Below are 576,716 nucleotides of genomic sequence, written 5' to 3'. Positions count from 1 at the left end.
GACCAACAGCTTCAATGAATGAGGTAGGAAGCCCAGGAAAAGCTGGTTAAAGATAATGTGTTAGAATACCAAGATTAACAAAAATTGAACTTCAGTTACTCAATAGCTATGTTTATTTTAAATGATTGAAGAACTTCAGATTTTATCCTTTTTTTTTTTCTTGAGAGATGCTGTGCATGCACATGGGCAAGGGAGAGGCAGAGAAAGAAATCTTAAGCATGGCCACCTCCAGCACAGAGCCCAATGAGGGGCTCGATCTCACGACTGTGAGATCATGATCTGATCCAAAATCAAAAGTCATATGCTCAATTGACTGAGCTACCCAGGTGCCCCAGAACTTAAGTGATTTTAATTAGCACATGAACCATTACACGTTATGGCTATGGTCTCTATGAAAAGACTTTAATATCATCACCTTTTTTATTTATAAAAAAAAAAAAAAAAAGTAGGGACACCTGGGTGGCTCAGTCGGTTGACCGTTCAACTTCGGCTCAGGTCATGATCTCATGTCATGGTCGGTGGAGCATGTGACTCTTGATCTCAGGTTGGTGAGTTCAAGCCCCACTTTGGGCATAGAGATTACTTAAAATAAGAATAAAAATTCTTTAATTGAAAAAATTTCAGTAACTATTTTACTGAATTGAAAATTTTAACCTAATTGTATTAAAATTAGAAGCTAACCTTCTGTTAGGCTGTTTATATGCTGTGGTGACAAATCCTTTCAAGTTTCATTATCTGTGGTCAGCATTTATTTTTGACCCATGTGGCAGCATTTTTAGACAGCATGTCCAACCACTGTAACCACAACAGAAAGGAAAAAAATTTGCCAAAACCAGTTTACTCACTGGTCACTAATCAACCAGTCAAAAACTAGAAGGAAGTAAAATAAAGGACAAAAAGTTTGCATTATGTGACTCTGTGCTAAGAAAACTATATTCTTTTCCTAATTATACACTTGGGTCAAGAGTGTCTCCACGGACAAGTAGCACATATACATTGCTTGTGAGGTGAAGAATAAACTGTATAATGTGAACTTCAGGAGTAAATTCACTTATAAAATTGCAATCACTTATTTAACATGGAATCCAAAAATAATTTCGAAAAGATTTTGTTTTGTAGAAGCAGAGAAGTCTCCGGATCAGCCATGACGCCTTGATGGCAAATGGAGATGAGCTAAATATGCAACTCAAAGAGCAGCGTTTAAAATGCTGCAGCCTTGAGAAGCAGTTACATTCCGTAACGTTTTCTGAAAGAAAAATAGAAGAGGTAAGCTCCCAAGAGGCTATTAGCCATTAGTTGTGTTAAAACTTCTCTGTAACTGTTTTGAAAAAGTAAAATAGAGACATTCTAAGCAGTATATTTATTTAAAAATCCCAAACTACATACACGGTGCTTTAAGCACAGCAAAATATAGTCCGTTTGTTACGTGCAAGGCACATTAGTGCTTAAAAATATGTGCCAACATGCTGATATCCACTGTTCACCTAAAGGGTTGATTCTTGAGGAAAAAGAAAACACATTTTGAAACTTACCTGTGGAACCTAACTTTCTCAGCCTTAACATCTTATTAGCCATTTGAGACACCAAGACAAAGGAATACACATCTGTTTCTGGGGAGAAGGAAGGATATTCTGTTCCGCAACATCAGCAATTTTGTGAAATTATTTAATTTTTTTTCTAGGAAGTTGTTTGAAAACTCATCTTTATATTATTATCACGACTCACATCTCCTAGCGAGCACAATCTCTTTCTGTAGTCTCTTAAATTTGTTCTTAAAAAGAATGAAATAAAGCAATGAAATAAGATGCTTACATTCTGTTCTGATCTTGTGAGAATCTTTACTGTGTCTCATACGTGCATCAAAAGGGAATTATCAAAATGGAAATGAATTTTAAGAGTACTCTGATCCATGGGAAAGGATTGTAACTACACAATATACTGGTGAATAAAACTTTAAACATAAATGCTAGAAAGAAATACAGAGAGCTACATTTTAGTCATAAAGGTATTAATGATAACCCTCAGTTTATTTCTAAAAATGTCATTCATCAGGATAAAGCAAGGTATACAATTTTATCTATTCATTCATTTATTTAAAAGATGTGCTGCCAGCTCTTTGTAAATTCCAGGTAACATAAGAAATTAGGTCTTCAGAGTAAATTGTGCTTAACGCAATTTATTTGAACCACGAACCAAAAGAAAGGTTAATCCTTTTGTTTTTAATGGGCCAATTAGAAATTAACACAAAATTAATACAATGATGGAATTCATTGGGGAGGGAAGTAAAAAAATATGTTTCCCAGAGTTCATAGCAAACTTTTAACACATTCTTTATTGAGTTTTGGCACATGTCAGCATAAAGCAGTGCATACGTTTCTACTAAATTAAAACAAATATTAATTTCGTGTTTACTTAACAACTTAGAAAAAAATCAGTGCTAAATTAAATGCAGACAATATTAGTTGAGTAGTTAGCAGCTGCAATTTAAAAATCAAGACTAAAACATGTTAGCCTCCTCTCGTGTTATTTTATCCCCATGTAGTTTTGATATGATAATCACCTAATGTGTCATTTTCTTTTCATTTTAGTTGCAGGATAGAATTAATGACTTAGAAAAGGAACGGGAACTTTTAAAGGAGAACTGTGATAAACTTTATAACAGGTAAATCATGATACGTGTGTTCTCTTGTTCTCTTCTTTAAGATGTTTTGTATCAAAGCAGTAGATGTCAGAATATCTAATATTGATTAAAGAATTAGCAATGGGTGATTGCGAAAAATATATATGTATCATAAAAGAAAAATAGAAAAATAAGCTTTTGGGGAGTATTTGTAATAAGCTCTTTAACCTGAGCAGTAATCTACAACTAGAAAACCGTTATCAGTTTGTATCATTTATTGAGCATAAACCATAAGTGAGCAGGCACTTTACTAAATATTCTTCATATTAAAAGTTTCTCAGAGCAACCTGGAAATGTGGGTATTGTAAATGCCCATGTTAAGTTTATTTATTTAAATAACCTCAACACTCAACGTGGGGATCAAACTCACAACCCTGAGATCAAGAGTCACATGCTCTACTGACTAAGCCAGCCAGGCGCCCCTCAAGATAAATTTTTAAGAGCTACTTCAATTTTGTCTTTTAATCTACTTCATAATTATGGTATTTTAAAAATGAATCCCTTCTGATAATTTTAGGAACAAAATTCTGTAACACAGCTAAGTTTAGTTAAGTGGTACAGATATCTATCTGTGTGCGTGTCTATGTATATATGTGTATTTTTAAGTCTTTTCAGTATGTGATAACTGATAAAGGGTAAATACAGGCTTACATGAAAGTAAATTTAGTATACATACTGGAAGATGTATGTTAGAGCAGATATTCAAAGGTTGCTTCTATTGATAATATTCTGAAACGTCACAAAATAGCCATCTGATGTACCGACACACTTTTAACACTGTGGTTTTTTTTTTTTTTATGTTTTGTAAACTCAATTTACATTTTATAAGGTAAACAAATACCTAAAGAGTATAGAGATAGGCTGTTATTTGTTTTTACTTTGAAAAGATACACAGATTAATGTTAGGCATCATTCCAGTGGCACGGATCATCTATGTTGTTTCCCTACTGGTGTTGATGGTCCTTACACGAATTGGCTCATGATGTTAAGAGTTATCCATAGCAGGGGCACCCGGGTGGCTCAGTGAGTTAAGCATCTGACTTCGGCTCAGGTCATGATCTCTCGCAGGTCATGAGTTCGAGCCCCATGTCGGGCTCTGTGCTGACAGCTCAGAGCCTGGAGCCTGCTTCAGATTCTGTCTCCCTCTCTCTCTGCACCTCCCCCACTCACACTCTGTCTCGCTCTCAAAAATAAACAAACATTGGGGCGCCTGGGTGGCTCAGTCGGTTAAGCGGCCGACTTCGGCTCAGGTCATGATCTCGCGGTCCATGAGTTCGAGCCCCGCGTCGGGCTCTGTGCTGACAGCTCAGAGCCTGGAACCTGTTTCAGATTCTGTGTCTCCCTCTCTCTGATCCTCCCCTGTTCATGCTTTGTCTCTCTCTGTCTCAAAAATAAATAAACGTTAAAATAAATAAACAAACATTAAAAAATAAAAAACAGTTATCAATATCAATAACAGATTCAGACATCAGTTAAAATAATATCTGGGGCTCTCTAGCAAGGATAGACTGGTTAAAAATCTTTATGTGGTTCTGCCTTGGACCCCTTCCAAATCATTTGGCCCTATGGCTTTGTTCTGGCCCCTCTCTCATGAACCCTGATTAATTTTATCTAAAGCATTTATTATACCTCCTTTTTGTTTTTAAGTTTGTTTACTTATTTTGAGAGAGAGGAAGAGGGGAGGGAGAGAGACAGAGAGAGAGGGAGAAAGAGAATCCCAAGCAGGCTCCGTGCTATCAGTGCAGAGCCAGATGTGGGGCTCAAACCCAAGAACCACGAGACCATGACTTGAGTTGAAATCAAGAGTCCAACACTTAACCGACTGAGCCACCCAGGTGCCCCTATATTCTCACTTCGATAGAACAATACAAGGTTTATATTGATACATATCTAAGGATTTGGTAGTTACGTGTTTGAAATTTCCAAATTTCAGTATATAGATCACACAACCACTGCATTGTAGGGCAGAGAAAATAATGTTATCCCCATATTTTAGAGATGAGGGAATGGAGACTCAAGAAACATTAAGAGACTTGTACGGAGTCACACAGCATTGCTGAGACTCCAGTAAAGGACCCAAACCCAATTCTTTTGACTCTAAAACTTGATTTGTTTTCCCCCTGTGCTTCACTATCTCTCTGATTTTAATTGCATTGGAAAACTGGTTCTGTGGAAGGGAAACATTCATGGAATAATAGAACTACCATACATTCAGGAATTTTTATTGATTTATACTTATCTTCAACATCTTGTAATTTCAAATAATTTAACATGGTCTTAATACAAGAAAATAAGTGCCATTTGGCCCTTACTTATACTTTTTCTACTTCCCTATTTGAGGATTTACTGAACATACCTTCTGGGAATAAAAAACATTAAACTTAGCTGGGAATAATGCATAACTGGAATTTTGAGAGGAACATGTTTTTCTCATATTTACTTTCTCACCGTGAAACTTTATCTTTCCATATTAGAAGATGATCTGAGAGTGTAAATCTGGCTTTGAAGGGTTTTTTTTTTTAATGTTTTATGCTTGAGCTACATTTTTTCCTGTCACATTAAAAACAGACTTCATTATGCTGCTTACACTTGAATTTTGTGTGAGGTATATGGAAGTAAATGTGTGTAATGAGTGTCAAAACATTTTGTGTCCAAAAAAAAATTAATGTCACTTAAGCACAAAACCCAGCAAGCACACATGATAGCAAACAGAACTGTAAAATTCTCTAATACAAATTTTTAAAATATAATATGTTTTCAGAAACAGTTGGAGAAACTTCTACAAAAATCATTGTCATCTTTAAAATTCTTTAAAGCTCTTGTATTCCATGGCACTGTTACCATCATTGCCAACAACTAGTGCTCATCAAAAACTAAATAAAATTTACTCCCTGTTTGGTTAGTCATAGTGATAGCGTGTTTTTAAAAGGAGAGCATTTGTTTGTTATTCAAAACTGGCTAGTTTTCAGGAGAAAAATGTGATTTGCAGATTACATTCTCATCTTCCTTTCCCAAATGAAATTTTGAATGTGTTTATTACTTGACATATGACATATTAGAGAATCATCTGGTAAGATAAAACCCTCATGTTAGTATTTGGAATGAGCTCGTTTTAATATGAGAAAACATTTTTGATACAATGCCAAGAAGTAAGTATAACCTTATTTAAGAAATACTCCATTTGAAAATTCAGAATAAACTTTTTTGCAATTAAATCTATGTGGTCAGAGAGACCACACTATGCTACGTACGATATTGCAAAGCTGTGCCCATCTTTGAAGTTAGTATAGTTTTAGGGTGGTAGCACTCATGAATACAATAGTCCTTCAGCTGTAGTATATATGTATGAATAACCTGGAAAACAGCAAAATGTAGCTTTTACCACCCCTTTGGAACTTCCCTCCCCCAGCCTCGAGCCATCACCATCCAATTCAGATTTAGTCAATTTGGGACAGGATCCAGAGAATCTGTTAGAGGTGGTTTTAAGGCATTAACTCCCTGAGAGACACTAATACCTATTTTAAGAAAAAAAAAAAGACTTGGTCTAGTTTTTGAAGATGGTATTAACCATTTTTGAGAATTGGGTAAATCAGGTTTTTACAATGTAATTAGTAGCCATCTAATATCCAAAATACAATGGAGCCCTGCTGACCACCCATAGATTTTCTGGGCTCCCTTTCTGTAAAGTGAGCACCTGTCCCCTGCAGTCTTCTAGGAATCATGAAAGCCCATATGATCAAATATGAGCACTTTGTGCTTCTCAGAAATCAAACTGAGTACATTCGGGGCATTATTTTCTTTCAGTAAGTGAATTATCCCTATGTAAATATGTGTTTAATTTCCATTAGGTCCTAACTAAAGTATCTGTGGATTTCTTCATGGATGATTTAGAGCTTATTCTTCCCTCTCTTTCACATTAGGGTGCCCTTAAACATGGGAATAAATAGAATTTCTTCTGCAAGAAAAAAGCCTTGGGGTGGAGATGAATTCTTTAGCTCTTATTTCAGTCTGATCATGTTGTTGATCAAGAGTGTGTAAGCTGACCCATGACCGCCAGTGGACGTGCCAGTGAGCACAGGCACCAATGGACATTCAGCTGTGGATGGACATTTTCTCACTTCAGCAACATAATGTAACAAACGAAATGTGCACACAGACCAACTATGATTTCCCCCCCACCCCATCCCCAGTTGTCACTGTAGGCAATATACAAAAACATTTTCATGAATAAAAGGTTCTCAAAGACTGTTCTCATATGCAGATTTAATCATGTACACAGCCTTTACAAAGAAAATGGAGCCAGATGTGGTTCACCATTTATAGTTACACAGATGGCTCCAAGCACAGAGGAATACAGTAAATTCAAAAGGAATTCCTCATGAAACTCCAGTGGAATGTAATCCTAAATTTAGAGGGAAGATAGCAGTGGACTAAATTCAGATTGACTTATGCTGATTTACACTAGTATTTTGTGGGTTTGGAAAAACCAGGCTGCTAAATTGTTCTTAATTTAAACACATACAGCTTCTGATGTTTCTGCCAGATTAACTGTTGGTGATCTTTTTGCTGGTACTAATGCTATTGGAACACTACTGTTTCTAATTTTTGGCGTCTGATATAATGTATAATTGTGCCTATTTCATCATGCTAATTTTTTTTTCCGGGTAGTACATGTTTTTAATAATACAAGACACACGCGCGCGCGCACCCCCCCCCACACACACACACACATACACACACACCCATATACCCACATACATACATATGTGTGTGTTTGGTTTATATAATTTGACTAGACACAGAAATTATATTTGGTCTTTATTTTAAAAAATGAAAATGTAAAGGAATATTCTTTAATATTTAAAGTGCATATTTTGTTTGGATTTCATTTAAGTCTAGGTAATTGTACCTTTGATCAAATTAACTTAAAATATTGGTATATAGGTTCATGCATTTTTTAAGGTTCCATATGTGAAATGAGAACATTGATAGAAGAAACAGATGTCATGTTTAGAACTTCTAGAATTTCATTTATTTTTAAGTTCATATTATTTTAAATGCAATAAAAGCATTCAAAATGTAAAATAGATACATAATTCTGTTCCTTTGAAAGCTATGCCTCCCAGAAAAGTACCTCTTTTGGAATAAAACCTTAAGACTAGCTGGGAGCAGCATTAAGGGCAATTTTCAATAATAAGTTTTTCTTCCATTTGCTTCATCATCAGTACAAAACCAGATTTTATAAATTTTTGTTTCATTTACTGGGTTTAAAATAAGGAGAAGGGTCAAAGCTGCTGATAATTATTCAGTCATATCAAGCTTCACAGATAATAGTTTTCTGCTGAAATACAGATCAAGATCAGTTTTTCCAAAACCTGGCTATCACCTGCAGAAGCTTTATAAAACTCTGGATTCCTGGGCCCCAAGATCTTCATTTTTAAATCTCCCCAAGTGCTTAGTATAGCTGGTCCAGCACCAGTGTTTAGTTTATCAGCATTTGGAAACCACTGGCATAAATGAATGTTGGGATTTAATCATGAGTGGATTTTAACACTGGTTTAAAATCTTCATCATTCTTACCAGGGTGTTCTTACCAGGTTTTCATCCCAATCACATTACAAGTAAAACTTTGTTCTTAGCCTGTTAATGCGGTTTAGTTTTTTAGGACAAAAACTCCATTATCACTACTTCATAATAGCAGAGTTGCCGTCTTGTATTTCGGCGTGTTATCATTTCATGGCTGAAATTTTGTGAATATGGTATTAGCACGGACTCTGTAAAAGTTTCAGATTCTAGAAGTAGAGATCAGGTGGCGAGCCCCTTTTTCTCGGTTTTAAGAGGGTTTGTATGTGGGAGAGAATAGTTTTATCCGAGGCTGATGGCTGAGGTTTGGAACTGCGGATTCCTCTGGAGTATGTACAGTATCTGAATTCCTTTACTAGTCCCACAAAAGCTGCACGCTGCCAACTTTTCTGACTGGAGAGCTCTAAATTAAGGCCAGTTCCTTTGCTCATCCCACAAAGCCTTTCATGTTTCCTAACCGCAGCCTGAGAGAGGCGCCTTGGTTTCAACAGCAGCAGACCAGCATATGTTTACTTAATTCCTAAGACATGATGACAGTGGTCTCTGTGCCACTAAAAGCTTTTCTCTTTCGCGTTCTCGGCCGAGGCCGATCTCCAGGCTCTCCTCTGCATGTCATGTGTGTTTTGCAGTGCCTTCAGTGCTGCCCACGAAGAGCAATGGAAGCTAAAGGAACAGCAGCTCAAAGTGCAGATCGCTCAACTCGAGACTGCCTTAAAGTCTGACCTAGCAGACAAAACTGAAATCCTTGACAGAGTCAAAACCGAAAGAGGTACATACAAAACCACTACTGACTTGTCTCAACAGCCATCTACTTCCATGCGTTTCGCGATCACTTGAGATTTCCGTTTACTCAGCCTCGCGTAGAAGCCCAAGGAATTTTTTTTTTTTTTTTTTTTTTTTGGGTCAGAGATACTGTCATTTAGGTGGTCTTTTAATTTTTTTGTTGAGCCTTCTTGTGTTCAGCAGTCAACAAGCATTTCTTGAGCCAGGCACTGTTCTAAGTTCTGGGGATACAGCAATGAGCAAAGCCAAGGCCTTGCCCTCACGCAACATAAATTCTACAGAGAGAAACTGACAGTAATTAAACAAGCATGCCACATGTCAGGTGGTGGCAAGGGCAGTGGGAACAAAAACAAAGCAGTGTAAGATGACAGAGTAGAGAAATAGTTGCTTACTGGTTTTGATAGGTCAAACAGGGACGATCTCTGTGATAATGAGATATCTAAATCTACTCTGTGACAGTGAACTTAAATACCAGGAAGACTTGCCAAGATGTCCCTGCTAAAATAATAATCATTAATAAGTTTCATGTCACAGATCTCACCCCTCTCATCTCAGGGAAATAAAATAATCATAATTAAAGTAGATGTCTGATTTACTAGATTATACACACAAGTGCACAACAGGGGAATTGAATTATTTGCTTCAAATGTTGTATCTGTTGTTCATCCACTACGCAAACCAAGTGATGTGATAATAAGGTTGCTTCTTTTGAACATTTGTAATTCTGTTGCATGCAAGCGTTTCAAAGTTTAATGCAGGCTCCGTTAAAAAAAAAAAAAAAAAAAAAAAAAACAAATTACAAATGTAGTCAGTACTCTATTTATTGATTTAGCTCACAATGCCATATTTTATTAACTATAAGAGAGAGTTTTTTTCCCATTTTGACATCTCTGAAATTGGGATGCATCTTATAAATGATAACATTTTAAAATCATGGTCTGACTTTTTCCAACACTCTAGGAAGACTGTAATCAGAACATTTCTTACAATAGATGTAGTCTTAATTTCAATGAAACATATGTGCAGTATTTATTTGCCAAGTGGTTAAATTTCATGAAAAATTATTTGTGAATTTTTCTCAAGAATATTGTGAGGAGAATGAAATGGTGACATGATTGGTGACTGGGCAGGTATTTAAAAGTTTTGATGTCAAAGATGTATCGTTCCTGATTTTAATGTGGTACTTAACAGAGTACTTTTGTTTAATAGTTGCTCAGTAAATTCTTGTTGACTGAAGGAAGGAGAAGCACTCTATATTCCCCGCTTTTTTCCAAAAACAGATATAAACTGCTCTGAAAAGAAGAGAAATGAAAACAACCTGTCTTATTTCTGTGCTTTCTGTATTTCCCTAAATATCAAGAATTTCAAAACTCTTATCTCTAAACATCTGCATTGGTCTCTGGAAAGAAACTCTTAAGGGAATAGAATCTTGGTGGTCTTTTTTTAAGACCTATCTGTTGTTGTTTAGTTACTTCCAAAGATTCTTTTAAATTATTAAAATTACAGTTGCAAAGTTATTTTAATCCACCGAATCCATTTTATTTTTTTCACTAGCTTTTGTGTCTTCTTGGATTTTTTGAAAGATTAAAAATAATTCACATATACCATTAAAAAATCCAGTGAACAAAAAAATTTCTAGAAGTCACTCACTCCCACACCCCACAAGATAATCACTATTAATATGTTTATGTTTGTCCTTCCAGAGTTGTTTGTATGTGCACAGGTACGGTTTTTATAATGTGCTTTTTGTCTTTACTATGTTGTGAAACCGTTCCTTGAGTATAAGTATAAACCCACATCATCATCACTTATAATGTCTGTCCTGGTTTTCCATGTGAGGATGTACAAAAAATTGCTTAACAATCTTCTACTGATGAATTTTTAAAGAGTTTCAGTTTTGTTAAGTATCATAAACATCTTTCTACACAAATCTTTACACATTTATTCAGTTGTTTTCTTAAGAAGAATTGCTAGTACTGAATCTTTATTTTTAAGTCAACTGTTATTTTAGTTATTTTGCTTGAATACCCGAAGTTTATAAGTCTAATGACTGAAGTTTGGGATCGTTTGGTGAATATGTTACAATGGATTAAAAGAAAAATATTACAGCCTTGAACCATTTTTTTTTTTCTGGGAAGTACTAAACAAACAAAAAAAAATTGAAAATCTCTTTATAAGGAAATCTTTCAATATGTAGAAAGTTCCTTTTTGTCTTACAGATTTTGAAATTGTTTCATTCCACTTTGAAGTCTCTTCACACATTTACCTTTTCATTTGTCGAGTGTTCTTTGCCAGAAGATGTTTCCCTGGCTTCTTAGACTCATTCATCTAACTGGCAAATTATTTTTAGAGAATACTCACCTCTTTATTCAAGGTACAAATTAGTTTCAGATTGTGTGAATATGTGGGGGAAGAATATGTAAATGCAGTTTGCATTTGGTTAATGCTTAAATTAACTGCATGTGTTTAAGGGCCCTGCTTTTGAAAGTTCCTTTCTATCTTTAGCTGAAATGCATAATTCAGCATAATGCATATGGTTATATTGATCACAGCTGAAGATATTAGCACAAAGGAGCTCTGAAAATTGTTTAGTTGGATTGTTCTCCGCACTCTGCTTATTAATGGTGTGCTTGAAGAACATAATTTTAAAAGAGTGAAATGTTATCCCATTTGAATAAAATGCTGTTTAGCTTAACCTGCTTTTTGTCAGATCATAAGGTAAGGAGGTTATTTTTCATCTTGTACAGGATGCTTTGATTTTTCTTATTATAATCCAGCAAGGCTATCTCTTGTTTGAACTACAGCGTCTCCGGGCTTCTTAAAGACCCAGGAGTTGTATCCCCAATAAACAGTTTGAGGAAGGAAAAATACCGTGGATAATTCTACATAAAATCTAGTAGAGAGAAAGTTACTCATATTCAGTAATGTCTTCCCCCACTAATAAGCTATTTTCCCACTACTAACACCCTAGTTTTAAAAATATCCATGAAACGGGGACATTGTTGACACAGAAATCAGCAAAGGAAGAAACATTTGAATAAGTTCATGTATACCTACTAGCATTTCATTCTCAGAACCCTGCTCTGAAATATTGAAAGAAGAGAGAAACAAGAGCATGAAAATAGTAATCAGAAAACGCTCTATCTGGGGGAAGGGGCAATAGTCCTGTCCTTTACACTTTACCTCGTCATCAGAACCCCTAACCCGTTTGCAGGCCAAGAAGGAAACTACCTTTAGTTTTATATTTTTCTTACTATATTTACCTTTTTTCTGTTACCTAACCATTTCTATCTAGATTTTTTAACCTAATCAACAGAAAATAAAGTGTTCTGCATTCTTACCGTACTCTGTAACTGAACAAGTTGTTTATCTCCTCTAACAATTCATATTTACTATTAATCCTAATTTTGAGTTGAAAGACAAATAGTTGACCTTTACCTTAAAAATTTCCAAGTACTGTTCACACTTGTGAACTCTTATTTAGGTCACTAAATATTAGCAAAAGGATAACCTTTTAACTTTTCATCGATAAGATAAAAATGTTTATATATTTGATATTAAAATGTCTCTGCATACTCTAGAGTCACTTTTTTTTTTTTTTACTTTTTAGTTTTCCAGGAAATATGTGACATTAAAAATATCCAAATTTAGTCCATTTCTTCTTAATTGTGTAATTTACTATTTTTACTTACATGTAGTATATATATCCCAAGTTAAATCTTGGGAACACAAAAGCATTATAAAAGTCAGAAATGTATTTTTGTATAACATGCATTCAGCGTGCAAATGTATTCATGCAAAGAATTCTTGGCAAATGTGTTGACTTGCTTTTTTTAAGAAAAGGAAACAAAAATGTACAACTTGAAGACTTTTGATAAACACAAATCTTTGAAACTAGGATGAAATTAGTGGAGACACTTTGGATGACATGGTTTAGAGTTAGTGAACGGGGAGCCAAAAAGGAGGACACCTGACCCCGACAATGAACTCTGTTGAAGAGTACGCTTAAGAACATGAGACCAAAGAATAGATTTGTTAGCTTGCTTTTTTTTTTTTTTTTAAGTTAAGCATATGTTTAATGCAGGGAGTAAAAAATTCGTCTCTTCATGGATTTATCACTATTTTCTGTAGCTCTGCTCTGTGCTTCTGATTGTGGGTCAAGGCAAATGAGAACCTAGGTGAATGTAACCTATCTCTATTCCTTAACGAGAGCTCTGAGTCCATGTCTTACTAATTAACAGCATGAACTCAATGAATAAAGAACACACATGAATTATTACTGATGCTACCATGCCCTGGCTAAGAATCCATTCCTCCTATCTTAGCAGATTTGTTCAAAGTGTGGTTGATTAGAATTACAGATTTAGTTATTACCAAAGAAATTATGTTGTTTTAATAAAAAGACTTAATGCTCAATTGGAAAAAGAAAACTCAAGGAAGTCAATTAAAACACTAAAAGACAAAAAAAAAAAAAACTTTTTTTTTTTTGCATGCCTTTCAGGACCCTTAATAAGTAAGTAAAAATCATAGATTTAGAAACATATTTTCTTAGGTATTTTAGATAGAATGTTCCTTTGAAGTCCCAGAGGCCACAATTTCCTTATATTAATACTATGAACTTCAGTCTTCAGTTTTTGATAAGAAACTGGATCATATGGTAGACACATGATCGTGTTCATTTGTTCCTCATTCTCCTGCTGCCTTTGTCTAGGTGCTAGCATAATTTCCTCTCTGACCAGAGCAATGCTAGATCCAGCTTGGTGTGTATCAGGAATTAAATTAATTTTAAATGTGTTCTTACCTCATGCTCTCTTACCTTTCTAATGGCATTGACTTTATTTTTAAGACCAAAATGAGAAACTCATCCAAGAAAATAGAGAACTACAGTTACAGTATCTGGAACAAAAGCAACAACTTGATGAACTTAAAAACCGCATGAAGTTTTACAACCAGGTGAACTATTTTCTTATTTAGGAGATAAACTCCAAATCTGTATCTAAGTGTTTTATACACAGAGGAAACACTGTACTACAAAGCAAAAGAAGACAAATATATTACTTGGTTTATTAATTCATGGTCATTACGCAGCTTGCATTTCAGAAGGAGATTCTGAATAGTCGGAATGTCTCTTTTACTTAGTTTATTAATTCATGCTATCAGGCAGCTTATGTTCCGTGAGGATAATCTGCATAGTTGGAATGTCTCTTGTACTTTCCATTAATATCTCATTGTGAGCTTTTACTCACTCTGTCTTTTGCAGGACAGTGATATTAATGCTGATGAATTGAGTGAAGCTCTCCTGCTTATAAAGGTAACTTTCTGAACTTCACCATGAATTTCATGTCTACATATAACTGTTTCAGCATAATGATGACCCTTGTCTGTAACCCTTATACTTGGAGAATAAATTATTCAGGAAAGTGGTCAGGTGACATTTACTTACAGCATATACATATTTCATAATGACATCAAAATTACATTAAAATAGACCTCAAAAACTCTTATTTAAAGCACTTTCTCCAACTGTACAAATATTTCACTTTTACACACCTCACTATAAAACTAATCAACAATTTTGTCCTAAGAGACCTTGGTACACCCTATTATCTTAAGTAAAATATTGAATTATAAATGTTACCAGAAGATATTTTTTCAGTTCTAGGATATTCTGTTATTTATAAGAAGACACGAGAAAATACATTTCTTTCCCTTTAGATCAACACTGTGTAGCATTTAATCAATTGAAGAAATAGAAATAAATGTACATGATTCTTCTTTATGTCATGAAGTAATAAACTGTTTTTTGAATTCTCTGTAATTGTTCCAAATGTCTATCTAAATATATTTTCTGTATCAGGATTGTTTTATTCCTGATGGAAAATGGAAATATATCTGTTTTCAATTAATGATTTTTCCTTGCCATATCTATATTAATTCACATGATTATATTTTAGAAACTCTTATTTCAGTAAGAAAACATGTTTTTATTTTAGGCTCAAAAGTCACAAAAAAATGGAGACCTTTCCTTTTTAGAGAAAGTAGACAATAAAATTAACAAAGATCTAGAACGCTCCATGAGAGAGCTACAAGCAACTCATGCAGAAACGGTGCAAGAGCTTGAAAAGACACGAAACATGCTAATTATGCAACATAAAATTAATAAAGATTATCAGGTAAGGTGCAACACTAACTCGGGAAAATAGATTTTCCTTAATAATCAACTGATGATTTACTTTTCTAAGCAGTGTTATGTATTATCATCTGTTATAATCTCTTATCACTTAATACCACATGCCTGGAATGTGGCCTCGTAACTAGGTACTTAGAGTCAGTTGTTGAAAAACAAACTATGTTTTTTTTAAGTCCCTGGTTTTAGAGACCAAACACCAGCAATGAATTCACCTTTGCTCGTATTAGCACATTCTGCAAATGGGTTATAGTTATCCTGAAGTCCTGCCACAACCACGTGTGATTGTAGCCTGTAACAAACGGGAAAATCACCTCCATGGGAAGGGATCTCGGGTTTTGTTAATTTTACTTCTGATTTATGAACATTGCCAAGCATAATTTTCTAAACTGTGAGCTGTTTCAGAAAACCATGGTTTACAGCTCCTGGTATCTCCAAGATCTAGGAAAATGCTTGTCATAGTCGCTTTAAAAAATGAAAATGGAACTAATCCTAAGTATTGAGACTTGTTATCTCCTCTTTTTTAGATGGAAGTTGAAGCAGTGACCCAGAAGATGGAAAATTTGCAGCAAGATTATGAACTCAAAGTGGAACAATATGTTCATCTTCTTGATATCAGAGCTGCACGCATTCAGAAACTAGAAGGTACGATGCGCACAATTCTTCGTCTACAGTAACTAGACAAGTAGAGTTTACGACAGTTGAAAATGTCATCCAAATCTACACTCACGATTTCTCTTTGCTCTATTTTTTTTTTCCAATTCATAGCTGTAAGGAGAATTTACCAGAAAGGTTGTTTTTATCTGATTCTTTTCCACTCAAGAATTTTTAGTAGCTTTCTACTGCTTTTTGGATCCAGTGTTGCAGGCAAGATTTCAAAGTAGTTTATGGAGCACGGCAGAACTAACTTTACCACCTCATTTCGAGTTTCTCTTCTCAGCAAGCTATGCCTCGCAGCCAGACAAGTCTGTTTGCTCTTTGTCAGATTCACCTTTCTCGGTCCTACCACTGGGTCTTTGTTCCGCCTAAACCTCCTTTATAGCCAACGTACGCCCTTTTTACCCTGCTTCGAAATCTAACCAAATGCGATGCATGCCTGTGCCAGGAAGCTGGCTCTCATCACTCCTAACCATTCATGCCTCTACTCGAAATGCCCTTACAGTGGTTTCCAGACTTAGGCAAGTATGAAAATCATGTGGGAAACTTGTTTCAAATGTAGCTTCCTGGGCCCTATCCCTGGAGATCCAGGGGCCCATGATGCTGCTATATTTAGAAATCCAAGCGACTCAGACGCAGGTGCAAGACCACACTTTGAAAAACACTGCCTCGGTACTTACCATCCTTCCTCTTATGTACTCGGAAAGTATGTTTGGGGACTGTATTATGGAAGTGTTCTTTATTGTTGGAGTTTTGCATGTTCCCTGTGATGGCAGGATACGTTCTTCGATGCCAAGTACTTTGTCTCTCTTTCATGTCCCCTGCCATACAATGTTTCATGTATGGATCTAGGCCAGCAGTAATTCTACACTCTGAAAAATCACTGAGGATCCCAAGGGCCTCTTGCTTCTACGGGTCATACTTACCATACTTCTAGTAAGAATTAAAAGTGAGAAATTTGGAAAATATTTATTTTATGTCATGCTAAAATAACAGTAGTAAATCCGTTACACGTTAACATAAATTACAGTATTTATTTTTAAAAAGCTGTATTTTCCATACCAAAAAAAAATAGTAAGAAAAGTTACACTGTTTTAAATTGTTTTCCTTTTTTTTTTTTTTTTAATTGTTTGACATTTTTACAAACTTTTTGGTGTATACCTTAATAGAAAACAGCTGGGTTTTTAAACCTGCTTCTGCATTCAGTCTGTTATGATATCACACATCATGTAGAGTTTGGGAAACTCCATCGTACACTTGTGAGAGAATAAGAATGAAAAAGGCAAATGACATGTCAGGATTGTTTTAAAAATAGTTTTGACCTCACAGACCTCCAAAATCCGTTTCAGGGACCCTCAGCATTCCCAGACCACACTTTGAGAACCACTGCTCTAAGCAGAAGGGTTCGATCCGCCTGAACAGGGTTTTCCAGCAGTCAAAGAGCAGTATGTACCTTTTATTTCAAGTAGTACTCAATAAAAATTTGCTTAATAGAATTTTCCTGAATCACACGGAGGTCACGTAGCTTGGGATTTTCATTCCTTTTGGTCTCACTAAATCTTCACCAATGTATATTATCAGTCCCCAATATTCACTGATTCATCCCATAAACCTGCTCAAGCTCTTCCTGCATGCTAAGCAAAGTGCTGGTCAGTGAGAAGCCAAATAGGCAAGAAAGCTCGGGTCCCACCCTCAGCGAACTCAGAAGATGGAGCAAGTAAATAGAGTATCCCTTACCGGGAAGAGTGGGAAGCTAGGAAACGCGAAAGATGCGGAGGATACGTTGAGGAGAGATGCCTACTTACACCTGAAGACTCGGGGAAGACTGCCACGCAGTAGGTTTGGAGTCTCCGAAGGCTAGAGAATTCACCACTAAGTAAAAGCAAGAAGGGCCTTCCAGGAAGTAGAGGAGGCAGGTAAAAATGCCCTTAAGGTGAAGGGCTGCCATTCATTTGCAAATGAATGGCACCACTCCTGGGTAATAAGGGGAGGAGGATCTCCAGGCAAGGCTGGAGAAAACCAAGTCATCGAGGCCCTGCTTGCCACCCTGAGGAGTTTTGTTTTTGTTTTTAATTTTTTTTTATGATTATTTATTTATTTTGAGAGAGAGAGAGAGAGAGAGAGAGGAAGCGCAAGTCATGGAGCCACAGAGAGAGGGAGAGAGAGAGAATCCCAAGCTGGCTCTGCACTGTCAGCACAGCGCCCGACGCGAGGCTTGAACCCACAAACCGTGAGCTCATGACCTGAGCCGAAGTCGGACCCTTAACCGACTGGGCCACCCAGGTGCCCTTGCGCCCCCTGAAGAATTTTAACCTTAATTACCTACCTAGAAAACCACTAAGCAGTGTTTAAGGTAGACAGTAATACACCAGAACTGCATTTGGGAGATTAGGCTGTAGTTACTAGGAAGAGTGAGTAAGATCTGAAGGAAGGAAGCACTTTGGGTTCCATCATAATCTGGGTGGTAAACACTGGGAGTGTAAGAAAGGTAGCATTAGTGGACAGAGAATGAACAGGGGCAAATTTGTAACGACTTAGGAAACACTGTTGAATACTAGTGATGTGGGGAGAATTAAGAGAAAGGGAAACTAGAATGATCCCGTGGTATCAAGCTTGGGCAACTGGATGGATGCTGACATCAGCGCCTGAGATTCAAAGTACAGAAATAACTGGAAGAGACTACTCTTCGGTGTTCGATGCATGCTATTTTGGATATATCGAGTTTGAAGTGCCGAGGGGATATCTAGACAGAGGACCCAGCAAGGCATCAGATCTCTGGGTCTGGAATTCAGGAAATAAATCTGAATTAAAAATAGAAAGCTTAGGGTGCCTGGGTGGCTCTGTCGGTCAAGCGTCTGACTTCGGCTCAGGTCATGTTCTCGGGGTTCGTGGGTTCGGCCCCACCATGGGGCTCTGTGCTGACAGCTCAGAGCCTGGAGCCTGCGTCGGATTCTGTGTTTCCCTCTTTCTCTGCCCCTCCCCCACTCCTGCTCTATCTCTCTCTGTCTCTCAAAAATAAATAAACGCTAAAAAAAATTTTTTTTAATAGAAAGAGGAGAGTCTTCAGCATATTTATAGTAGCAGAAGTCATAAAAGGGGGAGATTACCCATGAGAATATGTCATCTAAGAAGAGGATAAAAACAGGACCCCAGCAAATGAGAAAAGGAAAGAAACCCTAAAAGAATGACACGAGAGGTAAAAGGAGAAGCCGGGTTGATGATGACATGGAAACCAAGGTAGGACAGAGGTTCAAAAAAGAGAAAGTGATCATCAGTGTCAAGGAAGGAAAGAAACCACCTAATACAAGGACCAAAGCCCATTCAATCTAGCAATTAATTCGTTCCTGGTGACCTATTCTGGAGCAGTTTCCTAAGAAAAGTAAGGCAAATACTATTCGCAAGAAGTTGAAGAAGAGTGTCTGTTAGATGTGGAGTTGTAGACTCCAGTATACATTATTCTTTCCAGAAATGTGGATATAACATGGGGATAAAATGTGTATCTAGAAAGAGATACATCTGTGGCTCCTGAGTGGCTCAGCTGGTTGAGCGTCTGACTTTCGATTTCAGCTCAGGTCACAATCTCACAGTTTATGACTCTGAGCCCCACCGTGGGGCCCCGAGCTGACAGTGAGGGGGCCTGCTTAGGATTCTCTCTCTCTCTCTCTCTCTCTCTCTCTCTGTCTGTCTCTGCCCCTCCCCCGCTCACATGCTTGCACATGCACTCTCTCTCTCTCAAAACAAACTTTAAAAAAAAAGAGATATATCTGTTTAAAAAAACAGCTTTGTAGAAGTATAATTAACATACTTTTAACTGCACGTATTCAAAGCATACAGTTTGGTGAGTTTTGGGCCCATGGATACACTGTGAAACCATCACCATAATCAAGACAATAAACATTATCCATCACCCCTAAAAGTAGGAAAGTATGTATTTCAATAAGCTGAAGGGAAGGAGCCAGCAGAAAGAGAAATCGACTTTAAAGGAGAGAAGGTAATAAAGCAGAAGCAGAGGAACAGGAAGAATCCAAATATTTACCTCAGCTGTACTTTCAAAAGCCTTTTCTTCTTTTTTTCTTTTTCCTCTTCCCTGGTACAGGCCACATTCTAACTTGAGTTGTAATTTTGTTGTTAATAAGTGATGTCAAAACCAAGGACGAATTTTTGTATAATACAGTATTACTCACAGAAAAACAGTGTGGTCACAGAATTTAAGATTGAGACTCTTCACCAAAAGCACTTTGGCTTCCTACCACTTCAAAAGCCAGTTTGTATCTTCATATGTCAATATTTAAAAATATCTAAACTGTGTGTCTTCTCTTGCAGCCCAATTAAAGGATATTGCCTATGGCACCAAGCAGTATAAATTTAAACCAGAAATCATGCCAGATGACTCTGTTGATGAATTTGATGAAACCATTCACTTAGAACGAGGCGAAAACCTATTTGAAATCCATATCAACAAAGTAACCTTTTCTTCTGAAGTTTTACAGGCGTCTGGAGATAAAGAGCCTGTCACTTTCTGTACCTATGCTTTCTATGACTTTGAGCTACAGACCTCTCCCATAGTGCAAGGCCTCCACCCAGAATATAACTTCACTTCTCAGTATCTTGTTCATGTTGACGACTTATTTTTACAATACATTCAGAAGAATACTGTCACTCTTGAGGTCCACCAAGCTTACAGCACAGATTACGAAACACTTGCAGCTTGTCAGCTGAGATTCCATGAAATTCTAGAAAAAAGTGGTCGAATATTTTGCACAGCAAGTTTGGTTGGTAAGTACAATCTTATAAGCTTTGGATGTGTGAGTCACTAATTTGGTGTATAGGTTACTATGATGCTCTACATTAATATCTTTTCTCGTATGGATTCAAGATTCCTTGAGGCTGTTGGACGGTGTTCTCTAACTGAGCTGCCCAGAATAGACTGGACTATCCTAAATGTCATTGAGGATATCAGTGCGATGGCTATTACTTTTGTAAAAGCTTCTAAGTGCATGTATTTATTTACCGTATCGATACCCTTTTTTGATCAAATGTTAATTGTAGTACATTCATCAAATATTCTGTAAGATCATTTGTTATCACTGTTAGCAGGCATTGGAAATACAGGGGTCGGTGCTAAATAAGACAGAGCCCCTGCCATCGTGTAGCCTACCTTCTAGAGGGGAAGACAGGCCATAAAACAAATATATATCTCATCAGATGGAGAAAAATGAACAGGATAAAGAGAGAGAGAAGATGGCGAACTCAGACAAAGGCATCCCTGATGGGTGACATTGGTAGAGACCTGAGTGAAGATCCATGACAGGATCCGGGGAAAGAATGTTTCATGCAGTGGAAACACCAAGTACCAAGGCGGAGGGACAAGCATGACATATTGGAGGAGCAGCGAGAAGGCCAGCGGCTAAAGCAGGAAAGCGATTAAAACAATAGAAGGATGACTACGCAAAATTAAGGCCACCAGAGGAAGGCAAATAGCATATGATTTCACTCCTATGTGGAATTTAAGAAACAAAACAAATGAGCAAAAGGAAAAGGAGGAGGGGCGAACCAAGAAACTCCTTACTGTAGAGAACAAACTGATGTTTACTAGCAGGGAGGTTGGGTGGGGGGGGCGGTTAAATAAGAGATGGGTGTGAAGGAGGCACGTCTTGTGATGAGCACCAGGTGTTGTATGGAAGTGTTAAATCACTAAATTCTACACCTGAAACTAATATTACACTGTATGTTAACTGACTGGAATTTAAATAAAAACTTTTTTGAAGATACACTATAAAAAGAAAAACAGAAAACCAAGGGGCACCTGGGTGGCTCAGTGAGTCAAGCATCCGACTCTTGATTTCAGCTCAGGTCACAATCTCACAGTTCAAGCCCCGTGACAGTGTGGAGCCTGCTTGGGATTCTCTCTCTCTCTCTCTCTCTCTCTCTCTCTCTCCCCCCCCCTTCCCTCTCTCCCCCCTTCTCTCCCTGCCCCTCCCTTGCTCTCTCGCTCGTTCTCTCTCTAAATAAGCTTAAATAAAAGAGAAAAACTATGGAAGGACTAGGTCATGCCGTAAAAACTTGTAGGTCTTGTAAGTCATGGTGAGGAACGTGGAGTTTTTATCTCTCAGTGATGAAAGTCATTGGAGAGTTTTGAGGGGGGAAGTGACATGATCACACATAGATTTTATTTTTTTAATGTTTGTTTATTTCCGAGAGCGAGCAGGGGAGGGGCAGAAAGAGAGGGAGAGAGAATCCCAAGCAGGCTCCATGCTTTCAGGTCAGAGCCCTACGTGGGGCTCAAACCCATGAACCGTGAGATCACAGTTAAGAGTCGGATGCTTAACTGAGCTACCCAGGTGCTCCCACATGTAGGTTTTAGAAAAGCTGCCTTGGGTGCTGTAGGAAGAAGAGTCTGTAGGGGCCAAGAGAGAAAATAGGACCATTATCAGGCTATTGCATTAATCTGTGGAGAGATGATGGTGGCTTGGATTCAGATGGTAATGAGTGAGGCACCTTGGTACAACCTGGCTGAGTTAGTTGAGCTTCAGGTTCTTGATTTCAGCTCAGGTCATGATCCCAGTGTCGTGGGATTGAGCACCAAGCTGGGCTTGGAGCCTGCCTGAGATTCTCTCTGCCCTCTCCCCCCAACTCGCACACTCTCTCTCTCTCTCTAAAAAAAAGAAGAAGAAGAAGAAGAAGGTAATGAGAACATTGACAAATGATTATTTTCAATGTATATTTAGTTAACTCTTCCTTTAAGACTTGCTTATCAATTGCATGTAAGGTAATGAGAGAAGTGGAGGGCCAAGATTTCTGTCACGAACACCAAGGAGAATTGTGAGGTCATTTATTGAGGTAGGCCTGAGAAAGGAAGGCCTGAGGAAGAAAATCAAGAATTCTGTTTGAACAAGTTAAGACTGACCTGCCTATTGGACAGCCAAGTGGAAATGGCATATGAGCTGCACTAACTAGCCCAAAGGTCAGGGATAAAGATATGAAAGGGGGAGTCATTACCATATTGAATATACTTTAAGCCTTTAGCCTAGGTTATAACACATGGAGAATGAGTGTACAGAAAGCAGAGAAAGTGGCCAAGGACTGAGCCTTGGAAAACCACAGAATTTAGAGTTCAGGAGGAAGAAGAAACACCAGCAGAGGAAAGTAAAGAGTAGCCAGTCACTTAGGAGGCAAACCAAGAGTATACAGTATCCTAGAGGCCAAGTAAAGAAACCATTTCAGAATGATAAGAAGGTGACTTAGCTTCCGGGGAAGGATTTTATTTTATTGATTGATCACAGGGGTAACATAAAAATCCAAGTCAAAAAATAAAAAAGTGAGAATTTTTGCCATAAAATCTCTCTCCCACTCCTGTCCCTCAGCTACCCTAGGCCCCCTCACCAAAGGCTACAAATTTTCACAAAGAAATTTTAAGCATATACAAGCAAATATGTGTATCCATAAATATTCTTGTTTTAGGACTTTTTTGTTTCATGATAGCAGATTTGAATGAAGTATTATATGTTGATGAGAATGATCCATTAACGAGAAAGAAACCAATGAAGAGAATGGGGAAATAATGTTAATAATATGGTATGTTTAGGAAAGTTTACATATAGAATATCCTCTGTTCACCAAATATTGAGTACCCATTATGTACTAGTCCCTCTGGTAGGAATGTATCAATGGAAACCACAGCCCTGGCCCTCAAGAAACTTAAGAGTGCAGGTAGAGAAATAGGCTGGTGAATGGACAGTTATGTAAAAAGAGTCTATGTTCTAATGAGAGGATATCCTTCTTCTCTGGGAAGGAGTTCTTAAGTCCCCCAGGAGCTATAGGGGAAATCTTCACAGAGGAAGAGTGATGAAGAGCTGCCTGAGTCAAAAGGAGCACTGAGGGTGTATGGGACAAGCATCATGCAAGCATGGCTTGCATATATTTGGCACAGCTGTGGCATTTATCCCTGTACTGGTGGCACAGTAGAGAAGTGGAGAGGTGCCCAAGATCTCTTGGAAGTTGAATCACAATGTGGAGTATCACATTTATAATTGTGGGCTTTCATATTGTATCTGTCAGTCTACATTGAGTGCAACTTATTAAAAACAAGCTACTGTAGCATCAGAAAGAATCTGTGGAGTATTTAATACAGTGTTTAGTTTTTTCTTTATATTTTAGAAGGATTGAAACAGTATAAATTGGAATATCTCAAGCATAATTTGACATAGTTCTTTAATAATACTTAACATACAATGAAACTCATGCTTGCAGAAGTAACTTTATTTTCTTCAGCTCTGTTCTTTGCCAATCACACATCATTCGTGCAAGTCATATATTATTTTACTCAGTATAAAATTTTAACAGTGAGTTATGCATTGGTTTGTAGGAACTAAAGGAGACATCCCAAATTTTGGCATAGTGGAATACTGGTTCAGATTACGAATTCCCATGGATCAAGCAATTCGACTTTATCGAGAACAAGCAAAAGCTTTGGGATATATAACATCAAATTATAAGGGGCCAGAGCAAATGCATTGGGTGAGCTGGTTGGACTTTAAGACATTTTTATGACACAAAAATTTTATAATATGTCTTTATATGTCATGCTTTAAACCAAAATCATTTTCTTTCATAGCCATCAAGTGACTCTTTTTAACTTTTTATTTTGAAATAATTATAGACTTACAGGAAGTAGCAAAAACAGTACAGAGAAGTTCTATGTACCCTTCATCCAGCTTCTCCCAGTTGTAACATCTTAAATAACTACAGTACACTCTCAAAACCAGGAAATTGACATTGGTATAATACCATTAACTAGGCTACAGACCTTATTCAGATTTTTCAGTTTTTATATGCACTCGTGTGTGTGTGTGTGTGTGTGTGTGTGTGTGTGTGTGTGTGTAGTATTAGTTCTGTGCAGGTTTATCATGTGTATATATTCATGTAACTGCCACCACAACCAAGGTACAGAATTTTCTAATACCACAAAAGAACTCCCTTGTGCTACCCAGGGCATTTTTGAAAAATAGAATTGCAGTTCTGTGAATTGGAAGTTTAAATGCAATTCCTCAGAGCAGCATTTCCCAAACTATGTTTTATGGAGCCTTACTGGCCATACTTCCAAAAGAATGCCATGATCCAATGAATGCAGAAAACACTAAAGTAGGCAAAGTTAAATAGAGTCCTTGACTTCTCATGTATAATAAGAATCCCAAGAGGAAAGCATAAAGTATGCACTTGGGTTGAGTAACAAAGGAATAAAATGTAGTTGAAACATTTTGGAATGTCTGCTCAAGTCATAGTTATCTTTTTTCATTTGGACTGCCGTCACTCCCAACCCATGGGGTTGAGCCTCCAGGGGCCAGATTTACGTTCAGTGATCCTGTTCTCTCCTACTATCCACCCGACTATTACTAATGATTCAGGGATATCCACCTGACCCCAGTTGAGCCAATCAGATTCTGCCTTTTTTTTTTTTTTTTCAGGAATAGAATGTAGTAATTCATCACTTACATATAACACCCAGTGCTCATCCCAACAAGTGTGTTCCTCAATGCCCCTTTAGCCCTTCCCTCCACCTAACACCCCACTAGCAACCCTCAGGTCTCTGTACTCAAGAGTGTCTTATGGTTTGTCTCCCTCTGTTTTTATATCATTTTCACTTCTTTTCCCTTACGCTCATCTGTTTTAAATATTAAATTCCTCGGGGCGCCTGGGTGGCGCAGTCGGTTAAGCATCCGACTTCAGCCAGGTCACGATCTCGCGGTCTGTGAGTTCGAGCCCCGCGTCCGGCTCTGGGCTGATGGCTCAGAGCCTGGAGCCTATTTCCGATTCTGTGTCTCCCTCTCTCTCTGCCCCTCCCCCGTTCATGCTCTGTCTCTCTCTGTCCCAAAAATAAATAAACGTTGAAAAGAAAAAAAAAAATTTAAATATTAAATTCCTCATATGAATGAAATCACATGATATTTGTCTTTCTCTGATTTATTTCGCTTGGCATAATACATTCTAGTTCCATCCATGTTGCAAATAACAAGATTTCATTCCTTTTGATGGCCGAGTATTATTCCATTGTGTGTGTGTGTGTGTGTGTGTGTGTGTGTGTGTACACACACCACATCTTCTTTATCCATTCATCTGTTGATGGATATTTGGGCTGTTTCCGTACTTTAGCTATTGTCAGTAGTGCTGCTATAAACGTTGGGGGGCATATGCCCCTCCAAACCAGCACTCCTGTATTCTCCGCATCCTTGCCAACATTTGTTGTTGCCTGAGTTGTTAATTTTAACCATTCTGACAGGTGTGAGGTGGTATCTCATTGTGGGTTTGATTTGTTTTTCCCTGATGATGAGTGGTGTTGAGCATTTGACATGTCTGTTAACCATCTGGATGTCTTCTTTGGAAAAGTGTCTATTCGTGTCTTTTGCCCATTTCTTCACTGGATTATTTGTTTTTTGGCTGTTGAGTTTGAGAAGTTCCTTATTGATTTTAGATTCTAACCCTTTATCTGATATGTCATTTGCAAATGTCTTTTCCCATCCTGTCGGTTGCCTTTTAGTTTTGTTGATTGTTTCCTTTGCTGGGCAGAAGCTTTTTATCTTGATGTGGTCCCAATAGTTCATTTTTGCTTTTGTTCCCCTTGCCTCTGGGGACATGTCAAGGAAGAAGTTGCTGCAGCTTAGGTCAAAGCGGTCATTGCCTGTTTTCTCCTCTAGGATTTTGATGGCTTCCTGTCTTACATTTAGGTCACTCATCCATTTTGAGTTTCTTTTTTGTGTATGGTGTAAGAAAGTCGTCCAGGTTCATTCTTCTGCATGTTGCTGTCCAGTCTTCCCAACACCATTTGCTGAAGAGACTGTCCTTTTTCCATTGGATATTCTTTCCTGCTTTGTGAAAGATTAGTTGGCCATACATTTGTGGGTCCATTTCTGGGTTCTGTGTTCTGTTCTATTGATCTGTGTGTCTATGTTTGTGCCCGTACCATACCGTCTTGATGAATATAGCTTTGTAATAGAGCCTGAAGTCCGGAATTGTGATGCCTCCAGCTTTGGTTTTCCTTTTCAGGATTGCTTTGGCCATTTGGGGTCTTTTTTGGTTCCATACAAATTTTAGAATTGTTAGTTCTAGCTCTGTGAAGAATCCTGGTGTTGTTTTGATAGGGGTTGCATTGAATGTGTAAATTGCTTTGGGTAGTATCAACATTTTAACAATATTTGTTCTTCTAATCTATGAGCATGGAATATTTTTCCATTTTTTTGTGTCTCCTTCAGTTTTTTTCATAAGCTTTCTATAGTTTTCAGTGTATAGATTTGTCACCTCTTTGGTTAGGTTTATTCCTAGGTATTTTGTCAGATTCCTTTCAAGAGAAAGCAAGACTCTCCATGCTTGGAACATGCTTGGGAGCCATAGGGCAGCCATCTTCTTGCTGTTAAGCAGCAAAGGAAAGAAAATGGGACTGGAGAAAGAGAATAATGAGCAAACACACAGAGAAAAATGAAGACTAGATTGAGAGGAAATTCTGATGGTTTTCCAGTCCAATTACCTTCCTAAGGCCCACCCACATCTCTGCTCTATAGTTCGATGAATTAACCATATGGGCTTACATTAAAGTCTCTTTTGTTGTATTTGCTAGACAGAATTTGTTTCTATAATTTTCAATTAAAGAACTATGACTAATATGACAGATTCCCAAACTTAAGAAAGAATGGCACCTGTTTCCCAGAGATCATCTTTCTGGACTAGTATTCTTCAGAACATACTTTAGAAAGTGCTGTAATGGAAAAAGGAATTAAAAATAGAGAGACCAGGTTATTTATTTAGTTTTGTAGTTTGTTTTTATACTTCCATTTTCTTGCTTGGGTGAGTCATTTGTTGGAATTCCAACTTTTGTGGGTAGATTTGGAGTGAGAAGCAGAAGGGATACTTTTTAAAAAAAATTTTTAACGTTTATTTATTATTGAGAGACAGAGCATGAGTATGGGGGAGGGGGGGCAGGCAGGGAGAGGAGGAAACACAGAATCTGAAACAGGCTCCAGGCTCTGAGCTGTCAGCATAGAGCCCGATGTGGGGCTTGAACCCACAAACCGCGAGATCATGACCTGAGCCGAAGTCAGATGCTTAACCGACTGAGCCACCCAGGTACCCCAAGAAGGGATACTTTTTAAATCATTCCACTCAACATTCTATAGTTGAATACAAACCAGCCCTGGGAAAGCAGTATTGTGATTCCCTTTTCAGGCTTGCCCTCTCCACATCACCGATGTCTCTACCAAGGGCATTATGACTTTGGTTCTATTTCACCTTCTCCAGTTAACTTCTCTGGGGTCAGAGGTTCCAGATGCTCAACCCAGATTCAAAAATGCTATGAAAGAGGGGCCTCTTTGTGGAAAGTAGAGAAATTTCCAACACTAAACTGAACAAGGCCCTGGAACACTAATGTTTCTTTGTCCCAGGTCATCAGCTATGGTGGACTTAACAATTAATTAGTGTATTTGTTTGCTAAAATACTTATGCACAGGCTCCCTGAACTGTAGTTCCAAAAGGGGCCATAGAGTAACTTCTAGCTCTGCCTAATAATTCCTCTTACTCATCTTTCTTCTGGAATGTCCTCCCAGTTCTAGCTTTTTCTGCCCTCTAAGATTTATCTCTCACCCTGTTCTCTTGTTGTTATAGCAGTTGAACCTCACTATACTTGCTGTCTTGGGCTAATATATCTGCTTCTCCAAACACCATTGGTTGAGGATGAGGGCCAATCCAAATGTAATGAAATCATCTCTCTAGGTGGGCTCCATCAGGTTCACTGGATTCTTACTTAAGAGTGGGATATGATCTGAATAGCTGGAATGGTTGAAAAATTAGCTCTTAATAGTGAACTAGAGGACATTTGTCATTGGACCCATCTGTTAACTTTACTCATTAGTCATTAAATAGAATTAAAGAATATCAGGTGGCTTTTTTTTATTTTTTATTTTAACAGCAGTCTCTCCATGTATACCCAGTCTTCTGTGTTTATTGCTAATCACTTAAGATCACCTGTTCACACATGTTCTAGGGAGTATTAGTTTTGAGAAATTCACTGTGAAGTTGCAAATATGCAGTTCTTTGTACATTTACAAAATTATTTTGTTTGGGGTTTAGCAGCTGCTGTTGATCTTGTCACTGTATTATTACTATAATATAAATATGTATTTTTTCCAGTCAAGTCAGCAGGCACCCAAAACTGCTCAGCTCAGTTCTACTGACTCCACAGAGGGCAACTTAAATGAACTTCATATTACAATAAGATGTTGCAACTGTCTGCAGTCCCGAGCAAACCACCTTCAGCCACACCCATATGTTGTGTACAAGTTTTTTGATTTTGCAGACCACGATACAGCCATCATTCCCAGTAGCAATGATCCACAGTTTGATGATCATATGTGTTTCCCAGTGCCAATGAATATGGATTTGGACCGATACCTTAAGTCAGAGTCTCTGAGTTTTTATGTGTTTGATGATAGTGACACTCAAGAAAATATTTACATAGGAAAAGCCAATGTGCCTCTGATTTCACTGGCACATGACAGGTGTATCTCAGGTAAGTGTATTTCTTGAATGTATGAAATTGTAAAAACAAACCTAAATTATACTTTAGTTATGGATATGGTCTGTCTATAACTAATCTTCCTAATGTTCTCAAATAATCCTCAACTTTGGGCCTATGGGTTTTTTTTTCTAGTTATTTTTTTTAGTAGTTCTGCAGATTACAATATGTGTCTTAACTTATCACAGTCTAAAATTAATACTAACAGTTCCCCTCAAAGTATAGAAAGACTGCCCCAATATCATTCCATTTCCTCCCCTGTCCTTTGTGTTATTATTGTCATATATTTATATATAGAATGCCTATATATGTTGTAAACCCAACAATACAATGTTATAATTATTGCTTTGTATAACTTTTTGTCTTTTAAGAAATTAAGAGAATATATAGGAGACTCTCACATTGACTTATGTATTCATCACTTCTTGTATTTTTTATTTCTTCCTGTAGATTTGAGTTACTGTCTGGTGTTGTTTCCTTACCCAATGTAGCTCCATTGCCTCCCTCTCCTTTGTGCTGTTATTATCATATACTTTTTAGTTTTTTATAAGTTAAACAATAAGAGTTTACTATTATTGTTTTATGCATTTGTCTTTTAAATCAGTTAAGAGAAATCTCAAAAAACATATTTATACTGTAATACATAATTACCTATGTAATTACCTTTATTATTCTCTATTCCTTTGTGTTGATTTGAGTTACCATCTGGTATCACTTCCTTTCAGCCTAAAGGACTTCCTTTACTATGCTTTGTAACTCAGGTCTGCTGGTATGAGTCTCTCATTTGTTATCTAGGAATGTCTTTATTTTGCTTTTATTTTTGGAAGGATAGTCTTGCAGGGTATAATATTAGTCATCAGTTATTTTTTTCTTTTGTACTTTGGGTATATCAGATGACTAATTTCTGGAATGTATTGTTTCTGATGATAAATCAGCTATTGATATTATTATGGTTTCCTTGCACTCGATACTGTTCTCAAGATTTTTCGTGTGTGTGTGTGTGTGTGTGTGTGTGTGTGTGTGTGTGTGGTTTTAAACAGACGATGATGTGTATAGGTGTGGATCCCACTGTGCTTGTCCTATTTGGAATTTGTTGAGCTTCTTTATATGTAGGGTAACCTTATGTACCAAATTTGGGAAGTTTCTGTTTCTTCATTTTTTTTATGCCTTTTCTTCCCTCTTGGGCAGAAAATGTGTGGGCAGAAACATACATGTGTGTGTTTAATGGTGTGCCACAGTTCTCTGAAGTCTTATTCATTTTTATTCATTTTTTTCTCTACATATTGGATAATCTCTATTGGTTAGTCTTCAAGTTCACTGATTCTTTCCTCTGCCAGCTCAAATCTCCTATTGAGCCCCTCTATTGATTTTTTTCATTTTAGTAATCATACTTTCAACTCCAAAATTTCTATTACGTTCTCTCTTTTATAAAATTTCTATCTATTATATTTTCTGTTTTATGTCATTGTCATATTTTCTTTTAATTCTTTAAATATCAATTTTTTAAGTTCTTTGAACATATTTATAACAGCTGTTCTGAAGTTTCTGTCTGCTAAGTGTAACATCTAGACACTCTCAGAATGTGTCTATTGATGGCTTTTTTCCTATATTTGCAGCATACACTCGTGCTTCTCCATAGGTGCCATGATTTTTTGTTGTTCTTTAAAATTGGACATTTAGGATACTATATTATAGCAACTCTAGATTTCAACCCCCCCCTACTCCACAGGGTGGTTCTTTTGCTGTTTTTGTTTGGTGACTTGCCTGAACTAAATCTGTATCTTTCCCTCATTTTACCCACTGATGTCTCTGGTAAGGTTTTATTTGTTTGTTTAATTTTAAGTTTGAGTCAGCATAGTTTAGTGGTCAGTCATTGATTGGTGAAAGGTTGCACTTAAACACTTTGAGCTGGTTGGCTTCCCACCTTTTGTCTATGAGTTAAGGAATGGGTTGAGTAAGGGGTTTTCAAACTTCAGGCAGTCTACAAGTCTCGTGTTCATCCAGGGAAGTAGCTTACTAGAGTCTGTTCTGACCTTACTGTTGTTACTGAGTTTCTGTAGATTCTCTTAAATAAATGCTTCTCAATTTGTTGTACACCTTTGTTTAATTTCCAGAGCCATTAAATGGTCCAGTTTCATTATTTCTTTCTTTTCGTGGGAAGGATTTACTGAGCTCTTCATTCGGTCATTCTAGAAGTCCCACCTGTGCCTGTAATAGAAGTTTATCATCTCCTTCTATTCCATCTATCATCTTTATTCTTTGGTTCTAAGGCCTAGAGTTGTTTTGTTTTTTCTTTCCCAGCCAGCCATTAAAAGATGTGCGAAAACCTTGAGTCAGAACAGACTCTAGTAAGTAAAGGAAGGATACCCCTGAAAAAAGTTATACTTGAAATATAGTTCTGTTTTTTTCAAGTCCAAGATTTTTCAGTATGACTAAAATTTGTGACTCTATATTACAGTTACAGCTAGGTGATACTTTTTAAAATTACTATTTTAGATGGTTTGTTTATTTTATGGACATTTGTTTGCTGTGTTGCTATTAATTTGGAATAATTTAACAAATCCCAGTAAAATATATTTTAAATTATGATAAAAGTTATCATAAAATTATATGGTAATATGAAGTCTTCCTTTGATATATAAATTACTTGAATTTGTGAAGTTCTAATATATTTTTCTATAGAGACAAGTCTTTTGCAAGAATATTCAAGTCAAGATGAAGGTTGATTTTTGAACTATAACCTAGATAATATCTTAGCAGAAGGCTAAGAACTCTGAATAATCTCCAAATTTAATTTCATTGAATTAAAATATTTATAAGTTAATTTTCTCATCTAGGAGTCAGTATTATCACTGAGACCTTAACTTCTGAAAGCAGTCTGCTTGAGAGATGAACCTGTCATAGATTATTTTGTCTTTATTCTCTAAGCCATTTGAGGTGTGAGTAAAAACCACAATTATTTTTAAAGTCGTGGGTAGTTCTCTTTGTTCTTCTTTAATTCTTATGGTAACAAAATTTCACTCTAGCATTAATTAAAATTTTTTTCATAACTTGATAGGAATATTTGAGTTAACAGATCATAAAAAGCATCCTGCAGGAACCATCCATGTTATATTGAAATGGAAATTTGCTTACCTTCCACCAAGTGGATCTATAACTGAAGACTTAGGAAATTTTATACACAAAGAAGAGTCAAAAGTTGTTCAAAAACTACCTCCATCATCCTCTATTAGCACAATAGTTGTAAGTAACCGTGACTCTAGCACTAAAGAAATCGTTTAAAAAGAAAGAAAGAAAAAAATAGCTAAAGTCTTATCTAAGTGCATGTTTATCATACTCACTTTAATGTATTGATTTATCTTAGGCACCAACACCTAAACCAAGACAGCGTTTAACACCTGTAGATAAGAAAGTATCTTTTGTGGATATCACACCACATCAGAGTTCTGTAAGTAGTACACACTGAAAATACTAATTTTTTTCTCCCATAATAAGTATTTGAAATACATGATATAGTTATAATATACTCTACCTGATTTCAAAGGAAACCAGTGAATAAAATGCTTCTTTTTCCTTTAAATGTTAGCTTAATAATTTGGCACGGTTTAGAAATGTTAATTCTTCTTACTCTTTGATCTAAACCCTCCTTTGGCTCCATCTATGTCTCCAGCTACTGCTTTAATCCTCTGTCCTCATTTATGGGGAAAAAAAATCTCTTCAAAAAGTTGTCTTAATTCTGTCATCCTTTCTTCACACTGTTTCTTGAACTCACTCTAGGCTAATTCATCCTCATTTCAACCACCTGTGCTAAGGTCATGATGACTTTGACTTTGCCACAGCCAATAGTCAATTCTGAGTCCCATCTTTATCTCCCCATAACATCTGACACAGTGGAATACTCGCTTCCTCTTCACTTGGCCTCTGGAACACTGTGCCTTTCTTGCCCTCCAACTTTACCAGTTATTTTTCTCACTCCCTTGGACCAAATCTCTCAAGATTGAGGTGCCTCAACATTTAAACTGCAGACCTAGACGTCTGCTCAGTCTGTATCTACATTCAGAGGTCTTATCCAGTCTCATAGTTTGGGTTGTTTTTTTTTTTTTAATGTTTATTTATTTATTTTGAGAGAGAGAAAGCATAGGCAAGGGGCAAAGAGAAAGGAAGAAAGAGAATCTTAAGCAGGCTCCACGCTGTTCCATGAACCACAAGGTCATGAGCTGAGCCGAAACCAAGAGCCAGATGCTTAACTGACTGAGCCACCCAGTCACCACCAATCTCACAGTTTGGAACAACATCTAGATGCTGATACTCCCATATTTGTATCTTCACTCTTGATCTCGCTGCCCCATTCCAGATTTATTTTCTTCCTGCTTATTTCATATGCATTGGACATCTAGTAGAAACCTAAACTTCACATGTCAAAACCCAGATGTCATCTCACCAACCCTCTTCCAAAATGTTTCTTTCATTGTTTCCCATTCTCATAAATGACTGACCGTTCACCCAGTTGCACAGTCATGAAATTTCAAAGTCACCCCTTTGGCATTTCCTCTTTCACATCCCACATCCAGTTCATCCACAAAACCTGTCAGCTATACTTCCAAAACATATCCCGTAGTCAGTCATCTCTACTGTCACCACTCGAGTTACCATCATCATGTCTTTTGGACTTTAAAAAAATAGTGACTTATTTGTAATTGACATATCTCTCACATAGGTAAAGGACATGAATCTTAAGCACACAGCTCAGTGAATAGCTACACAGCCACCACCCAGAGCTTAAAAAATACCTGGCATATACAGTGCATTTCATATATATGTGCTAAATAAATGAATTCAATAATTACTAGTCAGGCAGTATTTAATAGCTAATACTTACTGAGTGCTTATTATGTGTCAGACACTGAACTAAATGTTTTATGGCCACTGAACTCATTTAATTCTCACAACAACCTTAGGATCATACTAGAATTATTCCCTTTTAAAGATTGGGAAGGTATGGGGCGCCTCGGTGGCGCAGTCGGTTAAGCGTCCGACTTCAGCCAGGTCGCGATCTCGCGGTCCGTGAGTTCGAGCCCCGCGTCGGGCTCTGGGCTGATGGCTCAGAGCCTGGAGCCTGTTTCCGATTCTGTGTCTCCCTCTCTCTCTGCCCCTCCCCCGTTCGTGCTCTGTCTCTCTCTGTCCCAAAAAAAAAATAAATAAATAAACGTTGAAAAAAAAAATTAAGAAAAAAAAAGATTGGGAAGGTAATGTTTACAGAGCTTAAGTAACTTGCTCAAGGTCAAAGTATTAGATCTGGGATTCGAACACAGGTAGCCTGATTCCTACATAAATGATCATAAATATAAAAAAGATGTGCATAGAGATGTTTGTTGCAGCGTTCATCACAACAGCTAAAAATGGTGAACGAGTTATATGTCCAACACTAGTAAAGTGGTTCATTAAATTATGATACATTCATTTATTTTAATATTATGTTTTATTAAAAATTATGTTTACCCAAAGTTTCATACCAAGAGAAAATTTTATGTTGTGGTATTAAGGGTTTTTTAAATGTAATAGGATATATTGTATTTATAATATAATTACTACTATGTAACCAAGAGATTTCTTTATTTGCATTAAAAATTAACCATAAAGAAAAAGGTAAAACACAAAAAGAAATCTATTATTAACAGATATTATCATTGGGTAATGAAAATATGGATTTGTATTAATTTCTTTTGTTTTCTTGTTTATCTTTCACATTTTCTTTTATTTAATATTTTTTAATGTTTATTCATTTTTAAGAGACAGAGAGAGAGCGTGAGCAGGGGAGGGTCAGAGAGAGAGACACAGAATCTGAAGCAGGCTCAAGGCTCTGAGCTGTCAGCACAGAGCCCGACACGGGGCTCATACCCATGAACCATGAGATCATGACCTCAAGCCAAAGTCAGATGCTTAACTGACTGAGCCACCCAGGCACCCCTATCTTTCATATATTCTATATTGGACATGTTTACTTTTAAAATAGCAAAAATGATAAGCTGTATTTTAAAAATACACATCAGTTTATAAATCCTGGAAAATGATTGATTATAAATTGATTTTTGATACAGTTAAAAAAGAATGTTGATCATAGAAAGTACATTATCTATCCTAGTACATGCAGTTTTTTAATTACATGAGTAATGTATAATCATTATAGAAATATTAAAAAATACAAAGGAAAATTTAAAAACATTAAAAATAAAATTAAATTTCTCCAAATCTATATGTCAGAGATGGAATTTTGGTGAATTGTCTTCCACACTTATTCCCATGGGAATATACACATTGTTGGCTTGTTTGTTTTTTAACAAAAGCGTGTACAACTATATGTATTGTTCCGTAGCTAGCTTTTCTACCCAACACTGTATTGCGTACTCTCTTCAGTGTTAGTAAGTACCACTATGTCAGTGTCAGTACACTTGTACAATGTCAGTGGCAGTGACAGTGTCAGTAAGTACTAATAATGATCTACATTATTATTTTTTTCATGGTTACAAAGAACTCAGGTATTTGGATGTACCGTATTTTACTTAAGTAGCCCTCTACTGTTGGACATTTGCATTACTTTCAGTTATAAACAGTCCTTCAGTGAACTACACTTGCCGTTCTTAAATTGTGTATATACCATGATGAATAGCAACCATTGTACTGAAATACATTAACTAAATTTAGGGACAGATGAGTAACTACGATATTTACTCACATATATATGTATATACGTGTGTGTGTGTGTGTGTGTGTGTGTGTGTGTGTGTGTGTGTGTCAGGATGATTTGAGATTTAGTAATAAATACAAAATAACATACATGCGTGTTTTTACATCAATAAAAGGAGATAACTACTTCTCCTGAAGATGGGAAGGAAATTTCATCAGAAGTGGAGCATACACCAGAAATAGAAATTAATATGCCAACTCTTTCACATATTCCTGAGGTATGTATTTGCATTAAAATTCTTTCAAAAGGTTTATTTGGTTCTTAAAAGACTTTGTATTAACATGGATCAAGAAATCATAGCATTATCCTATTTTTGTGTACAACTTCCTGGGAATAGAAGGACCAAAAATATGACAAGGGTTGTAACAGCTACAATTATGCTGATATTAGCAGGTAGTAAATAGATATATGAATTAGAGTAATCTGTAAAAGTCATTTTGATGTTAATGCATTTTTCACTCTTGGTTTATAATAACATTTTCATATATTTGCATATTATCATTTGTACAATTTCAGTGATTGTTTCTAACGAATCACTTACGTGTAATGCGTGTCTATATATTTAAGTCTCAAGCTTGCATGCTTTATTAATCCAGTGCTTCAACAAGTATGTATACATGTGATCTAAGCAACAGTGTATCAGTGTGCTTTCATTTCTTCAGGTTTCTCAAGGAAGCAGTGTAACGAAGGTAAAAGAGAATACTGAGAAAATACAAGGAAGAGATGATGATGTGTCTTGTCTCTCTGAGGGTCAGCTTGCAGACCGAAGTTTGTCTTCTTCAGAAGATGAAACAGAAATAACTGAGGAACTAGAACCAGAAGGTGATTTTTTTTTCCTTTTTTTAAGTTAACATTATTTCCTTCTTTGCTTTATTTAATCTGTTAAGAGTATGCCTTTGGGGCGCCTGGGTGGCTCAGTCAGTTGAGCGTTCGACTTCGGCTCAGGTCATGGTTTCACGGTTTGTGGGTTCGAGCCCCGCGTCAGGTTCTGTGCTGACGGCTCAGAGCCTGGAGCCTGCTTCAGTTTCTGTGTCTCCCTCTCTCTCTGCCCCTCTCCCCACTCGTGCTCTCTCTCTTTCTCTCTCAAAAATAAATAAACATAAAAAAATTTTTTTTTAAAAGAGTATGCCTACAGGGCATCTTCACTTAACAGTGGATCTACCTCATGATACCTATCTCCCGACAGAAATGATGGGACAGAGTTCAGTCTCGTCAGCTACGGTCGGGGGAACGACTGCACACCTTATTTCAGCTTGGAGTGCCCCACTAGCATCCAAGTATAACTGCTGACCACGTGTCCAGTTTATATTTTAAATAACTTCATATTCTCTGTGGGTGTTATACTATCATCTGGATTATTCTAGAGAAATTAACTTGTTAAAAATTAAAACTAAGAAGTCAGACAAAAAAGACAACTCATGACAGTATTTAATTTCTATGCATATCTGGAACAGGCAACTATAGTGACAAAGCATTGAAGTCGCTCCCTGGGGAAGGGCAAATAGGAACGGACAGATGCAAAATAGGAGTAGATTATCGGGGGCACGAGGAAACTTATGGAGTGATGGATATATTCACGATCTTAATTGTGGTGATGATTTCACAGAATTATGTATATGTCAAAATATCAAATTTTGCATTTTAAATATGTGCAGTTTATTGTATGTCAATTGTGCCACAATAAAACTGCAAAAAATTTTAAAGATGCTTTTAAATACTAAGAGTAACTTGATTTTTTGCACAGTATAATTGGTTAGGCTGTTAGAAAACACCTATTACCCTGTTCTCTTTAAAAAGATTATTTTTAGGGGCACCTGGGTGGCCCAGTCAGTTGAGCGTCTGACTTCGTCTCAGTTGATGATCTCACAGCTCGTGAGTTCGAGCCCCGCGTCGGGCTCTGGGCTGACAGCTCGGAGCCTGGAGCCTGCTTCGGATTCTGTGTCTCCCTCTCTGTCTGCCCCTCTCCCACTCATGCTCTGTCTCTCTGTCTCTCAAAAATAAACAAATATTAAAAAAAATCTTTTTAAAGATTATTTTTCAATTTCACAACAAGCTATATTTTTATTATCTTTGTTTCTACTAAAACTGAACTTGGAATTTTCAGTCGTTTTTTTTTTTTTCTCTTTCCTAAAATATAATTTAGGGGCGCCTAGGTGACTCAGTCGGTTAAGTGTCTTACTCTTGATTTCGGCTCAGGTTGTGATCTGACAGCTCATGAGATCAAGCCCCATGTCAGTCTCTGCATGGAGAGCACAGAGCCTGCTTGAGATTCTCTCTCTCTCCCTCTCCCTCTGCCCCTCCCTTGCCTTGCTCTCTCTCTCTCTCTCAAAATAAATAAATAAACATTTAAAATAAATGAAATAAAATGTAAAAGTAAATATATTTGCTGTTAAAAAAGGTCTAGACATAATTATCATATTGTTCTTTTAAGGTTGTCCTTATGACATATGCTTATTTCTGTCCATTTTACAAGGTATAATTGCTTTAATAGACTTAAACTATTGAGTTTTATTTTTTAACAGATGAGGAAGAGAGATCAGCATCTGACAGTGATGAATGTATTATTCCTGGTCCTGTCTCCGAGAATATCAAACAGGTCAGTAACTTGATGCCAGCTAGAAAATTGTAAAATAAACTTGTCTTCATTCGTAGTGTATCAGTCTTCATGTATGAAAATCTTCGGGCAAAAATATTTCTGGGAAAATGCTAATGTATTTTCACAATCTTACCCATACAATCGTCTAGTACAAAATAAATTTATATGTAGTTTCATAATGTGATGGGTGATAACTTCTAGAGTTAGTTTGGCTTACATGTTAACAATACCTAACAATAGTAGCTTTAATAGTTAATTGATAAAACCAGTTGACTTCCCTGACTCCTTTTCAGAACCATTGTACAAAGGTATGTTAAATCACATCTCAACTTTAAGAATTCAAAATGTGATGCTGCATTCAAAACTATAATAGCTTGCAAATGTGAATTCAAACACTATTCATATCTAAATATGTCCACTGATAAACTATTAAAGTTATTTCATTTCTGCCAAAAAATTAAACCCTGTTAGATCTTGTATAGTGTTTACGTGGTTTGTAGCACATTGCTGAAAAGTAGTATGTAAATTCAAATTTTGAAAAGAAAATTGTACTTTAATTTACATGGGAAGTATACCACTTAGAAGAGCATTTTTTATTTTAAGGGGGGGCCATTTTTATAAAGTAAGTGTAAGTAAAGTAAAAAGGCTCTAACTTTTTCTGTTCATCTACATTAATTTTCCTGAAATGATTAATTGTACACCTTTTTTTAGAATTTCTACTTTTTGGGTAAGAATTGGAATACTTCTTTCAACTCTTAAAATTCTCAGTTTAACCTCTTTGCAGAACAAACCCAAATGCAAACAGAATAGTTCATCTGTCCAAAGTTTTATTAATTATAATACCACCTGACCCATGCATCCTGATATATGGAGTCTTTTTTCTTCAAAATCAATAAATCAAGGAAGAAATCTTGAATATGGTTTCCTAGACACTTTTAATAAAGCATTTAGTTCAATTAAATTTAGCTTTTTTGCTTTATCAAACCCCAAATTGTTTATCAAACTGATGAATAGAAATTCTATGCTGTCTATTAGAAAATTGTGATAAGGGGAATTAAAGGGAAAATGGGCCCCTTCTGTGGATAGCCATTTGTATTAAGGTTTTCCAGGGAAATAGAACCAATAGGATATATATGTATAAATGTCTACATATAGAAAGATTTATTATAAAGAATTGAGCCACGTGACTATGGGGACTGAGAAGTCCCAGGATCTGCATTCAGCAAGGCAAAGACCCAGGAAATGCAATGGTGTAGCTCCAGTCTGGGTCTGAAGACCGTAAAAGTTGGAGTGCCAGTGGTACAAATTCGAGCTGGAGAGCAGGCAGGCAGAGACCCAACAAGAGTCAGTGTGTTCCATTATCACATTCAAAGTCAGGAAAAGACCATTGTTGCATGTGAAGGCCAACAGGCAAGAGGAGTTCTCTTTTTGTTCTCCTTTTTGTTCTGTTTAGGTCTTCAATTGATTAGAGGAGGCCCCACCCACATTAGAGAGGGCAGTCTGCTTTACTCCGTCTACCACCTCAGATGTTAATCTTATCCAGAAACACTCCAAGGACACACCTAAGACAATGTTTGACCTATGTCTGAATAGCTGGTGGTCCAGTCAAGTTGACAGATAAAATGAACTATCGCATCATTTTATGAAGAATGTATTCTCATTACACCGAGCACAGTAAGCGTGCATGTTTGAATCAGACATTTCTTCCTGTACATCTTCCTTAAGAACTGCTTCAGGTAGCACTTTCAGGACAGTGACACATGGCTTTCATCAGAAGGAAAGGACAACTTGAATGGTGCTTCTGACCTAAGCACATCCTGCGTAACATGTCCTTTAATTATCACAACAATCCTATATTCCTTAGCATCTACTCTGTGTCAGAAAAGAAGCAATCCCTGGCCTCAAAGAAGTCACAGTCTGCAAGGAAACACAGTCACAACGTAAGGTGGTCGGAGCTAGGGGAACGGAATGCACAGGGTGCTGCTCTAGGAGCATTCAAGCAAGTACCCACCAGCATGAGGGACCCTCATCAAGGATGACTTCCAGAAGTCAGTGAAGCTTGAGCCAAGTGTTGAAGGTGATGAGGAGTTAGTGAGAGCCATAGAGGGGTCATTTCAGGACAGAGGAATGATAGCATAAAAATTAGAATGTGGAGCATAACTTGTTCTGGAAATTCAGAATGGTTTTAGGATGGACTACATCTATGGCACACCTACAGGGCCCCAGGAGAATATGCTGAAAAGGTAGACGTGTCCTCGGCGTTGAGGCCTCTCGTGTATCATCCAAGGAGGCTGAAGTCTATCCTAAAGTTCTGTGAGCGGCCAATAAGGGCTTTTAAGGGAGGGGGAAGATCACTCACTCATTAAACAGGTATTTGGGGAGTATTTGCTGCATTCCAAGTTTTGTTCTAGGCCATGAGAATATAGCAGTGAATAAGAGAAATAATCCTCTTGCTCTTAGGGAGTTTACACTCTTGAATTCAATTTTAAAAGAAGAGAGGCACAGAGACTAATTAAAAAGTAATTAGAGAACCCTACTCTGGTTCTCCCCATTTGATAAGATTTTTTTTAACCAATTGCCTCTACCCTCTCATGTCACAGAATTGAGACTAAAGTAGTATCCTAGATAAGTATCATTTATGCCAATTACACTGTGAATCTGAATTACCTGCTACACTGTATAAGCACTTGAAGATCACCCAGTTTCCTCCTTGCATGTTTCAGAATCTCTCAGCTCACAGTTATTTCTTAGAAATGTTGATCCTTAACAGGAATCTAACAGATTTCCCAGGACTTAGACATATTACTTGGTTCTTCCTCTTTTCTTTATGTCTGTGATGTATAATTAATCATAGATTACTTCATTTTGTTTCATTTCATTTACAACATTTATGAGCTTCACTTTGTCAGAGTGAAATGCTTGTCCCCTCCTTTTCTTTCCAAAGTGGCATAATTAGTGTTAGCATCTTTTTTAACAGGCTACATAAAGTTTAGTGGCTGGATTAAATCAAGTCATTAACATAATGTGCTACCCAATTTGCCCCTATCGCTCTTCGTTTCCAGGACATCAAAGGGCCACAGAGCACCAGTGTAATTGGGCCTTGCTGGCCTGTCAGATTCCGTCAGCCTGACGACTGATTCTTTTACTAAAAAGCTTCTAGGCATGATAATTAAGTGGGGTGGGGGGAGTCTGAGAAATGTAAAACTTTGGACATTTCTCTATGAATATTTTATTAATTTGAATAATCAGAAGTTAACAGTATCAATTTGATGTATAATACATTGATTAAAAGCCTTGTTTTAGGTCCTTAAAATAGACATCAAAACCAAAAATTTGCATCTGCCATGACACTAAAAAAAAGAATTAACAATCCTCCTTTCAGAGTGTTTCTAGTTTTATCTTTTAAGCAACGCACTTTCCATTTTCACTACGAAATGTATGGCCATCAATTCACAGATTTCTTAAAGTGCGCCCACAGGTAAGAATGGGAAGTCACACTCTGAAAGAGCAACGGACTCTTCTGTGCATTGCGTATTTACATCGTTCTCTTTCTCTGTTTCTACTAATGGCAGTTTTGTAAAAACTGCCATATTCAATTGGACGAAATTGCAATTCCACCTGGAAACCAGGTCCTCTTGAACAATATAAGCTGGCATTCCCAGGTGACTGCAATAATGATGTTCAGCAAAATATGCTTTAAAGATTTGAAAGGCAAAATGCATAAAGCAACTCACTACTTTTAGAATTCATGTATTAAAAAGTATTAAATCAGGGGGCACCTGGGTGGCTCATTAGGTTAAGCATCCAACTTCGGCTCAGATTATGATCTCACTACTCGTGTGTGTGTGTGTCTCTGTCTCAAAATAAACGTTAAAAAAAATTAAAAATGAATAAAAATAGAAAGTATTAAGTCGGGGCACCTGGGTGGCTTAGTCAGTTAAATGTCTGACTCTTGGTTTCAGCTCAGGTCATGATCTCATGGTTCATGGGCTCAAGCCCTGAGTCGGACTCTGAGCTGATAGTTTGGAGCCTGCTTGGGATTCTCTGTCTCTGTCCTTCTCTGTCTGCCCTTGCCCCGCACACACACCCGTGCTCAAAATACATGAGTAAACTTTAAAAAACTTATTAAACGATTTCAGAATCAAACATGATATCCTGTCAATGTGTAAAATAAGCCCCTCCCGCTGTTTTACATATGGACGCTTCAGCTAGATAGAATACGCTTCAAAATATATTTTAGGTGAAACCAGAAATGTTGAATTACTCTGCTGGTAGATTCTTCCAAAACTATTTTTTATGTTTTGCAACTTAATTATCTCTTACTAATATACTATGGACATCTTTCCATAGTAGTATATTCCATTTCTTTGAACAGATGCATAATACTGCAATGCATAGCCATACCATATTTATTTAAATAAGCCCCTTTTGAAGGACCTTTAGATGAGGGCATCTAGGTGTCTCAGTTGGTTGAGTGTCCCATGGAGCCTTAGGCTTCTTTCAGTTTTTGCTAATGCAAACATTTCTGGTTACAATAACAACGTATAAAAATTCCTGCTTCCTCACATCACACCTTTGCCAAACCAATGGTGAAGAAATTACACCTCACTGAAAATTCCATTACAAAGAAGCCAAGAAAGAGGAATATTTATATACACATACGTACACATTTTTATATGAGCATACAGACACAACATTTAGGTTTATGTAAACAAAGAAAATGTCTAGAAATATATAATCCAAACACCATTAGCAGTGAGTATCTCTGGGACATGGTCAGGGCAGGGGTCAGCAAACTATGGCCAATGTGTCAATCCCAGCCCTCTCTCTACCTGTTTTTGTAAATAAAGTTTCACTGAAACACAGCTACACCCATCATTTACCTATTGTCTATACTGCTTTCACTCTAGAAGAGCAGAGTTGAGTGTTTGCAACAGAGACCATATGGACTGTGATGCAAAAATTATACAAAAAGTAATTGCCAACCCCTTTGGCAAAAAATTGCCGAAAACAAGGAACTTTTATATTTTACTTTTGGGATTTATATTGTTGGATTATTTTTTTTTAAGTATATTTATTTATTTTGAGAAAGTGAGAGAGTGAGCAGGGGAGAGGCAGAGAGAAAGGGAAAAAGAGAATCCCAAGCAGGCCCCCACACCATCAGCACGGAGCCAACATGGGCTCGAACCCACAAACCATGATCATGACCTGAGCCGAAATCAAGAGTCAGGTGTTTAACCTGGTGCCCCTCTTGTTGGATTATGTTTAATGATGAGTATAGACTCCTTCTAGGAGGGAAATAATTTGTAAGCTAAGTCTGTACTAAAATGTTAAATAGTAACTAGAGAACAGTTTCATACGAATATCATAGAAGCTTTTTTGTAAATATCTTAGAAAGGGACAACAAAAATATACGTTGAATCTTTCTTGGTTTAGAGCAGTGATTCTCAAAATGTGGTCCCCAGACCAGCAGCATCAGCGTCACCTCAGAAACTGTGAGGATGCAAATTCTTGGACCCCACCCCACACCTCATGAATGAGAAATTCAGAGACGGAGGCCCAGCAATCCGTGTGTTATTGAGCCTTTCAGGTCATTCTGGGGCATGCTAAGAGTTTAAGAACAACTTTAGGGAAAAGTGGTACTTCTCACCGTGACTGCACACTCAGATCACCTAGAGAGCATTTTTAAATGCCAGGGCCTGGCTCCATCCGGATCAGCTAAATCCGAATTTTGTTTAAAGCTCCCCGGGTGATACTAATGTGCAGCCAAAATTGAGAACCACTGTACTATAACATCTGTTTTCAATGATGGTGAAAGTGGAATAGCATATCAAAATCACCTGAAATTGAGGGTAATTTTTAAAATTCTCTCCTTCCTTCACATTATTGCCATAGTAAGCCACAGTTAATGATGGAAATGTGTCATATCCCTCAGGTGTATTAGGACGGGAAAAAATATTCCAACCATTGCTTTAGAACATGTGGTAACAAGCTTCTGTAATTTGCTGACCATTATAGATGCAGTAATTTTCATGGTGTATAAGGGAGACCATGACAGTATTCTAAAAATAAGCCCTCTTAACTCTAGCACCATTTTGATCTCCATCACTGAAGTTTCGGTATTTACATTATTTGTTTAATATGGGTCTTTCACAGAACACGTGAGAAAAGATAAGTTACTGCCACTGATGAAAGCTGGGGTTTTTTTTGCTTTTGTTTGTTAAAAACATTATTGTCTTGACAGTTTGAGTTTCTCTTTACTCTTCTTTCTCCCAAAGAGCTTTTAAGAAACCAAATATTTTCAATCAAAACATGTATGAAGAATGGATATGATTCCTAATAAGGGGAAGTTTTAGAGCCTAGTGTGAGTTGAGAGGACTTTTTTTTTTTTTAAGTTTATTTATTTATTTTGAGAGAGAGAGAGAGAGAGCGAGCACAAGCAGGGGCAGAGAGGGAGGGAGAGAGAAAATCCCAAGTAGACTCCACACTGTCAGTGCAGAGCCCAATGTGGGGCTCAGACTCACAAACCGTGAGATCATGACCTGAGCCGAAACCAAGAGTTGGTTGCTTAACTGACTGAGCCCCCCAGGCTCCCCTGGGAGGACTTTTTTTTTTTTTTTTTTTTTTTTTTTTTTTGAGATGACTCTGCCCACCCCCAGCCTGAAGAGGGAAGTTGTAAGAATCACTATTAATCAGTGTGCATTCCTACCCTGTTTACCTATGGCTCTGTCAATAGGTGAGCTTTTTTTAGAACTCACCCCAATTAAAATTTTTCTCTTAAAGGGCATAGACATAGATTATAACCTTCCATGTCCATTTTATATCTTATCAGTTTGCTATATAGTACCAAGTTCTACCTACTCCTATAGGTAGGCTTTGTTTATATTTATTTACACACATACACACATATGTAACACATTTTTATAGTGATAAACGTAATACCCATGTAAATTCATGTAACCATTTGGGGAGTAATTTGAATTTCTCACATGTGTCCCTTAGCAATTCTTCTAAGAGAATCATTCACATACACAAGAAAACATAAAGGAATACAACATTGTTTGTAATAGCAAAAAACTGTGGACACCTGGATTGTTCATCAGTAAAGAAATAAGTGGACTATAGATTATATGTGCAATATAAATGGAATTCTATAGAACAGTTAATATATAGGAATTGGATGTTAATTATAAACGTGAATAAATCTAAAAATATATAGCATTCAGTGAAAAAAAACACAAGTTGCAAAATGATTAATAGAGGCTGATACCACTGATATAAAGCCTAAAAACAGAACAATACTCTGTGTCATTTATGGATATATACCTATGTTGTAGAAAATATAAAAGCGTGTTTGGGAGTGATACATACCAACTTAAGAATAGTGGTTACCTATGGGGGGATAAGAAAGGAAAGAAAGGAACTAGGAGGTAGGGGCTTTACCTGTATCTAACTGAAATGTTTCATTTCTTCAACAGTAATAACAAAAAAAGTTTGAATCAGATACAGCAAAATGGTAACATCTGTTTTAGACGTTGAGTACTTGAATATGCCAAATTATTTTCTATACTTTATAATTTTTAAAGTTACGGAAATGCTTATTCACTGTAGAAATTTAGAATGAAATAAAACTCACATGTAATCTCACCAGAGTTAGAGTTAAATCTAATGGACTAAAACAAGTTGAAAACTTTTATCATAGGCCATCCTCAGTTAAGGGATACGATGTTTAAGGACTGTCAAGTATAATTAGTTTTTAGAAGCCTAACAATTCAACTCCAATGTGACTGCTCTGATGCTTGAAACCAGAGGAAGAATTCAGCATGATCCTCTGAAGTAAAACATAAAAAATTTAAGCATGCCAATAAAAGCTTAAGTAAATACTGTGGAAAAATATGGCCTAAAAAGTGAATTAGCATCAGTCAGGAAGCAATGGTGGAATTGAGCCAAAATCATGAGAACTTTTAACTTTTTTTCTCTGCGAGTAATACAAGCTGTCATCACATTTCTAGATCATTCAATCACACAGTATGGAGTGTCCATCTATACAGGCAAGTAAAAATAAGTTCTTACTTGAGTGACTTCTATTACTTCTGTTCACCACCGTCGACTTTTAAATGCTTTTTTTTTTATGTGCTAACGTCAACATCTTGCTAACTAGAAATGTAAATAGGGCACTTGGTGAATAAGACAAAAGTAACATCATACTTAGTAACAAACGTTCACACATACAGAATAGAAGACAGGAAAAGCCTAAAGCCTAAACCGAGTGGCCAACTTACTACATGTGAAGGCTACCAATACCCTACAGAAGTACAATTGTCTTGTTCTAGAGATCCTAAACAGACATTATGATGCATCTGACTGCAAAGACTTGTTTGAATCAGTGTATGGTTATCCCTTGCAAGTCTCCTAGTGGAACTTTTCATTGTTTTATTATGAAAAATCGGAAAAGTTCAAAAAATAGTAACCTCCCATCTCAGTTCCACAATATTGACCTGTCTTTGAAATACTCTTATTTAACTGAAACCTTAAACAGCAAGATTTCTATATATTTTTCAACAGTTAGTAATAACCAACTTACCAAAACACAGGAGACAAAATAAATATTTGTTAAAAAAGAAAACCTAAAAAAAAAAAAATGCAGCTACACCTTTTACTGGCAATATACAAAAGATATTCTGAATATATAAAAAATATTCAGCCTCCCTTGACTCCATATCTTTAAGTATTTATTGAGAGCCTACTATGTGCCAGATAGGATGTTAAATAGCAGAAGATTAATAGGACAAGGCTCTGGCCTCCAGGAGCTCACAGTCTACAGAGAAGCAGATAGGCAAAAAAAAAAAAAAAAAAAAAAAAAAAAAATCCATGAAGTATAACGTGACTAGAAAGTGTAGTAAGGACCCAGAGGAGGAACCAGCTCACCCTTGGAGAGTAGAAATGCTATCCTAGGGGCGCCTGGGTGGCGCAGTCGGTTAAGCGTCCGACTTCAGCCAGGTCACGATCTCGCGGTCCGTGAGTTCGAGCCCCGCGTCGGGCTCTGGGCTGATGGCTCAGAGCCTGGAGCCTGTTTCCGATTCTGTGTCTCCCTCTCTCTCTGCCCCTCCCCCGTTCATGCTTTGTCTCTCTCTGTCCCAAAAATAAATAAACGTTGAAAAAAAAAAAAAATTTAAAAAAAAAAGAAATGCTATCCTAAAAGGACAGCATGTGTGGCCCAGGACATAAAATAAGTAGAATTTTGTCTGGTGGAGAAGATTTCAGATGCAAAAAACCTGAGCTATATAAACAGCACACCACTGGTCCCAGAAAATGGCTAGAGTGTAAGTTAACAGGCTTTCAAGCAGAAAGGGTGATACCTGATTTGTTTTTAGGGAGAGAATTCAGCCACAAGAAGAGCAGCTGAGACTCCAGACCAGGGATTAGGGGCAGGAGTGCCTTGCCTCTCTTCTAGCCGTGAGAGTAGATCTCTTCGTTTCTGAGCGTGTGCTGCATGCCAACAGCAGTGATGTCATAAGCAGGGTAGCTCGAGTCCCTGAGTCCCCGAGTTTATAGGCTGGCACTGCCCATCTGCGTCCAGTTCTGCCGACCAGTTCTCTTTCATGATCCCTTCTCATTTCTCCCTTGTTACTCCGTCAAACTGCATGCTAACACTAGGCAGCTGTTGAGTGAGTCCTTCCCCCAGATCAGATGAGAACCTAAACAAATTTCTCTAGAGATAAAAATGAAAAGAGAAGCCACATCCTGTTTTGTCTTTTTATCCCCAATAACTGATACAATGTTGAAACACAAGCTTTCAATAATCTGATGAATCATTGTGTTCAGGAAGTGGAATGAATAGGGATGGGAGATCTCCAGGATGTGGTGGGTATGAAAAATGAAAATGGCAACCGTGGCTCCAAGGTCTCCTGGCTGTAGGGTGGCCAGGTGGCTGGTGATGTCACCTGAGATGGGAAATATCGGAGGATGAATGAGATCAGGGGAGAAGGTATGAGTTCATTTCTGACACGAAGTTGTCTGACTGAACTGTCAGTCAGACAGCTGATGTACTTCTTAATCTTCAAAATCTTTATTTACAATCTAGTTGAACTTTTGATTCACAGAGGCAAAAACACAACCAGAATTGTTCCAATGTTGAAAAATAAATTGGCTAGCCCCAGTAGCCAAAAGGTATAATGTTTAGAAAATTCTTTATTCAGACAGAGCATGCTTCCCTGGATATATACTATTTGGAACTTATCCGTCTTCTAATTTATGTTAAGTTGATTTATGTAGCATAAAAAGAACAAAGATGGGGCGCCTGGCTGGCTCAATCTGTTAAGCATCCAACTCTTGATTTCGGCTCAGGTCACTATCTCACGGTTCAAGGAATCGAGCCGCGCATCAGGCTCCGCACTGACAGCATGGAGCCTGCTTGGGACTCTTTCTCTCCCTCCCTCTTTGCCTCTCCCCCACCTGCTGTCTCCTTCTCTCTCTCTCTCAAAATAAGTAAACATTTTTTAAAAAGACAAAAGGGGCACCTGGGTGGCTGAGTTGGTTGAGTGTCCGACTTCGGCTCAAGTTATTCAAATCTCACCATTCGTAAGTTTGAGCCCCACATCGGGCTCGCTCCTGTCAACGCAGAGCCTGTCAACGCAGAGCCCGCTTCAGATCCTCTGTCCCCCTCTTTCTGCCCCTCCCCCGCTTGCGCTATCCCAAAAATAAATACATATTAAAAAAAAAAAAACAAAGAAATGGTAACTAATAACTTCTATACATAATATTAGAAAATTTAAGGGACACGGGATAGAGGTAATGAGGCTCGAGGGGGAATAACAATAAAAAACTGGACCAGGAAGGAGATGATGCCATGTAAGGAATTTTAAAGCTCTTTTAAATTTATTTGGATATGATGGGTTTTCTTTTGGTTTGTTTGGTATTGATGTTTTTGCTTGTTTCTTTGGCTGTAATCTACTTTCATTTAGAATTCTATTTTTGTATATAGTCTTATTTGATAACCTAAATTTGTCCTTACAGTAATGCAAGTTTTTATATGGGGATTGTACACTTAATATATTATTAATAAAATAACCAGTTAAATAAATTTGATTCCCCTGCTATTTATAAGTTCATTTGTCTCTTCATTGGGTTCTGTGATAAACAACTTTAAATTCTTCTCTTCACAACATAGAGGTAACCATTTTGCCTCTCGGTGGCTATTTTCCTTTAATTCTTTTGTGCCGAGGCAGGAATATTTTATAAGATGTTATTGTTATAACAATTCTGAGTTTTTCAAATTACAAGGCGTGTAAAAAGACTTAATTATGCACGGTGCTCCATTTGAACCAGAATTATAAAATGTGTGTGCGCATGTGGTATTCTGACAACCACGATGCATTTTAAGGAAAAAATAATATCACTTAAAATATTTTCTTTCCCATGTTAGTCTTCAGCAAGCAGAGAAGGGCTTTTCTGAAGTGAGGTTAGACAATAGAGCCAACTTCATTTTTTATGCACGTGAACGGAGAGGGCTCGAGGTTATTAGTTGAAACCGAGTAACCTTTCCAGGCTTCCATCTCTTTCTTTTCAAATTTGAATATGAAAAGCATATTCAAGTCAAAGACCATCACTTTAATGACATTTGGCAGTCATTTGATTTATTAGGTTTTAGAAAAAATTTTCCTTTAAATATTTCATCATACTATGCTAATCCTAGTAATATTGCCAGCTGCAGCCTTGTACCTGTATTAGTGGAGACAGAATGGTGTGGAATTTTCTCTGTCATCCTAGTAAAATTTCCATGAATCTACTGAATAATAAAATAACCTTATTGAAATATTCAGATTTGGGTTTTTAGTTAAAGTGTCTTCGAATACATAATAAAAGAAAATGTCTTTTGAAAGAATGGGGCAAAATTACTTCATCAAATATTGAGGGGGTTTGACAGCAATAGAAATTGTTCTTTATGGGGATATTTTTACAATAGGATAGTTATGCTTTTCAGTTTGATTAATTATATTATATGCTTTGAAACATCTAAGTAGTCACTATAGTGAATTTGCACAACTGATTTATGTTTGACAATGAGTTCCTAAAAAGTTGGCCATATAGACAGGTCCTGGTTTCAGGATTTTCTAGCGTGCTTCTGAATTTAGTAAAGAGGGGTTTAGTAAAAGGGAATGAAGTATAAATTTAAAATTGTAAAAAATTTTACAGTTCTAAGGGAAGAGTTACCTTGGTGTGATCTAATTTTTAAGTCAGAGACTGTTGTTTAAGTCATCACTCAAGGAAACATATATGGCTTGTATAATAATGTCTGTGACACCAAAATGTATTAAGTAAGGATTGAAATGAAAATTACACAGTAAAACTGTTATTTGTAATTATTAAATCTGTAAAAATGAGGTAAAAAAAATAAATCACAAAGAAACCTGTGTTAAATTAGGTAGACAGTTTGTTTCTCTTGTTTGAAAACATTACTTATTGAATGAAATATGTTGTGGCAGAATATATAAGACAATGGACTATAGTTTCTGCTCTAGTTAATATGGATTCATATAGCAACGTATACTAGCATAATCGCTATGAAGTATTCAACAGGCTTTGATCTCTAAATAACTGAAACTTTCTCAGGTACAATAGATTAAATAAAAGCAGTGATAAACATGTACTTCATTACATAGTTTGAAACAAGCCAAGTGATACTTGTCATTCTGAAAGCAATCGGAGATGAAGATCTCATAATCTTCGGCCCTGATAGACTACTAGTGGGGTATTTATAGCCTCAAATGTAAATCAGGAGACTATTGCCATGACACTGTTAACTTCAAACCCTGGGGCATTAGAATCTCATTCTCTCTCTCTCTGTCGTGAATAATCTATCATGTGTAACTACACAGTCGTGTACAATGTGTTCCAAAAAAGAAACCCATTGGCCTTCATGTTTTATTTAAAATTGATAGTGAAAAAGAGTAAATGGGTTTCTGCTCATTTGTTTTATGTTTCTTTGTTGTTTTTTGTTTCTGCTCTTGAAACAGCCATCAGAAAAAATTCGGATTGAGATCATAGCTCTAAGCCTTAATGATTCTCGAGTAACTGCCGATGACACTATCCAACGGCTGTTCGTTGAATGCAGATTCTACAGTCTTCCTGCTGAAGAGACACCTGTGTCACTTCCAAAACCCAAGAGTGGGCAGTGGGTCTACTATAACTATAGCAATGGTATGTATGGTTCATTTATAATACAGACTTTTGTTTTTGTCTTTCGGTGAAGGTAGCTGTAGGAACAAGGACAAAGTATAATTCTCTAATGTTCACACAAAGTCATGGAAGTCTCATCAGAATAGATTAATAAAAGGTCGGTAGCATCAGGATTAAGAATTCAATTTGAAGTAATACTAAAGTTAAGAGAAAACAAAAATGGTAGGAAAACAACCTCTCTGGGTGTTCCCGCTATATCACAGAATCAAAAGAAAAATGTCACACGTGGGTCTACAATTGAATCAAAACGTATAATGTTTCGAGGGGGATAAAAAAACTATCTTTTTGGGGCGCCTGGGTGGCGCAATCGGTTAAGCTTCCGACTTCAGCCAGGTCACGATCTCGCGGTCCGTGAGTTCGAGCCCCGCGTCGGGCTCTGGGCTGATGGCTCAGAGCCTGGAGCCTGTTTCCGATTCTGTGTCTCCCTCTCTCTCTGCCCCTCCCCCGTTCATGCTGTGTCTCTCTCTGTCCCAAAAATAAATAAACGTTGAAAAAAAAAAAAAAAAAAACTTATCTTTTTAATCATGATCCAAACAATTCCGTGGCCTAATTTTTTCTACCTTTCTGATCAATGTCCTCACGTAGATGTTTTTACAATATATATATATACACATGTCTCCCAGTGTCTGTATGTTCAGGATTTTAATTGAGTGACCTAAATTCTTAGAATACGTTTTCATGTTTTAGTCCACACATGCGTTGATAGCTGCAGGCAGGTTGTCTCTTTTAGGGCTTCACCTATCAGCTGGTTGCCATCTAAGTCAGACCCACCTGGTACCCTGTAAATTCTTAGATCAGCCGACTTTAAGATGTTTTAGAGAATCGTATATATCAGTATATAATTAATGAGGAGTAAAAATATCATATCAAGCTGACATGACCCTATGATAAAAACTGCTTATGAAGTTCTAAAGCCCTATAAACAAACCATAAAGATGGAGTGTTGCATTATCTTTAGCAAAAACAGGCCATCTTATGCTAATTGAACACTAATATTTTTACTCCCCAGTTTCATAAATTGTATTTTAATCAACATGTGTAATAATGCTGTTGATTGTATGTGTATCAGCTACTGGTCATGCGGTAAAAATACAGATGGCCGTGGTTACTTCTATGTGTGTGTACGCATGTGCACACACCTATTTTTAGAAATGTGGTCATTGCTTGAGACAGTAACCATGAGCATCCCAAGGTCTGTTCTAGTCTTCCCTGGATCCACAGTTCTTACTAGTTACATGAACTTGGGCAAGCTATTTAAATTTCATGGGATCCTTTTTTCTTATCTATTGAATAAGGCACCCTCTTAGATCTCTTCCAGCTCAAATTCTATAATTCTATAATGACAGATAGGTTGAGAAATCACTCAGGAAGCAAATAATATAGTCAGGACAAGAATCTGATTCCTCCTTCCTTTCATTGACTTGATATAACAGAAACATTTCCAAAAATATTTTCTCAAACTTCCTTAGAGATATTTTACCTGCAAAGTGTCAGAAAAGTAAAACACACCAAATATTATTAGTAATGAGAGAACTGTTTAGACAACTAATTATAATGAAAATACCCCCAAGAAAAGAGACAAACTCTTCTGGCTTTTGTGTTATTCTTCTTAAAGGTCAGCAGTAGAATGTTTGGTTGGACTGACAACAAAATTGCTTTTTAGACATTGTACATGGAGAAATTTGGCCTGCTGCAGAACAGATTGTTTTTATTTGCTTAAGAAGCAATGCAAATCATTCTGTGGATGCAACCTGTTAACACATCCTCAAGTGTCCTGAATTTTGTATCGTTCCCACATAGTAACCTAGGGCTTTGTGGGGTTTTCGTTGGTTGGTTGGCATTGGTTCAGGTATATTTTTTTCTTATACTGCAAGATACCCCTACTATCTAATTGGTATTTTAAGAGCTGCTTATGTTTCTAATGAAAAATCAGTCCTCCAAAAGCAACAAGAGAACCAATAATTTATTAGAAATGAACTCAGTAGAAGTGTTTACTGTATCTTTCTTCAGCTTCTCTTCCTACCTATTGAGATTCAACTGTGTAGTATTTGCAAAGTTGATTGAAACAAATTTTAAGGATATTTAAATCCGTTCGTGGTGGGAGGGGAGAGGACCGTACTTTGTGCTTCCAAGCAAAATAATGCTGTTTGTTTTTTTTTTAATCTACTTTATCTGAAAAACTGTAGTCTTAGGTCATCAGCAAATTCTGAGAAGTCATGAAAATTAACCTTGTAGAAGGCTTTATTTTATTTTCCACTCAATTATGACCTAGTGAAAGTGTTTATTTTTAAATTATTATATTTGCATCACCTTCATTGCAGAATCTCCTTGGATCCTTGGTTAATAAGTAACTATCTCATCTAATTATTGTAATGATTTGCCATTCACTTGCGACTTGAAGTAAAAGGTCAATATAATGCAGCCTTACATCTCCCAAATCATATTAAATGTTAATGAAAGTAATTTTATTTCCAAACTGTTTAATTCAGATGGAAAATCTAAAAGGACAATTAGTACATGCTGTCTTCTGTTTGAACGCCATACCAGTTGAGAGGTGGACTGAACCTCACAATGATTTTTACCCTATATAATGGCTTGAATCTTTTCAAAAGGGATTTGTATCCTGAGGCCTAAGTTGGGTACATAAAATGAGAGGTTTAATCTAGTGATCCGCATGATTATAGCCCAATTCGGTCTTGATTAAGAGGTGTTAATACCAGGTTCACTTACACAAAAAATAGATCTTCTTAGGGTTCCTAATGCTGGCAGGAGCGGGTGGGGAAGCAAGGTTGAATTCACTTGCTAAACATTTGTAGCAAGAAGAAAACATTTGTATTTTGTTGGGCCTGAAAATTTTGCTCAGAGAATGCTGACAAAGCAGGAAAATAGTTTGGAAAAAATAAGATTGATGGTAGGTCTGAAGAATGTTGTCTGGGCTGAATAAAGCCTTCTAGGGAATTGACAGTGGGAAGAAAAAAGATTAATGAAATCGTCCAAAGTTTTTATGAGACTTCTACAGATCTGGGCCCTTAGTCTGTGAGCATTGAACAGTCTATGTTTTGGAACAATTAAAGTTTAATTCAGAAGATGCAAACGATGCGGACTTTACATTCTGTCACTAATAGGAAGAGAAATTTGGCAAAGATGAGGATTAGGGGAATAACACGCCAACGCAAAAAGTTTTCTGAGATTCAAGGTTATCAGCCCTTTGTAATTAAGCCATCTGCATTTCTTCTGCCAATGACACTGATAAGAATATAAAGATCTTTCCAACCTGCATAAGTGAGGGATAAGTTTTTAATGGTAGACAATTCAAGATCAGCTTAGATATTTAGACTACTATTTGGAACCTTTTTTGAGACATATGCTTTCAATAAGTTCATGTGAAAATCTAGCAAGTCTTAAACAAATGTGATTTCTAATGAGAATTAAAGGCAAAAATAGCTTAATTTTTAGAGAGTTCTGATATTTTTCAAATCACCAAAATTGCTTTTTATTTTATTTTTTTACTTTATTTTGAGTGAGAGGGAGAGAGAGCACCAGCGGAGGAGTAGAGAAAGGGGGAGAGAGAGCATCCCAAGTAGGCTCCACACTTGGGCACAGAGCCCAACTCAGGGCTCAGACTCAACGACCCATGAGATCATGACCTGAGCCAAAATCAAGAGTCAGACGCTTAACCAACTGAGCCACCCAGGCGCCCCAGAATTGCTTTAAAAGACACATTTGAAGTTTTGAAACTGTAGATTTTTTTTTTAAACCATCTGGTTCCATAACACCAAATGGATGTCCCTAGGACCATGACCTAGAGGTGGCCACAGTGTTCCGATGTCCCGCGTGTTCAACACAGAAGTGTTCATTGGCAAAGGGATGTTGAGCTGCAGCCATGGTTCTCTGTGTGGGACATCCCAATCAGCAGCAGCAGCAGCTGGGAAGATAAAAATTCTCAGGCCCTAACCCAGACCTGCTGAATTAGAAACTCAGGGTGAGCTCATTAATGTGCATTTTAACCAGCCCTCCGGGGGATGCTGGCATACATTAAAAGGCAAAGAACCTCTGGGCTAGATTAAGACGCCCACCTTCTAGGCCTCGTTTGTGCAGCAGAAGAGCTGGACTTCGAATTTGGTACGCCTTCAGAGAACTGAGCCTATTGGTAAAGCGCTTGAGTTTTTTCAAAAAGGAATTTTAAAAGCTGTTTACCCCAAGAGAGCGAAGGCCCCTGGCTGGACCAGCTGAACCTAAGCAACATCCTTTCCTGAGAGAGTTCAAGGAGAATGAGATGGCCTCCCGTGATACAGGTACGGAATTCTCTCTCGCACTGCAGTCTGTGCTAATGACATGGTTGCAGCTTAAACAGCAGGAAAAGTTTTGACTTCCTATGGAAGAAGGGGACGTTATAGCGTGGAGGTTAAGAAGGCAGACTCTGGAGGCAGACTTTGCTGGGTTCTGCCACTTTCTAACTAGGTGAGCCTGAGCAAATTCCTTAACTTCTCTGGGTCTATTTAATCATCTGTCACATGTGAGACAGCATGGTCCTTAACACATAAGAAAGGTATTGAGTGCAGTACCTAGTACATAAGCATCACTCAACAAATAATGGCTGTCACTATTTTTATCATTGAGAGAATAGGAAATACAGTGTGCTGGCCAACGGGATGGAGCAGAAGCAGGGGTTATCTCTGCTATACCATTTTTTCACCAATTTCAATGGTAAAGGTGTTTTGTTTTGTTTTTAAGATGTAGAAATTGGGGCGCCTGGGTGGCTCAGTCGGTTAAGCCGCCGACTTCAGCTCAGGTCATGATCTCTCGGTCCGTGAGTTCAAGCCCCGCGTCGGGCTGTGTGCTGACAGCTCAGAGCCTGGGGCCTGTTTCAGATTCTGTGTCTCCCTCTCTCTGACCCTCCCCCGTTCATGCTCTGTCTCTCTCTGTCTCAAAAATAAATAAACGTTAAAAAAAAAAAAAAAAAAGATGTAGAAATTGCCATGTACTACAGCAGTTCAACTTCTGGATACCTACCCAAAAGAATTGATAGCAAGGACTCTGACAAATATTTCTGATGAATAGATAGCAGAATTATTCCCAATAGTGAAAAGGTGGAAATAACTCAAACGTCCATCAACAGACAAATGGGTAAAGAAAATCTATATATCACAATGCAACATTATTTAGTCTTAAAAAGGAATGAAATTTGGGTAAATGCCATGGATAAACCTTGAAAAAGACTTATGCTAAGTGAAATAAGCCAGATACCAAAGGACAAATATTGCATGGGTCTACTTGTAAGAGGTACCCAAAACAGGCCAGTTCATAGAGACAGAAAGTAGAATAGAGGTTACCAGGAAGTGGGGAGGAGGGAGGTGGCAAGTTACTATTTAACTGGCACAGAGGTTCAGTTTGGGATGATGAAAACGTTCTGGAGGTGGATGGTAGTGTGAATGGACTTAATGCCACTGAGCGTATGCTTAACAATGGTTAAAATGATCAATTTTATGTTACGTGTATTGTACTACATTAAAAAAAATTTTTTCGAACTACTGAGATTTATCAGAACTGGCCTAGTTGAATTGAAAGACTAGCTAGATGCTGGAGTCTGAACCCATTCTTTTTTGTTTTTCTTAATCACTGAGATAACCCTTATCTTCAAACAACATAGACCACTATAGTTAACAAGACTCTGTCGTGTATTTGAAAGTTACAAGAGTCAATCTTAAATGTTCTTATCAGAAGTTGAAAAAGAATGTGTGACTCAGGGAGGTAATGGATATTAATTAAACTTATTGTGGAAATCATTTCTCAATGTATACATATATCATTATGTTATACACAAGATTGGTACAATGTTCAAAGTCAATTATATCTCAATAAAATGGGGGGGGGAGGAAATGATCCAAAAAATTATCACCAAAAAACCCCCAAAATTATGTGGACCATTATGGCTTTTAAGTTTTAGAACTCTGAAGTCAAAAAAATATGCTCAACCGTCTCTTGAATTGGTGGTGATTAACAGCAAAAACAAAAAATTCCCATTTGGGGATAAAAGTTCCCATTTGGCTTGGTGTACTGGTGGCCAAAATGAGGTGCAGTCTCCCAACATTAGTGGTACTTATCCGTTAGCAAGCCTTTTTAGCACTGGTAAGCAAAGCACTAGACTCACAAAATACTCTGAACCTTTTGTCTTTTTTGATTGCCGTAAATCTCCGTAACCTATATAATTAGTCACATTCACTGATACTGCATTATGCAAACAGCAGTAAACCAAGAGCCACTCTTTGACCTTGGTTCTCACTTCTCTTAAATCCTTAACCCACCCCTACACAGACACTTATGTGTCTCCCACCCTGTGTGCCTCAGTGCCCAGCACATCAACAGAGCCAAATGACTAAATGAACTGATAGCATCATAGTTTGAGATTGGACTAAAATTGTCCAGGGAAACATTCTCAGTATGAAATATGTTCTTTCCCAGCGGAGTCTGGCTTTGGAATTGTCATGGTATCTTTCACCCTTTGTGTACTTTTGATCAGGATAGTCTCTAAATTGAGAGCTGGTCACAGGGGAGACTTTACCTCCAAAATGGCATGTGAAAAAGAAATGTCTTCAGAAGCTAAGGCATGGCTGAAAGGCTGCCGAGCTGAGAAAAAATAATCAGGTTGAAAATTGGAGAGTTTGCACTCTGAGATGCCATTTTCCCAAACTGCAGATGCTTATTTACAGGTTCAAGTGCTCACTGCCTTCTTCCTGGTGGGACTTTAGATCAGCTATCTCCCCTCATATTTCAGCCAAGTAAAGTCTGGCCACATCCCTGCAGGCCAACATGCACCTTTCAAAACCAAAGACAAACTTCCTACCCTAAAAAGCCTCTCTCCCTTCCTCCACATTTCTCTCCCATACCCCCCACCCAAACACCAGTAAGCGTCAGCCTATGGATTTCCTCAACCCAATACGCTAGATGCCTCTTTTATTGCATGTTGTGGCAGGAGAGAAGGATTAAATTACCGAGGCTGTCAGAAAGGACAAGCTCTCTGCCATACATTATCATTATCACTCGCTTCTTGGGTGAAAGAAAATGCAGTAAATCCCTCAAATACAAAGCAATAAAGACCGCTGGCTTTTACTGTCATGACTGCCAGTGCCATTAACAGGCAGTGACAGCGATGTGGCACTCTTAGATGTTGCTTGTATCTTTTCTGACAGTGTGCACATAAACCTGCCAGTGACATGACATTAGATCACATGACTATTCGGATTTGACTCTGGTTTCCAGAGCCGCTTTCTTTTCCCAGGCATACAAGTGAGGTGGCATGACTTGTATCTCGAAAAACAGGTATTTATACAAATACAGAATGGTACTAATGTGGCATATTCCTGAGTGACTTCCTCCTGTGGATTTTTTTTTTTTTTTTTTTTTGGTATAGTGATCTACGTGGATAAAGAAAACAACCAAGCAAAGAGAGACATCTTAAAAGCTATCCTACTGAAACAAGAGATGCCCAATAGAAGGTACCTTTAGCATTCTAAATTATCTCATGGCTTCTGTAAATGTAGATCTCCGCGGCACGGTGTGGCGAAAGAAAATGTATAACGAGGAATCAGAGAACCTGACTTCTCTGATTTCACTCTGTATCCGTGAATGAGTATGTTTCCTCTCGGGGTCTCTTTCCCTCCCGGAAATACAGGAGGCCTGCATACCATACAGAGTAACTGTAAAGATCCCACAGAGCCTGCCGAGCAAAAGGCCATACAGTACGTATGCAGGACCCCATTACTGGCCGAGTAGAACTGCAAAAAGCGTAATGTAATTGTAAGGAGGGTACGCTCTGGAGCCAAATGGTTTGAGTTCATGTTTCATCACCTCCTAGCTGTCTGACCTTGGATAAGTATCCTGTGCCTCATATCTTCTCCATCTGTAAAATGGCAGTAATAATACCATATAGGGTTGTTGTCAGGATTAAATGAGATCATATGAGTGAGATGGCCGGAATAGAACCTGACAACACAGTGGGCAGTAAGTGTTCAATGTCCTCAATGGAAGTGGGAGTAATATCAACATTATTATTTGAAATAGCTCATCAGCCTTTCAGACGAATTTTACCTTCCTATCATTGTTTAATTCACTTCATGTTATTTCGTTAGTCTTTTTATTTTTGTTTATTATTTTATTTATTATTATTATTTATTTATTTTACTTTATTATTTTATTTATTATTTTTATTATTATTTATTATTTTATTTATTAATTTTTTATTTATTTATTTTTGCAAATTTGAACAGAAGACTTTGCAATTCCGTTTCGGGAGAGAACTGATACCCTTTTAAGAAGGAAACACCCTGATGTTACTAACTTCCTGCTTTTGCGTGAGCTCCCACGTTGTACAGTTTGAGGAGTCACGTGAGGTGCTGCCCATCAACCCCTCTGCTGGCTCTTCTCCCTTGGTCTGGGTGGGCCCTTTATCTCTCTGTTGTCCTCTTCTCCTTGCCTTTGTGGTCCACAGATGACACAGCCTCAGAAACGGAGCTCACCCCTGCCCACCTTAGAAAGAGGCTCAAATTCTCAGTTTTCCTAGAGGGCATGAAGTGAATGTTAAAGACATTCTGTTTTTCAAAAGAGCCTCCAAACTAGCATTTGATCTTCTAAGAAAGGAGACTGGAATTCTTAGTTCTTAGGATGTGATAGCAGCTTTTTCATTAACTCCTTGAAACACACATGTCAATTCTTTGGATCTCAGTTCTGAAGCGGTGCTAAAAAAACAAAACAAAACAAAACAAAAAAACAACCCTGTTAATTAGCCTGGAGCTCCGTTTTTTCCCAGCACGGTTGATAATCATTCTTTACCTATTTACTTTGTCTGCTTGAGCTTCTTGCAGAGCCCCCTCACAAAGCCCCTCACATACCATCAGTCTCCTAGGGTTATCCCAGGTCCCAAGTGGTTACATAGCACTGACCATGACATCTGCTTCTCTGCAGTCAACAAGCTGGGTCATCACTGACCAGGACTGAGCTCTGTTCCAGCAGACAAGCCCTGGGCTGGACTTCCCGATCTTTTCCGTCTCACTTGTCTACCTCTGTGTTCACTTTGTTTCTGGAATGTCAGAACCTATTAGTAGCACCCCTCAGCCGGGGAGAGCAATTGTGTTTCCTCAAAAGTGTGTATTTTTTAAAAGACAGATTCTGCTTTAAATGTAGACCTGCCTTTCCTCAGAAGACCTTCTTGTAACCAAAATAGTATTAAAAATTTTTTTAAGTCCACAATAAATGTAATGACTCCCAATGACCCATCCTTGTTTCTCCAAATTCTCTAAATGACCCCTGGAGACACAAACGTTCGTGTCATTTTGAGAAAAACCGAGAGAGGCACTGTAGGTGCAGAGTGATGGCAGGCTGACGGTGGCATAGCAAATGCCCATAGCTCTGAAGTGTGCACCACTAACCTCTGTGGCAGGAATGGGGCCATGATGGGAGAGATGACCGGGCCCACTTTTCTCCCTGACGGTATCCTTTTCTTCAGGAAAAAGGAGGAGTTTGTGTTTACATGTTTCCACAGCCAAAAGACCATTGTTATTCCAGTGAATGTTCCCACCTTTTATAAATACAGGTCACATTACCTCACATTATTTAAAGTATCTGCTAGTTTATAAGAATTCATTTTCTCAAGCAGCAACCCTCTTGGGTTTTGGAGATAGTTTACAAAGCCACAGTCAGAGAAGTTTGGCCAGGGTTTCCTGACACACATAAAATTATGTACATTGATGATGAATTACATACAGCACCTTTGCATCTTGCCCCATGCTATATTTGCATATACAGTATATATGCATATATTTGCATATATTCCGTCACTTTAAAACGGAACACCTGGGTGACTCAGTCCATTGAGTGTCATGCTCATGATTTCAGCTCAGGTCAAGATCCAGGGTTGTGGGATTGAGCCCTGCATCGGGCTCCACACATGGATCCTGCTTGAGATTCTCTCACTCTCTCCCTCTGCCCCTCCGCCCCCCACCCACATGCATATGCTCTGTCTCTTTCTTTCTCTCTCTCTCTCTCTCTCAAATAAAAATAAATAAATAATATGGAGGTAACACATTAAAGTGGGACTTTAAAAATTATTTATGTGAGGGGCGCCTGGGTGGCTCAGTCGGTTAAGCATCCGACTTCCACTCAGGTCATGATCTCGCAGTTCATGAGTTCAAGCCCCACGTTGGGCTCTGTGCTGACAGCTTGGAGCCTGCTTAGGATTCTCTCTCTCTGACCCTGCCCCACTCACGCTCTGTCTTTCTCCCTCTCTCTCTCAAAAATAAATATACATTTAAAAAAGAGAGAGAGAGAGAGAAAGTATTTGTTTGAAGTCCTAGCTTTGACACTAACTTCAAGTTCTTTTTTGGTTTCATTTCTTCATTTCAGCTGTTCTGTTGAGCAGCTCCAACATGACATCAGAATTCTAATGAATATGTAACCCTCACAGGTAACCCTTCAGCCCCTCTATCCTGTGTTATACAAAAAGGAATTATTTCAGAATGAGGACAGAATCAAAAATATTACACGATTTAAGGAGCTTTAGTGCTTTCTGATTTCCTCAATAACAGCAAGTGACATTTGAGGTCTAAATCTTGATGTCCAGCCTAGGGCCCGCCTTCTCCAGTAAGCCTTCTTCAGGTGAGCCAGCCTTCAGTAGGATCGTCCATTTTGCAATTCATGTAGTAATTCAAAAACCGTTTGTAATCCCCTATATAGGTGTCAGGAGCTAAATGCTGGACAAGGTGAAGTCCCTGAACTTAAACAGAGTTTACATCCCACTGAGGAAGGCAGACACCAACAAGTAAACCGATTACATATTACAATAAGTACAAAGAGAAAGTTAAACAAGTTAGAATAGAACGGTGAAGGCAGATCTAAGGAGGTGACAAAAAGCTGGATAGTGAGGGATGAGAGAACCCAGTCAGGTCATGAACAGCCTCAGGAACACCATTCATTCCAGGCAGAGGGAGCTCCAGGCACACAGGAAGACATAGAGGTCTGTGTCTAGGACCCGGCAGAGGGGTTAGCAAGGCAGATTTCGCTGGGAAAGGGAGAGTTTTGCAGGAGGAGAGGGAGGAAGAGGAGGCAGAAGCAGCCCGTGTGTCGCTTCCCGTCTCACCTCCACATGGGTACTTGGCATCTCCCCCCTGTGTCTGTCCCGGTCCTCAGACTGGGTCCTCTTCGGGACGCAAAACAAGGTGTCCACTCTGTTTTGGCTTAAAGCTGAGACGTAAGATGTCTTCTGTACAGTTTAAACTAAGCCAGACTGTGGCTTTTACATTATCTTAGTGCACCTTCTTTCCTTTTTAAAGCTTGACTTCGCAGTTTCTTAATTTCCTATTTGACATCTCACTTGGCTCTCTGTAGAATTCAAAACAAGAAATACTGAATGTGGGTTTCTAGCCATTTCTCTGGCATTTAGAAGGGTTCGTTTTTCTTCCTTTTTGTCTCAGAATTCTCATATATTCAGTGGAGGTAAAGGTCTGCATTTGTAAAGCGATAGAGATACGATCCTTAAATATGAGACAGTACAGGAGGATAACACTTAACAATATTAGTGCGATCTGTACAACCTCTGTTTTTCTGTAAGCCTTGTGGATGTACAGTGTGCATCAACTTGTTTGACTGATACAGTCATCGTATGATTTGGCAATTTCAGTTTTCAACAGAAACGAGCATTCCCCAGGTCTTCTTCTTCTCTTCCATTAGAAATGTAGAAGCTTAAGCAGTCCTATGTAGATTAATAATGATAGTCATAAAAGTGGAAACACTGTGTTTACCATGTTCCAGGCACTGTTCACATGTATCGTCTCACTTGAGTGCCCGCAAGAGCCCTGAGATAGGCATAACTCTTCCCATTCTACAGATACAAGATCAGAGAGGTTAAGCAACGTGTCCGAGGTCACAAAGTTAATAGTAGGAAAGCAGCAACTGGAACTCAAAATGCGTGCCCTTAACCACTCCATCCTAATCCCTCTATTTCATGCATCATGTAAAGCATTCGGTGTATCCACTTAACAGACCAGCATCTGCACTCTTGACAATTATTGTGTGAATAGGTATTGCCTTTGATTTCAACCGAAGGGATTCGTAATCAAAATGTATTGCTGACTGGTAACAGGGACTCCATAAAGGAATTAAACGTTGAATACTTATTTTCAGCAAGTTAGTTAAATACTATCATGTTTACCTATAAGCGTTTGCAAAAGATTTTCTTCGTGCATATTTTTCAAGGCACGATTTCTCGGAGACTTAGAATTTCATCTAAAAATGTTGTCTCAGAAACAAGTTTCTTGTCTTGTATCTGATTTGGGATGGATACGTTCTGAAAATGGTTAAAATGGTAGTTTACAAGCATCCATGGTTTAAGTTATGCTGCCAAGACATATCCAAAGAGTACTTAACTGTAAATTCCTGTCATTTGGTCAATCCAAGTGTGTTTGGCCTCAGCACAAGCCACTAATTCAAATCAGTTCCATCAGAACCTTACAATTATGTGTCTAAAAGTAAAATAAAACTTGGATGCTATGATTGTGAACTAAAACATTGCTGAAGTAACACAAACATTTCATGTAGCTCTTGGGCAGAGCTACCACATTTACCTGACGTGACTCAGGATGTTACCCGGCGAGCACTGTATCTGCGTTTCGCAGAACACGTATGGTTGGAGAGACTGCTCAGTAGTCACTCTGAAGGTGTACGTTTCTATAGAAAATGTTGTGTTTCTTTTGAAAACGGGGCCCTGATCTCCCTGGTCCTCCACTCGATCTTTCTAACTTAAAAATAGATGTGTCAGGGCATCTGGGTGACGCAGTCAGTTAAGCATCCGACTTCAGCTCAGGTCGTGATCTCACGGTTCGCGGGTTCGAGCCCCGAGTCAGGATCTGTGCTGACAGCTCAGAGCCTGGAGCCTGCTTTGGACTCAGTGTCTCCCTCTCTCTCTCTGCCCCTTCCCTGCTCATGCTCTGTCTGTCTGTCTGTCTCTCTCTCTCTCAAAAGTAAACATTAAAAAAAAAGTAAAAGTGTCAAAATATGATCAGATGGTGCGTATTAGAACGAACATCTGGTTCTTCTCTTTACCTAGTAATTTTCTCAGATTCTAGAGTTAAATGTTAATCAGCACTTGGAAAAGTGGATTCATGTTCATTTGAAGGCTGGGTGTGCTATAATAATTGTAATAGTTCACACAATAACTTATCTAACCTCATGTAATTTGCTTTTTATTGGAATAATTGGAAACTTTGAGATTTCATACTTAGTGATAAAGCCCCATTTGGGAGTTGTGTTTCATGGTGATTTTTTTCGCACTGTGTGGTGATTCTCTGTTTTGTCCCTTCTCAGCATTCGCTTCACTGTGGTCAGCGACCCTCCAGAGGATGAGCAGGACCTGGAGTGTGAGGACATTGGCATAGTTGACATTGACCTCGCTGACATGTTTCAGGAAGGGAGAGACATCATCGAGCAAAATATCGATGGTATGGGTGGAAGGATTGCTCAATTTGTACAATTGCTGAAATCCAAATTCTTTATTAAAACCTTCTTTTTAGTTGGCTGCAGGGACGTTGAGTCACACGCTGGGTGAATCCTTTGCAACCCAAGCTGACTTTTTCTTGAAGCTGGAAGCTTTTGCCTACAATCCCTCCCTTCCCCTCCCCCCTCTGCCCTCCTTTCAATCAACAGAAATTTTAAAATAATTAATTGCACTTCACAAGGAATTACTCATTTTGGTAGTGTTAGGGGTGAGTGTGTGACAACAATGTGGCCATTGGATGTTTTTCGTGTTGTTTATGGAAGCTTCCTGCTGTCAAGCCTTATTTCAGCCAAGGCATGTTATTCTGAGTCATCATTAGTGTCTTTTGCAAGGCTTCTCTTTAATTCAGTGTCACAATCCAGTGATGGAGCCACTGCAGATAACTCCAAGCGGTACCACTCACTTATTTCCTAGCAGGATTCAGGGAGGAGGACAGGATTCCTGACAAAATGTACTCTCCTGGATTTTCACCTCAGAGGCATGAGTCCCATCGGTGCTTACTTTCTACCCTCTGTATCCTTACAGAACATATTTAGAACATGCTGAAGGAATTGTGCTTTATGAATCAGACTTTTAAAAATCATACTGAGGATGACCTGGGTTGTTCACGGTAAATGGAGAACGGAGGCCGAGCTCTGGTCTCCTTGGTCACGTTAGCGGAGCCATGTCTGGGAAGCTGTCCATGGCTTGTTTACTCCTTTATTCATGCATTAAATGAACACTTATTTGAGCACCTCTTAAGTGCCAAACACTCTGTTACACCAGAGTTCATCTGCGGTTCACACGTCAGGCCGCCTGTCCTCAGAATGTGCTAGAAGATCAAGATCAGAAGTCAAGATCAAGTCAAATAATTAACCGAATCAGAAACCTATCCTGGGAAATCCTCATAAACCACACATATTACGTGACAGTTTGTCACAACTTCGTGTAGCACAGAAAGAAAGAAAAAAAGGATGAGAAGATTAAAATGTTACCCTAAACCCTCTTACAGACAACCAGAACCAAGAGAGTCTGACAAAAATGAGGAAAATTATCTCTGCTGTATGTTCTTACTCCTTTCTCCAGTCAGTTTTGTCTCGCGACCCATCCTCTCATTCTGAGAGTCCCCGTATGGCCATACTCATCTGACGCAGCTACTGTGGCCATGTTTTGAAAGAGAGGCCAGGTCAGGATTCTAACACGGGGTTCTGTGCCAGACAAAGCAGCGAGGAGTCCCAACGGAGAGGTGTAAACTCAGGGGACCGAGCTGGGGACCACTTGGGCCCTGTGACCTCCCGTCTGCTCAGGTCAACCTGAGGCTTTGTATACCAAGTTGTGTTTAAAGGTTTCCTCAAAACAAAGATTTGGAATTGTCATCTGTTATCCCTTTTAGGCTTTCTTTATTCTAGCTTAGAAATTCCGATCCTATGTGCAAACCGTTTTCTTACAGCCTTTCCACTAGGTAAACTTCAGGATAGATCATGAGTCTTAAGTCCACAAACAACATGTATGTACACATGTGATAGACCCGAAATGTGTCTCTTCAGACACACATGACAGGCTTCAAGTTTTAGATTTCTGAGATGCCAGTGAACTTTGGACTCTTATAAAGCTGTTTTCGCCTTTTCTTTTCTTTTTTTTTTTAAGTTTGTTTATTTTGAGAGAGAGGGAAAAGGTGTGCGCTGCATGAGTGGGGGAAGGGCAGAGAGAGAGAGAGAGAGAGAGAGTCAGTCCCAAGCAGGCCCCGCGCTGTCAGTGCAGAGCCTATCAGGGCTCGATCCCCTGAACCTTGAGACCACGACCTGAGCCGAAATCGAGAGGCGGCCGCTTAACCGACTGAGCCGCCCAGGCGCCCCCCGTTTTCGTCTTTTCAACTCCTGTCTCATGTGGCCTATCTGAAGAAAAAAATCGGGTGAGTGATATTCATACTCTTCTGCTATTTTTCTCCCTAGTTCTGGATGCACGGGCAGACGGTGGAGGCATTGGCAAGCTCAGGGTCACAGTCGAAGCACTCCAGGCCCTACGGTCTGTCTACGAGCAGCACAGAGAGGACCTGGAGGCTGAAAGAAGCCGCTCCAGAGGCATCTCCTCCTCCCGAGTAAACACTCACATGAAAGCCCTGAGATGAGATCTTTGTAATCACTCTGGTGTATATAATCTATAATTCATGGGACGCGGGGAGGGGGAGGTCCGGGTCGGCAGTGTTCAAGTTTTGTATACTTTTTCATTTGTTTATTTTGCTACTCCCTCCTTCCCACGACTGCCACCCCTCGGGACTTCAGTTCTCCACCATGGGCAGTGCCTCCTCAATAATTCATACCTACATGATAGCATGAGAAAGCCCATTTGCATTTTCAACACTTTCTTATGAAGAACTGACATGCAATTCCCATTTTTATTTGTAATAAGCAAAAAGGATAAATCTGAGAAAACCAAGGAAAAAGACACACTTTTATGTTATCCCTAATCATCCCACTAAATGGAATGCCTACGATTAGCCTCATTAAGAGTTTTATACTGTGAAGATTTTATTAGAAGCAATATATGAAAATTACTTGGATTAATGTGTTAATCTTCCTCTTTAAAATGCTAATATCCATTTTATGCACATTAAAGCTCAGTATGCATTTTCTTTGATGCATGCAGTTTCTATCAATTAAATATAAAGAAGGAGACTCGGCACCAACTTCTGAAATTACTTCAAGTTTTTGGTTTTCTTTCTTAAAAATCACAGTTCTTCCCGTTTGTGTGGTTTTTATGTATTTGCGATGGTGATACGGGATCCAGGGACGTGAAATTTATACTTTGAAAACTTAGCTTATGACATAGGAAAAAAATTATTAAAAGTATGGTTCACATTCTGATATGCTTAGTTAGACCTGAAAGGAATATCTTTTTTTTATCATTTTTTAAAATTTACATCAAGCCTTGTACAAAGGTGGGGTGGATCTGGATAACCAGATCCTCGAAAAGCTGCTCAGAAAGTTAATTTTCTAGCTTTTACCCAATCTCACTGAAGGATTTAATTGATATTTTTAATGGAGCCGTGAATCAATGCTGCAAAGGAATTGTCTCTAGAGGTCTAGGATATAATGCATTTCATTTTTTAATTTACTTTTTTATTTGTCATTTTCTTCAAAGGATTTTTATAGGCTGTGGGTTTTCACTGTTTGCAAACAGGCTATGTTCCTTCTTAAGCATATGTAAAGTATTCAGGGAGATAAGTAATTTATTAAAATCTACCTAATTTGCCGTGATATATTAAATCTCTGCTTCAGTGATCACAGACCATTTCATTTAGAGAATTAGGCATTCCCTCTTTGTGTGATTAAAGCTCTGGAAAATGAGTTCTTTGCTCCTATTTGTGAACATTCAAAGCCTGCTAATGGCAAGAAGATGGAATAGATTATGAGACAATTCATTACAGTTCAACAGAAAAAAAAAAGCAGCTATAATGCAAAAATGCAAGTATGAATATCTGCATATAGTTTGAACCATCTGTGCTCTAATGGCTTCAATAATGACTCTCGTCTTTAGGAGGCTTTGAAATGACATCCGTACAATATTAATTTGTTGATGTACATTGTGGGACCAGTAGAGTACGATCTGACCGCAGAAATCTATAAATTCTGTCTCTACCATTGGGCCTCCCTGTCTGGGGCCCGCCATCTCCAAGAAGAATCTTGCTCTCATCAGACTCTGCAAATCTTCATAATAACTCATTCCTCTGGAACCTTCTAGAGACCGCAAACATCTGCAGACTAAACCTCTCCAATCCTAGTAAACAGCCACATGTTTGTTGTCACTTCAGCTGGCTCTGAGCTCATCTTTTTGGCCTCTCTTTCTAGCTTTCTTTGGCTTCATGCAGTTACGGTGTCATTAAGGCCCATAATATTCCCTGCAGTAATTTAAAACAGCCGGATTATACCCTGGGATTAACTGAGTGGTTTTTGAGACATTTATTGTGGTATTCTCCCAGGAGGTTTGTATTATTGTTTTAAAACGTTACATCCCAAACTAAATACCCTTTCTGCGGGGAAAAGAACCGGACCGCGCTGACTTCTTATGATCTTTAAGTGGAAAGGGGGAGTTTTTATCAGGAATCTTCTGAGACCTCGTCAGTCGGGTGGAATGTATACCTCAGACACGATTAGAGAACCAGCCGTGTTTCTGTCACATTCACATTTGCTTGTATAGATTATCAAAGGTCTCTTTTCTAGCCTTAAAAATTTCACCTTGCAACCACGTAAATTTTTACAAGTCTCCTTTTCTTAAGTAATTGAATAGCTGCTGACACATTTTCAAGTGGGTAAGTCGTACTGAATGCCATCATGGGGGTGCTTCAAGTGGGTTTCGGAATCAGTTTGAGAAGGGTTTTTTATCCTGTCTCGCACTGACCAGGGTTCACTGAAAAAAGTTCATCGCCTTTTGGATTATGGAGCAAGGGTTTTCTCTTGGCGAGCCAGGCCTGTTCCATTCAGTATGGCTTGGGGGACAGGGTGCGGGCAGGGGTGCCGACAGGGGCCTTGCCACACAAAGACACCAGTTCAAGGCCACGCTTCTGTGAACTTACAGCCCTTGGTGTAAACGTACGCAGTCCACTCAGCACTTTCCGGGGCTGTAATGCTTTTAGTTTGGAAATATAAATAGAGATGTGATGTGGGATGTGGGAGAGTGTCTTTTACATGGTTTTCTGCCTACTGTAGTAGAAATGTCAAATTCCCAGCCACTGTCATGAGAAGCAGTTGACAAAAATAAGTTTTATGGTTTACAGTGTGGTTTACATACAGAACATTTCTCTTCACTCTCAATTTCAACATGTTTTCCAAATTATCATGGTTTATTGCCATTTAACTTAAATTAGTTTTTTTTAAGAATAAATAGAGAGTATATTTAATCAAATAAAGAACAGCCATGTTGAAATTCCGCCGTTCCCGCCGTTCACTCGGTACCACGAAACACAGATCGTTTCTATGTGTTGGGAAGAAGAGTAGGCTCAGAAGTGGTCACGTGACTTGGGAGTTGCTGCTCACACCCATGTTCCCTGCAACAAAACATAAATTATTTTAGTAATCTGACATCAAGAGCTGTGACAATGAAAACCACTTCTCACACATGTTCTGACAAGAATCTGATTAACATTTTTGTGGATATGGAAAATAACTTTTTTTAGTCAGACTGCCACTATTGCTGCATTTAGAAGGATTTCCTTCTTCGCTGGATACAAAAATGTGTTATCATGTCTGTGAACAAATATGAGGACAAAGTGTCGTCTTTGTGTGGTACAAAACAACCAAGGGAGAGCTCTGGGGATGTAAAATTATTGAGTGATTGACAATATCAGGATAATAATTCATCCCTAACTATGAGAGTACATTTCAATAAGTCACTCATGCCTGAAGGCCTCTGACTACCTTGACAAAGAAAAACTGAGCCCGTGACTTATTATAGATTGGACAACATGCCTAATTAGATCCCTGAATGGGAGCAAACATCTCTACATCCCCTTTGTTCAGAACAAAAACAACCTCCAGGTCAACCGGAAAGCTCCAAAATATCAAAGATGTAGAAACAAGTGTTTTAAAAACTGAAAATGCAGAATTAGAAAACATCTCCTCATCCCAATCTCTCTTATCCTGCAAGATAGATTTTTCACTTCCGTTTCAAAGAGCCACCAGTGGACTGCACTTTACAGTCTAACCTGGAAAATTGGGCCCATGCTCTGGTATTGTGACACCTTTTGTTCTTACCCTTTCGTTTTCCATGTAACATTGACTCATGTCTTTAAACCGTGTTTTTCCTCCAGTTGTTCTGAAGTAAAATCTGGTTCTCTCAGGCTTAGAATATGGCCTCTTTTCTGTGGTGGACGGCATTGTCTTCTGCCTTTTGCCCCTCCTCACTCTGTTGAGATTCACCTTCCTCATCCCTGTAACAGCATCACCCCTCTCTTTACTGAGCACCATTGGTTTCCTTTATAAATCAAATTCACCCATGGGGCGCCTGGGTGGCGCAGTTGGTTAAGCGTCCGACTTCAGCCAGGTCACGATCTCGCGGTCCATGAGTTCGAGCCCCGCGTCAGGCTCTGGGCTGATGGCTCGGAGCCTGGAGCCTGTTTCCGATTCTGTGTCTCCCTCTCTCTCTGCCCCTCCCCCGTTCATGCTCTGTCTCTCTCTGTCCCAAAAATAAATAAACGTTGAAAAAAAAAATTAAAAAAAAAAATCAAATTCACCCTCTTGATCTTTCTATTTCTGTCATCTGTTCTGTTTACACATATTCATTCCACTAAACATTTCCTCCCACCTGTCTCCCTCTACTCATTTTTAGTTAGTCAAGTCACATTTTTTTTCCTTTCTCTTCTCTTGGTGCTACTTTAGATACCAGCATCTGTGACAGACCCAATGGCATTCCCAAAACCTGCCCTTGTGTGACAACTTCTCTTAATTTACTGTGATGGGGGGGGGGGGCACTTTTAATCAACCATTATGAAACTGAGCAAACAGCAAGCTAATTTTTGTGTCTTTGCTTTTGTAGTGAAGTAACAGAGGCTGGAACTCAAAAAGCTCTCAGGAATCACTGGTAAGGAGCTGAAGCATAAGGAATTTTTTTTTTTTTAAGGAAACGTGTCATTAAATCAAGCTTTATGTGGCATAAATGTGTTTTGTCCTAGTTACACGTGCCATCATTAACAATAGGGGAAATTAGATAAATTTAAGGAAAAAACTGAAGAGACTATACACAACCCAAGATTAGGGAGGCTCTTCTAACCAAGAGAGCAAAGACAACCTATAAAACAAGAGATAGATGTCTTGTGTAAACATTGAGGCCAGGTAACACAAAACAGAATTCAAGGTGGAAAACGAGAGACAAGGACTATTTATACCGGTAAAAGGAAAACAGGTCAAAGATATAATGAACTTGAACAGTTACACATCTAACAGTACAGCTTCAAAATATGAAGCAACAACCTGACAAAACTGCGGACAAAATATTGCGGCCACATGAGTTTTACTAGATTTTAATTCTCAGAGAGTGATAAATCAAAAAAGTTTTTTTTTTTTAAGTCTAGAGGATGTGCTTAATATGTTTACCAACCTCAAGCAAATATAGAATGCAAATGGAAAATTAAAAAAAAAAAAATCAACCATGTACTCAGCCACAAAGGAAGTCTCAATTTCCAAAGAATTGAAATCTTGTAGACTGTTTCTCTAAGCAAAATGCAGTAAAATTAGAAAGCAGTAAAAGGATAATTAAAACACAATCTTATCAAAAAGTTAAAAAGATATGTTATTATTGTTCTGCATCCTAATAGGACAAGAAATTACCCGTTCCTACTACATAACTAGGAGAAAGAAAGTTCTACGGACTTCACCTTACATGTGAGTGGAGGAAATAAACCTCAGCTCAGAAGCCCACACTAGAGGAGGAGCAAGGCAAGGGCTGAGCATAAGAGAAGTGAGTATGACAGGATTCTAGTGGCAGCAGAACTCAGACAGCATCAACTCAAGGTCCCTCAGTAGGGCGAGGGCATGCTGAGTGGGGAAATGCTGAGAACATGTCCGAGGCCTGGTGGGGCAGTTATTAGCTACTGGAAAAATGAAATAAAGGTGCTTGAGAAGTACATAGGACCAGAGGTAGTAACCTTGGGAAGACATCTGGAAGAGAGGGAAGCACTTTGATATGGGGAGGTATCCTTGGAGACGTGATAGTGAAATGAAAGAAAGAACGAGCAATGAAACAAGATAGTATCACTAAATGGTATTATCATTAAAAAGAAATGATTTATTAAAGAAGCTTCACTGCAGCCACAGAAGAGGATAGTTTTGAGCTAAGAAACCCTGTAAGCTACCCAAACCTCTTCCCGGTCTATTGGATTATCCTCTCTGGCCTGTCCAGGAAAATCCAAAACAAATCAGTTTTACTTAAACTGCCCTGTATCCATATTGCATGAGAAGAGAAAAAGAAAACTTTTCAGTAGGATGGAGTTCTACCTAGTAATGATGAATTTGATGGTTTGGATTAGCCTTCCTGTGAGAACAAGTAGGAAATCTGACTTTATATACACACACACACATATTATATATGAAGTGTTTGGAAACATCAAAATGCCAGCAGCTACCTAGGCTATAGAAACTCACAAGAACAAGATGTGGGAACAGAGGAAAACCAGAAGGTGAGCCAGGAATTAAAGCCAATTTGCTTCTAGAGGCATCTGCCAATTTGAAAGCATGAGTGAGAAGCTGAACAGAGCTTTCAACAGATTCATGGGACTTTGAAGAACAAAAATTGGAAACTTAGAGTCCACCGAAGACAAGAATTGAGAGCCCCCAGTAAATCCTTCAGGCTCAAATCATTCCTGCGTTTTTTACATACAATGTTTAGTACACATTAAAAAAAAAAAACTAGGCACGTGAGGAGACAAGATCATGTGACTGAAGACTAAGACAACAAACAAGTGAAATTGCCTCAAGTAAATCAGAAAAAGGAGTCATCATCCATGAACCTCAAAAAAAAAATGTTTAATATGTTAATAGAGTTAAAAGACAATCTTAAGAAATTTGACATGGAAATGGATGTTCTTGACCAAAACCAACTGGAAATTTTATAAATGAAAATTAGAAATAAATTAAGAATTCACCAGGTGAGTCTAACAGCAAATCAGACACTGAAAGATGACTTATTGAACTGTGAAAAAATTTATTTTAAAAAAATATTTATTCCGGGGCACATGGGTGGCTCAGTCAATTAAGCATCTGATTCTTGATTTTGCCTCAGGCCCTGATCTCATGGTTCATGAAATCAAGCCTTGTATCAGGCTCTGTGCTCTTAGCTCTCTGTGCTAAGAGCACAGAGCCTGCTTGGGATTCTCTCCCTCTCTGCCTCTCCCCACACGTGCACATGTGCATGCTCTCTCTCTCGCTCTCTCTCTCTCAAAACAAATAAACATGAAGAAAAATACAGATATTTCATCTTTTTTAAAAAATATCCATTCTTGGGCGCCTGGGTGACTCCCAGCGTACAACTTCAGCTCAGGTCACGATCTCTCAGTTCATGAGTTAAAGCCCCATGTCAGGCTGTGTGCTGACAGCTCAGAGCCTGGAGCCTGCTCCGGATTCTGTGTCTCCCTCTGTCTCTCTCTGCCCCTCCCCTACTCGCACTCTGTCTCTCTCTCTCAAAAATAAATAAACATTAAAAGAAATTTTTAAAAAATCCATTCTGATGCGTGGAGAGTAACCAAAAAAGGGGAGGGTGGGTATTACAAGACATAGGAATGTATGGAAAGTTGTACCCATAATTGAAGTCCCAGGAGAGGAAAAAGAGGATTAGAATCAATATTCCAAGAGATAATGACTAAGACTTTTTCAGAATACATATGAGGCACAGATACAAGAATGACCTCATTCTGTATGCCCAGGCTTGGTAAACACACAATCACTGAAGACACATCCTAGAAAAACTGCTGAAAACCAAAGGGAAAAAAAGTCTTAAAAGCAGTCGGAGACCTAAGACAACACTACGACTGAGAGCTGACTTAGCTGAGACTGTGGAAGCCATTAGAAAATGGTATTAAACCCTTCTTGGGCCCTACCTCTTCTCCCTCCTTTATTCACAAACAAGTTGGTTACCACCCCCAGGGGACTTGACCAATGGGAGCCAGGAACCAGTGGATAAATACTCCCCCTCTCCATGCCTCTGGCAGACAGTCCTGAAGTACATTCTATAGGGTTCCGGCAGGAACAAGCCCCATCACTCACAGAAGTGATCAGCTTGCCAATACAACTTTGCATTGGCTTTTCCGTTTCATTTCTCCCAGTCCCTCCTGAATTCTGGGGTCATTTCCCAAATAAAATTCCCACATGCCAAGTCCTTGTTTCGGGCCCTGCTTTGGGGGCACCCAGGCTGAAAGTAAGTACTAGGAGTGGCCCTAGAAAGCAGAACATTAGGATGGGACTCTGAAAAGGGGTCACTGACTAATCAGATGGTAAAAAGGATGACAGTATTTATGGCAAATGGTGTGATAAGCTCTGGCATGTGATAGATTCTTGATGACAGTGGATTAAGGTCAGAGCAAGGGGAAAGTGAAGCATCAGGTTATCAGCTTATCTACTTTACTAAATTTACGTGCTACTTCAACTTTTTTTTAAGCTTAAGAAAAACTTCAGTAAATGACAAACTCCAGAAGGCATAAAGAAAACCAGCCCTGATGCAAAAGAAAATATAATACCATATTCCAACATGAATTAATTATCATTAAACAAGCAATTGCAGATGCTGGGAGAAGACGTAGATCAGGGATTTAAAAACCCAAAATAGAAACCGACAAACTGGAACTAATGGGAACTGATGTTAGGAAAGAAACGAAAACTTAACCTTGAAATGACTAAACTAGAAGGTACCTGAGAGAAAATAAATATGGCTGAAAGTCGACGATGGAAGGTAATGAGTAGAAATGGAAGGAGCCAAGAAAATGAAAGAGGCAAAAAGATCCCGGGAGAAAATGATAGATAGATAATAGGCAAACATAAGTGCAGTTACAGATGCCAATGAGAAAATAGTGAAGTAGGACAAATATATAATACTATAATTCAAGAAAGCTTTCCTGAAGTAAAAGTAGACCTGAATCTACACATTGAAAGGGCCCACCATGGAGGAAAATTGCTTCTAAATAGTCAACTCTGAAACGTATCTTAATAAAACAACTAGACATTAAAGACAAAATAAAGAAAAAATAATCCTTTCTGGTCCTCTAGGCAAAAAGAACAAGTATGTATGTATGTATGTATGTATTTAAACTTAAATTCAAGTTAGTCAACATACAGGGCAGTCTTGGCTTCAGGAGTAGAACCCAGTGATATATCTGTTACATATAACACACAGTGCTCATCCAAAAAAATGCTCTACCCAATGTCCATCACCCACCCAACCCATCCCCCCACCCACCGCCCCTCCAGCAACCCCCAGTTTATTCTTTGTATTTAAGAGTCTTTTATGGTTTGCCTCCCTCTCTGTTTTTATCTTATTTTTCCTTCCCTTCCCCTATGTTCATCTATTGTGTTTCTCACATTCAACATACGAGTGAAATCATATGATATCTGTCTTTGACTTCTTTCGCTTAGCCTAATACACTCTAGTTCCATCCACATTGTTGTAGATGGCAAGATTCATTCTTTTTCATCGCTGAGTAGTATTCCATTATATATATATATACACCACATCTTCTTTATCCATCTGTCAATGGACACGTGGGCTCTTTCCATAATTTGGCTATTATTGATAGCACTGCTATAAACATTGGGGTGCATGTGCCCCTTTGAATCAGCATTTTTGTACCCTTTAGATAAATTCCTAGTAGTACAATTGCTGGGTTGTAGGGTAGTTCTTTTTTTCATTTTTTTGAGGAACCTCCATACTGTTTTCCAGAGTGACTGTACCAGTCTGCATTCCCACCAACAGTGCAAAAGTGTTCCCCTTTCTCTGAATCCTCACCAACATTTGTTGTTTCCTGAGCTGTTAATTTTAGCCATTCTGACAGGTGTGAAGTGGTATCTCATCGCTCATTATCAGGGAAAAACAAATCAGAACAAGTCTTTTATAATGAAAATGAAGTCAGGTTGGCATTAGATTTCTCAAGAGCAACTTAGGAAGCAATGCCTTGGTGAAATAGTCTTACCAAGGTAAAGTGTGAACCAACGATTTTTAGTTCAACTCAGCTAATCTTTCAAATATCAAGGCTATAGAAGAACAATTTTCATCATGGTGAAATTCATATAACACAAAAGTAACTATTTTAAAGGGAACAACTCAGTGGCATTTAGTATATTCACAATGTTGTTCTATCTAGTTCTAGAACACTTCATCACTCCAAAATGAAACCCTGTATACATTAAGTATACCCTGTATACCCTATCAGCCCCCTCCCCAGCCCTTGGCAACCACCAATCTACTTTCTGTTTCTAGGTACTTGCCTATTTTGCATATTTCACACAATATGGAGTCATACAATATGTAACCCTGTTTGCCTTCTTTCACTTAGCATACTGGTTTTCAAAGTTCGTCCCCATTGGAGCATGGATCAGTACTTCATTCCTATCTATGGCTGAATAACCTTCCATTGGATGGATAATCAAAATTTGTTTACCCATTCCTCCAGTGATGGACACTTGGGTTGTCTCTACCTTTGGACTACTGTGAATAGTGTCGCTGTGAACGTTTTTGGTGCAAGGATTTGCTTGAGTACCTGTTTTCAACTCTTTTGGGTGTAGTTCGAAGCGGGTCATGTGATAATCGTATGTTTAACTTTTTGAGGATGTGTTTCCTACAACAAATGAACCATTTTACATTCACACTAGCAGTATACAAGGATTCTAATTTCTCCACATCCTTGCAACGTGCGTTACTCTCCCCTTTCCATTTTTAATAGCCATTCTTAGGAGTGTGAATTGGTATCTCATCATGGTTTTGATTTGTATTTCCCTAATGACATTGAGCATCTTTTCATGTGCTTGGTTACAGAAAAACAATTGCAGACATGCAAGAATTCAGGGAATATTGTACTCAAGCTCTTTGTGAGGAATCTATTAGAAGACCACCTTCATCCAACTAAGATGTGAATGAAGAAACTGTTAGAACTAGTGGTAAGCATGAACTATATTTTACTACAGATCTTCTACCTACCAATATATATACCAAGAATAGTATATAGAAGTTATGTGCTCTGATGAAGTAGATAATTTTTTCTAGTAAGAGAAAAAGGGGAAAAAATGGAAAAGTAACATAAACTCATTAACTTCACATAGATTATAGGTAAGGACCAAAGACACCATGTAAAGCAGACAAACCACATAGTAGAAACCTAAATAAAGAAAACATGAGCATTACATAAATATATTAGATAACTACAAAAACAAAAACACAAGTCATTTTAATCACCAACATTTTTTCTTTATTAAAAAGCAAAGAAAACAAACCAGAGAATGAAAACCACATGGTAAATATCCATAGTAAATGCAACACAAGATAACCAGACAGGGCTAAGATCAAGTATTTAAGTTGTAACCATAAGTGCGAATGGTCTGAACAAACTTGTGAAAAGAAAAATATTTTCAGATTGTCTTATAAGACAAAACTCAACTCTATACTATAAGAGATACTTCGAAAACAAAGTGCAATAAAATTTAAATGATGGGCCAAACTATACCAGACAAGTGCACATAAAGCAAGCCAGGATTGTGAACTTCTGGCAAGACGATATTCGTGAAGGGAAAAGTGCTTAATGAGACAAAGAAGGACACTTTAATAATAGTGAAGGCCATACTTCACCGTGAAGATACAAATGGTATCACTAACTGTGCATCAAATAACACAGCAGCAGCCTTCATAAGGCATAAATACAGGAGATAAGAGAAACACACGGAACTACATTAATTAGGACAGACTATAGATCAACTCTCAGTTCAAGACAGGGCAGATTGGAAAAGAAATTATACACACACACTCACACACACATATATAATCTAAACAACATAATCCCAAGGTAGATCTTATGAATACATATTGAACCCTTTACCCTTATGAAAGAGAATATTTCTTCTTTTCAAATACATGTGGAACATTCATGAAAATTGGCCATATGTGAGATCACCGAGAAATTTTCAATAAATTCTTTCAAATAAAAATAATGCAAACCAACAACATTGTCTTATCACAATGTAATAAAATGGAAAATAAAATCAAAAGGCACAAATTCTTTTCCATCTGGAAATAAAATGTTATTAAGCAGTTCCTTAGTCAATGGAGAAATATAAATTGAAATTGAACAGTTTCTTAGAAAAATAATGATTATGAAAAACCCTGTATATCTGAATCTTTGAGATACAGTTAAAGCAAAGAAAATGCATAGATTAAACATAAGAATGAAAACAAAAGTGTAACAATAAATGAAATATCTATCTCAAAAGTTAAAAAAGGGACAAAAAGTAACTCTAATGAAAGTAGAGAGAAGGAAACAGTAAAAATAAAAGCATGAATCAGTTAAAAACCAAAAGTAGAATTAATAAATAAAATACTTCTATGAAATAATCAACAAAGTGGACCTAATCATTATAAAAGAGAGAAAGCACGAGTACAAATGAAAATAAGATGGGGCGCCTGGGCGGCTCAGTTGGTTAACCGTCCAACTTCAGCTCAGGTCATGATCTCATGGTTCATAAGTTCAAGCCCTGCATCGGACTCTGTGCTGACAGCTCAGAGCCTGAAGTCTGCTTTGGATTCTGTGTCTCCCTCTCTCTCTGCCCCCCCCCCTTTTATTCTACTCTCTCTGTGTGTCTCAAAAATAAATAAATATTAAAAAGAAAATAGGACAATGGGAGATTAGATATTTAATTGAGTTATTTTTAAACATCATGAGTCTAAATTGTATAATTCTTCGAAAATACTTTGAAAACCTAGATGATATAGTTAATTTTCTGAAAAATACAGCTTTTCAAAATTGAGCCTGGTAAAGAAAGAAAGCTTGAAAGATCAATTTCCACAGAAGAAATAAAGTATTATAATACTAATTCCAAAAAGCACCAGGCTCAGAAGGTTTTACAAGTGAATTCTAATAGCCTTCAAAGACTAGATCATTTTAATGCTATTCAGAGTGTTCCAGAGATATAAAAAGAAGGAAAAATCCCCTAATCTTTTAAAGAACTGTATATATCGGAACAGCTTGAGAAGGATAGGTATTATCTCTGCTTTAAATGTCTGGTAGAATTCCCCAGGGAAGCTATCTGGTCCTGAACTCTTATTTATTGGGAGATTTTTGATAACTGATTCAATTTCTTTGCTGGTTATGGGTCTGTTCAAGTTTTCTATTTCTTCCTGTTTGAATTTTGGAAGTGTGTGGGTGCTTAGGAATTTGTCCATTTCTTCCAGGTTGTCCAGTTTGTTGGCATATAGTTTTTCATAGTATTCCCTGATAATTGCTTGTATTTCTGAGGGATTGGTTGTAATAATTCCATTTTCATTCATGATTTTATCTATTTGGGTCATCTCCCTTTTCCTTTTGAGAAGCCTGGCTAGAAGTTTATCAATTTTGTTTATTTTTTCAAAAACCAACTCTTGGTTTCATTGACCTGCTCTACAGGTTTTTTTAGATTCTATATTGTTTATTTCTGCTCTAACCTTTATTATTTCTCTTCTTCTGGGTTTGGGGTGTCTTTGGTGTTCTGCTTCTATTTCCTTTAGGTGTGCTGTTAGATTTTGTATTTGGGATTTTTCTTGTTTCTTGAGATAGGCCTGGATTGCAATGTATTTTCCTCTCAGGACTGCCTTTGCTGCATCCCAAAGCATTTGGATTGTTGTAGAACACATCCAGATGGCCAAACAGGCACATGAAAAGATGCTCAACATCACTCCTCATCAGGGAAATACAAATCAAAACCACACTCACATACCACCTCACGCCAGTCAGAGTGGCTAAAATGAACAAATCAGGAGACTATAGTTGCTGGAGAGGATGTGGAGAAACGGGAACCCTCTTGCACTGTTGGTGGGAATGCAAATTGGTTCAGCCACTCTGGAAAACAGTGTGGAGGTTCCTCAAAAAATTAAAAATAGATCTACTCTATGACCCAGCAATAGCACTGCTAGGAATTTATCCAAGGGATACAGGAGCGCTGATGCATAGGGGCATTTGTACCCCAATGTTTATAGCAGCCAATTTTGACAATAGCCAAATTATGGAAAGAGCCTAAATGTCCATCAACTGATGAATGGATAAAGAAATTGTGGTTTATATACAGAATGGCATACTACTTGGCAATGAGAAAGAATGAAATATGGCCTTTTGGAGAGAGTTATGCTAAGTGAAATGTCAGACAGAGAAAGACAGATGCCATATGTTTTCACTCTTATGTGGATCCTGAGAAACTTAACAGAAGACCATGGGGGAGGGGAAGGAAAAAAAAAAAAGAGAGGGAGAGGGAAGGAGGCAAACCTAAGAGACTCTTAAAAACTGAGAATAAACTGGGGGTTGGTGGGGGGTGGGGGGTGGGGGGAAGGGGAAAGTGAGTGATGGGAATTGAGGAGGGCACCTGTTGGGATGAGCACTGGGTGTTGTATGGAAACCGATTTGACAATAAATTTCATATTAGGAAAGAAAGAAAGAGAAGGAAAGAAAGAAAGAAAGAAAGAAAGAAAGAAAGAAAGAAAGAAAGAAGAAAAGAAAGAGAGAGAGAAAGAAAAAGAAAGAAAGAAAGAAAGAAAGAAAGAAAGAAAGAAAGAAAGAAGAAAAGAAAGAGAGAGAGAGAAAGAAAAAAGAAAGAAAGAAAGAAAGAAAGAAAGAAAGAAAGAAAGAAAGAAAGAAAGAAAGAACTGTATATATCGGGGTGCCTGAATGGCTCAGTCAGTTAAGCGTCCAACTTCCGCTCAGGTCATGATCTTGGGATTTGTGTGTTTGAGCCCCGCGTAGGGCTCTGTGCTGACAGCTCAGAGCCTGGAGCCTGCTTGAGATTCTGTGTCTCCCTTTCTCTCTGCCCCTCCCCTTCTCTCTCTCTCTCTCTCTCTCTCTCTCTCAAAAATAAAGAAACATTTAAAAAACACTATAACAAGTCATGATCAAGAGGTTTTTATTCCAAGAATGCAACATGGCTCAGAAGGTCTAGAAACACAGCCAAAAACAAAGAAGAAGTTGGAACATCGAAGGTGGCATATCGAGTTAGTGGAGAGAAACAGACTACTCATAAATGATGCCAGAGCCGCTAAAAAAGCATCTAGAAAAAAACTAATTAGATCCCTACTCCTTCCTTAAAGCAAAATAAATCCTACAAATATTTACATGTAAAAATGAAACCACAAATGCTTTAGAAATAAACAAATAATTATTTTTACCATTTCACAAAATCCAGAAACTATGAAAGAAAATAGTAATAAATTTGACTACACAAAAGTAATTTTTCTTAATGGCAAAAAAAAAAATCATAAAATCAAAGGAAAAATGAAAAACTTGGGAAAATATTTGCTAGCAATGAAACAAACAGCTAATTTCCTTACTATAAAGAGCTCCTAAAGAAGAAAAAGACCAACAATCCATGGAGAAGTGGGTACAGGATGTGAACAATTTAGAGAAAATTCAAATGATTTAATGAATATAACATTAAACTTATTGAATGTGATGATATTAGATGTGGAAAAGATGCTTAACATGCTCATAATAACAAAAATGCCCATTACAACTGCAGTGAGATATAATTTTCGACTACCAGACTGGCAAGATCAAAAATGTTGTAATACGTGGAGCTATCTTGACTATGGGAGTCAGGCACACTCACACATTGCCAGTGGAAGGGTAGCTTCCCACAAACACTGTGCAGATCACTTTGGCAATTCCATCAAAATAAAAAATACACTTATCCTTTTTTTTTAAGGTTTGTTTATTTTGAGAGAGAAAAAGAGTGCATGCATGCATGCAAGCAGAGGAGAGGCAGACAGAGAGAGAGAGAGAGAGAGAGAATCCCCAGCAGGATCCGCACTGTCAGCACGGAGCCCAACACGAGGTTCAAACTCATGAACCGTGAGATTATGACCTAAGCCAAAACCAAGAGTTGGATGCTCAGCTGACTGAGCCACCCAGGTGCCCCAATACATTTATCCTTTAATCCAACAATTCCACCGCTAAGATTTCACCCCATATATGCACTTGCAAATACAGGAAATGATGTACAGACAAGATTATTTATTTCATCATTGTGTGGAAAAGCAAATGGAAAATACTCTAAATATCAAATAGGGAACTCATTAAAAAATTATGTTACAGTCATGAAGTAGAATACTATGCCACTGTTTAAAAGAAGGGGTCAACCTTAGATGTGCTTGTATGTAATTATCCACAAGATACGTATTTGTCTGATTAGTATTATTATTTATTTTTTTATTTATTTCCTTAAAACAATAGGAATTTACGCTCTCAGAGTTCTGGAAGCTACAAGTCCGAAACCAAGGTGCAGGGCCATAGTCCATCTGAAGTCTCTAGGGAAGGATCTGTTCCCTGCCTGTCTCCTAGCTTCTAGTGGTTGCTGGTAAGTCCTTGGCTTCTAGGCACATAACCCCAGGCTCCCTCTGTCTTCGCAAGATGTTCTCCTCTCTGTGCCTGTGCCTTCAAGACACATTTCTAAGTGAAAAGGTAAAATAATAGTGTGTGGTATATGCAATGAATTATGTAAAAACATGTGCCTGTGCTTGAGTATAAACAAAATATTTTCGGAAGTACATCCAAGAAGTCAGTAAGTGGTAGCTTCTTGGAATAGGAACTGGGTAGCTGGGGAAGAAGTAGAAAAAAACACACTCATGTTTTACTGTATTTCGGTTTGTGTATTTTTAATAGCCATGTTGAGATACATTTCACACACCGCGAAATTCTGCCATTAAAAGTGTACAATTCAGGGGCACCTGGGTGGCTCATTCAGTTAAGCCTCTGACTCTTGGTTTGGGCTCCAGTCATGATCTCGCGGTTTGTGGGTTTGAGCCCCGAGTCGAGCTCTGTGCTGAGAGTGTGGAACCTGCTTGGGACTCTCTCCCTCTCTCTCTCTGCCCCTCCCCCACTCGCTTGCACATGCATTCTCTTTTTCTCTCTCTCTCAAAATAAATAAATAAACTTTAAAAAAAATGAAGTGAGGCGCCTGGGTGGCGCAGTCGGTAAAGCGTCCGACTTCAGCCAGGTCACGATCTCGCGGACCGATCTCGAGGTCTGTGAGTTCGAGCCCCGCGTCAGGCTCTGGGCTGATGGCTCAGAGCCTGGAGCCTGTTTCCGATTCTGTGTCTCCCTCTCTCTCTGCCCCTCCCCCGTTCATGCTCTGTCTCTCTCTGTCCCAAAAATAAATAAACGTTGAAAAAAAAAAATTAAAAAAAAAAAAAATGAAGTGTACAGTTCAGCTATATTCACATAGCTCTGCAACTATCACCAAAATGAAAACTTAGAACATTCTTAGCACTCCAGAAAGAAACCACCTACACGTTAGCAACCATTCCCCATTTCTAGCTTCCCCACCCCTGGCTCCAGGTAACCACTAATCTATTCTCCGTCTCTATTGATTTGCCTATGCTGCACATTTCACATAAATTCCATCATACAATATTGTGTTTGCTGGGACTGGCTTTTTTTCATTTAGCATTAATGCTTTCAAAGTTTACTTACATTGTAGCATGCATCAGTATTTCTTTTTTTTTTTTTTTGCTGAATAATATTCCAATTATATGAATATACTACATTTTTGTTCATTCATGAGTTGAAAGGCATTTGGGGGCTATTATGAATAATCCTGCTATGAACAGTTATGTAAAGGTTTTTGTGTAGATGTATGCTTTTGTTTTTCTTGGGTATATACCTAGCAGTGAATTTTTTAAAATATAGTAACTCTATTTAACTTTTTGAAGAATTGCTGGTGTTTCTTTTTTTATATAAAATTTTTTACTGTTTATTCATTTTTGAGAGACAGACAGAACACAGGTGGGGGAGGGGCAGGTTGAGAGGGGGACACAGAATCCAGAGCAGTCTCCGGGCTCCAATCTGTCAGCACAGAGCCCAACGCGGGGCTCAAACTCACGGACTGTGAGATCATGGCCTGAGCCGAAGTCGGATCCTTAACTGAGCCACCCAGGCACCCCAAGGAATTGCTAATGTTTCAGAGTGACCACACCATTTTCCATTTATGCATTTTGAACTCTGAACCATGTGCTAGTAGTACCTATCCACAGCAATTAATAAAATATTTTTTAAATAAGTTAGGGCTGTACGCATTGACTTGGAGAAATTTCCATTGTGTATGATGAAGGATATAAATTTCCTAAACTTCATAAGCTAAGAAAAATATGTATAATATGTATACATATTATGTATATGTATATGTGTACATATTTGTATAATATAAGCCAAATTTCATAAACGAAAAGAAATATGTATAATATGATTATACTTTTGTAAACTGAAGACCAAAAAATGTGTGTGCGGGTGCATATGCAACTCATATCAGTTATAAATGCTTTTGGATGCAAGATAACAATAAACCAGATTAGCAGTGGTGTAAACAAAGGAGTTTGTTTTTCCTCCGTGAGTAGTAGTGTGAATAGAGACAGTTTCTAGCTCATTTCAGCAGCTCAGTAGGGCTCTGAAAGACCTAGACCCTTTCTGTATTTCTACTCTACCACCTTTATCATCGCACAGCCATAAGATGCCTACAGCACCTACAGACATCTTATGCGCATTCTGGGCAGGAAGAAGGGCTCTAAATGAGTCATCAAAAGTTTTCCTGGAAGCCCACCCGTAGCTAACATCTCCTTGGCCCAAACTGGGTCACGTGGCCACCTCTAGCTGCAGGGTAGGCTGGGAAACACAGAGAAAGGATTCTCATTATTGGCTTGGACCAATCATGACCCAATGCCAGGACTAAGTATACTGCATTGCAAATAAAGTCAAGATTCCACTAGCAAGGAAGAATGGGACCACTGTCTGACACTCTGTACATGCAAATGAAAGATAATTATATGAACAGGAGGAAGCATATGGAAGGGCGCACATCCCTGTGCTAACAAGGCTTTGGAAGGGTGGAAGAAGACAAGGCTGAGTGGGGGAGGGGTGACAATAAAATGGTGATGCAGTCATTAAAACAACAGCTAAGGACTCAGAAACTAAGCCTAGAAAGCAGGACACATTCTAGCATGCACTGAGTAGAACAAGGCCAATGTGAAACACACTGGAGTTACTATCAGTTTCTTAAAAATGAGGAATTGGAGACTCAGAGACTGATGTCAGGAACCCATTGAATGTCTTTGGGCTATATCCGTGTCATGATCTACAGTAAATGGAACAGAGTTCCCATTTTAAAAACTTGAGTAGGAACTACAAAAAGGACCCTTTGGAGCTCCAAAACCATCTTACAGGAATACAGAGGGGGGAAAACATGGCATATATACAAAAAGAAAAGCCTCAAAAGTAAGGGGCCACAGGCAACACAATAAAACTGGGAATGAAGTGTTTTAACCGGGGGAAGGTACAATGGTGTCACATGTTTTCGCAGAGACTGCAGATCCTCCAACATGGCTTGCTCAGAGACGTCTCCCAAGTCTGATCATTGTGTTTTCTCCCCATGACGACAGAGACAGGGCCAGAGACTCTAAGCCAGTTTGGAATAATAGAACTAACGCAGATGGGGTGCATTGGGATGCCTGTAGGGCCCCACCTCATGTCCTTTCTGCCACATGTCAGATTCCAGCTGTGGCATTGGTGGCCAGTTCTGTGATAGCTTCACTTTGCTTCACTCTAACAGCATCTTGCCCGAGGGGCATATTGTGTTCTTTGCTTTCAGCTCTGCAATTTCTCCTGAAAGAAGGAAGAGTTTACTTAGCCTGTGCCAGTAGGAGTTTACTTAGCCTGCAGACAAGCAATAGCAATGTATCGCATAATAGAATGGTACACTTGGGATCAGGCCCAACAGTCCTATCCAGACAGCAATTTAGAGAGCAGCAGTAGGACTCCAAAACTGGTGGCCCAAACTCCCATGCCACCTGACTGGGTTATACCAGTGCCTCTTCCTAAACTCACCCCTGTGGTCCCGTGGGACAGGTGGGCTACCCACTACAACTGGGGACCAGAGGAAGTAAAAAGAAGTCTCTAGATTGCTTTATGGGTCAGTAGGCCCAGTTTGTTGGTGTGAGCTGAAAACAGATGGCTGCCACACTGTACTTTCACTTAAGGATGGCCCCAAAGGATGGGGATGGAGGTCATGCATGGGCCCATTGCTGGACTCCCTCCCATCAAGGTTGGTCCCAGCTCCTGCCCTGCTCAATTCGCAGCCTAATGGCAGCACAGACTAACACTGAGCCCTCAGTATGGTACCATCCCTCAAGGAGACCAGCCAGCCATTAATGGCAAGTTGATACACTGTACTTCTATTTTGGAAGAGGCAGTAATTCCTCTGGATATGTCTTTGCCTGCCCCGTCCACAATGCCCCATCAGTATTTCCATCAGATGGATAACATGTTTGATTTACCAAATGACATCCCCCATGTCATGACTTTGCCTCAGATCAAGGGGCCCCTTTTTATGGAAGAGGAGATATGACTGCTTCTACCAAATATTGCAGTGCCCAATATCGATTGCTATCCTCATAGACATGGTGGGATGTCCTACTGTGGGCTCAGCTGAAGTGCCTGCACAGACACAACTGAGCAACTTGAAGTGCTGTCTTCCAGGAGGCAATTCATGTCCTGAGTCTATAGCTAATACAGCAAGCACTTTGTGCCCATAGCTAAAATATGTGGGTCCAGAAACCAAAAGGTAGAAGTAGGAGTGCCCTCCACACCACTCCCAGTAACACGCTTACAGAATATGTGCTTCCCATCCTTACAATTTTAGGTTCTGTGAGGTCCTTGTTCCAAAGAGGGGAACCATTTCACCTAAGCGAACATAGTGAGAGTTCCACAGGAGCCACAATTAGTGTATCATCATTTTGCGCTCCTCGTGCCAATTGACTAAGAGGCAAGGAAAAAATAGAAATTATTATAGGTGATGAATTAATGATGGCCCAAACTGCCCCCGTCAAGAGGTGGGATCTATTTTTCCTCCCCCTTGGATCTGGGCTGTGCCTGTAACTACTTTGACCAAGAGAATACAGTGGAAGAGATTCTATGTTAGCCCCTGAGATCCCCTTTAAGAAGTCCCCTATTTCCTTTAAGCTCTTCTTCAGTTCTCTATCCATCTGAGCTCATTGGCCGATAAACACACAGGCTGTGGTATCTCTTAGACCAGGACTGCCAATATCATTCCCCAAAGATCTCCCTGATACATATTTCATTGGAGTCCAGCTCCTTGCACTGTGATTGTCTCGTTACTATCATTATCATTTTTTGCCATAGCATAGCAATTCCTGTGCCATGATGTTTAACAAATTCTGATGTTTAACATGTCCACAGAGTTATAGTCATTAGCAGCTGCAGTTTCTGCTACTGGGAACAGTGAAGGAAGGCATTCTTCTATGGAACACCATTACTAACTTCCCAGGGAATGGAAAAACACCTCTGTTGATAATAGTTGGCTTTGAGTTCAAGCAAGGTGTCAGGAGTAGCAGCTTGGGGAGTGGTTGCTGCCTGCTAATCTCAAATCAGGATTGACATGTGCAGCCTGGTCTATTTCTACTGCAGACATTTCACTTGAAATAGCTACACTGATAAACAAAATAATTGTAAATATATATATTTTTTCATAATACATGTGGGAATGATTTGCATGGAAGAATCCTTAAATGGAACATAAAACATCACCATCCAGCTCTAGTCAATACTATATTATTGCTTTTATGGCAATTAACATCCCGCTTTGGGTTAGTCTTGTTATTGTCCCTGTTTTTGTTACTAAAACTAATGACCCCAAATCAAAGACATGACCCATGAAAGAAATGATTGAGAAGCTGGACTTCATTAAAACTTATAACTTGTGTGCAGAAGACACTGTCAAGAGAGTAAGAACGCTGGGAGAAAATATCTGATGAAGGACTGGTATCCAAAATATGCAAAGGGCTCAAAACTCAACAATAAGGAAATGAACAACCCAATTTAAAAAATGGGCCAAAGATCTGGACACCCCATCAAAGAAGATACACTGATGGAAAATAAGCAAATGAAAAGATGCTTAACATATGTCATGAAGGAATTACATATTAAAACAACAATGACCTACCACTACACATCTACTAGAATGGCCCGAATCTGGAACATTTGGATAGCACCAAATGCTGGTGAGAATGTAGCACAATAGCCATTCTTCAGACATCCGTGATGGGAGTGCAAAATGGTATGGCCACTTTGGAAGACAGTTTGGCAGTTCCTTACAAAGCTCAACATATTCTTACCAAGCAATCCAGCAACTGTGCTCCTTGATATTAACCCTAATGAGCTGGAAACTTACGTCCATACAAAAGCCTGCATACAGACATTCATGGCAGCTTTATTCATAAATGCCTAAACTTGGAACAACCAAGATGTCCTTCAACATGTGGATGGATAAATAACGCGTGGTACATTCAGACAGTGGAATACCCCTCGGCACAAAAGCCATGAAAAGATACAAAAGAAACTTAAGTGCATATTACCAAGTGACAGAAGCCAATCTGAAAAGGCTACGTGCTGCGTGATTCCAACTATATGACAAGCTACAAAAACAAAACCATGGAGATAGGAAAAATGTCAGTGGTTGCCAGGGTTAGGAGGAGGGAGGGATGAATAGGTAGAATACAGAGGATAATGATGGCAGTGAAAGTATTCTGTAAGGTGTCGTAATGGTGGACACATGTTGTTATACACTTGCCCAAACCTATAAAATGTCCAACACCAAGAGTGAACCCTACGTAGACTATGGACTTCGAATGATAATAATGTGTCAGTGTAAGTTCACCAGTTGTAACAAATGTACCACTCTGGTGCAGGATGTAGATAGTGGGGGAGATTGTGCCTGTGAGGTGGGTGGGGGGTGGGGGAAGGCAAGAGATTTATATACTTTCTGTACTTTCCACCCAATTTTGCTATGAACCCAAAACTTTTCTAAAAAAAAATAAAGTCTTTTTTAAAAAACTGCAGAAGAGGCTTATATTTTTATCTTCACATTCCTGCTTTTTTGAGGCCCTGGGGCTGTTTAGATATTAAGAAGCTCTTTCATATAAGATTCTGGGGTGACAGTAGAAAAATATAGCTTCAAACTATATGAAAAGAGTCAGCGACAGCTGAGTCCACTGACCAAGGCTGACTAGTTCTTTTTATTTTTTAAACAATATTATTTTTTTATTAAAAAAATTTTTAATGTTTACTTATTTTTGAGAGACAGAGAGAGAGAGACAGGTGCAAGCAGGGGAGGGGCAGAGAGAGAGGGAGACACAGAATCCAAAGCAGGCTCCAGCCTCTGAGCTGTCAGCACAGAGCCCAATGCGGGGCTTGAACCCACGAACTGTGAGATCATGACCTGAGCCAAAGTTGGACGCTTAACCAACCGAGCCACCCAGGTGCGCCCAAGGCTGACTAGTTCTACTACTACCTGACTGCATATCCATAATCAAGCCAACTTCCTTGCATCTTTCACCTTAACCTGATGTGAGCATATTGGGCTACACAGTTCTAAAATCAGCTGCATTTCAAAATTGTGATTCTTTTATTTTCATTTTCCATTTTTTACATCCAGAGAAAATGTGGTATGGTTTCAGGGTCACTGTCACACTGGACCCAATAATTCTAGAGAGAATGTACTTTGGAAGTCAGGCAGCTGCTCATATTAGGTAAATACGAGGAAAGATGTTGCAGGACTAGAGACTTACATTTTTTAAAAATGTGTAATGATCCAAGAGACATTACCCAGCAAATTTGGTACTACTCTGTCCTTCACAGAGGAAAGATCCAGAGCTGATGAAGCATCCATTGTGATTCACCCAGAGAGGTTCTCAAGGACAGATTTCCCCCCAGTATGGGAAGAATCAAATGATTCAGTCTGAAGGGACATGGCTGTAACAGAAGACACGTGGAGAAGATATCTATGAGATGGAATAAAAAAGAGCTGTGGACACTTACCAGATTTTATATTCTTAAGAGGTAAAAACAGGATTATACTTTGAAAAGATAAACAAATTAACCTGACTCATCAGGAAAAAAAGAGAGATGACTCAAATAAATAAAATCAGAAATGAAGGAGGAGAAATAACAACCAAACAACAGAAATACAAAGGATTATACGAGAATACCATGAAAAGTTACCTGCCAACAAATTGGACAACCTAGAAGTAATGGATAAATTCCCAGACATATAACCTTCCAAAACTGAATCAGGAAGAAATAGAACAGTTGAACAGACTGATTCCTAGCAATTAAATCAATGAATCAGGAATCAAAAACTCCCAAAAAATAAAAGCCCAGGACCAGATGGCTTCCTAAGTGAATTCTACCAAACATTTAAAGAGGAGTTAATACCTATTCTTGTCAAAGGATTCCAAAAATAGAAGAGGTAGGAAAGCTACCAAATTCATTCTACAAGGCCAGCATTATCATGATACCAAAACCAGTTGAAGACACTACAAAAAGAAAAAAAACTAGAAGCCAATATCTCTGATGAACATAGATACAAAAATCCTCAAGAAAATATTAGCAAGCCAAATCTAACAATTCATTTAAAAAAATCATTTGCTACAATCAAGTGGGAGTTATTCCAGGAATGCAAGAGTGGCTCGGTATTAACAAATCAATGTGATACATCACATTAATAAAAGAAAGCATTAAAAAACCAAATGATCATCCCAATAGAGGCAGAAAAAGCATTTGACAAAGTACAACATCCAGTCATGACAAAAAAAAACCACTCAACAAAGTAGATTTAAAGGGAACATACCTCAACATAATAAAGGCCATGTATGAAAAACCCACCGCTAACATCATACTTAATCATGAAAAATTGAGAGCTTTTCCTCTAGGGTCAGAAATAAGACAAGGATGTCCACTCTCACGTTTATTCAACATAGTACTAGAAGTCTTAGCCACAGCAATCAGACAACAAAAAGAAATAAAAAGCATCCAAATTGGTAAGGAAGAAATAAAACTTCCACTATTCGCAAGTGACATGATACTATATATAGAAAACCCTAAAGACTCTACCAAAAAAAACTGCTAGAACTGATCAATGAATTCAGTAAAGTCACCGAATACAAAATTAGTATACAAAATTTTGTTGCATTTCCATATGCTAATAATGAAGTAGCAGAGAAAGAAGTTAAGGAAACATAGGGTGCCTGGGTGGCTCAGTCAGTTAAGCATCCGACTTCAGCTCAGGTCATGATCTCACAGTTTGTGAGTTCAAGCCCCACATCGGGCTCTGTGCTGACAGCTCAGAGCCTGAAGCCTGCTCCGGATTCTGTGCCTCCCTCTCCCTGTCCCTCCCCTGCTCGCACTCTGTCTCTCTCTCTCTTTTAAGAAGTAAATAAAGATTAAAAAAAATTTTTTTTAAAGAAATTAAGAAAACAGTCTCATTTACAATACCCAAAATAGTAAAATACCTAGGAATAAAATTAACCAAGGAGGTGAAAGCCTTGTACTCTGAAAACTATAAAACACTGATGAAGAAATGGAAGATGACACAAACAAATGGAAAGACATTCCATTCTCATGGATTGGAAAAAATCAATATTGTTAAAATGTCCATACTACTCAACGCAGTCTACAGATTTAATGCAATCCTTATCAAATCAAAATACCAGCAACATTTTTCACAAAACTAGAACAAATAATTTGTATGGAACCACAGAAGACCCCAAATAGACAAAGCAATCTTGAGAAAGAAGAACAAAGATAGAGGTATCACAATCTTAGATTTTAAGATATAGTACAAAGCTGGAGTGATCAAAACAGTATGGTATCGGCACAAAAATAGATACATAGAACAATAGAACGGAATAGGGAGTCTAGAAATAAACCCATGCTTATATGGTCAATTAATCTACCACAAAGGAGGCAAGAACATACAATGGAGAAAAGACAGCCTCTTCAACAAATGGTGCTGGGAAAACTGGATAGTTACATGCAGAAGAATGAAATGAGCACTTTCTTACACTATACACAGAAATAAACTCAAAATGGACTAAAGGCCTAAACGTGAGACCTGAAACCACAAAACTCCTAGAAAAAATAAACATTAATTTCTTTGACATTGGCCATAGAAACATTTTTCTAGATACGTCTCCTCAGGCAAGGGAAACAAAAGCAAAATTAAATTATTGGGACTACTCCAGAATAAAAAGCTTTTGCACAACAATGGAAGCCATCAGCAAAATTAAAAGACAACCTACTAAATGGGAGAAGATATTTGCAAGTTATTTATACAATAAGAGGTTAATATCCAAAATATATAAAGAACTCATACAGGGGCTCCTGGCTGACTCAGTCAGTTAAGCACCCAGCTCTTGATTTCAGCTCAAGTCATGATCTCATGGTTTGTGAGTTCGAGCCCCTTAACATGCTCTGTGCTGGCAGCATGTAGCCCGCTTGGGATTCTCTCTCTCCTTCTCTCTTTGCCCCTCCCTTGCTCTCTCTCTCTCTCTCTCTCTCTCTCTCAAAATAAAATAAACATTTAAAAAAAGATACAACTCAACACCAAAAAAAATCCAATTAAAAATGGGCAGAGGACATGAATAGACGTGTTTCCAAAGAAGACCTACAGATGGCCCACAGACACATGAAAAGATGCTCAACGTCACTAATCATCAGAAAAATGCAAATCAAAAGCACAATGAGATATCACCTTACAGCTGTCAGAAAGGCTAGAATCAAAAAAACGTGAAACAACAAGTGTTGGTGAGGATGTGGAAGAAAAGGAACACATGTGCATTGTTGGTGGAAATGCAAATTAGTGCGCCCACTGTGGAAAACAGTATGGAGAGTCCTCAAAAACTTACAAATAGAATTACCCTATGATCCAGTAATTTCACTACTGGGTAGTTACCCAAGGAAAATGAAAACCCAAATTTGAAAAGACATGTGCACCCCTATGTTTATTGCTGCATTACTTACGGTAGTCAAGATATGAAGGCAACCCAAATTTCCACCCAGAGATGAATGGGTAAAGACGATATGGTGCATATACACAATGGCATACCACTCGGCCATAAAAAAGAATGAGATCTTGCCATTTGTACAATATGAACGGACCTAGGGGGCATAATGCTTAGTGAAATAAGTCAATCAGAGAAAGACAAACACCTTATGATTTCACTCATATGTGGAATTTAAGACACAAAACAAAGGAAAAGAGACAAACACAAAAATTAACTTTTAAATACAGAGAACAAATCGGTGATTGCCAGAGGTGGGGTGGATGGGAGGATAGGTTAAAAAAATAAAGGAGATCAAGAGGACTTATCTTAATGAGCGCTGAGTGACATATAGAATTGTTGAGTCATTATATTGTACACCTGCAACTAATCCAACACTCTGTTAATTATACTTCAGTTTTCAAAGAGAGGATTGCACTTGTGGTAATGGCAGAATAACAACTAAAACCTCTGGATAAAATCTAAAAAAACAAATATTTGGACGCGCTGGAGAAAGTCCCAAAGCAGGAAGAAACTTAAAAAAATGTTCTCTTTAGGGGCGCCTGGGTGGCTTAGTTGGTTAAGCGTCCAACTTCAGCTCAGGTCATGCTCTCACTGTTTGTGAGTTTGAGCCCCGCGTCAGGCTCTGTGCTGACAGCTCGGAGCCTGGAGCCTGCTTCAGATTCTATGTCTCCCTCTCTCTCTCTCTGTCCCCTCTCCCTCCCTCCCACCTCACCTCTGCCTCTCCCAACTCTCAAAAATAAATAAACATTAAAAAAATTTTTTTTAAATGTTCTCTTTCTAACAACGACAAAAATGTTCTCTTTCTGTAATATCTCAATCTCTCTCTCCCTCTCGCTCTCTCTCTCTCTCTCTCTCTCTCACACACACACACACACACACACACACACACACACACAACTTTTTGCCTGAGGGCAGGCCTTAGTCAGCCACCACGCAAGCAGTGATAACTCAGAAAACCTCAATCTAGGAGGCATGAATAAGAGGAGTTTAGGGTGACCAAGCAGTTGAAAAACAGGGTGGAGGCAGGGACATCATGAAAAGAAGAGATCCGCAGAGGGAGAGCCCTACATCTACATAAACTCTGCTTAATCTCTGGCTGTCGCTGACCTATGGTTTCACGGAGCAGATTTTAATCAGTCCAATGAAGAATAAAATAACACAGCTAAGATTTCAGTTGCTGCCTGCCACAGAGGAGATAGAATTTGGAGTTTGAATTCACTTAAATTTTTTTAATGTTTACTTATTTTTGAGACTGGGGGAAGGGCAGAGAGAGGGGGAGAGACACAGAATCTGAAGCAGGCTCCAGGCTCTGAGCTGTCAGCACAGAGCCTGACGTAGGGCTCAAACTCACGAACGGTGAGATCATGATTTGAGCCAAGGTCTGATGCTTACCTGACTGAGCCACCCAGGCGTCCCAGGGTTTGAATTCACTTAATTCACTGCTAATAAAGAGTATAAAAAAAAATCAAGAATCTTCAGAGAAATATAATGAATCCAAGGTCTTTACAACATCTCACTCACAAAATCCAGGATATCATCCAAAATTACTAGACATACAAAGACACAAGAGAATGTAATCCACACTCAAGAGAGAAGGTAACCAACAGAAACATTAACCCCAAGAAGACCCAGATATTGGGATTGGCAAACAGAATTTTAAAGTGACTATTATAACCATGATTAATAATGTAAAGAAAAATATGTTTGTAATAAACTAACACATAGGAAATCTGAGCAGTGAAATAAAAACAATTTAAAAGAACCAAGAGGAAATTCTAGAACCAAAAATTAAAGTCTGAAGTAAAAAATACATAGCCGATTGTACATAACAAAAGAGTTATTGAGTTTAAAATGTATCAATAAATAGGGAGCACAAAGGAAAAAAGATTACAGAAGTAAACACAGCCTCAGTGGTCTGTGGGAAAATGTGAAAAAGCCAGGAGAAGAGAGAGAAAATGGAAAAAAATATTTTAATGAACCAAGACAGAATATATAGAAAGTAAAGTGTACCTAGGCATATCACACTCAAACTGCTGAAAACTAAAAATGCAGAGAAAATCTTGATCAAAGAGAAATTACATAACACATGTGCAGGGGCAAGGCTACAAATGACCTGTGGCTCACCACTTGAAAAAGACAGAGGCCAGTGGAACCACATCTTTCAAATGCTGAGAGGAAATAAAATTGTCAACTCATCATTGTATATCCAACAAAAATATCCTTCAAGAATGAGGCAAAATGAAAACATTTTCTATAAACAAAAGGTAAGAAAATATCACCAGCAAACCTGCACTACAAGGAATCCTAAAGGAAATTCTTCAGGCTGAAGGGAAACCATACTGGCTAGGAACTCCCCATTAAACCTGCCACTAACATTGTAAAACAGTTATGACCAAATATCACCAGGAACCCATTTCTCTCCCAATGGAGGTATAAAATATTAGGTAATCATTAGTGCGGTTTACAAAGTATTTCTGGTTTTCTTCATTTTAGGCATATGATAGAATTGCCAATTCTACTTTTGGGGGTTGGGTGTGGCCGTATGATTTGCTTTAGTCAATGCAATGGGGCAGAAAATGTATTAGAGTGTACATTTTGTCTCATTTCCTTTTTCTGGCCTTAATAATCATGCAACCACAGGGATGGTATAGACCCTGGGCAATCTTCGATGGATAACAGAATATGACTGAGATTTTTGGGGGTTGTTTGTTACCACAGCATAACCTAGCCTATCCTGCCTGATACAGGAAGCAGTACCTAGAAACGGTAACACCACCACAAAGGAAAATATATGGCACGGCTTAGGGGGCAAGCATTCAACTGCAGAGAGACTGCTGTGTTGGTGCCTGGAAGGTGTGTGATTCAGGCTTGCAATGGCAAAACGTGATTAAACCATCCCTGTGATAACTTGGAAGGTAGGCAATTTGTCCAATCAAAACTCTTTCTTTCTGACAAGGAATCCAGCGGACAATGTTCAAGAGAGTGGATATGCTGTCAGCATTTGTCCCAGAGTGAGGGTATATGGAATAGTGTGGACATGAGAAATGACCTTTTTTTTTTTTTTTTAAGACCTTGAGATTTGGAAGTTTGTTTTTGTAACAGAAGTCAACCCATTTTAACGGATAACAAAATGTGCCAGCACCATGCCCCCAGTCATGCTCATGGGGTATGGCCGTGGTTGGCAGGCAAACCACTCTGTTTTCACCAATGGAGCACAAGCAGGTGGACGATCCAGGACTGTGGAAACATCGATGGCTACTTATAAATGGAAAATATTCCTACTTCTAGCGAAAGGCTGAAATCTATGCGTAGGGTTATTCTAGACAAAGAATGAAGGGCAGAGGAATATCCTCTTGGTGGGTTCCCAACTCTGATACCCTGCCAATTCTCTCTGTTTATTGAAAAGAATTCAAATAAAAGTCTAGTCCCAGAGAAAGAGTCATTGCTAATATTGGCAGGTTCTAAAACAATGAAAGCCCAGGGAGTATAACAGCATATAGTTATATACTGTGTGATCCCATCTTTGTTGTTAAGAAGATATACTTCAGTGTGTACACATTTATACAAAAAATCTAGAAATGTCCGGAGCACCTGGATGGCTCAGTCAGTGAGGCGTCCAACTCTTGATTTTGGCTCAGGTCATAATCTCACAGCTCATGCGATTAAGCCCCACATCGGGCTCTGTGCTGACCGTGCAGAGCCTCCTTTGGATTCTCTCCCTCCCTCACTCTCTCTCAAAATAAATAAACATTAAAAAAAAAAAAAGTCTAGAAATTTCTATCCCAAAACGTCAACAGTTAACTACCCCTAGGATTAGAGGTGACCTCCATTTCTCTTTTCTTCACCTGTATGCGCTCATTCTTCTAAAATGAATGCAGTATTTGTGAAATAAAAACTTAAAAAAAAACATAATGCAAATGCGACAACCACAAAAACAAAACTTTGGGAGAGAACAAGTCAGAAAAGTCAGGAATCAAATGATCAACATCTAGGAGAAAGGCACAAGGCCAGTATTACGCAGAGTGGCCTGGCGGACACAGACGTTGAGCGTGAACGCAGAGAGAATTCTGTAAGTATGCAGGCCGGGACTTTTCCTTCCCTGGTCCTGCGAATTTACCAAGAGAAGAGGATGTGTTACTACAAGTTGGTTAGCGTGAAATTTTCAAGGTTCTGCGCGAAACAAAAATGTGAACGCTCCGGGGTATTTTATGAGTTATAGTCAAAACCACCCACATCATACTCGACGTCGATTAATGAAGCTGTCCTTTCATGCAGCACATTAGGAAAAAAAAAAAAAAATGAGACAAAGAAACCAAGTGTAGAATTCCCAGTCCTGAGTCCCCCTTACAAAGCATCTCTTACAAATGATCTATTTCCACCATCAGCCAACTGTGGAATCCTGCCTGAACTCCTTTCTCTCACAGACTCATTCCCTGTGCAGGGGTGGCCAAGGTGGGGCCTGTAATGTGGGACCTCTCAACCTCCAAAACCCTGCCAGGCTCCAACATTATAGAACCCGAGTCCCGAATCCTGGAAATACTGTCCGTCTCACGGTTTGTTGGCTGAAGAGGGGTTTCAAAAAGCCGTGATAAATGATGGACCCCAAACAAGCCCCGCTAATTGAAAAGTGGGGCAAAGCTGGTGTTGCCCAAGATGCTAAGCAAAACCCATTTGTGAAGTAGGCCCCTTTCAAAGACATAAATCATCCTTCCTGGGAATACATTTCCTGCGAACTTTCCCTCTGAGCTTTGTTGTTCCTTCTTCTCACCATCAATAAATAAGAATTGTTTGTTACATATGTAACAACTTAGTGTTTTCCTTCTAAACCACTGTGCTGTGTGCGTTAAAGGGCACATATTCTTTCCACCTGTTCTGATTGTCATTGGTGTTATTAAAGGGGGAAAAAAACCCGCTTTCCACTTGGGTTTATTCAGAGAGAGTTAACATCTGATTTTACATGGAACTATTTAAAAGGAAAAGAACAACATGGCCTGAAGCACTTCTAGCATAGGGTGTGGAAGTATTTGATGTCCTGGTGCTTGTTCATAAAAGAATGTTGTTTTGAAATGTGCAGTGAAGTTAGGGAAAGAGATCCAAAGAAAGTTCCCGTTGAGACAAAATCAAATCAACCCACCGCCCCCCCGCCCCCAAACACTTCCCTCTTGGATCAGGAGGCCCCTTGGCTCTGGGCCCACCATCTGTGCCCAGGGAGGCCTCAGCCTTGCTGCCAGCAGTGATGTGTGAACACGGGTTTGTCACAGTCAGGGCGCTGATAAAGGCGATTCATATATCGGGACCCACAGAACAGAGGCGGCCCCAGTGGCCTGGCCCACACCACTACGGGTCCAAACCTAAGTCAGCCGGCACGCGTGGGAAATGCGTCACTGCCGAGGAAACCTGACAGACCCCAGTCGCAGTCCTCCAGCTCAGCGTGCTTACCTTATCCTAGAAAAGGCGGACCTGCCAGCTTTGTAAGGAACCAGCCCATCTTGCCCCGCTTCTGCGTTTCCTCCTGCACCTTCCAAAAAGCTCCCTGTTGCTCAAAACCCCTCGGGCAGAGCACCTCGCTGCCTGTGAGGCACGGTGCTCCCCCGCTGTGTGGATTGTTTGCTCGTGAATAGAGGACATCAAAGTCATTACTAACTTGTTTTATTTCTGTCATTGGTCAGCACTGGCAGGCTGGAGGAGAGACATTTGTCCGTGCGTGCGTGCCGACTCAAGAGTCTCTGAAGGTCTTCCGCAAGAGTGAGAATTGCCCAGTTGTCCTTCCTGCAGGTTCATGGGTTACTCTTTAAAGCCAAATGAAATGTCTCGAGCCCCCAGCCAGGGCCAGGAGACACTAGCCCGGTCACAACAGTTCAGGGTGTGCCAAAAGCTCAGCCGTCAGAGGAATCAGACGTTAATGCAGAATTTTAAGAATCAAAATTCATGCAGAAAATCCACCATGAGTAAATTCCCAATGTTACAAATAAAGGCAGGATCCAGAACAGTGCATTGCTCAGCTGTATCAGAGCCGAAGGCAAAAGGAAAAATCAGTCATGTACTGATTCCCTGTCTTTATTTAAAATTTTGGTGTTTCGTTCATCACAGGTTTTTGTATTTTGGTTTTTTTAATGTTGCATTGGAATATGATTTCTCTTGGGACGCCTGGGTGGCTCAGTCAGTTGAGCATTCAACTTCGGCTTAGGTCACGATCTCACGGTTTCTGAGTTCGAGCCCCGCGTTGGGCACCACGCTTAACAGCATGCTCACCCGCCTTACCCCATCCCAACCCTGATCCTTGTGCTGGGAAGTCACAGGACCCAGCCCCCTAGCCGCCCTCCCACACTTTCAAGATTCACCTTCCCGGGTGGTGAGGGGAGACCGGGTTTGTTAGGAATCTGTTCCTGGGTCAGCGGGCACTCAGCCTGTCCCTCTCTCGATGTCTTGCCAGCCCGCCTCTGGCCTCTGCTGCAGGTTACTGCCCTGACGTGCACCATCGCTGCCCATGTGCTACTGTGCGGGGCCCAGTCTTACTTCTGGTCTTGGGGAGAGAGGATGGGGCCACAGTAATTACTGCGCTGGCAGGTAACAACTTTAAATCGGTAGTTTCTAGTCCTTGCCAGAGGCAGCCTGCCTCAGGCCCTGGCAGGAACTGCCAACATAAGACAGTATTGGGGGGGTCCTTCAATGCCACCTTTTTCCCAGGACCCCAAACTCCTTCTCAAGGTCTCACAGATAAGGCCAAACTCCTTCTCTTTTCCATGACGCACAGTTGGGCTCGCCTTTGCCAAACCTCTTCCTCTAGGTCATGCCCATGGGGCAGACGCCTTTCTCAGTCAGCAGACGCACGGAGGAGGCCTCTCCAAATACCAGAAGTGTTTTCCCTCTGTGTGCGGTTCTGCTAAGGGGCCAACTTTCCCAGTAGCCTTTTTCCCCCACCCCACGTCATATGTGGGGTTCGGTCGCCTGTGCAAGGTCCGGATCACCTGTTGCTTTCATCCCTGTCCTCGGCTCTGAGCGCTGGGCCTGGTGTGGAGCAAACGCTAGGCGGGGATGCTCAAAGCTGCCGCAGCCACCTAAGTTTCTGGTTCCAGAGCCCCAGGGGCTTCTGGGAAGCATCTGGTTCCACCCCCTCTTCCCTGAGTATTGCCAAGACCCCTCCCCAAAAGGTGCTTAGCTCCTGATTCCACAGCACAAGCCCAAAGCCCCTGAGTATATATGGGTGAGGAGAGAAGGGTTTGAATCCCAGTTCCCCGGTGCTCCCTGGTGAGCACAGGCCCCTGTGTATGTGCCAGGCCTGTTTCTCCCTCTGCAGAGTGAGGGTCATACATATGAGCTATTCCACGCTAAGAAGAGGGTCTGGCACATGCTAAGCACTCAGTGGCCATCAGCCACTCTTACTACCTCCTGGCCTGGGGGGCGTTTACTCTTCGGGATGGAGAAGGCAGACAGAGCAGTCATGGTCATCTCAGTGTGCCCGAGACACTGGGCAGAGGACGTTATCAGACTCACTCCCTAGACCTGCCCTGGACCCTTTCATTCCCAAAGCACTGGAGGGATTGGGAATCCCCTGGAAAAAGATCCCTTTGCTCCAAAGAGGAAGAAACTTAAGTGTTTGTTTGTTTGTTTGAAGTTTATTTATATATTTTGAGAGAGAGTGTGCGCGCACACACAAGTGGGGGAAGGGCAGAGAAAGAGGGAGACAGAAGCCCAGAATCCGGACGCGGGGCTCAAACCCACAAACCCTGAGATCATGACCTGAGCCAAAGCCAAAAGTCAGATGCCCCAAGAAACTTAAGGTTTTTAAGTGTAAATGACCTTGAAGGCTGGAACAGTGGGAGTCAGGAGGGCGCACCCATCCCTGGCTTCAGAGGCAACCCCCCAAACTTCCCCTGACCCAGGCGGGGCCTGGAATGGAGTGTGTCTGGTGATAGTGATGTAAAGAGGCAGGAAGACTGCCTTCTTAAGCTTGCATAAAACTTGAGCTTTAGAGCATTTGTTTGTTTGTTTGTTTCCAGAGAAGAAGCCTTTGTGGATCTAGCATGCCTTTTCAAAGCATATCTCACACCCCGTTTGGAAGACGGCCTCCAGGGAGGGCTAGGTTCATACTGAATACTTCACAGTAGGAGGGAAGAAGCAACACTCCCCGTGGGTCCTCCAGGCCCATAAGAATTCTTCCCTTCCAGGGATGACGGGCTCTGCTTGAGCCCTGGAGACCAGCTCTGGCTGTTAGACCTGCCCCAAGTTCCACCCCCGGCCCTATCCTCCTGTCCCCCATCCTTTACTGGCTTGAAAGATCCTATTGGAGTCCAGAGCCTCCACGTGGGCCCCCAAAGGAACGGCTGGGACTCAGCCAGCCAGCCAACACCATCGCCTCCCAGGCAGCAAGCAAGACCCCAAGACACAGGCTGACATAAGCTTTACAAAATTCTCTGGAGCCAGCTGGCCTTACCTACTACAGAACCAAATGCCAGGAAACTCTGGCTGGCCCGCCAAGTCCCCCGGACTGAGGGATAGAGGACTTGTTGACATGTGCCTTTGTCCTTCATGGCTCGGCTCCCCCACCGCCCAGCCCCACAGTGCACCCTGGCGGAGCACAGCCAGCTGGGTGCCCTGGGCTCCTAGCACAAGGCTGGGAAAACCGGCCCCAGCTGGTCAGTGGTATCCTGCAGGGCCCGTTTTCCACACACTGCTGGGAATACCCACAACGGTCCTGGATCCATGTGCTAGGAGGTGGGCCGGAGGCAGCCATGCCCTGACCCGCTCCTTGGCCAAAAGGAAGGAGGGGTCTAGCCTTCCAACCACAGGCCATAATTCATTTCTCAGGGGAAAACCGCCGTCTCGCAGGGCTGCACTCTGCTTTCCCCCCTTCTTGCTGAAGGGGGCGCCATCACAACATCGATACCCCAAATCTCTCTGCATCATCTCAGGCCCCATGCTTCCAGCAGTGACACAACCAACCCATCGTCGGGGTCCCTCCCATGCAACAACCTCGAGCAACGGAGAAGAAAGTAAACTGTTCATCAGAGGCTCCGGGGCAATGGCCGGAGAGATTCCGGCGTATCCACGGCGAAATGTCCCCTCCCCGTCCTCCCCCAGCCCCCACACCCCAGGGCAGCCTTAGGCCTCCCCTTCCTCCTCTCCGTGCACCCTGTAGACCTCTCGTCCCACCTTAGGCGATCTTGTCTGTCTGTCTTCGCTTCTGTCACCCCTTGTCATGTGCAAGCACGTGCTTTCTAGGGATGCAAAGACCTAAACACCTCAATTCTGGAAACTCACTGAAGGTCAAACATTTACTCAGCCATTAAAATTCCCTGTGTTAGAGTCATTTACATTCATACTTGCAAGGAACACGTAACGAGGCCGGTAGACAGCGTTTTATGGCTTTTCTCCATCAACTCAAGTAGGCAAAAAGGAAGCACGGCTGCCAGATAGAGCTATTCCCTCTGGTCCTTCTCGCTCCACCAAAGAAAACAAAGAACAGAAACACCTGTGCCACTTCACGGAGTTTTGGGAGCCCCAGCATCAGTGGGGAGGGGGGCACCCCTGCACGGAACGTGTCCGTGGCCCGGATCGTCAACGTCCTGCATTTCTGTGAGTTTTGACTGGAGCTGAGGTCAGTGCGGGACAAGGGAAATGTGCTTCAAGGCTGACTGCCTGGAAGGTCTTTTCCATTTTGGAGTGTCGACCGCGGGTCAGCCAGTCTCAGGGAATAAGCTGTAAGTGGAGGTGAGTCTTTCTATATGTCTTGCATGAAAATTGAAAATGATCACCTAATGTAGTCCAGAATCCCTCCAAAACAGTTTTATGGTTTTGAAAAAAGAAAAGGGAAAAATGTGAGCCAGGTTGAACGTCATGGGGTCTCTAATCCAAATGAACAAAGCAGAACAATTCACCCCTGAAATTGAGTCAAAGAGAGATCCCAGTGGGTAACAGGTGGGGCTGTGAGTGCAAGTGGACATTTAATAAAACACAATTTGATGAGGACGATAGCATGCTATCGTCACAGGAATTCCAAACTTGCCATCGTTTGATGAGAGGAAAGAGGCCGGTGAAGTTCTGAGAGATCATTTAAAACAATTTTCTCAGTGCTTACTGAGGGATTTGATATAAAAAGTGCAAAAAAGGATGGGGAAGATGATGGACAGCAGTTTCCCTACCAGGACCAGCAATCCTACAGTAGAGTAGATGACGATATTCTCTCATCCCCGGCCTCAAAACATAGCCTCTCCCCCAAGTGCCACTCTTAGAGATTCTTTCCTTTGGATTAAACATTCTCAACAATCATGAAAGGAGAACATTTCTTCCAAAGCACCCGGAGACTAAGAGTTACACCTCCTTTCCAGCCTTTTCTGTTCTACAGGAGAGAATGGGGCATTTAGTTTCAGAAGGACTCGGGTAATTCTTTTTATTTCTAATTAAAAAAGTGAAACGCTTTACTGAATGAAATGATGTAATGTCTCGGATTTGCTATAAAATACTACAGAAGGTGGGAGACCAGGTAGGGATACAGATGAAATGAGACTGGCTAAAAGCTAATTATTGTGGAAGCTGAGTGATGGGCACATGGGAGTTCATATCCCATAGTCTGTACTGATACGTGTTTGCAATTTTCCATAACAGGATGTATTTATTTAGGAAAGGAAAACAGTAAGATCACTTTTAAAAAATTAATATGTTTTCATTGCATCATATCTAAAATCTATAAAAAATATTTGACCTGGACAATTAGTCTTCTACAAGCCTTTCCCCTCCCTCCCACCAGAGACGACAGCCACAAACAACTGGTGTCTGATTTTTTTTTTTTATCCTAGCTTTCTAAAGCCAAAAAGAACCTCGGAAGCTATCTAAGGAGGTCTAGTGTCTTCACTCGTGAGGGAGCTGAGGGCCAGGGACGAGATGGGTGACCACATCCCACTGCCCCACAGTCCCCTCTGAACCCTTCAGGGGAGGTGGTCTTCCAAAATGCACACTTGTTTACCTCCCTTGTTCCAGTCTTTCTTTCTTCGTCTAATGTTTATTGGTTTTGAGAAAGAGAGAGAGAGAGAGCAGGAGAGGTGCAGAGAGAGAGAATCCCAAGCAGGCTCTGCCATGTCAGCGCAGAGCCTGATGCAGGGCTCGATCTCACGAACCGTGAGGTTATGACCTGAGCTGAGATCAAGAGTTAGACCCTTAACTGACTGAGCCACCCGGGCGCCCTTCCTGTCTTTCTATATTGACCAGTGAGAGACATGAAAGTCAATCCCAAAGCATGAGGGCTTTTTATCCAAGACGAGAAGTGGATTCCGCAGGGCTCCATGATGCAGGCAGGAAACCACCCCCCACTTCCTTCATTCTGGGGGCTGGAAGACGCTTCCCACCCTCTGCAGAGGTCACAGTGTGAACTCCTGTCCCAGCCGCAACCCCAGGACAGAAATGAACGGCTCCAGTTGGCAGCTACGGCCACCCTTGGCTTGAAAATCTGTGGAAGCAGAGAAGTTTAATCGGGAAAGAAAAGCAAAGTCTAACCCTGGATTCCAACTACCCTTTGCTTGGGTGAGGAGGGATCATCAAGCTCTAAGATGCAAAGGCCTCCCCAGAGGTCGCCTCGTGTCCCACCTCTCCTCCACGTCATACCAAAGCCACCCAGAGCCACCCTGGATACGAAGCTGTGTCTCACCACGTAGGGCTTGAAGGAGCTTATGGCTTTCTTCATTCACTTATTATGGTTAACAAGCCATCCTGATAGGGAATTCTCCACTTCTGACCTGTGTGCTTTGTAGGATGGACAGAAGCCCTAAAGGGCATTTCTAGAGAGATTGCAATTTCGCATTTTTGAGACAGGGGAGCAGGGGGAGCAAGCGTGCGATCACAGAAAGATACCTTTCTTTTTCTTTCTTTTTTTTTAACTAGGCCCTCACTGGCCATAAGCACCCATTTGCCAGTTTCCCGTTGCTGCTGTAACAAATTACTTCACACCCAGTGGCTTAAAACAGCCCAAATTCATGGTCTCGTGGTCAGTTAGGTCACAATACCCCAGTAGGATTCACTTGTCCCTCTGCTCAGGGTCTCCCAAGGCCAAAATCAAGGTGTCGGCTGGCCTGGCTTCTTATCTAGAGACCCAGAGGAGAATCTGCTTCGAGGCTCATCCCAACTGTTGGCAGAGTTCAGGGCTGGCGGCTGAAGTCCCTGGCTCCTTGCTGGCCGTTAGCAGGGGGCCGCTCTAAGGCCATCTGCATTTCTTGTCACGTTCCCAGGGGGACTGAATCTGGCTCATCAAGGCAGCCTTGTAGGACATACTGGTGCTCGGGAGGCCACAGGCCGAGCAAGGCGCATTCCCTGCCCTCAGACAGCTAAGACAGAGAGGGGGGCAGATGAACAGGAACACCAGTGGGGATGCACCCACAAACTCAGATGAAGACATCGTTCAATTTTCCTCCTTCAAAAATCAACATAATTTAAAGCACAATCCCCCCTCCCCTTTCTCCCTGGTTGTTGTCAGGTGTTTCGAGGGAGGGTGGGACTTAGGAGACAGGCTCTGGGAAGGGGGTGCAGATCTGGTCCCTGTTGCCACCTGTCTGTGATGAAAGCAGCAGAGAAGAGTTTCACTCCCAGGCAGGTGTCAGTCTCTGTGGCTTCCTATGGCTTCATTCTTCCCAAGAGCCCCTTTGGAGTTTGGGTTCCCCCCAGATCAGGCCACGAGATCCTTTATTTGGAGGTGATCCCACAAAACCAGCAGGGGAGGAGAGGAATGAGAGCGAGAGTGCATTCCATGTGACCCAGGGGGCGACTGGAGCTCAGTCTCCCCGGAAACCGTGTACAGTGACTCCGTGCCAGGGGCGAGGGATCTGGGGTCTTGATCCCCCAGCTGTCAGTCCTGAGGTGAGGGCTGCCCTGACACCAGTGTCCCAGCACTCTGGCCTGCCACGTGCGAGGGCAGAGCGGCTACAGAAATCCGCCCCCCCCCTCCCCCCGACAGGCAGGTGCCGCCCAGGTGCCGCCCAGGGGCCGCAGGGGTGGGGTGAGCCCTGGCTTCTGCGGCAGGGCCTGACTCTGCGTCCCCGAGGGCTGCCCATGCCAGGCTGGGAGACTGGAAACTCTACAAGGCTGACGACAGCCTCTTCGGCCCAGACCCATCCTGAGCTGGGCTGCCACCAGGCTCCTTTCACCCCTCCAAGTCCTACCCAGGAAGCATGGCACAGGGACCCTCTGTTCTCAGATGGAAAAGCTGTCTGGGGGTCGGGGTTAGGTCCATGGGGCAGGGATGCTGCCCCTTCTGAGGAAACACAGGCATCTGCACCCCCCTCTTCAACTTTCCCTCTGCCCTCCCCCCACCCTGCCTGAGACGTCCTCCAGCCCCAGCACAAGGCGACCTGGAGCTTTTGTTTTTGCCGGGGACCTTCCTGTCCCCAAAAGGATAGGAAGTCACATTGGCAGCTCATTGTCCCTGGATATACCCTCCCTTCTCTCTCTTTTTTTAATGTTTATTTATTGGGGGGGGGGGGGAGTGCAGAGAGGGAGAGAGACAGAGAATCCAAAGCAGTCTCCAGGCTCCCAGCTGTCAGCACAGAGCCCAATGCGAGGCTCGAACCCACAAACTATGAGATCATGACCTGAGCCAAAGTCGGACGCTTAACGGACTGAGCCACCCAGACGCCTCACACCCACCCCCTTCTCTCGCTACCGTGAGCCTAGGGAGAGTGTCTGGAGTGAATGGGAAAGGCCGCTGTGTACCAGGAAACACAGGAAACCTTTCAAACGATTCCTATCACATAGATGTGCACCCAAGTAGCCAGAATCCAGGGTGAATATAGTATGTGCTATCGTGAAGTCCTTCCACAGGAGACGGAGAGAAATTCCCTCTGGAGGCAAGCAAGGAAGCCTGCAGGAAAGAAGCGGGAGCCTCACCTACCTGGGCCTGCACTTAAGGCACTCGGACTGGGGAGGGATAGAGGTGATCTATATACCCCTGCAATGTCAGGCCAAGGTGGGACTTCCCAGAATGACATCCCTAGAAAGACGGCAGGGAGGAAGGGGAGGAAGGGGAGGAGTGATGTGGTAAATTGTGGTGGCCCAGTGGGATGTGAGATGGCCTTTGCTTCAGGGATCTGTGTGTGGAAACACCGTGGCAGAGAAGGCAGGAGAGACAAGAGAAAGAAAAATGAGGGATGTGCCCAGTCGGGGAGGCTTCCTAAACCAGACCATTTAGGGATCCTCTGCCGACCTTTCAGTGGGAACAGGAGGGGTCCCCCCTCCTGTGCAACTCTCTGAGCCCCCCCCCCATTTGTGGGGGTGAAACCCACCAAGCTTCATTCAGGCCAGGACGCCAGGTGAGTTCCGGGCTCCTGTGAGGAGGGCTGATTTTCCAAATGAATTCACCAGAGAGGTGGGACCGACAGCCCCGGGATGCCCTCCAGCAGAGAAATTGTCAGAGAAGGAGGTGAGAGCAGGTGATAATTGTGGGGGGAAGGAAAGCACCATCCACCCAGCCAGTATCTTGGCTTCTAGGAACCCAGTCTGCTTTGGAGAAAATAAGAAGGTCTGAGTTTTCTGGTTGTTCACACTCAGAAACTAAAGCCTAAGTAACTTGCAAACATCTGGCTTTTACAGCACAAAACCCCCACCGCGCCTGCTGGGGCGCCATTTAGTGATGTTATGGCTCCATCTACAGCCTGAGGAGGGACCTGGTTGCTAGATTTCTCAAAGAGCAGCAGCCAGGCCTTTTGAGTGCCACAGTTTCATTGCAATTAATGCTAATAAAGCCCTTGCCCCTCCCTACTGCACCCTTTATTCAGTGCAGATTTGGAACTGTGCTGGAAGTTATTTATTTCAGACCGTGTCTACGACAGCAGCTGTTCAGAATATACTAGAAACCCTTCTAGCCAAAATTGGTTTGGAGTTTCTATTTTCAACCACTGTTTGTAATGAATTGAATTAAGTGGGGTTGTTTCCCACCTTTTTTTTCTCTTTTCTTTTCTAACAACAGAACAAATAAAAGCCCTTAAAATAGCAAGATCACATTCTCTTTCATACACTGAACAAACATTTAATTAGCACCTTCCCTGTGTGGGTCTCTGTGATCAGCACAGTGATTAGTCAGGTCTGAATACATTCCGTAATTGACTCATCAGAGAAGGTCTACCACTTTCTCTTGTTGGCAGGAACCCCCCACATTGGTCAAGAAAAAAGCAAGGACAAAGACCAAGGTCACCAGTGTATCCGGGGCTTGGAAGGACTTTGAAACATAGCGACAGAAAAATCCTTTGACTCATAACAAAATGGAAGCTGGAAATCAGTTGCATAAGGGTAAGATTTTTGTCCTTTTCTATTTTTTTTCCTCAGAAGTGTAATTAGCTTTTTCCTATTAAAAAAAAAAAAAAAGTAACACAGGGGCGTCTAGGTGGCTCAGTAGGTTAAGCGTCCGGCTCTTGATTTCAACTCAGGTCATGATCTCACGCTTCGAGAGATCGAGCCCCACGTCGGGCTCTGTGCTGGCAGCATGGAGCCTGCTCAGGATTCTCTCTCTCTCCCTCTTTCTCTGCCCCCTCCCCCAACCTGGCTTGTGCACTCTCTGTCTCTCTCTCTCAAAATAAAGAAATAAACGTGAAAAAAATTTTTGAGTAATACAAAAATAACTATTTGCTTTGTGCAGAAAACTTGGAAAAACAGGATGAAAAGGAATAACAAGTCTAAGACGTTCATAACCCTATCAGCCAAAGATGACCATCCACAGCTTAACATGGCCCTACACTAACTTTGTCTTTCCAGCAACGGTACCGTATATTCTCAAACCCACAGGAGAGAAACATTCTTCCACGTCACTGCATGTGCTTCTGCGTGATCTTAAACGACTTTCATATCAATGAACCATAATTTGTTTACCCCATGCAAGATGCCCAATTTTTCACAATTTTTTACGTTTATTATTTATTTATTTATTTATTTAGAGAGACAGAGACATCGAGGGGGGGGCAGGGGAGGGGCAGAGAGAGAGGGAGAGAGAGAATCCCAAGCAGGCCCCATGCTGTCAGCACAGAGCCCGATGTGGGGCTCGAACTCACGAACCGTGAGATCATGACCGGAGCCAAGACCAAGAGTCGGACCCTTCACCGACTGAGCCACCCAGGCGCCACCACCCCCCCCAATTTTTCACAGTGGAAAGCTCTGTACAAACGATATTCCTGAAGATGAACCTTTAGCCATGGACTTCTGGGTCAGCAGGGCGCATCCGCTTTGAGGCCTCTGAGACAATATATCAAATTGCCATCTGGGGCGGATCTCCTGGAATTTCCCATCACGTCGGGGCCCAAATCTCCCTTTAGGAGCCCTGAGTGTTCACTTTGGAAAGAGTTCAGTGTGATGGGGAATGGCGTGTGGAGGGGACCTTTGCAGGGCACCGCAGCCGGAGACAGCGAGGGCAGTTCAGAATGTTTTTTCATAAATTCTCTACCTCGTAGGTGATTCCGACTGGAATGCCTCTGGAAAACAGGCAGCAAGACGCGTTTGGGACCTGGGCAGGATTTAGTCCATAGGACATGACCACGAGCTCAGCAGATTCGGGGCGACAGGATAATGTTGTATTCTTCATCGCCCACACCTCACCACTCGGCATGATTAATGTCACCCCTGGTTCCTTCTCCCTTCCACATCCTCTCCACAGTTTGTGTCCACAGACGCTCTGCCTTGCCCTGCATGTCTTATAAGGTTGAGTGGGGTTCCTCTGGAGGCGGCTACATTCAATAGGTCTTTAAAAAACATCCTGGCACCTTTCGAACGTGACGTGTGGTCTAAGGAATCGATACACCGGCTTAGGGAACAGTTGCAGATCATTTTCTTGAGAATTGAAACATTTTTCCATATCATCCCTCCAGTTGTTGGGTTCATAGAGGGTAGAAACAACTTGAGGGATGGTGGAAGGCAGGCCGTACCCGAGGGCTGCCCAGCAAATCTCATTTGGGGCCTAATTTTGGAAAGAGAAGGGGCAGAAAGAACGAGCTTCAGGTGAAAAGCAGAAATTAAATTGTATTTCTTTGATCTTACAGGGTGCCTAATTGACTGTCTCTCATCAGTCGGGAAAAAAAGGGAAGAATGTAGCAGAGAAATCCAGAACGTTAGAGCCTGATGTACGTCACCTCTGAGTGGAAGGGGATGCGGAAACCAGGGTTGCCCAAGGTCAGGGGCTGGGTGAGGGGGAGGGATGGGACGGAGCCCTGACTTTCAGCCGCTCACCGGGTCATCATTCTGTGTGAGCAAAAGAGGATACTTAGTCATTAGGGAGTAAGAAGACACCCAAAAGGGGAGCCCGAGGAACCCGACCTTGACCTTGCTCTTTTTTTTTTGTCTGAGTCACACTTCCTCTCTTAGGAGGAGCTGAACGGTTGACTTCCAGCCCACGGTGCCTGCCCTCTGTGGCAGTGACCGCGCAGAGCAGGGCCGCGCGGGCGTCACCCAAGGGCCTCTCTGTTTTTCCTGAGTGCTCTCACCACCTTGACATCCCGGCAATGCCCTTTACTGCACTTGTGTCCTGCTGAGAGTGTGGGTGAGGCCTGGGCTGTGCTTCACCGAAATGGTGCTCTCCTACCTGCTCCGGAATGTGGGCCGCCACCTTCCGTGTGTCCCGGGGGCCCCGGGCAGGCGGGGGAGCAGGGGCCAGCGTGGCACCCGGGAGGTGACACTGCGTCTCCGCCTGGCACCCTCCCTCCTCCTCGCGTTGAGGGCAGGCCCCTGATGGCTGGGACTTCTCCTCGGCTTCCGTTCATCTGTCTGTTTCTGCTCCCAGAGGTAAAACCAGGGGGAAGGCTTGAAGCAGGGAGGATCTCCTTATTACTGATAACAAACCCGAAACAGAAGTGATCAATACCCCACACTTCAGCAGCTCACAGGGAGACCCTGGGTAATGCCAGACAAAACAGCAAAGATCTAATTACACCGACAGAAATAACTTACATGGTCACATACCTTCTACCTGTCCGTCTCCAAACTAAGTGGCCCTTTCACTTCATGCAACAGTGAAATAAAATATTTTGGGGCTGACATTTCAATAGGTCTGAGGTCCTGAATACGGCTGAGCAACTCCTCCATGCTTTTCTGGGCCACAATTTCCCCAGTAGGAAATGAAGGTTAATCATTTTCGCTTTAACTCCCATACTCCATCATCCCTGCTTCTCAGAGATGTAGTGACAAGAGATAGTTGCAGTGTTTTCCAAACTTGTCCTATGCCAAGAATCACCTGGAAAACATGTCAAGATACAAACTCCCAAGCCAAACCCTGAACTTATGAAGTCAGCGGTTCCAGCCTGGGCCTGGGCCTGGGCATCTATAGATGTAAAGAGCTTCTGACTGCGTGTTCAAGCAAGCTTGGGAAACACTGAGGTAATCACCACGAAATCCTTTAGTGTTTCAAGGTACCAAGCTCCGAGCACTGAAAGGTGCATTTATCACTGCTATTATTTCAGACTAGGATTACCATCTTTAACAAACGAAAACACAGGATGTGCAGTTAAATGTGAATTTCAGATAAACAAGGAATGATTTTTTTTCAGTATAAGTATATCCCATGTAATATTTCGAGTATACTTATACTAAAAAATTATTTTGATCTGGCAACTCTGTCAGATGCTATGTGTCTCATTATTGTGTAATCTGGAAAAGCATAAGAAAAATCTAACGGTTAGCAAAAGATAGCATGTCAGTAATAGAAGAGTGTCCTTTTCACATTCCAGTCTCTAAACCTCTCAGTTTTTTACCCAGCTCTCCTGCTTGCCAGCAAGAGGGTGCCCTGGTCTCTGGTCTCTGGCTCTTCATCATTCTGAAGAGAGAGAGAGAGAGAAAGAAAGAAAAAGAAAAAAGGGAGAGAAGGAGAAAGAAAGAGAAAAGAAAGGAAGGAAGGAGAGGGAAGAAAGGAAAGGGAGAAAGAGAAAGAAAGAAAGAAAAAGAAAGAAAGAAAGAAAAAGGGAGAAAGGGCAAAGAGAGAAAGAGAAAAGAAAGGAAGGAAGGAGAGGGAGGAAGGGAGAGAGAAAAAAAGAAAAAGAAATAAAGAAAGGAAAAGGGAGAAAGGGCAAAGAGAGAAAGAGAAAGAAAGAGAAAAGAAAGAAAGGAAGGAGAGGGAGGAAGGGAGAGAGAAAAAAGAAAAAGAAATAAAGAAAGGAAAAGGGAGAAAGGGCAAAGAGAGAAAGAGAAAGAAAAAGAAAGGAAGGAAGGAGAGGGAGGAAGGGAGAGAGAAAGAAAAAGAAAGAAAAGAAAAGAAAGAAAGAATGAATGAATGAAAGAAAAAGGGAGAAAGGGCAAAGAGAAAGAAAAAGAAAGGGAGGAAGGGAGAGAGAAAAAAGAAAAAGAAAGAGAGAAAGGGGGAAGGAGGGAGGAAGAGAGAAAGGAAGGAAGAAGAAAGAGAAAGGAAGAGCTACTGTCACTGAAGAAGACAAAGAAACTGCTTTTAAAGATAAAATGCAAAGATTGTAACTCTGTATTAAACAACTTAGCATTCTTCTTGTACCTGGAGCGGATACAGATCTTTCCAACTCACACTGATAAACCCACGGTAAGTTGAAAATACCGTAAGTTGAACACGCATGTGATACACCCAGTCAACAGAGCATCACAGCTCAGCCCAGCCCACCTTAGTCGTGCTCAGAACACCCACGTTAGCCCACAGTTGGGCAAAATCATCTCACACAAAGCCTATTTTCTCATAAGGTGTTCGATATAATGGTTGTAGGGGAACAGAGTGGCTGAAAGCATAGCGGTTGTTTGCCCTCATGGTGGCGGGACTGCCGCCATCGCCAGAGAGGATCCTACCACATACCGCCAGCCCCGGGAAAGGACCCAAATTAAAAATTCCAAGTCCAGGCTCTACTGAATGCATAAGGTTTTTACAAAACCTTAGAGTCGGAAAATCCTCGGTGGAACCGTCACAAGTCAAGGACCATCTGTGCATTAACGCCGTTCACTGGCCGATGTATTTGTCGATTTCAAAATAATTTCAGTAATTTTAAGCTGTACACATTTGTCCCCCCTGGCAAAATACCCTGGCCACTCAGCCCCACGGTGTGGACGTGCCTCTGTCTGATGACACCTGACACCAGGTTGAAGGCTCCTCCCAGGCACGGATGGATACGTACGTGGCACTGACACAGGGCCAATCTGGAAATCCCACCGTCAATTGTAAAACAGACCCCCACCCCCGCCCCTACCCTGCGCTGAGAAGAGGGAGAATGCAGAGAGGAGTATGAAAATCCGAAGGGCTGTATGGTCTAAGAATGGAGTATGAAAATCCGAAGGGCTGTGTGGTCTAAGAATGAAATGTTTTCTAAATCAAATTAAGCTACATAGTGGAAATTGAGGAGAAAGTCCTTAAGGTGACTTTTAACTGAAAATGAAATGTCTGTTAGTAAGTTACAGGGGTGCAGAGATACCAAGCGTCCGCCTTGTATCTCATTAATTTCAAACATAGATTTTTATGGGAGGCTATTTGATTATAATTTGATTATCTGACCCTGTAATTAAAGTTTATTGCCAATTTGGAAGCTTACATGTAAAATGAACTGGTTTTCTTCAAAGCAATATACAATCCTTTGGACTCATTGACTTCTGGTTTTGCATTTAAATGGAAAAGTCAGTTATAACGTGACAAACAGGTTGAGGTTTTGATCATTAATCCTGCTAAAGCAATATTCATAAATTCAATTCTGAATCAGTTGGAATACTTTTCTTTTATTAGTTTCTGTGTTATTAAATGAGATTGTTTCTGACTAATATATTTCTGGACTCAAACTGTAGCTCCGAGCAGTTATTCAAATCAAATAACATGCCCCTTACTTGTGCCTCGCACTAATAAATGCCAACTTGTGATACATTTGCAAGAGACTGTCAGCAATATTAAAGGAGGCAATAATGCCACGGAGGTCTCGAAGTGAGCTGATTTTTCTAAGGGCTGATATCCGTCATTTTTCTGAAAAAAAAAAAACCAAAAAAAAAAAAACACAGATATTTAAACCTTTTAGTCTCAAAGCCAAAAAGCACACCGTGATTCATATAAACAGAATTCGCTATTATATTGGAATTAGGAAACTCCTAATTTGGGGGGTCCTGAGTAAGAGAAGTAGGAAGCTGATTTTGGAACAAAATCGAAGTTACATTTGGAAGGAAAAAAGTGCCGCTTAGCTTAGGAAAAGGGTGAGTCTCTCTTTCCAATACGCAGGTGGGAAGGAGAGGCTCCATTGCTTCTGAAATTAGAAAAACTATTCACAAATCATTGCTGGATTCCCAGAGCAAAAGAGGGTCTTTCAGACCCAGGCTGAGAGAAAAGTCAGCAGGTCTGGGTTACACAGCAAGTTGAAGGCAAGTCCCACATGGAAACACTCCCTATAATTTTTTCTGACGTTTCCCCCCCCCCCCGCCCCCATCCAGCCCACGAAAAGTCTCGTAAACGTGTGTGGAAAGTTCACAGGGGCTGGAATCAGAGGCCCAGTGCTACCACTCTGGCTGCCTGGCCCCCAACAAATCACCTGCATACCATAAGCCTCAGCCCCCTCAGATGTAGCCAATGCCTGCCCTTTCTCCTTGTTTCGAGAAGGAAAGGAAACCTGATAAATCATCTATGAGGGTCAGGTGATGTATCATGGCTCGCCTTTTAAGTTCAAATGCCTTGAGAGACTGAAAGTATATTCTGTTTTCCCTAAATAATCGTTAGCGCTGAACTCTTCATTATTTTGGACAGTTTCCCCCCGGATTCCTATCTGTGGGCCTCAGGAGCCATCCTCCAGCCTGGAATATTGGCGGTTCTCTGTCTTGTTCTTTCCTGAGAGCCCACACGTGCACATTGCCGCTACAGTTTGCGCGTTTTCCATCCACCGTCGATGGGCTCAGGGCGGCCGCTGCCAGGTTTCCACCTTGTCACACGATCATCGTGGGCAAGATTGTCTCGCGGCCCCGGAAGGAAATTGTTCAAGTCCATTCCCAGCATTCCAGAGGCTCCAAGTTTCTTTCAAGAAATCTTAGAATCAGCCCTTGGCTCCCAGCTCCTCTCTTCCCACCACACCGCCAAGTGCTTGATTCCGCATCCTCCCTCCAGCTGGGTCCCAGGCGTGGGCTGCTGAGTCCTGGGTGGTGGGGGGGGGGGGACTCCTTCCTGGTGCCGCGTGGGGCCGCTGCTGCCGAGGGCGGGCACCGAGCCCAGAGAGCACCGACCCCCCCCCCAGGCAGGTGCTGCCCATGATTGTTAACGTGGAAGCAGGTGTCACCGTGAGCATTTGTTGGTGCTTTGCAGGCCCTCTCCTGGCGGTTTGCTGGTGAGTGGCCGTCCATCTTCCTCCCTCCCTCTGGCCCTGCAGGCCTGTCCCGAGACCCAGGGAGAGAGAGTTTCCAAGAAGGAGACGACGTGAAAGCTGCAGGCGGTAAGTGTGAGCCTGGAAGGGGGTGGGGAGACTGTGGACTCTGGGATGTCTGTGAACCGGAGTCTGTTTCAGCTCCAGCCCCGTTCCCCAGGGGGAGGCCGGGGGTTTGCCTTGGTTTTGCCTCTGGTAGGTGCAGACTTCTTTCCTGCCCCGTATGCCCCTAAAGGGCCAAATCAGGCTGGCCCCAAGACTTTGGCGCAGGTGGCTCCCAGCAGGAGATGGCTGGTCCAAGGTCTCTGGATTTGTCCTTAGAAGGGGTCACCTCCCTGCACGGTGCCTGCTGAGGAGTGGGTGTCGCCATCTTGGGGGGTAGCAAGTGCTCAGGTCTCCTCACCGCCACTTTGGGGGGAGGCTCCCATCTCACAGGACCACACTCCCTGCCAGCTGTAGCAGGTACTGGCACCCCCCTCCCCCCGCCCTGGGTGGCTAAAGAGGCATGACATCTTCTGTGGTAGACTTGGAGGTCCGGCCCCACTTCTGAGCAGGTTGTCACAGGTGCTCCGAGACGGTGGGTCCGTGCCGTGGCCTCTCATTACCCCGAGAGAACAGAGGTGACCGAAGTTCCCAGGGGGCGCAGCCCCAGTTGGTCACTCATATCATGGGGCGAGGAGACCCTTACAAAATGGCTCTCAGACCTTTCTGCGCTTTGGTGGTCATGACTTTGCCACTTAGCCAATGTGTGCAGCTCCACGCAATTGTGCGTCCGCATAAAGATAACCACATGACTATACGCCTGCCTTTAAAATATATATATATATTTATATATGTAAATAAAATATATTTTTATATAAAATAAAATATATTTTATTTATATAAATATATTTTTATATAAAATAAAATATATTTTATTTACATAAAATATATTTTATTTACATAAATAAAATATATAAGTAAAATAAAAATTATAAATACATATTATTATAAATATTTATATTTTACAGTGTCCAATTTAGTGGGGGTCTATTCACAATGTTGTGCAACCATCACCGCTAATTCCAGAACCTTTTCATGACCCCAAAATGCACCCTTACCTTTTGAATGGAGATCAAAGTAGACACACGCTGTGAGTGTGGGTGATGATGGTGTTCCCAGCTCTCATTGAGTGCTTACTGTATACCGGCTACTGTGCGTGGTGCTTTATGGATTTCATTCAATCTACATCACACCCCAGACGGGTGGGCCATGCTATCCGCCTTTTGTTCGTGGGGAAACTGAGGTGCGGAGAGAGAGAGCGAGTGGCCCATCATCGTGAGATTGGATCCTAGGGCGGCGTGGGGTCTTCCCCTCCACTGCTTCTAATCGGTCTGTTCCCTGTGAGGTATGGAAAGACCTCCCCATGCCTGCCATTGTAGCTTTTTTTGTTTTTTCTTCGTTCTTAATTTTTTCAATTGTGGTAAACTATGCGCAACACCAAATTGATCGTTTCAACCACTGAGTATACAATTCAGTGGAATTCATTATATATTCATAGTGTTGGGCAGCCGTCACCACTATCCATCTGAAGAACTTTTTCATCTTCCCAAATAGAAACTCTGCACTTATTCAAAAATAACTCCTCGTTCGCTCCTTCCCCCAGCCCTCGGTAACCTATTATTCTACCTTGTCTCCGTGAAATCGCTTCTTCTCAGCGTCTCCTGTAATGTGGAATCATACGATATTTGTCCTTCCGTGTCTGGCTTGTTTCACTGAGCATAGTATCCTCAAGGTTCATCCATGTTGTAGCAGGAGTCAGAACTGCATTGCTTTTTAAGGCTGAATAATATTTCATCGTGTGGATATACTACATTTTGGTTTATTCATCGTTCATAGGCAACTGGGTCATTTCTGCCTCTTGGCTCTCTTGAATGGTGCTGCTATGAACACGTCTGTATGTTCTTGCTTGAGTACCTGTTTTTAATTCTGTTGGACATGTACTTAGGGGTGGGACTGTGGGTCATATAGTAGTCTATGTTTAATTTTTGGAGGAGTTGCCATGCTGTTTTCCACACTGGCTGCAGCATTTTACATTTCTACCAACCGTGTAGGTGCAAGGGGTCCAATTTCTCCACATCCTCGCCAACACTGACTTTCCAGTTTTGATCTGTGTTTTCCTGTGGTTTTCAATCTGTGTTTTCCTCATAACTAATGATGTTGAGCACGTAGTTCTCATGAAGCTGGCTTAGTTTTTAAGTTTATTTCTTTATTTTGAGAGATAGAGTGAGCCTGAGCAGGGGAGGGGCAGAGAGGGAGAGAGAGAATCCCAAGCAGGCTCTGCACCATCAGCACAGAGCCCAACGTGGGGCTCGATCCCACCAACCATGAGATCATGACCTGAATCGAAATCAAAAGTCAAACACTTAACCCACTGAGCCACCCAGGCGCCCAACAGCTGACTTATTCTTCAAGGTCACAAAATGCAGAAGAGAGGGGTGTTTTGCAGGACAGAAAGTTATCTGGGGAAAGGGGGGCCACTGTGGTGATGAGCAAAGGCATACATCTAGGCCAAGTCTACCTCTTTATTTCTGAATTTTCTGAACTGCTGTACTCAGCCTCAGCTGCCCCTCAGAATCACCTGAGGAGACTTTTAAACTATGAAGACCTGTCACACCCCCCAGCTCTTCTGACCTGGGCAGTCTGGGTGGGGCTGGCATCAGAGGTTCCTGAAGCTCCCCAGGTGATTCTCATGAGCAGCCACTGCTCTAAGCAAACTTCCTCAGCAGGCATCACCTGTCGCTCTCTCCACTGGTTCACAAAACTGCCCTCCTCCAAGCTGTGTGTGTGTGTGTGTGTGTGTGTGTGTGTGTGTGAGAGAGAGAGAGACAGAGAGAGAGAGAGAGAGAGAGAGAGAGAGAGAGAGAGAGAGAGACAGGTTTACTGGATTATCACCCACCTACCACATAATTCTAGAACATTTTCATCGCCCAGGAAGAAAACCCCAAGCCTGTTAGCCATCCCCTCCCTGGTCCTATCCTCCTCCCATCCCCTGACTGCCATTGACCTGCTTTCTGTCTCCATGAATTTGCCTGTTCTGGAGCTCTCTATGAATGAGTCCTAAGATGTGGCCTTTTGTGTTGTGGCTTCTTTCACTCTGCGTAGTGTTTCCCAGGGCTGCTGTAGCATGCATCGGTGCTTTATTCCCTTGTATGGCTAATGTTCTAGAATACGGACGTGCCACTTCTTAATTTAGCCAGTTATCATTTGGTGGTCATTTGTGTTTCCACTTTTTGGCTGTTGTGAATGCTGCTGTTACAAATACCCCTGTACAAGTTTTTGTGTGGACCTTCCAGCCTTCTAAGGTACCTCTTTCTTTACTGTAGCTCTAATTCTTGAAGGAAAAAAAAAACAAAAACTGGAGATCCTAAATCCCATGTCTTTATTTTTTTAATGTGTATTTATTTATTTATTTATTTTTTTTTTACTTATTTATTTATTTTTGGGACAGAGAGAGACAGAGCATGAACGGGGGAGGGGCAGAGAGAGAGGGAGACACAGAATCGGAAACCGGCTCCAGGCTCTGAGCCATCAGCCCAGAGCCTGACGCGGGGCTCGAACTCACGGACCGCGAGATCGTGACCTGGCGCCCCTAATGTGTATTTATTTTTGAGAGCGAGAGAGAATGAATGAGTGGGGGAGGGGCAGAGAGAGACAGAGAGACAGAATCTGAAGCAGGCTCCAGGAGCACAGAACCCGACGCGGGGCTCGAACTCACAAACTGTGAGATCATGACCTGAGCCAAAGTCGGACACCTAACTGACTGAGCCACCCAGGCGCCCCTCCCATGTCTTTAAATTTAAAAACAAACAAAAATCCTCTCCAAAATTTTGACTGCTGGAGGCTCTGAATCTCTCAAAATCGTCTCAAGACCATACTTAGCCCAACTCTTCCCTGTGGTGTGTTCCTTTCCCCTCAACTTCACACAAAGCTCATTGATGTGATGACGGTAACCGTGATGGCCGCCTCCCTCCTGTCTTCCCCTTGCTCACTCTTACCCCTCCTCGAGGCATGACCCGTGCCAGAGCCACCAACCCGTCTGGAGGGGGCAACAAGGCATGTCTGGCAGGGGTGCAGAGACGGAGAAACCGGAAGCCACCTGGTCCCTGGGAACTTAGGGGAAGAAAGGGAACCAACGCTGAAACAAATAGAACGCACGTCAAATTCAACGTTTCCCAAAGCGTGGAAGGCGCGTCGGTGCGAGATGGGAATGGCATCAGGTGCCGTCACGTGCAGATACAGCATTAAATAACGCACTTGGCAAAGGACAAAGCTGTTGCCTTTTCAATCCTCTTTTAAGCCTTCAGATAAAGCAAGGAGAATGGCTCAGCTCGGTGCTACAACACCTCTCTTCAATCCTGCCTCTTAAAAAAATAAAAACAGACCTAGACCCAAGTCTCCAGCCCTAATGCTATTGAACCAGAAACTGGAAATACGGCATTCACTGTATTTATTTCGTCCTTGGCTTCTAATTGACTAGTCTCACTGATTTTATTTTTCCATTGGTGGAAAAGTTTGGACCTCTTTTTTTTTTTTTTTTTTTCTGTCCACCGTCACGACGTAAAGTTTGCTTTTAAAATAAACAGACTTGGGGCGCCTGGGTGGCGCAGTCGGTTAAGCGTCCGACTTCAGCCAGGTCACGATCTCGCGGTCCGGGAGTTCGAGCCCCGCGTCAGGCTCTGGGCTGATGGCTCAGAGCCTGGAGCCTGTTTCCGATTCTGTGTCTCCCTCTCTCTCTGCCCCTCCCCCGTTCATGCTCTCTCTCTGTCCCCCCAAAAAAATAAATAAAAACGTTGAAAAAAAAATTTAAAAAATATTTAAAAAATAAACAGACTTAAGTTTGAGTTTATAAAAAGTGAGTTCATTTGGAGGAAAAGATGAAGTCAACAGTAGAGCAGGTGGCCAGGAGATGTGGCAGAAATCCTGAAGGTGGCGTCCCAGTGGCCCTGGGGAATACGCACGGGTGTGCTCAAAGAGCTGAGGGAGCCCCCAGCTCTCGCGGCAAACAAGTAGGGTGCCATTAAATCAAAGAACGATGGCTAAGAACCTAGAGGTGGAAGCGGCCTTAGAGATTAGGTCCCAGCCACAACATCTACGGGGCGGGGGGGGTGGGGGGAACTGAGGCTTGAAGATTGGAGGGTCTGGGGTCACTCTGGTGTCCACAGGGAGGCAGCCCTGGGCTCTGGGGCGGTGTGTCCGCTGCCACAGGTCATATGAGTCATGTGCTGGCCCAGGCATATCGTGGCTAGGTCAGGTCCTAGGACATTCTCTTTTCCCAGCCGATCGGATAAAATCGTATGTTGGGCTTCCAGGAATGTGACTAACGAGCCCTGCGGATCATACGGTTCTGTCTCTACCACTTGACAAAGCTCCGCGGATGAGGACCACTTGTGAGGAAGGATAGAAAGTTCTCCTCCCTCTAGAAGACAACATCGTCACTTCTGTAACTCGCGGTTCTGCTTATTAGATATTTCCAGGGTTCCTTTCAGACACATGGAAGACTGTACTTCCCTGCCCCTGCTCGGCTTGGGGATAATTTGTTACCCAGCAATGGGTACCTGATACACAGTCTGGCTCTTTTCTTGCAGGGTAATGTATCTGCAGTGCATCCACCTGGTACCAGCTGCGTGTTCCTTTTTGTTGCTGAGCAGTGGAGCCCTAGATGGATGTGCCACCATTTATTTATCCATTAGCAGTTGAGGAACATTTGAGTTTTTCCTGATTTTTTGGGTACTTATGAATGAAGCCATCATGTGGTAGAGGATCTTTGCGCTCAGGTTGCTCTTAGCGGGAAACGGGTTTCTCCCCGTGGTCCTCAAGGCCTCATGTGGGCTGACCCCTGACGTTGGGCACCCGGACTTCCATTAGGGCTCCCCTCAACCCTCCCCTACTCTGTCAGTGGCCCGGGTGTTTCCCTTTGACCTGGCACTTCCCGTGGCTGGCTCTCCATGCCTCCTCGGGGCCCTTCCCTGACACCTGGACCCAAAGTCACCCTCCCCAGCAGGTGCTTTTCATCACCTCACCTGGGCTTCCCTCACGGCCCATTATCACCATCTGTAATCATTTGCCGGTTTACTTCTCGCTCTCCCCTTCTGGAATATAAATTCTAGGAGGGGAGAGGCCCTGTGTGCCTTTCCAAGGTCTTAGCACATATCCCGGTATCCAGTAGATATTTACTGATGGAATGACTGGATGAATGAACAAATGAAACCGGAAAAGTAGTGTAGGCTTACCTTCCAGAGGTCTTGCGCGCCCGATTACAAAGTTTGCTCTGAGCGCAGGCAATGGAAAAATGGGGTTGAAAATGGTATCTTGAGAAAACTTGCTTCATTCAAAATAGTTTTGGTTCCAGAGGGCTATAAAGAAAGCAAGGATTAGTATACATATATCTTACAGACATTGAATAGCCTACAATGTGGTTTCCAATTCCGTTAACTGCCATTTCCCTGTGTTCTTATGTTAACATTTAAGATATATCTGACTGATTTTATCCCTCGAAATTTCTGAGAATTTAAAGACCTATTATTCCAAAAAATATATAGCCTTGTTTATTTTTCCCTCTGACTAGTATTCAAAATTAAATAGGGAATGATATTATCGTTGAGTGTATTCTGGAACAGAAGGGCATAAAATACACTGATGGGTGTGTATCTCACTTTTATTAGCAGTAAGGGTGTGTGTGTAAAGACACAAACAGCATGCAACACTCTGGCGTATCCCCCCGTAAACCATGAATTTATTTTAAATGATGGGCTCTTAATATAGACTCTTCGAGAACAATAGCAATCAAAAATGTTTTGTTCAATGATTAATAGACAAAGCAGAAATCACTTAATTCATCTTAGATTTCTGCCTGTTAGCAAATCTGCAAAAAGAATACAGAGAAGGTGTTTTTTACTTACTTTTTTATTTCAATACAGTGATGTGACCTGTTTGGAGTATCCCATTTAACGGTATTCCCTGTAACCCATTACAAAGATTTTTTTTTTAATGTTTATTTATTTTTGAGAGAGAAAGAGCACGCATGAGTGGGAGAGCGGTAGAGAGAGGAGACAGAGAATCCAAAGCAAACTCGAAGCTCTCAGCGCCAAGCCCCACGTGGGGCTCAAACTCCCGAACCGTGAGATCATGACCTGAGCCGAAGTTGGATGCTCAACCAACTGAGCCACCCAGGCACTCCGTTACGAAGCTATTTCAAAGAAACATGGGAAGTCTGGCCTTTCTCCCACATGAGTCCATATTTACTCTACACAATTTTAGCAAGGGCCTACCCACCCCATGCCCCGGATACTCTGCTAGGATTGAGGACACGCTGTGCATAAAACAGATGTGTTCTCTGCCCTCCTGAAGTTTGCAGTCTAAAGTACAGACCGTGCCAACCTGGTCCTGGTGGATCTTATTATTATTATTTAAAGTCTATTTATTTATCTATGTATGTATGTATGTATGTATTCATTCTGAGACAGTGTGAGCAGAGAGAGAGGGGCTGATGAGGGGCTCCATCTCACAAACCGTGAGGTCATGACCTGAGCTGCAGCCAAGAGTCAGATGCTTAACCAACTGAGGCACCCAGATGCCCCTAGTTCTGAGTAACTCTCGAGAAAGTGTGAGGTTCAGGGCCTACCGCTGTCCACGGGCAGCTGGCCGAGTGGAGGGCCCCGAAGCAGGGCGGGCAAAACAGTCTCTCAGACAATTAATGTGTAACAGAAGAAGTATCTTTAAAAATACGAATCACCTTTTTTCTTTGGCCTTTGTGAATGGGATGCTCTGGAGGAGGAGTTGGAGGGAGGCATCAGTCCTACTCAGGACGTAAGGAGAGGTCACGATTGTTTACGGAAAAGATGCAAGAAACAGGAGTCACGCCCAATGTTCGATATTCACGGTTGGTTTTGTGCGGCAAGCCAGGCTTGTCTTGGAGAGATTTTCTGGGTTATTTTGCCTCCTTGGTGAGCATAGCAAGAGCGAGGCCTGGAAGCAGCAGTGTCGGGGGCCTCCAGCGTGGGGGTGATATCCCTGTGGCCCTCAGCCTGTTGCTCTGGGATGAGAGAAGACGAGGCAGAATTGCGACTTTCAAACATGGTTTTTTGTGATGCCAGTAAGAAATTCATTTTACTTTTTAAAAAATATTTTATTTTTTTTAACATTTTATTTTTTGAGCAACTGAACGAGACAGAGCACGAGCTGAGGAGGGGCAGAGAGAGACAGAGGGAGACACAGAATCCGAAGCAGGCTCCAGGCTCTGAGCTGTGAGCACAGAGCCTGACACGGGGCTTGAACTCACGAACCCCTGAGATCATGACCTGAGCCGAAGTCAGATGCTTAACAGACCGAGTCACCCAGGTGCCCCTGTTGTGACTATTTTAAATGATGTTTTTATTATTTCAAGTTAAAATTTGTATATAGCATGGTCTGCAAACCTTGAGCCAAATCTGGTCCCTCGCCTGTTTTTAAGATTAGAATGGTATTTAACATTACCGAACAGTTAAAATATCAATTTTTTTAATGTTTATTTATTTGAGAGAGAGAGCGTGCGCGCACAAGTTGGGGAGGGGCAGAGAGAGGGAGACAGAGTCCAAAGCAGGCTCCAGGCTCCGAGCTGTCAGCACAGAGCCTGACACGGAGCTCAAACCCATGAACGTGAGATCATGACCTGGGCCGAAGTGGGACGCTTAACCAGCTGAGCCACCCAGGTGCCCCCTCATTTTACATTTTTAACCAGAAAACACACACACACACACACACACACACATATAAGCAAAATACATTTCACAGAACAATTCTTAGCCTTATTATATGTGGTATTTTCTCACTTTTAAAAGTGTCTTTTCCTGGGGTGCCTGGGTGACTCAGTTGGTTAAGCATCTGACTTTGGCTCAGGCTCTTGAGTTGGAGCCCTGCGTCGGGCTCTGTGCTGACAGCTTGGAGCCTGGAGCCTGCTTCAGATCCTGTCTCTGTCTCTCTCTACCCCTCCGCCGCTTGTGTTCTCACTCAAAAATAAACATCAAAACATCTTTGTAATTTAAAATTGTCTTTTTTTTTAAATTAATGCTGGTCATGACCCACTGACTTTATGTCATCCCCCGCCAATGGGTTATGACTCCCCATTTGAAAAACACTAAGGCAGAGGAATTGGCCTTGGCAGATTTTGGAAGTGCGAGGAGGGAGAGAAAGAAGGAGGCAGTCTATGCGTCTCTGTTTTCCTGCTCCAGACTTTAGCCTTGAGAGGGAAAGAACGTGGCAAAAAGGACGAGGGGGAGGCCAAAGGAAGAGCGATTTCTGCCTGCCCCTGGAGGGACCTGCATGAGGCCACAGCGAAGTGAAGTGGGGGGTATGTGGTCAGGCAGAGGAACACCGCTTTCCACAGCAGTCTTCCATTCCATTCTGTCCTGGAGTAGACTCAGCCAGGAGCTTCCCCCGTCCAGGAGGGCAAGGACGCTCCACGGCAGAAGACGACTGGCCTGCCTAGGCCAGGATGTTGTGGGTGGGAGGGGCATCTACCTGCCAAAGATGAGGCTGGCCAGGCCCAGGGGGCCCAGATCGCTAATTCCAACACCAAAATGTCAGCAAGGTGAGCGTAGCCAGTGGTCGAGGGACGCCTTCCGGGAGAGGCAGACCCTTCAAGACACACATTCTAGCACAGCCCGTCCCGTTCACTCCAGGGCTGCCTCACAATGGAGCTGGCTGGGCAGGCGGGAGTCTGATTTCTTTTCCCAGGAAAGGTAGAAAAGTATCTAGAGAAGTTGCCGAATTATCATATTAGGTTGGATTTAATTTAGCCTTTTTTTTTTCCTTCCTCTTGCTTTGCACCAAATGGGGATCCGTGAAGACCAGATATTTGCTAGATAAGCAGTGATCGCAGCCCAGGGGCTCGTGGGAAGTGGAATCTCTCCCATATGTTGCCCTGCGCCAGTCAGTGAAGTGTTTTAAAACTGGCTGGTGGAAGGGGAGCCCTGATCTAAAGCATTTGCCAATCTCCGTGGGGGAAATCTTCCTGGGGGGCGGTCAATTTCAAGCAGCCAGGGAGGCCACAGGCGGAGTTAGGAAGCCGACCAGCCTGACCCGGCTGCCTCCGGCACATCAGGCTCTCTGTCCACCTTGAGTTAGGAGACCACCCTTGTCAGTCTGCCCACCAGACGGAGACCCAGGGCCAGATCAGCCTTCCAGCCCTGAGAATCCCCTTCTCTGGACGCCCGTTCAACTTGGACGTCCCCTCAGTTCAGCAGGTCTCCCAATCCCTGGTTTTCTCCTCTAAGCTTCTCTTCTAACAAAACTTCAGAGCCCACCCACCCGCCAAGCCGGCCGGGCAGGCCAGGACACTCTCTTGCGCCAGCCAGCCCTACCGACAGAATCAGAGCAAAGCGCCCCCTGGAGGGAGCTCCAGAGGTCATCACGGCCGGCCCCCTGCCTCCAGGCGGGTCTCCCCTTAAATCGTCCTCGACAGAGCCCGCCTCGTGCTGGCCCGTTTGCTCCGAGCGCCCCGAGCAGCCGCGTGAAGTTTTGTGCTGACTCCGTGGAGCAGCGTCGGTGGCAGCACGCTCCAGTTCATAAGGGAATCATTAGTGCAACGCAGCAGTGTGGAGGGCCCGAGGCTTGTGGTAATTAGTCCTCTCTCCGCCCTGGCAGCACCAGCTGTCTCATCCTCCAGGTAGCCCTGTAATTGTCCCCGGAGAAGGCAGGTGGGTGAGGGGCCACCTGAGCTGGCGTTAGCCAGCAAGCCTCCCAAAGGAAAAAAAAAAAAAAAAATTTTTTTTTTTTTTGAGTATTCAAATATTTCTCACTTACTTTCCAGAGTCTGTTATTGGCATAAAGGTTGAAGCTCAGGCAGCTTAAGCGTTATGTGGAATGACCTTTAGTTTTAATATTAATATATTATCGTAAAGTCTGCACGAATCATGAATGCAATTTTGGTATTCATATGAAATGCCATACGCTGAACCCTTGGCAACTCCCCCCCACCCCCCACCCCCCACCCCGCCTTCCCACCCCTCCAGTGGGCTGCCAACTAGGTGAATTAATATGCGTCCTCTCCCTCGCCCTTCTATTTACCTAGAGAGGGTGGCCGGGGAACTTTATCAAGAGTAACATTATCAACAGCTTTTCTGCAAGCTTCTTTATCATATTCGCATCCGCGTCTGCTCGACACTTGTCAGTGTCAATCAAATCGCAATAATACGCAGATGATTTGCTCATTTGGTTTAATAAAATCTTTCTGCTTATTTGCGCTGGCTCCATTACACCACATAATTGCTGTGCCGCAGAGGTGCGAGGGAAGCCAGTTGCCTGGGGGATAAGAGGAGACCGTTGCTATATGAAGGATTTGTTTCTTTGCCTCTGTCTCTCCCCAGTCACTCATATTCCTAAAATTAATATTGTATTTGAATCCAGCCCTGCTATTCTTATGCAGGCTAACATTGTTATTACTTATTATTTGGATGTGGAGTCATTTATTTTTAGTTTTATGTCCAAGCTGTCAAGCTAAATTTCATTGTGAACTGCCACATACAATTTTTAACTGCCATTTAAAACGAGATTCCAACTCTAAATTATGGAGGGAGCCTGTTCAAAGGGCCGGCCTGACAGGAAGTGCAGCAAGAAATCCCGATTTCCCTGCAAATCAAAGGGGCTCCCGGTGATTATTTTTGTGGGAAGGGAAGCGCACGGCTTTAGTACTTGGCGATCACCTTGATGGTGGCTGGACAGCGAGGCACGCACGTGGAGGGAGAGGGGCGTGCGGAGGCCCCGGCTGCACCGGGAGCCCCTCTGCAAGCTGCGCTTGAGGGTCTGCGGCATCTTGGGGTGAGGCAGGTGGGGCCTGCGTGGCCGGCTAAGGCAGGTTTGCAGAGAATGAACTGACGTTGGGCCTGGGGGCTGCTGTGTAACCAACCCCCCCAGGAGGCTCGGCTCTCCCAGAGTGTGGCTGGGGAGAAGCCACAGTTCATTTTAAAGTTGTCTATGGTTTTGCTTGGGTATTCCCACAAAGGATGCCGTGTGCGTGCGTGCGTGTGTGTGTGTGCGCGCGTGTGTGTGTGTGTAACACAAACAAACGTTTGTCAGTTTTATCTTACCGGCTCTGGGACTTTATCTTGCTGGCTCAGCTAGAAAGCCTGGGCTTGTGGGCATCTACACACCAGGGACCGTGTCCCCCACTGCACATGCTCACGTCCAGTATGAGGGGAAGCAAAAATGTGCTTGACGGGAATCTGCTCATTAAGCAGCCGTGAAGACGCCATCTGGGGTCAGTATCATGCCTGTCCTGCTGATGAAAAATGACGATGCTGAGTTGGAAGGAGGCCACGACAAAGAAGGATCTGGAAGCACCAGATCTAGCCCAAGGTGGGGAGAAGGAAGAGGCTTCGCCAGGAGGAGGCTCAAGAGGAAGCCCGTGCTGGGGGAGAGAGGCGGTTGCCACCAGCAGCTAGGGGACCACAGTCATGTCGCCGTGTGCCATCAACGCCCTGGGCTTCCTTTGCCTTCCAAGAAGGCCCAGTGTTCAAGGAAGCCGGTTGCAGATAGAGCCCAAGGAGCGCTCGTGTCCCTGCTTTTGTCAGTCCATTTCACGTGCATTCTGGGCCCTCAGAAAGCGTCGGTGCTTGGAAACAAACCGGGAAGATGCCAACTCTTGTGCCCCTCCCGTCGCTGGTCCCTGCTGAGACGGCCCCCACAGCTGCTCTGATGCCGTCCCCAGGTTTCAAGCCACTCTGCAAGGCGAGAATACGGAGCGCTCGGGTCCCTCCTCCTTTTCCTTTGGTTGATGCCCTTAATCTCTAGTATTAAAAGGGCCTTAATTCTAATGTGCACGCTTTGTCTTGGGTGCCGGCTTGAATTTATGAAACAAACTTGTTCTCAGGGGGCACAGCCACTGTAGTATTGATGGAAGGCTCAGGGGATTGTCCTCGGCAGGAAGGGAAGTTGATGACTTCTTTGTTCCTCGGTTCCTTTCTTTTTTGTTTTAACGTTATTATTATTTTTTTTAATTTACACCCAAATTAGTTAGCATATAGTGCAACAATGATTTCAGGAGTAGATTCCTTAGTGCCCCCTACCCATTGAGCCCATCCCCCCTCCTACACCCCCTCCAGTAACCCTCAGTTTGTTCTCCATATTTAGGAATCTCTTCTGTTTTGTCCCCCTCCCTGTTTTGATATTATTTTTGTTGCCCTTGCCTTGTGTTCATCTGTTCTGTGTCTTAAGTCCTCATATGAGTGAAGTCATGTGATATGCGTCTTTCTCTGACTAATTTCACTTAGCGTAATACCCTCCAGTTCCATCCACGTAGTTGCGAATGGTCCCCGGTTCCTTTCTGACTTGGGCGTCGCAAGCAGGCTGGTGTTCTTTTCTCAGGTTGGGTTTGTTGTGTTAATGGGGTTACTTTAAGGGGGCTGCTACTCCAAGCCCACCCAGTCCGGCCCCATAGTCCATATTCCCCTTCTGCCCAAGCACGTCTCTGGCTTTAGTTTTTGGTGGGTGAGTCATGGCACCTGGTGGGTTGTGAATCTTCCACTAGTGTGGCACCAACTTTTTAATTTTTAGTTTTTTAATTTTATTTTGTTTAAGCTTATTTGAGAGAGAGAAAGGAAGAGAGCCTAAGCCAGGGAGAGGCAGAGAGGGAGAGAAAGAATCCGCACGGTAGGCACAGAGCCTGATGCAGGGCTCGAACTCACGACCCGTGAGATCATGACTTGAGCCGAAATCTAGAGTTGGACGCTTAACCTACTGAGCCACCTGGGCGCCCCAACTTTTTTTATTTTTAAATAACTTTTTAAAGATGTAATTCACATACCAATAGAATCCTCCCGTTTAAGGTGTACAACCCAACGGATGTTAGTGTGTTCAGAGTTGTGCAAACATTACCAATCAATGTTAGAACATCGTCATCGCCTTCTTTAGCTATCAGCCCTGTCACTCCCTCCCCACCACCCAGCTCAGTCCTGAGCAACCACAATTTACTTTGTTTCTATGGGGTTGCCTGTCCTGGTTATTTTAGATGAACGGAATCAGGTAATACGTGGTCTCCTGCGACTGGCTTCTTCCACTCGGCGGAATGTTGTCAAGGCGCATCCGTGTTGCAGCCTGACCTGAGCGCCATTCGTATTTATGCCTAAATGACACTCCGTTGCAGGAGTGTGCCATGCTTGTTTTATCCATCCTTTCGTTCATGGGCATTTGGGTTGTCTCCACCTTTGCATTCTGTGAATACCGCTGCTATGAACATTTGGGTGCGAGTTTTTACTGGGACGTCTGTTTTTCATTCTCTTGTGTATATATGCGCATATTGCTACGAGTAGAATCCCCTGGGTCCTTGCCACCAACTTTTGATTGATATTTAAAGCGAATTTGGGAGGTGGGGGGGGGGGGATGCCTGGGTGGCTCAGTCAGTTGATTTGGCCCACTCTTGATTTTGGCTCAGGCCATGATCTCACGGTTCATGGGATCGAGCCCCATGTCGGGCTCCGTACTGACACCCTATGGTGGAGCCTGCTTGGGATTCTCTTCCCTTCCCCACTCACATGCACGTGCTCGCTCTCTGTCAAAATAGATAAATAAATGGAAAAAAAAAAAAACCCACCTAATTTTGGCCACAGAGACTCGTGTCCATTCACTCCTTTCCTCCTCCTTTAAACTCCTCCCGGCAGAGACAAACTCCACTAGCACAGATGTACTGAGTAAAGATTTTATACACAGACCAAGGAAGGAGTCCACGATGAACGCCCCACAGTTCCTGATGAATTAACACCGCGTTTGGCCTCCTTGTTCTCTGTCGGCCCCTCCAGCCTCTCCTCCCCCCACCTCTGTCTTCTCCCCTCATTTTGCTCCTTTCTGATGCGCTTGGCACTTGAGCGGAGTTGCCCACCCTTTCAGTCTGCATGCCCCCATAAACTTGCGAACACCCTCTTCAAGCAGAGTCAAGGCCGTTGAAGGCCTCACGGCGAGGGGGATACAGCTGAAGTCTGTAAACCAGATCCTTCGGTTGCGGGAACCCACCCTCCTTAGAGAACAATGGAGAAGAAATACAACTTTCCCCAGCGCATTACAGCTGCAGATAGGACTTGTCCCAGGGACTTCTCCTTTTCAGCTCTCTGCTGGTCCAGGGCCCGTGCATAGGTCTCCACCTAGTGACTCTTAGGATAGGTTTGATCAAACCTTCAGCACTTGAGCATTTTCTAGGAGGCCTCCCACTGAAAACACCAAATTTCCAGTTTCCCTGGGAAGACCAGAAGACCTGACAGCGGTGAGCCACATCCTGGCCTGGCCCTGGCCGGCCAGAGCTAGACAAAGGTTGTCCCTTTGGCTGGGCCTACACCTCCCCCCAGCCCAGGCCTGGCCCACGTCCCTCACTTCCATGTCCTGTTGGGCATCCGTGGGCGTTTGGATTTCTGGCCCATGGTCTATGGTAAGGTCAATGTAGCACCAAAAAGCAGGGATTAGGAATACACAGGCCTCTGCATGCTGAGTACGATCGGGGCAACAGATGTTTCTCTGCTGAAGGTGACATATGGGAAACCAACATGATAAGCAGAGGTGCTATTTGAGTCCATCCGAGCAGTTGCTGAGAATTCTGTCCTTATGCAATATCACCCAGACTCCAGGAGGTTGACAAACACTGCCCAGAGCCAAGCACGTACATGGTTCATTTGTCCAGCAGATATTTCCTGAGTATCTACTATGTGTTAGGCACTGTGGTAAATTCCGGAGACACAGCCAGAAAGGAAACAACCATCCCTGCCCTAGTGGAGTGGACATTCAAGAGGGAGATATTAGGTAATGTACAAGATATATAAGTAAAATACATGATTAGAAGGGAGCGGACGGAGCAAGGGAAGGGGGGATTGTTAGTGGAGATGGAGGGAGGAGGGTCGTAACTAGAGATGGAGTGGCCAAGGTAGACCCCAGCTAGAAGATGATGTCTGAGTAAAGGGCCCAAAGGAAGAGAGGAGGTGAACCACGTTGTTGTCCGGCAGAAGAAATTTCCAGGCAGATGGAAAGGCAAGTGCAAAGGCCCTGTGGTTGGCTTATTTGAGGAAGGGCAAGGAGGCTGGTGTCGATAGAACAGCACAAATGACAGGGAGTGTGGTAGGAGATGAGGCCAGAGTGACGGGTGAGGACAAGGGATTATAGGCGGTCTTAGGGAACACTGCAAAGACTTTGAGTTTTATTCTGAGGTGGGAAAACATTGGGAGTTTTGAGCAGAAGAAAGACATGTTCTGAGTTAGGTCTTCACAGGGTCCAACTGGCTGTATTTGGAGGGCTGTCAGGGGGAGACCACAGAAGAGGCTTTTATAACAGTCCGGGTGAGCAGTGAGGGTAGCGGAGACCAGGTGGTGACACATGGGTGGATCCGGGTTATGGTTGGTGTAGGGGTGACCCAGGTTTGCTGACAGGTTAACTGTGGGGGGGGGGTGGTGGTGAGAAGAGGGATAACCCTAAGGCTGTGACCGTTTATGACATGGGGGCCCATGGAGGGCCCGTGTGCTGTGGCTGATACCATGGTGTTTGAGGCGACAGTGTCTGAGCGTAGACGTGGAGTCAGCAGCTGGTAACATGAATCTGGAGCTCAGGAGAGAGGTCTATGCGGCAGACACGGGCTGGGAATCTTTGGTGTGTAGACGGGACGGGTTCACGAAGGGTGCGAGTGTAGACAGAGCGGAAGAGGTCTGAGCCTCAGGCCAGGGACACTCAGGAAAGACAGCCGGTCAGTTGCCCCCCAAACTAGAAGTTGTTCCCCATCTAGTTCATCTTTTATAGCAAGGAAAGTTGGGTGGGAAAGTTCTGCTGACTTAGCAATGGGACTTAAACACAGAATTTTCTCTAAAGTGCTCTGGTGCCATATCTATCGCTTAGGTTTGTTTTTTTTTTTTTTTGACACGTATGTGTGTGTGTGTAAGAGATGGCCTTTCTCAGTTCACGTGGTTGAAATTCACAACACAGTAAAAAGACCTCTTCTTCCTCTTGTTTCTTGGCCTTGTTTCAAAGCACTTTGCCCATCTTACAAGGATGGTAGCATATACCTATGGTTCAGCTAATATACCTTGAAGAACATTCCATACCTGCGCATAAAAAGCTGCCTTGAACCTTTTCTGGAATATTTCATTTTCTGAACATGGTGTAATTCGCTTAACTAGCCCCTCACTGAGGGGCTCTTACATTGTTGCTAATCTTTTGCCACAATTACTAAACTGGTAACCTCGAAATTTTGTACCTGTATGAACAGAAGTCTGCTGCATCAGTTTTTTAGATGTGGAATTGTTAGGTCAAAGGGCACGGCATTTGGATTTTTAATAGTGTCAAAGGAGGTACCCACAAGCCATACATGGGAGTGTCTATTCTGACGAATTTCAGAGTCTGTTACCAAATTGTTTGATTTTATCCATCTGAGAGTTCTTTATTTTTAATTTTTTTTTTATTTTTTTTTAATTCTTGAGAGAGACTGAGCACAAGGTGGGGAGGGGCAGAGAGAGAGGGAGACACAGAATCTGAAGCAGGCTCCAGGCTCTGAGCTGTCAGCACAGAGCCCGACACGGGGCTGGAACTCATGAAGTCCAAGATCATGACCTGAGCCAAAGTCAGATGCTCAACTGAGCCACCCAGGTGTCCAGGGAGACTTCTTTAGAAGGAGTCTTAGTTTGTATTTTTCTTATTATAGGTGGGATTGCCTGTAGTTCTCCACACTGCATCCAGAAATGTCACTCGGCAGAATTAGATGAGCAAAGTCTGTACTTGGTGGGCTTTTCTGTGCTTGACCTCTTCCACTGGTCCAGGCTCTTCTGGCCTCCTTTGCCTGGAGGAGAGAGAAACTTATCTTAATCATTGGAAGTGGGATTGTCTCTGAAATTGTTTACTGACAGGGCCGCGTGGCTGACTTAGTTGGTAGGGTGTGTGATTCTGGATCTCAGGGCTAGGAGTTCAAGCCCCATGTTGGGCATAGAGCTTATTGAAAAAGTAAATACATAAACATTTAAAAATGGAATTATTTACTTTCAGAACAGAAATGGAGGAACAATACTTACCAAAAAAGATGACTAGTCCATGGTGGTATTTGAGGCTATGACTCACACACCCACCACGCACTCGCTCATTCGCCCACTCGCCCGCTCATTCGCCCACTCGCCCGCTCATTCGCCCACTCGCCCGCTCATTCGCCCACTCGCCCGCTCATTCGCCCACTCGCCCGCTCATTCGCCCACTCGCCCGCTCATTCGCCCACTCGCCCGCTCATTCGCCCACTCGCCCGCTCATTCGCCCACTCGCCCGCTCATTCATTCACCCGCTCATTCATTCACCCGCTCATTCATTCACCCGCTCATTCATTCACCCGCTCATTCATTCACCCGTTCATTCACCCGCTCATTCATTCACCCATTTACCCGCTCATTCACCCATTCACCCGCTCATTCACCCATTCACCCGCTCATTCACCCATTCACCCGCTCATTCAGCCACTAGCTCATCCGCCCACTCACCCGCTCATCCACCCGCCCATGCTCCCGCTCATTCGCCCATGCTCCCGCTCATTCGCCCATGCTCCCGCTCATTCGCCCATGCTCCCGCTCATTCGCCCACTTACCCGCTCATTCGCCCACTTACCCGCTCATCTGCTCATTCACACACCCGCACATTCATTTATTCAATTCAACAGCTATTGACTGCCGAGCATTGGGTTGGACACTGAGGAGTGTGTGAGTTCAGATGGCCACGTTTAGGAAGCTTATGTCTAGCAGGAGGCCAGACCAGGGAAACAATGTGAGGATTTCAGGGCATAGTGAGTCCTGTGAAGAAAATAAAATAGGCCAATGTGACAGTGACTGAAGAGGATGAGGTCAGAGAAGCCCTCCGAGGAGGTGACCTTTCAGCCGAGGCCTAACAGAGGGGGTGATGGTCACACAAAGATCTGGAAAAGAAGCCTTCCCGGCAGGAGGAATAGGCTGTCGAAGGGAACATCCGAGGAGCACGGGGAGGCGCCCGAGCTGGTGCAGAGTGGGCGATGGGGAGAAATCTGGACGGCGGCAGCCACAGTGCGGGAGGAGACCGTCTTCGATGACTGCAGTCCGAGCCCCGGGAGGGCAACGGTGAGCTGGTAAGTGTTCAACCACACTGGCCAAACACTACGGATCGGCTCGCGTTTCGATGCTGCGAATACTCCCACCGGCACCTATTTCAAAAACACTACTGCAGTGAGGCCACTGGACGTGGAATTGGAAAGAGATGACCACAGACAGAAGATCCAGTGGGTGAAGACGAGCCCCGTGCTCCTCAGGACTTGTTCTATGGGAAGCATTCCGCTCTCCACCCTTAGACAGCATCTTAGGAAGCAGAACTTAACGAGCCGCTAATTGGCGCGTCCCAGCCGTTCAGGCTGGAGCGCGATCCACCTTGATTGCACGCTGGCCGCCGCGGGGGCCTCTCGGAGCCCCACAAGACACACATGCCCACCCCACCTTCCCTGCGGGGACACCTGCACATTTCCTCCTCACATCTCGCCTTCCTTTTCTGCCTTACGTCTTGCTTTTGTTTCAACGACGGACTTAGCTTTCTCTGACACTGACTCATGCCGGTACCAAAAGGTCCTGCGTTAACTTCTGCGCTTGTGTGGAGAAGGTCCAGGGCAGAAAAGCAAACCCCCTCTGGCTTCCCGTGTTGTTCTGATTTCCCTCCTGCTGCAGGCATGGACACGGCTCTCCAGAGCACCGTGCGGGGTCCCGCCTGTCCCTCCTTCCCCCTGCCCCCAAAGCTGCCAGGCAACTGTGCCCTCTCAGCGTCAGCCGATGACCTCTGTGCTCAGAATATCTTGCGTGGGGCCCAAGAGGCTGGTTTCTTCTTCGTTTCCAATCAGGTTCCGTGCCTGATTTAAGGAGGGGGGTGAAAAGTGTAAACAATGTTATGATGTCTTGCCATCCTTAAAATTCTGAAATTACCTTGGTCTTTGTTGGTCAGCAAGTAAATTAATTTTCACTTGAAGAAACATCATTTTTAATGCCTTTCATTCTGGCCTGGCCTCATCCCACGGTCCAATTACGGAGGTAACTACCACCAGTGAGGATACCGTGGGAGCCGTAGATCAGAAATTGTTTACCAGACTTGCAGGCATCGATTTATTCAAGCTATCTGACACAGTTGATCATATTTTATTTTCCCAAATCTTCTCTCACAAATTGATTTCTTTCAGAAGGTTTTTTAATACAGGTTTATTCACCTGGCTAATCCATTTATCTTCAGTTCCACCTGTAAAGTCAGGAAAATCTCTGGGGTGATCTGTGAAAGGAGAGAGGCACTCTCTCTCTGCCTTGCTCACCACCTCCCCCCTGCTCTCTGACCCTTCGTACGGGCACACACATGCACACCACACACGTGTGTGCACACACACTCGGACCCCCACACACCTCCCACACCACCACACATGCAGCTAATGAGCCATAAGACTGTAAACCGCCCCCCCTCCCAACCTTCCCGGGCTTCTGTTCCCGCTGCAACATTGGAGGCTTGCACTATTTTCTCCCTCAAGTCCTTTCTGACTTGAGATCTTTAGAATCAAAGGGTTGAAAGCTGGAAGGGATGAGGAAATCAAAACCAATCTCCTCATTTCACAGTTTGGGAAGCCGAGGCTTCTCCTACAAGAGGTGGGACCCATAGGGCACCTAGGTGGCTCAGTGGGTTAAGCATCCAGCTTCCGCTCAGGTCATCATCTCATGGTTTGTGAGTTCCAGCCCCGCATTGGGCTCTCTGCTGTCAGCACAGAGCCTGCTTCAGATCCTGTCTCCCTCTCTCTCTGCCCCTCCCCCACTAGTGTTCTCCGTCTCAAAACTAAACATTAAAAAAAAAATAATTGAAAAAAAGGTGGGATCCAGATCTCAGCTAGTAGTGGCAATCATGTCAGGAGGGGGACTGAGATGGGTTCCTGGACCACATCCCCCTGCCGTCTCTCTCCATGTAGCTTGGGCTCATTTATTTAAAAAAAATTTTTTAATGTTTATTTTTGAGAGATGGAGCATGAGCAGGGGAGGGACAGAGAGAGAGGGAGACACAGAATCCGAAGCAGGTTCCAGGCTCTGAGCTGTCAGCACAGAGCCTGATGCGGGGCTTGAATCCACAAACTACGAGATCATGACCTGAGCCGAAGTCAGATGCTCAGCCGATTGAGCCACCCAGGTGTCCCCTCACATTATTAAAGTGGCCACTGTGGCCACCTGCCTCTGGTACCTCTTGTACCTTTGATAGAACCTAGCTGGGGGCCATCCAAGGAGGCTGCGTTGACCACTTTCCCTTGGATTTGTCACCTCTGACTAGGTTGCCTGCTTTTTGAAGTCAAATGCTCTGTCTACTCTTTGTCCATCACATAAAAAGGACATATTTTCTAGGCCTCTGTTTCCTTGGTGCCACCATCCAAATACATAGAGATTGATGATGATCAGGTGCCCAGAATTCTTCTAGGAACATATGCATCTAGCTCAAATGGGCAATATTTAGCTGCTATTTTCAGGGGTTGCAAACTGGCAGCCTGGGGCCATTTTTGGTCATTTGTTCTTTGGCTCGTATTGGTTTAGAAGCAACCTAACCGGGCCATTTGCTGGGCCAGAGGCTTAGCAAATTCTGTTAACATGTTGTTGGCAAAGGGTGGGGGGGTTCCCAGAATCCAGGGAGAGAGATGTTGGGGCCCATTTTTACCCATGGAGAGGTGGTGACCATCAGAAGCTTGGACCTTCATTTTATCATTTCCTGTTTTCTTGGCATCCGTTGATTGATGCTAAGTGATGGCTTGTGCCCCACCTCTAGGAATGAGGGCTGCATAGTGGACACTCAATATGGGCGGGAGAGAAATAAAGATGCCCGTCCACAGCTGTGACAAGGGCAGCCATTTGAGGCCTGAAGGTCTCGGTCAGCCAGCCGATATTTACATGCTGTCTTAGCTCAAAGCAATAGTGACACACCCTCGAACAGTCAAGTTTCTGAAGAGCTGCACTGGGCCCGAGTGGCCATGTTTAGCGCCTGTGGCCATCCGGAAGGGAAGAGGAAGAGGAGGACCCCCCAGGTGGTGGTAGATAGGGCCCCGTCCCCCTGCTGTGTGATTTAAGGTAGAAAGATCCCAGTGCACGGGGATGCTGGTTGTGAGGATCCGGACGGATGGTGGCTGGGGGCTGCAGATCTTCTCCCGAACCTTCTTGGTAGCGAGGATCTCCCGGCTAACCCCAGGGCTCATCACCAGGGCTAATCTGCCTTCTGGAAGGAGCCTGCTGACACCACCAGCCTGGTGCAACCCCTGCGGCTTCGACTTGATCCGTGATTAAAGTAAGTGTCCTGCAAGGCTGGATCGATCCCATGACCCTCGGGTAATGGCCAGACTCTCGAGTAACTTGGATCACCAAGAGTGCTGCCTGGGGACGCCGACCTGAATACGTGGTCAGGGACCCCATACTGTACTTTACCAACCTCGTCCTTAGTGGGCACTTTCGGGGCTGGCCTCCCACTGGGCAGTGGCATGGCGTGAGTGTGGAGCCTTGGGGAGGGGGTGACAGTGATTGCCTTCTCAGTCCCAGCCCTCAACTCCCTAGTCCCATCCCTGTCCCCTCACGCCCCAGACCATCTCCCCATGGAGGACAGACTTCTCCCTGTGCTCTGGTTCAATGCTGGAAATTACCGTCAGCCCTTCATCTTCTTTCAGACTATGAGCCCCAAGTATGTGCGGAAGTGTTAAATTGTGGCTAGCCGTTTCCATTTTAGGGCGGGGTGGGGGTGGGATCATGGGTGCAGAGAGGTAAAGCCAATTGTGAGGAGGGGGTCCAAGGAGAGACTCTGGGGACTAAAGGCATGAGCTTTCATAGGCGGGGCGGCCCTGAAGAATGGTTTCTGAGATAATACTTACAGGACGTTTAAGGTATCTTGGATGAAGGCGTCAGTAAGAATGTTCCTTTTGACTCCACCCTTCTTTTCTGTGTACTTGAACCCCTGACAGGGATACTACCCTGCTGGAGACTAATAAGTACTTTGTCTACGGGAAATATAACTCTTTTAGGTATGATTTTTTTTCATGAATGCAAATGTAGATGCAGGTTTTGGTTTTTGTTTTTAAGAAATGTGTTTGGTTAGAAGGTTCAATATAATATTCTCTGAGACAGAGGTAAATTAATTCCGCACTGCTGCATGCATTCTTCCCACTGCCCACCAGAGGGCACTCGATCATCCTCTAGGAGGAGTGAAGGTCCTTCCCCTCGGGTTATTTAAACTCACCCAGCGCCTTGCCAGGCTGAGAGCCAAGTTAGAACAGGGATGGCTTGCTTTTTAATGTCAGTTGAAAGGGAAGGGCCATGTATGGTATCAGGAGAAACTGCTGCCTGTTACTGGGGAAAATAAAAATCCATTGATATAAACCCATTGGGATATTCAGTAACAGCCTCTGCTGTCACATTTGTGTGGATTCCCATTCCCGGAGAAAGCTCTGGTGTCCCTGGGTTTAATATTCCTTCAAGCAGCCTTTATTTTCTCTTCTCCACCGTGAGAGAATAGTTGGTACCTTGTCACATCAGAGAGAGCAAGAAAAGTGAACATTTTGAAAGCTTACAGTGTGCCAGTTAGCAGGGACCTGAGACCTGAGTTTGGCTACAGGAAGGATGGTAAATGTTTAAGTGGGAAATCCATAAACATGGGTCCTGCTTGCCCTCACTACCATTTGCTAGCACAGACAGCTTGCCACCTAGCGTCTTCTGAACCACGCTCAGTTTCTTTTTCAGGTGAATTCAGCTTCACTAGCATTAGGTACCCAGCAAGAGGCCATAAGAGCAAGTCTGATTTACGGACCCGTCGGTATTGGTGAGAACAAAGTCATCAACGTTAAGTCAGCCTTAAGAGCGGGAAGTGTAGGGATGGCCAAAATACCCAACTGAAAACTTCAAAATTTACTAGTATTTTCAGCATCAGATATTTATTTTTTATTTTTATTTTATTTCTTTTTTAAATTTACACCCAAGTTAGCATATAGTGCAACAATGGTTTCAGGAGTAGATTCCTTAATGTCCCTCACCCATTTAGCCCGTCCCCCTCCCACAACCCCTCCAGTAAGCCTCAGTTTGTTCTCCATATTTAAGAATCTCGTAGGTTTTGTCCCCCTCCTTGTTTTTATATTATTTTTGCTTCCCTTCCTTTGTGTTCATCTGTTCTGTGTCTTGAAGTCCTGATATGAGTGAAGTCATATGATATTTGTCTTTCTCTGACTAATTTCACTTAGCATAATACTCTCCAGTTCCATCCATGTAGGTGCAAATGGCAAGATTTCCTTCTTTTTGATTGCCAAGTAATACTCCATTGTATATAGATACCACATCTTCTTCATCCATTCATCCATCGATGGACATTTGGGCTCTTTCCATACTTTGGCTACTGTTGGTAGTTCAGCATCAGATATTTGAGCCACTTGTGTTAGCACAGAACATCTTTCTGTTTTTAGTCCTTCATGTGTAATCACTAGGTTGCAATTCTACGAAGTCAGTAGTTTGTAGAGTCCTGTGAGCTTCTCTGGCATGAAACACCAAGCCAGAAATGGTGAATCTAATCAAGTCTTCAGACCTACTGTTTACAAGAAATACAGAGAGAGAGGACCAAGCTAAACAACATCACAAGAGATCCAGAATGTAAAACATCCTAGTCTATGTTCAGATTGTCCATGTCACGGCAGGGGAGGGAGGATGTGGAAGGACTTCTAGAATAAATGAGTAAAGAGACCTACCAACCAGATGTGATGAGTGAATCTTGTTCGAATCCTGGCTTAGGAAAATAAAAACTTTATGTAAAAGCTTTTTTTAATGATGTCTGGCAATCAGGGTGATTTAAATAGGTGTGGGCATGGACTGAGGCAAGGGATTGAGAGAATTTTCTCTAGTGTGATTCCGGCACTATAGTTCTGCAGGGAAATGCCCTGTCCTTAGGACATACGGGCTGAAGTATCTAGGAGTGGCCGTCATGATGACTGCCACTTATTTTTAAGTGATCTGAGAGGGGAAAAAAAAGAAAAAATACAGCAAGCCATTAACCACTGTTGAATCTAGGTAATGAACAGAACGATGGTCATAAACTTTTAGTAATAAAAAAGGTGGAGATGGTGACAGTGTCATTTCTTTGAGTGGCAAACTCTCACAATCACCTAGATTCATAAGGTGTCCTTCATGAATCCCTACTTACCTAATGTAGGAAAGGAGGGTGTCTTTTCTGGAACAGTACCCTGCCCACAGTCGACCCTGAATTATTTACCAGTGGAGGAATATTGCTTTCTCTCTCCTCTCTCTTTTTTGTCTGAATCTGCCACTCTAGCTAAACTAAGCTTAAGCCTTTATCATCTTTCCAAATACTTTGAAACCAGAGAGTAAGGTGGTTTTGCAAAGATAACGCCAATCAAAGAGAAGATTGCTCTTGTGGCTGGCGGTAAGCTTGGCAGCAAGTGAAGAGAGTGGGTGGTTATTTGCAGTGCGATGCCATGTTCAAAACGCTGTTTGATTATAAGAGGAAATCTATTCTTTTCCAGCCTTCCGTGAGCTGCGGTGTTGTATGTAGCCGGCTTTTCCTTGAAGCGTCAATATTCAGAGTGATCCATTGGCTGCTCTGATTTTCATTTTAATATGTTGTAGTCTGTTTGTAAAATTCATCCTACATCTACCTACCGGCCATCCAGCCATCCGTCCACCTATCTATCCAGCCACTCAGTAACTTATGGGGGAAGGAGTTATGGGGACCAGGGCAGGGAACAAGATATGGTGTAAGAAAAAACCAGAAGCACATTTGTGATGGTATAGCAACAATTGTGATGATCAGTGAAGACCTAGGACAAAAGCCAGGGAGACAAAAACATCCCTCCATTGCAGGGTTTGTCAAACTTCAATAATTGCCAAAAATTCATGATTTCTGCCATATCTAAGGATCATTATGAATTATAGTATTATTAATATCCTCCCTTGAATCCATTTACTTAAAAAAAAAATGCCTACTCTGGGGGCACCTGGCGGGCTCAGTCAGAAGAGTGTGCAACTCTTGATCTCAGGGTTGTGAGTTCGAGCCCTATGTTGGGTATGGAGATTACTTAAATAAACAAAACTTTAAAAAAAATGCCTGGAGCACCTGGGTGGCTCAGGTGGTTGAGTGTGGGACTCTTGATTTTCCCTCAGGTCATGATCCCAGCGTCATGGGATTGAGCCCTGCATCAGGCTCTGCCCTGAGTGTGGAGCCTGCTTAAGATTCTTTCTGCCTCTGCCCCTCTCCCCCACTTGTGCACTCTCTACATAAATAATAACTAAAATAAAAAATGTTTCATACTAAACATTACTATTCATAAAATCATACTTATGATGTGTTGATTATATGTTTTTGCAGGCCTATTTAAAATGTATAGCTATGGGGGTGCCTGGGTGGCTCAGTCAGTTGAGCATCTGACTTCGGCTCCAGTCATGATCTCACAGTTCATGAGTTCGAGCCCCACATCAGGCTCTGCTGTCAGCACAGAGCCTGTTTCAGATCCTCTGTCCACTTCTCTCTGCTCCCCCCACCCCCACTGCTTGCCCTCTCTCAAAAATAAACATTAAAAAAATAAAAACAAAAAATAAAATGTATAGTTAAATAATCATCTCCTATGTCTTGAATAACATACACAATCAGTGATACATGTAGTACCCTAAATAGGAATCCACCTTTCAGAAAAGGATTTAGGGGCAAATGGGTTGAGCTAAAAACTGGCTCGTGCGTGCACCTGTATGAAACACATACATATTTCAACCAAGCTTCGTTATTTTACCCCTTCCTTCTGTTAAGGCCCTCCTTTAGTAGTACATCAGTGGCCTAAAGGCTTTGTACAATTAATTTCCCAAGGACCAAGAGAAGAATAGATTCAGTGGCTATTTTGCTGATTGGAATATGAGCAGGAACCCCAAGTACTTGTAGAGATCACATATCTATTAAGTCCTAATGCAAGAATAATTCATGTTTTGATACAAATATCAGATATGCTCTAAAAATTTAGAATAATGAAGTAATTGAAAATGTCCTATAGGTAAGGTTTAAGAATCAGTTGGGTTTTTTTCCTCGGTACTTTACAGATGTTTTTATTTTTAAAAACATTTTTTTGGGGCGCCTGGGTGGCGCAGTCGGTTAAGTGTCCGACTTCAGCCAGGTCACGATCTCGCGGTCCGTGAGTTCGAGCCCCGCGTCAGGCTCTGGGCTGATGGCTCAGAGCCTGGAGCCTGTTTCTGATTCTGTGTCTCCCTCTCTCTCTGCCCCTTCCCCGTTCATGCTCTGTCTCTCTCTGTCCCAAAAATAAATAAACGTTGAAAAAAAAAATTTTTTTTTAAAAAAACAAAAAAAACAAAACAAAAAAAAAACACATTTTTTTAATGTTTATTTATTTTTGAGAGAGAGAGAGAGAGAGACAGAGCACTACCGGAGGAGGGGCAAAGAGAGAGGGAGACACAGAATCTGAAGCAGGCTCCAGCTTCCGACCTGTCAGCACAAAGCCCGACGTGGGGCTTGAACTCAGGAACTGTGAGATCTTGACCTGAGCTAAGTCGGATGTTTAACTGACTGAGCCAGCCAGGGGCCCCTAGATATTTTATTTTTCTTTTCATGTCTCCTTATGTTTCCTTGATTTACACATAAATCAAAAATGCACTAGACCAAATCCTTATAACACAGACAAGAACATTAAGTATTATTCTGAGTGCTAATGTGGTTACCACAATTTTTATTTTATTTTTCCATCCCTCCACCTCCCCTCTGGGAACAATCAGTTTGCTCTCTCTATAGTTAACAGTCTGTTTCTTGGTTTGTCTCTCTATTTGCCTTTGCTCATTTGTTTCTTAAATTCCACATATGAATGAAATCACATGGTACTTGTCTTTCTCTGGCTTATTTCGCTTAGCATTATACTCTCTACCTCCATCCATGTTGTCGCAAATGGCAAGATCTCATTCCTTTTTATGGCTAAATAATATTCCATTGTGTATCTATACCACCTCTTTATCCTTTCATCTATGGATGGACACTTGCACTCCCTCCATAGTTTGCCTATTGTCAATAATGCTGCCATAAACATCGGGGTGCATGTATCCCTTTGAATTAGTGTTTTTGTAGTTTGGGGAGAAACACCCAGTAGTAACTGGTAACTTTTAGAAGAACCTGCATACCGTTCTCCAGTTTGCGTTCCCACCAACAGTGTAAGGGCTCCCCTTTCTCCACATCCTTACCAATACTTGTGTATGGTTTTGATTTTAGCCATTCCGACAGGTGTGAGGTGATACCTCAATGTAGTTTTGATTTGCATTTTCCTGTTGATAAGGGATGTTGAGCATCTTTTCATGTGTCTTGGTGGCCATATGGATGTCTACTTTGGAAAAATGTTCATGTTTTCTACTCTTTTCTTTTTTAATTGGATTATTTGGGTTTTTGGGTGTTGAGTTTTATAAGTTCTTTATATATTTTGGATTCTAACCCTTCTTTGGATATGCCACTTGCAAATATCTTTTCCCATTCAGTAGGCTGTCTTTTAGTTGTGTTGATTGTTTCCTTCGTTGTGCAGAAGCTTTTTATTTTGGTGTAGTCCCAACAGTTTATTTTTGCTTTTGTTTCCCTTGCCTCGGGAGACATATCTAGAAAAATGTTTCTATGGCCAATGTCAGAGAGATTACTGCCTGTGTTCTCTTCTAGGGATTTTGATGGTTTCAGGTCTCACATTTAGGTCTTTAATCCATTTTGAGTTTATTTTTGTGTACGGTGAAAGAAAGTAGAGCATTTTCATTCTTTTGCATACTGCTGTCCAGTTTTCCCAACATCACGTTGAAGAGCATCTATTTTCATCTTAAAGTGCCTTGAGGCTGCCTCATTTCCCTTGGAGTCCATCATCTTTGTTTTCATAATGAACTACTTTCTTACTGCAGAGCTGGGGGCGTACAGGTTGGTAGGTGTTTTTAATTTATTTTAGCTGCTTCCGTCCTTCATTTGTCAAATACATGGTGCATACCTACTACATCCAGGCATTGGACTGGCTGTCGGGGAGACCATGAAGAGAGAAACACATGGTCCCTGCCTCATGGCACTTACATATAGTGTGGGACAAAGACACTAATAAGTCCTCTCCCAAAGCAATGGAACATCGCTCTGAGGAAGTGGTGTTTCAGCTGAGATCTGTGTAGGGGGGAAATAAGAATGTTCCAGGCAACGAGAACAACCCGTTCAAAGGCCCCACCTTGCAATGAAATGAAGTGGGAGTGCCTCATACCTCAGAGGAATGCAAGTGACTGCAGTCTGGGGCAAATGCGGCTGGACAGGTAGGTGTTTTCCCGCTACACCATTGGTCTTTGTCCTAAGAGCTGTGGGAAACCACTGAAGGGTTGGACTCCTCAACAAAAATTGAAGCCCTGTCAGCAATGCAGAAGAAAGACACGGATATCAACTACACAAGTGACAGGACTCCTAGAAACACCCCAAACACGATCTGAAACAGAAACCTCCCATTTCCCACCCTCCCATAAACAGCATGATTTATTGTTTCTCATCTTAGTGAATGTTCTCACCATCTATCCAGTAGCTCGGGCCAAAAGTCTAGGTGGCATCCATAACACCCTTTTGTCTTTGTACTCCTACTCCCCAGGTCCTATCCATGGCCAAGTCCTGTCCAATCCACCTTCTAAATATCTCTGCAATGCATTCACTTCTCGATCCCCACCATTACATTCATGCAGCCATCTCTGGCTCAGTGACTGCAATGGTTTCCCAAATGCTCTCCTACTCTGGTGGCCTTTTCAAAATACAAATCTGATTATGTCAGTATCCTCCCTCTAGGGAGGGATACAGGGTAAATCTTGATTGGCCCTAGCCCATCATGGCAGACTCCTTCCACTTGCCCTTGCTTGGTTTCGGTGTGGACAGAGTCCCAGTGACTCATTTCTGGTCATTGGAACTCGGGCATTGCTTCTGAAGGGCTTCTGGGAAAGATATTCTTGCTCTTTGGAAAAGACCATTGGAAGAAAAGGATCCTCTTTATTTTTCTGGACACTGTAACATTTGGGTGTGCCTGGGATGGCAGCAGCCATCTTGCTTCCAGCCTGAAAGTACAATTCCAGGGACTGTTGGGAAGCAATATCTGAAGCCCAGGGTGCCACCCCCGGAGCCTGCCCTACCTTGTGAGATGAATCCCCTTGCTATATAAGCCAGTTTGACCTGATTTTCTGGCATATGCCACCATAAGGATTCTAACTGATGGCGTGTCTGAGGCATCCAGTGTGAAGCTGACACTTGTACATAAGCAACTGAAGCTCGGTGAAGCGGTCTGAGCTGGAGCAACACATGGGAGTCCTGGGTGAAGCCTGGGGGAAGGAAGGAGCTCGCCAAGGAGGGTGACTCCAGGAAAAGAAGTTTGGGAGAGGATGATGAACCTGCAAACAAGGTTGGGAGGGATTGGGCCAGAGAGGTGCCAAGGGAGACCACCTGTGGCCAGAGGAAAGGATTTCCTGCTTGCCTTCCTCTTTATATTGAGTGAGACTAATATTAAGGACATGACAGCATTCCTAAGGGTATTCGGCCTGGACCAAAGGAAGTGGCTGAAGAGTGTTTTCAACTAGGGGAGGAAGTTGGATTTCAGAACCAGCCCAGGGGATTAACAAGAGTCTGGCAGCCTGCCACTCAAGAAGGTCATTTTACCAGAATTTCAAAGGCCACCAAAAATGGTACAGCCTAGTCAGACAATATTTCTCCTCTTCTGAGTGTAAGATAACGGAGTCAGGTGGAGATTGGAATGGCAACCCAGGAGAAGGCACCATTGTAAGAAAAGGCTTGGCGGTGTGAAAGCCAAGGGCAGCCGTCACGGAATACGGCTGGAGACAGACGTGGGAAATGAGATGGGAATATGGGAAGGAGGGCAGCATGGGGTGTGCCCTCTAAGTCCGGCCGAGTTCAGCTTTACTCAGCCCGAAAGGGTTTCCGTGGAAAACTTCTGAGCAGTAAAGGGTCGGATGTGTAAAGGTGTTCCGGATCGAAGGGAGGGTTTGGGAGGTAAAAAGAAATCGAGTCAAGGGGCCAGAAAGAGGTCCTCAAACTTCACTTTGAGCCAGATCACCAGAGGTGGTTGTGACAAATGTACTTTCCTGCTGCTCACCTCCCCCCCATGCGGATTCTATGGGCTCAGTCTGGCACATTTTTTTTTTTTTAATAATTTTTTTTCAACATTTATTTATTTTTGGGACAAAGAGAGACAGAGTATGAACGGGGGAGGGGCAGAGAGAGAGGGAGACACAGAATCAGAAACAGGCTCCAGGCTCTGAGCCATCAGCCCAGAGCCTGACGCGGGGCTCGAACTCACGGACCGCGAGATCGTGACCTGGCTGAAGTCGGACGCTTAACCGACTGCGCCACCCAGGCGCCCCTGGCACATTTTTTAAAAGCTCTTCTGGCAGAAGCTACTGCCAAGCGATGACCGGGGAGTTTAGTTCCCACCATGGGCTCCTCCTACTCTGAGAGAACACGGGCGTCTGTCAACGTTACATAAAACGTTCCCGCAGATTCCCCCGACCTGATAGCCACTCCCCGCGGACCAAGAGGGCACGACGAGGGGCTCGCGGCTCCCTGAAAGCGGCATGTTCACGCCGCGGGCCCCGCCCGTCCGCAGGTCGCACTTTCAGGGACGCCGGCCCCACCCCGGCCCTGCCCTGGCCCCAGCTTCGAAAGGCAGCAATCACAACAGCCTCCCTAAAAGGAGGCAGTGGCCACGCACTAACCTGTGGGCAGGTCTTTATTATGACTGGCGCATGCCGTGGCCAATTACGTTCAGGCGCTTATTTGTTTCCTCCCCCCTCCCTCCCAAGGGGCCGACACTTCCGTGAAGGACAGTTCACTCCCGGCGCTGTTACGTAAGGGGAGGGTCAGGCGCTGCCCCACCCGAGAGGAGCAGATTTGACTGGTAGGACGGAGTGCTGTCATCCTAACGCCCCCGGAAGAACGTCCTTGACGGACAGGTATGGGAACCAGTTGGCACCGGGAAGCTGGGCGGAAGCGTCCGGGCTCTGGGGCGTGGGGCAGGGGGCGGGGCCTGACACCGAGAGCAGGGCGGGGCGGGGGGTAGGCAGGGGCCGGGCTGGTGCTGCGGCCAGAGATGCTGTGGGGCCGCGACGGCACCCAGCAGCTGGGAGCACTACGTTGAAAACGGCGAGGTGAGGTGCACTGCTGAGCCAGCTGTGAGGGCTGTGAGGGCCGTGGAGTCCTTCAACCTGGGCCGCTAGCGTCCTCGGCCGGGTATTTGTCTGTCCTACCCGGTTCTCTGGACTTCGTAGCGACGGCGGCCGCGCTGGGACACGGGGGCGGGGCCGGGCACCTGTCCGCGTTTGCAGGCACCTGCTGCGCCGGCTGCCGCGGGCCTCGGGGGCTGTCCGGGTGCCCGGCCGGGCGGCCTGAGGCAGGGAGGCAGGCCCCACCGGCTCGCCCCGTCCGCGTCCCGCCCTCCCCGCCTCGGTCCTGCGCCCTGGTTGAGGGCGGGGGTGGGGGGGCGTCCCCAAGCCCTGGAGGCCCTCAGCTCCCCACCGGAGGGGCTCGCGGGCCCGGGGCCGGCCTCGAGCTACCTTGGAGGCTGGGACACAGCCCCTGCCTTGCATCACCTCGAGACAGGTTTGTCCAGATTCCGTGAGTGTGCGGAGATGGATTTCCGCCCCGGGCGAGGGTGCCCGTCCCGGCTGTCCGCAGGAAGCCGGGCCAGGGCTGGGGCTGTTTTCGACTCCTCTTAACGTGGAATTTAAAGCTGTTCGCTGAGGTGTTAAGTTAGTGCCTATTTAGGGACTAAGGCACGTAGGAAAGCAGCACCTTTTTCGAAGTTTTGACTCATGTCACGTTCAGGTCATTCGTACAGCTTCGAGATACTGATTTCTCAGCTTGTGACGTAAAGGAAGACAGACAGTGTGTTTGGTTCGTATGGCCAGCATACGAACCAGCAGAAATTTTCAAATTGTGTCCTAGGGCTTCCTTTCATTTGTGTCACTCCTGTTGGAAAATGCTGTACTGTGCCTGGGTAGACTAGACATCTAATAAACGGTGTAGGTATTCTCTAAAGGTGACAATTTTTCCAGGTGATTATGGTGCTATTGGAAATATTGGCAGCAGTAGAAAATCCCTTCAGCTTAAGGACAGGAGACACTGGCAGCAAGTTTCGATTCTTAAAGGCAAAGTCATAGAATCATTACATGTTAGACTTGGAAGAGACCATACAGGTGAATGATTCACCTCAATAAACTTATATGGTAGTGAGCACTGTTGTCCCAAGGGGAAGGGGGTCCCCTGTTAAGTCAGATCTGTCCTAGATGACAGCGGGGTGCTGTACATTACTCTGGATCTGGAAACCACTGTTGTTTTCGTTGGGTCAAACAGGAACACGCCAGCACACATTTTTAATGTCCCAACCATTTTCATCTGTGTCCTAGTCACCTTTAAATAAGGCAGATTTGTGGAGAGACCTCAGCAATATTGCTATTTACTGGATGTAAGTCAACAGGTGAGTGGAAGAACCAGGATCCTCATTCCTGTGATTTAATTACTGGGTGGCATTATGCCCTGGAAAGGAAAACAGCAGTAATTGGCACCCAGGAGATACGGGAGACTTGGTACCCACCCGTGGATATCGCCGGCTTGTCATAAAACAAATGTTTGCTGTCAGGGACATTTGGTACGTGATTCTCTAATGATTTGCTTCTTATGAATCTAGTCGAGTGTTGCAAAGTTCTGTCCCTTTTAACCTTCAGCCTTTTTGATTGGTGCGGGTAAGCCTGTGCCCACAGAAGGAGATCTGCACTAAACATAACCGCGCCTGGGGCAGATCACCAGAGCTGAGGAGTTGCTGTTCTTCCAGCCTGGCTCACTGCTTTTCCTCTGCCTCTTCCTCGGTATTTTTAGTAGATGACCCACTGACTTTGTGACCTTTGAGGCATACTTTCTTGTCCGTTACTTGAAGCTTTGCTGGAAGATTTGTTCAGGAGACGTTTTGCAGTCCTCTCTTGCGTGTTTATTACTGGAAATAGCTGAAAGAGACCATTTCTTGAGGATGGTCCTGACAGGACCCAGTTATCCCTCTCTTAGACCCTCTGTCTTCTCTCTGTTATGTCTTTGGCCACTAGTTTTGCTGGGGAGAATCATTTTGTACTTAAAACAACTCATGTAAGGCACTTAAATCAGCTCCCTTGGCTCTTTAACTGCAGTGACAGGCCTTGTGTGTATGTGGGTAAAGCACTCCACACCTGGCTCTCCCTGTAGCCCGATGCCCACAAGTGATGCCGGCAGCAGCTGTTGTGGTCCAGCCATACATTCTGTGTTTCTGGCACCAAAGCTCAACTGTATCACTGAATATTCTGAATCCTGGCCAAGGACTCGGTACACAGATTCCTGTAGGCATTTACAGGTGGGAAGAAGTGGCTCAGTCAAGTGTCCCAACTCTTGATTTTGGCTCGAGTCATGATCCCAGGGTCATGGGATCAGTGTGAGCCTGCTTCAGATTCTCTCTCTCCCCCTCTGCCCCTCTCCCCAGCCTTGAGTGCGCGTGCACTCTCTGTCAAAAAAAAAAAAAAATAGTAATAATAATAAAATTGGGAAAGAAATTGGAGTCAGAAGAGGGAAGAGGGTATTGAAGGAAACTTTCTGAAGACTTTGTTCCCTTAAGTTTTTACAACTATTATATGATGTTAGGTTGAGCTTCTATTTAGAGTGTCAGATTTAGTTCTTAACTATTCTGGAAGTCTTAACTGTCGGTGTTGGTATATTTCTGTGTTTTCCCATCTCATCTTTAGGTAAAGTGACTTCTGAGGACCGAAGAGTTTGATGACACAAGACCACTGAATTTCTTTGTTTGGAGTCCACGTTATGAACCCTTTCTGGAGCATGTCTGCAAGCTCTGTCCGCAAAGTAGGTGTAGTTGATAACTGTAGTGAGGAAACCTATTCGAGTCAAAGTAGAAGTCAAAATAGTTCGTACCAAGGTTGACTATAATCTTAACAAAATTGCCTGCTTTCCTGGTTTTAGGTTGTACTTTTTTTTTTAAGTTTATTTATTTATTTTTAGTAATCTCTACACCCAAGGTGGGGCTCGAACTCACAACCCTAAGATCAGGAGTCCCATGTTTTTCTGGCCCAGCCAGTCAGACACCACTAGGTTTTACTTTGAGAAATAAGCAGTTAGCTGATTAAAGTCAGTTTCTGAGACTGAGATCATGGCTCAAATAGAAGACAATTCTCATAATCGTAATTCTAAGATTATTTTGACTTCGGTTATATTTACACATGATGAAGTTTGTGACACATTATGGTAGTCTTTTTACTTAATCTGCAGGATTCCATTAGAGAAGCCTTGAGAAAGACCTGTTCACCGTGCTCAACTCAGACTTGCGGGCACTGGTTTAATTTTTCCAAACAGAATGCCTATTTTTAAATTGCAAGAACAGTACGTTTTATGAAAGCTTAATGCAGACAAAAAGAGAATGAATATAAGCCATAATTCCACCTTTAGGAGACACCACCATTAATCATCTTTTTTTCCTATGGACACGATATCCATTTTTAATGAAGCTAATTAAAAAGCCTCTGGCTGTACTTGAGCCAAGGAAGTGCCTATGAGGTGATGGTTTAATCTCTGATTCATTTAGACCTATGTCTTTGACCGGCTGACAGTGTATGCTGACAGGGGATAGTGCACACGTGGTTCACATCCATCAGAGACAAGATCAGAATCAGAGCAGCACAAGTGAGAGCATAGAGTCACTCGTTGTTTTGAAGTGAGGTGCTAACATCAGGTGGTGACTGGTTTCCTACTACTATTGAGCTGCTTTGCACCTGACCTTCTACAGCACCTAAGAGCCAGGGGACTTTCTAGTCTTGTACAGTTGTCTGTTTGCTAAGAAACCCCTTGCCCTGTTTTTGGGGTCCCCAGAAGAAACCATTTCTTCCTGTTTCACATAAATCCTGTAAATAAATATTGGCTTTATTGCTTTTATAGGATGTACAGCTTTAAAGAAGTTTTCTGTTGCTTTAGTCTTCCTTCAGTTTTGTTCTCTAATGGTTGGCCTGCTCAGAGAACTTTCAAGTCACCTTGATCATGGTGCTGGAACGTCCTTGTGAAAGAGCCATTCCAGCTTTTAAGTCAAGGATAAAAGTGTATCACATGTACTCTCATGGTTTAAGAATCATACTAACAGGGGTGCCTGGTTGACTCAGTTGATTAAGTGTCTGACTCTTGATTTCGGCTCAGGTCATGATCTCACGGTTCGTGAGTTCGAGCCCCACACTGGGCTCTACGCTGACAGCACAGAGCCTGCTTGGGATTTTCTCCCCCTCTCTCACTGCCCCACCCTGACTTGTGCATGTTCTCTTTCTCTCTCTCAAAATAAATAAACATTTAAAAAAAGAATCATGCTAACAATTGTTCTCACCACTTCATCTTGAATAGCGATCAGATGGTGAAGAGAAGGCATTAACAGGGGACGTGGTAACCAGCCCTCCACGCGCCGCTCCAAAGAAACAGCTACCTTGTATTCCCAAAAACGCTTTGCCCATTACTAAGCCTACATCCCCCGCGCCAGCAGCACAGTCCACAAATGGCACACATGCTTCTTATGGACCTTTCTACCTGGAATACTCCCTTCTTGCAGAATTGTAAGTACTTAAACTATTCGGTTAAATTTTGAATGACCTTTGAGGATGAAAATGAAAATTATTCTGGTGCACTCTATAAATGGCTGCGTTGTTGACTCTTAAAGTCAAATGCATTACCCTCCAATATCAGGTAAATAAGATTTAAAGGCAAACGTGGGGGGGCGCCTGGGTGGCTCAGTCAGTTAACCGTCCGACTTTGGCTCAGGTCATGATCTCATGGCTCTTGAGTTCAAGCCCTGCATCAGGCTCTGTGCTGACAGCTCAGAGTCTGGAGCCTCCTGATTTTGTCTCCATCTCTCTCGGCCCCTCCCCTGCTCATGCTTTCTCTCTCTCAAAAATAAATAAAACATTAAAAAAAATTTTTTTTAAATAAACAAAGGCAAAGGCAAACGTGGGCTTGCGTTTCCATGTCTGTTTTGGAGAGCAAGAGGAAGAGACTAAGATCAATAAGCAGGTCAGGAACTGAGTAATTTAATTTTGGTGTTCCTTTTTATGAAGTGAGGAAGTCCCCTCCTGCACAGGTGCTTGTAGAGAGCGGGGCAGCGGGAGGGCAGCAATCTGTTCTTCCTTGGGTCAGTTCCAGCTGGAGGCGTGTGCTTCACTGTGGTGGCCACCTCGTAAGAGGCATCCTGACTGGCTGAGGTGAGGGTCCCAGTCAGAGGGTCAGGGAATCAGACCTTAGGAGTCAACAATTGAAGGAACTGGAACCACTACCTTAGAGAAAACTTAGGAAGTCCTCGTTAACACTGCCTTCGTGTTTTTGAAGGCCTGTCGTTAGAAAGGGGGTTTGAGTTCTGCTCTGTGACCCACAAAGACAGAAGTAGGCAGTTACAGGGGAGTTCAAAAGATTTGGGCTTCGTGCAGGTAAGAACCTGACTGAGGTTGCACGTCTGTCACAGGCAGAGAGGAGCGCGGCCATAGAGGGCCGGGAGCACTGGCCGCGCCTGGCCCGCCACAGGGGCTCACACAGCGTTGGGTCTGCTCATTTGTTCCTGGGGCCAAAGTATGGAGAATGAATTCTTCACTTCTGTCATTTTTAAGTCCCTTTGTACAGCATCCCCACACATTCCCTCACTGTACTCATGTTGTGTCACGGTCAGAGGGCCTGAGGCCCCAGCACAGTTGGCGGAGTGTGATTTGGTGGCAGTGGTCCCTTCAGCTTTATAATGGAGGCCTTGTGTTTGAGGCTGGAGCGAGTCGGACAGGCTTCCATTGTGGCCTCAGATCTGCTGTCTGTATTAGAACACAGCGCGGCCTCACTGTGGTACACGCATCTGCCGGCCCTACTGCTGTTGACACGCTGAAATTCTAGTGACTTAAAAATGGAGTAACTATTCAAAAATGTTAAAAAAAAGAAGCGTGATGGCAAGTAGGCAATAAGAACAGTCGACTGAGGTCCCAAAGTTATTTCTGTAACAAAGTTCAGGCTTGGCAGGTGAAACACATTTTAAGGCCCTCGGTCAGCATCATTCAGGGTCTGGTCCCTGCCTTCCTTTCTTAGGCTCCCAGGAGAGCCAGTACCAGCACTGTCCATGCACTGGTGTTCCCTTGCCACAGCGCCCACGGGATTCAGGTGTCTGCGTGGTGGGGTCAGTGTAGGAGTAGAGGATAGCATAAGCACCTGGTATCGTTGCCTGCCTTCCCCGAGAACACTGCGCATGTAAGCACGGCCCTCTGCCACAAAGACTGGGGTTGAGGCCTCAGTGACGGCAAGCCTGTGCGATTTTTCTTTTTAATTACCTAAAACCGTGTTTCAAATGGCTTTTGAATGTGTGTGGGTGAAATCTGTCTTCCACAGTCACAAAAGCAAGAACTGTACTCTCTCATTTACCGAAAATTTAATGTCCAGAACTGAAACCAGGTTGTCTCATTCAGAATTACCTACCAGCCGGTTTCCAAGATGATGTTTTGGAAACGTTGACTTCTGGGAGGAAAACTTGAATCTTTGCGTAACCTTGTTTGGCTTGACGTTCTTAGTCCGGGGCCCTCTCTGACTCCTTGTTTCTCTGTGAGCTTGAGTTATAAAGCTGGGGAATGGGCCACATGAGATCGTGAGATCGTGGTGACGTGGCTTGTGTGTCAGGTGTCAGCTGCCCCTCGAGGGACTATTCCTTCTCTCGAAAAGTGAATGTAGGGTTGTTTGATATGTGCGTGTTGTTTCCTTCCGTACAATTTCATTGTTCTGCTTCTGTCTTAGTACCTTGGTTGTGAAGCAGAAGCTCCCGGGGGTCTACGTGCAGCCATCTTACCGCTCTGCATTAAGTAAGAAGGATTCACTCTTAATACGTAGCGTATTTGGTTCCTCTGACAGAAACTTAGGCCTCAACTGTTTTTTATTTCTTCCTACAGTGTGGTTTGGAGTAATATTCATACGGCATGGACTTTATCAGGATGGTGTATTTAAGTTTACAGTTTACATCCCTGATAACTACCCAGATGGTGACTGTCCAGTAAGTAAGAAATCAAGTCTGGCTTCATTTGTTGGGTCTGAGATGGGGGGGCTTTAAGGACTTGCAAGATTTCTTGGTTCTTTTCCTGAGCTCGTGATTTTATGATTTCAGTTTCCTAAAATGTTTCGTCTACTCCGTCAACTTTCAAGGGAATTTTTGTGCTTTGTTGTTATCTTTTGCCGTGCCAGCCCCTGCCATGAGCTTTCCTTGTTTCTCTGCTCAGGGTGTGCAAGGGAGGCTGGGAGCTGTGCTACAGCACCGACTGTGTGCATGGTGACCATTGTGCTGTAGCACAGTGACTTTTTACCTCTTGCTTGCAAAATAGAGTTTTATAGGAAAATGGTGGAGGTTGTTAGGTATGCCTCTCGAGGCAGCTCTCTGACTTAAAACAGCAGGACTGCCTTGCCTGAAGTTCCCTTTACAGCTGTCTGTATGGGTCTAATAAGCTCCTTGCTTCCATTAAAGGACACATCTCTCTTTAAATACAGCACTTGGTGTTTGATATTCCCGTCTTTCACCCACTCGTCGATCCCACCTCAGGTGAATTGGATGTGAAGAGAGCATTTGCCAAATGGAGGTTAGTAAAGAAGTGTTTGCTTTGGTGATCTAGGTCAGCAAGAAGGGGCTTCAGTAATCATACATGTCTCTCTTCAGGCGGAACCATAATCATATTTGGCAAGTTTTAATGTACGCACGAAGAGTTTTCTACAAGATTGATACAGCAAGCCCCCTAAACCCAGAGGCTGCAGTCCTGTATGTTACTCTGCTTTGTTATTTCAGATAAATTTGAAAAAACAGCTAAGTAGACTATGTTGGTAACTTTCTGATTGAAACTTTTAACACAGGTATGAAAAAGATGTTCAGCTTTTCAAAAGTAAAGTGGTTGACAGTGTTAAGATGTGCACTGCTCGTCTGTTCGACCAACCTAAAATAGAAGACCCCTATGCAATCAGGTAAGTGGTACGTGATCTAGATAAACTGCACTTTGCCATCTTATACTTCCATTTTCCAGGTGGTTGTAGAATGAGGATTTGAAGGGAAAGTGTATAATCTGTTAGCCTACAACCTTTATAATTTGGGGGCAACTCGATTTCTGATACCTCTTGGGCTTTCCCTTAAATAGAAAGCTTTATATCGACTGGCATATCGTGCCAATAGCAAGCTATTTAGTGACTTTGATTTCCTAAGGATGTTTGTAATGTGCACGTTCAAATCCAGACTTTTCTTTCAGTTGGCAGTTTTAGCTGGAGCCCAGCTGCCATATCCCCACTGACATTCAGGTTTGGGGAAAGGAGGGAAACTGAATAGTGTAAATCGTGTGTTCCTTTAGCACTATGATATTTAATCTTGGAAGCGTCTGAAGTATTGAGAACTGAGGAGTTCGTGATTTCGCTCTTTGGCAACAGATATTGCTGGGAAGGTCGCGTGGCACAGTGGTTAAGGGCTTGTGTTCTGCAGACCGCATGCTTGGTATTTGTGCTTACTGGCTTGTGTGACCCAGGGCAATTACTTAATTTTACTCCTGCGCTTTCTTCACCTGTAAACAGCAGTACTTCAGAGGTGGCTGAGAGACTGAGATGAGCTAACCCATGTAAGGGGCTCTATAAGGGCTAGTCATCCTGTGAGAGAAGCATTTGGATGAACATCTAAAACTTACATGTTCGACATGGGTTATCGTTCCTTAAGTTTTGTTAAGGGGACTGGCTTCAGTATTAAAAAATGGATGTTATACATATTCAGTAAATCAGAGCGGTTTAATACTTTTCTCTTCCTTAAGCTTTTCTCCGTGGAATCCTTCTGTACATGATGAGGCCAGAGAGAAGATGCTGACTCAGAAAGTAAGTACATAACCATTTTTGAAATAGTGAACGGTTTCCTCTCTGAAGGTCTTCATTGGAGACTACTTATCCTAAATACAAATAACGTTTTGGGAAATGGAGATTTTGGCACGGTACAAACTCCTCAGGCGTATCTTTAATGTCTGTTCTTGATTATGCCTAGAAGAAGCCGGAAGAACAGCACAATAAAAGCGTTCACGTTGCTGGCCTGTCATGGGTAAAGCCTGGTTCGGTGCAGCCTTTCAGTAAAGAAGAGAAAACGGTAGCAACTTAAGCGCTGGCGAATCCGGTGCCCTGTGCACTTTCCTGCCGGATGCGGGCCTGGTGAGAGCTGACCGGTGGCAGAGGGCCGCCAGAAGAGTAAAACTGTGCGAACAAGGACTGCTATCTGTGTCCATGGATGCTTAGGTTCTAACAGCAAGTTTTGGAAACCTCTCTTTAAGTAATGCATTACTTCTGTCAGAAGTGTCTTTAGGGTGGTGAACTAGTTCAGTACTCCAAATTATTGGGGACCTCGAGGCTTAAGTATTTTTCTGAATATAATGCTAAAGGTAAGTTACATTCATTTACACTAATAGAGTAGACAGTTGGGCGTGCTATCCAGTGGCTTTACCCCCGTGGTTTCAGTTGTACATATGTTAGGACGCGGGAAGGAGGTAGAGAGAGAGCAGGTTCCGTAGCTTATTAGCACTTGTAAGTGGAAGATCATCTGAACCTCAGTCTTCAGCCTACTGTCTCCCTGATTTACCAGCCCCTGTCATCACTGAGGTACATGTTAGGTGAGGGAGAGGAAACCAGAACACTTGTTCATAGTGGTTTGTTTTTTTCTTTTTTAAGCAAATTACTTACTGTATTTTTATGGCAGGAGGGAGAGAAAGTGTTAAAACGGTTTCTAATGAAGTCAGATATTTAAATGATGAATGACTAATGTGTTTTGTAGAGACAAAATAAACCAATAAATGATTGCTCTTTGTCATTTATGCAGGAAACTAGCTACCCCTTTCTCAATATAACTAAACAAAGATTAATTTATAAATGCTTTATTGAAAAATACACTTATTTTCATATAAAATTACAGTAGCAGTAAGTATCTTGAAGAGGTTTTATAAATATTTTTGCAGACCACTATTCTAACTGAACAGTGTAAGTTCCATATTTCTTTCAGAGCAATATGAAGTTACTCAGTAACTTGGTTTATACTGATTCAATTTACAATTGAATTTTCTCCCTAATAAGATTATTCATTCAACTTTAAAACTGCTGGAACGATAGTGATTAATAAAGGTATATAGAGATAATTCAACAGCTGTTAAATAACATTTCTAATTTTTATAAATGGTACTATGTACTAATAAAAACCTAAATTCTCCAACCTATTTTTTAAACTGCCAGGAACACACTCAAAGATCTTTTAAGTTTATCACCTTAATAGACACGTGTCTTCAGGATAACTACCTCTTAAAGAAGAGGTCAGAATTTTTCATATTCCCTTAATTCAACTTGATTTAAAATCTTTACTTAGCCAACTGATCCCTATTAACAACAAAACACTGGAGAATTAAAAACACATGCCCAAAGGCAGCTACTGGGGCTTTAACAGTTTAAAAAAAGTACAAAAGCATCAAAGATGATATTGCATGTTTAGCCTGGAAGTTTTGTACTTAATAAAGTTCACATTATAGAAAGTGCCATCGCAAATATACAGCAAAATCTGGGTTACAAAACCATGCTTTTTACAGCCCTAAAGTGCCACTTCTTATACAAGTTCACTCACACATTGCACACCAAACAAGCCAGCACTTCCCACACCACCACACCTAAAGGGGAGAGGGAACAGTTACACCACAGGAACAGGAGACTGGGGTAAGAATCTAGGGCCTCCGGATCGGGGCTCTTGCCCTCACTCTGTCGCAGGAATGCCAAAACCTCCCACTCCTACCAGGCGTTTTGGGACAAACACCTCTAAGTTTTTGTTTTGCTTTTCGTGAGGGCCAGAAGCTGACCATGAAACAGGTGGAAATGAACCGAAATACAGTCCCTCTGCTGGAGCACATCCACAGAGACCTCTTACACAGAGGTGAGCACGCTCTGTTCTCTGCAGCTCTTGTAAAAGCTTTGCCGAAGAGTTAAAAAAAAAAAATCCACATTTGGATTCTAAGCAGTCTTGATGGCAAGCACTGAGTGGTAGGAAAAAGGCAGCTGGGATGAGTAGAAATATCCAAAGAGGATACTGGAAGATTAAGAAAAGAGCCCCATACTCGAGCATGCATTAAATGGTGCTGCTGGACAGGGTTTGTGAAAAGATAATTTCAATACAACAGACTAACCTCAGTGAGAACCTCGGTCATTAGCTACATCTTGGAGACGGCGTAATAAGGCAGAGTGATTTTCTGGGCAAATTCTTTTTGCGGGTGATTCACTTCCATCTTCCAAAAGTATCCCTCTCTTTTTGGTTGGAGTTTCTCCTGTCCGTATCATACTGTTAATTTCTCTCAGTCTCTAGAGTGGGGAAAAATAGATAACAAAACTTTAAAATGCTAATAAACATAGTTCGGTGTTCAGTCCAAGAACCTTCGAATGAAGAGCTTACCTTCAAGAGGATGAACCTCTTTATAAAGAAAAGAACTAAGCCGTATATCCTTCCGATTTCACCCCTCAGCTGGCTGACTCTCCTGACTACCTGGGTTGGAGGGCAGAGTGTTTCTATTGTGGACAAGCTCCAGGGGTGATTCTGATGTACACTTTTCCAAAAGTAAGAGATTGCAAATTTGTGGGTTTTGTTTTTTGTTTTTTTTACAATAGGGAGCACCACCTTGCTATGCCATATTTAGTCAACTCCCTACATCTCCATTGTCCTAAGGCTTTTTTTTTTTTTTTTAATTTTTTTTTTCAACGTTTATTTATTTTTGGGACAGAGAGAGACAGAGCATGAACGGGGGAGGGGCAGAGAGAGAGGGAGACACAGAATCGGAAACAGGCTCCAGGCTCTGAGCCATCAGCCCAGAGCCTGACGCGGGGCTCGAACTCACGGACCGCGAGATCGTGACCTGGCTGAAGTCGGACGCTTAACCGACTGCGCCACCCAGGCGCCCCAGGCTTTTTTTTAAGTTTGTTATCAAGCGACAGAGACAGAACGTGAGGGGCAGAGAGAGAGGGAGACACAGAATCCGAAACAGGCTCCAGGCTCTGAGCTGTCAGCACAGAGCCTGACGCGGGGCTCGAACTCACAAACCGCGAGATCATGACCTGAGCTGAAGTCGGTCGCTTAACTGACTGAGCCACTCAGGCGCCCCTCTCCATTGTCCTTTTTAAAAAAATAGTGTAATTTTACACTGTATTATGCCTTTTTTCAGTCCAGTGTTATGCATTTAGCAGCTGTTCTCAACTGGAATTTCACAGGACAAGTAAGCCTTACTTCCCTAAGGCATCCATTGTAGGTAATTTATTAGTATGATCTAGAAGGTACTCCCATCCCTGGGAGAATAGAGAAAAGGCAAATTATTTTCTGTGCTATGTGGTGATCATGAGGAACCCTGATTGAGAGGACCTACCAGGATGCCAGAGAGACTGGACCGACATAGAGTGCCTTCAGCATTGTTTCTCCAAAGGCCCAAAAGTCAGTTACCACGTCATTTTCTGGTAGTTTGTTGGTTACAGATTCTTTTTTCACGTGTTACTTCATTGTCCATGTTTCCTTATGGAAAATATACTCTGGTTATTCACCTGTGTTTGTTACAGGAAACCTCAAACAGGAAAGTAGGGAGAAGAGTGTAATGAAATCCTCCCATGGCCATCAACCCACTTGACCAGTTCTGGCCAGTCTGACTTAATCTACATACCCTCATTCATTTCCCAGTCCCCACACTGTTTTAAAGCTAATCCTAGACATATTTTATTCATAATATTTTATTTTGAACCAATTTTTCTGACGCTTTAAAATCACATGTTCTTTATTAGCGTGTGCACCTTCTCACCTTCTCAAATCTTAGCCATCTTAAGAAAGCTTTCTTTTGACTTCTACCCTCTTATGTTCCTAATCTCTAGTCTACCGTTTACTTGAATATTCCTTAAATTGTTAATTGTACAAATGTTATTTGTATATAATGAATACATTATAGGATATATATTACACAGTGTACAACTGTATAACTTAATACACATAAGACAATACATACCATACATTTATATTATATACTAGTGTTAAATATATTACATATAATTTATATATGATACCCAGTATCTCACACATCACAATTGTATACAATATGTACATATTTAAAACACAAATACTGATTACAAAAAATTCATACAGCATATGCCTAGATTTCTTGTCCTCCCCCAATCCCCAGGATAACTACTATTATCTTTCATTCACTGAACAAATCAGGGAACTGTATAGCCTTCAGCTCTTTAGGAATGCTCTCAATACAAATGTAATTATTATGTGGTTTTTTGGGGAAAAAAATGAAATGGTATATCTTATGTGCTGTTTGGAATATTCAGTCAACATTTTGTCTTTGATCTTCCCATATCAATATATATGCATCATCTCTTTAACTGCTATACAGTATTCTACAGTATGTCTGTATCCTAGTTTAATCCCCTATTGATGTATTATTTCCTCCCAACTGTTTAAAAATGTAAGCAATGTAATAATATTCAACAGGCTGTACCAATCCACTGAAACTGCCCTGACAGGTGTCACTAATGATTCCTAATCATTCTAATTATCTTGTGTGGTATTCTAGAATTCTTTTCTCATGGTCGTGTAAACGTTAGGATAGTACAGGTTGGTTCTAGACTCAAGGTACTTTTTTTTTTTTTTTTAGTTTATTTTGGCGGGGGAGGGGCGGGGGAGGGAGGGTGGAGAGAGAATGATAATGAATCCCAAGCAAAGCTCCACACCATCAGCATGGAGCCCAATGTGTGGCTCAAACTCACACCATGAGATGGTGACCTGAGCTGAAGTCTGATGCTTAACTGAGCCACCCAGGCACCCCGACTCAAGGTACTTCTGATCTCAGCTCTTGTCTATCAAGTCATCATGATAAATGTTTAACCAAGACTAATTTTGCTATTTAATGGAGAAACTCCTAATTCAGTGCTAAAAAATTTTTTTAAACTTCCCAGGTGGTGATAGGACAGTCACTGATCTAAGTGCTTAACATAACTTTTTTTTTTCACAAAATGTCATTTTTTAAAGCTTTACATATAGTAAAATTCATCCCTAAGCGTACACTTCTGCATGTTTTGACAAACGTATGTAACTACAGTAAGTTTCTTTGTTCCAAAAAGTTCCCACACTGCTAGTTAAGCTACTACCCCCACACAAACACTGATGATGTTCCCTGTCCCTATAGTTTTGCCTTTTCCAGAACGTCACAGAAGTGAAACCCTATAGTAAGTGGCCTACTGAATCTAGTACTTTTCACTTAAGCACTAATGCATCCGAGGTTCATTTATATTGCTGAGTTTATCAGTTTATTCCCCTTTATGGCAGGCAAAGGAGTTGCCCCTTATTGGGTGTACCACAGGTTTGTTTATCCATTAGCCAGCTGGAGTACATGGGGGTTGTTTTCCACTTTTGGGCAATTAGGAATAGTCTTAAACATTCATGTACATGTTTTTGTATGAGCCTTAGGTAAACACCCAAAAGTGAAATTACTGGTTATATGGTAAGGGGATGTTTATAAGAAAATGCCAAACTATTTTCTAGGTGTAACAGCTATGCTGTATCGTTTCACACTCTCACCAGCAATACATAAAAGTTTCAGTTGTTCCACATCATTGCCAGAATTTGTTCATGTTATTTTTTAGATTTGGGCTAATGGATAAAGCACGTTCAAGTCTTTTGCCTAGTTTTAAATTTGGTTGGTTTCCTTCTGAATTTTGAAAATCCTTTATGTTTTGAGGATACAGATAAGAGGTATGTAAAATTTTCTCCCAGCTTGTGGCTTTTTTCTATCTTTTAAAAAAGCAGATATTTTTAATTTTGATGAAGTCCAATTTATCAGTCGTTTATGGATTGTGCTTTTGATGCTGTTATCTAAGAAATCTTTGTTTATACCATGTTCACAAAGATTTTGTCCTCCTATGGTTTCTCCTAGGAGTTTCATAAGTTTTACATTTAGGTCTGTGGTCCATTTTGATTCATTTTTGGATCCGGATGCACAGTATGGATGTAGGTTTACTATTATTATTGTATGTGGTTACCCAGTTGTTTAGCACCATCTGCTGAAAAGGCTGTTCTTTCTCCGCTAAATTACTTTTGCACCTTGTTGACAATCCACTCACCATGTACGTATGGTCTATTTCTGGGTTTTATTCTGTTCTGTCGCTCTGTATGTCTTTCCTTTTACCAATACCACATTGTCTTGGTAACCACAGCTTTATAGTTAAGTCTTGAAATCAGAGAATGTAAGTCTTCGAAATCTTTCAGAATTGTTTTAATTATTTTAGTTGCATTTTCATATACATTTTGGAACCAGTTTGCTACCTTACACAAATAATTCTGGGATTTTGACAGGAATTGGGTTGCATTTATAGATCAAGTGAAAGAAAACAGACATCTTGAAAATGTCATCCAATTCATAAACATGATATTTCTCCATTTTCTCCATCTTTCTTTAACCACTGTTCTGTAGTTTTCAGGATATGAATCTTGTACATCTTTTGTCAAGACTTACCCAAAGCAGTTTTTAATGTTACAGTGCTTTAGAAAATTTCTACTTCTCACTTGTTGCTAGTATACAGAAGTAAATTTGATTTTTGTATATTAGCCCTAGAACCTTGTTCATCTTACTAATTCCACTAACGTTTTTTAGATTTTGTGATTTTTCTATGAAGAAAATCACGTTGTATATGGAAGACAGCTTTATTTCTTTCTTTTCAGTCTGTAGGCCTTATTTATCTTGCCTTATCATATATGACCTTGCATATGGTTATAATGTTGAATAGGAATCGTGAAAGTAGATATCCTTGTCCCTGATCTTTTTTTTTTTTTTTTATATATATATATATATATTTTTTCAACGTTTATTTATTTTTGGGAGAGAGACAGAGCATGAACGGGGGAGGGGCAGAGAGAGAGGGAGACACAGAATCGGAAACAGGCACCAGGCTCTGAGCCATCAGCCCAGAGCCCGACGTGGGGCTCGAACTCACGGACCGCGAGATCGTGACCTGGCTGAAGTCGGACGCTTAACCGACTGCGCCACCCAGGCGCCCCATCCCTGATCTTAATAGTGGACAACTGGGGTGCCTGGGTGGCTCAGTTGATTAAGCAACTGCCTCTTGGTTTCGGCTCAGGTCATCATCTCAAGGTTCATTGGATTGAGCCCCACATCAGGCTCCATGCTGACAGTGCAGAGCCTGCTTGGGATTCTCTATCCCTCTCTGCCCCTTCCACATTCTTTCAAAATAAATAAATAGTTAAAAAGTAATTTAAAAAAAATAGTGGAAGACTGAATGCCTTCTAAGTGTATTGGTAGCTATAGATTTTTTAGTATGTATTCTTTATCCGATTAAGTTCCCTGAGAGGTTTTATCATGAATGAATGTTGTATTTTGTCAAATGTTTTTTCTTCAACTACTGAGATGATTTATCATCTTCACTTTTTAGAAGAGTTCGTATAGAACTGGCAGTACAATTGACTTCTGAACATGGGTTTGAAATGGGTCCACGTACACATGGCTTTTTTTCAATAAAGTACATTTTCTTTTCCTTACGATTTTAATATTTTCTCTAGTTTATTATAATACAGTATGTAGTATATATACAAAATCTGTGTAAATCAGCTGTTTTTATGTTGTTGGTAAGGATTCCCGTCAACAGTAGGCTATTAGTAGGTACATTTTGGGGGAGTCAAAAGTTATACACAGATGTTCCACTGCACAGGGATAGGATGTCCTAACTCCCCATGTTGTTCAAAGGTCAACTGTATTTCTTCCTTAAATATTTATTTGGTAGAATTTACCACTGAAGCCATCTGGGTCTATAGTTTCCTTTGAGAAGAAGTTTTTATGTTACAAATTCAGTTTAATAGATAGAGGGCCATTGAGACTACTTGTTGACTGTGCTTTGGAAGTTTACGTCTTTCAAAGAATTGGTCTATTTCATCTGCATCATGCATTTATCGGCAAAAAGTTATTTTTTAACCTTCATTATATTCTCAATATCTGTAAGAACTGTACTGATAGCTCTCATTTCTGATATTAATCCATCATTTCTTTTATCCTCATTAGCACAGACGGATCAATTTTTTTAATCTTCTCAAAAAAACCCTAGTTTTTAGTGGTCTTAAAATATACAAAGTCATCTATTTCATTGATTCCTGCTTTTAGTTGCGTGGGGTGAAATCACAGGTCACAAATTTGAGACCTTTCTTCTTTTCTAATATGAGTATTTTAGTCCTATAAATTTCCCTCTCTTAATACTGCTTTTGCTGCTGCATCCCACAAGTTTTGGTAAGTTTTCATTTTCAAAATACTTTGTAATTTTTAAAATTTCTTCTGTGACTCATAGAAATATGCAATTTAGTTGCAAATATTTGGGGGTTTTCCAGGTATCTCTGTTACTGATTTCCGATTTAATTCTGTTGTGGTAAGAGTAAATACATTATTTGAATCCTTTAAAATTTACTGAGACTTGTTTTATGGTCCTGAATGTGGTCTCTCTTGGTAAATGTTCCATCTGCACTTGATGCTATTAGAGTGTTCTAGAAATGTCAGCCAGTCTGGTTGTTCACTTCTGTCTACTTGTTCTGTCAATCATCGCAAAATCTTTTTTTTCTATTTAAGGATTTTATGTCCTGTGCTGGGAAATGACTTTATTGCTGATAATGACATGAAAGCTGGCGTGGCTGCATTAATTAGTGTCAGTAGAGTACAGATAACTTTTTCTATCCTTTTACTTTTTTTTTTAAAAACCACTTCATTGGGATATAGTTTCCATACCATACAGTTCAACCCCTCGAGGTACACAGATCTATGGCTTTCCCTGTGCTCCTAGAGTTGTGCAGTCATTATCACGTTTCATCGTGCAGTTCATTGTGCGGTCATTTCCACGTGTGCCCAGTGACAGAAGCCCTCCATCCCTCCCAAAGCTAGGCAATCACTAATCCACTCTGTGCTTCTATAAATTTGCCCATTCTGGACATTTCATAGAAATGGTATCGTATAGTATTTACTTATCCTGTGTCTGCTTTCACTTACCATAATGTTTTCAAGGTCTATTCCTGTTGTAGCCTGTGTGGTACTTCCTTTTTATTGGAGTAATATTCCATGGTATGGACATGCATTTTTTTTATTCGTCAGTTAATTGGATATCTCCGTTATCATCCTTTTACTTTAAACTGTTTGTGACTTTATATTTAAAATGGGTTACTCATAAGCAGTAAATAGCTGGGTCTTGTTTTGTCCAGTCTTAAAATTTTTGCCTTTTAATTGGTGTATTTAGACCATTTACATTAAAAAAAATTTTGTTTAATGTTTATTTTTGAGAGAGGCAGAGAGAGACAGAGCGCAAGCTGAGAACAGGAAAAGAGAGAGAGGGAGACACAGAATTCAAAGTAGGCTCCAGGCTCTGAGCTGTTAGCACAGAGCCTGATATGGGGCTTGAACTCATAAACCAAGAGATCATGACCTGAGCTGAAGTGGACCGCTAAACAACCGACCCACCCAGGTGCCCCTAGACCATTTACATTTAATTGCTATTTGTTTGTGATTTTGGCCTTTTGATTGGGTACTCTGACTTCTACTCATTTTGTTTCAGTTAATTCTCATCTAAATGGAATTTATTTGGTTAGAGGGTGAAAATCTAACACAGGCATACTTTGCTTTATTGTGCCTCGCAGGTAATGTGTCTTTTGTGGCAACCCTGAGTTGAGCAAGTGTATCAGTGCCATTTTCCAACAGAATTTGCTCACTTTGTGTCTCTACCAAATTTTAGTAAATCTCTAAATATTTCAAACTTTTTCATTATTATGGTGATCTTTGATCAGTGATTATGACTCACTGCTCAGATAAATGAATCTTTGGTTAGCATCTTTAAATTAAGGTATGAACATTTTTTTAAAGATATAATGCTATTGCACACTTAATAGACTGTGGTATAAACATAACTTGTATATGCACTGGGAAACCAAAAAATTCATCTGACTGGCTTTACTGTAGTGGTCTGGAACTGAACCCACAGTATCTCTGAGCTGTGTATCCCTTCAACTGCTTTTAGGGCTTTGCTGATTTATGTTTCCAGCATTCATAATCCCACTGGCAATATCACTGGAATTAGATCAAACTTATACAATGGCTGGAGGAAACTTTATCTTTTAAATATTTGGTCTACTGAACATTAGTGTGTCTTTGTTATTCAAAGTTAACTGATTTTTCTACAAGGGATAAGATTATTCCAAGGTATGTTAATACTGTAGTAAAAGTTTTTTCATTTTCTAAGATTTTTGCTGCTATCTTTCTTGTTTTCTCTAACTTATTTTTATTTTTTTAATGTTTGTTTAATTTATTTTTGAGGAAGAGAGAGAGAGAGGGAACGTGAGTGGGGGAAAGGCAGAGAGAGAGGGAGACAGAATCCCAAGCAGGCTCCATGCTGCCAGTACAGAACCCAACATGGGGCTCAAACCCATGAACTGTGAGATCATGACCAGAACCACCCACACGCCCCCCTCCAACTTTTTATTTTAAAAGAAAAGTTGGAAGAATAATACATTGAACACCCTATCATCAATCATTAACACTTTACCACATTTGTTCTCTCTGTATAATTTTTTTTTTAGTTGAACTATCTGAAAATAAGTTGCTCACACCGAAGCAGTTCACCTGTGCCTACTTTAAACATATTCTCCTACATAATCCAGTACTATCATCAATACCAAAAGAATTTAACAGAAATTTAACATTCAACTCCCCCATTAAGTTTTCCCACCTGTCCCCAAAATGTCCTTTTTACTGTGCTTTTCTGTGCAGAATCCAAAGATCATGTACTGCATTTGAGTGTCCTGTCTCGTGCTCGCTTCGGCAGCACATATACTAAAACTGAGTGTCCTGTCTCTTTAATCCTCTTCACTCTAGAACACTACCCTCCCCCATCTACTCTCTCTCTTCATTATACTGACATGTTTTTTGGAAGAGTCGAGGCCCTTTTTTGTGTGTGTTTCTTTCTAAGCAATCTTTATGAATAAGAGTATTGCATCCGGGCCTTTAGGAATGAACTGTCCTCCTAAACCCAGCACACGTGACTCCCGGTGCCTCAAGGACACTGTGTTCTTTCCCTGTTCTCCTGCTTCCTGGATACCCCTTCCTTCCACAGGTCAGCACCTTGCTAACTTTTCTTCCATCAAGGTCTGATGCAAGCTTCTCTCCCCATCGCAGACAGAGGCAGATGCGGCCGCACAAATCGGCACTAACAGGACTAGCACACCACACTGTACAAAACGTCCACTGCTCCCCTTAGACAGAGATGCTACCTGTCCCAGAAATAGATATTCAATAATCAGTTTAGAAATTCAAGTTTTCTTAACAAAAATTTGGAATTTTAAATGGAGTAAAAATCCCCAACTCCAGAGCTACAGCAGAGTGAACTGTAAATACACAAACAGGAAAAGGAAGGAAGATAAATCTAAATCCTTTACTCTTATTTCCAGCCTTAACGTGTCCCCCAAACCCCTGATTTCTGCTTTGCTGGGACCGACTTTTCCCTGGTAGCTCCCATCACTCATGGGAGTGCTGAGTGTTTTCCACCAACCCCAGTTCTAGCATCCTAGGCATTCTGGGGTTAGTAAAGGCCAAGATTTATGTTAGGCTCACCTTTGAAGGACTGTTGCTGAAGTAATAGAAAATCTTTTCTCGAGGAGAAAGCATCGTTTCATTTTTATGTGGTGAAATGTAGATAGGATGATTTTGAGATAGCTGTATTCGGCGAGGAGAGCCTGTCCTGACAAATGGATACGGAGAGAGAGGAGGAGCATCCATCTGTTTGGGGGAGAAAAAGTCAGCATTCCTAAGAAAGGTAATGAAATTTCTAATCAGGTATTTTTTATGAAAAACTTAAAACATTTTTTATTTAAAACCTTTTATTTAAAACAATTTTTTTAATTTTTTTTTTTTTTTTTTTTTTTTTTTTTTGAGAGAGAGCAAGCAAGGGAGGGTTAGAGGGGGGAGGGGGAGACAGAATCTGAAGCAGGCTCTGAGCTTTCAGCACAGAGCCCAACGCAGGCTTGAAACTCACGAAATGAGAGATCATGACCTGAACTGAAGTTGGACGCTTAACCGACTGAGCCACTGAGGTGCCCCTAAAAATGGTTATTTTTACTGAAAGAGTAGAGAGATATAATAGGCCAGTAGCTTTATGAATGGCAAACAGTAATTATTTTTTTAATTTTTTTTTAATGTTCATTTTATTATTTTTGAGACAGAGAGACAAAGCATGAATGGGGAAGGGGCAGAGAGAGAGGGAGACACAGAATCGGATACAGGCTCCAGGCTCTGAGCCATCAGCCCAGAGCCCGATGCGGGGCTCAAACTCACGGACCGCGAGATCGTGACCTGGCTGAAGTCGGACGCTTAACCGACTGCGCCACCCAGGCGCCCCTAGCAAACAGTAATTATTAGCAGCAACAATTACACCTAAAGAAAACCACCCAAATAACATGTAAGTGCTGGCTTTGTGCCAGTCAGTTTTAAGCATTTTTAATACATTATAGCATTTAATCCCCAGAGCAACCCTATAAACTAGGGATTACTCCTATTGCCATTTTATATATGAGGAAACAAAAGGCAGAGAGAAAGCTAAGTAGGTTGGGCACCTGGGTGGCTCTGTCAGTTGAGCATGGGACTTCAACTCAGGTCATGTTCTCTTGGTCCCTGAGTTCAAGCCCCACGTCGGGCTCTGTGCGGACAGCTCAGAACTTGGAGCCTGCTTTGGATTCTGTGTCTCCCTTTGTCTCTGCTCTTCCCCCTCTTGCACTCTGCCTCTGTCTCTCAAAAATAAACATCAAACATTTTTTTAAAACAAGAAAGCTAAGTAACTTGGAAGGGCACCAGAGCTGATCAGTTTTGGACAATATGAACGCATGCAGTTTCTCTCTTGTATTACAGTACTTTGTACGGAATCCAAATACCATCTAATTCTTAATGCTTCACAATAAAAGAAATTCTGTTGGTTAGGCATATGATTGTTGTTAGAGATTTCCTCAGCTTTATTTAACAAATGAATGATTTATAAGACCAGTTTACATACAGAGCAGCTCAACCTATGTGATTCCTCCTCCCTCACAGGTGAAGAAAGTATGAAATAATCCGTCACACTTACTACGTTTGCTTGTGAGTACTTCATGGCAAATGTTTTAATTTGCTTTATGTAGATATTGTTGTAGAACTGAATGAGGTCTCCCCTCTCCTCCTCTTCCATGTCACTGTTGGCGCCTGTGAGGCGAGTAGGTGTAGGAGGAGCGCTGCTGGGCTGTGGAACGGGCAAGGTGCTGCTGGACCGCATGACGGGACTGGAGTCTCTGCTGGCTGCAGCAGGTAGAAGACAGGATGATACACAGACACTGCTCATGCAGCTTGTTTTTAAAAAGAAAATTCAGGAAGATGAAGGCGAATAGCTACCCTCTGTACTTGTTTAATGGCAGCCAATGGGCACTCGCTTCTTCATCCCAGGGAGAAAGCACAGAATATTAAGTAGTAACTTGACCCCCTGCCATGAATGTAGTAAAAGCTTCCGGGGTAGTTTTCGTTAATAAGTTACACCAAATTTTCTAGGACCTGTGCCCTTCATTCAGTGATACAAATCAACAATTAAGGGTGGTATTTCCATAGCATGGTTTCAGTTAGCATGCCAGATGTTTCTGGAACTCAGGCCAACAAATTCCTGCCGGAAACCTTGTCTAATTTCCCTGGAGAAAAATGGTACACACAATGTGCCTCCAGGCTATGGGATGAAGGACAAACAACTTTGCCACCAAATTCAGAATTCTGTTTATTGTTAAGTTTTTTGCCAATATTTTCAGTTTCTCTAGTCATAATTCCATTTAGTAAGCCTCAGTCTCTAGGCCTAAAAAGTGAGAAGCTCCTAATTTTGTCTTTGTAAGTGTTCATAAAGATCTTAAACGCTTACTTCTGTCTTTGTTTAGTTCTGTTGGAGAATTCTGATGGCTTCTGCTGTCACTGCTGCCAGAATTTCTTCTTTTCCTTTTCCCTTTTATCAGAACACTTCTGTACACCTTTAGAGAGACCACAAGAAGGAGACAGTTTCATTGAGCATATCCTAGATGATATGACCTTGACCTGTTCTTTAAATCTCACAACAACTCCATTTGGTATAGTTGTCCTCTTCAGGGAGGTTAATAAATGCAGCTAAGATCAAAGATCTATTAAATAACAGGTCCAGGACTTACATTAGGGCCTGTTTGGCCTCAAATTCCAAATACAGGCCTATAAAAGGATAATATAAAGAGCAGTGCTAGCACCCAACCATGAAATCAAGTTATTCCAAGTCAAATACAAAGATCCTACATACCTATCCTTTGAAATAAACGAGCAGCATTAAAGGTAAAGTGAGCTTTACCTTTAGTGGAGCTAAACCAGCCTCCAAGGTGACACAGAAGCTAAACAACTTCCTCAACTGACATCTATCCTGTGATTATCCAAACTAAGAAGAAATCAAATATTTCACCTCATCGTTTGGAGAAAAGAGGGCGTAAACTAATCAAGATGGGAAGTTGTCTGTCCATAATTAAAGAAGATTAAAGAAAAGACTTTCTTAAAGTAGAATCTTAGTTTCTATTCTGGAAAAAAGGCCTTAGAATCAACTGTGGTTAATTTTTTATACTTGTCAAACACTTTAAGCTTTATTTTCAGCCCTGAGAGAAAATATAGTTACCTGGCTCCGGGCTTGTGGCTGAGTCCTATAACAACGCATAATGTTCTGGAAGGACTTGTCTTCTTTTGTGACCTGGCAAATAATGAGAGTATCCTGAGAGAGAAATTGACTTCAAGCAAAATATTTTGAAGAGCTCTGTGAATCTGCTCCCCAGTGAAAGTGGTGACAGTCATATAAACAAACAGCCATTTCAAGTCTCTGGAAATGGTCCTAAGGGCATATAAAAAAATGAAGAACTACTATTCAAGAAAACCTATTAAAATTCAATACCAAGACAGGGAGTAAGTGGTATCTGAACAAAGACCTGTACTAAAAAAGTACAGTTAACAAATGAAGAATTCACCACAGGGACAAAACAGATTTAAACTGGCAAAGAAAAAAGAATTAGCAAACTTGAGATAGGCTGTGCTACCTGAAGAACAGAGAAAAAGGAAGGAGGAAAAATGAACAGAGCTTCAGGGAGCTGTTACATTCAGCAAACATACACAGGAGAGAAGCAGAAAAAAGGTTAAAAGAAATAAAGGCTCAATCCTTCCCAAATTTATTTAAAAAATAGTAACCTATATATCCAACAAGTTCTAAGAATTCCAAGTGTAGGATAAATGCAAAGAGATCCATACCCAGACATATGGTGAAAATGCTGAAAGCCAAAGGGAGAAAATCTCGAAGGCATCAAGACAAAAAACAACTTCTTGCTTACTAGGAAACCCCAATAAAATAACAGGCAACTTCTCATCAGAAACTATGGAAACTGAGAGACAGTGGAATGTGCTTAAAGTAGAAAACTAAGAATTTTATCTTTCAAAATTGAGTGAAAAATAATCTCAGATAAAACAACAACAGTGTTAGGTCTGCTAACAGACTTATCTTACATGAAATACTAACAGTTCTTTAAACTAAAAGCAAGTGACCCCATGCGAAGCCTAGTGGCTTGTTGGTACAGCACACAGCTCTTGATCTCAAGGTTGTGAGTTTGAGTTCCACATTGGGTGAAGATACAAAAATAAAATCTCGAAAAACAAAAATAAAAAGTGACTTCAGTAACTCAAACACACATTTAAAAAAAAATCACAGGTAAAGACAATTATGTGACTGTAAAGACAGGATAAAATCCATATATCTTTCTCCACTAATTTAAAAAGCCACTGTATAAAGCAATACATAATTAATGTATTATTGGACCTAAAGCATACCAAGATGTGATACATCTGCCAAAACCAGCACAAGAGGAGGAGGAAAGCTGTACTGGGCTAAGGAAATGACTCCAGATGACAACTTGAAACCACAGGAACGAATAAACAGAATCAGAAATGATAAGATAAATATAACAAAACCTATACATTAAGTATACTCCTTTCTTCTCTCAGTTCCTTAAAAGTCATAGAATTCTAAAATGACAATGTAATTGTTGGATTTGTAACATTTATGGATGTAATATGTATCACAATATATCACAAAAGATTAAAAGAAACAGCTATATACAAATAACACCTCTGTGGGGCGCCTGGGTAGCTCAGTCCGTTGGGCGTCCGACTTCAGCTTGGGTCATGATCTCACAGTTTGTGGGTTCGAGCCCCGCGTCGGGCTTTGTACTGACAGCTCGGAGCCTGGAGTCTGCTTTGGATTCTGTGTCTCCCTCTCTCTCTGCCCCTTCCCTGCTCATGCTCTGTCTCTGTCTCTCTGTCTCTCTCTCTCAAAAATAAACATTCAAAAAAAATTAAAAAACAAAAACAAATAACACCTCTGTATCTCACCAGAGTTAAGTTAGTATAAATCTAAAGCTGATTTTGATATAGTTAAGATGCATATGTAGGAGTGGGGAAATTGGGGAGATGCTGGTCAAAGAGTACAAGCTTCCAGTTATAAGATGAGTAAGTTCTGGGGATCTAAAATGAAGCATGGTGACTATAGTTAACAATACTGTATTTATATACTTGAAAATTGGTAACAGAGTTGATCTTAAATGTGAGGTGATGGATGTTAACTTTATGGTAACTGAAATGCAATTACATATACATGTATCAAATCATTACATTATACACTCTATGGTGTACAACACTTATCTCAATAAAACTAGGGGGAGGAGGGAGGGAGAGAGAGAAAAGAGATGTATATGGTAAGCCCTAAAGTAACCACTAAGAGGGGCTCCTGGGTGGCTCAGTCGGTAAGCCTCCGACTTCAACTAAGGTCATGATCTCACGGTTCGTGAGTTCAAGCCCTGCTTCAGATTCTGTGTCTCCCTCTCTCTCTGCTCCTCCCCCACTCACACTCTGTCTCTCAAAAATAAATAAACATTAAAAAATTTTTTTTAAAAAGTAACCACTAAGAAAATAATTTTTAAAAATGGAAAAAGTCACTACTGAAAAAAATGCTGTATCACAAAATATTCATCTAATGCAATGAAAGTAGTAAAGGAGGAACAGAGGACCAAAAAGACACATATAAAAAGTAAAATGACAGTTATAACAATAACACTAAGTGTGACTGGATTAAACAACACAATCAAAAAGCAGACACTGTCAGACTGGATTAAAAAAGATATCTAGAGGGTCTTGGGTGGCTCAGTCTGTTAAGTGTCCAACTTCGGCTTAGGTCATCATTTCATGGTTTGTGAATTTGAGCTCCATATGCTTGGGATTCTCTCTCTCTCTCAAAAAAAAATACATAAACTTAAAAAATAAAGAGGTCCAACTATACTCTGTACAAGAAATATACCTTGTACAAATATACCTGAGGCGCCCGGATGGCTCAGTTGGTTAAGCATCTGACTTGATTTCGGCTCAGTCATAATCTCATGGTTTGTGGGATCAAGCCCTGCATTGGGGTCTGTGCTGATAGCACAGAGCCTGTTTGGGATTCTCTCTCTCCCTCACTGTCTGCCCCTCCCTTGCTCTCTCTCAAAAATAAATGAACTTAAAAAAATACAAATACATTTGAAAGAAGGATGGGAAGAGCTATATTATATATAAACAGCAACTTCCAAAAAGCTGGGTGGCTATGCAAATATTACACTACAGACTTTAGAACAAAAAGTAAAAGTTCCTAGAGATATAGAGCAACATTTCATGAATGATAAAAGGGTCAATCCATCAGGAAGCTATAACAATTGTAAACATCAATGCACCTAATGACAGCATCAAAATATATGAAATAAAAACAGAAATAAAGGGAGAAACAGATAATTCAATAATATTTGGAGAGTTCAATACCCCACTTACAATAGTGGACAGAACAACTAGAAGATCAAAACAGATGTGACTTTAACAACACTATATAACAACTAGACCTAACAGACATCTACAGAACACTCTACTCAAGGACAAACAATATACATTCTCAAGGGCACACTGACTATTCATCAGGACAGATCATATGCTAGGCTAGAAAACAAACCTTGATAGGGGCACCTAGGTGGCTCAGTCAGTTAAGCTTCCAAGTCTTGATTTTGGCTCAGGTCATGATCTCACAGTTGTGAGATCAAGCCCCAAATCAGGCTCCTTGAAGCCTGCTTGACATTTCTCTGTCACCCTCTCCCTCTGCCCCTCCCTGCTCATGCTCTCAAAAAACAAACAAAAAACTCAAACCTTGATAAATTTTAAAGGATTGAAATAAATTAACACACCTAGATAACCAATGTCTTAAGCCAAAAGAGAAATTAGAAAACACTGAGTGAAATGAAGATATAACATACCAAAACTTATGAGATGCAGCTAAAGGGAGGCTTAGTGGGAAACTTACAGCTTAATTAATGCTTACATTAATAAAGATACTAAATCAATAACCTAACCATCTTAAGACGCTGAAAAAAGATAAAAACTAAGCCTAAAGCAAACAGAAAGGAGGAAATAAAGATCTGAATATATATCAATAAATGAGACCAAAAGCTGGTTCTTTGACACAGTCAACAAAATTGACAAACTTTTAGCTAGACAAACCAAGATAAACAGAAAGAAGATTCAAGTTACTAGTGACAAAGAATAAAAAGGACTATAAGGGAATATTATGAACAACTGTGTGCCAACAAATTACACAGCATGAATGAAACAGGCAGATTCCTAAGAAGACACATACTGCAAAAACTGATTCTAGAAGAAATAGATGATCTGAATAGACTTATAACAAGAAGTATTCATCAATAAACCACCCACAGAGCAAAATATGGGCCCACTCCCATGGCTTCACTGCTGAAGTCTATACAACATTTCAAGAAGAATTAATATCAATTCTTCACAGACTCTTCCAAAAAAACAGAAAAGGAAAACTTCCCTATGCATTATATGACTCTAATATTTCCCTGATAACAAAACCATGACAAAAAAACAGTGTATCTCTCATGAATAGGACAGGGGCACTTGGGTGGCTCAGTCAGTTAAGTTTCCTGTCTGACTCTTGGTTTCGGCTCAGGTCATGATCTCACGATTTCATGAGTTTGAGCCCTGCATTGGGCTCCGTGCTAACAGTGCAGAGCCTGCTTGAGATTCTCTGTCTCCCTCTCTGTCCCTTTCCCACTCCTGCTGTTTCTGTCTCTCTCAAAACAAACTTAAAAAAAAAAAATGTTGGGGCTTCTGGTGGCTCAGTTGCTTAAGTGTTCAACTTCAGCTCAGGTCATGACCTCACGGTTCATGAGTTTGAGCCCTGCGTCAGGCTCTGTGCTGATAGCATGCAGCCTGGAGCCTGCTTCAGATACTTGCCTCCCTCTCTCTGGCTCTCTGCCCTTCCCCCACATACGCTCTGTCTCTCAAAAATGTTAAAAAATATTTTGTTAAATAAATAGGACAGAATTCCTAAACAAAAATACCAGCAAAGTGAACCTAGTAACATAAAAAAAGAATTATACACCATGACCAAGTGGTATTTACCTCTGAAATGCAAGGTTGGTAATGTACGAAAATAAATATAATACACACTTAAGTATTAGCAAATATTTAATATATCCAAATAATATCTATAATATTTATATCTAATATTGATATCTAAATACCAGTAGAATAAAAAAACACAATCTTCTCAATAGATTCAGAAAAAGTATCTGACAATTTCCAACATGCTTCACAATAAAAACACTTAAAAAAAAAATATCAGAACTTCCTCAACCTGATAAAGTTTTTTCAGTCATGAACAAAATCACAGCTACTATCATATTTAATGGTGTAATCTAGATGCTTTCCTCCTAAGATGAGAAACAAAAGAATTTCTGCTCTCAACACTTCGATTCAACATTATACTGGAGGTTCTAGCCAGAACAATTAGGAAAGAAAAAGAAAAGGCATGCAGTATGAATGACAAGTAAAATTCTTTCTGTAAGCAGATTACATGACCTTATACATAGAAAATCCTAACGAATCTACCAAATTAGAACTCATAAATGAGTTCAGCAAGGTTGCAGGACACAAAAATCAACTGTATTTCTCTATACTTGCAATGAGCACATCAAATTTAAACATCTGCATTTGTAATAGCATCAAAAAGAACATACAGGAATAAAGTCAACATAAAAAGTGTAAAAGTTATACTATGAAAACTGTAAAACACTGTTGAAAGAAATTAAAGATGATCTAAATAAAGGGCAAAATAACCTATATTCACAGATGGACGGTGAAAATTTGTTAAGATGGCAATACTCCCCAAATTGATTTACAGATTCAACACAATCCTATCAGAATGCTAGCTGACTTCTTTGAGACAAGAAGTCAGAATTGACAAGCTGATTCTAAAATTCATAAAGAATGTCAAGGGATTTAGACTAGCCAAACTAAACCTGAAAAAGAAGAAATAAGAGGAAGGACTCTCATTTCCTGATTTTAAAACTTAGGTCAAATTAACAGTAATAGTAATCGAGGGGGGAGGGGCGGGGGGAGAGATCTACAGTAGATAGTAATCAAGGATAGAATTAAGAGTCCAGAAATAAACCCATGTGTCTATAGTCATCTGACTGTTTTTTGACAAGGGTGCTGAGACTATCAGTGGAGAAAGAATGTTCTCTTCAACAGTAGTACTGGGACAACAACTGGATAGCCCCATGCAAAAGAATAAAGTTGGACTCCTACCTCATACCACATATAAAAATTACTAGAAATGGATCAAAGACTTAAATGTAAGAGATAAAGCTATAAAACTCTTAGAAGAAAACAGAGATAAATATTCATGACTTTGGATTTGGCAATGTATTCATAGGACACCAAAAGTATAAGCAACAAAGAAAAAATAGATAAACTGACTTCATCAAAATTAAAATTATGCTTTAAATAACACTATCAAGTAAGTGAAAAAAAAAAAACACACAGATGAGTGAAAATATTTGCAAATATCTGACAAGACATTTGCATCCAGAATATATAAAGAACTCCTACGGCTCAACTACAAACAAAAAGCAAACAACCCAATTCAAAGATAGGCAAAGGATTTAAACTGGTATTTCACCAAAGATGATACACAAATGACCAGTAAGTGAATGACTGACTGGGATGGCCAGAATTAAAAACTCAAGTAACGATCAATAAAGCACAATAAAAGACACTCAACATCATCAGTCATTAGGGAAATGCATATCAAAACCACTGTATCAATCAATACTCACTGGGATGACTATAATAAAAAATAGAAAATAAGTTGGTAAGGATGTAGAGAAACTAGAATTCTCCTGCACTGCTGGTGGGAATGTAAAATTATACAGCTGTTGTGTAAAATATGGCAAGTTTCTCAAAAAATTAAACACAAAATTACCATATGACCCAGCAATTCCCCTCTTGGGCATATACACAAAAGAATGCAACCAAAAACTCGAAGATATATTCGTACCCTCACGTCCACAGGAGTGACAGCTAAAAAGTGGAAGCTACCCAAGGGGCCATCAATGGATGAGTGGATATACAAAATGCGGTATGTCCATATGATGGGATATTGTGCAGCCTTAAAAAGGAAGGAAGTTACAACTCATGCGATGACACAGATGAAGTCACAAAAAGACAAATACTGTACAATAGTCACAGACAGAAAGTAGAATGGTGGGTGCCAGGAGCTAGGGGGATGGGGAATAGAGAGAACCTACTTAATAAAAAAAGCAGTTTTATTCTGCAGGGATAGAAATGTTTTGGAACAAGATAAAGGTTGAGTGTACAATACTGGGAAAGTACTAAATGCTACTGAACTGTTCATTTAAAAATGGCTAATTTACATTATGTGAATTTCACCTCAATAAGTTATTTTGAAAAGCAAAGTCTGATAACAAAAAGTGTCGACAAAAATGTAGAGAAATCAGGATGTTCGCATACTGCAGGTGGAAATATAAAATGGTGCAGTGACTCTGGAAAAACAGTCTGGCAGTTCCTCAAATGGTTAAACACAGTACGTACCCAGCAATCCACTCTTAGGTATATACCAAAGAGAAATGAAAAACGTGTCCATGCAAAAACTTGTACACAAATGTTCACAGCAGCATTATTCAAATAGCCAAAAAGTGAACACCCAGGTGGCCATTGATGGATAAACAAAATATCATATATTCATACAATAGAATATTTTGTAGGGATGGTTGCACATTTCTGTAAATATACTAAAAACCACTGAGCTGTACATTTTAAATGAGCGAATATATGGTAGGTGAATTCTATCCCAATAAAACTGTTAAAAGTGTTCTGAGAGTAAGGAAGTAGCTTCTTTACTTTTCCCTCTTATACTCCAAATGGTACTCACCTTTGCCATCACATAAATAGCACACATTAACAACTGGTCCAGATGTCTGTCCATCATAAGCTCAGGACACTGAATTATGGAGAACTCAAAACAGGTCCAGATTTTTTTCCTCAGTTCATCTGAAATATCCAGTTTAGCACAAAGATCCCGAAGGCGGACACCTGCCAAGTGGTACACCTGGTAGATAAACAAAAACATTTCAAACTTTGTTTACCTAACACTTCTATTTACCAAGCTCTGCCCTGGGAAGGGTACATGAAAAATTACCTTTCTAAAGAAAAGCGATAAAGAGCTGGTCTTCCTGGGCCTAATACTGTTGCCAGTTAAAGGTGGGCCTTGTTTCTGCTGGTGTCCACCTGGGGAGATCTGCTGAATGGCCACCTGACCAGGGACTTGCAAAGTTGTTCCTGTCACCTGTGGAGAGCTCAAACTTCCAGTCAGGGCCTGAGCACTAAGGGGCTGGATGGAGCCAGTCACAGCTTGGGCCTGCCCTCCAACATTGACCTGGACTGGGAAGAATGTTATCCCTCCATTTTCATTCGCAATACCTATAATTTGTTAGGAAGAAAATGATGATGATGAAAGGTTCTCCAAGCACGGGTTTCCAATTTCTCCCCTCCCAACCTCCTTCCCCTCTCCACTCTTATCTCATATGGTCATTCCAGCCAAGTCTCAGGTAACTTTCCAATAAAGGCCACCGACAAAGAACTCAACATCCAACTCTGCCTTCCTCACCTTGTACAGGAATGGTCACTGTTTGTCCATTGTTGGCTGTGACAGTGGCTGTTGCCATGGTGACCAAAGTCTGCCCAGGAACTGGAGTGACAGAAACAGCCTCCCCCGATACATTCTGCACAGGGACAGCATTGACTAGGGGCTGTGGGGGAATGCGCCCAGGTGTCCCTCCATCAGAGGGGCTATCATTCTCGACAAATAACCGCCTTCTGGTGGAGCTGGCTGTCGGGGAGCTATATCTGTCATATAATGTGGCTGGAGATGTCATGCCTAGAGTCAAAAAAAAAAAAAAATCAAACAGTTTAACTCAAGGAAACTGAGATCTGACATACATCCAACCTGTTATGTTCAAAACTAATCAGTGTTTGAAATACTTCATAAACAAACATCACAGGGGTCATATCATAGCTCTGTTCAACTAAGGAAAGTTCAACCGAACACTATTAAGAACAAAATTTAAACACAGGAATTCTTCTCTATTTGTTCCACAGTGCTCCCTCCTACATTCCACCTTCTGCTGCATCGAACCAAACTTTGCCCTCCACTGCTAGAGGGCCTTGATGATTTAGGGGCAGTTTAAAGAATTACCCTATTTTCCTAGGATACTTTTGACTATATTCAACGTTTACCTGCCACTCAAGTGCACTGTGATTTCACTGTGAAGCCACTACTCGATAAGGGGACATGATGGACTTGATATTACTGTGGTTTCATCTGGGAGCATTTCCCCCAGTTTTATAAATTTTCATCTTTGTGTTTTTCCACATATAGAAAATTACTAGGACTCAATAATGTTCTTCAGCAAGAACAGATATATGTGAGTTGGACTCAAGCTTAGTTTATTTTTAAAACTTGAATGAGATGTAATTCACATACATTTTAATCACTTAAACTGTACAATTCAATGGTTTTTGGTATATTATGTTAATTCATTTTTAACAGAAATATATATAATGTATAATTTGCCATTTTAACCATTTTAAGTATACAATTCAGTGGCATTAATTACATTCACAATGTTGTGCAACCATCACCACTGTCTCTTTCTGAAGCTTCATCATCCCAAATAGAAACAAACTTGAACTATTATGGCTCAGTCTGTTGTTAAATATTCACACTAGTGGCTTAATGTTTATGCAGCAATCCCACCCTCTTCCATGTCTGGCTATAAAATCTGCACATCAGTGGGTTTTTAAATTTAAAAATATATTGTAGGGAGTGCCATAAGGGGAGTGACAGGAGCAGTCCTGACAGACCATAGCTTAACATTTCAATTTCTAATGGCACAGAAGCGAACAAACTTACCAGATTTGTATTTGGAACAAAGTGCAGTTGGAAGGAATGCATTATGATCATTATCTTGTAAAGTATTAAGAAACGTCACGAAAATGGAGAAGTGGTAAGTATAAAGAAAATGAAGTTTAAAGGCAAGTCCTAACCCATAGATCAGGGAAGCAGAAAAACAGTTAAGCCATTATGATTCCTCTTCCAAAAAATGAGGAAACTTTCATAGAGATCATCCTTATTTATTGAGTATGCACTGATATAAAGTGATTCCTGATTTTATTCTTTATTATTTTTCTGTTAAAGTTTATTTATCTTGAGAGAGAGAGAGAGAGAGAAAGAGAGAGAGAGAGAGAGAGAGTGTGTGAGCAAATGGGGGAGGGGCAGAGAGAGAGGGAGAGAGAGAATCCCAAGCAGGCTCCTGTCAGTGCAGACCTCTAATGGGGCCTGAACTCATGAACCATGAGATCATGACCTGAGCTAAAGTCAGATGCTTAACCGACTGAGCCACCCAGGCACCCAATGATGTCTAATTTTAAAACTGATCTTTCTTCTTATCAATTATATTAAAAGGTTGACCTAGAAACAATAATATCCTTCTAATGGCATCCAAGGATTTAGAACTCTCTGAACATAAGCTTAAAGCTTGCACCTGGAAGATGTTACAAAGGACTTCCTGGTGGGGCAGCCTGAGTGGCTTGGTTAGTAGAGCATGCAATCTTGATCTTGGGATTGTGAGTTCAAGCCTCACAATGGGCAAAGAAGTTACTTAAAAACCAAAAAAGCTGCCTAAATACAACCTTATGAATAGCAAAACTTCTCTTTTCTGTACTTCTTGGGCCAGCACTGCTGTCGTATTAACCAGTGTAGCACAGCTCAACTGACAAGAGTCAAAGCTGAACACACTCGGGCCATTCAGTACTTTTAACTCACTGGCTTCCCTACACCTAACTGCACCATACAGCTCTATCTTTAAGAAGCTTTGCTGTTTCTTCTGATTTTGAAAGTAATACATATTCATCTTAAAAAATTTACAGAAAGCACCTGGAATTCTATCATCCAATAATAATCATTCTTAATAGTTTGGTTTTTCCGTTTCAGCCCCTTTGTATGCTTATATATAAACACACACTTAAAATACAGTAATCACATTAATATACTGTATTTTCTTTGTAAAGCCATTCGTTATTTCATGCATCTTACTGTGTTCCTAAATATTCTTCAAGAGCATTAACTTTTAAGTGACCCATGTGGTACTATAATGCACAGAATATTATCTTCTATATAAACCCTATTAACTTCACTTGTAGTTTTACAGAATTTCAATTCCCAGATATGAGGCTCCCAAATGCTCCCCCCTAGTATTTTATTTTATTTTTATTTTTAAATTTTTTTTTTAGCGTTTATTTTTGAGAGAGACAGAGACAGAATGCAAGTGGGTTAGGGGCAGAGAGAGAGGGAGACACAGAATCCGAAGCAGGCTCCAGGCTCCGAGTCGTCAGCACAGAGTCCGATGTGGGGCTCGAACTCACAGAGCTGTGAGATCATTACCTGAACCGACCAACTGAGCCACCCAGGCACCCCTCCCCCCTAGTATTTTAAACTTACTTCTTCCAAGTCCTCCAGTATCAGCACGAACTTCACTCACCCTTCTGGGAGTCAAAGGAGAGCCAGTGATACAAATATCATCTGCTCTTTCCAGGTTCTGAGGTGGCATAACCTATAAAGAATTATATGCACAGAATATCATTATTCAAAAAAGCATTTTAATTAGAATACAGTAACAATCTGAGGCAAAAGAAAACTTGGCTCATCAGTTATTCAACCTAAATAAAATCAGTTGTGTTTTTCATTTTCATACTGAAGTGGACAAAAATTCTGGCAGGCTTAAAAAATTCAAAACTAACAACAATACTAAATACGAATCCATCTTCATTACTAATTTAGAGAATTAGAATATCAATCACTCTAATGTACAGAAAATTAAGAGAGAATACTGCATGCTTACTCTGTCACTGAAACCCTGGCACAATCACAAATTATTTCTGAGTCATAGCTTTAGGGGTTTCTTCTTAGATACAGGGGTGACTGTACCATATCAAACCTAAATGCCACCCTGCCACTTCCCATAAATAAGAAAGACATTAAGTTTAATTGCTCTCGGTGAAACAGGAATATAAATAGACTAGATACTGATATACTTTTCTTCTAGAAAGATGCGAACGTATTTTCACAAACCTCTTCGCAAGTTGGAACCCTGTTTTCATTGTCTCGAATTCTGTCCCAGAGTGGAGACTCTGGTTTCCATGCCAAATGATCCAAGATCTGTTCTTCAATCTGATTAAGGTGTTTTACCACCTCTCTACAAAGACCATCTTCTGCTCTAATGAATACTTCTATCACCTGAAATAACAAAAAATGTTCTGGTTTAATAATTTTTTTCACCACAAACTTGTTTAAGTGTGAAGTAAAATGGACACATTTATTCAGATGCTGCTTTATACATGTTTATAGATACATTAATTCATCAAAATTCGAAGCCTAAAGAATAGTACTATTTTGAAATAGCTGGTCTTCCTTTCACTGTCTTTATAAATAATTATTATATAAAATGCATGCGGGAATTATATAAAATCTTTGGTATAACAGTATATTTTAAACAATTTTCTAAGAAAAAAGATGCCTATTTATTGAAGTTGAAAAATACTACTCTCAAAACTTCATGTTTAAAAACTCTAGGGCTGTCTGGCTGGCTCAGTCGTAGACCATCTGACTCTTGATCTCAGGGTTATGAGTTCGAGCCCCACGTTGAGTGGTAGAGATTACTTAAAAAAATAACCAAATAAAAACTCTAAACATTCAATCCATACCATTATAAAAGCTGATTTTGACTACTACATTAGAAAGAATTAAGATAAATTCATATACTGAATCAATATCAAGACAGAAACAACTACCAAATCAATGCTATCACTCTGCACCTCTATATAACATGTGAAAGATAATTTTTATTTTCTTCTGAAGGACACTTTCATTGTTATTTCCATAAAATAAAAAAGATTGCTATATAAGACTAGCTACTGATATGTTTGTCACTTTTTTTGAAGGCTACTTAGCTAATAAAATGAAAGCGTTCTAAAAGCTTTTATCAGATAAAAGGAAGAATCAAATGAAGGTTTTGCCCAAAAACAAGTCTTCATACCATCTTAAAAGAATTTAAATAGCTCTTAAGACTGTTCTATTTCTTCTCTCCAAATCGAGCAGAACTTACTAAATATGTAATTAAAAAGAGAAGAGAAAGGAGTGCCTGGATGGCTCAGTCAGTTGAGCGCTGCACTCTTGACTTTAGCTCAGGTCATGGTCCCAGGATTGTGGGATTGAGCCCTGGGTCAGGCTCCATGCTGAGCATGGAACTTACTTAAGATTCTCCCTCTCTCTCTCTCTCTCTCTCTCTCTGTCCCTCTCTCTCCCTCTACTGCTCTCCCCTGCTCAAACTCCCTCTCAAAAAATTGGAAAAAAAAAAAAAAAAGAAAAGAGAAGAAATGTATGTAGGTAGCAAAATGAATTAGCTGCTGAACAAGTTCATCTCATCTATAATTTCCTCATAAGTGTCAGATTTTTTTAAATACCTTATAAAAATGATAAAGTGGCACATCAAATATTTCAGTAATAAATGGAAAATTCCCAGGAGGCTTATAAGAAAAAGTGACGACCTCAAGGCAGCAGGCCAAAAGCGATCTATGGAATGCATCTTGTTCCAGAATGCCCTACAAAACAAAGTTATTAACATTTAGAAACATAAGCCTACTCTAACAAGACATTTCTTCCCCAGTCAAGTTAAATAAAAATACCAAAGCATGTCATTTTCTGAGTTAGTGAGAAGTATGTGCTTAACTTCCTTATAAAACTTTTCTTAACTTTATAAATAAGACCATGTTTTAGCAAAAACAAGTATTAAAAGAATGTATATGAACTTTTAAAAATCTTACATATTGTAAAATATAGGTAATAAAAAATTACATCCCTAATAAAAATATACATACACCCTGCTGCTTAGAGGAATAATAATATGGAAAGATGTTACAAAACAGTATTTATAGTTAGAGGCCACTGTCATAAAAAGACAGCTGGAAGGAAGGCAGGTGACTGGTTAGATCGTCATGGACCAAAAGTCAACACGTTTATCTCAGGACATATAATCACATTTTCCTTTTTGTTTTTGCTTATTAATTTTCCAACTCTATACATAAACACTTACTATTTTTGAATTAAAAAGTTATTTAGACACCAAAAACATAGGTAACAGGAGAAAAAAACAGATAAACTGGCCTTCATCAAAATTAAAATCTTTTGGGGGTGACTGTGTGGCTCAATTGGTTGAGCATCCAACCTCAGCTCAGATCATGATCTCATGGTTCATGAGTTCGAGCCCCACGTTGGGCTCTGTGCTAACAGCATGGAGCCTGGAACCTGCTTCAGATTCTGTGTCTCCCTCTCTCTCTCTACCACTCCCCTGCTTGTGCACACTCACTCGCTCTCTCAAAAATAAACATTTTTAAAAATATTAAAACCTTTTTTGTATCAAAGGACACCATCAATGAAGTAAAAACACAACCCACAGAATGGGAGAAAATATTTGCAAATCATGTATCTGATAAGGGATTAATATCCAGACTATATAAAGAACTTCTACAACTTGACAAAAGGCAGACAATACTACTGAATATTATGAATAATATTCTGATTATTATTCAGTCTTAAAAAGGAATAAAGTTCTGACACATATTAAAACATGGATGAATCTTGAAAACATGATGCCAAGTAAAATAAATGAGATACAAAAGAATAAATATTGTATGATTATACCTAGAATAGGTAAATTCGTGGAGACAAAGTAGAGATTACCAGGAGCTGGAGAGAGAAGTGAATGGGGAGTCACTGTTTAATGGGTACAGACTTCCAGTTTGGAATAATGAAAAAGTTTTAAAGATGGCTAGTGGTAAGGGTTGCATAACACCATGAATGTACTTAATGCTGTTGAATTATACATTTAAAAATGCTTAAAATGTTAAATGTTATGTATATCTTACAATAAAAAAGTTGTTTTAATAAGTTTCTTAAGTGAGTATACATGTATCCAATAATTATTATCACCCCCTAAACTGCAGCTATGTTTTATACACCCTTCTGTATATTTCAAAGTTTAAAAATCTGTCATTAACAACTTTTAAATTCCAACAGTCATAATTTTACATATAAAAAAGAAATGTAAATAGTTACAAGAAATTAGAACAATAATCAATTTTAAAATTTTCCTAAAATGTTACTTTAAAAAATAGTTTTTAGGGCACCTGGGTGGCTCAGTCAGTTGAGTGTCCGACTCTTGATGTTGGTTCAGGTCATGATCTCAAGGTTCGTGAGATGGAGCCCTGCCTCAGGCTCTGCACTGAGAATGCCTGGGATTCTCTCTCTTCCTCTCTCTCTGCCCCTTCTGCTCTCTCTCTCTCAAAATAAATAAATACTTTATGAAAAAAAAAAGTTTTTAAAAATTTTTATTGATGTCATTTAAGTAAATACCACTTATTTCAAAATCAATTTATATTTGGCTAGTAAAATCTACAAAAAGTAATCACCTTCATCAAAGAGCACTGGTTGAATGTTGATGCTAAAGTCCTATCGAGTCAACGCTCAACTTATTCTTGCTACACAAGGCTTGTCAGGAGAGTATACAGGTTAATAAGTTCATGTATTCTAAAAACTCAATTCAGGTTAAGTCTGAATGTTTCAATCCTTTTTTTTAAATGTTTATTTATTTATTGGGGAATAGGGGCACAGAGAGAGAGACAGAGAGAGAGAGAGAGAGACAGAGACAGACAGACAGAGAGAGAGAATCCCAAGCAGGCTCCCCACTGTCAGCCCAGAGGCTAACATAGGGTTCAAACCCACGAATTGTGAGATCATGAGCTGAGCCAAAATCAATAGTCGGACGCTTAACTGACTGAGCCACCTAGAAGCTCCTGAATGTTTTAATCCTAAGACTACAGAGTCTTACGGCCCATAGAAACCATGAGTTATAGCACATGGCCTACTGCACTGAGAAACACTAAGTGGGGTAAGGAGACTCAGAACACAAGTTTCCTTAGGTGCCAATCACTCCCTCAGAGCCAAGGTTTTGTTTTTGTTTTGTTTAGTTTGGGTTCTGTATGGGTAGGGCCAAAAGGGAATTAAATTTTATTGTGCTGATCAATACACTGGTCATTTACTCACAGATAAATCCATGTCTCCCAGTCTTTTCTGTTCCTGTTCAATAACTGATTCTAGTACTTTATAGTAGAGCATTTCTGCAAAACGAAAATGTTTGCTGGCAATTTCTGCATAAACAATAAAAGAAACAGTCACATACAAAGAAATTATTGTAGAAAGTGAGAGTTTATCCCATCCCCTGCCCACGAAATAAAATATAAAAACCAACCAATTACTTCATATACATGCACTTCTTACACGTGCTATTCCCATCATTCCTAAGATTTCTTAATTTTCTTCATGGTAACCATACTAACGCTCAAAATTTTCTAAAATTATGAAATGAAATTTGCACTGAGAAAACTGTAATAGCATTCCATTAAGAGTCATATTTTTTTTTTTTTGTAAGTTTGAATTGAACAGCTGTATGCTAGGAGGTATACAATTGGTTTGCTATTCTACTCATACTTGGTTCTAACTCATAACATCAAACAACTTCTAGAACAGGTCTGAGCATGAAACAGCTATATCTTCTGAACTTATTCTTAATATTTTAAAGAATCCCTATACTTCTATATTTAATAGTATCTAGTCTACAAGTGAAACTAAAGATTTGCAAACAAAGTACCAGAAGTCCAACCAGTCTAAAATTTCTCTTATGGAGAAAGACCCAGAAACTACTTGGTTGACAAAAAAAATTGGATATCCATATCTCAGACCTCAATCTAAAGTCATAAATCTTTTCTTCATCTTTCTGATTTAGTTACCAAGAAAGGACCCTGTAGTTAAACTTCAAAAATGAACAATACAGACAATATTAAGCTGTACCTTTAGTTGAATTACTGAAATCCTCATCTGGCTGGGAATGCTGAGAATATATTTCATACATTTCTTTCAATCTGTTGGCAATAGCCTGTGTTGGATCCCTGGAACATGTCCTAAAATTTTTTTTAAAAAAATTTTAAAATTAAAAAAAAAGAAAGTATCCAACCTAAAGGTCTTGCTGAGTCACAAATAAACTGTGTATAATTCTGTAGTTTTACTAACCTATAAATATAAAATACTTTGAACAGAAGCTACACCTCCCAAATTATTCTAGGAGGTGCCATACTTCCTTATCGCAGGTGCTGGTCCTACCGTTTTGCATGAAAAAAATGTATCTTGTGTGGAGCTGCATGCAGTTAAATTTAGCATTCTTGACTGGCCCCCATCTACCCTACACATCTGAAATCACTGGTAACAAACAAAACTGCCTTCAATTGTTTCCTCGGAGGGCAATACAAGTCCCATTAGGAACTCCCGGAAGAAAACAGAATGAAGGGGTATATAAACTATACTACAGACTCATAGAAACCATTACTGGCACTTTTCATTTTTTCCTCCAAAGCGAGGTGTATTTCATTGATTTTTTTTTTTTAACTTGAAAGGCAATATATATTCAATGCAGAAGCAGTAAACAAATTATCAGCAGTTGTTAACAACTATGTTTCTTTTTGTTGTTGTTGTTAGGAATTAACATATCCTTTTAAAACTTGTTTTTAAATAGTTTAAGGCGTAAAATTCCTAGTAGGGATTCCTAGTAATTGCTACTAGGAAAACCCCACCTGAATGAATACCCAGTGGCAAACCACTATAAAATGTTTTGGTTGCATGTGGGGCAGAGGGGTAGAGACCATCTTCATAGCACCCCAGCTCCACGAGGTCAGTACACAGGTCTGTACTACTGTGACGCCCATGAGGTGATCTAAGTTGCTTTTCCTTCAGCAAGGGTTTTACTTGTCAGAAAGGCATTATGCTTGACCTCCAAATTTGACAATTTACCGAGGAGATGCATAACCTTTGGGTTGCTCTGATATCTGACACATTTGCTGGATTCTGGGCCATATCCTGGAAGGCCACCGGAGCTTCTGGATCCTGCATGGCTGTAAGAACCTTTGGATTACTATGAACTTCACTGAGCCCAGGCATTCCTGCCATTCCAGGCTTACCCCAGGAAAGCACCTAGAAAAGAGCCAGTTTGAGCTTCTGTCATCTAGCTTCTTCCTCTCTCCAGGTTCTCTCGTGTTCTTCCCAAGCCTTCTCAACCCTATTTTCTATTCTTTCTTTGATCTCTCGCTCTTCGTGTTTTCACTCTCCACTTTTTCACTCATACCTTCTCTGATGTTTGGCAATTTTCTGGGCCCTCACTGATCTTCTCTCAGCATCACAGTAGCATCTTCATCATAGTCCAGTTTACAAGCAAGGGCAAGGTCACGTGCTGCTTCTTCTCAATGGCCCAGAAGTCTGGGCTTTCCCATGCCACTTGTAATGCTGAGCTGAGTCAGGATTTATTTCCATAGCTCTGTCACAGTCTTGGATGGCAGTGTTTGGCATCTGTAATTTAATGAAGACACTGGCTTTCCTGGCACACAGAATGGCCAAGCGAGGATTCAGCTTGATGGCATCTGGGTACAAATCAATGGCCTTTTGCAACTCATCATCATTTAGGGCATCCAATGACAGCCACTATTTCATCATTTGCTGGATCCATCATTTCCCCACTCATCTCTATATTTTCATCTCCCATTTCTTGAGGGGCATTGTTATCTGGTTCAATCACACCTTCACTGTCAATTTCTAGACCACTTTCCTTGCTTGATGGTTCATCTGTCTTATGTTTTCCTCCACCTTCTTACTAGCTGTTTTTTCTTCACTGTAGCAGGTGGTATTTAACCTGCCACGCTCACCACCCATTCTCAAGAAGTGCATTTCCTTGGTGTGCAGAACACTCAGGTCCTGCTTACACATTTTCATGAAGGCCTGAAGTTCGTTCACTTTGCGGGGGGTCCATAGGCCAGAGGCTGTGGCCCGGCCCAATTCCAGGTGTGGGTGCTATGTAGAAGCAACTGTGCTTTTATTTTGATCACAAATATAAATATTCATTGTAAAATTGTAGCAAGTTTAGAAAATTCTAAAGAAAATAAAAATCAGTTATAATCCTGCTAGAGGTAGCTACTGACTATCATACACAAACAGAATTTTATTTATGAACACACTCACAGGTACCTTTTTACAGAAAATAGGAGTCTTTGGTTTTACTTAGCATTTACTGGAAATATTCAACCCCACTAATGGTGTCTAAGATTAAAGAAGTTCCTACACCTGGAAAGAGATCTGGACGCTATAAAGTCAGTCTTCTAAAATGTATTTATAAAATGCTTCTGTATTCTAGGCCAACAAGGTCCATCTGCGGAAGAGGCCATATAGACTCAGCCTTTTGGGTATTAATCACAGTCAAGTTATGAATAAAGCAGACTTCATGAAAATGTGAAGGGAAATTAGTCAACCTTGGTATTTAATAAGTCTAGCTGTGAGTAGGAAATTACTAGTGTATACTGGGCCTCCTTATACTATACCACCAGAAATAAAATAGGCTCCTATAGGATCTATGTCATCAAATCCGATACTTTTTAGGACAGAGGGGCCTTGGAGGTAATATTTTCAAATAAACTTGCAAAAAACTGTGCACAGGTAATAAAATCCAGCCTATCAGGCTTTTCACTAGGGCTCACTGATATTTCTACCAGTCTCCGGCAGATCAAAGGACTAAAAGCAGTTAACTTCCTTTTCACACTAAGGGTATTTTACACAACTTACAAAAGTTATGGTGGTTTGACAGTGATTATGAATGTAACTGTTTTATCTTTTAAAATCTGACCTACCCCTCAGAAATTTGCTCAGGTCCAATCTTCTTTATGAAGTCCTTTGACAACTGCTATTTTTATTGATCCCCGCCCCCCGCCCCCCGCCCCCCGCCCTGCTTCCTGAAATCTTAAGATAGAACATTAGGTAACAATTTGGTGCCTTATTCTACAGTGTCTAGTGTTGTTAATTACTGTCTCCTCTATTACACAGAAGAAATCTGAGTGCTACGGACTGAATATTTGTGCTCTGCCTCCAAATTCCTATGTTGAAACCTAATGCCCAATGTGATGGTGTTTGGCTATGGGGCATGTGGGAGCTGATCAGGTCATGAAAGTGGAGCCCTCATGAATGGGATTAGTGCCCTTATAAAAGAGGCCCTAGAGAGCTTCCTTGCCTCCTCGCTCATTGTGAGGACAGCAAAAAGACAGCTGTCTATGAACCAGGAAGCAGTTCTCACCAGACACTGAATCTTGGAACCTTGATCTTGGACTTCCAGCCTCTAGAACTGTAAGAAATTAATCACTGTTGTTTGTAAGCCACCAGTCTATGGTATTCTGTGATAACAGCTGGAACACACTGAGATACTGAGGAACACACTGAGGAAAAATGATCACCAACATAGACGGTGACCTATGTCCTCTACAGACTAATAACACGTCTGAGCATGCAACTGGTATAAAATTAATAATGGGTGAATTAAGCCACTAAAAAGTAAAAAAAAAAAATTAAAATAGAAAATGGTCAACAATCAAATCTTAGAAGGCAAGAAGGGCTCAAACCCACCTTAGAATCTGTTCCAATTTCTCACTTGGAGCATTCTTGAGGCCTGTGAGCATGGTGTGAAGACGACTCAAGCTGTGTGTTGCTGTAGAAACTGGGGTCACACAAGGGCTGTTATCCTTAACGTACCTCACACCAGTCAGTGGTGTGGAGATCCTAAGTGCTTTAGACTAAATGGGGGCGGTGGGGGGGGGGAGGGGGGAGAAGATTATTTTAGATTAGAATGACTTTCAGTTACTTCACAAATGAGAATTCAAACCAATCAGACTTCATCAATAAATTTTAATGATTCAAATATCTCCATTCTTGGAATCTGAACATAACACCACTAGGAGCCACCACCCTCCATGTGAAGACGTGTGAAAGGACAATTTGTATTTTAGCCAACTAGAGAGTCTGTCTCTTAAAAATTAAACCCTAAGACAAGGCATACTTCCCGTACTTCCCTGTCATCCCTACTTTAGGCCTAAACCTGAAGGCACAAACAAGGAATATACAGTAAAGAGCATCGCTGAGAAACAGAATTTCACAGCTGCCACCCACCACTTTTTTGTAACTACTCAAAGATTGACAAAGCTGTGAACTAACCCTGGCCCAAATGAATTCCATGATTTAACAAAAGCCCATCTAAATCATCAGATCTGCTTCAGAGACATGGAACAAAACAAACATTCCTAGATGCGAAAACAGCCTGACACAGAATAGCCTTCAGTCTTCTTGCCCCTCCTTTACCTATAGTTACTAGAATCTATCGGTTTCCCCCCACTCAAGTCTACAGATCTTCAGGGAAATAATTTTAGTCAACATTCCTGAATATAAATATGAAAAAGATAGGACTTAATATCTGAGAATTCAAGCATGACTACATATGCTAATAAAACATCTTTTCTATTTCTTCTAATAAACTCTGAAAGGTTAAGAGAGCTTAAGTGTCTTTTATTTTATTATTTTTTTAATGTTTATTTATTTATTTTGAGAGAGAGAGAGACAGAGAGAGAGAGAGTGAAAGCAGGGGAGGGGCAGAGAGAGAGGGAGACAGAGAATCTCAAGCAAGCTCTGCACTGTCAGCACAGAGCCCAATGTGGGGCTCAAACTCAGGAACCATGAGATCATGACCAGAGCTGAGACCAAGAGCCAGACACTTTAACCAACTAAGCCATCCAGGTGCCCCAGGAGTGTTTTTTAATATTCAAGATAAACTGTGTTTCCCCACGTAGCTAAGTATATTAATTCTAGAGATAGCTATAAAAACACCTAGCAAAATTTTCACCTGGCAAAACAGACTACTCAAGTTTAAGGAGATACAGATACACAGAGGAATTTGCCATACAGATATAACTCTACACATACAGGTATAAATCTATATGTTTCCTGTGACTTAAACAGGAGAGAGCCAAGACTTCCACTTGGTTTCAAAGAAATTAATTCTACAATTTTTTTAGGTCAGTCAGACAATCTGGGTGGATTAACTACATTCAGAAGGCTATTCCCTGCTCTACACGGCTTTTCCTACAGCCAGCTTCTTCCCTGTATATAAACCAGTGCTTTGCTGGGAGGGAAAAACACCTTGCACGTGCACAGCAAAAGCAACAGCAGCATCTCCCACTGCCCACAGACATCAATGCTTCCACACAGGGAACAAGGTATGACTGCCACAAACAGCTTTCTGCCCACAGTTCTCAAGGTCAGCATACAGCTTCTCGGCAGCACTGTTTAGCTCTTGGCTTAAAGTTCCCGGGCATTCTGATCAAGAGGAGTCTTTCTTTGACTTATGTATAAATATTGCTATTTTTGAAACATTAGAACTTTCCTTCTCCAAGTAAACACTTCTAAACTTTGGAGTGCCCCAGAGCTCTGTCCTTAGACCTCTTCCATTTTCTATCAACTCACACAGTCACTCTTCATGGCTTTAAAAGCCATCTATATCCTGATGTCTCCAGAGTAGACACACACAGCCCTAACTTCCGCTATGAACACCAATCTTGTACATCCAAACTGCCGACTCCACTTGTCTACGAGGATGCCTAAAAAGATATCTCAAATAACATACCATCATAACCCCATCTCTGAGTTTTTTCCCTGAATAAATGTCAATAATAAATGTTCATGGAATGCCTACTATGTGCCAGGCACTGAACACAGCACTGGTCACAGCCCTCATGAAGTTTATGTTTTAATGCAGGAGACCCATAACAAACGATTCTTTTTTCCCATCTTTGTATTTATCTATCTACTTACTGTCAGACAAACAATTCTTTCTACCCACCCACTTACCTTAAGACAGTGACAAATACTAAGAGGAACACTAATCACAGAGTAAAAGGGGAAGGAAGTGCTGAAGGTTGGGAGGATGTCAGTGGTTATTATTCTATGCAGTGGTCAGTCTATCAGACACCTGAATGTAGTGAGGAAATAAACCACATGAATATCCTGAAGAAACATGTTCTAGGCAGAGAAAACAGCAAGAGCAAAGGCTTTGAGTTGGGGTATGCTCGGCATATCTGAAGAAGGAGAACAGAGGTTAATGTGACGAGCACAATGGGTGAGGAGGAGAGTGGTAGGAGATGAATTCAGAGAGGCAGCGGGCTACATCACTAAAGACCTCAGAGGCCTTTGGAAGGACTTCAGCTTTTATACCATTTATGCAACTGGAGTCATCACCATTATCTTTCTCTCACACCCTGGATCCAAGCCATCAGGAAATCCTGTGGGTCCTGTCTCCAAAACACAGCCCCAGTACCACCACTGCTCTGATCCAAACCACCATGAGCTATCACCAGAACCAGTGCGACAGCCTCTTAATTCCCTACTTCTACCCTGGCCCCTGCCAAACACTCCCTACAAGACCTTGAAAAATGCAGATCAGACTAATTCAGTCACTGTTTTCCATAACACCTTCCTAATGGCTTTCCTATCAGAGCAAAAGCAAACATTCTTACCAGAGCTTCCAAAGCCCTACAAGGTCTGCCCTGCCCCCACCCCACCTCACTTTTCAACCACTCTCTCACTCAATTCCTACCACAGTGCTCTCTCATCGTTCCTCCAAAAAGGCAGTCGAGCTCCTACCACAAGCCTTGGCACATGCTATTCTCTGGGCTTCAAACACATTCCTCGGCTAGTCACATGATTTGCTTCCTCACTTCACGTCTCTGTTGATGTCACCCCCTCGGAGATGTCTTTCCTCACCGCCCTACCTATAGCAGCCCAAGGCCCACCAGTTCTCCCTTCTCCCCCCACGCTCTGAACTACTACCCTATTTGACTTCTCTTTATACACTATCATCTGACGTCCAATATATTCACTTGTTTGGTTATCTATTGTCCATCTCCCCACACTGAAATATAAAACAAGGTATTCATGGCTATTGTGTTCACTGCTGTATCACCAGTATGCAGGACACAATCTGGCGTGTGGAATACCTTTAGAATATTTACTGAATGAATAAGCAAACCAGGCATAAGTCTGGTCTTACAGGTGAGTTACCCCTTGGAAATATACACACTGCCTTTGGAAGCACTTGTCAGAAGCTGTGTATTTTCTGTGAACATCACACAATAGAAGGGAAACTCTTAGTCTCCATCATCCTAACTGTATGCATGAAATAACACCTGAAATTCAATGATCCTGAATGTCAATTTAACAGAATTTTCCTAAAGACTACAGATGATCAGTTTCTCTAGTGTCTAGATGAAGGTACCATTCAGGTCAATTGACATTTTCTAAAATGCTTACTACATTCAATATGTAAAGACTGTACATTACTGGCCCATTTTTTTTTTTTTTAAACCAACAGTTATATCAGCATGATACATTCATTTAAATTTATATCAAAGGCTCTTTCTCTCAGATCCAACCGAAAACTTGGAAAGTTGATGTTAACAAAAATTAAGTCAGTAAACACAGAGACCACTTTTTCAATTAAGTAGGACAAGAATTTCCCTTTTCATACTGGAAGAAGTACAACACACACACACACACACACACACACACACACACACACACACAATTACCACAATAACACAGAGACTCCGGTATGTCTGCTTTCCTGGCACTGGCCAGCTCACCTTGTCGAAATGCTGCTGGAGGATGGCTTTCATCTGCACCCTGTCAGCAGCCTCTGCTCCCGAACCAGTGTTCAGACACCGTGACAGAGTCCCAATTTCCTCTTCAGCATCCTCTCCAAGAAATATCCTTTCATCTAAATTCCCAACAGATAAAACATACTCCTCATAGGCCTTATTGATGGCTTTACTATAGAAAAAAAAAAAAGGCAAAATGTACACTCACAGGACTGCCGTTTCAGTTAGTATTTTAAGCCACCTAATTAGGTCATTTTTTTATTTACTCCAAGTTCTAATAATTTTGTGAAAGTTAAATTTCAGATCACGGTTACTTACATCTGAGCTGTATAAAATGCAAGCTTGCTACACTAGGCTCACCTGTCATACAGCGAGTGTATCTTGCTGACAGTATTTTGGCGGGGATTGGAGGGGAGGAACCCTGTACCGATCTACCTGGGAGGTGCAGTTTCTGGTGAGATGCTTAATTATCTTTCCCAGTTGCTCTAGGCACCTTTGAAGACCTCGCTATCTCTACATCATCATTTGAACCCATACAGTTGCCAAAGAACTTCTTTTATCTCAAAAATTATGATCCAAAACCTTAACTATTAAAACTTTAAAGAACAGCCATACAATTTCCAATAAATTTTAACCTGTGTGCTTACAGTAACAGTTGACACAACTTTTGATTGCTTTCTGATGTTCTCCCACAAAATATATTCTAAGTTTCCAGGGTACAAACAATAAAGACACTAAACTCTGAGGTTTCCTAAGTACATAGTTTACAAAATATTAAAATGGCTGATAATACAAATACTCACAAACTCTCTGCAAAGTTCCCAGGTTCTAAAAACCCTGTAAGATTTTCTTCTTTTCCCTTAAGGAGCTATGATGAAAGAAAAGATCCTTAAGTCATCATATTAAAATAAATCTTTCCACAGCAAATATTTTCACGTTACGTCTTTACTACTTACAAACCTTTTTTTCATAAAGTTTCCTAATATAGGGTTTCCAGAAATGTTCCTTTATTCCCTTTGCTTCCAAAACGAGGCCATCATGTAAGGAACAGAGTTTCTCAATGACACAAGGTGGGTCCGAGGAAGGTTTAGAATCCTTAGCATGAAAATCCTCTGACAGGCCTATAATGAACAGAATCACAGAACAGAGAGATCAGGTAGCATTCAATAAATCAAACTGTAATAAACCAAAATACAAATAATCTAATCAGCCTATGAGTTAGTGTATAAGCACACAGGAAAGAGTGTAGAGGGGCATAATTTGACTCTAAATATACCTCTAAGATAGCAAAGACAAAAGAAAACATAGGCAGTAATCTCTTCAATATCATCCTCTTCAATATCATTCAATATTGAATGTTGCTATCATTCAATAGCAACATTATTTATGGCTATGTCTCCTCAGGCAAGGGAGACAAAAACAAAATCAACTACTGGGATTATACCAAAATAAAAAGCTTTTGCACAGCAAAGGAAACCATCAACAAAACAAAAAGGCAACCTAATGAATGGGAGAAGATATATGCAAATGATTTATCCAATAAGGGGCTAATATTCAAAATATATAAAGAATTTATACAACACAACATCAAAAAAATCCAAGCAGTTCAATAAAAAAATGAGCAGAGGACCTTAATAGACATTTCCCAAAGAAGACATCTAGACGTCCAACAGACACATGAAAAGAAACTCAACATCACTAATCACCAGGGAAATGCAAATCAAACCCATGAGATATGACCTCATACCAGTCAGAATGGCCATTATCAATCAAAAAGACAAGAAATAACAAGCATTAGGGAGGATGTGGAGAAAAGGGAATCCTCATACACTATTGGTGGGATGGTAAATTGGTGCAACCACTTTGGAAAAGTGTGGCATTTCCTCCAAAAATTTACAACAGAAATACCATATGATCCCATAATTCCACTGGGTATTTACCCAAAGAAAATGAAAACACTGATTTGGAAACACCTACACACCACCATGTTTACTGCAGCATTATTTACAATAGCCAAGATATGGAAGCAACCCAAGTGTCCATCAATATATGAATAGATCTCTCTCTCATTTTCTCATATTCCCTTTCTCTCTCTCTCTCTCTCTCTCTCTCTCGCTCTCTCTCTCTCACACACACACACACACACACACACACACACACACACACAGGAATACTATTCAGCCTTAAAAAAAAAAAATGAAATCTTGCCATTTACAACAACATGGATGGACTTAGATGGTATTATGCCAGGTGAAGTAAGTCAAACAGTTGATAGATACCATATGATTTCACTTACATGTGAAATTTAAAAAGCAAATGAAAAAAAAACAGACTCTTAAGTATGGAAAACAAACTGGTGGTTGCCAGGGGAGAGGTGGATGGGGGAATGGGCAATATGGATAAAAGGGATTAAGAGGTACAAACTTCCAGTTATAAAATAGTAAGTTGCCACCCCACCCCGCCCCCCCAATGGAGTATTTCTGGGCCTGCTTGTCTGTGGTGAGCCATGGACGCCAGTCTCTGTTCTACAGGATGGGGTTTGTTAAGGTTGTCAAGAATAAGGCTTGCATCAAGAGATACCAAGTGAAATTTAGAAGAAGACAAGAGGGCAAAACTAATTACTATGCTTGGGAACGCTTGGTAATTCAGGATAAAAATAAGTAGAACACATCTAAATACAGGATGATAGTCCACAGAGAGACCAGAGAGATCATCTGTCAGACTGCTAATGCCCGTACAGAGGAAATGCGACGGTTTGTGCAGCGCGTGCTTATGAACTCCCAAAGAGAGGTGTGATGGCTGGCGTGACAAATTATGCTGCAGCTACTGTAGCAGGCCTGGACAAGATCTAAGAAGGCCAAGGGGAGGTGACAGGGGATGAATACTGTGGAAAGCACTGAGGGTCAACCTGGTACCTTCACCTACTATTTGGATGCAACCACTCCTCAAAATAAAGTTTTGGGGGCCCTCAAGAGAGCAGTAGATGGTGCCTTCTCTGTCCCTAATGGTACCAAATGATTCCCTGGTTATGATTTGGAAAGCGAGTAATTGAGTGCAGAAGGACATGGGCAGTACAACATGGGTCAAAAAGTTGCAGATTGTATGCGTTACCTAATGGAAGAATATGAAGACGCTTACAAGAAACAATTCTCTTAATACATAAGGCATGGAGATGAAAAGTACAACGTAAGGAATATAGTTAGTAGTATTGTCATAACACTGCATAGCGACAGATGGTGACTACACTTACTGTGGTGAGTGCTGAGTAATGTACAGAGTTGTCGACTCACTATGTTTCACACTTGAAACTAATATGACACTGTATGTTAATTATACTTAAATAAAAATAAATATACAGCAAATACAGATAAAGTACATCACTACTCAAAAGACTTCAGTTAATTATTTATCTGGAAATAAAGAAAAAAAAGCGGAGGTAACAATTTTAGTATATTGCAATAAGATCTAAAAAACATAAAAAAACAAAACTTTGCAAATAAGTCTGACATTCAAATAAAAAATACAACTTTGAAAAAAATTACTATTCAAAGTATATACTGTTTATATATTTTCATTTCATCATACTGGATGTAGGTAACATATTGATTTACAGCTTATTCTTACCCAAGACTCAGTATAAGAATAAATAAATAAGGGGGGCCTGGGTGGCTCAGTTGGTTAAGCGTCCTACTCTTGATTTCAGCTTCAGGTCATGACCTCACAGTTCGTGGGTTCGAGTCCTATGCTAGGCTCTGCACTGACAGCATGGAGCCTGCTTGGGGATTTTCTCTCTCTCTCTCTCTGTCTCTCTGTCTCTTCCTCAAAAGTAAATAAATAAACTAAAATCAAACAAAATGGATAAATAAATAAGAGGAGAAAAATGAAAAGCAGCTACTACATAGAAATATAAAGAGGGTTAGGAAGGAAAGGAGAGAATATGAAGAACATTAAATGTACTGAAGCAGGAACAACTAAGTAACTTCAGTAACTTTAAAAATCTACCTTGAGGGGCACCTGGGTGGCTCAGTCAGTTGAGCTTCTGACTCTTGATCTTGGCTCAAGTCACAATCTCACGGTTTGTGGGATCAAGCCCAGTGTCAGGTTCTATGCTGACCGTGAGGAGCCTGCTTGGGATTCTCTCTCTACCTCTCTCTCTGCACTTCCCCACCCCCTCCCCGCTTACGTGTAAACGTGTGCTTACGCTCCCTCTCAAAATAAATAAACATTAAAAAAAAAAGACTTCAGAGTCAGACCAGCTAAAATTTTAACGATAACCACCCCAAAACTGAAAATCACTCAGAATCCTACCACGGTATTATTCAAATATCAACAGTTTATACACTACCTCTATAAATACTGTTTAATATTTATAATACTGTCTGTGAGTTATAATTTGGTCTCTTACTGTGTATCATTCATAGAAATAACATGGCCTTAAAGCCTGCTTAAATTCATTGCCAAAATAATCATTTCTATCCATCTTTTAGTTTAAGAGCTAAAAATTCATTTTACTTATTTACAACCATAACTACTCTTCTGTAGGAAAAAACCTGAATGAAGATTATTTCAATAAATCCATTTTGAGCTCCCACTGTGTGTCAGGCACAAAGCTCGGCAATGCAGAAAACATCAGTTTAATGCGACTTTGCTACTATAGGTTTTTAAATTCCTTCTTATTGTTTCAGAAACTTCTACAGTTGTCATGTAAGACTTTACACTTTGTAATATTTGCGATTGCACTTTCCATAAATATTTTTTACAGAGAGCTCAACTCCTGGGTTTAAGTAATTACAAGTATTCTGGATTGTGATGATGGAGCTTTTCAAAGCACTTAACGCTCTCTGATGCTAGGAAACCTGTGGCATGTGTACAGCTCCCAAGAATAAACATAAGGTAGAAATGTGAGTTGTCCAATAATCTTTGATTTACACACTTACCTTTAAAATTAGGGTTTACAAGTTCTTTACGGTTGGAACATTGAAGCGCATTTCCATAAACCAAGTCCAAAGCACACAGCAGAAGATGGTAAGAATTGACCAAATCGTCACTAATCATGGGGAAATTACCTACAGGAATACAAACAGTTATCAAGTAAATCTGCATCCATGTTACAATATTTTAGACATAATTTCTCTTTTTAATTAAAATGACATTACACAAACACTGTACCAAACCTGACTCAAAAGCTACATAAAGTGTTCTGGCAAACTTACATTTTGAAATATTACTCTTAAAGTCTTATAAATTTCTGAGAGTGTAATTAAAACCAAAACTTTACAAAAAATGGCATTCATTCACTCAATCAATATTCATTAAATAAGCATTAATTCCCCAGTAGCTGACTAAAATTTTATCAGTGTTTTTTTTCTTTGAAAATTCTAAACAACTTCATAAATTATCTCAAACTATTTTCGTGTGAAAATATTTTTCTGTTAAGAAAATTAGTAGATAAATTAAAAAATAAATTAAATAAAAAAAAAGAAAATTAGTAGATATTACATACCCAAAACTAATATTAACAGCATGGTAACTATATTGAAATTAAAATTTAACTAATTAAACTATTAAACTATTAGTTAAAATTTAATTAATTAAAAACCAAAAAAATAAAAAAATCACAATACATGGAGACAAAAGAAAATGAAAACACAATGGTCCAACATCTTTAGGATGTACAAAAAGCAGTTCTAAAAGGGAAATTTATTTAAAAAAAAAAAAAAAAAAGATTAGTAGATATACTTAGGAATAGCTGAACAATGATTTTTTCATGTATATAGTTTAAAAAGACCAGAACATATAATCAGGCTGCTAACGGTAACATTTGAAATATTTTCTAATAATAATATAAACTCATACAAATTAACAACAGGACCACAATGAAAGATATTTAAGTCTAGAGCCAATATCCTGGGAATAATGTTGATGCTTAGTAAACAAAGAAAAAAGAAACCCAGGCTCAAACCTAGAGAAACATGTCATTTCTGCAATGCTAGTTTAAGTCTAACACTGAAATCAGTTTTTATAGGCAGTTGAACAGTTTTATTCTTGGAAATTAAGAAATATTTCTAGATTTTTTAAATAACTTTAAGCATATCTCTTTTCTCATGAAACACAGCATGTAAAGTCTTCCTAGTGATTTTATATCACATGAATTCAATTTAAACAGCTAACATACAACTGAGGAATTATTTCTAAACATGTTCGCACTTAATGCCTACCCAAATGCATGCAAACACACACACGCGCACGCGCGCACACACACACACACTCTCTCTCTCTCTCTCTCTCATACTGCTTTGTTTAGACTTTTTTTCCCCCTTTTTCTCCTTTCCTCCAAAGAAAGTTACCACTTACCTCTGCATAGCAGGATAATTCTCTTTTCGTACAGATGATTCAACAAATCAATTTAAATGAGTTAAAGAGAAAAAATGCTTTTCTATTGCCAGAAAGGCGAATGAGAATAGGTGGTTAAGTTCTGCACTGATAGAACCAAACTAACCTGCCTGGCTCCACTATAAAGATGTTTAATATTAAAGCAGACGGTTTCTCAAATGTAAAACAGGAAGTGGCACCTACGGCTTCAAGCTACAAAGCCCATCACACTGACAAGCCTCAACTTGTCACTGGTGTGTACTTGCCATAAAGGAAAAAAAGAGCAGCACTGTAACTTCTAACAAAAAATGCCCCACAGGTCAGAATCTAATTTAAACTCCAGGACTGTCCCAACGTGACAGACTTCGAGTTTCAAATCCTGACTTTAGAAAGAAATCTCACTTTGTGAGGTAGGTTATCTTTCCAACAACAAAGATAACTTGTTGAAACTCCAAAATTGGCTGATTTATCAGGAATGAAGAGACTGGAGATTGTCAAACAGGAAGTGGCACCAAATTGGTCTTGGGGCCACAAAGCCCTTCAGGATGACAAGCCCAAACTTGTCACGAGGGTGTACTTGCCATAGGAAGTCAACAAAGATAACAGGCAAAAAAATGGCTTATCTATCAGGAACAACATAATCTGGGATGCCCGTATGCTGCAGAGGAAGTCATGAGAAAGGTGGCTATAAAAGAGTACAATACAACTCTCCCCAAATAACTAAATCAAGAACTGAATAAAAGTAATTAAACAACTCTATCAGAAAAGATCTTACTGAATCATAAAAGATCACGGTGTTGGACTGTCAGGAAACAAAGACTCTTCAGATTAAATAATTACAGACTGAATTAATAATACAACTCTAACACCGAGTTAACTGCAGAGACAAAAAATATGCCACCCAGTTGATCAGGAGAGACCAAAATGTAAACAAGGACAATAAAATTTTTAAATAATTTCTATAGTATCGAACACATTCATTCCCAGATACATATACACCATAAAAAGCATAAGAACAGATAAAATCCCAGAAGTCAGATACCCTTGCCCACAATCCAATGACAAGATTAGTGTCATAAAAAATACCAGCCACAGTAAGCTAAAAGCGGCAGCAGGGGTTACTGGCTACTATGAGAGCTGTTTATATGCTCCTACACCTCCATTTTGTGCCATTTATCATATTACCTTTATCTCCACTAAAGAAACACGCCAGTGTGATGGGCAGCAAAAAAACTAACAGTTTATTTTTGGCAGAAGAAAGACTTTTCTTTTCAATCAACCACACAGCTCAGGGAGGAAGGATGAGTTCTCACCTAAATAGCTAGAAAGAACCAGCTTTAATCCGACACACCAAACCCAGAGACCAATGGAGTGATACATCCTTGCTAAAGGGCCTTCACATCTGGCATGAAACCAAGAGCCAGATCTGGGTTCAAATCCTAGCTCTGTTTCTAGCAGCTAATTTTGGGGCCTCAGTTACCTAATCTTAAAAGTAAATAGTTTGGGCTACTTGATCTAATAATGAAAATCTCTTACATTTATGAAATTCCTTCCAGCTCTATGACTCTTTGATGATAACTTTGCATTTTATTGGGCTTTCTTAATAGCAAAGGCATTCTACATAGTTTATGTAATTAATGTAATTGTATTTTTTCTTCTTCTTTAGATTACTAAGAATCATTTCTACATAGAAATATAGACAGGACACAAAAAAAATAGTAACGCATTTCCCTGAATACAGACCTTGGGTAAGTTAAGGGAGATGAGAAGGGAGAGAAAATAAATTGTATCCAAAGGCATTTGAGCAAATGCATTTATCTGAACAAGATGCAAAAAGTCATCTGAACTACACTGAGGATGAGCAGTCACCCTCAACAAAATAAGACACGGCTCACGAAAAATACAGCTCAAGACACCAATACAAACCACTAATGTGTTTTTGGTCCATAATTCAGAAGAATAGCTCTGGATGGAAAAGATGTTATGGAAGAACAAAATAAAAGGATTTTCCATTTAATATAAGATTTGGACATTATAGACATTCAAAAGACTTACAAAAAGGCAATACTTAAAAATGAATCTGAGATTAAAGTCATTGAGAAAGTTCTCAGTTGAGAATCTTTTCCTGATACACAATACAGATTGACAAAAGTAGTACCTGGACATTTACATAAGCTAACATCTAGATAAATATTGCTCTGTCTTACCTTTTGCATATATAAAAAGCACCCAACAAAAATGGAAAACTTCGGACACGGTACAGGGCTGTCGCCTTCAGGGGAGAAAGAAAGTCATGAGATAACAGAAGAATTTAAAAAAGACATCACAAATGACTATAAATCAGGTGAGAAACAAAACCCACAGTTGAAGGAAGTGACAGCAGATTCATTTCACGTGGAAAATGCACAAGAAGTTCTGCTCCAACCAAACACTGGCAAGGACAAAGCCAGGGAAAGAGTTCACCTCAGAAAGAAGAAAATTCTGAAGAACTATAAAAGGCTTTCAAGGTCAAGACAGGTAAGGTAGAAAATGAGTGACCATAGATGTTTTGATGACACCAGCAAGGCTCATGCTGCTTTTGGACCCATGTATGCAATCAGGTATTTCTCTATTTTTTTCCCTTCATCATAGCTAAGGAACTGTAAACCCTCCCTCCCCAAAGATATTCCAGATTGTATCAAGTCACAAAAGGACTACTTAAGGTAAATTCTGGGTTTGCTATAATTCCTTATTCTTTATCATTAAGACTATCCATTATACATTGCCACGTTGTCTGCTAAAGGGAGTTTCAGACCTGTTTTACGCCCTTGGCTTTTCTACCAAAACCTCTGCCAATATTCAGATAAGACATCTGTTGTCTCCACATCCCAACAAGGAGCTCTGAAGGGAAGATCGGCAGACTAGGGTTTAGCTCCCCCACCGTCCTTAGCTACACACACTTGCCCCCCATGTGCCCCAGTCTCTTTATCTGCTGAACAATTAGTCTTCTGGGTAGAGTTTTGTACTTAATTCACCAGTCCGTGGCAAGGATTAAATGTCAGTGCCCTGCTTTTAGAAGTGGCCTCCCTACCCTAGGCACATGATAACTATCCAGTTTTGATGCCTACCAAGATAAAAGTCAAACTTTTTTTTTAAACGTTTTTTTCTTAATTTTAGAGAGAGAGAGTGCGAGAGTTGGGGAAAGGGGCAGAAGGAAAGAGACAGAATCCCAAGCAGGCTCCACACTCAGCACAGAGCCCGATGGGGGTTCCATCTCCCCAACCCTGAGATCACGACCTGAGCCGAAGTCAAGAGTCAGACACTCAACCAACGTGCCTCCCAGACATGCCTCTTTTTTAAATTAATTTATTTAATTATTTTAAAGTCAAGCTTTTTAGCTTAGAACTCAAGCCACTCTCAACAGTGAATCTATGACTTGAGAACCCTAGAACTTGACCTACTGAACCTACTCAGCCAATCGCCTCTTTGCTATTTTCGCGTACACATCCTGTACAAAGAAGGCTCTATCTACATCTCCAAATTCACCCATCAAAATCCTACCCATCGTTCCTTACTTCATGGAACCGTACCTGACTGGCTCATGCCCAGTGGTTTAATTTTGCCTCAGAAGTTGTATATTTTTGTTATCTTTTGCATTTATACATGCCTCCTCTCCACAACTATACTGTAAGCTCTCAAAAGACAGAGGCTATGGGCTTTTTTTTTTTTTCAATATTTGTGTCCTATATAAAATACCTAACATACTTCACACAGTAAGTTCTCAATAAATACCCAGTGACAAACTTTCAGAGACTGGTATGTGTGGGGTACAGTACAGAGAAGTGGTAAGGGACATGGGTTCTGCAAGCAGACTACCAGTGTCAATAATAGCTCCACACTTACTATGTGACTGTGACCAAATTACTTAACCTCTCAAGGGGTTATGTTCCCCCGCCTGTAACAACAGCATCAACCTTAATATAGTTGTCATAGGGATTCATTCAAGTTATACAGGTTTAAATCTTGGACAGTTCCTGCTCCATAACAATGCTCAATAAATGGTATACATGATTATTACTATTAGCCAAAAGTACTAATAAAAGTATACAGTATATTTTAAGCTTTTAAAATTAAAATTATCTTACAATTTTCTTAACATTAGGTAATATACATACCCTAATAAATATCAATGCAAGCACAACCTAAAATCATTTCCTACAACACTCCAAAGAAAGAAGATATTCTATATCTTCCTGTGAATGATCACATCAGCCTCGCTCACTTACAACAAAGCATCTATCCAAACTTTATTTAATTGTACATAGTCAACTCCCCCCAAATTACAAGCAAACTGGACCAGCTGCTTCCATAACAGTGGGGTCAACTATCCAAGAAAATACATAGTTTGTTTGATTTTTAAAAGCTGCTCACTGGGGCGCCTGGGTGGCGCAGTCGGTTAAGCGTCCGACTTCAGTCAGGTCACGATCTCGCGGCCCGTGAGTTCGAGCCCCGCGTCGGGCTCTGGGCTGGTGGCTCAGAGCCTGGAGCCTGTTTCCGATTCTGTGTCTCCCTCTCTCTCTGCCCCTCCCCCGTTCATGCTCTGTCTCTCTCTGTCCCAAAAATAAATAAACGTTGAAAAAAAAAAAAAAATTAAAAGCTGCTCACTTACTACAAACATCCTTCACAATTTGGGAAAAATTTTTATATTGAAAGAGAAGCACCCATTATTCATTCAATTGTAGTAACTCCTTTCCCCCCACTTTTCTTGTCAACATTTTTCTAGTTCTATCTTAAGAACAATTTCCATTTCTACTTTATGAAAAAGTGTTCATGATAAAGGTAGAGAATGTGTATCCCATGACTGCCTTTATCTATCAGGAAAGATGGAAAACACTGAGCCAGAGTCAGGTTACAGATTTTGAAGACATGATCAGAAAGCACAAATTCATAATAGTTTCTGTCCCCTTATTCTCCCTCCATCCAGTTTGTCTACTCTTGATTAGTTATAAACATCAAAATACATACAGAAGCCAGCTCAGAGGGGATTATCGATTTCTAAGTCGGACACAGAAGTCAAATAAGAGAAATAGTTGATATTATAATATACAGAAAATAATAGTAATAGTCAACATAGCCAATAACAGAAAATTAAGGAGTCAAATTCGATACCCAGGTGGCTAACTGGTGAAAATACATAAGTTTTGACTTTTGCATTTGGGTTGCTTAAATAAAAAGGGAAAGTTTACAGAAACAATAATCCCATACACTTTGCAATATGAAGGAAGCCAAATTCTTTATGGCTAACATACAATGAAAAGCAAGAAATTATTGTTAAAAGAGAGCCATTGGAAAGAAAGATTACTTATGAAATCACATTTGTTTTTTTAAGACTAGCAAAATAAGCTAAGTGACACAAACCGAGGGATCAAAACTGCAGCACAGATTTTAAAAATGTGTAGTCCTGACTAACAAATATAAAAAAAAAACATACCGCGGGGCGCCTGGGTGGCTCAGTCAGTTAAACGTCTGACTACAGCTCAGGTCATGATCTCATGGTTCGTGAGTTTGAGCCCCCATCAGGCTCCGGGCCGCGGAGCCTGCTTCAGATTCTGCGTCTCCCTCTCTCTCTGCCCCTCCCCTGCTCTCTCTCTCTCAGAAAATGAACAAAACACTAAAAATTTTTAAAATATGTATATGTATATACCGCTGTTTTCTTCCTCTCTGTTGACGAGGCTGCTCCTCTTGAGGATATTTAAAAATGTCCTGAAAAATGGGTTCATATTTCTTAAAAATTACCGCCGACACAGTGAAGTTTCTTTCTAGTCTCTCAGTACGTTCTCTGAAATGTGGCGGTAGGTTTGCCATGTCTTCCCACTTCTTCATCTTGTGAAAAAATTCAAGTAAGCTGATATTAAAAATAAACAATGAGACATTTTCAAAATTAACACAAAGGGAGAGAACACAAATATAATTAAATCAAAATGAACTTGTTAAATTACTTTTAGACAGTGATATAAAATCACAACTCATGCCTCTGACTAGCTTCCTGTCTTACAGATTGGTGAATTTCTCTGATTTTCCTAATCTACCTTTTTTTCTGAGATGACCTGACTTTTTAAATTATGAAATATATAAAAATATAAAACAATCAGCCAGAGTAATGTAACCAAGACTTATGTATCCCACTGACAGATTTAACAAACATTAACATATTGAATAAATTTTGCCATGTTTGTTTCAGGTACAACAGAAACAGCCAAATTCTCATTTGTACTCCTCCCCAAACCCATGGCCCCCTCTTCTTCCCCAAAGATGACCACCATTCTCAAGTGACTCCGAATCCTTCCCATCCTTGCTTTTATATACTTACTTCTTAATACCCTTACTATATGGCATCTATATGAATCTATACATATACGAATCTATATGTATCTATACATTTGTATCTACACATATATGGATCTATATGTATCCATAAACAGTAAGTAGTATCATCTTTATGTGTGGTTTTAAGATTTTATATTAATAGTATCACACTGTAAGTAGCATTCAGCAACATGCTTTTTCATTCAATGTTTCTGAGATTAACATTAATATGTACAGATCTAATTCATTAATTTTAATGTTAAGAATATTCCTGCATATGAACTACCATGATTTTTTGCATTCGTTCCCCAACCAGTGCAAATTGAGGTTTCCAATTTTACATTATAACACGAAAAGGCTGTAATGAACACATTCTTGCACCTGTATGTAAGAGCTTCTTTAGGGACTAGGCCAAGATGAAGAATTGCCGAGTCAGAGAAGGTGCATCTCCAACTTTACTAGAGACTGCCAAATTTGCCACTCAAGTGGCCGTGCCAATTTATACTCTCACCAATGCACACCAGCAATACAGACTTCCTGTTTCCCTACATAGTGACTAGAGCGGGTTTTATCAGCCTTCAAACTTTCCCAATCTGATAAGAATGACAGTTACCTTGTTTTTACTTTGAACTTCCTTATTACCAGTGAGACTGAACTTCTTTACATACATCTATTAGCTATGTGAGTTTTGAGCTTTGTGAAATCATATTCTTTACCCATTTTTTAGGACCCATTTAGTTGTCAATCATGCAACCATTTGTTAGCCGTTCTCTATATACTTCTGGACACTGATCTTTTGTCATTTATACACATTGTAAATATCTTCTCCCAACATACTCTTCGTTTTTAATCCATTTTAGTCCATTATGGCAAAAAAGTAAATAATCTGAGCCCAGAGGTAAAATTTAAAGATAGAAACTGAGTTTTTGAAATGGAAACACAACTGAAGCCTAGAACTAGCTTACTTGCATTAAAATGTTGGATGAATTCAATTTACTATGGTTTATGATGATTCCATAATTTGACCTTTGCTTCTAAAGTTCCTTGTCTGTCACTTAACTGGATTATTCTGTCTCCACTTTGCTTTTCCGTAATGATTATATTTTTGCACCTTATTTAAGTCCACTTCTGCAGGTTTGCAGACCAGGTGTTCAACTCTTTATGCACTGCCTCTTGTCCTTAGGCCTAAATATAACTCAGGATGGAGTTCAAGGTTAATAAATAGGCTACAGATAGAATATTACATTTCTTGTTAATTATTTTAATAGTAAGTGATTTTTTAAACCATTAGGTACATAAATTTTGACAGTGGTATTCCCCCTACAAACTGCCAAATATCCTTTTTCCCACCAATCTTTAATAAGCCATAAGAGAAAATTCACCCAAAAGGCACAAATAAATATAATCAATTCAATTACACAACAGATAGAAAAAGCAATTTCTGCCTCTTCTTTAAAACATTATTTGACCCTTTCAGAAACTGATTGTAATAGTGTTGCATATCCCCCCAAGCAGCAAATGGAGAAGTATTTACACATTCCATTTTTTTATATATAAAGATACAAATCCTGGGCATGTAGTTCTAAGTTTAATACCATATTTTATTTACCTTTACAATTTAGAGTATTTCCTAAAGTTTCTCTAATATCCTTATTTAGAATTCCTCCAATATCACATAATAATAAGTCCTAACCTTTAATAGTACTCTTCATACAAACAAGTCTTTTTTTTTTTTTTTAAGTTTATTTATTTATTTTAGAGAGAGTGAGCAGGGAAGGGGCAGAGAGAGAGGGAAAGAGAGCAAGAATCCCAAGCAGGCACCACACAGGCCAAGCAGGCCAGCACAGAGCCCGATGTGGGGCTCAAACTCATGAACTGTGAGATCATGACCTGAGCTGAAATCAAGAGTTGGACGCTCGGCTGAGCGAGCCACCCAGGTGCTCCCATACAAGTCTTAATACATTAAAATTTCAATACTTTTCACCAAAGAAGTAAAATATAATGGCTACCAACTTAGATGCGGTAAAGGAAAGCCATGACCTAGTCTCTAAATTCAGCACTCTATAGGTACAAAAATGCCCTGGAAATGATAAACAGAGAATTCTATCACTATGATTTTTGACCTTTTACATTTGTCACACTCTACTTTTCCAACTCTGACATAGTTACCTCTGTTCGGAACATCGCAGGATTCTAGTTAAAGATACATAGTTTCCTTCAACAGTCCCTTTGCTTACAGTCGGCACAGATTTTCTGCAAGCCACATATAAGGCACATGCTAACCAGTGAAGATCATTCCCCTGTAAAATAAAGGAATATTGATTTTTACCTATGAGCTATATATACATTTCAATATGAAAAAACTTTTATGATTAAACAAAGTTTAATTTTTTATGTCTGTGGGAAGCTGTGTTTTCAATGACGGCTCCATCCCGAGTGTTCTCATACTGTGACACTGACATTTTCACACTGGGAGACAGGAATCTGTGTTCTATGCCCTCGTTTTGAACTATCTCAAAGGAGGTGCAGATGATGCTAGGTAACTTGTAAGATCATAAAAGGCAATAAAGATTCCACCTGCCTCACTCTCTCAGGACATGTACTTTGGGGGTCCCCATGTGGGACAAATGAACAGAGAGCCTCAACTTCCTTATCTGAGGGCTGTGAGAATGAAAGCATAGAAAACACAAGAAATCAGAAGATAAAATTCTATAACCGATACTCTGTATTAAATATCATATGAGCTTTATTTTCCACGAGCCTGACATCCTCCATTATTTCACATCATCCCTGACAACAAGCTCCATGAGGGTGGGGGTTTTTAAGTTTTGCTCACTGCCATCTACAACAGTATCTGGCCAAAAAGAGGTGGGGAAAAAAATGATAAATGAATATTCATTCACTTACTGGGTAAACTGAGCTAATCAAACGTGTTTTCAAAAACAATTTACTAACCATTAGCCGCTTGCTTACCTAACACTGGACTTCATACAACTTAATCCCATGAGTTGAGACACCTCAGCTGAATGGTGATAGTACGTGTTCTATGTAACTTAAAAGATTATCGTGAGGATAAAATAAAAGCTTATTTGGAAGCACTTCTGCCCATAACTAAAGAACCACAGAACCACTGAAAAATAAATAGGAACGTGGCCTGTGCGGCCACATGACCTACGTATAGGAAAGAGGTCTGCAAACTCTGGAACACAAGCACTCTCCACAACAGAAACTCCACATTCCCTTATTAAACCTGCAAGACAACTCTGACGCAGGTACAAAGAATCTCAAATTCACGTATCACAAAATCGAGTGTTGGAGTGGTTAGGTAAATTGTCCAATGTCACCTAGGTCTGTCAAGTTCTATGGACACTAGATTACTAGGCCTGTCCCCCACGCCCCCGCACATATAACTACGGGGGAAGAACTGAAATACAATCCTGTTAAGGCAAGAATACAAAGTAACCTCAGTGAGTCACATGTACTCAGAAACACCCTACTTTTATAATTAAAGATACTTTGGTTAGGCCTTCCCAGTCTGCGCCTATCTGCCCTACTCTTTCCACAAACCGTAAAACAGCTTAAGAAAATCATATGGCCTCCAGTTCAACGCCACACACAAGCAAACAGCTGATAAACAATCCCGACTTCCGCGTCACTTCCCATTGGTCCATAAAGGGGAGGTGCCTACAGGGTTGAGCCTCACTGGCTGGAATGGCCATTTTTCTCATCTGCAAGCCCCATCCGAAGAAAGGGACACAACAAGCCGAAATCACAGCGGCTACGGGGTCCTGGGCAACGTCTGGGGTGACCGAAAGGTCCTCAAGGTCGTCGCAGTGCCAGCTTCCTAGGGACAAATGCGGGCGTGTGTCTATATCCAGGGGGGCAGAAAGCCCGTTTCATTTGCCCGAGGGAAAGGAACACAGCTGACACACAAGCACAGCCCGAAACTTAACAACGCGTTTACTCCACGGATGCAATGCCGGGACAAAGGCAGTGGGCACAGCAGGAAAAGAACTGAGAGAGAAGCCTAGCGGCCCCGGCGCTAAACGCGGGTTAATCTCCGTGGGAGCACAGCCAAGTCCCCTCCCCTTCTCCTGACGGTCGTAACAACTGCACCTGTTCATTCGGCCGACAAGGTGGTTGTATCTTTGCGATCGTGACCCCGGCACGACCTCGGCCTCGCGATGCCACTTTAGGGCAAGAAATGGCCCCCACTCGGAACCCGAAAGGGAACAGCTGCGAGACGGGGTTCACTTTCTGGGCCGCTAGGAGCCTGCCGTCAGCCAGGTCCCCAGGACTAAGGCGCGCAGGGAGGATCCCCGCCGCCCTCCAGGCTGGGGACCGGAGACCCGGGGCCGGCCCCAGGGTCCCCGCCGGGCGCCCGACCCGGGGAGGGGAGGGGCCCATTCCCGCGGCGGGGCGCGGCGACTAGGCCCGGGAAGCCCTCGCCTCCTCCCCCGCGGCGCACCTCCAGCGTGTAGCTCTCGCTCATGTTCCGGTAGCTGTCCCAGGCCTCGGCCCGCGCCGCCTCGTCCATGTTGAGGCGGCTGCACAGCTCTTCGAACCGCTGCAGGGTTTGAGGGGCCGGCGAGCGGGCCGGCTGCGCGGCGTCCTCCGCCTCGCCGTCGTCTTCCTCCTCCTCATCCGAGGCTGCCGCCGCCGGAGGAGGAGGCGGGGGCGGCGGCGACTGGTCGCCTCCCGACGGCATAGCGCACCCCTGGGCGGCCGGTCCTCAGGTGAGCTGAGGGCCCGGGCCCGCAGCCATTCAAACCGCGAAGCGCCCGCCCGTCGGCCGTCCGTACGGCGACTGCGCCGCCACCAGAGAAGCTAGACCTCAAGTAGGCACCCGTACTTCTGAGCACGGCCTGCTGGGAAATGTAGTTCGGGCCGGAAGCCCACGGAGGTCAAAAATCATATTTAAAAAAGAAACTCCTGTAGTGTTCCTTGGGCTAAAATAAAAGAGGCTTCGCTACGTTTTAAGTAGGCCCCCATGTTGGGACCATTCAGCAGGACCGCACTGAAGAGAAAAAACATCGACACGTGACGATTTAGTGTTCAAGGTGCCTCCAAAATGAATACTCAATATCTGGGTGTCCTTATCTCAAAAATAAGGATAATAGCAAGCGTAATAGCAAGCAAGGGCGGCCTGTCTGCCTAAGTTCAAATTTCAGCATCGCTCCTAATTTCTTGTTCTTTCCTGTGTTTTAATTTTATGTGAGCCTTTCAAATAATTTTTGGATTTTTAAAAAAGCAGTAATTCTTTTATTTCCCAAAGGGCAAATTTATGTTTTCTGTAAGTGATGCATTTGTATTATCCTCAGTCACCCAAATGGCTTAACTTTATTCCTTTATTTTTTTTTTTTTTGCTTTCTCTTTCATTCCCATAGTAGACTTGAATCACTTATTAACAATCCTTTTTGATTTATAAGTGGGCATAGTATAAAACATATTTTAAATGTCTATTTATTTATTTTGAGAAGCAGAGAGAGAAATAGAGGTTGAGCAGGGGAGAGGGAGAGGGAGAGAGAGAGAGAGAGAGTCCCAAGCAGGCCCCGTGCTGTCAGTGCAGAGCCCGACTTCAGGCTCAATCTCACAAACAGTGAGATCATGACCTGAGCTGAAATCAAGAGTCAGATGCCTAACCAGCCAAGTGCACCCATGATATAAAACATTTTTATGTTTGAGGAGCCAATAACACATTGCTGTCTGCTATGGGATCACTTCCTTCTGTCTTCATTGACACTTTGAACCTAGCCACCACACTGTGAAGAAGCCCAGGTCACTTGGAGAAGCCTATTATCAGTGGTAGACAAAGCCAGGCGTTAGTTAAAGGGGTAAAACAGATTTTATTCAGACACTATTGACAGTAAGGTAAAGAGCTGAACTCCGTTCCAATCTATGCAGCAGTGACTGGACAATTTAAATAAAGTGCGAATGAAGGAGTAGAGATGGGAGAGAGTGGAGCTGAACCAAAAAATTACAAAGGTTTGGTGAGTGTAAATGTGATCAGGCCAGCTGTAGCTGCCAGCAGGCGATTTATTGAAGTTAGGATTCTTTTTTTTTCCCTACAGAGACTAAGAGACAGAGGCCCTATATGGCTCTCAGATCATTGAGAAAGACACTTCAAATGGCAAGAGATACATACACATCTGAAAGGGACAGAAGAAGGAGTCACCATTGTAAGCCCTTCTGGGTAAATGCTATAAGAAAAGGGAGGTCTGGGACCTATCATCAGGTTTTGGCTAGAACAAATGATAAACACTGGTAGCCTTGAGTTTTCTCAGACAGGCATTTTAATGCAGTACTGGAGTCATCCTAGGGCACAGCCTGATGCTACTGGAAGCTATGCTCTAGTGTGGTCATCTCATAGTGTAGAGGTTTGGAGAAAAGTTCTGCCATGTGCAAAGGACCTGAGGCCCCTGGCCTTCAGCCCCAGCCATACTGAATGAGCCAGTGTGAAAGCAGATCCTCCAGCCTTCAGTCAACTGTCCAGCTCATGCTGCATGGAGCAAAGATGAACCTTGCCTCTGATCCCTACCCAGTTCTACCCAATGGCATATTTGTGTGCAAAAGAAATGATTATTATTCTTTCAAGTCACAAAGTTTGAGGATGGCTTGTTATGCAGCAATAAGCAAACACCTATGAAATATAAGACATGTACCTATCAATTGTTTCTATTGATTCCTCAATGTTGCACGGGTAACATCCTTACTTATGCTGTGATGCCCAATAGAATTTCAAAGATCATAAATAGCAGTCATCTAAAAATAACCTTTATTTTTGCATTGTGTATATGACCTTAAAATACATGACTTAACTGAGAAACTTCGCATAAGCTTTTATGTGACAAAAATGGGTGTGTGTTGGGGCGCCTGAGTGGGTCAGTTAAGCGATCAACTTCAGCTCAGGTCATGATCTCACAGTTCGTGGGTTCAAGCCCCACGTCGGGCTCTGTGCTGACAGCTCAGAGCCTGGAGCCTTCTTCAGATTCTGTGTCTCCCTCTCTCTCTCTGCCCCTCCCCTGCTCATGCTCTCTGTCTCTTTCAAAAATAAATAATAAACATGAAAAATGTTTAAATAATGTGTGTGTGATCTTGAAACTTTTTGATCATGTCCTCCTAAAAGGATTACCTTCTAGCATATTTTAAAGTTGACATATAAGACATTTCATTAAAAGTTTGATCAGGTGTAATATCAAACATGTAACTATAAGCCTTTTAAAATAAAACTGTTACTAATCGTTAAACATATCCAATGGACTGTATGTATCATAATAATTTGATACTCACTAACATCCACTTTAAAAACACATGAACAAGGGACGCCTGGGTGGCTCAGCTAGTTAAGCATTTGACTCTTAATTTCAGGTCAGGTCATGATCTCACAGTTTGTGGGTTTGAGCCCCACTCTGGGCTCTGCCCTCACTGCATGGAGCAGTTTGGAATTCTCTCTCTCTCTCTCTCTCTCTCTCTCTCTCTGCCCCTCCTCTGCTTGCACACAAACTCTCTCTCTCTAAATAAATAAAGAAACATTTAAAAATACATGAACAAAACTTCTCTTTAACAATTAGAAAGTTTATACCGTTCTTTTCTCTCCTTCACCTCATATTCCCATCCCAACAAAATTTTATCCTAATATGTTTTGTGCTTGAAAGTTCTTTATTGTTTCTCTCATATTTACTTTTAGGAAGACCATACATACAAATGAACTTTTTCAAGTATCCTTCTGTTTATTCTTTTATGGCAGATTCATTGAGCCATAATTTGCATGCAGTAAAATTTACTCTTGTAAGTGTATACAGTTCTATGAATTTTGACAAATACATATAGTTGTGTTCACCACAATGAAACTATAGAACATTTCCATCACCTGAAAAGTTTCCTACTGCCCCTTTATAGTAAAGCCCTCATCAAGTAGCCCCTAGAAAACACAGATCAATTTTCTGTCCCCATAGATTTTCCTATTTTCCAAAATGTCATGTAAGTGGAATCACACAATAAGTAGCCTTTGAGCCTGACATCTTTCAATTTAGCATAATGTCTTTTAGATTCCTCCAAGTTGTTGCATGTGACAGTAGTTTGTTCCTTTATTGATAAGTAGTATTCTACTGTATGAATGTCCCCAAGTTTATTTATTCATTCAAAAGTTGAAGACGTCTGAAGACATCTTGGTTGTTTCCATTTGGGGGCGGTTATGAGAAAAGCTACCATAACATTTATGTAAATGGTTTTGTGTAGCACAAGTTTTTCATGACTCTGGGGCAAATACCTAGGAGTGTGCTATGGACAGAATGTTTGTGTTCTTCCCCAATTCATATGCTGAAGTCCTAACCCCCAATGTGATTGTATTTGGAGATAGGGCTTTTAGCCGGTGATTAAGGTTAAATGAAGTTATAAAATGTGTGGCCTTGTAAGAAAGCCACATGCACAGACTGAAGAAAGGCCACGTGAACAAAGAGGGAGGAGTCAACCTAGCCGACCAAAACGGAATGGTATTATTGGGTTATATGGTACATAGCAAACTGTATAAGAAACTGCCAATTTTTTTTTTCTAAAGTGGCTCTATCATTTTACATTCCCACCCACACTGAAATTTAAGTTTGGGGATTAAGTGGTACAAACTTCCAGTTACAAAATAAATGAGTTCATGGGGATGCAATGTATTGCATGGGCAAAATACTCAATAATATTCTAATACCTTTGTATGGTGACAGATGGTCACTAGACATCATGAGGACCCTTTGCTAATGTATAAAATACTGAATCACTACGATGTTCACTTGAAACTGATAGAATATTGTATGTCATTATTCTTACACTGAAAAAAATTTTAAATATATGTCCTATGGTCTGAAGCTAGAAGTGTTGTCTTCCTTTCAGATTGAGCGATCAGGTGGCTGTTACTGCAACTGTGGCTTCAACTGTGTTTGCACTGTGTTTACGTGTCTTCAAAAGTGTTCAAAGAACCATGTGTTGGTACCAGCAAAAACCCTTAGTTTTCAGCTTCCAGTCGGGGGTGCTATCTACTCAGGCAGGGCTGAGCCGGCTTTCTATTTCAGCTGGGATGTGAAGAGTCTCATCTGGAGACCTGAGCTAACTAGCATTGTATTCCTGATGAATTCTAGTCAGGTATTTGGGTCCCTTAGGGGCTGCTACTATAAGCCAAGCAGGTCTTCTTTAAACCAACTTTCCCCATTATGAATGAGAATCTGCCTGCCAAAAACCCAATCCAAGCATAAACTACAAAAACTAGATTGAGGGGCGCCTGAGTGGCTCAGTCGGTTAAGCGTCCGACTGTGGCTCAGGTCATGATCTCGCAGTCCCTGAGTTGGAGCCCCGCGTGGAGCTCTGTGCTGACAACTCAGAACCTGAAGCCTGCTTTGGATTCTGTGTCCCGCCCCCCTCCCTCTGCCCCTCCCCTACTCGTGCTCTGTCTCGCTCTGTCTCTCAAAAATAAATAAATGTTAAAAAAAAAATTAAAAGAAAACTAGATTTGATACACGGGGAAGCCTTGGCAATCTGGAATACATAAAACCTGTCCTTTTACCCTTCAATAAACGATTATGAACAATTATTGCCTCATGGTGCCTATGAGGCCTGTGGAGTAGGTACTGGGCTACATACCCTCTACTGTTTGTACTGCTGAGTTTTCAAACGCTTTATTTTCATCTTCCTTCTTGCTTTCATGTTATGTTTCTTTTCACTGAGGTCACCATAGGACCTGTTGATAACCCTTGTTCTCCTTTCTTTTCGGGGGGGGCGGGGAGGAGTACTTGCAAACAGTAACTGAGGTGGCTGGGAACGTATGTCAAGTTAAGGACAAATAGGCCATGAATGAGGGCCTTGCTTTGAGTGGAGAGCATGGACATTAACTGAGTCAGTTTAAGAAATCAATCCTGACCTGGACACCTGGGTGGCTCAGTCAGTTGAGCATCTGATTTCGACTCAGGTCATGATCTCACAGTTTGTGAGTTCGAGCCCCATGTCAGGCTCTGTACTGACAGCTCAGAACCTGGAGACTGCTTTGGATTCTGTGTGTGTGTGTGTGTGTGTGTGCGCGCGCGCGCCCCTCCCTCGCTTGTGTACTCTCTCTCTCTCTCAAAAATAAATATGTATTTAAAAAAACAAATCGATCATGACCAAAAACGGTCCCCCAAAACCAAAGCAACCTTGAGAAAGAAGAATAAAGTTGGAGCCATCATACTTCCTAATTTCCTATACAAAACAATAGTAATCAAAACAATATAGTATTGGCATAAAAACACACATGGATCGATGTACAAAATAGAAATCCCAGAAATAAATCCACACATCTATGGTCAATTAATTTACAACGAAGGAGCCAAGAATATACACTGGGAGAAAGATAGTCTATTCAATAAATAGTGTTGAGAAAACTGGATGGCTACATGCAGAAGAATTAAAGTGGATCATGTGTATCTTACATGATACACAAAAATCAACTCAAAATGTATTAAAGACCTGGACATAAGCCCTGAAAACATAAAACTCCTAGAGGAAAACATAGGTAGTAATCACCTCAACTTTGGTCTTGGCAATGATTTTCTGTATTTGTAGCTAAAAGCAAAGGCAACAAAAGCAAAAATAAAAGTAACAAAATAAAACAAAATAAAAAAACCATCAAATTAAAAGGCTCCTGTGTAGCAAAACGAACAAACAAACAAAATGAAAAGGGCACCTAGGGAATGGGAGAAAATATTTGCAAATCATATTCATATATCTGATACGGGATTAACATCCAAAATATATAAAGAACTCATATAATTCAATAGAAACAAACAATTCCAGTAAAAAATAGAGGATCTGAATAGACGTTTTTCCAAAGAGGACATACAAATGGCCAACAAATATATGAAAAGGTGCTCAACATGATTAATCACCAGGGAAATGAAAATCAAAGTCACAAGATATCACTGCACGCCAGTTAAAGTGGCTATTCTCAAAAAGAGAAGAAATAAGTGTTTGCAAGGGTGTAGAGAAAAGGAAACCCTTGTGCACTGTTGGTGGGAACGTAAAATGGTGCAGCTGCTTTGGTAAACAGTAATGGGGGTTCCTCAAAAAATTAAAAATAGAGCTACCATATGATGAGCAATCCCACTTCTGGGTATTTATCTGAAGGAATTGAAATCAGGATCTTGAGATATCTGCACCCCCATGTTCACTGCGGCATTAATTACAATAGCCAAGACATGAAAATAACCTAAGTGTTCATCGATAGATGAATGCATAAAGAAAATGTATATGTACATGTAAGATGGAATATTATTCAGCTGTAAAAAGAAGGAAATCCTGCCATTTGCAACAACATGGATGGCCCTTAAGGGCATTATGCTGAGAGGGCGGAGAAAGACAAGTACTATATAATCTCACTTATATGTGAAATCTGAAAACAAATAAACTCACAAATTAAAGAAAAAACTTGGTGGCTGCAAGAAGCAGCGGGTAGGGAGTGAGCAAAATGGGTGAAGGTGGTCTAAAGATACAAATACCCAGTTATCAAATAAATAATTCCTGGGGATGCAATGTACATCGTGATGACTATGTTAACAATACTGTATTGTATATTTGAAAGTTGTTAAGAGAGTAAATCTTAGCAGTTCACATCACAAGAAAAAAAATGTAACTATGTGCAGTTATGGATGTTAATTAAACTTGCTGTCATAATATACACATATATCAAATCCTTATGTTATGCACCTAAAATAATAGGATGTTATATGTCAATTATACCTCAATTAAAAAAAACAGATTTAAAAAGAAATCAATCTTGGGGTGCCTGGGTGGCTAGTCAGTTAAGTGTCTGTCTGTTGATTTTGGCTCAAGTCAGATCTCACGGTTCGTGAATTTGAACCCCAAATCAGGCTCCGCACTGACAATGCAGAGCCTGCTTGGGATTCTTTCTCTGCCCCTTTCTCTACCCCTCCCTGGCTCAAGCTTGCACTCTCTCAAAATAAATAAATAAACTTAAAAAAAATCTTTTTTAAAAATCAATCTTCAATGTTCAAAGGTTTTCTTGGGGTCTGATCACTCATTCATTCATTCATTCATTCGTTTATTCACTTAGCCAGGGAGCCTACCATCAATTCTTTCAAATACTCAACAAATGTTTACTGACCACCTACTATATGTCAAGTATTTTGCTAACAACTGAGGATCCAGTAGTGAATGAGACAAGCATGGTCTCTGTCCTCAAAGAGCTTGTGGTCTCATGGGGGAAACAGACGCAGAACAAACAATTGTCAAGTATAAATATGTTATGAAAAGGAAACTCAGGGAGTTATGGGTGCATCACAGAAGACCTCAGGCACGTGTGTGTCTGTGTGTGTTGTGTGCATGCACACATGCAGGGTTTGGGGTGCTGGTGACTGAATGTTTGGAGGCAGACAAAGGCTTTCCATTCTTCCCTTTCATTTCCCTGAAGAGCAATCTTTATTTTAATTATTTACTTTAAAATTTTAAGTAAAAATTTAAGTAAAAAAAAATTTTTTTTTGAGAGAGAGAGAGAGAGAGCATATGTGCAGGGGAGAGGGGCAGAGAGGGAAACACAGGGAATCCCAAGCAGGCTCCACACTCAGCACGAAGCCCAGTGTGGGGGCTCAATCCCACGACCCTGGCATCGTGACCTGAGCCAAAATCGAGTCAGATGCTCAACCGACTGAGCCACGCAGGTGCCCCCCTGAAGAGATATCTTTAAAAAAAAGTGTAACTATGTGTGGTTAGGGATGTTAACTAAGCATATGGTGTTACTCATTCCATAATACGGTAAAACCTTGGTTTGCAAGCATAATTCATTCCAGAAACATGTTTGCAATCCAAAGCACTTGTATATCAAAGCAAATTTCCCCATAAGAAATAATGGAAACTCAATTGATTCTTTCCACAACCCCAAAATATTCCCATAAGAATGATTACCATACTGTCAGATAATACAAAATAATAAAGAAAATACAAAACATAAAGGAAAATAAACAGATTAACCGGCACTTACCTTGGAAAACCTTCGTGGCTGGTGTGAGGGAGACCAGAGAGAGGAGGGTTACCGTGTAGGACGACTTTCACTATCACTAACGGAATCACTGCTGTCTGTTGGCTCAGTGGAATCTTTTTCTGCATGGGGGCCATTGTATACGCTCGCACAGATGTTGAGGATGGAACAGTATTAATAAACACTTGTCATTTACTGTACTTAATGTAACTGTCAATAAGGCAGCAGAGGAAAGGGTCTATATCTGCAGACAGCCTGACCTAGAAGGAAGCCAACAATTCCTAACCTTACTCTTGTATGGGAAAGCAAAGGACCGTCCATCGGTGCTTTGAAGTGACAAAAAATACACTACTGCCAGTCGCGGGCACCTTCCAACGTCCTGAAAAATCACTGATTTCTGCCAAACACCATGGCCTGACACATCTGAGCATGGGAAACAATCACCCACAATTCCACAGTGAGTGAGCAAGTGAGAGAGAGAGAGACAGAGACAGAGAGACAGAGAAATAAAAACCATTGGCTCAGTTGTGATCAAGTGACGTTTGATGTCAGGTAGTACTTGTATTGTGAGACCTCACTTCTTTTTCAGGTTAAAATTTATTAGAAATGTTTGCTTGTCTCATGAAACACTCACAGAACAAGTTACTCGCAATCCAAGGTTTTATTCTATATACATATATCAAATCATAGCTAGAGGAAGGGAAGAAGGGTGGGTTTCTGGTGGAGAAAAAAATGCTTGCACAAAGAACTTGAATCTCGAAAAGGCATGGGTAGTGCAGGGAATTGCAGGAATATGAATGTGGTTTAAGTGAAAAGATGGAGAAGAAAAGCCATGATGTGTGGATAGAGATGAAGTCAAAGACCTAGAAAAGATTTTTGGACTTGATTCTAAAGGTGAAGCCCAAGGGGCTCCTGGGTGGTTCAGTCAGTTAAGCATCTGACTTTGGCTCAGGTCATGATCTCACGGTTCGTGAGTTCCAACCCTGAGTTGGGCTCTGTGCTGACAGCTCAGAGCTTGCTTTGATCCTCTGTCTCTCTCTCTCTCTCTGCCCCTCCCTCACTCGCACTTTCTCTCTCTCTCAAAAATAAACATTTGAAAAAAATAAAGGTGAAGCCACTTAAGGTGTTAGGTTAAGGACGGCAGTGACACTCATATATCCCTAAAACTTAGAACAGTATTACAGTGTTGAGCACTTAATAGGTGTTCAATAAATATTAATGAACTTAAACACTTAGCTGGACTTTCAGCCCATTGCTCCCAAGACAAGACTGATCATGCTGATTAGATTGATTTCCTCTGCCATCATTAAAAGTGTAAACCCTTCCAGTAATCTCTCTCTCTCTCCCAGTGACTTCAGCCAGGATGAAATCTCCCTCTCCTCTCCTATCATCTGCCCTTTCACTGTGCCCTCTGGAACCCTCCTCATGTCCTTATATCCTTCAGACTTCAAGGCCAGGAACAGGGGCTGTGTCCTGTCAGCTGCCCACTGTGCCCACCAGACCCTCACCCTTCATGTCATCGAAGCCATGCCTTAAGCCCACTGTCTCCATTTTTCCTATAGAAAATGATAACGTCATTCTCCCAGTGGATCAGGCCAAAAAACTTCGGACTTGTCCTCGATTCCTTTCTCTCACCTTCTGCATTTAATTCATTTGCAATTTCTGTCAATGCCGTCTTCAATTATTCAAACCTAACCACTCCTCACCTCTTCCATTGCCAATCCTCTGGCCCAAGCTTCCGTCATCTCTTACCAGCATTGTTGCAATTTCCTCCCATCTGGTCTCCCTGCTTCTGTCCTTCCTAAATCAATTTCTTCTCAGTATAGAAGCTGGGGTGGTAATTTTATGCGTGTCAGCTTGGCTGGGCCATAGTGCCTCGATACTTGGCCAAACATTATTCATTGATTCTGTGTGGTGTTTATGGATGAGATTTACATTTAAATCAGTGTGCTTTGAGTAAAGCAGATTGCCCTTCATCATCTGGGTGGGACTCATCCAATCAGTTGAAGGCCTGAATAGAATAAAAAGACTGACCTCCCCAAGCAAAAAGGAGTTCTGCTAGAGACAGCCTTTGAACTTTAACCCATTGAAGAAACCATTGGCTATTCCCTAGGTCCTCAACCTGTTGGCCCACCTGCAGATTTTGGACTTTCCAGCACAAGCATAGTGGTGTCTGGAAAGGGTAGTGATGTCTTACCTTCTTGGATACAGGCTCCCAGGAGCAGGGATGCTGAACAGGGTCTTAGGGACATGGTCTGGCTTTACCTTCTGAAGTTTGTATAGCGGTAGTGATTCTATAACTGTAAATATATTAGAATCTATTGAATTGTATGTGTTTAATAGGTGGATTTATGGTATATAAATATCTCAATAAAGCTTTTTTTTTTTTTTTAAGCTAATAGGAAGCTCTCAGTACATAAGTGAAGCCTGATGACTGTAGGACAGTTTTTTCAACCTTGGGGCTACTGACATTTTGCACCTGATAATTCCTTGTTGTTGGGTGGGAGGTGGGGACCGTCCTATGCTCTGTAAGATGTTTAGCAGGACCACTGATACCTACCCAGCAGATGCCAGCGGGACTCACACGTACTGTCAAACTGCGACACCAAAAATGCCTCCAGACATTGCCAAATGTCCCGTGAGGAGGAAAAATTGCCCGCCACTGAGAAACACTGTGTGCGGTCATCAAAGGGTGTTATTTGTTGGGGAACTATCCTGAAAATAGTTTTTAAAGTATTTTCTCAGGAAAAAATTAGAGTCTTCAGCAAATTGTCTTATAATCTCCGGCTGCAAAATAGAAATCTTGGATGCCAGAATTCTGGGAGCCAACTGGGGGAAAATGGCTCAGGGTAATTAGGCTTTAGTATCAGTCACTTAATCCTTTTATTTCCATATGGTACCCACGTCCTTGCCTGTGCCAGGAGCCCCACCCCACCCCTGTGCAGAAACAGTGTCCATGTAATAGACCTCGAGACCTCTGTGAAGAGGAGAGAAGGACAGTCAGTGGCGATGAGTGGGGAGGGATCCAAAGACTTTCATTGTTTCCGTTAGTAGCTGCCCTTTCATCCTTAGTTATAGATGAATTCAGTGCTGCTACTTCCTAAATCTTTCCAGGATCCAGAAATGCAACTTGGATTAGTTTTCGTCTTCCCTTTCTTCTTTTTCTTTTCTCTTTCTTCTTTCTTTCCTTCTTTTTCACCTTCCTTCCTTCCTTCCTTCTCCTCTTTCACATCTAATTATCTTCTTTAAGCAATGCATGAATCTGGCAGCATCCCATTCAGTAAACAGAAAGGAGCTCTCGGTTTTCAGCTTTTCTTCCTGCCAATTTGGAATTTAGCTTTTTTGGAGACTTGTCAAGTTTCACTGGTCTGCTTCAGTTTCCAAAATTTCACAGTTGTTTTTGTTTTTTCCCCTATTCTCCCTGTATTATGGGTTTGTCTTTTAAAATAATTCCCTTTTTGGCTCAAGTATCGGATTTTTTTTTTTAATGTTTATTTTATTTTTTTATTTTTGAGAGAGAGAGAGACAGAGCATGAGTTGGGCAGGGGCAGAAGAGAGGGACACACAGAATCTGAAGCAGGCTGCAGGCTCTGAGCTGTCAGCACAGAGCCTGATGCGGGGCTTGAATGCACAAACTTTGAGATCATGACCTGGGCCGAAGTCAGGATGCTTAACTGACTGAGCCACCCAGGTGCCCCTCAAGTATTGGACTCTTGATCTCAGCTCAGGTCTTGATATCAAGGTCATGAGTTCAAGCCCCACACTGGGCTCTTTGCTGGGTGTGCAGCCTACTTGAAAAAAAGAAAGAAAGAAAGAGAAAGAAAGAAGGAAAGAAAGAAAGACAGAATTCCCTTTACCACAGTTTAGTGGATTTTTTGAGAATGCAGAATTATATGGATATGTTTAATCCATTCCCTTAACCTAGAAAATGGGAATACAGAACAGATTTGTTAATGGCTTGGATACTGGGGATCGGCTGGTGGGGGTGGGGGGTCGTTAAGGATGACACAGATGTTAGATCTGAGCAACTAAAGGTATGGAGAGGAATGATCAAGAGTCTAGTTTTGGGGGTTCCTGGTGGCTCAGTTTGTTAAGCGTCCAACTTCAGCTCAGGTCATGATGTCGTGGTTCGTGAGTTCAAGCCCTGATTTGGGCTCTGTGCTGACAGCTCAGAGCCTGGAGCCTGCTTCAGATTCTGTGTCTCCCCCTCTTTCTGCTCCTCCCTTGCTCACACTCTGTGTCTCTCTGTCTCTCAATAATAAATAAACGTTAAAAAAATAAAAAAAGAAAATATTCAGTCTTTAACTATTAAGTATGATGTTAGTTGTTGGTTTTTTTTTTTTTTTTAATTTTTTTTTTTCAACGTTTATTTATTTTTGGGACAGAGAGAGACAGAGCATGAATGGGGGAGGGGCGGAGAGAGAGGGAGACACAGAATCGGAAACAGGCTCCAGGCTCTGAGCCATCAGCCCAGAGCCCGACGCGGGGCTCGAACTCATGGACCGCGAGATCATGACCTGGCTGAAGTCGGACGCTCAACCGACTGCGCCACCCAGGCGCCCCAGTTGTTGGTTTTTTATAGATGCTCTTTATCAGGTGGAGACAGTTCTCTTCTATCCCCACCCTTTTCATTTGTTTGTTTTTAAATCATAATAGGGTATTGGATTTCACGAAATGTTTTTTTCTGCATCTATTGAGATAATTATAATTATGTGGTCCCCCCACCCCTGCTTTTTTCTGTTAATAATACATCGATTGTTTCTTGTATGTTGAACCAATTTTGTAATCCAGGGATAAATCCAACTTGGTCATGGTGTATAATCTTTTTCATATGTTGCTAGATTAAGTTTGCTAGCAATTTGTTGAAAACCTTTGCATTTTACAGTCCTATGGGTTATCGATTGGCAGTTTCCTTGTGGTGTCTTTGGCTTTTGTATCAGGATGATACCGTCCTCATAAACCAAAATGGGGAATATTTGCTCTCCCATTTTTGGAAGAATATGTGATGAATAGTGCTTTTTCCCCCCCTCCTGTCAGAGTGACCACCTCATCCAGGGATTTTATCATGTTTTTCGTCATTGTTGTTGTTAGTAATTTAATCTGTTAATTTATTATACTCTTTATCTTATTATAGTCTCTATTTTTTTCAAATTTTTTATTATTCATTTTTGAGAGAGACAGAACACTGTGAGGGAGGGGCAGAGAGAGGGAGACACAGAATCTAAGGCTCCAGGCTCTGAGCTGATAGCACAGAGCCCGACGCGGGCTCGAACCCATGAACCATGAGACCATGACCCGAGCCGAAGTTGGACACTTAAATGATTGAGCTATCCAGGCACCCCTCTATTTTTTCTTGATTGTTTCACTAGTTTGTGTCTCAGAATTTGTCATTTCATCCAGGTTTATCTACTTTATTGGCATACAATTATTCATAATGTTCCCTTATGATCCTTTTTATTTCTGGAAGTATGGTAGGAATGTCCGCTTTCATTTTTGAATCTAATCATTTGATACTTCTCTTTTTTTACTGGCCAGTCTAGCTGAAGGTTTGTCAATTTTGTGGGTCTTTTAAAAGAACTACCTTTTGGATGTGATATCTTTTTTCTTTTCTTCTTCTTCTTCTTTTTTTTTTTTAAAGTAGACTGTATGCCCAGTGTGGAGTCCAGTGCAAGGCTTGAACTCATGACCTGAACTGAGATCAAGAGTCCAAAGATCAAGGGACCTGGGTGGCTAAGTTAGTTGAGCATCTGCCTCTTGATTTTGGCTCAGTTCATGATCCCAGGATCATGGGATCCAGCCCTGTGGCAGGCTCTGCGCTGAGCATGTGCCTTGCTTGGGATTCTCTCACCCCTCTGCCACTCTCCCCTTCTAAATGTCACTCACCTGACTGAGGCACCCAAGTGCACTGAGATTTTTTTCTTAATGTAGACATTTACACTTATAGATTTCCTTTTATGCATCATTTGGGCTGCATCTCATATGTTGTGTATTTGTTTTCATGTATCTCAAAATATTTTCTAACTTCCTTTGAGATTGAGATTTCTAGGACTCATTGGTTATTTAGGAGTGTGTTAACTTGTACATAGTTGTGAATACCCACACTTTCTGACTTCAAACTTCATTCTATTGTGGCTACTTTGTATAATTACATATTTCCAAAATTCGACTTGTTCCATGGTCTATCTTGGAGAATGGTCTTATGTGCCTTAGAAGAATTTTTTTTTCCTATTATTTGGTGATGTGTTCAACAAATGCTTCTTAGGTCTAGCTATTTTACTGTGTTGTTCAAATCTTGTTTTCTTGTTGACTGTTTGCCTATTTGTTCTATTGTTATTCAAAGTGGGAAGTTGAAGTCTTCAACTATTATCTAGGAGTTATTTTTCCTTTCAACTTTTTTGCTGTATGTATTTTATGGCTCTGTTAAGTGCCTATAAAAGTGTTATATTTTCCTGATAGAATGACCCTTAAATCATTATAAAATATTCTCATTCATTTCTAGCAACATTTGTTTTAAAGTTTATCTTTTATGAGTACAGCCACTCCAGTTTTCTTATATTTACTGTTTACATGATATATGATAGATATATCATGCATATTTATGATACAATCTAAGTAATTCATATATATCTAAATAATTCACATTAACATACATAATTTGGATTACGATCAATGCAGGCATGTCACATCAGCGGAGACACTATATACTAAATAATGCTGGGACAATGCATAACAATTAAGGCACTAAATATTAAAAAAAGCAAACGTACAGAATTTGGGTGTGAAAAGATTTTTCTGTGGAAAAATATCAGAAACTTAAAACGTGAAGAAATGGAGTATCTACATGACCACATAAACATGTGAAACTTTCATATTAAAAAAAACCAACAAAATTCACAGGCAAATTGAGAAAAATATTTACCACTTGTATAACAGGTATTGCAGAGAGAACAAGGACAGTTAATGCACAAAATACAAATGGCCTTATGAAGAGATATGAAAGACTTTATATTACTAATAATCAAAGAAATATGAACTAACTGTCTATCAAATTGGCAAAGATTAAAAAATATTCTAATGCCCAGGGTTAGCTAAAGAGACATGGGGAAAGGAAGTAGTTTCATGGTCTGTTGTTGGGGTAGAAAATAATACAGTCTGCCTGGTCTTAAAACTCAAGCATAACTATTTCATGCCTAGGTATTTATTCTAATGAAAAAATCTAAGTATTTGAAAAGACTTAACTACAAACGTACCATTGTTTAAGTAGTCCCAAAGTGAAAAACATCTCAAGGCTCAATAATTGGGCATTAAATAAGTTACGTTCCATCTATATAGTGGAATGAGAAAGTCCTTAAAAATGCTGTGGAAGATTCTTTAATGACATGGAAAAATTATCATGATATAATAAACGAAAAAAAGTTACACAATGGTATGTACAGTATAACTCCATTCTTATTAAAATAATATATATGTATATGCAAAGAAAAATGACCCAAAGCTTAACAGTTTTATCTCTGAGCATTTAACATAGTGGGGGTCTTGGTTTACTTTGTGCTTCCCCAACTCCTCCTCCCCAAGCCCCCACCCCCCAAATTCTCTAGAATATGTACGTCTTATTTTTTTTTTAGTAAGAAAAGGGAAGAATAATTTAAAAATTCATCAAGATGTTATTTTTGCCTATTAATTTGGCAAAGATTACTTCCAAAGACAATACACAGTATTGGTAAGATTTTGGGGTGAGCACGCACAAAATACATGCTGCTGTGGTAGTATAAATTGCTACTAATGGCATCATTGTAAACTTGGCAACACAAATCAAAATCCTCAAGAACAGAGGAAGTATTTTCATTCTAGGGATTAAGGAAGTCACAGGGGTGGATGCCAAAGATGCATTTATAAACTTGAATGTCCACTTGTAAGTACATGGTTAAGTAAATTCCATCTGTATGAGACAATACTAGGTGTTAAACATCACAACACAGGGTACTTATTGACATAGGTCAGTATATTAAGGGCAGAACAGTAAATATAATACTGATTTAATATGAAAGTGTGTAAGTTTCCTAGGGCTACCATAACAAATTACCACAAACGGGGTGGCTTAAAACAACAGAAATTTATTCTCCCACAATTCAGGCCCGAAGTCCAAAATCAAGGTGTTGGCCGTGTCGCTTCCTTCTGGAGGCTCTGAAGCAAAATCTGTTCCATGCCGCTCTCCTAGCTTCCGGTGGTGGCTGACATTCCTTGGTGTTCCTTGGCTGGTAGTAGTGTCACTCGTCTCTGCTTGTTGTCTTATAGCCTTCTTCCCTTTGTCTCTGTGTCCTCTCCTCTTCTTATAAGGAACCAGTCATTGGATTTAGGGCCCACCCTAATCTAGGATAACTGCATCTTAACTAATTACATCTGCCAGGACCCTATTTCCAAATAAGGTCACATTCTGGAGGTTTGGGCTTGACATAAATTTTTGTTGGACATGATTCAACCCACTACATGTATGTAACATACATATTAAGCACGTTGGGTATCTATATGAACAGCATTTATCTTGGGGTGGGTTTATGACTATTTAAATATATTTCTTTGTGCTTTCCTGCATTTTAAAATAAATAGCTTATGTACTGCAGTTGTATTTACGTAGAGACTAAGTTCTAAATTTGTTAAGGTGAACATTACTTGTAGTCAACAATCACTCTCCCTCCTATAGCTCACAAAATACAGAACATACCGTTTTGTACATAGTGTATTGTCTCCCCAAAACATCTAACATAGCCAATTCTTCCTCTAGCACTGTGTAGATTACTGTTCCTCTGATGAGCACTAGAGGAAGCAGTTGGCTTGGGTTTACATGCTACATTGTACAGAAAAGAAAAAGAAGGGTTTTCTAAGCATGAAAGTAGAGTTGAATGGCTTCCAAGTTAAATGAGTATATGATGAGACTCTACTGTTCTACTTTTCTAATTAGAGGAAAACTAAATTTCTTTCATGTTTATAAAAACACCAAAACAATCATGATGAATTAGGAAAGACTCTTCGGACCAAGGGAAAAAAAATAATAATTACTGATTTCCAAAACGTACTCCGTGAAGAGGTTAGGTATAGCTCTGAGTCTTTCTGGACTTTTTTTTTTAAAGGTCATGGGAAGAAAACTTAAGGAAATAACGATATTGTGGATATAATTATAGCCAACTTCTCCTTTTAAAAATTCTTCCAAAGTATCCTTTTCTTTTAAAGATTTAGGACTATGGTTTCTTTTATAACTGGATTAAGATCAATTATATACAAAAGTCAATTTAAAAAAAAGGAGTATTGTCATGTACAGAGGCTGACATCATGGGTAGTCAAAGAATATGTTTAATAAAAAATAATTAAACTTCCATTTGCTCTATAGAACATCATAGAAAGTAATTTAATAAATTACAAATGACTTTTTAAGACGTTTGCTCAACTACAGAAAGCAAATTCAGACTACACAAAACACAACTGGTAAATATTGCAAATGTCCAAAAGAAAAATTAGACTAAGACTTGAATCATGAAACCTGAAACAAGAGCTATAAATACAAGGCAATAACAGCTATAATTCTTTTAGTAACTACCAACACATACTTGGATATCCTTTCAACTGCAACTTTAGTATTATGGAATTCTACTGATTTTTTTTTTTTCCTTATAACCCTTAACTTTACACAACCATATTTATGCATTTTTTTTAAGCTGATAGCTGGACGACTTTTCCCCAATCAATACTAAGTAGAAGTGTCTTGAAACCCAAGAGAACATTTAAAGTTAGTATTAATGCTTTGAAAACTGCAAATTGCCTTATTACATAGAAAGAGAATCACTAAGATGTTAACCAAATTCATTTGACCGTAATTAGGAAAATACTTTATCTCATAAATTTGATATAAATTAGATTTTTAGTGATAAGATCTAGGGCTTTTTTTTTTTTCCTTTTATTTTTTAATTGGGGAAAGAAAGGAATAAAGATCATGTGGGTAGAACTAGAGGGAGAGAGGGGGAAATGTGGATGCTGTTGAAATACTTTCACCGGCAAACCAGGTTAACTGTGTTTGAGAAACTTTGGCTATCTCATAGGTGTATTCTAGTTAAACAAAAGTGCAATACTGCAAAGGGAACATACTAAATATGTAATATATCATTTTCATGATGAAGAATTACTACCCACTTCTCCTGGATGGGCATTAGTGACTATTGCTAAGACATTGCATAAAGGACTATCAATTCAAAGCACTATTTTGGGGAAAATACAAAAATCAATACAATCCCAATGGAAGTTATATGATTTTGTAAATACATGTAACACTGTCGCTCTAATAAGGGGTTAGTTATTTTACACACAGAAACAATTTACTGGTAAAGATCTTGGAAAATCCAATATAATTGCTGGGTTCATGACAAAACAACAGAGTTTTATCAAAACGCACTGAAAGTTATTTTTTTCCTCTGGGAGAGAAGTGGGGTACTTTCCCCCCCTAAATTTATCCCCTCGCAAACTTTATCACTGACTTATTCAAGTACCAGAAAATGCTAACATCTTTCTCTCCTTAGGATGTAAATGGTATTTTACTCCAATTCAGTTCTAATTGTTTTAAATGTATATGAAAGTGAAACTGGACCTCTCCATCTTGTCGGAATAGCAGCTTTAGCAGGAGAAACTGTATCACAAATCAAATATCAGACAGATTTTGCATGATAAAGGGTTCTAAGAAATTGATCAGAAGCCTTGGGCTTCGTTTTTGTGGTTTACAGGTATAACTTGTATATATTTTTTGAGATTATTCAAAGTGCATATTCAAAATGGGCCAACTCAGTATATTTAATATAAACTGATAACCCAACACTGATTCTGGGCAACATTTCATCTGCTTCTACCTAGAAACTCAAAATGAATTCAGACTGTTCTGCATATTACTTTACCACTATCCTCTGTTAATTCTGGAATATTTCCATGACATAAAACACAAATAGAAATCTACACAAATAAAGCAAACAAACAATTTCTTTTACATGAAGTATGCTGTGTTGAAAGTTCTTTTCAGTGGCATTTCATGAGTCTGCCTTTTCTGAACCCTGGAAACAGACATTACTCATCTGAGACATAATTATTTCTAAGAGGAGGCCAAACTTGGAAAAAGTGAAACTAAGTATGTCTAGAGGGTGCCAAAGTCACGTGACACAGGATTATTTTATGACTTGATTTTACCGACAGCAGAGTTAAGCTCAGCAAAAAGCAAGTCACAGTTCTTGCCAGATTAACATGATATATAGGATGTGTTTAAAAAACCCCTGAAAACAAGTATAGAATTAGAAACGAATGTAAACTTCCTAAACTAACTCAGCTGAGGTAACAGGTAGCCAGTTAAATTGGCTGATTGGGAAACTTATTTCTTCTGGAAAACACACTTGTACCTGAATTGGAAGCATCAGCAGTGCGTCACAACACTAGAGCATTTTCATGTAATTAAAGCAATGGATGGCGATGTAGATTCTACAGCTTTCATGACATTCATTAGCTGCCCAAATTATTGCTGAGTTTTGATCTGTAAATTATAGGTGTCAAGGAGGCTGTAAAACTATATTCAAATTAAATCAGTAATATGCATAAAGTATTCTGTGTTCACTGCAAATATATTAAATATACAACTCTCATTGAGTATCATTTTCATAAAATTAACCCCCAACAAAATTATAATGCCTTTTGTTGCAATTTTACACCTTTATGTATTTGATAGTACATACGAGTTCAGAAACTTAGGAATTTTAAGAAATATTACATGCAAAACGTCTCTGAAAGCAGTTTGCACTTCTAAACAAAGAACTGAAATGTTCGGTCAGTAAGTTATTGATGCACTCAACACTGGGGTATTTACAATTAATAATTAAAGAAAAAAATCCAAAATCAGTTCATAATTTAAGTGCAGTCTGGGAATCAGTCTTCATTACTAGAATCTGAATCCTCGGATGACGACGATGTACTATCAGATCCAGATGAAGCATCGGCTTTCTCTGAACCCTCATCTGTGCTGTTTTCGTTGAGAGGACTGGGTTCAGTTCCTCCTTTGTCTTCCTGATCTCTAACTCTGGAATCCTCCTCCTTGACTTCTATGGACTTAGATGAGCCTAAGTCACTGTTTTTGTTTTTCTGTACATCAAAAGTATTGGACTGGGACAAAGTTGGAATATGAAGATTAAGGCCTGGAGTGAGAAGCATCCCTGGATAAAGTATATTGGAGAGTAGGAGTGGGTTAAGAGCTAACGGGTTGGCAGCTGCAGCTGTATTTAATGCAGCAGTAGACGATGTCGAAGGAGAACTTGACACAGAGTTTTCTCCCCCATTCTCTGAATTTTGACTCTCTGTCCTTTCTTTTTTTCCTTCTAGCTCCTTAGGGTCATTTCCCTTTTTTTCCTCTGTTCCAGATTCGGTAGGCTTTGTCAGGAGCCCTCCCATGCCCAACAGATTTGGTAATCCAGTCATTCCTGACAGCAGCATGGGGAACATGGCAGCCACGTTTTTAGCTTCTCCTCCAGAAGAAAGGCCAGCAGGCATTCCCATCAGCCCTGCAGTCACTTGCAGTGACTGCAAGTTTTGTAGGTTTTGCTGTAAGGCCTGAAGAGTTGTGAGATCCACACCTGGAAGTAATCCATTGGCTGACAAAGGATTGCCTGAAACACCGCTGGCAGTTGTAGCTGTGGCCGCTGCTGTGGCCTTCGCAATTCCACTTTTGGGCCGCCGCCCCCGCCTGCTGACCTCCTCTCTCACAACGGGACCAGTGAGAATACGCTCATACATACTTTCTGGAAGAAACCCCTAAAAAAAAAAAAAATCAGCAACGACAGCTGTATTAAAATAAAATCAATAGCTATCAAATGAAATCCATAATTATTCAGAAACTTAGTCTGTGCTGATATAACATAATCAATTATGAAAGACATAGCCTAATTTCACATTATAAGTGGTGGCCTGAAATAGTTCTTCCACTTATCATTTTTTTCACAGGGCAAGAGAGCAGAAGGAGGCCTCTAGCTTTCTTCCACACTGTGAGGCATACATTTGTGCAACAGTTCTGGAAAAAAGAAGGTCCAAAGACATTTTTTCGTGAGGGTTGCTTCCACACCTTTACATGTCTCACATCACCAATGACTCTAAGAGACTAATAAAGAAGTGCCTCTCCTGCAGTATAGAAGAACGATACGGAAAAGGACAGAGAAAGTAAGTAAAAGGTTAAATGAGAGGCTTCATGAAAATCTTCTGTCACTTTGGGAACAGGGAGGGAGAGCCACAGCCTCGCTGAAAAAGATACTCAAGTGATTCTCCCATGACTCTGGGCTTAGAAACTCTTAGAAGTCCTAGGAGTTTAGAATCTCTAGACCAGCATTGTCCAAGAGAAATACAAGCCACATAATGTAATTTTAAATTTTCTAGTAACTGCATGCATTAAAAACGGTAAAACAGAAATAGGTGACGTTAGGGGCGCCTCAGTGGCTCAGTTGGTTAAGCATCCAACTCTTCATATTGACTCAGGTCATGACCTCATGGTTCGTGAGATCAAGCCCCGCATCAGGCTCTGTGCTGACCATGCGGAGCCTGCTTGGGACTTTCTCTCTCTCTCTCTGCCCCTCCCTTGCTTACTCTCTCTCTCCCCCTCAAAATAAAGAAAAAATATTAGAAACATGTGACATTAATTTTAGTAATATAGTCTATTTATAAAATTTAACCAGTATATTATCATCTCAATATGTAATGTATGAAAATAAAGATATTTTATATTTTCTATTTTTTCCAAACTCAGTCTTAAAGACCCAAACCAGGGTAGGGGAATGGGCAAAATGGGTGAAGGGGAGTGAGAGACACAGGCTCCAATTATGGAATGAATAAGTCATGGGAATAAAAGGCACAGTATAAGGAATATAGCCCAGTGATGTTGTGATAGCATTGGCAGCTACACTGTGGCGAGCACAGCATAATGTATAAACATGTCAGCTCACTAAGTTGTACGCCTGAAATTAATGTAACATTGTGTGTCAACTATACTAAAACAAAATTCCAACCCAGTGTTTTACACTTGTTACACACACTCTGTTTTAGGCTGGCCACATTCCAAGCGCTCAATCACCACACGTGCTTGGTGACGACCGTTTGTGACAGTGCAGCTCCCGACAGCAGCTTCAAAGACACTCATGGTACTATTTTTAAATGGTGTTCTGAACTGATCAACTTACCTGTTTTCTTTACAAAAGCATTAGGGTCCACTGCAGAAAATAAGACAGCAAAAAAATACAAAGAAAAAAAATCATCCATAATTTCACCATTCAGAGAGAACCACAGCTAATGTTTCAGGATGTGTGTTTCCATTTTTCCCTTGTGCATATCTACAGATTCTACAATTCTTCCCACTTCTGTTTCTAAAATAAATAGAATCATAATGAACCTAGCTTTATAGCCTGCCCTGGTCATTTGGACACTTGTAGAAAAAATAGCTTTGTATTTTGATTGCTGAAATCAAGAGTTGGATGTTTAACCAACTGAGCCACCCAGGTGCCCTGATACAATTTTTTAAATAGTTGCTCAAAGGGACATCTGGGTAGCTCAGCTGGTTAGGTGACTTCTGATTTCGGCTCAGGTCATGATCTCGCAGTTCTTGAGATCATGCCCCATGTTGGGCTCTACTCTGACAACGCGAAGTCTGCTTGGGATTCTCTTTCCCTTTGTCTGCCCTTCTCCTGCTCACCCTCTCTCTCTGTTTCAAATAAAAAATAAATAAACTTAATAAAATGAAATAAAATAGTTGCATAGTTTTCCAATAGATGGCTGGACCATTAATATATTCCCAATTTTTTACTACTATACTATGATGAATATACTTAAACACCTTTCCTCACATCTTTGATTAGTCTTGGTAGCATTGCTCAAATAGTTATCTTAGAGGTTAAAATGAAAACAGATCAGCCTATGTTGATTCTGCATTCTAACTCAACAAGCATCTGAGAAATTTGTAACATGTGCTGCAAAATAAAAACTGTGAACTAAAAAACACTGTCACACGTTCATGCAGTATTTGATTCTTAAAACTTAATCTCTGGTATAATTAAATGGCATCTAATTTTCCCTTTTGAGTATAATTGACACACAATGTTACGTTAATTTCAGGCATACAACTTAGTGATCTGACAAGTTTATATATTATGCTGTGCAGCTACTGTCTGTCCTGTTCCAGTGTCACTCACTGTATTCCTCGTGCTGTGCCGTTTACTCCTGTGACTCACTCATATTCCACAACTGGGAGCCCATACTTCCTGCTCCCCTTCGTCCATTTTGCCTCCACCTACCTCCCCTCTGGGTTTAAAGATCTGATTCTGCTTTTTGTTCTGTTCTGTTCTGTTTTTGATTTTTGTTTTTAGATTCCACTTATGAACGGGATCATATGGTAGCTGTCTTTCTCAGTTCGACTAAACAGCATCTAATTTTTGACATGATGCCTGAGTTAGTATGTATGAAACACTCACAGACTGCTTAACAACATCTCCCCATTCAGGAGCCACTCCATATTCTGAATTTTCTTTCAGGAATCGACATAAATCTTTTAAAGGGGGAGCAAATGCACCTCCAACCTGTAAATGAAAAACAGACGGTTAGATAAAGATACTACTAAATATGAAGATACTTCTTGCTTTTATTCTGTGCTGTACAGAGTTTATTTCTTGAACCACCTTTGACAATCTTTATTAAAAAGGACTACCACAGGCCAGAAGCACTATTAATATAACATATAGACATGTGGCAATGTAACTTTTAAATGCTTTAAGTGACTAGAATAGTAAAACAAATAACCACCATTTACTCTGCACTTACTATGCTGGATAGGTGATATCGCCTAGTTAAGAGCATATATGCCCTTTGGAGTCAGACTTACCAGCTATGTGAACTGGGGCAAATCAATAAATCCCTCTGAGCCTCAGCTTTCTGATCTGTAAAATGGGGATAACAATACTTCCCTTATAGGGTTTTATGAGGATAAAAATGAGACAACTCAAGTGCTTTAGCACAGCATCTAGCACATAAAAAATATTTTATTCTTTTTATTATATGCCAAGTACGCTAAGGATTTTAAGTATACGACTTACTTTAGTTCTCACTATATCCTTTGAGACAGTATTATTTCTGTTTTTCAAATGAAGGAATTAAGCCTCAGAGAAGTTATATAAATCGCCCAAAGCTAGCTAGTGTTAGGGTCAACTTTCAACCTCGGGTCTCAAAAACTCACGCTCTTATCTGTCACGTAAATTGAAACCTTAACTATAAAAAATATACATATTTTTTGAATGTGAAAAGCGATACAACCAACCAAGTAATCACAATATGAGAAAATTTAAAACCTATATATAATATTTAGTATGAAATTAAAACAAAATGATTTGGACCTATCAACTTCATGTTCCTTTGGAGCCTAAAGATACTTCATAAGTCCTTTTTCCATACCTCTCTGGACGAATATATATTATCTCCTGACAGGACACAGACAGGATTTTAATGTGGCCAGGTAGAATACCCGTACGTAACCTTTTCTAGTATTTCCTACAGTCTTTACTTAGTCTCTGCAGTTTCTGTCCTACTCTCCTTCTCTTTATCCCCTTCATTAAGCTCCAATTTAAATGGAGGCCCTCTGGGTGGTTTATGGGGATTTAGAAGGTAGATTCTTTTCTAGCCTTAGGCCTGTACTCTTGAGACTCTGAACAAGAACTAACTATAAATTAAGGGAAATGAATAGGTCCCTTATCAGGTTACCACAAATTAAAATAAGATTAGGAGTGTTTGATACCTAACAAGTAAAAATACAAAACTGTTCCATTTCCTTAAAACTGGCTAAGACAAATTTATCCATAGCTAGTAATGCTAATTTTTGTTTTAAGTGCAAAGATTTGTAACACAATCTACATAAGCACAAAATTAAGTAAAATGCTACTAGAATGTCATCTTGTTCTTTTCCTAATACACCTATGACATCATTTTAAAGTACTAACAAAAGCTGAATAAGCTATCTCTACAAAATTGGGGAAAGATCTGTATTAATTTTAATGAGTTGGCACACATAACAATATCAAAACAGTTGTTAAATTAATTTATGAGTGAAGGAACTCAATGAAAAATCTGCTGTTCTTATTCTGAGGTCATCCTTTTCTTTATTTTGTTGCATGTTCAGCCGTATTAAAAAAAAAAAAAAAAGAAAACCAGAATAAAAATACCGGAGCTATAAGATTACAAAAAGGGCGTCCAAGTGTTGTATCATTTATGCTGTGAGTTGAAAGAGACACCTACCAATCCAAACATAAACAAAAACAATTTGGGGAAACAAATGTTGAGCCACCTTTGGTTTTAGAATTAGAATTTGGAAAAACCTGACTCTTGCCATTCATCAGTCAATAAAGCACTAAGACAAACACAGCAGTGCCCTTACTCTATAAGGGACCTTTGTTTAAGACATTCTATTTTCATCTATCAGAAAATTACGCAGTATGTTGATTTTATTTATTTTTCCAGTTTTTAAAATTATTTATTTTTTAAATTTACATCCAAATCAGTTAGCATAATAGTACAATAACGATTTCAGGAGTAGATTCCAGGGATTCACCTCCTACGTATAACACCCAGTGCTCATCCCAGCAATATGCTGATTTTAATCACTTTATGGCCATCTGACAGGGAATGAGTGATAAATATATAAATCCATGATGGCTGTGACGAGAACATCAGAGTTTCTCAACCCGTGCACCATGGACATTGTGGGCTGGTGCTGTAAGGGATTATCGTCTGCACTGGAGAACGTTTAGCAGCATCCTTCCCCTGCCTACCACCACCCCACCTCCCAAGTTGTGGCTACCAAAGATGTCTCCAGGCATGGCCAAATGTCTCTGGAAGACAAAATTGCTCCCAGTGAGAGCCACTGCTTTGGATGTGGTGCTCCTGGGCAGTGCCACACTGCGTAGGCACAGACATGTGAAGTGACTTGCTTATTTTGTTCCACAGCTTAGCCAAAGATGCGGGATTTGAAACTAGACCGTATAAAACCACAGCCCGTGTCTCTTCTCACAAATCTGCTAGTTAAATATGGAACGCTTCAAGACCTTGTGCGTCATCTTTGTGCATGGGCCATGCTGATCTCCGCATCGTTCCAGTTTCATTCTACGTGCTGCCGAAGCGAACACAATACATCTGTCCAGGTCTGTTAGGAAACTGTGCATAATGAAACAGGGCTCTAGAGAAATCCTAAGCACTGAACCAATACAAAGGATTAACCACAAATATACAAATACCTTTCTGGCATTTCTTCTGTTAATCAGCTGAACACGTTCTTCTCCAGTAAGACTATTAACATCGAGTTTATTAGGGTTTCTGCACCGATGCCTCTTTTGTTTGGGCCTCCCCTCATGGAGCTGCATTCTCTAAAATATATAAGCAAAGAAATAGCTTTAAAACAGTGCAAACAGTACAAAAGAGCTGAACCAAGTTACTTAATCCTGTAATACTGAATAATACATATTAGATATCTATATCTAACATTGAAGATTTTACCCTTTATACTTTAAAAGACTTAAACTTTAAATATTTTTATATTTAATACAGCTGACCCCTGAACAACATGGGGTTAGGGGTGCTCCCCCCTGCCATAGTCACAAATCCTCATATCTTGATTCCCCCCCAAACTTAACTGCTAATAGCCTACTGTTGACCAGAAGCCTTACTGAAAACACAAATAGTTGATTAACACATCTTTTGTATGTTATATGTGTTATATCCTGTATTCTCACCACAAAATAAGCTCAAGAAAATGTTATTAAGAAAATCAGAATGAAGAGAATATCGATACATTCTCCATACTGTGCTGCAAAAAGCCCATGTATAAGGGGACATGCACAATTCAAACCTTGTTTGAGGGTTGCTGTGTAATAAAATACTAAGTAAGGCTTTAGAGTTACCGATAATGCTAGAGCAGCCTCCCGTAAATTGCACACTTCTTTACTTTTTCTCCTGACACATGGGGTTTTTTTCTGTGCTGATACAATCTGTATTTGTGCTAGCTGTGGCTCTCCTCTTTCGTCATCTCACTAATAGTTTTTATCTCTTCACGAGTAATCTCACAATACTAAAAGGTAGTACTTTTATTTTATGAATGGGAATCGAGGTTTGGAGAGGTTACCTTCGTCAAGGCCACGCAGCTAGCAAGTGGCAGGATCTGGCAATAAAACTCTTTGCATCAGGCCATGCTGCTTATGTGTACAGCTTAGCAAAGCAGGGCTTGATGTTTATAGCTGTTTCGGACCAACGAGAACATTGCAAGAGATGAATGCTCACACTCTTCTGCAAGGCATACCTGTCCCATCACAGCCTGGGCCTAAATTCACTTTTTCTGTCTAGTTACTACTGCCCCACTCGGTCCCCCACACACCCTGTGACATCAGGCTAGCCATTGTTTTATGAATGTGTCTTACAATCCTATCCTCTTTCAACTCTTCATAATTGTTTTATAATGCCTAGAATAGCCTCCTCTTGGGTTAACCTGATCAAACCTACTTATTCTTTATCATCCATCAGTCATGTATGTCAGCTCTCTTTTCTTTCCATATTTCCTTAGACGCTTGGCCTAGGCAGAGTCATTCATATTCCTTTTATCTGTTTCTATGGTACTCTATACATACCTGTTATTATATATCTGTATCTATCATGTTATAGTTACTCAGCTCTAGACATATCCCAATAGAGTATGAGAGCCAAAAAATCATTAATGTGAAGTATCCTTCAAAAATCAAACTAACGGTTATCTTGTATTCTTTATCACAATGCTGCTTTTAAAAATATTTTAAAATCTTAATAATAGTATGTAATGTTATCTAAAACATTACGATAAAAAGTTTATTTGCAGTGAAAATGATGAATGGCTGTAAGTTTAAAAAATTAATAAAGACTCCTTTGCAGTGATGAGAGACAGACAGGAGAATCCTTTACAGACTACAGTATACACGCCACAATGGCAAGAACTTTACATTGCTCATGGTTTTATACTCCATCCCTTAAAAGAGGGGCTAGCACACAGTAGGTACTCAATAAAAATCTGTTGCCTAGATAAATGTTATTTTCTAACATGTTAAGTTATAGGGTTAAACTAATGATTCTCATTATTGTTAGAATTGCAGTATTCATTCTAAGATTATCCATCATATTTAGGGAAAATTCCTCCCCTCATAATTATAAGAGCTTTATTTGGCTTAAAACATTTTTTTTTTAATTTGTTTTTTAGAGAGAGAGAGAGCACACGTGTGTGTGAGTAGGGAGAGGGGCAGAGGGAGAGAAAGAGAACCTCAAGCAGGCTCCACACTCAGCGAGGAGCCTGATGTGGGGCTTGATCCTACCACCCTAGGATCATGACCTGAGCTGAAATCAAGAGTCAGATGCTCAACTGACTGAGCCACCCAGGCATCCCTATTTGGCTTTTAAAAAATCAAACATAATTAAAGTTTATTTGAGAATTAGTGGCATCCTTTGAGAAAACCAGAAATGTGAAAGGCATGTGAAAGTCAAGACTGAGGCACTTGGTTTATTTCCTGGTGTCAATAATGGCAACGTAAAACTCTAGACTAAGTACATATTACAGACACAAAGACCACTGTAGGGACTGGAGCTTTTGTAGTTCCTTTTCATGAAAAAAATAACAAGTAATTTTTTTCTGTTAATAAAATAACAACTTTACCTTTATATAGAATTTTTTAATCTTCAAAAGACTTTCAGTTTTTAATCACTGGCTCAGTGAATATTCATAGAAAGCTAGATACTATTCTATGTATCAGGAATTATGTACTAAATAAGTCCTGGGGATACAAAGTCCTGGGGTAACTAGGACTTGGTCCTTAAGAAGCTTGCAGAGTACTAAGACAACTTCACTGGGCTGTCCATTTAATCTTCATAATGAAGGCAGATACAATAGGTCTGCTAGCTTCATTGTATAGAGGATCTGGCACAAATTTTGGTAATCAGTATCTAATAGTAAAATACTGCAAAATGAGGGGCACCTGGGTGGCTCAGTCAGTTAAGCGTCCAACTTTGGCTCAGGTCATAATCTCACAGTTTGTGAGTTCGAGCCCTGCGTCCGGCTCTGTGCTGACAGCTCAGAGCCCGGAGCCTGCTTCGGATTCTGTGTCTCCCTCTCTCTCTCTGCCCCTCCCCTGCTCATGCTCTGTCTCTCTCTGTGTCAAAAATAAATAAAACATTAAAAATTAAAAAAAAAATAATGCAAAATGAAATAACAGATTTCTATGAGTAAGAAAGCCATATGCCTATAAGATAGCGAGCACAAAGTATTTCAGGGGATGTAAAAATGCAAATGAAATATAACAATTTTCACTTTGATTAATGTAAACTCAATGTGCATCTGGAGAGACACAACAGCTATACTGTCATAGCCTGAAGAAGAGCTTAAAAGTAGTAGTTTGGACACTGGATTTAAGACTGTGTACCTTGTAATATTTACTTAAAATTTTAGTATTTTAAGTTCTTTATCTAAAAAAGCTATAATAACGCCATTCTGATAAAGGTGTCATGAGTCTTAAATGAGATAATATACGTTAAGTGCTAATTATGATGCCAGGTACACAGCTAAATCTCAATACATGTTTAATATGATCATAGTATTTTTTTTTAAGTTTCTTTATTTATTTTGAGAGAAAGCATGTGTGTGAGTGGAGGAGGGGCAGAAAGAGAGGGAGAGAGAGAGAATCCCAAGTAGGTTCCACGCTGTCAGCACAGAGCCTGACATGGGGCTCAATCTCAAGAACGGTAAGATCATGACCTGAGCCAAAAATCAAGTCTTGCTTAACCAAGACTGAGCAACTCAGGCACCCTTAATATGATCACTAGTATTTTACTTTATTTTTATTACTACTTTTTAATGTTTATTTATTTTTGAGAGAGAGAGAGGGGGAGAGAGAGAGACAGAGACAAAGTGTGAGAGGGGTAGGCGCAGAGAGAGAGGGAGACACAGAATCAGAAGCAGGCTCCAGGCTCTAAGCAGTCAGCACAGAGCCCCACGCGGGGCTCAAACTCACAAATTGTGAGATCGTGACCTGAGCTGAAGTCAGACACTTAACCGACTAAGCCACCCAGGTGCCCCTGATCATTAGTATTTTAAAATAAACTCCTTGAGGAAAAAGATTGGAAATGTTATCCCTTTATAACCTTCACTGGGTCTTACATGGTACTCTGTATATTGGAGGTGATTTTTACTATTAAGCACAGAATGGAAAAATGGAAAAAGGCACTGATGGGGAAAATGGTATTTTTTTCTGTTAGCTTTCCTACATCTTGGGCAGAACATGTATTTACATAAGTGGGTAAAAATTTATGCTTCATCAGCACAGATTTGGTAAGTCACAGAAATAAAATTAATACCAAGATTTGTAAGGCATCACCTACAGGAATAAAAGCTCCTAAATCTTCCACATAACCTGGGTGCTCCTTAAGCCATTTTTCCAAATCCTTTCTCTTTGGCGCATCATCGCCTGCAAGTCTTGTCCCATCTTTCAGGTTAATAACTGGAACCGGACTTTCTGTATCCGGCATTCCTTGAGGCTGAGTGTAGGACAGTGCTGGATTTATCCCTGTAGAAATCTGGGAGCTGGTTAGGCCTACAGTTACCTGTAGAAAAACACCAAATGAAAATTTTATTGCTATGCTTTATCATTCAATTCTTTGCAAAGTCCAATGAAGCAAATCTTTCAAATTTAAAATTTTCATGAATCTTAGGCAGTGTTGGATGCCTCTGAAATAGAATCCAAAGTACAATCTAATTTCCTAATTAATATTTTTATGCTGTAAAACATTCACAGAACAGCAATATGTATATTTACTAGGACTGAATTTTGGACTCAAGGATCCGTAGTTTTTACTTACATGATTAGGTGGTTTATTTCTGTTAAAAAAGAGGATGTCAACACCTTCTACATTCTTCCTCCTTCCCCGCCTTTTTTTGACTATAGGCTGGTTGTCTAATCTAACTCCATTGGCACCAAGGGTTGACTGAATGGAAGTACCTAATCAAATAAAAAAATGCAAAACAGTGGTCAAAATCTAGATGTTAAGCAAATTAAAAGCAATAATTTTTCTAAATATATGGAAGTGTTAGTTCTTATTTTACACCATCCCTCTTCCTCATTTGAAAATTTGGAAAACTATAATCAACTTTTTGACTTGTCTCTTCAAACTCCCCCCCCCCCCCCCCGATTCTCACACATCTTATCTTCCTCTCCCTTTTAGAGGAGGAAGTGTGTCTTTCTCACGGATAAGACAAATCCTTTTCCTTCCTCTGCAGCCACTAATTCCTACCTTTTCTGAAAGCTTGTTTTATCAGTCTACTTTCTTGTGCCAAAATACCCATTCTATATCAGATTCTTTTCCCTGACTTAAAAACATGGCCTAACTCAAACAACTCATAAACCTCTTTCAGCCTTTTATAATTCCCCAAACCTTCGAAAGGTTAGTATTTGTTGTGCTCTCTTTTTCACGACCAACTCCTTCCTCAATTTCCCATAGTCCGTTCCTGTGCCAGCTTTTGTCAGGGGTTTTAAGATCACCACTAACTTTTTACTTGCCAAGTTAAACTGACATTTATTGTTCCACATTTCAATAAAAATGTCTGTAAGTGGTATGAATTAAAGTTCCATGCATTCAGCCATTTTTTTCCAATAAATAAATACTTATTGAATAGCTTGTACGTAGGTACAAGGTCCTACAATGGTTCGAAGAGGAGTTAAATGGTGTTCCTGTCCTCAAAAGTACATAATCTAGAGCTCTCCTTAAAATACTGTTAAGGATGAGATGTTTGTTTAAAATAATTCACAGCTTATAGTGAGAAATGAATTTTTAATCAATTCAAGGAAAATTCTTAGAGCAAGTCCAGGGTATCCCTGAATAAGGAGTTGCCCATTGGCTGGCTGTGCAACCTTATGGAAGCCACTTACCTTCATCACATCTCAGTTTCAAAAAGGTACCTTAAATCATATGGTAAGGAATTGCTAGTTACAATGATTAAAAAGTAGGTTTGCATATAAAAAAGCACACTAGGAATGTGACATAACTTTATAAAGAAAAGCTTTCATTATCCACCCAGTGAATTTCATTATAACCATGTTCACAAAACATTATAAATGATTTGAAAATACTTTCACTATAGCACATTTTACTTTATTTTTTTAAAGGCTTATTTTTGAGAGAGAGAAAGAGCGAGAGCGAGAATGAGAGAGAGCAATAGGGGAGGGGCATAGAGAGGGAGGGACAGAGGATCTGAAGCAGGCTCCACACAGAGAGCAGGGAGCCAGATGTGGAGCTTGAACCCATGAGCCTTGAGATCATGACTTGAGCTGAAGTCGGATGCTCAACCAATTGAGCCAGCCAGGTGCCCCTAGCACATTTCAGCTATAACAATAAACTAACTTTCCCAAAGTACCATTTTTTTTTTTCAACGTTTATTTATTTTTGGGACAGAGAGAGACAGAGCATGAACGGGGAAGGGGCAGAGAGAGAGGGAGACACAGAATCGGAAACAGGCTCCAGGCTCTGAGCCATCAGCCCAGAGCCTGACGCGGGGCTCAAACTCACGGACCGCGAGATTATGACCTGAGCTGAAGTCGGTCGCTTAACTGACTGAGCCACTCAGGCGCCCCCCAAAGTACCATTTTTAAAGTACTATTCTTTAAAAAAAAAATTTTTTTTTAATGTTTATTTATTTTTGACAGGGACAGAGCATGAGCGGGGGAGGGGCAGAGAGAGAGGGAGACAGGCTCCGAAGCAGGCTCCAGGCTCTGAGCTGTCAGCACAGAGCCCGACGCGGGGCTCAAACTCACAGACCGTGAGATCATGACCTGAGCCGAAGTCGGACACTCAACCGGCTGAGCCACCCAGGTGCCCCAAAAGTACTATTCTTTTTTATAAGAACTTCTCATAACTTCCTTTTCTTTTTTCTTTTCTTACGTTTATTTATTTGAGAGAGAGAGAAACTGAGAGCAGGGGGTGGGGCAGGAAGAGAGACAGAGAGAGAGAGAGAGAGAGAGAGAGAGAGAGAGAGAGAATCCCAATCAGGCTCCGTGCCATCAGTGTAGAACCTGATGCAAGGCTCGAACCCACGAACTGTGAGATCATGACCTGAGCCAAAATCAACAGTCAGACGCTCAACTGACTGAGCCACTCAGGTGCCCCATGACTTCCTATTCAAATATGAATGAAATACCTTGTTATCAGCCCCTTTCTAGCATGACCCCCAACCCTCAATCCCTGCCCCAGCTCAGTTTTTATGTTGTGTATAACCTAGATTCATCTTTTCTAAGCAGGCTCTGATTTCATACAAATATCTCTCCAGTAGGGATTTACATACTAGCTATGTCAATCTTATCACAAAACCATACTATCAAGTCTCTGGTTCATGCTATTCTCTGCTTCTCTTCCACCTCTCCCGGGAAGGTCACTTTCCAGAAAGACCATTATCTAATCTGCCTCTTATAAATCCTTTTCAATTCTACCTCTTCCAGAGGACTCTGCCTAAGTTTCTAGACAGCAGTGGCTCCCCTCTTCTCTGGTATTTAGTAACTATAATGTGCTGTGTGGCAAAACATATTATCTTGTTTTGTTAATGTCTTGTCTGATATTTAAATTTTCTTAATGTTTGTTTAGATTTGAGAGAGAGAGAGAGAGAGAGAGAGAGAGAGAATAAGAGTGCAAGAGGGGGAGGGGCAGAGAGAGAGGAAGACACAGAATCTGAAGCAGGACAGCATAGAATCTGAGCTGTCGGCACAGAGCCTGACTAGGGGCTTGAACCCATGAACCGGGAGATCATGACCTGAGCCAAGTCAGATGTTTAACTGACTGAGCCACACGGGTGCTCCAAAGTCTTGTCTAATATTTTAACATGTAGGTCTTAGTCTACCAAGCAACTGAAAGGCAGACAGTGTCTATGTTTCTTTTTACTTTCTCTTTACTATATTTCCGGTGTGATATAAAAAAGTACTTAATTATCTCTGGAAAAACAACTGCACATACACCAAAGTGTGCATTTATAAACATACCCTATTTGACAATTCATAAACATATTTTCTTTGGCCAATTATATACTACTGTGATGCCCTTCCTTCCTTTTTTTCTTTCTTAAAAAAACTGAGCCACCTTGAGTTATTTCTGAGGGTGATTTTTATAAACATTACTGATTTAAGCTAGAATCCAAAATGGAAAATTTAACTTAATCTCCTTTATAAAGCTTGTATTGCCTTTGTCATAGATGTAATTATAACACTATTAAAAATAGCTTCTTTCTGCTAAATGTCTACGAGGTGCCACACACTGAACGAGGTTTAACAAGTGTTTTCTTAAATCATCAAAAACGAAACAATAAAATCATAGAGGTATTATTATTTTTTCATTAAAAAATTTTTTTTAGAGAGAGCACTCGTGGGAGAGAGTGGGGGAGGGGCAAAGGGAGAGAGAGAATCTTTAGCAGGCTCCACACTCAGCACGAGGCCCAGTGTGGGGCTTGATTCCACAACTACAAGATCCTGACCTAAGCAGAAATCAAGAGTTGGATGCTCAACCAACTGAGCCACCCAGGCACCCCAACACAGAAGTAATATGAGGCCTATTTTATAAATGAGCTCAGAAACATTAAGTTACTGGCCTAATGTCACAGCTGGCAAATGACAGAATTAAACCCTAGGCTGTTTGGCTCTATCAACACCCTCTGTTCATTATTCCAGGTAGTTTCTGGAATGGGCTCTTTAGTTTTGTCTTATTGTAATTTATGCTATTTTTACTATCCCCTTCGTTAATTAAATTACATTACAACCTGTATCTTTATTGGAAACTTTCAGATAAAATTCAGAGGGACCCAGATAAAATTCAGAGGGACCCATATAAACATAAAAAGGGCCTAGGCTTTGGAATATTAAGAATTATGATAATAGTATTTATTCAGCATCTAATTCTAAAACCTGTGAGGTACCTAATTTTAACATTGGTTTAGCATCTAATTATGTGCCCGGCTCCGTATTAGCCACTCTACACATATTATTTATCTCACCCAACAACTCTCTCCTACCCCAACCCTTCATTTCATAAACAAGAAAAGGGAAAAAATTGTTAAGAGATGTTCTAAGAGTCGAATAGGAAGGCAAATCTAGATTTCACATTTGCAATTAGTAAGATGGATGAGATATAATGCTTAGATAATAACTCTTCCTAGTTTTAATGTCTGAGGCTTTTTAATATTTTACATAGCTGCAGATTAGTGTCACAATGACTACTTATACTATTAAAAATAGTAATATTTGCCAAAGTAACCTTTAAATAACCTTAAAGGTGAAGTCTGTACAATTCAGCTGCAATAGCAATAAAATGTTCAGATGATATTAGTGTCAATCCCATTTTATGGTGGAGTTATCAGAGTACAAGAAATTGTATTTCTAAACCCCACTTAGGTTAGTCAAAAGAGCCCACAGCTTATCTTCCCCATTTGTTCCCATTTTCCCCCTAAAAACACAGAGCTCCTTTAATACAATACTGTTAATGAAAAGCACAGTTTGGGGATTTATACTTCAGTAGTAGAAGCATGGCTGATGCATATTTGAACTGCAATCTGTACATGTCTGAAAGTCCAGGAACTAGAGGGTTACAATGAATGCTTAATGAATCTGTAAGTAATACCGACGGTACTAATTTATAATTTAACTATGATTTATAATTAAAAAGTCACGACAGCAGCAATTGGGAATAGCAACCAATTTAACACTTATAATAAAGCATTATTTTCCCAAATCGTAGGAGTCCCACACACTGTGCTCATGCACAACAGGAGATCTGAAATGTTTTCAAATACTGCATGGCAACCAGATCTAGTAGAATACTGAAACAGGGTCCTCAGCCTTATGTAAATGGTAGGTGTAATGGAAATTCACGTCACTAATCTGCTTTAATTGAAAACCTGCATTTTGTAAAGACTCAGCTGATCATGAGTAAAATTCTCAATTTCTGATACTGCACTTTAAAATGGACACAGACAAATTAAAGCACACTAGACCAAGATCAAGAAAACAAAACAAAACAAAACAAAACTTCTTATGGACCTCAGCACCTACCGAGCACACAACATGTGGCACCGATTTGGTATCTAACAAACACTATTGATTCAAATTGTTAAAAGGTTAGAAGAAATACAGTCCCAAAGAGGAGGAGATATGATCATTGCTTTCAAAATGTTAAGATGATCATGCAAACATAGGAATAGGTTAATTCTCTGATGCCTTTACTTTTTTAATAATTAAAAAAATTTTTTTTAAGTTTATTTATTTATTTTGAGAGAGAAAGAGAGCACAAGTGGGGAGGAGAACACAAAGAGGGAGAGAGAGAATCCCAAGTAGGCTACATGCTGTCAGCACAGAGTCTGATGCAGGGCTTGAACCCACAAACTGTGAGATCATGACCTGAACTGAGATTAAGAGTCAGACATTTAAATATTAAAAAAAAATATTTATTTATAAGAGAGAGAGAGAGAGAGAGAGCACACAAGCGTGCACACCAGTGGGGGAGGAGCAGAGAGACAGACAGACAGAGGGAGAGACAGAATGTTAAGTAGATTCCACGTCTAGTACAGAGCCTGATGCGGGGCTCCTTCTCATGAACTGCGACATCATGACCCGAACTGAAACCAAGAGGCAGACGCTCAACCGTCTGAGCCTCCCAGGCACCCCTTGTGACGCCTTTAAAGTCAGAATCTCAATCACTGAGAAAAAACAATTGCAAGCAAAATTTTCTTCTAAGTAAGAAGGAATTTTGTGGTAATTAGAGCTGCCCAGTAATATAAAGGGCTGTTTAAGGTAGTAACAATCTTTTTCCTGTAAATATTCCATGAGAATGAAAGATTGTCTTTCAGGGATTAGTCATGACAATTCCTGTATCCTATAGACGACTGGACTACACTGTCTCTAAAGTCTTTCTAAAACTTCTCATTTTAACCTTCTCTACAAATCACCATTCATTTGTGGTTCAGGTGTTTGCTTTTAAATTCATAATTGCTTTTATATTGAAATGCTGTTTGAGCTTTTACCTGCATAAAGGGACTCGACAGAATATTTCCACCCAAATATTTAAATCCCCCAAATAAAACTGCACCCTGCTTTAAAATGTCATATTAAATGCCTCAACAGGTATTTATTAAGAACTAAAATTATACTGATTACAGACTTAAAAGAGACCCCGACATTAGAGGATAGATGACTTTTTATTAGAAGAATAAATAAAAGAGGATTTGGAAACAACAGCAGGAATATTTCCTACTGAGGCAATTATTGTGACCATATTCACCTGATACTGGCACGGATTTGGGAAAGGTGGCGAGGCTGGTCTCCGATGCACTCTGCAGTTCCCGAAGCCGAGCAAGGTACTGTTGCTGCCCCAGGGCACTGTCTTCGCTGTCGAATGGTCTTTTCTGAGCAAGCCCTTGCTTCTGAAATGTCAACTTCAAACCACCTTCCTGTTAACAAACACCATTATCAAGAAAGAAACAATTAAAAAAAAAAAAACCCCACTTGAGGTTATTAAGAGAAATTTTTTACTTAGAAAAAGTGAAGTAAAAACCCTGAAACGTTAATCATCTTCCTATTCAGAAATGAACTAAAGAAAAAGAACGTCAACCAATTTCTATAATGAATATTACGTTTTCTGTCTTCAATGAAAAAAATCCAGGTACTACGTACACTTTTCTGAGCAAAACAAAGTTTTACATGTGACTAGTAAATTGGAACACTATCAGCTTGAGACATACTTCTCTATGTACATTATTCATAGGACATTCCAGAGGATGTAACCCACATATTAGACACCGAATAATCAATTTAGCTTCAAAAATCATACTGAAAAATGAAATGTTACTGAGAACAGAGCATGCTAAATGTTTAAAAGAGAAAGTGCACTGACATACCATTTAAATATTATACAAAAGAACCAAAACAATTAGAATTTGTCAGACTGTTTAAGAAAGCATTCTTGATTGGCAGGACTATTTTCAGAAGTATAGGTAGAGAAACATTTAATGATGATCCTTCTAGTAGGATATTCAAGCCTAATAACCTGGATATCAAAAAGAAAACAATCCAAATACCAGAAAACAAGTATGTGAAGGAAGTAAGAGTGAGAGCAGGCAGCCACTTGCAGAAAAAGCATGCTGCACACGCAATCGCAATCGGGTCCTAGGGCAATAAAAATAAACATACGTCTTTGATTTTCACTGTAAACTCCTTTTCTCGTACATGCTTCTTCACCTTTGACATCTGTGTTGACTGATCGTGTTCTTCTTTAACACCGGCGCCTGGGGGTGTGGGTACGCTGGGTTCGCTATATTCTGTAGCCGCGCCAGGGCTGTCCAGCAGTTTTGTGGTATAGAAAGAGGCCACTGTGTTGGCATCATAACTTCTTCTAGCTGAAGGCCACTTCCCTTTCAGAACTGTTTGACAAATACTGTCCAGCCGGTTGATCATCACACGATCCTGGAAAAGCATGCAAACATCTAAGTGTGGTTTTCATAGTCAGGCCAGCCCTTCAGAGATAAAATGGCTCAGGGCCTTGATGGATTTAACCCCGGTACAACCTATGTGCATTTGGTGTGTATACGTACTCTCACGTACATATGTAATTCCGTAAGAGTTCAAGTACAAATTTCCATTGGAGTCCAAAAATATATGACAGAGATAGTCTTCTGTCATTTCATTTTTTATTTATAAAGTAGGTTTCACGCCCAACACGGTGCTTGAACCCACACCCCAAGATCAAGACCTGAGCAGAGATCAAAAGCTGGATGCTTAACCAACTGAGCCACCCAGGTGCCTCAGCCTTGTTATTTTCATAATTATACAAGTAATACAAGTTCATTGGAAAAATTCAATCAACTCAGAAGCAGGTAAGAGTAGAGTTCTCCACCTCCCCATTTCACAACCTCACTCCTAAAGGTAAGTACTCTTGTACTAGTCTAGCCACACTGACAGAATTGTATTAATCTGATCTGAACTTCTACCACTGAAAGTACATACACTTAGGTGAACTTTCAAAAAAATGGTTGTTTTAATTAATTTATTTTTGAGAGAGAAAGAGGGAGAGGGGGAGGGAGGGAGGAAGGGAGAGAATCCCAAGCAGGCTCCACACCATCAGCGCAGAGCCCAGTGAGGGACTCCACCTCATGAAGTGTGAGATCATGACCTGAGCCAAAAACAAGAGTCAGGCGCTTAACTGACTGAGCCACCGAGGTGCCCCAAGTGCACTTTTTTTTTTAAGTCATAAATGGCTATGGTAAATTTCTTCAAGGAGACTCAGCTCAAAGCACCCATTCACAAACAAGCCCTTGAATATTGTATGTGAATGTCAGCATCCATTATCTCTTATTCTAAACGTTCTAAGGTTATGTTGAGAAATATACACATTCAAGTACACCTATTTACTTGATAACAGTAGTTGATACTTCTGATGCTAACACCAAAATGCCACCCTATGTTGTATAGTGACCTATTTTTCCTCACAGTAAGTTACCTACCATGAAAGCAATATAGAGAAATACTCAAAAAATGATCTGCTCTGGTAAGACATTACTCATTTACCTTTGGCCAATATGAGGCTGCTAGCATGTATCCTCCTTGTAAGATATAAGCGGACTCTGGTGTCCCATTGTTCATCTGGAAGCTATCTTGGGTCTCATCCTGGGTAGTGCTCAGTGACGCAACACTTTCTTCATCGTAGGCTTTCACGTGAGGGGTACCTTCTGCTGAGAACAATTATAACCGTTTTAAAAAGACTGCATAAAACAATTTTATATATACTTTTCAAATCTTATATAATTATTCAAAGGAAAAAGTTAGAAGTAAAAACAAATGGCAAAAAAGTAAAAAAAATCCACCTAGAATACAATACAGTGCCCATTGTTTAAAAAAATTATCACAAAAGCAAAATAAGTGGCATTAAAGAGTTTGAGGGGGAAGGGTTAACAAAACATCCCTTTCTGCATGAAAATTTGACCCTCAGTTAACCCTGTAGGTCTGTTTCCCTGGACACATATAAACTCCAGAATGATAAAGTGCATTTGGACTGGGGGGACCATAAAAACCTGAGGAGTACACTGACATCCTCTCAGGAGGGGACCTGTACGTCAGGGCACGTCCTTGTGGCAACCCTGAAACTTGTGCTCACAGAGCCGTTACAAGAGACGCGGGCTTCTGCAGGATCTGAGGCTCCTTAGGCCAGACTGGCTCTTGCACCCGCTCGCCATCAACTCATTGCCTTGCACCTGAACTGTGGGCTGCAGCAAGGACAGAGCCACCTGACACTCCTCTACAGGCAAACTGTAGTTCCTGTGTCGTTCTGAGGAGACAGCTGCCAAGGAGGGCCTATGATACTCTTGTTGGTCTGACGGCTTAATCTAAGAACCCTGCTGGCTGTTACAGAATATGATCTTGATGTGTTCACTGATCAGCATGTTCAGAAAAAAAGGAACACTAAACTGAAGGTGATCACAAAGAAACCCATTATTGTATAAAATGTCTAATTTCTGTTTGATTAACCCATTTTGCAATGCCTTGAATACTGAATAGGGAGTGTGCACCAGTAACACGAGTTTCCTTTTCAATAGTGCTTCTCTAAGAAAATCTGTACATATAAGACTTAGGTTAACAATTTTAAGCATGCTTAAGTTATGTGAACCGAATTCGTTTTCATTTTCACTTGAAATGTCTTAAAATAGCAAAAGCACTTTATGCATATACCTCGCTTTGGGACTTCTTCTTCTTCACTGTCACTTTCTTCTGATGAAGATGAGGAGGAGGATGATGAGGAAGAGGATGAGGATGAGGATGAAGACGATGCTGAAGAACAGGAGGAGGATGAAGAGGAACTAGAGCCTGATCGAGAGTCGGAACAAGAGGAGGAGGAAGACGAGGAAGAAGATGATCTGGAAGAACAGGATGATCTCTCAGAATCAGAGTCAGACTCAGAACTAGATTCGGATCCTCTTTTGTGGACTCGCTGTTTCTTAGAAGCTGGGTTTGGAGTTAGGGGTTCTGTTCTGGCTGCAACCATGCGTCTGTCTGTTTCACCTTTTCCACCAGATTTCTGGTCTCCAGTGGCCTGTGGTAAAACACCATTCTTTGGACTTACAGGCTCAGACTTTATTAGTGTCCTGGTTTCCTCAGAAGACATAGATTCTTCTTCAGAAGACTGAGGCTCCTCTTTAAGATTTTCACTTTTAACTTTCATATCCTCTAGAATAATACCTTTAGCATCTAGGAGCCTAGGTAGAGAGGTAAGAGGAGAAGCAGAAAGTGCTACTTGATATTGCTGTAAAAGTGGGGTAGAAGTCCTTGAAGGAGCCATCTTACTTTGACTGTAGTTCCTTTGAGCTGCCATAAAGGAGAGTTCAGGATCACGAAGAATGTGATAGTCTGTTCGGCTCACCCCATGTTTCGCAGCTCCAATGAGCAAGTCCCTATCATGAGGGCCACATTCCCACCAGACTGGTAGGTCTGGATTTGGATGGCAAAGCTTCAAGCGTTCAAACAATTGTGGATGTCGGAGGGCCTGTTCCCGTACTTTCCTTAGAAGTTCAATGCGATACAAAGTCCTTGAAGCACGTTCTTCTGTGATTGGCTGGATAAAGATATTTGGATCCACCAATTCTATGTTAAGACAAGAACAAAAACATTAATCTTGGAAACACTTTATTACAGACTTAAATAATGCAACTTCTAAAATGCAACTCTACTCGATATCACTGTGTAGTTTCCAGAATTTTTAAAATATTTTTAAATGAGGAAAAATACAAGTTTTTAAAAGTACCAAAATCCATACATACAGTGTATAACACTGGATCTTCTGAAAGTGGGGAAAACGTAATGTTTTTGGGAAATATGTTAATATAACTAAGAATTTACTTTTCAACGTTTATTTATTTTTGGGACAGAGAGAGACAAAGCATGAACGGGGGAGGGGCAGAGAGAGAGGGAGACACAGAATCGGAAACAGGCTCCAGGCTCTGAGTCATCAGCCCAGAGCCCGACGCGGGGCTCGAACTCACGGACCGCGAGATCGTGACCTGGCTGAAGTCGGACGCTTAACCGACTGCGCCACCCAGGCGCCCCAACTAAGAATTTACTTTTAAAAAATTCCCTATGAGCTATGTCCTTACTAATCTGTGTCTTTTATTATTTTTTTAATGTTTATTTATTTTTGAGAGACAGAGCACAAGTCGGGGAGGGGCAGAGACAGAGAGGAAGACACAGAATCTGAAACAGGCTCCAGGCTCTGGAGCACATGGCCCGATGCCGGGCTTGAACTGGGGAACAGCAAGGTCATGACCTAGGCCAAATTTGGATGCTTAACCGACTGAGCCACCCAGGTGCCCCACTAATCTGTGTCTTAATCAAAGAGACAAACACTTACTTGAACTCATTTATAAATACAAATTAAAACTGTTAAATCATAGCTGATAAACAAACAGAAGTCCACATATTTCTAGCTGCACCAGGGAAATTCAGGGCATTGTGGTGAACTCACAGGAACACTTAAGGCTTTCTTAAAATTTCAGGGAAGTGCAGGAACACTGTCAAAGGCTATGTGAAGTAGTGGCTTGAGCTGGCTCGGTTTCAACATTAGATCTTGCTATATTCCTTTCGATGCGGTCATATCTTTGTGGGCAGAGATACTGGCAGTTCAAAAATCGACAGGGGCTTGTTGAAATAATGCGGACCCACTTAAAGGAGCTGGTAGTGGTCAAATCTAGAACAATTTGAGTATCAAAATAATGAGAGTATTGGGTTCTAACCTATAGAGTAAAATAAATATCTATGAGTCCATTCTGATATGAATAAGTAAATAATTGATCAACAGATGAAACGGAAACAACAGTTCTTGCTTGTAGCAGAATTCCACATTAAAAGCTGTTACACGTAAGGATCTACTCATGGATACTAATGTCAATGGGTGGAGGTTTGAGGAGAAACAGGATTTGTGTGGTCTCAAAGTATCTCCTCAAGATATCTGTTAACTGCAGGGGAAAGGATATCAATTTTACACTGGAGAAACATGGCATAAACTACTGTAACCAAGCAATCAAGGGCAATACCATCAATGTTAGCTATCTTGACATCATGAACCCATTGATATCTTCTGAGAGGGACACATCATTTCTCTGGTACTCTTGACAAAAATGCATAACCTCAATGCAATCGGGTCACGAAAGACAAGAGAGAAACTGAGGGTCTGTTACAGACTGTAGGAAGCTAAGGGGAAAGACCAACTAAATACAATGTGGGATCCTGGAACAAAAAAGGACATCAGTGGACAAACCAGTAAGATCTGACTAGGCATTCAATTTAGTTAACAGCATTGTACTGTTAAGTTTCCTAGTCTGATAATTATACTGTAATTAGTCATGTAAGATTTTAACATTAGGGGAGGCAAAGTGAGAGATGCATGGAAACTTCTGTGGTTTTTTGCAACTTTTTTCAAAGTCTAAAAGTAGTTCAGAATAAAAAGTTAAAAAAAAAAAAAAAAAGACCATGCAGACATCAATGTAGAACAGGAAACAAGAGTGGGCATATCCATTCTACCTCCAGGATGTGACAGTTGTATAGTCCCTGACAGGTGTATACATCTCATTAGTAAGTAACTGCGGTTATTTAAGAAAGAAAAGTAGTATTTTTTTTCTTTCAGCTTCTATTATGTTTTCAAACAATTACTAGATTGTTGGAAACAAATACTTAAGTTGTTTGGATCTAATTATTCATTAAACAGAACTTCTGGCCTCAGGTGCTGTGAAAAATTACTGAGACAGTAAGGGATCTATGAGCTGAGGAAGTTTGGAAAACTGATCTAAGTAAAACCTCACTCACATTTCTAACAAGAAAACTACCTTTTCGATCATTATTGATTGTCAGTAATTAACCCTTTCTTTTTAAAAACTGGAGTCAAAGTGGTTAATTTATTTATCACATTTTATATCGTTCGGGAATTAAGAAAATTAAAAAAAAAAAGAAATGAGGGCCTCTCAGTAACCATGAATAATAGAAGACACAATACTTTGCTTTATCTCTTTAAATCCATGGATAGTCTCTCAAAAGACCTTTAAGTAGACTACTCTGGATTATCTGGTATTTGGGTAATCAAGTGATGGGCTACTCTATTCAGTAGACTGACAACAGATCTGTTAGGACATAAAATTAAAACAAACCAACAAACCTACATGAAATTTACGTCCTTTTATTAGCCATTTATATTTTGACTACAAAATAGGATTAGGAAGCCACTGGGTTTAGCAGTCAGAAATCATATTCAACAAAGAATGGAGACAGCTGCTTATAATAGCATGATTGAGAGGAATTGCTGACAGGATGAGCGATTTCTCTGGGCTTCAAAGACGATGAAAGTCACTCTCCTGGGTGAATCTGTCTTGCCAGTGCCTTGGCTGAGCATTAGCACCTCTGATTAGTTGTTGTTCTCTTTTTTTGAAGGCTCTGGGTGATTTTTTTTTCCCTACTAAAACTCTTTGAAATGTTTTTAGAGAGGAGGCCTCATTCCTTGCAAAATTATTCACTGAATAAACCCTGTAAAACAGTTCCTATGAGATGGACTAAAACTACAGGTTAGTTCTGTTTATCTGAAGCTACTATTTATCTTCTACCTCCCCCCGATCATCAATCTAATATTGAATAAGCACTGGCTATGCCTCAAAACTCAAGGTGCAACTTTATTCTCTTTTGATCTAATTTTAATAGCAGAATTAACAAATAGGGGGAATCTCTGAACATAGTTAATTTACAATTTTGAAAAATAACTGATGTGTTGAATTAGACAGTATTGACATAAAAAAAGTTGGAAATTTCAGAATTTCAGGGACTTTTGCCTCTTTGACCAAAACCAGGGAAAAAAGAAGTTTTATACCTACCTTCTTTGGAAGGAAGACGACAAACCCTCCGACACATAGACATGAATGCATACAAATACTTCTCCAAACTATCATCAGTTTTCTTATGCAGCCTAGCCATAGCTCTAAATTTTGTCCAGTCAAATTGGCCTCTGTCAGGATCAAATACCACTCCAAATGTGGACACAACTCTATAAAAGTCAGCTTCTTCTCTTCTTGTCCATCTATTTTGAGTCAGATTAAAGAAAGAGCCACACTCGTCATTAAAATAAATATTAATGCTGAATATAATGACTATAATAAAATTTAAAACATTTCAAATACCTAACACTTTAAAGGATTAAATGCAAGGGTACTGCCTTGCAAATATATGCTAGTTGACTCATCTGTCCAACCATGCTTCTCTTCCTTCAGAAAATAATAGTTTTTTGCACATTTACTACGTAAGAAAATATGCAGGGGATACAAGATTACGTAAGACATGATGACCCTACCTTTAAGGAAACAGTGAAACATTTCAAACATATCCCTAGTATAAGGTGGTATGTTGTAGTTGTATGCATTCTAGGAAGCAAGGATTTTAGGAGAGTGCAGAAGATGGGAGGTCCAGTTCAGACCTGAGTGATCAAGAAAGCATCACAGAAGTAAGTGGCTTTTAAGATGGAACAAGGCTAAGATCAGGTAGGGAATTCTAGGAAGCAGACACAGTATAAGCAAAGTAGGAAGTAATCTACATTTGGGGGAGATGATGAGCATTCCAGTTTGACAAGGATATGGCTCATATTGGAGGCAGAAATGGGGTCTGATTATTAAACACTCCATATGCCTGGCTAAAAATAGTCTCTATTCAGTTGAAAGTTCCTAAAGATATTTTAAGAGGGTAATATTACCCTCACATACCACAAATCTCCAGTCTAACTTATAGACACTTTTCCCTGGTTAACTTATAGAATTGTGAGAATGAGAAAGAGTGTATGAGACCTTTGAAAAACATCAACAGGCCATTTTTATCATAGTGCTTCATTAAGAAGATTCATGTAATAATGCTGCAAAAATAGCCTGGGAAACCAATTAATTCTTATAAAGCTTACACCTGAGTGATGGAAGTAGGACTAGAATAGAAAGGATGAGTTAAAAGACTACACAGAACACACAAAAATATGACACAGTGTCTACCCTCAAAGAAGTTACAACTTAGGAAGACAAGACAGGGAAAGGAAAAACGTCCTTATAACATCTTGTATTAGTGTGATAATGAGTAATTTATTTGGATAAGTGCTATATGAGTACAGGAAACAGAATACTGTGAGCTGGCCTGTTTGAGAAAAAATTAATATAAGACATAGGGCAGGTGTTGGGCTCTGAAAGATGGGCTAGGTATGGACTAAAGAGGAGGAAGAAAGGTATCCCAGGTGATAGGAACAACATAAGCTAGGGTACTGAGTCAAGAATACGTAGGATATTATGGCAGAGGAAATAGTACTGGATAGAATTAGAAATGCATGCTGACATCTAAATTGAAGAGACTCTTGGACTGAGGCTTAAGAACTTAAACTTTATACCTACAGTAAATAAGGAGCCATTGAATATCATGAGAAAACTAGTATTTTAGGAAGACTGATCGAGATCTGACAGACCAAGGGAAAATGTATGTGGTTAAAGATGGCCATAAATTCTTTGCCGCTCATCCCGTGGACAGGTATAATCTCTTTCCCTTTTCTTTTAAACTTCATTGGCCCTGTGACTTTTTTTGACCCATAGAAAGTGGCAGAAGTGATGCTTTATAATTGCTGAGACTAGGCCTTAAGAAATCTCCAGCTTTTATTGCCTTTGTCACTGGGAATGCTCCCTCATTCAAGCTCCCAGCTGGCAGCCCAGCACCAACTGCCAGCTGTTTGAGTGAGGCCACTTCCTACCTGCTGGCCAAAAACACGGGAAGCAGAAGAACCACCTGGTCAACCAATAGAATCATGGGAAATAAAAAAAAAAAAACAAAAAACTGGTGTTTCAGTCACCACATTTTGGGGTGGGTTAAAATGCAATTGTAGGTAACTGAAACAGTGTATTTCCAGAGATCTAGAACATTGAAAATCTTGTTTCAGATGAATTAAACTCTGGTTATGATGGATGTGCTGCAAATAAATACCAAAGAACAAAGATATATTTTCCAGAGAACATCCAAGGATCCAGGTTTAACAAGGAGGCCAGGCTGTTGCTAAACATTGCTATTCTTTTCAGTGTAGTCTATCCTCTTTAAGAAGTTAAAGCTTTTGGGAGGAGAGTAGCATGACTGTCTTCTTAACAAGGACTTTTGCAGAAAGGTATACTATTTTTTTCTCCTTTGATATGAGTGGTTGCAAGGGTTCATCCTCTGTATAAAACAGATAAGGACTTGTCTTCCATACATTCTTACATTTCATAAATGTCAATATAAAGTAAGGTAGAATGGACTTTATTTCACGTAACTTAAATGTATGCTTTATTAAGAGTTTGCTCTGCAATTTCATTTTTTTAATACCTCAGTATTCATAAATAACAGAATAATGATTAAATATGAAGAGTGCAAGGAACGATAAAATGCAATGATCTTTATCTGTTTGATATATTTGTGTGCATGCATAAAAGCACTTTGCTTTGACCAACTTCTCTACCTATATATGTTTTTCACAAAGTGAGATAATCACACTCTAAGAGGCTTCGGAATGAAAAACTACATTTAGATACTAACATTAAAAATTTAGTGCTACTGTCTTACCTCTGCTGTCTTTCTATCTTGGCTGCCATTTTAGGATTAAGAGTGGCTTCTTCATAAAGAGGCTGCATGACACTGGCAGGCACTGAGAACGTGGGCTGTATCTGTTGGATTTGTCTGTTTTTATTAGTACGCTGATATGCAGTGATGAGACGCCTCAAACGTGTGGTTAAAGCTGATTGAGTTGGCCAATAAATTTTATCACCCTCCATCAGCTGACCATCTGTATTTAAAGAAACTCATATCAATAAAAAAAAAAAAAACTAAAAAATGAAAACAATTTTGACCCTCCCCCCCCCCCAAACAGATGATGAAATGAAGCTCACAAAAAGAGCAAAATTTCCTTACTTAAAATATTTTTTCTTTCAATCTGATTATGTGGGGGAAAAAACCCACACAAACCAAACCTCTCATTATAAAAAAGTTTTCTTTTAACTACAGCTGTAAAAACATTACAACAAATTTTTACAGCAGCTCAAAGAAAGTAGGTCACAGTGGAATAAAGAACCACAATATTATCTATTGAACTTCGCTTGCACAGAAAATACAACCCTTGCATTTCCAGGCCTAATACGTTTTACTGCCTGGCAAATACTCACTTGCCTTAATTTAAATGAATTAAAAATCAAACTGAAATCTTTGGGAAGTTGAATACTGTAGACACTTTTAAGTAATGCCTTCTTCTGTATTAAATCTATCTCAATTTATGTGAGAATCAAAACATTTTAAAGGTCATTGGTGAGGAACATATATTATAAAAAACTCCCTATAACAATGCTGTCACTTTTATGCTCTTATTCACCTAATAAAGTGCAGGACCTAGCTCTCTGTTTCCAGGGAATAATCTTCTAATTACATACACCATAATTAAGCAGTAATCATTCATGCTAAGCCAATGCTATTCCTTCTTCCCTAGTCAAACTATGAAAAGATGAGGCCCGACTCCACTTGGGTGCCAGGTGGGAGTGAGTGTACTCTAACAGTATGTTTCTATCTTGATAACCAGAAGGTAGTAGAAGGAAGACCCTGCAAAGGAAGGCTTTGTAGAAAAGGGGTGTGAGAAAGAATGGACCCTAATGTGCATATGGAACTAGTAAGTTGTTGGATGGGTTACTGAATTAACACTTTAATGATGAAATCCCATATGCAAATTTAATAATGTAACCATAAAATCATCAAAGCTTTGATTCCATAAAAGCTTAGTGAGTCACTGTGTAACTATTTGTAACTAAAAATACTGTTACATTTCCAATCAACTAGTATGTCTTATAATGATTACAACTGCCTTCAATAAAAATTTCATATGCATCAAACATCACAAAAGTGGAACAGTTTATTGATTTCATGGTATCACGAGAATGTGAATTTTCAATAATATTAAATAAAGAGATAAATGCAATGTACCTCCATCTGCTATAACAAGATCTCCTGGTGAAGAAACATCATCCTTTTAAAAGAAAACAGAAATTTGTCACAGGGTAATTGGGTCAAGATACACTGAAGAAAAAAAGAGAATCAGGTTTCTTAATATAGTAGTAGAGAACTTTTTGTAGTAGAGTTTTTAATGATTAATTTATCAAAATTAAAAATTTTAATTTCTTGTTCTAAATTCCCACCCATTTACAACTTCTCTGTTGCCTTTTACACTTCAGACCAATTATTTTGCACTACAATTTTCCTCTTCCGTGACCACTTTTGGTCCAGTTACTTTCCCCCCACCCTTCTTCCTCTACCTGCAAATATGCCCCGGGCTTTCTTGCTAACAGTTTTTTTTTTCGTTCTATATACCAACTTTCATAATTTATTCATTCTCATATCTGATTATTAGACAGCCAGCAAATCTTTTTTCTTTCAGCCTTGAACAGTTTGCTTGTGGTGTATATCTAATCTTTATCTGTCAAAAGAGCAGCTCCAATTAGGTATTCCAACATTACTGTAAACATATTCATAACTTTGGTGGTTTTATTCCAATGACTACTATTTTTTTAAGTTTATTTTAATTTATTGTTTATTTATTTTTTGAGAGGGGTGGTGGGGGGAGAGAGACAGAGAGGGAGAAAGAATCTGAAACAGACTCTGTGCTGTTAGTACAGAGCCCAACGTGGGTCTTGATCTCATGAATTATAAGATCACGATCTGAACTGAGATCAAGAGTCGGAGGCTTAGCCAACTGAGCCATCCAGACACCCCAATTGTTATCTTTTTAAAGTTTGTTTATTTGTTTACTTACTTAAGTCACCTCTACACTCAGTGTGGCACTCGAACGCACAACCCTCAGATGAAGAGTTGTGTGCTCTTCCAATTGAGCCAGTCAGGTGCTACCAATGACTACTATTTTCTATTGTTATTTTAGAAAAGACTGAAATTAGAACGACTGTCATTCCTTTTCAAGTGGGTCTTTTAACTCTGGTTGCTTTTAACATATTCTCTTTGTTTGGAACATCTGTAATTTCACTAGGATGTTTTTTTAGAGTGGACTTAATTTTTTTTATCCTGCCAAGATTCACTTTATTTCTTGAATCTTGGGATTCATGTCTTTCATTAAGTCTGAAAAATTCTCAGCTGGTATCTCTCTTAAAACAGGTCTTCTCCTTTATGCTCTCTGGCCACTCTCTCTGGAATACCTATTGGACATATACCAACCAGACATCATCATGCGATCCTCCTTGTCTCTAAAAGAGTTTTTTCGTATTGATTTATTGCCTCTCAGCCCTAAATTCATTACCTGTCATACCTTTTACGGGCCCTAAGAAAATGGATCTGGCCTCTTTAAATACTGTGTTTCACCAGCCAGTATGATGTCAAGCGTTGTCAGTAGTGGCAGCCAGGGACACAGTATGAGGAAAAGGGTTTTTCTTCTTTGGTTTGGGTGAACTCCTCCCGTGCTCACCTCTGCAGTTCAAGCAGCTTCTTTAAGTGCCTATTGGCTAGCGGCTTTCCCTGGTGACCTCGCCCTTGGGTGGTTGTCTAGTGAAGTGCCTCCAGTGAGACACTTCCCCAGGAAAAGGTCCCTTGGCAACCCTGGAGGGTAGACTTCGGCAAGTTCCAGAGGGTGGATTTCCAGCAAGTTTCGCCACCAATGAGGTGTGGCCACGCCCTCCCAAAAAAGTGAGGATCTCAGCCCTGCTGGACACGGGGCTCTTCCTTAGGTGCTCTGCATCAGCCCTCAGAAGAGTACCCACTCCTCCATTCTTCAGCATTCTCTTTACTTCTTATCAGCCAATCTCTCATCACTTTAATCCACCGATTATAGTCAATCATTCTACAAACCTTCCCTGTTCAAATTGCTATGTGGTCTCTCTCTCCTGATTGGGCTAAACTGAGCCATCGTGCTACACTGTGGATCCTTTCCTCATATCTATTTTCTAAATAATGTCTTCTCTCAAGATCTGGGTCTAATCTGCCTCTCTAGCACAATGTTTAACCTATTTGTTAAGTTTTAACTTCTAATGACTGTATTTTCCACTTCTAAAGTTTTACATAATTCTTTTTCCATATGTCCCTACTCTTTTAAAATCAGATCCATCTTTCTTTTGTTCTTGGATCTTTCTTTAATGTCTTTAACCATTTAAAAATTACTTATTTTCTATTTTAATAGATCTATGATATATCAGAAGTTCTTAGAGGTCTAATCCTGTTCTTTGTTGTATTTGCTAGCATTTACTCCCGGTAAATTGTTCCTCATTTTTTTAAAATTTTTGGATTTTGACCTCATTTCACAGAGTGTTTTATCTTCAGGACCAAGTATAGTCTACACTGAAGCTGTTCTTTTTCCATAATTCTTTTTCTTTATGTTTCTACTAGGTACCTCAGGGGTATTACCAGCTTGGGATCCTTTTATGTCACATTTTTGGCTGGACCATGCAGGTGATATAAGAGAAATCAAACCATAAACTCAAGAGAAAGTAGGCCTATGGCTAATGAATTCTCAGGGGAAACAATTTTTTTCCCTACCCAGAGCCCACGCTGTTTCTTGGTGCTGTTTGTCAGAGAGTGCTTTCCTCTGAGGGTTTTCATTCAGTATAGGATTTCCATTCTCACTGCCACACTCTGGCCCTCACTCTCACTTGCCCTCATACAGCCATCAATATCCAAGCCCCTTGGCCACAAAGACCAACACACCTTACCTGACAGTTACCACACCATCTAGTCCTTTACCATGCCCTTGTTAAGTATTACAGAATTCCTCATCCTTTTTAACATCACTTCCCCACCCCACAGACTCTTTTCTGTATTTTCACCAACTCTGCTTCTTCCTTTTGACTTTCTATAAACAGAACACATAGAACTATGTTTTCACAGCTCAGAATTCCTCTCCTCTCTACCTTCTACTTTAAACCTTTTATGTGGGTATAGTTTCTATCTGTTGCCATGTACTTGTAGTATCTACTTGTCACTCTCTGCTTTGGGATTTTTGCCCCAACACCGTGCTTCTTAGTTCCTAGCACTGCAGCACGTGGGCAAGCTCCACTTCATCCACACGTCCACGCCAGCCTCCAGCTTGTCTAGAAGGGAGATCAGGCAAATTCTGAATGATTATTTGTGATGTCTGTCAACCTAAGTGGATCACTAACTTAGCTGCTCTTCTGAAGAACAGAATTAGGTATAAGGAAAACATGAAAGAAAAACACACAAAAGAAACAGCAAACAAAAGAAACCATGGAGTGACTAGAATTGAGGATTTTAAAATAGGATCCAAAGCATACCTCCATATCATCTTTAAAGATAGCTGGGGCAGGTTTGTATTCTGGATCTTCCACATCCCTGTTAAAATATGAACAGATGCCACAATTACTGTACTGGACTTAAAACTTCTCTTTGACAGGACAAATGGGAGTCTTGTTGCAAGGACAAGACTTTTAGTGTGTTTTCAGACTGAAATTTCTGTTCTTTAGCCTGAGGACTCGAAGCCACAGCATGAAGGTGGTTCTATGGCAAGTCAGAAGAAAGCTACCTCTAATGGACTCTTACTACCAAGTTCACTTTTAAATGTGGTAATATTAACCTCAACATAGTCTCTTACTTTTCTCTTTTGGTAAGAAAACAAAGATGGTAAAGGCCCTTACTTGTTACAATGAACAACATCATATTTCTCTTCAACTGTAATATTCTTAGCTGTCTTCTTTCCTCTTATGCCCTCAGAATTTTATGGCCTTAATGGCCATGACCATTAAGAATGGAAAAATGAAGGACTCATCACAAGAATGGGTATGGGGCAGGTCCAGCCTCTTCCTTGATCATACTGTTGGATAAGCACTAACTTATCAGAGTATCATTAGTTCTTTCTGATTGTAAACTCCAATTCTCTTACCACTGCATTACTTAAAGATAAACATCACTGACAGAATATGTGATGTTGATAGAGATACATGGAGAAATCAAGACCCTGAAGTGCACATACCCATCCATATAATCATTTGCCCTCTGTTCTGCAGCAACTGCTTTCTCATCAGGCTTTCCCACTCTTTCCAAGAAGCATAATGCTGGGTCTGCTCGGATAGTGTTATATTTTTCATAACCTGGAGGGATCACCAATTGTGAAAGTAAAAAGGATAAAAAGAAAAAAGATGTATAAATATAAGCATTCCACACATTTATGGTAGAAAATGTTCCTGGACTAAACGGACCATATATTAAAATGATATACATTAAGCATGTTTTCCAGAAATTATCACAAATTACATGATCTGGCATGTGTATATTTAAAAATTTAGATTAAGTTTATCAGTTAAAGTGAAAAAGAGGAAAACCGATCACACAGAACACACTTGACCTAAGAACTCTTCCTGAGGGGAAGTTATGTGAGATTTCTGCCACCCTTTCATGAAGAAGTGTAGTGACTGACAGACATAATTTGGTGGTGTATGCTGTACCTGATATTGATAATAATATGAGTGTTTCTGGAATAAAGCTGTAGGTGGAAATCATCAAACTGAGAACTAGTTGAATTATATTATACACAGAAGACGACTCTACCTACCTTACTTCTCACTTACCATGTTTAAAAACTCCAATAAGAAGGGACTTATCAGCGTCAAAATCCCACCATTCAGCAGGAACTTCTGAGTGGTCTGGTTCTGGGACCCAAACATCAATGTCACTTTAAAAAAGAAATCACGATATGGCACTATGAATGATTACAAACAAGTTAAAGAGGAGGCAAAACTTTATCTAGTTTGTAAACAGCATTATGGTTTTTAAGAAAAAGATGTTAAGATTTCATTTCATTGATCTTTTTGTTTTCCATAATTGCCACCGATAAAAATTACAAAATTGCACAACATAAACAAAGTTAGCATAAAATGAATTAATATTTCTAAACTCAACAGAAGAAATGTTCCAACAGGTTTACTTTACTCTTAACGAAGCATATTCTTTCCACTGGTTTCCTTTAGATACAGACAAAATGTTTTATGGGAAAGTAGAATCTTATGTCAGCAAACAGCCTGACAAAAATCAGCTGGCTCAAGTATTTCATTTTGTACACCAGCAAACTGAGGTCCTAGAAGGGCAAATTAATTGCTTTGGGCTGCAAAACAAGTCATATCTCTTCTAGACTGCTATTGGTAAGAAAATCCCACTGAAAAATTAAGCATTGCTTACAAGTAAAGGAAAATGGAAAGTTGTTTTTTTTTTCCTTTTTAAGTATTTATTTATTTATTTTGAAAGAGAAAGAGAGGAGGGGCAAAAGGAAAGAGAGAGAGAGAATCCCAAGCAGGCTCCATGCTGTCAGTTCAGAGCCCGATGTGAGGCTCAAACCCAAGAACTGCAAGATCATGACCTGAGACTAAATTAAGAGTCAGATGCTTAACCAACTGAGTCATCCAGGTGCCCCCATTTTCATGTTTTATTTACTCATAAGACTTAGAAGCCTTTTGTTTTCATGGCCATTGTCCTTTATTTCCACTATATTAGTGGTTAAATATTGGGTTCTTGTGAACTAGCCCGGGAACATATTGACCATTTATCAGTTTCTTTCTTTCTTTCTTTTTTAAGTTTATTTATCTATTTTGGGAGAGAGAGAGAGAGAGAGAGAGAAAGCAGGAGAGGGGCAGAGAGAGAATCCCAAGCAGGCTCAATGCTGTCAGCACACAGCCTGACACAGGGCTTGATCTCATAAACTGTGAGATCATGACCTGAGCCAAAATCAAGAGTTGGACACAACCAACTGAACCACTCAGAAGCCCCTATCAATTTATTTCTATATGAAAAAGTTATTTTGAGTTTCCAAAGACAACCAACTTACAAATGACCTTGGGCTACACAACTTAATTCTAAGTAGGAAACTCCTCACTTTTTCAAATATATCCATATAGGTCTTTGTTAATTAACTTACGAAATTTTGGTGCCGAGACAAGATGAAATTCTACTTCATTTTCATTATGTTTTATCATATCTCTGATTCTTTGAAAACTGGTAAATCACGAATGTCAAACAGAGAAATTCTCAACTAGAATTATTTGATTTCCTGAAATAATTTATCCTATCCAACTCCATCTTCTTTGTTGAATAAAATACAAGAATGATGTTTGTGTGTGAAAATTAATGACATTTATTTGCTAATTCCTGTCAGACATAAGTTGTATGTTAGGCTAAGGGAGACAATGGCTTGAATCACTATGGTAAACAAGTAAACATTTCAGTCCTTCCATGTATGGCAGATTTTCCTTTTTAGTGGTGTTGTACGTGTTACTTATAAAAGGTTTCTGGGACAGTAGTAATTTCACATGATAAGCAAAGGAAATTATGTTTGCAAAATTAAAAATGTTCTTTAGTAGTTGTTTCATACTCCTGAAAACAGCCATATTACCACAGCATTCACAGAAAGGATTTATTATAGTTTTTAGTCCTTTATTATATTGTCATTTTTTAGGCATGATAGTTATATATAGCATACAAATAGCACTTTGAATGTTTTAATCAAATTATGAATCAAAAACTTGCCATTTTCTGGGGTGCTTGGGTGGTTCAGTCACGAAGTGTCTGACTTTGGTTCAGAACATGATCTCACAGTTTGTGAGTTTGAGCCCTGCGTCAGGCTATCTGCTGTCAGCACAGAGCCCACTTTGGATCCTCTATCCCCCTCTCTTTTTGCCCCTCCCGCCTCATGCTCTGGCTCTCTCTCTCAAAAATAAACATTTTTTAAAAACAATGAAAAGTGGATAGGAAATTACTTTTTATTTTTCATAAATCTTTTGCCAGCAGAAAAAAGTTTTAACCCAAGGAATATGGAGAAAAGGATGTACACCTTTCTCTAGATTCTTAAAGGAAATTATCTGCACTTAAGTAACATTATTACCTCTAATCTTCTTTAAAAAAACCCAGAAGGGCTGCAATCACAGTATTTTTCTTAATGAAGAAAAATAGAGAAAGAATGATTTTCCCGTGATTTGGTCAAAGTTGAAAAAATGATGAGGAAAAATACAGTTACAGAAGATATTTATTTTTGATTGATTTCCTGACCAGGACTAAAAAGTGTGAGAACCAAAAGATGAAGGCAAGAGGAAAGAATTTAAGAGGGTCAGGTAGTTCCCCTCACCAACCATCAGGTGGCACTGTAAGCTCAGAACACTGTGATCAGCATCGGCAGTAGAAAGATTTCCTACTTGTAAAGAGCGTATACCTACCCTGTGTTTGATTGTAAGTGACAAATGCATGTAAAGTGTTTGTTAACTGCTAGGGAAAGGACCATAATGAGGTGCATGTGCTCCTGTTGTTGATTTCTGTTTTTAAAGATTCAGTTCACATGCTGTCTCTTGCATAAAACTGTCTTTAACTTCCCCAGACCAGATCACTCATTCAAAATATATTTAAACAGCACTCATTAAGTGCCAATAATAGCAATAATAAGGCAGACACTCCCTGCCCTCATGAAGAGGTACCTGCACTACTGCATGGTGAATGGTGTGACAGGGTTCTCTGGGTACGTGCCTGACCTGGAGGCTGAGTTGATGTCAGCTGAGCAGGAAGAGCCCGGAGAATGGAGGAAAGGGGGAGAGGGAATGTTCCAGCAAGAGTGCAAAAGCCTGGAGGCGTTGGTAATCATGGCACCTGTGAGAAATGTGGACCTGAAGTTCAGGAGAGAGATGTGAACTGGAGATAGATCTGGAAGACCCTTAGTATAAAAACAAAAACTGATGGGGCACCTGATGGGGCAGTTGCAAGAGTGGGCGACTCTTGATCTTGGGGTCGTGAGTTTGAGCCCCACATGGGACATACAGATTACTTAAATAAATAAAACTTAAAAAAAAATTAAAAAAATACCTGACACCACAGAAGAGAGACAGCATCCAAGAAAAGGAGGTGACAACAAGAGGGCCTATGAGAAGACATTTAAGAGGGTGAAGAGGGGCCTGCAGAACAATAAGCAGAAAGAAGCTAGAAAGAACACGTCCAGGTGAATGCTGCTACAGACACATTTTAAGGAGGCAGTGGCCAACAAAGGTGAAGTCAGATAAGCAGTAGGGTTCCTCTGTGTGTTCAGCAGCAAGCTTACTGGTGGGCGAGTGGGCAGGCAGAAGAGAGGGGGTGGAAGCTGAGCTGTGGGGGAGTGCGTAGGAAATGGCAGAGCAGAAAAAGGAGACACAGACACAGAAATCAAGGAGAGTGATAATACGGTAGCGTGAGGAGACACAGGTCCAAAAGCACTGTGTGTGTGTGTGTGTGTGTGTGTGTGTGTGTGTGTGTGTGCGCGTCTGAATCTATGCTGAGGGAGATGCAAATATGATAAAATCCAAATGAGAAGTTGGGGGCCAGGGGGAGATTAATGAAAGAGGAAACGTAGGGATAATTCACAGATCATAGTTTCTCCACAAGTGGAGGCCAAGGGAAAAGAGGGGTCACTTGGTCAACAAATATGTATTGGGTGTTATTATGTCTCAGATTCTAGGGGCTGTGAAAAAATGATCAATACGACAGATAGCATGTTTAACCTTCAAGCAGCTTAAACTGTAGTGGGAAGAGAAAGACAGACAAATAAACATGACTCTAATAAGCATTTCACAGGCAATATGAATGAGATAAAGTAAGGTTACATAGTAGCGAGTGACTGCTAGGCTTGCTTTAGCTAGGGAGGCCAGGGAAGGCCTATCTGAGGAGGTAGAAGCTGAATAGAGGCCTGAATGACCTGAAGAGACAGTTCTGGGGAAGCTGAGGTGTAAGAGTGTACCAGGAGGCACAGCACAGAATGAGCCTGACGTGCTGGAGAAACAGAAACACCAGTGTGGCTGCAGCATTGTGGGTGAGGGACAGAGCGCTGAGGAAAAAGGACAACCGGGTGGGTATAGTTGCATGAATGCCTACAGAAGACAGTATTACAAAAAAATTAAAGAGGATAGCATTTCAGGAAGAAGAGAGAAGTAGAATAAGGAACAAAGAGACCAGGGTGTCGGACAGATCATATGTGGATAAAAGTCAGTCACCATTCTTCCACTGGGTTAGGAGGGAAGAAGAAAAGAATGAACACAGGCAAGGTTCAGTTTTAGATTTAGTTTTAGATTTGCTGCTACTGTTGTTGTGACAGAGCCAGATGATGATGGTGATGATGATGATGATGATGATGATGACCGATACTGCTACTAGTGACAGAGCCAGACTGAGACTAACAGAGGAAAGGCAACAAACTGGCAAGGGTGAATTCTGTAAATTTGGTAGAATTTTCTTCTTGTGAACTTCACTGAATAAGCAGCCACTTTGATAGACAGTTTTCTGGTCATAGAATTTTTGCTATTTTCAGTATATTACTGAAAATATCAACAGGTTATTTAATTAATTTACCTTGCATCAACTCCATCAAATACTTTCTGACACTCATTTCCAATGACTTCTTGCTTTAGATAATACAGCATTCTTACACGAAGCAAAACCCTAAAATGAGGGAAAGGAAATCAAAAGACACAAAGACATTAATCATTAAAGAAAATTCATCCATGAGGTTAAAATTGGAAAAGAATTTGTATACAGAATTTTTGTAATTAAATAATTACTTCTGATTAAATAAATCTCATTACTACCATATATATAAAATAGGTTTCTCCAAAATCTTCACAATCATCATTATTTAATATCCAAGTAAGATATAATGAGATCATTTGGAGGCCAGTTTTATTTCTCTCTCTGTTGATGAAAACAGTGACACAAGAGGTATACCATGATTTGCTGAAGGATACCCTGTAAGATTAAGATTAGGATTGGTCCTAGACCACACTGTCTCTGTACTCAAAATCAGCATGCTTTAAGATTTTTGATAAATTCAGAAATATAAACTTCTAAAGAGTTGTGTTAAAAATACCCTACTACCTACTTATTACAGTGGTGTTTTATATGTTTTTTGTATCCTTCATCTTGAAGTAGCTGCTCAGGATTATATTTTCGAAGCCATTCTGCTTTCTGTATATCAAATGAGCTTGTTTGAGTCTTTACTTTCTTCCCTTTTCGACCCCTGGGTACTGGGGCTGACAGGCCTGTTAAAATGAGAAGGACACGTGATATCAGCGATAATCTGTAGAAAGATTTGCAATTTGGCACATTTTTTTCAACACAAGAAACTTCTAGAGACTTTCAGAGGTCTGTGCAGGCTGTATAGAGATCTTTAAAATATTAATGGTAACATGGGGCGCCTGGGCGGCTCAGTTGGTTAAGCCTCCGACTTCAGCTCAGGTCATGATTTCATGGTTTGTGGGTTCGAGCCCCGTGTCGGGCTCTGTGCTGACAGCTCAGAGCCTGGAGCCTGCTTCAGATTCTATGTCTCCTTCTCTCTCTGCCCCTCCCCTGCTCACGCTTTGTCTCTCTCTGTCTCTCAAAAAAAAAAAAAAAATGTTTAAAAAAATATATATATTAATGGTAACAATACTGACCCAATAGCAAGGTAAGTTAACATGATGATTATACACACATATTAACAGTTCCCCGCAAACACCCAATAATTCTGTGTCTGAAATTAATCACTGTGATTTCCATTTTGTTCTAAAACACATTATTTGTTTTCCAAATGTAAAAACCAAAAGCTAAAACCTGTACCTCTGCTTTGCTTTTAGTTTCTTTAGTTACAAAATAAGTTTTGGCCTCTTGATTTTCAAAACTGCATTAGGTTTAGTCATTGTGGATTCCTGTTTAAGAGAGCTATATTCATTTTATGCGATACTTTTGTTGTGAAATATTTCTTTTTCTTTTACTATTTTAAAGTAATCTCTACACCAAATGTAGGGCTCAAACTTACAACCCCAAGATCAAGAGTCACATGCTCTACCGACTGAGCCAGCCAGGTGCCCCTGAAATATTTCAAAACTACAGAAAATATATTCCTACTCTTAACCTTAGCATATTCCATATTTGGTCAGTGTTTTATTAAAGGAAATGAATACGCACAGTTGAAGTTCAATTCACTCCTTCCTTCCCAGAGATAATCACTACCCTGAATTTGTCTTTTCATTCCATGCCTCTTTGTATTCATAGGTCGGAGAAATATTTAAGTGTACAGACATTGTATTTCACATGCAATTCTGCAAATTATTGATTACTTTGGTATTTTTTTGAGATTTAATACTTGCCGGCTCACAAGGCTGTAATTTATCCATTTTAACTACTGTTAAAAATCTATTGTATGAGTATCACTGCATACCACCACCTACCTATTAAACTCAATGATGCTTGAGTTGTTTCACTTACAATTTTTAACAATTACTAAAAAAACAGTTTTGATTCCTTTCAATTTCTATCTCGTATCTCTTTTCCTTGCTGTCCTCTACCAGCCAGGAATCTTACCACAATGGTAAACAGAAGCATGCTGTGGCCTGTCCATTTCTTCTGACAATGTTGGCAATTTTGCCTTTATATTTTGAGACTGTTTTGTTTGGTGTATAAAGTTCATACTTGTTATATCTCCTTTTATGGATCAGTCATTTTATTACTGTGTAGTATCTCTTTTTGATCCTAATTAATGCCCTCCACCTTAAATTGCTATTCTGTTCTATGTTAATACTGTTCTATATTCCAGAGACCTCCTCACTCTGATTTGGAAACCAGTGCATAATTAAAAATACACATACTTAAGTTTTCCTAATAAAATATGTAGATATTCCATATAAACTTCTCTTTAACAAAACTGCTTCAGATTTCATCACATAATCCTATTTACTTTTTCACTTCTGCTACATGCTAATTTATAATTTATGTGAGATCTGTTGTGCTTGACTATTTCTACAGCACCTTATTCTTCCTCCAAAATCACAGTATATTTGAAGTATCTTTAAAGATATTAATGCTGGTTTAAAAAAGTTCTTTTCTTGCATAGTCCTTATTTCCTCCGAGTTCATTTAGATGGTTTGTTTCTCGTCTCCACCTCTCATGTTGGAAACTTTCCTCGGGTGTCTGGTATCCTTGGTTGCTTGCTCATATTTGAGACAGATCAAAAAGTTGACACAGATGGTGTCTGACGGGACTCACTGAAGGGCAATCTGCTGTTACCCTTCATATTGTTAGGTTTTGCCCTGATCAGACTCCGCAAAGAAAATTCTTTAGTTTTCTTCCTTGAGTATGACATTGTTCAATATACATACATTCATTCAGTCCCCATTTAGGAGCTCCATACCTCAACTACCAATGCAACCCAGAGACCCTCCACTTCACTCTCCCTAGAGAACAAACTTTAAGTCATTTTTCATCCTGATGACACAGAACTGAAGAGGATATTTAGCAATCTGAACTCTGTTTAAACAACTTGTAGTCAAAACCTCTGTCCTTTACACCTACTTTCAGAGGTTCCTGATATGTCACAAGCTGAAACTTTTGGGTAATCTGTGCAGTAAACCAGTCGGTCGTTGCCTTTTCCTACTGCTGACCTAAGATTCAACTCTCTCTGGTTGGTTGAGTTAGTCACCACTCATCTATTTGCTTCCAGGTTCCAAAACTGTGTTGCTATTTCCTCTCCCATTCTCTCTGTTCTTTTGAGGGTTTATGCCTATTTACTTTTTAATTATGGAATTAAGCATAGTCAAAAACAGATGGAGTAATATGAAGGATCACAATGTCCTGTCATCCAACTTTAATAATTATCAGCTCATGGTCAGTTTTGTTTCATCTATACCCTGTTCACTCACCAACCTTCTATGTTATTATTTTTTTTCTTCTATATTATTTTGAAGTAAATCTAAGACACCAATCATTTCATGAACAAATATGACTATCTTTTATTTATTAATTTTTAAAATTTATTTATTTAAGTCATCTCTACCACCAAGGTGGGGCTAAAACTCACAATCCCAAGATCAAGAGCTGCACTCACCTCTGACTAGGCCAGTCAGATACCCACCCCCCTTTTAAAGTTTATTTACTTAAGTAATCTCTACCCTCAATGTGGGGCTCTTTTAGCGATATATAAAAGACAAAGACTCCTTTAAAAAAATAACCACTATCAGCCCCAAGAAAGGCAAATAATACTTCCTTAATACTTGATATTCAAATTTACTATTATCTAAAAAAGATAATTTTAAAAAAATCCCCTGGGCTGTTTGTTTCAACTAGGAATGAAATAAGACCCCCACAATGCAAGCAGTTGAGGACTCTTAAATCTTTTAAGTTACAGCAGGGTTTTCAATCTCGGCACTGTTGGTATTTTGAACTGCATAGTTCTTTATTGTGCAGGGCTGTCTATACCCCCGTGCCCTCTACCTACTAGATGCTAGTGACATGCTCAAAGCAGTGACAATCCTAAATGGTGGCAGGACCAGGCACAGAATCATGTCTCGCTGAGAGCCACGGGTTTTGGATAGCCTCTTTACCTGCCTGCCCCCACTTTGTTGAAGAAACTAGGACTTTTGTCTGTAGAATTTATCAAGTGTAATGCCTTAATTTTTTTTTTCTCTTCACTGACATGTAAGTGGGGTTTCAAGGAAGAGTGAGATTATATTTGTGTCCATCTTCCATCCTTACCTGAAGTCAGTTCTGCACGTTACTGATTTAATTGCCCGCAACTAAGACAGCCTCCAGTGATCACCCTAATCTAAAATAGGTGCTTTCTGTTTTCTCCATTTCAGAAGTTATTTTATTTACCTCACAGTACTTATCACATTCTGTAATTATTTATCTCCTTTCTTATTATGTCTATCTACCTGGCCGGAATGCAAAGTTCATGATGAGCTCAGGGATCTTGTCTCTTCTTATCTTCCCACTACCTTGCACGAGAAGCACACAGTAGACACTATAACAGGTATGTGTTGATTAAATAGAACAAAATTGTAACACAACTTTCAGGGCGTAGTAATCTTTTTTATCTTTACAGAAAAAATCAATTACTTTATGCTATGAAAGAATTACTTTATGCAGAAAAGAATGTTCTATTAGAAAGGATGTGGAGAAAAAGGGACTTATATATACCTTATATATACAATTTATAGTTGTAAACTGGTATAGTCATATCTGATGGCAAATTAAAGTATTTATGAAAACTTAAAATGTATACATCAGTGTTTTTCAACTTTAATATACATACTAATTGCTAAGGAACTTGTTAAAATTCAGTTTCTGATTCAGTAAGTCTGAGGCCCAAGAGTCTGTACTTCTAAGAAGCTCTCAGGAGATGCTGACGCTATTAACCCATAGACCACATTTTAGGTACTAAGGATGTACATAAGCTATCCTTCGACAATTCCATTTCATGGTATTTATTTTAGTGAAAGGTTTATTCACATGAACAAGGATAAACACAGAAGGATCTTCACTGAAACTTGTTTTTTAATTCTCTACAGTGAGAAATGGCCTAAGTGCCCATCATTAAAAGCAGATGCTAAATAAACTATGGAATAGCAACACTATGAACTACTAAAAAGGAGTTTTAAAAATGAGATAGATCTATATGAACATGGATGAGGGAAGACTTCTGAGACAACAACCTGCGAACGGATTTATGTTGGATCAATAACCAAACTGTGGGGCGCCTGGGTGGCTCAGTCGGTTGAGCGGCCGACTTCAGCTCAGGTCATGATCTTGCGGTCTGTGAGTTCGAGCCCCGCGTCGGGCTCTGTGCTGACAGCTCAGAGCCTGGAGCCTGTTTCGGATTCTGTGTCTCCCTCTCTCTCTGACCCTCCCCCATTCATGCTCTGTCTCTCTCTGTCTCAAAAATAAATAAATGTTTAAAAAAAAAAAGGGGGCGCCTGGGTGGCGCAGTCGGTTGAGCCTCCGACTTCAGCCAGGTCACGATCTCGCGGTCCGTGAGTTCGAGCCCCGCGTCAGGCTCTGGGCTGATGGCTCAGAGCCTGGAGCCTGTTTCCGATTCTGTGTCTCCCTCTCTCTCTGCCCCTCCCCCGTTCATGCTCTGTCTCTCTCTGTCCCCCAAAAAATAAAATAAACGTTGAAAAAAAAAATTGTTTAAAAAAAAAAAAATAACCAAACTGCACGTAAACCTGTATGTGAAACCCAACCAAACTGATAACACTGGTATTTTCTAAGTTGGAACTTGAATTGAGCGTGAAGCTTAAGGATTCATTAGTGTTAACTCTACAGTGCTTCAACACTTTATAGGGTACTATGGTGCCACCTATATAACTAAACATAAATGTAATAAGAATGTTCTTACCCAGATGATTTTGTAGCTCTCGTGTCTGCCCATCTTCAGTTGGAGTAATGAGATCCCATATGAAGCCTTTAATTTTCTCATCGCCTCGGTAGTGAACAAGGCAATAAGCTAAGAGGGCTCGGCAAATTATTTCTACATCATGCTCATTCAGCTGCCTTTTAAAACGACCATGAGACAGAATCTCTCTCCATCGGCCCCATCTGGTTAAAAAAGGTAAACTTACATTAATATTTAGTCAAGTTCTAGAGAAAAACAGAACTCATGGATAAAAGGCTTGAAAACTACAAAAAACACATTTGTCATGAATAGGATTTACCTAATAAAGTTTTTTCCCTGAGTGTAAAATGCAGAACCATGGTATAGTGATTTCAGGTGTGTCTTATTCAATAATGGATAACAAGATTATCCATTTTATATTATTGAATATGCAACTCTCAGAAAAATAAGGAATTTGACTTCAGTGATACATTTATAATTTAAAACTTAAGGATACTCCATCATTCTGCTATTAAATATATGTTAAGCATATAAATGTAGGGTATTTTAAATCTACTTAAAATAGATTTTTATTGATTCTAACAAGATGAAAAAATACACTAGAATACAGTGTACGTTTTCTGTAACTTTATAGAGACTATTAACAAGAAACATTAAAAAAATTTTTTTACCCATAAACTAGAAGATTTTTCTCTACTCTAAAGCATTCAGTTCTTCCATAGCCATTGGAACGATCACAGGGTCTCCGGAGTTTGGGCTTTTCATCCCCTTCACTTTCAGCTTCAGATAATTCCGCCAACTCATCTTTTGTGGCACTAAAGGGTCTTGTTTGCTTCCTAATTCTTGGAGTGTCAATAACCAAGCTGTTCTGTAAAATTGTTAACAGCTATTACTTAAAGGTCCTTTTACTATTTTGTTTATAACAGTGTTTTATATCTTCACCTTTCAAATTGTACAAACAATAAAATAATTACAAAAAGTCAGAAAAAGAAATTACTAACAATTTCATCAACCTACCAGATCAACTTAAAAATTTTTATATTCCTTTAAAATGCTTATTACCATACACATATAATATTGTGACATCACAGTCATAGGATGAAAAGAATTTGGTATTTGGCCTTATCATTAATATGAGAGTTATTGTGTTATGCTTTATATAATAACCATAATATATTTTTAAACTATATTTATGCATCTTAGTTTTCTTTACCTAATTCATAGTTTAGATTGTTTTCAATTTTTTTTTGCCTTATTTTTAAGTAGGCTTCACACCCAGCGTGGAACCCAAAGAGGGGCTTGAACTCACAACCCTAAGATCAAGACCTGGGCTGAGATCAAGAGTTGGATGCTTAACAGGTTGAGCCCCCCAAGAGCCTTCGTTTTCAATTTTTAAAATACATAATGCTAAAGTAAATATTTGTTAAAAAAAAATTTTTTTTTAATGTTTACCTAGTTTTGAGCCAGAGAGAGGCAGAGCATGAATGGGAGAGGGGCAGAGAGACAGGGAGACATAGAATCTGAAGCAGGCTCCAGGCTCCGAGCTGTCAGCACAGAGCCCGACACGGGGCTCAAACTCATAGACCGTGAGACCATGAACTGAGCCGAAGTCGGATGCTTAACCGACTGAGACACCCAGGTGCCCCATTAAAATAAATATTTGTAATCTAAGTTTATCCTAAAGATAAATCCAAAAAAGGGAAATATCTAGAAATACCAATACTGGTCAAAGGATTTAAATATTTTATAGATCCAAAAACATGTTTTAGTCCTTTCCAAAAGAGTTATATTAATACACAAAAAGCAAGGTAATTAAGTGTATGAACCTCACCATGTTTAATTCAGTTTAACTCATTCAAAACAACTTAAGTTGACATGTTTTTTACCTTCAATGAAACATTTCCAAGTTAGGAAGATATTCTTTGAGAATATGTAAAAAGTCTGTTTCTCCTTCAATTTTACCCACTAATTTTAGAATTCATCAATGGGTCTTGTCTGCTTTACAATTATTACTGTGGTCAATACATGGTAGAACTCTTCTCTTATTGCTTCTATATTTGTTAATCAGCCTTTTTTCAGTAAGAAAGAGTTGTCCTTTTGCCCCACCCCAGCTTCTTTAAAGACAAAAAAAAAAAAAAAAACAAAAAAACCCTAACTGTATTTTTTGAGTAAATTTTCAAGTCTTCTGCCCACAATCTTTTGAGGTTTGATGTATTTTTGATCACCTTATATGAGCTTTCATATAATAACAATATTGACTTTCATATAAATTTCTGCTATAAATAAGTCTCACCAGTCTAACTGCCCTTTTATTTTCCATTAAGTACTTTGGAGTACTTAATGGAAAAAGTACTTAAGTAGTCTTATGTATTTGCATATGCCAAACATTTCCTTTGTGATTTCTTTCTAATTTAGAATGTTTTCCCACCAAGTATTTGATAAAACAGAAATCTAGTTTTTCCATTTTTTCATGCTTTCGAAGAATTTAAAAAAATTTTTTTATCGCAAATTGGAGTTTACTTGGTATAGAATATATCATTATAAAGTTCCCCCCAACGTTAACTCAATATTCTAGTCATGATTATTATATAATGCCTTTTTCTCTAATATTTCTTTATTACAACTTATAATTTGATCTTTTTCTGTTATTTTGTTCTTACTCTTTATATCTTTTTCTCAGTAGCATGCTGTTTTAATCATGTTTATAATACATTATGTTTTGATAGTAAATAATGCTAGTCTGCCTTCTTTGTACTTCATTTTCAGAAAACCTTTAAATGTCTTTTTCAAAGCATAAATAAGAAAATGTAATTGTACAAGTATTAAATGAGTAAGTGCTTATAAAAGTTTATTTATAAAGTGCTTAACTCCCCAAGGTAATATACAAGGCCCTATAATGTGACCCATATCTATGGTCTCTGACCTTGCCTATCACCTCCTCACTGCCTACACTGCCATGTCATTTCTATTTCTGGAATACCAGAGCTTATTTCCACCAATGGCTTACTGCCATTCCCTGTACCTTGAAAGATTTTCCTCATGTCTTTACATTATTGGCTCTTTCTGGTCATTCAATCTCAGCACAACTGAGAGTGACTTCCCTTGACCACGTCGCTTAATGCTGTCTCTACACCTCCCAGCATTCTCTGCCATGTGTTTCATTTTCTTCCCTCTCTGAAACTATCTTATGCACTTGTTTACTTCTGTCTCACTTACCAGAATTCGTAAGTTGTGTAAAAGCAGTGGTTGCTTTGTCTTGGGCACACTGTCCCTAATGTGACAATGGCACTTGACTCATAGTTGGATGAATGCATAAATGCATATATGAGTGTCTCTGGATCCCCAACAGAGACTTTTGAAAACTCACAAATATCACACTATAGGCATTGTTCTATATCTCCCTCATACTTTAAATTTAACTGTGTTGGAGCTCTTTCTATATCACTAGTACATAGGGATCTACACGATTATTTTTACTTATTGCATTAGACAGTAATGCATGCACTAATCCTCTATCGTAAGAGGTTTAATTACTTTGTAAGTTTTTTCTAAAACAAAAAAATGTGGCAATGAACATCACTGTACTGTATTATCATTGTACCTGTATGATTATTGCTGTCAGACAGGTTCCTAAAAGTGCATTTAAAATAAACATTTAATATTCTTTTTTTTTTTTTTTTTTTTTAATTTTTTTTTTGAACGTTTATTTATTTTTGGGACAGAGAGAGACAGAGCATGAACGGGGGAGGGGCAGAGAGAGAGGGAGACACAGAATCGGAAACAGGCTCCAGGCTCTGAGCCATCAGCCCAGAGCCCGACGCGGGGCTCGAACTCAGGGACCGCGAGATCGTGACCTGGCTGAAGTCGGACGCTTAACCGACTGCGCCACCCAGGCGCCCCTAAACATTTAATATTCTTGACAATTCATTTTTCCAGGGAAACTTTACATATTGTCTGGTTATATGAAAAAACTGTTAACATTTTGATTTTGGTTGCATTTCTATGTTTATAAACTCTTTTTTTAAATTTTTTAAAAATGCATTTATTTATTTTTAACAGAGACAGAGAGATAGAGCACGAGTGGGGGAGGGGCAGAAAGCAAGGGAGACACAGAATCCAAGGCAGGCTCCAGGCTTTGAGCTAGCTGTCAGCACAGAGCCCAATGCAGAGATCAAATCCATGAACCACGAGATCATGACCTGAGCTAAACTTGGAAACTTAACCGACTAAGCCACCCAGGTGCCCCTATGTTTACAAACTCTTAAAATGCTTAAAATATGTAGTTTTCTTGCCAACTGACAAATCTCCCAATTAAATTTGATAATTTACTTAACTAAATCACATATATCTGTCAGTAAGTATACTCCTAAGTGTTTGGTATCTTTTTTTCCTTCTGTGAATAGATGTTTTCTTCCATTATATCTTTCTACTTCTGTTAGTACCAATATTTAAGAAGGCTAAGTGGTGTATTTATCTTTTATCCAGTTAACTCATTAAACTCATTTATTTATTTTTAAATGTTTATTTTATTTGAGAGAGAGAGAGTGAGAGGGAGCGAGGGAGGAGAGGGGCAGAAAGAATCCCAAGCAGGCTCCGTGCTATCAGTGTAGAGCCAGACATGGGATTTGACCTCGTGAACCGTGAGATCATGACATGGGTTGAAATCAAGAGTTGGAGGCTTAACCGACTAAGCCATCAGAGCGCTCCTATACTTTTAATGAGTAAAAAATTCCATTGCTTCCAGATTCCACTGCCTTTTTATGTTTATTTTTTTTAAATGCTCATTTATTTTTGAGAGAGCTCAAGTGTGGGAGGAGCACACAGAGGGGGACAGAGGACTTGAAGCAGGCTCTGCGCTGACAGGCTGACAGCAGCAAACCCGATGTGGCTCAAACTCACGAACTGCAAGATCATGACCCAAGCCCAAGTCGGATGCTCAACCAACTGAGCCACCCACGTGCCCCTCCATTGCCTTTTTAGACATATAAACATACCATATGTAAATAATGATGTTTTTATAAATATCGTTTCAAATTTCCTTATTTGTTTCACATACAATTACACATATTTCTGAAACACATTAAATAGTAATGATTGTGTATGGCAGTGGTATTATTTCTCATTGTAAAGTTTTACATTTTAATTAAAAAGACTATCTATTAAAATAGATCCCATGCATCAATGCTTAATATAGAATTCTTTTAATCATTTAGCAGTTATCTTGCTAATAGATAAGATTCACAAACATTGATTCCTATACATAATTAGACAGGTGTCTTATGAAGTAAACAGTTATGTTATTATTAGTTCTACAAATTGTATTTTAGCTTTTTGGCCCTTTCTTAGCTCTAAGTAAAGTTAAAAAAGAAATAGTTTTGCCACTTTCTTGACTGGTTTTTTTTCTCCTTTTGTATCTGACTGGATCATCATTAATGGGAGCGGACTCCAAGGAAACAAAGTTAAAGAGCAAAACATAACTGATGATTTGAAGACATTTTACAAATTAAAAAACACATTTTTTTTTCTTTTTTTTTTTTTCAACGTTTATTTATTTTTGGGACAGAGAGAGACAGAGCACGAACGGGGGAGGGGCAGAGAGAGAGGGAGACACAGAATGGGAAACAGGCTCCAGGCTCTGAGCCATCAGCCCAGAGCCCGACGCGGGGCTCGAACTCACGGACCGCGAGATCGTGACCTGACTGAAGTCGGACGCTTAACCGACTGCGCCACCCAGGCGCCCCAAAACACATTACAATTTTAAGAATATAAGTATCCAAACTTAAATTTTCCCTGTATTACAACCTATCATGATAGATACCAGAGGTATTAAATTGAAACAGTGTCTAACTCAATATATGATCATTCAGATACTCCACATCAATTTATTTATGAAGTAAATTTATTTCAGTAAGTACACAGTTGAATACCTTAAAATATTATAATAATATTAGAAAGTATCCTAATAGATAATTTTTCAAATGGAAAGAAATACTTACTCTGCCACTGATGGCATCTATATCTATTTCTGCCTTTTTAGCCCATTTCTGCCAGAAGTTAGGATCATCTAAGGAAATATCTGTCCGATTTCCAGATGCCACAAAACTTGCCTGAAATACATAATGGCAGTTTTTCAAAATGTTTTGAAGTTTAGAGGAAAATCTATCAAAGTATATTTACAACATTATCTCCTCACATTTATTGGGGATAGAATTTGAATTCAGCATACACACATACATTCAAAGGATACTCCAAATGCTATGGTCTGAAACAGCACAGCATCTGCTCACGGCAAAAGGCTCACTGCCAACATAGGCTGGAGTTTTTAGGAAAGGATTAAGTAAGTTATTACTGTTGTTTAACTCAAGCTTTTGATAAGTAAGGATCAAATCTCTTTGGTCAAGAAGCTACACAGGACAGAGATATGCTTTCTAGATATACTACATGAATATTAAGAAATTAGGTTAGAACAAGAATTTCAAAACTGCTTGCCCTATACAGTTCATTTTCTGGTATACTCCTACTTTATTTCCATCACATTTTTAAAGAGATAGGTCTCCTAAAGAAAATGCAATACAGGATATAAGAAATAAAAAAAAAAATCAGTCTGTCTTTACATTAAAAACGCTTTTCCTTACAACAATACTGCATAGTCATTGTAAAAATTTAAGAGATTACAGAAAAACAAAAAAAATACAGATGATTTACTTTCTTAAATATTGTAGAAATCATACAATCTTTTAGTTGGAACAAACTTTAGATATTGCAGCTCAACACTGTCACTTACAAACTAATAACTGTTATTTGAAACTTAAGTCCCTGAAAATAGATACGCCACTTCAAAGGAAGTCATCAAAGTGCTCTATAAAAATGAAGCAAACAGTAAAGATACGTGATGCTTTAAAAAAGAAAAGAGCCTGAAAAATGCATGGGAACACTTACAAGAGTTAAAGGGAAGAATGTAGTCAAATTATTTTCAAAAGAGAATATAATTGGTAAATGGCTTACAGATAATGCTTAATTATCTGGGATATAATCAAATGATAAAAATCTTCATTAAAAAACCCATCTTGATGGCATTTTAAAAGAAAATTACACATTAAAGAGATGATAAAGCAGCTATACGCAAACAAGCCATTTATGACATTCAAGGTAAGTCTGCAAGTCTGAAAGTTTGAACAGTGGAACACTAATGATACAAAGGAATCACTGTGAATTTGATTTTTGACTGTAATGGTAAGTATTGTGGGTGTGTTAAAGAAATCTTCATATATATTATACATATGCCTGTATATATACTATCTGGGATTTCCTTTAAAATAATACGAAGGATGGATAAGGTAATGATGAAGCAAGTTTGGCATGAGTTGATACTTATTGAAGCTGAGTGATAAGTATACAGGTTTTATTATACCACTGTCTATATTTGTACTTTGAATCTTTAGACTGTGTCTAACAAATGAATTAGAAACAAAATTAAAATCCTAAATGCCTCTTATGAACTTAAAAGATTCTGTTCATGACACTACTTACCAAATATTAAGTATATTCATTCCGTCAAACATTCTTTTGAGGCTGGGTTATTAAGATGCTATATAATAAGTGTTGAAATATTATAAATGTTTAAAATGTACATTTTGCTGGCATACTTATGAAAGTGATAGCAATAAATATTTTAATGAAATGAATTTAAGGGGCGCCTGGGTGGCTCAGTTGGTTAAGCGTCCAACTTCAGCCCAGGTCATGATCTCACAATTCATGAGTTTGAGCCTCGCATCGGGCTCTGTGCTGACAGCTCGGAGCCTGGAGCCTGCTTCGGATTCTGTGTCTCTCTCTCTGCCCCTCCCCTGCTTGTGCACTGTCTCTCTGTGTCTTAAAAATAAATAAAACATTAAAAAATTAAAAAAAAAAAAAGAAATGAATTTAAATTTTATGGGTTTTTTTGTTTTTTGGTTTTTTTGCTTGCTCTAAAACTATAGCTTTGTAGGCTCATGTAAGTGTAGGCTTTGTGTATAGCTTTGTAGGCTCGTGTAGCTTTGTGTAAGTGTAATCACAACTGTCCTTATAAGAGGAAAAGGCTATGTGACAATAGAAGCAGAGACTGGAATAATATGGTCACAAACAGGAAACAGTAGGTACTCAGAAAAGCTGGACAGATTCTCCTCTGGAGCCTCCAGGGAAAACCCATTCTACTGACACCTGGAGTTTTAGCCTGTAAAGACTCATTTTGGACTTCTGACGTCCAGAACTATAAGAGAATAAATGTGTGTTGTGGTGATTTGTCACAGTGGCAACAAGAAATAGTACAGCCAGACTCCTCTTCATGATAAAACACATATTATAAAAACCCATATCCAACTTAAAACAGCATAGGCTAAGCAACTTGATAAAATGAAAAGTAGTAGCCATCATCATCTGCATAGAAGTATTTGATGACAAAGTATTATGAATGAGTGTAAGGAAGAGATATCTAAATTTGCTCAAGTAATTCTTAAACTATAGGGGACTTCTACTTGTTAATTCAGAAATGAATTTCTCATAACTGAGGACATATGATATCCATACTTTCAAATCTTCATTAATTAGATTCATCAACTTCCAGGAACACTGACGTTCTTTGGGTTTTATTTTGTACTATATAGTTTCACTGATAACATGCTTCTTGAGATTTAACAAAGCTAGCAAATGAGCATCTGCTTTACATGGACATTTAATAGGAAAAGACATTAAATATGAAAAGCCATTAAAAATTAACAATTAGATTTCTGGAACATATTAGATTATGATTGCTAATCTTAAAAAAAATCCTATGTTACTGTGGATAATCACTTTTATTCTGCTACCAGGTAACTGTTGATAATTAAAATAATTTACCTGGGAGAAACTATCCTTCACTATTGCAGCTTTTGTTATATTCATTGTAAGAAAAATGATAAATTTACTTTTCAAATAAAATTAAAAAATACTTCTAAATAATTTTAGATGCTATTGTTAAATGACATATAGCCTATTTTCAAGATGACTTTCAAAATTCTGAAGGATTTTAATGAATTAATGCCTATAAAAATAAAATGCCTGTTGTAGAAGAGGTTATCAGGTATAGGTTTACCGATTAATTCCAAATGTTAAATCTTAACATTTTTATTCCTCCAAAAATATTTTTCCTTAAATGTTTTCCTCTAGTCATTAAATCCTTTTATTATTTACAAAGGAAGGTATTTTATATGCTGAAACCCATCTTTCTACATTAGAAAGTAGCAGAAAGGTAGTGGGTGCACAGAAGGGCCTTTACAAATAGGCAATCCACTGAAGCTTGATACAGACTGGTTTGTTTTTGTAAATTAAGCGATTCAAAGCCTTGTTGTATACCAGAAAAAAAAAAATCAGACTAGAACATTTCTATTTCTAGGATCCACCTTATTGCCCTTATGAAAATTATCTCAAAATAAAGTTCAGGTGATATAAGCACTTACCAAGTTACCCATAATGAGTTTTATTTGATGGATATGTACGAAGTCTAAATAAACAGTCTCATTATGCACTCTGCTCCATATATATGGATTCTTTTAAAAATTATTTGATAATGCAAAGAGATGGATTGGAATTACTTCATTTATCCAAACCACTAAGAATAACTGAGCACAGAGGAAGTCTGGAAATCCCAGGAAAAAGTATAAAATACTACTAACTTTGCACCTTTGGTGCCACTACATACTGGTGTCATATTCTAATATGCCAAATGTCCACTACATAGTGGCATTCCCACACAACTGTGGAAATGAACAAATTCTAGGACAACTACAGGCAAATTCTCTGGACTCGGTCAGCTACTTAAGCACCTCTTCAGCCAGCTCTTTTTTCAAATACAAGTTACTCCCTGGTCTGAGGATTTCAAATAGAAATTTAAATGCTTAAGTATTTCACATTCTTAGAGCACAGCTGGTTATGACTAGAGTATACTTGAGTAAAATAATACTCATCTAGCACTTTATTATAAAGTAGAAAAGGCCAAGACTATTATGCTGTCTTTTTAAAAAATATTTATTTATTTATTTTGAGACACACACACACACACACACACACACACACACACACACACACAGAATCCGAAGCAGGCTCCAGGCTCCAAGTTATCAGCACAGAGCCTGATGTGGGGCTTGAACTCACAGACCTCGAGATCATGACCTGAGCCAAAGTTGGAAGCTTAACCGACTGAGCCACCCAGATGCCCCTATGCTCTCCTCTTTAAAGACAAGAAAGACTCCTAAAGGTTAACTGTCCAAGGTCACTCAGCTTCAGAGTCAGAATTCAAACTCTGGTATTCTGACTTTCATGATGATTCTCATTAGCATGGTAAACTTGGGAATCTCCTGTGGTCATTAAACACTTTACATATGCCTACATTAACTAAAAAATAAAACAAATTTAAGGAGATTTTTCTCTAGGCATAGAATAACCAACAATGGTGATTTCTGTAGTAGCTGGACGCAGTGTGTTGACAACTTGGGTAGAGCCGAGGAACCCAGAGTAAACAAGATTTCTCAGGAAAGAAGCCAAAGCCATGGTACATCTACCCAATCGTGACCAGTTGTAGTTCTCAGCCTTATACTTCTGCACTATTCCTTTTGTTTCCACAATACTACTTTTTTCAGGTTTATTCTTTGTGAACTCTCAAATCTCTATCTGTATCCTAAACAACTCTCCCAGACACCTCCTCTTGGATCCCCTGTAAAGGCCCAGTATATTGTTTTCTCCACATAAACTTCCTTCTTTTGCATTCTCTATTTTACTTAGGGATACCATGACCCTTCTAGCTACTTAAGCCTGAGATCTTCAAGTCCTTTTTGATTCCCCCTTCCATACATTCCTAACTGGTCATCAACTCCTGTTGATTCAAGTGGCACTCCGCTACCCTAGTTCAACCATCATCGTATCCTATATAAGCCTCTAATCGGTATCCCTGCCTTTAGTTTTTCCTCCTTTCAAACTCATTCTCTACACTGCTGCTAGCATTAAATTTCTAAACTGCATTCATTTTGTCCATTTTCTGCTTGAAGGGATTTAAAAGCTTTTTAACTGCCTCAGGATCAAGTTCAAATTCCTCAAAATGGAATTTTTTCAGCCCTTCACAATTTGGATCTAACCTTCCCTAATCCTTTCATTTTCATCTCCCTGTGCATCTACACATGCCTATGCATAGTCCTTGAAATCTTCCTTATAGTTTAGCAACACAGGATTCATTTCTTGTGATGCTCTCTGTAACACAATGAAATTCACACTGCCTTCAAGACTCAGATGTTATTTTTCTGCAAAGGCTTTCCTGACTCTCTGGCTCTTCAATTTTATGTAAAATTAATCATTTTCTTCTCTACTTTTTCAGCAACTAGAACCCTTTTATTTTAGTATTCCCAGTATTTAGCAAAGTACCTGACACATGATTTCATTTTTGCTGAAGGAATATAAGAGAAAAATTTTCATTTGAAGACTGATATTATTTTGGATATAGTCTCTATACTAACTGCTGTAACACAGAGCTCTCCATAAAGATAAAGATAGACTTCCAGGTTGAAAGTGGACAGGGGGATACAGAAAGGAAGTAAAGGGAAAAGGAGAAAGCCTGTATGAATCAGTGCAGGTGACACAGAATATTGCAATAATAAACTTTTCAGATGAATATAAGATATAGGTTTATCATGTCTCTTTGTAAAAAAAAAAAAGGGGGGGGGTAGAGGTGAATACAGGAATTTAGTAAACTTTCGAAATGTTTTCCCCAAGTAAGGTAGTTATTAACACTTCCTTTCCAGACACAAATTTTCCCCTCCCCAGATTAGATTTAAATATTTAAGATGAAATTAGAAATCCTTTCTCTTCTTTAAGTACTTGAAATTACTGTCAGTTACCGTAAGACGATTTAACCTACATTCTTACATTTTGCTCTGACTTCAGCATAGATGTTCTTTAATTTCTAAATCTTATTTTAAGTGTTCTACTCTAATACATAGAACTATTCCTGGTTATTATTCTTACTCCAGTATATGTGAAATTTGATATGAGAAATCAGAAAAAAGAAATGAAGGAAAAGAACATTTTATTTACTTCGTAAACATTAAGTAGGTACTCTGCAAATGATTAGTAGAGTAAGAGTGGAATTATTTTTAGTAGTAAACATTACTGGTATATTTATAAAATATCACTCCCTGTTACCTTGGCAAATGTTGACCCACGTCCTTCTGACTCAATTGTGATAGTTTTTGTACGACGTAGTAAAATCTGATCGATATCCTCCTCACAGAATTTAGAGCCTTCATCTTCTTCCTCCATAATAGCACCATATGCACCTCTTCGAAGCAGATCTTCTATTTCCTTTTTGGAAAGCTGTTGAATCTAAAGAGAAAATAGTTTTGGTAACAATATTATTTTGAAATTCATAAAATGAGAAAGCACCCCTAAAAAATTTCAAAATACAAAGAGTCATGTTTAAACAGCATTTGGGTTTACAGTATAAATAAGAAAGAATTCTCTGAAAGAATACATTGAAATTGTTGATTTTCCTTATTATCTTTAATGTAAGATTTGCCTTGTACCTATAATAGCTTCAGTTACAACAAAGCCTATAGGGCAGGTAACCTCTCAATGTTCTTTTTAGTAGTAGGATTCTACAGTTGTTACAAGCATAAGATATGAGACAACAATCTTGAGGGAAAAAAAAAATGCCAAAAAAACCTTACTTATAACAAAACAAAGCCAATGCCAGTAGTTTGACACTGAAAAAAAGCTGAAAAACTGTTTTTAGAAATAATGCAGAAAAATTCACCAATTCTGTTTTGCTATGTCATGATACAAACAACCTAAAAGCACAGCAAAGACTTTCTACCTTGAAAAGACATTCTCCGAGTTCACAAGGCCTGTAGCAATATGACAGAAAATGATTCACAAGCATTAACTAAATATGGGTCTATTCTGAAATGTCTCCTTACATAAAAGCATCTATTTAGTGTTCAGGATGGACCAGAATAAAATGATACGCAACTTGAGGTTAAATTAAAAGCAAATAAGAACATAAAAGCTCCAAGTAAAAAGAAAATATACATACACCACCAACATTACTTTCTCTTCCGCTCATGCTCTGTAACACAGCCTTATCTAGACCCAGTTTCAGACTGGCTCGGTCAAACATCTCTCTCTCATAGGAGTTACGAGTTACTAGTCGGTAGACTTTAACTGCTTTATTCTGACCGATTCTGTGGCAACGAGCTTGGGCCTATAAAAAAATGAAAAGTTATAGATTCAATTTATTTTACAAAATAGCACAAAATGCATTATACAAAAGGCATTTAACAACAGACTATCTCAATGGAATACAAAAGTATGGAAGAATTTTTAGAAACTCTTGCTATTGAATTAGTTATATCCTTTTCTGAAATGAAGATAGTGCTTACTAAAATGAGAAAGGATTCCGCAATCAGCAATAAGTTAAAGCTTAAGCTTATATTTCAGATCATATAAATCCATGAAGAATCATTTTTTATTTTTAGTTTTTCAAATGTTTGTTTATTTTGAGGAGTGGGCAAAGAGAGGGGGAGAGAGAATTCCAAGTAGGCTCCATGCTGTCAGCACGGAGCCCCACACAGGCCTTGATTTCATGAACCATGTTGACCTGAGCCAACATCAAGAGTCAGACGCTTAACTGACTGAGCCCCCCAGGCGCCCCCAGAATTGTTTTTTAAAGAGGGTATCATCAATATAATTTTAGACAGTAACATAAGCTCTACAAACATTATTTTTAACTGCTGGCAACTCAAGCTTTAAATTTAAAATCTAACCCTAAATTTCTCAATTTTTTTTCTACTACCTTATCAATAAACTTTTCAATACACTTTAGTAAAGCTGCGGGGGGGATAAAAACTTTGGGGGGGATAAAAACTTTGGAGGGGGATAAAAACTTAAAGTGAATACCTCTGGAGACCTGAATTTTACTTAAACAAAGAAAAGATTATTTAATATGTAGATACGTTGGAAGACATCAGAGATTACATAAGAGCTTCATATTTTATCTTGAAGTCTTACTAAACTTAAAATTTATTTCTTAATGTTTGTTTATTTATTTTAATGTTTATTTATTTTTGAGAGAGGCAGAGACAGAGCTTGAGCAGGGAAGGGGCAGAGAGAGAGGGAGACACAGAATTCGAAGCAGGCTCCAGGCTCTGAACTGTAAGCACACAGCCTGATGCGGGGCTCGAACCCACGGACTGTGAGATCATGATCTGAGCCGAAGTTGGACGCCCAACCGACTGAGCCACCCAGGCGCCCCAATATTTGTTTATTTTGAGAGGGAGAGTGTGCGCATTACCAGGCAACAGGCAGAGAGAGAGAGGGAGAGAGAGAATCATAAGCAGGCTCCATGATGTCAGCACAGAGCCTGACGCAGGGCTCGATCTTATGAACTGTGAGACCATGACCTGAGCTTAAATCAAGAGTCAGATGCTTAACCCACTGAGTCTACCCAGGCGCCCCTAAACTTAAAATTTATGTAATAAATTTAGACTCTAAGGGTTCCACAGAATCAATGGTCTTTCTCCCAAATTATTAATCATCTTCCCATTATCTTCAGAAGACTAAATCATAAATTGTGGCATTACAATTTATAGGTGGCATTGATACTATACTCTTTTTGACATCTTTATTCTATCATGCTCTTTAGAACTCAGAATTCCGAGTGAACAACATTGCTCTAGGTCTAGGGAAAGTATAAGAGGCCAAATGTTTCATTAGCCTATAAAGAATAGATTTATATTAGTAGGAAAAACCAAGTGAGAGGGAGAAGTTGTCCCCAACTTCTGATAGTTTTTCCAGGTTCTATAATGTACTTATATTATTTTAGACTAACTTTTAGAACATCACATGCACTGTAATTTAAAATTTTTTTTTAATGTTTATTTTTGACAGAGAGAGAAAGAGAGACAGACAGACAGACAGACAGACAGAACATGAGTGGGGGAGGGGCAGAGAGAGAGGGAGACACAGAATCGGAAGCAGGCTCCAGGCTCTGAGCTGTGAGCACAGAGCCCGACGCTGGGCTCGAACCCACAAACTGTGAGATCATGACCTGAGCTGAAGTCTGATGCTCAACCGACTGAGCCACACAGGCGCCCCAATTTTAATATAAATATGTACCCAACAGGCAAATAATCATGATTTGGGTTTATCCTACAGATTGGTAAACTACACCCTGTGGACCAAATCTGGCCTGCCAATTAAGAATGGCTTACACTTTAACAAAAAAAAATTTTTAATGTTTATTTATTTTTGAAAGAGAGAGACAGAATGCAAATGGGGGAGGGGCAGAAAGAGAGGGAGACAGAATATCCGAAGCAGGCTCCAGGCTTGGAGCTATCAGCACAGAGCCTGATGCAAGGCTCATACCTACAAACTGTGAGATCATGACCTGGGCCAAAGTTGGACACTCATGAGCTACCCAGGTGCTTGTACACTTTTAAGTGACTATAAAAACAAACAACAAGGAATGTGTGGCACCTTATGTCATCTACAAAAGCCCAAAATATTTACTAACTGGCCTTCTATAGAGTTTGTGTCATCTGTTAAATTTGGATCTTGGAATTTTGAACTAGAATACATATAGTTACACAAATAAGAAGTTAAAATCTTATTTTTTAGAAAGCCAGGTTTATTCTCAGTAACAATTTGGAATTATAACTACCTAAAGTAATAATAATATTAATTTCAATACAATAAAGACTACCATGAACAATAAAAGAATTTCTCTTAAACTTTATGTTTTCATATCTTTCCTCGATGCTTATCTTCTGCATACTTTGATGCTATCTGATCACTCTGTTAATATTCCTATTTCTATGAGATCCAAGTATTGTCCTAACTTACACGTATACCTTAATTTTGTATTTCATAAAAAGGCATGGTCTATTAGGTCTTAATTCTATGCGTACTACATTATATGATGACTGAGAAGGTGAAATTAGGATAAGCGCTTATTTTTCAGAAAGTAAGATTCTGGGATTTTTATTTATTGCAAAGACGTTATTCTTAAAGCTCTCTCAAATTTACATAACAGACTTCAAACAAATACTGTACTCAAGTCAGTAAACCTACTTAGAAGATATATAACCTAAACATATAATCTAAATAAGTATATTTTGTTATTAAATTAAAATTAAGATAATTTAACCTATTAGGGAAACATACATGGTAGTTTGTTCAGATAAAAATACAGGAGGTGGAGTATCAAGAATAGTTACAGGAATGAAAAAAGAAATTTAGTTAGTTAGTTTATTTTTGAGACAGAGCAAGCGTGAGCAGAGAGGGGCAGAAGGAGAGGGAGAGAGAGAATCCCAAGCAGGCTCTGCACTGTCAGCATGGACCCCGATGTTTATCTGAAACTCACAAACCGTGAGATCATTACCTGAACTGAAACCAAGAGTTGTATGCTTAACTGACTGAGCCAGCCAGGTGCCCCGCCCCCCTGCCAATAAGAAATTTAATTCTCTTAGCCAAGGAATGTATTTACCTGCAGGTCATTCTGAGGGTTCCAATCAGAATCAAAAATTATACATGTATCAGCAGCAGTTAAGTTGATGCCCAACCCACCAGCTCGGGTGCACAGAAGGAAAACAAATCGATCTGAATCAGGTTTACTAAATCGATCTATAGCAGCTTGTCGCAGGTTCCCTCTGACTCTTCCATCAATTCGCTCATATAAATATCTATCAAATGAAAAGGCATATATTTAGTTAGATGAATATAATGAAAATAAACATACATTCTATCAGATGTAAAGTCAGTTCTCCTGCAACATTATATTTACTATAAAATTAAGAAGCCATATCACCCCAACCAGTTTCTATGGTTTTTTAACTCTTGGTGTTGGTGGTAGGGAGAAAATACAAAGTAATATAAAGACACAAAATCTCTGCATTCCTGATGTATAACTAAAACACCATCATAATATCATTTTCAGAAGTTGGAATTCAAAAAAAAAAAAAAACCATGCAAAAACTACCTTGCTAATCTCATTATAATAAAAAAAATTTTTTTAAAACAAAAATCAAAGACTTTCATAAAACCTCAGGAAACTTCCCAATGTTTCTCTGTCTCAATCATGTTATTCTCTCAAGATATACTTGATCGCAAACTATGTATCTATCAAGGGCAAACTACAATGCTAATTCTTTTCTTTTTCATCTTTTTAAACAAGTCTGTTTATTAAAAGGATCTGAAAATAATAATACAGCTTTCAACATTTAACAAATTTTCAAGATGTTAACAATATGAAACATTAAGAATTTGCTTCAAAAAATCCAAAGTTTTCTGGATCATTCCAAATCATTCTGTAGAATGCAAATTCTTTTTTTAAAAAACTTTTTAATGTTCATTTATTTTTGTATGAGAGAGAGGGACAGAGCATGAGTGGGGCAGGGGCAGAGAGAGAGGGAATCCAAAGCAGGCTCCAGACTGAGCTGTCAGGACAGAGCCCAACGCAGGGCTGGAACTCATGAACTGTGAGATCACGACCTGAGCTGAAGTCAGATGCTTAACCGACTGAGCCACCCAGATGCCTTGAATGCTAATTCTTTAGAGTCATTACTATTAAGCAATTAACTTTTAACTTCTTTTATCTTTTCTCATTCACATAAAATTCAGAAACTCATAGACATCAATAAAATTAAAATATACAAAACTTTAGGAACTAGAAGGGGGATATACACATTTGCCACACCTCTTGTGGTTCAAGGCACTTCTTTATACATGTAATTACTAGAGTCTCAGCAGGAGCTCACTGTTGTCTCTAGTACCTGTGAAATGGGGGTGTGACTTCAATAACATGACTTGTAACATTAAAGAAATTTGGGGTTTTCCATGAGATTCATCTTTATCTTATAAAGTTCTTTGTGTAAGAAGATAAAGAAAATGTAAGAATAGCTATTCTTAGGAATATTGCAACTTTATCTCATATGATATAAAGTTGAGAATAATACGTATTTTGAAAATAGACTAAAGGAGTGTAACACTGAAACTAAAAATAGAACTAGAAATAAAATAAAAAATGAAAACGAACTACACACTTTCCGATAATCTCAACTAGCTAGGCCTTTACTTATGTATAAGAGTCAAAATTTGCTGAACTAAAATCTACAGCTGCATCTTCAGATTCCCTTTTATGGAAATATGTTGACATCTGACTAGACGATGAATGTTCTGAGAACATACCCTTATGATAAATATCCTTTTAATCTAAATATTGATTAGATACTATTTAAGATTTATTGTCATGAACCAAAACAAAATTCCACATTAAACAAATCAGAAAGGATTAAAGCATGAATAAATGTCATATGGTAAATGGCAAGAGTGAAAGTGCAGTGAGTTCAGGTTCTAATTAAAATGAAAGACCTGAAAAGGTGAACCATTTTCTTTTATTTTTGAAGATGGTTATAAGTCCATTTAAAGAGTCCATTTACAAATCAGGTAAAATGTACACTAAAAACCCATTCCTAGGTCAACAAGTACCCATCAATGTACAAAGTTTACTTAATCAGTCTCCTTAGCCCCTCCTACTATGTACAACATACACAGAACACCTGACACACCCTGAACATCCTAAGCAATCCTTACAAATTAAATGGATTCTTACTTAGATCAAGAGAAAGATGTGAGTAGAGCTAGGTTACAGTACACTGACGCCAAATCCTTAGCAGCATGTATTTAGTGTAATTCATAGTATAATTCAGGAGATGAATACATGCCTTACCTTTTATGAATGAGATAGTCCTCTAGGATGTCAAGGCAGCGTACCATCTGAGAGAAGATGAGCACTTTATGACCTCCAGCTTTCATTTTGGGAAGCAATTTATCAATAAGGACCAGTTTACCAGCAGACTGGATCATTGCTTGAAGATGAAAATCAGAAGCAGCTGGATTATACGTATCCCTAAATTCTCCAAGTATTTTCTCTTCAGCACCTGTCAAAGGCACGTAAGAAGACAGCCTCAGTGCACAAATGCAGGCAGCCCCCAGTTGCTCTCTTTTAAAAACAAATCAAAATTAGTGTTCCTTTGTGCTTTTGTAACACATTATACTTTTCTGATGATAGGTACACTGTTTTTATTAGTATTATTTATGTTTGTGGCTAAACACCCATCAACACTAGACTATAATTTCATTGAGGATATGGGCAATGTCTTAAAGCATCTTATTATCTGTCGAGACCCCGGGCATAATGCCTTATATAAATTTATGTTTGCTAAATGTGTTTTTTTTAACGTTTATTTATTTTTGAGACAGAGAGAGACAGAGCATGAACGGGGAGGGTCGGAGAGAGAGGGAGACACAGAATCTGAAACAGGCTCCAGGCTCTGAGCTGTCAGCACAGAGTCCGACGCAGGGCTCGAACTCACAGACCGCGAGATCATGGCCTGAGCCGAAGTCGGACGCTTAACCGACCGAGCCACCCAGGTGCCCCACGTTTGCTAAATGTTTAATGAATGCTATCAGGGAAAGAATTAATGAAAATGTGGTCTTAACCTTAGGTGAGTAAACATGTATTTTTAAACAAACATCTATTATTTAAATACCAATACGACAGTGATCATCGAGGGTGATCACAATTAACCTGGATGTGTCTATGGGTAGGTATCCTGCTGGCCATCAAAACAAGGACAATTAAGAGGGAAGTCAAGTTATAGGTCTCTGTGATGCATACTTCCTCCAGAGAGTCTAATCAGTATTAAAGGCTCTCTGCCTTCCCTCTGTCTGTGTGATCATTAAAGAATAACAGGATTGAAAGAGAGTTAATTATAGGGCTAAGAAACCATATGTCTTAGATAAAGATGGGATAATATTCCCAGAAATAAGTGAAAAGATGTACAGAGAGAATATTAGTAGAGAACTTAATAAGACCTTAAAAAGCAACATGATTACAGAACAAAAACAGACACTAACTGGAGACCTGGACTACAAAGGGACGAGGAAAAAGAAAAATGTAAACTCAGAGGCCCAAAGGTAGGCTTTGCTGTCTTTGCCCACGAGGAGGATTCTATTGGAGGAGGAAGTCCAGTCCATATTAGACTGAACCAAGTCCTGCTCCTGTAACCTAGCATGCAATCATGGGGCACCCTGATGCTGAAACACCAAGAGTGGTACATCACTGCCTTTCCTCCTAACAGCCACTGCAGCTATAATAGTGGTGGTGGTGTTGCTGTCGTTAATTCACGAGCATTCGTTCAAAGAAACAAGTATTTGTTTGCAATCCTTGTTAGCTACCTTTGATAAGATACGGATGATTGCAGCACTTCCTGAGCTCCATCATGGTATTGACCAAGTTAGGTACATTGGTCTGCCCTGCCCCTTTGGATAAAAAGGAGAAGTTCTTCTCCAAAATAGCCCGGTAGTATTTCTTTTGAATGTTAGTAAGTTCCACTTCAATGATGGTTTCTTCCTTTGGTGCCAGCTTCTTCTCCACATCTTCTTTCAATCGCCTCAACATCATGGGTTTCAGGATAGCCTGAAGTTTTTGCACCTGCATAAAAAATGATGAAAAGATATATAACGTATATGGGCATTTAGTTACAAATACATAAACACAATCACAGTGATAAGAGATTTGATGCCTTTGTTTACAAGGACCAATGAGGATACCTGTTCTTCTGTTTTCAGATCCCCAAATTCTTGCATAAATGTTGATTCGGAAGGAAACCTTAAAGGTTCTAGGAAGTGAAGAAGACTGAATAGTTCTTCAACTGTATTTTGGAGAGGTGTACCAGTCAAAAGCACCTTGTGTTCCTACATGAAGCAAGAATAATTCATGTCACATACCACAGTACTAAAATTATATGAAAGCTGACATAGGTTATCAAATGTTCAATGTTTTTCAAAAGCAAGTATCTTTCCCAACCATAATTTTCAAGAGTCAACTCACAATACATCTCTACCCAAAAATCTTCACTAATTTTTCAATTGCTTTTTTAAAAACTCTTATCATTCTTGTAACACTTCCCTTTTACAGGCCATTTTTACCTATTCATGCTTTTAAAAGAAAATTTCTAAATAATTAACAAGCATATTTTATATTTTCTCAAAGAAATAGAACTTTCAAGAACAAAGAAGCTATTTGTTTCTTTAGTACTCATTCTTGGCATGGTAATTTGTATGCAAAATGGTTCTCATTCTTTATCATTTGGCTAAACATCACTGGACTTTTCACAGAAGAACAAGCCTCAAATCATTAAGGCTACAATGCAACAATACGAAGAGCTGACTGGAATATGCTTCTAAACTAGAGTTGCATTACAAACTGAACATAATAGTAATAGGAAATAGACAAGATATTTCTGATGATAGTATGAATTATCATTTAAAATTTGACAGTATCTCTAAACCCCCAAGCTAAATATTTGTATATGTATCTGTATATCTGCATATGTATGTATACGCCAGTAAATGTTTAGTCTAGAAAGATATACACTCATCTATAAACACTGGAGTGGGGAGTGGAACTAGGGGGTGGGCATCAATGGGGCATAAAAAGGAGGACTTTGATGTGTTCCTGTATGTAGTTCCGCATACTGGAGTGACTTGTTCAAGTGTCCGTGTACTAATTATGTGATGTTAATTAAATGAAAATGTTAACAAAATGGAAAAGACTCTGATTTGAAATAAGCAAACACACTAGCAAGAAGACTTTAAAAAATGCCATTTATTAATTGTAACCAATATATGCTGAGCATGTGAAATTTTGTTCCTTAGTAATTAAACCGTAAGAGAAAACAGAAAAAACCTCAATTACCAGACAGAAATCAGATATAACCATCTTCTAAAACTTAAAAAGGAGTACATTTAGCATTAGCTCTCTGCCTTCGCATTTCACTACGTAGCTAAGAAACTGAATTAAGTCAAAATAACGGTAAGTTACTTACCAGGTTCATGAGTTTCAGACCTTCAAGAAGTTTACAATTTTTATTCTTTAACCTATGTGCTTCATCAATAATCACACATCGCCATTCAATTGCATTTAGCTCTCCACAGCCACCAAGAATCATTTCAAAAGTGGTGATGATGGCTTGGAATCTGTAAGCTCCTCGAATGATACGCCCCTAGAAATTTATTATCAAATACAATAATTTGCTAGAATGTCTTCATCACAATTTTTAATTCCTGTCAAATTGCATAAAAATACATCTAAAGACATCTGCTACATTTTCCACTGAAATTTTTACATATGCATATATTGTCTTTAAATGAGGACATTTAGCATTAAAACTATATAGTGTTTTCAAGAATAATGTAAAAAATGTATACCAACACAATTATTTAATTTATAATTATATTCAAGTAAGTATTCCCTGATAAAATGTTTTATAGTTTTTAAGAGTTATAGTAACAATTTTAGATCAAGAAAGAAATGGCCATTACAAAATCTGGCCAGTGAAATTTCAATTTTAACATTTATCATTTATATCCATGAGTTCACACATACAATGGCAAATAAGTAGTTGATATCAAAATTAACCACCTGAGTCATGTATTCAGCAAATATTTATTGCGTGTCTATGTGCCAGGCCCTGCTCCAGATGCTGGAGATATGGCAGTAAATAAAACAGAAATAATTATCCAAGTGGAACTTACATCCCAATGATTCAAATTCAGGACATAGCCATTGAGAAAAAAACAAAAATTTTTTTAAAAAGTTACAAAGTGATAAGGGCTGTGAAATAAAACAGGGATAAATAATAAGTGTAGGGTCAGAGGTGACCACTATAATGTTATGAATTGGCTGGGAGGCCATTACTAAGAAGTGACATTCGAGCAAAGTCCTGAAGATCAGGGAGAAACCCAGGTGATACCTAGAGATCTAGAGGAGAAAGCATTCTTGGAAGGAGTAGCCAAGCGTGAAGGTCCTCATGTGGGAATATCTTTGGCAGTCTTCACGTAATAGTAAGAATGCCAGAGTGGCTGAAACCTGCTGAGTGTGAAGGGGATGAAGCTGTGCTGGGACCTGAAAGTGTGCTAAGGACTTGGCTCTTTCTCTGAGCAAGAAGCTATTGCGGGTTTTGGGACAAGCGTAACATGGTTTGACATGTATTTTAAAAGAGTAATTTTGGCTTCTGTGGTAAAAATGGTCTGAAAGAGGCCAGGGACAGATCATAGAGCCCCATTAAGGGACTGCCATAGTAATCCAAGCAAGAGATCATCATGGGAAGTCATGAGAAGTATTCAGTTCTAGATGTATTTTGAAAGGAGATCCCAAAGGATTTGAAAGGAGATATACCTAATGGATAGGTATAGAGTGAGATAAAGAGGATTCAAGCTTAACTGCAGATTTTTTTTATCTTGAACAATTAGAAGGTGGTGCTGCTATTTACTACAAAGAGAAAATTCAGGATTTTAGCCATGTTATATTTGAGACGACTACTAGATATCCAAGTGGAATAGCTGAACAGGCATTTGGATAGGACTCTGGAATTCAGGAAAGAGGTTAGAGTTGGTGATAAGATTTGGGAGCTTCTAGCAGTACAGATGGTACTCAAGTTGTAGGACTGAATGGAGCCTCTGATGGAATAAGTATGGATATGAAAGAGTCTGAAGATGGAGCTCTGGGTCACCCCCAAGTTCAGATAGGGAAGATAAGAAGGAACCAGTAAAAGGGGCTTCAGAAAGAATGGGTAATGATATAGGACAGCACGACAACCTAGAAGCCAAGTCAAAGGAATGTTTAAATGGGACTGAAAACTATAAATTATTAGGGATTAGGATAAATGAAGGGTTAAGAAAGATTGTATATTCTGATTTAGGGTTTAATTCCTACTATTGATCATATACAATGGCCATTAAATTGATCCAGTAGAATATTATTAGAATAGGGGTAAAGTGTAAGTTCATGGCATTTACACAGCTCTAACAACCTAGGATAGGATGCTTTCAGTAAAACTGACATCACAATGTTTAAGAATAAGAGCTTTTGAGTCTAAGTGACCTGGGTTTATTAATCCCAGTTTTGGTGAGGTTTTGGAGGAAACTATATAACTTCTTTATACCTCAGTTTCCTCATTTGTAAATGGGGCTAATGTTATTACCTATTTACAAGGTAGGCATTACAAAGATTAAGCAAAATATTGCCTCTAAAATGTATGGCATACTGCCTGGCACATGGTAATTACTCAATAAATATTTGTGATTATTAGTATTATTATCTCTGTTACTTTTTTCAGGGTAATTCAGAAAATGTTAGCATAATTTTACTGCTACTATGATAGCAGAAGGTAAATATTCAATTAATTTATATTAAAATATACCTGAAAGAGCTCATAGTTAAATCTGTATTTATTTTTTAGATTTTTTTTTTAACATTTATTTTTGAGAAATAGAGAACGAGCAGGGGAGGTACAAAGAGAGAAGGAGACACAGAATCCGAAGCAGGCTCAGGCTCTGAGCTGTCAGCACAGAGCCTGACGCGGGGCTCAAACCCACAAATCGTGAGATCATGACCTGAGCTGAAGTCAGCTGCTTAACTGACTGAGCCACTCAGGTGCCCCTTGAATCTGTATTTAAAGCACAAATCTATTTATCTCATCTTTAAAGCAGACATTTTTACCTTTTTAAATTTTAAACCTGTCAGAAAGTATTTTTCCAGAATGTATAACATTTACTACAAAAATATAATATTTTATATATACTATTCAGTTTATAACACATCAAGAATCTTTTAGCTTTTAGGCTCTCATGTTCATACCAAGCTCACATGAGACATATATTAAAATTGCAACCCTGTTAAACATCTCTTAAGCTCCCAAAGTTTTAATTATGCCTTTTATATATACTATACATATATAGTATATATAGAACTATATACATATATAGTATATATAGAACTAAGTCAATCATAATCATTTTTATGATAGCATACAGCTCTTAAATTCTACAAATGTATGATTGGGAAGAATAAAACACTGTAGAAGGAAATCAAACTATAATCTAACTGAAATGTCATAGGCTTGAAAGGTACAAAGGTGACAGTTTCAATAAAACTGAGGAATACCTAAGGGTTAAACAGATGCTTTATTTCATAGGAGATGTAATTGTTTCAAGCATAAAAGTAAGAGGGACAATGAGGTTGAAGGAACTAAATCAATTAATACGTCCATTTTCAGCCTCCAATAGGTAGAAAATCAGTTACACTTGGTAAGAAAAGCAGTAGAAGGCTGGGCACATTACCTTACTTCAAACTGTATCATATCCCTTGACTTGGCCATGTATTATAATGAGCCTTATAAAATAAAAGAATCAGTGAAAGAAAAATAAAATGTTAAGGTGCTACTGAGGCAGAGTGTTAGGCAATAAACCTATTCCAATTAAAAAGTATAATTTGTGTGAACTATGTTTTTATTGATTTTGTTATTTCTTAATAAAATTCTTAATCTAAAAGAGTCCTATTACCTACCACTCAGAACTGCAATTAGCACTTAATGCTTTCTAGATTTAACTTTCTGCTAGAAAATTCTTTATTATGATGTCATCTCTTAATTTTATGATGTGTGTATTTAGCTGAAAAATAAGAAATCTCCTGCTAAAGAGTAAGAGGCCAAAGGAAAACAGAAAATGTGCCTTTAGGATTTAGGGGGAGAAGAAAGCCACCAAATCACCACAGTACTGGAATAACCAATCCAAACAGGAAAAAGATATAGAGGTGTGCTTGTATCTGCATACAAAACAAACAAACCAAACTTTAAAATATGTCTAAAAATCAAAATCCTTTGAACATGAAAGAGAACCGAGGTTTTATCTGAATAGGCATTTAAACCCATCGTGTTCACTGAAGATTTAAATTTTTAAAATGGAGGGGAAAAAACTGGAGGATGATCAAAGAAACAAATACTATTCTAAAAATAAATTTAATGTGCATTTAAAAGCAATCAGTAAAACAATTATTCTAGTTGAAATATTAGGGATAAAATCAAATTAGTACATTTGTATAAATTGGCACACTTTATAGTGAACTAGAACATGAACCTAATTCCTTGTTATTGTTCTCTTCAGCTACTAAAATTTATTGGAAAATAGATATGATGAATGAAGAGCCTGAACAAAGACGTTTGTAGGCAAATAATATGCATCCTTAATTTGAAAACAATGAATGTGTAGTAATTAGCTTTTTCAAACCTGACCTTTCAAACAACCAACAAAATCACCAGCAACACACCTGTGAGTCCCTGAAGTACATCTCATATTGCTGTATCATCTGTCTGCTAATCAGGCTCCCATGGTAAACCACAACATTAATATCAGTCCATGTACGGAATTCTCTCTCCCAGTTTGCAATAGTAGAAAGTGGAGCGATAATCAGGAAAGGTCCTCTTATCCCAGTCAGAAGGATTTCGTAGAGGAATGTAATTGACTGAATGGTTTTGCCAAGACCCATTTCATCAGCTAAAATGCAGTTTCGTCTGAAATAAACAAATATATTATCCATGTATACATTGGGTTTTTCTGTACACTACAATGTCTTTAAAGATAAATATTCAGAATTAATCAAAGATCAAGTTAAAATACTTGCATTTATAAAAAATAAAAGTTGCTGAAGTGCAGAATAGGCATATCATTATTTATATATATAAAGTTATAATTTTATTATAATCCTGAAGAGGGAAAACTGTAGATTTTTGTCGCTCCAAAATAAAGATATCACCCGTTAGAGGTATGATTTGTTAAAGAATGAAATGGCGAGAGTAAGGCAAACTAAATATATTATTTTTTCAGGAAGCATTTATTAAATACCTTCTATTATCTCAGGGACAGTATGAGAAGATAGGATACAAAAGAAATAGAACATGTTCTCTGCCTTCCAGGGGCTTGTATCTATTAGAAAAGCAGACATGCAAATAGATAAATAAATAAACGACCAAACAAACAAACAGTTATGCAATGTGCTATCACAGAAGCACAAATAAAGCACTGTTTTTCAACTTTGGCTGTGCATTAGAAGAACCTGAAAGCCTGAAAGAAACACAAGATACCCAGGGCTTTCCCCTACACATTATGATTCAATGTGTATGGAGTAGGATAAAAGCAGCTATAATTAAAAAAAAAAAAAAAAAAAAAAAAGTTCCACAGATGATTATAAGGCCAGTTGAGAATCATCAGAGTTAAGTTTATTAAGAAGCTCAGAGGAGTAAGTGTCCAACTCTGGCAAAAAGAGAGAGTAGAAGAGATCCCTTTCAGAGAAGAGGTTAGTAATAGGTAGGATTTTGCCAGAGAGCACAGCAAAGGAGTAGAGGTGTAAAGAACATGACCAACTGGGAGACTACAAATATGGTTTTGAGATGAGGGTAAAAGGAGGGGGTATTATTGAGATATGAAGAGGTCATAAATGAAGAAGGTTAGACATCATTCTGTTATGCAATGGGAGTCAGTGAGAAGTTTTAAAGAAACCTGATGAGATTGGGTTTGTATTTTGAAGTTTACTCGGTTTCTGCTGTGGTTATTAGAAGGTGAGGTGACTAGAAGCTGGGACACTAATTGGTGAAGTACTGTAATAATGCAGGAAACAATGATGGGGCACTTGGACTAAGGAAGGGGGGCAAAAAGGAGAGTAAGTTAATTATGACTTGGAACGATTTAGACTTAGTGACCAACCAGATATACGTGGTATCAGATGACAGCCAGATTTCAGTCTGGTTGACTAAACGAACTGTATTATTGTTAATTTAATTTATGTAGGCTCCACACCCAACATGGGGCATGAACTCACAACCCCAAGATCAAGAGTTGCATGCTCTACTGACTGAGCTAGCCAGGTACCCCTGAACTGTGTTATTCTTAACTGAAATACAAAATATGGAAGAAGAACAAGTTTGGCATGGAGGAAACAGGAAGTGATATGGTTAATTTTGAATTTTGTGTTTAAAGAATTGGTGAGATAGACTTTAAGGGTAGCAAGAGGCAAAGGGAAATATGGGCTTGGAGTGAGTTCAAGGTCTTAGAGATAAAGATACGAGACCATTAGGATGTTGTTGATAAGTGAAGGCAAAAGGGGGAGGGGTGGAGAACAAACCTGTACAAGAAGAGAGCAAAAGAGGAACTTCAGGAGGAAAAGCAATACTGAAAGGGCAGGCAGAGGAAGGAAAACCAGCAGACCTGAAAGTCACAGAGTCTGGACAGAGTCACACTATGGAAGCTGCTGGGGGCGAAAATGGGGGAAAGTTTACAGAAGGAGCAATTACTACACAAATCACAAATCAAGAATTTGCAGCAGGGACACAGCAAATTAGGGCTGAAAAATACCTCCTGGATTGGGAAACAGAGCGTTACAAAGATAGAGAATCAAATCCAAACAACAGGTTTAGAGAGAGCTGGAGATGAGGAAATGGGAAGAGACCATATGGCCTGCTCTTCCTAGAAATTACAAAGAGGGCTCGAGGCAGCCAGAAGGAGAAACAGAGCCAAGAAGAGAAGGTTTATTCTTTTCTTTCTTGTATTTTTACAACAGGTTAAACCCAGATTTGTTCTCAGAGTGAAGGGACAGCACTACTCTTGAGAGGGCTTGAAGAAGTGACAGAGGTATGAGAGTTGATCGAAGTGAGGTTCTGAGAAAACTGGATGAGCTGCATCTCAAGAACACAGGTAGCAGCTTGAGTCCTGGTCCTGGGGAGGCACCTTTTAACTTCTGGTACATGAGGATGGGGTAAGAAAAGCTAAGAATGGAGCTACGTTTGTAGGCCTGGCTCTGAAGGCAGGCAGGAATCTGAACAAGCTCACCTGTGGGCCCTGGGCTCCTCTACGGAGCAGTCACATGGGCAGTGAGAAGGGCTGGGCTGTGATAGAGGGCTGTGAGGGAACTGCTGAAAGTTTAAAACAAGCAATGGAGGCCATGGGAAGGGTACTGGTGAGGGAATACAAGTAAAACAATATTTTGTTAACTATTTTACCTGGAAGGTTCTCCTGAGAAAAATGAAAGTCAATATTTAGAAAATATAAACTAGAAGAGTGCTGTGAGAGGTAACAAGTCCCCCCAACTCCATATGACTGCATCTCATGACTCCCCATTACTCAGTGTAACAACTCAGAAGAATCAAGTGAGAAGTAAAAACACGGAAGAATGATTCTGAATAAAAGCATCATCAAATTTTGCTGTTATTACTAATAACAATGCCTTATTGTTTGCTCTTTTGTATACACCACCACACTTTCTCAATCATGGGTCTGTTTTTCACTTCTTTTGCAATTATATTTTCTTCTCAGTAAAAAAGTGAGATAATGTTCCACACAGCATTTTGAACAACATGGAAAATAATTAAAGGGGTAAATTCATTACTAGGTTCTTACATTTTGATTTCTGCTTCTGTTTTTTTTTTTTTTTTTTTTTTTAAGTAGGCTCCATGCCCAGCGTGGGGCTTGAAGTTATGGCCCTGAGACTGAGAGACTTGCATGCTCTACTGACTGAGCCAGCCAGGCACCCCTTATATTTTGATTTCTACTCCTCATCAACTGCTGACAAACTGCTTCTTGAAGACTTAAATAATAGACCTACCTAATTCTTACTGGTATAATTGCTCACACTTTACTAACCAGATTCAATTCCTGGCAGATAGCAGTCTAAGCTGATAAACTGAAAAATACTTTGTAACACAACAGATGTTTTATGATGGTAAGAAAGGTATTTCAAATTTTATTATTAATCATTTAAATTAATTAATCATCTTAATTAATCATCTGATTGGCATACCGTTAAAGGAAGGAACTGAAGTCAAAATCCTAAATTGTAATTTATATATTTTCCTGAGGTAATCTCACTTTTAATAAAAAAAACTCCATGAGGTAACAATACAGCAACATCAGTACCTATTTTACTTAACATATTTTGACACAAATAATAAAACAACACAATTTTTTTCTATTAAGATGTACTACCTACCTATTGTACCAATTGAATAAGAGCCAGTTGAGTCCTTCCAGTTGATATTCCCTGAGTTGATTGCCATTTTTATAGTCCCTGGATTGATCAATTTTTTTCCAAATATTAGCGGGAGGACGATCCTTTAGAAAAAAAAAAGAATGATGTATTTCAGAGTTTTTTAATCTTCCATACATCTCATACATGGTAAAAGCATTGCTTTTAAAGTAATTATAGAAGCATAACATTATATAGTGTTATGACAAAATTTTACAAACATCTAGAGACCAAGTTAGTTCTGCACAAACTCTTCCAGAAAATTGAAGAAGGCAGCATATGTCAACTCATTCCATGAAGCCCTGATACTAAAATCAAAGATATTACACAAACTCACTACACATCAATATCTCTAATGAATACAGATGCAAATTTCATAACACAATTTTAACAAATGGGATCCAATATTGAAAAGGGTAATACATCATGACCAAGTGAATTTTTCCCAGGAATGGAAGGTAGTTTAAATTTGAAAATTAATCAATGTTGATCAACAGACAAAAATAGATCATCTCAAAAGATGCAGAAAAAGGATTTAAAAAGTCCAATACCTGTTCCTGATAAAAATTCTCATTAAATTTTGAATAGATGGGAACTTCCTCACCTGATACGGTACATCTACGAAAAGAGCCAAAGCTTACATCATACTTAATGATTAAAGACTGAATGTTATCTCCTTAAGAATGGAAAAAGGTAAGCATGTCCACTGTCCCCACTTTTATTCAACATTGTACTGCAGGTTCTAACATGTGCAATCAATCAAGAAAAAGAAATAAAAGGCATTAAGATTAGAAATGAAGAGGTAAAACTAAATTCGAAGAAGACATGATTTGTCTATGGACAAATCCTGTGGAATCTACAACAAAGATAAACTAAACAGTGATTTTATTAGCAAGGTTGCATGACACAAGATCAATATACAGAAAACTATATTCTACATCGTAGAAACAATTACAAACACATTAAAAATTATCATAACAGCATCCAAAATATGCACTATTTAGGAATACATCTCACAAAATCATGTAAGAGTGGTATATTTAAAACTATAAAACATTGCTAAGAGAAATTAAAGAGGTAAATAAATGGACTTTCAGAGACTGAGTCTCAACATTATTGTTAATACGTTCCAACTGAAAAACAGATTCAACATAACCTAACCAAATCCCAGCAATGTTTTTGTAGAAATTGACATGCTGATTCTAAAACCATATGTAAATGCAAAAGACTAGAAAGATCCCAAACAATTTGAAAAATAATAAAGTTGGAGGATTTATAATGATTTCAAGACTTGTAAAAGTTAAAGAATCGAGACTGGGTGGAACAGTTGTAAAGATAACAAATAGGTCAGTGGAACAGGACAGAGGGTTTAAAAATACACCCACATGTATGAAATCCATTGATTTCTGACAAAGTAGGAAAGGCAATTTAGTGGACTAAAAATAATTATTTTCCCCCCAAAATGATGCTAGAACAATAGGATACCCATAAGCAAAAAATGAACTTTGATCCATACATATACTATATGCAAAAATTAACTAAAAATTCATCATTGACCTAGCAATCCCTACCAAAATAACACCAGCATTCTTCACAGAGATAGAACAAACAATTCTAAAACTTATGTGGAACAAGGAAGGATCCAGAATAGCCAAAGCAATCTTGAAAAAGAAAACCAAGCTGGAGGCATCACAATCCTGGACTTCAATCTGTATTACAAAGCTGTAATCATCAAGACAGTATGGTACTGGCACAAAAACAGACACTCAGATCAATGGAACAGAACAAAGAACCCAGAAATGGACCCACAAAAGTATGGCCAACTAATCTTTGGCAAAGCGGGAAAAAATATCCAATGGAATAAAGACAGTCTCTTCAGCAAGTGGTGCTGGGAAAACTGGACAGCGACATGCAGAAAAATGAACCTGGTCACTTTCTTGCACCATACACAAAAATAAATTCAAAATGGATAAAAGACCTAAATGTAAGTCAGAAAGCCATCAAAATCCTCAAGGAGAAAGCAGGCAAAAACCTCTTTGATATTAGCCGTAGCAACTTCTTACTCAACACGTCTCCAGAGGCAAGAGAAACAAAAGCAAAAATGAACTATTGGGACCTCATCAAAATAAAAAGCTTCTGCACAGTGAAGGAAACAAGCAGCAAAACTAAAAGTCAACTGATGGAATGGGAGAAGATATTTGCAAACGACATATCAGATAAAGGGTTAGTATCCAAAATCTATAAAGAACTTACCAAACTGAACACCCAAAAAACAAATAATCCAGTGAAGAAATGGGCAAAAGACATGAATAGACACTTCTCCAAAGTCATCCAGATGGCCAACCAACACATGAAAAAATGTTCACATCACTCATCATCAGGGAAATACAAATCAAAACCACAATGAGATACCACCTCACACCTGTCAGAATGGCTAACATAAACAACTAAGGCAAGAACAGATGTTGGTGAAGATGTCGAGAATGAGGATCTCTTTTGCACTGCTGGTGGGAATGCAAGCTGGTGCAGCCACTCTGGAAAAATAGTATGGAGGTTCCTCAAAAAATAGAAGTACCCTATGACCCAGCAATTGCACTAGGTATTTATCCAGCGAACACAGGTGTGCTGTTTCAAAGGGGCACATGCACCCCAATGTTATTTATAGCAGCACTATCGACAATAGCCAAAGTATGGAAAGAGCCCAAATGTCCATCAACAGATGAAGAAGATGTGGTGTGTATACACACACACACACACACACACACACACACACACACACACATATACATACAATGGAATATTACTCGGCAATCAAAAAGAATGAAATCTGGTCTTCTGCAACTATGTGGATGGAACTAGAGGTTATTATGCTAAGCGAAATTAGTCAGAGAAAGACAAATGTCATATGACTTCACTCATATGAGGAATTTAAGATACAAAACAGATGAACATAAGGGAAGGGAAGCAAAAATAATATAAAAACAGGGAGGAGGACAAAACATGAGAGACTCTTAAATATGAAGGACAGAGGGTGGCTGCAGGGGTTTTGGGAGGGGGGATGGGCTAAATGGGCAAGGGGCATTAAGGAATCTATTCTTGAAATCATTTTTGCAGTATATGCTAACTAACATGGATATAAATTAAAAAAATAAAGCATAAAAAAAATTCATCATAGACCTAAATGTTACCGAAAACTAAATAAAAATTTCTAGCAAAGATTTCTTATATAAAATACCAAAAGTATGATCCATAAGGAAAAGACAGATAAACTGGACTTAATCAAAATTAGGAACTTTTGCTCTTTTATAGACATTGGTAAGAAGTGAAAAGACAAGCCACAGACTAGGAGCTAAGATTTACAAATCATATATCTGATAAAGGACTTATATATAGAACACATAAATAGTTCTTAGAGCTAAATAATAAGAAAGCAAACAAGCCAATAAAAAATAGGCAAAATATTTAAATGTCACTTTGTTAAAGAAAATACACTAACGGCAAATAAACACATGAAGAGATTCTAAACATCATTAATCATTAGGAAATGCATATAAAATCACAATGTCGTACCATCAAAAACATATTAGAATGGCTAAGATTAAAAAGACTGTCAATATCAAGTGTTGACAAGGATGTGAAGCAACTAGAACTCTTATACAATTCTGTGGAGAATGTATTATGGTATCACCAGTTAGGAAAAAGTTTGGCAGTTTCTTAAAAAATTAAACAGAACACCAAACATATGACCCAGCCATTTTACTCGTGTGTATTTACTGAAGAGACATGAAAGCTCATGTCTAGACCAAGACTTGTATACTAAAGTCCATAATACCTTAGTTCTAATAGCCAACACAAGTATTCATCAACAGATGAATGGATAAACAAATTGTGGGATATTACAACAAATCCAACTCAGTAATGTAAAGGAATGAATGAACTATCAATACATGCAATAACATGAATCTCAAATGCTACATGAAAGGAGTCATACAAAAAGAACAGTATAAGAACATTTAAAACAATTCATAGTGACATAAGGAAGATCGGTAATTGCCTACAGGTGGGGAATGGGGTTAGAGGAAGGAAGATTTTGAGGGGAGGGATTACAAAGGGGCATGAGAATATGGGAGTGATGGATAGTTCATTATCTTGATAATAGTGATGGTTTCAGACATCAAAACTTACCCAACCGTATACTTCAAATATGCAATTTACTGCATGTTGCTTCAAACTCAAACTATCTTTTAGAAATATGATGTAGCTGGTCTGGTTCAAGATGATGACAGAGGAAGAACCTGAACTTACCTTTTCCCACAGACACCCTAAATCTACAACTACATATGCAACAATTTCCTCTGAAAGCAACCCCAAAACTAGCTGAGTAACTCCTACACATCAGGCAAATGAGAAAAAAATAGGTGAGACAGGCTGAGACACAATCTCGCCATAAACCCAGTGCCCTGTGTAAGTGACCCATAATCAGGAAGGAACTTACAACTCTAAGCTTCTCCCTGAGAAGCAAATGGTTTAAATGCTGTATATTGGTACCCCAACTTTTAAGATCTGAACCTGAGAGATGAGCCCCCAAAACATCTAGCTTTGAAACCCAATAGGGCTTGCATCCATGAAACCCACAAGGCTACATAGCTAACTGAGAGACTCTTCTTCAGGTGCTCACGTGGACTCACCTGGCTACACCCCAGGACTAGTGCAGAGGCAGCCGACTAAAAAGGATGATGTATATCGAATTTTCACTCATATTTTAAATCTACCATACTTCTCTATACCACTTTTGATATTCATGGTACAACGAATTTCTTTGAAAAAAAATCTAGAAGCATAACACTGTACGCAAAAAAAAAAATCATTTACATATATACTTTAGTCCCACTTTTCAATATATTTTTTCTTCCCCAGTAATAAAAAGCTCTGTCATGAATTTATTCTGGATAGCCAAGACATAAACTTTCTTTTTTTTTTTTTTTTAATTTTTTTTTTTTCAACGTTTATTTATTTTTGGGACAGAGAGAGACAGAGCATGAACGGGGGAGGGGCAGAGAGAGAGGGAGATACAGAATCAGAAACAGGCTCCAGGCTCTGAGCCGTCAGCCCAGAGCCTGACGCGGGGCTCGAACTCACGGACCGCAAGATCGTGACCTGGCTGAAGCCGGACGCTTAACTGACTGCGCCACCCAGGCGCCCCGACATAAACTTTCTTAAGACTGATGGATGGGTGGAGAGAGAACAATATTCTAGCCCCAAACTAGTAGGATCTAGGTCTCGGGAGGATAAATACATTTCTGAGAAACAAATGCAAGGTTTCCTATGGTCTCCCACTTGCAAGTGAGAGTATATTGTTACTAATCAACAAAACGACACCTCTAAAAATTACCAGGATGGTCAGGGTCAGCATATGGTAATTGTGAAAGAAAAACAAAATAGGCTATTAGTAATCTGAAAACAGCTGGCAATTAAAGCTCTGCTGGAACTAAATACAATCAGGGTTTACTAAAGAAAACATTTCTTAAATGGTATCCAGTGAATTTGAATTTCCAGAATCTCTAAAAACACTTTACATGTTTTATATGTTGTTTTATTTAATAATAGCCTAGCAAAAATCCACTTACCTCCTACAGTATTTAACTATGTTAGCTTGCACCACTGTCAAATGCATGTGGTATGTGAATTAAGGGGATTGTTTCTAATGGCTAATCTCCCTTTATCAAGGACTAAGGCAGTGCTTTTCTCAGTCATGTGTATCAAAATCATCTTTTTTAAAAACACTTTTGCCTGGGGTCTGCTCTCAGACATTCTGATTCTGAAGCCAGGAAATAGAAAACCAGGCATCTTGAATTTCTGAAAAGTTCCCAAGTGATTCTGATATGCACTTCTGACTGAGGATCACTGACTGATGAGGCTAAAAAACTAGGTTACCACTGAGGCACAGTCCCCAATTCCAAAAAGAAAATCTTTCCTTTCCATTGTATCCCTTGACCCACCCCTCCCTTAACTAGTTAACACTTTTGCTTCCCAGTACAAGGGAAGGCATTCTGTAATCAAAGGAATGGGGGTAAGGCTGCTGTTCTCTTGGTAACAGATGATGGATATTACTGAGAGATAAATTAAGAAGAACAGAAAAGAGTTATAAAAATATGATCTATTTCATGAACAATTAATTTATTTCCTACTCTTACGTCATATCTCCACATTTTTCATGGCAGCCTTCCTCACTGTGATGCTAACTGAAAAGTGATCTGCGCCTGCCTTTCCATGTATAAATTCCCTCTTCGGTGAAGTAAGAAATTTCTGTGACCAAATTACATTTGAAAGAGGACAGGACAAAATATTTAATAAAATCATAATAGGTCTCATTGTGAATTTCTTTTGGTTGGCCCCCAAAACTGGATTCACAGAATAATCTTATGTTTTAGAGTTGAAATAAACAATTTTAGGAATTAAAAGTAAAAAATTATTGAACATCACTCATCATCAGGGAAATACAAATGAAAACCACAATGAGATACCACCTCACACCTGTCAGAATGGCTAACATTAACAACTCAGGCAACAACAGATGTTGGTGAGGATGCAGAGAAAGGATCTCTCTTGCAGTATTGGTGCAAGTCCCACTACTGGTGGGAGTGCAAACTGCTACAGCCACTCTGGAAAGTAGTATGGAGGTTCCTCAAAAAATTAAAAATAGAACTACCCTATGACCCAGCAATTGCAGTACTAGGTATTTATCCAAGGGAGATAGGTATGCTGTTTCGAAGGGATACAGGTACCCCAATGGCTATAGCAGTACTATCAACAATAGCCAGAGTATGGAAAGAGCCCAAATGTCCATCAATGGATGAATGGATAAAGAAGATGTGGTATATATATACAATGGAATATTACTCGGCAGTCAATAAGAATGAAATCTTGCCATTTGCAACTACGTGGATGGAACTAGAGGGTATTTTGCCAAGCGAAATTCGTCAGTCAGAGAAAGACAAATATCATATGACTTCACTCTTATGAGGACTTTAAGACACAGAACAGATGAACATTAGGGAAGGGAAGCAAAAATAGTATAAAAACAGGGAGGGGGAAAAAACAGAAGACAGTCTTAAATATGGAGAACAAAGTGAGGGTTACTGGAGGGGTTGTGGGAGGGGGGATGGGCTAAATGGGTAAGGGGCATTAAGGAATCTACTCTTGAAATCATTGTTGCACTATATGCTAACTAATTTGGAGTAAATTAAAAAAAGAAAATTTAAAAAGAAAAAGAAAATAAATCAAAGTAAAAAATTATAGAATTATTAGCAATAACACAACTTGCCAGAGCCTTCTAGAATTCTAGTTTCTGTATTAGAAAAGTCAATAACCTGTTCAAGTTTTTTTAATTTTTTTTGACCAGGGAAGAGATTAGTACTGCCCCAGCCAAAAAAAACAAAAAAAACCCCAACAACAACAACAACAACAACAAAAAACAAACAAAAACCAATGTACTTAATTTATGTAGGCTTTTTTACCAACATTCCATATAAAAGTTTCTTTAAAAATTTTTTTAAATGTAAAAAAAAAATTTTTTTTAATGTTTATTTATTTTTGAGGGAGATGGAGACAAAATGTGAACGGGGAGGGGCAGAGAGAGAGGGAAACACAGAATCCGAAGCGGGTTCCAGGCTCTGAGTTGCCAGCACAGAGCACGATGCGGGGCTTGAATCCACAAACTGAGAGATCATGACCTGAGCCAAAGTAAGATGCTCAACCAACTGAGCCACCCAGGCGACCCTAAAAGGTTCTTTTAAAATAAAGCTATTATGGAAAGAGATGAACTATTTAGTTATAGAGAATTAACTGGTTTATAGAAAAGGAAAAGGTGAGTGTAATAAGGATTTTTTCCTTAATTTATACATACAGAGAATTAATAACTCCACCTAGAGCTGAAACGGATACATTTTTTTTCAGTTTATTTATTTTGAGAGAGAATGAGTGTGTGTGTGTGCACGCACGTGTGGGCAGAGGAGGGGCAGAGAGAGAGAAAAAGAGAGAACCGCAAGCAGGCTCTGCACCATCTGCACAGAGTCTGATGCGGGACTCCATCTTATCAACTGTGAGATCATGACCAAGCTGAAATCAAGAGTCCGACACTTAACTGACTGAGCCACCCAGGGGCCAGTGAAACTGATATTCCTGATGTATTTTTTATTGTTTATTTACTTATGTTAGAGAGAGAGGGAGAGCAAGTGGGGGAAGGAGAGAGAGAGAGAATCCCAAGCAGGCTCCACACTGCCAGTGCGAAGTCCATTACAGGGCTCCAACTCATGAACCCTGTAAGATCGTGATCTGAGCTGAAATCAAGAGTTGGACACTTAACTGATTGAGCCACCCAGGTGCCCCTGTTCTTGATATTTTTATAAATGGCCTGAGAGAAAAAGTAGTGGGACACTGTTAAATTCAGAGATAAGGTAGAAGCATTTGCAACTTTTCTGGAGGGAAATCTGAAGGAAATACTCATCAGAATTATAAATGCACATATGCTCTGACCAAGTGATTACACTTCAGATTTGTCTTACAGACACTTGTACAAGGGCTCCATGTTCAATGTTCGCATTGTTTATGACAGCCAAAAACTGGAATACCCAGTTTTTAGAGGAATAAATTAACATACATAAGATATTATGTAGCAATTTTTAAAATACAGTATTCACTGTGTGCCAAAAACGAAATTAAAAATGCAAAGACTACATAAAACCTGTTGAACAGAGAAGTGTTAAGATTTTATGAAGTTGTCTAAGACGCAGTTCTTACCAAATGTCTTGTGTCAGGCCTTGAAGCTTGTAACTGTTCAAACTCTTCTATTTTTGCAAGATCTACATCTTCTTTTAGTTCCCAAGTACTATCTTCATACGGTAATGAGCACCACTTTACTAAGTAGTAAATAACAGGCTGTAAAAAAAAATTTTTCATTTTATCATTTTGAAAAAGAGTAGCTAGAAACAGTTTCAATATACTCACCCTACATCCATAAAAACTAAGGAAACATTTTTCGGTGTTTTTAGGTCATTAATTTTTCAAGAACAGTAGGTTTTAACATGTGGCAAGTTTAGGTTTTTAATTTTTTTAACTAAATATTTACCTCACCAGTGTCTTTATCTTCACAAAAAGAGACTTCTAACACTCTGTCTACTTCAACGTAGTCTGGGTTAAATGGTTCCTCTTCCATCTATAATTAAAAAGTAACTTGATCGATATTTGACAAAGAAGTAGAAAGATAAAAGCGTTATAAACACAATTTAACTAGCTATCTTCTATACAGCAAACATAAGTTTGATTTCAATTAAATTTTCAATGAATGGGATACTTCCCTTTTAATTTCCAAAAGATACCTACGATGTTTGTCTATACTATGAATCAGCATGTTACATATAATAAAAGCAACCAAATAACACTAAAAAATAAGGTACCTTAGACGAGTAGCTTACTCTAGAAGACACGTTCCTTAAAATTTTCCATAAAGGGTCTCTGTACCTTTCTTTTGCCACTTTCCTCAGGTCTATGTGTTGGAGGCCAACCACCCCACCTGTAGGCCCATCTATCAGTTGTATCAAACATTCTTGATCTACTGATGATTCCTGGGCTCAGGACCCAATGACTTAAATGAATGAGGACTCTCTGAGTGACCTCAAATTGCACTCATTTACTCTTCAACCTATGTGCATTTCTTTCCTGCAGTTTCCTACTAGGCTAGTGATAACACAGCACTGCCCCCACCCCCTTATTCCCAGTTACACAAGTCAGACATGGAGAAGTCAGCTCAGATTCTTTCTCTTTTTTAATCTCCCACATCTAGTAAGTCATCAATTCTTATAGATTCTGCCTTTCATGACAGCTCAGATTGGTTCCTCCTTCCTCATTCTCCCTGCTTCGTCACTTCTTACGTGGACTCTGACAGCCTCCTAACTAGTCCTCGACTACCTTCTTGCTTCCCTTTAATCCATTTTCACATTGACCCTAGGGTGATCTTTCTCAAATATAAATCTTACCCATGGCTCCCCTGCTTCAAATCCTTCAGTGACCCTCCCTTGTTTGGGGATCAGGCCCATATTGGTTTGTGTGGAATAAACAGGATTGTACCTTTTCCTCCAGCCTCACCTCCTACTGCTTGGCACAGCTGTACCCCAGATTTCATGCTCCCAAAGTACAAAAACACAGCCTTTTCAAACTCCATGTTATGGCACACCTCCATGTTTTTATACTCGTTCTTCTCCCTTCTGAATGGATTGTTGTTCCTTCTCTTGTCTGCCTGGCTGTTTCCTACTCATTCCTCAACGCCTTACTTTCAATAGCCCTTCTCGACTATCTCTGCTGCCTCTCCTCCTCTGCTTAACCTTTAAATACTGTAGGGCTCCATGGTTCTGTCTTTAGTTCTCTTCACTGTCTCAAATCCTTCCTGAACAATGGTATCATCTCGGGATCTCTTGATAACAAAGACACTGCCCAACATCAGAATGGTAACGAGGTACTTTAAGACAATCTGCATAGTTCCAATTTATGTTGTACCTGAGTCAAGTGAGAAAAATTAGTCTTTGTGAAAAGTTAAAAGATTATTAAGTATTTCTAAAATCTTTAGCTCATTAGAAATTTCTGTATTAGAGTGAGGAGGTGAAAAAATTTTGACCTTCCAGCATCCATAAACTGAGGAGGTCATTAGAATCATCAAATTTTTAAAGTCGATTTTATAATTAGAAAGGAAGTCAGAGTAACTTCATGGTGCAAAAATCTGCTGGATACCACCATAATCTAGTGATTAAAGTTACCACCACCAGTAATGGGGCAAATAGGTGTTGTGCACTTCCTAATATGATTTATTGAGAAGGCTACAGTATCATTTCTGTGGTGGTTTTTTACTTTAATTCCAGTGGAGTCAATACACAGAGTTACATTAGTTTCAGGTGTACAATATAGCAATGTTCTTTTAACATGACTTGAATCCCGAGGAAGCATCAGACGCCACCAAATTTACCACCTATACTCTTTTTTTTTTTCTTTTTTTTTTTGAGAGAGAGAGATAGGAAGCGAGCGAGCAAGGCGGGGAGAGGGGCAGAGGGAAGAAAAACAAGAATCCTAACTAAGCAGGCTCCACGCTCAGTGCAGAGTCCAATGCGGGGCTGGATCCCACAATCCTGGGATCATAACCTGAGCCGAAATCAAGATTCAGATGCTTAACTGACTGAGCCACTCAGGCGCCATTACCTATACTCTTTTTTTTTTTAATTTTTTTTTTTTCAACGTTTATTTATTTTTGGGACAGAGAGAGACAGAGCATGAGCGGGGGAGGGGCAGAGAGAGAGGGAGACACAGAATCGGAAACAGGCTCCAGGCTCTGAGCCATCAGCCCAGAGCCCGACGCGGGGCTCGAACTCACGGACCGCAAGATCGTGACCTGGCTGAAGTCGGACGCTTAACCGACTGCGCCACCCAGGCGCCCCAACTATACTCTTAAAAATGTTCAAGTAATGAAAAACAAAGAAAGACCAATTAAAAGAGATATGACAACACAATTCAACATATGATGCTGGATTGGATTCTGGACCAGTTTAATAAACACGAAGACACATCTTTTGCTATAAAAATAGTGAAGCAGTTACTGAAATATGAATAAGGTTTTGCAGATGGGTTAATACGATATCAATGTTAATTATGTTATTATGTAACAGAATTCTTGAAAACTTAAATACTGATGTATTTGCAACTTGCTTTCAAATGGTTTAAGAAAAAAGGAATGTTCATGGGAGAGAGGCAGAGACTGAAGCAGAGGGAGAACGAATGTGAATGAAAAGCAAACACGGTAAAACGTTAACATTTAGGGAATCGTGTTAAAATATATGTGGGAAAATAAAATGTACAGCATAGGGAATAGAGTCAATGGTGCTGTGATTGCTGTATGGTGACAGATGGCAGTTACACTTGTGGTGAGCACAGTGTAACATACAGACTAGTGGAATCACTATGTTGTACACCTGAAAGTAATATAACATTGTATGTCAACTATACTTCAAGTATAAAGATAGATATAGATACAGATATATACGCATGTGAATTCATTGTACTATTTTTACAACTTAAGATTTTCAAAATAGAAACTCTAAAAAAATCTTCAAATTAAAAAGTTAAAAAAAAATTTAGATGAATCTAAAACGGCTCTAAAATAAGCCCATTAAAAGAAGAAAGAAAAAAAATTTAGAGCAGAAAAGGCTATCAACTAATAGGTGAGACCGTTCAAGTGAATTATTCCTATGATGTTTTTGTTCATACACACACCACCTGGCATAGAAAATATGCAACATATTTCATGTACTGAAAAATCTTAAATTTCCACTTATTTGCTACATTACCATTTCCATTACTTGAAGAACTCTGCTGATAAAATTCTTTGAGACATTAACCCACTCATATTCAACTCTTAAGTCCTGAAATACATGTGACTAAAAATACAAGAAAAAACTAAAAATAAAATAAAAATAGAAGAGTTATCTGCCCCTCTGAATTATCAGTGCTCCTGCTGCAGCTAGTTTCCAAGCTAAATTTGGGGAGAGAAAATTACTATATGAAGATGGCATTTGTATTCAAATATCAAACTTGGAAGCCTAAGAATTAAAATGAATAAGACTTAAATTGTTGATAAATAACACCAAATGTGTTCAGAGTTCAACACATAATAGTTTCATTTATTTCCTTTTCTTACGTCTGCAAAGAAATGTGCTCTTTGTGCTTGTCTCAGTTTGAATCGTTTGATTTTCTGCTGGATCCTTTTATCTTTCAAAAGCTGCTGTTCTGTGGCCCACTCACAGTGAAGATAGGAGCTGAAATGTTTATAAAAGCAATATATTAGAATGACAGAGAAAACCATGTTTTGTTTTGTTTTGTTTTTTTAGATTTATTTTTAATCATAGCATCCAATACAAAATATTCAACTTTATGAATAGGTAGCTCATCATTTCATTTAATGCCAACAGACTCCGTACAATTTCTAAAATAAAGCCACTGTGATCATTATATCCTAAGGAGACTGTGGTATAAACATGTGCAATTTGCCACACAAGACAGAATGGTAAACCAAGTCATCAGGGCAACGACATGCGATTTATCAGTTACTTCTTCACTGTATTAGTTTTGTTATGATCAGAAAGCTAACTTATTTCAAAGCCAATGTAATTTTATTTAAAACACTTTCTGTCACATAAGTATAGGAAAAAGTGGAATAAAATCTGAAAAGTTCAACAACATAACAAGTAACGTCTATAATTTGTAAAAGAATATTTTATTCTTTCATTTTGATGTTAATAATTAGTGTTTTCTGGAAGAAAATCCCCTTAAACTTTTTTTTTCTAATGTTTATTTGTTTTTGAGAGAGACACAGTGAGAGGGGAGGGGCAGAGACAGAGGGAGACACAGAATCCGAAGCAGGCTCCAGGCTCCGAGCAGTCAGGCCAGAGCCTGACATGGGTCTTGAACTTACGAACCGTGAGATCATGACCTGAGCCGAAGTTGGACGCCTAACCGACTGAGCCACCCAGGTGTCCCCAAATTCCCTTAAATTTTAACATAAAGGGTTTGCAGTCTTTTAAGTTCATGCATTAATTAAACACTTTAAAATGCAGATAAAATAAAAAGAATAATTTAACTTAATATATTTAAACGTTAATTTATATTTAAATCAGTATTTTCTATTATTTTTCTATCTCAGATACTTACTAATTCTTGTATTTTACAAAAAATTCTTCTGTATCAATCATCACTCCAGGTGATACCTAAGGAAATAAAATCAACACTTAGGAGTGTAGCACTCAGGCCACGTAAAGTGTGCAACGCAATGTGAGATTACTTACTTCCTTTTTTGTAATTCTAGAAGACAGGATTTTATCCACGATTGCAGCATCTTCTTCACTTGGATTCTCCTATGGGAGGGAAGAAAGAAAATACGACGTCACATTTTAAAAACTCCTTTAGTTGCTACTTTGTAGGTTTACGAACACACTAAAATTCAGCGGATGTTTATTTAGCATGCGTGCCGGGCGTGGTGTTAAATGTTAGGAATACAAAAATGGAAAAACATCACTGTTGTTACTGTCCTGGTCAGCACCTGCATCTTCATCACTGGACACGTACTGTGCTTAATGGGCTCAGTGTGATCATCAGCATTTCATGTATATTAACTCATTTAACCCTCACAAGTACACAACAAGGTAGGTACCATTATTGTCTCCACTGTACCGATTAGGAAGCTCAAGCACAGAGAACATAAGTGCTTGCCCAAGGTGTCAGATCACTCAGTTGGCAGGTGAGTGGCTGGGCCACAATCCAGACAAGGAAGGTAACAAGAACGCACAGAGAGGAAGATGCACACTCAGAGATATAGAGCGTGCACCCATATTCATAAGGCCAGAGGAGTCAGTGCTTGTGAAGAAGTGACATAAGGTAAGGCCTCCCTCCCACCCTCCCCCCCCCCCCCACCAAAAAAAAATCCACACAAAGGGCTCTGTGCACTGGGCTAAAAACACATCATTCTATTCTGTAAGACTTGGGGAGCTATTAGAGGAGGTTTCAGTAGAGAAGTACTATGATCAGGACTATAATTCAGAAATATTCTGCAAAAAGGATAGCATTTGGAGGAGTTTCAGAAATACATATGTAAGGGGTGAAAAACAAGGTGATAAACTGTATGAAGAAGCAAAGGAAGAAAACAGAAAGGATGAATCTCTAGGTTTCTGATCTGAATAATTAATGGTTCCTTTAACTACAATATGGAATCCAGGAGGAAAAGTTGGAGCAGATTTTAGGAGGAAAGATAATGAGAGTATTTTAAAGAATGTATGTTGACTTCAAATGATTTGTACTTATAATCCCAGATCTGTCTTACCACAAATAACTGTAAAGGCTGTTCACCAGGTAAAGGAGCTGAATTCTTTTTTATTTTCATAGAACCTTTGAGCTCTTCTTCAGATTGTTTCCCTTCTACATCTTCCGCATATTTTTTTCTTTTAATTTGACGATTTGATCTTCTTTTCTGTAATGAACCATAAGGATCATATTTATATGACAGATTTTAAAGGAAAGACTTTAAAAATAATTACTCCTAGTGTGGCAATTTTGTACATTAAATTTTTGAAATTGTCTTCAACATCCATCTTTTCTCATTTTTCCTTTTAATTAAAGGAAGATCATAATTTCCCCTTTGCCACAGGCTCAGAATCTTGTTCTACTTCCTAACATTTCAAATAACAAAGAATAGTCATACCATTATTACTTTTCTTTAGAAATTATTACAATTAAAAAAGATTTATTTAACCACTTCACACCTTGGGCAAAACATATTTTATTAGTAATACCTTTATTACCTGTCTTTAGAAACTATTGTTGAGAAGAGTAAAGACATGTTCTATTTAGCTATTTCACACTTTGGGCAACACATACTTTAAACTGTTAATACTTTTGCAGTTTTTGCTTCAAACCTAAAAAGTGCATCAGATGTATACTGGTTAAATAATTAATCGGGGACATAAAACTAGAACAAGATATTAAATAATTGTTACCACAAAACCCACAAACTTCTGTTTAAAACAGAATGAAATAATGTAAAATATTTTAAAAGAGATACACAAAATAATCAAGTAAATCTACCAAATAATTTAATGTGTATGAAAAAGGAACCTGGGGGCGCCTGGGTGGCGCAGTCGGTTAAGCGTCCGACTTCGGCCAGGTCACGATCTCGCGGTTCGTGAGTTCGAGCCCCGCGTCGGGCTCTGGGCTGATGGCTCAGAGCCTGGAGCCTGTTTCCGATTCTGTGTCTCCCTCTCTCTCTGCCCCTCCCCCGTTCATGCTCTGTCTCTCTCTGTCCCAAAAATAAATAAACGTTGAAAAAAAAAAAAATTTAAAAAAAAAAAAAAGAAAAAGGAACCTGTTTTTTACTGACTTTACTAGCTTCCCTTAAAAAATAAAAAACACTATCAAAAGCAGAAGTAAGCCTTTTGAAAAGTATTACATTTTAAAGTAATCTAAGTGATTTAAAATCAGGTATAATACACATGGCTTTACTTACCTCCCTACATATCTAATATTTGATCTTCCCCACTATAAAATCAAAATCTCAAATTGGCTTGAAAATTTCAAAGAACCTAGGTTTGCTCTTTTTTCCCACATCCCTAAAATCTCATGGGTGGAAGCACCTCAGCCAACTTTTCTATTGCTCAATATTTGGTAAATCTACCCCTTCTTCCTTCCTTTTTCTATGCCATTTTATATATTTAGTAACTCCCATGACATCCCCCCCACATTATAACCAGCAAAATGACCTATGCATTCTCCTTTTGGTTTCCGCGAATATCCTCAATTTGGTAGGCCTTTCATATTTCCATAGCCATTACAAAAATGCCTCAATCAGTGCAGCAGGCTGAGGACAAACTGCATTCAAAAAATTGCAGTGGCCTTTTACATGCCTCTGCCTCTTTCTTGACTTGTGGAATACTGAGAGAAAGAAAGGTACTAATATGGTGAGTTAGGTTAGCCAAATACAGTAGATAACCTCATGACTCATGTAGGATGGGTCACCATCTCTTGGCCATGAAGACATACACATTTTCAAAACTCAAGGTAACACTGTTGTTAATATGGGAGACAGGAAGGTGGCATATAAAAGTTGTAAAAGGAACTTCTAGAAACCCAAATTTTCCCACATCTTATTTAAAAAAAAAAATTACTATTACTTGAGGGAAAAACTCTATGGATCTCTAATCTAACACTAGGCTGAAGGAATATTTAGAGTTCTACTACAGGCATCATATAGCTCTGAATACTCAAGAATAGCTTAAATTAATAAACCAACAGTGACATTTATTATTCTAACAATAACATGTATTACCAATGTTATGTCTCATTGGGCACAAATCTTCTAGGTAGTGAAGTTTAAGAGTAATTCGATATACTTTTAGAAGATTCCATTTGATGTTTTCAGCATTAAAGTTTCCTTTCTGGTCACTTAGGTATCTATTAGTACTTTGAAATGCCTCATTTAGGTCTTTCATAAATTGTAAATGAGTGGCCTGAAAGAATCCTTTGCACTAACAAAAGTGCACATTTAGATAATTCTTCACAAGACAACATGAGAGCCACGTATCGTAAGCTGCATACTCATCCTATGAAGACTTTATCAATCTAAAAGATGAATTAAAAAGTGTGAGTTATGTGATTATTGCTGGAATATTATAAGATTATTATAGATACTATAAGATTATAGCTGGAATCATTACAGTGGAATAAATTATATTCGACTAGAGAACACAGCTACACATCAGGCCAAGCCAAATGAGGTGCCACTCTCAACAAATTATCTTTCTCTGTCATGTAATATCTCTACTACTTTAAAAATACAAAAACTAATTTGGTGTGCACATTTTTGCCTAACGTGCTTTTGTCTGGCTTTATTTCTCTATAGTGTTTTGAAAGCACAATTTAAAATGGTGACAAATTCTTTTTTTGAATATTTTTCTAGGTTTTTCTTCTTAGAGGCTTCAAAAGATCAAACTACAACACTTTACATAAGAGGTCAGAAACAGGCTTTTAAACAACTAACACATCATTCCGATAACATGTCACTTGTGTCCTATAATAATCCTAACGTAATGTACTGTATGCGCTTTTAAAAATATTAAGTCTGCAAACATAGTCAGACTACTGAAGTACTCTATATGAAGATTAAGGGTAAAAAAATTAAATATCACATTTAGATTTTTATTCCACCTGACTCTAAACCTAAAACTTAAATTAGTTTTCACGCCTTCAAATCTTGACAGTCCATTGTAAGTGAAAGCTACATGGCTCTTTCCATCATTCATATAATGGAACACTTAAATATATCAATAATATAGATTTATTATCATTTATCAGAAAATATTTCTTTCCTTCCCCATTTATATTTTTGTGTTAACGCAATGCAGCAACCTAGAGCGAAAAGCACGGAAGAAATGCGCATGTTAACCTATTCTACCATTTTGTTGTTTGGTAATAACAATAGTGGAAAAATGGCCAGCAGTATCCTAGCAAAAATTCAACTGAATTTTCTCATGTTGAATAAGTTAACTGTAAGTTTGCCTAGGTTAAGGATAACATGTGAAGAAAAAGCCAGGCCATATAATATTAGGAGCTTCAGTCACTGCCCTTACCTCAACTCTTGCAGCAGCCCAGGAGCCTTGAGCCACTACTCTCCCATTGGATAAGAAGCTGCATAAGGAAGAAGAAAGGCCATTCAGGGGCTTTCTGGCCCCATAATTCAACAACTGCCACCACCCATACGGCCTAGAGTTGTACTTTAATTATTAGAGAGCAGAGGGTGGCCTGAATTATTATGACCTTCACTACATATAGACTTTTTAACTTCACAAGGTTATTTTGAATATCCACCTATTCAAAAAAAAAAAAAAAAAAAAGGCAAAATGCACAGTATTCTTGTCCACATTAGGGGATTTTTAATAAAACTGGTTATCTTTTCTTTGACAGAAGCAGACCAATGGAATTATCTCTAGGAACGATTCAATCCACTTGCTCTATCATTCTATGTGATTCTAAAAATCAATATCTCCATCATTAAGTTCACTCAAAAGCACTCCATAAGTACAGGATAATATCACTAGATATTTCTTCATACTAAAAGCCATCAGGGACTTTGGACTGTTACTTAACCTCTCTGGGCTTTGGTTTCATTATCTGAAAAATGAAGGGTTTAGAGAGGATATGTAGGTTCCCTCCCAGATCTAACATTCTATAGCAATACTGCTAGAAGCACATTTTGCTGTCTTAAAGTTCTACCATGTAATACAATGTAGTTTTACTACTAAACTAAAGTATAAATAACCATAAAGCAGTTTTATGCTATCTAAATAATTCTACCAGTGCTTCATTTCTCAGAAAAAATGTAATACTCACTTGAGGGTCTTCCTCTTTGAGTGTGTGCCGTGGCATCTGCTCTGTATCAGATATTTCATCTGAAGACTCATTCTTTCTTTTTTGTTTCTTACCCAACGTAATAATGAGTTTGCTGTTTCAAGAGGAAAGGAACCAACAGTAAGAACCCTTTTGCCTTTTTCTATTTTTGGTCATATTAAGATTGGCATGATAAACTTTTTTCCATTTTGTATCACATGAATGTTCAACCAAAGATAACTATCATGAAATCCATAATGACATTTTCAAGACAAGAACTGTATTCTAATGGAACAAACACAAACCAATATTACAGTTAACGTACTTCTAGCCATAGAAAGGCAGCCAAGTTTTAGCACTTGTTTCTCAGGCTCAAAATCGTTTTTCATGGGAAAAACGTCAGGTGATAGAACTGTAGTTAATAATTAAAATAATCCATTTGTTATCTTGTAGATCTGGAATGAGAGTTTTTTCCCCCTTCTACCTCTTACTAAATTCAAACTCCTCACTTCTCCCCTACTTATTAAAACACTTTAACAATGAATTGTTCTTTCATTATTTCATTTATGTTAAGGCCTATCTTAGCTGTACTGTATGTTCCTAAAAAGTTAAAAACTCTTCTTTTATATTTCCACAGTTTGCCTGTCTCTCTCATATATATGTGTACATGTGTATATTAATATTTATACACACCCATTAAATACAAATGTTTAAAATGAAAATGTGTTTTCAACTTTTTTTCTTGATCAGAGGTATAGAAATTATAGAGCTCCCACATTTCCTTATTTTGGGTTCAACAGATAAGGGGGCATGATTTTAAAGCACCATACTAACCACAAATCATGCTAATTGCTTATCAGGGAAATTCTATTTTAGATATCCATATTTCAAACAGAGAAAACTTCCCAAAATATTTTGAAGTGTGATATATCAGAAACAGAATTTTCTTCAACAATTATTTACTAACGTGGGGGCAACTTGGAGGTTAAAAGCACACACTTTGAAATCATAGCATCAAAAATTTTAAAACTGATTCCACCACTTACCTATCTGTAAGACACCTGGCAAATTACCTGATCTCTTTTAGCCTTAGTTTCCTTGCCTGGAAAATAGAGATATTGTAATAGCTACCTCTACTGTTGTTGAGTATTAAGTGGGATAATGCATATGAGCTCTTGGCAAAGTGCTGATACAGTAATTTCTGAACTAACCTCTAATTATTATATGCCAGGTGCTCCTAGGTTCTAGGATTTGAAGATAAAGTGGACACAGTCCCCAACATTAAAGTGTCACTGTTAGAATATGAACACAGTTAAAAGGCAAAAGTGGAAGTTAGTGCCAGATGTAATGTGAACACCAAAGAAGAGGTGCTTATGTCTACTGAAGAATAAAGGAGGTATAGAGAAAAGGTAAAGTTTGAGATAGGAAACTAATGATAAAAGGGGGGTTAATTGCTAGTGAAAGAAAGGGGAAGGTACTTTCCAGGTAGGGGGTGATATTACAGAAGAATGAGAGAAATGTGCAGAGATAAGGGTGTGTCAGAAATACACAAAGTACTGGGGCACCTGGGTGGCTTAGCTGGGTAAGCATGGACTCTTGATTTTGGCTCAGGTCATGATTTCACATCCTTGAGTTCAAGCCCTGGTGTCTGCTGTCAGCACGGAACCCACTTTGGATCCTCTGTCCCCCTCTCTCTCTACCCCTTCCCCGCTCGCGCTCTCTCTCAAAAATAAAATAAACGCTTAAAAAAAAAAAAAGAAATATACAAAGTAGTGCAGGAGGAGGAAATGGAGAGATGGTCATCTAGACAGAGTGAACAGAAGATCCTTGTATGACATGTAAGGAGTTAATATTTTAGTTTAAGGCTAGATTTTAAGCTCCACAGGGTGGGAATTGAAACGATCTAAATCTGTCTTGTTCACCACTGACAACAAATGGCTCTGAGATACTCTGAATAAATGAAAACAACCAAATAATAAAGCAATTGGGAGATATGAGAATTTTACACCAATAAGTTCTAGGGATTTAATAATATAGCATGGTGATGCTAGTTAAATACAATACTGCGTTGTCTATTTGAAAACTGCTAAGAGAGTGAATCTTAAAAGTTCTCATCGTGAGGAAAAAAACTGTCACTAGCGAGGGGATGGGTATTAGCTACACTTAATTGTGGTAACAGTTTTGTAATGTGTACATATGCCAAATCATTATGTTGTACACCTTAAACGAATATAATGCTATATGTCAATTATATCTCAATAAAATTGGTGGCAAAAGGAATTTCCAACAAGAGAGCAATGCAACTCAAAGAAGTAAAATGCAAGGCAGGGAAAAGAGCAATCAGGCAAATGACAACTCAAGCAAGAGATGGCGAGAGCAACGGGGTCAATGACTGGCTGTCCAGATGTGAGGCAAGAAAATTCTAGGAAGAGTTATTCCCAGATTACTCTTGTATTGTACTGAATGATTACCACCTTCAACAGGAGAAGGATGACTCTGACTTGGTATGTCACCTGCACTCTTCTGACGACGTGAAGAAAGCAGACAAGAGGTACAAACACAGCTTATGTTGGAAGCAGGAAATCAGAGAAAGTCCAAAAAGATATTCTGAAACAGTAAGAAGGAACTAGCCGTGTTTGTACTTCATTCCTTCTCACTACTTTCACTGGTCATGTGTTCCCCTGTCTGGTGCTGTTTCCTTATGTTGGTTTACCTCCTAAAATACAACTCTCCCTTGAGGTCATGTCTACGATTAGATACCACATGATCCTGTTCTTCCTCCCTCTCATCCACACTTCCTAAAAAAGTTGTCTACACGGTCGGTTTCATTTTCAGTCCTCAACCGGCCATTATCTGAACTCTTGGAACTACTTTTCATTTTCAAAGCTTCCACTTATCTAGCAGAGGCAGCCTCTGCTGACTTTTGCACGCATTCTCTCATTTGATGTTTGTATGATTCCAAGAGGCAAATACCAGCATTTTATAAAAGGAAATGGAGGCTTAGCGAAGTTAAAGAACTTGTTCCAAGTCTCACCTGCAGTAAGAATAGAGATAAACATTAAGTAGGCCTCATTCCAAAGTTTGAACTCCTAATGTCTGAGGCCACAAAGGACCTTTGTAATGCCAAACCCAAAGGGAATTTTTAACGCTTTACTACCAACGCATAACGAATCAGTTTTTCCTTTTCTGTACCCTTGGCCATGGGACACAACACTCTCCTGGTTCTTGCTAAACTTCCTTGGCTCCTCTTCCTCCATCTATTCTTAGTATTGGTAGTTTTCAGCATGATTCAGTCCTCGACAACCCTTTTCTATCCATCCTGTAAACTTTGTTGTTTCTCAAATTAGGGTCTTCAGCCTTCTTTTCTATCGACAGTCCCTGAGAGATGTAATCTATTCATAAAACCAGCTGTTACTTAGACATGTCCACATGGATATCCCACTGATATCACAATCTCAAAATGCTCCAAATGCAACCCCTTTCCCCAAACTTAATAGTCTACTAATACTAAAGTTAAGTTCAGAAAAGCGCACGTATCAAAAGAGAACAGCTTCATGAATTTTCTCAAATGAACACAAATGTGTAACCAGCTTCTAGATCAAGAAACAAGACATTATTGGGGCACCTGGGTGGCTCAGTCAGTTGTGTCCAACTTTGGCTCAGGTCATGATCTCACAGTTTGTGGATCTGAGCCCCGTGTTGGGGTCTGTGCTGACAGTGTGGAGCCTGGAGCTGGCTTTGGATTCGGATTCTGTGTCTCCCTCTCTCTGTCCCTCCTCCACTCATTCTCATTCTCATTCTCATTCTCTCTCTCTCTCTCTCTCAAAAATGAATAAACATTAGGGGCGCCTGGGTGGCTCAGTCAGTTAAACATCTGACTACAGCTCAGGTCATGATCTCCTGGTTCGTGAGTTCGAGCCCCCCATCAGGCTCCGGGCCGTGGAGCCTGCTTCAGATTCTGTGTCTCCCTCTCTCTCTGCCCCTCCCCCGCTCACAGGCTGTCTCTCTTAAAAATAAATAAACATTAAAAAAAAAAAAAAGAAACAAGACATCATTAGTTTCCCAGAAGTCTCCTCTATAGTGCCTCCTCGTCCAGTAAAAATCTCCTCCAAAGGGTGAGCATGATGTTCTTTGTGTTTACACAATACAACCTAAGGCATTTGGGCAGCCCATCTTCAGTGGCAAGGTCAGGGATAACTCTAAGTAAAATCAGGTAGCAGAAATATATGTTTGATGCACTCCCCCATTTGCTATCCATCTCCAAACCTAAATGCATATTTCAGACTAGTTTGTAGATGAGACCAAAACTAGTAAAAAGGACACTTTAGCTACTTAAATAACAATTTCCTATGAAATGCAAACTAAGGCCTGTTAATACCCTTCAATGTATTGCATAAAAAGGTATTTTCTCAATGTTGGGTAAGCTAACCGAATTATGTGAAATGCATCTTCTGATACAGGTTGCTTAAAAACTCAAATCTATAAGGTTGCTTAAAAACCCAAATCCCAAAAGTAAAAAATTCAATGAAATCAAAAGCAGAGATTCTTAAATATTTTGTATTTATGAATTACTATGAAGAGGTTACACTGTTCCTTTGTGGCGGTGTAACGTAATGAAATGAAATCTCTCACAGGACAGTGTACCAGGCTGCTTAAACATTAGTTTATAGACAAGTATTGCCTAAATCTCTAGAAAAGAAATACTAATAACTGCCACCAGATCAACTTTAGACATCCACTCTTTTTGGCTGAGAAGGGTAAGTCAGATAAAAATATTTTCCATAATAACTTAGATAAGCCTTCATTATATTAATTATTTGAAAAATGTTCTTAAAAAATTTTTTTTTAACATCTATTCATTTTTGAGAGACAGAGAGGGACTGTGAGTGGGGGAGGGGCAGAGAGAGAGGGAGACACAGAATCCAAAGCAGACTCCAGGCTCTGAGCTCTCAGCACAGAGCATGACATAGGGCTCGAACCCCGAACCGTGAGATCATAACCTGAGCTGAAGTTGGACACTTAACCAACTGAGCCACTCAGGTGCCCCTACTTGAAACATATTCTTCAAAACAAAACAGTGCCTTTTAAATTTTATTTTCTGTATATTCTGTATTTTCTTCCAATGTTGTTCTATAGGCCTGGTACAGGTATCTTTTTCCACGAACTCATTAACCATTCTTAATCCAGGCAAAACTCTTTTTTAAATCCTAACTTTGTAAGAGATATTTCAAATATAGTAGTTTTCCACATAAACCTTTCAAAGTTCTAAATATCTACACATGACCTTTCTGTTCAAAAACGGTACATTTCCATGGTAGGAGACAAGTTGATTCTAAAACATTAAGTCATGTTTGACTGACGTATTTCTGAGTAAAATATAGATATATTTTAAGATTTAAAAACTAGGGTTACTTACACAGAACACTGATTCTTGGAAACAATGAAGACATATTGGTTTATTATAAAGTTCTAAAACAGTTATATAGGTGATACTACAAAGGGGAACAAAAATTGGGTTGGTATTGATGAGTAATTCCTAAATGTGTGAGGCAGCCTTCATTGGAAGGCTGTCTGTTAAAAATAAAGACCCCTAATCAGAAAACCTCAGACAAACCCAAACGGAGAGACAGTCTACAAAAATCACTGGCTAGTGAGCTTTACAACCAAAAACACCATAAAAGACAAAGGCTGAGGACTGTCCTGAATTGGAGGTGGTGTAAGGGGGGATGACAACACAGTGAAATGTAGATTCCTGGCTAAAAAAATGGAACAACTGACAAAATTTACATGAGGTCTCTAAGTTAATAGAATCGTGTCAGTGTGTGTGTGTGTGTGTGTGTGTGTGTGTGTGTGTGTGTGTTTTCTTTGACAACAGTGCTTTGGTTATATAAGATGTTAACCTTTGAGGAAGCTGGGTGAAGAGTCTAAAGGAACTCTGACCTATTTCTGCAAGTCTGAGATTAGTTCAAAATAAAAAGTTAAAAAAAAAATGACTGATTTGTTGGTCCCAACCCTATGATTCTGATCTAGTAAAGTGGGACTCCAATCGGACTTCTAAAAAATTCCTGAAGAGATTCTGATGTTCCACTAGGTTTGGGAACCACTGGTTCAGAGTTATTGCCATTGAAAACTCTATGAACAAGTATTCAGGATAATAAAACTATTTTATATTCATAGAGCACTTAAAATACCAAAGTGCTTTTGCCTACAATATCTCAGTTGATCCTCAGAAAAATTCTGACATAGATAAGGTACTGGTCTATGATACTAATAGGGAAACTTCAACACCAGAAGGTGAAATAAACTGCCCAAGTTATAAGTTTAGTAAAAGACAATAAAGGTCTCTTTATTCCTGGTCTACTTTTTAAGAACACATCTTACTGATTTTAAAATAAAATGACATTACACTTCAACCAGTCAATAGATACTTAATATCAATAAATATACATACATAGTTTAATGGATACAGAGAAATATGAAACTATTACTGTCATTTTGTAATTATGGTTAAAATTTATCTGATTTTCAAACAACCAGAAATCTCTACTGCATGTATAATAACAAATGATTCCCATAAATATTATGTGAGGGAAATCAGATGATCCAAAAGTAGAAAAAATAAAATCAGACAAGTAAAATACCCAATCATGGATCAGAGTCTACTGTATGAATTCTAAAATAAGATTTCATTATAAATGAAACTAAAATTTCATTATAGACACATTCTTCAAATAAACTGACAGTTTGCTATTCTTAGAAATATCACCAAAGTAAAGTGCCAAATACAGAATATATTAATAATAAAGGCTTTTCACAAGCTTTTTTTTAAATTTTTCATTAAAGGAATCTGTTATCAATGTTAGCAAATTGCAGCAACAGATATTCAGGCAAGTGAAAGAACTAAATATCAAAACATTGCTTGTTTCAGACAGCAAAGGGCAATTTCAAACTAAGTATAAATTTGAAATGTTAATTCATTTGATAAGTATAGGCACTACAAAACCTCAGTGTTTATACTTGACATCTATATTTGATTTTCAGATGTAATTTATGCACTCATCTGAATCCTGCCCACATGTTTATTAGTAGAGGCTGGTAACAAGTTGCATTCTACACAGTGTCAATCTGTAATTGCCCCCTGCTGATTCTCTCTTTGCAATAATTGGACAAACAATGAATCTTCCCCAATTAGTCCATTTGTTGTAATTAATGCATCCAATTCATCATAAGTGAAGGAAAGAAGCAAAAATACTATTTCACATTACAATGTTGAAAGGCAGTGTGGCTATTTTTAAAGTCATAAAATATAAACTTTTTTTTTAAGAAACACTTTTAATCTGGTGAAATTTCTCCAATTTAGGGTCAACGCAAGACTCCAGCTTAAACTCCTTTGGGAAAAATAAGTTTTAAAAGGATTCTTTATTTTAGTTAATCCTTTAATTTGTGAAAGTAACATTGTATTGTATGCTCTTGGTAACTTGGGACTATAAAAGACTTCGTGTTTAAGGACAGAAAGGATTCTTTTTTTTAATTGAATTCACTGAATTGTTTCATATACTTAGGATATAAGCATTAGCTAAATATTAATCATAGTCCACATATGTACCAGCATAGTTTCTTATTCTTAAAAAATACTTTGCTTTTAAGAAAGAAAAGGCGGGCGCCTGGGTGGCTCAGTTGGTTAAGCATCGGACTCATGATTTTGGCTCATGTCATGAGCTCATGGTTCATGAGATGAAGCCCCCCATGTCCAGCTCTGCACTGACAGCATGGAGCCTGTTTGGAATTCTCTCTCTCTCTCTCTCTCTCTCTCTCTCACTCTCTCTCTCTCTCTCCTCCCCTCCCCCACTCACATGAACTCACTCACTCTGCCTCTCAAAATAAATAAACTTAAAAAAAAAAGAAAATGGTGTTTATGCTAAAAAAACATTGACAGAGTAGGAGCATTAAATCAAAAGCTTTACTTTAGTTGTTCTAAGATACATATTAACATCTATTGATTCCTACATCTAATACATTCCCACATATTAACATCTATTGAAATCGATTCATTTAATAATCAAATATATGCCATAGTTTTAACTTGCAATATTTTTTTTCTTTCTTACACATAAATTATTGGTGTGTCTTATTAATCAATGACATCTTAGATTCAATGAAATACATACAACACATTGTTTGGTAATAACAGACCTTAGTAAGGTCTTACATTTTACATAAATGTATACTTCTTAAAAATGAACTGTAAATCTTCATTAAATTCATGGTAACAAATAATGTATACTGTATCAATTCTTTCTGCAGATGAATATGTTTCAGATTTTCACTGAGTTTAAGTTTAGATCTAAAGAGTGAAATCAACAAAACGTTTTACCTGCTTGGTGTTTAAAAACTATAGAATTTCTATAGACTACTAATGGTATATGATTAATAATTAAAAATACATAATAAATGTACACCATACATTTTTCAAAATTTCATATGCCTAGAAATAATTAATTAATACATTTATATTTTATCCAAACATATCAAATTGTTACTATTTTGAATAAATTCAATCAGGGTCTTGTCACTTTATTAATAACATGGACTATAAAGTGATAATTCTCAATTTCTGATGATTCATTGTATTTTTCCCTCGGATTTTGTTTGTTCATTTTTTCCTCTATATATTTTGTTATTTAGATATAAATATATCTCTATAGACATGCATATGGACAAACTTACATTTAGTTTTGTTTAAAAAACACATACATACATATATGTGTGTGTATATATATATATATATATATATATATATATATATATATGATATTAGGTAATTAATAAATGTTATTTTCCCCCTTCCTTCTTGGAATTTCAAACTATAGCAAAAAAAGGGCACAATATAATTTCAAAATTTAATTATGTTCATTTTCCTTTATAACATGACATCCTTAATTTCTACTTGAATATTTAGATGTTTTCTGCTTTAACTAAAGAGAAAGGCTACTTCTAGCACCTAACATCTAGCATACAGAAAGAATAACTATGGACGGCACAAAAAAGAAGACAGAAAGTTTAATCATGAAGGACTACTACTGATTAAAATTATGGGGCCACAAAACATTGTTAAGTATCAAAATCATTCTACCTATATCAGTCCAATAATCTGTAATCTGTAATATAAAGAAGTATCCTAATTGGCAACACATAAACATAATTTAAATGTCAAAACTACAAACCACAAATTTAAAAATGCTTCAATCAAATCATGTGATATTCCTTTTAAATTTTTTAAAACGTTATTTCAGAGAGAGAGAGAGTGAGCAAGCACAGTAGGGGAGCAGAACGAGAGAGAGAGAGAGAGAGAGAGAGGGAGAGAGAGACAGAATATCCTAAGCAGGCTCCATGCTCAGGGCAGAGCCTGTCATGGGGCTTGATCCTGTGACCCTGAGATCATGACCTGAGCCGAAATCAAGAGTCAGATGCTCAACTGACTGAGCCACCCAGGTGCCCCAAATCATGTGATATTCTACCACACAATCTCAAATCACAAATAGACCCGTAAGAAAATACTTGAAGTCTTAGAATGAATTTATTTTACAATTTAACTTTCTACTGTTACTAAGCCATTAGTTATATTCCTGTGGTTTCAGTGAAGGATTAGTTTGCCATTTCTGTTTTTGATTTAACAAATCAAATTCATCCATTTGGTGCCATTTGACACTTAACCTTTCACTCATTTATCCATTCGACAAAATTCATTCTATTCCATTCATGAAGCATCTATTACGCGCCTACTATTACTAAAAAAAATCTGATATTCTACATGAAAGGGAGCTTGTTAGAACCTGACTGCCAAGATCATGAACAACATTAAAATAGAAAAAGGTTGTTTCCTGCCCTACCTCACTCTTTATTTCACACCTGCCATTTCCATTTCAACTCACACTCTTCCACATAATAGTGTGGGCAACCCTTTCAAACTCCAGGCATATTTCAAACAAAATTTACCCCTCCTAAATGCTACTCTAGCTACTTGATAAGCAGAAGAAGCATGCTCATATGAAAACAGCCATTAGTAACCTATTACCCCTCTTAAAAATTAGCAACTGCTTTTGTTTGTCCATTTGATTTTTTTTTAAGTATATGTGCTACTAAAATGAGCACTCTCTGCTCGATTTTTTAACTGGTCTCATTTAACTGGTCTCAGAGTCTTAATAGAGAATCTAGGCAGGTGAGTGAAAGTTTAGGCTTGAAAGAAGGGGCGTGGCTCATGGCCACAGCCTTCTCCCTAAATAGCTACGTGCTATTTATGCTTTCAGAAAACAATAATGGCTAACATTTATTAAATTCCAGGTACTGCTCCATATGCTTTAAATGTTATTAAATTATTTCATTCTCAAAATAACACAATGAGGCAAATACTATCATCATCCCCTTTTCACACAAGAGGAAACTAAAGCTTGAGAAGTTCAGTATCTGTCCAGGGTCACACTGCTTATAGGTGACAAAACGGGAATTTGTACAAATGTTCCTGGCTCCAAAGTCAAAGAACTTAATCAAATTTGCCCACTGTGCACCAGCCTAACTCACAGAGGTGTGAAGATTAAATGAGACTCTACAAAAGTGCTCTGAAAAGGATACTTTTTTCCTTGTATTAAAAAATTCATCTACAAAAGTAGCAGAAATAATAAAAAGGTTTCAAGCACACTAGCAAGCAAGCAGAAGCAAAACAATGACACGCATGGGTTAAATAAACACCAATTCTGATTATACATCAACCATAACTTACTGTTTACAAATTTAGTTACTCCTAAAGTTTCTATTTCACACTGCTGGTGGTTAAGCTCCAGCACACATTCCCTTCAACTTCATCTGATATCTATCATTTGATATTAGCAACAGCTAATTTTCTCAAACTAATAGAAAAATAAAACTTTTTCAAGCAAATGTTTAATATATCATGAAATACTGTTAATTAAAATCATGCAACTAAGCTACTTAAATGACTTCACACAGAAATTAAAAACTTGGCAAATTCAAAATTTAAATAGCAGCTTACTGGAAAGCACAGTAGTGAAAATATTTCAGCTGACTAGAACAGGTAAGCTTCCATTTTACTTACTTGGCTGCAACTTATAAATTCCTCTATCAAAAGGATGTTCTTATATTCTCAACAAGTTTTTCTCTAGTAACTCCTCAGTGTCTTGCCACGTACTTATCTTTTCAGAACAATTCTCACCTATTTTCTCAAGAATGCTATCTCTAAAAACAATTACTAAATTGATCAATGCTGTGCAGTATTAAAATCATTTAATAATCTATTTCTAACAAAAATATAAATACCCCAGGATAAGTCAAGCATTCTACTGTAATATGTTACTACTCCCTACCATATTACATTTTCCAAAAACCCATGTTTCTCTATTAAAATTATTTCCTAATGTCCCCTTATGTACATTGCTTTTCTTGAACCAGATTTACTTCTTGTATCTTTTGCCTCTAAAAGATATTATTCCCTCCTAAATTTAAAGTTACTGTAGTAACTTTTGAAGTTTCTTTACCAGTTTCTCTTGGTTTGTGCATTATTTTTTGAATGCCCTTCCAAATAGTACACCACTTTGCCTATGTATCTGTGTAAGTTAAAACTGAAAAACTTTAATTATACTAACTCTTAATGCATTGAACGATTAAATACAGGGTTTCCTATTTAAAACTAGAGAGAATATTGGAAAAATCAGATACTTTCATGCCCAAACCATTAAATATAAAAGGAGTAGAAATTTAACTTTCAAATTTCATTTTAGCTGTCTGCAAATAAAATGCAAAATCACAAATATTAATCACTGCTCTATTACGGCAAGAGAGCCCATGTTATTTAATGTTGGGTGGAAAGGCATCAAGCCATAACAATATAATTCAGTTTGGTGACTGCATTTAAAATGCCGAGAATCAATGTCTTACAAATTTTTGTCAGTTCTCGGTATCTATACAGTGTATCAGTAATTTCTTACGCAAATGAAGATTTTCATAATAAACAAATTCTTTACCGTGTACTCTTTTGTGTGGAAAAAAAGAAAACAGGTTGAACACCTTATCTAAAATTTCACATAAAGCCTTCAAAAATGACCAAATATTTCTGCAAAAATAAGTCTAAACTGTTGGCCCTTGCATGCAAAAACTTGCATATAATTACGTATATTAACATTTATTACATTTTATTTTTGAAAATGTATTAGATAAGTCATCAGATAAAAACACTAAGCATTAATGTACCCTCCTAGAGCAATTCCTTGTCCTTATAATTCTCTTGGAGCATTAATCCTCACCTGGCCTCTTTATTACATAAAGTAAATCAGAGAGAAAGTGAGGGAGTAAACCAGGGAGAGCTGAACACTGCTCATCGTTGATTTACGTGGTCTTGGTTTTCCTGCTATTCCATTTAGTCCAAAGTTGTGGGTTTTTGGGAAAATACTGTATTTCACGTTTCCAATCTATAAGGTGCCCAAGGAAGTACAACTAAGAGGTAAAGAAACCTGATAAAAATATTTCAGTGCACTTCCTACCAAGGAAGTGAATTTGGAACTGGCACAGCAATGGGTTTGGTTTTGTTTTCCTTTTTCTGTTCTATGTATGCAATGTTCTCCTATTTTAAATTTCTTTTACTAATATTAATGTACAGAAAGCTATCTTCAGAGAAGATTAAAACGCAGTAAGTCTTAATTACTCAATTCATTCAAAAAGGAAATAAGGTACACATAGTATCTAACAACTTAAAACTTCAAAGTAGGAGTAAAATACATCACACGCAAATCAAAAGTAAAAGATGAGACAGACTTGCACTTTGACAAAAAAATTCAAAGGAATTATATTGATTTCGAAACCAACTTACCCAATTTTTGTCTTCTCTTTCAACTTTGAACAAGTTTTTGTTTTTTTGCTCTCTTTGTCCTTTGGCTTGGATTTCATCCGTCTACCTTTCTTTTCCTCTTTTCCTTCAACTGAAGCACTAGGAAAGTTCTCAGGACTCATTACTCGTGGAATATTGCGTTCCCCACGCTCCTTTGCTTTTGCTATGGCCTCTGATATTATCCGATTAGCCTTTTCTTGCTTGCTTTCTGATTCCACCTTTTTTCTCTGTTTCTTCTCAGACATGATCCTCACCTGGGTATTCTGCAACTTAGTGTATGTCCCAGAACCGTCACTCTTCTTGGAAGATGGAGGCTAGAGAAATCAGAATACTTTTTACACAACATGCCAAAGTACAGCTAAACGATTAACATAAATATTTGAACATTTAAGTTATGCTCAACGAAGTAAAATACGCGAGCCAACATGTGAGTGCTACAAACAAATGTAAAATTATAACATTTTGCTGATCTAGAAATTAGTGTTGGTATATAAAAAAGCTCAACTACTGCTTTTAAAAACGGTTAAAGAAGGATAACGTAGATTCACTGATATTTTCACAGCATTCTTGATTAGTTAGCTGATTCAAATTTTGTCCTGTAAATATTCTGTACATTTGAAATAAAAGTCTTTTCTTTCCTTTTCACTCCAGAACTGTGGAATTTATTGATAAATTTAAAATAGCAATTTTGATTTAGAATACTCCTTATAGTTTATTATTATTTTTAGAAATACAAAGCTTCTCTGCTTTACAAGAAATTAGAACTAGAACCCAAAATCATTTAAATCATTTTTTAATGTGCAATCTACGCAGCAACATAGCTAGTTAGTAAACAGACATTCCCATACTTAAAATTAGAGAAAGTTTTAGTTTTTCCGTGAAAGAGTTAAATGTGGATTTTTTTTTCCTCTCTCTGTATCAGAATTATTTTGCTCAAGCAATTCTGGAAAAAAAAAACAAGTTTTACAGTTTTACGTTAAAATTATTAATATTTTAGCAATATCACAGGAAGCAGATCAACAGCATTTAAAAAAGAATATCCTCTTCAAACACGCATTCATCCACATATACTTAGATCACAGTTTTGTTATGTTCTTACCCGTAAACATGCCTCTGACTATAGCAAAGGAAAAAACCACCAGGAATTTCCAAACACATTTTCATGCTGATTCCAGTGTGCTTCACTGGATATCTTTTCTATACCTGCCTCATCAAAGGTTTCATAGCAGTGCTGCAGCACTGGGAAAGGAAGGAGGGTTTAGAACGCTCACTAAAATGCCACCTTAAGGCCTACAGGCTATAACAAATAACCAAGACTCGAGAAAACAGCAACAAGCTCAAGATGGCGATGCAGTACGACTCCCGCAGCAGCAGCCAGTAATAAGGAAGGTTATTCAATCCCATTAGCCTTTTAGCCCAAAGAACCCCTCCTCCTCCCACTCATTCAGGCTTTCACTTACCCTTCCTCTTGGCCTCTTCACTGAAGACATTTTTGGCGTCAGACAAAGGCTTGCCCTCTGCTTTTTCACCACCCCAGGCAGTGCTCAAGAAAAAAGCATTGAAAGAAGATTCCTAAATGGCCTATTTAGCAAGCTGCAACCAAGAGATGCACAACCCTCCACAAACACACATTGTGATTTATCAACACATTTCTGCCTTGGCAAGTTTATATCCACTGTTCATCCTATTTAGATATGAAAAAGGCTATAAACCCCTCCTAAAAAGCTGGGTTTCCTCAATAGCTGTAAGCAGATAGCCAGATTCCAACAAAGCACAGAAAGAAATGAATGCACAAAGCATCAAAATGCATCAGCATGAATATTAGAGATGTCGTTAAAAATACTGACTCCTTCTGCGGAAGTAGGCCAGCAGATGGTGCTACCAGTTATTATTCCATTAGACTCTGCAATTTAACCCCCAATGGACTGTTCTTCCCTCCATGTAACACATTAACTCTCACTCTGCCATTTCCTGCAGTAAAGTTTTAGAAAATATACGTAAAAGCTGATTTTAGAAGAACATCTGAAAACTCAAACTGTGGTGAAATGGCTTTATGCAGCTATCAATATTAAAAAAAAAAAAAGAATCCAATGCAATTTTTACTGGAGAAAAATACTTTTCTCCAGGACACCATAAAATACTGGAACTAGGAGAACAGCTAAAGACCAGCAAGGGTTAAAGAGCAGGTCACACATAACAAGTGACTTCTCGTTAAGAAATTAGGTGAGTTCTCTTCGGATTCTTCTAACAAAAGCTAACACTGTGATTTTTAAAACAGACAAATGAGGCTATTTTCATTTAAATTCTAAAGAGAAGTTTAAGATTTTGAAAAGAACACACGGAGAGCTGCCTATATGCCCACAGAGAGCAAATAACAACACTTAAATTTTTTCCGTATTTAAACCTGGAAAAATATAGTAATGAATATTTCTAACATCAAAAACACATGAAATTCCTGACCTTGACTCCTCATGTTCTATTTTAAATGAACTGCTGAGTTTTTCGGATTAAATTTTGGTTTTAGTCCCTTGCTAAAAATAAATAACAAGTCTTCCTGAATTTCAGCAATACAGCTTCTCTTTCTATAAAAAACTGAGGCTGAAATAATAAGAAATGCCCTTAAGTACCTAAAACAAAATTTTCACTGCTTTAAAATTCAAGTTTACTTCTTTCATTAATACCATTTTTTTTTTCAGTCGGTCTTGGCAAGTTATCTGATATTTCTATCAAAGAACAATTTTTGGTTTTTTCCCTTTTAAACCAAAGGTCTCAACACAGAGTAATATTATGTGACTGATCACGAATTAAGACCAACTGGAAGGCAGGGGAGGAAATTAAGGTTTACAGAACCAGGAAAGGCAAGGAGAGGATCTGACTGCCCTGAGGGGTCATCTACACAAAAATCACAATGACCAACAGTAAGGGCTTATTACTTACTGAGTGCTTACTAAGTTCAAGGCACTACTCTAAGCATCTTTCGCCTAACAACTAACTTAATCCTGAACAATAGTAGGGTAATAGTGATAATGGAAAGGAGAGGAGTAGCAAATGATAGATACACTCTTAGAGCAGTATCGCAAAAAGTTAGAACGACCTGAGAGCAAGCAAGAAAAATCATAATGGTAACAGTAATGGTAAGAGCTAACACTTATTTAATCCTTACTGTGTTCCAGGCACTACTCTTCATATTACACATATAGCAACTCCATTAATCTTCAAAACAACCCTGTCAGCCATGCACTTACAGCTGAGGATACTGAGGCATGAAGAAATAATTCCCTCCAGATCACATGGCTGCTGACTGATAAAGCAGGGATCAAAAGGCAAAGAACTCACTAGGAAAACCATACTCCTAACCACTATATGGTATCATATGTGGTTCAAATATCATAATTTACACAGATTAATCTGAATACAAAGAAACTAAGTGACTTTCTCAAAATTGCAGAGACACTAGTAATAAAGCTAGAATGAAATTAATTTTTCCCAGTGCCCTTTCCAAGACGTAGAGATCAACCAGATATGGGTGGGTGAAGAGCAGGAAGGATCAATGCTTGGCTTCTAGACCAAGGCTAGGTATGAGAAGATAAAAGAAATAGGAAGTCTAGGCAAGAAAGGATGTGTAGATGTGTGTGGTTAAGTTTAAAAGCTCTAGTAACTGAAAATTTGAGACTGGATCCTCAGAGAGGGTAGGGTTGGAAAAGATGATGTCAATTCTCTCGCTGTTTTCTTTCAATATCCTTAACTCACTGACACTATCCTCAGAACCTAAGATGATTTCCAAAATATATCACTTCTCCCATTAAAGTTTTTCAACAGATTCTATTCCTTGACTCAAAATCCCAATTGTTTAACAATAAATCTTAACAGTGGACAGTAATAGAGAAGTCCATGGTCATATATTTCTTCTGCTATTAGAATGCAATATTTTAAAATGATATTCCCACAGAACATCAATTACTGAGGTGTTAAGTAACTGAACATTTTTAATGTAGGTCATTTCTCAATTCACACATATACACAAACATACAAAAGGATAGCTGATGTGCTTTTTTTAATGCCATACAGTCTTTCTCTTTTCCCTTATATAGGCACTCATCAAATTCTGTCAAGTCCAGTTAATTATATTTTGTTCTATTTTCCTCCTCATCCCAACAGCTTTGCTGTATCAATTTCCCCCTTGTTATGGTTACACTGTAGTTATACAGAAAAATATCTTCCTTATCTTTGGTGATGATGAAACATTAGGTCTGCAATCTACTCTCCAATTCTTTACAAAGTCAAAGAATTTCTTTGTATTTCACTTGTGATTCTTCTGTAAGTTTGTCATAGTTTCAAAATATTTTTTTAACACAAGTGGTTTAAAAATCAAAAACAAAGGCAAAGATCTTGCTCTCACAAAATCCATATGGTAAAGGACAAAAAAACATACAAAAAGAAGGCACATATACTAATATCATATCTAAATGTTTATAAGACAAAGAAGTCACAGCAAAACATAAAGATGATCTCATATGTGATATATTATGCTGATAGCAACTGAAAGGAATATATGGAGCATCCTGTATATCATATTTCAGTACTGGGGAAACTCAAGGATTTACGGTATGAGTGTTTTTCAAACCACAGGTCATTACCTAATATCAACTCATGGTATAAACTTAGTGGGTCCAGATGAAATAGAACAGAATGAAAAAGTATGGCATATAGCCTTTATGAATGCTACATGCTACAAAATTTAAAAGTTTTCATACCACCTATTATATCTTTTTCCTTCCTGAGAGAAAGAAGCAAAAGAATTTGTTCAGAAATTAGAGGCATTAAAATCTGAGGTGTGGGGGAGTCAGATCTTTCCTCTCTTGATGGAATGATTTTCCCAAACACTCACCCAACCCACATTCCAATGGGAATTTGTCCATTTCAAATATTTTCGTTGTATATAAATAATTTAGATTATTGAATTACCAGTGTGTAGACACGAGTGGAAATTATAAATTTCCAAAAAAGAAGGGGAGAATGGTCACATGGCTACTATGCATGTACTACAGAACACAGGCTCCTTTATTGGAGGAAATACATATATTTCTATTTCATATATTTTTAAAACAGTATGAAGGAATAAAAGGTCTCAAATAATAAAACAGATACAATTCCTTACTAAGAATAAAACACAGAACAAGGAATTTTTCAATAACACAGGCAAAACTGCATTATAGCTAAAAATCTTCCAACCTTTCTCAGAAGAGAGGATTGTTAGGCTTCAGAACTGGGGGTCAGGGTGGATGGAGGTTCCAATGGAAGACTATATAAAATAGAATAGAGATAGCAAGTATTGAGCAAAAATGAATGTTATTGCCTAGAAACACAATGTAGAAATAACAGAAGAGAGCCAGTTAGGGAAACCCCAAAACACCAAGTTCAAGGGGTTGGTGGATGAAGAGGAGCTAATGAAGGAAAACAAAAAGAAACTACAAGAATGGAAAGTATTAGCAGAAGAGTGGTGTCCTGGAAGCCAAGAGATCTCGAGTTAAAAATTTTGCAGTCAAGGGGCACTTGGGTTAAGTATATCACTCTTTTTTTTTTTTTTTTTAATGTTTTATTTTTGAGAGAGAGAGAGAGAGAGCGAGCACGGGAGGGGCAGAGAAAGAGGGAGACCCAGAATGCGAAGCAGGCCCCAGGCTCTGAGCTGTCAGCAGAGTCCAATGCAGGGCTCAAACCCACAAACTGCAAGATCATGACCTGAGCTGAGTCTGGATGCCTAACCAACTGAGCCACCCAGGTGCCCCAAGCATCCAACTCTTGATTTCAGCTCAGGTCATGATCTCATGGTTTGTGAATTCAAGCCTCATGTCAGGGTATGTGCTGACAGCACGGAGCCTGCTTGGGATTCTCTCTCTCCTCCTCTCTCTTTGCCCCTCTCCCCTCTCTTTCTGTCTCTCTCAAAATAAATAAACATTAAAAAAATTCTGCCGTCAAAGGGAAAGTATAATATAGTAATTTGATATTATAAAGAATTTGTAAGGCATTTTAGTTCTCTTGTTTATGATAAGCCAGTTTGCTAGTTATAATAATTATTTAAATATTCATATAAAACCAACATTCTAAAAATAAATTTAAAGTTAATTTTAGTATAATATGTGTCAAACATTAATGTGATGACTTATTTTGGTCTTTTTATTTATTATACACAACATTTTTTCTGCAAGCTACTGATAAAGAGTTGCTTTTAAAGAGAAATGGGGAAAAACTGACATAAAAGCAAATTATAATCTGTTAAAGTCTTTTTCTGAGTTTTACCCTTAAATCTGTTTTCAGAGTTTTTGATAGAAGCGAAGCAATTATTTTACTTTGCTTTTCCTCACATCTGTGAAGTGCCATGTTCACAAACTAAAAAAGGCCTACTCTTATCTTATGACTTGTGTTAGTACCTACGTCTCCACTTTTAGCTAACCACAACATTCTTTTTTTAGTGTCATAAATCTTGCATTTTACATTGAAAAGGTAATACTATTAAAAGTATTGCCTTTATTTTAATCATCCACATAGCAATTCAGGCAAATAGTACATATTCATAAAAGTTATTTTTTTTCTAAATAAAAATTTGTTTTGTGACTTACAGGAAACACAGAGAGAGAGGAACATGTTAGAGGCTATCACGGGGGTGCAATCAGCAAAATCCAGAATGTGGGAAACTATAGACAAATGACTCCATCTCTTCCACAAAGGAACAAAATGAAGGGGAACCACAAATTTAAAAGAGATTTAAGGGGGCGCCTGGGTGGCTGAGTCAGTTAAGCATCCGACTTCGGCTCAGGTCATGATCTTGCGGTTCATGAGCGGCTCTGTGCTGACAGCTGGGAGCCTGTAGCCTGTTTCGGCATCTGTGTCTCCCTCACTCTCTGCTCCTCCCCCACTCACACTCTGTCTCTGTCTCTCTCTCTCTCAAAAATAAATAAATTAAAAAATATTTAAAATAAATAAAAGATTCAGGCTAAATGATAAAAGAGAGAAAAAGAGACACTTAAAATACATATTAGCCAAATGTAATGAGTAGCCCTTGTTTTGATAGTGACCTATAAAAAAAATTATAAAAATAAATTTATTATAGTAGGGAATTTTAACTTTGACCAGACATTTGATTACAGTTATTTATTAGGTGTTAAACTGATTTTGCAATGGTGTTTTATTTTTGTTTTTTAAAATGTTTATCTATTGTGTACTTTGAGAGAGTGAGTGAGCAGGAGAGGGGCAGAGAGAGAGAGAGGGAGACAGAGAATCCAAAGCAGGCTCCACACTGTCAGCACAGGGCCTGATGCGGGGCTTGAACCCATGTGACAGTGATATCATGACCTGAGCTGAAAGCAAGAGTCAGACACTTACCCAACTGAGCCACTCAGGTGCCCTTGCAGTGGTGTTTTAAAGACAAAAAAAACTCTGTCTTTTAGATAATAATTTGAAATATTTACAGATGAAGTGATATGATTGAGATAGGCTTCAAAATAATCCATGCAGGAGGTGGGAATGATAATTAGAGGATCGTACAGATAAATTGCCCTATAAATTGATGGCTATTGTAGCTGGGTGATGCATAGTCTACTTTGGGGCACACTTGAAATGTTACATAATAAAGAAATTTAAAAAGTTATATTCAGGGAATAACAAGTAGTGTGGCATAACAAGAAAAGGAGGTGCGTGTAGAAGAATCATAAGCAACAAGGGCTGAAAGGTAATGGGTTAGATCATCAAAGGTGTTACAAGTTAATGCTAAAATATCTGGACTTTGTCTTTATGCTGAAGGAATGAGGTAATCAATAAATGATTACATACAGAGAAGTAAGGGGATCCAAGTTTTAGATTTAGGGTTGCTAAGTGGTTTCAATAAAAATACCTGAATACTTGATGAAAAAGCCTATTTATTTATGAAAAATTTATTTATAAAAAGGCCATTCATGATATGAAAACAAGTAATATTTAACTTTTATTTTATATTAGTGTGTACTCCTTTTTCAATGCTGTACTGCTTAAAAGTTCATCTTTTGTGGGGCACCTGGGCGGCTCCGTCAATGAGGCCTCTGACTCTTGATTTTGGCTCAGGTCATGATTTCATGGTTCACGAGACTGAATCTCCCGTTGCGCTATGAGCTGACAGCATGGAGCCTGCTTGGGATTCTCCCGTTCCCTCTCTCTCTCTGCCCTCCCCTGCTCGTGCTTTCTCTTTCTCAAAATATATAAATAAACTCAAAAAAAAAAAAGGTTCATTTTCTTCCAGATAAATCAAAAAGTATATTTTAAAAACCTCACCAAGTTTATTACTTCCTTAACATTAAATATACTAAATTCATCAGTCTATAAATTAGCCATGACACTACAAGCTATTCTCAACATAATGTTGTGATTAAGGCATTGGCTCTGAAGTCAGCCAGACCTGGGTTTTAGTCCCAGTTTCATCATTTACTTGGGCCTCTGCTTCCTCATCTGTAAAAGAGAAATATATCAGTATCTGCCTTGTGATACCAGGACTGTAGTGAGACCTAACAGATAATGTGCTTACTATGGTGCCTGGCAAACAAATACTCAGAGACTTCCAACATTACCATCGTTACTACTGTAAAGTGACACTGTGCCCACCTCAGCGTATCAATCATATCGGATATGTGATGTCAGTATATCTTATCACTTACTAGGGATGTTGCTTCGATTCCTTGGTTAAAGTGGTACCTACCATGATTCTCTACTATAAACCTGTCCTTTTAGAATTAATATGTATCTTATTACTATACAAGACTATACAAATACCTTATTTCTCATATACATTTGCCTAGTAATTTTAACAGGCATTGATGGTTCCTGCCTGTAACAATTATTATGGTATTTGCCTAATGCAAATTTTCTATTGTTATCATTCCTCCCACATTTTCAATTGGAATTCTACTGTAAATAAAAGCTGTCTCTTCCATTTACTCCTTCAATTATTTATATATAGTATACACTATATATTGTATAAACTCATGGGTATTTATTTTATTCTATGGATTATAATCTGGTACTATGATTATTTATTTGTTGTTTAAATTGTCCCAGCTTTGGCCATTTAGGGGACGTTTGGCCATTTCCAGACAACAATTCAAAATATCACATCAATAAAAAAAATTAAAATATTATATATAAATATCACTTTGGTAAATAATATTAACTTCCCATAGCACCTTTTCTAAAATGCTTCTTGGGGAGTATTTTTTCTTTTTAATGTTTATTTATTTTTGAGAGAGAGAGAGAGAGAGAAAGAGAGAGAAAGTGAGGGAAGGGCAGACAGAGAGGGAGACGCAGAATCTGAAGCAGGCTCTGAGCTGTCAGCACAGAGCCTGACATGGGGCTCGAATCCACCAACTGTGAGATCATGACCTGAGCTGAAGTCAGATGCTTAAATGACTGAGTCACCCAGGCACCACAGGAAAAAAATTTTTGAAGATGTTTAAATGTGTTAATTCACAAACCATTTTCCAGCCCAAAAGTTTCCATAATTTCTGGTATTTTCTTATTTCATTTCACAATATTCCTATGTGGTTAAAAATAAAATCAAATATTATTTCTAACTTTGCAGATGAAAGAGGTCAGGCACAGATGAGACAAGTACCTAACACAATGACACAACAGCAGAGTTCAACTCTTAAAAAACAAAATCATTTTCCTAAGTATTGCCATTGCCTACCATTCCCATACAGGTGACTATTGATCCAAAGTTCATAGAGCATTAAATTTATGATCCACTATTAGGAATCAGTAACCTCTCCAAAACAGTTTATCAAGTTGCCATCATTGGGTTTTCTTTCCCCCCAGACTTAGAGAGAAACTGGAGTGTGGCAATGGCACTCTGACAGAACCCAAAGGTGAAGTGCACTCTTACAGCCTCGACAGACAGGTCCTGATAGAGTGGGAGGGCAATAGTGTAAGCAAATTAACCGAGCAGTTGCATAATTGGCTTGATATCACTAACATCACACTCGCAATTCTCTTGGCAGTGTTTCCAAACGAACTGATAAAATAAATACCAAGGAAAAAACCTCTTTCAAGTCTTTTAAAGGAGGCATTGAGAATCAGTTATGTTGAAAGACAACTTATTTTTTCCATACAATGCACTATGAAAAACCCATTTTGATTTTCAGAATTCTGAGATAATTTCTAAAAACCTGTTAGAATACTCAAGTGATTATTAACAAACATAAATGACATTAAGAGGGGAAAATAAATACATTTGCAAGAAGACAAAATAAGGCATGTAAACTTGATATGCAGTTGTAGGCAAAAGAAATATAATTTTACTAGATAATGAAGAGTAGCCATAAAAAGTCAAAAGCATTTCAAAAATCACAAAATATATGTAATTGTCTCATATTAGAATTTCATCTTGCATAATGCAAAGACAGTAATGAAAGAAACTGCATCTCTGGATATACTTCTAACCACAAGAAAAAAATTATTTGTGGAAACAGAAGTGATGAGAACCATATACGGATGTTAAATATGCCCTTTTGGTGTTTATGACAGTCTAGGCATGGCAGTTGTGTGTCACTGACTTTATAAAGATAGAACTTTTAAAGTTAAAGGAAGAAAAAAAGTATCATCATATGACCAGAAACTAAAAAAGGATGGACAGATCAGTAAGGTAGGAAATGTAGTACCTGGAGTCAGGAGACTTGAAAACAAAATTTACAATGAGAAATTATTCTAGGGGGGAAAAAACAAAAAACAAAAAACAAAACTGTCTCTGAAAACACTGTTGCAGCCATACAGGTTTCAGAGAGGCAGAGCACAAAAGATAGAATTAGTAACAGCATGAGAGGCACTGACCTGTAAGAACAGTGCTGTGAAGGCCACAGTGATTTAAGGTTTGATAAATGACGAAGGACAATTAAAAATGCTCCCCTGACTGTTTTGAAAAACAGCTAGGATCTTGAGGGTACAGTGTGTGAGGGGTGGGATGGATGGGAAAGGAAGGGTAGGGAAGGAGGCAAAACATGACAGAGAACATCATTCAGATAGTAAAGAGTGTAACCCTGATGTTGAGTCTGAACCTGGTGGAGTCATGCTACATTTAAGAATAGAAAGAAGCAAACCTAATCCTGTCAGGTGAGACCTTCCAAAATTTATCAAACAGATTCTATTTCCTCAGCTTGCACTAAACCCCTCCAAATGAATATTTTCAGTTTAAATTTGTGAACTGGTGCCATCTGGTCAATCTCCTGGGTTCCTAACTGGCCTTTCATTTCAGCTTAATCTCTCTTCAGCCACCCTACCATTAGTTCTTAATTAGCCTCCCTCTTAACGCATACCCAAAAATACTGATTAAAAAAAAAAATCTTATGAGGCTGAATCTATAAATGGGCATGCTTGCACACATACACAAAACAACTACTTAAGTAAAAAATAAGTGGTACATGCCTTAACAGCAGCTCATGTGAAAAATACCAGGGAATTTTAGCTCACTGTAAGCTAAATAAGTGTATGGTGTAATGAGCTTGCCAAAAAAGCAAATTCAATCTTAGACTGCACAAACAAAAATGTGGTATAACGAACAAGATAATTACAGTATACTCTAGTTTCACCAAGAGAGGTGTATTCTGTCTTGGGTTTAAAAGGAACATGAGCTACATCGCTCATACAAGATACATTATTTGAGTACATACTACCTGCCAGACATTGTTATATGTGCTGGGAATAAAAGAGTAAATAAACAAGATGACAAAGTTCCTGTTCTAATATAGCTAAGATTTTAGAGAAGGAGTGAAGAAAATAGGGAAAACATCAGGTAAAGGTAAAGGCTACACAGAGAATGAAAATAGGATGATGTGATTCAAAGTGGTAGGGTAATGATTTTAGAATGGATTCAGGAAAGGTATAACTGAGGAGGCCATTTATACTGAAATCTGAATGAAAAGAAAGACTAGCCAAACTAAGATCAGAGGAAAGATGAATCAGAAATCACCTTAAGCAGGTCTGAGAAAATAGCTACAAAGCAAAATGAACAACATACTGGTTTTATGTCCTCATAAGTTTCCCTATTGAATAACATTTGTACTAGCCATACTGTACTTCCCAGTGATCATCTAGAAACTATCGCATAGAAAGGAGTACTCTTGCACCACAATTCCTCTTCAGATCTTAAGGTGATTTCCTTCTAATAACAAGCCAACACTATTCTCGATGGTCTTACTAAGACAGTGTTTTTTGAACTGTGAGCTGAAATCTCATTTTGAGCCATTAATTCAGTAGATAGTCATTAACATTCTTTATAAGTGAAGTAGACCAGAGTTTTGTAATATGTTTGTTACATCTTAAAATGCACACACTGCTACAAATATATATTCACAAACATAAACAGACACTTCTATACTGGGTCCCAGTCAAAAAAGTTTGAAAAACACTGTTAAAAGAGGTTAACAAATGCTTCAATTTCATTCCATAGGAAAATTCAACCCAGACTATTATTTTGGTCTATCCCATTTTGGAGGTGTTGACTAACTGAATCAAAGAAACAAAATCCTAAACATACACTAGTAAGTAAGCTCTATAGAACTGGGACTATGTCTATATCTACCTGGAGACGAACACACTATATATCACACAGAAAAAAAAACATCTGATGAATAAATGAATGAGCAAAGGTTGAATAAAGTTCCAAAAAGCTTATTTTTCTAACAACAGTAAGTATGCTTTTAAAGTAAAGAATTTGGCCTTGCCCAAAGAGAGGTTTGGTCTCTGCCCTCAGCTTCTGGGAGATAACTTATGTCATACCTGATAGGAATGTCTTTGTTTAAGGCCAGGAGCTGTCCATCTTAGATCATATGGTGGGGCTGGCCATACCAGAAAAACCAATCACGTGATTTAGGGTGAGGGGCTTTGAGTCATCTATTATTAGTTAACTTGGAGGCTGAGATCAACCATGTGGGCAATCAATCATGTCTACTTAATGGAGCTCCAATAAAAACTCTGACACTGACATTCAGGTGAGTTTCTCTGGGGGACAATACTCTGCCTAACATCACATATCAATGCTGGGACCTGACTCCATGGGGAAAGCTTTGTGTTCAAAATCTTCCAAGATAGCTCTATGTGTCTCTTTCTGTGGCTAATTTTAACCTGTAATCTACCCCATAATAAACCATAACCACAAGTATAATAGCTTTCTGTGAGTTCTGTAAGTACTGCTAACATATTATTAAGACTAAGGGTAGCTTTGGGAACCCCCAGAATTTGCAGTTAGTGTCAGAAGAGAGGACAGTTTGGGGATTGTATTAATTTTGCAGTGTGACTAACTCCTGAGTAATACTATTCAATGAAAAAACAAGTTTGATGAACAAGTAAAGAGATCTTGATCTGAAAAGTATCTTCAAATGTTAGCTTCAATTAAAAAGATTTTCAAAATATTTGTAAGACTCATAAAAGCATGAAAACTAAGATTGGTAAAGATTTCATTCTACCTAAGGCTTATCTATAGGAAATGTGAGCTAAGAAAAGTACTTCCCTAAATATCCCTATACAAAAGTCTAAAAAAAAGTCTGTACACAGCAAAACATACATGTAACCAGAAACTGGGTAGAGGATACCCTGGATCTCTCTGTATTATTTTTTACAACTGAATGCAAATCTGACATTATCTTAAAATAAAAAGTTTAATTTATAAAAAAGGGAGCTAGGCCTTTCCTAAGCTCAGAGACCCTCTCCTGCTGGCCTTGAAGAAATGAGCTTCATTGAGGTCTACAGCTGCAAGGAAATGAATTCTGCCAACAACCCTGTGAGCCTAGAAAAGAACCCTGAGTCACAGGTGAGATCACAGCCACAACACACATGGAGGTTACAGTTTTGTGAGACCCTGAGCAGAGCACCCACATAAGCTGTGCCCACCCACTTGATCCAAGAAACTATGAGATAATAAATGGGTGCTATTTCAAGCCACCTATGTGTGGCTAATTTGTAACTAGACAGCATAACTAATACATTCATATACCCTACGATTGAACAATTTCATTCCTAGATACATAAGAGAAATACATATAAAGTTTAATAACCAACAAAACTGATCTATGAGTTCTACATCAGAATGGTGATCACTCTTAGGGGGAGGGCAAGTAGTGACTCAAAGGAGGTCTGAGGAGGCTTCTATGATTGTGATAATATTCTATTTCTTGATCTGGATATTGGCTACGCAGAGGACGTTTACTCTCTGAAAATCTATCTAACTGTTCACTTCTAAACTGTGTACGTTTCTGTATGTATGTCATATTTCAATAAAGTTTACATTAAAAGATTATAACTCAAATTTAAGACTATTATTTAATCTTCTTATTGATCGGAGTAAACAACAATTCATTACATGCAGATATTTAAGTAAAATATAATGATATCTTAAGGGTGCCTGGGTGGATCAGTCGGTTGAGCGTCCGACTTCGGCTCAGGTCATGATCTCGCGGTCCGTGAGTTCGAGCCCCACGTCAGGCTCTGTGCTGACAGCTCAGAGCCTGGAGCCTGTTTCAGATTCTGTGTCTCCCTCTCTCTGACCCTCCCCCGTTCATGCTCTGTCTCTCTCTGTCTCAAAAATAAATAAACGTTAAAAAAAAATTAAAAAAAAAAAGATATCTTGTTACAAAAGACAAACTAATTTTCTTTGTCATATTAACATGGCATTTCAGATGGTTTTATTCAGAAAGAAAACAGTAAAAGTGAAATATAATATTACATATTTGTTCCAGTAGCTTCCACAAAATTCTACAAGAGTCCTGAGAGTTACTTTTATCAATGTTATTGGTGACAAGAATGGTGGGACTAGAGCAAAGGAAGCTCTTTAAAACCCACAATCAAGGGGTACATGGTTGGCTGTGTCAGTTAAGTGTCCCACTCTTGATTTTGGCTCAGGTCATGATCCCAGGGTTGTGGGATCACGCTCTGAATTGGGCTCCATGCTGAACATGAAGCCTGCTTAAGATATTCTTTCTCTCTCTCCCTCCCTCCTCCCCTCTCCCCTGCTTGCTGTCCTAGTCTAGTGTGCCCTTCCTCTAAAAGGTAGCCTAGGAAACGCCCATTTAAAGCTCAGTGTAGATATCACTTCCTTTTTACAATATGTGATTTTGCTGCTATATTTGCCAAAGTATACTGTAGTCACTTATAAATAAAGGTCATATTCTTTTTTTCTTAACATAAACTTTTTTTAATTAAAAAAATTTTTAATATAATTTATTGTCAAATTGGCGAACATACAATGTGTAAAGTGTGCTCTTGGTTTTGGGGATAGATACCCATGGTTCATCCCAATAAAGATCATATTCAATTTGTATTTCTTAAACCTGGCCACTGTTTGGTACAGTTCCATCATCTGTATGAGGATAATCATAGTTTCTAACCTAACAGAACTAGGTTGCTATGAATTTAAATGAGACAATTCAAATAAAGGATCTTAGAACAGTGTTTGACATATATAAAGCATTCAGTGAAGGTTACTGTTAATTATTATGATAAAGATAATGGTCTTTTTATAAAAAATTCTCAAAACTCCATTAACATGGAAACAAATATTTCTTTAAATGGACAAACGTTTTAAGCACTTGACCAAACATGACAAACAGATGGCAAGTAAACACGAGAAAAGATGCTCACATTGTCAGACACTACTAGGGAAATGCAGATTCAGCCCCAATGAGATACCACTTACACATCTATTTCGATGGTTAAAAAAATAAGAGAAGACCTAGCAATACTAAGTGGTGAAGAGAATATGGAGCAACTGAACTCTTTCCACACTGCCGGTGGGAATGCAAAATAGTACTGGCATTTTGGAAAACTGGTTGCTTTTTAAAAAGGTAAATTTAAGATTATTTAATATATGATCCCAGCAATCCCACACTGATATACTTACCCAAGAGAAAAGAAAATATTTAGTGATAAAAAACCTGTACATAAATGTTTGTAGAGCCTTTATTCATAATTGCCAAAGTCTGGAAACAACGTGAATGTCCTTCAACTGGTGAATGCATACACTATCTATGGAACATCCATATGATGATATGCTATTCAGTAACATGAAAGAACACACTACCCCTTACATGCAACAAAGAATACATTATGCTAAGTGGAAGAAACCGGACCAAAGAGGCAACGTGCCACGATTCCATTCCATACAATACTCTCAAAAATGCAAAACTACAAAGAAAAAAAATAACCACTGGTTGCCAGGGTAGGGCTTGAAGGAAAGACTGACTGCAAAGAAGCATGAGAGAATATTTTGGGCCGGGGTGGGGGGTGGGGAGGGGGAAGGATTACAAAATTCTCTTTAAAAAAATTTTTTTTATGTTTATTTATTTCTTTGAGAGAGGGGGAGACAGAGAAAGTGTGAACAGAGGAGGAGCAGAGAGAGGGAGACACAGAATATGAAGCAGGCTCTGAGCTGCCAGCACAGAGCCCGACGTGGGGCTCGAACTCACAAACTGTGAGATCATGACCTGAGCCGAAGTCGGAAGCTCAACCTACTGAGCCACCCAGGCGCCCCCAAAATTCTCTATCTTGACTGTAGTGTGGTTTTGCACGATGCACTCATTTGTCAAAACTCATAGAACTGTACACTAATAAAGATGAAATTTTACCAGATGTAAATTATATCTCAAAAAAAAAACCTGCATAAAAAAAGATTTATGTTCTTTAGGCTTCAATTTACATATTAAGAGGCTAATAGACTAGACCTCTAAATCTAGGTTAAAGTCTTAAGATTCCTTTCTCCTAATGCCAGTAGCTGTCTTTGAAGCCTTGTTCCTATGACTGTTATCTGTCTCTAAATAGTGCCTACTCTTAGATTTCTGGATGCTATTTTCTCACTCATCTGCTTTCAGGAGCCTGTGACATATGTGGCTTGACCTCCTTAATCCCACACAACTGCCTAATTAGATTTCATTCTATAAACTATTGCTGGATCTTACAATTCCTACCTCGCCCTCCTCTCCTGTCCCAAACACAACATGACATACACATGGGACACACACCTCTTTTCCAGGTCTTAACCACATTAGAGACATTCATCTTTTCCATGGCTGACTGTACAAACTTCAACAGACATTTCATTGAGACGATATGCACTTTTGGCCAATAAGCCCATGAAAAGGTGCTCAATATCATTATCCATCAGGAAAATACAAATTAAAACAATGAGATACAGTACACACCCAATCAATTGGTTAAAATTAAGAAGACTGACAATACCAAAGATTGAAGAGGAGGGAGAATTTGGACCTCCTGGTAGGGATGTAAAATGGTGTAGCTGCTTTTGAAAGCAGTTTGGTAATTTGTTATGAAGTTAAACATATGCATAACATATGACCCATTATCTTAGTATACACCCAAAAAGAAATGAAAACTTGTATGCAAGATGACTGAACCTGAATATGCACAGAGGTTTTATTCATATAGTCAAAAACTAGCAATAACTCACACGTTTATCAATAAGTAAATGGACAATAAAGTGGACTGCTAGTCAGCCATAAAAAGGACCAACTACTGACTCACACAACAATATAACTGAATCACAAATGCATTATACTGAGTAAAAGCCAGACTCAAAGGTTACATCATTTCACCATTCTCAAAGTAGCAAAAATATAAGGGTAAAAATCAGTGCGTGTCAGCAGCTGGAGACTGGGGGAAGGGTTACTACAAAATAGGATAAAGGAATTCGGGAGGGACATGGAATTATTCTATAACTTGATTAGTGGTGGTGGTTACTCCACCTACATATTTATTTGTCAGAACTATGCACTAAAAAGAATGACTTTTTTCTTTTTTAACAATTTATTCATTTTTGAGAGACAGAGAGAGATGAGTGGGGAGGCGCAGAGAGAGAGACGGAGACACAAAATCTGACGCAGGCTCCAGGCTCTGAGCTGTCAGCACAGAGCCCGACACAGGACTTGAATTCAAGGAACCACGAGATCATGACCTGAGTTGAAGTCAGCTGCTTAACTGACCGAGCCACCCAGGCACCCCAAGAATGACTTTTTTTTTAATATTTAAATTATACCTCAAAAAAAAAAAAAAACAACAAACCACTAACAAAGGTAGATCTCAAAAATATTATGCAGAGTTAAAAATGTGAGACACAAAAGGATACACACCAATATAGTTAGAGTTATATACAATCTAGAACAGGCAAAACTAATCTATAGTGACAAAGGTGAGTGCCAGGAACCAGGGATGAGAGGGTGACTGCCTGCAAAGAGGAAAAAAGGAACTTTGGGGCACTATGGAAATGTTCTTTATCTTGATTGTGGTACTGATTACAAAGGTACATACACTTGTTGAAACATATCAAATTACACTCAAAATGGGTATATTTTCTCGTACGTAAATATTATCTTAATAAAATTAATTTTAAAATGTACTTACCAAGTGAACGTAAATGAAGGATTAATTTTACCCTCATTTATCTATTTAATAATTCCTCTTCCTTTATTAGTTTTAATTAATTACTACACTACAAACTAAGATTATATTATCTTAATTTCTATAATTTATGCTAGTCTATTGGTGTGTGATAGATAACCGATTTAGAAAATAGTTGGTACATACAGGTAATATATTCAACAAGAGACTCTCTGGGAAACAGAAATAGGAGACTGAATGCCATCCACAAAAAAGTTGGTATTCTTATTGTAGAAACTACATAAATAACACTTCATATATGTGAAAAGGAAGCAAAACAATAATCAGATGTTTGGGGGAACAGCTAAAAGAATCACAAAGGAAAAGGACACTTGGGTCTGTGTTGTCTAGGAATAACTCAATTTCTTAAAATATTTATTTTTTGAGAGAGAGAGAGAGAATGAGCAGGGGAGGGGTGGGGTATGGGGGGGAAAGGAATCCAAAGAAGGCTGCATGCTGATAGCAAGAGCCTGACACAGGGCTCGATCACACAAACCATGAGATCATGACTGAGCTACCCACATGCCCCGGAATAAGTTAATTTTTATAATGAAAGATAATGAGAAGATGGTCAAAGGAGGGAGCTGAGCATGAGCAAAGGCATAACAAGTGAAATAAGATTTGCACAGAGCATCATTCCACAAGCTATATTCCAAGAAATGTAAATATTCAGACATTCATATTTATATAAGATTCTGAGATGCTGCCTTGCATTTTCCCCTTCTTGGAGCATTATAATAAAGTTTAACTTATTAAAAGCTCACTCTGAGAAGTCCACAGAAAGCCAGTAGTAATCAACCTTGAATAAATTCAGTGGGCAAAATTATGAAAAAACTTTGATTCTCAGGGTAGACAATAACAACCCTTTTATATATTTTAGAAGCTTTTTAAATTTATTTTTATTTTTTTAATATGAAACTTATTGTCAAATTGGTTTCCATACAACACCCGGTGCTCATCCCAACAGGTGCCCTCCTCAATGCCCATCACCCACTTTCCCCTCCCTCCCACTCCCCCCATCAACCCTCAGTTTATTCTCAGTTTTTAAGAGTCTCTTATGGTTTGGATCCCTCCCTAACTTTTTTTTTTTTTCCTTCTCCTCCCCCATGGTCTTAAAAGCTTTTTTTAAAGTACAAAACATTTTTAAAAGTTGAGAAGGGGGGCGCCTGGGTGGCGCAGTCGGTTAAGCGGCCGACTTCAGCCAGGTCACGATCTCGCGGTCCGGGAGTTCGAGCCCCGCGTCGGGCTCTGGGCTGATGGCTCGGAGCCTGGAGCCTGTTTCCAATTCTGTGTCTCCCTCTCTCTCTGCCCCTCCCCCGTTCATGCTCTGTCTCTCTCTGTACCAAAAATAAATAAAAACGTTGAAAAAAAAAATTAAAAAAAAAAAAAAAGTTGAGAAGGAAATTAGGTTTGCCCCACCCATCTCCACCCTCCGAGATAGAAAGCCATATTATATTATAAAATGCTATGATCTTTAGCAGCAATAAAGGGATTTCATCAGTAGTTCATCCTCCCATATTGGAAGGAAGCCTGAAGAATGAGTTTGGGGACCAATGTGTACCAGAAGTTTGCTGGTTGTATTCTGATTGTGTGTGTATGCACAGGGGAGGAGGAAATATAAACCACAGTTCAATATGGCACTTTGAGAACATGCAAGAGTGTTTTAAATAAGAGGGTGAGGGAATAAAAATTTTAAAGTATATCCCTATAATAAAAATACAAAAATAACAAAATAGAAGTCACAATACATCCTCAACATTAATTTTTAATCTATTTTATTAATCCTAAACACTTAAAGATTTATGAATTTTATGGGGCGCCTGGATGGTTCAGTCAATTAAGCGACCAATTCTTAATTTCGGCTCAGGTCATGATATCCTGGTTTGTGAGACCAAGCCCCATGAGGGCTCTGCTCTGAGAGCACAAAGCCTGCTTGTGATTCTCCCTCTCTCCCTCTCTCTCTCTGCCCCTCCCCTGCTTGTGCTCTCTCTCTCAAAATAAATAAACTTCTAAAAGTTTAAAAAAAAAAAGAAAAATGAATTTATCTTCATACCTTCCTTTCCTATTCATCATCCTGTAATACATGGAATAAAATGCAACATCTACACTTGCATTATATTCTGGCAAAAACTGTAAAAGACATTTGTTAATTGTTCAGTTTAATGCAATCTTCCAGGGTCACCTGGGTGGCTCAGTCGGTTAAGCATCTGACTTCGGCTCCAGTCATGATCTCGCAGTTTGTGAGTTCAAGCCTCGCACTGCCGCTATCTGCTATAAGCATGGAGCCTGCTTTAATCCTCTGTCTCCCTCTCTCTTTGCCCCTCCCCCTCTCCCTCCCTCTCTCTCTCTCTCTCAAAAATAAATAAACATTAAAAAAAAAACAATGCAATCTTCCAAGATGACCTATTAAAACCAAAAACATTTTTAAAAAGCAAACACTGGCATAAAGATTTCAAACTATAGATCATTATCTCTTACAATATAGACACAAACATTCTCAAAAAATAATAGCAAATATATATAAATATACACATCATAAGCAAGCGGGATTCATCCAGGAATGCAAGGTATTTGAAAATCAAGTAATATAACATGATGTATCAATGGCATAAAGAATAAAAACCACAGGATCATCTTAAGTAATGTAGAAAAACCCTTTGATGTTGAAGATAAACATCTCTTCATAATAAAAAAAACTAGCAAACTAGGAATAGAAGGGAACAGCCACACCTGGTAGCAGACATGTACGAAAAACTCACAGCCAGTATCATACTTAATGGTAAAAGACTGAATATTTTCTCTAAGATCAGGAACAAGACAATGATATCTGCTCTTCCACTTCTATTCAACATTGTACTGAATATTCTAGTTGGGCAATCAGGAAAGAAAAAGAAAAAGTACACAGACTGGAAAGCAAGAAGCAACACTATATGCAGAAGACAAGACCTTTTATAATTTAAAAAACCTAAATAAATATTTGCAAATCATATCTGATTAAGAGACTTATATCTAAAATATATAAAGAATTCTTGCAACTCAATAATAAAATGAAAAATAACCCAATTTAAAAATGGGCAAAAGATATGAACAGGCATTTCTCCAAAAGAAGAAATCGAAATGACCAATAAGCACATGAAAAGATATTCATCATTAGCCATCAAGGAAATGCAAATCAAAGCTCCGCTAAAGTACCACTTCACAACCACGAGGTGGCTATAACAAAAAAGACAGGAAGTGTTGGCAAGTATGGAGAAACTGGAACCCTCATACACTGCTTGTGGGAATGTAAAAAGGTGTAACTGCATTGGAAAATAGTCTAAAAATTACTCAAAAGGTTAAACATTGAATATGGCATGGCCCAGCAATTCTATTCCTAGACATATACCCAAGGGAAATGGAAACATATGGATGTTTGTAGTACCATTATTCATAACAGCCAAAAAGTGGAAACAACCCAACTATGCATCACAAAGGAATCGATAAACAAAATGTGGTACAGCCATACAATTGAAATTTGGCAACAACAACAACAAAAGAAGTACCAATACATCTATATTGTAGATGACCTTTGAAAACATCATGCTAAATTAAAGAAGCCTATCACAAAGGACCACATGTTGTATGACTCCATTTATTTCAAATGTCCAGAACAGGCAAATCCACAAAGTAGACTTGTGGTTGCCTAGGGCTTGGAGTGGTGGGAGAACTAGGGAGTGACTGTTAATGGGTATAGGGTTTCTTCTGGGGGTGAGGAAAATGTTCTAAAATTGATCATGTAGTAACAGTTTCACAATTCTATGACTACACTAAAAATTATTTATTTCTACACCGTAAATGGGTAGACTGTACAATACATGAATTACATGATGAGCCCTACCTCAACAGGGCTATGTTTTTTTTTTAAATAATGAATTCTCTGGAAGTAAAACAACTTTACTCTCATTACTTTCTTCAGGATTGCAAAGTTTTCACTGAATTTACATTGTTACTATTATAAAATATTGTATGGTCACTTAAATAACCATCTTTCTTTTTTCTAATGCATTCTTTTACTTAATCATTTAAATACCAAGCAAATCCTCTGTTAATGAAAAGAAACTATTTCCAGGGCCTTTCTACATAACCTTTATCTCAAATTAAAAGTTGCAACATGGGGTGCCTGGGTGGCTCAGTCGGTTAAGCATCGACTTCAGCTCAGGTCATGATCTCACCACTCGTGAGTTCAAACCCCGCCATCAGGGCTTCTGAGCTGTCAGCACAGAAGCCTGGAACCTGCTTCAGATTCTGTATCTCCCTCTCTCTCTGCCCCACTCCTGCTCACACTCTGTCTCTTTCTCTCAAAAATAAATAAACATTAAAAAAAAAAGTTGCAACTTACTCAAGTATATGGTAAAATGAAGTAAGACTGCAGAAAACACCAAGATTGATTTCTTCTGCATAAATATATCATTATGTATTTTCTCAGTTTCCCCAAACAGTAATTAGAAGCTTTCAATACTTAGTACGCTATATATCATATTCCTGGAAGTTTAGAATACATATATTAACATTTAAAATAGTCATTCTACTTTTTTCATCTTTTCAGCCTTCAAGAATACTCTCTTCTTTCTTTTCCCTTTCATACCTGAATATCTCAAGAGTGGTCTACAGATGATACCTTAATTTTCTCACCACTTATACATTCCTTTTGATTTGGTTTCTGTCCCTCCATCCTTTTTCTACAAAAAATCCTTTCTTCATATCACCAATTACTTCTTAGAGTCACTCAATAATCTTCTGTTTTTATCCTCTTCAGTATCTTAATTTTTGACATGTGGCTCATCACTTTTTCTATGGATTTAGAAACACTACAAAGTCTTAGATCTAATTAGTCTAATTCTTTGTCTCTTCTTTTTTCCTCTGTCCCACAAATGCAGGTCCCCAAGATTCTGGCGAAAACTCTTTGTCTTCTCACTCTACACTTTCTACTTCAGTTATCTTACGATATCCCACACCTTCAAACTATCACTGTGTAGTGGATACCTGCAAAATAAAGATCTTCTGAAATCTAAAGTTACATTTTTCCATCCAGTGTAGACGTCTTCACCTGAAGTAATCTAACTGCTTCTGCTGTGTTCCACTTCATACTAGGTTCATCTGGTATAGGTTTTATTGTAGTTTTTCCCTACCCAATGTCTTCACTTAGCCTGGCAGTCAAGACCTTACACATGGTACCCATATAACTTCCCAAATCATCTCTCACTGCTATAAGTACTACTCATTCATTAAAATAAAGATATGTCCCTTCCTTTTAAAATAACAATCTAACCACAAATTACTACATACACACATGCATATCTTTTTAGTTCCATACATGTTTTAGTGAGTGATAAATATAAGGTTAAATAGAATAATCTGTAAAGAGTTTAGAAAATAGGCACAAAAACATTAACTAAGTATCACACTAAGCACTGCATGGATTAGCTTATTTTAACACTGAAAACAATCTTATGTGGTTGGTACCAATATTTTCCACATCTTATAGATGAAGGTAATGAAGTCTAGAAAGATGAACAAACTTAAACTTGCCAAAGGTCACATGGCATGTAAGTTGCAGAAAGAAGTTTTAAACTCAAAGCTAACTCCAAAGTTGCTATTTTGTTTTATTGTTAACGTTGAATTACACAGTATTTCTAACATAGAGAAAATAAACTAATACCCATGAAATGAAACAGACAGGAATATTTGCCTTACTTAGTTTAAATTTCTGTCTTCCTCTCCTACCTATCCCCCTCCTTCTCCAGATGTTTATAGATATATATCTATCTCTGCAATGAAGTTACAGAAACATAGCTCGAAAAGATACATAGTAAAGTGAGAATAGTGGTTTGCTTTGGAAAGAGGGAAACAGGACTGGGAATTTCAACGGTTATCCATCATTTTTTTTTTTATTCTTAAAAAGCAAACAAACAGATTTCAAACAAATACGACATTTGTTAAACCTAGGTGGTAGGCTTATAGGCATCTGTATAATGCTTCTATACTTTTATGTTTTTGCACAGCTAAGTTGTCTAAAATGTACCAAAACATAGGATAATGCTGATTCAAGGCTTAGTCTAGAAACTGATATTTTTAAATGGTACATCACTTCGATCCTAACAGTTAAAAAAAAAAAGTATCATGTGGTAGGTGGATGGCTGTTAAATGCAGTGATGAAAGGACTTGTGTTCACAGAACAAACAGAAAGCGAGCTTATACATTCTCACACATACACTATATTAATTTAAAATAATCTTACTGGGGATTTACAATTCCACATAATAAATGTTAATGAAAAATAGGCATTTTAATGTATTTAATGCTTTATTAACAAAGGACACAAATGTATGAAATCTCATTTTAAATAATTATAAAAAATAAACTCTTTCTTCTCCCATTTAAATTAAGCCAGATTTCTTCTTCATAGCTGAAATTCCCATGTACATTTAAATAAGTATTGAAGACTGATTAATTCAGGGCTTTTCTAAAAATTAGAAATGTAAAAAAGAATTTGGCTCACCTAAACTATAAGGAGCTTTAACTTAAATATATTATGGAAATGACAACACAAATTGCATTAAACCCAAATGGAGAGTGCTTCTTAATACTCTTCTGAGACAACATCAGTTTCCATGAAAGTGTCTCCAAAATATCCTCCAGGGGAGCCTGGGTGTCTCAGCTGGTTAAGCATTCGACCCCTCATTTCCACTCAGGTCACAATCTCCAGTCCACGGGTTCAAGCCCCACGTAAAGCTTTATGCTTACAGCGTAGAGCCTGCTCTCTACCTCTCTCTCTGCTCCTCCCTCACTTGCTCTCTCTTTCTCTCTCAAAATAAACAAATAAACATTAAAAAGATATTATCTTCTGAAGTTACAATAAATCAGCTAATCCACTAGGGATAAAATGAGCAATTAAAAACAAAGCTTTATAAATCCATTAAATTTTTCACAATAGCAAGTACCTTGATATAACAAAAGTAACAAATTATAATGATGGTGCATGTGCTTAACTAATCATGCATAGTAAAATATTTGTTTCACTATTTTAAATTAGAGATACCACTCCTCAACAACTTTTTCAGGATCAACTAAAAGAATTAAACAGTGCTTTAGATGTTAACTCCTCCAATATCATGCTGAGATATTAAGCTTATTTTACATATAGGAAAAGTTTGTAAAGAAGCATTTCATTTTGCCTCCTCCATTAAGCCAATTTAATACTCAGAAATGTATCTGAGCTACTATAAAAAATTAGTTTACATAGTAACTGAGCAAAAGATATACATTCTTTTAATCTTTAAAAAAAATTTTTTTTACATTTATTTATTTTTGATAGACAAAGAGAGACAGAGCACAAGTGGGGGAGGGGCAGAGAGAGAAGGAGACACAGAATCAGAAGCAGGCTCCAGGCTCCGAGCTGTCAGCACAGAGCCTGACGCGGGGCTCGAACTCACAAATGGTGAGATCATGAACTGAGCCGAAGTCGGACGCTTAACTGACTGAGCCAGCCAGGAGCCCCATATATATTCTTTTAATCTTTTCTAATGTCTATATTGCTCTGCTTATTCCTATACCTGTCATTTCAACTTTTGCTTAAGTTTATTATAGGAGTTATTACATGACAGTAATTACTGTTTCTAAAAAAATCTACATGACAAGTATAATTTACTTATATCCACCTTCAGCCAAAAATTAAAATTCTAAAATAAGAAACTCGAGAAATTGTGGCTCTCATACTCATTAAAGATACCCATTTCATTAATATCATTATTAATAAATATTAGAATGATGCTGTTATACACTTAAGAAATCCACAGTGCTAAAAAACAAATGTTATCTCTTCTGTACATTCCAACAGCTCTAGATGCTTTCCCCCCACCAAAAGTACTGTCATCTATATTTCTCTTTAATATATCATTAAAACAGTTTTCAGATACATATCTCTCTCATTCTTCTCTCCCTTCAAGGTAAAATAAATCTAAGAGATCCTTAGCACCTCATTTGTCTTCCTCAAATTACGCAAATCCCTTTAATTTATCCCAATCTTAGCCAACATTTTCCCTGAAAGAAAAAGAAATTTAGAAAGTACATTAAAACAAAGGTAAGGAGCAGACCTCAAGAATTTCAGAGAGGAACTCAGTCATTTATAGACCATTACTGCTCAAAGGACATCCTGGCAATGAGAAAATACATAAAAATCTGTATGCCAGGCTTAGAAAATTTTTTTAAATGACAAAACAGTACGACTTGGTATATTTTTAATTCTCACTCATGATCAAAACTAGAGGGTTAAAACATTTCTTTGGGATGATATTTTAAATGAAAATTATCAAAAAATTAAGTGGCTTGTCCTGACAACTTGGGGAACTTGAACATGAATGAGATTTCAGATGATATGTGAAATTATTAATTATTAGTAATTAGGAGATGTATGAAGAAGTATGTAGAAGCAAAGTCTCATAACTACAATATACTTTCAAATCATACAGCAAAACCCAACAAAATGTATGTACTCATCTATAAATAAAAATAAAGTAAGTATGGCAAAATGTTAACAACTATTGAAGTGAAAGTCGCGTATTTACTCTTCTTTCATTCATTTACTTCATTTATTTACTTTTCTGGATAGTGAATATTTTTAATTAAAAAAAAACCCGAAAAATAACTTTCCTGATTTACTGCACATTAACAACTCAATTGACTGGAAATACACATGTTTCCACAAGACAATTTCAATTTAAAGTCTGGAATCCCAAGAACATAGATAGCTTTGTTTTTAGGGGAAAAAAATTTAAACTGTACAGTCATCTACCAACTCTTCAAAGTATCTCATAAGTCGACAATATTTTAATTGATACAGAGCCCAATGTATAGATAATGATTTCCAGAGAGAAAACAATTCTCCTGGTCATAGACAAGCTATTCACATCCCTCATTATTTACTGGCTCTCACCAACTAAGCAAATCTATCTCACTCCTCATAACGAAAATGCTTTCCTTTAGATCAGGCAAGAGGGGTCCCTTCCTTGGGCAGCCCGATGTAGAGGGTCTGGTTCCTTTGCCACATCCCTCCTCAGGGCCAAAAAGATACATTATCTCTTCCCTCTGCAAAACGTGCTCCAGGTATGCAGGAATTCTCTACCTAAAACAGCCTCACACCTACTTGCAGAGCCCACCTCCATTTATTCCCTAGGTCTGTTCTCTCAAGGAATTCCTTGTAGGGCAAGGGATATATATGGCCAATATGTGTGTGCTTAGGACAAAGAGATGTGAAGAGGGAGGTGGAGTTGTAGACGGAGGCTGTGAAGTCCACACTTGTATGTGAAGCCCCTCTGACAAGCAGGATGAAACCAGGGGTGGAAAGAGAAGTAGCATGCTTCACTTCTGCCATATTCTGGATTTGGAACTCTACAGTCCAAGCTTTCTAAATTCAAACCAGTGCTTCTGTTTGTCAAGGAAGAAGGACAGAACATATTTAACAGTTTATTGGTTCTATTTACAATTTCTAAATATTCTCACACACAATAATGAGACCTTCTATTTGTTCTTTTCCCTGGGGCCCACAAATATCAGAGGCACGCCTGCATACGAAAAAAATGGTTATATAAGAAAAACAAACAATAAAAAGGAAATAGGATCAGAGAATCTTTTTTAGATTATACCACTAGAAAGCTATGTAAACTTTACATCTGGGTCCTACAACTGCAAACTTCTAAAAAATTGATTCATGATTAAAACTACTTCTAGTTCTTGGGGTGCCTGGGTTGTTCAGCTGGTTGAGCATCCAACTCTTAATTTCAGCTCAGGTAATGATTTCACTGTTCATGGGATAGAGCCCCACTTTGGGCTCTGTGCTGACAGCCTGGAGCCTGCTTGGGATTCTCTCTCTCCCTCTCTCTGTCCCTCCCCCTCCCCTGCTTGTGCTCTCTCTCTCAAAATAAACTTAAAAAAAAAGAAAACTACTTCTAGTTCCCAAAATTTAAAAAAATCCTTAAAGCAAGGAATCATTATTAAACAACAAGCTGACTTAACAATTTATAAAAGCACTTTCAAATTCATTGTCACATTTATTAATCAGAAATTCCAAAACTCTACATTCGTATATTACAGACAAGAAAACTGCAGAGAAGGTTATTTGCCTAAGACTCCTATGCCAATTATGACAGGGTCAGGACTTGAACCCAGTCCTCCTGAGTCTAAATTCAATGCTTTCTCCACTTTATCAAAGAAACTTACATCTGAAAACTCACCTCCAAAATATTTGTTGTCTGACACCAGAACTGAGAAACAAGTGACTGATGTCAAGAACCAAGATGAAAACGATCTTATTCTTTTCCTTCATAAATAGTTTCATTTTCTGGTGACAAAACTTCATGGCTTCTACTTTCTAGTATTATGCCTCAGTTCAGTAACATACAACCACATGAGTTAACATTAAGAAAGTGCTAAAAGTACATGACATAAAGCAAAAGAGTCAGTAAGAGCATTTTTACAAAATAAAATACAGCAACACTTTGGAAATCAGATTATCTGGAAAAAAAAATAGTACTGATCCATGCAGTATTACAATATCTAATGACTTAGCTTGGAATTACATAAAATTATTCTGTAATCAATATTAATGTAAACTATTAAAACAAGTTAAGGGGCACCTGGGTGGCTCAGTCGGTTGAGTGTCCAACTTCGGCTCAGGTCATGATCTCACAGCTCGTGAGTTCGAGCCTCATGTCGGGCTCTGTGCTGACAGCTCAGAGCTGGAGCCTGCTTCAGATTCTGTGTCTCCCCCTCTCTCTGCCCCTCCCCTGCTCACATTCTGCCTCTGTCTCTCTCAAAAATAAATAAAACATTAAAAAAATTTTTTTAAACAAGTGAAAATAGATTATGTATTACAAAATCATAACCTCTTTATCTGTTCTCAATACCTACTTTTCTCAAATCTGGGTTCAACTCTTAGGTCTGTGATTTATAAACTATCCTAAGTCCAGTTCCCTCATTTATAAATTAAGATGCCGCTGTTAACATCATAAGATCATTGTGAAGATAAAATGTGATACTTATAAAAAGTACCTACTGCAATGTCTGGTATAGGACAGGGGCTTGCTGGATAATTACTGAATGAATAAAAATTGTGGGGTTTTTTTTTTGAAAATTGTTGAATTTATTTAAATCAGTTAAATATGCATTATTGGGAAATGTGAAACTGTAAATTTTGGATAGCCAACTCTAAATCACTACCTTCTAGATCACTAGATGACTCCTAGCATGAGTATCTCCTAGCAGAGAGAAAAGACTAAAGAGGAAAATAAGGATAAGATCCTCAAGCAGGCTTTTCATAACGAGAAGTCATAAAGTCATAAACTAGGTCCTTATAAAATTCATTCTTTAGGGGAGACTGAGTGGCTCAGTCAGTTAAGAATCTGACTTGGCTCAGGTCATGATCTCACAGTTCCTGAGTTTGAGCCCCACATCAGTCTCTGTGCTGACAGCTTGCAGCCTGGAGCCTGCTTCAGATTCTGTGTCTCCCTCTCTCTCTGCCCCATCCCTGGCTCATGCTTTGTCTCTCTTTCTCTCTTTCAGAAACAAAACAAAAAACCAAAAAAACATTAAATTCATTCTTTAAAGGAGTATCTTCTAATTGGCCTCATGGCTTGTGGAAGGCTGAATAATAATGACCCCCCCCCCAAAGACATCAACCTCCTAATCCCCCAAATCTGTAAATATGTTAACACTGCAAAAGAAAATTCAGACTGCAGATGAAATTAAGGTTGACCTTAAAATAGAGGGAGATTATCCTAGATTGTTCAAGGACCCAGAGTAATCACAAGAGTCCTTATAAGTGGAAGAAAGAGGTAGATGATGGTCATACAATGAATGAGAACGACTCAACCAGTCATTGCTGAAGGGGGCCACAAGCCACAGAATGTGGTTAGCCTCCATACACTGGCAAAGCAAGAAAATGGATTCTCTCCTACAGCTTCTAGGAAGGAATGCGGCCCTGACAACACCTTGATTTTAGCCCAGTGAGATCCATTTTAGTCTTCTGCCTTCCAGAACTATGAGATAATAAATTTATGTTGTTTGAAGACACCAAATTTGTGATATTTTTACAGCAACAAGAAATTGATACATGACTATATATTCCCAAACCCTAAAGCAACAGAGGGTAACGTGGGCTCGAGTCCTACTGCCTACATTTGAAAACTTGCTGTGCTGTTTACTAGCTGTATGACCCTGAGCAAGCTATTTAACAATTCTATGCTTCAAGCCCCTATCTGTAAAATGAATAGGTGGTAAGATCTACCTCACATAGTTGTTTCAAAGGTTAAATGAGAAAATATATGTAAAGTCATGAACGTGACTATAACTGCTCCGAACTTATTGGCTATTTGTGTTTTTATTATGATTCATAATTATACAAGTCTTCAAAGGAAAGTCTGTACATTTACCTTGATTTCCTAGGGCTCTGTCTAATCATGGATATATACAACAATTTATCTACAGTGATGTTCATTATACTATCCAAAAACAAACTGGTTAAAAAATTATGGCACTTCTACATTATAAATTATTATAAAGTCATTAAAATAGCAGTATAAGTCTTCCAGTTAAGGCCAAGGTGGGAGTAATAGGAACTGGATTTACACTCATGTTTGAAACAACTGAAAAGCCAGGCAAAATACATAAAACAATAGCTTTTAAACAATGGACATCAGGTAACCCATGACAGTGATCCCTGAGAGAAGGGAAACAGATGAGCTAAGATTGACTCCTGTCTTAGCTTACTTACTTCAAGGAGAGGGTTTCCACACTGCAGAACAGGGAAAGAGGCAGCCACATGGAATCTTACAGCCTCCTTGCGTTGAGACAAAGCTGGAAGTCCAGGAAAGCCAAGGCAGCTAGTTTGCTGGGGAATGTTCTGGAAATGAGAGAGCTTCACTGGGAAACACCTCTAGAGATCTTCATAAGGTTTTAAGTAAGTATGGATTAGTGCTACTAGTTTGTGGAGAAACTACCCAAGGCCCAGAACAAACTACTTGAAAACAGCTGACTTCTCACTAGGGCCAAGAATAGTTCATCTTCCCATCAGAGTCATAGTGGAAAATCTTGTATTTCACAAGGTACTGGACAGAGAAGGCTATTGTGTCAGGAGTGTGGGAAAATTAACCCTAAAGATTGCTCTAGTCCAGCCTAACAAAGCCCAAAAACAGATCTTATACAGATAAACGGATTTCAAAGTAACTGTATCTCAGAACAAAATTCAAGAATATTTATAGGAATGTAAAACTTTCCATCACTGTTAACAAGGTAAGATTCAAAATGTCTGGCATCCATTCAAAAATTATCAGGCATTCAAAGCAGGAGAAAACACAGACTATACTGAGGAGAAAAATCAATCAACAAAAGCAGACTCGGAAATGACACTGATGATAGATGTAGTAGACAAGGACAGTAGCACAGCTATTATAATTATACTCCAAATGTTCAGTACGTTAGAGGAAAGATTGAGCATGTTAGGCAGAGACGTGTAAAGCATAAAATGAATGAAAATGAGATTTAAGAAACACACTGGATGGGGAGATTACACAACAGAAGAAAAGAGTGAATACATACTAATAAAAATTATCCAAAAACAGAACAACAAAATATCCAAACAGGGGGCACCTGGGTGGCTCAGTTAAGCATCCAGCTCTTGATTTCAGCTCAGTTCATGATCTAACCATTTGTGGGTTTGAGCCCTGTGCTGGGCTCTGTGCTGAGTGTGGAGCCTGCTTGGGATTCTCTCTCTCCCTCTCCGTCTGCCCCTCCCCACCACCGCCGCTCCCCGCTTGCACTTTCCCTCTCTGTCTCAAATAAGTAAACTTAAAAAAAAAAAAACATCCAAAATGAAAGGCAAGGTTTTGGCTTAATTAGATGTAGATTTTTTTTTTTTTTTAGTCATCAGTCACACCTTTGTGCATACATAAAAAGGAAAACCAAGTGGGGCACCTGGGTGGCTCAGTCAGTTAAGTGTCCAACTTTGGCTCAGGTCATGATCTCACAGTTTGTGGGTTCGAGCCCCATGTCGGGCTCTGTGCTGACAGCTCAGAGCCTGAAGCCTGCTTGCGATTCTGTGTCTCCCTCTCTCTCTGCCCCTCCCCTGCTCGTGCTCTGTCTCACTCTATCAAAAATAAATAAATGTAAAAAGATTAAAAAAAAAAAACTTAAAAAAAAGGAAAACTAAGTGAAATAAATCAGTTAAGGTATTCCTAAAACGGCTTCAAAATTCAGAGACCTAATCTTCATCAATTTTCCACTTAGAGTCATCACTACCCAATATCCAAGTTCATCCCCATAAAAATATCCTGTGTGACATGAAAAGTGCTGGTGATGAAGCATTTCCTAATATAATCCATAATGTGAAAAGCCAAGGCTGAGAGTCTCCCAAACATGGTTTTATAATTATGCAGAGCTAATTTTCTTCAACTCTGGCTCCAGAAACATTGCCAGTACTTTGAACACAAATTGCTTTCTACCAGTTAAGAGTGCCCTCTGCTCCTGTCTTCTGGATTTCCTTCCTTCCATCTGCTGACACCCTGACACTTTGAATGCATGTGCATGTAATTCCAACCTCTTCATAATTGCTGCTTCCCTAAGAGATATTATAAAATGCCATCAATCGAAAGATGCATCCAGTTTCAGAGGTCTTAAAATATGAAAAATGTGAATCTTGTAGATGAAATAAAAATACTCTTATTCTTAAAAAAAAAAAAAAATGGGGGCGCCTGGGTGGCGCAGTCGGTTAAGCATCCAACTTCAGCCAGGTCATGATCTCGCGGTCCGGGAGTTCGAGCCCCGCGTCAGGCTCTGGGCTGATGGCTCAGAGCCTGGAGCCTGTTTCCGATTCTGTGTCTCCCTCTCTCTCTGCCCCTCCCCCATTCATGCTCTGTCTCTCTCTGTCCCAAAAATAAATAAACATTGAAAAAAAAAAAGTGTATGTCCTCATAAAGGCTGTATACTAATGTTCATAGCAATTTTATTCACGATAATCCCAAATTAGAAAGAGTATCTTCTTCCAAAAGACAAGCGGATAAACAAATTGCAGTATATCCATATAAAGGAATACTACTTCGGAATAAAAAACAAAATGAACTACTATACCTGTACTTACTGGATGAATCTCAAAACAATTACACCAAATAAAAGAAACCAGATAAAAAGAGTAAACACTATATTATTCCATGTGTATAAAATTCTAGAAAATGCAAACTAATCTATAGTGACAGAAATCAGATTAGTGGTTGCCCTTGTGGGGCGGGGGGAGTGGGAAATGGAAGAAAAGAGACACAGGAAACTTTTTAGGATGATGAGTATGTTCATTATCCTGATTGTGATGATGGTTTCACTGGTGTGTGTGTGTGTGTGTGTGTGTGTGTGTGTGTGTGTGTGTGTGTATTTAGCAAACTGTACACTTTAAATATGTTCGGTTCATTACATGTCAATTATATCTACATAAAGCTGAAAATTTGAAACAAAACAAATAGGTAAACAGATACAGAGCATAAGACTAAAAGCATACATGCATGTGAACTATACTACCATTTAAAAAAAGACTGAATACAGAGAGGGAGGGAGGCAAACCATAAGAGACTCTTAAATACTGAGAACAAACTGAGGATTGATGGGCAGTAGGGGGGAAGGGAAAGTGGGTGATGGGCATTGAGGGCACCTGTTGGGATGAGCACTGAGTGTTGTATGGAAACCAATTTGACAATAAATTATATTTAATAGAGAAAAAAAAAAGACTGAAAGCATAGATCTCCCAGATACAAAAAGGGATTGTTTCTAGTTGGTGTGATGAGGAGTGACTTTTCTTGCTTGTGCTTTCTAAACTTTTTCTGAATACTTGCAATGAACATGTTTACTTTTGTAGTTGTCAAATGTCTAGGTCTCTTCATACATTAGGCAGTCAGTAGATGCCTGAAATAAATCATTTTCATTAAGAGATCTGAAATATTACAAATCCCCAAAGGAGAAACACAACGCTACATAAACCAATATTTTAGAATCCACCACCATTTTCGATTATTTATATATCATGTCTAGGCATATACTGCTGACAATACATTATTCGGGAGACTGGTTCATGCATATTTGTTCTATGGGTCTTATCTCCCTTGTGAGTTACAAAAAAGCAGAATGCCTACCATATTGTCTTATATATGTCAGGTATTAAAAATATATTTGTTGAATTTATCAACAAATGAATATCTTACAGACAAAACCATCTAAAAATTATAACTACATTAGTGCTTAGTACATGGTATGTTCTCAAAAGTTTGTATCCAACTTTTAAAAAAACTTAAATCCCTCTCTTCAATATAAATTTAACCGAAATCAAATACCAAGCAAGGACTACTTCTTATTTCACACACAGCACAGCACCATGCAAAATCACACAGGTTGACAGAGTACTTATGAAACTGAATAAACAATTTCCAGAATTTGCTCATATAATCACAAGCATCCAACATGAAACAAAGCTCAGAAACTACACAATGGTACTGAGATGTTGTGTTATTACATAGGGTTCACAAACTAAATGAGTGCCTTAAAAACAAACAAGCAAAAAAGGCTGATTCCAGGTCTAAGGGAAATTAAAAACATCTTCTTGCACCAGAAAGTAGAGAAGTAATTAGAGATTGATGAGGACATATTAATAGGGCATGGAGTTAGCTTAAAAGGATTCCCACTAGCCAAATACTCAAAAAGAATAAAAATGATAATAACTTATAACATGTTTAATGTTTTTTTGAATCCCTGGGTCCAACTCTTGATGAAAACAATTCCACTTTTTATTTATTTATTGATTGATTGATTTTTAATTTTTTTTTTAACGTTTATTTATTTTTGAGACAGAGAGAGACAGAGCATGAACGGGGGGAGCGTCAGAGAGAGGGAGACACAGAATCCGAAACAGGCTCCAGGCTCTGAGCTGTCAGCACAGAGCCCGACGGGGGCTTGAACTCATGGACCGCGAGATCATGACCTGAGCCGAAGTCGGCCGCTTAACTGACTGAGCCACCCAGGCGCCCCTTTATTTATTAATTCCAAAGGGGAAAAGGTACTTTTACTAAGTGATAAAACTCAGTATCACCAATAATGGGACAAACTAATATCACACCTCCTATTGAAATTCAATGGAAATACACAAAATCATCTGCATCATTCTTACCAAAATAAATAAATAAATAAATAAACAAACAAACAAACAAACAAATAATGTTTAAGCTGTATTATGAAGAAACAATTGGACAAATACAGGCAACTGGCCTGGACTTTTAAAAAATGTCAACGCCAGGAAAGAACAACAAAAAGGCCTGGAAAACCTGTATTAGGTTAAAGGAGATTTAAGGAGATATAAATGCAATGCCTGGCTTTTGACAGGATCCTGGATTTTAAAACAAACATCTCTAAAGAATATTATGGGGTAACTTAAGAAATCTGAATTTGGAGGTGGGGGGGTGCTTGGCTGGCTCACTTGGTAGAGTGTGTGACTCTTGATCTCAGGGCTTTGAGTTCGAGCCTCACTTTGGGTGTAGAGATTACTTAAAAATAAAATCTTCATTAAAAAAATTGAAATTCGCATAGTATTCGTATAGGATTTTATTGGACTATACACTATATTTATTGTTACTATCTGTTAATTTCTTGATTGTGATAAAAGTATTCTTGTAGGAGGATATACCTGTTCTAAGAAGAGCCATGTTAAAATAATTGGGGGTAGGGGCAACTGGGTGGCTCAGATGGTTGAGCGTCTGACTCTTAATTTCGGCTCAGGGCATGATCCCTCGGTCGTGGGACTGAGCCCCGCACTGGGCTCCACATTCAGTGTGGATTCTCTCTCTCCCCCTCTCAGCCCCTCTCTCTGGTTCATGTGGTCTCTCTCTCTAAAAAAATAATAATAGGGGCGCCTGGGTGGCGCAGTCGGTTAAGCGTCCGACTTCAGCCAGGTCACGCTCGCGGTCCGTGAGTTCGAGCCCCGCGTCAGGCTCTGGGCTGATGGCTCAGAGCCTGGAGCCTGTTTCCGATTCTGTGTCTCCCTCTCTCTCTGCCCCTCCCCCGTTCATGCTCTGTCTCTCTCTGTCCCAAAAATAAATAAACGTTGAAAAAAATAATAATAATAATTTTATATATATATATGTGTATATATATATATATATATATATATATATATATATATATATATGCAGTGTCATGATATCCCATTACTGGTGATACTAAGTTTTAACACTTAGTAAAAGTTACCTTTTATTAAAAATAAAAATAAAACAAGAAAGCAAATGTGGCAAAAAATTAACAGATCGTGAGTCTACATCAATGGGAATATGGATGTTCATTATATAATTCTTTCATCTTTTCTGTAAATTTAAAATATTTTTCAAAATAAAGTTAGAAAAAAATAAGTGATACCTTCAAAATCTACAGTTTGAACACATTCATAATATTGACATTTCTAATATCACTTACACTGAATTGGACCCATTTTTGTTCTTGTAAAATAACAAAAACACAGGCCTAGCCTTAGAAGTATCTTCCTTTTTGTACTTTTAGTACTTAGCACAGCACCTGACAGATAAATAGCAGGTGCTCAAGGAACACGTGCTGTTTCTGCTAAGCCATTAGTGGTTGTTTGACTTTAGACAGGTTGTGTCCCTTCCTGACACTTCAAATACTTGATCTGCAAATTCTGGGAAATACTACTAACTTGCATACAACTCACAATATTACCAAAAAGACTCAAATAATGTTAAAAAAAAACACTTTTCAAAATACTGTGCAAAAGTTATTACTATTTCTATCTCTAATTATACTCTTAACGTTTACTATTTTAATTTTTTTAAAATTACTTCTAAAAGTCTTACATTCATTTGAGGTATTTAGGGGAATAAAGCCCTGGGAAATTTATCTAGCAATATCACAAGTATATCTCTCAGTAACTTTTTTTTCTTCTTTTTTCTTTTAACGTTTATTTACTTTGAGAGAGAGATAGAGAACAAGCAGAGGAGGGGCAGAGACAGAGTGGGGGACAGAATCCCAAGCAGGATTCGCACCATCAGCACGAAGCCCAACGTGGGGCCCAAACCCACAAACCGCGAGATCACGACCTGAGCCGAAATCAAGAGTTGGGTGCTTAACTGACGGAGCCACCCAGGCGCCCCACTATTTCTTTTTTGACACACAAAAAAATAGTATTTCAAATTGAGTACATAGCACAGCTTGATAAGAGTTTTGCAATAGTTTGTAATAAAGTAGATTAGAAGCTCAAAAGAAAAGGGCCTGCTTTCTTGGCTCTGCCATTCACAAAAGCAACTGGACCTTAGACAATTGTATAATATATGTTCATATATTAATAGATGTATATGAAGAAGCACATAATGGGAGATCGCTAAAAAGTCATGAAACAAAGAGACAACCTAGAAACTACAATACCTCCTTTAAACAGGATAGGTCAAAAAAATTAATTTTTTGTTTGTAAATCACTCATTCCTAATCACTCAGCTGGACAGCTAAGGAAAAGTACTGGAAACCACTGTAATCGAAACTGAATCAGAAATGAAAAGATAACAGCTCTGAAATTATAATGGGATCAAAGGGAAAGTATGATTTTTCAATTTGAGTTCTTCGAAGGCAAAGGACCAGATCCTTCATTTTTGCAACCTCACTGCCCAGCATAATCTCATATACCTGGTGGACAACTAGTAAATTTTGAATAAAAGCATTAAAAATGCAACATTTCCAAAACACAGATGTTATATAAAATTCAGTATATACAACTTATACCTACATTTGACAAATAATAAGGGTGTTTTCTTTAAAGACTAAAGATATTGTTAAAACCTTATGACACATTAAAAGCTATATACACCTAACAAACAAAACCCTCCAAAAGTTAACTTCTCTCTCAATTTGGAAACAACCAGTCATATTTGCATTTTATAACACAACACAGTAAATCTAAGTGTCTCACTATCGTATGGTATCACTTTCATTTCTGAGTTTAAACTACAAAAGGAATCTGATAACTAGTTAGCAAGCAAATTATGACTTCTCTACCACTGTTTTGTTTTGTTTTGTTTTTTTTTTTTCGTATTTGAGAATGGAGGAAAATCTTGTCCAGATCAAAAATCCTATGAAATTCCATGAAATGGTCAATGTAAACTTGTACTGCTTTCAGGTACACAAACACATATTCACGTAGGAAAAAATCTTGCTTTAAAGACTGTCCTTTCGTAATCTGTAAGGTATTACTTGCATCATAAATGTGCAAGGTATTATTTGCACAGTTGAGCATAGCAAACTACCAGATTTTATGTAACTGAAACTGCAGTCCAAACTTCCCAACTATGTGCTTACCATCCCTTTTCCTATACTACCCACACTACATTGTATTAAAATATTTCCTTAATTTAAAATAATTTCAGCCCAAATACCCAAATGAAGAAACCTGATCACCCACCCTGATGTATTCCAAAACAACTGTGTATTCATGTTATCATAATAGATATAAAGTTGGATGGCTCAGTAGCCCTACCACGTTGTTTTCAATTTCAGACATTAACAACAAGTAAATGACGGAGTAGTCCTAAGCTATCTGGAAGTGCACCTCATCAATAAAATTAAACACAACAAAATTTTGTTAGACCTACTTTGAAGTTTGGCTTGGATCTCATGCTCTTCACATACTGCACTAATCCACAAATTTCTCACCAACTGCTGCCTCTTCCCCACCCCTGGAATTCACTTCCTGTTCACCTTTCACCCTTAAGTATGCATGTTAGAGGTCAACAGCCTTAAAGCTACTGTTAACGACTGGAGTTTCTGTTACTCTGATTCTTGGCAGGCTGTGCAGAGCTCAACTCTTCTACAATACAGTACAGAGTTCAGTTATTAAGATCATATTTTAGAACTAGCTAATATTCCATGAATTTCTCCGTTCAAATAGAATATTTTAATCCTGAAGACATGACAGAAATGTCAAAGCGAAAAACTAGTCCACTTTAACTGGGAAAAAAAAAAAAGGAACTAAAAGGGAAATTCCTATACCTAATTTCTATATTGTGTTCGGCTTAGACAATAGGAATTCTGAAACTTCTTATAGGCAACATACCACACCAAATGCATAAAGATTTAAGCATACTGATCAACAGAAGGATGGTATAAGATTTTTAATCACTTCAAGGAGACGATCTAAAAACTTCTTAGTTTTTTCTCTTCCTTTTGTCCAGAGTATAAGTGGAGTGATAAGTTTTTTTTAATTGTACACACACACACACACACACACACACACACATATATATATATATGTTGGTTTTTTGACTTAGGAAAAGTTACCATTAGGAGGAAAAAAAACCTAGCAAAGAGCTTGGGATCCTCTGAGTTCAATTGAGTATAACAACACATAGCAAATCCCTTTAGTTTTACATGGGTTTTTTCCCATTCTTTTTAAACATAGTTTATTAGTTTTTTTTAATGTTTATTTTTGACAGAGAGAGAGAGAGAGAGACACAGAGCATGAGCGGGGGAGGGGCAGAGAGAGAAGGAGACACAGAACCTGAAGCAGGCTCCAGGCTCTGAGCTGTCAGCACAGAGCCCGATGCAGAACTCGAACTCACAGACCCCAAGATCATGACCTGAGTTGGTTGGACGCTCAACCGACTGAGCCACCCAGGCACCCCCCTTCTTTTTTAAAAACAACTTTCCTTCTACACAAAATTAGCTATGTTTCTGTTTAAGAAATGTGTTCCAACAGATTTTTACTTAAGTGGGGATCCTTACTTAAGTGTAAAAATAACCATTACATATTTGAACATACAAGACCTCCATATAAAATTCTCTTTCTCTTCATCTTTTCCTAACCAAGCATTCTACCACCATCATCATCGCCCTCTGGGGGTGGGAGAGGGTGCCATATAATTAAAGATTTTCATGCTTAATAGAATACATTTTAACTATCTGGAAATTTACTCATGTTTAATAAGTTCCCTGACATTGTTGGATAGCAGAGAACCTGTCATATTTCTTTCTCTTTCTTCATTATTTGTAATCACCACTCACGAGCTAAACAGGCAATATGAATGATATGTCCTGCAATGAAACCCAAAATTACAACTGCAGAGTCTTAAGAGTTGAAAAGAACCTACCAATTTAGTCCATCTTACACCCACTATAGGAATTCTTTCTGTGACACATCTGAGCCATTCTATTTACCTGCTTTCATTGAAAGGAACTTCAAACTTCTTCCTTAGTATCAAATGATAATCCACTTTTCTGTGACTTTCATTTAGCAGGCCTAATTCTGACCTCTAACGTTCTTTAAACACTTGAAGATAATGATCACATTTATCTTTAGAGCATTTGTTGTTACCTTCTTATTATACAGTTTTATTTAAAATGTCTCAACACTCTTGGAAGCAATAGCTATTTTGGTTTACTTCTCTTTGTTCTGGGAGTGTTTTTCCCTTTGGTAATGGATAAACTATTTGCCAACATGGCCAGAAAACATGAGATGCATGCTCTTTTCCACTTAAAGATTCTAAAGCAAGTTTCTGCCTCATCAGTAGGGTAGATTTTTGAAAGGGGGAGGGGATGAGTAGGGAAAAATCATTTAGTATATTATTGTTACATATTACAATGTACTAACATACTTTGAAGGAAAGTAAAAGTGGGTAAGACAACAATATAATGGACTTAAACTTGGTTTGAATCCAGTCTGGCCACTGGCTATCTCCACACTAGCTGTGTGTGTCACTTGGGGTATATACTATTTAATTTCTCTGTACTTCAGTTTCTTCCCACAGAAACTCAAGGAAATAACTGTATCCAAATAAAAGGAGTGTTGTGAGGGATCCATGTATTAATGTATGCTAAAGTATTCAGAATACTGCTTAACACAAAGTAGGTACTCTACGTGTTAGTCATTATAATATTTGCTATTGCTACACATCTATTTTAAACTGAATTGTAATGGTAATATATGCAAGAAAAATATAAATATATTTTAATTAAACATGATTCAGATTTTTCCAGTGCTCAATAATAACCTTATTTTTTATGTGGTACTTTTAGCAATCTTGTAATGGTTAAACTATTCAGCCATTCAAAATCATTTTCAGAAAAACAGTTAATGACTTGAAAAATGTCTGCAACATAGTAACTGGAAGGTGAAAAGAGCCACTTGCCAAAAAGCATGAACTATAATGACCTCAACTTTATTTCTTAAAAATGCACAAATATGTAGGTGAAGGACAGGGATGAGACAAACAACAGATCTCACTGGAAACTCATACAGCAAAATGTCAACAATGGCATCTTTGGTAGTGGTATTGCAAGTAACATTAAAAAAAAAATTTTCTAATGTTTGTTTATTTTGAGGGGAGAAAGAGAGAAAGTGTGTGTGTGTGTGTGTGTGTGTGTGTGTGTGTGTGGTGTGAGGAGGGGAGGGGCAGAGAGAGAGAGGGAGACACAGAATCTGAAGCAGGTTCCAGGCTCTGAGCTGTCAGCACAGAACCCGATGGGGCCTTGAACTCACAAACTGTGAGAACACGACTTGAGCCAAAGTCAGTCGGTTAACTGCCTGAGCCACCCAGGCGCCCCACAAGTAACTTATTTTTAACTTGTTTGTTTTCTATATGGTCCAATTTTTTTAAAAACCACATATTAAATTTTTTATCACAAAAAAATTCATTGTTTTAAAATGTGTCTGACATAGGCTATTCAAACAGGTGTTTCTCTACTTTGTTTAAAAACCTATAGGTAATGTAAGTTTCCCTATCCTTGGGAAGAAAATGAAAAATTCAAGGTACTAAGTAATAAATTCATCACAGTATGAAACCAACAAGGAATTATGTACATCCTAAAATTATATTTTTTGTTTTGAATGCTATTTCAGCTATCCCACATATTTTACACGGCTATCAAACTTACATTAAATTGAATTTATAAACATTGAGAGATCACATAATGTTATTTCTACTTTACAAAGAAGACAAAAATGAAAGATTTTGTGTTACAAAATAGCAGAAGGTGTCTGTCATAAGAGAGCAATGAGAAGTTTATAGCATTTTTTTCTCAAATTCCTATGCTCTAAAAATTACACAGGAAAATAAGCTAGTATTTTCTTTATGTTTAGTGAGTACTTACATTTAGGAACACTTGCTATAGCTTCTTACCCTTTTTCTTCTCTCATGGTAAAATTTTAGAGTCAATTATATAAGAAATGTTCTCAGCAATATTCACTGTTTTTAATGACTGACACAGACTTCAGAGTACTTACTTCAAGATATTTGAAATTATATCCACAACCGCCTGACCTCAGTTGGGACATAAGAAAAAGCAAGGCTTAGAAGTATTCTTTACATATCCAACACTCTCACTGAAGCTTTCTAGAATTCTGAATAGAGTGCCATTATGAATTTTCACACATTAGGTTAAAGAATATCTTGTTTTGGCTATAATAAAATGAATCTCATTTTTTTGATTTGGATAAGCCTAAAGTTATACCGAATAAGAGATTATTTTTAATCTCTAATGTCTATATACATTCAACTATGCTAATTTAGTCTGAAATGAAATTACTGCAATTAAGAGAGACAGTTAAAAAAATCTAAAAGAAAAATATTTATTTCCAAAGAATCTGGGGAAAGGCCATAATAACGTAAGAAGAACTACTCATTAATACAGCAATTTTTCTATGTAGTAACCATAACCATCCAGAACATTCTGAAAATTACGTAGCCAAAAAAACTTGTAATCTCCACCAAAATTTATTAAAATTACACATATTAAATCAAATTTCACATATTTAGGATATGTGACCTATGATTCAGTACATATAAAACCTATATACAATTCATAAAACTCAGTCATAATCATCCTCCACCTTCTCTACCAAATCCATCCCTCGTCTTCACCCTCACAACCAACAACTCCCAAATATTATTAACACTAAGAAATAATAGGAAACTTGAGAACAGCTTTTTGATAAGTCAACAAAATATTCCAAACCAACTGCCTTTTACCTGTTTTTGAACACCTAACATAAAGAATGAGATGTTAGCAAAACAAAAACTCTGGAACAAAAAGGTGAATGGATTTAAACAAAGCCTTATGAATGTATCAGTAGAGGAAGATGGTTTATGAAAGGATGGGTCTGAATGGGTCTGAAAAAAATTTCTCTGAGACAATACTATCTACATGCTAGCAAAAGGGACTACTTTAGTTACTTACAATTACCCTTTATTCATTCCAGATCTATAACTTCTTTTAAAGCCAACAGAAATGTTTAGAAATACATGAATTAAAAAAAAATTGATGACAAGGCCCCTAGAAAAATAAAAGTAAACAGTAAATAAACTTTGGGCTTCATAACGACAAGTATACACTAGACAACATGACTAGTCCAACCAGTCAGAAATCTGCATATTAAGTGGACAGATGACCCTAGGTTCAAGCAGTAGAGGTTTTTCCCAGGGTCCTTCTAAAGAGGATGCTTGGTCCTCTTCCAGTAGAGGGAGCAAAATCATAATATTCTACTCAGGCTACAAAAGAGAAGGGAGGGTTTATGAGTGCCTTTTAAATATGTTAAAACCTATCTAAACATTTCAAAAAAATGTACTGAAAATACCACTTAAAACAAATAAAATCAAGCTAAGGGAAAAAAATAAAGATTTTATCTTCTTTAAACACTTGAAAGCTCTGAAAGGAATGAATGGTCCCCACATGTTTAATTTTAAGTACTGTGATATATTACATTGTCCACCAAATCTCACAGGTAACCAAGGAACTGAAGCATTTTAGAAATCCTTAATTTAACGTGATTTCAGACAAATGATAAAATATTACATTAAATACCTTTTTATTATAAAAGCAACATGGTAGCATGACAAAAACTATAGAAAACAAAGGAAAGTATAATTGTACTACCCTGACTGAAAGAATCTATTTCAATATATTTTTCATATGCATATTTTCATACTGCTATGAGAAAAAGCATAATTATAAAAATGTTTATTAAGTGCTTACTACATACTAAGCATAGTTCTAAGTACTTTTACATATTATAACTTTTTAAATCCTTACCAAAGCTCTACTACATAGATCCTGTTATTATTCCACATTTGAAAGGTAAAGCAAATGAAGCACATAGAAATTCTATAATTAGCTAAAAGTCACACAGCTAGTATGTAACAGTAGCTAAGATTCTAACCCAGGTAGTTTGGTACCTGAGCCTGTACTCTTAACCACTTTACTGTGATCTTAATTTTGAATTATACTTTTCCCACATCATTAACATGGTATTCGCTATTAGTCTTCAAAGTCTTTTTAATGTTTGTGATAGTCCACCTAATACACTATGATAATAAACTATGATCCTTCCAACTGTCCTGTATAGATAGCAGAAGATAAATATCTTTGGGTATATTACTTTTGCCACGTTTGGGGTATTGTAATAAAGTATTTTTATATTCAAATATACAACCTAGTTGTTTTCCAAAATATCTGTATCAGTTGACAAAGGTCTATAAGTTCCAATTTCACCATAAATTCACCAGCATTAAGCATTAACATTTTTTTCTAATACATAAAAATGAAACCACACTGCAAACTGAATTATTAAAGTTGTATATTATTCTGAATGTTTTATTAGCTCAACTTACCTTTTTATGAAATTTCAGCTCCTATGCTTTATCCAGTTATCAACTGAGGTCTTAAAAGTTTGCTTATAAATTTATATGAGCTCTTTATAAGAGTATTAACATGATAAACATTGTGATAAAACGTTCCCAGTCTACTGTTTTCCTTCTAATTATGGTTAAGTTTTCCTTTTTGATAATAAATTGTTTCATTAAAGGCAATTATAATTGAAAGTTACCAAAAGGTCTTAAAACCTGACTATTTTCTAAATATAGAAGTTAACGTATTGCTCTGAGCACATCAATGAATAATTTCCAAATATAAGACCGTTAAAGCAACAAAACCTATGTCAAAATATGCATATTCACCTAACAGAATGACTGAGTTTGAGCAACCTTGGATAGGTCTCACATAAAATTAACTCAATGAGTAAAAGTCCATCCTACCCCAAATCATCAAAATAAAAGAGCTACAAACCTGTCGCTGTAAATATAGGCGATTTCTGTCATGTAAATGCTGATGATTCGAAAGTGATGAATGCCAACTGCGAGCTGGACTGTGCAACTGAGTTTGAGCCATCTCTGAAGGCCGAGTTACCAGATGTGAAGTAAACTGCCGTTCAAGGTCATGATCTAAAACATGACTTGAATGATCCTGTCCAAATGTTGCCTCATCAAACTGGGGAAGGAGACCCTCCTGCAGGAGGTCTTCTGGGTCAAGTCCCGTGAATGGCTCGGTTTGAGACTCTACTTGATGAAGTAAATTCTCTTCTAAAGATGAAAAGCCATTAGTTTCTACGTGATCATTGAAATGGCCCATTTGAGTTCCTGAGTCAACAGGATCTGGGAAGTTCATGTGCACAGGAGATAATTTTGAATTGCTATAATTACCCTGAGGATGTGATGAATGCAACATTTGGAAATTACTTGAATTCAACGATGTATTGGGATTTAGCATATGCTGAGTGGAGTCTTGCTTGATTCCCCTATGAGGTGAAAAGGAGTTACTTCCAGTAAAATCTGATAAAGCCTGATTTGTATGATTAGGTGCAAGAACAGCAGAGGACTGCAGAAGACTGTTGGGTGAGACGTGATTACTGGAAAAGGAATAATGTGAAGAAAACTGCTGTGAATTACTGACAGAACAAGAAGTCATATTTGGAGAAGGTCCATTAAAATTCCCTTCTTGGTGATTGCTACACTTGAGGAAGTGTACTGAAGGATTTGATGTTTGAGAAAATTGCTGCATTGAAAGAGACTGTTGCGACGTAGATGCATTCGTAATTTGTGATGGGTGGCTAACACTGACTCTGTGTGGACCAGAAACATTAACATCCATAAAATTTTTAGACTGGCTAAGAGAATTTTGCCCTGGGTTAAGACTGTTTCTGTTTTGCTGTGAGCGTAAGGAAGTGCACTGTGTTTGTTGTTCACTGGCCTGAAATAAGGCAAAGTCATGGTGTACCACAAAGCTTTTATTTGGATGCATAGGGTGAGAATGTCCTTGTTGGTGGAAAGGAGACCCATTTTGATTTGAAATGCTGGTAGCTGTCTGATGGCCCCACATTGGACTGCCATCTGCTACATCTGGAAACAAACCATTGGGTTGGTTTGGGGGATGGATTGGAGAACAATTAAACTGAGAGTGTGGAGATAACACGTGTTCAGCTGGGCTACCAAAAGGCTGATTGACCTGGTGAAATTTCATTGAATCAAACTGATTTAACTGCTCATAATCAGTTATCTTCTGATGTGTTGGAGTACCTTGAACATGGTTGAGTGAGTCTATGTGCAAAGGTTCAAATTCTGCACCCAGGTTCAATTCATCGACTAGTGAAACAGGTCCTGGCTGTACAAATGCATCATCTGACAAACCTTCTAAGGTCTCACCAAAAAGATTGGCATCATCAAAAAAGTCCATCATTGGATCTGTCATCTTGAAAAATCCAGTGACGATCTGAGCTGTTCACTCCAAATGAAGTATATTCAGCTTCTCTGTAGTAGATACTATTGGATCATTTCCAAAGGTCATCAACTAATCCGAAACAGGTCAATGTTCATTATTGCTCTAGATAATGACATGTCATGAAGTGTCAGAATCCTAGGAAAATAAGAAAAAGCAATCAAAGTTTAATGATGAGTATTCATTAAAGTTCTACAAAGTTTATACATAATTTTAAAAACCTACAATCTCAGTGTACAGTATTTTTTATAGAATAATTCATTGCAAAAAGCTCATTAATATTCCTTACAAGGAAAAAAATGCTGGTGCATGGAACATGACTATATGCATTTAAAAGTAATAATGCATATTACTTTCATTTTGAAGTTCATATATTTTGATAGAATGTAAACTTGAGAATGGTATGTCAGACTTTCACTTAGACCATGAAATGGCCATCACTCCTTAGCATCACTCCCTAGCAGCTTTGGCATGCATAAAAAATGTATGTATTACACTTGAAAGTAATGTTAAGATAGCTGACATCAGACCTTCTCAGATTGGCCCAAATGAGATGAGTTAGCTATCTGGTCAGTTGACAGACCATGCAGACAGGTGATAGGTTGGGGATGTTCCCACATATTGCTACCATGGTCCCCTTGCCCACCCCTGTGGAAGATGAGCCTTCCTAAGAACCAACTGATTTAGATATCCATGTAGCAAAAGCAAGCACCTTCCTGTTAATAGTCATATTCATTACTCTGTCCGTAAGTCTCCCCCCTTGTCCCAGTAGATCATTTGGAATACAAATATTGCTTACTTACTAAACTGTGCAAATAAATGTGTGGTGACAATCAAACTAAGACAAAAATAAACAGTAGCAGCTTGAGCTAAGCAATAAATTAGTCTTACGATAGTCTTAAGAGAAAAAATGATTACATTTATGTAAATATATGTATATATACACACACACATACACGTTACTTCTGTGTGGAAAGGATCTAATGGGTTACTCATTAACATGAAATGGCTAGCTAATTTTCTTCTAGGCCTGTATTATTCCAAACGCTTTTTCATAAAGGCAATTTATGGCTCTGCCCTACTGTCTTGCACAGAGAACCACAAATGGAGGTTCCTGCTCCTCTACATATTAGTTTATTTAAAAATTAGTAAAGGCCAGAGGCGCCTGAGCGGTTCAGTTGGTTAAGTGTCCAACTCTTGCTCTCGGCTCAGATCATGATCGCATGGCTTCATGGGTTCAAGCCCCACTGGCAGTGCGGAGGCCGCTTGGGATTCTCTCTCTCACCTCTCTCTCTCTCTGCCCCTCCCTTACTTGCGCTATCTCGGTCTCTGTCAAAAAAAAAGAAAGAAACTTAAAAAAAAAAATTAGCAAAGGCCTAAGAAACTTTTCCAGACTTCTGTTTTGGGAGGTCCATATTAGGAAATACAAATTTCCTAAACAAAATGTTCACTATTTTAATGTAGAAATACCTTTGAAAAATTCTGAAAAGCAAAACCTACCGAAGTCTATATTAATTGTAATTAGAAATTGACTCATTGTTAAGCACAATGGTACCCAAGTGCTTTAACAAATATATGATTTTAGAAGTGAAATACAGAAAAAATTATTTTTCTAGATTTTATAATTGTGAGATGGAACAGATGAAGGGCTATGTGGTCTGCAATGAACAAAGCCATTAGAAAAATACAAGGTAGGTTAAATCACTTCTCTGGAGCATATCTTATTTTCAGCTTCAGACTCCAGACTAGGGAACTTTTATGTATACCTAAGTCATTAATCAGGAAATCTGTGTCTTGTGCTTTTATATGGATGTATGATTATCAAGAGGAACATAAAATGAGATACAATGAAAGTTACCAAATCCAATACATCATCAAATATGAGATACATCATTACCTGATATAACATGAAGAAAAAAAAATGCCGTCAATTAAACTATGGCACTATACCACTTCACATTTTTATTTTATAATGAACGAAATGACTTTTTAAAGGTTTTTAGACTTAATCTTATTCCAAAGGATCTGACAATTTCTTCTGCCTTGAGGTACTCTGCTTGGTCCATAAAGCACTTGATTGTTGCTCTGTAAGTAAATGTGGAATTGCTGTCATTTCTTCAACAAATATTTGCTTCACTAATATTAAATTTATGCTTTGCTACTGTTTCTGTGCCTCTCTACGTAATCAATGCCTTTGTGGTTAAATACTGAAAAACAGACTATATTTGTAAAGATATTTTAAATAACAAACACACGTGGTACTATTGTACGTAGCCCAACTGAGGCGATGGCAAGATAAAGAACCATGACTAACTTTGTGTACACACAGACAACGACTCCATGACAGCCACCTGGGAAATACTGACTGAGACACATCCCAATTTCAGAGATATTAAAGGGGGAAAAAAATATGCATCTTAGGATTAACTTCTTAAATAATGAGAATGTATTACTTCAAGAGTTCAGAACCCAGAACTATAAAAATCTACTGCCCAACTGAATGTTGACAGATATGACATTAGTTCATATAGTTCTATTTACTGTGGTAACAGTGAACTTAAATATAAATAAATATAAAACATTATTAATTTATACAGATTTACTATATGCTTATACATTTGTTCTTAAAAAAACAGTTAAAGAATTTTTAGGAAACTGCTCTGGAAATAAATATGTATCAGAGCAGTAACAAAACAGTCCATACAGGAAAGAACTGGTACAGTCTTTGCAATTTTGTACATGATGGTAAATTATGCTAAAGCAGAGTGTTTTCTACATTTATATAACCTGAAGCTTAACAAAAATATGGGAGAAGTAGACATTTTAATTAAGAAACCAAGTTTGGGGGCAGCTGGGTGCTCAGTCAGTTAAGCATCCGACCCCGGCTCAGGTCATGATCTCATGGTTCATGGGTTCGAGCCCCACATCAGGCTCTACGGTGACAGCTCAGAGCCTGGAGCCTGCTTTGGATTCTGTTTCTCCCTCTCTCTCTACCCCTCCCCTGCTCACACTCTATCTCTCTCTCAAAAACAAATAAAACAGGGGCGCCTGGGTGGCTCAGTCGGTTGAGCGTCCAACTTCAGCTCAGGTCATATCTCACGGTCTGTGAGTTCGAGCCCCGTGTCGGGCTCTGTGCTGACAGCTCAGAGCCTGGATCCTGCTTCGGATTCTGTGTCTCCCTCTCTCTCTGCCCCTCCCCTGCCCATGCTCTGTCTCTCTCTCTGTCAAAAATAAACATTAAAAAAAAAAAATTAAAAAAAATAAATAAAACATTAAAAAAAAAAAGAACAAGTTTGCCATTTTCTCATCCAATAAACATTTATGGATAAACAACAACCTACACAAACTCGATGATAAGTAGTAATTGATACCTCAGGGAATTTAGACATGTAAATAGAACATTATCAGCACGTTACTTGTGCTTTGCTAAAAGTAAGTACATAAGAGGAACATCTAATAATGTAAACACCAATACTATACTAAGAAGATACAGATTCCATATGTGATAAGATATATGTAAGTAGTCGACCTTAGTTATAAAAACTGAGACTGAAGGTGAACTATGAAAAAATGCACAAAAAATCTAATAAAGCCATCTTTTCTGATTTGAACAGTTTATTCTACAGTTGACACAAGGCTCATTTAAGTTCTTAAGATCTAGTGTTGTAATTTATTCTGTAAATGTACCATTTTCCAACTTTATGAAAATATCACATCAAGCTTGTTTTAACTTGTTGTTTAATTAGGCAAATATTTATGGACTATTACATCCAAAGCAACTCTGTAGAAACTGCAAAAGTTTCTGCCCTCAGGAAGTTCAGAATTTAAATGGAGGAAAAAGGGGGGAATGGCATGAGAAAAACACAGTACATATTGAATAAAATATGGTAACTGTGTCCTAAGAGAGGCACAGGTTCATCGAGAAGATAATTTATAAAAATAACATTTTGGCAAGTTATTCAGGAAAAACTTCTTGGAACAGTTAGCATTTGAAGAAGTCTTATTAGAAAAGGACTGGAAGGAAAGGTCAAAGAATTCAGGAATAAAGAAATAGCATGAAGGAAGTAAGTACAGTATGACCATTGCAGAGGGTATATAACAAAGGAAGAAAAGTAGAAAATAAAGGCAGAAACGTAAGTTGGGAGTACTGCTGTAGGGGGCCTTATCGATTAAGTACATTAAAAGAATACATTTGGGGGACAGAATTCTTCTAAGGTTGAGACAAGTATTTAGAATCAAAATAAAATTACTTCTCTATCTTCATTTCTATATTTACTGGATGCCAATGACCTGAGGATCAAACAAAACGGATTCAAACATCAAAAGGACAGAATCCCTGCCTTCACAAAGTTCATAATCCAGAGGGGAAGAAAACAAATAAACACATAGTGATATATGCCTTAGCAGAGATGTATACACAGCACTATGTTATGGTGGCACAGATTAGATCGCAGTTAATTATTTCTGGAGAAGATCGGCAAAGGCATAGAGATGAGCTAACACTTGAACTGGGCCTTAAGAGTAAAAAAATCATTGAATATGTGTTCTGAAACAGGATTTATGTATATAAACATACTTCAATTGTAAATTGACTTCCTCAATATCTAACAGTTGCTTTCTTTCCAAGACATCTCTGTATTCTCCAAATAAATCTCTCAATATTTTTCTACTAAATGAATTAGTCTTCCCAGTAAATTCTACACATTAAGAGTCTCATCCCATTTAATACGAAGAGCACTGATCCCTACCAAATTATTCGTTTTCTATTAGTCATCTCTTCAGCATTTCTATACATTAAATTTGTGCTACATTAATTTTTACTTTGTTTATGAGCTACTCATAGCTATTTCAAATTTATATTTGGAGAAAATTCAGCTTCAGAATCACCTGATTCAACTGTCTAGTAACCTGTGCATACTACAAATAACACTCCATTATAAATCTGTATTATATTTCTTTTTATTTTCTCTCCACTAGACTATATACCCTCGGGAAAAAAAAAAAGGAACACCTTTATCATCCTCGTATCCTTAGTATGTTGCCTAGCTTAGTAGGCACACAATAAATTTTTGCTGAATCAGTGGATGACTGCATAAGAATTAGGAAGAACATGATACCTAAAACGAAACATATACCAGAGTCCTGCCTCTTCCACTTCCTAGCTGTATGATTTTGAGAAGATCACATACTATTTGTTTTCATCTGTAAAAAAACAAACAATCAAAAAAAAAAAACCCAAAAAACAGAAAACAAATAACATAACACCACAAACTATTAACTACAGTCCTGTCTGCCTCAAAGGTGAATTATAAAGTACTGTATTAAATAAAGGAAGCGGTAACCCCTATTAAAATAGGAAACAGGTGTTTTACAATCCTTTCACTCTCTTGCATTATTCCTAAAACTGGCAAGGACACAGTGGAAACACTACAAGAAATGCCCAGAGGTAAAGGAGGACTTAGCATTTAGAGAACTACTCAATAGTGTAGTGTGGCCAGAGCATACTACTAGCCAAAACAGAGATGTTGAGAGGCAAGCAGAGGTCAGATATCTAAGGCTTTAAATTAGCCATGTTAAGAAATCTGGACTTTATCCTAGAGGCAATAGGGAGCTATTTCACTGTTCAAAATTTCTCTGGCCTAACACTTAATTAACTATTTTACTGTGGTAAAATTTGAAGTTATTTTTGGATAGCAAATAGCAACTCTCTCAATAACAGTGACCAAAACACTTAAGTTGTACCTAGAAATATTTATCTGTCATTTTAAAGAATATCTTTACTTGGCAAAATAAAAAGCTGGCAAACTTCAATTTACCATTTCTTTGTTTAAAAAAAAAAAAAAAAAAGGTCTATGAACTTCTAGAACAGTTCCTGTTAAGGAAACTACTTGAATATCTGTTAAAAATTTCTTTAGAAGTTCAATTTTCCTCCTGCCTTCCTAGGCATGTACTTTAAGATTGTTTAAAACAAACCTAATTATGACAACCTTCAAATTCTTGAAGACTTATGTCTCCCCTACAGCTTCTCTTTTCAAAGCTATCAGCAAAAATTTTTCCAGCTTATTGAAATGTGAAAAATCCTATATAAAAAATAAAGAGATACTAGAAAATACCCTCAGATGAATAAAAATGAAAACACAAGCAAAAGTTATGATGCAGCAAAAGCAATGGTCTAAGGGAAATTTATACTTGTAAACAACCACATTAAAAAAAATCTCAAATTGATAACCTAACTGTACACCTTAAAAAAATAAGCAAACTTGGGACACCTCGGTGGCTCAGTAGGTTGAGCACCTGACTTTGGCTCAGGTCATGATCTCAAGGTTCGTGGGTTTGAGCCCCGCCTCGGGATCTCTGCTAACACCTAGGAGGCTGGAGCCTGCTTTGGATTCGATGTCTCCCTCTCTCTCTGCCTCTCCCCCGCTCACACTCTGTCTCTCAAAAATAGGCATTAAAAAAAAAATTTTTTTTAAAGCAATAAGCAAACTAAACGCAAAGGAAGCAGAAAGAAATAATAGAGCGGAGATAAATGAAATAAAGAAGAGAAAAACAAAAGAGGAAAATCAATTAAATTTAACATTAGTTCTCTGAAAAGATCAACAAAATTGACAAGAAGATCCCAATTACTAAAAACAGAAACGAGAGGATATTACATATCTTATAAGACTATAGAAAGACTGTATAAGTCCTTTTTATATAATAAGTCCTTTTTAAATAAGAATAATATGAACAGTACATACCAATAAATTGGATAAACTTAGATGAAATGAACAAATTACATGTCATGTAAACTACAAAAATTGACTCAAAAAGAAACTGAAAATCTAAATAGACCTATAACAAATAAGATTGAATCTGTAATCAAAAACTTCCCAAACTTCCCTGGACAAAAGTCCAGGACCAGATGGCTTTAATAGTGAACTCTACCAAATACTTAAAGAATTGACACCACCAATTCTTCTCAACTTGTTCTACAAAAATAAAAAGGTAGAAGTACTTTCTAACTCATTTTGTGAGGCCAACATTATGCCTGATAATGAAGCCAAAGACATCACAAGGCAAAAAACTCAAAACCAAAAAACAAGACACTAAAGACTAATATCTCTTATAAACATAGATGGAGAAATTGTCAACAAAATATTAGCAGACCAAATCCCACAGCATTTTATACATATATGCACATATACGTTGTATTATATGAAAAAGTGAGAATTATCCTACACATGTAAAGGTAATTAAGATACAAAAGTCAATCGATATAATACATTGCATGAATAGAAAGAAGGTAAAAGAACATCATCATATCAATTGATGCAAAAAAAGCATATGACAAAATCTACTACCCTTCCAGCACCCTTTCATGATAAAAACACTTAATAAAATAGGAATAGAAAGGAATTTCCTCAATATGATAAAGGCCCTATATAAACAACTTAACACCTAACATCAAACTCAACAGTAACAGAATGAAAGCTTTTGTCCCCAAATCAGGAACAAGACAAGGATGCCCACTTTCACTACTTGTATTCAACATAGACTGAAGGATCTAGCCAGAGAAAACAGGCAAAAAAGTAAAAGAAAAGCCATCTGAATTAGAAAGGAAAAGGTACAGTTATCTCTATTCACAGATTACATGATCTTGTATGTGTGTAGAAAACATACACACAAACTGTTAGAGCTAATAAACAAATTCAGCAAAATTGTAGGATACAAATCTATGCAGAAAAACCAGTTGTATTTCTGTGAGACAGTAATCAACACTATGTAAAGGAAATAAAGAAAACAATTCCATTGGGGGACCTGTCTGGATCAGTTGGTAGAGTGTGTGACTCTTGACCTAAGGGTTGTGAGCCTAAGTCCCACATTGGGTGTAAATAAAATGAAAGAAAGAAGGAAGGAAGGAAGGAAGGAAGGAAGGAAGGAAGGAAGGAAGGAAGGAAGGAAGGAAGGAAGAAAGGAAGGAAAGAAAGAAGAAATTACTTAAACATAGAGATTACTTAAAATAGAAAGGGAAAGAAAGGAAGAACGAAAACAATTCCATTTACAATAGCATTAGAAAATAAGATACATAGGAATAAATTTAATGAAAGACATGTAAGATGTGTACACTGAAGACTATACATTGTTTTGAAGACAAAACATTGCTGAAAGGAATTAAGGTAGATCTAAATAAATGGAAAAACATCCTGTGTACATGGACTGGAAGACTTAATATTGTTGAGATGACATTAATACCCAAAGCAATCTACACATTCAATGCAATGTCTATCAAAATTCCAATGATTTTTTGCATATACAAAAAAACTCATCCTAAAATTCATATGGAATTTCAAGGGACCCAGAAGAGCCAAAACAATATGGAAAAAGAACAAAGTTGGAAGACCCACACTTCCCACTTACAAAACTTACCACAAAACTACAGTAATCAAAACATGTGGTATTGGCATAAGGATAGACAATATAGACTGATGGAATAGTAGGGAAAGTCCAAAAATAAACCTTCACATGGTCAACTGATTTTTGACAAGAGTGCCAAGAACATTCAATGGGGAAAAAATAGTCTCTTCTACAACTGATGTTGGGAAAACTGGAGAGCCATGTGCAAAGGAATAAAGCTGAACTCTTACCTTATACCATAAAAAAAAAATAACTGAAATATATCAAAGATCTAAATTTAAGAACTAAAACTGTAACACTATTAGAAGAAACCATAGGGGCAAATCTTCATGACTTTGGATTAGCAATGGTTTCTTAAATATAATATCAAAAGCACAGGTAATAAAAGAAGAAAAAAAAGATAAATTGAACTTCATAAAAATTAAAAACTTGTGCACCAAAGAATACTATCAACAGAGTAAAAGACAACCACAGAATGGGAGAAAATATTTGCAAATCCTATATCTGATAAAAGTTTAATATCTAGAATTTATTTCTAAAAAAATTTTTTTAACATTTATTTTTATTTTTGAGACAGAGAGAGAGCATGAACAGGGGAGGGTCAGAGAGAGGGAGACACAGAATCTGAAACAGGCTCCAGGCTCTGAGCTGTCAGCACAGAGCCCGACACGGGGCTCGAACTCACGGACCGCAAGATCATGACCTGAGCCAAAGTCGGCCGCTTAACCGACTGAGCCACCCAGGCGCCCCAATATCTAGAATTTATAAAGAATTCCCAAAAACTCACTACTATACTCAACCCAATTTTAAAATGGACAAAGGACTTCAATAAACATTTATCCAAAGAAGATATAGGAATGCCCAATTAACAGAGATACTCAACATCAGTCATTAGGAGAACGCAAATCAAAATCACAATAAGATTTCACTTCACAACTACTAGGAATATTATTTTAAAAATGAAAAGTAACAAGTGTTTGAAAAGATGTGGGAAAGTTGGAATACTCCTACATTGCCAATAGTAATGTAAAATGGCACAGCCACTATGAAAAAGTGTGGTTGTTCCTTAAAAAGTTAAAGAATTACCATATAACCCAGGAATTCTACTTCTAGATATAAACTATACACCCCAAAGAATTAGAAACAGAGACCCAAATATTTATATGCAAACGTTCATAGCGGCATTATTCACAACAGCCAAAAGTTGAAAACAGTCCAAGTATCCATCAACAGACGAATGAACAAAATCTGGTAGATACCTAAAATGGAATGTTATCCAACCATAAAAAGGGGATAGAGTTCTGATACCTGCTACAATGTGGATGAACCTAGAAAACATTATGCTAAGTATAATAAGTAGACACAAAAGGGAAAATATTATATGATTCCACTATACAAAATATTTAGAATATGTGGAATAGGCAAATTCATAAAGATAAAAGCATTAGAGATTACCAGAGGCTAGGGAGAGGGAAAAATAAGGAGTTATCCCTTAATGAGTAGTTTCTGTTTAGGGAGGTAGGGAAGAAACGGAAGACAGTAGTGAAGGTTACACAATATTGTCAGTGGAAATAATGCCACTGAATTTTACACATAACACATTAAAAATTTAATTTAAATTTAGAAATATTTTTTATTAAAGGGTACCTGGGTGGCTCAGTTGGTTAAAGGACCAACTCTTGATTTCAGGGCATGGTTGTGAGATAGAGCCCTGCGTCAGGGTCTGCACTGACGGCGAAGAGCCTGCTTGAGATTCTCTCTCTCCCTCTTCATGCACATCCTCTGCTCACTCATTCTTGCAAAATAAACTTTTAAAAATATTAAAAACAATTTTATTACGTTTCTTTATTTTTGAGAGGCAGGGAGAGACAGAGCGCAAGTGGGGGAGGGGCAGAGAGAGAGGGAGACACAGAACCGGAAGCAGGCTCCAGGCCCTGAGCTGTCAGCACAGAGCCCGATGCAGGACTCATGAACCTGAGCCGAAGAAGGACGCTCAACCGACTAAGCCACCCAGGCACCCCTTAAAAAATATTTTTAATTAAAAAAGGCAGACATGTTTTTTCCTCAAGGCCTTTGCACTTGCTATGTACAGTCTTCTTTCATTTCATCCAGTTCTTTCCTCAAAAGTAACTTTCTCACTGAGGCCCTTCTTGACCACCCTATCTAAAATGTCACCATTTCCAGGGCACCTGGGTGGCTCAGTTGGTTAAGCGCTGACTCTTGATTTTGGCTCAGGTCCCGATCTCACAGCTGGTGGGTTTGAGCCCTGTATTAGGCTCCATGCTGACGGTGCAAAGCCTGCTTTGGATTCTCTGTCTCCCTCTCTTTCTGCCCCCCCCCCCCCCCACCGCTCACTCTCTATCTCTCAAAATAAATAAACATTAAAAATAAATAAATGAAATGTCCCCATTTCCTGTCCAATACGGGATATTCCCCTTCCCTGCTTTATTTTTCTACCTTAGCACTGGCTAACATTCTATATATTTTATATATTTATCATGTTTAAAGCTTATGCTTCCCATAAAATGTAAGTTCTACGTCGAAAATTTTTATATGATGTATCCCTAGTACTTATTATATAAGTATATAATAAGTATATAAAATATAGTAAGTAGTCAATAAATACTCATGGAATGGACCAACTTTTCTTTTTGGTTGCGGAGAGGGAATGCTACATAAGGCAGAAATTGTTTTTGTTCTTTTAAAAAATCTTACATGAAAGTTTTTTTTAAAAAATGGCAACACTGGTTACCTGGACATTGGAGTTTATGGTCCATATAAAAAATATTTTTTATTTTTAATTACGGTAAAACATATATAAGCAAAAAACTTACAACCTTAATTAACCATTTTTTAGGGGTACAATTCAGAACCTTTTAACATATATTCACATTGTGCACACACTCTCTTTTTCATCTTGCAAATTTTTTTTTTTTAATTTTTTTTTTCAACGTTTATTTATTTTTGGGACAGAGAGAGACAGAGCATGAACGGGGAGGGGCAGAGAGAGAGGGAGACACAGAATCGGAAACAGGCTCCAGGCTCTGAGCCATCAGCCCAGAGCCCGACGCGGGGCTCGAACTCACGGACCGCGAGATCGTGACCTGGCTGAAGTCGGACGCTTAACCGACTGCGCCACCCAGGCGCCCCTCATCTTGCAAATTTGAAACCATGCATCCATTAAACAATTCCTCATTTCTCCCTCCCCACATCCCTGGCAACCACCATTCTACTTTCTCTTTCTAGGAATTTGACTATTCTAGGTACCTGACATAAGTGGAACCATACAGTGTTTGCATGTGACTGGGTTATTTCACTTAGCCTAATCTCCTCAAGATTCATCCATTTTGTAGTATGTGTCAGAATTGCCCTTCTTTTAAAGGCTGAATAGTATTCCAGTGCATGTGTATTATGGCCCATTGTTTATTGCTCCCCTCCCCCCCCAAGTATTTCTCAAGTTCTTTTTGAATAAGAAGCATGACATGCTGTAGAATCTACCCTTTGGTAGTATGTTCAGCTTTTTTTACATGGGAAGTGCAGTAATAAAAGACATCTGGATAGCAAATCACAAACTGTGACCCAATTTTCAGCCCTCAAATGGTTAGAAAACTTCTACCCAAGGAGCACCTGGGGGTGGCTCAGTCGGTTGAGTGTCTGACTTTGGCTCAGGTCATGATCTCACAGTTCTTGGGTTTGAGCCGAGTCGGGCTCTGTGCTGACAGCCTAGAGCCTGCTGTAGATTCTGTCTCTCTGTCTCTGTCTCTCAAAAATAAATAAAATTTTAAAAATAAAAGAAAATAAAAAAAGAAAACTTCTACCCAAAGTACTCTGAAAGTAATTCTTTAATATGGATATTAAGTATGTCTCTTCTTAATTTACCTAACAGCTACTTATAAGCCTACACAGACATTTTCAAAGTAGGCTAACAGGATCCAAAAGAAAAAATTCATTACCCCGAACTATAGACTAAAACCTATTAGTATTATTTGTTTTTCCCTTATCAGGAGACCAAAATTCTAATCTCTGACAGTAACTGAATGTGTGACAACAGTTAGCCCTCTGGACTTCAGTTTCCTCATCAATGACAGGTTTCGATAAGATGCCTGTGAAGGTATCTTATAACTCAAGATTGTATACTGTAGTTTACTTTCCATTCACATATTCAAAAGTTATAAAAATTCTATAGACTTCCAAGAAAGAAATTTTTAAAAAATTACCCCAACCAAACTAGAGATGTAAGCTCCATCAGGAAAAAAAGCTTAAAATTCTCATCAAGGAAAAAAAGCAAGGAAGACTTAAAGTGGTGGGGCCCCATATTCTAAAATAAAAACTTACTGAAATTAAATTTTTAAAAGTTTTTAATTTTAAAAAGACCATGCTTTTTCCTCCTCTTGAAGACATCAATTATTACCTTCTATATGTAAAATTCCTTTAAAAATTTATGTGAAAGACAGTCATTCTATTAAGTTGTAGAAATATCCTCATCTTTTAATTTTTCAGGCTAATATGACCTTAACATATAACAACATGAGTATTAGCAAAAATTAGAACCCAACAAAAATATACACCAACTTGAAAGTTATCCAGAAGGACATCCTTCTAAATTATTTTCAACAGCTAACTAACAATTAAATCCTGAGGTTGTTCTATTAATGTACAATACACAAAATCATGAAAGAAGCCCATAGAATAAAAAGACTTTAATGTCTTATATGCCAATCTCTGTATTTGTTTATACTGTTCTATTAAATCCCATCCTTAACTCTGCTGTATGTATCATCAACATGTTTTGGATTAATCTCACTGCAATATATCTAACTTCAACTGTTTAATAATAAAATAGATTCACTAGTCAATTAGGACCATATGTGGCAAAGGTAAGTCAGCAGCAAATGTAGAGCTGAAGGACCCCAAGGTTTCCAACTGCCATCTCTCTACACTGCATAACCTTGAGCAGTTCTTGGAACCTCTCAGTCTGTTTCCCTTAGGTGATCATCTACTTGACAGGGTTATTCCAGAGTTCAGAAGAACAGATCCAAAGTCCCAAAACATGGTAAATGCTCGACAGGTATGTATTTCCCTCTCACTGACCTGCAGAACTAAGAACTGATGACGCTACATTAATTTGCTCAAAAACTGCTAAGATCCAAGCCTGTTATATCTGATTGTACTTAGTTTCCAAATGATTTAAAAAATATTTATACAAATCAACAGTATCATCATATGCCTATATCTGCCTTCGCCCTCCTAACATATATACTTGTTCTTTTTATTCTCTTCCTAAAGATATCAATGCTCCTTCACCCTTATTTGCTTCTCTTCTCCCATAGGTAATCCATGCTCAACCATGTTGAAATGTTGGCCTGAATTCAAACTTTCTCCTATCTCCACTAATATGTACAAGAAGTTCTCTACGCCTACAACACTGACCCCCCACCTCCCACCTCCTCCACTTGATAAGTAATGTCTTTTAGATTAAACTCAAGTTCTACTATTTCTAGGAAGCCTGTATGTAAATGTACGTGTACACACACACAGACACTCTCTCTTTCTCTCTCTCCTCGAACTGGTAAGCATTCATTTTCCCATAACTTACACACCGTATTACTGTTCTGGGTCTAGTAGTACACCTAGAATGTCTACTTTAGAAGGTCTAATTTAGTAAGTCTGTCTTGTCTACTAAAGATGAATGCAGAGATTAGTTCTTATTCATCTTTATATCCCTAGCATCTACCAGCACAATTCCTGGCACACAGTAAATACTCATATGCTTTCAAGAATTCAATAATGTCATAACATAAAAGAAAACTCACCAACCCTTAATAGTTACCCCAAAGCTGAGATTCAAAACCATTCTTTTAAGCAACAATATATCATTTTTTATGGCTTTAAGAAGCTCCCACTGAACTGTCCACTTAAAAATGTTTAAAATAGTATATTTTATGTTATGTATATTTTACCATAAAAAATGCCTCAGTGATCCAATTTAAAGTTTAATTCTCGGGGCGCCTGGGTGGCTCAGTCGGTTAAGTGGCCAACTTTGGCTCAGGTCATGATCTCATGGTTCCTGAGTTCGAGCCCCGCGTCAGGCTCTGTGCTGACAGCTCAGAACGTGGAGCCTGCTTTGATTCTGTGTCTCCTTCTCTCTCTGCCCTTCTGCCTCTGGAGCTCTGTCTCTGTCTCTCTCTCTCAAAAATAAATAAACATTAAAAAAAATTAAAAAAAAAATAAAGTTTAATTCCCAATTATCCCTCAAAGAGTCCTATTTTCATTGAGAAGTGATTCTACAAAGGGTTCTGTATAGCAGAGCAGTTAAAGTACTGGCTCTGAAAATAAGACTAGTGAAAGCATGGAATCTTGGCTTTATCACTTCCTAGCTGTGTAATCTTAGGCAAGTCACATAATCATTTTGAAGCTCAGTTTCTTCACCTGTAAAATGGGGATACTAATAGTACTATCTCATAGAACTATTGTATAATAATCCACATAAAACACTGTAAACAGTTTGCAATCTGTGCTCTTTAGGGCACTGGGTAATCTTTAGTCACTGAAAGTAAGGGATTGGACCTCCCCCTCCCCCACTACCCCACCAATAAAAGATTTCACCCTGAGTATTCTGTTTTTATGTATCTTACAGATTGAGCTTTCTAGTAGGATTTTTAAAAAAACAAGGGACTCAGGGGCACCTGACTGGCTCCGTTGGTAAAGCATGGAGTCTTGATCTCAGGGTTGTAAATTTGAGCCCCACATTGGGTGTAGAGATTACTTAAAAATAAAATCTTTAAAAAAAAGGGGGGGGGACACTCCTTGCTTTAAAAGACCTGAAAATCAGTAATGTAGATAGCATTCATTTTAATGTTTATGTTAACATCTCCGTCTGCAGATAATGATTTACTAAATTCAATTACTTACTTTATTGGCATTCACACTTAATTTAGTCTTGCTTTGCATCTTACAGAAAGGGAAATCTTTGAAACATAATCTCATCTCTACTCTTGGTAAAAGGTGACTGAGGATAATTCAGGGCTGATACTGAAAACAGATTATAAATTTCCCGGTTGCCACGGAGTCAAGTCGTTTAACTGAAGTAGTCCTAAACATCAATCATATCCCTAATCAAATTAAGCGTAAATATGTATTATAAAGCCAAATAAATTTCATTTAATATCAAAAACAGGAAATGGACTTAAACGCACAACTTTCTAAAGTCTAAAATACACTAAAAATTGAGACCCAAGTTGATTATTATCACCTAATTTGCAGGGTTGTTGCATGGTTTAGAAATACATTCAAAGTTCCTAAAATATAGTAGGCACATAGTAAATGCAGCTTTCCCTCATACCTGTCAACTCGTTTCTGATTTCCCAAGAGTCAAACTCTCCCATGACCATTAAGCTTCTCCACACCTACTCAGATTCTTCGCTAATAATCTCTCATGCTGTCCCCCTCATCTTCAATATTCTCATGACCATTTGCTCAACCCACCATACTATATTAACACCACTGTAATTTGACCTCTAGATCTCAGTCCAATTCAATCCAATTAATATTTTGCATATTTATAGTATTTATTATATGCCTGGTACAGTTCTAATACCAACCTGTACCTTCAGTATGGTCCATGCTTTCTTTTGCTCAGAAATGTCTAGATTCATTTCCCTATGCTCTAGGCCATCTCTATGTTTTCTCTCCCCAAGCCTTCAACTGGAACTTCCCCAATCTCACCCAAGGATAATTTTGCCTCTTCCTTAGTCTTCTGAGGTTTTCCAGTTGAAACTCACCAATCATCTTTTCGGAAGCATGTATCTCTCTTTGCATCTGGTCTTTTTCTTCTAGTGATTCTCAGAAGAGGAAGTATGACTGACTCTTTTCCAAAGAGTCAGTAAACCTTTCACCTCTTATTACCATTCCATCTAGCTTTTAAGCAACTTATATACCCACATACATTTCAACTCTGTTTAGGATCTTTAATCATCCCCTTGCAATTACCTGCTTCCTTTTTAACTCAGCAGTGGGTCTCCAGACCTACCTTAACAAAAAGGTACAAACAAAATCATCTCATGTCTATCCTTCCTTCTGTTCAGTGACAAATATTGAGAATAAGTGATCCACTGCCTCCATTTTCCAAATACCCACCTACCTGTTAATCTCTTGTATTTTAGTCTCTGCTCCCATAAAAATACTATACTTTGAAGGGCGACTAATAAGTTCCTAGACAAATCCAAATGTTCTCTCAATCCCTCTGACCACTAGGAAACACTTGCCACCACTAACCAAGTGACAGAAGCTAACCTCAAAAACGCAACCTTCTATAAGCAGCGTCCAATCATCCATGCGTCCGCATCTATCATATACTATTTAGGCACCAAATGCTCAAAGAACAAGGCCCGTGACTTATTCATCCATGGTACCAGCTATGACCCTGGTTGGCCCATAACAAAAGCTGTTTAAATGTTTTCTGAACTCAGTTCAAGTAACCCCTCTGCCTTCTGGAAATTATTTCAGCTTCTATGACACACACTATCTTGGATTTCCTTTCTTATAGCTTCCCTTGCCTTTCTGATTCATTTAAGGTAGTGTAATAGACTTAAGTTTCTATGCAGTCACTTTATTTCTATCAAATCCACTTAGCATTTCGAATTTAGTCAAATGTTGACACATCTTCGTCAACATGTCTTCTAAAATGCGATTTCACATTCAAATCCTTCAGAAAGTCAATTCCATTTTTTTTTTGGAATACTATAAATTATTTAAAATGTTTTTCTTGGGGCGCCTGGGTGGCGCAGTCGGTAAGGCGTCCGACTTCAGCCAGGTCACGATCTCGCGGTCCGTGAGTTCGAGCTCCGCGTCGGGCTCTGGGCTGATGGCTCAGAGCCTGGAGCCTGTTTCCGATTCTGTGTCTCCCTCTCTCTCTGCCCCTCCCCCGTTCATGCTCTGTCTCTCTCTGTCCCAAAAATAAATAAACGTTGAAAAAAAAAAATTTAATAAAATGTTTTTCTTACTACTGATATAAAGATATAAAACTCAATTTCCCACTACTTTAATGAGACCATATAGCATCTCATTGCCTTCCTTGAAGTATCTGACCACAAGCATACCAAGGAAGCAATCGCTGGGGTCCCTATTTACCTAATGATGCATGTCCCTGTTAGTAGCACTTTGAGCTTTGGTCATTCCTGACACAACACCCACCATTCGTCTCAGGAATAATACACAACCTTATAATACTTTCCCTCCTCCTTCCCCAGGGCCTTCTTTCAAAGTATCACGTACATTTCACCTAATAGTTACCAAATTCACTTTGACCAAAAGTTCTTTCCCATTTCCTTCAAGATTTCTTTAAGTTATAGACACATGTTATTTTTTCATTCTTTCCAAACGATATCCCCTAAAATGCTGTGCTATTCACTGTATTCCACAACCAAATATTTTTAAGGATCAAGAAAAGACACTGTCTAAGATAAAACAAAATTTGGGGTACTTGGGTGGCTCAGTCGGTTGAGCGTCCAACTTCAGCTCAGGTCACGATCTCGCGGTCCGTGAGTTCGAGCCCCGCGTCAGGCTCTGGGCTGATGGCTCAGAGCCTGGAGCCTGCTTCCGATTCTGTGTCTCCCTCTCTCTCTGCCCCTCCCCAGCTCACACTCTGTCGTCTCTCCCTCTCTCAAAAATAAATAAACATTTAAAAAATTTTTGGAAAAAAAAATTTATGCAAAAAATATGAAACTTAATCATTATCCTAACACTTTTTCCCTCTTCTCATAAAAGAATAAGATATATTAGAAGTTATCTTTCAGAAGTTATTTGACTATAACTTTGAAAACAAAAAACTATGTTTTGTTTGAATATGCTGTAATCCAACAGGCACACCATAGGTACTCATTTGTGGACTGAAAATCTTTAGATTTGCTATTTCATATTTCTTTATACTGTGTCTCATTTAGGTAGAAATAGCTATTCATCACCAAATATCCACCATTGGAGATTTTTTAAAAATAGCACAAGATTTTTCAAATACCGTGTAATAGTATTTTAATCAAACCACATAACTGAATATAAAGTAACTGGCATTCCCATACACTGCTAAAAGGAGCATAAACTGGAACAACAAATCTGGAAAATGGTATGGCTTCATTGGTAGAGTTGAATATATGCATACCCATGACCAGCTTTTCCACTTCTAGAAATATATATGCCACAGAAATGTGTGCATATGTGTGCCCACCAAAAGGCATATACAGAAATGTTCGTATCAGTATTATTCATAACAGTTGCAAACTGAAAACATGTCCATCATCCATTAGAATCAATAGCAATGAGAATGAATGAACTACTTCTGCACAGAAAAACACAAATTAGTTTCAGACATAATATTAAGCAAAAAACCACATACCATGTGATTTCACTTACATAAAGCTCAAAAACAGCCAAAACTACTCTTTGGTTTTAGAAGTCAGCATGGCAGTTACCTCTGGGAGGCTGAAAGAGGGTGACAACTGGAAGGGAGGAAGAGAGGAGCTTCTGGAGTGCCCGTAACATTCTATTCCTTGACCTGGGTAGTGGTCACAGAGATGTGTTTACTTTGTAATAAATCATAAAGCTATAAACTTATGATGTATACAGTTTTCTGAATGTCATAACTTATCAAAAAATAAAAATAAAAAACCTAACGGAAACAAGATGAATCATAAATAAGTATTTATGTCATTATTTAGAATACATGTCATTCAAAACAATATTGGTAAGCAAATATAGGATGGTCTCTGCAAGGACTCAAGTAAACTTTGTATACTACTGATTTTAACATGTGCTCACCAGATTAGAACTAAGTGTAGTCAGTGAATTCACTAACTTAAGCAACCTCTGAAATAAAATATTCCTTAATACTAGAAACCTCAGGCAACTCAGTTTCTCTGGAGCTCAATTTCTTCATCGATAAAACAGACTGAATCAGTACACCAAATCTATAATCTTTAATTCCTAGGTTTGTTTTAGGTAAAGCTGTCCAGCTCCTTGACTGGAAGAAAAAATGTTAATGAATAAATATTTAATCGCCTAAAGATAAACACTACAAAGATAACTACAAAATACATAAATAAATGGAATTCCAGTTAATTCCATGAAAAAGTACCTTTTATTCAGTGTGTAAAAAGCACAAAATTTTAAGATAAAACAAAATTTATGTAAAATATATGAAACCTAACCATTATCTGAACCATTTTTTCCTTCTTCTTATATAAGAATAAGATATATTAGCAGTTATCTTTCAGAAGCATAGCCATTGATTTCTAAGAGAATAAAATTCAATATACTTTATACTGCTGCTGCTTAGTCAAGTAAACTAAACTGAAATAACCACTGAACAAGAAAAATGATCTTTATTTTTCCCTTCAGATTTCAAACTGTCCCTTTGAGGCAATAACAATATTTAAAATTGCTGGTTAAAAAAAGTTTTAAGGGCGCCTGGGTGGCTCAGTCAGTTAAGCGCCTGACTTCGGCTCATGTCATGATCTCATGGTTTGCAGGTTCAAGCTCCACATAGGGCTCTGTGCCAACAGCTCAGAGCCTGGAGCCTGCTTTGGATTCTGTGTCTCCCTCTCTCTCCCTGCCCCTCCCCACCTCACGCTCTGTCTCTCTCTCAAAAATAAACATTAAAAAAAAAATCCTTTTTAAGTTTTAAAGTTTTTTTTTTTAAAAACTTACTATTTGCTTAGTTAGTAATGACAAATTATAAGAAATATCACCATCTACAGTTATTTGATAAATAATAGCTCCTAATGGCCTGCACTTAGGATTTTTACTCATAAGCACCAGAAGCCTCATTAAAAATGATAAATTTAATATCAGGCTGCCTACAAGCTAATAACTTTAAAGAGTGCCACTTTCTTGAGAACATCAAGATTACAAGAATTGTAATCTGTGCCATCACCCAAATAATATCGAAACCCATCTGATACTACATTCAGGTTAATTTTTTTTCTCAAACCTTCTTATCTAATATAGTCTGTATTATTATATTTTACAAAGAACTGTATTAATCTTTTTTCACAAATCAACTTTCAAAAACTGAAGTGTATTGTTAAAAATTAAGATCATTTCAAGTTCCTAATTCTTCTAACATAAATATGAAGCTTGCTTTTTCTTCTCAACATACACGCTAAGAGTACGGTGATGGTGTGGTGTTGCGTATACAGCTAAACCTACTGTAGCAGAGGCATGGATCGGCCAGATAAAGGTAGTCCCCCTCCCCTCACTCTGCCTTCTAAAGCTCTTGCCTGGAATGGTGTTCAAAACTTAATTTCTTGCCAAACTTCTTTTTGCCCTCATGTTCAACTCAGAAAATCTCACCACCATCTTTCTAGGTCCTCAAGCCAGGAACCTGGAGGTCACTCTGACACCTTTCCTTTAACCTCCAATCTGTCATGAAGTTGTCAACTCCCCTGCGACTCTCAGCTCTATCAAACTAGATGATATTGCTACCCTAGGGCCAGCTCCCATCATCTTACCTCAACGACCGTACGTAGTAGTCTTTGCTTCCATTTCGCCCTTCTCCAATCCATTCTTAACTAGTATTAGTCTTAAAATCTAAGGCATTCAAAATCTTTGCTTCAAAATCTTCAATGACTCACTGTAACATCCTCAGTAAAACCCAAGTCTTTAATGTGCCCTGCAAGGCCCTGTATGATCTGCACTCTGCCTATCTCTCATCTTACATGGTTTTCCTTATTATACTCCTGCCACTTTGAATTTCTTTCATTTCTTCCAACATAATTAAGTTCTTTCTTGCCTTCATATTCTTTTCTCTTCCAAAGAAACCCTTTCCCTATCTAGCTTCTTAATCTTTGTCTTGACTTAAAAAATATCACTACCTAAAAGAGGCCTTCTCTGACCAATCTCAAACCCTCCCCATTTTTCTCTCATAGCATTCTTTTCCTTTACTGAATTCATCATAAACAGTAACTTTACATTTGTTATTTACATGCCCATTATTAGACTGTTCCCACTATTAGACTGTAAATTCTACAAAGGCAGGGATAAATAAATTTATTATGCAATATAATAAATAACTAAATAAAGGAATCTCTTAATAAATAAATCTTTTTAATGAATCAATTCATGTGAGTGACCTGGAGTTCAGAGAATAAATTATAGCTTAAAGTGGCTTCCGCTTCTCTGGGTTTCCCCTTAATCACTTGATCAGCTTTCCAACTGTTTCTACAAGACCAGTGCTCTAACTCCTGAGCTATGGAGCCAAGTGCACCCAACTGTTTCTAAAAGGGAAGAGCCAAAGGTGTTCCCGCAAAATTAAAACCAATACAGTAGGGGAATGTCAGGAAGTTGTATGTGATACGTCAAATAAGTGAGACAAATTATAATGCTATGGTCATGGGAAGGAGAAATCCCTAAGGGCCACAATGACAAAAGATGATCTTATTCACAGGGTGGAATCTGACCTGAATATTCAGACTGGTAAAATTCAGGGGCATAATGTAGGGGAGCAAAGCCCAAACAAGTAAACAGAAACACAGTGTCAGAAGACAGTTATAAAACTGGAATGTGGCAACTTATATTCACAAAGTAAATTAGTGTAAAAAAGCTAAATCTTCTATCATGTAAGAAATCTGAATATGGTTAAGACATGTTAACCATCTTAACACCAAGACAGCTACAAAACTTTTAAAAGGTTACAGTAAAATCGGTCTATCTCCTCAGTGTTCATAAATCTCTTCTGATTCCAATTTTTGGCTTTCAAAGTTTTTCAAACACTTATGACAACAAGCTTTCATTATTAGTTTCATAATTCATTTTCAGTCTAACCAAATGCCTTAAGTTTCCATATTCTTACCAATGGTCTTTATTTCCCCAGCGTATATATTATTTCAGTCATATTTATTTTTCCTTCATACTTTGACTTCTCTAGGATTTCGTTTTTGTCTTCTCTGTCAAAGTACTTGGTTGACTTTTACTTCTACTACATTTGTATCAGTGACAAACACATCTAACCCTTCATAATATCTAAAATGTTCATATGTACCAAAATTTTTATTTTACTATTGAAACTTCAATAGATTTCACTTGTCATTCTTCTTCAGTTTCTGACTCTTAATTTTATACATTAAGCCCCTCCTTGACTTCTACCTTGTTTCCATAGGTAAAGTGCCAACGTCTAGTTCAATGTCTTATAGAAGGCATTCGGTTACATCAGAAAATGGGTTTGGAGTTAAAAGTTTCTAAAGATACTTCCAAGTTGAAAATTCTATGATTTTATTAATCTTATATCATGGGATTTTTTTTTTTTTTTTAACAACACTGCTTTCTTATCTTTATTCATGCCTGCCACGTGACCTTATTCTTTTAAAAATGTTCTTTTCAGGTAAGGCCAACTATACCACTATTTGTTTCAAAACCTCTGCCTTTCCATACACTTCAACCCAGGCGTAAGTTTTATATTTCAGAGGACATATCTCTTGGGACACTCAGAATCACAGAACTGTAAAACTCAAGAAAACTTAGGTTCACAGAAGTTACGAAACTTGAGTACAGCTACACAGCTAGTAAAGTGACAAAACCTGATTCTCTCCAATCAGAACTCCTTCTAAATCAAGAAGGCTTAACAATTTATTTTCCTAATGCTATTTCTTATGTCCTTAGGATATTTTCTCCTAGTTATTCAATCACAAGGTTTTTGTTTTTTAATTCTGCAACAACCACTCTCCTAAAACCGTCCAGAATGACAAAGACACCTGAATCAAATCTGGGAGGCAATTTTTTTAAATTTTTCTCCCAAAGCACTTCATGTCTGTATTATATGATCTGTGGTTTACAGGAAACTCACTAAGAGCTGAGACCTGCCAATACCTTGTAGTACACTGTAACTACTTAATGTGAAGTGTCTAAGCAATACAAGCAAAGGCGAAGTCCTGGAAGATACAAAATGCATCTTTAACTTGCTTAGAGCAATAGATGTTTTTCAGTTAACACATATTTATCCAGTATGTATCCTACGGGAGACTCTGCACTATTAGCAAAAAGTCCCACTTAATTTCAAGTTGTGTAAATCTAACAGAAATGAAGAAACGCTATGTTCATCGTTTTGCACTGAAACCCCCTCCCCCAAAAGACCAAAACACACACACTCGTGCCCACCCACACACTGCTCCCTCTGCAATGTGGAGTCCCCCACCCCCACCCACCCCAGGTAAGTTCACCTTCTGTACATTAAAGTGTTTGTGGACCTAGCCATTCTTTTGAAAAGTACCTGTGCAATTATGCACAGTTTAGGTAGAGTAATATTACACAAGAGAAGCCCTTTTTCCCCCCTTCAAGGTGGTAGTTGGTTAAGTAGAAATGGAGTTTGAAATCAGAGAAAGGGAAAAGGTGAAAAGTAGCATGCAAAACTGAGAAACTAAAATGTGATAGTGATTTTATTAATGAAAATAAACTTTATTTAATACGGGATAATTCTGAGGCAGTTCTGAGCATTTCACACAATGGGTAAAAGTCACAGTAGTGTCAACCCCAGACTCCCAGGAAAAGTTAACTATGGAACACTGTTAATACCACAATTTAAGAAATTTTTGGTCTACTTTGTTCTGAAAAGTTTTATTTTTCTGAAAAATAAAAAAAATAAATAAATAAATAAAGGCAAAACAGAACTAAAAAAGGAACAAACAGAAACCACTCTGAGCTGGCGACTGCGACGACAGGCCAGTAAGACACCCAGGCTTTCCGGGTCGTGCTTGGCTTCGGGATGGATGTCCGCGAAGACAGCCCTGGAACCACCCATCACGTCCCACACCCAGAGCCCAAGAAAGCGGCGGCGGGCTCCGGGCCCCGCTGCAGACGTGGAGCGGCCCTCGAGGCTGCCGCTCGGGGCGAGGGATCCCAGCGGGGTGGGGGTGGGGGCAGTGCGGTCGGAACCCGGCAGACAGGGCCCGGGAAAGCGCCGGGGGCGTCCCGGGCTCGGGGGCACCCAGCTCGCGCGGGACGCCCTGTCATGAGTCACGGAGGCGAGAGGGCGGGCGGGTGGGGGAAGAGGCTGCAGGATGGAGGGAAGCCCGACCCTCGGGAGGGGAAGCGGGCGGGCCGGGAGGCCCCGACCTCGCGCGGGGCGGGGACGCCGGGCCCTGCCCACCCTGCCCTCACCTCCGCCCGACGCAACAGGCGCGGCGGCCGGGTCCCGACCCCGGGGTCTGCGGGCAGCGGGGAGGGGAGGGGGGGGGGGCGGGGGCAGCAGCCCGCAGCCATGACAGGCGCGGGGCGGGCCGCGGGCGGGCTGGGCCGCACGTGCGGGCAGCGCCCCCTCCCCGGCCTCCCCGCGCGCCCCGCCGTCCCCGGGCGCGGGCCCCTCACCTCCAGCGGCGGCGGTGCGGCCCGGCCTGCTCCGACCACCCCCCCCGCCCCCCCCCACCACCTCCCTACCCCCGGCCGAGCGGCGGCGGTGGCGGCGGCGGCACGTACTCACCGCCGCTCGCTGGCTCTCGGGCTTCGCCATGACTGAGGCGCCCCCGCCGCCCCCCGCCTCGACCGAGACTGACACGCGCGGCTGGCCGGGCGGGGGCGGCCTCAGGCGACCACCCGGCTGACAGAACCCGCCCCCGCCTCTCCCCACCAGTTGAACAGCGACCGCTGCCCCGCGGGGCCCCCGGGCTTCCTCCCCACGCCTGGGGCGGCGGGTGGCAACGGCGGGCGGCGGCGGCACTTACCGGCGGCGCGGCCAGGCCCCCCTGTCAGCGCGGGGCCGGGAGGGAGAGGAGGGAGGAGTGAAGGGGCACCGCCTCCCCCGCGCCGCCACGCACCCGCCTGATTGGCCCAGTTCACTCCCCCAGCGCGACCCCACCAGCCCCTGCGAGCGGCACTCCGGCAGCACCGGCGCGCCATTTGCATATTTGTGCCCGCGCCGCTGATTGGCCGGGGCTCGGAGGGGCGGCCGTGACCGCGGCCGCTCCCGCCGTCGCTCCCGCCGCGTCGGGCGACCCGGGAGGGAGGATCCCTCTCGCCGCTCCGCTTCCCCCCGCGGCCCGGCCCGACCCGGGGCGGAGGACGGCGGGAGGCGGGGTCGCCGCCCCGCTCCAACATGGCCTCGCCGCGCCGCCGACCCAATCGCCGGTGCGGTTACTCCCGGAGCCCCGGGCGGCCTCGGGGCGGGGAAGTGTTGGCGCCGGGCGCCCTCTGGCCGGAGCGCGGGGCAGTGCAGTGGCCCGGGCTCCCCTCGCCGCCCCGCCGCGGCCGCCACGTCAGGCCGCGCCCTCGCGACGGCCTCTCCCCTCCCCGCGGCCCCGCCGCCACGTCAGGCCCGGCGGGCACGCCCCGGCCGCGAGCTGACCAGTGGCGGGGTCGGCGCCGAGGTCACTCACGCGCTGGGCATCTCTCCGCCAGCCCGGGGCCAGCCCGGGGCCAGCCGGGAACCGAGAGGGTTTCCTGAGCCTCCCTTTTCAAACGGCGTGGGTTCGGACCCGCGTCCTTCTCCTGCTCGGCCACCGCCGTGACACACGCCCGTGCTGTAAAATCGGGAGCAGGGAGAGGGTCGCCGCGATGATGCAGCGATTCTGCCCAGGTGCTAAGCACCTGCCATGGAGAGAAGAGACCCAGCCCCAAGTCCTGATGCAGAGAGAGAGCGAGCGAGCGAGCGAGCGCGCACCTCAAGTGGTGGAGAGCTGGGGCTGACACCTAGTCTTCCCGGTGTTCAGGCCCACGTTCTGATTTGCACCGCGATGAAGGGAAAGAAAGAACAAACAGGGGGGAAAAGGGGAAGAAAGAAAGGAGGGAGACAGGGACATCGGTCTAGGAGTAGGTGGCCTACTAGAAAACCACTGACCGAAGGAGTTGTGGGGACACCTTGGGTTCCCTCTCGCTCTGTCACTAATTAACTGTGTGACCTACATTAAATCATAACATGTCCCAGAGCCTCGGTTTTCCCTTCTGTAAAATGAAGAGGCTGGGCCAAATTTTCCAAAAGCCTTCCAGCTCTAACTAAAATTCTAACGGGTCTCTTTCAGGCTCTGTGCTGGCTCCCATGCCTAATTAAAGCTTTAAAATCCACATTAGAACGGGTGGTAGACAAAATAATGGGATGTTAGAACTTCAGTCTGTCTACCTTATGTTTGTTCGAAACTGTTTACCGGTTCAAATCCAGTGTGGGCGATATTCAGCATTCACCTTCCAGTTGACAGAAATCTCTTGAGCTGCAGACTCCACAAAAGAAGCATAGAGCAATGTCACTGTGCTTGTTTATGCCTGACCGGAACGGAATGGCTGCGGTATACAGAGTGCTAGTTGCCAGGTAATTTCATTCTTCATATTCCCCATGCAGGCCCTCCAGAGTGGATCAACACAAGTCTATTTAGCTCAGATATTGAAGGGGCTCGGAGGAAACCCTGCTGAGGGAGAAGTTACAATTACAGCTTTGATTCCCCTCAAGGATACTTAATAACAACCACATACTAGGCTGAGAATGCACAGAAACAGTTCAACCCCAAGCTCCCTACACTCCTTATTTGAATACTCCTTTAGTTTGCAAATTCAACCTGTTGAATAGAATTTAAGGCCAGTAACATTTATCTGCGATCAAACAAGAGAATAAGATATCCCATATCTTGCCTAAAACTTTAGCTCCCTTTTACAGAATGTTTCTCCCCAAGAAAACTCAGGTTTTCTTGAATCTTTGAAAAAGTACTTACACTCAGTGATTAAAAAGCATTATCATTATCAACATCAATGTATTCTATTATGATCAGTGGATGCCTTCAAAAGTATGTAGAGGGGTGTCTTGATGTCGGCTCAGGTCATGATCTCAAGGTTTGTGGGTCTGAGCCCCACGTTGGGCTCTGTGCTGACAGCACAGAGTTTGCTTAGCATTCTCTCTCTCCTTCTCTCTCTGCCCCTGTCCTGCTCCCACGCTCTCTCTTTGTCTCAAAATAAATAAAATAAGTTAAAAAAAAAAAAAAAAGATGCAGAGCTATTTGTCCTAATGAAAAATGGCCTCTAGAAAGCTGTTACTTTAAACTTACATCTGTCTTTTTGTATGTCTCATTCCTCACTACCAGACTGACATTTCTCTATTTTTCTAGCTGACAACCTTCTTTCCTTTTTTTTTTTTTTTTTTATTCTTCAATTTACTATGAACTTAGACACTGATAAACTTTCATTAGTTTAGACTCTTGGGTTTTGAGTAAAGATCTTCTGTGGGATTCTCTTAAGCGCATGAGTTTTTGCGACATTTATTTTGACTTTTCAATGAGTGGTTTTTCACTTATTTAAAAAAAAATTTTTAATGTTTATTTTTGACAGAGACAGAGAGCACACGCGCAAGCAGGGGAGGGGCAGAGAGAGAGGGAGACACAGAATCCAGAGCAGGCTCCAGGCTCTGAGCTGCTAGCACAGAGCTCAACGTGGGGCTCGAACTCAAGGACCAAGAGATCATGACCTGAGCTGAAGTCGGACGCTTAACCAACTGAACCACCCAGGCACCCGTTTTCACTTCTTTCTTTTTTTTTATTTTTCCTTTTTTCTCTTCTCTTAATGTGTATTTTTTAGAGAAAGAGAGGGAGAGACAGAGTGCAAATGGGGGAGGGGCAGAGAGAGAAGGAGATGCAGAATCTGAAGCAGTCTCCAGGCCCTGAGTTGTCAGTACAGATCCCCACACGTGGCTCAAACCCACAAACTGTGAGATCATGACCTGAGCCAAGATGAAGAGTCAGACACTCACCCAACTAAGCCACCCAGATGCCCCTGTTTTCATTTATTTCTTAAATCTTAGTGGTATTCTTGGTAACTGAGGTTTCTGAATATACAGACTCTGAAAAAGCCATTGCAAAGGAAGGCTCTAAATCCCAGATTTAAAGGGCTAGATCGGTAAATAGTACCCTCTGCAATTTAATTAATTAATTTTTAAAAGTTTTATTTATTTAAGTAATCTCTACACCCCACGTGGTGCTCAAACTCATGACCCTGAGATCAAGAGTCGCATGCTCTTCTGACTGAGCCAGCCAGGTGCTCCTACCCTCTGCAATTTAAATGACCAAAAATCAGTATCATCAACAACACTGAAATCTAACGCCACTGGCCTACCATTTCCATCAGGCAATGCAATGTCCAGAGGCAGGTGGTGACAATGCTCTCCAGGTCCCTCTATCCCACTCTAGAGTATAAATGGCTCCAGTCTTGGCCAATGATTTTCAAACCAAAAAGGTCCATCCCCCTATTTGCAGACACAATGACTCAAGTCACCAGAAAGTCTGTGCTATGACAAAGACCAGTTCTTCACATTCTGAAGGAAACATTCTACAAGTGCATCCAATAGGTACCATGTACTTAAGTTTAATTAGTCATAGGCAGTGTTAAGGGTTTACATTCCCTGTTTCATTTTACCTTCACAGCCAGTGTATGAGGAAAGGACTCTTCTTCCCCCTGTACAAATGAATAGGGTCCAAAGTCTTGCCCTGGTTATACAATCATTGAGTGGCAGAGACAGGATTCAAACTTAGAGCTGTCTGGTCCTAAAGCCTGTAACTCTTAACCATTACATTGTATCCCTCCTCTCTGTCTAGTTTCCAATTCCATGTTTAGCAAGCAACCTCTTGGCAACTAATCTGGCATTTTAGAAGGGGGAATTTCCCTACTGGCATTTTGGGTCAGGGCGCCAAACAGGAAATATCACAAAATGTAGCCATCAGATGACATTTTCTTGCAAGTTTGAGGAATATGAACTCCTGCTCTGTCACCTGTTCACTTTTGGGGGAAACTGATATACTCAAGATCCCAAAACTCACCCCATAACTGTTAGAATGGCTATTATCAAAAAGACAAGAAATAAGTGTTGAGAGGATATGGAGAAAAGGGAACCCTTGTGTACTGTCGATGGAAATGTAAATTGGTACAGCTGCTATAGAAAACAGTATGGAGGTTCCTCAAAAATTAAAAATAGAACTACCAAATTATCCAGCAACTCTTCTGGGTTTTTATCTGAAGAAAACAAAACACTAATTTGAGAAGATACATGCCCCCCCCCCCCCCCCCCCCCTTGTTCACTGCAGCATTATTTACAATAGCCAAGACATGGCAACAACCTATTTTTTAAAAGTCTGTTTGTTTATTTAAGTACTCTTAACACTCAAAATGGGGCTCGAACTCATGACACCAAGATCGAGAGCCACAGGCTCTTGACAGGTGCCCTACCCTAAGTGTCTATCAATGGAGAAACAGATAAAGGCAATGTGGTATGTATCTACAATGGAATATTATTCAACCATAAAAAGAAATGAAATCTTGCCCTTGTAACAACAGTGATGCACCTTGAAGGTATTAGACTAAGTAAAGTCAGTCAGACCAAGAAAGACAAATACCACATGATCTCATCTATGTATGAAATATTAAAAAAAAAAAAAAAAACCCACCAACCTCACAGATACAGAAAACAGATTAGTGGTTGTCCGAGGAGAGGGTAGTGGGTGGGAAAAATGGGTGAAAGGGGCCAAAAGATACAAACCTCCAGTTACAAAATAAGCCATGGGGATGTAATATACAGCATCGTGACTATAGTTAATGATACTGTATTGCATATTTGAAAGTTGCTGAGAGAATCTTAGAAGTTTGCATCCCAAGGGGGAAAAATTTGTAATTACATATGGTGATGGATGTTAACTAGACTTATTGTGGGGATCATTCCCCAGTATATACAAATATCAAATCATTATGTTGTAGACTTGAAACCAGCCCATGTCAGTTATACCTCGAGAATTTTTTTAAAGGCCTACAACTGCAAAACTAAGGATTAGACCCTATCTCAGTGAGACCTGCAAAAGGGATGCCCACAGAATAGTCAAAAGATCCTTGGGGGGGGGGGGGGGGGGGGAAGAAGAAGACTGAAATAAATATAACACTGCATGTTAACTACACTAGATTGAAAATTTAAAAAAAAAAAAAAAAAAAGATTCCTTTAGGGCACCTGGCTGGGTTAGTCAGTAGAGCATGCGACTCTTGATCTCAGAGTTGTGAGTTCAAGCCCCATGTCGAGGACAGAGTTACTTAAATAATAATAATAATAATAATAATAATAAATAATAATAATAGGGGTGCCTGGGTGGCTCAGTCGGTTAAGTGTCTGACTTCAGCTCAGGTCATGATCTCACAGTTTGTAAGTTCAAGTCCTTGCATTGGGCTCTGTGCTGACAGCTGGGAGCCTGGAGCCTGCTTCAGATTCTGTGTCTCACTCTCTCTCTGCCCCTCTCCTGCTCATGCTCTCTCTCTCTCTCTCTCAAAAATAAATAAACATCAAAAAAATTTTTTTAAATAATAATAATTTAATTTAAGAAATTCCTTCAAAACAAGAAAGTTGAAGGACTCACACTTCTGGATTTCAAAACTTACTACAATGCTACAGTATTCCAGACAGGGTTGTACCGCCAGGCACAAGGACAGATCTATATAGATAATGGACTAGAATTGAGAGTCCAGAAATAAACTTTTACATTTATAGTCAATTTATTTTCAATAAGAGGGCTAAGACATATAAATTGAGAAAGACCACTGGATATACAAATGCTAGATAATGACCTGGACCCCTACCTTATACCATACAGAAAAAATAAATCAAAAGGGATCACAGACTTAAATGTAAGAGGTAAAACTATAAAACATTAAGAAGAAAACATAGGAGTAAATCTTCAGGCAATGGTTTTGGGTTCAGCCAATAGTTTCTTATATAGTGTATGACACCTTAACATAGCAACAAAAGGAAATAGAGATAAATTGGGCCTCATTAAAATTAAAAAGTTTTGTACAAGCAACCAAAGAAAAAATAAATTGGTCATCAAACTAGGAAAACTTTCCTGAGTCAAAGGACACCATTAAGAAAGTGCAAAGACACCCACTCACTCACAGGACGAGAGAAAATATTTGCAAATCATACATCTGATAGGGGTCAAGTATCCAGAACATATGAAGACTTCTTACAACTCAACAATAAAAAAATACATAACCCAGATGAAAAACAGTCAGCGTAGTTTTGAATACTTTGAACAGACATTTCTCCAAGAAAGACAAACAAATAGCCAATATGCACATGAAAAGATGCACAGCATCATTAGTTATTACGGAAGTGCAACTCAAAAATCACAATGAGATACTAGTTGACATCCATTAAATGGCTCTAAGAAGAAAGACAGGCAACAAGTGTTGATGAGAATGCGGAGAAACTGGAACCTTCACACATTGCTAGTGAAAATGTAAAATGGTGCAGTCATTTTGGAAAACAGTTTTTAAAAACGTTAAACAGTTATTAAATGACCCAGCAACCCCCCCCAAATGAAATCATATGTTCACGCAAAAACTTGCACACAAATGTTCACAGCAGCATTATTCATCATAGCCCCCAAGTGAAAACAAACCATATGTCCATCAACTGATGGATAAACAAAAATGGTTTATCCACACACTGGAATATTTTTCAGCCGTAAAAAGGATTAAGTACTGATACATGCTACAAGATGATTGAACCCTGAAAACACGCAGAGTGATAAAAGCTAAATACGAAAGATCATATATTGTACAATTCCATTTATGTAAAATGTCCACAATGAGCAAATCCATAGTGACAGAAAGGAGATTAGTGGTTGCCCAGAGCTGAGTTGGGGGAAAGGGGATGAAGAGTGGAGAATGGCTGCTAACAGTAGTTTTGGGAGGTGGGGAAAATGCTCTAAAATTAGTTTCTGGCGATGGCTGCACAAGTCTGTGGAAGTGTGAACTTTATGCTAAGTGAATACTATCTCAATAAAGCTGTTTAAGAAAGTGATGTCTAGCCAGCAACTTCCAACTTTGCATTTTAGTATTATATGCATGAAATCCAACATATATATCCAACAGATACATTTTAATTTTATTTACCAAATTATCGGCGGCAAATAATTTATTTTTATTTTTTTAATTTTATTTTTTAAATTTATTTATTTTTGAGAGAGAGAGAGAGTGCAAGCAGGGGAGGGGCAGAGAGAGAAGGAGGGAGAGACTCCCAAGCAGGCTGCACACTGTTGGTACAGAGCTGACAGGGGCTTCAATCCCACAAACCGTGAGATCATGACCTGAGCTGAGATCAAGAGTCAGACGCTTAATTGACTGAGCCACCCAGGTGCCCCAGCGAATAATTTTTTAAAATCCGAAGACTGAGGGGCGCCTGGGTGTCTCGGTCGGTTAAGTGTCCGACTTCGGCTCAGGTCACGATCTCACGGTTCATGAACGCGAGCCCCGAGTCGGGCTCTGTGCTGACAGCTGGGAACCTGGAGCCTGCTTCCGATTCTGTGTCTCCCTCTCTCTCTCCTCCTCCCCCACTCACGCTCTGTCTTTCTCAAAAATAAACATGAAAAAAAATTTTTTTAATCTGAAGACTGCTGTTCTCATATTGGGCTTGTCAGTTTTGTGACTCTGCTATAATTTACTTAATTTACATGCATTTAAATAGCTACACCAGGACTGGGTGCAGCGTCAATTATGGAAGAGATTACTATCTCCATATAAATATAAATTATTATTAATAAATACCTTGTATAATAAATATGGAAAAATATGTGTATAAAATATCTTCCCACTCATCTTTATTGACATTCACTTACAGGTTGAGGCACTAAGAAAATGTCCTTTCACAGACCAGTGATAAGTACTTATAAATGTTAAGGTATGCTTTTTTTTAACCTTTTACACATTTTATGAAGCTTCATGATTTAAACGTTTTATGCCCCATTATAGTATAGAATATAACATAATCTCCATCTTTCTGCAATAACGAATACTAGCTTGAAGAGCTCAGACACTTTTCCGGTCTAGGAAAAGAATTTGAAAGGAACTTTAGTTGGTTCAGCAGTGAGTGAAAACTAACTTCACATTATCCTCTGGGAGTTGTGAAATCCCCTTAACTCAGTAAAGAATAGAGGTTCTTTTTAGGACAGGAGTGAAGGACATCACTAGAGAGCTCTTTAACCTTCTTTTTCAGGCTCTTGTTCAAGCAAATAGAAAAGAAGGCGAGGTAAGCTTTCAGCTGTAGCTTAAAGTACCTCAAAGATCATTTGAAAGCGTGTTCAGCACTGTTTTCAAATCTAGAGGCTGCTGATGATAACAATATCCAAAGGATGTGTTCAGCCAGGCAGCCGTTCTTTAGACTCTTACTCTTAGGCCTAGTTAATCAGGGACAGATCTCAGGGCTTCTACGTTTTATCCAGTTTATCTCCTGCTTTTAGCCAGGAATATACTTGAAAGCATGATCCTGCTTGGCAGTTCAAATCTTCCTGCTGTTCTGCTTTTACCAACAGTTGCTTGTCCTAATGGTGAAAGGTCTTCAGGAAAAAAGAGGTTTTGCTGTTTTCCTTGATAAGACATCACCGCTCATCCTTGAGCATCTCATTTGCTCTCTTTGTGCATCTGCTGTCTTTGGGTAACATAAGCTCTCCTGGAGAAGTTACTTCTAATCAAGTTTGGAGGGATCAAATGCATGTAGTGCGGCTGCTACTTGAAAAATGAATTCATTCAACAAATATTTGAAGAGTATCCATGAAGTGCTAGGTGCAGGGAATACAATGAACAAGGCAGACATGGTCCTTTGGCCTCATGGCCAATTATTTTGCCATGTAAATACCCACTAATTAATTATTTTTACTAACTCTGGTAATACTTAACCTTCACTTCCAGGTGCCATAATTGTGGTGCTTCAAAAACCATGTATGATCTATACCACATAACATAAGAATTGATGGAAACCATAGACATGTATATTTCTAACCAACTGGCTTGTTTTATAGGCATTATGGGCATTTTATTTCAAGAAGAAACCCATCCTGATGCAATTTAAATCCATCTTGTCTTGTTTAAGCCTCAAAAAAAGAGAAAACTGTCCCAGGTTTCCTCTTGACTTGTTTTTCCTCATTAGTAGTAGCCATGACTATAATTCAGTCACCCTCTTTCCATGATCCCATCGGCTAAGTTTCACACTCCTACTTACGGCATGGGAAGAGCTTATAAAACCCCCATATTATTGTTAGAAATAAAAGAAATCCTTTAACAATTGCCACAGCCTTTTTTTTTCCTTTCAATAATTGGGTAAGTTTTTCCTTGCCTCATAAGAATTTAAGAAGGGCTATCTTTCTCATTAAAATCATCTTTTAAAGCACTCCTATTTTACCCGGGCATCATTATGATCTCTTATGCAAAAGCATTTGGAAATTATTGGAATTCTTGGATGTTCTGGTTGAGGATATATATTAATTACAGTTGTTTTCTTTGCATTGAACCCCATGGTTTGTTTTATAGAGTATGAGTAACAACATGCCAACCAGAAAAATTAATTCCAGGTTACGTGATTGAAAAAAACCATTTAAATTTAATAGGAGAGGGACCTCAGAAAGTTTGGCTAAAAATAAGTGTCGGGGCACCTGGGCTGGGTCAGTCGGAGGAGCATGCAACTCTTGATCTCAGGGTTGTGTGTTTGAGCCCCATGATGGGTGTAGAGATTCCAAAAAAAAAAAAAAAAAAAAAAAAAGAAAAGAAAAAGAACCTTTAAAAATAAATCAGTGTAGCTTTTTTTCTTTGGTTGCCATGAGATGTTAAGCAGTTGGTGAGCCTCCACAATTTAAGTAGAAGTCTTGTGTGAAAACAAGGAAGGGAGCTGGGTCTGTGTTTCTCAAAAACAAGAGATTCACAGAAATATTTAGGGTCTCCTACAGGCATAGAGCCGATGGCTCTGACCTTATTTATACATATCTGACAAACATTCCCCCGTCCAGAAAGTTTGGTTGGGGGGAGGCCTCAAAAGCAGCGTGTCAGAGAATTGAATGAGTTCTCAAATGAGGCCAGTTCTGCCCCACTGATAGGCTGCATTCAAAGTGATGGTGAGCAACAAGATAAAAGACTAAAGAATGAGGCCAAATCGTCTGGATATCAAATGTATAATTGCATTTTTTTTTCCTTTTCATAGCTTATCTCGGTGCCACGTAGGACTGCCGAATTTTTTTCTCATCGTCAGCAATTTTTGGCTAATACCGCGGAGACTTCTTTGTCCAGCACCCAGTACCCTGGCTCCGGCAGGATACTTCCCTTTGTGCTTCCTTGGCAGAGTGTGTCCTATTTGGCAAGAGCATACTGAGTGATCTGTGTGAACTGCAAGAAATGTCAGGCTGGCACTTGCTCACTATCTGCCACTCCTCTTTCGAGATAAAGGAAAGTGACTGCAGGCTTTTCTGCTCCTCAAACACACCACCCTCCTTGTCTCGGGACTTTTTCACCCTCTAGTCCCTCTGCCTTATTGTTGGCTCCAGGTACCCCTGCTGCTTCAGGTCCTGCAAAAATAGCTTCTCAGGGAGGCTTTCCCTGACCCCTAATCTCTCGGCTTGTTTCCTTCTTGACACTCCTCGCAGTCCTGTCGGTGTGTTTATTATTTGTCTCCGCCCACTAGAAAGAAAGCATCTGTTGACACAGGCTGTCTTGTTCCTGGAAGTATTCCCAGCACCCAGAACAGAGGTGCTCAATACATGTGTGTTTTACACTGAAGGAACTGTTCACCCAACATACCTGTAACGTCCTGGCAGGACAAGCTGCTGTCACTTGGGATTATCCCACCTGGTTTTCAACAAGACACTGGAAGCCGCCATCAGAGATTCTCACACCTCAGTGCATGTGTAGAACCACCTGGGAAGCTTAAAAATTACCTTTGCTTAGACCCTGCCCTGACCGAGGGGCGATGAGTCTCAGGCATTAGTATGTTTGAAAAGCTCTCTGTATAATTCACTCGTGTAGCCAAGGTCGCAAAGCACGGCTCTCAGTGACAGGAAACGGAATGATTACCTGACTACCAAGTTCTCATCCTCGTGAGCCCTTCCTGTGTCCCCTCTGTCTAGGGCGACCCAAAGCATTCTTCAGACTTCTCCTGCGGCTTCTAAATACCTGCCTCATTATCACAGAGGGGCAGAATTGGGCACAAACCATTTGAAGAATTAACCTCTAAGGAAAGAGAAAAGGCATCCAGGTAACCTAGGTTCATCTGTTAGTATGGGCTCTGAAAAGCTCCAAGCAAAGGGAGCGAGTTCCAGCACTCTTCTCTTTTCCTTCGTAAAAGAAAGCCATACATACACAAACCTCTTCACTTAGCTGTAGAAGTCAGAGGCAGCCAATCAATCAATGAATCATTCAAGCATCTGAGCTGCAAAGCAAACAAAAAACAACGCTCCCAGAAGTGGGCAGTATCCAAATTCCATTCTCGTCTCTGCAGGAAACAGAGGCCAGGTAGGAGTGGGCCCAGAAACACTTGCCCATATTTGGGGGGCAGCTGGGTGGCTTAGTTGGTTGAGCGTCTGACTCTTGATTTCACTCAGGTCAGGACCTCACAATTTGTGGGATGGAACCCCCACATCAGCACAGAGCCTGCTTGGGATTCTCTCTCCCTCTCTCTCTCTCTCTCTCTCTCTCTCTCTGCCCCTGCCCTGCTCATGGCCTCTCTCTCTCTCTCAAAATAAATAAACATCAAAAAATGTTTTAAAGAAAAAAAAAAAAGAAAAGAAACACTTGCCCATATTTTTTATCATGGCAAACTCTAAACTTTCAGGCCTTATTTATAATTGGGACCTCTACTTTTTTTTTTTAATGGAAAAACAATGGTTATTTGTGTTTTTCTCAAGCCATGCGATTAATAAACTGGCTTTTTTTTCTTTATTTTTCAAAATCACCATCAGAGATGTTAACAAAAACTAGGCTGATCCTGAAAGTCCACTGGTTTCCCCTCCAGTCAGAAAAGCCAACGACTCTAATAAAATGGAGAGGACACAGGATTTATGGTAGAAATATCCGAGTTACCGTGCAGGCGCTTCCACTTGCCAACTGAATGAATGATCAGAAACTTTTCTTGCCTGTGCAAAGAGAATCATAACACTTGCGCTGCCTGTTTCACATTGTTGTTGTTGTTGTTGTTGTTTTTACAATGTTCACAAACATTCTCTGAAAATGTTACAGTGTTACCGTCTTGAAGGTGAGCTTTTAAGAAAAAAAAAAAATCCTGTGGTTACGGCAATTAGAAACACTGATCTAGGATATACTATGTGCCCAGCAAAGTGCTTAACAACAACAACAAAAACACAACTGTCCACAGTCAATGCTTGCCTTGTGCCACACGCTTGGCTCACACCCGCCACTAGGGTAACTGAATCCTTTGGACCAGAACTTGAGGCAGATCAACAAACAGGGAAAGCAATTTCCTTTGCAGGAGAAACTCAGCTCAGCCAAGTGCAGAAATAACACTGAAAATCCACTTATTCATCCCCAAAAGTCTATTTCCACCCCCAGACCTAAAGTTCTCTCATTTCCCAATAACGATGTCCAGACCATGGAAGAGACTATTCAAATTGAGAGACCCTTCTATCAGTCAAGATTAGGGCAACAAACTTGAATAGCTGTGAGTTCAACAAGCTTCCATTCAAGGTTTGTAGGTAGATGACGGGTTCCGGAAAGTTGAAAATTGACAGCAGTTTTGCATTTGACTGTAGGGCAGCTTAAGACAGCAGAACTCCTGCCTCCTAACTTCTCAAAGCTAGAAACAACCTTAGAGAGATTGTCTGGTTGAGAATATGCTGGGACAGGTATGGGCTGAAAACCTATGTGATCCAGGTAAGCCTTTAACCTCACCCAGCCTTAGTTTCCTTATTTGTCAGTACAACAGACACAAAAATACCTCCTCTGCAGGGTTAATAATCTGAAGCTTGGGGCGCCTGGGTGGCGCAGTCGGTTAAGCGTCCGACTTCAGCCAGGTTACGATCTCGCGGTCCGGGAGTTCGAGCCCTGCGTCAGGCTCTGGGCTGATGGCTCAGAGCCTGGAGCCGGTTTCCGATTCTGTGTCTCCCTCTCTCTCTGCCCCTCCCCCGTTCATGCTCTGTCTCTCTCTGTCCCAAAAATAAATAAACGTTGGAAAAAAAAAAATTAAAAAAAAAAAAAAGTCAGTTGAATGATTTTCTAGGGCGACTGGGTGGCTCAGTTGGTTAAGCATCTGACTTTGGCTCAGGTCATGATCTCACGGTTCGCAAGTTCAAGCCCCATGTCGAGCTCTGTGCTAACAGCTCAGAGCCTGCTTCAAGATTCTGTGCCTGCCCTTGAAAGGGCGGGCCTACGCAGGCCAACTCCATCTTGTTCTGTGTCCTTCACCTTGACCACGCCTCCTCCCCTTGAGTAACCTCCCGCTCACCTGCCTAACAGGACTCGGACCCTTCCCCAGCCAATCGGCTGAGGCCACAGCCATTACCTCACCAACTGCCCCTAGGCCCCAATAAAACCTTTGTCCTTTTGAAACTCGCTCTCTCTCCCTGGTATCTCACCTCTGCGTCGGTGCAGGTAGGGGATTGAGCTCGAGCTAGCTTGAATAAAGGCTCTTTTGCTTTTACATCGGACTCGGCTCCCTGGCGGTCTTTGGGGATCACGAATTCTGGGCATAACACCCTCTCTCTCTCTCTCTCTCTCTCTCTCTCTCTCTGGCCCTCCCCTGCTCACAGTTTGTCTGTGTGTGTCTCTCTCTCAAAGACAAATAAACATTAAAAAAAATTTTTTTAATTAAAAAATAAAAGTCAGTTGAGTGCTTTTCAAACTTATGAAATGTCGGTAGAATTAATCAAATCCTGTAAGCCAGGAAAAGTTTTTTAGCAGCAAATATGATCAAGACAATATCACAAAAAGGACACATGTGTTCACCAAAACACAGAAAGAAAATCCCCCTGAAACAAGCTATGAGACTGGATAATGTGTCAGAATCCCTCCGATATTTGTCGGCTGCTTGTTGATTTGATCGACGCCTGAGGTTGGAGCGGAAGCAATTGTAACCAGACAGACAGTGGACAGGACAGCAGCAAATGGAGGAAAAGACCTAGTGTTCGTTCATTCAGATCAGCTGCAGACCTCTGCTAATAACTCTCATACCAGGGCTGATAAGCTCATTTGGTGATTTTGAAGCTTTTTTGAAAGTGGGAAAACTGTCTCTTCAAGAAATTTAATTTTTTTTTTTTTTTTTTTTTTTTGGCAGAATTTCAAGATGTAAAACACAGAAAAGCAGAAGCCCCAAAGAGAAAACAGAACAAAGGCTGAGCTGTCTTACTGCAAGCCCCGGGATACTCCACCCTTCCCCACCCCTCAAAGGCATCTCTGAAGTCTCCCTAGGCTGGGAGGGGCCCATTTTGAAAACCCTTAAATCCAGCTTCTCATTCTGCTGCTGAAGAAATTAAACCTGGAGGGGCTGGGACCTGCCTAGGGCTGCACAGTGAGTTTGTGAGAGAACCAGTACTAGGACCTGGGCCTGTGGCTTGTCTGTCAGCTCAGCATTTTCTCCCCCTCTACCAACACTACTCAGATGTTACAAGTCTTCCCCAAATAATGCAGTGGTTAAATAGATGAGGCGGAACCTTGATAAAGCCGTCAATTTGGCAGAGGTCGACTCCCTAAAACAATTTACCTTCTCGCCCTTGTCAGGTTGGTCAGATATCCCTCCTTTGCCCACCTTTCCTATCATGTTCCACGATGTACCAAAGTTATCTGTTTACATCAGAGATCATAAATTGGCCTGCACAGTGTATCCAACTACCTTGAATTGGTTGTCAACATTTAAAACTCAGAAGGTCTTGTCTAAAACTTTGGATTTCCACCTTCTGTCGAGAATGAGAAGTTCTAGCAACATTGAGCCCTCCAAATCCATTGGTAACAACCCCACGAGCTCAGCAGAGGGAGGCATGCCTTCTCCCACTTGTCCTGGTCTGCCGCTGGTCCACACCTACTTGTGGCCACTGGTGTCTGCTCTGTATAGGCATCTGAGTTTGTGACCCAGGGTCTAAAGCTTATGTCTACAGAAGCATTTTTGAGAATTGACCTTTTAGGAACCACGGTGAACCTAGAATACAGATACAGGGGGTCATCTAATTTCAAAAGATGAGGCGGATGTCATCATAAATAATGCTGCTTTCCTGCACCGATTAAAGAGGAAACTTTCACAGTTTTCCTGACTCATTTATTTCCTGAGACCTGTTAAATTAACCAAGAGACTAATAGTGTTACAAGTCCCTGCACTGCTTTCCTGTGTGTCCCGAGTTACATCTATCTATAGCACAACCCCAAACACTCCAAGCACCTCAGGAGATGCAGTATTTTTTTTTTAAATGTTTATTTGGCAGGGGGAGGGGCAGAGAGTGAGAGACAGAGACAGAGCGTGAACAGGGGAGGGACAGAGAGAGAGAGAGGGAGGGAGAGGGAGACATGGAATTTGAAGCAGGCTCCAGGCTCTAAGCTATCAGCACACAGCCAGATGTGGGGCTCAAACACACGAACCGTGAGATCATGACCTGAGCCAAATTGGCCTGTTCCTGCATCCCAGGGCACCTCACTCAGCACTATGGTGAGAAGGAGCTGGCTCAATCCTGGCCTCCAGCCTGGCAATCCAGACTCTCCCAGCAGGCTCTTCTTTTCTATTTCCCCACATCTGTTTACCTCCACACACACCTCCTCTTGTCCTACCATCTTACTCTCTTTCCTCCTTAGAATTTATAAAAGCATCGGATAAACAAATTCACAGGGAGCTTTCAATAGTTGATAACTGTGTATTTTTATTTTAGCATTTTAATATAAAAGTACGTATGACCAATAAAAGAATTCTAGGGATTGTGATTAGTAGGTGAAAAGAACATCTGGAGATGTAAAAGGCCTTACCCTCAAATCACTGCCAAAAGGTTTATTTACTTTACCCAAAGGGCCACCACTATCTCATTCCCCTCCTCCAGGACTTTGTTCAAATGGTACTTTCTCCATGAGGCTTTCCCTAACCACCTTAAATTAAAATTGTGACCCTCCAGGGGCGCCTGGGTGGGTCAGTCAGTTAAGCATCTGATTCTTGATTTCGGCTCAGGTCACGATCTCATGGTTTGTGAGATCGAGCATTGAGTGTGGAGCCTGCTTGGGATTCTGTCTGTCCCTCTCCCTCTGCCTCTCCTTAGCTCACACTCTCTCCCTCAAAAAAAAAAAAAAAAAAAAAAAAAAATTGAAATTAAATAAAATAAAAATTGCTACCTTCTTTCCTCTACGCCACACTCCCTAGTGCATTCATTCCCTGCTTTATTCTCCTCCATATCACACAGCACAATATGATAGGCTTACTATGTTTTACTTACTTTTTCCTCTACCTTCACTAAAACATAAGCTCCATGGGATAAGGATTTCTGTCTGTCCCCTACATCTTCCGTGCTGTGGCCATGCCTGGTCCATAGCAGATGTTCACTGAAGGTCTGTTAAATAACTGAATCTGTTGGGCCCAAGCCCCCAGGATGACAATTACTTCAACAGTTAATGGACATGAAGTAGCATTTCTTAATGATGAGACTGACTACAGATTTAAAAGCTGGAAGGGATCTATCTCAAAAGTTGTGATGCTGCCTTTCCTTTATGTACATATATTTTGCAACGGACATATATATTTCCTTTCCTCAATATTTTAAAATGTGAAATACATTCTTTAAAAAAAAAAAAAATCTAGAATAGATGTCGAGTGGCCCATCTGGGAAGCAGGACACTGAATGAGATGATCTCCCCCCCCCCCCAAAAATGCTACAGTGTAGCCACACCATATGCAAGGTGTAGGGTGTGGGGTGGTGGTGGTGTGTGTATGTAGTAAAGCAGGTGCATCTTTAACTGGATTCTGAGCCTTTCTTCTTTTCCTCTGAGCTAACAATGATGGAGTTCAGTCCTTTATCTGAAACGTGTCCTAGTGAATACATGCAATAAGACGTCATTTGGAAAGGAAGTAGAAGATGTTCCTGGCTACTTAACTCTGCAGCCCCGCCTTCTTGCTGTCCTTGGAGAAAGAGCCCTGCATTGTGTTTTTTGGTTGGTGTTTATACCGTTTTGCTATGCTTCTTGGGATTCCTCAAACAGCACATGTGGGAAACGTGGGTTTATTTCCCAAATGCAAACATTATGAAACCTGAACTTCTTGTTCAAGTGTTCTAACCCAGCACCAAGGTCAGAACGCAAATGGACTGATGGATCCTGGACCAGGTCAGATTGACAGTGGCAAAGTGTATGTGCTACCTGGACTGAACTAACAGGCCGATGTGCTGGCCAAAAGTGGGCTCAGGAGAACAGTGAGAAACAGGCCATTTCAGCACCAGAAAATAACCTATTGAGAAAAGTTTTTATCACCTTTGTGACCAGAGGTATCACCAGTGAAGATGTTAGGGTCAAGAGCATGTAAGATTGGGTTTCCAGTCCCCCAGATCAAAGGAGTGTAGCACAGAGATGAGGAAGTGATCTACCTTCTAAGCACCTGAACTGATGAAACTCCCCAGACATAATCGCATAGCATTTCAATTCTGGTCTTTACTCAAAGTTGCAAACTATTCTCAAGAATAACAAAGGTCATTCGGTGTACTACTGGGCAGCAATAACAAATGTTTGAAAACAACCTCAGTGGCCAGCTTGGAGGCCAGGCCTGGTTAACCAAATTAAGGGAACACCCACACAATGGGAACACAATAAAATTATTATTTTTTTTTTAATGAGAACACTGTTTCTGATCTGAATTAGAGTTATTTCAAATGAGAAATCCAAGGTGTAAAATAATAAAGTATGGGGTGGGTGGGGTGTGGAAAGGCAAAACAAGAATACATACATACAACTATATTTTCTTTAAATTAAAAAAAAAATTTTTAAGTAGGTGCCACACCCTATGTGGGGCTTGAACTCACGACCCTGAGACCAAGAGTTGCATGCTCTAAGGCCCGAGCCAGCCAGGCGCCCCACAACTATATTTCCTTGTGTACATATGACATCTCTTTGGACAGGTACATAAGACACTGAAGCATTGGCTTCTTCTAGAAAAAGGCTCTGAGTAATGGGGAACAAGGTTTAGGGAAGATTCCTCACTGTATAATCCTTTGGAATTTTGAGTCAAACAGATGTAATTCCTTCTCAAAAGTGATAAAATCAGTATTTTAAAAGAAAATTTCATTAATGAGATTTTAAAAATTAAGCTCTGCTTAATCTAGGGGCTATAGAAAAGAGAGCTCATTGTAACATTCCTGTACCATTTCTGTAGGTTTGAAAGTTTTTCGAAATAAAATTACAAAAAAAAAACAAACAAACCCAAAACAAACAAACAAAACCACCAACCCCGGCACCCTCCCTCCCCTCCCCGCACCCCCCTCCCCCCCCTCCCCCTGGGCCCCAGACAAAAATAAATAAACCACCATGACCCTCTGCTCTGGGGTAATAAGTTGGGTGGCTCTGGGTAGAGGCTGTCAAGTAATGGGAAGTGCCAAAGATAATTTGCTTGCTTCAGAGGTATAGTTACATTGGCCTGAGAGTCAAGGGCAGAGTGGAAATCCTTTCTTTGCTGCCATCATGAAGTGGGCTTCCAACGTTGGCAATGCAGCCTCTGACTGTCATCAGAATCAAACACAACCTGGTGCACCTGGGCACCTCACTCAATTAAGCGTCCAACTTTGGCTCAGGTCATGGTCTCGTGGTTCGTCAGTTCAAGCCCCACATCGGGCTCTCTGCTGTCCCTCTCCCTCTCTGACTCTCCCCAGCTTGAGTGTGCGTTCTCTCTGTCTCAAAAATAAATAAAAACATTTAGTAATTAAAAAAAGAAAAGACACAGCCTTTTTCACTGAAAATGGCCAACTCCCCCTTGTGTTGGTTAAATACATGGGGGAAAAAAAGAAAATGTCACAGTCAACCCATTACTTCCATGCTTTGGCAACAGATCAGGTAAAATGCCAAACTTGTACAAAAGGACTTACATGCAGTCAAAGGTTAGAGTTTGGAAAAACTCTCTTGACAGACCCCTGGGAAGAGGGGCAACCCCTTGAGGGCTCATATCCAACAAGGAAGGTATTTCCTCTGTGAGGGCTTAGCATGAGTTGATGTATAATGAAGTGCTTTAATTTTTTTTTTTTCAACGTTTATTTATTTTTGGGACAGAGAGAGACAGAGCATGAACGGGGGAGGGGCAGAGAGAGAGGGAGACACAGAATCGGAAACAGGCTCCAGGCTCCGAGCCATCAGCCCAGAGCCCGACGCGGGGCTCGAACTCCCGGACCGCGAGATCGTGACCTGGCTGAAGTCGGACGCTTAACCGACTGCGCCACCAGGCGCCCCATGAAGTGCTTTATAATGGAGGAAAGCTTGAGTGAGAAGGAAGGACCATGGATTAAGAGTCAATATATTTGTGTTTCATTCCTGATCCTACCTCAACACTTATCATATGACCTTATAGTTTCCTTTATAAAACGGAATCGTGATCACTGCCTCACCTACCTTCCTGGGCAGTAGAGAGGACCAAAAGCACCCCCCCCCCTCAAAAAAAAGGATACAAAGTATTTTTAAAACTGCAAGGTACTAGAAACAAGTGTTAGGTTAATAAATATGAGACAAAATATCTTTTGATGATGATTATGAAGTTTTCACAGGGGCAAATGTGGTCTTTAGGGTCAGACATATCAGAATGTTCTAGTCCTAACCCTTCATCTGCTGTGTGACCTAGCGCAAGCCCCTGAACCTCTCTGGGCCTTAGTGTTTTCATGGCAAAATAGGGTGAATGCTACCCACTTAACAATGAAAATTAAGTGAGCAACCTGTACGAAATGCTGGGCATGTACCTACCTATGTCCTCTGGGTGATGAATCACGGTCTCAATCAAGGGACTCTTCATTCATTGACTGACTTCATTCATCAAACTGTGTTTACCTCCTCAATTTTTCTCTAAACCTAAAACCTTTCTAAAAAGTAAAGTCTATTAGTTATTTATTGAGCATACAGCAGAGTGATTGGGAATGGGGGACTATGGGGCCAGACTGCTTGGGTTTGAATCACAGCTCTGACACTTACTAGTCAGCTGACCTGGGGCAGCACATGCAACAGCTTGGCACTTCAGGTTTCCCATCTATAAGCACTATGTAAACTCTTGCGATTAATATAAAACAACAATTATTAGACACTGTACTCATGGGAATACAGGTGGACAAGGCAGTTTAAGTGAGGTGCTCTGAAATCACCTACCACAATCTTTAAAAAAAATTTTTTTTTAATGTTTGTTTATTTTTGAGGCAGAGGAAGACAGAGCATGGGCAGGGGAGGGTCAGAGAGAGAGGGAAACACAGAATCTGAGGCAGGCTCTAGGCTCTGAGCTGTCAGCATGGGGCCTGATGTGGGGCTTGAACTCACGGATGGTGAGAACATGACCTGAGCCTAAGTCGGACGCTTGACTGACTGAGCGACCCAGGCGCCCCTCACCTGCCACAATCTTAAATGTAGAGAGATTTAGGCCCAAAGAGATTCAGCTGGTTAGTGAGGAGGGCGAGGGAAGACTAGTCAGGACTGGGGAGAGAATTCCAGATTGCAAGCCACCATTTCTGCACTGCCCCATGTTGTGCAACCAGATTCAAGGCCTGGGAACTGAGGAGCCCAGGAAGCACCAGAGTAGATTCTGGAAGTTGGAATTGATCCTATAATTCTGCCCAGTCCTGACCTCCACCCTCTTTCTCCATGTCATTCCTTATGGTGTTCCTCTTGCCTGGCTATATGGGGATCGTCCTGCAAATTCCAGATTTGGGGTTCATGGTGGAGACAACCTGAAGGTGCACATCCCCTACACCACCTGTGTTTCTTTTGTGTTATGAATCTTTCTTTTTTTCATTTTGTTTCTATTTATTTATTTTTGAGAGCAAGAGAGACAGAGTGCGATGGGGAGGGGCAGAGAGAGACAGAGACACAGAATCCAAAGCAGGCTCCAGGCTCCAAGCTGTCAGCACAGAACCTGATGCAGGGCTTGAACCCATGAACTGTGAGATCATGACCTGCGCTGAAGTCAGATGCTTCACCAACTGAGCCCCTAGGTGCCCCTCTTTTGTGCTTATGAATCTTAAACATGAACAAGGGGTGGGTCTCTCAGAGACCTTCTGTAAAGGGGCAGATCCAGGTTTGGTGGGGCCTGAAGAGAATACAGTACAAAGGGCTCTCTTTAGGAAAGGAATACATGAATGAAAAATTAGGTACCAGGCCTTGGAAGGGACACATGTAAGTGAAGCGTCCTGAAGTTCAAGCATAATTAGCATCTTGGTAAATCCAGCTCTCCTCCTATATCTTTATCTAACTTCTTTCCTCCCTCTACCCCTTCCCCCCTTCTGCCCCTCTTTCCTTCCATCCATCTCATTGGCACCTACCCTGATATCTAGCATCCACTGTGCACCAGGCAGTAACTTTATATGTTTATAGTCTGGTTTAAAAATAGGACTTTACTCCACTGTACAGATGCATAGCTTTTCTTGATATAAAAGAATAAAACCATGTATAACCAACCTGTGGGTGAGGCGTAAACACGCTATGTGGGGCTGTTAGACTCAAGCAGACCACACGAGGAAGCCAGGAGCCAGGGTTTGCTATTTACATTTGTAAACATACCCAGAAGCAGACTCTTTTATGTTTGGGACAGTCAACAAATAAAATAATCCTCTCAGATGGGAGTGGGAAGGGGCTTAACAATCTAGAGAAAAGAATATCACATAGCTACGCACAATTACATATAATTGATATAATATGTTTACACACATCATCTGAGCGAATGCTCATAACCATCTGATCTAATGCGGTTTTATCAAAACCCCCATAAGACAGATTGAAGACTGAGGCCTAGAGTGCCTTGCCAAGGTCACAGAGCTACGAATCGAGAAGGTCAGGCTTTGAAGAAAGGCTCCAAGTTCAGCGCCCATTCTAATTCCACAGAACTGCAATCTTCAGTTAATACCGCTTTGTACAGGCTTGATGCCCAAGGATGAGGCTTAATGTTTGACTCTGAACACTTCCCTTTTAATTCCTTTCCTACAGCTCCCCCACTCCCTCCCCATTACCCTCACATCCAAAGGACACAAAGACTGCCCAGGCAACCACGGCACAAAGAACCCATAGACAACATCAGTAGAGGCCACTTTGTGGCTAATTTTGGGGCAAGAACTCGCTCCCTGTCTGGGGGAGCTTTTTCTCGGCTGGGACGATCTGGATGAGTCATCTAGGTTTATGCCTCGATTTGCATGGTTTCTCACCTCTCCCCTTTCCCTGGGCGCAACATCCCCCAGCCCCGGAGGGGGACTGCATCTGTCCCTCACCACTGGTCCCCAGCAGTCTGCTCAGTCAGGGCCTGGCCCAGATCACCACCCCATTTGCCCCCGCTCTGCACACAGCCTCCAACCTCCCAACTTTCCATTTTCAGGTCTGTCTGGTGTTGTTCTTGTTCACAGAGTGGGAGTGCCTCCTCCCACTGCCCACGGGGGCCTCGTCTGCAGCCTGGGGCTGCCCCCAGCGAAACTCGGGCCCCGTGCCCGCTGGCCTGGCGGGCCCTCTCGTGGGACAATTAGAATCTGCTGTAATGGAGTGTTTGCAATATAGGTCAAGGTGCTCTCAGAAGGGCCCAGGGGAGGATCACCTGACTGGGAGGTGGGTGACTCAGCGGGAAGGAAAGGGGTGGGACCCGGAATCTCCTGGCCCAGGGGCCTGCAGGAGGAGGTCAAATTGTCTCTGTCTGGCTGCCTGTCAGGTCTGGCTGCCTGTCAGGGGAGGAGGAAGAAGCTGCTGGAGACAGAAGGAAGGGTAAATGACCTCTGGTGACCTATCTAAGGTGGCATCTACGTGCACGCCGGAGTGGCCTGTTACCCTCCGTGTAGCTGAAGCCTCTCCCAGGTCAATCTGCCTCTGTGGCTTGTAAAGACCCAATTAGCTGCCTCGGCTGCCAAAGAGGGAAATCAAATGAACAGAATGCTCATCACTCCAGACTCCAAAGGCCCAGCCCCCCTAAAAGAAACCAAAGCCGCTGGTATATGGAACAAAAGGCAGCCGTCTCTAGTCAGAGGCAATTCGGGTTTTCCCCCCAATTAATTTTGAATATGAGAATTACGAACCCATTTTATTTTACATCTCTGCACGGCAGGGGCCTCCTTCCCAGGGCACAGCAGCGGCTGAGCGGTTGCTGGAACAGCAGCTGCTCTGTCTGAGCCTCACTTCCTCTGGCTCCAGCTGCAGGTTCTTCCAGGCCAAGCAGGGAGTTTCCTCCTTCTCGGGGCTTTCAGCCTTGCTAGCTGGCCACCCTCACCTCCCACCCCCCAGCTGCTCACCACCCTCTGTGGGCAGCGCTTCTGGGACTCCCTGGTTCCATGAGTCAGAGCCAGGCTGGAGACAGACAGCAGGCTTCCTTTACTAAATCAGCCTCCTGCCCTGTACACCACAGAGGGAAGCTATAATTACCCGTTTGGCCCGGCTCTGGGAACCGAGCCACAGACGCTTGACTAGGAGGGATGGTTCCTGATTCCTGCATTTATCTAGTGCACCCCAGTTTGGAAATAAGAATAACAGCCAGGGGTTCGGACCCGTTACACATATGTCAGATGCTCTGGACCTGAGCGTCCATGTACATTGCTAGAGAAATTGCTATATTAAAGCCAACAGGAATTTTTTGTTTTGTTTTGCCTTGTTTTCTTTTTAAGAGCCTCCTGCCTCATTGCCAAATAGTCTCATTTGAGGCAGGCTGCTCGTTGTTGATGTTGGTTTCTAAGAGATAAAGGAAAAGGCAATGAGACATTGTTTCGGATCTCAGGATCTTTTTATCCTTTAGGTATACAGGCATGAAATCTCAGGCCTCCTAGGATCACAGAAATGTTTGAAACCTGAAGCCTGAAAAAAAATTATTGGCTCCAAAATGAAAAGATAAAACCACAAAACAAAATCATAGAGTCAATCTTCATTAACTGTTCAATTTAGTATGCATTGGTTTATTCATCCATCCATTCATTCATTCATTCATTCATTCATTCATTCCTGGAAGCATACATTTATTCCATTCGTTCAGCAAATATTTGTTGAACTGCTTCTTTGTGCCAGGCACAATTTTAGGCACAAGGGATACACTAGTGCTAAGTCAATTAAGGATACAGACAGAACTAAGTGGACAAATATTCCTGCCCTGGGTGTCAATAGTAAGACACAATAATAAGCAAATTATATGGTATGTCAGAGATAATAAGCATGATTGATAAGAGGAAAAACAGAGCAACAATTTCAGGGGAATTGTTGGGAAAGGAGGAATTCATAGCATCCCATGATATTTGAGAATAATTTGTACCTTAGATCTCTCTCACAGTGAGAGTTCTCCATCTGGGTAATGATTACCAAGAAATTTTAACCAATCATAAACTAAATGAGTTACCTTCGACTGGAGTAAAATTATAAACATTAAGCTTTGTTTATAACCAAAATGTGGTTGCATTTTAAATATAGTTGACTGGAAATTAAAATGTGCTATGGCATCTGACCCTGCCTCTGGTTATGGGCAAGTAAAGGTGCCTCGTTCAAGTATTTATTGGACACCTGTAACAGAGGAGCTAAGGGCTCAGGTGTCCAATGCCAAGGTTTGGATCCTGGCTCCATCATTTACCACTTGTGTGACTCTGGGAAAGATGCTTAATATTAGTCTCTTGTCTTCATATGGGAGTAGTACAGGATCTACCTTCTAGGGTTTCCAGAACAATTACATGAGATAATAAAAGTAAAGAAAGGTATTCTTTAGCATAGCACCTGGCACTTAGCAAGCACACAGTAAGTGTGACCCACTGTTTTTGTTGTTGTTTTGATGATGATAATGATGGTAATGATGAGGTACCCGGCCTTCTGCTGGCTACCAGGGACCCAGAGCTGGACAAGACAATGGCATGATCCTAATTGGGAGAGGCTTTGCAAGCATACTGTGTGCTTCATGAAATCCTCAAGGATCCCTTGTGGGATGATCCGCACCTCACCATTGATCATCGTAAACCATATTTGGATAGCCAATAAAAATGAATAGACCACAATGAGATACCACTTAATAACCTTTCAGATGGAAAACATTATAAAGTCTGATAATGCCAAGTGTTAAAGAGGACATGGACCAATAGGATCTTTATATACTTGGTGGTGGTGGGATTGTAAATTGCTACATTCACATTGTTTTCCAAGAGACACGTACAAGAATGTTCAGCTCTATACATTCGAAGTAGAGGAAAGCTGGTAACAACTCAAACGTCCAGGGACAGGAGAATAAATAGACACATGTGGAACATAACAGAGATGATTATAATAGTGAAAACAAATGGACCATGGCTCTACGATACAGTATGGGTGACTTTTAGCAACATAATATCATGAGAAAAAAGTATATTCCAGAAAGCTACATAGAACAGGATATTCTCTTAAGGTAAAAACATGAAATCCACACAATACACCTTTTAGAAAAATATAATAAATAAGATTACTTCTTAGAAAAGCAAAGGAATGGTAAACTCAAGATTCAGGATGTGGTGAGGGAGGCAGAGTGAAGGGAAGGTCAGGAACACAGTGGAAGAATGGGTGGTGGGTTCATGGTGTTTACTATATTGTAAACAAATAAGGAAACATAGATAAATAATAAATAACCTTGTGCAAGGTCCAGCGTAAAATGAAAGAATGTCATCTATCAGAGCATGACTAATCCTGTGTGCGTAGATTCAATTAAGAAAGAGAACAGAAATCTAGTCGTGGGACAGATACAGAGTATACTTCAGAAGAGTGTAGGCATGTCCAGAGAGAAGGCAGGTAAAGGGGATTTACCTCTAAAGAAGGGCAGGGGTGTGTGTGTTCCCATGAGGAGTAGGCAGAGGTGACCTTGGAGGTAGGGACCCCTTCATCAGTCACATATTGCTGTATAGGTTTAGTACTATAGTACTAAACATTGTGTATAGTCTATACAGGTCTATAGTACTATAGACCACAGGTGTGGTCAGAGGGGAGGGGTGAGTTGTCACCATGACGGGGTCAGGGAAATGCCCTGGCTGAGCCCTATTTAGGTCATGGGTCTCTCTGTACCGTGGCCGGCCCACAGTGCCCTCTCCCTGGGATCTTTGCCATGCCTACCCCTGCCACGTTCCCCAAGACAGACTTCCAGTTCCTCTGCATGGCGTTCTCAGACAGGGCCAGTTCTGCTCTGCCCAGCTCTGACCGGGGAGGACACTGGGTATGCACAGAGAACCCTGTTACAGCTAGGAGTTCCGGGTGCCTCCCCAGGAAGATGCATTTTGGTCACTGAACCCACAGTCCGAGCCATCCTCTTCTGCCGTGAGAACCCCAGGGGGAAGTGCTCTCAGACCTCTGAGCAGCCAGCTGTCACAGCCAGGCCCCACAGGCTACAGGCTGAAGTGCTTGTTCATTGGGGAAAAAAAAAAAAAAAAATCTCCTCCATGCCTCTGAGACTAGCACCAGGCAGAGGGATACTTGGTTAGGCCCAGTTGACTGATTCACCTCGTGGACAGAACCAACCAGGGCTCTTGGAGGCACATGAAGGGTAGTTCCACCTCTTTTCTGTGCTTCTCCTGGTGGAGTCAGGGCTTGGGGAACTGCTTTCATGCCCCCTATTTCTGCACCCGAGAATAATCATCAGTGCCCACTGCAAGAGAGCACAGAAACTGGAGTCAGAAAGACCCCCAATCAGGTCGTAGCTGGTTCAGTTTCTAGCTGTTCCATTAGCTTAATTCTCCTGTGGCTTTCTATTTGTACACTGGGGACACCCATATTGCCTTTGCCGGACTTGAAGACATTAGTGAGGACCACGTGACATAATAGGAGGCAAAGTGCTTATCAAACAGAAGGGTGCAATACATTTGTGCTGGAACAAACCCACTGAGGGCCAGAAATGTGTCAGAATCATTCACTGCTATACTCCCAGGATCAAGAACAGTGCCTGGCACATAGTAAAAATACTTGAGTATTGAATAAAAATACTTGAATGAATGAATTGGGAGTATTACAGATCAGAGTAAAAATCATGATGGTCATGACGATTACTAACATTAATTGCATCTTTGACCATGTGCCAGGCAAAATACTGAAGACTTCTTTTTTTTAAGTTTATTTATTTATTTTTGAGAGAGAGAGAGAGAGAGAGAGAGAATCCCAAGCAGGTTCTGTCCCCTCAGTGCAGAGCCCAACACGGGGCTCAAACTCACAAACCGTGAGATCGTGACTTGAGCTGAAATGAAGAGTCATCTGCTTAACTCACTGAGCCACTAGGCGTCCTACTGACGGCTTCATGTAGATAATTCCATTTAAACTTCACAACCCAATGAAGGAGGTACTAGCGTTATTTCCATTCTGCAGGTGAGTTAACGTGATTCAGGGAAGTTAGTGATTTTCCCAAGGCCACAGTGGGATAGGCTGTTACCCAAGGGAAATGAATTGGTGGGTTCAGAGAGGCTCACCACCCAAAAGTGGAGCTCAAGAGGTCTTAGCGCCTGAGAGGCGGCCATGAGGATCACTGGATTTTGCCACCCTTTTCACTCTTCTGGACTCCAATGTGAAATTGCAGATGCCTCTGGAAAGCAGTTAAACCTAACTTTCGAATCAGGGAATAATCTGGCTTCCGTGGTGCAGACAGTAAGGCTCTTCTGCAGGGATGGGATTCAGTGGGGTCCCTGGGTGAGTGGCAGTGACATGGCAGACAGGGGACTTGGCCACGAAGCAGGCTGATAAGGTGTCCGAGATGCATGTTGACAGCTTTGTAGAGAACTGGCTTAGGACCTCAGGAGGGCGAAAGGGTGTTTGGGCCCCCAGGTCGCCTTCCTGGGGCGGTTGTGATGGAGCAGCCAAAACCTTGGAAGGCAAAGAGGGGCACGACAGGAAGGCTGTCTTGGAGAGGGGTAGCGGGATTGAGGAGTTGTTAAAGGGGGCTTGCTTGTATGTTTGAATTTTTTATGATTAGAACATATTCACATATTACTCAGGTAGTTAAAAAAATATATTGAAATAAATGGAAGAGTAAAACAGCAAGAGTGGGGGAAGGTTGAGAAAAGGTCATGGGCTGGACTCTCCAAAGCAACACAGCTTCCAAGACTGCACAGCCCGCGCCAGGCTGCAGCTCTCCAGGGCTTGGCTGATTTACTGGAGATGAACGGCAGCCCCCAGCCTTCCCAGGGCATGGCGGCCAATGAGCCTGATCCACGGCTGGGGGGGCGGGGGGTAACGTTTGCCTTGCAGTTGGCAGCATCTGCCGGCCTCTTCCCTCGGAGCCTTCCTCATGAGAGACTCATTATGCAGTTTGGTCACATGCCCTTTGCATTTTAATGAATGAGTCAGGGGACAGACTCAATTTGAAAGAGGAATCACAGCTCTCTGCTGGGTGAAGGGCTCTCAAGGGACGCTCTTGCAGCCTAGATATTACAAAAAGAAAGGAAAGAAGGAAGCTAGTTCCTTCTGAGAAAAAAGAAAGGTCTGAAGAAGGGAGGGAGGGAGGGAGAGAGGGAGGGAGGGAGGAAGATGAGAAGGAAGGAAGGGAAGAAGGAAGGAAGGAAGGAAGGAAGGAAGGAAGGAAGGAAGGGAGGAAGGGAGGAAGGGAGGGAGGAAGAGAGGAAGGAAGGAAGGGAGGAAGGGAGGGAGGAAGGAAGGAAGGGAGGAAGGGAGGGAGGAAGAGAGGAAGGAAGGAAGGAAGGAAGGGAGGAAGGAAGGGAGGAAGGAAGGAAGGAAGGGAGGGAGGATGAGAGGAAGGAAGGAAGGAAGGAAGGAAGGAAGGAAGGAAGGGAGGAAGGGAGGGAGGAAGAGAGGAAGGAAGGAAGGAAGGAAGGGAGGAAGGGAGGAAGAGAGGAAGGGAGGGAGGAAGGAAGGAAGGGAGGAAGGGAGGGAGGAAGAGAGGAAGGAAGGAAGGAAGGAAGGAAGGAAGGAAGGGAGGGAGGAAGGGAGGAAGAGAGGAAGGGAGGGAGGAAGGGAGGAAGGGAGGGAGGAAGAGAGGAAGGAAGGAAGGAAGGAAGGGAGGAAGGGAGGAAAAGAGGAAGGGAGGGAGAAAGGAAGGAAGGGAGGAAGGGAGGGAGGAAGAGAGGAAGGGAGGGAGGAAGAGAGGAAGGAAGGAAGGAAGGAAGGAAGGAAGGGCGGAAGGGAGGAAGAGAGGAAGGGAGGGAGGAAGGAAGGAAGGGAGGAAGGGAGGGAGGAAGAGAGGAAGGAAGGAAGGAAGGAAGGAAGGGAGGGAGGAAGGGAGGAAGGGAGGGAGGAAGGGAGGAAGGGAGGAAGAGAGGAAGGAAGGAAGGAAGGAAGAGAGGAAGGGAGGGAGGGAGGAAGGAAGGGAGGAAGGGAGGGAGGAAGAGAGGAAGGGAGGGAGGAAGGAAGGAAGGGAGGAAGGGAGGGAGGAAGAGAGGAAGGAAGGAAGGAAGGAAGGAAGGAAGGAAGGAAGGGAGGAAGGGAGGAAGAGAGGGAGGGAGGGAGGAAGGGAGGAAGGGAGGAAGGGAGGGAGGAAGAGAGGAAGGAAGGAAGGAAGGAAGGAAGGGAGGAAGAGAGGGAGGAAGGAAGGAAGGGAGGAAGGGAGGGAGGAAGGAAGGAAGGGAGGAAGAGAGGAAGGGAGGGAGGAAGGAAGGAAGGGAGGAAGGGAGGGAGGAAGGGAGGGAGGAAGAGAGGAAGGAAGGAAGGAAGGAAGGAAGGAAGGGAAGGAGGAAGGGAGGAAGAGAGGAAGGGAGGGAGGAAGGGAGGAAGGGAGGAAGGGAGGGAGGAAGAGAGGAAGGAAGGAAGGAAGGAAGGAAGGAAGGAAGGAAGGAAGGGAGGGAGGAAGGGAGGGAGGAAGAGAGGAAGGAAGGAAGGGCGCACAGAGGGAGGAAGAAGAGAAGGAAGGAAGGAAGGAGGAAGGAAGTATGGATAAGGGGCAAGAAGAATAGCCTAGGGCTCAGAAAGCAGTCCGAGAATAGACGCTCCCTGCCAGACACTCCCTTGCCCTTTATCTTCTGCTTCTTCTACTGCAAACATTTAGCACTGTTTAGGTGCCAGGCACCACACCAGGCATGGGAGTTACTGGACAAATGAAACATTTTGCATAATATCAAATCTGTTTGGTCCCACTGGAGTAACTACGGTAGGGGTTGAATGTGGGAAGTGGGGCGGGCCCAAGGAGATGGCACCCACTTCCTCTCCGCGAGTACCCCCACAGGAAGTCAGGGGATACCCCACCCATGGTCAAGGGTTACGATCTCTTGAGCACCTCCCGCGTGCCAGACGTGGGGTGAATGTTCCACAGTTGGTATCTCACTGAATCCTGACGATAATCTCATGAGACAGATCCTGTTACTATCACATTTTTTACAGATGAGGAAACTGAAGCAGAGAGCAGCCTGCCCAAGGTCACCCAGGGATTTGAACTCAGGTCTGTCTGCCTCTGCAGCTCTTGGCAGCTCCCGTCTATGCTGTCAGCCAGCCGCGGCATGGGGAATGCTGGGGAAGGCCTTTCCCTTCCCAGGCTTCCTTCCAAGAACACTCTGAACCCCCAGGAGGAAGAGGTTGGTGTGAATCCAGATGCAGTCAACGCCAACCAGCCTGGGAGCGGATCTGAAACCCCACTTCGCGGGACTGAGAAGTGTGTGCGACTGAGCCCAAGGGCAGCAGGGGAGGGGGTGGGGGGGTGGGGAGGAAGGAAGCTCAGCCTCACCGCGGTCAGCTGGGGCGGCCTGCCTGTTCCCAGCCTCCACACCACAAAACACAGGGCAGCAGATGCTTAGCAAATGGGTGTGTGGGAGGGAGACTTACCCTCAGATGGCGGGTGGGCAGGCGGTGTCACCGAATTACTCAACAAAGCCACCTTGGCTTTGAACTTTGAGCCAGGATCTGCTGGAACGGGGCATGGGGTAGTGGCAGTGCCATCCCTTCTGCCCCCCCAAGTGGGAGAACACAGCCTGGGAAGAAGCCAAGAACTGAAAAGCCGCTGCTCACCTAGATTCGCGTGAATTTTTACAGCTGGAGAGAGCTGCACAAGCACAGTGGGGCCCAGGGGCCCTGGGCTTCATGCTGGCGAGACAAGCAAGGCCACCTGCCATGAACCTGGCCTGTACACAGAAACAGCCAGCTTTCGCTGAGGGATTTCCACACGCCACGGCGGTCATACACATTACCGCTTTGAACCTTCGCTGCCTCCCTGCGAGGGAGATACTGTTACTATGCCCATTTTACCCAAGAAGAGAACCATGCCCGGAGAGATTCATAACTTGCCAAAGTCCCGTCTCTTTCCCTGCTTCTGGTTTCCACGAGGAGGGATTTTCCCTAAAACTTTTTTATCTTTACTCTCACTGTCCACGGCAATGGAACGACTTGCCTGATGGGGGGAAAACTTGGGAAGGCTGTCCGTGAAGATCTGCTCTCTCCATCCTTCTAGGCTCCCTTAGGAAGTCACTTTTGTTCTCACACTAAGCTACATCCTCCATGCTGGCTTTAGTGACAATTAAGATCGTACTTTGGCTCTCTGCCATTCCTTTGTCTTTTTATTCGTTGTGTTAGGAACCTGGATGCGGGAGAGGCGTGCTGTTTTTTGGAAGGCTCTGGAGATCCCAACAGCACTTAGGACGACCCTGACAACTCTGGCCAAACCACTCCCCTCTGACCAGGGGATGCTGCTCTCCCTCCACGTCTTGGCTTGAGGATCAATTTCCCTTGTCACTAGCAGTGCCTCCCCAGCCTCACGCTTTTTTTTTTTTTTTTTTTTTGGATTTTTTTTTTTTTTGGATTTTTTTTTTTTTTTGCCAGGATGAGGAAAACCAAGTCTTGCACACAGTTGCCCAGTGTAAAGGGAATCAATTATGAGAGGGTTTCCCTGGGGTGGGTGGTAGCATCTTGGCCTGGGCACCAGCTCTTTCCCTAGCCACCTGGGAGGGCACCGACAATGGATACTTGACCACCCACAGTGCTACCAGTCTAGCTGGCTAACTCAGGGGAAAACCCAGGCAGCTGATATAAATAAACCCCATGTCAGACCCTATATATCCCAGTGGCCAGTTCCACTGGATCTGGCAGGCAATTCAGAGCCCTCTGTGTGTCTGTGGGATTCTAGGGCAAGTCCGTACTACCTTGCTTTGTGACTGTGGGCAAAGTCTTTCCCTGCTCTGTGCTTTGATTTCCTCATCTGTAATGTGGGAAGATACTACTTGTACTCCTGTCGGCCTCACAGGACTGACAGGAGATCAAAAATGTAGAACTTATTTGAAAAGGAATAAAAAAGTCTCCATGAGATAGAAGGGAATTATCATTTTATGAGCTTTCATAATGCACTCAAGGTCTTTAGTTTTGTCACCAGTACTGACCCACCCGCATTTCGCATTTGTGTAACTATGCCCAACCCCCTCTGCAAGTTCATTCCGGGGGACCACCCCTCCCCCACCCTCTCTGTCCTTATAGATCCAGTGACACTCCCTAAGCAGATGAGCGCCTCATGCTCCTGGGCCACAATGATTGCGGTCAGGGATGGCTATGTGACCCAATCCAGGTCCATGAGACTTTTGCTAGGACTTTTGGAAAAGAGATTCTCTGTGGAAATCCTAAAAGGGTCCAGGGGCTAAGCCTGATGCTGCTGTCTTGTTACCCCACTAACCCAAAACTAAAGTTGAAACAAATCTGAAGCCAAGAAGTAGAGTGAAACCAAGTCCTGATTTTAACAGTTGAACCCCAAACACCAGCCATGTCCATCTGTGATATTGTGATTTATAATAAGAAGTATATATTTGGTATTTGGCCACCAGTTGCTGGCTTACAGCTCCTAAAACACCTATGGAATTTCCTGAGATGACAGAAAAAAAGGGGGGGTGGGGAGGAGGGGTCTTTTGTTATGTTAATGAGTGACTTTTGGAAAGCACCTGAGGAAAGGCTAGTTGCCAGCAGAGCCAATCTTGTGATCAGAGGGTTGGAACTTTCAGTCCCAACTACTGACCTCCAGGAAAGTTACAGGGGTGGGAGGCTGAAGGCTGAATCAATCGCCAACGGCCAATGATATAATCGATTGTGCCTATGTAATGAAGGCTGCACAAAAACCCAAAAGGACTGGGTTCGGAGAGCTTCTAGACTGGTGAACATGTGGAAATCTGGTGAGCTCGGAAAGAGCATGAAGGCTCTGTGCCCTTTCCCCATACCTTGCCCTATGGGTCACTTCCACCTGGTTGTTCCTGAGTTATATCCTTTTATAATAAACCTGTAATCTAGTAAATAAACTGTTTCTCTGAGTTCTGTGAGCCGCTCGAACAAATTCATCAAACCCAAGGAGAGAGGCATGGGAACCTCCAATTTACAGCTGATCAGTCAGAAGCGGGTGAATTGCTGGATGCCTAGCTGGTGTCTCAGAGAATTCCCTGGTGATGTGGGGAAGCCCACGCCCCTGACCACACACACACACACACACACACACACACACACACACACACACATTGGAAATTGGGTGCAGATCCCCATTACCACACCTGGACTTTTCAGTTTAAGGTAAGCCCCCACATTCCCTTTTTTCTCAAAGCCATCTTGGGTTGGGTTTTCTGTCCCTTGTTACCAAGAGAACCCTAATGGATATGGCATTATCTCATTTCATCTTGAATTTGAACCAGGTCTCCTGGTCTCTAGAGCCTGCATTCTACCCACTCCAGGATTTGAGAAGGAATGAGTCTCGACACACTCATAGCTGCATCATATACTTCAGTCAGCAGTAGGGCATCTGCTGGGAGAGGAGAGCCTTGATTCTCCTGTAGCCAGTGGTTGAGGGGAGGACATAATTCACTGGTGTTCTCTGCCCCGTGCACCCCTTCCCTGGAAGCAAAGCACCAATAGGAGGAGGAGTTTAGTCAATTCTTGTAGGGCTTAAACTTGATGTCAAGGGCTGGGAGGGCTTGAAATGGTCCAATATCTTCTTCTACTTCCAGGGATCAATGCTTCTGTATCCACCTTTTAGAGTTCTGCTCTTTCTTTCTGAAGATACTGGAGTCTGGCAAAACACAAATACATCCCAGGCCTCCAGGGGCTTACAACCAGCGTTGCTACCGGTCATATGAGTTTTGTAGGAATGGTGGCTTTGAGAGGAACTTAGTGCATGATGGGATGCTAGATGTGGCACTCTGGAAGGGGAAAACGGGGACATCTCATGATTGGATAAGTTTCAACAGGTTGAGGGAGCAAGTCAGCCATCTATGTTGGATAATGAGATAAAATAATAAGATATCTCTCAAACATCTTCCATATTTGCTTCAGCATAACATGGGGATGGGGAAAGTGGATAGAGACATAGATGAACTAAGATTAGCCATGAGCTGATCATTATTGAAGCTAGGTTATGGGTGTATGAGGGTTTAGTCTGTCTACTTGCACATATGTTTGAAATTTTCCATAGTAACTTTTAAAAGTATAATGAATAACTTAAAAAACATGTTTTGTGTTTTATTCTTTCCAGAGCCCTTTACACATAACTTGTATGCACCTCACAAATGATTCCCCCCCACCCCCATTTTAAAAATGGTAAAACTGGGGCACTTGGGTGGCTCAGTCGGTTAAGCATCCAACTCTTGGTTTCAGCTCAGGTCATGATCTCACAGTTTCGTGAGTTCAAGCTCTGTGCAGGGCTCTGCGCTGGCCATGAAGCAGCCTGCTTGGGATTCTCTGACTCCCTCTCTCTCTGCCCCTCCCCTACTCATGCTGTTTCTGTCTCTCTCAGCATATATAAATTAAAATAATAATAATAATAATAATAAAAATAAAGATGGTAAGACAAAGGCTGGAGAGGCTGTCATTTATGCAGGTGGACCGGAGCCTTCCAAGTCCTGCCTTCCAAGGTCAGTCTGGGGCACAGGTCAACACAGGCAGGTTGGGCAGCCCTGCTCGATGGGGTTGGGCAGGCAGGGGGGAACCAGGTGAAGCAGGGCTGTCCAGTTGCAGGTCTAGAGGCAGCCCAGTCTGTGTGTAACTGGTGTGGCACAGACCCCGCAGGGCCTCAGGGAGTCGTGCAGTGCGCAGTGGAAAGCTCCTGGCCACCGATTTCACGTGCTGCTTGGCAGTTAAGAAAACACTGAGTCTAGCACAGCAGGCTCTGGACCCTTTCATGGGCATCCTGAGAACTGTTGCCTGAACATCTGGGTCTGATAAAGGGAGACCCACGTGGGCTTCCCTGCCCCCTTTCCCATAACTATTTCCGCACTTACCCTTGAAGCTCTGTGCGTGTGGCTGTTCTTTTCTTTCCTTTCCTCCGAACATATGGATTCCCAGCTCCTATTTCAAACTCAAATGCTCCTCTCCTATAAACTCCCCAAAGCTCTCAATTTCCTTTTTCCATTGCTCATTCTTTCCTAAAGTGCATGAAAAAGCCTCTCTTAGCTCTGTTCCAATTTCCTTGTTTATAAAAGAAGGGCAAGGAGAACAGTGATTTCAGTGATCAAGGTTAAGCATGGCCTGATTCCTTCCTTAGGAGAACACACCTCAATAGCCTGGGAGATCAAAGCTTACCAGGTACAAGAACTAATCACAGGAAAGCCCTGATTCCCCCCCCCCAGTACTCAGCCTGCAGGAGGCCTGATATAGGACCATCTGCTCCCTTTAGCTGGCTGAAATGTCCTTTCTGAAAGTCACTAATAGAATAGAAAAAAGAAAAGTCACGAGCGGGCACGATTCCCGGAAGGTTACTGCTCAAGTGGGAGTGTATTATCTGCGGAGGGAGGGACAGGTCCTGGCCTGCTCCTTAGCCCGTGGCCTTATATTTCCTCACAATAATGGCACCTTACTCCTTGCAGGCAGCAAAAGCCCAACCCTCAGCACTGAAACTGTACACATCAGCATGGACTGGGGCCAGGGGGGAGAGGCAGTTCGATGCACCATCTAGGGCCTGGGGGGCAGAAGGTCCTCACCCAGGCAGAGGTCACAGACCACTAGCACCTGCAGCCACCCAGCAGGGAACACAAATGGCCTGGGGGCTGAGGTCATAAAAGGCAGCTGACACCGGTCAGCCTTAAAGAGCAAAGGGTGGTGGCAGGTGGGGACTGGAGACGACAAGTCCTCTCTGACAAGGGGCTGCAGCTACTCACCTCGGGCTGGTTACTGCTGTGGAAGAAGGTGAGCTCTGTCCTGCCAGATCTTCCATTTTTCCCAGGAAGGGGAGATCTGGATTTTACACGAAGTCTCCCAACTTGAGAATGGACTGAAAGGAAAAATACTGCAAAGGCTGACAGTATCGGCCAAACATAATCTAAGAGCTCACCTGAACGCCCCGTGTGCAGCCCTGACCTAGGGGGCAGGTCCTCAACAGGTGCCGCGTGGCAGGGAAGGTCAGGGAGGAGGTCAGATGATGCTGCGTGGGGCGGGCGCACTGAGGAGGTGAGGCTGCTTGCCATTCCCGGGGCTCAGGAAACACTGTCCGACTTTTGTCATCCTATCACGCTGCGTCTGCTGCCACTTGGGTCCTTACCAACAGCCCTCTAACCCACTTCAGAAATTCTCTTCCTCTCCAAGGCCAGTTCATGAGGCAGTTCAGAACCCTCTCTTTGGGTAAGGCAAGCCATTCCCTCCACCTCTGACCAAATTTGAGTCAACTTTGTTTTTTTTTAATTATTTAAAAACGTTGATGGATTTTTGAGAGAGAGACACACACACAGCGCGAGCAGGGGAGGGGAGACAGAGAGAGAGACACAGAATCGGAAGCAGGCTCCAGGCTCCAGGCTCCAGGCTCCGAGCTGTCCGCACAGAGCCCGACCCCGACGCGGAGCTCACGACCTGAGAGGGCATGACCTGAGCTGAAGTCAGAAGCTTAACAGACTGAGCCACGCAGGGGTGCCTTTGAGTTGACTTTCTTTTTTTTTTTTTTAAATTTTTTTTTTTTCAATGTTTATTTATTTTTGGGACAGAGAGAGACACAGCATGAACAGGGGAGGGTCACAGAGAGAGGGAGACACAGAATCGGAAACAGGCTCCAGGCTCTGAGCCGTCAGCCCAGAGCCCGACGCGGGGCTCGAACTCACGGACCGCGAGATCGTGACCTGGCTGAAGTCGGATGCTTAACCGACTGCGCCACCCAGGCGCCCCTGAGTTGACTTTCAAAACAACTTAAAATTCACCTCCCTGCAGAAGAATCAAATAGCACCTGCCTTTCTCTCATACTTGACAAAATCATGACCAGTGACTCTGGGTACTTAAGAAGCTCTTTCCCCCAACCCCCCAAGAAACATACTGCACTTCAAGGGTAGCTTCTGTTCCTCATCGCTGTGGGAGAGATAAGAGGGAAACTGAGGCATAGACCTAGAAGCTATTTGTCAAAGACACATGTATTTGGCAGGATTCCAAAGAGCTGGGAGAACCACGTGCTAAGCTGTTTTTAAAAGCTTAGGGGGTCTTCCCGAATAGTGCCTAAAAGAGAGAAGTAGAACTGCCTTACAATGGGATGTAATCTAGAACACTGAGAGACGAGGAAGGTCACAGGCCGAGGTATGATCAGCGAATCCTTTCCCTGGCACCACCTTTACTCTGCCACTTAGATTCTTTTATTCGCGTAATTCCCTCCACCCAGGGAGTGAGGCAGATGGGTGGGAGGGGACGGCAAAGAGACGTTTCAGAGCAAGGGAAAGTGCTCTGCACAAGCGACTGCCTGCAGCTGGGTGTGTGCCTGCACCTCTGGGTGTGTGCGGATGTGCATGCTTAGTTTGTATGCAAGCCATTTTGGTAGAGAAGTGTTTCTGTGCTTCAGGAAATACCTCCCAGGGGAACCTTCCTGACTTCAGTCTCTGTCTCCCATCTCCCCGACACACCACGGCTGTTCATTTCATCATTATATGTCTACAGAGCACCTTCTCGGGGGACTGGCACCGAGATGATATCAATGAACAGGAAAGGCCCAGTCCTAGTCCTGCGGGGGCCCACTGTTTAAGATGGAGGCAGACAGGAGAATGGGAGACTGCACGTCAGCGGGCAAGCACTTGGACAGCGGGAGTGGACGTGGAGAGGGCACGGAGGAGGCCAAGCTTGAAAGGCAGAGGGGAGGAGTCCAGGACCACATTCGGGAAGAAATGAGGTCTAAGCTGAGATCTGAAGGTCGAGTACTGGACCAGGTAAAGGGAAGGTGGGTGTTTCAGGCAGAGGAACCAGCATGGGCAAAGATCTGGGGGCAGATTCCCTCTCCCCCACCAGCCCCAGCGCTTGATGAAAATCTGCTGTTTGAGCTCAGGCACAGGCCATCCCAGGGAGAGGTTCCCGGGAGCTCTGGGCCCAAGTATGGGACTGATATGGCAGTGGCCAGAAGCCAAGGCTGAGAACCTTAAAAGTCACCATTGTCAGATTTAAACTACTTCACTGAAAACATCCAAAGTGCCCTCCTGTCCTTAAGGTCCTCAGATGATAGGATGGAACAGGAAGTGTTCAGGGGACACTCTGGAGTACGGCCCTTCCTCCTGATAAAGGACATAAACACTAAAGGTAAAGCACAGAACCTGAGACAAACTCACTTCGAAATGCCAACTTAGAGAGGTCAAAGAACGTTCATACTTTTGCGCTCTCTCTCTCTCTCTCTCTCTCTCTCTCACACACACACACACACACACACACACACATACACACACACACACCTGGTGGGCTAGGTAGAATGTCAGATTTTTTATTTTTATTTTTTTAACATTTATTTATTTTTTTGAGACAGAGAGAGACAGAGCATGAACGGGGGAGGGGCAGAGAGAGAGGGAGACACAGAATCGGAAGCAGGCTCCAGGCTCCCCAGAGCCCGACGCGGGGCTCGAACTCACGGAACGCGAGATCGTGACCTGAGCTGAAGTCGGACGCTCAACCGACTGAGCCACCCCCAGTGTGGGGCTGGATCTCACAAACAACCCATGAGATCGTGACCTAAGCTGAAATCAAGAGTCCAGATGCTCAGCCAACGGAGCCATCCAGGTGCCCCTTATATTATTTTTTATGGAGGAGGAAACTGAGGCTCAGAGTGGAAAAGTATCCAAGGTTATTGGCTCCTTCATTCACTCACTGACTCCACAAAATTAACACAGCTCCTGCTGTTGCAGGCTTGTGCTAGGCACTGTGGACATGGTGAATAACAAATACTCCCTACTCATAGAAGCCAAGGTTCAAACCCATTGCTCTGATTCCAATCCCAGTGCCCTTTCCAATACAGTGAACAGCCCATTGGATATGTGTTCTCTGGGGTAGTGCTCCAGTGGGTGGGTCTTCACAGCCTCACGGTGTTTGTCAGCAACCCTCCACCCACCCCTGCAAACATACCATCAAAGAAAACACAGCATAGCTGCTATGCAAATGTATCTTCAAGGCAAGGTGCAGAACAGATTTTCTCTGGAAGTCCCTCCCGTATAGAAACCTTACCTACCAATGGTTGTCCTGGCTCTAGTTGTCTTTGAGTCACTGAAAATTTTCCTATTCCACCTCCACCCTCTGTACTAGCCTAAAGAGAATGCTTTAAAACCCTCACCTCGGGGTGCCTGGGTGGCTGAGTCGGTTGAGCCTCTGACTCTTGATTTCGGCTTAGGTCCTGATCCCGTGGTGGTGAGATCAAGCCCCATGTTGGGCTCTGTGCTGAGCCTGGAGCCTGCTTGGGATTCTCTCTCACTGTCCCTTTGCCCCTGCCCTACTTGCGTGCACTGTCTCTCAAAAAAATAAAAATAAAAATAAAAAAAAGTAAACCCTCACCTTTGGCAAGTCTTCCCTCTAAACTGTTCTACAGGAGTAGGGATGGGGTAAAGGTTCTTTCAAAGGAAAAGCGGAGGCGGGGGGGGGGGGGTGTTGAGAGGAGGAGAACAAACAGGGGAAAGCACAGGAAGAGGACACACCAGACACACTGCCCCCTGGATAATTCTACTGTGAGCCATAGCTGGCCAAGGTCAGAAATGACTGGCAAAACCCGACCAGACAGACATCTCTCAAAGACGTTTGGGGGAGGCGGGTGTATCTCCCCGGAGCCTGGGCAATGTTATTTCCTGGGGCAAAGCAAGTCACAAAGGATGCAAGCTGATGACTGAATGTCTGGGGCAGGGTGGGAGGCAGGGCCAGGAGGTGGGGGTGGAGTGGTGGAAAGGGAGGAGGGGCAGAGTGCTGGCTGGTTTCACACAGACAAATCTCTTCATTTTTCCAGACTGGAAAAAGCTGTTTGGGCTGTGCACATTTGCAGAGAGTCACGGTATTTACTACGCTTCCTGGCTCAACAGATTTCTTTTTGTCATTCAGTCAAACGCAGCTTGTATTTTTCGTAGCCAGAGCTGAACAGCCCATGGGGGCTCTTCCCCCACATTGTGTTCAAAAACACATCACCAGTGACTCAAAAAACCCAGCTCATATGGGCAACAGGAGTGGGTGGGGGTAGCAATGTTTTAGAGATAAAGACCCACATTTAGACAAACAGTGTCTCCCCCTTGGAGGTATTTAATAACACTCCTTATTTGCCCAGCCCACACTGTTTTCTGGGCAGCCATAAGAACAAACTGCTATTCTAAAACCTGATTCCTGCACTTGGCATGTGACTCTCAGTTATCCATATTGACAGTGGTGGAGGATAAGGTGCAGGAAAAGTGGTTAATTAAAAAACAAAAAACAAAAAACAAAAACCTTCTTGCCAGAATGTGCCCATGCACAGTTCAGCTCCAGACATGCTTCTGGCCAAATGTCAGGTTGGAAAGTTGGCTGTTGAACCACTGTATGCTAAACCAGTACTTCAATCCAACAGACATTAACTGACCACTTACTATGTGCGAGGTTCAGTGCTAGGGGTGGGAGTATCCAAATGGACCACAACTTAACATGCACTTTACATTTTTAATAGAAAACAGAGTGTGAGCCCAATGCTATGCACAGCTAATGGTGGAATTTGGGGCGTCAAATATGCACCAGGTGAGTAAGCGAAGTCTTTTTGGGGGTAAGAGAGGGGAGAGACCCCTTCACATCACACTCGTAGGCTTCCATAGGCATAATGCCAGCCACATCACCACACTGGGAGAACAGTCATCACATCTTGCTCAAACAACCTAGAGTCATGCCGCCCCGGGAGTCGGAGAGTGGGAACCTCATCTTCGGAGATGATATGACATATTCAGGCGATGTCCGACCCCTCTGGCCAAGGGGAGGGTGAAGAAACAGGCATCCCTGATGATGCGGGTTAACATCACCTGACACAATGGAATACAGCCTCTAACTTCTTCCTCCTCTTGGGTTGCCAAAGCACAAAGTCATCTTGCATTGATTTAAAGAGAGAAAGGACCCACACAGACTTCTCAGTCTTGTTTTTGAGTCAGGAGCTCTGGGGAGTCAGAGAGGGGTGGAGGCTGATGGAGGGAAGGAGGGGTCTTTAGGGGAGCAGAGAGTTGGGGAAGCTGGGAATTCTGTATAGTCCAAGTTGACTATGCCAGATGTAGCTCAATTTTTTTTTTTTTTTTCTTTTAAGAGACTGTTATGGGTTTCCTTTCCAAAGTGGAACTGCAGGGATGGAAACATGAGTTTCAGTTGCTATGGAAATAGGAGTTGGCTGGAGCCTGCGGGAGCGGCAGCTGGAGTAGAACAAGTGGCCAGGAACCTGGCCCTGTGACAGAGGGGCTTCCGGCTGGGGATAAGACAACAACAGGCTTTAGCAGGGAGGAGGAGGAGGGAAGAAGAGAGAGGAGACAGATTCTGCTGCCTATGGATTCTGCAGACATGTAGAGTGATAGACAATGGTGTGTGCATGTGCATGTGTGTGTGGGGGGGGGGTTGCATGTACATCCCCACAGGCCAAAAGAAAAAAGAGAGAGAGAGAGAGAGAGAGAGAGAGAAGCAAAATAAATCACTGCCTGAGGAAGAACAGAGTTTCACTGGAGACTCTGAGGTCAAAAAAGCCCTAAGACAGTTGAGTGACAGAAGAGAAGAGGCTTGTTGTTTCAAAGACTTCCAGGGGGTGAGCAAATGCCTGAGCAGGGACTGGCCCTCGCACTCTGTGCTCCCTCACCTTTTGTCCTCACACAACTCTTCAAATTGAAACTGATGTGGGCCAGAAACACAGCCAACAAAATCCCCGCGGGGTTAGTGAGACTGTGGGAGTGGGCAAGCTGGTGGTTCTGTTTCATCTGCATCGCTGGGTCACTGTTTCCGTTCCAGGTAGAGAGCCTGCATGACCTAGGGGCTTGAGGGTCTTCTAGCCTGACGCTTCAAAGGAGTCTGAATGTTCTCAGCATCACATGCTGAGGAGGTGTTTTGATTAGGCTTATGGTGACTTCAGGTCTTTGCTGGATCCTTCAGCAGGGCTCACCTGGAGGAATATTTTTCTATTCTCACTCCTATCCCAGTAAGAGGAACCACTCAGCTCCCTTCCTCCCATCATGGGGGGGGTGAGTGGACAGGGGAACCTCACATTCACAAAGGGACTCAAAGTTAGGCTTTTGACACTATATAATTCTATCACTGTCTATACATGTTGTCCCTGAAAAACACTGACAGGATCATACAGTTTAAGCTGTATTTCTTCATTTTTCAATATATCAAGACTCTAAAAAGTGGAAGTAAGCATCAAAGATGAATAAAATACTTTTAAATAAAATTAACCAAGGAGGTAAAAGACTCATACACTAAAAACTGTAAAACGCTGCTGAAAGAAATTAAAGAAGATACAAATAAATGGAAAGACATCCCATGTTCATTGATAAGGAAGCTTAACATTAAGACGGAAATACTACTCAAAGCAATCTATAGATTCGATGCAATCTCTATCAAAATCCCAATGACTTTTTTTTTTCAGAAATAGAAAAATCCATACTAAAATTTATATGGAATCTCAAGAAACCCCAAAGAGCCAAAATGATCTTGAAAAAGATGAACAAAGTAGGAGGACTCACACTTTCTGATATCAAAACTTACAACAAAGGTATAGTAATCAACACAGCATGACACTGGTATACAGACATATAGAGCAATAGGATAGAGGGCCTAGAAATAAGCCCTCATGTGTATGGTCAAATGATTTTCAACAGGAGGCCAAACACACTTAATGGGGAAAGGATAGTCTTTTCAACAAATAGTGTTGGGAGAACTGAATATCCACATGCAAAAGAAATGAAGCTGGACACTTTATACCAGAATTAGCTAAAATGGAACAAAGACCTAAACATAAAATCTAAAACTATAAACTCTTATGAGAAAACACAGAGTAAAAGCCTCATGACATTGAACTTGATAATGATTGCTTCCAGATGACACCAAAAGCACAGATAACAAAAGAAAAACTAGATAAACTGAACTTCATTAAGATGAAAAACTTTGGTGTACCAAAGGACACTATTAACAAAGTGAAAAGACAAGATGGGAGAAAATATTTGCACATCATACATCTGATAAGGGATGAATATCCAGAATACATAAAGACCTCCTACAACTTAACAGCAAAAACAAAGCAAAACAAAACCCAACCTGTTTCCAAAATGGACAAAGGACCTAACAGACATTTCTCCAAAGAAGATATATACATGGCCATTAAGCACATGAAAAGATGCTCAACATCACTAGTCATCAGGAAAATGCAAATCAAAATCACAATGAGGTCCTATTAGAATGGCTATTACCCAAAAACCCAGAAAATAACAAGTGTTGACAAGGATGTGGAGAAATAGAAAGCTCTGCGCATTGCTGATGGAAATGAAAAATGGCATAGACACTGAGGAAATGGTATGGTAATTCCTCAAAAAATAAAATAGTAGAATTAGCTTATCATCCAGCAATTCCACTCTGGATATATACCCAAAAGAACGGAAAGCAAGGATATTTGTACACTTACGCTCATGGCAGTATTATTCACAATGGCCAAAACATAGAAGTAACCCACATGTCCATGGACAGAAGAATGGATAAACCTAATACCATACACGCATACAACAGGATACGATTCCATCTTAAAAAGGAAGGATATTCTGACACCTGCCACAACATGTGGCACTGATACACTTATGCTAAGTCACAGCAGAGGGCCAGAGGTTCTGAAGGTAAACCTGGGGATTTTTTAAAAATAGATTTTATTTTTAAAATAAAAATGTCTCCAGGATGAACCCTGGAGACATTATACCGAGTGAAATAAGCCAGTCACAAAAGAACAAATATGGCACGATATCACGGATATAGTGTACCTGGAGTAGTCAAAATTATAGAGATGGAAAGTGCAGTGGTGGTTGTCAGAGTCTGGAGGAAGGAGGGAATGGGGAGGAAGTTAAAACTAATCAGAAAATTGAAGTCTTTGTTTACTGAGTTTAGGAAGATGAGAAAATTCTAGAGATGGATGGTGGTGATGTTTGGTTACACAACCATGTAAGGTACTTAATGCCACTGAACTGTACATTTTTATATGGTTAAAATGGTAAACCTTATGTCATGTATATTTTCCCACAATCAGTGGGTGTGTGCGTGTGTGTGTGTGTGTGTGTGTGTGTAAATAACACACAGTCAGCCTCTCGACTTCTGCGAAGTTCTGCCCTCACAGGCTGTCTGTCCAGTTAAGCCCAGTCAGCACCCAGGATAAGTTCTTTCCCCTTGTCAAAACTTACAGAGGTGGAAACAAGACCACAGGCTGGTGTGGCGAGCCCCTCGTGTGCAGGTGGGATAGAAAGACGAATGGAGATGAGGACTGTTCAGGGAGGACAGTCCCCTTGCTCTGATGCAGGGTCTCCAGTGATAAGGGCTGTCAGGCAAGAGCGGGCACAGTGGGCACTGTGGCAGCTGAGAGGAAGAGGGGGACTTTTGCTTGGCTGGCAGGTGGTATCACAGAGGAAGTGGTGTTTCAGGGGGCTTTGAAAGAATGAGGATGTGCGTGTGTGTGAACTGGGGGAGGGAACTTCAGGTGGGTTGTCTGTCTGTCTGTCTCTAAAGAGAATGCCGGTTCAGCAGGGAGAGGAGGTGACCACGGAGCAGATGACAGGAACATGTGCCACACAAGTCTGTCGTCTTGGAAGGTAAGTATTATAAAAGGCATATTTGGCCTTGATCTGTAACCTTCTGGAGCAGATCCAGAAGGAATTTGAATGCCAAACTCCCAATAACAACAACTTCTGTGTACAGAGGACTTACTATGGTGCGTCTTACTCAATAACCCTAAATGGTAGGGAACAACATGAGCTCCATTTTCAGCTGAGGAAACTGAGGCCCAAGTGGTTAAGCAACTTGCCGAGAACACACACATGGCCAGTAATGGTGGAGCTGGGCTATCAACCCAGAACTACATGGGTCTCAAACTCTAATACACAGAAGAAATGCCTCAGGAGCTAGTTTAAAAACACAAATTCCATTCCCAGTGGCCAAAGATAGAATCTTTTGAACAACAAAACTAAGTAGTATTGGATTATAACCCAGAGTATAAAATAAAGCCCATGAGTCCATATTATTATAAATAAAAAGAGAAATTAATAAATGGGAGAGAAGAGCCAAATCATCTGTGAAGAATTCCAAATAAATAATGTAGATATACTACCCTAAAGAAGGGAGGATAGAACTCCCCAGTGCCTCAAGCATGGGCTGTGCATAATCACTTCCTTCCAAGAGTACAGCATGGAATGGAGGGGGGGGGGGGGGGACGGGAACAGAGTAACCTTACAGTGGACAGACCTGACAAACGTTCAGTCAGGTGATCGAGGTCAGTATCAACAGCGATAGGTCATGTTGACCATGAAGTGATGAAAATGGCACTTTACCTCTGTGGCCTTCCTCTCCCAAACCCATAACACCAGTCTAACCATGAGAAAAAGATCAGACAAATTCCAATAGAGGGGTTATTCTACAATATACCCGACCAGTACTTCTCAAAACTGTGAAAGTCATCAAAAACAAGGAAATTCTGGGGCACCTGCGTGGCTCAGTGGGTTAAGCGTCTAACTTCGGCTCAAGTCATGATCTCACAGTTCATAGGTTCGAGCCCTGCGTCGGGCTCTGTGCTGACAGCTCAGAGCCTGAAGCCTGCTTTGGATTCTGTGTCTCCCTCTCTCTCTGCCCCTCCCCTACTCGTACTCTGTTTCTCTCTCTCAAAAAACAAACATTAAAAAAAACTTAAAAACAAAAACAAGGAAATTCTAATACAGTCACAGACAGTAGGAACCGAAGAAGTAACAACTAAATGTGATACTAGATGAGTCCTTGGAATCAAGGTAAACACAAGAAAAACTGAATCAGCTATGGACTTTGGTTACAATGTATTCATATTAGTTCATTTTGTTACAACAAATGTACCATAGCACATTTGTTACTCTTAATAATAGGGGAAACTGGGTGTGGGGTATATGGGAACTCTCTAGGCTATCATCTCAATTTTTCTGTAAATCTAAACTGGTCTAAACAAAATAAAATCTATTTTTAAAAAATCCCCAGGTTTACCCTCAGAACCTCTGGCCCTCTGCTGTGACTTTGCATAAGTGTATCAGAGTTGTGAATGAAGCTGGCCCCATTCCCTGCCTGTTGATGGACTTCAGAGAAGCCGCAGATACAATGATATCGGCAGGGTGGGGGGAACAATTCACCCCTCCTCCATTGGACTCCTCCTCCATCGGACTCCCTGAGGTTAGGGATGGCGCCTCTCTCATTAGACTGGCAGCCTTCCTCATATGAGAACTGGATCTCCCCTCTCAGGCAAGGCAGCCTGGCGGCCCCTGAGGGCAGGAACCGCTTTTCCTCTTGAGGATCTCAAGAAGGCCTCCCTTAGTAGCCCCAGGGGCCACAGATTCTCCATATGCATTTTGTCTTCCTTTTAGGTAAGTCAAGGTTCTTCAGATGGGTGGGAGGAGAGGCCATGTCCAAAACGTACGTTTTTCAAAGCTGGCAAATTCGGCTTGTTCCAAAATAATAGGTCTCCCGACACACTCAGAGAAGCACAATCGGTGCTCATAACAGCAAGCTCAGCGATCTCTTGGGTTTGGGACCCTAAGCTTCCTCTCTGGCGCCCCTCTTACCTCGCGCCCCGTAGCAACAGTGTAAAACTGGGTTGCTGCCAATTCTATAATGGAACTCAGCATCCCAGGAAACGGTGTCTCAGCTTCAAGAGGCTATTGTTGGAAGGTGCACAGCAAGTGACCCCAAAATGTGGGACAGTGTATCAGCAGAATGCACACACAGTATCTGTAATTACTGATCTGCAGAAGTTCTCAAGACAGGACAGGATGCGCCTCTGGACAAAGCAGGAAGAGCAAGGCCTGGAAATCAAATCAAGACGTGACAATGAGAGGGGAAAAAAGGCCGGTTGTATTAACATAAGCTGAAGGAATATTAGGTAGACAGAAATGGTGGAGTGCGAGGAGCTAAGAAAAGCTGGTACAAAAGAAAGGCTTTGAGAGTCTGTCTTATCTCCCACGTTGTTCAGAGCAGTGGGGTTGCTGGAAACTCTTGAACGTTACAGGCGGCTCAGAGGGCTGGCCAGAGCTTCCTGGAATACTCTCTTGACAGAATCGTACGGTTGGTCCAGGGAGCAGGAGGAAGGCAACGATTTGGTCACCGATTTCAGTCACGTCTGCCGTGGGCACAGGGACGGGGGGCTTAGATCAGGCGCGCTGTCAGTGTGGACCCTTGTGCCCCTCAGAGGATACAAACATCTTAGGCTGTCCTATTAAAAATCATCCATCCTGCTCACCTTGTTTTGGTTCTGTGAATACCAACCTTCTAACTAGACCTTGGCTTCCCATGCGGGCTTCCCTACAGATGAAGGAATGTGCTGACAAGCTGACATAAAGTTTTCAGGCTGCCTCGCAGTGCTTGTCCCATTGTGATTTAATATATTTGTGGTCTGGCTTCCTTACCAGGCTCCTGTGAATTTGGTTAGTCTGTCCCTTTCAGCCTGATTAGCTCCATGTGCACCAAGGAATCAACAAACTATGGATGGTGCGCCAAGCTCCATCCCTGGCCCGTGAAGAATGAGCTCCACCCGTGTCCAGGCCCCCTCCATGCTGGCCCTAAGGGGGCTTTCTTTCAGTGACAGCCTCTCCCTGGACGTCACAGTCTAGCTGCTCTTTGCCACATCAATCACCCCAACCACAGCTATCAACCTTGTGCCCAGAGTGAGCTGTGGGGGCCCTGAAAACAAAGCATGCAGCACCAAAAGCAACTTTATGAGTCTCATGGGACAAAAAAGAATTAAGGAAGAGAGAGGCCCTTTGCTTGGGGGGGGGGGGGGGGGGGCGGTATGATGCCAAGAACACACGATAAGAGTATAAGCTGAAGAAGCTGGCAATGTTTAATCTAGAACAGGGAAGATCTGGTAGGGCCAGCAGGTTCTCTGTCATCAAATATCTGAAGGACTGTCGCAATGCAAAGGGGACAGATTTGTTCCCTGAGGCTCCAGAAGAAAGTATGACAACCAAGGGCCAGCAGATTCAGGGAGAAGGATTCCAAGTGGATAAGAAAGGGGAAATTTTCAACGGCAGATTTCCTCTACTACCAATAATTCAAATAATATCTTCACTTCCTTTCTTCCTTTTGTCAAATTTGGAGAAGTTTAAACCTGTAATTAAGAACATAAACTGTGGAGCAGGACAACCCAGGTTCACTTTCCAGTTGTCACTTACTAGCTATATAACTTTGGGCAAGTTATGTAATAACTTCCCTGGGCCTGTTTTCTCAGCTAATAATAGTACCTACCTCAAATAGGACTAAACCCATGTGACTGTGGTGGGGAGCAATGAAATTATGCGAGAAGGGGGCTTAGAATAACATGTAGCACATAGTAAGTGCTCAGTAAGTGGCAACTATTATTTTCATCATGTTCTCATACTATCTATACTATTTTTCATGTTTTTCTTTACGTAGAAATAAATTTATGTAAATCTATTTTATCTTTAAGTTAAATTTTTTTTTTTAATTTATTTTGAGAGAGAAACAGTGTGAATGGGGGAGGGGCAAGGAGAGAGAGGGAGAGAGGAGAATCTCAAGCAGGCTCCGTGCTGCCAGTGCAGAGCCTGACACGGGGCTCGAACTGATGAAACTGTGAGATCGTGACCTGAACCGAAACCAAGAGTCGGACGCGTAACGGATTGAGCCACCCAGGCGGTCCTATGTAAATTTATTTTAAAGAAAGCTCTCTATATTACTACTGTAAATGTAGAGAGACAAACACTTGCCCTGTAGAGGTGGGAGCTATAGAAATAAACAACACGTGGGGCGCCTGGGTGGCTCAGTCGGTTAAGCGTCCGACTTCGGCTCAGGTCATGATCTCACGGTTCGTGAGTTCAAGCCCCGCGTCGGGCTCTGTGCTGACAGCTCGGAGCCTGGAGCCTGTTTCAGATTCTGCATCTCCGTCTCTCTCTCTCTGACCCTTCCCCGTTCATGCTCTATCTCAAAAATAAATAAACGTTAAAAAATAAAAATAAAAAAATAAACAACACGATGTTATGAAATGTTAGCTAACGAAGACTGCCTGTTCCACGACCTGAATTTGAGGACTGCCATCTTTTCCATAAAAAGGAGAGACAAGCCAGTTGAGTCCTACACTGAGACTTCTTTTGTTGACTGTAGCCAGGAGAGTCTGGTGAGCTCTGGGAAGGATAAGGCCCGTGTGGTTGTAGCTTCTGGTCTGGGGACAGACAGCAGCTTGGAGAGGATCAAAGAGGCAGCTTAAAAGGGAACATCTATCCTAGTCTGAGGCTTCACGTTCTTTAGTGCCACGACTCTATTCCACACCAGATCATCTCACAAGGTCCCCAGTGGTGTATACACGGCACACCCAAAACACCCAAATCTGAAACACTTTGTAGCTTCCCCCCTGTACTCGTCGCCGCCCCCCAGAGGTCACCTGCAGACCTGCAGACTGTTGCACTGGTGGCCTTTTTCCTGCCTGAAGGCTTTTTCTGGCTGCATCGTGTACACCACAGATGGTGAGCAGAAGCGCGAAGGCAGGGAAATACCCCAGCTTCCTTGCTTCGTCATGGGACATATGATCTCTCCAAGGGTCCCCAGTGAGACTGAGCCATTGCCCCAGTGGTAACTCACTTACCAACACACCCTTTCCCCTTGTCCACATGGCTTTCCTCTCTTCCCCAGGTCCACTGCACTCTCACCGGGCTTTCTGCCATCACTTCCCAATTAAAGTCCTGGCACCCAAATCCTTGTCTCATGATCTGCTTTTGGGGAAACCCCAACCATGGCATAGTTTAAACTTTAACCCTGGAATGAGGTGCCCAGTGAGTAAACGCCACGTCATTGGAGACCTCAAGAAATAGCTGAGGACCCTCGATGGGGATTCATGGGTCAGGTAAAGATTTAGCTCGATGGACATTTAATATTCCTATGATCCTCAGGTCCCATGACTCTAGATAAAGAGTTGGCAAACTACAGCCCACGAGCCACAGCCAGCCCACTGCCTGCTTCTGTACAATTGTGAGCTAAGGATGTTTTTTTCCCATTTTTAAACAGTTTTAACAAATCAAAATAAGAATAACATTTTGTGACCCATTAAAATCCTATGAAACACAAATTTCGGTGTATGTAAATTAAGTCTTATTGAAACAAAGTTACACCCATTCATTTCCATACCCTCTACAGCTGCTTTTACTCTACAGACACACAGGTGAGAGCATATGCAACTGAAACCATATGATCCGCAAAGCTCAAAGTATTTCCTACCTGGCCCTTTACAGAAAAGCATTTGCTGACCCCTGTTCAAGATCACCATCCTGCAGGGACAAGAGGCAGATTGAGACCTGGCTATCCCGTGGACGGGAAGGCCCAGTGCCAGACCTAGAATTTAGGGGGTAGCTTGCATCAGACCTTCTCAGTGCCTTTTTCTACAACTTTGTGCCTATCCTCACTCCTCCTTCTGCCCCTGCAGGCAACTGGGACTCTTCTACTGAGGCATTACTGGTTTTATACCAGGAATAGTTTTATTTTTAAAGGGCATGGGATTTGTCTTCTCCACACTCCACCCACTGTACCAAGTAGTTTCATCCATGCTTGAGGGCTTCTGCAACTGCTTAGTTAGTGATCCCTCCCCAAACCAAACCAAATCTCCAGCCCAGGACTGTGTCCTGAGATCTCTCATCAACTGTCTGTTCAGCATCAGATTAAGAGGGAGGTGCTGGAGGTAGTTTTGCTATTTACCAGCTGTGTAACATACGACAAGGTATTTAACTGCATGGGGCACCAATTTCATCATCTGTCAGAAGTGGAAACCATCCTGCCCAGCCTGCCAGGATTACTGTGCTAATCGGATGAAATGAGAGCTGTCCCGAAAACACAGTGCCACCTGGCCTCAACCTCTGTCTCCAGCATATTATCATTATTGTACTTCTGTTCTATTTGCCTACCACACTCCCTACATACTGGCTTTCCTTGAGCTCCCTGACCTTGCCAAGCTCCTGACTACCTCTGGGCCTTTGCACATGCTACTTTTTCTGCCTAAACACTTTTTCCTCATCCTGTGCTTGGCTGCTTCACACCTTTCTGATACCCAGTCTAAGGCAGGCCCCTTCTGTATGCCTCCCCACCTTGATTCTTTCATTGCATGTGCAGTGATGTGTAATTTCAGTCAATTCTCATTATTTGCAGCAGCTATGTTCTGTAAATTTGCCATGAATATGGAATTAGCAAATACTGAACCATTGTTCCCAGGGGGAAAAAAAAAAACGAAGTTAGGGTTTCTGTGAGCCTCTGGTCACATTTTCATCAACAGATCAATCAATACCTAACCTGGTTTTATGTGTGTTTCTTTTAAAATTTATTTATTTATTAACATTTACTTATTTTTGAGAGACAGAGAGAAACAGAGCATGAGCAGGGGAGGGGTGGCGAGAGGGGAAGACACAGAATCCGAGGCAGGCTCCAGGCTCTGAGCTGTCAGCACAGAGCCTGACACGGGGGCTCAAACTCACAAACCATGAGATCATGACCTGAGCTGAAGTCCGGACGCTTGACTGAGCCACCAGGCACCCCATGTGTGTTTCTTTTTAAAGACACCTTATTTAATAAATATTGTTGATTCATTCATATTGAACTCAGCCAAACCCAGGACAGCTCATGCCTGAACAAAGCTTATCTAATAATACACATTTTCTCTGTAAGGCACCTCATAACCTTCTTGTGTGTAGGGGCACTAGTCAGCACTTGAGCATGATGCTTGGGGGTGATTTTATTTTATTTTATTTTATTTAAAAAATTTTTTTAACGTTTATTTATTTTTGAGACAGAGAGAGACAGAGCATGAATGGGGGGAGGGTCAGAGAGAGAGGGAGTCACAGAATCGGAAGCAGGCTCCAGGCTCCGAGCTGTCTGCACAGAGCCCGACACGACGCGGGGCTCGAACTCATGAACCACAAGATCATGACCTGAGCCAAAGTCCGGCACTTAACCGACTGAGCCACCCAGGCGCCCCTTGGGGGTGATTTTAAACAGAAATCACCAACCAACAGAAAAAGCACAAAAATGCAGAAAACATGGCACAAAATAAACCACAAAGAGGACACCTGTTTACAGTATGAGAGCTAAAACCAGAAGGCACAGCATTGCCTCGTTTTGACCTCAGCTGGGAACGTGCATGTTGGGCAACTCCAATTTTCTGCCACTCTGCCCATGTCCATGCATGACCACGAAAGTGCTGCAGGTATTGATTTCAGGGTTACAAATACATTTCAGCGAGTAGGGGGATTCGCGACTACAGAATCTGCAAAAAAACAAGGATCCATGATACTTTCTCCCATTTCCCTCATTCAGCGGAGTGTGAATTCACAGAGACTTGGCTTCCCTCTTACTCACTGTTTTAGCTCTAGAATCTGGGAAACTGCCTGGCACATAGTGGGCTCTCAATAACAAATATATTGTGAATGAACGAATGAGTCAATTCAGTGAAAGTGCTTTGCTGGCAGCGGCGATAACTGTTGTTTATGGGAATGCGCCACTGAGATGCCCTGTGCTAAGTGTTTTGTCCACATTCTCTGTCAATGAGGGAAACAGCAGATTACTTCCGCACATGGGCCCTAGAGACAGATTCCCGGGGATGTGCCTCTTCCTAATTATATAACCCTGAGCAAGTTCTTTGGCCTTTCTGAGGCCCAGCTTCTTCAACCATCATAGGGGGTAATTGTAGTCCTACCTTGTGGGCCATATGAGGAGTCGAATGTGGCAATGCACAGAAAGCTGGCAAGCACCGGGCACAGGTATGCCCTTAGTAACCATTATCTTTAATTGTTAATTTTTTTTTTTAACGTTTATTTTTGAGACAGAGAGAGACAGAGCATGGACGGGGGAGGGGCAGAGAGAGAGGGAGACACAGAATCGGAAGCAGGCTCCAGGCTCTGAGCTGTCAGCCCAGAGCCCGATGCGGGGCTCGAACTCACGGATCTCGAGATCATGACCTGAGCTGAAGTCGGACGCTCAACCGAATGAGCCACCCAGGCGCCCCCCCCCCCCATTATCTTTAATTGTTAATGATTCCCACAACAAGTCTACGTGTTTTACACTATCATACCCATTTTGCAGGTGAGGAAACTGAGGCTACAAGTGGTTCCATGAATTCCTGAGGGACAGGCTGGCTGTGGGGACTCCAAGCCCATGCTGGTAACCACTTTGCTGTTACCTAAATATAAGGGATCATTTTTATCAGCTACAGGGGATCTTACTCTGCCTGCTCAGTGACATTTACCAAATGATGGGGCAGCTCTGGCCAGCCCCTGAACTTCTAGGGGATCTGGATTAAGGGGAAGACTCCCTAGTGAGTCTTCTCTCACATTCCACATCAGTGTCTTTCTGTTCTCTGCCCACTTTTTTGTTTAACCCCTTCAGAACCAGTCCTACTGGGAGGGGGAGGTGTTGGTTTGTTATCTTGGGTTTGACAGCTCAAAGGGGGAGATATCTCCTGCTTCAAAAGCAGGGAAGAGGAGGAGGAGGAGGAAAAGGAGGAGGAGGAGAAGGGGAGAGGAGAAGAAGAATCAGCATGTACAAACGTCCTTGGGTTTTGTGCAATCTTAGATCAAGAGTCCTCAAACTTAGCTGCTAGTTGCAATCTCCTGAAAAGCTTTTAAATATCCAAATGCCCAGGTCCCAACCCAGACCACTTACCTTTGAGTCTCTGGGGGTGTTACGGGGGCATCAGGATGCTCCCCAAGAGCTTCCAATGTGCGACCAAGTTTGAGAACGGTGCTTTGGATCCTATCCGTCCGTACTCAGCTGCAAAGCTCAAGTCGCCTTGGACACGGGTAACTCTCTTCTCTTTGGACTTGCCCTTCGGGGACTCGGACACGCTTTCCAGAGGCACAGGCTAGTAGGGGACGTCCGCGGGCCAGCGACCTGCTGTTCTGCGCTGCCCCTAGGCCCAGCTTGGAGACTGCGGGGCTCCGGGTCCCCTTAGGCAACAACACGTGTGGCCGCTCCGACTTCTCCGCTCATCTGTGCAGACCGCGCGCGGGGCTCCGCGGCCACCGCGCTGCCCACCCCGACCTCAGAGGCTCGGGGGAAACGCCCGAGGCTCCGGAATCCTACCTAGGCTGCCGGCGCTGCCCTCCAGTCCCCGGAACCCTGGGGCTCGGGTTCGCTCCGCCGCCCGGCTCCGCGGTGCCTTTCGCCTGCGCCGGAGAGGCGCCCACTAGAGCGCAGGCGCCACCTAGTGGGCGCGCGGGGGCGGCGCGGGGGACGCGGCCGGGAGGTGGGAGCGCGGCCCGGGCGGAAATGCGACCGCGCTGCCCACGTGGGCGGCTCTCCAGGTCGCAGCGAGTCCCGGGCGCAAGTCCCGGCCGGCTGGGACCACCTTCCTTCCCGATCCCGCACTGGGACCTGAACTTGCTGAACTTCCCCTTGGGGGCACGGCGGGGCATCCAGGCCCTGCCTCCCGGCCTGGGAGCCATCCTGGGATTTTCCTGGCCGCACTCAGGGATCTTTCTTTTCATCCGAAAGCTTTCGGTACATCCCAATTTGGCATAGCCTCTTTTAAAAATACTCTGGGAGCACCTGAAGATGCAAGGGACTGGGTTTCTCTCAAGCCCAGGTTGGCCTTTACCCTCTCGGCAACCCTTTTTTCTCGCCACGGCCCCACCCCCTCCACGCCCTCGCCCACCTACCTGGTCCCTCCAATATCTTTGGCTGACATTTATTAAACATCTAGTCCGTGTCAGACCCTGTGTAGATTTGGGAGACACGGTCAGGTCCCTTAGGAGTTGGCAAACCAGGTCATCTTTCTTGCCAATGGCGTTTTTTGGTTGGGGCTCTCCCGGTACTGCAGGAGATGTAACATTCCCTGATTCTCTGGCACTAAATACCAGTAGCCACTGTTTAGTCAGTGGGGGGCTGGGAGAGAGGGAGAGTAACATTGCCCCAGGCTGAAAACCTAATTAGCTGGTAATTAAGCAATGACCAGTGAAGTCCCAAGGTCGGGATTTTTGAGGGCAATGGAGACCCTCGGCCACCTCTCTTCCCCACCCCACCCCCCACGCTTCCAGTATTTATTATTTTTTTACGAAGGCCTGCCAAGGGTTACAGAGAGGGTGGACTATTGAAAGTGTTTGCATTTCATTTATTTCTTCCCTCAGCAAATGTTCACTGAGCACCTATAATGCGCCACTTTCTACACATGAGGGATACAATAAAGGACAAAACACCCCAAAATCTCTGTCCTCATTGAGTTCACATTTAACGTAACAAGTTAACACAACACTTTTAGCACACACAGAAACACAGTGCGATGTAATTGAGCTCTTTACGGGATAAGTACAGGATTTACAATAAATACAGAGCTCCAGAAAGATGTCTCTGCTTAGGGACACCCAGAAGGAATCTTAGGGCTGGGTTGGAGACACAAGAGCCTATGCCATCAGGGTTAAGATGTGACAGCTGTGGGAGTGAATTTACTTGTTCTGGGGAGAAGGTGAAAGATAAATAGGCCAAGTACTTAACATTTGGGGAGGGGGGGGGGTCATGCATCTCCCCCCCAAAAAAGGCACAGGTCCATCCCATGTGGGGGTATCAATCCTTCAAACTCAGGAGGACAAAGAGGAGAGGGGGACTTTCTGAGAAATGGTGGGGTTGGGGTGTCCTCAGATCTTCAGTCTCTAGATCCAGCCCTCAGTCCTTTGCCCCCACCCCAAAGTTGCAGCTGCCCCCCTGGCTCCCCCATCTTCATACCCCCTCCCAACCCCCCCTACCCTCCATGTTCCCCCCCTACCCTCTGATGTTCCCCTTCCTGCTCCAAGCCCTCGTAGGGCTCACCACTGGCCCCCATAGAGACCAAGATCCTAACCTCAGCCCACAATGCCCAGCGGGTCGGGTCCTGGCCCACCTGTCCATTCTCCTCTTCCACCATTCCTGTCTTTGAACCTTTCTTAGTTCTCAGAAAAGTGAATTCCTTGCCTTTCCCCAGTCACAGCAGCCACCCTACCCCTCCTCACTTCCAGGGAAAGGCTGTGAAGTGCCTCAACCTCAGCCTGACCCTCTTCTGACCCTGGACCTGACCACAGCAGCCATGCAGGGGGAAGTGGGGTCAGGTGGATGAATGGCCGGCTGGGTGGATGGATGGATGGATGGATGGATGGATGGATGAAGCAGTCGGCCTGCGATGGGGGAGGAATAGGGGGAACCAGACGATCGCAGAACGTACTGGTCCCCTGACCTCCCTGGGCCTCAGTTCCTCAGTTTCCCCTCTGGACAAAAAGGACTATATATACACACACACATTTATATATATGTATATATATATATGTGTGTGTGTGTGTGTGTGTGTGTGTGTGTACACACACATATACACATATATACATACTACATACACATATATGCATATATGCACATATATGTGTATGTATATATGTGTGTGTATACACACACACACACACACACACACACACACACACACACCAGAGGCAGAGTGGACGGGGGACAGATATAAGTTTTGCAAAGTTATATGGGAAATGTCTTAATCTTATCCTAGCAATTTATCTGTGTGATGACTTTTGGAGATAACATCACCAGTGGAAATATTTAACGACACTTTGTCAAAATGAGGTCTGTGCCAACCCTCCCTCCCCCTAGGTGTCTTTGGCCTCTCTGTACTGATATAATCTGGTCAAAGTGACCATCAAGGGCAGAGGAAGAGGAGAAGGAGGTATCACCTATGGGCACTGCCTGGAAGGGCAAGAGGCAGTGTGTGTGTGTGTGTGTGTGTGTGTGTGTGTGTGTGACAGAGAGAGACTGATAGGGCCCAGCCTCAGCTTGCACATGGCAGGCTGGTGCCTTGTTGAAGGTGAATCGGTCACAGAAGTGCTGACAGGGACATTTCCCATTCTTTGGCTTTAAAGTGCCTCTGAGTCATTTCCAGGCCATTCTTTCTCCCCAGTCCTAGCAAGAGCTCCCTCCCCCACCTCACCCCACTGTGCCCCAAAGCATGCCTGGGCAAAGTCCTAGATTACAACCTCTGGGATTCTGACGTCAGGCATCACCTGATGAGGTTAAAGGTTTTCTAAATGACTTTCCCCTCTGGGTTCTCCTGGTGTTTTTCTCACCCCACCAATTGCAGTGTTTTGGAATCTGCAGTTACCCACAGATCTTTTTTTTTTTTTTTTTTGGTGCATGGGTTCTCCATCGGTGGTCTCTGTGAGGGACAGCATAGCCTCTGACAGGGAGAGGTAGTGTCCATGATCATCATAATTATTACGATTGGCAATGGCTTTGGCGCTAAGAATTTCAGATGGGCTATTTCGTGGAAATCTCTCAGCAATCCTGTGAAGCAGGCACTATTAGGTTTCCCATTTTATAGATGAAGAAACTGAGACTCATGTTGTCATTTGTCTTTGGTGGAGGAGTTAGCGAATGGGGTGGCCAGGACTTCTATTTGGATTGCCCCAACTGCAGAACATTTGCCTCTGAGCATTTCGCTGCTGTTTGGAGATCATCTACTACGTGCTGGACACTGTTTTAGATACGGTACAGGATGGACAAAGCATTCTCGTTTTTAATCCCTCTTGTGCTCTTGCTCTGTCCATGCTTTCTTTCAAAAGGAGAATTTTGGGGGGCGCTTGGGTGGCTCAGTAGGTTGAGCATCAGACTCTTGATTTTGGCTCAGGTCATGATCTGAAGGTCGTGGGATGGAGCCTCGCGTTGGGCTCTGTGCTGAGAGCGGAGCCTGGCTGGGATTCTCCCTCTCTGCCTCTCTGCCTCTGCCCTTCTTCCCTGCTCACGCGCTCTCTCTGAAAGCAAGCAAGCAAGCAAGCAACTTTCTTCCAGAAAATTTACTTTAAAAAAAAAGGAAGAATTTTGTTTTCTTTTGTTTTTAAAAAATAATTTCATAGTTACATGTTATGAGATACAAGCTACTTTTAGTAGGAAAGGGCATATTTATCTTCCAGAGTGATGTTCTGTTAAAGAGGGTGAGAATCCAAAGTGGAAGGACCCACACAGGGGGGCAGTAGGGGCATGGGCAGGGTGGCAAAGGAGGGGTAGAGAAGGAAGGAGGCAGGAATGCTAAAGAGACCAAGGGGAAAGGAGCTGGGCGCCTATCCCAGGAAGGACACCTGGTCTTCTCAGGCTGGCCCTGTGGGACTGAATGGCAACTTGGCTTTTGGGGTCACAGTGTATCCATGATTGGCAGGAGTAAGTCTGGTCTCTTTCTGCTCATGCACTGTACCTACAAACCCTGCCAGATGTTATGACAAGTCAAGTCCCATTGGCTTCCCAAAGTCCAGGAAACCAAGAGCCAGAGATGTTAAGCAACTTGCTCAAGACTGCATAGCATGTACGCGGTAGAGTTAGTATTCAATCCCAGATTCCTCTCATACTGAAACTGGCGCTTCTAACCATGACCACTAGCTGTCTTTCCATAAGTGAATGTGAATTAAACTGAACTCCTAGGGAGGGACTTGCATTTCTTCATTTTGGCCACGATGACCTTTCCCTCTTCTGCCAGCTAATATTCTGCTCATCCTTCTAGGTATAGCTCAAGGAAGCCCTCCCCTACTCCTTCTTTCCAGTGTAACCTTTTCCCTGTGTCAAAGCGCTTACCTCATAGTTTAATTCCCTGTGGAGATATTGCCTCCCCTACCGGATTCAATGCCCTTCTAGAGCAGGGTGCGTGTGGGTTGTGCTAGATGGTGCTCTGTTTGCCTTTCCACATCTGCTCTCTACTGTTCTCTACCCTGGTCTTCGTTCTGGGAGGTTGATCTAAATGGGCAAGACCAAAGGCTTCTCTGCCCACTGGCTTCAAGTTGGGTTTGGCCAGTGAGAGCCCTGGGAGAGACCAGAGGGAGGAGGGAGAGTAGGTTGGGGTGCTTATGCCCCCAGCTCCCTTTCTGCAGGGTGCCTTGGGCTGGCCACTGTCCTGACCTGTAGTCATAGCTGTAAGGTGATGCTCTGCACGTAGCCCTCTCTGCCTCCGTGTTCAGGCCTCCTTAAGTACAATTCACTAAGGTTCTAGAAACCATACAACACCCAAAAAGGAACTTTGTGCCATGTAACTCAATAAACAGCTGTTGAGCTAAATTAGGGGCAGGTTCATCTGTTTGTTTGAATGAGTAAGAAACAGGAGAAAAAGGATTTCAGTGATCTTCAGAACTAGGACCAGATGACAAATAAGCCCTTAGGTCCCTGGCAAACAGTTTTTATTTGTTTTTTTGTTTGAATGATTCTTAAAAAAAATTTTTTTTTTTATTTTCCTCACTTAGTATACAGTAAATTTGACTTCCTCTCTTTGTGAACACAAAGGAAAGGCCATACACGTGAGAATGCATCAAGGTGGTCATCGGAAGGCTAGGAAGAGAGCTCCAGAAATCAAGTTTTCCAGCACCTAGAGCATGGACTTATAGCCTCCAGAACTGTGAGAAAATGTCTATCGTTTCAGCCACCCCGTTTGTGGCATTTTGTTATGGCAGCTTGAGCAGATTCATGCAGGTAGATATTCTATGGTAAGTGACATGATTAATTTTGTAAGAAACGGCCAAACTGGTTTCCCAAATGGCCACGCCCTTTTGCATTCCCCCACCAGAGGCTCTGCAACCTTGCAGACATAGGACATTGTCGGTAGCTTTTATTTGTGTTGATATTTTTCATGTGCTATGTTTTGTAGGTAGTAATAGCCGAGGAAGCAGTTTGAAGCTGAAAATATTTTGGAAGTATCCTTCTGAAGTCCTGTCCATCTTTGGGTCATCCATACCCCATTTCTCTTTTCTTGTCTTTCTTCTGGCCTCATTCTGTCTCTAGGGCAACGTCCCCTAGGCAGAGCCAGCTAGTGGTCTGGGAAATTATAGCCCTCATTGCAGGTGAATCTATTTCTGAGCGAGTTGAGGAAGCAGGGCTGGCTTCAGGAGCCCTGTGCATCATTTAAAGTCCTGCGGTCACCATCTTGAAATTCTTAATAATTTTTGTTATTTATTTATTTATTCATTTATTTTTATCATATTTTTATTTATTTAGTTTTAGAGAGAAAGAGACCATGTGCAAGTGGGGGAGGGGCAGAGAGTGAGAGAGAGAGAGAGAGAGAAAGAGAGAGTGTTCCAGGCAGGTTCCACATTCAGTGCTGAGCCCCAGGTAGGGCACGATCTCAGGAGCTGTGAGATCATGATCTGAGCCGAAATGGGGAGTTGGACATTCAACGGACTGAGCCACCCAGGTGCCCCAAAATTCTCAATAATTTTTGAACGAGGGATCCACATTTTATTTATTTATTTATTTATTTATTTATTTATAAATTTTTTAAATGTTTGTTTATTTTTGAGAGAGAGAGAGAGACAGAGCACGAGTGGGGGAGAGGCAGAGAGAGACGGAGACCCACAATTCGAAGCAGGCTCCAGGCTCCGAGCTGTCAGCACAGAGCCTGACACGGGGCCGGGACTCACGGACTGCAAGATCATGACCTGTGCCGAAGTCGGACGCTCAACCCACTGAGCCACCCAGGTGCCCCTTATTTATTTATTTTTAAATGTTTTATTTACTTATTTTGAGAGAGAGTGGGAGTGTGTGAGCAGGGGAGAGACAGAGAGGGGAGAGAGAGAGAGAGGGAGAGAGAGAGGGAGAGGGAATCCCAAGCAGGCTCTGCCACTGTCATGGTCCCACGAGGGCTCCATATCATGAACCGTGAGATCATGACCTGAGCCAAAATCGAGAGTCAGACACTTACCAACTGAGCCACCCAGGGACCCACATTTTAATTTTACACTGAGCCCCACAAATTATGTAACCTCTTTTGGGTGCAAGAGGTCACAGGCAGGACAAGGCTTCTCACCAGGTTCATTTCTTGCTGACCACGCCTCTAAACTAACCCAAAAACAACCTGAGGGTTACACCTGGCTCCTGGGTGCTCTTGAGGCCTGTCTCTTGTGCTGAGTTGGGTTAGCCATGATTAATTTGGAGGCTTCACAAAAGGATTGTTCCCCTAGGATCCCAGTATCCAATGAGGACTTGCCTTAATTAGGGCCTCTTGACTGGAAGGCAAATGAAACCTCCCTCTTCCACCTGGACACCCCCAAACTGTACTTTGGCTTTTATACGGGAGAGATAAATCAACAACGTCATCATGTCGTTTCATCATCTCTCTGCCAGCCCAGTTGGCAAGAAGCTCATTCAAAGAAAGGTGATTTATGGACAGTTGTACCACCTTTAAGCAGATCACTGAATGCTCAGGTCCAGGAGGATGAATGGTATTAACCAGAGGTACTGAGGGCAAGGGTGGGAGGGGCAGGCGATGGGGAGGTCACAGTCTTTGGAGGCAACACCCTGAGCTGGCTGCTGAGCGTGCAGACGTGTGACCTGAGGCAATGGACCTAAGCACTCTGGACTCAATTATTTCAACTCTGAAGTGGAATTAGTGATACTTCCCCACAGGACAATTTGATCATGAGAAGTCAACAAGAAGACTCTGTCATGTGTCTGAGACCAGCATGCATCCACCCTCCATAAGCGCAACGGAGCTGATGTCCTTTTGAAGGGCTCAGCACCAACCCAAGAAAGAATAAATTTTGTACTTCTCTGAAAAGCCACTTCACAGACCCGCTTGATCCTTTTTCCAGCTTCCTAGGAGTTGGGTCAGGATTATCAGGCTCCTTTTAGATTTAGGAAAAGGAAAGGCTAGGTAATCAAAACTAAACCAGGAGTAATATAGAGCACTGGAGGGCTTGCGTGGCTCTGGGTTGAGTGTCCAGCTTTGGCTCAGGTGACGATCTCACAGTTCATGGGTTCGAGCCCCATATGGGGCTCTGCAGCAGCAAGCTTTGGGTCCTCTGTCCCCCTCTGCCCCCCCTCCCTCTTTGCCCCCATCTCTGTCCCCTTCTCTCTCTGCCCCTACCCCCCTCTCAAAAATAAATAAACATTTAAAAAAATACAGACGGGCGCCTGGGTGGCTCAGGTGGTTAAGCGTCCAACTCTTGATTTTGGCTCAGTTCATGATCTCATGGTTCGTGAGTTGGAGCCCTGGGTTGAGATCTGTGCTGACAGCATGGAGCCTGCTTGGGATCCCCTCTCTCCCTCTCTCTCTGCCTGCTCCCACCCCCCCCCTCCCACTTGCTCTATCTGTCTCTCAAAAATAAATAAACTTAAAAAAACATATAGAGCACTGGAGTGGCTAACCTCAGTTCCATACCATGTGAGGCTTCACTCAAGAAGCATTACATCTGAGATCGTTCACTCACAGCTTCTGATGAGGGAGCGTGGGGCAAGCTGAGGGCAAAATACAGACCAACAGCACCCCCTGCCCCCAGGTGGGATATGTGTGATATCCCTTGGACACTCCTGGATACCCAAAAACAAAGGAAAGGGTTTTAAGTGCTTGCCATGGTGATGTGGGAACAAAAGGCAGATGAAAAATTAAATTCCCTTACTGCCCACAGCCCACTGAGAAGTCCTTGAAACCGGCAGAGTGACCTTTCTCTAGGATCTCAGCTGCTTCCATGATGACACTTTGCTAGAGGCAAAAGGAAATCCTGGCTTAACATTATCCTGACCCCCCTCCCCCCACTGCCCAGGATCCTGTAAGTCTACTTTAACGCATAAAAATTTCTTTGGAAACTTCCTTTATCTCAAATCCCCCAGGATATATGCTGGCAATCATACTCCAAGCTTATGGCCCCCTGATAAACATCTGAAGGGTCTCATGACTGAGATTTTTACTAACTGGTAGTAAATGGCATTTTCCTAGCAACAGCCAGCCCCTCAAGGTCTTGGAGACCTTGCTTCCAAAATTCCTTAGAGGCTTACTCTATCCCTAACCCCCCTCCCAACCTGAGGGTATATAATCAGTTACCCGTCACAACCCCCGTGCAGCTCTTTCTGCCCATGTCCCCGTGCTTTAATAAAATCACCTTTATGCACCAAAGACGTCTTTAAGAATTCTTTCTTGGCCATGGGCTTTGGAGCACTCCACCATCACCCCCAAAATTCATCACTTTGAAAACCTTTACTTGTGTGTTTCAGATTAAAAAAGCAATGACTGGTTTACAAAATGATGATGTTTAGGATGGTGTGTGAAGATGGCCTGATGGAGTCTTTAAAATAGATACGATTCGGGGCGCCTGGGTGGCTCGCTCAGGCGGGTAAGCACTGGACTTCAGCTCAGGTCATGATCTCACAGTTCCTAAGTTTGAGGCCCACGTCGGGCTCTGTGCTGACAGCTCAGAGCCTGGAGCCTGCTTCAGATTCTGTGTCTCTCTCTCTTTCTGCCCCTCCCCTACTCATGCTCTGTCTCAGTTTCTCTCAAAAATAAATAAACAGGGGCGGGCACCTGGGTGGCTCAGTCCGTTGAGCTTCTGGCTTCAGCTCAGGTCATGATCTCGTGGTTCATGAGTTCCAGCCCTGCATCAGGCTCTCTGGAGCCTGCTTCAAATTCTGTGTCTCCCTCGCTCTCTGCCCCTCCCCCACTCACATTCTGTCTGTCTCTCTTTCAAAAAAACCCACAAATAAATATTAAAAAATTAAAAAATAGATACCATTAGCACAGTGATAGAGAGGCTGGAATCCAGATGAGTTGGGTTCAAATCCCAGCTCTGGCCCTCCATAAATTACTCACTATCTCTGTGTCTCAGTATCTCCATCTGTTAAATGATGTTTAAATAACATAACCTGCCTCCTAGGTTTGTTGTGAGGACTAAGCAAGATGATGAATGTAAACTTCGCTTGGCCCAGGGTAGCACATGACTTGCTATTTCTTTCAATTACATGTTTGGGTAACCCCTGGAGTCTATGGTCTGAGGACTCCCCATTCTTTAACACTGGGTGGAGCTGGCATTCAGAGGTAGGGGATGGTCTCCAAGCAGGGGGTCTGTGAGTCCTGGAACTGAATGTGACCCCGGACATGGAAGAAGGTCACAGCTAGTTGCGTAGTAACAGGGCTTGTTTTGTGTGTGGAGACCCAGGCTGCTGTTTACAGGTAACTAGGTGGGGGGTTATAATGTGTAAAGAAGTTGAGGGTTAACAAAGGGAATTCTTCCGGTGAGATGAATGGGAACTAGCTGTGTGGGCAGGGAGGGCGGACCTCTGGATGGGGGTAAGGGGTTTATTATGCAGATTAGACTCGGCCTCTCCCTGTGACCATAGAAACCCCACCATCTTTGTTTCAACGGTGCTCTGACGAAGGGTTATTTAACTCTGGCCCTGCAGCCGTGGCCGCAGCCCAGACCCTCCTCAGAACAGCCCAGAGCACGGGCCCTCTGCCCCCACGTGACATGGGGTGCCACACGAGCAAGAGCACCAAGGTGGTGGGGGCGTCCCAGAAACCCGGAGGGCAGCCCGCGGGGGAAGAGCCGGATCCGGAGGCTGGCACTGAGGCGGCCTATGGCAAAGACACCTCAGTGAAGGATGGGGGCCCTGCGCCCAAGAGCCGAGATGCTCTCCTCTAGAGTGGGGCTGGACCCTCACCTCCTTCCCGGAACTGCCTTTGGCCCATGAAACCCGACAGGAGCCCTGTCCCGAGAAATCTCTGCCTTCACCAGGTACCCTACTCAGGCTTGGCCCTCTGGAGCTGTGAGGAATCCCGTTTGCCCAGCTCTCCGTGGAGAGGACAAAAGCAGCCTTCACACATCGTGGGACTTTCTCACAGCCTCGGTGGCAGGCTGTCCTGGATCCAGGGAACCTCTATGTGCTTGTCGAGCTGTGACCGTCCAGGGACCCCCGGCCTGCCTCATTTTCTGAACATCTTCTGGCGTGTGTGTGTGTGTGTGTGGGGGGGGGGGTGTACGTTTGCTCTCTTTTCTCTCCTTTTCTTCAAGAGCTGGCTGGATCGCCAACATCCCCAGCAGGGCCGTTTTTGCCTGGCTCACTCCACACTGTTTGTATGAATAATTTAATATTTAACTGGGAGAGTTGTTAATGAATTATGGGAACGATCAGGATCAGACTGTGATGGGGGTAAATGGAAGGCAGCAAGGCCTGGTCATCCAGGAAGTGGAGCCCGGAGTGCTGGTGAGAAGGAAGGAGGAGCGTGCTTGTTCCTCGCTGTTTAGTCCCCAGAAAAATGCCCCTCTGCGGATATCCCTTCGTCTCCTCGTATCAGAAGTCTGTCGGTTTGGACCTTCTAGCATCTGAGCTATCTGCACCCAGCCCTCAAAAATATTTCGCTGTTTACTAACATGCCTGTCAGCCTTTCTCCCTCCCCACCCCGCACCAACCCCGCCGCGTGTTTTGTTTTTCATGCAAAAGTATTTTAATTTGAAATCAAATGGACATGTTTGCAAATAAATGGTGACAGAACACATCTGAAAGACGGGACTGGGGATATGAGAGTAGAGGGCCGGCTGGCCGGAAGGGGTGGGTGTAACTCTGTGAAACCGAAGCGAGGCGAGGGGCTATAGCGTCTTCTCTTTGTGCCGAGCGCCGTGCAGACAAGTTTACCGGGGTGCTTTACTGTGACTAGCACAACTGCTCCCATTTTATAGATGAGGCAGTTGAGGTACCAAGAGGTTAATTAGTTCACTTGCCTGACCTTGGCCATTCAGGAGAGGGCAGGACCCAGAATTGAAGTCCAACAGTGTGGCTCCGGAATTCATGCTGTTCATCACCGCCGTCCTGTTTTAAAGTGGAGGGTCTTCATGGGGGAAGGGAAGGGGAAAAATAGTTACAAACAGAGAGGGAGGGAGGCAAACCACCAGAGATCCTTAAATACAGAGAACAAACTGAGGGTTGTTGGGGCGGATGGGGGAGGGGTATTGAGGAGGGTACTTGTTGGGATGAGCACTGGGTGTTGTATGGAAGCCAATTTGACAATAAATTATATTAAAAAAAAAACAAATAAAGTGGAGGGTCTTTCCTGTGTGCATCCACGGAAATCCAAGTTCCACGGCAGCCCGTGCAGAGTGGGGACCATTTCTCTTCCCTCATTTGGATGGACCTGCCCGTGAAAAAGTAGGCAGCTGGTCCGCTAGGTGTCGCTGCATTGCAGGTGCGGTGATGATGCCTGGAGGGGCTTTTGTTCTTACACACGTGGTGCTGGGGAGAGGGGGTAGGTGGGGAGGAGGAGGGAGATGGGAGAGTGAGGGGGAGAGAGAGAGAAAGGAGAGAGAGAGAGAGAGAGAGAGCTATTGGAAATGACCCTTCTTTTCAGCCATAGAAACCTCAGAAACCGAACGGGATTCTTCTGAGATGAGAAGGCAACCAGGCTAAAGAGAAGGAAAAGAAGGAAGGATAAGAAGTAAAGCAATTCAGTCTGAAATTGATGACTAAAGGTTCCTTTTGCTTCAGCAGAGCCTGATATCTTCCAAAGACAGTGCAGGAGGGATGGGGCCTCAGCAGCTGGCCCAGGGCCCTGCTCTGTCCCAGAGGGTGGTAAACTTTCAGTGGGCCAGGAAAACAGGCCTGGGCTTGCAGCTGGGGATCCGGAAGTTTCGGGCCTCTTTCTACAGCTTACTGGGGATAGGCCAAACTATGGGTAACTGCTTTCAATTTTTTTTTTTTTTTTTTTTTTTAGAAAATACTGTTTTCCTCCCTCCTCCCTCCTAATGGAAATTCACCCTGCAAAACAGCTTTGTTTGGGAAAAAGCTGCTCATGGTGCACCCTCAGGACTCCTGGAAAAAATTCTCAGCTGGTGGTGAGGCTTTGAGGCTGGGTGGTGCTCGTCCTACTGAGAGGTGGGACTCCAACTTAGGCTTCTTACCAAATCAAGGAGGGAGGCTCCAGCTTCTTAGAAGTTCAGAAACGGGGTGGTTTGTTTATTTCCTCCGGGGATTGTGCAAAAATGCTCAGTTCATTAAATTCAAGACCTCTGAGGGCTTTTATTTCTTTTAACATTTATTTATTTTTGAGAGACAGAGTGCGAGTGGGGGAGGGGCAGAGAGCGAGGGAGACCCAGAATCCGAAGCAGGCTCCGGGCTGTGAGCTGTCAGCACAGAGCCCCGTGCGGGGCTTGAACTCACCAACCATGAGCTCCTGACCTGAACTGAAGTTGGATGCTTAACCAACTGAGCCACCGGGGCGCCCCTGAGAGTTTGTAAAGACAAGATTCTTCAGCCATCTTCAGTTGTCACCTACATGCTGCATTTTGCCAGCAAGTTTATCCGTAATGGGAAAAAGCGTCCCGTTTCTTTCTAAAGACGTTCCAGTTATTCCATGGGAACCGGTATCACTCATCTGTCTCCCTGTGAGTGATCAAGTGCCTGGTGAAAGTGATCAGATTTAGGTCCATTCGGACATAACTTTAACCTTTTGAAAGACAGGTCTGCATAGACTCTGCCCATCACTTGAAAACCATTGCTCTGGCCCACTTCCTGAACCACTGGAAGAGGAGCATTTCGTTTACTAGACAACTTACTTATCCACGTATCTTTCCACCCAGCTTTCCTTCTTTCCTTCCTTCCATCCATCCATTCCATCCAATCCACTTATCTATCTATCTATCTATCTATCTATCCATCTATCGGTCTATCAGTCTATCGATCTATCCATTTAGCTCTTCCTGGGATTTTCCAGTTACATGAGGCAATAACTTTCCCATTTCAAACCAAATTCATTTATTAAGGAAATACTTACTGGGTTTCTACTCTTGACTATCAGTCATTCATTCATTTCTTTCTTTATTCATCCATTAATTTAGCAGTTACCGGTGCTCTATGCCAGCTCATACTGCTCTATGCCAAACTCCTTGGTGTTAATGAAAAGTTGAAGTGTGTCTTTGTGGGAGTGTAGCCTGGAACAAGGTGGTCCAGAGAATCTTTCCAGCCCAGGTGAGGCCTGAGTTGAGCCTTCAAGAGTAAGTAGGAATTAGCTAGAGAGAGAAGATGGGTGTTTCAAGAGAAGGGGGGATGAATGTATGAGCCAAGATTGGAGGCTGCCTGGGGCATGATGTGCAGTGTTGTGGGAGCCTGAAGGGCATGTGAGACAGTAACAGGGGGGTGAAGCTTGACATGTAAAAAGGATCAGGTCATGGAAGGCCTTGTATTTTATATCAAGAGGCTGAGAGTTCATCCTGATGCCGATGAGGAGTCCACCAAAGGACTTTGGGCAGAAGAACGATGCTGGACATCGACTGCTTTTGACTGCTTGGTATCCTGCCTTCTGGTAACAAAGCCCATCTTTTCCCCGTGTAGGACCCTTTTCTTTCCACTCTTAGTTTGCACGATTTATTCTCAGTCTCCAGGCTGAGCACTGCTTGTACCTGGTCAAAGTGATTTGTTCAGGGAAGGTCATCTGATCCAAACCAGTCCAGATTTTTTGTTGAAGTAATTAGCAAAGAAGTATCCACTTTCTTTTGGAGTTAATAAAATTGTAGGATTTAAGTCTGGAGTCTCTCAGTGGCATGTTTCCGCCACTGGGAAAGGCATCCCTGAGAATTAAGCCATAGAGGAGATTGGGGCTGAGACAGGTGGAGACCTAGTCCTAAGGAACTTGTTTGGGCAACTGGATCCATCGGAGCTAGAAGCTAATACTATCCCTAGATGATTAACACAAGACAATATATTTTCCCTTTTTTTTTTTTTTTTTTTTTTTTTGCTGAGAATAGTTTGAATTTGGCTTCTGTCCTCTTTGAAGAGTTCTGAGTACATTCCATCAACTCAGATTTGCATATTAGGTGAAGTAACTTGGGAGCTGGTGAGAGGGGCAAAGCTAGAAGCGAGAATACAAATTAGAAGACAATTGCCTGAACTAAGAAAGATACATTTGGTAGCTGTTACTATTAATTGCAATGTTGCAACCAGCCACAAAATCTCAGTGGCACATAAGCATAAACTTTCTCTCCTTGCTCTTGTGTCTGTGGGTCGCTGTGATTCAGGTGATCAGGCTACCTGAGTGAGCGTTCACGTGACAACGGCAGGCGCATAAAAGACTTGAGTTCTTGGGGCGCCTGGGTGGCGCAGTCGGTTAAGCGTCCGACTTCAGCCAGGTCACGATCTCGCGGTCCGTGGGTTCGAGCCCCGCATCGGGCTCTGGGCTGATGGCTCAGAGCCTGGAGCCTGTTTCCGATTCTGTGTCTCCCTCTCTCTCTGCCCCTCCCCCGTTCATGCTATGTCTCTCTCTGTCCCAAAAATAAAAATAAAAAAAACGTTGAGAAAAAAAAAAAAATTAAAAAAAAAAAAAAAAAAAAAGACTTGAGTTCAAGGAAGTATCCTTTTGCATGGAGGGTGGGGGAGCAAATTCTTTGCTAAACAATAATCTACTCTGACACAAAAGAGATCCAGTGAAGGGCTCAGAGCCTGGAGCCTGCTTCAGATTCTGTGTCTCCCTCTCTCTCTCTGCCCCTCCCCACTTACACTCTGTCCCTCTCTGTCTCAAAAATAAATAAATGTTTTTTGTTTTTGTTTTTTTAAAGAAATATTTAGGGGGTAAAATCAGCCAGCTTTGGTGATTGACTTTTCTTCGGGGCTGAGAGAGAGAGAGGAGTCAAAGTTCCTGCTGGGGTGATGGTGCCACAATATAAGAAAGGGACTCTGGGAGGAGAGATAGGTCTAGAGGGAGGGTGAGGACCTGAGTGTTGCAAGGGTAGAGCTTAAGATGCTCCTGTGACAAAAATAATAACTAATTTAATAATAATAAATTATTAATAATTTAATAATAAATAATGACTAATTTAACTAGACTTATCGTGGTGATCATTTCATGATATATATATATATATATATATATATATATATATGTATTGAATCATGTTGTATGACTGAAATGAATATAATGTTATGTGTCAATTTTACCTCAATTAAAAAAATAGCAAACATTTATATCACTTTAACTATGTCTGGGCATTGTTCCAAATGCTTTACATATAGGTTTCACTCAATCCTTACAACTACCCTATCCTATCTTTACAGATTAAAGCACAGAGAATTAAATAATTTACCCAGGTCTTTTAGCTGTCAAGGACAAAGCTAAAACCCGGCAGTTTGGCTGGGGGCTGAGATTTGGAGAATTTATTTGGGAGTTGTGGGAACGCTTTTGGTTAGTATAAAGATTTACTCATTTATTTTTATTTATTTTTAAAGTTTGTTTATTTATTTATTTATTTATTTTTATTTATTTTTTTTTTTTTAAGAATATTCACACCAATGGCAAATCATTCTTTTTTTTTTTTCAACGTTTATTTATTTTTGGGACAGAGAGAGACAGAGCATGAACGGGGGAGGGGCAGAGAGAGAGGGAGACACAGAATCGGAAAAAGGCTCCAGGCTCTGAGCCATCAGCCCAGAGCCTGATGCGGGGCTCGAACTCACGGACCGCGAGATCGTGACCTGGCTGAAGTCGGACGCTTAACCGACTGCGCCACCCAGGCGCCCCAAAGTTTGTTTATTTATTTTGAGAGAGAGCAAGCAGGGGAGTGGCACAGGAGACAGAGAATCTCAAGCAAGCTCTGCACTGTCAGCACAGAGCCTGATGTGGGGCTCAAACTCACAAACCATGAGATCATGATCTGAGCTGAAATCAAGAGTCAGACACTTAACTGACTGAGCCACCCAGGTGCCCCAAGATTGTTTTGAAGTGAAAACATTTGAACACAGAAAAATGCAGAAAGAAACCTTTTTATTTTATTTTATCATATTTTTAATGTTTATTTTTGAGAGAGTGAGAGAGACAGAACATGAGTGGGGGAGGGGCAGAGAGAGAGGGAGACACAGAATCTGAAGCAGGCTCCAGGCTCTGAGCTGTCAGCACAGAGCCCGATGCGGGGCTTGAACTCATGAGCTGTGAGATCATGACCTGAGCTGAAGTTGATGCTTAACTTATTGAGCCACCCAGGTGTTCCAAGAAATCTTTTTTTAAAAATTATTATTTTTTTAATTTTTAAGTCATCTCTACACCCGACCTGGGACTTGAACCTGTGACCCCGAGAGATCAAGGGCCACATGCTGCACTGTCTAAGCCAGCCAGGTGCCTCTGAATTCTTATCTGAACTTCCCTTATTGTCTAGAGCTTAGCCTTCTGAAAATACAGCTGCTGTTAACTCCCCTCCTTGGGAGTGTCCTGAAAATTTGTTTGCCAAGAAGACAGATTGTCCATTCTCATTAACATCAAAGAGCCCAATTGAAACTTCCATACTCTCTCACTGAAGCCCTAAAAAAAACTTTAAAAAAAAAATTGGTATCCATAAACCTTTTCTTTCCATGACTTTTCCATCAATGGGAGCTTGCCTGCATGTAAATGTGAAAGTAAATTGTGTCTTTTCTTCTGCTAATCTGTATTTTTTAAAAAAGATTTTAATGTTTATTAATTTATTTTTGAGAGAGAGAAAGTACAAGCAGGGAGAGAGGGCAGATAGAGATAGATTCCCAAGTAGGCTTCATGCTGTCGGTACAGAGCCCGACATGGGGCTCAAACCCATGAACCTTGAGATCATGACCCGAGCCCAAACCAAGAGTCGGCTGCTTGACCGACTGAGCCACCAAAGTGCCCCTGTTAACCTGTATTTTTTAATTTTAATTTTTATTTATTTATTTTATTTTTATAATGTTTATTTATTTTTGAGAGACAGAGAGAGACAGAGTATGAGTTTGGGAGGGGCAGAGAGAGAGGGAGACAGAATCTGAAGCAGGCTCCAGGCTCTGTGCTGATAGCACAGAGTCTGATGTGGGGCTCAAACCCACAAACTGTGAGATCATGACCTGAGCCGAAGTCAGAGGCTCAACCGGCTGAGCCAGCCAGGTGCCCCAGCATGTATTTTTTAAAATTGAATTGAATTTTATTATTTAATTTTATTTTTTCATACATACATATATTTTTTTTTAATTTTTTTTTTCAACGTTTATTTATTTTTGGGACAGAGAGAGACAGAGCATGAACGGGGGAGGGGCAGAGAGAGAGGGAGACACAGAATCGGAAACAGGCTCCAGGCTCTGAGCCATCAGCCCAGAGCCCGACGCGGGGCTCGAACTCACGGACCGCGAGATCGTGACCTGGCTGAAGTCGGACGCTTAACCGACTGCGCCACCCAGGCGCCCCCATACATACATATTTTTTAATGTTTATTTATTTTTGAGAGAGACAGAGTGTGAGCAAGGGAGGGATAGAGAGAGAGAGGGAGACACAGAATCTGAAGCAGGCTCCAGGCTCTGAGCTGTCAGCACAGAGCCTACATGGGGCTCAAACTCACGAACTGTGAGATCATGACCTGAGCCGAAGTCAAACGCTTAACCGAATAAGCCACCCAAGTGCCCCTGTATTTTTTTTTTTTTTTTTAATTTAAATTTGCAGGCCCAGGGTGCCTGGGTGGCTCAGGGATTAAGCGTCCAGATTTTGATTTTGGCTCGGGTCATGATCTCATGGTTTGTGAGATCAAGCACCTGCTCAGGCTCTGGGTTGGGTGTGGATCCGGCTTGGGATTCTCTCTCCCTCTCTGGGTTGCAGGCTCTCTCTCTGTCTCAAAAAATAAAATTGAATGAATGAATAAATGAATTTATTTTCAGGCCCCCAACCGCTGGACCCAAGTTGGGAGAGGTAAAGTTTTCCTCCCAACAGAGTCATCAGAACACTTTCAGTTAAAGCCCGGGAGTAGATCATCTCCCAGAACCCTCCCCTCACACACAGATACCCTGAGGGGAGGACCTTTCTATAGCAGAAGAGCACCTATCAATGGAAGATCTCTGGAAAAAAACAAGATTTAAAGGGCAGTGGGCTGGAAAAGCCACAAAGAAACGAGAGAGGGTCAAAAGGTCAGACAGATGTGGGTAACAATCAATGGCTTCCATGTGTGGAGCCCTTACCAAGGGCCAGGCCCTGTGCTCAAAGGCTTTACAAATATCATTTAATTTGCTGTTTATAATAGCTCCATAAGGCAGGTAAATTTCACACATTATGGGTGAGACATTTATGAGGCTTGGCTGAATTGCTCAACTTCATCCAGCTGGTTAATGGCAGGGTAAGGATCTGAACTCTGGAGACCATGGTTTTTTTTTTTTTTTTTTTAATTTTTTTTTTTTCAACGTTTATTTATTTTTTGGGGGGGACAGAGAGAGACAGAGCATGAACGGGGGAGGGGCAGAGAGAGAGGGAGACACAGAATCGGAAACAGGCTCCAGGCTCTGAGCCATCAGCCCAGAGCCTGACGTGGGGCTCGAACTCACGGACCGCGAGATCGTGACCTGGCTGAAGTCGGACACTTAACCGACTATGCCACCCAGGCGCCCCTGGAGACCATGGTTTTAACCGTGGTAGTGGATTGAATAGTGTCCTCCCAAAATTGAGGTCCACCTGGAACCTCAGAATGTAATCTTACCTGGAAATGGGGGTTGAAAATATAATCAAGTTAAGATGAGGTCATACGGAATTAGAGTGGGCCTTACATCCGATGACTGTTGTCTTTGTGAGAGAAAGGAGAGGAGGATTTGGATTCAGAGACACGGGGTGTGGGGGCGGGGGAAGATGGAGGCGGAAGCGGGAGTGATCCTGTCACAAGCCAAGGAACGTCTGGAGCCGCCAGAAGCTGGAAGAAGCATGGAAGGATTCTTTCCTAGAAGCTTCAGGGGGAATATAGCTCTTAATTTGGGCTTGTAGTTCCCAGAACTGAGAGTGAATTTCTGTTGTTTTAAGCTGCCCAGTTTTTGGCACTTTGTTATGGGAGCCCTAGCAAAGCAATACAACCACTAAGATCTCACTGGCTTTCTTAGCGTAGACGACTCTAAAGAGAGTGATGTCAGTGAATTCTAGGAGGCGAGATGGATTCTTGGGCTTGGGGAAGGGCAAGAGGTGTGTTTCTGAATCACACTTGGGGTTTCTCCAAGGTATGCATGGCTCGCTCTCTTGATTTGGAGAAGCCTCATTCCTTTTCCTCTTGTTAAGGAGAAAATTATTCATGATGCTTGTTAAAGGTGGTAAGGCAGACTTACTCGGGGGACCATTACAGTGGGGTTTTATAGTAGGAGAGAAAGATCAGGTTCAACTCTGAATATACCAAGGACAAGTGGAAATTTATTACCAAGTAGTAAGGTAAGGATTAGTGGATGTGTAAAAGAGGAAACATCAAGGCTGGGGAGATTCTTGTTTGACTGAATCAATAAGCACCCTTGTTTGCTGAATGCAGGCAAGGGTGATAAGAGTGAGGGTTGAGTAATTTGATCAGATATCAAGAGTGAGTGGGGGATTTTTGCTAAACTAACCAAGCAAGATTCTTGGTAAAACTGGACTAAATGGACAATGACAGAACCCACGGTCAGGACTTGAGGGCTTGGAGGAGTCTGATTAGTTAGGTCAAAGAGAGAGTTTTTGTCACTCTCCACACTATGGCTGTCACTAGCCACTGAGTGTGATAAGAATGTGTCATGTTCATGCATTCAGCTCACCTTGAGAGCATCATCTATGATGGAGAGACTCAAGTCAGGCTTTTCCCAGTGTGTGTGTGTGTGTGTGTGTGTGTGTGTGTGTGTGTGTTGTGGGGGAGTGTTGTGGTTGGGCTGGTGGGAGGGCTGGAAGATAATCAGGACAAGTTCTTCCCATAAAAGGGTAATTCCACCGGACCCTTTCTGGACTCCATGGCCAATTGGTTTCTGCCCAGAGAGTTTGCCTGTGTCCTCCTATCCCTGTCATATTTTGAAAGGGTAAAGAGGAAATGTCACTGTGCCCAGGGACTGGGTAACATCTTGAAACAAGCAGTAGCAGCAAAAAAAAAATTGAGCATCAAAACTGAGACTTTGAAAAAAAGATTGTTTGAAAATCTCAAACAACTTCCTGATACTTCTTTTCTTCCTCTGAATCTTTTTGGGAAAACTCTGTGACCCCATCCTCTTCCTAACTCCCAACAGCACCCAACGAAACCATGAGAAAACACCCTCATTATGCTGATGAAATGGCTGAAATTCTCTATTACTCCATGAACTTAATTTTTTCCTCATTAAAAGTAATATAAACTTCCGGTTTCCAGTTCCACATGCAAGGAGTTTGAAAGGTGCCACTCTGTCTTAACCACAAGTAAAAACCAAAAAAGACTGAAAAATCGACAACTCTCTGGATGCAGAAGAGGGGCGGATACAGAGCTGCAGCGGCAAAGAGCCACGGCTTACACAGGGAGTCACAGCTTACCTGGAGGAGAGACTTATGGATGGAAGCTGCCTTGGAAACCAGTGCTGGGGAAGGAAAACCTGAACTTATAATTGATGAGTTGTTGAGGCTCAATGGGGGCAGACCTGAAAGTTAAAAAAAGCTCTAGAGGAAAGAGGTACCTGCATGGCTCAGTCAGTTAAACATCCAACTCTTGATTTTAGATCAGGTCATGATCTCATGGTTCGTGGGTTTGAGCCCTGTGTCAAACCTGCTTGAGATTCTCTCCCTCTCCCCCCTGCTCTCTGTCTCTCTCTCACTCTTTCTCAAAATAAATAAATAAACTTAAAAAAACAACTTTAGAGGAAGTCAGTTATTGGGGACCCTCCCACTTCATGAGTTTTACCTCCAAGAACCCAATTAGGTTCTCAGAGTAAATATCAGAGGGAAAAAAAAAAATCCCCTCATGCTTCTTGTAGGGGGGGAGGGAGGAAAGGAACCATTTTGAAATGTGCCAGAGTACTCTGTTGGCAAGTGTACCCTCAGGGGAAACTGGTTGACCAGAACGTAACCTGTTGGGGTGTTACCAGAGCCTAACTGACTTGGGGAAGTGAAATACCCAATGCCAGTCAGTTCTAGCCTTCCACTTGGGAGAAGGGAAACACTCCAGCCCATGCTAGCCATCCTGTCCCACTCAAAGGGGAAGGAAAAAAAAGCCTGAGAAACATTTGTGAAGTTCACAGTTCAGTGGCATAACATCACTAAAAGATTGAGACCTAGTACTTGCTTTGACAGTACCTATACTATGACTGAGATGTAGTCATAGGACTATAAAATGATTCCCCTCTCCCCACGCCTTACTGTCACATGACTAAAAACCTATGTACAACAGTTCCTTTTTTACCTCGTACATGATGTCTGGTTATCAAGAAAAACTACAAAGCATACTAAAAGAAGAAGGAAAAAGCTCTACATGATTTGGAAAGACAGAGCAGGCATCAGAACCAGACATGGCAGGGATGTTGGAATTATCAGACTGGGAATTTAAAACAGCTATGACCAATATGGTAAGAGCTCTGGTGGATAAAATAAACAGCATGCGAGAACAGATGGACAATGTAAGAAGAGGGGTGGAAATCCTAAGAAAGAACCAAAAAGAAATGCTGGAGATAAAAAAACAAAAACAAAAACCCACCATAACATAAATGAAAAATGGGCTATTACTTTGATGGGCTTATTACCACTTGGAATTTGGCTGGAAGAAATCATCTCCGAGCTTGAGGGTATGTCAATAGATCTTGAAGACTAAAAAGCAAGGAGGAAAGAGGCCGAAAACCAAAACCCCAGAACAAATATCCAAGGACTGTGGGACAAGTATAAAAGTTATATACATAACGGGAATACCAGAAGGAGAAAAAAGAGAGAAGGAAGAGAAGAAATATTTGATGACTGAGCATTTCCCTAAATAAATGTCAGACACCAAACTACAGATCCAGGAATCTCAGAGAACACCAAGCAGCATAAATACCAAAAAAACTACACCTGAGTATGCCATTTTTCAAACTACAACAAATCAAAGATAAAGAAAAAATCCTGAAAGAAGACAGAGGAAAAAAAAATCATGCTTATAAGAGGAACAAAGATAAGAATTACATGTGTTCTTCCGAGAAACCATGCAAACAAGAAGAGAGTGAAATATTTAATGTGTTGAGATAAAAAAGTTATCAACCAAAGATTCTGAATCCTGTGAAATTATCCTTTAGAAGTGAAGGAAAAATAAAGTATTTCTCAGATAAACTAAAATTGAGGTCATTTGTGGGGTGCCTCCGTGGCTTAGTCAGTTAAGCATCTGACTCTTGATCTCAGCTCAGGTCATGATCTCACCTTTTGGGAGCTGAGCCCTGCATCAGGCTCTGCACTGTGCAGAGCCTGCTTGGGATTCTGTCTCTCCCTCTCTTTGCCCTTCTCCTGCTCACTCTCTCTCTCTCTCTCTCTGTCTCTCTCTGTCTCTTTCTGTCTCTCTCTCTCTCAAATAAACTTAAAAAAGAAAGAAAAGTTAAGTATTTAAAAAAATAAAATTGAGATAATTTGTGCCAGTAGACTGCACTGCAAGAAATATGAAAATAAATTCTTTAGAGAGAAAGAATGCGATATAGATCAGATACTTGGATCTTCACAAAGCAAGGAAGAGCATTGAAGGATTAAGTAAACGTAAAATAAAGACTTCTAATTTCCTTTTTTAAAAAGAAACATTACATTAATGCTTTCACACTCTTTTTTAAAAAGTTTATTTTGGCGGGGGTGAGAGAGGGAGTGCACAAGTGGGGAAGGGGTAGAAAGAGAGAGGGAAACACAGAATCCAAAGCAGGTTCCAGGCTCTGAGCTGTCAGTGCAGAGCCTGATACGGGGTTCGAACCCACGAACCGTGAGATCATGACCTGAGCCAAAACTGAACACTTGACCTACTGAGCCACCCAATCCCAAAACTTTAAATTTTCTTCTTATTAGTTGATCTAACATGTAACAGTTTTTTTCAAAATAGTACTAGTAATGTATTTGATTTTGCATGCTTACGTATCTCGTGTGTGTGTATATATACATGCTTATACATATATACTTATTTTATATAAGTGAAATGAATGACAGCAACGGTAAGAAGGATGGGAGACAAGAATAAGGATTATTTTGTTATTATGGGATATGCACACTACTTTTTTATGTATGTTTTTAAAAAGACTAGTCAGGTGCAATAGTGAGAGGGGCAAAAGAGTAGAACAAGAAGTTCAACCTGTAACTGTGAACAATCAATTGAGATAACTCACTATCTTCAGACCAGCCCCGTAACATTTGAAAATGGACTTCAATTAGTTGTAAATGTGTATTGCAAACTTTAGGAAAAAAACAAAAAATAATGAAAAGAAGTATAACTTATATACTAAGAAATGAGAGAAAATAGAATCATATGAAATGCTCAATTAAAATCACAGAAGGCAGAAAAAGAAAGACAAAAATAAGCACAAAGGGCAAGAGAAAACAGAAGAAAATGTAGTAGATATTTATCCAAATATATTAATATCACCTTGAATGTCAATAGTCTAAATGTACCAATTAAAAGACAGAGATTGGTAGAGTGGATCATAAAATAAGACCTACCTGTTGCCTACAAGAAAGTTATTTTAAATGTAAAGATACATATAGATTAAAAGTAAATAGCTGAAGGAAAATATATGTTACTGACACTAATGGAAGGGTTGTAAGAGTAGTTATAATGATTTCAGACAGAGAAGACGTCAAAGCAGGGAAAGTTATCAGGGATAAAGACAGGCATCACATAATAATAAAGGCATCAGTTCTCCAAAAAGACATAATAATTCTTAGTGTGTATGTGCCTAACAACAGAGCATCAAACTACATGAGACAAAAAAACTAATAGAACTGGGAGGAGAAATAGATGAAATCCACTATCATAGTTGGAGATATTAACACCTTCTATCAGAAATGGACAGATCCAGTAGGCAGACAATCACAAAGGACATAGTTAACTCAACAGCACCATTAATCAACTAGATATAATGGACATCTATAGACCACTTCATCCAACAACAGCAGGATACTCATTCTTCTCAATTCCACATGGAACATTCACTAAGAGAAACCACATTCTGAGCCATAAGACACACCTTGGCACATTTAAAAGAATAGTAATCATAAAATATCTACTTTCAGACCACAAGGGCATTACACTAGAAATCAATAACAGAAAGCTAACTGGAAAATCCCAAAATAGATGGATATGAAACAACACAGTCCTAAACAACGTTTGGATCAAAGAAGAACTCCAAGGAGAAATTTAAGAATATTTTGAACAAAATGAAAATGAAAACACAGCTTACAAAATTTGTGGGTTGTAGCAAAAGCAACACTTAAAGGAAAATTTATAACAAGAGTGCATACATTAGAAAAGAAGAAAGATCTAAAATTAGTAATCTAATTTTCTACCTTAGGAAAGTAGAAAAAATTTAAATTCACAGTAAGCAGAAGAAAATAAATAATAAAAATTACAGCTGCAATCAATGAAATTGAAAACAGGAAATAATAGAGAAAAATTAAACAAAAGCTAGTCTTTGGGGGTGCCTTGGCGGCTCAGTCAGTTAAGTGTCTGACTCTTGATTTTGGTGCTGTTGGCAATCTCATGGTTGGTGAGATCAAGCCCTGTATTGGGCTCTGCATTGACAGTGCAGAGCCTGCTTAGGACTCTCTCTCTTTCTGCCCCTTCTGCATGTGCTCTATCTCTCTAAAAAACAAACAAACAAACAAACAAACAAACAAACAGATAAGTAAAACATTAAAAAAAATCAGGGGTACACCTGAGTGGCTTAGTTGGTAAGTGTCCAACTCTTGATATTGGTTCAGGTTGCTACCTTGCGTTCATGAGATAGAGCTCTGCATCGGGCTATGCTAAGCATGGAGCCTGCTTGGGATTTTCTCTGCCCTTCCCCCACTCATGTTCTCTCTCTCTCTCTCTCTCTCTCTCTCTCTCTCTCTCAAAAATTTTTTTTCTTTAAAAAAATCAATAAATGAATACATTTTTATCTAGGCTAATCAATAACAAAAAAGAGAGGACACAAATGACTAATAATCAGAAATGAAAGAGGGGACATGAATACAGATCCCATAAACATTAAAAGGATAATAAAAGAACACTGTGAAAAACTCTCTTCCCACAAATTTGGTAACCTAGGTGAAATGGACCAACTCCTTGAAAGACAGAATCTGCCAAAACTCACACAGGAAGATACAGATGATCAGAATAGATGATCTATTTTTTTAATTTTTTACCTATTACATGATCAGAAATGGATGATTACATAAACAGATGGGCTATTAAAAGTTAAATCACTAATTAATAATCTTCCAAACTAGTAAGCACTAGATCTAATGAGTTTACTGGTTGATTCTATCAAACATTTGAGGAAGAAATTATACCCATTCTCCACAATCTCTTTCAGAGGATAGAAGCAGAGAGAATACTTCTTAAGTTATTCTATGAGGCCAGCATTACTCTAATACCAGAACAAGATGAAGACATTACGAGAACACTAGAGAACAATATATGTCATGAACGTAGATAAAAATCCTCAAAAAAATATTAACAACTCTAATCTAACAAATTATAAACCATGACCAAGTGGTATTTATTCTGGGTAGGCAAGAATGGTTCAATATTTGAAAATTTTATTGATGGAAAGTAATCCATTACATCAATAGCTAAAAAAGAAAAATCACATGACCATATCATGTAGAAAAGACAATACTGTCCATCTAATCTTTGGCAAAGCAGAAAAGAATATCCAATGGAATAAAGACAGTCTCTTCAGCAAGTGGTGCTGGGAAAACTGGACAGCGACATGCAGAAAAATGAACCTGGACACTTTCTTACACCATACACAAAAATAAACTCAAAATGGACTCCCATTCTGTCCATCTGTTTAGATGTAGAAAAAGAATTTGATAAATTCCAATACCCATTCATGATAAAAAACTCTCAGTAAACTAGGAATAAAGGGAAATGTCCTCATCTTGATAAAGAATATGTACAAACCCCACAGTTAGCATTATACTTATTTTTTCGTTGTTGTTGGATAAGTGGTAGCTTTATTATTATTTTTCTTAATTTAAAAAATTTTAAAAATTTATATCCAAGTTAGCTAGCATATAGTGCAACAATGATTTCAGGAGTAGATTCCTTAATACTCCTGACCCATTTAGCCCATCCCCCCTCCTGCAACATCTCCAGTAACCCTCTGTTTGTTCTCTATATTTAAGAGTCTCTTATGTTTTGTCCTGCTCCCTGCTTTTATATTATTTTGCTTCCCTTCCCTTGTGTTCATCTGTTCTGTGTCTTAAAGTCCTCATACGAATGAAATCATATGATATTTGTCTTTCTCTGACTAATTTCGCTCAGCATAATACCCTCTGGTTCCATCCATGTAGTTGCAAATGGCAAGATTTCATTCTTTTTGATTGATGAGTAATACTCCATTGTATATATACACCACATCTTCTTTATCCATTCATCCATCGATGGACATTTGGGCTCTTTCCATACTTTGGCTATTGTTGATTGTGCTGCTATAAACATTGGGGTGCATGTGCCCCTTTGAAACAGCACACCTGTGTCCCTTGGATAAATACCTAGTAGTGCCATTGCTGGGTCATAGGGTAGTTCTAATATTTTGAGGAACCTCCATACTGTTTTCCGCAGTGGCTGCACCAGTTTGCATTCCCTTGCATTCTCTTGCAAAAGAGATCCTCTTTCTCTGCATCCTCACCAACATCTGTTGTTGCCTGAGTTGTTAATGTTAGCCATTCTGACAGGTGTGAGGTGGTATCTCAGTGTGGTTTTGATTTGTATTTCCCTGATGGTGAATGATGTTGAGCATTTTTTCATGTGTTGGTTGGCCATCTGGATGTCTTCTTTGGAGAAATGTCTGTTCATGTCTTTTGCCCTTTTCTTCACTGGGTTATTTGTTTTTTGGGTGTTGAGTTTGATAAGTTCTTTATAGATTTTGGATACTAACCCTTTAGCTGATATGTCGTTTGCAAATATCGTCTCCCATTCTGTCGGTTGCCTTTTTGCTGATTGTTTCCTTTGCTGGGCAGAACCTTTTTATTTTGATGAGGTCCCAATATTTCACTTTTGCTTTTGTTTCCCTTGCTTCTGGATATGTGCTGAGTAAGAAGTTGCTGCGGCCAAGATCAAAGACGTTTTTACCTGCTTTCTCCTTGAGGATTTTGATGGCTTCCTGTCTTACATTTAAGTCTTTCATCCATTTTGAGTTTATTTTTGTGTATGGTGTATGAAAGTGTCCAGGTTCATTTTTCTGCATGTCGCTGTCCAGTTTTCCCAGCACCACTTGCTGAAGAGACTGTCTTTATTCCATTGGATATTCTTTTCTGCTTTGCCAAAGATTAGTTGGCCATACCTTTGTCGGTCCATTTCTCGGTTCTCTATTCTGTTCCATTGATTTGAGTGTCTGTTCTTGTGCCAGTACCATACTGTCCTGATGATTACAGCTTTGTAATACAGCTTGAAGTCCGGGATTGTGATGCCTCCTGCTTTGGTTTTCTTTTTCAAGATTGCTTTGGATATTCAGAGTCTTTTCTGGTTCCATACAATTTTAGGATTGTTTATTCTAGCTCTGTGAAGAACGCTGGTGTTATTTTGATAGGGATTGCATTGAATATGTAGATTGCTTTGGATAGTATTGACATTTTAACAATATTTGTTCTTCCAATCCAGGAGCTTGCAATCTTTTTCCATTTTTTTTGGTGTCTTCTTCAATTTCTTCATAAGCTTTCTATAGTTTTCAGGGTATAGATTTTTCACCTGTTTGCTTAGATTTATCCCTAGGGATTTTATGTTTTTTAGTACAGTTGTAAATGTGATCGATTCCTTGATTTCTTTCTGTTGCTTCATTGTTGGTGTATAGGAATGCAACTGATTTCTGTGCATTGATTTTATATCCTGCGACTTTGCTGAATTCATGGATCAGTTCTAGCAGTTTTTTGGTGGAATCTTTTGGGTTTTCCATATAGAGTATCATGTCATCTGTAAAGAGTGAAAGTATGACCTCCTCCTGGCCGATTTGGATGCCTTTTATTTCTTTGTGTTTTCTGATTGCTGAGGCTAAGACTTCCAATACTATGGTGAATAACAGTGGTGAGAGTGGACATCCCTGTCTTGTTCCTGACCTTAGGGAGAAAGCTCTAGGTTTTTCCCCATTAAGATTATATTAGCGTTGGGTCTTTCATATATGGCTTTTATGATCTCGAGGTATGATGCTTCTATCCCTACTTTCTTGAGGGTTTTTGTCAAAAAAAGAAGCTGTATTTTGTCAAATGCTTTTTCTGCATCTATTGAGAGGATCTTGTGGTTCTTGTCCTTTCTTTTATTGATGTGATGAATTACACTGATTGCTTTGTGGATATTGAACTGGCCCTGCATCCCAGGTATAAATCCCACTTGGTCATGGTGAATAATTTTTTTAAATGTATTGTTGGATCCTGTTGGCTAATATCTTGTTGAGGAGTTTTGCATCCATGTTCATCGGGGAAATTGGTCTATAGTTCTCCTTTTTAGTCGGGTCTTTGTCTGGTTTTGGAATCAGGTAATGCTGGCTTCATAGAGAGAGTTTGGAAGTTTTCCTTCCATTTCTAATTTTTGGAAGAGCTTCAAGAGAATAGGTGTTAACTCTTCCTTAAATGTTTGGTAGAATGCCCCTGGAAAGCCATCTGGCTCTGGACTCTTGTTTTTTTGGGAGATTTTTGATTACTAGTTCGATTTCTTTACTGGTTATGGGTCTGTTCAAATTTTCTATTTCTTCCTGTTTCACTTTTGGTAGTTTATATGTTTCTAGGAATTTGTCCATTTCTTCCAGATTGCCCATTTTATTGGCGTATAATTGCCCATAATATTCTCTTATTATTGTTTTTATTTCTGCTGTGTTGGTTGTGATCTCTCCCCTTTCATTCTTGATTTTATTTATTTGGGTCCTTTCCTTTTTCTTTTTGATCCAACTGGCTAATGGCTTATCAATTTTGTTAATTCTTTCAAGGAACCAGCTTCTGGTTTCATTGATCTGTTCTGCTTTTTTGGTTTCAATAGGATTGATTTCTGCTCTAATCTTTATTATTTCCTGTCTTCAACTGGTTTTGGGTTTTATTTGCCATTCTTTTTTCCATCTCTTTAAGGTGTAAGGTTAGACTGTGTATCTGAGACCTTTCTTCCTTCTTTAGGAAGGCCTGGATTGCTATATACTTTCCTTTTATGATCATCTTTGCTGCGTCCCAGAGGTTTTGGGCTGTGGTGTTATCATTTTCATTGGCTTCCATATACTTTTTAATTTCTCTTTACCTTCTTGGTTAGCCCATTCATTCTTTAGTAGGATGTTCTTTAGTCTCCAAGTATTTGCTACCTTTCCAAATTATTTCTTGTAGTTGATTTCGAGTTTCATAGCATTGTGGTCTGAAAATATGCATGGTGTAATCTTGATCTTTTTGTACTTGTTGAGGGCTGATTTGTGTCTCAGTATGTGATCTATTCTGTAGAATGTTCCATGTGCCCTGGAGAAGAACGTATATTCTGCTGCGTTAGGATGAAATGTTCTGAATATGTTTGTTAAGTCCACTTGGTCCAGTGTGTCATTCAAAGCCATTGTTTCCTTGTTGATTTTTTGATTAGACGATATGTCCATTGTTGTAAGTGGGGTGTTGAAGTCCCCTGCTATTATGGTATTATTATCAATGCGTTTCTTTGTGTTTGTGATTAATTGATTTATATATTTGGATGCTCTCACATTTGGAGCATAAATGTTTACAATTGCTAGATCCTCTTGGTGGATAGACCCCTTAATTAAGATATAATGCCCTTCTTCATCTCTTGTTACAGTCTTTATTTTAAAGTCTAGATTGTCTGATACAAGTATGGCTACTCCAGCTTTCTTTTGTTGACCATTAGCATGATAGATGGTTCTCCATCCTCTTACTTTCAATATGAAGGTGCCTTTAGGTCTAAAGTGGGTCTCTTTTAAACAGCATATAGATGGATCTTGTTTTCTTACCCATTCTGTTACCTTATGTCTTTTGATTAGAGCATTTAGTCCACTGATGTTTAGAGTGAGTACTGAAAAATATGAATTTATTACCATTATGTTTCTTGAGAGTTGGAGTGTCTGGTGGTGTTCTCTGGTCCTTTCTAGTCTTTGTTGCTTTTGGTCTTTCTTTCTTTCTTTTTTCTTTCTATCTTTTCTCCCCTCAGAGAGTCCCCCTTAAAATTTCTTGCAGGGCTGGTTTAGTGGTCACAACCTCCTTTAATTTTTGTTTGTCTGGGAAACTTTTTCACTCTCCTCTATTTTGAATGACAGCCTTGCTGGGTAAATAATCCTTGGCTGCATAGTTTTCTGATTCAGCACATTGAATATATCCTGCCACTTCTTTCTGGCCTGCCAAGTTTCTGTGGATAGTTCTGCTGCAAACCCGATCGGTCTTCCCTTGTAGGTTAAGGACTTTTTTCCCCTTGCTGCTTTCATGATTCTTTCCTTGCTTGAGTATTTTGTGAATTTGACTATGAGATGCCTTGTTGATGGTTGGCTTTTGTTGAATCTAATGGGAGTCCTCTGTGCTTCCTGGATTTTGATGACTGTGTCTTTCCCTGGGTTAGGAAAGTTCTCCACTATGATTTGCTCACATAGCCCTTCTACCCCCTTTTCTCTCTCTTCATCTTCTGGGACCCCTATGATTCTGATGTTGTTCCTTTTTTTTTTTTTTCAACGTTTATTTATTTTTTTTGGGACAGAGAGAGACAGAGCATGAACGGGGGAGGAGCAGAGAGAGAGGGAGACACAGAATCGGAAACAGGCTCCAGGCTCTGAGCCATCAGCCCAGAGCCCGACGCGGGGCTCGAACTCACGGACCGCGAGATCGTGACCTGGCTGAAGTCGGACGCTTAACCGACTGCGCCACCCAGGCACCCCGGTGTTGTTCCTTTTTAATGAGTCACTGATATCTCTAATTCTTAAATCATGCTCTTTTGCCTTAGTTTCCCTCTTTTTTTCTGCTTCATTGTTCTCCATAAGTTTGTCCTCTATGTCACTGATTCTCTGCTCTGTCTCAACCATCCTTGCCACTGCGGATCCATTTGAGATTGCAGCTCAGTTATAGCATTTTTTATTTCATCTTGACTAGCTTTTACTTTTTTTATCTCTGCAGAAAGGGATTATAATCTATTTTTGACCCCAGCTCGTATTCTTATTATCATGATTCTAAATTCTGGTTCAGACATCTTGCTTGTGTCTGTGTTGGTAAAGTCCTTGGCTGTCGTTTCTTCCTGCTTGTTCTTTTGGGGTGAATTTATTTATTTTGTCATTTTGAAGGAAGAAAAGGAATTAATGAGGTAAAAAAGTAAAATTAAAAAATATTAAAATTAAGAAATTAAAAATAACACACACACACAAATCAAATAAATGATGCTAGATCCTAGGTGTGTTTTGGTCTGGGTGTTGGAAGGGGCTTGATAGATTAGAGAAAAAAGGGAAAAAAGAAAAAAAATGAAAACGTTTGAAAATTTGAGAAAATGAACATAATGAAATAGAATAAAATGAAATGATGGAAGTAAAACAAAATTTTAAAAATTTACAAAAAAGTAAAAAATATATAGATAAAAAATTAAAGAAAATATTTTTAATAAAAATTGGAAATACAAATACATTTTTTTCTCTCTTTTTTTCTCCTTCAAGAAGAAAAGGAACAAAAAAGAAAAAAAAAGAAAATGAAATAGATGGACTAGTGAACAGACTGAAATATGATTGAAATTACATCGTATGTAGAAGTCAAGGTATGAAGCACTTTATAGTCCCTAAACTAAGCAGGCAGAGAGACCTGTGGTGTTCCTGAAGAGCGAGGTTGGCCCAGTTGGGCGGGGCTTAGTGTAACAGCTCGCTTCTCCACTAGATGGCGCTGCTAAGCATACTGGGAGGGATCGTTCTGGCGCTTGTAGGTGTGTATGCGCATGCGCGGGAGCGTCACCCAGCTACCCAATCTCTAGTATCATAAGTGTTCTCACGGATCTGCAGTCCCCACCCTTCCTTTGTCTCTGGCTTCCATCCACTTCCTGCTTTTACACTGTATGTGACCAAGCCGTCAGGTTGCCAGGTAGCATCTCCCTCCTGAGTTTTATCTCAGATGCGGCTGTGTTTCCCGACCCCTTATTTCTGAGGGACTGCGTTTGACCTGCTCCGCCCCTCCGTGGGAGGGTCTCACCGAGCAATGGCCGCCGGCCACCCCCAGAACGTTCGCGGACTGTGCTGCTGCCGCTGCTGCCCAGACTGCGGCCGGGTGCCAGCCCGCCTCAGAAAAAGTTCACGTGATCGTGTAGCAGCAGCAGCGTTTCAGGATTATGGAAAATCACAACACGCATCTGGCACCAGGCTTCACCCTTAACAGCCTTGTTCCAGCACCAGCGAATGTGGTTGTTCTCTAGGATTTGCTGGGAACTTTGCCTATGGGGAGTCCTCCCATCAGGGAAACTGCCACTTCCCATGTGGCCCGAAGACCTCTGGACTTCACTCTGCTCCTGGGGATTCAACCTTCCCACCAGAGCACCGCCAGGTATAGAGCTGCGGAGTTTCAGCCTCTGCGCACTCCCTGTTTATAGTCTTAATGGAATTTAAACCCTCTCTTTTCTCCTTTCTCCCTTTTTAGTTCAGTCCCTGTGGCTGTTTCCACTTTTCCACTTTCTCTCCAGCTACTTTTGGGGAGGTTGCTTTTCCCATATTCTCTCCCCTTCCCCCGTCTCCATCTTCTCTCTGGACGCAAAAACAGCTCCCTGCCCTCTGCACCTTCTCTGTCCCCCAGTTTACTTCTCAGCGCCGCGTACCTGCTGAGTTCTGTGGTTCAGGTTGTGCAGATTGTTGTGTTAATCCTCAAGTCCGTTTTCTAGGTGTGCAGGATGGTTTAGTGTTGATCTTGTTGTATTTCATGGACACAAGACGCAAAAAACTTCCATGCTGTTCTGCCATCTTGGCTCCTTGCGTTATACTTAATTGTGAGAAACTTAAAGTTTTCCCACTAAGATCAGGTATAAGGCAAGGATATCCTCTCTACCACTCCTTTTCAACATTGTAGTGGAAATCCTTGCTAATGAAATATGTTTCAAAAAATAAGAGTAGGAAATAAAAAATATAGACTGAAAACGAAAAAAAATAAAATTGTCTTTGTTCCCAGAGATGATTATTCAGAAAAATCTGAAAGAATCAACCAAAAACTCCAGGAACTAATAAATAATTATAGTAAGGCTTTAGGATACAAGGTTAATATACAAAAGTCCATCATTTCCCTATATACCAGCAAAGAGCAAGTAGAATCTGCAATTGAAAATGTAATACCGTTTACATTAGGCACGCTAAGCACCAAAATGAAATGCTTAGATATAAATGTAACAAAATATGTACAACGTCTGTATGAAGAAAACTACAAAACTCTGAGGAATGAAATCAAAGAACTAAATAAACAGATATCTCATGTTTGTGAATAAGAAGACTCAATTATCAGTTCTTTCCAACTTGATCTATAGAGTCAATGCAATCCCAATCAAAATCCCAGCAAATTATTTTGTGGCTATCAACGAACGGTGTAGTTTATATGGGGAGGCAAAAGACCCAGATGAGTAAACACCAAATTGAAGGAGAAAGACATAGTTCGAGGACCGACAGTACCCAATTTCAAGACTTATTATAAAACTATGGTGACTAGGACAGTGTGGCGTTGGCAAAAGAATAGGCAAATAGATCACTGGGAGAGAACAGAGAGCCCAGAAAGAGATCCACATAAATATGGTCAACTGATCTTTGACAAAGTTGCACATAATACAATGGAGCAAGGGGAGTCCTTTCAACGAATGTTGTTGGAACAACCCTCCCCATGCAACAAAATGAATGTAGACACAGATCTTACGCCATCTACAAAAACTGACTCCCAGTGGATCATAGACCTAAGGGTAAAATGCAAAACTATGAATTTCCTAAAGCATAAGAGAAAACCTAGATGACCCTTGGTACGGTGATGCCCCTGGGTCTGGTGATGCCCCAGGAAGGCTATTTGTTCAGATTCTAAGTGTTTCTTCATCAAGGAAGTAAGGATGCTCCTTTCCTCAAAATATTTGGAGGGTACCTCTCACATAATGGTTTTATGAACTGATTCAGGAGAGAAGGGGGAAAGAAGACCAGAGGGATCTTCCTGCTCCTGCTGGTTTTTCAAACTCCTTCATCTTAAAATAGTCACCATGACAAGGCGCCATGTTGTAGGGTGGTATGCCCTGAACCCTGTCAAAAGACAGGTTTCTATTCACTTGGGTATGTGAGAGTTCACCAAAATTTGACTCAAGAGACAGAATTTGAGGCTCATACACCATCCTAATAGGGGATAAGGAGGGGCAGAGAAGCACTTTCTGGAGAACAAGTGGCTTCTTAGGGGGAGAGTGGGGTTGGGAGAGTGGGAGTGGGGAGAAAGAAAGAGTGCTTAAAGGAGCACAGATGACTTTTGAAACATGAGAGGGTCTTTAGGAGAATAAATGAGAGCTAGGATGATTCTGTGACAATGTGTGTTTGGATGTGGTTGGGAGAAGGGATTAGATTTGCCTCTGGGGAAGGGATTTTATGGCATTTAGATTTGGGGGAGGCTTTTGCTTCTAGGCTGTTAAATTAATTACACAAGGAGGCCATTAGACTAAGGTGGCTCTAATGCTGTGGCGGCTAATTTAAGCAAACCAAAATCTAAGTCTGAAAATGACTCAAGGTTATGAAACTGAACCAGTAAGGACCACCAGGTACAAACAGCCAACTAAGCTTTAAGCTACAGCCAATCAAATCATTTCCATTTTCTGCATCCCCACCTTTTCTGTAAGTCTTTCCCCTGGCTCCTGTCAGAGAAGTGCTCCTAACCACTTCCAGGTTGGTGCTGCCCCATTTGAATTGATTTTTGCTTAAGTAAACATTTTTTTTTTTTAATTTTTTTTTTCAACGTTTATTTATTTTTGGGACAGAGAGAGACAGAGCATGAACAGGGGGGGGGGGCAGAGAGAGAGGGAGACCCAGAATCGGAAACAGGCTCCAGGCTCTGAGCCATCAGCCCAGAGCCCGACGCGGGGCTCGAACTCAGGGACCGCGAGATCGTGACCTGGCTGAAGTCAGACGCTTAACCGACTGCGCCACCCAGGCGCCCCTTAAGTAAACATTTTAATATGCCTCAATTTACCTTTTCAACAAGGCAGATAAAGGATTCCAGGAGCTCAGATGCCTTCAGCTTGAAATAATTCTTATGCCCAAGTGGCATATTTGGGGGTGGCATATCCTGATTCCCTTTGAATGTAGTTTATGTTTTTTTTTTTTTTTTTAATACCCTGGACTAATGTCCATCTACAGTGAATAGAGGACTCCAAAAGCAACTGTAATCCTTCTAAATTCCACAGGTTCAGAGGCCCAGTTTTAGCTGAGTGACTTTCAAAAAACAACCGTGTCACCTGGGTGGCTCAGTCTGTTAAGCATCTGATTCTTGGTTTTGGCTCAGGTCATGATCTCATATTTCATGAGTTTAAGCCCCACAGTGCAGAGCCTGCTTGGGATTCTCTTTCTCTCTCTCTCTCTCTCTCTCTCTCCCTCCCTCCCTCCCTCCCTCTCTCTCTGGCCCTCCCATGCATGCACACTCTCTCAAAATAAGTAAATGAATTAAAAAAAAAAGAAATGACAATCTTTGAACTAAAATTAATTATAAAGGAACTTCAATCATTACTGCACCTCTTGAAGAACATTTAAAAAGATCCATCTTAAAACTCACACCAATACTTATTCAAACTCCTTTCCTGCTCCTATTAAATTCTCCAACATCCAGATCTAACCGTGAGCTTCTAAGCAAATCCCCACAAACTCTTCCCCATCCCCCCCCACCTGTGGCTTCTCTGCTCCTTGTCCTTCCTCATCTTTCTCCATGTTCTTTATTATGTACATCAATTTCGTCTGGCTATTTTTTTTTCAAAATTCCTTTTCTGCTAGTCTAGTCCCTAATTCTCCATAACACTAAAAAGTCCAGGAATGAAGCAAGTAAAACTCTGTTCCTTCCTCTCTGCTCTTTGGGGAATCATCTTCATGGCAATATTACAAAATGCTCTGGAACCAGTAGGCAAAGGAAGAATTTTCCAGTGAGGGAATGTGGAGCGTTTTCACACTTTGATAAACTTGTTCTCCTTACACAATTTTATAATTTCTTCTTTGTCCTGAGATTGCTTTCTTTAATTTTTGAGATTGCTAAGCATCAAATGCATTTGTATACGATTACTCTAAAGTACAACTGACCACACATATCACATACACACTCTTTCTCAATCTCTTTCTCTTTCTTCCTCTTTCTCTGGTACCCCAGTGATAAAATTTTATTTTCCTTGTGCTACTGTGGAGATTAGGGAATCTTCCAAGAGAATGTGAATGAGACAAAATATTTAGAAGTCCAATTTCAAGCCCCAGTTTACATACAGACTGTAGCCCTCTTCCGAGAATATGATTATAGTTTGGTTATCTTTCTGATGGCAAAGTAGCTGTTTCCAAATATTTGAACAGTGCCCATATGGAAATAGTAGGTATAAACTCTATATCATCTCTGAGGTGAAAACCAGAGACAATGACTGGAAGTTATATAAAGGCAGATTTCAACTCAGTATAAAGAACTTTCTAAATATTTAAAGATATTTAGTAATGAAATGTGTTGTCTTGAGAAATGGTGATTTTCCTGCCCATAGGGATGTTTAAAAAGAGATTGGACAATTCTCTGCTGGGATTGTGTGGGAGTGTTCCAGTGTGGGACAGGATGTGGACTAGATCAGAAGCAGTTTAGAGTGGTGTTTAAGAGCCTGAATTCAAAGCATGGCTTGACCACTTAACAGCTATGTGGCATTGGAGAAATTATCCACTGTGATCCTCAGTTTTCTCATCTGTTACATGTTACATAACAATATAATATGCATGTATTATATATACACATTTAATAAAAGATGTAATATGTATGTTATTCATGTATAGGCATAGTACATACATGTAATATATTATGAGGTTATTTTGAAGACTAAACGAGTAAGTATACAGTGTAGAACAGATAATAAATAATAGTGGCTATTATTATAACTTCTCTATCAGTATATATATTTACCAGAATATATTCCCAGGTATGTTGGTAGGTGTTATGAGAATAAATGTTGGGCGGTCAAATAAATTTGGTCAAATAAATAAACTCTAAGGAATACATATTCCTTAGAGTTTAAACAGGTTCTGTTGTTGTAGGACTTTTCAAGTCTTTTAATGTCCTAATGTACATCCTGAAATTCTAAAAGGGCAATAGAACAGGACAGATTTTTTTGAACTTTTTAGATCATGGTATCATTTTGCTTTTGGATGTCCTCAGAAGACAGTGGGTTTCATGGGATTCACCTTGGGAAAGACTAGTTGGGTGGATTCTAAGCTCTCTTCCTCCTCAAGACTCTGTTTCTCTGATTCCTCTGCCTAAGAACTCTGATGCTTTTCTTCATCAAAGTCCTTGAATCTAAAGGTCTGAGGATTTCCAGGGAGAAATGCTTTCCAAGGTCTGACCATCTATTGAGTGGATAAAAAAACAAGGGAATGCACCCTCTCTGCTTTCAATGTGAATGGTTTCACTGAGATGTCCAGATGAATGAAGATGCTGGGTCCCACCCTCATGACAAGGTCCCCATCCAGCAATCTCCAGTTTGGTTTTTGAGTAATGTCATAGAAGGCATGAGGAGAGGGCTGCTTTGGCAAGACAAAGCATGAAGAAATTGAATCGTTCAGCCAAGGAGAGCACTGATTTCAGTGACTCACGTGTCATTAAGTTCCAGAATAAGTTTGTTGAATACTGAGTCGATTTTCATCTGGCTGGTGTAAGGGAGAAAAAAATTTTTTTCCTCTACTTATCTTAGGTTCATTGGTTGGACTCCTGCAAATAAGACCAGCAAAAGACAGAACAGGGGTACCTGGTAGGCTCAGTCAATTGAGCATCTGATTCTTGACTTTGGCTCAGGTCATGATCCCAGAGTTGCAGAATCAAGACCTGCGTTGGACTCATGCTCAGCATGGAGCCTGCTTAAGATTCTCTCTCTCTCTCTCTCTCTCTCTCTCTCTCTCTCTCTCTGTCTCTCTCTCTCCCTCTCTCCCTCTTTCTCTCTCTCCCCCTCTGTCCCTCTCTCTTGCTCTCATGCTCTCTCTCTCTTTAAAATAAAATAAAAAAAATTAATAAGAGAAAAACAATTATTTATTAACATGTGCATTGTGCATACACATGGAGTACTCAGTGATGAGTAACTCAAAGGCATATTTACAATTTGGGCTCATATAGCATCTTAACAAATGGTAAATAATTTTGTAGAGAAGCTACAAGTCAAAGGAAAGAGGTGCTGAACTTCTACAGGTGGCAAATTGTGGGAAGGCAAATATGGGGAAACTAATGGTTGATCAAGGTTAATTAGTTAAGGTTTGTGTAGACTCTTTCTCAGTGCCATCTTGTCTCTGGTGGTAAGGTTGTTATCCCCCTCTTGTTACTGGAAGTGGGCAGGGGGACACCTTCACAAGGGAATTTCTGTTCTGCTTCCAGCAAGACAAGGGCAGGACAGAGAGTTTGTCCTATATCTGTTTTTTTTTGTCAATTGCATTAAGCTTGTGAACCCTCACACTGGGGTCGGTGGGCAGGATTCTACACTGAAACAAGGGGATGAGCTACAATGTAAAGTATAAGGGAAAAAGCCTGAAATAGTGCCTAACACATATTAAGCACTCGCCAAAGTATGGTTTTTGTTTTTTTGATGATTTGTTGAATAAATGAATGGTTTGACATATCCACTTGAAGGTCCTAAAGACACATTAATCTTAATTTGCCCCAAACCAAACTCATGCTCCTCTCGTCTCTTTCCCCCACCTCAGCCAGTGTTCCCTATCATAGAAACAGTACCACTATCCATTCTGTTACTCAAACTAGGATCTGAATTCTTCCTTGATGTGTCCCGTCCTTCATCACCTTCCCACTTTGCAAATTCACCACCAAGCCCAGTTACTGTCTAGATATCTCATGATGCCATCTCCTTTATTCTACTTCTGCCCAAATCACCTAGACCAAGTCATGGTTCTCTGTCATCTGGACAGAGCCTCTGAACTAGTCTCTGATGAGACTGTGGTCCAGCTTCCTCCGACAGCCAGTGGGATCTTCTCGAAACACGTCTGATCCCCCCATCCCCCATACTATCTGATGCCAACAAAACAAAACAAACAAAACACATAAAGCTCTCTTTAATGGTTCTAATAAAGATCAAAATTTTAATTGAAGACCCTGTGAAGACTATCCCTCAGGTACCCCTCCAGCTTGCTCTCCCACCAGGCCTTACATCCCTACCTTTAACATTCCAGCTTTTTCTTCTTCACCTGCCTCTCACTTCCTTCTGAGGTCTTGCATTTGCTTCTCCCCTAGCCTTCTGGATATTGTAACTCCTGCCCTTCCCTCGCATTTCACTTCTCTGACACTCCTGCTGAGTCGATGCTCCATGAACCTGTCCTTTGCAATACTGTCACAGCTGTCATTTGAGATCTATTATCAGTGTCCCCACTTAGGTCTCCATGAGGGCAAGAATGGGCTGACATGTCCACTTGGATGTCCTAAATGTGTTTTCTATCATCTAAAAGGGGGCCTAGTCTGTGGTAGCACTCGATAAATATCTGATAGATGGATGCTTGGATAGACTTTAAAAATACTTTGCATTGAGGGTTATTATGCATATGGAAAAGTGAATGTATCGTGTGTGTTCAGTGGACTTCCACAAAGTGAAAAATAGATTTGTAAGAAGTTTCCTTCCAGGTTTTGGATTCCTAAACTTAGCAGCTGAGAAGTGGTGTCCAAAGATAGCTGTAGGGAGTGAGCACTAGAGGGCAATACAGGCAAAGGAAAGGAGAGCCGGATCTGCCAGGCAGTGGTCCAAGAGAACAGCGGATACCCTGCAGTTTCTCAGAGGTGCAAAGGATTCTGGGAAGCTCCATGCCATCCAGCCATCCCTCTGGAGGCCAGGGACTGAAGCAGCTTCCTTTGAGGTACTTAGCAAGCAGGGAGATGCTTAACTATTGCCGTTCCCTAACTGTGCTAGTCAATACTTTCAGGTACAAGGAGGACAGCATGTGTGGGTAATCTTAAAAATACCCAGAGTTGTGAAGGAGACAGAGATCTGTCCTAGCAGTCACACCAACAGGAGCTCAGCGAGCTGGAGTGATTTAAGGATGCAACGACAGCAGTATTGACCTGGCTATCTTTCTCCCTTTAAAAGTGGTCATCTGCTAGTCCTTTATATTGTGATGCTGTTGCACTTGTGGGTTTTCTGTCCCTGCTTCTTTTTCAAGGGCTCTCCCTCTTTTTTTGACTTCTAGTAATTGCCTCTTCACTTTTGCTGCCTTTCCCCGACCCTTCACCCTTAAATGCCAAAGACTGTTTTGAGCTGCTGATTGGTAGTGACCAGATAGTGGGTGAATACTCATCACCATCCATCTGGTTGTAAGTGGTCTTACATCCAGCCTTCTATAATCAGTGGTGTGGACAGGTCAGCAAGGCCATACAATACTAATCACAACTTTGTGGAAGGAATACTCTGTGGCCTTTTTCTTTGGAAGGATAACAAGCCCTGGATTATTCTCCAAAATTCTCGAAAATGAGTTAAAAGTACTACCAGCCTATTACTAACACAGCTAAGCAGTCTCAGGCTACGTTGTCTCTAATCATCATTCTTATTGGTTACTGAGTATATACCATCCTCTGTTTATTCTACACTAGAGGACGTTGAGGCTAAAACTTTTGTTTGAGCCGAGATTATGCTACTTGCAGACTGTGTGCCCTTGGGCAAGTCAGTTACTCTCTGAGCCTCAGCTTTCATATCTGTGCAATGGGGATGACCATTACTTTCCATGGCTGACCTTTTAGGATTACGGTAAGAGTCTTTTGAAAGATCTGGACTACTAGGGGCGCCTGGGTGGCGCAGTCGGTTAAGCGTCCGACTTCAGCCAGGTCACGATCTCGCGGTCCGTGAGTTCGAGCCCTGCGTCAGGCTCTGGGCTGATGGCTCAGAGCCTGGAGCCTGTTTCCGATTCTGTGTCTCCCTCTCTCTCTGCCCCTCCCCCGTTCATGCTCTCTCTCTGTCCCAAAAATAAATAAACGTTGAAAGATCTGGACTACTGGATCAGTGCTCTCAACATTAGCTGTATGCTGTACATCAGAAACACTGTGATACTTTAAAAGCATGCAGATGTCCAGTCCCTACCTCTAGATCTGGTTTGGGACTTGGGTGGCATGTTTAAAATGTTCCACAGGTGATTCCATTGCATATGCTGAGTAAAAGGCCATTGCATTCCACCAAAGATGGAGAGTATATTTATTATCCAGGCTGACCAAAGAGATGAGGCCATGACTCCTGCCCACTGGTCATCATTCTTGGCAGAAGGTAACCTATATGAAAGTACCCAATTGTGTCAGGACCCCTGCTCTGGAGCAGATAGACTCCCTGAGGCCAATGGCCCTGGTCAGGATGAAAGTTATAGGTAGGACATATAAATGATAGAAGGGGTATACACAGTTGAGGCCAGATATTCACAACCCAGGTGAATCAAGGGCCAAGTTTAGGACATAACTGTGGAAGGAACAATTGTCCTAGGGTAAGCCAAGCTAGGATGAAAGTGAGTTCTAGCCCTTCTTCTCCTGGAAAGGAGGAGTTTCAACATCTCCCATTCTCTACCAACATGTCCTTTCTACTGGGCTGGCTCAGGAAAGCCTGATTTTTTGCCCATGAAAACACGGATTAAACAAAAATCAATTCCGACTTAAATGCATTTCAACCTTTTCATATTATAGTTGTAGAGCTAATTGCTCTGTATTGTCATATGCTATAGGGCAGAAGAGCATCATTTAAGTGCTAACAATTCTTTCCATGAAATGGATTTGTGCCAGAGAGAGAAGGCCATTGATGAGTTCTTAAGACGGTTATTTTGGCAGTGGATTTTTTTCTTTAGGTATCTTTGGAAAAAACTCTCAAATTTGCAAGAGGACATACTTTCATGGAGCCTGTGTAAGTTCTTAACAAACAGTGATCACAGGGGCCAGTGTTTGGAAATTTCACTGATCTGCTCCTTCCATCATTCTTTCAAGAATTCCTTTTTTTTTATTTGATGGATATTCTGCACTCACCATATACCAGACTTTGTGGAGGTCCTGGGGATCCAGTGGTGGGCAAAAAGGAGATATAATTTCATTCTTCATGAGGCTTATAGCCTAGTCAGGACACTATTCACATAGTCAAATAAGTAAAGGTGATTCCAGCTGTGGCAAATGTGTTGGAACAAATAATGGGGGAGTTTGACCGCAGGGCATAAAAGATGCTCATTTCGAGAGAGGCTTTGTGGGTGTTGGGATCTCAATATCTCAGGGATGAGTAGGTGTCAGCGTGTGCAAAGACCCTGTGATGGAAGGAATTTTGAGTATTGGGTGAAGAAGGTCAGTGTCCCTGTTGCTCAGACAGAGACAGGCATGGGTATGGAATGAGACTGGAGAAAGAGAGGCCACACTATGCTGGACATCTTAGGCCACAGTTACACTGTTGGTCTTTATCTTGAGCACAGTCGGGACTCTCCCATAGCACTTTAGTGCAAGGTGTGATTGGGGAGGATGTGAGTACTCGAGCCACAATGAGGTAGAACCCATAAGGAGGTCACTACTGTCCACAGGCAGGAGGTGGGAACTCCAAGGGATGGACCAGATGGAGACTGCTTCACCTCCCAGAGCAGGCTGGGCCCATTAGCAGTTCCTCCAGGGGCTGGGGCCGAGCACACTGAACAGTGTCACCTTCTTATCTCACTTTCTGCCCAGCCTCTCAGGGACGGCACAGCTAGTCTCCACCAGCTCTTCCTTTCTCACGGGGGAGTGAGAAGAGTGTCCATTTTCAGCAAGTTCATTTGTTTCTGTGGTTTGGGAGTTTATTTGAAGTTCCCAAAGACACAGTGGCGGATGTGTGCCAAAATGTTTCGACAACAGTGTGGAATGCATGAGATGCGGCCAGAATAGGACAGGGTTGTTCTCTTTTCTTTTTCCAAGTACACTAAAACCTTGGATTGCAAGTAGCTTGTTCTGTGAGAGTTGCACAAGACGAGCAAATATTTCTAATAAATTTTAACTTGATAAATGAGCGATGTCTTGCAATACGAGTAGTATGTGACGCTGAATGTCCATCACATGATCACAACTGAGCCAATGGTTCCTCTCTCTCTCTCTCTCTCTCTCTCTCTCTCGTTTGCTGTGGGATTGTGGGTAATTGTCTCCCATGCTCAGATGTTCAGTCTCAGGGTGCGCAGTGTTTGGCAGGAATCAGTGATTTTTCAGAACGTTGGAAGGTGCCCATGACTGGCACTAGTGTATTTTTGTCCCTTCAAAGCACCTACGGACAGTCCTTTGCTTTTCTAAACCAGAGTAAGCTTGGCTTGGCTTCCTTCTAGGTCAGGCTGCCTGCAGATATAGACCCTTTCCTCTGCTGCCTTATTGCCTATTATACTAACTATAGTATATGACAAGAGTTTATTAATACTGTATTGTAGTCAACATCTGTGCAAGCATATACAATGGCCCCTGTGCAGAAAAAGATTCCATTGAGCCAACAGATAACAGTGATTCCATTAGTGGTAGTGAAAGTCGTCCTACATAACAACCCTCCTCTGTCATCTCCCTCACACCAGTCATGAAGGTTTTCAAAGGTAAGTGGAGGTTGGTTTGTTTTTCTTTATATTTTGTATTTTGTTTATTATCTTGTATTATATTACAGTATTGTAATCATTTTGATATGAATTTTGTGTTGTGGAATGAATCATCTGGTTTTCCATTCTTTCTTATGGAGAAATTCGCTTTGATATACAAGTGCTTTGGATTACAAGCGTTTTTCTGGAACCAAGTCCTTTACTTATTAAGAATCATGTACTAAGATGGGGCGCCTGGGTGGCTCAGTTGGTTAAGTGTCGGACTCTTGATTTCAGCTCAGGTCATGATCTCATCGTTTGTGAGATGGAGCCCCGTGTCAGGCTCTGCACTGACAGCTACTTGGGATTGTCTCTCTGCCCCTCCCCTGCTCTCTCTCTCTCTCTCAAAATAAATAAACTTAAAAAAAAAAAGAACTGAGAAAAAGTGATATTTAATCTAAACACAAACATCTGGGACTAATGGAGAATACTGAGGTACTGTGAGACTTGGAAAGAGGGAAATATTTTTGTGTAGGGGGCACTCAAATCGGATCACAAAGGTGATCTGTACGTGGAAGTTGCAAGGATAATCTTCTTTTCATGAATTCATCCCCCATCCATCCATCCATCTATCTATCCAACATCCATCCATCCATCCTCCATCCATCCATCCATCCATCCACCCATCCATTAATTTATTCATCAGCCAACATTTATCTCCTATGTGGATAAACAGACAAAGCCCCTGGTGTCTGTTTTAAATTGGCCTAATACCCATATGCTCTCTTGACTTCACACCACACCTGTTTGCAAAGAATCTCCAGACTGAATATGAATTCAGGTGCTTCTGGTTGACAGAGAAATGAGATGGCCCTGCTTTCTCAACAGAGTCCAGCCCTGGACTCTGCAATTTTCTATCACATGTTCAGAATATAGCTTCCTTTCATGGCTGCTTAATTATTATGGCCCAGAAGACCATAATACTAAATTAAAGTGAACTATAATTGCTCTGCCAGTTTTCACATCTGCCAGAATTCAGCCGATAACAACAGGATTCCATGAGCACCTCCAAGTAAGAATTTGCTGTCGGTGACAGGGGGAAGAAATAATAATAATAAAAAAAAAACTTTTCTTTCCACATTTGCCCTGAAGCCAGGCTGACATAACAGAAATGGAAAACAGTTGGCACAGGCATAAAATTCTATGACAAAAGGAAACTTGTGAAATAGAAAAATGAATTTCTTGGGGGAAAAACATAACTTCCACTGACAGCGCTGTATTTAGGAAAAGAATTCTGTAGTCCGAGGATATTAAGGTCATTAAAAATAGCAGGGTTATTTTGGGGGAAGGGGATGGAGGTTCTTAATAACCTACTTCCCCCTCCACCCCCACAACATTCTCCTTCAAATCTATATTAAAGTTAATCATCAATTGAAAGCCAGAAATGATATTGGAAAATCATTCTTTTACAAACGGAAACTATTATAATTTAAAAGGGTGCAAATGAAACCATACATTTTCAGAAGGAGATCAATGAAAAGCACTTTATTAGAAAATATAAATCACTTTTTAATTTCAGATGCAACAAGAAAAGAACTCATTTTTTCAGTTTCATTGAAATTGATTGGTACACCTGCAGAGAAAAGCAGCTTTATCATCTCGTTATCAGCCAATTAATATGCAGGTCTAAATGTGAATACTATTCCAGTTAACTAGAAATGGATGATTTTATTGAAGTCTTAATAGACTAGGAAAAGCTGCCTTCCACCCTGCTAAATGAGGTCAGTTGAGAAGAAAAAAAAATCAGAAGTGTGCAACTTGGGATGGGTGGACTCTAAAACAATTTCTCTAACGCTCTGGACCACAGAGAAAAAGAAGCAGAGTGACATGTCTGAAAGCAGACGGACCTGTTATATGGAAGAAAAATCAGAATACTGAGTTTCCTTTCAATTGAAAAAGAGGACCATTTGGGGTTGATTCTGAAGTCTGACATTCTCACTATTCAAACCCCGACAGTCCTTACTTCTTAGCCTCATCTCCATTTTAATCTCAGAGGAAGAAGAACTGCAACATAGATGGAATCTATTTACCATGCTCCCGTTCCTCCCTTTCTGTGCTCTTTTTCTGCCTTCAGATGTTCTCTCAAACACACCCAGCATCCTCAACTTCTCTCTCCCTTTCCCCTACCAAAACAGTGAAGTGCCCTTGAAATAAACTAATTCACACTAAAATATAATTGACCGATAAAGAGTTACCATAGCAATAATATTTTAAAAGACTATAATCTTTAAAAGAGTATAATCTAAAGCAGGTTCAGCAAACTTTTTCTGTAAAGGGCCAGATCATAAATGTTTTCCACTGTGCTGGCCACAGGATCTCTGTTGCAAGTATTCAACCCCACCATTATAATGTGAAAGCAGACACAGACCATAAACAAATGGTGTGCCTGTGTCCCAATAAAACTTTATTTACAAAGCAGGATGTGGGCTAAATTTGGCTTGTGGGCTGCAGTTTGCCAATCCCTTATTTAAAGCAAAGGGACTCTAAATATGGAATGTCAGGTGTTAAGGAAGAGTTGCAGGGAGAGATTATTTTTAAGTGATTAGAAGAGTTCATTTAAATGGTCAGAAGATCTCTCTGGCATTCTTCAACCACTTTTGATTTTCTTGAAATTCACTCTTTCCTTCCTTCCTTCCTTCCTTCCTTCCTTCCTTTCTTCCTTTTAAAAATTTTTTTTAACGTTTATTTATTTTTGAGACAGAGAGAGGCAGAGCATGAATGGGGGAGGGTCAGAGAGAGGGAGACACAGAATCTGAAACAGGCTCCAGGCTCTGAGCTGTCAGCACAGAGCCCGACGCGGGGCTCGAACTCATGGACCGTGAGATCATGACCTGAGCCTAAGTCAGCCACTCAACCGACTGAGCCACCTAGGTGCCCCCCTTCTTTCCTTCTTTCCTTCATCCATCCTTTCAGGTTTCAAGCCTGTGGAAAAAAATGCTCATCCCTTCCGTCAAGAGAGTTTTAATCAAGAACAACTCTGCCCATTGCATGGAGTCAGGGGCAACAATCATCTCTTGTGATGCTCATTCTGAGTCCCTGCTAACACTCCTGTAGCTGGTTTCAGTGGGGCACCTTCTGACAGAGGCACTTTTTTTTTTAACATCTTTTTTTTTTTTTAATATTTAGAACGAGAGAGAGAGAGAGCAAGCGAGCATGCAGGGGAGGGACACAGAGAGAGAGAGAGAATCTTAAGGAGGTTCCATGCTCAGTGTGGAGTCCGACTTGGAGCTCAGTCCCACGACCGAGGGATCATGTCCTGAGCTGAAATCAAGAGTCAGATGCTCAACCAGCTGAGCCACCCGGGCACCCTTGATGGAGGCACTTTCTGTGAAATTAGGAAAGGCTAGTTCCAAGTGCAGGAAATAGGCTTTGTTGCTGGAATATTACAGATGTGCCTAAGACCATGAGACCCATTTCCTACACTTGAGTCAGTACTTACAGACCAATATGAACTTTGTCCTTTGGTAGTTAATTGGCAGGACACTCCCAAGATACTGCTATTATTCTGAAAGTTAAAAAAAAAATTGCAGACCGTATGGAATGTTATTTGTTTATTGGGAAATGTTTTATGAAGATTTTTTGAACTTATTAATGTAGATAATACATTATAGAATGTGCAGAAAATAAAGAAATGAATCTCTAATGCTAATTCCCTAATACAATGTGGCAAGTGCCTGGCATAGTAGCTGGCACATACTAGGTGCCCACAAAGTATCTGTTGAATGCATGAATAAATGTGTATTTCTTTAGAAAATCCAAGGAGTGGCAAATCTTTATCTTTTCATTTTTGGAAAATAGCCAATAGCCCTTTTAAGTCCCGTGTGTTGATGTGATAGATTAGCAACACTCACAACACTGCTCCTGACCATAATGAGTTCTGACCATAAAATATCAGGAACAACTGGGCTGGCAATGGGGAGGTTTGGATTCTAGACTCAGCTCTGACATTAATGCAGTTTGCAATCTTGGGAATCCATCCATGCATCCATCGTGGCAAACAAGGGAGACGTGGTCCCAGGTCTTCTGGAGTTTATAGTCTGGGAAGAGAGCAGACATTGGTTTTTCAGTGGGGATGATGTGGAGTAGGATTGGAAACTCTAAGAAGTGAAGGATCTCAATTTCCTCATCTGTAAAGCAAAAGATGGGCTGGATGGTTCTCAAGATCCCATCCAGTTCTGCCACGGTGTGACTGTGGGTTTATTGTTGCTTTTGGTTAGAAAACAAGTTTTGAAACCGATTGGTATCACCTTGCGTGGATACCTGATGTAGATCTGGCTCACAGCTTTCTAGAGGGAGTTAGCATGCTAGTTATCATGACCCCCATCTTCAGATGTCTTTCCCTTGGTGCTCCAGGAGGAAGCTTCAGGATGGTTTCTGAAGGGCAATGATTATATGGAGCTAGCATTGCTGTCTGTTGTGTACAAAAAATTCCTTACATCATTAAGGGACTGCTGACCCATCTAACAGCATGGATACTGTAAGTGGTGCTTAGATGTTAGCCATGATCAGATGGCCTGTCTTCATCATGTGAGGGCTATACATGGTGCAATCCTGACTACTGGTCTGAGTGCTTAAAAGCTAGCACCACAGCTTGTTAAAATGGGACATGTAGATTCATAGATGTTTGGGCATCATCTCTAGCTAGAAGGAATGCTCCTCTGGTCCCTTTTCGGGGCTCCCCAAGTCCAGTTGTTGACACATTGCTTAAGTGAGAGGACCATTTTGGCTTTGCATGGTTGCAACTTAGGGTTTCACAAGAGACTCTCTAATTACTATAGCTGTGTGAGTTTGGATAAGTCATTTATCTTCCTGGAACTCAATTTTCCAATGTTTCTAGTGAAAAGGTTCAATGAAATTATCACAGAATCACCTTATACCACTGAAGTTCTTAAATTCTAGAAGTGACCCCAAACAGTGACCCCATTTTCCCATTTCAAAAGTAACTTAGCATATAGACCAGAAATACGGAATGTCTGTGTCTCAGGATGGGATAAGTAGTGGGTTTAATTCTTATTTTTTAAATTCTTACTTTTTAAATCTTTTAGAAGTAAGCTCTAGTCCCAATGTGGGGCTTGAGTTCATCACCCCAAGATCAAAAGTCACATGCTCTACCAGCTGAGCCAGCCAGGAGCCCCTGAGTTTAATTTTTAAATTAATTTTTAAAAAGTTATTCATAAAAGTAATCCCAATCAATGCTGAAATTTTGAAAACCAAAGAAAGCAATGCTAAAAATATCATGTGTGTGTGTGTGTATGTATGTGTATATATATATATATATATTTTTTTTTTTTTTTTTCAGATCCTTGTGTCATTACCCCACCCAAAGAGAACCACTGCACATATAAATTTATGTTTATTGATAAATCATACCTACTTTGTGTATAGGTAGGAACAAATAGCGCAAAGCTTTAAAAAATGAAGTTATGCCCTACATGCCTCATAACATTTTACTTGACAATGTATTGTGAATTTTTCTAATATTTATTTTTCTACTGATTTTTGTAAAACACGATTTTTGTAAAAGACTGCAAGGTGTTCTGTTGGGTGTCTACAGGCAAGGGCAATGCTTCCAGATCCAGCTTTCCCATTTTATACCGCAAAACAGCCAGTGCACACACAGTCCGTGAAACTGCACACCATCCCATCTCCTTTCTGCTCCCCCCTTCTCTTTTTCCTCTTCCTTTCTTCCTTTTTTCTTCCTTTTACTGTTTCTTTCTCTCCTTCAACTTTCTCCTCTTCCTCCTTTTCTATATCTTGATCTTTCTCTTCTTTTGATGTTATAATTCGGCTGGTTGTTTGCAAAGATGTCAGGCCAGTAGAGAGAGAGAGAGAGAGAAGAGAGAGAGAGAGACAGAGTGTGTGTGCGTGTGTGTGTGTGTGTGTGTGTGTGTGTGTGTTGGTGCCTACACTTCTGGCCTTGAGTCTGCTGAGGCACTAATAGCACATCTTGGAGATACTCTGAAGGTCAGTCAGTCCTTAGGAAGTCATGACCTCATTGGAGATATTCACAGTGGTTGATATAAGACAGTTTTTTTTTTTTCCTTCTTTGGATTAGAGATGTACAGGATTGAACTGGGTCATTTCAAGTAATGAGTTCCCTGTTACTGGTTGCATTCAAGCAGAAGCTGATTGACTACTTATTATAGGCGTTGTAGTGTTCCAAGGCCAAAAAAAAAAAAAAAAAAAAAAAAAAAAAATCAGGTCTCAGCTAAAAATTCTCATCATGGACCAGATTTGCCCTGAAGCTTCCCCCAGACATTTCAGTGTGGCTATCCCTCTAGGTTAGATTTAATGATTACCAACTCCTTCCAAGTATGAGATTCTCTGATTCTATGACTCTGTTACATAGGCTTTCATTGAAGGTGCTAGCATTTAACTTCCTGAAATTGATGCCGGTAAAAAACTCAGATGAGAAAGAAAGTTTAACTATTTGCAAATAATGAGATTTAGTTTGTCTGGGAATTTTAATTGTTTAGAGTTTCCCTACTCCTCATTTCTATGGATACGTGATGGAATGTCTCAATGACAAAAACATTAAAGGACATATGTGAGGCATGTAAGGAAAGCCACACACACACATTCCAGATGGACAGATGTTAGTTTCTACCTGCATGCTTGAACAAGCTACTAGGGCCTGTATGGAATGTCACGCTAAAGACCCTTTAAATGCCTTGACTGAGCAATTTGGCCGTACCCCATTTTCTCATTTCAAAATGTTTCAGGTTCCCTTTGCTCCGTGAAATGCATGAAAGCTGCTTCTGACCACAGAGACTAATGTGCTGTCCCTTTTATCTCCAAAACGGGCTCCCAATTGGTTCCAGGGAAAGTGATTTCCCCAAAACTGGCTGCCAGCTGTAATTGGCTTATATGTGACCCATCCATTTCCACATGCTTGTTAGAGCTGGGTGCCAGGGTCTCCTCAGTCCCTCCCAGGCAGCTGGACAGGGGCAGGAAATACTAGCAGGCATGCTGATAGAACCCCTGGAGTTGAGTGGCTTACTGCATGTACTGCTAGACCTGTTGGATGGAGTGGGTCCAATATGGAGACTGCCTTTGAAACCAGAAATACACTGAAAAACATTGGAGGAAAGAAGACTGTATCTTTCCTCTCTTCTTACATTCCTTTCCCCCTCATTTCCTCCCTCTGTCTGCAGTCCAGAGGCAGCAGTAAGAAATTGTACAAAATAGAGCCACATTGCTTACCTTTGAACGTGGCTTTGTACCTAATGGCTCTATGACCTTGGGCAGGCTTCTCAGAATCTCAGTGTCTCAGTCTCCTCCCCTGTAAAATGGGGACAATAATAGTACCTTTTGTATAGTGTTGTTGAGGATTGAGCCTATTAATGTAAATAGAGCATATCAGACCATGCCTGGCAAGTCATGAGGGCTATGTATGTATTTGCTAATATTTGATTCAAGGAACCTAATACCTACTGCGAATTGAGCACAGGCTGGATGCTGGGCTCAAGTGATGGTAACCCTTGAGAGCTTCACTCAACAGAGCCCTGGGGAGACCTGACAGGCTTTTGCCTTTCCTCATGATCCTCCCTTCCAATATTTCTTCCTCTCTTTCTTCCTTTATGTATTGGTTTCCTGTTGCTGCTATAACAAATGATCACAAACATACTGGCTTAAAACGACACAAACTTATTACCTTACAGAAGTCTCACTGGACTAAAAAGTCAAAGTGTTGGTAGGGTTGTGTTCTTTCTGGATACTCTAGGAGAGTTTGTTTCCTTGTCTTATCTGGCTTCTAGAGACTAATCCCATTCCTTGGCTCACACCCCCCCTTCGTATCACTCTGACTTCTGCTTCCCTTGCCACATCTTCTCTTACTCTCCTTGTCTCCCTCCTTCCCATGTAAGGACCCTTGTGACTGCATTGGGCCATTTCCATAATCCTGGATAATCAGTCCATCACAAGTTCCTTGACCTCATCACATTCACAAAGTCCCTTTTGTCATATAAGATAACATATTCTCAGGTTCTAATATTAGGACATGGACATGAGAGGGTCTGTTATTAAGCGAACCACACTTCTTTTCTCCCTCCCTTCCTTCTGAAATTGCTTGTCCTATTCATAAATGTCCTTGATGTGGTGTGGGGCATCGGGGGACCTTGGTTCCAGGCCTGACACTACATCAACTTGCCCTGCAGGTGACCTTGGGTAAGAATCCACCCATGTCTATAGCACAAGGGATTGAACTAGTGTATTAGCCGAAGTTTTCCAGAAACAGAACCAACAGGAAATATATATAAAATAAACTATATATATTTCATTATGAGGCATGGATTGGTGAGATTATGGAGGCTGAGAAGTCTCACAATCTGCCATGTGCAAGCTGGAGGGAAGCCAGTGGTAATTCAACCTACGTCTGAAGGCCTGAAAACAGAGGAGCCAATATTATGTATAAATCCAGTCCAAGGGCAGAAGTCTGATGTCCCAGCTCAAACAGGTAGGCGGGAAGGGAATGGAATCCTCCCTTCCTCTGCTTTTGGTCCACTCATCCCCTCAATAGATTAGATGATAACCATCCCCACTGGGGAGGGCAATATACTTCATGGAGACTAAGGACTCAAAAGTTAATGTCATCCGGAAACAAATACAGAAAAACGTTTAATCTGGGCACCCCCTGGCCCAGTCAGTTTGGCATATAAAATTAATTATCATAACTTGTTATGCAGTGCCCAACTTCAGACGAACAAAAACCACCACTCCCTTGATTTTCTTTGAATGGATCTGATTAAATCAGTCTGATTCTGATGCCACGGAGCCCCGCCCCTTGCTGTTTGGTGGGAAATTCACTCTACTTGTTGGAGTTTTCCTTGTTCCTTGTGTTCAAGGCCCGTGGTATCTCAGAATGTACACCCATCAGGGAAGCTGCTCTGGTTTCCACACCGTGGGTCTCCAGTGCCATGTCGGGGATGCCCATTCTCCCAGCCTGTAAGGTTCCCATTAGGTGCCATACTTGCAGCCGGAACACTTTAGTGGTCCAGTCCCCAGTCATCCAGGGTGCAACTTAAGACTTCACCACCCGAAGGAACAGGATCTGACGACTCACTGACTTCCATCTTGTCCCCAGTCTGGGGATTCTCTCCTCAGTACTTCCCTCCTGCTACGCGTGGTGTGATCTTGTCAAAACCTTTTGACAAAATCCAGGAAGAGAAGTGTCTCGTGGACAACTGTAGCTTTGGGCTTTCCAACATCGACTCCTGAAGCAAAACGATCTACTGTCATAGACTGTATGGTGCCCCCTAAATTCGTATATTGAAACCTAATCCCCAATGTGAAGGTATTAGGAAGTGGGGCTTTGGGGAGTGATTAAGTCATGAGGGTGGAGCCCTCAGGAATGGGATTAGTGCCCTTATAAAAGTATCCCGATGGAGTTCTCTTTCCCCTTCTGCTACGTGAGGACACAGCCAAGAGACAGCCATCTATGAATTACGAAATGGGTCCTCAACCAGATGTGGAATCTGGAGGCACCTTGTCTTCAACTTCCCTGCCTCCAAAAGTGTGAGAAATAAGTTTCTATTGCTTATAAGCCACCCAGTAGGGTTTTCTGTTATAACAGCCAATCAGATGAAGACCTGCCTGGAGAAAATAGAAACTGAACAAAGTACAGGTTACTGGATCACTAGATTATCCTGTCCCAAATGGCCTTCTGAAGGTTTTCCACAGAGACCTGTGCTTCCTCAGAGCAGAGGTCAAATGACGGAAGTTCTGGGTCTGCCTTCCTCACCTCAACCAGGGTAGTGCTCTGATGCAAGTTTCATATATTGCAGATTCTCCTAGGATTTTATTTAAAAGAAGGATTCTATGGTTTGAAAATATTTGCAACCACTGGAGTAGATGATCTCCAGAGCCCCTGTCAGTTCTAAGGGGTATACTTTTTGTACTTTCCAGCAAATTCAGCAGCCTTATGAAGGAATCACTTATTCTCTATCATCTGCCTTTGTATTTAACCAGAATCCCCTGTTAATAAAAGTGTCTATACAATATATCCACAGCACAATAACCTTTGTTCATAGCAATGCAGTATGTGACCTTGGGAAACATAAAGCTTTGTCTGTATGTTTCTCTCTCTTTTTTTATTATGTGTTCTTAGCCCTAGAATTATTTCTTCAAAGGGGATGAACACTTAAGTGCAACAGAATACACACACACACACACACACACACACACACACACACACATACATGTATGTATGTAAAATGCATCGTATGGTCATGGCAGAAAACTTAGAAAACACAGAGTAATATAAGAAGAAAATGGAGATGAGATAACTATTAATTCCAGCTTGGTTACTAACATGTTGGGGTATATATATATATATTTTTTAATTTTTTTTTCAACGTTTATTTATTTTGGGGACAGAGAGAGACAGAGCATGAACGGGGGAGGGGCAGAGAGAGAGGGAGACACAGAATCGGAAACAGGCTCCAGACTCTGAGCCATCAGCCCAGAGCCTGACGCGGGGCTCGAACTCACGGACCGCGAGATTGTGACCTGGCTGAAGTCGGACGCTTAACCGACTGTGCCACCCAGGCGCCCCACATGTTGGGGTATATTTAAAAAAATCATGTGCACAGTGTGTTTGTTCACAAATATTAAAACAAAATAAGGGTCATTGAATCTTTGTGGTTTTATGTTGACTTTTCCATATGACATCTCTTGTTTTAATTTTCTTGTTTTAATTGTTAATTTTTACATTTGTATTAAATTTTTAATGTTTATTTTTTTTATTTTTGAGAGAGAGAGAGAGTCAGAGCATGAGTGGAGGGTCAGAGAGAGAGGGAGACACAGAATCTGAAGCAGGCTCCAGACTCCAAGCTGTCAGAGCAGAGCCTGATGTGGGGCTCGAACTCATGAACCGTGAAATCGTGAGCAGAGCTGAAGTCGGACGCTTAACTGACTGAGCCACCCAGGCACCCCTTGTTTTAATTAAAACAAACAAACAAAACATGATTTAATGACTGCATAAGAGTCTATAAGATAGACGTGCCATAATTTCTTTACCAGTTTTCTTATTACTGGACATTTGAAATGTTTCTAACTTGCCATGATTATTAATATGCTTTTAAGGAGCATAGCCATAAACAAATCTTTACTTACATTTCTAATTTTTTTAAGTTTACTTGTTTATTTTTGAGAGAGAGAGAGAGAGAGCACACGAGTGAGTGAGCTCACACGGGGGAGGGGCAGAGAGAGAGGGAGAGAGAGCGAATCCCAAGCAGGCCCTGCACCATCAGCGCAGAGCCCAACTTGGAGCTTGAACTCGTGAATCATGAGATCATGACTTGAGCCAAAATCAAAAGTCACTTAACCGACTGAGCCACCCAGGCGCCCCCTCTCAACGTTTCTTGAGATAGCTTCAAAGGTGTGAATTTAGTGAATCAGATGGAAAGTAACTTTTTTTTTTTTCCTTCTAAGGTTCTTGATATGTATTTCCTAAGTGTCTTCCACTATTTGAAACTCCCTTCAGCTCTGTTGGAATCTTGACTTCACCAAATCTTTATTAAAATTTTCTAATTGTTGAGTGAAATGTTAATCAGAGTTTCAGTGCTATACAAAATTTACTAGACTCTCCTTTACAATGTGACAACCTATATAGCTTTCAAATTAATGGAATATTCCAACATCTCCAATAGAGAACTTTTTTTTTTCTGAAAAATAAAAGATGCAGAAATAAGAACAGGGCTAAAATAAGCCAGATATATAAAAATGGAGAAAGAGAAAAAAATAGTCTAGTCCTGATGTGACCCATCTTCCAGCTGCCTCTTTCTCTAACACACAGTGGTTGTGGGCACTGTGGATTTTTTTACCAGGTTAGCAAAAACACCTGGGGGCTGGTGGATAGGGTCTGTCCTGAAGGCACCAACGTTTAGAATCCAGCCCAGTGATTTTTCATTTGTTAACTCAGAGATTTAGGTTATGAGTCCATTGAGAAGGAGCCCGGGAAGCTGATCCATGAAACTGGCCCACTTCCCCGCATTCCGTGGCGGGACAGTGGAAGATGTCATGTCCGCCCAGGAAAGAGGCCTTCTCCCCGTCTCGGAACTTGCATTAACTTCCTGGATCCCTTAGGAGGCTGTAGGGGCATCTTTTCTTTCCCCTCAGCCTTTAGAATGCCGATTCCAGGGATGGAGTTGAATCCCGAGGCTTCTGCTCTCTGCCTGGTTTGTGCGGCATGATACAATGTCTGCCAAATTTGTTTTAAAACCCTTTAGCATAGTGAGTGAGGGAGTGGGCGCGTGCGAGTTAACTTGCCTCGTGGTCAGGCCACCCGCTCTCAGTGTGCACTGTGTGGCGTGGACAGCTGCCGTTCTGTCACACAGAGCCGGACTCCAGAGGTGGCCACTGCATGTCCTCCTCCCGTCCCTTCCAGATCGCCAGCAACAGATTTGCTAATTAACACACTGGTATCAAAAAATGGATTTTTATTGGCAAATCTAGTGAGTGTTAATTAGCATGATGAATGTTTGAAATGAGCTTCAGGCATGCAACGTGGGCTACAGTAGGTAGGGTAGAGATAGTCACCTTGTTTGCCTGAACCTAGCAAGGCTTATGGCCGTTGCCTGTAGGGATGGTACCTGAACTATTGGATCCTTAATCAGTTCTGTGTCTAGCCATTGGTTTAGGAGGGTCTCTTTTTTATTTAACATTTTTCTTTTAAAGTTTACTTATTTATTTTGAGAGAGAGAGAGAGAGAGAATCCCAGTATCAATGGGCAGCCCAATGTAGGGTTTGAACTCAAGAACTGCAAGGTCACGACCTGAGCTGAAGTCAAGAGTCAGATGCTTAACCGACCGACCCACGAAGGTGGCCCTCGTTTAGGAGGATTTCTGAGGACATGGTTCTAACCAGTGATTGCAGATATCTGCCCTAATCTGCTTTGAGTAAACGTTCCCTATAGGGAAAGCTTGGGAGCACCTGAGAGGTCAGAAAGCCAGACTTCATTACACCCCAGAACTGGTCATACGAGCTGCGTCTCCGGTGGATGTTTATTTAATTAATGTTGGCAGGTGTGACTGTTGGCAACCCAGGTCAATGGGATGAAGCTTCAGCTTTTCTTCTGCTAAATCAGGGATCACAGGGAAGCCAGTGCAGGGTTAGTGCGTGTTAGGTAATGTCCGTCAGCTGTCTCTTTTCTCCCAAACTTGATGGCCAGCCAGCTGTCCAAGATCTGCATCTGATTTGATTTAGGGAAACTCATCTGAGTTGTGGGAGCAATTCTGGTTTTTTCAACTTAATAAAAAGAAAAAAAAAGAACAGAAAAGAGAAAGAAAGAGAGGGAGGGAGACAGGGAGGGAGAGAGGGAGAAAGACAGAAAAAAGAGGTTGACTATGGCTTTTTAGGCTTCTGTGTGTAATTTAAATTTTGATGGATCCCTTCAATGTTAGACATCCATAATGGATGTAATATGGTAAGACAAACAAAGAGAGCCTGTTCTGGAACACAGAGGCACTCGGTCCCTGGTGTGACTATGTCAAGTTACTGAAAGGCCATGCTGGCTGTGACACTGAGCTCCTCATTTGCATTTCTAACTGTGACCTGAGGGCTAGTCTGATGTATGAACAGGGAAGGTAGCTTTCCGAATGGTTTACCCACGACCTTTTCCTGTCACCTCCTTCTGAGAAGATATTAGGAAAAGTGTTCCGACTTGGCTGGTATGAAAGGCCAGGTTAGAGTAATAGGCTTGAAAAATTTCACAATATTTCTCCTGTTACACAATTAAATTCAGTGTCTGACATATAGTGAGTACCCAATAAATGTTAAATGAATGGATAAAATTTATCTTTGAGTTTATTACGGAGCAAATCTATCTTTTTATCTGAATTTAAATATTTGTTTTCTTAAAGTCTGGAAAACATATTTGACAGTGTCCTATATTTCTTTTTTTCTTTTTTAATGTTTATTTATTTTTTTTTATTTTTTTATTTTTTTTTAATTTTTGGGACAGAGAGAGACAGAGCATGAACGGGGGAGGGGCAGAGAGAGAGGGAGACACAGAATCGGAAACAGGCTCCAGGCTCTGAGCCATCAGCCCAGAGCCCGAAGCGGGGCTCGAACTCAGGGACCGCGAGATCGTGACCTGGCTGAAGTCGGACGCTTAACCGACTGCGCCACCCAGGCGCCCCTAATGTTTATTTTTGAGAGAGAGAGAGAGAGAGAGAGAGAGAGAGAGAATGTGAGTGGGGGAGGGGCAGAGAGAGAGGGACACACAGAATGCAAAGCAGGCTCCAGGCTCTGAGGTGTCAGCATAGAGCCCAACGCAGGGCTCAAGAACCCACGAACCATGGCCTGAGTCGAAGTCAGACACTAAACCGACTGATTTTCTATACGTTACTCAATTCAACCCTCACGACAACTCAATTCTATTATTACCTTGATTTTAGATGAGGAAACCTTGATTTCAAAAGTTTAAGTGTTTTGGCTAAAATCCCATAGCTAGGAAGTTAAAAAAAATGTTGTTTTACTTGAATGCAGACTGTCTGCCTCCAGATCGTCCTCTTAATCTCCAGTCACACTGCCTCTCTCTTTCTTAGGAATTATAAATGCCTTCATTCTATAATGTCATCTTAAAAGCATATATACATATTTTTTTTTTTGAGAGCCTCTTCTTTTACAATACAGCCACTCGGAATCCCCTGTTCATCATTAGTGCTCAGATTGAAAAAGTCAGTCTGTGTCTGACCCTTAGCATCCCTGAAGATGAAATCTGTGGATGTCTGATTGTGATAACAAGAATGAGAACCACTTATGAGTGACTGCTGTGTACCGCACACTTCACACACATTACTGCCAGTCCTCGTAATCAACTCTGGATGACTATTATTTCATCATCCCTGTTGACCAATGAAGACAGTGAGGCTCACAGAGCTTACATAAGATTGTTTTGGGTCACATAGCCTACCTCTACTCAAACCGGGACTTGAACCTAGGTCTGGGAGATGCCCAAGTGTCTTGTTCTAGACAGCGCCCAGGCCCACTCTTGGTGATACTATAGCACTGACGGGGCTATCGTGTTGGTTTCCTCTGGGAGACGTCTCTCTTGCAAGGCTTTCTAAGGAACACCGAGTCGAATCTGACAGCGTCCTGTCTGGTTGGAAGCAGACTAGACATTTGCCATAGACCAACCTCTGCTAGGCTGTTTCTTTCCACCTTGGTTCGCTGTATTGTACTGATACAGTGAATCCCACCATTAAGGGAAGGAAGGCCCAGCTAAGCCTCCAGGTGAAGCTGGGCAGACCCCAGTTATGTTCATCCTGACTTGGATTAGTACTCTTACCAGTAATAAAAAATTAATTTTAGCACTTGAGCTAATTGGGTTAAAAAAATGTGACACCCAAGCCAGAAATAAGCCTAATGAAGCCCATTAAATAATTTAATGATTACATAATTATGTTCATTTAAAATGCAGGAATTGATTACTCCCAAATTAATTTTACCATCTCTGTACTTTTTAGAGCACATTTATTTTGAACAAAATGAAGGATTAGTTTCATTTCTGATGGGCACTCTGCCATTAATAATCATGTCTCATTATAATGAGAAAATGTTGTGTTTTGAATAAGTTCATGTGACCATATATTTCCAGATAACAGACAAGCTTGTTCTGGGGAGAGATTTAAGCTATTGAAAGGGTCTTACTAATTTGAATCATAAAGTGAGTAAGTGGAGAACTGATGTGCTCAGAGAGCAGAGATGTGGATGGGAAAATCTGGTGCCATCCATCTAATTAGGGGCTGGATCGGGGTGTTCTGGAAGCTCCAAACCAGTTGCCAAATCAAGCATTATGGGATCAGAGAGGCTAAGAACGCTTCAGAGTAGATATCTACTGAATGCTTTTCTAGCATCTTTTCCTTTCTCTTTTCTAATACCTTCTCACTTGTATTTGGGAGTCGCTCTCATTCTGAGGTACAAGATTCCCTCGCAGGCTCCTGGAGTACAGCATACCATCTACCCAGCCACAGTGATTGGTAGAGCGGTGGTGAACCTGTTGTCTAAGGCTGACCAATCAGAATGAATCTCAGGGCCATTTCAGGGGATCCTGGGACAAGACTCTCTTTCTTTTCCTTTGGCTGTGAAGCAGGCTAGCACCCATTTGGGGCCCACAAAGGAAGCCAGTTTTACCATGTAGTTGACCTGAAGAAGGCAGAGCTGAAAGATAGGAGGAAACCAGATCTTGGTGACACTGTTGACCTCCAGGATAAAGGCTCTTCTGAATTTAGGCTTCTCATACACAAGTCAATAAATCTCTTCTATTGTTGAAGACCTTGTTACTCGCAATGAAAAGCATCCTGGGCAAGGTAGGATTGAATAAGATACAGGATTTTTCTTTATAGCCATACACATTATGGCTATAGAAAGTTCTAGGGCTGTGCGAGACTATAGGGGTCACCAATTCCAGTAGGGTACCATAGAACAATCTGAGAAGTTGATTTGTGGTCTAACATGGGTGTCTTACATTTGTAGAACATTTTAAATTTATTTTCCAGGGTGTTTACAGAATGCTTTGGATACTCAGGACTGAAGTTCTCTATGAGGGAGGCAGGGTGGGACCATCACACCATGAGATGTGCAGGGTTGGTTAGTGCGGTGAGATGCTCTTTGTAGGCACAAGGATCTGACATCAAATCCTGGCTTTCCTACTACAGTATCTGAGCCATGCCTGCATCTGTGAAGGGGGCTTGATAGCAACTTTGTAAGTTTATTTAATTCTTTCTTTCTTTATTTGAAGTTTTATTTGTTTTGTGTGTGTGTGTGAGAGCGAGCGAGCTCATGCGAGTGGGGGTGGGGCAGAGAGAAAGGGAGAGAGAGACTCCTACCCAAGAAGGCTGTGTGCTGTGTCAGCACACAGCCAGACACGTGGCTTGATCTCACAAACCCTGAGATCATGACTTGAGCCAAGATCAGGAATTGGACACATGACAAACTGAGCCACTGGGGCGCCCCCAAGTTTTTTTTTTTTATCTTGAATGTGTGTGTCAGAATGGAAATGGAGAACGTTTATGAAAGAGTCTGGTGCAAAGCACATAACCAGAGCATAATCCTGCTCAGTTTTGTTCTCTCTTCTTTTGAAACCAGGAAGTCCTCAGTTCTTTCTCCGGTCTCTATCCTCAGTTCTACCCTCAGAGACTCAGGGTTTTGTTTCCTGTGAAAATGCAAATATTTCTGGAAGATCTATTGGTCAGTTACACCTTGGTGAGAATTTGGAGTTGTTGGCAATAATTTGTTTGTTAGGATCCATGAGAGATGGGAACAAGGAGATTTGATGAGGGATAAGAGAGTAGATAGAGGGTGGGTTCCTGAATGCCTGAGACGGCCCTTTTAAGGAAGAGAAAATACACAGAACAGAGGCAATATCTGCTTTTGTAGGCAAATGTTTTGGGTCCTCATTAGGGTGTCTAAAAAATACAAACAGCATTGGTGTCTTTGTGGCGCCACCGTAAGGGATGAACTTTCCTTTAAAAGTTTAGGGGCTCAGTCCAATCATGGCAGGTCACTCTGTGGGGGGCTTGGCAATGACCTTCCTACTCTTAACGTCCAACGTGAAAAATACTCATCATTTCATACAGGCTGACAGACTACGTCACAGGCACTGGTGAAATGGTTTTTTTTTTTCTTTCCCTTAGGGTTTTGTTGATTTTTGTTTTAAGCCAAAAAAGGAAATATGTTTGCTCACCTATTGGAAAACTGCATGGAGTTATTGACGTCACACATGGCTGGATTCAGGCACTTAACATCCTCAGGCACTCTTTCTCTCCATCTCTGGTTTCCTTGGTGTTGGCTTTATTTTCAAATGTGATGTCCCCAGCTGATGGCAAGGATGACAACCAGCAGTCCCAGAGTTACTAGCTTAGCAAACCTATTTTACATATATAATCTTCCATTCCAGCGCAAGCTTGCCAGGTACATATTATTATCCCCATTTACAGATGAAGAAACTGAGGCTCAGAGAAGTTTAGCGAAGGTCACCCAGCAAGTAAGGACAGAGCCCATTGTGGGTTGAATTGTGTCTCCCCACCCCCAAATTCTTATGGTGAAGTCCTAACCACCGGTATCTCAGAGTGTAGCCATATTTGGAGATATGGTCTTTACAGAGGTAAACAAATGAAATGAAGTTGTTCGGATGGTCCCTAATCCAGACCTTATAAAAAGGGGACATTTGGAGACAGACATGTGCATAGAGGACAGACAATTTAAAAAGGTAAAGAGAAGATGGCTATCTTTGTGCCCAGGAGGGAGACCTGGTATAGATCCTTCCCTTACAGCCCTCGGAGGGAAACCAACCCTCTGGACACCTTGACTTTCGACTTCTAACCTTCAGCCACCCAATTTATGGTATTTTGCTACAGAGTCCTAGGAGACTAATATAGAGCCCAAATTTGAATTCAGCTGTCTGACCCTGAAGCCAGTGTTCTTCCTCTTTTATTGTTCTGCATCAGACATAGTCATGTGTGTGGTACCTGTGAGGTTTATGAGATGGATTCATTTCCTGAACAAAAAAATAAAATATTCTTCCGGATAGGACTTTGCAAGTGCTTTCTGCTTTCACAGACCTCTAGAGGAAGGGGAGCAGTTTTCTACAGGCAGCTGTGCTTTGAAAAACTACAAACAAGCCAGTGCAAGAAGCAAACACATCCTCCTTGTGCTGGGTAATTGCTGATTATAATTGAAAGAACATTTTAATTTGCTAAATTAAAGTTACATGTGTGTGCTCACGATGACAGCAGTTGGTGGCCCTGACAAGGAAGAGAATTTTTTTTTCTGCTTTTAAGCTTTCAACCTAAAGAAGCCATTTGAGAGGTGCCTGGGTGGCTCAGTAGGTTAAGCATCTGACTTCAGCTCAGGTCATGATCTTGCGGTTCGTGGGTTTGAGCCCAGCCTTGGGCTCTATGCTGACAGCTCGGAGCCTGGAGCCTGCTTTGGATTCTGTGTCTTCCTCTCTCTCGGCCCCTCCCCTACTCGCCCTCTTGTCAAAAATAAATAAACCTTAAAAAAAAAAAAGCCATTTGAACAGGCTAACTCTTTTCCATGTTCTTGTCATATATTATGAGATTGTCACAGGATATTTATTCACTCATTCCCTCAACAAACGTGCATGAAGTCTCTCCAGTGTATGAGATGCCACAGACCAGCTGCAGCATCTAATAGAAACAACAGTGCAAGACACAAATGAGAGCCACATGGGCAATTTAAAATTTTCTAATCGGCACATTAAAAAAATAAAAAGAAATGGGGAATTAATTTAAATAATATATCTTGTTTAATACAGTCTTTTTATTTTTATTTTTTATTTCAACATGTAATCAATATAAAAATTGTTTCTTTTTTTTTTTAATTTTTTTTTTCAACGTTTATTTATTTTTGGGACAGAGAGAGACAGAGCATGAACAGGGGAGGGGCAGAGAGAGAGGGAGACACAGAATCGGAAACAGGCTCCAGGCTCTGAGCCATCAGCCCAGAGCCCGACGCGGGGCTCGAACTCACGGACCACGAGATCGTGACCTGGCTGAAGTCGGACGCTTAACCGACTGCGCCACCCAGGCGCCCCAAAAATTGTTTCTTTTTTAAGTAGGCTCCGCACCCAACATGGATGGGGCTTGAACTCACCACCCTGAGATCAACAGCCGCACACTCTGCTGACTGAGTCATCCAGATGCCCCTCAATATAAAAATTCTTAGTGTGGTATTTTGCAGTCTTTTCTTCCCGCTGAGTCTTTGCAGTCTGGTATGTATTTCACACTGACAGCACATCTTGGTTTGGATCAGCCACATTTCAGATGCCGAATAGCCACACGTGTCCAGTGGCTTCTCTATTGGACAGTGCAGATCCAGAGGGGTAATGCTATAATCGTCATGGTGGCAACGACAAGAACCATAATCACTTTCATTATTTTTATACCATGTGCCATGAATGTTCTCACTACACACATCGTCTTTTTCAAAGCTTGTGTTTTGAATACATTCATACAATTTAAAATGAAAACACAGAGGGGCTCCTGGGTGGCTCAGTCAGTTAAGTGTTGGAACAGCTTTTGCTCAGTCATGATCTCGAGGTACGTGAGTTGGAGCTCCACATCAAGCTCTCTGCTGTCAGTGCAGAGCCCGCTCCGGATCTCCTGTCTCCCTCTCTCTGCTCCTCCTCCACTTGCAAGCACTCTCTTTTTCAAAAATAAATAAACATTAAAAAATTAAAAAAATAATAAAAACATAGAAAATTATACAGCAAAATGTCTTGACTCTGTTACCACGTCCCTCATTCCTACTTCTTCAAAAAAATCCTCCCCCAAAACAAGAACCTATTTTAACACCTGATTTCATGTCCTTTCATTTTCTTTAAACAAATATGAATAAATAGCCCTATATTCCCTTCTTTCTTTGAACCCCAAGGTAGTAAATTATGTACATGTCCTGTATTCTATGTTTCTCACTGGATAATTTATAGTGAATGTCTTTTCATGTGTAAGTTCCCCGTTCTTTTTCCCAGCTGCATTGTATGGAGGTACCAACATTTAATCAATCTCCTGTTGATGAACATTGGGTTGTTTCCAGGGTTTGTAATTAAAAGTAATGTTACAATGACTATCTTTTATATGTGTCATTTCATATGTATGCAAGGGTCATTGTAGGATATATTCCCAGAAGTAAGATTGCTAGGCCATAAAGTAAGGGGATACAACATTTGAGAAGATATTGCAAAATTGTTCCCCACAGGGATTGCACCAATTCATGTTTTTACTGTCAATGTGTAAGATCCACCCATTGAAGTACATATTATTACACCCACTTTTCAGATCGAGAAACTGAGAGCTCAGATTATGTGACATATGTATGTAGTAATGTGCATGTGCATGGGCAAAACCCAACATTGAACTCCAGTTACACACACACACACACACACACACACACACACCATAAACTTACAAAAAAATTGGGAAATACAATTCAAAGAAATTTTTAAAAAATGTTTATTTATTTTTGAGAGAAAGACAGAGTGCAAGTGGGGGAGTGGCAGAGAGAGAGGGAGACACAGAATCTGAAGCAGGCACCAGGCTCTGAGCTGTCAGCACCGAGCCCGACCCCACCAATCATGACCTGAGCCGAAGTTGGATGCTGAAACGACTGAGTCACTCAGGTGACCCAAGAACTTTTTTTTTTTTTTAAATCACTTGAGAGTTAGCTGCCAACATGACCTCACTCCCAAATAGGTGGTCCCTGAACAGCTTGGGATGCATTTCACCGATGGACAGTGAAACAGCAAGAAGAAAAATAAGCACAGTATAGTGAGTGAGTTTTTCATAAGATTGAATTTATTAAGTATATAGGTGGCATTTTATGGCATCCCAACTTCTGGAGTGCTCATATATCCTTTCTTTTACAGAATTGTAAGAGCTAGTTAATTTTTGTACCTTAAAAATTTTTTTTAAGTTTTATCTATTTATTTTGAGAGACAGAGACAGCACAAGTGGGGGAAGGACAGAGAGAGAGGGTGAGAGAGAATCCCAAGCAGGCTGTCATGTGAGCTCTCAAACAGTGAGGCTCTCTCAAACAGTCAGATCATGACCTGAGCCGAAACCAAGAGTCAGATAGATGCTTAACTGATTGAGCCACTCAGGCACCCCAATTTTTATACCTTTTTAATGAAAATCACTAATGTTTACAAATTTAGACTAGTGTGATGGATCTCCATGTACCCAGCACCCAACTTCAACAAATACCAACAAATGACCAGTCTTGTTTTCTCACTCCCCCATACTCTGTCGGTTAAGTTTAAAACAAAGTGCACATGTCATATAATTTTTTTTGAACATTTATTTATTCTTGGGAGACAGAGAGAGACAGAGTATGAGCAGGGGAGGGGCAGAGAGAGGAGGAGACACAGAATCCGAAGCAGGATCCAGGCTCTGAGCTGTCAGCACAGAGCCCGACACGAGGCTTGAACTCACGAACTGTGAGATCGTGACCTGAGCTAAAGTCAGACGCTTAACCGACTGAGCCACCCAGGCGCCCCAACATGTCATTTAATTTTATCCATAAAGACTTAAGTAGGTGTCTATATAAGAAGTATCAAAAAAAAACATAACCACAATAGATATGGCTGTTTTAAATGCTTATTTATGTGGCTTTTTATTTTTAAAGTTGGGAATCAAATGCTGGTCCCCTAAAATATTTTAGAAATATTACTGGTCCATGAATCCCCAAATCTGGGAATCACTACTGAACTTTCTGGAATGATTTTTATAAACCTTAGCTGGGATTTTATTGTACCATGACTCAGAAGTCTTCCACATACAACCAACTTGAGTTTTCTGATGCAGTCTTGGGGCTCTCTTTAAGATAAAGAAAAAAGAATCAGGAATACAAAATAGCATTTGAAAGTGAATATAGTTTTAGGATAAGAAAAGAACTCACCACAAATTAGAAGTCAAAAAACTGACACATACCCCCAGCATAACAAAATCTAGCAAAATCACATAATATATATATTAATGAACTGATTGAACCACCTCTGTCACATTTTTCTCCCTAAATTCTTTGCATGTGCTTTGATTATCTCTCTATATGACAAGGATGTTATAATATCATATTTGGCAGAGAGAATAGAAAGATAACTCAGTTTTTCCTCTAGGATGATATTTTGAAATTTGCTTCTTACAATTGATAGTGGGTGACTTTACACAGAGATAGATTTGCTGTTTATAGTACTGCTTTGGATTTGTGCCCTGTCTGATAAACTCTGTTTCTCAAGATTCAGTCAACAAAGGTGCATTTATCACTGTAGTTTCTGCAGTCTTGAATATATTCCTTAGGGGAGAAAAATTCTGTCATGATTAGGTGTCAGTGAGGACTCAATTTACTTTTGCTTGTGAGTTTACACACTGGGAGAATTTTCTAAATTTTCTAAAGACTAGCTTCCTGTTCTGTATATTTAACACCTTGTTGCTTCTGACTACTCACAGAGTTTCAGACCTGGGCTTCATATGACCTATTCATATTCTCACCGGACCCCTGACTCTGCATCTTTGGGTGAGGGGTGTTCCTGGAAGCCACTCCTACTTAGGGTCAGCTAGTCATGGAAGTGACTTGTGATCCACACAAATTTATCTCACTAACCCCAGACTAGATGTATCCTTAAGATAATTTCCTCTTAGCCAGCTTCCCCAAATACCTGCAGCCTCTCTAAAGATCCAGCATAGAGGGAAATGTGATTGAGAAGTCAGAGTGGAGAGAGACAGCAGTCCTAACTGATCGTGGCTAAAATATCTTACTTTTCCAGATTATACCAAAATCTATGACTTTCTGAGCACATTGTCAGAGCTTCATTAACTTCATGGTAGATCTGGTTCCACCCTTGACTACCTCTCTGATCTCACCTTCTACAGCTGAAATTCCTATTACTCATCTGCTTCAGGCACACTGACCTGCCATCTTGTTATTCAAATATGCCTGGCATTCTCTGCCTCGGGGCCTTTGCACTTGCTATTCGTTCTGCCTCTAACACTTTCGCCAGACATCCACACAGAGCTCACTCCCTAGCTTCCTTCAGCTCTCTGCTCAAATGCCAGCATCTCACCATCCCATATAAAATAGCACCTTGAAATCCTAGCATTCCTACTCTATTTTTCTTGGTAATAGCATCTCTGACATAGGTTATATTTACTCACTTGTTTATTGTATTTTCTTCCTTTAATTAGAATGTAAGGTCATTAGAGAGTAGGGACCTTGTTTTCCTCACTGCTGTGTCCCAGCACCTAGAATAGGGCTGGGCCAGAGTAATTGCCCAATAAATATTTGTTGAATAAATGAAGGGTAATTGGAAACCACTGAAGAATTTTAAGCAGGAAAGACATGAGGCTTTCCTGGGCCTGCCAAAAGAAATTAATCTCTCATTTACCTTTCTTTTGAAGCCCTTTCCACGATATTATAATCGCCTATCCGTCTAATTTTCTCTACTGGATTGTGGAGGACAGGGAGTATATCTAATTCATCGACAGACCCCTATCACATGTATTTCAGAATTAATGCTGGCAGAATTAAATGGAATTTACTGTTTCTTTGCACAAGAATTCTTGAGCTGGCTGTGTTTGGTTTTCTCAACTAACTAGATTATAAGCTATCTCTGAGTAGGGGAAACTTCCTTGGTCATTTATATCTTCTCAGCATCTCTTAGCAACCAATACATTGTGCATCTTGAATAGAATTCAACCTCTATGTGTTTCTGTTGGTACAATTTCTATACTTAGTGTCTCCCAGCTCTCCATTATAATGGGTTCCCAAGCAAGAAGTCCTGTATCTGGAAGGATACTTTCAGTTTCTACTTATTAAAAGCAGTTTCAACAGCAGGGGCTTACTGTTTCACATGGCAAAGGGCTAGAAGTAGGGTGACCTTAGGAATGTCTGATTCTGTGTCTAAGCTACATCTTTCAACTTTGCCATCCCAATTTGTTTCCTCATGGTCACAAGATGACTGCTGTGGTTCCAACTATCACATTCTTACACACTGACAACAACAGGCAGAAGAAGGGACTGCTTCTTCTCAGACATCTCTGAAAAAAGTCTTTTCCCTGGAGCTTTGCAGGTGGTTTCCTTCATTTCCCATTGGCTAGAAGTACAACACATGCCCTTGTCTAAACCAGTTTGATTAGGAAAATGAGTTTCTCTGATTGGTTTATATAAATAGAGGTTCATCTCCTGGCACAGTGGAAGGCTTCTGTCCTCAATGCAGAACCACACAGAAGGTTGGCACTCTAACAGCCAGGAAGAAGAGGGGCAGGGGTGAATTTAGGTTAGTACCAATAGTGTCTGCTACATTTTTTACATGCTGGCGCCCCCAACATGGCCTGATTGAAAAGCTGGAAACATTGGAGGTCTGTAGATACTTCTTTTCATCCCCAAACCAGGGCCATACAATTTTCCTGAATTGATCCCCTAAAAGCAAACAAAAAACCCAAATACTAAGCATATGACTTACTTCATTAAAAATTAAAAACACAAATTTTTTATTCTAAGTAGCTTCCACACCCAACGTGGGTCTTGAACTCACAACCCTGAAATCAAGAGTTGCATGCTCTACTGACTGAGCCAGCCAGGCACCCCCTGATTTATTTCATTTTAAACAGAAAACCAAGTCAATCAATTTGAATTAAAACTGAACATTGAGAAAATTGCTTATTATCTCCATGCCTCAGTTTCCTCATCTGTGATATGAAGATGATAGTAGTACCTAACTTATGCGGTTGACATAGAGATTAAATAAACTATTATGTGGTGGATTCTTATATTTATAGATTCTGTGTTTGCAAATTTGTCTACTCACTAAAATTTATTTGTAACTCCCCAAATCAATACCTGTGGAAATTTGGTGGTCATTCATAGATGAGATTGAACAGTGATGGTCTGCCCTCCTGTTTCAGCTCCTATACTATGAACAAATATTTTTTTCACTATTTAGTGCCACGTTTTTAACATGTTTGTTGTTTTCATTGGTGATTTCATTGTTTAAAATGGCCCTCAAGCATGGTGTTGCCATGCTGTTTAGTGTTCCTAAGAATGAAAAAGGCTGCTATGGGCCATATGGAGAAAATACATGTGTTACATCAGTGTCATTCAGGCATGCATTATAGTGTTGTTGGCTAAGAGTTGAATGTGAATGAGTCAACCACATATACTAAATATGTTGTCTTTAAACACAAACACAGAAAACAGGGTTCTATACCAATCAGTTGACAAAAATGTGGCCAGAGGCTCACAGGAACCTAACCCTGTATTTCCCCTAGGAGGAGTGGCTCTCTGTATGCACTGACTCAGTGTTTGTGATGGCGTTATAGAACATGACTACCATGAATAATGAGAATCAAAAATATTTCACATAGTTAGGATAGCTTCTATCCTGTGTCAACTGATGAAATAATAATAGTCTCTAAACTAGAATAATTTTAGAACCTTGATGTAAATATGAATATTGAGTCTATATTTGATTAGATTTAATGTGTGTCCCTGTCAAAGTTAATGAACAAACAGGAAACAACCACACACACAACTGTTTTCATAGTCAGAAAGCTGGGAGCCAAGGATTCAAGTCCAATCAAAGCCCACAAGGGTGGCAACTGCAAAGCCACAAGGGACAAGAGACAATAGGCGCTAAATGTCACAAACTGCAGAATTCCAATTGCATGACCACCTCTGAAGGGGGCGGGAGTCCTGTGTCCACTAACAGGACCCCTTGGTCAGGCCTGGTTTCTATCTCTCAGGTCAGCGTGTCCCAGCCCTGGGTAGAGGAACACTCAGGCCCCCATGTCTGCGGAAAGAAAGTGTCTGGGCTGGCTCCAGCCTCATGTGAGAGCAGTATTTCTAGGTACTCTCCAGCATCCTCGCAATCTCTTGCCTGTTCCCTGCAAGACTGGGGAGAGGGGACGTACAGCCGAGGCTTTGTTTGAACTTGACCTTTATGGGAAATGAAAAGAGAGAAGAAATTCCAAGCTGGGCTTTGGGGGAAAGGAGTGGATGATTCCACTGCCGATGCTCTTAGCTTATAATATCCCAATGACACACAGTTTCAAATCTATGTATAGAGCAGCCTATTCAAAGCCATTTAGAATATAGGATAACAATGCCAAAATAATTTCAGTGTAAGTCTTTGATCTCCTCATTATAATGCCATTACCATACCATTATTAGCTAAGATTACAATGACAAATCAATTTTAATTGAAGTCTTTGGAGATGCCATTTATAATGCTATTATCATGTGAATTTGCAATAGAAAAGTTACTTGAGCAAGCTTGTTGAAACAGAGCTATAATGCCACGATAATGGAAAATTTTGATGGTGAAATTATTCCAAGTCCCTAGGGACTGGTGATTATCATATAAAACCACTAACCATGAAAATATCCCCCTCCCCCAATAATAAATCATGCTATGGATAGTATCTACTGATCAAAGAATATCTTTCTCATAGAATGAGCTCCCCTAAATCATACAATCTTAAAGCAGATAAAAGGCTTCCATTGTACTAATGAGAAAGCAGACACAGGAGGGAGGAGGCATGAGGTTCCCAAGGCCAAGCAGTGAGTGTCAGAGCCTGGACTCAACCACAGGCCTTTGCCTTCTAGTCTTAGGCCTTTGACTCCTAGACAAGATTTCTCAGTGTTGGGAAGTTAGCTGCAAAATTTTATTCTCATGGTTTCCTATGAGAGAATGCTTGTTTCCTGGAAGAGAAATTTTTTTTCTCCCTCTAGAAAAGAAATTTAAAGTCTTCTGTCTTTGAGTAGGAAAAGACAGAAAAGAAAAGTGATCATATGGCACCAAGGAGTTGCAAAATTCAGGCAACTAAGGACTCTGTAAACAGAAAAAAATCAGTTACACTAGTTGTTTGACTGAAGGGAGTGTTTAATTTAATCACCCTGGGAAGCCACCGCCTCAAACTAGTTCCTTGTTAGAGTGTCTTTCTTCCCCAGAGCACGTCTTGTGCTGGCTTCCTTCTTTATCTTAATTTGTTCAAAACACAGCCAAGCCTCCACTCACTTGAAAAAGCTTCCTCTGTTCCCTGGTCATGGCATCCCTCTTCTCTCATTTTTCTCCTTCTGTCTTGCTTGCTTCTTTAGTGGAAGGGGCCAGACCTTGTATAGGGAATGCATTCTTTTCCTCACGTGCCTTGCACTTCTCTACCGTGGGCCAGAACTCCTGGTCCATTTAGTCTGAACGTGTTCATTCCTTAGAATGAGCAGCTAATGTTCTTGGATGGCTCGCTACGTGCCAGGCACAGTGCTGATGACTATATTTAGCAAACCTAGCAGAAATGATCACAACACACGAAAACTGCAGCCTTGTGGAGTAATTTATCCAAGATGACACAGGTAGCCAGAACAAAGACCTTGGTTTTTTGGAATCCAGAGCCTTGAACTCTTAGCAACTTTGTGTCACAGAGGCAGTTGAGCATTGTGGCCGAGCAGTCATCTCTGGACCCAAGCAAGTGTAGTCACATCTCGGTTGTGCTACTTACCAGCTGTGTCACAGGGCACAGGCTACTTAACATCAGCGTGTCTCAGTTCCCCCTTTGTAGACATAAGGCTAATAATAATAACTTAGTTCAGTGTGTTGTTGTAAATGATGATGTGCAAAAACACTTAGCATAGTGCCTGATACACAGACGCAGTCTCTAAGTGACAGCTTTTTACTGCTTCTCTTTTCAACGATGTGACCAGATTTATCAGACTCTGTCAATTTCAGGTAAGGGTGAGGGGGGAAGTGCAATCACCTGGTGATTTCACATGCCTGCCTTCTTCCATGCCAAATGTAAATGTCTACATTTGACTTGGGTGCATAATTTCAGAAGGAAAGCTTGACCTTAGGGGAAGCTACTGGCTGCTTTTGGCAGGTAGATGCCAATCTTCAAGGCGCAGGATTCAAAAGGATGAAATCAGTGACCATCCTGATAGACGATCAACTGATAAAAATCAGTTTCATAAGGTCAAGGCCAAATGTTCGTGTGCGATACCAGCTGTGGGAAAAGCAGTGTAACTAATTACCCTAGGAAGAGTGGCAGTCAGTTAAGCTTTAGTTAATCTCAATAAAATTCCTTAGGCCCATGTCTAGTGGGCCACAGGCTGAACAATGGCTCAGGAATGTCAGAATTCTGAGTTCTCATCCTAGCTCTGCTACTGATCTGTTCTGCCATCACAGCTCCTTAATCCCCCCATGCCCCTACTTCCCTCCTGCCAAATGCCAGTGGTCTCCCTGGGAGATTTTGAGGGATAACCAATGAAAAGGATTAGGGACAAGAACCACCATCCAAATTGCTAATAAGAGTGGCATTTTGTACTCAATTATTTGCATCTCAGCCCTTTATATTCTCTCTTCAGCACCCCCTACTCCCCATCTTTCTTAGTCGTGGACTTTGCTCCCCACCCCCATAGAGAAGCAAAAACGTGGCGTATAGGGTAGAGTATCCGGAAGAAGGGGAATTAACCACGCTGTGACATTTCGGGTAGTTGCAGTCCAAGGGAGAAATTCACCCAAGGGATGCCCCCGGCCCTGCAAACAAAGAAATAATAGAAGAAATGCTATAGAGGCTCTGGGTCTCACAGTGTGACGTGCATGTTGCTGTCTGTGTTAGGTTGGCCAGTGCCTGGGCAAAGGTAATGTGAAGATTCTGAGTGCTGAGAAACATAATAAAATTGCCAGTGTGTTGGAAATTAAAGTAACTCCACAAGCATAAATAATGAACACAACATTGATTGAAATAAATGATGTACTTTGCTTTAGAAATGTTATTTGAATAACCGATATCGTACTTTGTCAGGCTATGGTTTCAAATGCATTCGATTATACATTTTAATGTTTCCCCCAAACAGTCTTTCAAATCAGTATAAATTGCTGTATGTAGCGGGCATGTCTTGATCTTTAGCTGCCATGACAACGGGATACAGAGAAATGCATTTTCATAACAATTGCTAGCAATGTTTAGTATCACTGTTACTTTGTGTCAGGAAAAGGCTGGCTTTGGGAAGAAAGCAGTATTGTTTTCTTTAACTTGAAAGCTTTTGTTGTAATAATTGAAAAAATAGGTAGAAAAATTGCTGTTTAGGGGAGAAGAAGGTAGATGGAAATAAAGCCTGGAGTGGTGGGAGGTGGGAAGAGAGAGAGAGGGAGAGAGGGAGAGAGGGAGAGGGGGAGAGAGATAGCTGCCTGGAAAGACGGCTGGCTACATCTGTGGGTGCATAATGTAAAGCTACCTAGCAAGTAATTGGGTAATCAGATCAGCAAATGGAGTCAAATGATGTGATTTTAAGTGATTTCACAAACTTGTAGAAAATATATATGCATTTCTTTCCCCTGCCCGTTGTTTTAACCTAAATCTTCTCAAATAGCTCAGAGAGAGCAAATCTGAAGGATTTTAGAAAATAACACATTTGTTTGGACAATAGATACTTAAAACAATTCCAGGCGAGCAGGTGTTCCACAAAACAGGCAATGGAGGGACTTCTTTTTCCTAGTCATCTGAAATCCATGACATCTCCTGTCCAGTGGCAGCTTCTCACTTCTGGAAGGGAGGCTGCATAGCCTGGTGGAAAAGGGAGTGTAAGGGAATCAGTATAGCCCCATGACAGGTCAAACTGGGCTTATACTCTGGCTCTGCCCTTCCCCATTTGGGGAGGTTATTTAACCCTTCCTAATCTCTTTATTTATTTTAATATTAAGGTTACTACACTCATTGGGTTTGGGGAGCGTAAATTAGATGGGGCAGAAAGAGGGCTTAGCAAAGTGCCTGTCACATAGAGAATCTTCAAAACATTTTAGCCATCCCTGCTATCGCTACAGGATAATTTGGCCAACAAAGAAAGTCTGGATCATTCTACTATTTTCTACAATAAGTTTAATGTTCCTTAACATAGCTCTTAGTTATTAGAGGAATTAGATCATTCTCAGATTACTGGTGTCTTGTGGCTCTTGGATCAGTCGTGGCCCTGGCAGGAAACAGAAGTCCTTCAAAAAGATTTAACTGGAGAGAGTTCAACGAAGGGCCTATTTACAGAGCCATGAGCAGAGTTAAGGGACCAATAAAGGACGCTGATACTTCCAGAGACCAACGGCAGTGGGGAGCCGGAAGAGGCAACAGGAAAGCAAGAGACCAGAGGTAGAGGGGTGTCATAGAGAGAGGCATCTACTAGCAGAAGGACAGGTGCAGACGGGCAGGCTGGGCAAGCACAGGTTGGGGAGAAGTCCCCCGGCCTTTCTCTCCTCCCACTCTCTGGACCTCCTGCTGGTGCTTCCTATGGGCTTCCTCTCACTGGAAGCTGGAGACGAGGGGTTCTGGTCAACAGCTTGGCACGGAGCAGGGAAAGAAGGGCAAAGAATGGATCCTCGGAGGTAAATGGAAACAAGAACAACCAGCCAGTGTTCGTCTGCACTTAGTGTGATTTTTGGTTACTAGGGTAGGCTGTTTAAAAAATTGCCATAGAGGTGTTTGTTTTTACTGCTTTATGTGACATTCACCCACCTCTCTCGTGAAATGATACGTTCATTGGAGGAAAAGACTATGGCTTATTCCTCTTCCAGTCCCCACAAGCTTAGCAAAAGGCAAAACACAACGCTGGCAATAAATAACTATATACCTAGTTGATGGGAATATTAGTAACGACTGTTTTATTATAGCAGATGCTTATATAACACTATGCATCAGATATTGACCTAAATATGTGCTTTATATATTTTAACTGACTTAATGCCACAACAACCCTGTGGAAGGCACTATATTATTGCCGTCATTTTGCAGATGAGGAAATGGAGGTCCGGAGTGGTTCAGTAGGCAATGAATTCCCTGAAATGGCTGTGTCTGCAGAGGTCAAAGACACAGGGGATGGAGGACAGAAGAGAAACTCAAGGGAGGTAAGGTGGGTAGATATTAAAACCTCTTTTTTTTTTCTGCTAGGGGCAGGGATTCCTAGTCATCCATATGACCATTTTAGTGATGGGTAAATTATAATTTTAGGGAGTTTTATGATGTTGAGCTGGAAGAGAGTGAGCATTCCTTTTTCGTTCTCTTTATACCCTTCTAAAAAGAAAAGGCTCAGATGGGTGCTAGTCTAACACTGAATTCCTACCAATCTTCCTAAAACAAAGACAGTGGGCCTCAGACTCAGAGCCTTTTCAGGCAACAGTGTCTGAAATTTAGTTTGTATTGTGTTTTATTATTGGCGATGTTTCTTTTTTCTTTTCTTTTTTTAATTAGGTTCCAATGTGTGGCTCCAACTCATGACCTTGCAATTAAAGCCTGAGCTGAGATCAAGAGTTGGATGCTTAGCCAACTGAGCCACCCAGGCACCCCTGTTTTTTTCTTTTTAGTAGTAAAACAAACATTTCTTTTCAACAGTGTTTCTTTAAAGCTAAAAAGAAAGTGCCTTTAACAAAGAACATAACATAAGTAATAATGTAGATGCCATGCAGAATATGGGTGATATTCCATCTGGCAAAAATTTTAAAAGTGTTTTGTGAATGCTAGAGTTTGGGAAATATTTGCTTTAGGGGGAGAGACTCTGAGTGGAAAACTGTATCATAAGCTCTGGGCCCCTCAAGCCTGATGAACACTGCCTGGGGATAATATGCAAGGTTCCTTCCTTTCACCATTTCGCTTTCTCATTTTCACTTACTTCCTAGATGATTTAAAGGAAATAGGAATGAATAAATTCCCTCTGTCTTGAATGCTGAAGGCCACATCAGATCAATTCACAGACATTTCAAAAACTTTTGTCAAAGATTGTTGCTGGCTGGACAATGGCCCCCAAAGCCATCGGATACCTAGAACCTGTAAATGTTACCTTAGATTGCAAAGACTTCAAAGACATGATTAAATTGAAGACTTTGAGATGGGTAGATGATCCTGGATTATCTATGTGGGCCCTAAGTAGGGGCATCGTTTTTTTTTTTTTTATTTTTTTTTAACGTTTTTATTCATTTTTGAGAGACAGAGAGAGACAGAACACTAGTGGGGGAAGGGCAGAGAGAAAGGGAGACACGGAATCCGAAGCAGGCTCCAGGCTCTGAGCTGTCAGTACTGAACCTGACATGGGGCTCGAACCCACAAAGAACGAGGTCATACCCCAAGCCAAAGGTGGTCGTTCAACCGACTGAGTCACCCAGGCACCCCACGGGCATGGTGTTTTTGTGAGAGACAGGCAGAGGGAGGTTTGATATACACACGGGAGAAGGTGATGTGATAATGTGGCAGAGAAAGATTTGAAGATGCTGGCCTTGAAGATGAGAGTGATGGTGGCCACAAGCCAAGGAGTGCTGTTGGTCACCAGGAGCTGGAAGAAGCAAGAAACAGATTCTCCCCTGTGGACACCTTGCTTTCAGTCCAGTAATATTGACTCCAGTGCTTCTGGCCTCCAGAATAGTGAAGGAGTAAACTTCTGTTGCGTGCAGCCACCCAGTTTGCGGTGATCTGTTATCCTAGGAAACTAAATCTGCTGCTGTAAGAAACTAATACAAAGATTGCAGCGGGAGCAGAATGATCAAGGTGCCTTGGGTATGGTGGTAAATGACTTCTCTCCTACCATTTCGTCCTTCCTGATGCTCTCAGGACTCCAAGTCCCAGGTGTGAATGATGGGTGGGGCTGAGCCCAGATCACGGTACCCATCTCCCTCATCCTCACTGTTTGGTAGTGAGGAGAGGAAGGAGGAAAAACTACACTCCTATGAAGACTATACTCAATGGCAGAGAGGTCTATCCTCCAAGGAATTTGCAGAGCTTTGAAAAAGAGGGAAAAGGTGCACCTGGGTTGCTTAGTTAGTTGAGCATCTGACTTTGGCTCAGGTCATGATCTCACAGTTTGTGGGTTCGAGCCCTGAGTTGGGCTCTGTGCTGACACCTCAGAGCCTGGAACCTGTTTTGGATTCTGTATCTCCCTCCCTCTGCCCCTCCCCCTCTAGCACTCTTGTCTCTCTAAAAATAAATAAACGTTAAAAAAATTAAAAAAAAAAGAAAAAGAGGGAAAGGACATGAGTTGGCTCCAAATGACAAATGTCTATTGTAGGGTTTATTACTATTATTACATAACTATTCTCATGTAAACTATAAATTCTGCAGAGGAGCAATGAGCAGGTTCATAGAGTGGGGAGAGAGATGAATTACCTCAGTCAAAAAAAGGTGATCAAGAACTTGGAAGGTAGGTGTTTGTGTGTCTGAAGAATTTCAGCCAGAATCCATATCCCATGGGTCTCTATCTTTTCTGTTGGAGCCTTCTCTTTTCCCCAGAGGTGGTAAAAATAACTCTTGATTGCTTAAAGTACATTTTCCCCCTCTTCTTTTGCATATATCCTCATGGCATTCAGAGGTGGACAGAAAAATGAAAAGATATGTGGATTAAGGAAGAAACTTCTTTGCTATTGGGTTTTCAAAAATCAAGAGGATAAAAGGAAGAGAAAATTTGAAAGACTGATAGGCCATTCCTGATATTTTGGTTTCTATTTCCTCTACGAAAGTGATGATCTAAGATTGCATGATGTCCAGTGTTAAGTAACAAACAGAATTAGGAATCAAACAGATACATAGCTGCTAACCTGAAGTGCTCTGACAAAAGTAATAGAGCATTGCTGCACCACAGAACCATCTGCACCATGAAGGGGAAAATTCTAGAAAGCCAGTGTTAGATTAGGCCTAGGGTTTGCCCAACTTTAGTTATTTAAGGACCACCATCCAGAGTTTTGCAATATCCACATAACCACTAATGCTATTATTTTCTTAAAATATTAAAAAATGATCAACTTTTCTTCCTTGGCAATGAAATCCATCATGATTTTGATATTACTATATATTTTTCTTTCCTTTTTGTCTTTTTTTAAAATTTAAATTCAAGTTAGTTAACCTACAATGTAGTCATAGTTTGAGTAGTAGAACCCAGTGATTTATCTCTTATATATGACACCCAGTGCTCATCCTGAAAAGTACCCTCCTTAATGCCCATCACCCATTTAGCCCACTCCGCCACCTCCCCTCCACCAATAGTTTGTTCTCTGTATTTAAAAGTCTTTTATGGTTTGCCTCACTCTCTGTTTTTCTCTTATTTTTCCTTCCCTTCCCCTATGTTCATCTGCTGTGTTTCTCAAATTCCACATATGAGTGAAGTCATATGGTATCTGTCTTTCTCTGACTAACTTATTTTTACTTAGCATAATACCCTCTAGTTCTATACATGTTGTTGCAAATGGCAAGATTTCATTCTTTTTCTTTTCTTTTTTTTTTTAATTTAATGTTTAGTTATTATTGAGAGACAGAGAAAGACGAAAATGAGCATGGGAGGGGCAGAGAGAGGAGGAAACACAGAATCCAAAGCAGGCTCCAGGCTCTGAGCTGTCAGCACAGAGCTCGACATGGGGCTTGAACTCACAAACTGTGAGATCATGATCTGAGTGGAAGTCAGACGCCTAACTGACTGAGCCACCCAGGCACCCCAAGATTTCATTCTTTTTCATCCCCATGTAGTATTCCATTGTATATACACTATATCTTTATCCATTCATCAGTCGATGGACATTTGGGCTCTTTCCATAACTTTGCTATTGTTGATGCTATACACATTGGGGTGCATGTGTGTCTTTGAGTCAGTATGTATTTTTCTAGGCCTTGAAATAAATATTTAACATTTACTTTTTGATAAATACATTTTGTTGAAATATAATATTGATATTTAAAAATGAACAAATCATATATGTAGAGCTGGATGAATTTTTGCCAAGCAAATGCACCCATGTGGCCAGCACCAGACAAGTGATAGAAGCACCCCAGAAGCCTCCCTCACACCCCCCTCTAGTCAATATGCTCTGCTAGCAGAAAACACTTTTCTCATTCTATCGTACCAATCAGTTTGACTGTGTTCTGAAGTTTATGTAAATGGAATCCTACAGTATGTACTCATTTGGGTCTAGCTTCTTTCATTCAGTGTTGTATTTAACCGTGGTGTGGTCTTTCTTTGCGGCATGGTGTTTGTGATGGATATGGAGGTATGCCCATCAGATCTCTCCTGAAGAAATTTTGGCTAGGCCTGCAGTCTATGAACAGCCTTCTGTTCTCAGCTTCTTCAGGATTTGCCTTGGCTGCAGAAGGCCTTTTCACCCATCGGCATGCTGTTCCTGAGGTGGCCAACATGCAATGACTGATCATGGCAGGATATAGAGGCCCAGCCACATTGGCCCACCATTGGACAATTGTGACTGGTCATATGTGCTATATATTGGCCAGGTTTCAATGAGCCTGTATTGTGGTTCAACTTCTCCTTCTGCTTCCTCCTTCCCCCTTCCACTCACTTTCTTTCTGATGAATTCCTTTCAGGTCAAACTCTATTTCAGTATCTGCTTCCAGGGAACCCAATCTGTGCCAGTTGGTCCTGGGAGTAGTCTGAGAAAGTAGGCAATATGATGGGACCTGGAAGTTGGGTCATTTGCCACCTGGCTGGCAGTGAGGACTTTATCACCGGTGGTCGGTGGGGCCCAGGTAACCTGTGGCACAAGGTGGTAGGTCCTATTGTTAAAACTCTTACCAGTGATGAATTAGGAAGGATGGCAAAGGAATGTACTGCCTAGTGCAATGCAGGTGTTTGGAAAATATGGAGGAAAATCAAAACTGTAAGAACAATGGAGTTTGAAGACTATATCCAAGTGCCAAGCAGATACAGTTGTCGTAGAGAGTAACAGGTTTGGAGTGCTGGCAGAGAGTGGACTATGGGAGTTAGGGAGATGGTTAATAAAACATGGCATCCCTAGAGACAGAATAGATATGCAGTCAACACAAGTACCACTCAGCTTGTACCACCAGAGGAAATCATAGATGGATGACCAGAAGAAGGCTGAGGGCAGTGGCCTCAATAAAAAAAAAAAAAAAAAGATTTCTTGCCTCGTTTCCAGATCCGAGCCAGTGTTTTGACTCAAAATTCACTGACTGAAGAACATGTCAGGTCTCCAAGAAGAAGGACCCTGCAACACTATGGCAAATATCTATAGTCATGAGGGGTGCCTGGGTAGCTCAATAGGTTAAGTGTCTGACTTTGGTTTCGGCTCAGGTCATGATCTCATCATTAGTGAATTTGAGCCCCGTGTCAGGCTTCCCACTGACAGTGTGGAACCTGCTTGGGATTCTCTCTCTCGTTCTCTCCCTGACCCTCCCTTGCTCGCTCTCTCCGTTTCTGTCTCTCTCAAAATAAATGAACAAAAACGTAGAAAAATATAAAAAAAATAGTAATGATTCTCCTAGTCTTCCTCCAAGTGGATCTACAGCCACTAACGAGGGTGACCGAACACTGGGGAAAAGAGAACACCCAAACGATTTGACTAATGTTGGACTTAGGATCCAAGCTGACCTTGTTGTCCAGAGACCTATAGCATCATATTGTTCCTCCTTTTAGGGTGAGGGGTCATGTAGGGACTCAGTAAATGAAGTCCACTGCAGCTACAGCCCCACCCAGTGATCATTGTTCTGGTCCCTGGATATATAACTGAGAGTGACATACTTGGTAACTGGATCCTTAATGTGGGGAAGGCCAAGTGGAAACTGCTCCCCTTTCCATCTCCAGCCAAGATGGCAGATGAAAACAATATGACATCTCAGGATGGGGGAATGGTAGAAATTAGTGTCACCTTTAGGGATCTAAAGATTAATGCTCCTTTCATATTTCCATTCAATTCTTGACTGGTCCTTGTAGAAACAAGATGCATCCCAGGGGCCAACAGTAGACTTCCACGTAAATAACCAAGCGCCAGTCCCAATCGCAGTCACCATGTCAGATGTGTATATCTTCGCTAAAGCCAAATATTATGGTTTCAGATATATAGTTTGCAGCTATTAATTTGGTGAATTAGAAATACTTTGCATTAGGGGTGTCTGGGTGGCTCAGTCGGTTAAGTGTCCGACTTCAGCTCAGGTCATGATCTCATGGTTCGTGGGTTTGAGCCCCGCGTCGGGCTCTGTGCTGACAGCTCAGAGCCTGGAGCCTGCTTCGGATTCTATGTCTCCCTGTCTCTCTGCCTCTTCCTGGCTCACTCTGTCCTTCTCTCTCTCTCAAAAATAAATAAACATTAAAAATAATAATAATAAAAAAAGAAATACTTTGTATTCATAAACAACAAGCAACAATAGTTTTATAGTTTTTGTCCAGGGCTATTTATAGTTTTGCCCCGGGGCTATTTAAACTCTCCTGCCCTCTGTCATAATATAGTCTGAAAAGATCTTGACCATTTGGACATCCTACAGTTATCACATTGATCTGCTATGTTGATGACATTATGCTAATCAGGCTGGATGAGCACGAACAGGCTAGATTACTGGAGGATGTGGACGATGTGTTCCAGAGCATAAGAGATAAAACCTATGAAGATTCAGAGACCTGCCATAATTAGCTGTCAATAACTGGTAAGGAATTAGCTGTCAATAACTGATCATTTTAAGATTTTATTTATTTTTAGCCCCTTTTTTCCATTTCTGTGTGTCCAGCCTCCCATTTCAGGAAAGAAAGCAGTTTAATTAACGCTTGTTCATTAAGATTTTAAGAATTTGATGTGCATCAGTTCTTGCCCAGGAAACTGCACCTTTAAAAAAGGAGGGGCTATGAGGTCTGAATAATGGCAGGCATTTATGGGGGAACAGGGGTCCTTGATTCAATTCTGTAAAGGAAAACGTTCTTCATGTCTGGGCAAAGTTGGCTGTCCCAGCTTGCAATGAAGAGGAAAGAGAAAACTTTCCACTTAAGGAGAACTGCCCCCACCCCTCCTGCTATCCATGTTGAGAAGGGTTTGCCTACATCTTGCTTTTTCAAGTGGGACGACTAAAATATCTTCTAGCTATTTGTTCCAGTAGTTCAATATATATTCTTGGTTATATCAAATATTTGATATTTTAGGAAATCAGCCTTGTTAAATTAAAGTGGATAAGATGGCATTTTAAGGTCACCTTGCTATGATCAAACATGATGCTGACATTTACAATCCATTTCCATTGCTTCGCACATGTTTCCTTGTCAGTTAAATCCAGACTCTTTAAATTTAAAGGAGTTTCAAATCTAATAATGCAATTATAAATATTGTACCCGAATTACTAACTGCCCACTGATTTCCAGGCAAGGTAGAAAATCTTCATATGTCCTTTCTCATCATTTAAAGGTTTTTCAGATTTAAAGTGGTTTTACGATGTTACCTGTGTAAGTGCAAAATGTTTATAGACTCCTTAAGTTAATGACTTTTGTTCATATAAAAATCAAAGTAAATTTGTGCATTAAATATAAAGAAAACTACAAATGAGGGGCACCTGAGTGGCTTAGTCGGTTAAGCGTTTGACTTCAGCTCAGGTCATGATCTCGTGGTTGGTGACTTCAAGCCCTGCATCAGGCTCTATGCTGACAGCTCAGAGCCTGGAGTCTGCTTTGGATTCTATGTCTCCCTCTATCTCCGCCCCTCCTCTGCTCTCTCTCTGTTTCTCTCTCTCTCAAAAATAAATAAACATTAAAAAGAAAACTACAAATTAAAAGGCATGTAATTAGCCACATTAATTTAGGGTGTAGAGAACATAGTCTTACAGAAAACACATTGTCACATAGACTGAATTCAGGTCATACTGCGGAGGGCAGGCTTTATCACCATTTGCCCTTACGTTGAAAGTATTTTTTAAAACAAAATCTGCCTCTACTCTTTCTTTGATAGATCACTATTATGATCATAGTGCCCAAATGTCAACGTAGGCACATAAATAGTGTGGGAATAGTAGGTCAAATGTGGTTATCCTGCTGATGGAGATGTAAAATGCTTAATATTTACAAATGCTCACAAAACATAACTTAAAGTACCATAGAGATATTTAAGGACTGAGAATACATCCACAGTCCTCTTCAGGAATCATTACAGCCTTTTGAAGAAATACTCATGTACAGAATGTGAAGGAAACAATATAATATGACTCTCACTAGGATATGGGAAACAGGGACTGTAGGAAAAATATGAGAATAGTCACTGTGATTAGGGAAGTAATAATCTTCTGTGTCAGTAGCTGAAAAGTATTTTAAAAAGAATTTAATCACTAAATATCCTTTTATTGTAAAATACATAACACAAAATTTATAATTAAAAGAAATTTTAAGTGTACAATTCTGTGGCATTAAGTGCATTTACATTGCTGGGCCACCATTATCACCATCCATCTCCAGAACTTTTTCATTTTCCCCAAATGGAACTCTGTCCCCATTAAACACCAACTCCTCATTTCCCCTTCCTTTAGCTCCTGACAGCCACCATTCTACTTTCTGTCCCTATGAAATTGACTACTCTAAGAAACTCATATAGAAGGAATAAAAATATTTGTCCTTTTCTGCTTAACTTACTTCATAACGCCTTCAAGATTCATGCATGTTGTATCAGAATTTCCTTCTTTTTTAAGGCTGAATAATATTCCATTGTATGTCTATACCACATTTTGTTGATCTGTTCATTCATTGATGGACATTTGGGTTGCTTTCACCTCTTGGCTATTGTAAATAATGTGGCTATGAACACGGATGTACAAATGTTTGTTCCAGTCCCTGCTTTTACTTCGTTTGAATGTATATCCAGAAATGGAATTGCTGGATCATATGGTAATTCTGTGTTTAATTTTTTGAGGAAGCAGCATACTAATTTCCATAGCAAGTGTATCATTTTACATTCCCACCAACAGTGTGCATGGTTTCCAATTTCCTACATCTTTGCCAACACTTGTTATTTTCTTATTTTTTTATTAACAGCCATCCTAAAGGGTGTGAGGTGGTATCTCAGGGCTTTGATTTGCATTTCCCTAATGACTAGCGATATTGAGCATCTTTTCATATGTTTATTGGCCATTTATGTGTCTTCTTGGAAAAACATCTATTCAAGTCCAGATTCATTTTTAAATTGAGTTTTTGTTGTTGAGTTGTGGGAGTTTTTATATATTCTGGATATCAATCCCTTATCATATATATGATTTGCAAATATTTTCTTTCATGTGGTGGATTTCTTTTATCCTTTGTTAATAATGTACACAAAAGTGTTTAATTTCCACTGGGTGTTGTATGGAAACCAATTTGACAATAAATTTCATATAATAAAAAAAAAAGTGTTTAATTTGGATGAAGCCAACTTATCTAGTTTTTTCTTTTGTTGCTTATATTTTTGGTGTCAGATCCAAGAAATCTGTGCCAAAGCCAATGTTCTGAAGCTTTTTCCCTGTTTTCTTCTAAGGGTTTTCTAGTTTTAGTCCTTACATGTGAACATTTTATACACTTTGATTATGTTTTGTATGGTGTAAGGTAAAGGTCCAGCTTTAACTTCTCCATGTGGATATTCAGTGTTCCCAACACAATTTGTTGAAAAGATTGTCCTTGGGGCACCTAGGTGGCTCAGTCAATTAAGCGCCGACTTCAGCTCAGGTCATGATAGCACAGGTCACTCGTTCGAGCCCCATGTTGGGCTCTGTGCTGACAGCTCAGAGCCTGGAGCCTGCTTCAGATTCTGTGTCTCCCTCTCTGCTCCTTCCCCACTCGTGCTCTGTCTCTCTCTGTCTCTCAAAAATAAATAAACATTAAAACAATTAAAAAAAGAAAAAGAAAAGATTGTCCTTTCCCTGTTGAATGGTCTTGGAACCCTTGTCAAAAGTTATTTGACCATATATGTGACAGTTTATTCTGGGCTTTCTATTCTCTCTCAATTGTTGGTAAGTCTGTCTTAAGTCAGTACTATATACTATTTCAATTACACAGCTTTGTAGTTTTAAAATCAAGAAATGTGACTTCCAACTTTGCTCTTCTTCTTTTCTCCAAGATTTCTTTGGCTATTTAAGGTCTCTTTAGATTCTATATGAAATTTTCTATTTCCGCAACAAATGTTGTTGGGATTTTGTTAGAGATTGTATTGAATCTTGTAGGTTGCATTGGGTATTATTGACATCTTAAGGATATTAAGTCTTCTAATCCATGAACATGGGATGTTTTTATGTCTTTCAATTTATCTGTGTCTTTAATTTCTTTCAGCAAAACTTTGTTGTTTTCAGTGTATAACTCATTTCCCTCTTTGGTTAAATTCATTCCTAGGAATTTTATTTTACTTTTGAATGCTATTATAAATGAAATTTTTAAATTAGGTTTTGTATAGAAATGCAACTGATTTGTATAGAAATGCAACTGATTTTTGTGTGTTGATGTTATAGCTTGAAACTTTGTTGGATTTGTTTATTAGTTCTTTTTTTTAAAAAAATTGTTTTAAATGTTTATTTATTTTTGAGAGAGGGAGGGACAGAGCATGAGTGGGGGAGGGACAGAAAGAGAGGGAGACACAGAATCCAAAGCAGGCTACAGGCTCTGAGCTTTCAGCCCAGAGTCCAACGTGCGGCTCGAACTCACAAACCGGGAGATCATGACCGGAACCGAAGTCGGATGCTTAACTGACTGAGTCACCCAGGCGCTCCTGTTTATTAGTTCTAATAGATTTTTGTTGTTGGTGGTGGTGTGGAATCTTCAGTGTTTTCCACATATAAGATCATATTGTCTATGAACAGATATTTTACTTCTTCTGTTCCAACTTGAGTGCCTTTTATTTGTTTTTCTTGCCTCATTGCTATGGCTGGGACTTTCAGTACTATGTTAAATAGAAGTAGTAAAAGGGGATATAATTGTTGTATTACTATCTTAGAAGTAAAGCTTCCAGTCTTTCATTATTTGGTAGGATGTTGGCTGTGGGTTTTATATATGCCCATTGTTATGTGAGGTAATTTCCTTCTAATCCTTGTTTGTTAAATGTTTTATCATGGGGGGGCGCCTGGGTGGCGCAGTCAGTTGAGCGTCCGACTTCAGCCAGGTCACGATCTCGCGGTCTGTGAGTTCGAGCCCCGCGTCAGGCTCTGGGCTGATGGCTCAGAGCCTGGAGCCTGTTTCCGATTCTGTGTCTCCCTCTCTCTCTGCCCCTCCCCCGTTCATGCTCTGTCTCTCTCTGTCCCAAAAATAAATAAACGTTGAAAAAAAAATTAAAAAAAAAATGTTTTATCATGGGGGCGTCTGGGTGGCTCAGTTAGTTAAGCCTCCAACTTCAGCTCAGGTCATGATCTCATGGTCCATGAGTTTGAGTCCTGCATCGGGCACTGTGCTGACAGCTTGGAGCTTTGAGCCTGCTTTGGATTCTGTGTGTCTCTCTCTCTCTGTCCCTCCCCTGCTCATGCTTGCTTTCTCTCTCTCTCTCTCTCTCTCTCTCTCTCTCTCTCTCAGAAATACACATTAAAAAAATAAAGTTTTATCATGAAAATGTGTTTATTTTTGTTGGATTTTTTTTGGCATCAGTTGAAGTAATCATGTTTTTCTCCCCTTCATTTTGTTAATGTGATGTATTATATTGATTGGTCTTTGAATATTAAAATATCCTTACATTCCAGGGATATATTCACTTGGTCATGGTGTATAATCCTTTTTAAATGCTGCCGAATTTGGTTTACTAGTAATTAGTGAGGTATTTTGCATTATTATTCATAAGAGATACTGTTTTGTGGTTTTCTTTTCTTGTAGAGTCTTTGGCTTTAGTATCAGGGTAATTCTGGCCTCACAGAATGAGTTAGGAAATGTTCTCCCCTCTTAAATTTTTGGAAGAGTTTGAGTAGGATTATTGTTAATTGTTCTTTACATGTTTTGTAGAATTTACCAGCAAAAACTAGGATTTTATCTGTTGGAATGTTTTTGATTACTGATTCAATTTCTTTACTAGTCAGAGATCTATTCAGATTTTCTATTACCTCATGATTCAGTCTTGGTGGACTGCATGCTTCTAGAAATTTGTCCATTTCATATGAATTATCCTTTCTGTTGGCATATAATTATTCATGATACTCTCATAATACTCTTTATTTCTCTAAAATGAGTAGTAATATTTTCTCTTTCATTTCTGATTTTAGTTATTTGAGTCTTCTCTCTTTTTCTTAGGTTAGCTAAAGATGTGTCAATTTTGTCGATCTTTTTAAAAAAATCAATTCTTGATTTTGCTGATTTTCTCTACTGTTTTTTTTTTTAATTTTTTTTAAACATTTATTTATTTTTGAGACAGAGAGAGACAGAGCATGAACAGGGGAGGGTCAGAGAGAGAGGGAGACACAGAATCTGAAACAGGCTCCAGGCTCTGAGCAGTCAGCACAGAGCCCGACGCGGGGCTCGAACCCACGGACAGTGAGATCGTGACCTGAGCCGAAGTCGGACGCTTAACCGACTGAGCCACCCAGGTGCCCCTCTCTACTGTTTTTTATTCTCTGTTTTAGTTATCTCTGCTTTATTATTTTTTTTCTTCTGTTAGCTTTGAGTTTGATTTTTTTTCTTTTTTCTAGTCCCTTAAGGTATAACATTAAATTGTTGATTTAAGACCTTTCTTTTTAATGTGTTTATGCCTGTAGACTCATCCTCTTAGTACTCCTGTTGTATCTTGTAAGTTTTGCAATGTTGTGTTTTCATTTTCATTCATCTGAAGGTATTTCCTAATTTCTCTTGTTATTTATTCTTTGACCCATTGGTTGTTTAAGAATGTGTTGTTTAATTGCACATATTTATGACTTTTCCCATTTTTATTCTGCTATTAATTTCTTGTTTCTTTCTGTTGTGACCAAAAAATATACTTTGTGTACTTTCAATCTTTTAAAAAGGTATTATTTATTTTGTGCCCTATACATGATGTGTCCGGGAGAGCGTTCCATGTAAACTTGAGAAAAAATGTATGTTCTGCTGTTGTCTGTTGGAGTGATTGGTGTACGTCTGTTAGGTCCACTTGGTCAACAGTATTGTTCAAGTCCTTTATTTCCTATTGATCTTCTGTCTAGTTGTTCTATTTATTAATGAAAGTGGAATGTTGAAGTCTCTTGCTTTTATTTTGGAGCTTTCCATTTTCCCCTCCAATTTTGTCAGTGTTTTCTTCATACATATTTAGAGCTCTGTTGTTTGTTGCATATGTTTATAATTGTTGTATCTTCTTGGTGAATTGGTTCTTCTATTATGATATAATGCCCTTCTTTGCCTTTGAAACAGTTTTTGACTTATAGTCTATTTTGTCTCATATAACTATAGCACCCTGTTCTCTTGTGATTTACTATTTGCATGGATTATCTTCCCTCTTTTCTCTTTCAACCTATATCTGTTCTTAGGTCTAAAAAGTCTTTTGTAGATAGCATATAGCTAATTATCATTTTTATTTTTTCTTCTCCATTCTTTTCCATTCTGTCTTTTGATTGGGGAATTTAATCCATATGACTTAAAGTAATTACTGAGAGGGAAGCACTAACTTTTGTCATTTTTTTATTTGTTTTCTGTATGTCTTAAAGTTTTTTGTCCCTCTTTTCCTCCATTATTGCCTTTCCTTCTGTTTAGTTAATTTTTTTGAAGTGGCACTTTTTGATTCTCTTCTCAGTTCCTTTTGTGTATAGTCTATGGATATTTTCTTTGTGATTACCATGGGGATTACATATAGCTTTCTAACATTATAATAACCTATCTTGAATTGGTACCAATTTAACTTCAATCACACACAAAAACTATTCCTTTACAGCTCTGCTCCCTCTTTTTATGTTATTGATGTCACAAATTATATCTTTATATATTGTCTACCTGTTAATATAGATTTGTAGGCTTTTTTTGGTGCATTTGTCTTTTAGATCCTGTATATTTAATCCATGTATTAACCTTAAATCCTATAGATTTAATCCATGTATTAACCTTTATATTTTTGCATGATATTGAGTTATTGTCTAGTATCATTTCATTTCAAAGTAAAGGACACCAGTTAGTGTTTCTTGTAGGGAAGATCTAGCGGTAATGAACTTACTCAGCTCTTGCTTCCTTGAGAATGTCTTAAATTATCCTTTAATTTTGAAGGACATTTTTGATGAATATGGAATTCTCAGTTGACAGGTTATTTTTTTCTTTCTTTCAACCCTTTAAATTTATCATCCCGCTGCCTTCTGACCTGCAAGGTTTCTTTTGAGAAGTCCACTGATGGTCTTATTGGGGGTCCCTTGTATATGATGAGCTGCTTTTCTCTCACTGATTTCAAGAATCTGTCTTTTAATCATCTGATTATAACATATCTTTGCGTGAGTCTCCTTGGGTTTAACCTATTTGGAAGTTGTTGAGCTTCTTATATTTGTATATCCATGCTTTATTCAAATTTGGGATGTTTTCAACCATTATTATTTCTTCACGTGATCTCTCTGCCCCTTTCTGTCTCTTCTCTTTCTGGGAATCTCATAATGAAGTACATTGATCCTGTTAATTATGTCCCATAAATCCACTAGGCTCTATTTACCTTTTTTTTTTTTGTTTTGTTTTTAGATTTTTGACCCTTAATTATGATAACTTCAAATGACCTGTCTTCAAGTTCACTGATTCTTCTGTCTGTTTGTGTCTGCTATTGAACCCCTTTAGTGAATTTTTCAATTCAGGCATTGCATTTTTCAGCTCCAGAATTTCTGTTTGATTCTTTTAAAAAAATAATTTCTATCTCTTTGTTAATATTTTCGCTTGTTTATATATTGTTTTCTTGAGTTCCTGTAGTTCTTGTCCACGTTTGTCTTTAGCTCTTAGACAACACTTAAGATAATTGTTTAAAAAAATTTTTTTAACGTTTATTTATTTTTGAGACAGAGAGAGACAGAGCATGAACGGGGGAGGGTCAGAGAGAGGGAGACACAGAATCCGAAACAGGCTCCAGGCTCTGAGCTGTCAGCACAGAGCCCGACACGGGGCTCGAACTCACGGACTGCAAGATCATGACCTGAGCCGAAGTCGGCCGCCCAACTGACTGAGCCACCCAGGCGCCCCAAGATAATTGTTTTAAAGTCCTTATCTAATAAGTCTCATGCGTGTGTTTCTTTAGGGACTTTTTCTGGTGATTAATCTTGTTCTTTTAAATAGGTCACATTCTCTACTTCTTTGTATGCATTGTGACCTTGTTTTGAAAATTGAACGTTTGAAAAAAAATTCTCTCTCTCCCAGTCTTTGCAGATTGGCATAGAGGACTTATTAATCAGTGGGTCCTTGAGCCTTGAGATCACCCCAGAGTGAAGGTTTAAAGTCTCAGATCTTTTCAAAACATGACACTGTTTGGGCTTCTGTGTGTGCCTTTCCCTGACCCTACTTTTCCTAGCTCCACTTTCCCCCTGTCTGCTTTTAAGTGCCTTAATTTCTCTGAGTCTCACCCTAGGCTTTGCTCAGGGCTTTGGATGTCCTAATTCATTCCTCTTCTCATAATATCTTCCCTCCAGGTGTCTGCAGGTCTGCAGTCACCATGTAGTTTTCACATACTGCAGTGCCTACCTTCTACAGTTTGCCACCCAGGTCCAAACCATGCTGCCATTCTTGTATGATCTCTGAGTCAAGAGAGACAGATACCAGACCTTTGGGCAGCCTACAGATAATTCAGAACATTGCAAACAATTTCCATTCTGCTTTTTCTGGTCTAAGGATGAGAATTAGAAACTGGCTACTTCTTTTCTGCACTATACCGGAAGGCAGTGAGGTAAGGACAAGTAAAAATTCCACAAAATTTCCTACCATTTTGGAGGAGGCTTTTTCTTGATTGGGTGCTTGCTTGGTTGCTGTAGATCTTGGACTTGTTTTTAGGGCTCCTATGAAGTTATTTGGGTCAGGCCGTAGTAGTTTGTCTGGTGTTTCCATGGAGGAACGAAGGCTTGGAAATTCCTAGTATGCTGTCTTGTTGATGTTCATGTGCCCTTCATTTTTAGCAAATATTTTGTTTTGCCTTTGCATAGATTTTCAGCTGTTTTTCTGACTAGTATCTTTTTTGGGAAGAAACCCAGGAGAAAATTAGATGAGGGACACACTTCTTTTTGAAAGTCACTTTACGGTTTGTCTCCTTTCAGATGGATCATTTTAATGAAGAGAATCCAGTTCCGTCTAAGAATGATTGAGAATGTGATGAGTACTTGAGTTTTTAGGAGCAGAAGTGAATAGTGACCTGCATGGGACTTTGGTCTGTTTAAGATTCCCCAAAATGAACACGAAGAACTTATTGCAGAATGGACATGAGGGTTCTGAGTTAAATGCTTCAACGTGGGAATATGTAGGTGCAATAGGTAGCTGTTGGGTAGATCACCCAGTTCTACCCCATGATCCTGCCCTTTTGCCAGAAATACATTTTTTATTGGAATCTATATTTTTATTCCTTCATTTATCCAGTCAGTTTTGATTGAGCACCTATTATGTGCCAGGCATTGTACTTCAGTGAATTGTACCACCAGTGTGTTAAGCACTCACAACGTGCCAGGCCAGTAATATCTTTACATTGAATCTTCAGTGTAAGGCTAAGTGATAGGGATTATTATCCAACTGACAGATCAAGAAATTGAGGCAACAGTAAAGAGAAATTAAGTTACTTGCTGACTAGAAAGTGGTGGAATTATAAGCGTATTCAAGGCAGACCAGAAGCCCCCCCTTTTTAGTGATTGTTTCCTTTAAAACAACTTATTACACATGTAAAAATATTTTGTCGTTATAAGATTTTACCCTTTCCTTGTCTTTGAGCTATTTTTAAATCTTATAAGTTGTAGGTAATAAACACATACAAATTCTGTCCTATCCAGTAGGTTTAACTGATTTCCTTGTGCTTTTATGGAAAAACCAATTTTGCCAGCATTTCTTCATTTTTTCCCCAACCTTTCTTCACTTCAAATAAGTTTGTGGGATTTTTTTTTTGTTTGTTTACTTTTCTTTGACCACTTATAACATCTTTCTGGTTCCCACATTATGAATAAAATAAACTTCACATATGTTCATTTTTATCCGTATGAGAGTTATGATTTGACTTGTTTTTCAAAATTATCTTTTAACAAATAAGTAATACATAATCGTTTATTGTAGGAAAAAATAAAAAAATAATTTCTCTCAATATTCACCATACGGTGATAACTACAGTGGAAATTATGATGAATAACAAACATATAGATTAATAAGATATTAAAAATGAGATCACAGTACACATATAAGTGCACTGTGCTTTCTTTTTCACTTAAGGAATCATAAAGGTATTTCTATTTTAATAAACAAACATCTGTATCATCATTTTAATGTAAAAACCTTGACAAACCTTTCTTGAACAAGAAGATGGCCTTTTCCCAAGTAGGCACAACTTCCTAAAAGCACAATTATGGTTTTCCGAAGTAGGATTTCAATTCTTTTAAAAATTAAGTTTGTCAGTGGCTATCCATAGCACCCTGAGGGTTACTACAGATTTTTCAAATCCAGTAGAATCTAAAACACCAAAACCAATCTTTGTGCGTAATAACCTTTCGATTGTTTTAATATCCCAAACTGATGATTTGTGAAATCCTTCAAGGGGTTTTTTACATCAAAGGTTGAATATTGTTCAGTAGTATTTTCTTGTTAAATATGCACCAGTTCTTTGAAAAGTGTTAAATTTATGTTTGGTAACATGTAGCTATGCAGAATTTGTGCTGAGCGAGATCCCAGGCTGCCTGCTGTTCAGGAGAGGACATAACATTTCCTAAGTCTGCATTTGCCCAGGTCCTCCTAGGCCCTGTTTCTAATCATTGTGCTATACTGCACCTGCTTTTAAGGCCCTACAATCCAGGGAAGGGGTTCTTAAGTCTGGTGGGCAGTAGGATCACCTGAGTGGCTTCAGAAACTACAAATATTCCAGCTTCAGGGCATCCCCGTTTGACCAACTGGTTCAAAATCTCTGTAGTGTGTCTGAGTATCAGTGTTACTTTTTGGAAAAAGTCTCTCAAGGTATATTTTACTGTAAGTCAGTGGTTGAAACCCACAGACAGGGATAGCAGCCTCTGTTAACGTGCAAATGAGTATTACCTTACTCCGCGAACACCTATTAACATCACAGCATTGAACAGTTGCTTGTATTACATAACTTCAAAGAATAAGTCTATAAAGTATATAGACATCACTTATAGGCAGATTTAATCCTTCTACAGATATAAAGAAAATTTCTGATAATTGAAGCAATTGAAATGTAGGCTATTCTCTTTTGAAAGGCAAGGATTGCCTGGGTGACTATCTCACGTTGCTGGTATACAGACAATTGATGGATCAGGTGACAATTATGAGCAATTATGATCACTATGATAATACTGGCACCTGTGCAAGCTTCTCTAAGATAAATTCTAGAAATCACATTTCTGGCCTTACCTTTACCATGTATTTACTTTGCAAAATAAGTATCAGTTGATTATCATTTTACCTCCTCCCCCTCAAATCCCCATGAGTTAGTTTTTCTGGTTTTCTGTATCCTTTCCAACATTTGATATTAGATGTTTTGCACACTTATGAGTGTGAAAACAGCATCTCATTTAATTTTTAATTTTTATTTGATTACTAATGAGATTTAGCCATTTGGGTTTCTTTCTCACTGAATTGCCTCTTCATATACTTTGGCCATTTTCTATTAGGTTGTTTACTGACTAATAGGCATCAACATATATTCTGGACACTAATCACTTATTGGTTATATGAATTTTTTGTGTCTTATATTAGGAGTGTTATTTATTGTTGGGTATTGTATCCTTGTTGGACTTTCTTTTTTTTGTTCAGAAAATTTTTTTTAGTTTATTTATTTTGAGAGAGAAAAAGAGAGAGTGTGTGCACACGCATGAGTGGGGGAGGGGCAGAGGGAGAAGGAGAGAGAGAATCCCAAGCAGCCTCTGCACTGCGAGTGTGGAGCCTGACATGGAGCTCAATCCTGCAAATGGTGAGATCATGACCTGAGCCGAAATCAAGAGTCCAATGCTCAATCAACTGAGCCACCCAGGCACCCCTAGATAAAAGACAATCTTTGTGGGGAGGCTGGTTCAGCTGGTTCAGCATCCAACTCTTGATTTTGGCTTAGGTCATAAAACCAGGATCATGGGATCGAGCCCCATGTTGGGTTCTGGGCTGAGTGTGGAGTGTGCTTGGGATTCTCTCTCTCTTTCTCTCTCTCTCTCTCTCTCTCTCTTCCTCTCTCTTTCCCTCTTCCCCTCTCCCCTCATGCTTGCTCTGTCACTAAAAAACAGACAGACAGACAAACAAAAAAGGGGCGAGACAGTGAGTGAGAGAGAGAGAGAGAGAGAGAGAGAGAGAGAGATTCTTTGTCCCCAAGAATAATCTGAATATGTATGGAAAGGAACATGTTAATCCATGTTCCAATGAGATAAAATGGGCCCAAAGGAGAAATTATGCTAAGATCGGGAGAAATGAGTTCAAGTTCAACCTGACATTTAGCTTTTTGTGTTTATTTGTTAAAAAAAAAAGAACAAAATATCTACTCTTCTGACACTCTGCTAACATGCTGATGACTCAAGTACATTTGTGAAGTGCTTTGAGCTTTTTGGAGGTTAGATAGGCCCTAAGTAATAGATCTGGGGTAAGGCCTCCTGAAGATGAGCACTTATAGCAGTGCTTTTTTTGCATCTCAAACATTTGATGTGCTGTTTATTGCATTTTTTTTTGTATACGACCCTTGAACAACATTGGCTTGAACTATGAAGTCTGCTTATACAAGAATTTTTTATAATGCAGTACTGTAAATGTATTTTCTCTTCTCGGTGGTTTTCTGAATAACACTTTCTCTTCTCTAGCTTATTTTATTATAAGACTATAGTTCATAATACATGTAACATACAACATATATGTTAATCAACTGTTTATACTATCAGTAAGACTTCCAGTCAATAGTAGACTATTGTCAGTTAAGATTTTGGGGAGTCAAAAGTTAAATGTAAATTTTTGACTGTGCAAGGGGACAGTGCCCCTAATCCACACATTGTTCAAGAGCTATTATCTATCTATCTATCTATCTATCTATCTATCTATCTATCTATCTAAATTTCTTTCCTTTCATATTATACTGGTCAGGATCTCCAGTATAATGTTAAGTATAAGGGAGTAACAGGAATCTTTGTTTTTCCTTTAAAGAAACCACATGTATATAATGCGTTAGCTTTAGATATGATGTTTACTGTAGGTTTTTGACAGATACTATTTACAATTTTAAAAACTTCTCTTTCTATTCCAAGTTTGCTAAAAAGTTTTTTCCCTGCATATATTAAGATTATCATATATTTTTGTCTGTAAATATGATGAATTGTGTTAGTAGATTTTCTAATGTTAAACCAACCTTGCATTTCTGGAATAAGCCCTACTTGCTTATCATATTAAGTATTTTATGTATTTTGGGATTTGGTTTGTTAATCTTATTTAAGATTTTTGTATAAGTGAATTTGATGTATAATTTTCTCTTCTTGTACTGCTTTTGTCTGGTTTTCATTATCAAAGTTGTATTAATCTCATGAAATGTGAGTCTCATGAAAGGAGAATGCCTACTCCTTTTTTTCTTTTCCATTCTAGCAGCTTATAACAACAAGACTTAATCCCCTTTGCTTCAATTTTCTATTTTGGGAAATGGAAATACTGAGATCATAGGGATATTTTGAGGATTAAAACAGTTAAAATAAACAAAGCACTTAGAACAGTGCTCATACCATAGCAAGAAACCTTTTAGTTTTAGCTGTTAGTGCTATTGTTCTACTCCCTAAAAGTTTATATGAGAGGGATGATGCATTCCTAAAGGTTGGGTAACACTCACCAGCAAATCATCTAACATTTTTCTTTTTTGTGGGTGTATTTCAACTTATTCATTTGCAGGCTTATTTCATTTTTTCTTCTTGAATTGTTTATGGCAAGTTATATTTTTCTAGAAATTTGTCCATTTCCCCTAAATTTTCAAGTGTATTTGCCTTATGTTTATAGTATACTGTTATTAATGTTTAGTCATTGCTATATCTATATTTCTTGTCCCCTTTCCATAATTTCACTTTTTTGGGGTGCTGAATGCTTAGCTCATTAAATTTTAGATTTCCTTTCTAACATATATATGTATATATATTAATGTGTGTGTGTGTGTGTGTGTGTGTGTATATATATATATATATATATATATATGGTATTTGATTTAATCACATTCCACTGGTTCTGGTTGGTAATGTTTTTCATTGTCTCTAAGTTTTAAATGTTTTCTTACTTGACCCATGAATTTGTTATATTTATAAACATTTCCAAAATAAGATTTCTATGGTTTCCTTTTTGTTATTGAATTTTAATTGTATAGTATTGTCATCAGAAACTGTGCTGTGTAATATAACTCTGTTTCAATATCTATAATACATTTATTTATTTTTTATGATTCCCCTCTGGAATTTGATCCCCGTGAAGAAAGGAACTTACTGTACTTAGTTCGCTTTCATGTCCCCAGTGTCGAGGATGGTGTAGGCACATAATTGTAACTCAACATTTGTTAAATGAAAGAATGATGCTGATAGTAATGCTTGCTGATCAGAGTTTATTTCCTCTAGGTGGTCTTTCTTGGCCACTTAAAAGAAGGTGCAAATTTCCATTGGTTCCAGTCTACACTCCTAGACCCAGTTCCATGACTCATATCCATATGTGTCTGAAAAACATCAAAATTTCCTGAGCGACAAAATTCTGAGACTGATGTAAAGCATGGTGACTAGAGTTAATGATGCTGTATTATATACTTAGGATTTGGGATCTTAAGTGTTCTGACCACACACACATACAAAATGATGACTATGGGTGGTGATAGATATGTTAATTTGCTTGATTTTGGTAGTCATTTCACAATGTATACATCTATCAAAATCACCTTGTACAACCTAAATATATACAATTTTTATTTGTTAAAAAAAGTAGAACTTAGAGGACTAAGTCTGCTTCCTTTTTTTTTTTTTTTTAATTTTTTTTTTCAACGTTTATTTATTTTTGGGACAGAGAGAGACAGAGCATGAACGGGGGAGGGGCAGAGAGAGAGGGAGACACAGAATCGGAAACAGGCTCCAGGCTCTGAGCCATCAGCCCAGAGCCCGACGCGGGGCTCGAACTCAAGGACCACGAGATCGTGACCTGGCTGAAGTCGGACGCCTAACCGACTGCGCCACCCAGGCGCCCCCCTGCTTCCTAATTAATTTAATTCTGATCAGCCCACTGTCAGCACCCAGGCATTGATATGACCTCAGCTGCCCATAGATAGGAAAGGTTGATCACAGCAAAACTGGAAATCCTTAAAAAAAGTTTATATTTCCTGTATTTAATGTTCTCCACAAAACAATATTCATACATTCTGTTATGCAGTTATAGAGTAGAGACAGCTGGCCATTACTCAGCTTGGTGTATCAAATAGATATTTTTGAAAATATACAAGCTTTGAAAATTTTTATTCTTCAGACAACTTTGGCTTTGAAAACTCTGTATATCTTAAAAGCAGTTTCATAATGTCAGTAGTTTTCTGTGATTGATAGTCACAACACACTGAGCTCATGGAGACGTTAAAAATGTGGCATAGGAAAAGGAAAAAAAGTACTTTCCAATAGTGGATTCTGCAGCAGTAAGTAATCTGCTCCTGGCTTTCCTTCCCTTAACTGAAAGCTTTTTTTTCCTGAAAGACCTGTGTTTTATTACATTCTAGTTTTGGACATTCTAATAAAAATATATTATTTTCTATGTTTGCCAGAAATGCTTTTTCTCAACCATAGAGGGAATTATTGCAAAAGTGCTGTAAGTTTCTCTATGGAATGCTGAAACCCCAGATTGAAAAACAAAACAAAACAAAAATTACCAATAAGTAGGAACACTAGGTAGAACACTGACATTGGCAGGTCTCTTCTGGGCTGATGGGGATGCTTGTGGGCTGCATTCTCACAAAGTGGGAGGTGCTTCTATTACTGACTGTGAGTTACCGAGTGGCTGAATGTAAAGATTAAGTGACTTGGAGAAGCAGTGAGACAATGTGTGGATAATTCTGAGAAATCCAGGGAGGTTGTTCTTTTGGAACGTGGAAGGATGTTACTTTCCCTAACTACAGTGTTCTATAAATAAATTATAGTGGGATAGCTGCTATAACAAATAGGTCCGGAAATGTAATGGCTTATCACAGATGCTTATTTCTTGCTCAGTAATTGTCTGGAATTGGTGTTCATGGTGGCAGGGTGGCTCCTTTGACTAACTCACTTAGGAATACAGACTCTGTCCATCTTGTGGCTCTGTCATTCCCTAGAGCAGGGGTTAGCATTTTTTTTTTTTTTTTTGGTCAAGAACCAGATAGTAAATGTCTTAGGTTTAGCATACTATATAGTCTCTGTCACAATTACTCAATGCTGCTATTGTACCATGAAAGCAGCCATAGTCAATAAATAAATTAATGGGGTGGCTGTTTCCAATAAAACAGTATTTAGAAAAAAATAAAGGTTGTAAGTTGGATTGGCTCTTGGGGCATGGTTTGCTGACACTGCACCAGAGTCTTGTCATTCTCCTCTGTATCTAGAAGAGAAAGGGATGGAGCATGGAGAAGCAAATGTGGGAGGTTTCCAAAGGCCAAGCCTGGAAGAAACACACACCATTTCCCCTCATGTTCATTGGCTAGGCATCAGGCTTATGATAACACCCAACTACCAGGGAGGTTGGGAAATATCATCTTTCTGTGTGCCCAGAAAGAAGAAACACGTCAGCGAACACAGTGAACAGGTGGCAATCTTTCCTACGTCTAGCAGAAAATCTGACAGTGGAATTCAAGGTGCATCCTCAAAGTATTCTACCATGTTCTCCAACACAAGGCTCAAAAAGCATGGTTTTGCAGACAGACCTGGGTTTGAATCGTAGCTAGGCTGCTTTCTTGCTGTGGACATATGGGTAATTTGTTGAACCAGGCTTTGTCTCAGTCCTCATCTGGAAAACAACAATAATTATGGCTCAAGGGTCATTGTGAATGTTAAATAAAAATGATGACTATCATCTCATATATATTCGGTAAATAGTAGCTATTATCATTATTACTTGAACAATGACCGTAGTTCCTGGTAAAGTATAATTTAATGCTTTGCTGCTGGGCTTAAATCCCTCTTCCACTGCTTACTAGCTGTGTAATCTTGGGACAAATTATTTAACCTCTCTGTGCCTCAATTTCTTCATTTATAGAATTATGGCAATAATAGTGCCTCTTTTCTTGGATTGGTGTGATACCTAAGTGACTGAATGCATATAAAATTATAGGTGCCTGGACATAATAATGCTCGAATACATGCTATCTATAATTATTATCTTGATACACTGATCCCTGGAATCCAAAGGGGGATACTAGTGATGAAAATCATCATATCCATATATTAATTTATTCAGCAAATATTGAATATCTAAGGCCAAATTTTGTGCCAGTATCCAAGGATATAAATGGTGAATAAGCCTGACATGGCTCTGGTCTTCATGGAGTTTACAGTGAATTTGCTAATAGATTTTTTTTTTGAGCAGTCCCTGAAGTAAGCACTTTTAGCAAGTTATGTAGTTGTATCCTTTGCCATAACCCTGTGAAATTAGATATTATTATCTTTATTTTACATACAAGGTGCTAGATTTAGAGAACTTAAATAATTTGAGCAAGGTCACACAGTTGGTAAATGGAAGAGATGGTATTTGAAACTATGTCCTCAAATTTAGATGTCACTAGTCTTAACAGTCATGCTGGACAGTCAGATCTGGCCACATAAAAAGATCTGCCCGGCAAAGTATATACTGTTTAATGGGAATGTGAGTTGGAGGTGGGGGAAAGAGGAGGCTGTAATGGTGAGGGTGACCTCCTGGCCTCTCTGGGAATTCAGTTCTATCTCCGGACCATTTATGACAACAAATGCCCTCTCTCCTTGGATGACTTCAAACATCCCCAAGGATTAGAAACATGTAATCTTATCAACCAGGTTTGGTTCCCATCTGTAGGAGAGCTGGGCTTTTCAATTTAACCACTGGCTTAAAAAAAGATGGAGGGGCGCCTGGGTGGCGCAGTCGGTTAAGCGTCCGACTTCAGCCAGGTCACGATCTCGCGGTCCGTGAGTTCGAGCCCCGCGTCGGGCTCTGGGCTGATGGCTCAGAGGCTGGAGCCTGTTTCCGATTCTGTGTCTCCCTCTCTCTCTTCCCCTCCCCCGTTCATGCTCTGTCTCATGCTCTGTCTCTCCCTGTCCCAAAAATAAATAAACGTTGAAAAAAAAAAAAAATTAAAAAAAAAAAAAAAAAAGATGGAAAAAAAAAAATAACACAAAGAAATCTACTGTCTCTACCCTTCTTTAAAATGATGAATGCTTTTTTAAGGCAAATCCATCATTGGTCACTTGAGGGAGGAAATGTCAAGAAAAGTTATGGTTTGTTAGCTTTTACTTCTTGACATTATACAAGAAAGTAATTGAAGTACAACAAATGCCATGTTGTTTTACCTCATCTATTTATATAGCAATCTGACAAGATGAATATATATGTTACTGTGGATTTGGAAAAAAAGTGACACAGGCTCTATGATTCGTTCTATTGTCTTATCATTGCTGATCAAATGTGCTTTCCCTTAAGAAAACACACGGCAGAGGAATTGATATTCTTTCATGCAGATTCCTGGATATTAAACAATTGAACTCATTTTACACTCTCAGCCCCATTAGGCTCTTATCTCAAGTTCTTAGAGCTTTAACATGGATGTATAATAAAACGTGCACAAATTCAATTCAATACAACAAATATTTATTTAGCACTCACTGTGCATGAGATACTATGCCAAACAGAGATGCCATTAATTCACAATCTGTGATAATTTCAATGCAGCCTGGGCTAAATGTTACCATTATACCATTTATGAAAAAAAAAAAAGAGTCTGCTAAGCAAATCAACAAGGTAGATCTCACCATATATTATGCTATGCTCCTGAAAACTAGTATGTAAATCAGATTGTGAATGCACAAGAAGAGCTTGGTGTTCAAAGAATTTTATACTAATGTTTCTAGAGAATATATAAATCACTGACAAGTAAGGATTTTTAAGTTAGATATTTAAAAGGTGAGTGACCACTTTATTGAGGGATATTATGTGACTCGTATTATGAAAAATCTCAAGGCTTGTTTCTATGACAGCCACGATCTCTCTGTGGTTGGGTAGTCTGTTGTCCAGCAACTTAAATAGAAGAGACATGTTAAATTATTTTTTTTCTTCTGAAAGGTGTCAGCCACAAAACTAAGGTACAGAGCTGCTTATTCTGTGGTAAACATCTCTTTAGTTTTCCACATAGATTGCAGGGGAAGAAAAGAGATACTAAAACTGTATCTAATAGGAAGAGGCAGGATGAGCTTTCAGTGTGTCTTAACCTTTTTATTTTGCTCAAATTGCCTTAGAAAAACCAGCTGGGATCTCAAGTGAGTTACTCAGGGATATAACGTTAAGAATCATGTGACAATGTCTCCTGTGGAAAGAATACAGTAAGATGATGTTTTTTGCATTTTGGCTACCCTGTTTTTTATAGTCGCTTTATCAAAACTGGTCCCTGTGCATTTGCTCCTGTCTGTATATAAATGGGCTGATAGGTTGGACTCCAGAGAGTCTGAATTAAGAACCATCATCATTTATATGTCAATACTGTGTAGTAAAGAATTTGACTTGCCCAAAGAGATTTTGGCTTTGCCCTCAGCTTCAGGGAGATAATTTTTGCCATACATGATTGAAGTGTCTTTGTTTAGGGTGGGGGCTGGTCACTCTGGATCTTGGCATGGGACTAGTCCCATCTGATAGTCTTAGGGTGGGGGCCAGCCCAAGACCAACTGTAATTTATGGTGAGGGTTTAGGTCACATAGTAACAGCTGTCTTAGAGACTGAGTTCAACAACTTGGTCAGTCATAACTGGTAATAAGCACCAATAAAAATTTTAAACACTGAAGCTTTAATGAGCTTCCCTGGATGGTATTACGCTGTGTATTGACACATAGCAATACTGTGAGAGTGATGTATCCTCACCCCATGGAAGAGGACGACAAAAGCTTCATATTTGTAACCCTCTCAGACTCTACCCTATGCATCTATTCCTTGGCTGATTTTCATCTGTATCCTTCCTCTGTAGTAAGCCATAATTGTCAATGTAATAGCTTTCAGTGAGTTCAGTAAGTCCTTCTAGTGAATTATTAAAACTGAAGATTTGTTTGGGGAGGTCATAAATGAAGGCAATCTTGGGGACTGTTTTCTCTTAGCATTTCTCTTAGCATTTCTCTTAGCATTTCTCTTAGCATTTCTCTTAGCATTCTCATAGTGAAGTCATATGATATTTGTCTTTCTCTGACTGACTAATTTCGCTTAGCATAATACCCTCTAGTTCCATCCACATAGTTGCAAATGACAAGATTTCATTCTTTTTGATTGCCGAGTAACACTCCATTGTATATATATATACCACATCTTCTTTATCCATTCATCCATTGATGGACATTTGGGCTCTTTCCATACTTTGGCTATTGTCAATAGTGCTGCTATAAACATTGGGGTGCATGTACCCCTTTGAAACAGCATACCTGTATCCCTTGGATAAATACCTAGTAGTACAATTGCTGGGTCATAGGTAGTTCTCTTTTTAATTTTTTGAGGAACCTCCATAGTGTTTTCCAGAGTGGCTGCACCAGCTTCCATTCCCACCAGCAGTGCAAAAGAAATCCTCTTTCTCCACATCCTCGTCAACATCTGTTGTTGCCCGAGTTGTTAACGTTAGCCATTCTGAAAGGTGTGCAGTGGTATCTCATTGCAACTTTGATTTGTATTTCCCTGATGATGAGTGATGTTGAGCATTTTTTCATGTGTTGGTTGGCCATCTGGATGTCTTTTTTGGAGAAGTATCTATTCATGTCTTTTGCCCATTTCTTCCCTGGATTATTTGTTTTTTGGGTGTTGAGGTTGATAAGTTCTTTATAGATTTTGGATACTAACCATTTATCTGATAGCTCATTTGCAAATGTCTTCTCCCATTCCGTCAGTTGCCTTTTAGTTTTGCTGATTGTTTCCTTCGTTGTGCAGAAGCTTTTTATTTTGATGAGGTCCCAATAGTTCATTTTTGCTTTTGTTTCCCTTACTTCTGGAGATGTGCTGAGTAAAAAGTTGCTGTGGCCAAGATCGAACAGGTTTTTGCCTGCTTTCTCCTTGAGGATTTTGATGGCTTCCTGTCTTACATTTAGGTCTTTCATCCATTTTGAGTATATTTTTGTGTATGGTGTAAGAAAGCGGTCCAGGTTCATTTTTCTGCATGTCGCTGTCCAGTTTTCCCAGCACCACTTGCTGAAGAGATGGTCTTTATTCCATTGGATATTCTTTTCTGCTTTGTCAAAGATTAGTTGGCCATACCTTTGTGGGTCCATTTCTGGATTCTCTGTTCTGTTCCATTGATCTGAGTGTCTGTTTTTGTTCTAGTACCATACTGTCCTGATGATTACAGCTTTGTAGTATAGCTTGAAGTCTGGGATTGTGATGCTCTGTGCTTTTTAAATCTTTTTCAATCTTTTTGAAGATTGCTTTGGCTATTTTCTGGTTCTATATTTGTGCATTCTATCTACTTTTCTTGGAGTCTTATAGGTTTATTAATTTTGGTAGTTTCTCCAAAAATAAACTTTTGGCTTTGCTGGTTTTCTTCATTGATGTTTGTTTACTATTTTGTTAATTCCTCTTCCTGTATTTCTTTATACCTCCTTTGTTTTTCTTTTTTTTATCTTATTGACATACATGTTTAGCTCTTTGGTTTTTGTTTTGTTTTATTTTTGTTTTTGTTTTTTTATTAAATATAATTTATTGTCAAATTGGTTTCCATACAACACCCAGTGCTCATCCCAACAGGTGACCTTCTCAACACCCATCACCCCCTTTCCCCTCTTCCCCACCCCTCATCAACCCTCAGTTTGTTCTCCATATTTAAAAGTCTCTTATGGTTTGCCTCCCTCCCTCTCTGTAACTTTTTTCCCCTTTCCCCTCCCCCACGGTCTTCTGTTAAGTTTCTCAGGATCCACATATGAATGAAAACATATGGTATCTGTCTTTCTCTGCCTGACTTATTTCACTGAGCATAATACCCTCCAGTTCCATCCATATTGCCACAAATGGCCAGATTTCATTCTTTCTCATTGCCAAGTAGTATTCCATTATATATATAAACCACATCTTCTTTATCCCTTCATCAGTTGATGAACATTTAGGCTCTTTCCATAATTTGGCTATTGTTGAAAGTGCTGCTATAAACATTGGGGTACATGTGCCCCTATGCATCAGCACTCCTGTATCCCTAGGGTAAATTCCTAGCAGTGCTATTGCTGGGTCATAGGGTAGTTCTATTCTTAATTTTTTGAGGAACCTCCGCATTGTTTTCCAGAGCAGCTGCACCAGTTTGCATTCCCACCAACAGTGCAAGAAGGTTCCCGTTTCTCCACATCCTCGCCAGCATCTGTAGTCTCCTGATTTGTTCATTTTAGCTACTCTGACTGGCGTGAGGTGGTATCTCATTGTGGTTTTGATTTGTATTTTCCTGATGAGGAGTGATGTTGAGCATCTTTTCGTGTGTCTGTTGGCCAACTGGATGTCTTCTTTAGTAAAGTGTCTATTCATGTCTTCTGCCCATTTCTTCACCGGATTATTTGCTTTTCTGGTGTGGACGTATGGTGAGTTCTTTATAGATTTTGGATACTAGCCCTTTATCTTATATATCATTTGCAAAATCTTTTCCCATTCTGTTAGTTGCCTTTTAGTTTTGTTGTTTCCTTTGCAGTGCAGAAGCTTTTTATCTTGATGAGGTCCCAGTAGTTCATTTTTGCTTTTAATTCCCTTGCCTTTGGAGATGTATTGAGTGAGAAATTGCTGTGGCTGAGGTCAAAGAGGTTTTTTCCTGCTTTCTCCTCTAGGGTTTTGATGGTTTCCTGTCTGACATTCAGGCCCTTCATCCATTTTGAGTTTATTTTTGTGAATGGTGTAATAAAGTGGTCTAGTTTCATCCTTCTGCATGTTGCTGTCCAGTTCTCCCAGCACCATTTGTTAAAGAGACTGTCTTTTTTCCATTGGATACTCTTTCCTGCTTTGTCAAAGATTAGTTGGCCATACATTTGTGGGCATGTTTAGCTCTTTGATTGTCCATCTTTATCTTTTCCTAAAAAAGGTATAAATTTTTCTTAAAGCACGGATTTATCTGCAGCTCATAAGTATTTATGTCTATACATAGTTTATTACCTGTTAAGTTTATTATCATTCTGTTAACATATATGTGAATTGCCATAGTTTTTTGACCTATGGATTATTTAGAAGGGTATTTTAAATGTTCAAACTTATGAAAATTTTAAGCTTCTGTTTGGTAATTGATTTCTTGCTTCATTGTATTAGGGTCAGAAAACACTCTTAAATTTTTTGATATCGTTAGAAATTTTTTGAGACTTGTTTTATGGACCAGAAATATTTGTAAATATTTCATATGTTTTGGAAAGAATATGTGTTTTCTATAGTCCTTAGTCACAGTTTTGCATAGCGTTCATTGAGACAGACAACATTGCAATTGTGTTGTAATTGCATTAAAAGTATACTAGAATTTTACTGATTTTTGTTTGTTCGTTCTGTAAGCTAGCACTGAAATCTCCCACTATGATTGTGCTCTTGTCTCTTTTGTCTCTTGTCAATTTTTGCTCTATATGTTTTAAGGCTATACTTGTTAGGGATACACATTTGTCTCTTGTTACTACATCTCCAGGATGAACTGAAAATTTCATCGTTAGGGTAAGGCTTTTGCTTAAAGTCTTTGTCTGATATTAATACAGTTATATCAGCTTTAAAAAATTTAATGCTTATGTAGTATATTTTTTCTGCCCTTTTGTTTGTAACTTTTTGTCTCCTTATGTTTTAGGTATCTTATTGTAAACAACTTGTGATTTAAAAATATCTGGTTGAAATTATTTGTCTTTTAATTGAAATGATTGCTTCACTTACATTATTGATATATTTGAGCTTAAATCTATCTTATTATGTGAATTCTATTTGTTATACATGTTTTATGTTTATTTCTATCTCCTTTCTTATATTCTTTTGGATTGATAGTTTATTATTTTATCTCCTCCTATTAGTTTGGAAGTTACACATTATTATATGTTACAGAGATAATATTTGCAATGTCAATATCTAGAATATACAAGGAGCTCTTTTTTTAAAAATATTTTATTTATTTTTGAGAGAGAGAGAGAGAGAGAGAGAGAGAGAGACAGAGCACAAGTGGGTGCGGGGCAGAGAGAGAGGGAGACACAGAAACCAAAGCAGGCTCCAGGCTCTGAGCTGTGGGGCTCGAACCCACCAACCGTGAGATCATGACCTGAGCCGGAATCATTCCTAACCAACTGAGCCACCCAGAGGCCTCAAGGAGCTCTTTTTAATACACAAGAAAATGATGGGGGACACAAAAGAAGAATAGGAAAAGATTATGAACAGGCAATTTCCAGATGGTAAAGTATGTGAACTGATACTCAACTTTATTTGAAATCAGAGAAATGCAGATTAAGACAACAAGGAGCGATCAGTTTACACTCATAAAATTTGTAAACATTAAAACATTTATTTGGATAATACCAAAATGTTGGCAAGGATGTGGAGAATTGGCAAATTATATGTTCTACTTGTGAATATTTAAACACATTCAGCTGTTCTTAAGCACAAACTAGCAGTATTAGTAAAATTGAGCAGTATTAAGCAAAATGTACAATCCAGCAATCCCACTATTTGGTAAAAACCTTAGAGATACTGGTATATGAGTGTACCAGGAGACACTCATGAGAGTGCTCATCATAGTGTTGTTGAGAGGCGGGAAGGAAGAGGAAACATCATAGATGTCCATCAACAAGGGACTAGATTAAATTAGGGGAAAAGTGGAAGTAAATAAATCATAAGAACAGCATTGAGTGAAAATAGTAAAAAATAGAACTGAATCTAGCAAAAAAAATTGCTATACAAATTGCTATTTATTTTTCAGAGGCACAAACAAATCTGAGCACATTTACCAAAAACATTATAAAGTGGTTGTCCTCATGGGATGAAAGGGAATGGGAGAGGAGTTCATATTAAGAGGCAAGATATCTAGAAATAAAATTTAACAAGAGGAGAGTCTGTATGGACTTACAATGACAGAGTGATACCAACGAGTATGATTAACTCAGCTCAAAGGGAGAGTTGCATTACATCAGTGATTCCAAAATCCAAATTATTTTTTCCCCAAATTATTTATGTTACATCTTTTGCCATATTTGTAGAGCATCTAGACAGTATATTTAACATATCCTTTAAATAGCCTTACATAAAACATTAAAATTTTACTTAACAGGAAGCTTTATATCATGATCATTAATGGAAAACTAGTGTATTTTCCTAGTAGATACAAGGGAAGTATAAAAATAATTATATGGAAACAAACCAATGCTCTGAAGTTCCAGTTGGGTACCGTGGCCGGCTGGAGGCTGAGTCTGAGGTTGGATCTCTTTGGAAAAGTCTAGAAAGTCACTAAAGAAAAAGAAGAAAAAGAAAAGGAAAAAGAAAAAGAAAAAGAAAAAGAAAGCCACCCACCTATGACATCCTATTTCTTTATAATCAGAAAAGGGAAAGAAAATTAAGAAGGGAATATAACTTTATACAATGTACTTCAGAAATATCTAATGCCATTATCTGGCCTTTAGTACAACACCTGAAATTAATTTGAGACTCATCTGTGTTATGTGTCCCACACTTTGGGAAACTCAGGAGTGAATGGCTGCTAATGTCTTTTCTAGCTTTAACTTTCTGAAATTGCATGAAATTAAGAAAGGCAAAATATTGTGAATAAGGAAAGACTCCTGCTAGTAAAACCACCAAATAACAGCAGATGAATTTCCAGGAGAGGAAATAGGGCTAAAATCTGCTTGAAGGATTGAATCAAATCTTCACCATTGTTCCCATTTCACAGAACTTTGCAAATATTACTTAAGCTCCTGGGATGATCCAGGTGAAACTCACTGGAACCAGGAATTGGTTGATGAGTTCTAATGGGTTTTATTGATTGATCGATTGATTGATTGAGAATATGAAAGAATAGTGGGTTCTAATGATTCAGCTTCTGAGCTGCCAGCAGCCTTTGGAGCTGGGCTGTGGATGGTGTACAAAGGTAAATATAAAGAAAAGAGTCCCCAGAACTTGTAGTTCCATTGGTCTATGAGTTAGTTAGCAGCTTCCAGAATAACAAATAATTTGATCAATGAAGGGAATAGATATTATTTACTATGATTTCTTTCAGACCTTATGAAGACTATTTAGGTTGCAAATGACATAAACTAATAGGGGAAAAGCAACACAATGTTACCAGGACTGATTTGCTTTCCTTTTTTAGATCAGCTGTCTGCATATCACCAACCCTAGTGGCTTCATCCTTCCAGTATCAACTCCTGAGGGAAGGAGAGAGAGATAGCTTCTTTCCCCCAGTGGATTCCAAGAGTCCATAGAGACTGTTACTGGCCAGAATGGTGCCATGTACCCATTCCTGAATCATTACCACAGGCAAGAAGAATTTCTTAAAGTATGGATTCATACCCCATGCTGGAGCCATCTTCCATCCAGAAGACATGGCTGAGAATGGGGGAAGGAAATGTATGCT

At 40.1% G+C, this 576,716-nt stretch overlaps 4 protein-coding genes, 2 long non-coding RNA genes, 1 other non-coding gene and 2 pseudogenes across 27 annotated transcripts in view; 5 read left to right on the top strand and 4 right to left on the bottom strand.

The window, feature by feature from the left end:
* The window catches only part of RPGRIP1L (RPGRIP1 like), a 93,381-nt gene extending 24,021 nt beyond the window's left edge, over nucleotides 1-69,360 (top strand). For 2 of the 4 annotated variants that reach the window (XM_045442774.1, XM_045442775.1), the window contains 20 exons: nucleotides 1,120-1,266; nucleotides 2,589-2,662; nucleotides 8,893-9,032; nucleotides 13,548-13,559; nucleotides 13,893-13,999; nucleotides 14,307-14,357; nucleotides 15,040-15,219; nucleotides 15,761-15,878; nucleotides 20,214-20,666; nucleotides 24,256-24,407; nucleotides 29,064-29,442; nucleotides 32,507-32,691; nucleotides 32,813-32,896; nucleotides 36,309-36,410; nucleotides 36,856-37,015; nucleotides 38,716-38,789; nucleotides 51,806-51,989; nucleotides 59,440-59,524; nucleotides 65,382-65,515; nucleotides 67,503-69,360. In XM_045442774.1, coding sequence (XP_045298730.1) covers nucleotides 1,120-1,266; nucleotides 2,589-2,662; nucleotides 8,893-9,032; nucleotides 13,548-13,559; nucleotides 13,893-13,999; nucleotides 14,307-14,357; nucleotides 15,040-15,219; nucleotides 15,761-15,878; nucleotides 20,214-20,666; nucleotides 24,256-24,407; nucleotides 29,064-29,442; nucleotides 32,507-32,691; nucleotides 32,813-32,896; nucleotides 36,309-36,410; nucleotides 36,856-37,015; nucleotides 38,716-38,789; nucleotides 51,806-51,989; nucleotides 59,440-59,524; nucleotides 65,382-65,515; nucleotides 67,503-67,678 — 2,997 coding nt within the window. In that variant the 3' untranslated portion in view covers nucleotides 67,679-69,360. The remainder of the gene's footprint in view (nucleotides 1-1,119; nucleotides 1,267-2,588; nucleotides 2,663-8,892; nucleotides 9,033-13,547; nucleotides 13,560-13,892; nucleotides 14,000-14,306; nucleotides 14,358-15,039; nucleotides 15,220-15,760; nucleotides 15,879-20,213; nucleotides 20,667-24,255; nucleotides 24,408-29,063; nucleotides 29,443-32,506; nucleotides 32,692-32,812; nucleotides 32,897-36,308; nucleotides 36,411-36,855; nucleotides 37,016-38,715; nucleotides 38,790-51,805; nucleotides 51,990-59,439; nucleotides 59,525-65,381; nucleotides 65,516-67,502) is intronic. The other 2 variants (XM_045442776.1, XM_045442777.1) reach the window with 1 other exon arrangement.
* Nucleotides 69,361-102,812: 33,452 nt separating this feature from the next.
* Nucleotides 102,813-112,985, top strand: LOC123579156. Of its 3 annotated transcripts, XR_006702652.1 has the most exons (4): nucleotides 102,813-103,869; nucleotides 109,281-109,425; nucleotides 111,162-111,242; nucleotides 111,484-112,985. It is a non-coding gene; the product is annotated as an uncharacterized LOC123579156 (long non-coding RNA). The 3 variants fall into 3 exon arrangements; XR_006702651.1 differs by having other exon boundaries at nucleotides 111,162-112,985; XR_006702653.1 differs by lacking the exons at nucleotides 111,162-111,242; nucleotides 111,484-112,985 and adding an exon at nucleotides 109,772-110,012.
* Nucleotides 112,986-148,325: 35,340 nt separating this feature from the next.
* Nucleotides 148,326-158,365, top strand: LOC123579154 (AKT interacting protein). 5 transcript variants are annotated; one of them, XM_045442772.1, is made up of 10 exons: nucleotides 148,326-148,447; nucleotides 151,256-151,370; nucleotides 152,907-153,112; nucleotides 155,310-155,374; nucleotides 155,462-155,562; nucleotides 156,051-156,139; nucleotides 156,217-156,315; nucleotides 156,408-156,515; nucleotides 157,340-157,400; nucleotides 157,567-158,365. In XM_045442772.1, the coding sequence occupies exons 2-10, from the start codon at nucleotides 151,329-151,331 to the stop codon at nucleotides 157,672-157,674; spliced, it is 879 nt and encodes a 292-aa protein (XP_045298728.1). In that variant the 5' UTR covers nucleotides 148,326-148,447; nucleotides 151,256-151,328; the 3' UTR covers nucleotides 157,675-158,365. The 5 variants fall into 5 exon arrangements, with proteins under 5 accessions (XP_045298728.1, XP_045298729.1, XP_045298727.1 ...); XM_045442773.1 differs by lacking the exon at nucleotides 148,326-148,447 and adding an exon at nucleotides 148,504-148,642; XM_045442771.1 differs by lacking the exon at nucleotides 148,326-148,447 and adding an exon at nucleotides 148,504-148,642 and having other exon boundaries at nucleotides 157,564-158,365.
* A 59-nt stretch (nucleotides 158,366-158,424) lies between these two features.
* RBL2 (RB transcriptional corepressor like 2) lies at nucleotides 158,425-214,346 on the bottom strand. Of its 3 annotated transcripts, none has more exons than XM_045442766.1 (22): nucleotides 213,978-214,346; nucleotides 211,679-211,809; nucleotides 208,848-209,048; nucleotides 205,372-205,436; nucleotides 201,730-201,858; nucleotides 197,753-197,913; nucleotides 197,596-197,660; nucleotides 196,778-196,964; nucleotides 192,717-192,883; nucleotides 189,078-189,187; nucleotides 188,274-188,377; nucleotides 185,636-185,773; nucleotides 184,245-184,409; nucleotides 183,615-183,726; nucleotides 180,723-180,992; nucleotides 180,255-180,535; nucleotides 179,988-180,164; nucleotides 172,296-172,367; nucleotides 171,531-171,636; nucleotides 170,724-170,929; nucleotides 169,220-169,384; nucleotides 158,425-159,899 (listed from the first exon to the last, which is right to left on the bottom strand). In XM_045442766.1, the coding sequence occupies exons 1-22, from the start codon at nucleotides 214,215-214,217 to the stop codon at nucleotides 159,729-159,731; spliced, it is 3,423 nt and encodes a 1,140-aa protein (XP_045298722.1). In that variant the 5' UTR covers nucleotides 214,218-214,346; the 3' UTR covers nucleotides 158,425-159,728. The 3 variants fall into 3 exon arrangements, with proteins under 3 accessions (XP_045298722.1, XP_045298723.1, XP_045298724.1); XM_045442767.1 differs by lacking the exon at nucleotides 213,978-214,346 and adding an exon at nucleotides 213,077-213,115; XM_045442768.1 differs by lacking the exon at nucleotides 213,978-214,346 and adding an exon at nucleotides 212,804-213,060.
* LOC123578437 lies at nucleotides 190,040-192,339 on the bottom strand (annotated as a pseudogene).
* LOC123579155 lies at nucleotides 199,189-200,134 on the top strand (annotated as a pseudogene).
* A 17,499-nt stretch (nucleotides 214,347-231,845) lies between the features above and the next one.
* Nucleotides 231,846-467,523, bottom strand: CHD9 (chromodomain helicase DNA binding protein 9). Of its 10 annotated transcripts, none has more exons than XM_045442757.1 (39): nucleotides 466,988-467,523; nucleotides 386,285-387,907; nucleotides 340,643-340,974; nucleotides 327,769-327,880; nucleotides 323,711-323,857; nucleotides 322,680-322,748; nucleotides 322,546-322,601; nucleotides 321,536-321,653; nucleotides 317,927-318,013; nucleotides 317,599-317,736; nucleotides 308,764-308,885; nucleotides 305,053-305,296; nucleotides 300,773-300,949; nucleotides 299,496-299,639; nucleotides 299,121-299,376; nucleotides 297,610-297,820; nucleotides 295,369-295,564; nucleotides 291,919-292,086; nucleotides 291,030-291,209; nucleotides 284,825-284,935; nucleotides 279,500-279,696; nucleotides 278,832-279,031; nucleotides 273,564-273,723; nucleotides 273,038-273,127; nucleotides 268,258-268,361; nucleotides 267,663-267,780; nucleotides 266,968-267,025; nucleotides 263,666-263,708; nucleotides 262,265-262,484; nucleotides 259,531-259,733; nucleotides 255,356-256,264; nucleotides 254,198-254,361; nucleotides 252,824-253,096; nucleotides 251,916-252,084; nucleotides 245,469-245,608; nucleotides 244,992-245,213; nucleotides 240,842-240,970; nucleotides 238,037-238,141; nucleotides 231,846-235,340 (listed from the first exon to the last, which is right to left on the bottom strand). In XM_045442757.1, the coding sequence occupies exons 2-39, from the start codon at nucleotides 387,740-387,742 to the stop codon at nucleotides 234,462-234,464; spliced, it is 8,709 nt and encodes a 2,902-aa protein (XP_045298713.1). In that variant the 5' UTR covers nucleotides 387,743-387,907; nucleotides 466,988-467,523; the 3' UTR covers nucleotides 231,846-234,461. The 10 variants fall into 10 exon arrangements, with proteins under 10 accessions (XP_045298713.1, XP_045298712.1, XP_045298716.1 ...); XM_045442756.1 differs by lacking the exon at nucleotides 466,988-467,523 and adding an exon at nucleotides 412,870-413,049; XM_045442760.1 differs by lacking the exon at nucleotides 466,988-467,523 and adding an exon at nucleotides 412,870-413,049 and having other exon boundaries at nucleotides 252,872-253,096.
* Nucleotides 240,630-240,733, bottom strand: LOC123579528. Its single transcript, XR_006702829.1, has one exon. It is a non-coding gene; the product is annotated as a U6 spliceosomal RNA (small nuclear RNA).
* Nucleotides 459,596-460,576, top strand: LOC123579152. Its single transcript, XR_006702650.1, has 2 exons — nucleotides 459,596-459,705; nucleotides 460,394-460,576. It is a non-coding gene; the product is annotated as an uncharacterized LOC123579152 (long non-coding RNA).
* Nucleotides 467,524-576,716: the final 109,193 nt, after the last annotated feature.

The sequence above is a fragment of the Leopardus geoffroyi genome, chromosome E2 (genome assembly GCF_018350155.1).
Source record: "Leopardus geoffroyi isolate Oge1 chromosome E2, O.geoffroyi_Oge1_pat1.0, whole genome shotgun sequence".
In the NCBI taxonomy this organism is placed as follows: domain Eukaryota; kingdom Metazoa; phylum Chordata; class Mammalia; order Carnivora; family Felidae; genus Leopardus; species Leopardus geoffroyi.
This window is presented reverse-complemented; position numbering and strand designations above follow the sequence as displayed.

Bases quoted from the DNA above. Each gene is read 5' to 3' on its own strand.
- LOC123579154 (XM_045442771.1), top strand. From the start codon at position 151,329: ATGAACCCTTTCTGGAGCATGTCTGCAAGCTCTGTCCGCAAA. The intron at 153,113-155,309 runs GTAAGTACTTAA...CTTCTGTCTTAG, and splicing joins TACTCCCTTCTTGCAGAATT to TACCTTGGTTGTGAAGCAGA. The intron at 155,563-156,050 runs GTAAGTAAGAAA...CTTTAAATACAG, and splicing joins ACCCAGATGGTGACTGTCCA to CACTTGGTGTTTGATATTCC.
- RBL2 (XM_045442766.1), bottom strand. From the start codon at position 214,217: ATGCCGTCGGGAGGCGACCAGTCGCCGCCGCCCCCGCCTCCTCCTCCG. The intron at 188,378-189,077 runs GTACAGCTTAAT...TTGTTTATGCAG, and splicing joins TTTCAGTAATTCAACTAAAG to AAATTGCCAGCAAACATTTT. The intron at 159,900-169,219 runs GTGAGCCTAACA...TCCCCACTCTAG, and splicing joins TCAGCAACAGTCCTTCAAAG to AGACTGAGAGAAATTAACAG.
- CHD9 (XM_045442757.1), bottom strand. From the start codon at position 387,742: ATGACAGATCCAATGATGGACTTTTTTGATGATGCCAATCTTTTTGGT. The intron at 291,210-291,918 runs GTATGTATATTT...TTTTCTCTTTAG, and splicing joins GAGAAAGTAATGTTGGTGGT to ATTCAACAGCTTTCCAAAAA. The intron at 268,362-273,037 runs GTAAATTAATTA...TCTTTTTTAAAG, and splicing joins TTTGATGGAGTTGATGCAAG to TGACATTGATGTTTGGGTCC.